The sequence below is a fragment of the Takifugu flavidus genome, chromosome 5 (assembly GCF_003711565.1).
Source record: "Takifugu flavidus isolate HTHZ2018 chromosome 5, ASM371156v2, whole genome shotgun sequence".
NCBI classification, from domain to species: Eukaryota; Metazoa; Chordata; class Actinopteri; order Tetraodontiformes; family Tetraodontidae; genus Takifugu; species Takifugu flavidus.
Genome location: NC_079524.1, coordinates 11,096,193 through 11,644,117, shown reverse-complemented (window position 1 = coordinate 11,644,117; position 547,925 = coordinate 11,096,193). Strand labels below are relative to the sequence as shown.

The 547,925-nt window shown below is 46.3% G+C and overlaps 14 protein-coding genes, 3 long non-coding RNA genes and 2 other non-coding genes across 46 annotated transcripts in view; 10 read left to right on the top strand and 9 right to left on the bottom strand.

The window, feature by feature from the left end:
* Positions 1 to 69,095: 69,095 nt before the first annotated feature.
* Positions 69,096 to 274,161, top strand: fbrsl1 (fibrosin-like 1). Its single transcript, XM_057034300.1, is given in 23 exon segments — positions 69,096 to 70,489; positions 116,777 to 117,001; positions 145,758 to 145,859; positions 149,949 to 149,984; positions 188,197 to 188,226; positions 199,548 to 199,577; positions 244,101 to 244,149; positions 259,378 to 259,434; positions 259,437 to 259,534; positions 259,537 to 259,618; positions 259,621 to 259,795; positions 260,594 to 260,856; positions 262,665 to 262,915; positions 265,613 to 265,663; positions 265,834 to 265,929; positions 266,861 to 266,932; positions 267,045 to 267,074; positions 267,345 to 267,416; positions 267,929 to 268,061; positions 269,220 to 269,303; positions 270,377 to 270,460; positions 271,236 to 271,500; positions 271,648 to 274,161. Coding segments are annotated over 23 exon segments (3,885 nt in total). The 5' UTR covers positions 69,096 to 70,186; the 3' UTR covers positions 272,945 to 274,161.
* Positions 81,734 to 81,805, bottom strand: trnae-cuc (transfer RNA glutamic acid (anticodon CUC)). Its single transcript has one exon. It is a non-coding gene; the product is annotated as a tRNA-Glu (tRNA).
* LOC130526543 (uncharacterized) lies at positions 148,282 to 162,047 on the bottom strand. Of its 2 annotated transcripts, XR_008950785.1 has the most exons (4): positions 161,905 to 162,047; positions 152,341 to 152,450; positions 152,119 to 152,223; positions 148,282 to 148,546 (listed from the first exon to the last, which is right to left on the bottom strand). It is a non-coding gene; the product is annotated as an uncharacterized LOC130526543 (long non-coding RNA). The 2 variants fall into 2 exon arrangements; XR_008950786.1 differs by lacking the exon at positions 152,119 to 152,223.
* Positions 274,162 to 282,792: 8,631 nt separating the features above from the next.
* On the top strand, positions 282,793 to 291,093 carry chfr (checkpoint with forkhead and ring finger domains, E3 ubiquitin protein ligase). Of its 2 annotated transcripts, none has more exons than XM_057032831.1 (18): positions 282,793 to 282,926; positions 283,669 to 283,777; positions 284,334 to 284,433; positions 284,635 to 284,744; positions 284,829 to 284,888; positions 284,964 to 285,143; positions 285,319 to 285,396; positions 285,870 to 286,023; positions 286,109 to 286,263; positions 286,363 to 286,525; positions 286,610 to 286,806; positions 286,904 to 287,017; positions 287,233 to 287,316; positions 287,576 to 287,646; positions 287,741 to 287,825; positions 287,930 to 288,037; positions 288,178 to 288,250; positions 288,415 to 291,093. In XM_057032831.1, exons 2-18 carry the CDS (start codon positions 283,672 to 283,674, stop codon positions 288,455 to 288,457), a joined length of 1,881 nt encoding a protein of 626 aa, XP_056888811.1. In that variant the 5' UTR covers positions 282,793 to 282,926; positions 283,669 to 283,671; the 3' UTR covers positions 288,458 to 291,093. The 2 variants fall into 2 exon arrangements, with proteins under 2 accessions (XP_056888811.1, XP_056888810.1); XM_057032830.1 differs by having other exon boundaries at positions 284,961 to 285,143.
* On the bottom strand, positions 291,082 to 304,058 carry si:dkey-112e17.1 (uncharacterized). Its single transcript, XM_057032829.1, has 7 exons — positions 303,768 to 304,058; positions 298,401 to 299,371; positions 296,576 to 296,627; positions 296,117 to 296,234; positions 295,115 to 295,251; positions 292,478 to 292,714; positions 291,082 to 292,369 (listed from the first exon to the last, which is right to left on the bottom strand). The coding sequence occupies exons 1-7, from the start codon at positions 303,846 to 303,848 to the stop codon at positions 291,686 to 291,688; spliced, it is 2,280 nt and encodes a 759-aa protein (XP_056888809.1). The 5' UTR covers positions 303,849 to 304,058; the 3' UTR covers positions 291,082 to 291,685.
* On the top strand, positions 292,602 to 294,997 carry LOC130525739 (uncharacterized). The gene is made up of 2 exons (XR_008950564.1): positions 292,602 to 292,740; positions 294,890 to 294,997. It is a non-coding gene; the product is annotated as an uncharacterized LOC130525739 (long non-coding RNA).
* A 1,388-nt stretch (positions 304,059 to 305,446) lies between the features above and the next one.
* On the top strand, positions 305,447 to 316,419 carry golga3 (golgin A3). Of its 4 annotated transcripts, none has more exons than XM_057033677.1 (24): positions 305,447 to 305,582; positions 306,432 to 306,705; positions 307,289 to 307,432; positions 308,051 to 308,163; positions 308,281 to 308,987; positions 309,077 to 309,185; positions 309,587 to 309,893; positions 309,980 to 310,182; positions 310,288 to 310,425; positions 310,552 to 310,713; positions 310,813 to 311,181; positions 311,293 to 311,370; positions 311,639 to 311,902; positions 312,019 to 312,113; positions 312,280 to 312,496; positions 312,740 to 312,883; positions 312,959 to 313,156; positions 313,265 to 313,381; positions 313,513 to 313,652; positions 313,746 to 313,878; positions 314,048 to 314,170; positions 314,270 to 314,434; positions 314,522 to 314,688; positions 314,767 to 316,419. In XM_057033677.1, the coding sequence occupies exons 2-24, from the start codon at positions 306,549 to 306,551 to the stop codon at positions 314,957 to 314,959; spliced, it is 4,443 nt and encodes a 1,480-aa protein (XP_056889657.1). In that variant the 5' UTR covers positions 305,447 to 305,582; positions 306,432 to 306,548; the 3' UTR covers positions 314,960 to 316,419. The 4 variants fall into 4 exon arrangements, with proteins under 4 accessions (XP_056889657.1, XP_056889655.1, XP_056889659.1 ...); XM_057033675.1 differs by having other exon boundaries at positions 307,289 to 307,558; XM_057033678.1 differs by lacking the exon at positions 305,447 to 305,582 and adding an exon at positions 306,923 to 306,952 and having other exon boundaries at positions 306,565 to 306,705; positions 307,289 to 307,558.
* Positions 316,420 to 316,524: 105 nt separating this feature from the next.
* ankle2 (ankyrin repeat and LEM domain containing 2) lies at positions 316,525 to 324,569 on the top strand. Of its 2 annotated transcripts, none has more exons than XM_057033682.1 (13): positions 316,525 to 316,600; positions 318,146 to 318,640; positions 318,988 to 319,182; positions 319,292 to 319,473; positions 319,588 to 319,776; positions 319,871 to 319,993; positions 320,556 to 320,619; positions 320,723 to 320,898; positions 320,978 to 321,084; positions 321,232 to 321,422; positions 321,502 to 322,336; positions 322,570 to 322,701; positions 322,951 to 324,569. In XM_057033682.1, the coding sequence occupies exons 2-13, from the start codon at positions 318,157 to 318,159 to the stop codon at positions 323,153 to 323,155; spliced, it is 2,883 nt and encodes a 960-aa protein (XP_056889662.1). In that variant the 5' UTR covers positions 316,525 to 316,600; positions 318,146 to 318,156; the 3' UTR covers positions 323,156 to 324,569. The 2 variants fall into 2 exon arrangements, with proteins under 2 accessions (XP_056889662.1, XP_056889660.1); XM_057033680.1 differs by lacking the exon at positions 316,525 to 316,600 and adding an exon at positions 317,319 to 317,477.
* Positions 324,560 to 326,907, bottom strand: pgam5 (PGAM family member 5, serine/threonine protein phosphatase, mitochondrial). Of its 2 annotated transcripts, none has more exons than XM_057033687.1 (6): positions 326,424 to 326,907; positions 326,035 to 326,207; positions 325,800 to 325,925; positions 325,589 to 325,677; positions 325,176 to 325,309; positions 324,560 to 325,036 (listed from the first exon to the last, which is right to left on the bottom strand). In XM_057033687.1, the coding sequence occupies exons 1-6, from the start codon at positions 326,636 to 326,638 to the stop codon at positions 324,886 to 324,888; spliced, it is 888 nt and encodes a 295-aa protein (XP_056889667.1). In that variant the 5' UTR covers positions 326,639 to 326,907; the 3' UTR covers positions 324,560 to 324,885. The 2 variants fall into 2 exon arrangements, with proteins under 2 accessions (XP_056889667.1, XP_056889668.1); XM_057033688.1 differs by having other exon boundaries at positions 325,176 to 325,306.
* Positions 326,908 to 327,420: 513 nt separating this feature from the next.
* On the top strand, positions 327,421 to 358,800 carry zdhhc8b (zinc finger DHHC-type palmitoyltransferase 8b). The gene is made up of 11 exons (XM_057033684.1): positions 327,421 to 327,856; positions 350,819 to 350,940; positions 352,532 to 352,689; positions 352,764 to 352,936; positions 353,067 to 353,169; positions 353,470 to 353,561; positions 353,896 to 354,028; positions 354,162 to 354,279; positions 354,883 to 354,989; positions 355,062 to 356,107; positions 356,736 to 358,800. Exons 1-11 carry the CDS (start codon positions 327,753 to 327,755, stop codon positions 356,866 to 356,868), a joined length of 2,289 nt encoding a protein of 762 aa, XP_056889664.1. The 5' UTR covers positions 327,421 to 327,752; the 3' UTR covers positions 356,869 to 358,800.
* On the bottom strand, positions 328,960 to 330,133 carry LOC130526221 (uncharacterized). The gene is made up of 2 exons (XR_008950684.1): positions 329,543 to 330,133; positions 328,960 to 329,348 (listed from the first exon to the last, which is right to left on the bottom strand). It is a non-coding gene; the product is annotated as an uncharacterized LOC130526221 (long non-coding RNA).
* A 49-nt stretch (positions 358,801 to 358,849) lies between the features above and the next one.
* On the bottom strand, positions 358,850 to 362,917 carry ranbp1 (RAN binding protein 1). Its single transcript, XM_057033693.1, has 6 exons — positions 362,750 to 362,917; positions 361,234 to 361,364; positions 360,998 to 361,155; positions 360,577 to 360,705; positions 360,398 to 360,466; positions 358,850 to 359,861 (listed from the first exon to the last, which is right to left on the bottom strand). Exons 1-6 carry the CDS (start codon positions 362,762 to 362,764, stop codon positions 359,713 to 359,715), a joined length of 651 nt encoding a protein of 216 aa, XP_056889673.1. The 5' UTR covers positions 362,765 to 362,917; the 3' UTR covers positions 358,850 to 359,712.
* Positions 360,167 to 360,298, bottom strand: LOC130526614 (small nucleolar RNA SNORA77). The gene has a single exon (XR_008950821.1). It is a non-coding gene; the product is annotated as a small nucleolar RNA SNORA77 (small nucleolar RNA).
* Positions 362,918 to 363,160: 243 nt separating the features above from the next.
* On the top strand, positions 363,161 to 366,611 carry trmt2a (tRNA methyltransferase 2 homolog A). Of its 2 annotated transcripts, none has more exons than XM_057033685.1 (12): positions 363,161 to 363,353; positions 363,614 to 364,241; positions 364,341 to 364,449; positions 364,565 to 364,746; positions 364,924 to 365,038; positions 365,115 to 365,230; positions 365,305 to 365,416; positions 365,502 to 365,624; positions 365,716 to 365,791; positions 365,864 to 365,980; positions 366,045 to 366,141; positions 366,216 to 366,611. In XM_057033685.1, the coding sequence occupies exons 2-12, from the start codon at positions 363,628 to 363,630 to the stop codon at positions 366,406 to 366,408; spliced, it is 1,854 nt and encodes a 617-aa protein (XP_056889665.1). In that variant the 5' UTR covers positions 363,161 to 363,353; positions 363,614 to 363,627; the 3' UTR covers positions 366,409 to 366,611. The 2 variants fall into 2 exon arrangements, with proteins under 2 accessions (XP_056889665.1, XP_056889666.1); XM_057033686.1 differs by having other exon boundaries at positions 363,162 to 363,353; positions 363,619 to 364,241.
* Positions 366,612 to 366,662: 51 nt separating this feature from the next.
* Positions 366,663 to 372,974, bottom strand: dgcr8 (DGCR8 microprocessor complex subunit). The gene is made up of 14 exons (XM_057033683.1): positions 372,802 to 372,974; positions 371,519 to 372,481; positions 370,934 to 371,096; positions 370,684 to 370,826; positions 370,206 to 370,539; positions 369,932 to 370,129; positions 369,704 to 369,805; positions 369,508 to 369,606; positions 369,334 to 369,416; positions 369,034 to 369,134; positions 368,824 to 368,930; positions 368,624 to 368,751; positions 368,353 to 368,466; positions 366,663 to 368,263 (listed from the first exon to the last, which is right to left on the bottom strand). Exons 2-14 carry the CDS (start codon positions 372,200 to 372,202, stop codon positions 368,180 to 368,182), a joined length of 2,340 nt encoding a protein of 779 aa, XP_056889663.1. The 5' UTR covers positions 372,203 to 372,481; positions 372,802 to 372,974; the 3' UTR covers positions 366,663 to 368,179.
* A 650-nt stretch (positions 372,975 to 373,624) lies between these two features.
* tango2 (transport and golgi organization 2 homolog (Drosophila)) lies at positions 373,625 to 386,027 on the bottom strand. 3 transcript variants are annotated; one of them, XM_057033689.1, is made up of 10 exons: positions 385,838 to 386,027; positions 385,151 to 385,218; positions 384,953 to 385,055; positions 381,284 to 381,372; positions 380,280 to 380,399; positions 380,033 to 380,150; positions 375,367 to 375,434; positions 375,021 to 375,174; positions 374,571 to 374,675; positions 373,625 to 374,245 (listed from the first exon to the last, which is right to left on the bottom strand). In XM_057033689.1, exons 3-10 carry the CDS (start codon positions 385,006 to 385,008, stop codon positions 374,125 to 374,127), a joined length of 831 nt encoding a protein of 276 aa, XP_056889669.1. In that variant the 5' UTR covers positions 385,009 to 385,055; positions 385,151 to 385,218; positions 385,838 to 386,027; the 3' UTR covers positions 373,625 to 374,124. The 3 variants fall into 3 exon arrangements, with proteins under 3 accessions (XP_056889669.1, XP_056889672.1, XP_056889671.1); XM_057033692.1 differs by having other exon boundaries at positions 375,021 to 375,171; positions 385,838 to 386,026; XM_057033691.1 differs by having other exon boundaries at positions 385,151 to 385,214; positions 385,838 to 386,005.
* A 719-nt stretch (positions 386,028 to 386,746) lies between these two features.
* arvcfb (ARVCF delta catenin family member b) lies at positions 386,747 to 519,409 on the top strand. 13 transcript variants are annotated; one of them, XR_008950468.1, is made up of 22 exons: positions 386,747 to 387,071; positions 412,487 to 412,551; positions 433,407 to 433,492; positions 437,631 to 437,718; positions 438,564 to 438,783; positions 468,587 to 468,745; positions 470,706 to 470,837; positions 472,855 to 473,495; positions 478,860 to 479,365; positions 487,160 to 487,343; positions 491,366 to 491,483; positions 491,624 to 491,795; positions 492,999 to 493,016; positions 496,190 to 496,261; positions 510,927 to 511,054; positions 511,874 to 512,024; positions 512,166 to 512,358; positions 513,076 to 513,187; positions 513,282 to 513,379; positions 514,123 to 514,214; positions 515,479 to 515,591; positions 516,908 to 519,409. XR_008950468.1 is itself a non-coding variant. In XM_057032070.1 (22 exons), the coding sequence occupies exons 5-21, from the start codon at positions 438,592 to 438,594 to the stop codon at positions 515,578 to 515,580; spliced, it is 3,060 nt and encodes a 1,019-aa protein (XP_056888050.1). In that variant the 5' UTR covers positions 386,748 to 387,071; positions 412,487 to 412,551; positions 433,407 to 433,492; positions 437,631 to 437,718; positions 438,564 to 438,591; the 3' UTR covers positions 515,581 to 515,591; positions 516,908 to 519,409. The 13 variants fall into 13 exon arrangements, 12 of the variants coding, with proteins under 12 accessions (XP_056888056.1, XP_056888050.1, XP_056888051.1 ...); XM_057032070.1 differs by having other exon boundaries at positions 386,748 to 387,071; positions 513,282 to 513,369; XM_057032076.1 differs by lacking the exon at positions 515,479 to 515,591.
* Positions 519,410 to 519,865: 456 nt separating this feature from the next.
* txnrd2.2 (thioredoxin reductase 2, tandem duplicate 2) lies at positions 519,866 to 534,337 on the top strand. Its single transcript, XM_057032083.1, has 17 exons — positions 519,866 to 520,012; positions 520,390 to 520,455; positions 520,565 to 520,621; positions 520,704 to 520,848; positions 521,188 to 521,262; positions 522,004 to 522,082; positions 522,373 to 522,435; positions 522,517 to 522,587; positions 525,503 to 525,522; positions 525,919 to 526,010; positions 526,084 to 526,258; positions 529,261 to 529,397; positions 530,570 to 530,665; positions 530,949 to 531,041; positions 531,869 to 531,940; positions 532,079 to 532,176; positions 532,364 to 534,337. The coding sequence occupies exons 1-17, from the start codon at positions 519,937 to 519,939 to the stop codon at positions 532,485 to 532,487; spliced, it is 1,539 nt and encodes a 512-aa protein (XP_056888063.1). The 5' UTR covers positions 519,866 to 519,936; the 3' UTR covers positions 532,488 to 534,337.
* A 5,501-nt stretch (positions 534,338 to 539,838) lies between these two features.
* The window catches only part of gnb1l (guanine nucleotide binding protein (G protein), beta polypeptide 1-like), a 17,183-nt gene continuing 9,096 nt past the window's right edge, over positions 539,839 to 547,925 (top strand). Inside the window, exons 1-9 of one of the 6 annotated variants that reach the window (XM_057033018.1) lie at positions 539,874 to 539,966; positions 540,718 to 541,047; positions 541,126 to 541,268; positions 542,068 to 542,129; positions 543,979 to 544,048; positions 544,377 to 544,525; positions 544,665 to 544,790; positions 544,940 to 545,102; positions 546,820 to 546,912. In XM_057033018.1, the coding sequence (XP_056888998.1) occupies positions 544,416 to 544,525; positions 544,665 to 544,790; positions 544,940 to 545,102; positions 546,820 to 546,912 (492 nt within the window). In that variant the 5' untranslated portion in view covers positions 539,874 to 539,966; positions 540,718 to 541,047; positions 541,126 to 541,268; ... (1 more) ...; positions 543,979 to 544,048; positions 544,377 to 544,415. Of the gene's footprint in view, positions 539,967 to 540,717; positions 541,048 to 541,125; positions 541,269 to 542,067; positions 542,130 to 543,978; positions 544,049 to 544,376; positions 544,526 to 544,664; positions 544,791 to 544,939; positions 545,103 to 546,819; positions 546,913 to 547,925 lie in introns of all 6 variants that reach the window. The other 5 variants (XM_057033019.1, XM_057033021.1, XM_057033017.1 and 2 more) reach the window with 5 other exon arrangements.

The following is a 547,925-nucleotide window of genomic DNA, read 5'->3' as shown; positions in this document are numbered from 1 at the left end:
TGGGCTGTCCATGTCTTTGATGAGGGGGGGGGGGAGGGACACCCACCTGCATATCTCAGGCCTCTTTAAAGGCCTGATGCTGCCTAAGCTTTTATCTTTATCTCACATGTAGAAAAAACAGCCTGATCGTCTACAATGCTGTTCCATCTGAATACGGAGTGACCTTTAGATGCAGCTTTATTGAGACGTTGAGTTTGGGGTCTGCAGAAACAGGCAGCCTGCGAAGCGCTCCGTTGTGATGAGACCTCAGCGCGCTTGTTCACGCAGCAGCTCTGAAGGCCCGGCAACCTGTACGCGGACACGTGGGGGTGCACAGAGGAGCTCCAATCACATTAACCTGCCTCAACCCCTCTTATTCCACTCAGCTTCTCAGCGTCAGCTGCTTGGATCAGTCGGGGGGTGCAGGAAGGAGGGTGCTGCAGAACCACTGGGAGCATCTGGGTCAGTCAACCATATCGACACACAATGAGCTGCCAGTTTGTGCTGATTCCTTTAAAGCTGCTGTAAAAGTAAAACTTCTGCAGATTAAAGCGTTCCGATGGTGAAAGAACCCAAAATGTGTGTGGTTCTCTGTCTCCTCACAGCAACAAGGTCCCGGTTCGAGTCTTTCCCACCTTGTGTTCAGTGAATGTGGTGTGTACCCCGCACTTTCTCCACATTAACACGTGCAGAACACGTGTTTATTACCAATCTTGGCCTCTTTCTCGAGAGTCTAATATGGGACTCTTACCTCTGGAACAGTTTCCTCTTCTCTCGCCCTCGAGGTGATGTCCTCAAAAGTCGGGCCGTTGCAGTCTGACTTCTATTTTCCACAGCCATTTTCAGCGGGTTGAATTGTGTGCCTCATTCCTTCTATGACTGTTAAAAAAGATGCTAAATTGGATCCAAGTAACTGCACTCATGTCATTCTCTGTGGGTTTATGGTCAGAAACTGACGCGCTTCACATTCCCCAGTTAATTCATTACTACTATAGAATATTGACTTGCAGCTTTAAAAGATTAATATTGGGAAACATCAACTAGTAAATATAAGCGTGACTCAAAGGTCATGTCCGAAGAGAATATTACCTGCTGCGAGAGTGGAGGCTCTAAAGGCTCCCCTGGGTGACCATTTAGTTGAAAATCTTTCACACTGTCCGGTTCTGGAGTGTCATGGTCGACATGGTCGAGACAGGATGCTTTCAAACAAGGACAGCCAGAAGTCACCAGATTATAGACAAACAAACTGAGCTGCTCCTCTAATTTTAACACCAGAGTGAGAGGTCGTCATAATATCACATCCCACGTTTTTGTCTTTGGTCTCTTTAATTTAATATTCAGTGTATCCTGAACGTCCTTGCTTTGGAATGAAAACTGCGCCTTTGGACATGTGCTGATTGAAAAAAGACCTTGGCGTCTCATTAAGAGCTGTCAGTATTCAGCGAGAAGATGCTCAGCAAAAACAGCACCGAAAAATTGGAATATCTACCTGGTAAATTATTGCAGTCTTTGCTACTCTTGGAAGGAGTAATTTTCATTAAGATTTTCCAAGGTTGTTTCTTCCTGGGAGGAACTAAACGTGTCCTCCATTCGTTCAGGCGCTGCTGAACCTGCATAGCATCAACGTAAACACGGATGATCTAAATCACCAGCTGCTCCACCAAGGTTACTGTGACATTTGGGGGAGAAAAAAAGGATAAATCTGACGCAGCAGAACAGTGTAATTGATGTAAATGGACAAAGAAAAGAAATAGCATGCGTGTCCCTGATCCGCTGTGCACGGACTGGCTGTGTCATTTCAAGAACGGCGTACACACTCGCCATACTCATCCGCCACCGCTAATGTGGTGCTGTCTATTTCGCTAGCAGAACTAAGTTCATACATTACCTCTTTTGACCTGCAGGCTAACAGCTAAGCCCCAGTTCTGTCTGCCTTAACTTAGCTAATTCACATTCTACCTCCAGCCACTTCCCGGCACTCTGCCGCTGCCGGTGCTGCTGCTGGAGCTGTTGATTTGCCTGATGCCTTAACTACATTAGAATAATAACCCTGTGGATTAGAATGTGCTGTTCCGCTCCAGGCAAATGCTGACATGTCTCTGGTTTCCAGATCCAACATAGACGGCATGGAGGAGAGGGGGCTCAGCAGTCTGATGGCGGCGGAGACTCATTAATGTCAGGACTAACAAAATCCACTAGGACATCACTGAATGGAAAATAGCCTTAAAAAATGTGTTCAAATTTTAAAAAATGCGAAATATAACACCTTCATGTAAGCCTGCACAAGGAGGCACGAGTTGGCCAGGCTGCTCGGTTGTAGAAGGTGTGGAAAGAAACGAGGGCACGGAGAGGTTTTATAGGTGAGTTGAAAGATTTCCTAAGTGGTCCTGAACTTGTCTGGAAGCCAGTGAAGATGGATGAGGGTTGGGAGGATGGGCTACCAGGGCTTCGAGCATGTGAGGACTGCAGAGGTCTGGACTCGCTGGAACCTGTCCAAGACTCTGTGGCAGGAGTCCTAACAGGATGATATGAAGTTGTGGATGTGGGATTGGACCACAAGATCGGCCGTGGGTGAACCGAATCTAGAGAAGTTTGAGGTGAAAGAAGGCAGATATCATGACCTCAGTTTGAACTGAGGATGACATTAAGATTGTGGATTTTTGGGGAAGGGTTGGAAGCTTTCAAAGTAGCATCTTAGCACCACAATCATGGGCGTTGTTGCCATTTAGTTTCAGATTGTTGACACAAAGGTTTTGATATCATGCAGAGAGGTGAACAGGGACTTGCAAATCTATAGCTGAATGAAGCTGAGGCCATTTTTACAACTTTAGCAAAGGAGGGCTATAATCACACTTGGGAACAATCTGGGGAAAATTCTGTTGATTTTTATGCTGATTAAAGCTAAAATTGGCATGCAGATTCCAAAATTGCAGTCACTTTTTTTCCCCTAGCACTTCACATCTTTTTCCTCCTCAGCTTATCCTCCAGATAAGCAACCTCCCACTGATTAGCTCTAGTAAGACTTGCCAGCTGATTACGACTGCACTCATCTACAGCTACATGAAAACTTGTTTGTGCAGTCACAATGGAGCCAGTGTGGTGAGAGATGTGTGCAGCTTCTACTAGGTCACTACTATCAATATCCGATAGGGGATGCTTTGAACTATAGCATATCCTATAGTTCAAAAACTTGTCAGACCTAACAACAAAAATTGTGTACCCCCGTGTGATTGAAGAGTAAATTGTCTGAGAACAGAGCCTTGAGGTGCTCCACAGTTCACTAAAGCTTGGTGAGATTGTAGGTGATGACAAAATGTTGTAAGTGGAAATGATTTAATATGCTTTTGAAGAATATGGTTAGCACCAGCTGCTAAATGCACCATTCAGCACTGGAAACGTTTAAACTACAGCTACATCTTCCTGTTACTGAGGTCGAGGTAGGAATTTGCTAACATGTACAGGTTTCTGCATGACCACGTCAACTGAATGATTGAATATAGCGGGAGCAGCATGAGACGGGCTTGTCAAGGTCTGGAAAAACAGCCACAGAAGAAGCTCTGCAGACCCCCACCCCTACAGGTTTTTGTGATTTATGGCAGAAGCCATTACACCTTGCCACCGTACGGGTGTCAGCTATGGCAATTAGAAAAGAATAATGGAACATGGAGCAAAAGGAATGAATCCCTGCATCAAGAGAAAGAAAAAAAACTAATCAAAGACAAATGGACTTTCCATAATACCTCTTCATTATGCTGGAGAGGAAATTGTTTTGAATGTGTGTGTGCACCTCAACTACAGGCTCTTTCTCAAACAAAAGCCATTACTCTGCTGACACCTCCGAGTTGTTTGTAGGCTGATTGATATTCAGCGCGGCCTGTAGCCTCAGACAGAAAGCGAGGGTGCACCCGGTGGAGAAAAACAGCCATTGTTACAACAAAAGAAAAAAAATGTTTTTAAAATGCACCTGAAGAATTCAGCTGAGCCCAGCACTTCCAGAGAAGCAAAATAAATAAATAAAAATACACTGCACAAAACTCCATTTATGAAACTATGAGGATTTCTATACTGTGTGCAAGCTGTAGTCATACCCTGAGGTATTCCCATAGCAGATACTGTAGCTATGCCAACTGTAAAAATGTCAATTACAAATAGTTTCTTCACATTCAGCTAAATGTGACCGTCAAGTCAAGTCTAAAGCTAAATGTGAAATGTAAATCTAAATATGTATAAATGTTAATATCTCTAAATGTGAATGTTGCATTTAAATCTAGATATCATATATAAATATTAATGTCAAATGTAAATGTTAATTGTAAATGTTAATTTTTTTGCCAAGTGAAACGTATCATCTGCTACCTATGAAAGGTGCTACGCTGTAGTTCACTTTCACATAGATTTCTGCATTTAATTGTGAACGCTGTGTCATTGCGAGTGTATGCTTACCCTAAAATATTGATTAAAACAGAGGAATACTGTTGAAGAATCATTTTTCTAGGGTAACCTTAGGATGACTAGATGTAGATACAACTAAGGGAAAAGCAGTGGTAGCAAAATCCAGCAAGGCAGCAGAGTTTGGTCTATTTCGCTTCCCTCCAGCATTGTTCTCCCATCCAGAATCAGGTGTGGGAGGGGGGGCTGTGTGCTGTTTGGGGTGGAACTTGAGTTTTACAACCAGAGAGACATTTAACATTTGCATTTCAAGTGTGTATTTATATAGACTAGTCATATTTACATTCTGCATTTACTTTTAGACATTGTCACATTTAACTAAATGGGAGAAAACAAGTTGGGACATTTTTACATTGCCCCCTCCCCCACAGAAACCAGCCCCTGCCTGCAGAACACGAAGTCAAAGTCTATGTCAGTGTGCGATGAATATGCTAAACGTTTGTAGCATTTTGCATGAATGCACAGTGAGAGTAATCTTTGATTTAGGGCAGCTTAGCTTTCATTTGGAAACACTGTCTCCATCAATCTTCAAAAAGCCATCCCCCCCCCCTTCAATCCAATTTTGTGCACTGTTCCTTTTTTAAATTAGGACGCTCTGTAAATACACATGCTAATCCACGCAGCGTTGCCGTTTGCTCCGCAACGGAACAAAATCACATATTTGGCAGTGAACAGATGGCCAGATGGGAATCTCGATCAACATGCTGCCGATTGCTAAGGTAACACCACATAGAGACCAGTTCTGGAACCAATCAAGCAGTATTTTTAATGAAAGAGAGAAGATGGTGTGTGTTCCAAAATATGACGCAAAGCTATCTGCTATTTTTTAAGCGAAAGAGGGAAAAAAAACTGAAGGCAGCAAGAGACATCAAAGCAAAGCAGCTGGGCCTCCCTGTTCCAGCCTGCTTCGCTCTCTTGTAATTAAAAATAGAGTCATAAGTAAGCACAGGGGTCTGCAAAAAATAATTATGTGTCTCTGGCAGGGAGGAGGTCACATGTGTGGGAGGGAGGGAAGGTGAATAAATGTAAAGCCGTGTAGCGGCTGAGGTGTGTGTAGGAAGAGGGGGGGGGGCCCTGGGGGCCTGAGGAGGGTTGAGGTTGACGCGGGTGCAGATGACTGCAGGTCATCCCGCCTCTTACGAACTCCCCGATGGCGGAATAAAGGGCAGGAAGAAGAAAATGACGAAAATAAAGAAGACTTGCAGGTTGCATGTGGAGAGGGGGAATCTAAGAAAAAAAAAATCAGGTCAGTTGGAGCGCAGCACGTGTTGCAGCAGCGCCAAATATGGACCAACGTGACACAGGCGTGTTCAGCGTCATTGACATAACAAGTGGCTGGTGACCCATCACGACCAGCCCAATGGTGAAGCAGCATGGAGATCCATCCAGAAGACTGCATCTGGCCCTCATCAGCGCATGCGAGAGCTGGCACCGTTGGCGGCGCCGCCTGGAAAACCCTTGAAATCAAACGGAGACGACGCAAGAGCCGAGGACGAGTTGACTCGTAGGGTTTCCAAACTGGAACGTTGCCCGGTCTGCAAAGCTCTTGTTTTGACCGTGACAAACTCCGTTTTAATAGAAAGGAAGTACCAAATGAGTTTCTATAGATTTTCTGCAGCTATAAAGCACAAATCATTTCCCAGGTCTTGACTCATTTAATGCACTGTTTAATCTATGAAAAGCCCTCCTGGTTTGGAAGGGATCTCAGATTGATCGTTTTAACCAAAATGATCATCAAACTCCCTCCGCTTGTTACTTTTCCTCAGCTGCAGCATCTATTTTATCCAAACAGGCAAGAAAGTCAATTGAAAGTTAATTTCAATATAGGTGATTAATGGTTGCTGGAGGATGCTCTCTAAACTGAGCACTATTCCACCATTCCAACCACACGCAGGTAATTACAAATGCTTCCGTGCACCTCCCCCTCCTCACACACCACCTGTCTCGTTTCCAGGCATGTAGCAAAGAATGGTGGGTAGAATCCAATAAATCACATCGCCGTGGCTCCGTTTAAGAGAAGCTCCACGTCTTTAACTGTACAAAAACACAAAAATCGCCCGTCGATGAGAGCAGACTTGCGACATTGCAGACACGGTGGAGCGAAACTGCCTGAATAAACTTTAAAAAATTAGAAATCTCCACAATTGAAGCTACCAGAACTGGCCTCAACGACTCTCCCGTTTGATCTGCAGACACGAACCTTCCAAGATGGAGTTCAGCTCAGTTCCCGTCCTCAAGGGCGCCGCGGCTCAGCCCTCCAGCGGAGCTGCGCCTTTTTTGGCGCGTTGCTAATCCCGCCTCTGCCGTGCTGGATGATCCTGCTGCTGAACTGAGCTGTGGTGTTGGCATTAATTGGCTTTTGTCCTGTCTTTTCACCTCGTACGTTAATGCTAACACTGATAACCTCCGTGGCTTGTTTCTTCAAGCTACAATAACATACTATAATACTATATGTCAAGTTATATTTCAGCACCTGCCCAACCTGAAATGGCCTGGTTCCATAAACCCCCAAAGGACACTAGATCAGCTCTTCCGTTTCACCTCAATCTTTATTTTATTTTCAAGATTGTTTGGCTTGCATTGGCATTAGTATCAGGATTAGGATTAGGTTGAAAACCTTCAACACAAAAAGAAACAATTTAGCAAACAATGGAGGAACCCTGTGTTGAACTTGTCTTCTCTGTCAGTGTTTCTTTCCTCAGGACAGAGTGAGACCCTTTTAAGTGCTGCCTCCAGTGCAGGAACACCTTCCAGGTGTCCCCACTTCGTGATTAGCAGCCTGCTCTGCTCAATAATGCATTCTGGGATTTGTAGTTGGGATGTGAAGAACACCAAGATAAATGTCTGAGATTTATCTCAACACTGATTTAATGCATCCTTTACATGAGAACACCATAAATCCACGCATTGCATGCATAACTCGTTTCACTTAGCTGGATATTTAACAGTCCTGTCCGTTTTAGATGCACACTCTCTTTTGTGTTTCATTACACTGGGTATGAGCTGGAAAACAAAACCTGCAACGACCTCCCAGGATAAAGGATGGATCAGCAACACGGCGCTGCCGCGGTTGTCTGTGTGCTGGTGGAAGTGGAGGGTATTTAGAGGGTAATTGTTTGGCTGCTACACTGTGAGCAAACAGAACTTTAAAAGCAGAGCAGTAAATAATGCACGGCTTTCACACCAAACAGCCAAGCGCCTCGAACTGCGGCGCTTGTCTCTCTTTGTCTCAGCACGCCTGACTCCGATTGTTAAAATTAGATCACCTTGAAACGTTTCTTTAGAATTACAAGTCCATTATGTCGTGCCGTTTCGGGCGTCCTGCGGAGATAAGCGCCTGTTGGAAAATAATCAGATCGACTATCAAAATGATTTCTGGCACGAAAAAGGACGGAGTACGAGGAGCGGAGGCCCGGCCAGCCGCGGGACACGAAGCGACTGCCAATGAGGCTGTCTGTCTGGGAATGTAAGGGAGAGGGGCTGAGGGGGGGCTCTTGACATTGCTGTGGCCAGGAGCTTGTTGTGCTCTTATCTGCCAGTGTGGGCTATTTACAGTTAGAAATACAGGCGAATCATTGATAACCAGCCATGTATTACAGACAAAAGTTTAAACCGAAGGATTCTAGTTTTACTTGCCATCATTCCTACATTTGACACACGCTTCCCAGATATTGAGCTCAGCTCGGCTTAATGCCGGAGCGGCAGTGGGAATTGTGGAGACCCTGAAATGATTTCATGCACCTTCTGCTCCCCGTCCAGACCAGGTCAAAGCTATTTCAATTTTCTAGCCTCCGAAAGCATTCGGCCCGAATGGAAAACCCCCGGCTGGAGTCTAAATGTGGCCGTCGAAGGCATGCATTAAAGGGGATTGTCTGGAAGTCAGTGGGAGGTCCCTTCGTGGCAGGACTGTGATCTGCACACAGTTGCCTCAGCGTCTCCTATCAACAATCCTTTTCCGTCTTTGCACGCTGGATCTTTGTCCGTAAAACGCGGTCAGCGAACGTATCATCTCCCTGAAACACTGTCTCTGTCTTCCTCTTCATAATGATGCAGCTTTGACACAGCGCTCCAATGACAGAGCCGTTCTGGATATGGAAGATGTCAGAATATGCTGATGCACGGGTTTGTGCACAGCATCCTGCACCCCGCACGTTGGCCTGAGCAACAGTGCTAATTGCTGCTTCTGTGTATCCAGGACTGTTAATGAGCTCTTTCCTTTGTGCCTACATTACTTCTACAGTTCCAGGACAGCCCAGAGTGTAATCCTAATGTTTACAATGTGTCTTTTCATGGATGTCTTTAGCGCTGCAAACTGCAGCAGCACGCTTGGGACAAATGCAGCAGCCAGCGTGGAACTAAAATGAATTAGCCCGAAGCTCGACTGTGTGGCGAAATCAGCGTTTCTGAACAGGCTACCGCTGAAGCAGCCGCATCAACACGCAGGTTTTTCTTAATTTACCGTCCACACAGCTTTATAAAGTCATTCCAAAGGCATTTTTGGACAAATGTCACTTGTGTTCCTACTGCTGCAGTAGCCCAGAATGGACTAACTTGCCAATAATTCTAGGTATAATTAGGGTTTTAGTAGTTTTCTGCCTAATTAGTCAGCTGCAAAAGATTCCCCACATGCAGAAATATGACTAGTGTTGTTTGGAGGCCCAAAGGATATTTGGTGGATGTAAAACATCCGGGAGCTAGCGCTGCTGAGCACCAGGAGCTGTTTCCTGTGGAGAAATCATTTAGTGCGCTGTGTCAGACCACAGCTGGACAACAGCGCTCTGATTCTCTGGAACAGCCTGTCCCAGATAGACCTCCCAAATTCACCAAGGCAGCAACTGAGGCAGCAGTTGGACGCCCTCTCGAGCTGATTGAGTAAAGCTCATTATCTTCTGTCATCATATTGAATCCATTTCATCAGGGCGGCGGCCCCCCCATATCAGCCGTCACAACTCATCTCGTCCAATTGAGTTTCACCCTCTTTATGGCTGACAACCTTGATGTCACCTCAGTCTCTTTTAAGCAGATTATCTTAACGTCCTCCCTGCTGTGGCCAGTGTTGATTACCTGATTGAACAGGGTAAATAACAGCTATCTCAGGAACTCGACCTCTGATGGGACAATTTATAATGTTTACAGCACAAGCAAAGTCACAGCGCTCAATAGTCTCACATGTATATGAGAGCCATTCATATTTAAAAGCAATGTCAGCTATTAAAGTCACTATTAGCTGTTAATCATAATTAGTTTGACGAAATTCTCAACTTTTCAAAAGAATCTAAGCACTTAAGATCACAAGACGTTCAGCGATATCTGCCCTAACTGCACATTCGCACACGCATTAGCGGTAGCATCGGCGCTGGCCTGCAAAATACTCAGCTGAGGTTTTGAATTCCTCTTTAATATCATTTCACTCCTGCATATTAATAAAGTTCACTTTGATTTCAAAATAACTGCAAAATCTAAAAGAAAATCTGACTCATGGCTCCACTTACCTCTGCAGAATACAGCTGAGTTTTCTAGGAGGTGAAGTGTTTCTACCAGCAGCACGTTTATTTAACAGTTTATTCACCGGCAAAAGAAAGTGAGCAACATATCAAATCACACCTACTGGAAATGAAGACTTGAGCTGCAGAGATAGAGGATATTTCCATTAATATATCATCATAAATCTCAGCTAAGGAGCTACAGACCTCTGATTGCAGGAGACGTTCGTGTTTGTGTCATTGGATTTCTATTAGTGAACATCACCATTTAAACTGATGACTGTTGTCCTTGGAACCAGCGTACAGGAACCTTTGGGTTGTGCTGCTCCTTTCATCGCATCATAAACAGATAAAGATTGATCCAAAGACAACCGTGCCTCCAAATCCAAATATAGGCCGTGTTGCCCTTCATCGATCGGCCGAGCATCACAGAGGTGCTCGTCTCTGACTCCCACTCTGCAGTTTTTCTTCCTGGCGTCGTCCTTGAAGGAAATATGTGAAACGTGTGAAAACAGCTGTCAACCTGAGAGCCGGCGGTTTGAATCCATCCGTCTTCATCTCCAGCATCAACGCCCGCTGAGGTTGTGGACGTTTAAGAAAGTTTGGACGCGATAAAAGTCTCGATGGTTGTGGACAAGTGCTCTTGCTGGGCTTAATAGTGAGTTTACCCAGAGTGCTCAGCCATTTTCTTCCTCATCCACATGCTAATTACATGCAAATGTGCGTTCATCCCATTGTGGAAGCGCTCCACATGTTAGCCCGAACTTCTTTCGTCACACAGAAACAGCTGGAACATATTTAGTGTCTGTCGGGTTTAAATAGTCGGGTTTTAATAGCGCCTCATTAGTTCTGGGGAGATGGTGAGAAAAGCTGCTTATTAGCTTTTCTACAACCCGACTGGCACCAAGTATAAACCTGAAAGCGTGGAATGGCACATGCTAGCAGACGTCAGCAGACCTCTGTCCCCTAAATGACCGTTCCAGCCTTGTCCAACTGACTGAAAGACAGAATTCCAAACAAACTGGCCAGATCTGCAGGTCCAGTGATCATGGGACAAATACCAGTTAATTCATACCGCTGTAAGTTAAAAGCTGCTCCATTCAAATCAAATCAATGGTTTTCTATTTCCTTATACAAGTGATGATGATTTTATCTGCCTGCGAGCCTCTGGGCAACGGAAAGGCCTCGACTCTGGAGCGCCAGATCGATATCCCGGAAAGCCGGCGGATTTCTGTGAGCCTGAGTATTGTACTGGCTTCTGATTGGTTTGCTTTATGGGTTTAGCTGGATGAGGGTGTGTAAACCAGAAGCCCCGGGCAGTTAGATTTCACCAGGCAAAGGGGGAGATAAAGCCCCAAAGCTCCCGAGTGCAGAATCAGCTGTGGATGGCAGGAGTCCACTCAGCACTCAGGAAGGGGGGGAAGTTCACTGTGCCACAGCCATACAGAAGAAACAGGCGGCATCAGCAGCAAACCAGAGGAAACCTTCTCCATGGAAACCTGGCTGATGGAGTGGAACCAGGAAATAGCTGATATTTATTATTTATTCTTACACAGGATCTGGTTTCACCTCACTTGTCAACCTGGAAGAACCTGGATGGACGAGAGGGACTCGGATTTGTCCTCTTTTGTACTGTCATCAGCCTTTGAAAATTTGGTGTTGAATATGGGTTAAATGAAGAGCGACTCAGTGATTAATGAGACCCGAGATGCCGCTAGGTGTGTGTGTGTGGGCGGGGGGGGGGGATGTGGTCCCGTTCAAACGGCCCCGCGCGTGGTTACGGGCGATAATAACCTGCAGCCTGGGAGGCCTCTGCATTCCATATTTCCACTAAAAGCATAATTACACTCATGTCAGGTGCAGTCAGCCATTAAAAATAGGCATTAAAATGATAAATTTATACATTAGCATCTGTCAGAAATGACAGGAAACTAATCCTGTAATCCCAGAATATTAACAAGTGATAAATAAATAGCTTATGTTGTTGTTTACCACGCTGATAGCAGGCACAGATAAGTGTCAGACTGATTGAGTATTGATTACTGAATACGGTAACGGTGTATTTACTCATTATTTAGGCACATGAACCAGTTCCTGGCCTCCTTTTTTGCACTGTGGCCTCACCTTCTTCCCGTTTTCTCCAGGAAGGAGCAGCAGGAGGATGGAAAACACCATTCTGTCCTTATATGAGTTAGCTCAATTATTCATCAGGGGGGATGTGAGCGCCGACGACCAAAATGTGCACCGTCAGCCTGTCACATTCTTGATCTTACCTTCACCTTTCTGCATGGTGAGTGTTTCTCTGCCCCCCTCCCAGTTTTCCCATCACTCATTTCGGCTAAAATAATCCAGCATTATGGGACACTTTCAAATTAAAGTGATGTAACTGTGCAAACCACCACAATCCTGGTAGCTGAAATTGAATAATTAGGATTCTGACCATGTGCCTCTTTGGCTGCAGACACCAGCCATACAGGAGGATCACCGGAAGCTCCGCCCACCTGCGTGGTTCACCTGTCAGCCTCTGACTTTAGATGGATCTTAAATGTTTCTATTTGCTGCTTGGGTCGAGCTTCCGGCGTTGCCTCGCAGGTACGATGGTGCCTTCTTTAAATGCAAATGAAATAAAACTGGAATGAAATGTGCTGCTGCCAGAGGTTAGCAAGAACAACACTCTGCTGTGCATTTTTAACATCTTTCAGAGCTTTCCCCACTGATTTAAAGTGCTCGGTTCAATCACGCACATGCTGTGTTTCATCTTTGGCTCATAACATTTATTTCTCTGAGAACATTATTGACATTAAATTGGGCTCCTAGTGTGCATTTAGTATTGGTTTAGGGAGCAGTGTTCTCGAAGAAAATGAGAATAACCCATTTTCTTTGTCCTTTTTATGATATTCATAAAGTTATATGATGCTTCTAAATGGAGCCTACTTAATTCCCTTGATGGTATTATGATGTAAATTGATCTGAACCTGGGTAGTTGTACAATGCAGGAATCTAAAGGCCCATAAAAGCTGCAAAAAAGGGCAAAAACCTTCTTCAGAGAGACCCAATTGTTTCCATTTATGGACTTGTTAGTAGATTGACATGAATTCACAGAAACCCCCCGACTAGAGTGCTGAGATCCAGGTGGAGCAGTGAGAGTCACTAAAGCTGACTCTGACCTGAATGGGACAGTAACACACACGTAGAGCTTCAGAAATCAGGCCAACATGACTGCTGGGAAAGCTTTGTTAATGCCTCATTTTTATTTAAAACTGGAATCCAGCCTCAGATGGGTTTTCGTCCCCAAAGCTGAATATTAAACTGCACTTTTCTCATCTTTCATATCCTAGTTCTGCAGCCAAACTGTGGTTTAAATACAGGCCGGGGTCAAAGGTGGGTAAATAAGAAGGCGGTGAGACCTGCTGTCCTCTTTCTCTTTTTTGTATTCATACAAAAAAGTGAAAAATCGAAGGAATCCTATTTCCCATAAAACACAAACTGAGACCTCGGCGCTGATGTTTCCCTGAGTGGGCCGGTGGCCGCTAAGTTTCTCACGACTCAGAACTTTTCTGAAGTGGGTGAGCTTCACGTGTGGGCTCCGGAACGGGAACAGTCAGACGAGGCAGCAGGACGTTCCGTCTGAAAATGGAACCTGACCGGATGGTTGTGGAGGACGGGAACGTCTGCTAATGTCCAAAATGTTCCACCAGCAGTTCCACGTGATTCCTTGGCCTCCACACTGAAATTCTTGCTCGCCGTCATTGCTGAGTCATGACACTGCGGTGTTGGGTCCTGTTCTTGAGAAAACTTGGAGGTCGGCACCAGCAAACGGTTCATTCAAACGGACCTTTGCTGGACCTGAGATCAGAATTCTGTCTTCTGACGGGTTGTTTAGGTCGGAAGTCCAAAAAAATGCAGTTATAGCTTTGAGCGTGCCCGATGATGTCACCAAGTTATTGATTTTCGAACCCTTTTCAACGTGCACTTATTGGATTTGGTTGATTTGCTGGAAGTGCCAGTACTGGGTCTGGGTCTGGGTCCGCCTGGGCCCAGCCAGTTCCGCCAACTTCAACACAAACTGCCAAAATCGCAGTGGCTTTTGAAGATCTTTGGCTTTTTATCTGCTTGGCAGCCCCCCGTCTCGGCGTCCCAGCGCGCCTTTTCAGGCCTTTCTGTGGATGAAAGAGCCGGGGCGGCCAGCCGAGCCGGGCCGCTCCGCACCGACCACCGTGCTGCTGAATAAAGCCCGGCTTACTGTTGTGGCGGGGGAATGGTGTGTTTTCCAGGCCTTTTGTGAAGCCTCCGCTGGCTCAGAGAAGAGGCGTACGAGTGGAAAACGGAATCTGATTTCCTGCTGAGTTTACTGCTAATAAGACCGCGTCCATCCGACGGCTGAATGTCGCCGCAGAGTCTTTCTTGAGAGGGAAATGAGGTTCTCTCATCATTCGCCAAGGTCGCCTCAGATCTGTGAGGGTTTGTTTCAACTCTGATAATTGATGCAATGTTTCTTCTATGGGGAACAAAAGGGAGAGAACGAGGTCAGCGGTGATGGAAGCTGCGGTTTGATCAGCGTTCTCTCCCGCTCGGAGGGCTGCAGACGGCTGAAGGAGGACGCTCTGAAAACGCCGCAGCGTGACGAAGGTGCCCACCTCCTCGATCGATAGCAGCGCGTATCTTAATGCCATTAGGGGTTCCTCCAAAGACGCCCTCAGTCAGGGGGGGCTCTGAAGTGAGAAGGGAATTGTGTTAATGTCACCGGTTTTGATGGCAAATGTCAGAATGCCCCTGTGTGTTGGGTGGGGGCGGGGGCGGGGGCTGACCTGGGGCAGAGGGGAAGGCTCAGGGTCACTGGACTCAGGGTCACTGGACTCAGGGTCACTGGGCTCCTGGAGGAATTCTGTTACACCTGACTGCTTCCCTTCCCATTCATGTGCCCTTCATGGCCTTAACGCACGGCTGAGCAGTACCTGTGAGGGGGCCGGGACCCCCGGGGCAGGTGGGGGCCGGGACGTGCTGATTTCTGAGGATGGAAATCAACTCTGCTTCTGGTGTTGGAAATAAAAACCTGACCTTTAGAAAAGCATATACATTTATATATATATATATAGACATTAAACTACACACCAAAGGGAGTTATCATAAAGTTTATGACAACTCCAATAAAGTGTCTCTTTATGCCATAAAGTGAAATAAGAGCATATAAGGACAGAAAAGATCTATATATGAGCAGGTTTTATGTTTGTGTAAAAATTTCTATGTCTCAAATCTGATCAAAACTCCGACAAAGCTTCAATTTAGATTTGAATTTGTCACTTTCAGGAAAATCAAGAATATGTTTATCTGCTTAAATATGCTAATATCTCTGATCTCATCGGTTGAAAGTCCCATTAGCATCATTAGCACCCAGCATCAGGACGGGCCCTGAGGTCAGAGGTCATGACTGAGTCATGACTGCTGATGCCGCTTCCCTCTCGCGTATCACAACACGTTGTGGACGCGTGCCTGCGATCGTTACGGGCGGTTACCTTATATTCCCACTGTTGTCGAGTCACTTAAGAGCGAAGCGGCAGATCGGCGACGAGCCGAGTTCGGTTCAGCTTCAGACGCATCTTCGGAGGAGTGTCGCTGCGTTGCATCACGCGTCTTTGTGGTTGGGTCGCGTCGTCGAGAGGATGAGGGCTGTGATCCAGACTCAGGATGATAAGAGTTGCTTTACTGGAGTGTTGCAACAAGACACAGGCGCAGACGGCTACCGTTTATTTGAGCCAACCCAGAGTAAATAAAGTAAACGAGCATGCTAAATACTAAACTGACCTCTCCTGTAATGTGACCATGGCTTGCAAAAGCTGCTGATGGATGTGGAGTTTTGCTCCGTCCTGCGGGCGTCCGGTGGAAGGGAGAAGGTGAGGTTATTTTGGTCTCGGAGCTCTTCGTGTTTGTCCTTGCTGGAGCGGCGTTGCAGCACCAGCCAGCGAGCCCAACGTCCATATTCATCAAAGCCGCAGCAACGAACGAACACACAGCAATTAGCATCTAGGGCTGTTGTTTCCACTCAGGAAATGCTTGTCATCACCTGTAGGTCCTACACAAAATCCCTTTAACATGTTCTTTATGGCCCAATTAGCGGTAGATTTTTTTTTTGATGGATATCTTAACCGACTCTAGGACAGCTGATAAACTGCAGCAGCTGCATCAGGGAGTAACCAAGCAAACACACATTCTGCACCCCCCCATCTCCCCAAAGCCACCAGCTCAGTGTAAGCCTTTTTATTTTCCAGCACCGAGCTAAAGAGTTCGGCAATGCCAAGCTGAGCCCCTTAATAACCCCACAGCTCTGCCTCGCCTCCCTGTGCCAACCCTGCTGTGAACGACAACAAATACAGTGGCGACCCCCCCCACCCCGTGACGTGTTCACTTCCTCCATTAGAGAGGCGAAGCCGCTCGGATCGATATTCCCGCCTGTGGTGATGAAAGTCAGGAGAACTGTGGAGTCTCTCTGAGCTACTTTATTTCGCAGCCCGACAGAATCAGAATGAGACGCAGATGAAGCCATCAAAGAGCACAAAGATCAGGACTTTAGTCAGATTTCAGCGGCTGCCTGAAGGTCTCAGCAGGACTTTTCCCTCCTCCAGAGGTCACATTTATACACCAGCATAAGTAGATCTGCAGCTTCGTGCATGTTGGCTGCTGCAAGATTTATTTTAAGGTTTCCCTTCAACTTGATTAAAATGTGATTTGGATTTACAGGCTTCCGTCTTTTGCTGCTGCTCCCACCAACACTTTACTTCATCTGACGTGAGACGTTCAAGTCCGCCAAGTTTGGGTGATCGTAAATCTAACGCAATGATGCTGCCACGGCCGCGAGCAGCCGTGCACGACTATCAGAAAGTTCATGCGTGTTTTGATCTACAGGGTGGATGAATACTGCCCCCTGGCGGTCATGCTGTTTTTAACTGAACGGCTTGATGCCGATGCTTGAATTGGGATGAACCAGTGCAGATGTTGAATGACCTCAATATTATGTAATATTGGGAAGATGTGATTTCAATCACTTGTCCTGATGCATTTCACATCATGTTTTATCTCATTCAGTCATCGCCATCATTTAATAATTTTGTGCACCTTTTTTTAGTTTTGCATTTATACACGAGCATTTCCAAAACAGTAAATGCTGCATGCATGTCTGTCATGTATTAATTGCGTTTTTATATTTATTAGTCACGTTAGGTTGCTGTATAAACTAAACCGCTAGATGTCGCTGTTTGCACAGAAACCTCTATTCCTTCAGTGGCGATTTAACTAAAGCATGCCTGAGTTAATGGATTTCTTTATTTTTTTTATATTGTGGATTTTAATATACCCGACGTATTGGAGTTATAAATTGCTTGATCCATTCAAAATTATCCTTATCCTGCTTTGGCTGGGTTGGTTTGTTAAGGTTCAGAGATAAGTTGCGTCATAGTTTGATGTATCTGTGAATAGTAACTGAGTCCAGGCAGTTGGTGTGCTTACACAGAACAGACACAGAAGAGACAAAATACAGATGTGATGGAGTAACAATGACAGAATAGGGGTTAAAATAGGAACAGAAGCCCCCAAAGAGATTAAAAGGTCAAATTTGTCATTGATAAGATATATATACTGTGGCTTGATGGCAAATTTTGCAATATGTGTACACATGGTTATGAAGAAATGAATGAAATGTGTGGTCGACTGCAGGGGTGGAGGACAGAAGGGCATCCGAGTCATTGTTAGACTGCTAATTATTTCTGCAGCGTCACATGGTCTCATGAAACATTAACATAATCTACTTTAGCTACTTTGTTTCCATGTTTTTTTTTAAAAAAGACTCCCTTTTACTCTCAATTTGTTCTCTACACAGACATAAAAATGTCCGAGGGGAAGAGATTTAGATGACCTTTGTGTGACATTTAGTCAGCACATTAAATTGCATTTTAATATCAGAGTGCTGTAATATCGCCGTGCAGAGACACTCAAATGTCATCTGTCTTTAAATCAAACACCCATCCGGCGTGAATGTATTATCTTCGCTTTCTTCTTTTGTCTTTATTTAATCCTCACGGAAAAACACACAGAGGAACATCTAAATGACAAAGCTGTCTGTGTTCCTTGCTCTAACCCTCAGTTTAACTGGCTGATTGCTGTGTTCTCCTGCGCTGATCTCTGGGCCAGTCGGGTGTGATGATGATTCCTTCTGCGCCATCAGCGCTCTGACTGGACCTGGATCCATGTGAATATTCAGGCCTTAGTTGTGTTGTGCATGTGTCCCCGTACGCCTGGATGCACATTTAGCTGTGTGGAAATTCCCTCCGGTCTGGCAACAGAGACGGGTCAGAAGTTTCCACTTGCACAGAATTAAATCAGAGTCTAAAACCAGCGAGACGGTCCAACAAAAGAACCATCTGCTGTGGACAGCCTGTCCCTTGATATCTGAAACGACTGCGGAGAGGTTCACATGCGTCGTGCGCTCCTGTGGCGTCAGACGGCGGCGTTTCCTCCGCTTTGCGCTTCACGTTTGCCACGCGAACGTGCGGAGACGTGCGGCGTTGGCAACCGCAGACGCTCCACGAGGGCCATCGGATGTTTTCCCCTCCCTGCCGCTGATGATTTCCAAGCCTTAGCAGCCATGCAGCACACGTGCATCGTAGCAGAACAGCAGAGAGGGCTCAACCTGCTCTTCCCTCTCTGCTTTTGCCACGGATGAAATGCAATCACAACCATGCAGACGTGGCAGGAAAACACGCAGCAGAGGGCCGCTGATGACTTTCTGCACCGCAGAGCCGCGTCCCTGCGCGCCAGCGCGCATGTTTAGATTGAGTTTATAATTTGATAGCCTGGAAGAAGCCGAGCATGAACCCAGAGGCCGTGCTTAAGTCTGCACATACAGAAAAGAGAGGCCATTTCACATCAGCCAATATAACGTTACAACCAAACGTGGCGTGTCATTGATATCACCACAGTTTCAGTCTGACTGTGTAGCATTTCCCAGCATCCTCCTTTGTTCACAGGAAGTGGGCCAGACATACAGTAGAGTCCATACCTGACTACAACCTTTACTGCTCTGTATTTCTTCATTTACATCTCAGCTCATGTCAATTCTCCATTGCTTTGCTTTCATTTAATATTGTTTCTCCAAATTGAACATTTGTAACTGCGCGATTTCGCCTCCTCGTCTCGCGTCTTTGAGCTAAGAGAAGTGAACAGAAGCAATTTAGGTTTAAACGGGCCACAGCCGAGCGTCGTCGCAAGCCCGACGGATCTCTGCGCTCCAGGACGGCGCCGTCCTCGGAGACCGCCGCGGCGTGATGCGCGGCCTCGCGCAATCCACTACAGCTCCATTACTTAGCCAAGAAATTGCCGGGACACGGCGTCGCCACAGAGCATGGAGACACTCTCATTCCAACCTTATAAACTCTGGGAGAGGAGTCATCAGCGCGGAGAGATTTACAGCGGCGCTGCCCCGGGCCCCAGACGGTTATAGATCCCTTTACCTTTCAAGAGCAATTTCACTCCAAATGGGATTAAAACTAATGGCATTTGACACCGCCATGTCAAGCGCATTGAATTCATCGGGTTTTATCGCGCCGACATTTGAAAAGGTTGAGGAGGGTGAAGGGGAGGACCCTGGGGTCTCCCAGGTGGCTTTTAGCACCACCACCGCACCTGTGGCCACCACCTAGAGCCATTAACAACGAGCCTACAGCTCGTCTCGCCCCGGTGAGCCCAGCCCGGAAGTTTGGAGATGCTGGTGCGTGTTTGTGGAGAGAATCGGACCCTTTGGTGTGACCGTGCTGCGAATATGAAAGCAGCGACCCTCATTATTCTCCTGGAAGTGCTGCTCCTCCTTCTTCATGATGGAAAATCAAACAGGGGGGGGATAATACGTTTCCTCATTTCAATATGTATAAACAACGCTCTTCAAGGTCTGCCGATGAGCGTGTTTGCCGCGTTGGCAATGCCAGCAGAGTTTGTTGCCTTCGGGGATCCTGCGTTTTCTAAACACATTCATTCAGGAGCTGAGTCCACTTCTTGACCTGAATAACAATTTTAGCTGCTGCCACGTCTGACTGTACCCCGCTGAACGCCTCTTTGTTTCTCCGCCGCGCTGCTGCTTGCATCAGCATTTCAAAGCTGCTGTTTTGTAATGATTGTAGTCTTCAGAATCACCGTCTGTTGACAGTGTTGATCTTTTAAAATGAATAATTTTGCAGAAAACAACCCTCACATCTGGAGGCATAAATTGGAACTAGGAGAAAATGTGTAACAAACTCCGGCGTGCAGCTAACTTACCAAACGTGTCTCGATTTCGCGGTGCTGTTTGACACCACCGGTCCGTCAGTTGTACAAGGACGAGCATGTTTAATTGAATCCGCCGCTAAAAGGTTTCCCTCATTTTGCTCTGCTGTCAGTGTGTACAAACACACTTCTCAACGCTTGTATTTGGGTGCACTGAACGTTTTCCACTTGAGAAGAAAGTGAGTCTCAACTGTGCACCAGACTGAACTCTTATGTGAAATTTGTTGGCACCTTTATAAATTCAATCTTAAACCTAAAAATGGGGTTTGCATCATCTTCAGTTCTTCCCCAGTCGGATGCTTTCCGCCCATCCATAGTGAATTGATGATGTCATTCCTCCACTAAGTTCTCTCCCTGGGATGTGACTATGCTGAGTCGCCACAGGAGCTAAATGATCAGAAGGTAAATGTGCGGCTGCCTCACACAGACTCGCTAAGCTAACGCTCCAGACTTTTAAGCCATTTTTTGCTATTAGCTCGCACAACGTGAGTGCCATTAGGAGGCTCTTCTGAGATTTGCTCCCAAATTGGCTGCGAATAAACAGACGTGCTCCTGTCTCAGCGGCACACAGGGCTGGATGGTTCCCTGGTGGCTGACAGAGAAGCCCAGCACAGTCTAATGGCATCATGGCAGTGGCAGCATCCATTCATAGTCGGGCGGTACAGATGCACACGCCTCGGTCTGGTACAGACAGGATGGATGTCGCTCCTCCCCTCAGCTTTACACGCCTTCCTGCCTGATCCGGCACAGACGCGCCGCTGTAATTCATGCAGCCCGTCTGGGAGAACAAATGTTCTCCTCCAGCAACATCCACTGAGGGGGGAGCTGTGCGTCAGCGTCGGAGGGGTGTGCAGTCAGCAAAGCCGACACCAGGTGGCGCCCCAAGTCTTTTCTCATCAGCGCCCCCGCTTGCGTCCCAAACGATGACGTAATCCCTTTCAGACCATCCTATCACATGGTACAAACAGGCCGTGTGCTGCTCTCCACGAGGAAACACTTTGATTCCCACTTTGATACCATTGTTGCCGTTATCTCCGTCTCCTACACGCTTATCTGGGATCCAGGAGAAGCTTCGGTGTCTCTTTAATGGAACCAGTCTGATTCTGCAGACACCAGCCTCTCCCATCTGGCCACGCACCCACTGACGTCGCTGACTTGTGGGCTTTTGAAGAGGGCTGTGACCTTAGCCGTAATAAAAAGTGATTCTCGCCGCACTAATCCGCTCCTCTGGTCACACAAGCTCTTAACCTTTGCTGCCTCCGAATAAGTGAACGAAACCGTGAATATGCAAGACCCCCCCCCCCCCCTTCACACACCATTCGGGGCTTAATAATATTGCCTTAGCAGGCAGATTACGGCAGAGGGAGAGCATCTGCTGGAGGGAGAAACAATATGACAGCTTCCTCCCGGGGGAGCGGTGGCTGGAAAAGACAATCAGAAAGAGACAGGAGGGGCGGGAACAAGCAGGCGCTCTTGAAGGAACATGCAAGCATCATAACCACCAGTCCCGGGGGAGCCTGGGGAGGACCGGGAGGGATATTGGTATGTTTGTTAACACGTTCCGCTCATCTCAGAAAACCAGAGAAACCTGGTTTCAGATCTGGGCCCAGAGGTTCAACCTTTCTGCCGGTGGGGGAAATGACATTTTGGAGAAACGCTGTGAAAAATGAACTCTAGTCACGTTGAGCTGCTTCCTGAATGGTCCTGACGTCAGGAAAGAGGCCTTCTGATGTGGCCGCCGTGGTAGGCGGACACGACGAGGCTCTAAAACGGTCCGGAACGCCAACTGGTAACGGAGAGAATGATGTCAGAGCAGCAGCTAATGCCTGTGTCGGGCTTCCACTGTGATTATGAAAGCTGTCTGTTTTCATTCAGAGCAACAGAACAGGATAAATAACCAGGATGCTTCTGAACCGAAAAGCCCAAATTGAGCATTGAACCGCCAACCCTGCCCACGTCCCTTTATCTGTCAGTAATGACACATTATTGGAATCCTGAGGTTTATTCTGCCAGCGGTAGGGTGGTGTTTGACCACTACACCATCCATTTGTCCAGTGCACCGCTCCCCTGTCCCATTAATGGCTCCATTGACCTCTGCGGCAGAAGTCGGCGACCTCGGGCATGCCGTGGTCACACATGTAATGAGCACTCCACTATTGGCTGTCCGTCTCGATGACTTTGAAGCCGCTTCTGTGTCCGGACTAATGTGCAAACACACGTGCACGTCAAGCACGGGCTGCTCTCCTCTGGTGTCCCAGAAACAAGAAATTTCAAAAGTGCGTTCCCCATGTGTCCGCAGAACGCTGCCCAGCCAGGAGACATGGCCCCGCCCCTGCAGGCCTGCCAGGCTACCAAGTCTGGTCTAATTCTCTCATCATTTAGCACCTGTTAGCGAGCCGCCTGGCGAGTGTTTGTTCATTTCTTGACTTGAATTAATGAAGAAATGATGGCAAACGTGTTGTTTTATGCAGACTTCGCTGTCAGCTCGCTGTATTGACAACTGAGATGATGTAATTGGCCGCGACTGGAGGAAGATAAAATCAGAATCTGAAATGTGTCGACCACAAGTATTCAAGCTGCTAGTTATGGAATGTTGAAAGGTGTGGATGCTTGAAACCTCGCTCTTCACTGTATGTGTGTCTGTGTATCGGTGGCTTTTCCTCTCAGTGGGACTCGCCACCCACAAAGGTTAATGAGCTTAAACACAGCTCAGAGTGAGCTCATTAAAGAGACCACAGAGGCTGGATGGAGCACAGGGAGGACGGCGAAGCAAGAAAATGGAATTTGAATTGGGCTAAAAGCCACCACAGAATAACTGTCACTGGGGTAAATGATGATTTCTCTTTTTAGAAAATGCTTTGGATGTTTATGATGCTTTCAAACTTTCACATGTTGGCAGATCAGACATTGCAAAATGATTCAGATGAGCTGAATGTTCCTCCTGGGGCGCCGTGGGATGAAGGCTGAAGAGCACAAAGATTTCAATTAATTTACTGGATATTCATAATGCAGCATATATAACTGTGTCTGTGTCAGACTTAATCAATCTTAATCAAAATATCATCTTTACGGCTACAAAATAACCAACGGCCTCCAAGCGCCGACCTCAGCACATCCTTTAAAAACATCACCATCATGGATTAATCCTCAAAGAACTTGATTCCCTGATTCTGCCTAACCTGAATCATAAATTATGGAGGCACTATTTTCGCTTTCCCTCTGATGTCGTCCAGCTGCTCCGCCTGAACTCTGTGATTTGCAGTTTATTGATGAACAGATGGTTTTAATTTGTCCTGCAGTAACCTCTTTCCTGGCCATAGCCAGCACAGCCTCACACACACACACACACACACACGCTTGGTGCAGCTTGATGATGTTTCTACAGCTAACTCAGGCTACCGTTTGATGCTATTTACCACTGGCTCAGTTGGCCAGCTGACATGTGTGATCGTCTTCCTGGGCTGAAGATCTTCCATTTTGACTCTTTCCTCTGGAGAAGCTTCAGAAACGTCACTTAATAAACTGAAGTGAAGCTGTTCAGATTTGTATTTACTGAGTCTTTGGCCATTTCTGAGGATTTATTACAGCAATGCAAGAAGTGCAGATTCCAAAAGAATAACATCTTATTTTCCTGAGGTTTTTACTCAGCTAAGGAGTGTATTTACGGAAGCTGTGACCTGTCAAAGTAAAGGATTAACTTAAAATAGAGCTCAAACCTGCAATTAGCCAAAAGGCACTTGGCCTACTTGCCCCGAGGGGCTCTAATGAAGAATCCTCCCCTATTAGTGCCCCGAATGTGCAGCAGATGTGATCCCTCATGTCGAGTAAGTGCAGAGATGAATAAATATCTATATAGAAACAAATTTGCTGCATCATTAAACAGATGGCAAACAGGGCTCGTCTGTTAGGAAGGTATGTTCCTTTTGAAGATCCTGTTTAACCGAAGAGGAGTTTCACTCAGCAGGATTATTGCTCTAATCTGTGTTCATTCATTGGGGTTCTAATGTTTTCCAGCCGGTGACAGCGACAGAACAAAGCAGGTGAGACCGGCAGTTGTCACATCTTCACACGCAGACACCTTCTGAGTTGTTCAAGCGGCAGAGCAGCAGGTGAAGGATGTCGCGCTTCTGTACTGCCGGTACACAAAAACGCGGTGGTTCCGAGTCGAGCAGAGAAGCTGCCTTGAGACGAACGCTGTGCTGACAGACGGGGAGGAAACAATAATGGCATGTGTGAAGCGTTTTCTGCCTGTTGGAGGGTTAGTGAAGGGCAGTGAAGGCCCCCCTGCTTCACGTTAGCTTTGCTAAAACGAAATCGTCTAAATTCTAATGCAGCATCTTGTTGCCTCATAAATTGGTGTCAGAGGGATTAATTACATTTAATTGTTGCATCTGCTCTTGGTTCTTGCGTCCAGATTCACTGGAAGGTGAAAATGTGGGAGGTAAATACACACATTCTAAGAACGTCCCTGCAGAATGGAAGCAAAGCATGAAAGCTTTGAGGAATTAGACGCTTGATGGTGGTGGGTTCAAACAAAAAGAATCCAACGGCTCCTGTTAACCCATTGCTGCCCCATGTTTATCGGCACCAGCAGGAAAAACATCAAAAAGGGGGCCAAGATGGTGGGTGAAGAGGTCAGGCAGCAAAGCTTTTAGCTGCTGTGGAAGAAGGAAAATGAAGCCATACATGTGCATTAGTTATCATTCCAGCATGAGCAGAGTTTTTCATGACTTCATATTTCAGGCATGCTCAAGTGGGTGGAAACCAAGGAGGAATCCAACCAGAGTGCAATCAATACCAAGACTCTCCAAACTTGCTGTGCGTTTATTTTTTTTTGAAGTGCAGTAATCTGCCCAAGGGCTCATCAGCTGTTGCTGCAAAATCCAGTTCTCCCTTTGTCCTGGTGTCCACGTGGAGGGACAAAAAGACAAAAGGGCACTAATAAAGTAGAGAAAGAAGGATGACAGGGAGCTGCAGCACACCCCAGTTATGACCCCATCAGCACTGAGTTGTTGTTCAGCTCCGAGGTGGTCCTCAGGGCACCGTATTTCAAGTCTCCTCCGACAGACTTACGACGTCGCCGGCCGAGCTATTTCACTCACAGGCTGAAGCAAGATGTTGACTTTTCAATAGAGGGAGCCATTAACAACCATCGACGCGAGCGCCTCAGAATCGAGCAATCGCTCCCTGGAAAGCTGCACTTAGCTCCACTCGCCCGTTTTTCAAGAGCAAATTTTGTCATCTGTAAATGAAAGCATGCTTTTAACACACAGGATAATGTATTCATAGGTCTTTTACCCGTATGCACAATCTAGGCCCTCAGGGCTTTAATTAATGAAGCCGTGCTGAACACACACTTACGCCGATGTGTTAGCATGTGCGGTAAACTGCCGGCGGAGCTCCACCGTTACGGCTGCTCTAAAGAAAGTGTTTGTTTTGTTGGCGCCGGCGCGGCTAGATGAAGTTCAATGTTTTCTTGGCCTCTGTGGGGATGAGAAGGGCTCCCATTAAAGCGCAATGAGAATCTGATTCATAATGAATGCAGGCAGGAGGTTACATCTGCGAGCACATCTCCAGCAAATTGCAGCCTTGGCCTTGGCCTTGCGCTGTCATTACGTCTGACTGTGACTGTCGGGCCCTTGGCTGGGTTGTGCAACTTTCCAGGTTGGATTTAAGCTGAAACTGCTCAATGTCAATGCTAACAACCTGTATGTTGTCATCTCATAACATTCATTTTAAAGGGGAACCGTATCGCGAAGAAGAAATGCGCTCAGTAAAATGGCAGAAATGTTCGGCCCTAATTGGGACTTGATGGAAAATCGCTCCGCTGATGAGGAGTCAGTTTTTCCAGGATGCACCGATCCGCTAATCAGCCTGTTCTCATCAAGTGATTCAGCTGTTCCCTTCATTTCCTTTTGTCCTTCCAGTTTGTGCTGAAGTGCAGCCTGATGAGGTTTATCTGGATGGAACATTCTGCTCCTCTGATTTTACTTTGGTGTCCCAGCAGGGCCCTGATACCGGGCTCTCCGCGAGCCGCACCGGTCCACAGCTGGGACTTGTCTGTCGGCGCCATACGTGCGCACGTTCAGGCTTTCCCCCCCACTGTCATCTGGTTCTTTGTTTCAGGCTTCCCGGCTGTTTCTCTGGACGTGTAAACGTCTTGGATTTTTCATGGCCGTGCGCGTCGGCTGCGTGTTTTCAGACCCAGATGGCGGCTGTGTGTTGGCCGCCGGGATCTGAGGAGCCAGTTTAACACCGGCCTGCTGTGGCACAACGAGGCAGCACACGCTCGCAACGTTCTAAATCATAATTTCAGGACAAAAAAAACACACATTCGCAAACGGTCATCTAAATCAAACACAACAGAGGTGACTTATGATTTATGAATTCACCGTCATCTAGGTCAGGCTTCTCTCTGTAAACGTCTCCAGCACCACAATCAGCTTTGCTGACTATCATAGATGTGACAAGGTGGAGTTTGACATTTTTGTTCGGTTCTGACCAACCACCTCCCGCTCTGACTGAAACTGAGGGGCTGCCGCCCCATGAGCAATGTTTATTTGAACCAAGTCCACCTTGGCTCGCTTGTGTCTTGGCTCAATCATCATTGAAATCATTTTGGAACATGAAATGGAAGTGTAATATATATTTAAACAGATTGTTCGACGGCGGCTCTTGATTTAATAAGCTCAACTGGACGTATGTGGAGCCGCCGCATCATATTCCGACAACCACAGATTAAAATTAGCTTTCTCTGACAAATCTCCGCTGAATTTGGACTAAATATGCCCTCACCTGGTGATCCGGGTGCAACTCAAATGTCTAATTTCAGACAGCCCTCTTTGACTGGTAATACATTTGTTTTCATTGTGGCATCTTATCCCGTCAGAAATCAACATTGAATAACCTGAGATGGACACGCTGTCAGCGCTGGCGTTCGCCGTCTCCAGCGCGCCAACATAAAATTCCTCATGACTTATTCATGACTTGCGTCACGTAGAGGCGGAGAGCAGACGGTATTTTGACAAAATCAAGTGTAAACTGAACGAACCGAGACAACCGTGGCGAGAAAAATAAATGTTGGCGTGTCAGGACGCGTAACGATCTGCGGTAATTTGCAGTCGGTCTGCGACAGCCAAGAGCAGCGAAGTGAGAGGCATGAGTGATTTGTTCACAATCCACAGATGGGAATTCAAAGCTGTAAAGGCTTGCTAGGACGGGATTTAGAACTTTGCTTTTGTTTGTTTATCGCTAAATATCATTATGCTCTGTGTTAGCACCTGACAAACATCAGCACGCTGTCGGTGCCTCTGCTGCAGAACGCCATTCTGCAGGCAGCCGCTAAACTCCTGTCATGTAGTTTAAAAGTTGGCCTCATTTATTAAAGATGTGGAGGGAGTGCCTACAGGCGGGTTTCCACGGTGACTGCCTGGTTGCTGATGCTGCTGATGTGGGCGCCGTTGGCTGATAAAGGGCCCGTGGCTTCGTGCGGCTGTCAGCCTGGCAGACAGACAGCTCTTTGCTCTGGTCACCGCTGCCTCGTGCCATCTGGGTCCCTCTGAAGGGGGAGGACGGAGACATGCCAAAGGAGGCGCGGATAAGGTCACGCGTTCGCTGGCCTACTGACTGATTCACTGTTTGACTGACTGCTTTGGTTTTCTACAGAGATTTAAAAAAAACAAAGCAAAACTTGACATTCGATGCATCTCTGAATGTAGAATCGGATGAATAAGAGCTCGTCTCACTGAGAATACGTTCTGTCTTTGCTCAAAGTTCCTTCTGTCAACACCACTTTGGTTCTGCTGCACCTCGTGCACATCCAGATACGGCACAAGAGGATGAAGATCGTCAAGATTGAGAAAATTCATGAACGCTACATGAACCTATTCGATGCTAAACCAACCTGCTGAACAGACTGAAGCTAAGAAGCTGATGCTACCTAACTCCTATAATTTATGTGTTGTGTGGTTTATGCAATCAAAAGTAAATCAAACCTGAAGAACATCATTAGCATTAAAACTCCCAACCCAACGCGTAGAAAACGGCACAGTTTAATAAGGCTCTGAATTACTCCGTCGGTGATAAGCTGCTAACTTTACGCTAATGCAAACCGCAGAGAGCAGTAAATATGATTCTGATTCTGCTGACGGGACACACAAACACACACACACCCACGCACACAAGCATGCCCACTGAGAGCTGCACGCCAACATGGATCATTATGCAGCTGCTCAGGTAAACAGGTTCTTTCATGCAGGAGTACTGCACAAGCTGAGGCGCGCTGACCTCAGAACCGCCGTTATTGGGGGCTCTCCCACCTCTGCTTAATTATGCATGTGGACTAAGTAATCAGCCTCCCTGTTCGGTGCCGCTCGCTCCACCGTACCGCTTCCTTGAGCTCGCGAGCTGATTATGGAGCTTTGGCAGTCCAAGCACTTTGAATTATTTAAATCTGTGTTAAGCCAGCTGTACGTACGTATATCAGCGGCAGAAATGGATTAGGGGCCGACATGTTTTTCCTTTGGCTCTGCCAGACAAATACTCACGAGTCATCATCCCTTTCAGAGAAATGCCACTTTCCCCACGTCGCCATTGAGCCGCGGATGTCGCGTTTGGAACTATTGGAGTTAAGAGTACCCCGCTTTTCCTGCACAGTTGAGTCTATAAAAAGGTCCGGTAAGAGCCTGAGAGGAGAGCAGATCTTGTTGTGGGTGGGCTGTGAAGGTTCCACTGCACACAATCAGAATCCTGCTGTCTGCCTCTATTGCCAATAAAAGAACAAGGCGATGATCATAAAAAAAGGGGGGGGTGGTGCTGTACAATGTCGGGGGAGGGGCTGCCTGCAGAGCCCAGCAGATACTGCATTTAGAAAGATCTCAGCAGGATACTTGCTGCAAATTTATGTCTGTGGCAAACGGATCTGTTCAGAGCCGAAAACAATGATTGTTTATTTCTGTTAAGTGCACGCTGCCGCGGATTTGGATAAATCTTTCAATTACACCTTGTAAAAATCAATGCGGTAGACGTTTCCTCGCCGTTTCCCCCCTCTGTGCCTCTGACAGCTGCAGCTTAGGTGTCAAGATGGGGTGTTAAATTTGTAAATAGGTCCTTTTCCCCTGTCAACTGATATGAAATTAATGCTGCGGGTAACAGAAGAGAGGAGATGTCTGACAGGTGGGGGAGGGTGGGGGAGGATGGGAGGCCAGGGGAGAGCGGCGTGCCCATCAGGGTCGCGGAGTGACAGGAGATGAGAGAAGCTCTTCAGTTCTCTGAGTCTGCCACAGAAATGAATTCACATCACCTCGATTGCACTATTACCGGGGGGAGGGGGAGGCACGGGGAGGGGAGGGAAGGAGAGGGGGGGAGAACAGAAGGCTTTCCGGGCTTTATACACAGTCAAGAATCCTGGAAGTGGAACTCACTCCGTTTAATCCTTAAGTGCTTCATAATGGTGATGATGGGCTTCCATTCAAGGCAGTTGTTGTAATCGCATAAGTGAGGGATCCCCTGTGGTAGATAGAATGTCAAACACTGAGAAACTGCTTGATGCACAGATACCAGTTCTTCACTGGGCCAGTGAAGAACTGGGAGAAGATGGGAGATACTGGGGGCTGTTTGATGAGCACTTGGAGACCCGGATCCTCTGCTGGAAGAGGGTGGATTGCTCACTTTGCTCACAGAAGAGCAGTTGCACCAAAATGAGGATTTGAAGTATCTGAGCATCTCGTTGAGGTGGATCATCACGACGTCTGCGGCGGGTTGTTGTTGCAAAAGGGTCTGGTGGACCCACCCGCCTGAGAGGCCGAGCTCAGACCAGGACACAGTGGAAGGATCCCACCTGGCTCAGGAACACCTCGGTGGTCTGTCGGAGGCAACAAATCAAGACAAAAAAGCGCTAAAGTCGTCTGGTTTATGGAGCCTTAATTATGAGCCTCGGTGTCAGGATTTGACACGGAGGTATTCCTCTCCTGCGGCTGGCAGCTTCCCCAATGCCGCTGACATTTTCCTGTCCTTTTGTGCCGCCGAGTCGTGACAAGTGACAGGTGATCTATAGCCACTCAAAGACCGGCATCTAAATCTGAAACGAGCTTAGTCGCAGCTCGGAAAATGAGAATTGATAATCGAATGATGCTGAATGAGGGGGCCTGTCAGTGCGTTGTAAGGGAGCTGACGGATTTAGTTAAGGGAGAGGGAAAGCATGGCGGATGGATTCTGGCAGGATAAAGAATCGCTCGGCTCAGGGAGGGAAGCCGTTCCTCCACGCTATTTCTATTTGCTTCCAGTCTTTGGATGCCGGTAGCGTTCCAGAAGGATAACTAGCGGTTCCTCAGCAGCCACTCAGCACACCCCTGTAGATTATCTGAAATGTAGTCGTTCATGTCGTTCAACATTAGGGTCATTTTATCGCGTCGCGCTTCGCTTCGTTGACACACCCGCAACTGGCTCGCTTCGCATTACGACACGTAAAAGTCACGCGTGTCTCGTGACAGACGGATGTCTCTGCCGCCATGGAGACGTGATACGACAGCTCTTCACGCCAGAGATGTTTTCGCTTTTCTTCGACGACATGTCACAGCGCCGCTAAGTGTCACATCCCAGAGATTTGCAGTGGCCTCTGTTGGAAGCTATCGGCACATATTTGTCAAATCACACACGAGCCCTGAAAAAGCGCTCCAGCAGAGGATGGAAAGATTCTGCAGAGAAATTGTTCATGATGGTTGTGGGAGATTTCCCTCCCAAGGCTGTCAGAGTTATGACCCCTCAATATGAGTTTATTGGTTTCCCAAACTTTTTTTTTCTTCTTCTTCTTCTTCTCTGGCTGGGAACTTCTCACTGAGGTCAGCGAATTCCTCATGAAGACTGTTTATACTCACTTTTAAAGTTAACGGCGGTTTATGGGACTATAAAGCAGCAGTCTCAGAGGAGCAACAGTCACGGTCCTGCCTTTAGCTGGGCTAAAGAATCGCCTTGTGCAAGCACGCGGCGAGCTCTCGATCCCCGCGAGGTTCAGGTATGAACCTCGTCTTTGTGTAGATAAACTGATTTAAGTATCTGTCTCTGTGATTTTAAAACCATCCACAGTGCACACGGATACATCTGAGGCTGTGTAAACACAGAGGTGAACATGCATTGATAGTGGAATGTTTGGTGTGTAAAGCAAGAAGCGTGACATCAGCAGCGTGTGGCAGGGTAAAGACGGACGGAGGGAACACAGATACCGTTCCACCTTCATGACACCCCCATGAGAGGATATGAAAAGCTGACATATGTTTGGGCTATTTTGATACTTGGGAGAATGGAAACATGGATGAATACACAGCCAACTGGGGGGGGGGGGGGGGGGGGGGTGGAATTAAAGCTCCATTATAATATATGAGATGTTGTAAAGGTCACTGGTCCGTCGGTGCTCCTCTCCGTTGCACAATTTCATTCCTAAGTATGTGGTGGTCAGCAAAGTGCAATAATCCTTCTAAATTTAAACTGATGAAAATTCAGCTCCGTCGCTGCAGTTTCCAAAGAGAAACAAAATGCAGTCGCACTGTTTACAGATCGCACTCAGAAAGATCTCCAGGGCCAAACTTAAGTGCTTGTTTTATTTCTGTTGTTATGAGTCTGCTGTGTCCATTCCAAGCATTACGCACATTACAGCTATTTGAATTGTAACAACTGCAAAGCTCCCAGGTGACGCTAGCGATTCAAAGTGGTGATTTAAAAGAAACGGCAATTTATGCCAAGTTTTTTTCCCCGTACAGTTAAAAGTAGAGAGACAAGCCAACTCTTGTAAAATGAGGCCGTAGCTTCTTATTACAGATATAATATTCATATAAAGCATTGCCTGAGATACTGCTAATGTTCACCACAGCAAAGCTGGGTGTACTCCGGAGCCATTATCCTCTCCCATCATTCCCCGCTGCTCAAGCACCTGCCCTTATCACGCGGCTGGACGCCGTCCTGTCCTCCTCTGCGGTGTCGTTAACATCACCCCCGTGAACTCCCGATCAATCCGGCCTCGCTGGGAGGCCATCCCTGCTAATGGCTAATGAAAGGTGTAATTACAGCAGGTCAGCGGAGGCATGCAGACTCAGAGGAGAGAGACGATGACAAGTTCATTTAGATCATTAGAGCCAAAAAAGTACTGCCTCGTTAGATGGCAAGTCAGGCGCATTATCCTCACCGTATTCGTCCAGGTCTGCCGGGATCAGTGGGTTGCATTTAATCGTGCCATAGTTAGTAAAATTATGAGTGGATAACAATATGTTATTGAATTCAACGCAGAAAGAACAGGACTATACGTGGTGACTAAGGCATCGTGTTTCCATCGCTAACCTTTTGTTTTACCTCCTCTACAACATTTTTACCTCGCAGTGGTTGCTTGTGTTTGTCTCTTTCAACTTTGCTGCTAAAAGCGGCGCCACCTTACCTCCGAGGGCCCCTGGAAATAGACCTGCAGCTGTATTTTTAGATGGCTATTAATAGCCGACGCTAATTCGTTTCAGCTCTCCAGGCGCCCAGCATGGTCTTTCAATTATGGATGAGGGGAAAGTCATTGGATTCTCCGTGCTGAGCGGAAGCCGATTGGGGGGGGAGGGCGGAGGACGCCCTGTGCAACCGTATGACAAACAGCCAGACAACTGAAGGACGTGCGCGAGGAAAGAGTGCAGCGCTGCATCTGCGAGTCCTGATTTTTATTGGGGATTCATCGTTCGGTGAATGAAAATAAGAGTGGCCCTTCAGACAGAATCGGGCCGCTTTTATTCTCGTGGATAGACATTGAGAGTGACAATGTGGGTAAAACAGCACTCTGCGCTGGCCTGTGCGCAACTCTGCCACTTCAGAATTACTATGACAACTGCTAAAGCTTAAAGGTTTTAGGGCCGTCTGCGTGGAGCCGCTGCGTTTTTTTGTGTGCTCTTGTGTTTGTTTCTTTTCCAAACACCAACAGAACCATCTGGGTTTGATTTCTGTCAGCTTTTACAGGCACGCGCTTTAAACCGGAGTAGAGCAAAGTAGAGCAGTGCTCTAAATACAGCAGATTTCTCCGAACCGTTCATTCAGAGCCACACTGGGCCGTACCCTGAGCCCTGGGATTGCCCCGCTGCCGGATTATTGTGCTCGTGGTTTGAGCGTGTGTAGCTCCTGGATGCAAAAACGCTCACTTTGACCACCATCTCATTTCCTTCGCCGTGTCAAGTATCACTTGATGCGTTCAAGGGCTGTCTAATCAGGAGCCTGTCCAGATTACAAACGGCTAAAATAGCGAGCCAGATTATGAGCTGTCAGGATAGATATCAATCAAACTTTAACACTGATGTCACGGCTGATGAATTCCAAACCAATGGTTAAGCATTCCTATTCCAGCCATCTGCTCATGTGATATCCTACAACAGAGAAGGCCTTTTCATGAGGATTTAAATCTCCACGTATCAGAGGTTTCTGGAACTTCACACCAAATCAGGCGCAGGTTATATTTGCTTCGCTTTCATCTCCTCTGCTTCACAAGGAACACAGAGAGAGCAGACTGAGGCAGGCTAACCACAGAATAACACTGCCTCAACCCCCCCGGGAGAGAATTGGCCAGAGATGAACCACGTTCCATTTTTCACAAAGACTAAATCCCTCTGAACAGTTTCTCAGTCAGGCTCCTCCTGGTTCTCCCCAACATATTCATTACTCTTGTGAGCGACAAGGAGAGCATGTGGGTAAATTGGGTTTAGCTGCTGACCTTTGGTGTTTGATTAATGGGGCCTCTGTTCTGCGGCGCTGCGGCAGCGGTCCGGAGAGCTGCCGGCTGTTGAAGTGGTGAAGTGACAAGCAAAGAAACTGAGCAGAAGCCAATACGTCCTCCATCCAGTTATTCATCTCTAACCGAAAAGGCCGAGCCCAGTCAAGGACCAGCGACCTGATCTGAAGGATCGCCTCCGCGCTTCGAATTCATCAAACGAGGCGACCAGACACGCCGGAGATTTTTCTATATCACAGGCGGAATGAGCGGGGACGCTTTTTGGAGAGGATTATTTTGGGACGGGGTCCAATGATCGTGTGGGTGAGGATGCACTCGAGACGACATTTGCAGGCTTGTAATCATGCGCGGGGAGGTGGGGGGGGGGTCTTTGACTGGTGCATGAAATGTGATCAGTCATCCTGCAGTTTTTAGAATTCACCTGACAGACAGAAACACAAGCAGGCAGCAGAGCTCCCTGAAGCGCCGCCTGGCTGCAGATCACATCTGCCACACACGAGGAATCGCAGAACAAGAGCCAGATAATCACGTTTCCTCTGCCCTCCCATTATGACAAATTAAAGAGGTCTGGGAGGCACATTTTTTTCTGAGCGGCAGCTTCTTAGCTTGTCATTAGCTAACAGACTGACAAATTGATTAGTATTGATCGCAGCCCAAGCCCCGCAGCGTCTCGACCCCCCTCTGCAAGAACCTGCAGGAAAAGTCATAACATACTCAGAATTAAAGGATTTCATGTGGCTTAGGGGACACGGAGGAGGATATATGAGCCATCAGCTGGAGCTGTAAACGAGAAAAGAGGCAATTTAAGTGCGACAAATGTGTTCAATTTACAATTGACTCACTCATTCGTCAGCTTATTGTGTGTATACGTACGGCATGGATTGAATATTGATTTTGTGCTTTAGACTGCGTTGGTCGCTTTTGCCTTGAAACGGTTGATCAATTTCAGCTCCAGTATGAACACTTCCACTTTCAGAGGGAACCCATCCTCATCCTTTCTTTTGAAATCAGTGTCGGAATCAAAGCATCAATAGGACAGTAGGCTGATAACTTCAGGGCCGCCACTTTTGTTCCACTTAAAACACCTCCAGGGAGGCAGAATGGGTGCTCAGTGTTTATCAAGGGAGTGAAATGTTGCTCCGGGTGTTGTTGCGTCTAAAACGCCTTCAGATGGAACCGTTACCAAGCTGTTAGTTTACAGCTACTCCCAGACAGATTCATGTGGAACCGATCCTCGCTGTCCTTTGGCTGACTCGCCGTCAGGTTGCATTCAGGAGACGCGTTCTTCAGGAAATGGTAAAGAGTGCCACACTGGGGCCCACGGGTGGGGGGCTTTCAGCAGCCTGCTGAGGAGATGATCTCTGTAAAAAAACAAACAAACAAAAAGAACAAGGCTATTATTTAAGTCCCTGTTAGATTTATGGGTTTTGGTGGTTGTCATGGTAACAGTCATGGTAGCATAGAGCCATTTTAGGACATGACCAGAAAAGCATCTTTAGGGGCTGGTGTAATGCAGGAGCCCTCTGAGGTAATACCAGGACACAAACACACGGGAGGAGGCTGGAGAGCAAAAAGAGGCTAAAATACACAGTTGGGGCTGTTATCGTTTATGGCGCACGCTGTCTGGTTTATGAGGAGGTAATTAAAGTCTGCTGCATGAGGACAGTCAGCAAGAGGGAGGCAGTCAAGGAAATAATATCCAGAAAACTCAATTCACTTATTAAATTCAAATTGTTGTGACTGCCGCATAAGAACTGGAATCCCTGAGAAGCTTTTCTACCAAATCTTTCCCCACATACTTGTCTACTCCCGATCTTAACAATTAATCACTTATTCAATTTTGCTGTAATTTAGAAATGATAAAATGATGGTTTGTTAAAATGCCCGTAAAACGAGATTAATGAAGAGCCTGAAAGAGGCTTTCTTGGAGTTTTGAACATCTTTTCATGCCTTCGTCTGGAGTCTTTTCTTTGGTTTAAAAGGGCAAATACTGTATAAAGACAGTGTTTGTGTATGTTTATTTACACCGTATGTGGATCAGTTGTGTATTAGCATCCAGCTTAGCTCTCAGGTAAACTCCAGATAATGTGGTCAGTCTGTTGTGCACGCGCTGAGAGGTGCACTTTGACCTTCGGAGCCTTTATCTCCTCCTCGCACCGAGTGTTGTTGCACAAACACTGTGGACGTCCTTCCGATGCCGTCGGCACCATCCCGCTCCTTCTGTTCTGGGAAAACAGTTTGCTGAGCCAGCGAGGAATGTTGCCACAGGCTCCTAAACTCTGTAACTGCAAAACACAGATGGCCATTATTGTAATCAGCATTGTCCGGGTTTTGGAATTCTCCGACTGTAGCAGCTGGAGGAAGAGGACCGTGTTCTCCACGCAGACTTTAAATATTTCATACGTTTCCATTTTTCTGCCATATCACTCCAAGGACTGATGAGTAATGCATCAAGGAAAGACTCTGGATTACATACATTGTTTTAACTTGGTAAAGAACCGAAGGAAGTCCCGCAAATCTGAGAGAATGTTGTAGAGGGTGTTACAGTTTCCTTGTGGTGTTTAAAAGATGAGCCCGCAGAAGACAATAACTCTCCAACAGAAGAAACAGTCCAGAGGAAAAGAGGATCTTTCGCAATCCAAACTGTAGAGCATCAGGTTTGCAAAGAAAACGTTGTCTCATCGTGCACTTTTGGCAGAGAACTCAAAACTTGACAAGCGTTTCCTGCTGCTATTCATCTGCAACCTCAATATTTCAGTCCATGGAACATTTACTCTAAATTGTGTTAGGAAAGATGAGAAACGTTCCACTTCCGTTCTTCACAGCTACTGCCGGTTTGGAAACGGGCTAAAGTCTAACGAAGCGTATCTTTAACCTGCGAGTCACCTGAAAATGTGATTATTTGGTCTCCTCGCTCCATGAGGTCAGGAAGAGCTGGTGGATGCCCCACCGACAGGAGCCCGTCTGATTTGAAGCTCGGGGCGGCACAGAAAGGGCAGACCGAGCCCGCAGGAAGTTAGCGGACGCTCTGCCTGCTGCATTCTTTATGGGTTTCTGCTGAAGAAACAGCCAGGATGTTGCTGCGTGCAGCTCCGGGATGTAGCGGTTATTATCCATCACTCTCGCTGACAGCTGTAAGTCAACCAGTGTCATACCTGCTTCAACAGCCTGTAACTCCGGCCCACGCTAGAACTACGCTGTAAACAAAGCCGTACGACCTCTTTAAATGGAGAGAGGATTTAATAGGCCAGGGTTTTGGCCAGACTTCCCACAGCAATGGATTCCCTCTTCTCTCTGCTTCTCTCTAAATTACCCCAAATCACACCATTACACACAGTTTGCTCTGGCTGTGTTTCTGTGCACCACTGATAATAGCAGTAAAGAACACTTTATGACCACCAGGAAAGAGCAACTCTGCTCCTACTCTGGGCTTTTCTGGTAAATGTGCCTCAGAAATCAATAGTGAGCTTCATAAAAGGCGGCCATTGCTGATCACATGAGTCACCTGTCATCTCATTCCTCCAATAATCTTTATTTCACCGGGTTACAGGCGAATAGTGGTAGCCTACAAATGGCTGCGGAACTCTTAATGGAGATTATCCTTGTAAATCTGTCACTCATAATTCCTCAGTGTTCTCGGCTTGTTCTCAAACCGCATCGCATTCGCAAACACGAGTAATCCTAAAATTGAGGAAGAAAGGAGACTGTTAATCCTCGACATCACTATTTACTCAGGAATAACGGCGTGCCAAAAGAAAACGGAGTGCATTAGCCCGCCATGTTGAAATGACTCCGTCAAAAAAAGCTAATGAATATCTCATAGTTCTTGCAGTATTTAGTGAATAGATTTTAATAACCAGGCTTGGGAGGTTTAAACCACACTGTTAGACAGCAGTACCGTGCACGATATCGACACGGGTGTGACGTGCACTGATGCCAAACACGGACGCCAACAGCCTCGGTGAGCACCGGCGTCCACGGTGGTCTTCAGTCGAGCCATTCAGTTGCATTTGTGGCTCTCTGAAGAGCCTCTCAGCTTCCAGATGTCTGTCCCACACAACAAACACCACAATCTGGCATCGCTGCTTCTGTGGGATCTTCATGGGTGTTGCCATGGAACTGCGGTGGGAAGGAGGCTTCAGCACCGGGATACCTTTAACCTTCCGAGGTTAGCGCCATCCCTCCAGGACCCCGAGCAGACACACTATCGTGTGTAACCTGATTTTGACAGATTAACAGAGACAATTGTACACAGAGGAGCAGCTTCTGTGGATGACATGATGTCTGCAAAGACCTTCCAGGGTCACAGATGGAACTCTCACTCTAAACCGAGTCCCGCTGCTGCTGCTCGATCGTTTTTGGCCCAAACATTGCTGACAAAACTGGCTGTGTGTTCTCGTGTGCGTGTGCGCGCGCGTGCGCGTGGCTGCTATATCCTCTGCTAAATTAACTGAATCTCCAGCCTCGTTTTCCAGACTCATGGCCTCCCATCTTGCAGGACGCTCTGGTCAGCAGTTATTATCTCAGTGGCTTCTGTCCACACTGGAACCGCGCAGCAACAACGGACCTGTTTACGCACCATGAATTACACTTGCACAGCATTGGGCCAGTGTCTACAGCTGCTCTGTTTAACGATGGATCTCCTGACTAATAATGAGGCTAATTTGAATATTTGTGGGTTTGTTTTGTTGCCCATCCATAGGTGGATCCCACGTGCTTGATATTTGCTTGCAGAGTGGTAATTACCCATCGTGGTATTGGATTAGGATTCCAAATTGGCTGATACTGGAAGAATTGGGATTAAAAAAAGATCGTGTTAAACCTGCCTAATTTCCTTGTTGGTGATTAAAACAATGACACTAATCTAATGAGGATGAATCAGCTTTGATTAAGGAATCACTGGTGTGTTTAGTTGCTCTTCTAAACTACACTTTTCCCCCCATCACAGAGCCACATTCTGATTCCAGCACCTATGAAGAAAAGATTAAACAAACACGACATCATTTTGTCTCAGTTAACCTTTATTGTTCAGTCAAATTAGCCTCGCAGGATTTGTTCCATATTTATCCCTTATTTGCATACAGGCCAGAAGCTCATCTCACACCACACAAATGCTCACTCACACACATACACACACACACACCCACACACACGCACACTTGTAGGAGGAATGTATCAAGGAGAGAAGTCGCAGCCTCTGGCAATTAGCAAGGACCCTTCTGCCGCGCTGGATGGGATCGTTATGACGGCATTTGATGAGACATCGCCACCAACACTCAGCTATAATTCACCGGTGTGACACGTCCCTGTGGGAATGTACCCAACCAAGACAATCAACTGAGGACTAATTCTCCTTATTTATCATCAGCGTGATGCTGCGGCTGAGAAGATGCCATCTTCCTCTGGGGCTTTGCGGTTTCCTATGAAGTCGTACAAAGGCTTCAGCATCAATTAGCTGAGCCGTCCTCTCCGGTCTGCAGCACTGAAACGGAGCAAGTTATGTTTATCTGTGTGTGAGCGTCCACCTGCTCCGTGACGAGGCCCTCTCTCTCGGCAAGGACATAATAGGGGACTGACAAACACACGCGCCGCGTCCGGTTTAATCCAGAACGCCACATCGACCCAAATGGCCGCGCTTTTGTCTCCCCGCGGCACTATTTGATGTTAATGTCCCCGTGAATTATTTATCCGTGTGTTCTCTTTGCCTTCTCCTCCTGCTCTCCAAAGGAATAAATCAAAAGAGCGGGGGCACACGCAGAGCAGACAGGAGGATTTATCACGGGCAGTATTGTTTACCGCGCCGACCTCCGGGCCCTGCCGTATGCACATATCTGTAGTTTGCAATCAAACAACTGTCTCTGCTCAAGGGGCCAAAGCAGCTGCTGCTGGGCTGCTTAGTCATTCCTGCCCCCCCCCCCCAAAAAAAACCAGAAGTACATGATGCATCTATTGTGTAATTAGGGACAGTGTTGCAGTCTGTTAAACATTCAGTGTAGCGCAACTTTATTACAGCAATCCAGAGCCCCCCCCAACTACCAAAAGGTAAACAAATGTTTTCAGAAAATGTCTGAGTATTTCAAAGCACAAATAACGGTAAATAAAGTATAGAATAAGGGGGGGGGGGGGGGGGGGCATCCATCTGCTTCTGCTCATGCAAGTATAAACCATATCTTCACACCTGCTGCCTTTTTTCCCCCGTCTCCACGGTAACAGATTATTTATAAATGACTGGCCTTGCAGTGCGCCGACGTGCACCCCATCAATCACCGATCAGCAACGGTGATGGAGTCAGAGTAACAGTGCGCTTTTCTTTCCCCCCAACAGTTTTATTCCATTCAAACATTAAACACATCTTGTCGGAGCAACAAACGAGTTTGCTTTGGATATTTGAACATAAATCAGAGCTGACAGGCTGACAGGTTGGTATTTCTCCTTACGTTGGCAGTGATCGCTGCAAACAGCCTGCTGGTGTCAGCCAAGTCTCCCCAACACGTTTGAGAAGTCGTCATTTCAGCCGCCGGCGCTGCGTTTGTACCGAGACACTAATGTATATGTAAGCATTTAAGAGGATGACGTTGCGTCACAGCGATTTATGTGCAGATTATTGAAAACCGCCGCTGTCGTTTCTTATTAATAACGTTGATCTGAGTAAATTCCGAGTTAATCAATGAGACAAGCCGGCATCAGTGAAGCACAAACACCACCATGGCAACTCCAGTGGAAAAACAGTGATTTCCTCTTTTTCCTCGGATGAGAAATCATGCAAATCATGTTTGGGGTGAACTTGATTACCCGTGATTGAAGCCACTTTCGACTGACTGAAATATAAACCGCATGAAACAGAAAAACAATTGTTGCAAATCGGTGAAGATGAAACGTCTCTTGAACTCGCGCCGTGACGCGTCGTTCCTGAACAGTCTTGAAAGAGCTGTAATGATTGATGCGGTGTATTCCAGGAGATTGAGATAAGCTTGTTTTCTTTAGTTTAGTGGCAAATAAATGGGAACATGAAGGTAAATGAACCAAAGTCTTCACTCGCTTCTCCCCGTTTCCAGAATGGACTCCTGATCGTTCTCCATTAGCTGCTGTGATAAACAAAGACAGAAACAGCCGTCACCGTGCTGGAGGGGCTCTCCAAGGCTCAGCCCACGGTTAACTGACGTATCTGGAGCAACGCTCGCCGCGGTGGGGAAACTTCCAGGTTCTGATGTTACAGATGTGCTGGGTGGGCTTTGCTAGCTGAGTGGAGGGAAATAGCCGCTCATCATCTGAAGCCCTGGCCTCCTTTCGACAGCTTGAGCCAATCCCCGCAGTCCTGTTGTCCTACTTTAACACTTACCTTGCTGCTGGAACATGGGGTTCCTCCATCAACCTCAGCTTAAGCTTAAAATAATGACAAATCGGGTGAAATTTAGCTTTGCTGGAGCATGAGCTGGTAGCGCCTAAACACCGCGAGGCAGATTCTGGAGATATGCCCCATGAAACATGACTCTCACAACTGCCTTCATGACTCTTTAATCAGCTTTACAGTATCTGGTGTGGCCAACTACAAGGAGAGACAGTTGGACGTGAATTTATGTCTGTTCGAATATATTAAGACAGAAAACCTGTCGGGTTTGTGCCCCGATATCCTCGTCCCAACAGAAAGGCGCACTGTTGGGTCAAAGAGCAGGCCTGGTGCCTCGGGCCAAATTGAATTACTATGATTGCCTTGTCTTTTGTAATTAATTTGCAAAATGCCTTGGGGCCTTAATAGCTAAGAAGAGCACAGGCCTGAAGGACAAACACTAATTAAAAGTTGCCAAGGATCGGGGAGAGTGTGCCGTGGTGCAGGACGACTTTTCTGTTAAAAAGAGCTGATTAAAATTCTGCGCCGGGCCTCCACTGAGGCTGCTATCAGGAGACTTCTGTCTTCCCCCGACCAAAAGCGGGACACGATTATGAGTCAGGCATTAGAGAAATGGTACAGGAAACGAGGTCGCGTGGGCCAGGTTGTGGTGCAGGTCAACCTACGTCCCACAGTTCTGCTTGCGTCGGGAGCTGAATCTTCTTTGCGTGCCTTTCTTCCCTCGTCCAGATGCATCTGAAGAGGAAGCGTTTTAATGTGCAAGAACAAGCTTCTCTTACTTTACTCTGGCAAATTACCAGGATTCGTTCCGTGTGGTAATTATCAGCATGTGTTTCCTCGCTGACCTCAGTCTCTGCAAAATTCATCATAACTGTGGAAACAAGACAAGGGCACTTGTGTACTTGCGTTCTCGCGTACTTGTGAGCATCAACAGTCCCCGTTCCAATTCTGTGTACGCGGCCTACCAAGGATGCATCCTTGCTCCGCCCAGGTCCGCTTCAGACGTGACTTGTGTGGATATCCCAACATGCATTTCTCCTCCTCCTCCTCTCCTTGTGTACATACAGTAGTTCAGATGTTCTCTCAATACTAAGTACTTGCACACTTGTTGATGTTGAGAATGAGCACATATGGTGGGTCACAGCACTAAAACTCAGCATTCGTGAATTGGAATGTACAGATTTAGCGACTAGTAAAAGGCCGTATAGACAGATGGCAGATCCCCGTTGCCGTGGTGTTCTTGATTTAATAAGATGTTCCTCTATCAGTTCTTTGTGTTTCTGAGTCTGAAAGCACCGTGTTATAAAATACAAATTAATTTACATCATCACTGCAGGAACAGCTTGCCAAGCTAATGGGGGAAAAAAAACCTCCCACAGCAGTTTAGATTAACTTCATCCAGGTTTTTTATTTTTTTTGTAGAAGTCAAGTCCTCAATTGCTTTTCTGCCGCTGGCGCTCCATCTCCATCTTTGCTCGCTGCCTCTGTTTCCTCCTGTCTTATTTCCCTGCTTTCACCTGTGGAGAGCAGCGGCTGCCGTCTCTGAGGGGGAAAAGCTTATTGAGTCAATCGAAGCAAAGAGGAAATTAACAACTACTGGCTGGCTGGTTTTATTGTTTTGTTTGGAGACGGATGCGGCTATATCCTCGCCAGAGAAGCCAGAGAATGCTTCCCTTGGGCTCTTTCGCAATTGTTTTTTTTGTTTTGTTTTTATGTATATGCTCCCCACTTCTATGGTTCAGCGTTTTGCTGAAGTTGCAGGCATTAGGTCTATTTTCTTCCATTTAAAATTCATTTGATTCTTTTTGACTTTACCGGGAGTTTGAATCCAATTTGAGGCTGAAGTGGAGACGGGACGAGAGGCCTCGCGTCCACTTGCCCTGCGATAATTGACTCTTGCTTCTATTGTTTTCATGCATCAATTATGCTTTTTTTTTGGTCTTTGTGCTCCAACAATGGGAGCTGGAGCCTCTGTGAATCATCCAGTTGGTAATGGAAAACAGTCAGTGCACCGTGTGAGCAGCAGCGTGAGTGGTTTTGTAACACATTCGCAGAATAATCTCCACAGCCTGTTTCCTAATGCGCATTTACAAGTGTTTTTTTGGGTTTTTTTCGTCGGAGCGACGTGTCCGCCCGCTGGGCCCTGTCAAATCAACATGAGTTACAAGTGAATTTTAAACCCCTAATCAAAACCCAGCTGTCTCTCCTGCACCAATCTGACACCTTCGCCGTGTTCTCCTCATGTTCTCCTGCCACTGGACCAGAAAACAACCTCTAATTGTATCCACATTGTAACAACAGAGTGTGTTTCTGTTGGCCCCTGTGGGAAGCACGTCTGATTAGCTCTCAGAATTCAGATTTGGAGGATATTAGTAAAGTACTGAATGTTTATTTGACATTTCTGGCAACTGAGCTCAAGCAAATTTAAGCCCATTATTCGACATTATGTATATTGGGTGAGACATTTTATTGGAAGATATATCAGATTTTAGTTTTTATAGCATTGACAGGTGGGGTGGTACTAGCAAAGTGCTGCCACATTATGGTCTATTACTCATTCATCAGCATGTTCAGCTTAGCTGTTAAGACATTTCAGCGCCGATCTCAACACCAAGTTAATGGACATTGTACTGAAGATGCAAACAACTTAACCATTAAGAGTATTTTGATGGATATACATGATGTTTAACAGTATTGAACATTAAACACAGTGCTTCTTGAATGTCAGTTTAAACCACTAAACTGGTGCTTGTGTTAAGTGTACAACGCTGAGATGATCAGACGTTTCACACCAAACACGCTGTGACATTTATCTTCTGACAGCCTGCTGTTGCACCGCCATCATCAACATACATTTTCAATAATTCCCCTCCCTCGCCGGCCTCCGTTAGCGCTGTCATCTTAACAACAGGAGAATTATTTGCAGCCTAATTGACTGAAGCCAGTTGAGCTCATTTGATGCTAACCGCACATTCTCACAATGAGCTTTTGATGAGCTTAAATCAATGACGGGCAGGGGGAGAGTGTTACATGCAGTGCTCATTAATTCCATTGTCATCCATCCCAAGATGCTTGAATGAGAATGCGCGGAGCAGAAACGCCATTGATTTTTCTGACTTCCAAACAACAAAAAAACAAGCCCGTGTTACAAAAACATCTTGCAACTTGATAGCGGAATGAAGCAGAAATTCAGCTTCGCGCCTCCAGTGATTTGACATAACTCATGGGGGAAATGTGATTTTGTTCCAATAAGGGTGAGACTTTGGGTGAAAACACCAGAGGTCTTGTTGCTCCTCCCTGAATAGTTTGCAGGTGACTCTGTAAATATGTGTCTTTGTTTTTGCAGTCGGTGGGACTCAATGGGGAAAGTATGAACTCGGCGCTGGGAAAATTATGACTTGAGATTCATTTTGTTTACAGGCTTTCACTTTCTTAAGGTATCAGCGCTTAATAAACGCCTCTCTCTCTCTCTCGTTCTCCTGCAGCAATCAGGCTCCTGCACAACTGCACCAGGCGATGCCAGAGAGAGGAACTGTTTAATTTACCAAGGGCTTTAAGATAATATTTACATAAGCAGTGTTAAAAAGAAACCTTGCAAGCCCCCGGGTTATTAATGGTAATTATGCTTCATAAACCCGTGCCCTTCCTTTGCCAAACACACTTGCAGGCCCCGCGGCTCTCATTTGAAGTTTGCAAGCTTGATGGCAGAGAGGGAAACACGTAGATATACAGATTAAGAGTCGGCAGCATCCACCCACTTAGCAGCTTAGAAGCAGACGGAGTGAAGCGTCTGCTCAGGCACATCAAACCCTGTTTGTGCTGTGAATGGAGTGATCCATTGTCTGGGCGATGGGATGTGACAGCGCAGATACAGGCCGTCGCTGACATGTCTTCTATCCTGGATTAGCAGTGAGTCAGCCTGCCCGCAGTGTGTTTCTACACTGCGCCTCTGGAAGCCAGCCAAGCTAAAATAGCACCGCCTAACACACTCCCACCCTGACAACATATTTCACTGCGGCTGCTCTGCCTGTTGAGTTCAGGTTATTGGACAATTTTTTTGGAAACAGAAAGCGAGAGTCTTACAGAGCCGGTTAGTGACCCGTTGGGCCGAAAACATGCTTCACACGACTTCAGCGAAGGCTGCAGCTTTACCAAGATAGGTTGGGCCAAAGCCCTGCACGCTGAAAAGGCATTTGCACACGCCAACATGCAGCCATTTTTTTTCTTGAAATCTTGTCGTCAACAGGTTCTGGACTATTAAAAACAAGCGGGTGAAAAAATTCATTCTGATTGCATGATTGTGATTTTTCCTTCTCTCTATGATGCTGCTGTTGCACTCTAAAGTCAGTCTTTTTACTCTTTAGTAAGTTCATTAAAAACGCTAATATGCACGATTGGTTAAAAGTAAATGTTTTCTTCTTAGACGCTGTTGTAAACCAGTTTCACTTTGCTAGCAGGTATAGCATATTAGCACTTGTGAGGATAAATGGGATTTGACAGATTGTTGCCTATAATTCTCTATCCTTGTCCGTGACAAGAGGAGTGCCGCAGTTCAACATTGGCTGTTTTTAGATTGAGTTGTTGTTTCCCTCAAGAGCGGCGAGTTGATCCAACGAGGCAGCTAAAATGAGACAAAACTGCTTTTCTCGCAGGAGAATTCTTATTGGGTGAGGAGATTGCGCTGATATTTCTGCCCTGTGAGTCACTGCCGCTGCTTCTGTCGGCCTTTCTGTGCTGAGAGTGTAAAGCCTGGAATTGAGAGCTGATGAATAGGCAGGAAGGCTCTTATCACGGGCGGCTGTGAGAGTCATTTATCAGCTGAGAATAATGGAAGCCACGGAGATGAGTGGAGCGGTTGGCCTGTTGCTCCGCAGGATAATAGGGCAACGTATTTGCAGTGTCCCAGAGAAAGACAATGTAACTATGCTGATGGTACAGAAGTCACACTTCTGCAGGATTAGAATCCCATTTTTGTTACGTAAGACTCTTGCTCACCGCACGCTGTTCTACAGAAACACAAGAATATGGATCAGATGGATGCGTGTGCAGTCAGTTGATGTTCTAGCGGTTCCGGCTTGTGTGTCTATTTGCTCCTGTAGGTTCGTCCGGATGAGCACCACCATTACTTGAGCCTAATAAATGAACAAAGCTAGTTCGAGCGTTTTAACTTGGACTGAACAGAATTTAATGTAGTGAGTTATGAGGTTTGATAAGAAAATTATCGTGACTTCTGGAATGTTCTGAGTTTGACCGCTGGCTATAAATTATTACAGCTGAACTCAACAATGGACATTGTTGAGATGACAGCTCATGAGGTATGACTTCAATCGCTCGCTCGCTCTCTCTCCCTCGCTCTCTCTTTCTGGTTAGAATTAGGTTTACGTGTGTGTGTGTGTGTAAAAATGGCAAAAGCAATGTTTAATATTCCAAAAATGACTTCAGACTTAAGTCATGATCAGTTTAGCTTTAAAACATTTTGAGAACAGACACTGTTCAACTTCAATTCTTGGCGTGTATTCAATGAAAACACTGTTTGTGCATCGCTAGCGTCCTAAGATCACACGCGTGTGTATCCTAAACGAGGATCGCATGTGGGAATCCATTTCCTTCCCAGCTCTCAGTGAAGCCGCTGAGGGGTAATGGCTGCCGCCTGCTGCTGCACTGCAAAAATGCTGCGTCTAACCGAGTCTTCCAATCTTGTATCTAGCCAAAAGATCTTGTTTTGAGAGCCAGCAAAGAATGTGTAAGAATTTTTACTTGTTTTGAGATAATATGCCTTTGAGTTCTCAGTTAGTCAGTAGATAAAAGTATATATTTTTCACAGAAAGTTAGCCGAATGATGTCAGACACTCTTTCATGACCTCTTCTTAGCACAGAAAACTTGTTTTGAGACCTCCCAGTAAGCAAAGTGGCCGTGCGCGGCCTCTGCAGCTAACGTGCGCGGGTCCCCCAGAGGAGCAGCTGAACCAGGAGAGCTGGGAGGCTCCTTCCAACGGGAGCACGTCTTCGGGTTCAGAAGTGACTCATTTGCCCTCAGCGCTTTGTTTTTAGATGGGTCGGATGAGGACGCCGGAACAGTTCTGCTGTTCTGTCTGTTTACCTGATATCACACCCCTGCCGAGTCCAGGAAATTCTTCCAAAACCAGTGCAGTCATAGGTAAACCTTAGAGAGTTAATGGTTAAAAATCATCAAAATGGGCTCATTTATCTAACAGGTAATCACTACTGAGAGCTTCAAATGACCCAAAATAAGCCCTGAAAGAACATTCAAATATGTGTTTAAAAGCTAAGAGAGCTGTGCAGAGACATCTGTTAGGGAGGCCTGCAGCACCGCGCTCTTCCTCTTCTTCTCTTTCTTCCTCTTCTGTCTGACATGAGTGTTATGTGTTTACTACTTCCTGTTGCTCTGCTCCATCTGCATATATCTATCTGAAACAATGTTCTCACAACCACACACACACACACACACACACCACACACACACACACAGGTACTTGGACGTTTTAGGCAGGAGATGTTTGGTAGCGTGGGTGTCTGGATTAAGGGCAGCAGCAGCATCTGCATCCTAATTTCAGCTTTCCCAGTTTGTTTAACTACATTTATCAAATAAGAACCACTGACCCTCTGATCAGGAAAAGATTTGGTTGTGTCTTCCTTTGCAGCGATCGCTCAGGCTTTAAACCGAAGCGTTAGAACCCGCACCCCCCCCTCTTCCCCCTAGGCCCGGCTCGTCGTGATGATACAACAAGACAAACGTGGATTTGCATTCGCTTCCAACACGGCTCAATAAACGCTTCCACTGGCTGAACATCGGTTCAGATGGTTCAAGCTCGTGTAGAACACCAGAATGAATATTTAGTCCACTCATCTTATTCAGAGTTGTGGAATGGCGCTCGGCGTTCATGGGTGGAAGAGTGGCCAGACCCTCCGAGGGGGGATCAGAGACTCGGTGGGTGTGTTTGGAATGTTTGTATGGGAGGAAGCAGAAGCTCCGACCACTTTCACCAGGAGAAGACGTGAACTCCACACAGAACATGAATATGAGGCAGTATCAGTGTCAATACTCACGCTAAATGCTAACGTTAACTAAATGCAAACAACGAACCCCTGCTCTTTCCAACAGGGCACTCACACACACACACACACACACACACGAGGAGCCAGCCTTGATTTGGCTCGTCTGGAAGATAATGGGGCGTTATTTATAGATGTTTATGCTGTAATGCTCCCTGCAGCACTGCTGTTTGCGTGGTTGTCATTGTTTCCCTGCTTTATAGCTAAACCTTCTGCTCTCCTGCACATTATTGATTGCAAATTAATTACACAGATGGGACTCAGCTCATAATTTAGTCTGTTGTTCGGTGTTGCTGATACGCGCATTATGATGCTCCCGGTGAACTGGTTGCTATGGTGAAAAAAAGAACCGGTCTCTGTGGTGTTGTGTGGTGTTAAAAGAACGGCTGTCATTTGGGAATTAGAAATTCAAGAGTTCTGGTAAAGATGAGCAGACGTGACCTCGGCTTGACGGAGCGGATGCAGAGACCAGCTGACTGTCAGGAATAATAGACGCGTTAACCTCCTCGCCGTAGCTTCTGCTCGGGATTCATCAAGTCAGACATCATTACGCCCATCATCCGCGCTCCGAAGCGACGCCTCGCTCATCATTTCCAGCCTCACAGTCAGGGCTGCAGAACAAAGCTGCCCGCTTGATTGTCCCATCTTTCCCCCGCCGTGTGTCCCGTGGTGCTGGTGGTCGCTGCTCAGCTGAGCGAGAGGCTGCGGCCTAAAGGTTGGCCTCATTAGAAGCTTCAAATCTCCCCGTGAATGAAGACCAATTTTTGAGGAAATGATGAAATCCGGGCTCAAAGTAGGGAGAGATATTAACGACAGCTTAGAACCCCAAACATTCCTTTTTTTCTCATGGAGCAGCAGACTTGCTGCTGTATAATGGGGCGTTCAGTGTTCTATCAAACAGGGAGGGACAGAAGTTGTGTGAAGGCTCCTTAAAGGCGTCATAAAAGGTGCAGTTATGGTCATAATGGCCCTGAATCAATAAAGGAGGGAGCCAGTGTAGAGCGCTGCAGTGGGGAACATCTCCATCGGCCTCCTCACTTTCTTCTCTCCGTCTCAGGAGTGTTGTTCCACAGTCGCCTGGTCCTCCTCCAAGGACGAGTGCAGGGGCTGCAGATAAGGTAGAAAACTGCGGCCCGCTCTGACTCCGTCTTTCCGCCGTTAAAATGCTCCACTCGCTCTGGGGCTAATATTTTTGTGACACTTCATAAAGTTGCAGTCTGGAATGAGCGACTGGATATTGTCTATAAAACTTAATGCAGTATTCAAGCGCGGGTTCCATATCACAGCTGAAAGTGAATCGTTTTATCTGCCGCCTCCCCAGAGAGGCTGTGTCACACTCCTGCCATGGGTTTGTGGCGCATCAAAGGAGAGGATAAGTGGGAAAAAAAGACAGTCGTGTGTGTTTATCAGTGTAAATAACCCAGATCCATGTTCAGAGAAACATTATGTCAGTAAATAATGAGGTGCAGGAACCTCTAAATGAAGCAAAGGGGAGATAATTACAGCACTTTTGCACAAATACACAAATACTCCAGTGAAGTCATGCAAATTTTACAGTCTGGGAATGAGCTGTTGAACATCTCACAGATAGTCTGGACCCCCCCTTCCCTGTTTATGCTCGACGCTCGCCAGGCATCCATGATGAAGTGTGGGGGCTACCTGCTTTAACTGTAAATTCTAAGAGGCGCACAGGGCTGCAGTTTAAAGCATGGTGTGTTTTTCCTGGATTCTGAAATTCCGGCCAACCTTCAGGGATGCAAATAGATCTTGAGCTGGTGTTTTATGCGGCGCTTACAGCAGTCCAGCACAGCTCAAATACGCCCACGGTGTGCTGTTTCTCTTTTAAAGCTCTCTGCACTTCGGCCCGCTGCGTTTTTACGTGATTAAAATCTGGGTGTAGAACATCTGCCCTCCCATTAGGGCTTAAATCCCACGCCAGGTTGTTTCTAATCTGACTGTCCTGCCGCTGTCCGAGCAGCCTCCCGATGTTTCAAGTCAACGTGCTGGGAAAAATGGGGAGTTTTGCGACAATGATGTTTCAGTCTGTCTTTCTAGCTTTGGCCACGATATCCAAACGCACTTTTTATCCGCCGAACTGCCATGAAATTTATGTTAGCCTCCGAGGATATAAAGTTTCCAGACTTTATGATTCCTTCTCACTTCATGAACTCCACGTTTCACGAAGCGTTTTAATGCATTGCAGTAACACTTGAACGTTCGTGCAGAGCAAATGAATTCTGCCTTTAAGCTAGTAGCCAACATATGGGGTTCAGGACGCTAAATTGCTGTTTAGCTTTAGCCAAAGATGTATTGCTCTGAAATGTGGTAGGGACTTGGCCAAAGTATTTTGAAACATACACCAAAAGCGAACCTTGGCCGTACTCCTTGTTTAGTTCTGACGAGCACACTTCTAACTACTTCCTCCTGCCTGGTCGGTGTAAGCGAATAAGCACATGGGCAAATTGAAAACACACCACCCGAATGCTCTTCCAAGGTCTGCTCCTGTTTTAGGCCATTGTTGCTGTTGTGGTTGTTGTTGTTGTGTCCGGGTATGTTCCGTCGTTCGTTTTGCAGCTCAGTTTAGTCACAACAGGGCGCGATGCCATGACTGATGCTTGACTTCCTGTTGGCGATGATACGCTCTCTGGCTGCAGATGGCTCCACTGCTGGAAGGTTGTCACATCGCGGCAATTTTTGTCCTCATTTCAGTTCGAGACGCTGAAGAGACCATGGCCTCTCTTTATCTGATGTCAGTGCCTGGTTCCAGTCCACCCTTTTGCATTATTAACTCCACTTCAGAGGCAGAGTCGAATAAAACTGCAGTTATGGTGACAACTGCTTGAATTTGTCCTGCCACTAAACACAAATATCCACATTGTAAACACATCCTGGGGCGGTGATAAATCAGGGCCGCAGCTGCAGCCGCTGCTCAGACCGTTGGAAGCTGGATTTGATGCTTTTGCAGAATCAGTCTAAAAACTCTTGTTTGAGATGCTGCTTTGTTATCGGGTTGATTCTGAAACCCTTTATGAGCTGCAGCGATGCGTTCAGCTTCGACTGATCGTATCATTTGGCTGCACATTATTAGGGAGGATAAAGGGAGCAGAACTCACTTGACATTACCTCACTCCTCTGCTTCGCTTTCCATTCTTCATACGTTCTAATCGTTTTCGTTGAACCACATCTGATCCCGCCAATCCGCCCACCAGAGTATTAATGGGTCTGGACAGCAGGCGGGTCGAACCGTGCCCTGAAAAGGCCTCGTGGACTCACGCTGGTGTCTGGCACCGACGACCATGGAAACCGCTGCCAACAGCTCTGCATTGTAAATATTAAGAGTTGATTTCCTCGCTTAAAAGGCAGCTGTAAACCATCTGCACAGCTTGATCGCGCAGAAATGGCCTCGCCAGTGACCGCCTCGCCAGGACTGCGGCATAAAAATGCGAAATGTTGAAGCATCTGCACAGGCCGGTTCAGGTGGACCCCTCGTCTTCGGCGGGAGACAGTTTTCTGTTTCAATTTACAAATGCAAGCGGGTGCACGGCGCAAATCCAGCGTCAGGAGTGAAACGGGATTAAATTAGCTGGCTAAAAGCTAATGTGACACACAGGGTTGCACAGAAAGAGAGAGAGAGTTGAGAAAGAAGAGGAGGATGGGGTGGAAGTTTATTGTGTCAGCATTTTATCACAGCTGAGTAGCAGCAGGAGCAAAGGTCAAGCCCATTGTGCTTTCAGCCACAGTCACCTTGCAGCACTGACAGAGCTATCAAGAGCAACATTGACTGAATCAGCCAACACTGCAGAGCCTGTTAATGGCTAATGAAGCTGCCAGACCGACAAAACAGCCAGGCCAATAGAGTTAGACACACAGATGGCTGCCGTTCAGACTGCATTTGCATTTGTTCGATTGCTGTTGTTCCAGTCGTCTCAAACCTCACGTCCAGTTCAGGGGTTAGAAATACCGCCGGAGCTGTTCCAGCACTGTTTTTGCTTTCATCCACGCCAGTTTCCCCATCAGATTCCCTGCAACATGTCTGTTTGTTTGTGTTTCCAGCAAATCCATATCTCTGCACCTTGTCTTCTTTTCCTTCTCACAGAGGGCGCCATGATGATGCTCCATGATGATGGGCTCTTCCTGGGATTGTTTTTATGGCGCTGTCAGTAGTTTTAAACATTTCCAGGAGAGCTGGACCGGTGCCGCTGCACACACATGGAATCTGAGACGGTGTGAGCTTCCGGATGTGTCACTGCTGGGAATAATCACCAAACCGAGAGAGATTAGCTTCAAATACCCACTGGAGTGGTTGTATTTCATCTGATATAGTCTCTGATTGAAACTAACATCTAAAACCATTTTTTTAGAGCTTTTCTACTGTTACCAGCCGCCAGATCGTAAAAATCGTAACGCGGGAGTACGAACCTTCCGCTCTTGTCGTAAAGCTATATCTGCACACGGCACATTCCATCATACAAGAAACAAAAGAAAGAAACATGTCCACACGTGTGGCTGATGTGCCCGTGCTGCCTTCTCAGGTGCAGGATTACAGGATGTTCTGCGTGATCTCCCTCTGCTCCCGATGCAGAAGTTGTCATGGCAGCTGAAGAGAGGCAGGAAGGCGCATTAGCATGCTAGACTGACACGCGTGGACAGAGAGGGGAGGTAAAATCACATGGTTTAGCGGCTACAAGAGCTGGTTCAAGTGTTGAGACCACGCTGAGGGTTAAATTCAGCCCTTTAGTTGGATGACAAACGTGGGGAGAAATGCGGTGCATAAGAGACACTACGAGTAATGGTGAGCGTTGCTAATTTAGCTCAACATCTGGGATAATAATACCGCTACATGTGATCCGATATTGCTCTGGCAGCGCAGGTTCTGTTTAAGCAGGCAGCAGTCGGTGCATCCTAAAATAGAATTTAAATGAAATGGACTGAACTGGGGTGTTGAAGGGAGGGGGCTGGAGCCATGTCTCAGCACACTGGGACGAGCGCTCTGCAGAGGAGGGACGGAGCTGCAAACGTGCTGGAATGACAGGCAGGGATTAGAGGGGAGGTGGTGCCATCGAGAAACGGGCCGATCCGGGGGAGCTGAGCTGACATTTGAACACAGCCAGCTGGGCAAGACAGGCCAGCAGGACCAGCTGCAGCCTCCCCCCCTCCCTGGGGACCAGTGCTGTTGGCACTGGCTCATTAATTAACAGTGTGGAGAAAAATGATGCAGTGAAACCGAACGAACAGCCACTGTCAAACGTATAAGTCAAAGGCTATAATTCAGTAAGCAGTAATATTAAGAGATCAATAGTGGGAGATGTTTAATAATTAACTCGTGGAATAAACGTTTGAAGAAGCAGCCAATTGGAATTTGAAGACATTTGAACACATTGAAATCCTCGAGGAAATGCAGTTAGTTACTTTCTTTGATGCTTTCTGGATCCTCTTGACCTTAAACGTGTTTTCAAACGCCACCAGGGCGCAGATAGAGGAAACGGCGCTTCTGTGCCTGACAAAACACGCAAGGTGGCATCTTTATGTGGTTAAAGTGTTTCCTGCTCAGGCCGGCGCGCTGCTTTATTTATACGTTGGGGCTTTTGTCTGTGGGAACCACCCAAAGGAAAACTCCACAATCTGATCATTTATCATCAGTGTTCACTGATGCTCTGCAGCCAACAGGATGGCTGCACCAACGGCTGGGCGGCTGCTTTATTTCCCCTCCACTTTTCAATTATGGCAGCAAAAGGAAACAATCGCCGCCGTGATAACGATGTTATTAAGTGAGTAAATACATGATGACTTTTGTTTCCTGCTTTTTCCCTTGTTCCGACCCAAAGGGACCCTTTTCTGAGTGTGCGAGGATAACAAATGGAAAGTTCACCTCATGCTAATTAGCTTCTGTTTATTCTGAGCTCTTTGAACAGACGCTTTAATAAATTGAGGCAACTGTTTCATAAATGCCAACATCTTCTTGTCCCGATCAGTGGGGGACATATCTGGGCGCGTCTGCTCGTTGTTGTTTTTTTGATGGGTATCCTCCATCCTGTTGTCCAGAGGGGACCGGTTGGTGGTGGTGCGCTCTGCAATGGCGAATAAACAAAGCTGTTTCACATCTACGAGGTGTGGAGCCAGCTGTGCTGCTGCCTGTCAGACTCAAAGGCAAAACAGCTGGACGAGGCGTCAATCTCCCCGTTACATCGGGGACCTGGACTCGTGATGTCGGCGGTGTATTAATCAGACGAGCAGCCTATAGACGCCTCGCCGCCGTTATCTGGGAGTCCCTTTGATGAATAATCCTGACAAGTCGGCCCATTATTATCAATTAATTCAGCACAAGTGCGGGTGTCACCTTATCTGCAGGAGCACAGACGACCTGAGACGAGGCTTGAAGCTTCCTGTGCAGGAGGCTGATTAGGAACCACCTCCCAGCTCCCGCTGCGCCGCGCACGCGTTGACATTTTGATCAAAGAGCTTAAAGCCTGATTATATACACCAAGTAAGTATAAACCAGCCCGTTTCCAGCCTGTTGTCGACAACAGCTTCGTCCCTCGTCATGTGACAGCTGGCTCGGGGTTAAAGTTCATCGTCAGATCTATTTGCCGTGTAATTGTTATCAAGTCTGCGTTTGCACACTCATTATTTTTCATTATTGCTAATGAAAGAATTCATTCTCTCCTATTTGCTGCTAACGGGCTGCTTCTCACACTTGTCTGCTGGCTTTGCTACTGTCCAACTGGGCCACAACCTCCAGCATAAATGAAATATTCTTTCTTATTCATTTCTGAACGTAAGGAAGCAACAGCTTCTCTTAAAATACAAACATTTTCACTGTAATAACACCAATGCTGTAACGTATTGAAAGTAATTATGAAACGTCCCTGATACATTAAGGAATCCTGTTCATTTCAAATATTTATATCACCGACCGCAGTAACCAGAATATTCTCCTTTCAGTGTCAGCCCAGAAGTGATGCTGTTTACATTTCCTGTTTTGGTCTGTAGCTCCGCCCTCAGCTGGTGGTGTTGTGGGCATCCGGGTGCCAAGTACCACTGAGCATCAGCTAAAAAGGTTTTGAATCACAAATGTCTGACGTTACTAAACTTAAAAGGCCTTGTTACGGTTCCCAGCAAGCATCAGAAACAAAGCAAAGATCAGCATCAGAGATGCCTTGATGGAGATGGCTGAAAGTGGGGAAGAATTTGAAGACCAACGCTGATTTTCTCCTGGACGGATAAGATTCTGCTAACTTTGGCTAACTGAACTCTAATTAATGTAGGCAGGGACGTTTCAAATCTTCTCTACAGTCAAATGACGTGACGCGTGTTCATTCACAGTACGCAAACGCGTGCCTAGCCGAGCCATCGAACAGACTGAGCAATAAATGATTTGAGAAATTAAAACGGCGACTTGTCATTGCTAACATTAGCAACCAGAGCCGGTATCTTTGGCATAATGCTGTGGAGAAAGTTCCACCGTGAATGAAGCCCAATTGAGAGCGTACATGAGCCAAATGTAGGTGTTCTTGCTGGATCCAGCAGCCTAACTGGCAACAGCTATTCTGGGGGGGCAGGTGGAGGGATATTCTGATTACAGCTGCAGTACCAGGTTTGGCCACAAACTTACATACTGCTCCACCCCCCAATCAAACTGACCCCTGAGACCTCTCTCATCCCGTCACCATGTCAGATCAGTTTAGTAGTCTCACATAAACACATATAGCATCTGTCCACATAAAGAAACAACGTCTGCAGCTACGATGCACAACACACTCCAGCTATTTCCCAAGCCTTAACTCAGGGAGGTATATCTCTAGCATCCAGCCTTTGTTTTTAAACCTTAATACTTCCAGCTCCTTTCGCCGTTTTGTGTTCTCTCTCTCTTTATCATCTAGATCACGTCCTTTCTTTTCCTTGCGATCTCATTTGCAGTGCTGAATCGTCACAAATGGCTTTAATGTGCGAGACTTTGGTTGCTAATCGCAGTTAATTCAAATCCTCCTCAGCAGGTGGCGGCTCAGCATACGAGATGCAAATCATCCCAATGGGAAGAGCAGCTAAAGGCTGCATACATAAGCGTGTGTAAACACACCCACGCTGCACAATACTGACCGCTGTACATAACATAAAGCAAGTGCAGCCCACAGTAAGAAACAAGCGCCTCCAATGATCCATCAATTCCCATCGGTTTGGTGAGAGGGGGGTATTTATTGACTAGCAGAGTAAATTCTAGGCTTACTCACTGTCAACACAACCCGAGAGGCAGTCTACTGGAAAATCTAGTGCTGCGGTGCCAGGCCGCTCTCCATAATTCCCCTGCAGGGCTGCTGCCTGTGATGAGCCGTGCTCAGTGCGGTTGTGCGGCTGCTGAGAGGCCCGTCATTACAGCTGCCCCCTGTGGCAACGCAGGCAGATGCTGCCCCAATAAGACCCGAGCCGGACTCAAACCTGTTTATCGGCACCGGGAATAATCCATAAGCGCGCGTTGAGTCGTTAGTCGGCTAATAGCGCCGTTTAAATCGAGCTTTTATTAGACGAGAGCAGCGCTATTCACATAATAATCTGGATTTTGATGTTATATTGCCAAAAACACAGTTTTGCATATTTTGTGGTCTCACAGCTCACTTCATCCCCTGTTGCTGCTTCTCTCTTCAAATCTGGATCTATTCGCTTCGTGTTTTTACTGCATAGCATCACTCCTGGAGAGGGAATTGGGCTAGAAAATGGATCAAAAATATACAATCTGCTGTATATATCTGTGGAGTAAAACTGTTTATTCTATCTCTTGAGGGGCTTGAGACAGTTTTTCTCTATTGTTTCGCTCTCTTTCTCTTTGAAATCAATTACAGATGGCCCTTCCACCCCTGACTGATAGATCTATTATTAATGAGGCCCCTCAGCACTAAACTAAATTTAGTGCATAAACTCCACTTGGTGAGCTGGAGCAGATCGATAGGCTGGCAGGGGCCACAGCAAGATTCCCATCAGCTCTGTTGCAATGCAGGCCGCACGAGAGGGCGACCAGTATGAAGACAGACCAAAACAAGGAGAATTCATGCAACTCCGGTCGTTAGCTCATCGCTAATCTACATGTGATGGGGGGAATCGGTGCTGGAGCAACATTCGGGGTAATTAGCGTTACACAAGCTCATTTGTCCGGCACAAATCAGATCTGATTTGTGAGCGTCGTGACATTGAAACCACTTCCTCTGATTACTGTTTTTCAATTAAAGCACACTGTCTAATATTTAATCATAGAGCTTTTATTTACACAATCAATTACCAACAGTTAATTTCTTCACATGGCACTACAGTCACTGTGCAGTATTGGGTTTGGTCTTTGACACTGTAAATCTGAATTTATGAGATTTCTACAAGACTTCTTATATCTATAATAGACAGAGTGTTAAATAATATCATTTAAGCTGTCTTGTGTGCACTAGGTGGCTGCTAATAAAAACCAAACTGAAGGAAAGCAAAAGCTAACTGTAAAATAAGCTAACAGGCGCGTGTCCAGCCTCATGACCACCATTTTGGTTCTGTCACTGGGAACGACTGACCCTTCATGTGTAACTGGTGGAACTCTGCGTTGTTTAATGAGACTCTCGTGTCCAGGATTCTCTTTATTCTGGCAGCAACAAATAATAACATCGACAGTTAGCAGCCCGCTCGAGTTCCTGAAGACAGACAAGGCGGGAAGACGAACATTAGCAAGGCCTCGTCATAGCGGGTAAGCTAGCGGTCAACACTGTCTAAACATCATGTTTAAGTGCTGGTATGTTTCTATTGTATTTCTAACATGAATAAACAAACATATTAAACAATCAATTAGAATGCATAAATGGATGAACACAGAACCAAACGTAACTAATCGGAACTGACGTGATGAGACACCCACCCCTCCCATGAGAGTAATGTGCAAAAAGGGGGGAGGCAGAGGGATCGCCATCACTTTTATAGGGGCACCACAGAAGAAGAAATGCAGGACGGAGTTCCCAAACCCATTACTAAACACTGGAAATTCTGTATTTCTGACAGCTGAGCATGCAACAGACCATATTGTGTGTAATTAAATGCTTTATAACGCATTATAACACAAAGGCCCTGTTACACATGTTCGCTACACTCAGGCTGAAATGCTCTCAGATGTGAGGAACGTGCACAACGTGCACAAAGGGAAATAACCGGGCATGTTCGGTGGCTCCTAAATGCCCCCAGATGGCCCGAGTGTGTAGAATAAGAGCTTTATCAAGATTTGTCGTAGGCTAAAATGAAACCAAAACAGGCTTTTTCAAAGATTAAGTGAGGAAGAATAATGTGGTTCCAGATCAGGGCTCTTTTATGGAGGATGTCAGGAGGAAAAATGGGTTTTGACCTTGAACACAGAGTGGGTCTTAAGAAGAAGGCTGTTGGAAGGGGACAGCAGAAGTCACAACTTCATTGCTGGCAACTGTGGCTGGAATTTTCTCTTTTTTGCCCAAGAGGTGAGTGGCTGAACCCAAGTGGACCGGACGCACCAGCGTTCATGCATGACTGCAGCCACACACTGTAGTTCTGGTCAAAAAGCCTCGAAATCACCTGCAAAACTCTGACACGGGTTCGATTTTAGAGGAATCACGATCGAACGGTTCGGTCTCGGGTCGTTTTGCCTCCTACCCGATGATGAAGAAGCGCCACAGACGCCGACGCTCACGTCTGCCCCAGGAGGCTGTCCACGGTGGAAGGGACGGCTTTATGGGCGCCTCGGCGTCTCCTGCTGACGGGCAGCTCGAGACGAGATCCCAAAAAGAGCAAACGGAAAGATTCATTTATTCCTCAGCACATATGGCAGCGATAGTGAGTGAAGTATCAAAGTGGATGGTGCCGGGGAGGCTGGGAAGTGGCTGTTTCATCCATCACACAGCTGCTTGTCTTTTACTTATTTATTTATTTGTTTTACTAAAAGCTTTAGAGAAGCCTGCGGGTGCTCAGGAGAGCTGTAACAAGGTGGAGAATACATGCAATATCTCGGAGTCTGTCAGTTCTGCCCCTCCTTGGTTCTCTCCCCTGCTCTCATCTTTACAAACTGGAGGAACTCTTGCTGGCGCAGCAGGATGAGAAAAGGCTGCGTCGCTGCGACAGGCTGCACATCACCGCGGCGATCTTCTGTTTCCTCTGACATGAAAGGTGGCTTCCTCTCCTCTCCTCTCCTCTCCTCTCCTCTCCCCTCCTCTCCTCTCCTCTCCTCTCCTCTCCTCTCCTCTCCTCTCCTCTCCCCTCCTCTCCTCTCCTCTCCTCTCCCCTCCTCTCCTCTCCTCTCCCCTCCTCTCCTCTCCTCTCCTCTCCTCTCCTCTCCTCTCCTCTCCTCTCCTCTCCTCCCTCTCCTCCCTCTCCTCCCCTCTCCTCCCCTCTCACACCAAGGCCACCAAACAGAGGCATCGCCACAAGCAGAGCCATGTCCTCAGTGTCCTCAGTGTCCTCAGCCGCTCTGCTCGTTCACTTTATGTTGCCTTTTCATTGTCGGATGGATTCCCGTCCTCTTTTCTGTTTTCCTCTTAAAAGGATGAATCTCTTCACAGAACAAGCTTGAGTGCAGCAGCTCCAACCTTGAGCAGAGGCTCTTCACATATTTTCCACCTGTTTAACTGAAAAAAAGGTTCTATTTCGTGAAAACAATCCCTACGCGGCTCGGAGACATCCTGGATCAAATCCCTTGTTGGTGCCTCATTGGCAGCTGGATCTTAGCTTCTGTGTCAGGATCTGACTTTAATTTAATTTCACTTCTTCTTCTGCTGAGTGATTCAGCCAAACATTCTGGAGGAAAAAGAGTTTCTGATGCTTCAACTTGAAGGCAAAAGCCTTGAAGGGTAAGATCAATAAACTTGGGATGGATTCATTCCTTGTTTTTAATAACAATGAGAAAATCTTTCGATGTATAAAATCCTAAATTGGCAAGCTAACAAGGCCAAATGTGTGCTATTATTGTGACGAGCTGTCAGAGATGTGAGAATGGATTTTACCGGTAGTTCCTCTGGAAAAGAGCCCAGGCATGGAAACATTAAATCAGGAACCAGGGAGTCTATCGGGTTTTTGGACATGGAGGGGTGGGGTGGGGGGGGCACAGCTTAGGGAGGCTCATCGGACCTCAGCAGACAGAATCTCTGATTTCTCTTCCTCCTTTTATCATTTCTTTCTGCGGATCAGGGGAGAGATAAGGCTGCAGGAGAGATGGAGTCTGGATGGACACGAGCTGTATGGAATGCAGGAAGGAGCTTGGAAAGCACACAAATGTCACAGCAGCAGATATTTTAGGAAACCAACATCCTGTTTCTGCAAATATCCTGATGATATAACTGATTGGGCCCATGTGACCAATAATCCCACGGATCCCTATGTGCTGTGTAAAATATCCTAAAGATCCAATGATCCAGACTATTGTAGCTGAGAGAGCCAGCACGGGTCCCATAATTCATCAGGTTTCCAAATAACGAGTCAAGGAAAGATCCGGGAATTGTGCTGATTGTCCAGCCAGGACTGATACTTGAGGAGGTTGTTTTTGTTTTTATAAATCCACATGTTTCTGTCTTTGTGGGGACGTTCATTAACATTGTGATTTCCCAGCTGCTCCCTGACCCCTGACCTGACCTTAAAACCAAGTCGTAACCCACAACCGCACCTCTGAAGATGTAAGCTCCAGCCCAAATGTCTTCACTTTGCTATTGAGCTGTACCTGTTCTGGCCCTCACGATGTGGGACAGAGGTTAGATTAGTGGCTCGGATTTCCTCTTTATTAAGGGAAGTCTGGACGCTTTGAACTGCGAGCACACCGAGAGAAAAACCCTTTTAATAAAAGGATTGTCACCATTTTCCTCTCAGCTGTTCCTTTCACAACCCGTATTTTAAGCTCATTTCCCTCCATCCTGGAAGAAACTGCGATCACTTCCAGTCTGCCAGCGTCACATCGCTGCGAAGGCTAATCCAGAGGTGTGTGAGGACGCATCAGACCACCCTGATGGATCCGTCGCTGCCTGTTTAACGGGCTCTTTCCGTGGATCCTGAGCTGAGGCCCCCACATGGGCGCAGGAAATGGGTTTGGAGAGGTGTGTGGCTAAAGTGAGGCCAGAGCTGAGGGAAGCTCTGGAGCACATCCCAGCTCACACGTATGTGGCTCCACCGCAGACCAACGCCACTGCACATTCCAAGCTGAGATCCGGTCCAGGAAAACGACGTTTCCTCCACAAACAGACTAGAACAAAATCAGCTTATCTGCTGCATTTTGAGGGGATTAAACGATGACCTTAGAGTAATGATTTTTAATGGATGCTTGCATATTGCAGAAGAAAATCCTTCAGCATTATAAAATCAAGCAAGCGGATAAACACGTCCCCCCCCCCCTACACACACACACACACACACACACACACACATTTGCTCAAATGCATATCAATTTACAAAAGAAAGCTGCTTATCTCCAACCCTCCCTCCATCTGTGACGCTGGAAATCTGCTGTCACACATGATCAGAGATATTACATTTCAAGGCACCGTAATTAATCAGCAAGTCGCGGAATAACTTATGATCTCGCTCATAAATTATATTTAACCAAGTCATTACTCAGGCTGGGCTCAATACTCGATACCTCCCATTAAGGGAATGGCTGAGTTGCATCAGCACAACTTCTAAAGCCTCCATTATCCGCAGAGCATCTCCGTTTTAATCATCTCTCCTGTTTTATTACACACATCTTGTCTTAGCAAAGCCGTAAAGCCTGCAGAGAGGTGTGTATTAGCAGCTTTCCCTGTGATTGCAAATCCGGATAGTGTGATTACTTTAATTTGCAGGCTTAGAAAAGCACTTGGGTTTGTAAAATATTGACTTAAATTGCTATTTCTGTTCATAAAATAATAAGTCCGCACTCTCTTTAGAGTGTGAACTAAATGCGCACCATTAAAAACTCAACACAGCAGACTCGCAGATTCAATTATGAATGAAATTTAGCGGAGTATTATTTGGAATACCGAACAAATAAACACCGCTGGACGTCAACAGCTCACTAAATTGTTTCGGCTTCCTTTCCCGCTGCCGTTGCAACAGCTGGCAGAAGTCTACAGGCCCCAGCAGCTGATGTTGCTCCGCTCTTCTCTTCTCCTTCCAGATGTTATTCAATGGAAAGCTTCTAATTCAACCTCTCCTTAAATACTTCAGGGGAAAGAACCTCTTCCATCCATCCCAACAGTCTCACTCACATGAATTTGAGCTGTTTCATATGGTGACATGAAAACTTGTGTCCTGCAAAGCTACTCGAATCTGACACGAGATTCAAGCAGCAACACGTTTCATTTCATTCTGGTTCTGTTAAACACTCAAGTCTCTCAACGTTGAAGTGAAACGTGGACTCTTAAAAGGAAATTGTCTTCTACTCTTCTTCACGTGTCATTTACGGCATTTTCACCCATTTTCATGGTGGAACTGCTCACCTGTGGAAGAACTAGCATCTGAAGCGTCTCGGCTCTCATCTGAAGCATGCCAGAGATGTTCCCACTCTCTTTACATGCAAATCCAGCGGCTGCCTTTGAGTGTGTTTTTATCTCTGCTGCCGCTGTTTGCTAATCAAGAGGCTTGTGAAAGTCAGGGGAGCGTTATAAGACGCTGAATATTACACACTTGCTCGCAGCCCTCTCGCTTTATGTGAACACATGCTCATTTTACAGCCTTTTAACTTTCAATCTGCCCGTCGTTCAGTTTTATTCGTTCTGCTCGTTTGTTATTCAGCAGGACCCTCCGTTGCTCTTTGAACGTACAGATTGTATTAACACCGGAGGTAACCTGGGCCACCAAAGCACGCGCTGGCTTCCCTTTGTTTTACATTCAATACGCATGTACAGTGCCAGGAGTAATGATGTTATAAGTACCGCATTTAAAAGTGAAACCACTCAGCTCAACAAACACTGCTGATGTTTGCGATGTTGATATTATAATTGGGATTATTTTATCTGTGTTTATCAAAATTCTGGATTATTCTTCCCTTCACTCCTCAAAGGAACATGAGTCTATTTACCAAGGCCAGCCTTGGTTATTTAGCTATAGGTTATTGAGCTATAGCATTGGTTAATTAGCAATAGCATTAGTTAATTAGCCATTGCATTGGTTAATTAGTCATATGTTGTTATTTAGCTGCAGGGATAGTTATTTAGCCATAGCATTGGTTATTTAGCAAGAGCATTGGTTATTTAGCAAGAGCATTGGTTATTTATCTGTAGAGTTGGTTATTTAGCTGTAGAGTTGGTTATTTAGCTGTAGAGTTGGTCATCAACGCAGGTTTGATGTGGTCATTGGCATGAGGTCACAGATACTATTGCTATTAGAAATGCCGCTTAATGGTGAAACAAACATGCGGGGGAGCTTTGATGGTCAGCGATGGCCCTTAAAACTCCCCATGAGTGGTGTCATGAAACCCTTTTGAAGCAGTTCTCTCTCCGCATAGATTCTGCACAGTCAACCAGACGTGTGCACTTAGACTCCGTCCTCGCTGCCGCCTGCTGTCAGCCTGTTTATTCTGCCTGCTGTGTTTACCCTTTCTGTTAACATTGTGCTCATTATTCTGTGGGCGATCAGGAGAGCAAGAAGCTCCTTTCTTTCTCTCTCTCTTTCTCTTCCTTTGCTTTGGTGGCCCTAGCTCCCTTATTCTTAATGAACCAGGTCGCGGGTGGTGGTGGGGAGGGGGCTCCGCTGTGTAAGTCTTGTCATATTATGTCGGCCTCAGTCGAGGGGCAATGAGAAAGCACGCCCTCTGCTAACGCAGCCATTGAGGTGTGCACGTAGGCCCGATGGCAGCAGCTCGGATGGCTTCAGGGGCAGCGCGACCAGCCAGGAAGACATTCAGATCCTGTTCAAATCTGATTTCCTGTGCGATGTCAATGGCAGCGATGGTCTATTCCGGACCCCCTCTTACTGCTACCAAAGCAATCTCTCAGGAATTAAACCATTTGCTTCCCACCCGGGTCTAATCACGCAGCAATGTCAAGTAGATCATGCTAAATGTATTACAAAGTACTTTGAAAATGAATAATTTACATAATCCGCTCCGTTTTCCTCGAAGGCAGGCAGTGACCTTTGAGCAAATAGGCTTTTAATTAACCAAAGTGTTGATGAAACGACCTTTACGTTCCAATCAGGGCGAAGCGTGTTGGATTCGCAGATTTCGTAATAAACGTCTAAATCTTTTCTTTTCGATGGGGCAACGACTAAAGACGCAACGTCGTGGCGGTCCGAGACCCCGAGGACGGCCGTCGCCGGCTGCTGGGAGCTGGAGCACAGTTGTTGAGGAATATCGACTGCCTTTGTCTCCTGAACAGCTCTGCTGTCACAACATTTGCAGATGCTGTTTGAAGGAGCAGAAGTCATTGTGGCGCGGGGCGGGGGGGCGCGGGGGCGCTGGGCATCGAGGATCAATAAAAAACATTATGACGTTTCTCTCAAAATGTTGAGAGGTGCCTGCAACCAAACAAGGAAAGTGGGAATTCTTCAGCGAGGGATCTTCCGAGGGGGGTAAGCACCCCCCCCCCCCCCGCCCTCCATCCCCGCCACGGACACACCCGCAGTAACTCGGAGAACCACGGCTTTTTATGATGACATTTAACGTGGCATTTATCCACACATCAATCTCTCGGTTCCATTTATTCCTCTAAAATAGCAGGTCAGGTAGCTAATTTGGCCCTGAATGATGCCTGTAATAAAATCTACAGCCTTTTTTCGAGGGCTGCCAACAGATTCAGCTCTCACCCACACAGCTCAGAGGCTAGTCTCTCTGTTTGATTAAACTTTGCTCCCCAGAGGTAGCAAATATCCAAAGGCACTTAGATTTACAGCCTACTCTGTTAAATTATTGACACCTCACCGCGCTCGCTATCGGATCCCTCGCGAATCTCGTTGTTGCCTCCCGTGTTCCAATCTGCGACTTCTATCCCACTTTCGGCCAAGGAAGGATTCATTATGTGTTTACATTACAAGTGCAATATCTGCTCATTCCAGGACGCTCCGACTATAAATACTCGTCTGTGCACAACATGAAACCAGCAGCTGTTGTCTTTGAAGAAGAGCCACTCAGCACTTTCCCCTCTGACGGGTCCAAACAACACACGCTGTGCAGATAACATGCTCGCCAGATAAAGAGAGGAAGTTGGGACAAAAGGCTGAAAAGACAGAATAAGGAGGCAGGAGATGAAGGGAGCGTGTGAGGAGGCGCTGGGGCAGGGAGGACATGTAAACCGTGTCTGCGGAGTGTGCGGGTTAATTTTTTATGCCTTGCTTTGCAGGCTCTGGCTTAAGATTCGGCCAGCCAACCACAGTTGCCTGAGAGGGGGAGCTCTTTGCCCCAGGCCTCCTGTGGAGTCTGCCTGTAAATCGCCGCCAAACGAGTGAATTATTCTATGATTTGTCACAGAGGCATCTGATAGCCCTACAGGCCTACAGCTACAGACTTCTGTTTCCCCTCATAGTGATCCCTCAGCAACAGCTAAGACGGCAAAGCAACATGTCTCAATTAGGATCCGGCAACACCGGAGTCAGAGCAGCAGGCCGCCGGTGCCGCCTGGCTCCGCCATATCAGGCATTGTTTAATTGGGAGAAAATTAGCCAATGAACGAATCTCATGATTAAATCTGCACTATTTTCTTGCAGCTTGTGTCAGCACAGGTAGGGGGCGCTGCAGGGAAGCAGGGCTGGTAGCCGTAGTTGCTAACGCAGCGCTAATATCGTGGAGAGGTCGTTGGGTGATGGATTGGCGACCCCCACCAGGACACTAACGTGACCTCGTTAAAGGAGAAGCAGTTGAAGATGATGTTGGTGTTCAGATGGTTGTAAAAGCTCCGTCCTCCACAAACAATGCTTCCTTTGTCTCCAGACTGATAAGCAAGCTAGCTGCTGCACCCAGGAAACATTCCTTCCAGTGTCACCACCTCACCCTCTCACATTTGTGGCAACATTTGTGGTTTCAACACCCTGTTGAGCATTAACTGCTGACAGCCAATAAGATCCCCTCTTCGCCGGTTACCGCCAGGTGCGATCTCAGCCTCCCCGACGAGTTTTCGCTCTTTTCCGATCAGTTTGACAAATTACGCTTGCACATGTGACACCGCTCACACACGCGGGATTAATGCTGTTCAGAGGCTTGTGAAGACGAGAATGATCCGCGCTTTCCCTCCCGTGTCTGGGTTAAATCCTCCGCTGTTGTCTGGCGCGACATCTTTAGCGTTGGGAACGCGGATGTGAGAGCGCAGCGACGGCTCCTTCATTTGCACATCTAATGACGTCTGTGTCTGATGGATGACTGAGCGTTTCTCTGGGCGCAGAGTTAATGGAGAGTACAACAGTTAACGACAGTCCATTTTTTAAGATCAAGTCAAATCGGTTCAGACCCTCGTGCGCGTCAAAGAAAATGAAATAGGCCCTCCAGACAGCGGTGAGCGTTTAATAATGCCTGGGGCAATTTGAGAGAGGAGCAACGGAGGACGGGCCACCGTTATTGCCCCGCGGTCCCCGCGTCTCTACCTGAGGAGAATCGGGGCCTTTAAATGCTGCGTTCGCTGTCTGCCAGCTCATGGAAGCCATCTGAGGCCTGGCTTGCACCTTGATATTTGCATCACTGATGAGTGGGGTGCGTTCAAGAATCTCCTCCAGCGCCTTCTCATCTCGTCTGATGTCGTTAAACTGCGTCCATTAAACCGCCAGAACCCCAGAAAACAGCAGCGGGGTGGCTTGTGCATCGACCCCGCGTACCTCTAATCTACTGACTGTGCACAAATTGTGTTGTAACGGCAGCTGAATTTATTTTCCTTGCAGCGGGGGCAGGATTCTGTGTCTTACAGCTGTCTAATGTTCCAGTGTGAAATCTGGGCTCATTGATTTTTGCGGAGATCTATTCTTCACAAAGGATCGGGTGTGCGCCGGAGGAGAGGCTCCTCTTCTGCGGCCTGCTTCAGATGCCTTATCTCCCGGTCCCACGTATGAGTTATCTCAGTGTGGGAAAAAAAACAACCCACTTTAACCAGGTGGCATCAAATGGATGTTTATCACGGCGGCTTAGAAACAATTCCACCGTTTAAACTCGAGTAAAACGCTTCTTGTTGGGCTTCCAGGACAGCCGGGGCCGAACATTTCAAAGAGACGAGCGTCTGAATGACGTCGGCGCGGGGGCTCAGAGTCTGGAGCCGTGGATTAAGCTCACAGCGAATAGCAGCGTGGAAGAAACAGAGGTAATCTCTTCCCTCTCCTCCGCGGCCCTCTCCCCATACCTGTCCCCCCATTTTTAATCTCCTTACTGAATTAGCTCCTGCAAAGCTGCTCAAACAGAGAGGGTATTTTCATAAGTTACAAAGGTTAAAGCAACCTGGAGATGATAGTGTCTCCGGCTCCCACAGGGTCCATTTGTTCAAAGACCGATGTGCTGCTCGGGCGGTTATTGTCCTCCAAAGCAACATACCGGCGGCGTGGAAGAACACGCCCGCCGTTCTTTAGATTTGCTGCTCGGAGAGCACGCGAGGGCACTTGTAGTTACAAGCCGCCAGTTCCCACAAGCAGCATTTTTTTTGATATCTCTGTGTGGATTCCACAGAGCGAGTTTAATGGGAGCGATCTTCACTCGGACTCCTCTTTAATCACCTGCTGGACTCTGGATGATTTCCCCGGCAAGCGCGCCTCATTTCCATAAATATGGCTCTGCATTTTCAGGCTTTGCATGATTGTTTCCACTTGAGAAGAAAGTTCCCACACTGGGCCGTGGCGTTCCCTCCCAACCTAAACATTTGCCCGCAACCCGCTCATGCAGATTTAATGTCGGATCCACAAATGAGCCGTGGTGTGAGGATCTAATATCACACCGTGGCGCCGTGTTTCTCCGGTGTGAACATGTGATGTAATCGCCAGCAAGCCTTTGGTAATTAATTCTTTATTGCTGGATTATCAACATTGATCTTTTCCCCATCCGAGCTGCAAACAGTCAATAATTTCGTGGACGTGCACGACCGCGGCAGCCGTGTTTCCTGCCGCTTTAATGGCGCTTTTGAATCATGCGTTCCCCCGGAATGCATCGGCGGTGACCCCGAGGTCCTGCCATGCATCCATATTCACAGAACAGCTCATTAGTCCGCTCCCTTACGTCATGTGAGCGCGCTGGATGGACGTGCACTCATAATAGAGCTGGAGTGCGACAGATGTTGCTGTTGCGTTTCCATTTTTGTCACAGTAGATTTTCTGTATTGTGGAGATGGAACAGGACGTGTTTTTCCACAACACAATATCAGCAAAAACAGGCGAATCGCAGCGTATTAGATGTTTTGTTGTGCTGTTTGTTGATGGAAACCAGACGCAGCAGAGGCGCGGCGTGGCCTTCGGAGGATTCCACGGTGGGGCACTGGGAGGGTCGGCCTCGCGGATTCGGGATCAACCCCGCAGCCGCCGCAGGGAGGGTTTGAACGCGCGTGGAGCCACCAATTTCACAAAGGTTCTGCACAGCGAGGGTGTGAAATGTGAGTTCCCCCTTCGCGTTTGAGCAAGTGAACTCACGTGACCGGGGAAGAGATGACCACACAATGGAGAAGTTGTCAAATCCCAGCGGCGGGCGTGCGCGCACGGGCGCGCGCGCCTGACAAAAATGCCAGTAGTGTGCATGATGTCACAGCAGACTAAAACAGCGTGTGACAAAGTGTGTCAAACAGCGAGGAGCGAGTCCTCGCCACCCCCAGCCTGCCTGGCGCACAGTGAACCAGAGGTGGCGGAAATACGTCAGTGATGTGGGCTCTGTGGAGCTCGGCTGTGTCTTAATTTCGGATGAAGGGGAATTAGAGGGAGGGAGAGGAGATTTTAATCACTCCTGTCGCTTTAAGGACACTTATCAAAGCCTTCTTATGCGAACAGAAAATAGCACGAAGCGCGGATCAGGCGAGGGACGCTGCTGGAGTGGATTTATGGGCAAACTCAACATGATCTAAACTGGAATAGACCGCTTCGCTTCGCCGCCTCATGGAGTTTGGTTCCGCACTGGATGCTTGTCCTGTTCGGCTGGTTCGGATCCTTTAGGGAAATATTGCGCACAAGTAGACTTCCCTGACCCCTGAAGCGCACGGCTCTGGAATTATGGCTTAAAACTCGGACGGGATTACACACTCCTCTGACCGCCGCAGTCGACACTTTATCGCCAGGCGCCGCGTCTTTTCGGACGGATAGTTCCCCCGATTCTCCGGTTTGACACCCTCGGATCATGGATCGGGCTGGTGGAAAACAACAACGGGCAGCGACATGATTGCTCTGCGCCGGCTGCGGTGAGCTGCGGGCTCCGGCTGCGACGCTGCGTGTTATTATTCCGATGCAACAAAAGTTGCGAAGCGGCTGGAATGCGTTTTTCTGCAACTATTTGGCCGTTTTGCACCTGCTTTAACGGGAACCGCGTCGACGCGGCGCGGATTCGTGACCGATCCCAGCGTGCGGATCCGCTCCCCGCCGCCTGAGTGGGATACTTGAACATTTGCTTATCGCGGTGGAGATTGGAGAGGTTTGTACTCAAGGTCATTGAGTGTTTTAAGGCTGTAATAGCGGTGGTATTTACGCGCACGCAGTGCTATCGCGTTATAGCGCAGCCTGTAATTCTCCTCAGTCCACCAGTGTGTGTGCGTGTGCGTGCGTGCGTGCGTGTGTGTTATTACGCGGTGCAGCGAGCGTCCATCAGAGCGCCCACCGTGTGGAGTTATTTATTTATTTATTTATTTTTCTATCTATTTTTCTTCTTTTTTTTTTTTTTTTTTTTTGGTGCCAATCTGAATTTTGACACTGCAAGCTTCCTCTGACATCATGGATGGGAAACTGAAGCAGGGTCGGAGATGCCGGACCAAGCGGGAGCGGGTGCGCAGGTTGCGTGAGGCAGGAAGCAGAGACGTCCGCAGCCCCGACCCCAACTCCTCCTGCTCGGACAGGGAGGGACACAGTCCAGGGAGGGACGCCGCCTCCCTGGCCGGTAAGAAGGCGCCGCACCCCGCCGCCGCCGCCAGAGCGCCGCGTCCCCCCCGACGGAAGAGACGGGAGTCCAGCTCGCAGGAGGAGGACATCATTGATGGATTTGCTATTGCCAGTTTCATCAGCCTGGACCGCCTGGAGGTGAGGAGGAGCTGCTTCTTTACCTCTTCATAGAGCTAATGTACTGTATATCCGCGTGTGCTGCGTTCAAGTGCTGCTCAAAGTCCTCCTACATTCACTGAGGTTCTGGTGCAAGTGTCTGATCAGAGGCACCCAGGCTCAAGGTGTCCATGATCAAACCTGTGATGTGGTTCTGCATGTTGACAGCTTCCTGTTCCTGGTTCCTGGAGTGTGTGTGTGTGCGTGTGTGGAGTCCTTGATGTGAGGGCGTCTGGAGATCCGCCGCAGCACTCGGCTGTGTTTGCGGAGTGTATTACAAGTGCGAGGCTGTGCCGCTGAGATCTTGCAGGAATTACTGGCGGCGTTTGGCGCGTCGAGGAAAAACAGACAGGTGCTGCCGTGTCACCGGCGCGGCGTTGACATTCCGCTCTTTGATAAGCTGCCGTTTGCCCCGTTCGTCTGTCAGAGGTTGATAGAACATGTGCTGATCCCTCTGCTTCTGCGGCAGGCCCGATGTCAGCGGCGTGATCCCAGGAAAGGCGTCCTCCTGCCACGGCCTCTTATCTCCTTCATTTCATTACCCTCTAAATGACAAACAAAACATTGTTCTTCTGGGACTTCCTGTTTTTATAGCTGAGGTCTTCCTGCCTTTAAACGCTCTCATAAACACGGCCATGCGCCCGCCGACGTCGGTGTTGTTTGGGGGTGACGACCTCGTGGATGGATCATTACCCGGGACGACTCATTCCAGCGGCAGCCTCCCGTGCAGGCTCAGCGGCGGCGTTAATCAGTCGTGATTGACTCTCGCCTCCTACGCTGTAACGGCTGAAAGCGGGCTTCGCCGCAAAACAGCCTGCGAAAACCAGTCGGGCAATCCCGTAGACAGCCGGGAGGTCAGTCTGTCATCTGTTAACAGCTCTTACCTGCCCGGGTCGCCGCGACATAATGCTATTCCACTTAGCCGAGCCCTCCGTGGCGCTCACGGAGGATTTGGAAGCGCGGGAAAGGGCGTCACGGTGAAGCGTGCAGGAAGGCCGACCGTGTAAACTGCTGCGGTGTTGTGAGGAGCGTGACAGGTCGCACTTCTGGGGATGGGGGGGGTCATTATGTACCTGCGGTGGAGGAACAGTGGAAATCTGATGTGCAATTTCAAGGATAGCTGGAATAACCGTCGCACCTGATCACATCTGGATGGGATCTGGTGGCGTTCGGTCCCCCTGGTCTCCGTGGATGCTTCACGTGACCTCACGGCTCCCAGGTGGCAGCGCCCCCCCCCCCGCTCTGCCCTCCCGACTTGCAGGAACGACGCCGCCATCCTGTAAATTTGCCGCCGCTGCCAGGCCGAAAAAAAACGTTAGCGAAACGCCACCTTTTTACGTGAGGGACGACCGTTTAGACAATTACCCAGTTTGTGTTTCAGAGGGGGAGGAGGAGGAATGGTTCTGTTCTGAGGCGGGGGGAGATGTGGTCCACACAGCAGCTTCTGTTTGAATGCAGTGCAAATGAGGCATGATCCGGCTCCGTGTGCGCGGGCGCTCACGTGCAGGATACGGGCTGGTAATTGGTGTGATTTGCATGCAAATGGTCTGCACTTATTAAATGAATGTTGGAGGATCTGGTACAAATAGACGAGGGGGCGGGCACACGTGTCTTTTCTTTTCCCTCCTGTGCTTTGTCTTGTGATTTACCGGCTGCGTGCACGTTTCATTTCCTCAGTCGCTCCGTGTGTTTTCCACAGTGTATGTGTAAAAGGTGTGCCTTCAGGAAACTCCGGTCCCTACTCGCCCTTTCGTCTATTTACAGTATGCTCGAGTCATTGTGTGCCTGCGCTAATTGCTCATCAATTATGAGGAGGAGACGGCGGCGTGGGCCAGGAAGAGGCCCTGACCTATTGCATCATGCTCTGGACGGCCTCGCTCGAGCCCGATTCAAGCTAGGGAGCACGGTGGCGTGCAAACAGGCAAACGTCTTATTAGCGTTCCGCCAGTGTTGGCGTCCCATCCTCCAGCCCACATGGCTAACACGCTAATGTTTACTCGAACTTGTGCCTTTTAATCTGCAGCTAATCCCTTTCAGGCACTTCATGATGAACAAGTTTTCTAAAATCCCCGTCACCTTCCGGGTGGCTGCCGCTGCGCTGCCGCTCAGAGGTGATCCCTCAACATCATTTTCTGACTCTCATCACAAGTTGGTGCCGTTGATATTCCAGCTCCACGCTGCTGGGATCAGGAAGCTTAAGCTGCACGGCGGTCCCAGTTGATCCCGTAACCTCGCCCACTATGGCAAAAGCAATTTGTAGCCACGGCTTGTCTTTATTTTCTTTTGAACCCCCCCATTGCTCATTTGCCCAAAGCTACTGTCCGAACACATCTGCGCAGATGTTGGAGGGCGATTGTCGGCACCCCTGGAAATGTCTCTTCTCTTCGCTTCCAGATTTTCACCTGACAAACGTTCTGGAAAAACAATTACCTCCAGCGGCCTAATCCCACCCAACCGGTGCGCATGTGGTAAAACGACACAATTATCCGTCTGTCGCAGCATTAATAAGACGTTTGATTCGCTCCATTTGCTGTGTGAGTAATGCCGGAGTGGCAAATCCCCCCTTTATTAATCCACAATCCCTCTGTTCATCTGCTCTAATGTGAATTTCCACATTTGTTTGGCTTTTTCATTCCACACGTGAGTTTGAACATTCCCTCACATGGAGATTTCCAGCATGTCCGGTTGATTCGGTGATGCTACAACAGTAAAGGTCAGCCAGAAACGGGCGTCGCGTGTCCAGAAGCCCCCGGCTGAGCTCTGGACTTGGAATCCAGTAGAAATTTCCAAATCCGATGCTCTGTAAATGCAGCCTGCGACCCGGGCGGAGGGAGGTGGCAGCCAGCGAAGCTACGAGTCGCTTCTCCACTTTCCCCGCTCATATTTTCCCAGCTGCAGCATGGAGGGACGCCAACCACATTCCCGGCAGAAGTATGTGTTTTTGTTTTTCATGGAGGCTGTAAAGCCGAGCGTCGCGTTCCCCGCCTAAAATAACCGCGGCCGCCTCTCTGCAGCGCCACTCGCTCCTCTTTGGCGCTCCTTTGTGCAGGTGACTCTGTCGAGTGATGGCGTTGTAATCGGAACGTTGCGCCTCTTTGCATTTTCCTGTCAGATATAGCTTATAATGAACAGAGCGGGACCGAGGGAGAGCTGACGCGGCTAATGTTGGCTTTGATGTCTTTCAAGCGTGCAGATGTGCTCCATTTGAACTGGACGGAACCGTAATCCTCCCTAATTTCTCGTAAAAACGGCGAGGAAATGCTAAACGTCTGCGCCATCCGTTGTGCAAGGCGGTGTGCAAATGCAAAATTCCCCCGTTCCAGAAGTTCAGTGCGGCAAGCTTAGACGCTACGAGATAAAGCGGTTTTTTCACGTGATCGGCGGTTTTTCAAGCGCAGACACGACCAGCAAGTCCGAACTGGAAGAAGAGATGGTGTTTGTCACGGGGAGGCAGCGGAAGTGTCTGCCTTGTTCCCCATCCCGACGCCGATAGCGTCCGTGTGCTGCCCCGCTGTGATTAACCAGGCTGCCCCTCGAGGTCCTGCTGCTGTTCTGAGTCGTGGTCGCGTTCTCCAGCCAACGACCACTGATATGGAGGTTCTAGCTGAGGTTCTTGTAGCTAAGAAGTAGCGTTGCTTCAAACCCGATTACCAACCAGTATAAGAGTCTGATCTTAAGAGTTTACTAAATTCCTGCTAACAGTATGGCTGCTAACGCTAACACGCTAACAGAGCTCCGACTTTTGTTGTGGTGTTTCAGAACGCGCGCGGCACGTATATCTGTTTCCTGTCGTGCCGTCTCCCATCCTCCTGTTTCGTTGTTTTCGTTGCTCTGAATGACAGGATGTAATTACGCCGTGATTAAGATGCCGACTCCGCGGCAGATTAGGAGCGGCGCTGCTCGCCGCTTCTCTGCGGTAATCACGCCACCGCTGACTCGTCTGCGCCTCTTCACACTCTGGATTACAGAAGTGTGCTGTTGAACACATTTAACAAAGGATCTTTCCTCTAAGCAGTTTGAGCAAAAGATAATCTTTGGATTCAGCGTTCTAGTCATCATCTTTGTCGCTTCCCAGCTCTGTGATTCTGGTGGATAAATAACGGCGCACTTGGCCGCAGACAAGGCCTGTGGAGGATTTACAATAAAAATAGGGAAACCTAAATAGAGAGGGCACCCTTTAAGTGGCTCATTAAGTAATGGCTGTTTTCCTTTTCAGCTGCGTCCTTCACTGACGGCGAGCTCTGAATGCCTGGCTTCCTTCAACCGTCACATCACTCCAAACGCTTTTCAGGCTTTTGATGAAGTAGAGCGTAGGTCATTTTTTCCAGCCTTGCAAGACTCATTTAATGTAAAGGTCCGCCGACTAAAGGTCTGTCGACTTATTGAGTCGTGTACACGACGGGGAAAGTAATAACTCTGCTTTTAACAATCCTCCACTCAAACCAAAGTGAAAACTTCACAATAAACGGCTCCGCTTCGCGTGATGTTTAAAAAGCTGCGTTCGCTTTGCCAAATGATTTTCCCAGCCAGGAAAGGCTCCAACCAGGCAGCAGTTGTGCGGAATACTCTGCCTCTTCCCATTTAGTTTTATTAGCCTTTCCAAATTAGGCTGCCTCAAAGTTAGAAAAAATGGTGTTTAATTATGGAAATGACACTAATTTTGCAAGTGCCACGTGTGTTTCGCTTCTGTCTGACCGACACACTTAGCAAACGGAAAGATATTCAACTTTTTAATGAACTCGGCGGAACTAATATTTGCTAGCATAACGGTGGCGCAGCGGCTAACAGAGACAGAACGGGATTTTTAGATGGGACGGTTCGTTACAACTTTGACACTGTGATGCAATGATTGGGATAATATGAACTCAGATTCTCCGTTATTACAATAATTATCAGGACATCAAACAGCTGCAGTGAATTCTTTAACTTTATCAAGATAATTATAAAATGGGAAGGGAAGAATAACAACAGTATTCGGCGCACAAAAATCTATTTGAATTTGTAAATACTAAGCGGTGAAATACACAGTCTGAATTGTTCAAATGCCATTTTTGTCACAGAGTGCACAGAATTGTTTATTCATGCTCGGATGAAGCGGCGTCCCCACAGAGTTCCGCTAATTGGACCATTTGCTGCCTTTGCAGTGATCATCGCATGTTGTTTTACAAAGTCGGTCACTTGAATTCAACACCAAAGGACATCTGAGACGCTCCAGGATGCAGCATTTAACTCTTTTCCAGACTTCAGTTAATGTAATGTTAAATCTGTGAGGGCCAAGGGGCTAATTTAGCATGATAGCTTTGCCCAGATTAGCGTTGGGCAAACATGGGCAGGAATTTCCGGCTGCATTTTAAAGGCAGGAGTCATGCAGCCCTGACAGCACAGTCCTGCTGCATGTTTTCTTAATAGATAGCTCTTAGTGTGAAAGCAATTAGCGCTAACAGTTGTTGACACGGCCTTCTGTTAGCGACACTCGCTACCAACACCAGCTCTGAGGGGAATAGTCTTTACAGGCCAAGCAATAATTGCTCAGCACTCAGCTCCCAGGCTGGAGATCCGGTGATGTTTTAGCTCACTTTATTACAGCTTCATTGTTTGTCACTGCCTTAATTGTTTTTGCGGCATTTAGCCTCTTCCTCGGGTTTTATGTGGCGGGTGAAGGCAAAGCCAAATAAGGGCTGAGTTTTTTTTTTAATGTGATGGCTTTGGCAACAGTAGAGCTGACTGAGGCCAAGATAATGGAGCTTAGATAAGAGAACGCTTATGCAACCTGGAATTTCTCTCACTCCCGCTCGCTGCCACGGCTGCTCCTTTTATTTGCTGGGTGACATCTGCCAGACAACTGCAGCACACTCGGCGCGGTTTAAGGTCGGAACGGAGCAACTCACACACCTTCTGTGTTTGTTTTGCAGCACTGAACCGTGATAATAACCGTATCATTCCACAACTTAGCTCCTAATATCCTTTAGAACTTGACCTTTAGAGGAATCCGTGATATTAAAGCACTTTAGTTTGTAAGGCGAGAGTCCCTTAATGCTTTTAATGCTCTGCAAAATTGCATTTAACTGTATTTAAGCACTATAAATCTAGAGGAGACAGCTGATGGAGGTAATCACTCAGTTTTCCTGAACTCAATCACTCCAGAAAAGATATTTCCCCTTCATTCATTTCTGTGATTGGCTCATTAATTTGCAGAGTCGTCACATTGTACTAAATACAGCAAATGTAACGACTCGTTAGTGTTCTTAGCTGATGGATCATGTTTGGAGATTCAGTGGAGCGAAAAATACGAACCACGACCTGATCTCCTGATCACTCGGTGTTTGGAGTCGCTGTTGCAGATCCGAGCTCCGCTGATGATGCGTTCGAAATCCGACGGGATCCATCCGAAGTGCTGCGGCGTTCCAATCCGAACGCCGTCGTCCTGGCGAGACGAGGCTGACGCAAGTGGCGAAGCCGGCTCCCATCACACGCTGTCTCCTCCGGGCTCCGGCGCCATCAATCCCAGCCGTCCCGTCCGCCGCTGACGTCTCCGTGGATCTCTCTGCAGCTTGTTTACGAGCGGGTCAAATGGAATCCGCTCGGTTTTACGGCTCGTCTACGAGGCCGGGGCAGGCACCTTTGAGCCAGGCAGACTTTACCCAGGGCCCGGAGCCCGCTCGTTACAGCCGTTGTGATGATGAGGATGGCCTTGTTTTAGCCTCACACAAGCAGGCAGGCAGGCCGCCCGCCTGTGCTGCCTGTTCATATAAGCAGGCGGTAAATGCTTTTAATAGCTGCTGTAGCGCGGCGCTACGAATACCCAACGCCCTTTGAAGCAGAAAACGGCTCAAGCGAGTTATCAGCTTCTAATTAAAAAAAGTTCTTTTTAATGAGGTCGTAATTTTAAGAGAATCTTACAGCTGTTCCTTTGTGGCAGGCTGTTCCATAACTGACCGCCTGGGTAGTTGTGATCCAAGGACAGGAGAACCTATCGTCAGTGTAACTCAAAGGACTCGTTCTTTACAATTAAATCCAATAATTCGGGAACCACATTAAAGCACGACTGTCTGGATTTACTGCCTGCAAAGATAAGAAAACAGTCAGTCAGAGTCAACTCGGGTGGCCGGACCGTACACACTTGTTGTTGTCACACACTTTATGGGGATAAATACCTTCCCTGTCTTAAATTCGGCCTTCCCCAAGGCTAGCTATCAATTCCCTACATGAAGCACTGGCATGAAGCCTGTGTGTGTGTGTGTGTGTGTGTGTGTGTGGTGTGTGTGTGTGGGGGGGGGGTGGGGGGGGGGGGGTAGTTTTGCAGCTTCCTGCTTAATTGCTTCCTGGCAGCAGAAGTAAGCTTGTTCTCAGTACATAAATCCTCCTATTTTCATTTATCTGCTCCAGGTGTTGATGAAACAATTCCCCCACTGGATAATCATATTTCCCCTTCCTGCTTGCCAAGATGGGGGGGCAATACCCTCCCCATCCTTTCCCCCTCCCCACTATATTCCCCCCCGTGCACGCCTCTCGGTGTGCGTGTGAATCGCTCTCCTTGGCATTTCAATTTGCACAATAATGCCAGAGGTATGACACGGTTACAGGCTGGAGTGGGCTACACCGGGGAGGAAGGGGTGGTGTGTGGAGGGGGGGGGGGGACATGTGACCATGAGTTAATTCAACCAGAAGTGCCTTTAATTAGTATTAAGTGGGTCAATCAATAAACTAGCAAATGCACTTAAACCCAGAGCGTTCAGCTGTTCTCTGTTGTCAGAAATGGAGAAGCGCTCCAAAACAGGGCCTTAACTTCACCATCTTCTCCCCCTGCTGGCTGATAAAGCCCTGGTTTATGACAGGACGGACAAGCTTGCGTTTCTAGTAGCTGCCAGTCATTTTTTAGTAGCCGGTGGCACTCTCCTTATCAGCTGTGAAGCTGATAAATGGAACTGAGGGTCACATACCTCCGGAGGCCTCTTGCAGCCTCTGGAGCTGCAGGCAGGAATGTTAAAACCAAGGCCAGACGCTGTTTCGTCTTTATCATCAAAGCTTCAGCGCGGATCCAGGCGCAGGTGGAGCGTGCTTCCCCGCGGCGCCGCTATTCCTGATATTCAGGGTCCGGGAGTGTTGCTTTGCAACATGTTTGTTGGCAGCAGGGATGGATTCATCCGACCTGTTCCGGACCTTCAGGTTCCCTCCACGAGGGCGCTCCAGCAGCCGGATGCACGACCAGAATCTGGCGGCAGGAGGGAGCGAATGTGTGTTTTTGGAGGCTGGAGTAGCTGCAGGAGGTTGTTCGTGGTCAGAGGCGCGCTCGTGTTATTTGTCAGGTAGCAGCAGGTCCAGGCGCTCGGCCTCCTTCGTCATTCTTACTGTCAACATTTTCCTACTCGAGTCGTCTCAGGAAACGTAACATTTTGTCGCCAAAGTGGCCGAGATGGGTGGACTCGCGTTGACCTCCCATTAATTGTGTCTGGATTCAGCAGCTGGCTGCGGGAAACCTTTAATCTAATTGGATCCTCGTGTGGCACTTGACTGGATTCCACAGAGTTTAGCTCGCTTTTGTTGCATTTATAGGTTCATTTTTGGATTATCTGACATCAGCGCACGGTTGGGGCAGGACAGAGGGAGGCCCTGGATGAGTCGGGTATGAAGACGTCGTCGGGGTGAAGCGTAACCGCGGTAACGGCTGGTGACGCGTTGCTGCGATGGGCTCCAGTGTTTCGTGCCGCAGCCTTGAGTCGCTTCCCAAACGTTGCTGCGACCTCTTGTTGGAAACTTTGATGAAATGCCCGTTGGAGCAGGTCCGAAAAAGGCCAACATGCAGCCTCAGCGGGAGGTTCAAACGGGGTTCCTGCTCTTTCCGAGACAGCGTATGGAAGCGTTTGCAGGGGAAAACCGCTGGCTGTGTGCTGAGCCTTCCGTAAAACCCCGGCGCTCTTTCACAGCTCTTTAATGAGTTCACTCTCCCTGACATCAGATAATTAGACACATGCAGAAACAAGCCGGGTAAATGTTACCGAGCGCCGTCAATCCTTTAAAAGTAAACACTGCACGCCATTCTTATTGAAGCAGATAATTCTTTATGCGTTATGCATGAAACGTTCCTCTCCGCAGACTCATATCTCTTTGTAATAAAACCCCAGAGAGGCCGAGGCCGAGGCACATGAAATGATTGCTGGATTTATCAGTTCTGTCCAGCTGTAAACAAGGAAAACTCTCACCGCAGTTCGGAATTGCAAACGGTTTATTGATTCATCAGGCGGCGCGTTAGCTTGCCGTCAAATGAGTTGTTCTATTAAACCGAAGATGGAAGCAGCTGGGCGAGTGATTCAGAGACGGTGCGGATGCGAAACGAGATGTGGCCTCTGCTGTGGTGGAAGCTGCTTTCTTTACTCCCCCGTGTTCGGGGTGGGTCCGAGAGGCAGCCTGTCAGAGTTAATCAGCCGACATGGGCTGGCTAAAAGCAGACATCCTGACTGTAGCACGGCTCTCTCACATGCACACACGCAGCCTCAGCTCCGTGCTGATGCCCATGCTAAAGGGATGGGGGAGAGCTTGGAACGGATTTCTCTTCCACGGTGGAGCCATTAATGGAGTCTTTGTTAATGGTGATTCTGAGTGAATCTGAATAGAAAGCAATCCTGTGCTGAGAGCGTGAGCTCGGCTTCAATAGAGACGGGCGCCTGAAGACATTTATTCAGACATGTTGAACTGTTGGTTCGTTCTCGCTGTGTCGGGGTGTTGCTAGTAGAGAAAAGGGAATTGCCTATCCTTTCTCATTTGGCCCTGTAGCCGCAGCACTCATCGGGGTGTAGCGCCGTTATCTGACTCCATCGCAAACTACGGCGAAGCTTTCTGGTAAGTCTAGAAGGTGAAATGAGAGACGCCGATGGATAAATCGTTGCTAACAAGTTTATCTTCCCCGGCAAAGTCGAGACTTGTGGGAAAGGCGGTCTGTTACCGACAATACTTGTGGCATTGACTATGGATATTGTTGCGCCACTAAACAAGCGACCTCATCCGGTGATGCCGATGTGCTGAGGACGCCTTTGTTCCATCTTGAAATTACTCACCGAACTGGAAAAACTGGAGAAAACGGATCTTAATGAGATGCTGGCGCTCCAGGATTTAAGAGCTAATGAGGTAATGCAGGCGGCTCAAAACCATCATTTATCACACGCTGGAGCTTCAAACTTCAGAGGTTGAAATGAGTTGTGTCCTCGACGCCGCTGCTACATAATGGTCCCCGTCAGACGCTGAGTCCCCAGACAAACAAACATCCTGGGCTGTACCTGCTCGCGCCGCTGCTAATCAGACTTTAATTTGCATGCAGGCCGTGCAGGGACAATACTGGCACTATCCAGCCCGTGCTCGTAGAGCCATAACACGGAATCGCCCCCATGCAGGAACATCAGCAGAGAAAACACGTGTGAGCCAGTGGAAAATGCTGGAACAGTGACGGTAATAATAAAAACAATGAGAAGCATCATAATAAAGGCTAGGAGTCACTCTGAGGACAATCAAGCCTCCGCCAGTGCTTTATAATTATGTGTTTATTGTTTATTGCTGAAATAATTTTGGACAAAGGGTAGTTAGGAGGAAATTACACCGAGCTGGGATGTTGTGGATGGTGCGCGGAGTGACACACACCCTGTGCTGTTGTTACTGCTCCAAATAATTAGAATTTACTGGTGTGTTGTGCAGACAGAAGGCCCTCATGCACGAGACGATGTTGGTGTGTTTGCACTACAGAAACGAATGTGATTTTAGCCGTGACGACGCCATTTTAGGGAGTGTTTGAGCTACTAATGTAGCGTAAGGTTTAACCCACATCACTGGGTATATGAGGGTTAGCCTCAGCCAGCAGAGAGATGCGATTATATATTTGAACGTCACCTCAGAAGGTTGTGCGCAGCGCCAAGATGGTGTGTGGAAAGGTGTGTATGCTCTGCAGCTATAGAGGTCAAACTGGTTTAGCCTAAAGCTGCCTCCCAGTTGTAATTTGGCATCCAGGTTAATTTAACTGATCTGCAAAGACTTGCTTCCTGTTTATCTAGAAGGTGACAAGCCAAAATTAGCAGATCGCCTTGTTGAGACTTTAGAGTCCTGGTGTAAATGTACAGGGACGAAGCAGCGCTTTCAGTGAGTCCGGGGATCACTTAAATGTGGAGAAGGCAAAATGAGCTCTTATTATTACCACTGTCCCTCTGCTCATTAGTTAGGAATAATTTCTAAGAGGAGAAGTTGTTCCCTGGCCGGGAATCGAACGCGGGCCGCAGCGGTGAGAGCACCGAATCCTGACCACTAGACCACCAGGGAGACTTCCGGAGAGGTCACAGTTGTTTTGATGCATCTCAAGCCGTTGAGCGTTGGGTTCTGGGTAATTGAAGGCTTCGCTTGTGGCCGTGGCCCTCTCTCACAACTGAGATATCTTTATCACAATCATGTCATTATCGCACCTCTTCCATCACCGCGACGCCTTGAACGTTGCCGTTCCTGCCGGCGTTGCTTTTGTCTCCGACAGTCTGGAGCCCTGTCAGAACTCGTTTAGCATGGGAACGGTTTGCACAAGCATGCTGGTAATGTGGGCTTGTGGTTTTAGCGGTTGAGCTTGTGACAAGCTCGTGTCTGATTGACTGATAATCCTCACTTAGAGAGGAGCCGGGTCATTGAATACCTACTACAAACCTATGTTGTTGTTTTTTTGCTCCAGGCTTTGTTGCTTTGAAAGAAGTGTTTATGGATCATTTTGGTGATTTACCATAAACACACATCCAGCCGGGGTCCTGTAATATGACTGCACATTTGAGAGTCCTCTCAGTGTTGCTTTACAGTCTGGATGTAGTAAATACAACATATTTCTAGCAAATAAAACCGAGCTTTTGGCTTTGCTTCCCAGGATCTGAAACACTTATGTCATCAGTATTGATCAATCTCAGGAAAAGTCTGCGCTTGAAACGCACTAATGGTTCGCTGGCTCGGTGGATCTGAAACTATAATTAAAAGCATAAACATGAACGGTTGTGTTGACGTGACACATTTTGCGCGGCGGCCTGATAGATTTTTCCGTGCAGTTGATAAGTAGCAGACGATGACCTAATCAATCACCGCTGGCTAGGTTTGATTTTTCATTTTCCTTTTCCAGTTGTGCTCTCGCGTCACGCTTTGCAGGTTGTGCACCGAGATTACGGCTTTGATCGCGGATTGGGAAACGGGTTTTCGGGCAGCGTTCGACACTGGAGCTTTACGAGTCAAAGATGTCGTAATGCGGGGAAATTGCGTTATAAAACCAATGCGGCCCTTGTTTTTTACACGCGCAGCAATATTTTCTCTCATTAAAGTGCTGCTGGTACTTGACAGCAGTAAGTTTGCTTTGCTAATTGATGGTTGTTGGTCGGTTGCCATGGAGACAGCGCTCCCTTTTCCCCCTGCCGGGGCTCGTAACTCGCTGGGCCTAAATGACGAAACGTGTTCTTGTTTTGAGGTGCTGGTGGGAGATGGTTTGTGAAGGTTTGTGCTCTCATAAGTGTCACTTGTTTAGGAAAGAAAGCTGCTTAACGCATCTTTTTACACGGGCAAAGTCCTTGGACGGCTTCTTTTGCAGCGTGAACAAAGCGATACTGACTCAATGCCGACTAAATGCCTTTGAATTATGATACTCTTGTGAGTTAAGCTGGTGAAAACTGCAGAGACATCCAAACATTAAAGCTAATTTAGCCTGAATAAAGTGGATTTGAGGAGGATTTTTAGGCCTTTTTGCTTCAGCGATGTCATTGACGAGTTCGCATCAAGGGCCGCTCCGTTTCCATTTTCATGCTGCTGGAACCCCACAGGCCCCCCTCTTCACGTTCTCCCTGTCCTCTCTCGCTCTCCCATCTTGCATTCCTCCCTCGAGCGTCCTTGTCACAGTCAGCTGATGCTACGGAGAAAAGAGCCGAGGTCAATAGTTTGTCTCCTTGCTTTATAAATAATGCGAGTCAGAGGCTGACAGAACCAGTTTGGATGGCGGGCGGGATAAAAGGACCAGAGCCTTTTCTTTACGACGGCTGTACCTTTGCTCGCCGGCGTGATTTGTTTAATCTAGGTGACAAATTGTTGTTTGACCTTGTCGCTGTGTTTATCCATTTGCTGATGTGTAGGAGAGTTTTTTCTCTCTCTCAGTGTTTCGCCATCTCTCTGTTGCTGTTTTAGCTGAGCTAGGACGTGTTTTCTTGTCAGAGAACCATGTAATCGTATTACCCTCCACATGTGTTTTGGTTTGGAAAATCAAAGTGTGTGCATGTGTGCGTGCTCGTGTGCGTGTGTGAGTGCTGCCGAAATTCCAGTGCGGCAGGATTACACAACCGATAGCATTAAAGTACGCTCGCCTATGCTAACGTTTACTCTTTCCCTCATTCGTGCGCTGACACGTCTGCAGGTGTTGTTGATGCAAGCTGGGGGGTGTTGGTGGAGGGGGTGGAGGTGTCTGTGAAGGATTTTGGATGTCACAGTCGCACGTTGCTGCAGACACGGCCCAGGACAGTCGTGCTGTGCTGCAACAGCTCAGGGGAGGGGGAGTGCAGGAGGGAGTGTGTGTGTGTGTGGGGGGGGAGGAGATTTCCTGTGCTGCCCACACCGCTCGGGGTGAACGCCAGTGTCAAGCGTTGGGTTACAGCCCAGCACATTCAGCAGCAGCAGCACTGATTCCCGCTTTTGCTTTGTCTCCCGAACGTGAAGCCGTACCTTTACACTCATGCACACGTGAGACATCACAACAGCTTTGATGAGTCATTGATAATGCTGCTCTAAAGGAAAACTGTGTGCGTAGTTGGTCAATTTCCTGAGAAATACACCTGACCTAATGGTTCTTTAAAACTGGAAACTTGATACTAGAGAAGAAGACAGATTTTATTCTCATCAAAGAACAAGCAGCTGCTTCCCTGATGTTCCTCAGCTCAGCCAGTGGGACTGAAACATCTGCATCTGCACCAAAAGTGCCGTCTGCTGCAGTGCTGGTGTACCAGAGCCAGTCTCGGATGCTGTAAACGCGCCACCGCGGACCTGCAGTGTTGCACTCAACCTGCAGATCCATTTCGCGTGTCCACTTAGTTTAGGTATTTTCCCTTTCCCACTTTGGCTCCGCCCATTTTGCAACTGTGTTTGCTGGAATCTCACCTTCTAAATGTGGAAGTGTTGTTTTCTCTAAATGCACTCGATGTGTTCCAAATTTAGAAAGTGACAACTCATCAGCAAAAACCGCTGTGTATGTGTGTGTGTGTGGGGAGGAGATTTCCTGTACTGCCCACACCGCTCGGGGTGAACGCCAGTGTCAAGCGTTGGGTTACAGCCCAGCACATTCAGCAGCAGCAGCACTGATTCCCGCTTTTGCTTTGTCTCCCGAACGTGAAGCCGTACCTTTACACTCATGCACACGTGAGACATCACAACAGCTTTGATGAGTCATTGATAATGCTGCTCTAAAGGAAAACTGTGTGCGTAGTTGGTCAATTTCCTGAGAAATACACCTGACCTAATGGTTCTTTAAAACTGGAAACTTGATACTAGAGAAGAAGACAGATTTTATTCTCATCAAAGAACAAGCAGCTGCTTCCCTGATGTTCCTCAGCTCAGCCAGTGGGACTGAAACATCTGCAGCTGCACCAAAAGTGCCGTCTGCTGCAGTGCTGGTGTACCAGAGCCAGTCTCGGATGCTGTAAACGCGCCACCGCGGGCCTGCAGTGTTGCACTCAACCCGCAGATCCATTTCGCGTGTCCACTTAGTTTAGGTATTTTCCCTTTCCCACTTTGGCTCCGCCCATTTTGCAACTGTGTTTGCTGGAATCTCACCTTCTAAATGTGGAAGTGTTGTTTTCTCTAAATGCACTCGATGTGTTCCAAATTTAGAAAGTGACAACTCATCAGCAAAAACCGCTGTGTATGTGTGTGTGTGTGTGTCTGTGTCTGTGTGAAATACACATTGCATTAAAGACAGCACTGGATTCAAAGCCTATTTAACATTAAGCACACGTGGTGTGTCTCCATATTCATAGACGTTTGAATGCATAGGCACACAAATCCTTTCCTTCACATGAGTGAATAAAGTGTGCAAATGCAGCCTCACATCCACACATTATTCAAATTCAATCACTGTGAACAATCTGATAAAGGTGCCAGTGGCGGTCTCATTCAACAACCGTTCAGAGAGGCATATCATCATTTTCAGCCTCTGAACACCATCTTAGAGAAAGCCGCTTCGCTTCTCCCAGGGAAGAGCTCCCAGTGCCGAGTTTGGCGTCTGATTGAACATTTTTTCCCCCCTTCCCTCTCTCTAACATTTTAGCAGCGGGGTTTTGAAATGCCACTCCAGCTTCAAATTGACTCTTCAGGATTCCTCCGCTTTTACTATCTGTCATTCAGCATTAAGCCGAGGGGGGAGAGAGCCAGATGGAGCCGCGCTTGTCGCCTGGATGGAAATAGAAATCGCATTTAGTGGAGGAAATTGCAGTATGTGCCTCATTTTCACCTGTTCACACAATGATCAAAGGGGAGCTGTATTTTCAGGTACCATGGGTAAGAAATTAGGCTGCAGTGTTTTGCTTCCTGCTCATCCTGCCTGTTGAGCTCATGAGACCAATAGTAGATAATTGCAATCGTTCCTGATATATGGATTCTCATTACGGTCAGGACAATGGATTTTCTGCTGGAACTTCGGGCTCCTGCTCTGGCTGCACAGTGTGTGTCACATATTTAAATAAAGGCATTGGGAAAAGAAGGACTCAGGAGACCCCAAAGGTCCAGGACATGGAGGGAGATAAACAGTTATACAAGCTTTACCTCATTTGAAGTTGCCCTCCACATTCCTGGTTGTTCATTTTCTCCTTTAATGACAGTCTTTTAACGGCATTGACTTATAATTTATTCCTATACACTCACGTTTCCGGGTCATTTGGAAGTATTGATAAGGGCATTACAGTGAGACACCCCCATATTGTGATTATGTCACCCGTATAAACAACAGATTTGAGGAGAACAGAAGACCATCATCTGCAAACAGGTTTACCCGAGGATGCAGACCGACCTGGTGTGTGTGTGTGTGTGTGTGTGTGTGTGGTGTGTGTGTGTGTGTGTGTGTGTGTGCAGGGAGTGTCGCCTCATGCTGAGTCAGGAATCTTTTCATGACTGATCCATAAAAGATCAAATCCACCAGCGTGTCAGCAGAGATGACAACTTTCAACAATTCTGCAATGAAAACTTGGCTCTGCTGTTTCATTCAGTCAAAAGCAAGAATGATGTATCCCCCCACACACCTACCCACCCCTAGCACCCCACCCCCCCCCCCAGGACAGAGAGAGAGTTACAGGCATATGTGCTTGTGTGCTAAGCTCAGTGACTCAGTGACGATGTTGTGTGTGAGGGTGTGTTTATCCAGCTATAGATGAATGCTCCAGCAGCCAGGCTGTGTGTGTGTGTGTGTGTGTGTGTGTTGTCAACGAGCGTCCCGGGGGGAGTGTTAGTAATAGTCTGATTTACCTACAGACTGCTGCTTAACTTCCCTGCTGTTCCAGGAAGCTGCTGCCGACTGACCGGCTGATTCTTCAGCCACACGTGCACCGACGTGCGCGCGTGCCTAAAGACAGTGAGGCTTCTCCAAGGCCCGGAAACAGTAAGGAAGCATTTGGCGGATTCAAAGCAAGTACAGGCGTCAGACGGTGCTGAAACTGCGCATTATTTCACTCCTTTGTGTTCCAGCGTCGAGCGTCTTTGCTCCGCCTTTGATATTTCTTCTTCTCTTCCTGATCCCTGCAGCATCTGATGTTCGTGCACTCGGGGTGATGTTTGCTCGCAGATTAATCTAAGCCCGGTGGCTTTTGAGACGCCGCCGGATCGTTAGCAGTGACTGTGTCATGTGTTCCGAGCAGGGTGGATGAAACACGTGTCTCAATTTGTCATCGGGAGCCTGCAGCGGCTCGCTGAAAGCAGCCTTTCAGAGTCTCTGAATCAATCAGCTTTTCTTATCTGATAACCCTTCACTCACAAAGTCAGGCTGATTTTAAAGCCCGATTAAATTGACTTGTCATGACTGAAACCTTTAACCGTCGCACTTGTTGCGTGTGCCAAACCCATCTTCTCTTTTCTCTTTGAAAAGTAGCGGCAGGTGGACGTTCAACCCACATTCTGCTTCATTCTTAGTATAATTAGAACAGCACAGAAACGAGGCAATTAGGGGCCTTTAGCCATTTGTGCGCTCCATTTCTGGGTCCTTTTATTGGTGCCCTCGAATAATTATCTGTGTAATATTAAAGGAATTGGCTCATTCCAAAGGCTGGGAGGTAAAAGAAGAAAAAAGAGGGCACATTATTTTCAATTTTACAACATGATGACAAAATATTTAGCTGTTTTGGAGATGGAAAGTTAAATGAATATGAGTACAGCAACATGTCTGCCTTTTATTCTTCCCAAGTCTCATTTGAAATGGATGAATTTATGGCTATTATTAATTAAATGTTGCACCAGCCTGGGATTAGAAATTGAAAAAAGTGTTGTTCATCAGGCTTTAGAATGATGTTGGACACGCTGTTCATGACACGTGGGGAAACCAGCTCGATCTCGTTGAGTCAAACCTGCCCAGTGGAAACGGGTTAACCGTCACCGAGCGGCGCGGCGGGCGCAGCTTAAAATGTTTCTTCAAGGCTTAACTTCTGCGTGACAAATTCTTTACCTGTGAACCTCCGAGCTGGCAGCATTTCAGCTGTGTGGAGACGGATGGGTTTTTTATCCTTCCTCCAGATGAAAAGGTCCTTTATTTAGTAAACCACCAGCCGAGCAGGCAGGACGGACAGGCAGCCCCAGAACGAGGGCTGGACGGCTGATTTGTGCTTGTTCAACAGCAGCATCTGATGCACCTGAGCTGCGAAGGCTTGAAGGCTTGACCCCCCCCGGAGAGGGATGGGGGGTCATGCCAATCGATGTGTCATTTGCTTCAGCTTGGCAGGAAATAAAAGTCAGTTTTCAGAAAAAGCTCAGAGCTTTCTAGAACGGATTATCTCTATACGTGTTTGCCTTGAGACCCGATTAGCTCCGTTAGCGCACAGCTAGCACGCCGTCCCCGCGCCTGGATGCATTTCCTCCCGGTGCTCTGTTCTGCTCCCCCACTCAAAATGGCGCAATAGCTTCGTTTCCAGTCTTCTCCTCCGTGCCCTTGACTGCCCGGATGAAGATGTTGATCTGGTCCCCGGGAGCGGCGCGTTGGCTGCCGCCCGCTCCGGCGGGAAGGTTGAACGTGGAGGTCAGCTTTGGCGTCCTCCCTGTGCTGTATGTGTCATAAACAAAGTTGTAAACACCGCTGAGGCAAGCGTGCACGGACGATCTCGTTTCAGCTATCATGGCGCTATTTTAGGTAATTAACACGTGTAGCCCGGCCCGCCAGCCTTTACAGAACCCGGCCAAGCAGGTGTTGATGATTTCGCTGTAATTAAATTAGATTTCATTTAGACATTAAAATAATGCTTCCGCTCCCGGAGCAATAACAGCCTGGAAGACACCCAGTGGAGCGTGTGGATAAGTCTGAGCCATAAAACATCTTTATCTCCAGATATTGAATGCCTTCCTGCAGAAGTTGCACATATTTATGAATGTGTTTACCCCACCAGCATTAAGATTCATTAGCACTCGCCGCTTTGGCAGACGCCATTTATCTTTGCCGCAAACACGGCGAATTGTAAAACTGGAATGCCGCTGAATAAAGCAGGAAAACTGAACCCATCTGATCAGGAAGGCGGCTTTAATCCCGCAGGCTAGTTAGCATGTCTGCTTAACCCCGCATTTAAGAGGAATAAGTCTCGAGCGTCGGCCCGTTCGTCTCCATTTGTGTCGAATTCATCACCAGCTGATTCTTAAAAGATGAAAACGAATTCAGTATTGATGTGGCAGCGGTGTCGCCCGTCTGTCGCTGCCCAAATACTCAACTGCTGATTCCTAATATGGAGTAAAGCTGGATGCTAGTGGGGGGGGTTGACTGTTAAGGCGCCCCTGCTGCTCCGCTGCCCTACAGCCCAACATCTGCTGTGTGCAGGAAGCATTTGAAGGATAATTAAAAGGACTCGCTTCCAACTCATTTCCCGCCTCCCGCGGCTCGGCAGCAGCCAAACGTCATTATTGAGACGGCAGGAAGGGGCGAAGGGTCGTAGATATCGGATCTGTGCAACAGGCGGACGCTTTTGTCATTGCAGAGATTTGATCGATTCTCTCGCCTATAGGGGGTCAGGGTGCAGCCGTTGTTGTGTTTTTAGGACGGCGGGAAACGCCGACGCTTTGTCTGAGTGCCTGTAAACACGCGGTTGACTCGGCTCCGGTCTGAAAGGAGGCGCGGCGGCCTGCGAGCCCGGCGATGGCGGTGAAAGGCAGCAAAGACGTGCATTCTCTATCCCTCAATAGGTCTTTTCAAGGCGATACTCAATAAAAGCTCTCCGAGGGCTGTTAGCTCGCTCTGAGGAGCGGCTGAGAGAAACGCCACGTCACCTGGAACGACCGTGCCGTTGCTCGGATAACAATAATGAGCGGCTGTTTAAAGTGAAACCTTCATAAATCCTGCTCCGCCGGAGGCTCAGGGACACATTTCTGTCTCCTAAGCAAAGAACAAACCTGGGTTCCTTCTCAGAGGGCGTCGACGAAGGTGGACCCGTCTCCCGTCCCCTGGAAGTCGATCCATTCATCAGGCGCCGTCTGCACTCGTCTCTTTACGGACATTTACAGGCCTTATCGGAGCGGAGAGACACTTGCTGTTGTTTTTTTCCACCCGGTTGGGCTATACAGTAATCCGGAGTCCAGCTCAGCCTGGTGGGACGGCGGCGGCTCGGAATGGAGAGCCAGCTGCCTTTTTCCTGCCAAGTCATGTGCAAGTCACAGCGCGGCGTGCATGTTGAAAGAGGAAGCAATAATCAATTTTGCAGAGTTGGTGTCTGAAAGACTTGTTTTGTTCTCGGGGGCCTGGCGGTTTGGGCCCCCGGAGGGCAGCGCTGGCCGTTGTCTTTCCGAGGAAAACACTGTATTCCTTTGTCCGGAACCCCGCGCCGCCCGGCATCAGAGTCCGTTTCTGTCGTTCTGTAAAATCGACCTTAAAAATGTGACGGGGAAGCACAGAGAGTTGCCTGTTCAGGTGTGATGCCTTTTCTTTAAGCGCCTGTTGGCGTCACGGCCGGCAAACACGGCGCGAGGGGGGGCGGGATTTAGGGGCGACCATCAGCTGATACAGTAGGACGACCTTTGTCCCAAACAAACCAGCAGCATTTGCCTTCCTGCCCCCCCGGTCGGGGAAGAGAAGCCCCGCCCTTCTTGCCTACAAACGGAAAAAAAAAACACCCCACATTTTCTGTCAGTTTCCAGCGACTGATTCAAACAAGGATTAACACCAAAGGGATTTACAGCCTCTGTGAGGACTCACCTTTATTTATCGCAGGGCTCGAAAGTTTAACGAACAACTCGTGATGCGTTCAATGACCCGCGACCCATCGCGTCCGTTTAATTACTGGGATCTCGCACGCTGGTTGTCTTTGGCGTGATGACCCGGCGTTCCCCAGGGAGCCGGACTGGGCCAGTGTTGCAGTGAAGGTCATTTCCCCGCTCTTCTCCAGACATAAGCCCCGCCCCCAAGGCCTCTTGAACACGCACACACCCCCAAACGCCTCCGCACAAACACCTTCCCTTAATGCCGCGTCCTCGCTCTCTTTGCTTTTGCTAACACTTGCGGCTTCAATTAGCACGCCGCTCGACCTCCTCACCCCGCCGGCGTCCCCCGGGAGACTGCTGGGATGGAGCTCAGCCCGCTAAGATTTCCTTTGACTGGGATGGAATGAGAATCCTCTCCACATCCCACAATGGCTCCCTTCCAGGATGTGCCATGCACAATGAAGCGGGGGCCGTGCTCGGCTCGGGATGACGGGCTCTGAGGAAGCCGCTCCGGAATGCTGTAATGGAGAGTGGGAGCGTAGTGGAAAATGTTGGGATTTGCCGAGTGTTTTTTTTTTTACCGTGGTGAAAAATGGATCTGCTGGCAAAGAACAAACGTTGCCCCGCTGACCTGAGCTTGTTTTCCAGGAGGCGTTTCTAAAGGCTCTTTAATGCAATCTCCTGACTTTACCCCCCCCCCCCCCACACTTCCTCTTTGCCGTCTGCAGCCGCGGTTCCATTCAGCCGGCTGGAGAATAGCCGCGTCTCGTTTGACATGAAGGCGGACGTGTTTCCATTGAATCACACAGTGCAGTTCACTCCACTTGGTTTTTATTCCCCCTTTATGTATTTAGTCGTGCACACCGGGGGGTGAACCACAGCGCCCCCCGCAGGCCACTGGAAGCAAATCAAGTGCCTTTTTTCCGTCGGAGCGCGCCGCTTTACGTGATGGGTGATCCGTCCCACAACGGTCTCCGGGGCTCCGGTGATTCTGCTGAGTTGACCTTTTCACACCCCAAAGGCAGCTTGACTCTGCCTGCGTCTCAATAATACCCCCCCCCACCCTTCCCTCCCTTCTTTTCCCCTCCATAAACTCCCGATAAGCGCCACGTTTTTTTTGTCCATATCTGGAGCCATATTTGGAGCTTTTGCCCCGGTGCAGCAGTCTCCGCTCTCTTAAAGGGGCATTTGCCGAAGCTGCCCCATGGTTGCTATATTTGGTGTAAAGCAGGTGGCGGAATGTTATTACGGCGGTAATCTCGGAGCGGAGCGCTCCCCAACCACAACAGCAGCAGGGGGCAGACGGAACATCCCAAAGCTGCGCAGTTTAATCCGATCCGGCCGCTGCGGAACACAAAGGATTCTGGGATGGATTTTTGAGCAGATGCTGTACGACAACCTGTGGTTTTAAAAATAAGCACCGCCGGGTCAGCAGAGCGTGCTGTTGTTGCAGGGCAACGTTGGAATAACCCCCCCCACTGCTGGGCCGCGTGTCCCTGCCTCTCCGGGACGCGCGTGCTAATGTTCTCCCAGCGGGTTCCGTGGACCATTAGCCCCGAACGGACCCGCCAGTGGGGGCGGGCTGCCGAAACGGCGTCCGCACCCCTCAGGTTTGAGGTTCTGCACTCTTCTTTGCTCTGTTTGATCGATTTGATCCGTAATTAACCGCGACCCCGTCTTCCAGTTTTGGAATTTCCCACGCAACAAACGGGCCGTTAACGCACCAACCGGCGCCATACCTGGGCTGCAGGGAAATGACGGCGCCGCCGCTGCCGGTGAGGGATTGTGGGTCGGCGATGGGCGGCAGTCGACGGCGCCGCCCGTCTCAGGAGATGCAGCTTCAGGTCGCTCGGGACCGTTTCCACCTTCCCCCGAAACCGCTCACAGAACTCAAACATGGGCCGCTATTACAGCTGTGGTATCACTTCCTGTTTTCGGGTCCCCAGTGAACGTGCCAGCGAAACGTTGAAAATGGCGGCGGCCTCCTCGTGGCTTCTTGCATTTAAGGCTTGAATTAAGGTTAAAGGTCAAAAAGGGATTAAAAAAACCCCAAGGAAGTGGGATGGACGACGAGAGAATTTGTTCTGCAGAACAGAAACTTCTTTTTGTGCTGAGTCAGCGTGTGTGTAGGTGTGATGGGGTGTAACTTCTGAGTCATTCCGTTTGGCATGGAAGCACGTGGCAGGAAAAGGAGAGCATGGAAAGAGTGCCGGGGAACTCTGCGGAGGCCCGGCACTTCTCTTCAGCGGCGCGCTCACACGGGCAAAACGGCGCTCCAAAACTAGCCGCGCCGCATCGGGACGGCGTTTAGGTTGCGTAACACCTCCTGTAGGTTGGGCGGGCGGTGGGAACTGCTGTTGGGAACAGCTTAAAGTCAGAGGACGGGAAAAGCAGCATTCCAGGAGCCGCGCAGGAATCTGCAAAAGTGTCGCTCACCCCCGACATCTCCGATAAATCCAATAAATCAAGAAGAGGCGAGCTGTTGGCTGGAAAGGAGCGAGCTTTTGTTTCCAGGCTTGGCTCCCAAGGACGGGCGGGGGGGTCGGAGAGGGGGGTTAAGGGGTCGTCCCCAGGGACCCCTCCTGTGGAGCCACTCAGAACAAGCTGTGTTGAGATAATAAACCGGGGGAGTCACGGCGGGCTCTGGCTAATACCTGGCTCGGCTCTGCACGGGAAGAACCGGGTTTGCGGGCCGAGCTTGACGTGGCCGGATTCCTGGCAGATCTGGCAACCCACAATCAAAGCAGGAAAAGTCCGGGTGGTGCCGCTGCGTGACCGCCGCACGCGGTTAATGCAAATAGTGCCGTTTCGATCAGCTGACCCCGACTCAGCGTTAGCGCAGCAGCTTTGACAGGGAGGGTAATGAGCGCCGCTCTTCCCCTCTGGCACGTTGCCGTGAGAAACACGTGTACGACGTATCGTGATAAGATCTTATCAGCTGGCTTCTTAATCTAATTCCTGCTGATAAGCATCACATCTGCCCGGGCTTTCGCTCCCACGGCAGTAATAAAAGAGACTTTTGATGTTTTGGCGAGGAAAAGGGGATTTAGCGGGAGGTTTAGGTCAACCGGGATTCTCGTTAGACAGCACAACGGCGGGTTTCTGACTCGGGCTGCCGGAACCAGCCTTTCCATGTGGCGTCAGAGGGGACGTTTCAGAGCAAATGGTCGCGGCGAAGGTCTTGTCAGTCGGTTTCCTCCCCATGCTCTATTTAGCTTTTAGCTTTTCATTTAGCATTTTTGAAAAAGCAGCCTCCATTGCTCGCACCCGTCTCCCTGAACAAGGAGGCTTGTCTCTTCCTGTGACTAAGAGATGATATGTGTTGAAAGAGACGTGGGCAATGGTGGAATCGTGTAGTTTTTAATTCACTAAAAGGCAGGAGAACGCCTCCAGCGATGGGCCGATGGGCTCCTAGCTTGAGTGCGTCATCTCCTCTCGGCTCCATTTCAAAGCTTCGTTTCTTCCTCATTTCACTCGGTAACCAAAGCAGAGGACCTTCGCAGCTTGATTTTCCCTGCAGGGAGCGTTCACCTTGGCTGGATGCGCTCATTTGTAAGTCCGCGGATGCGCTGCAGCGGCACCGGAATGATCGCGACGCTAACTGCGACGCGCTCACACAGACGCTGCAGTGGTTGCTCTTCCCCTTGGTTCCTTCCTCTGACACCCGAAACACCTTCATTCTGGATTACACCGCCATCACGCCACAGCTGTCGTCCTCCATCCCGCCAGCCAGTAACCCGCCAGACTTAAAGCGGGAAAAAAGGCTACTTTTCTGTTGTTTTATCCAAACGCATGGAGCGCAGCCTTCCATACGCTAATTGCCTGGTGCTGACGGGTGTTTTTCTGCAACCGGTTGTCTGTGTGTTTCTCCCAGCGACTCACAGGAAGCTGCCATCAGCCTCCCCGGGAGCAGCGTAAAGGTTGCAGGAAGTGGCCATCAATCCTTCCTCGTTTCCTCCACTCTGATCCCGAGCCGACAGGTTTTTGGAGCTTTCGGACTATAAATATATGCTAACGGTCTGAATTAGCAACAAACAGACATCACGTGAGACAACCAGACGTTTTCCCCATTGTTCAACGCAACACGGCGGGTCAGGAGAGCCCGCGTGTGTCGGGATAAGACCGAGTTAACCGTGGCTGGAAAAGTAAGAGGGAAGCCCTCGGTGGTTTGTGCGTACATGTGGTACGATTTAGAGACTTGGATGTCAGGAAATGGAACCGAGCTTCCAGTGGGTTGAAAAGCCCCGACTGATCCCCGCATTTTTCCATGATCACCTCTTTGTCCTGTCTGGAACAAAGGCAGGAAATATCCGAAGATGTCTGCCGTTTTAGAGCGACGCAGAGAAGCCTGCAACCCAAACTTTTATCACGAAGCACAAACACGGAGCTAGCAAACACGTTTATGAAGTTTCCTGAGCTATAGAATTCAAAATGTGTCGAAATTTCCCGTAAAAAGAAAAAAACTTCACATTCATGATGAGGAATCCCTGCATTTCCTTGGCTTTTTTAATCTTTATTTGGTCTCCAGACCAGCTCTCAGCGCTAGAAGGTGTTAGCGTGCTGGGGAAAACCAGGAGAATCTAATGCTGGTTCTTGTAAATCTATTTCTACACATTTCTACACGGATCATGTGGGTGGCTGTCAGCGCCGAAGCTTCGCAGGAAATCGGCCTCCTTCTTACACAGTTTATGTTCTCCTGCGCCTGTATGCATTTTTCATAGGTGCGCTAAAAAAACAGGAATGCTAATTTGATTTGCACTCGGTGCCCTTGGCTGCCGTGCCGCTCCTCCGGGATCCGTCAACCACCTGATTTCACCGCAAAGCCGGACACGCGACGGCCGTGCTGCGGCTTTAAAGGCGCAAACATTGACTCGACTTGGGTGCTTTTGGTATTCTAGGAATGAAAGCTGGTTGGAATGTCCAGATAAGATAACTGAGAGTTGTAATTACAAGTCTGGCAGCAGAAATGAAGAGAGACGATCCATTTTTCAGTGTAGAAACCATAAACATGTTGATATTTAGCGTGATATTTACGCTATTTAACTTATGTCCTTCTCTCCCCGGGGGATTTATGTCAGCCGCCAGTCAGACATGTTGACCTCCATGCTAACCCTGTAGCCGCAGAGGACGTTGTAGCCTCAGGCGAAAGACAACTGAGAACAAACTTTTTTTATAGTTTGCTGTGGAATATTGGTTCTCCTCGCTCGCGCCGCGTCGCCGTGGCGACTACCTCTCCCCCTTGTGATAAATACTGCAGCCTTTCGCCATCTGAGGCCAGACGTTGTCAGGATATTGCTTTTAGCACCAGGAGGACGTCCGTTTCCCGGCCCTTTGAACCAGCTCGTTCATAGACGAGAGCGTAACCGCAGGGGCGGGAATGTAGCTTAATAGCGGCCTCTTTCATGGCGGGGGAAGTGGTGATGACTTTTAGCTCCCATTGTCTCCGCCCCGTTAAAGCCTCTCTGAGAGCGCGAGGAAGAGCTGAAAACACCTCGAGCCGCCTTTGCGCATTCTTTCCTGATTAAAATCCTATTTCGGCGCTAATCGCAGGACGCCGCCGCGCCCGTCGAGCCGCGCAAACGCTACAGAGAGTTTCCATCTCCGCTCTTCAAAGGTGACGCAGCCTAATTTGCCGGCGCTTCCCCTCACGCGAGAGGCATCCTGTCAGTTCTGAGCGCTGCAGAAGCCTCATAAAAGCCCCGTGACCCACATCAAAGAGCCAGAGGATGTGTAGGTTGCTCTAGAACCTTGCTAGTTGCAGCATGAATGGGCAGATTCCATTGTTCTGGGAATCACACCTACATGTATTATGTAAAGCTCTCAGGCCTGCAGAGAGGTGGTTTCCTCATGGGAGCAGGTGATGCATGACAGGTCCGTGCGCCACGCAGGTCTGGGTAATAACTGGCGTCCTGCTGACGTGCGTCCTTCGGGGAAAATCAGGGGTTTTTTCCCCCTCTTGTGCAGGAAACCCCCCCGTAGCAACAGAGAATGCGATTCCTGTGACGTGTGAGATGATTGATCAGCGATTCTCTCTCTGCCTGTTTCACGTCAGCGCCGATCATTCGAGAAAAGACATCAAATGCTCAAACGAGGCCCGTCTTTCCCCCGTTAGCCCGTCTTCCCCCGTTAGCCCGTCTTGCGTGACTCATTAGGCTACGAACACACAGGCAGCTTAACGCGAATCAACAGCACTTCATGTGAACAGGCTTTTTTCTTTTTCTCTTTTTTTTTTTTTGGTCACGCCACACGTGAACGGGCAGAGCCGCTCCATTGAGGCGGCGGGCCTTTCAGGCCCGACAATCCCGCTGATGAATGTGGCCGACGAGAGAATGGAGCTCAAAAAGGAGGATCAATCTGGCTCTGACTTTTTTTTTTTTTTTAAAGTGTGTGGGAAGAGAGGAAGAGGAATGTATAAACCCAACAACTACCTCTGGCCCGCTACGGCCTTTCATTATCCCGCTCGCCCAGGGAAAGGAGAATTGAAAGGTCTGTTCAGGAACCTCAGCCGACAGAAGGCAGGCTACATATCAAGTGAGCCGCAGCTGCTGCTCTGTTCTTTACGACCTCTTGAATCACTCTGCTTCCCAGCTGTGATTTCAGCCGGCTGTATTTGGATTGTATTAAAAACTGTATAAAAGGCTGTTGAAAGGCAGGAGCGTGCACGCGGGCGCTGGGATTTATCTGCATCCAACAAGATATTCCAACAACATTAATATCTGCTCTCAAAAGCACCAGATTAGCATCAAGATAGCTCTTTTTTGGAGAGGGAGTAGATGCTCATGTCTCTTTTTCATGCTAGCTCACCTTGATGGCTTCATTTTATCAACTTTGCAAGCCAAATTGGAACTGTTTTTGAATTTCTTTTATTTATTTTGTGTGGATTTTGCCACTAATTACCATTCATTAAGCCCCTTTTCCCGTGTTTCAGTATAACCTCTGTTTTTTACAACATTAAAATGACACCATTGCAGCTCAGGCGGGCCTGGAAATGAGCATAGCACAATGCTAACAGCGGTAATAAATCTGTTTGCACCGTTGCTGTGAATGCAAAGACATTTCCGGATGATGCGTCACTATAAGAAGCATCTGTCATCTTCATATTTTTCTCAAAGTTGATTTATCAGAGCTTATTTACAACCACGCGAGAGACCTTTCAAGTTAGCAGACTAACAGAGAGTGGTATGTCAAGCGCGCTAAAGCAAATTGCATCAGTCGTGTGTAACGGATTAATTCGGTCCCCGACGGCATCTCTGAAGCCGAGCACTCAAGTAAGGGAGCCGTCTGAGAGATGCTCCTCGGCCCCGTCCTCGCGCTCACCGCTCGCCGACAGCTCCGCTGTACAAAAAGCAGCGATTAATCATGCTAAGCTAACATCTGTTTTGCGCCAAGTTAGGGAGCAGTTATGTCAACTCCGCCGGCGATGCTGCGATTAAATTACGCGAAAGCCAAAAAAAAAACCCTCTTTTTAAGTTGCGTCAAATAAATCTCAATGTTCTGTGTGATCCAAACAATTCCAGTGATTAGAGAGCGCTCATAAAAGGAGGAGCGCTTTCCTTTTGTTGTCATTAAATAAGCTGCAGGAAGATTTTCATTCCTCCTCTTTCATGGACTGAAATGCCTGTGGCCTATTTTCAGCTAATGTTCTCCAGGGTACTGGAGGGCCTTTGTGTCTCCAGTAGACAATCTTTTTAGCTACACAGCCTTTTGCTCCGATTATAGCGCTTCCATTCTGTCCGTATGATCTGCTGTCATGGCAATCCACCCTGCTTGGTATCAACACAAAGGAAAGACCCACAATGCACCTCAACCTGGGTTGAGAGAACTCTTAAGGCCTTTCGCAACACGCCAACGTCTGGAGCCGGGGGCTAACACGCTAGCTCCATTTCTTCTCCACTTCCACCGAGGCTGGCCAATCAGGGAGGGGGTGGTGGTGGTGGGGGGGGGGGGGGGGGGGGGGGGGGGGGGGGGGTTGGTGCGTTCTGAAGCTGCTGCATCGGGAGCATGAACAACGCTGTGATTTTCTCTCCTTCGGTGATGAAACTGCGTGTAAACTGCCGCCGAGAGCGATGATGTCAGGGTTTCTGGGCTCGATTCAGTTTGCCTTTATTTGTACGGCAAACTGTTGCGAGGCACTTTACAGAAACCCAGGGCCCGACCCCCCCACAGGCCGCAGTGAGCGGGCTAAGATGTGGTGGATCTGTGTCCACTTGGGAGCGTTTAGCCTCAGATGAAGGCTGAGATCTGGTTTGATAGATGTTTCTATTTAAGATGATGTCTATTGATCTGCAGGTGGAAATCTGATCATGTGATCAATATTAGCTACAGATGTGTCCTAATGGGCTTGGTGAATATGGTCCATTTGTCTTCACTGAGTTTACTGAGCACTGATCTGCAGCCTGGAGCTGACCCGACCCCCCCGCCAAACCCAAAAGTTGCCTTATTTCACATTTGGCCCACCGTTGCTGCCTGAATATAAACGCTTTCCAATTCTAAAGGAAGAAAAATCCCCTGAATCTCTCAGTTGCGCCACCTTGTGGCAGAAGACTCTGAGTGTTTTGACCAATTGCTGTTGCCATAGCTACTCGGCATCAGCACAACACTGCTTAACAGCAGCTGCATTGTTAGGTCCATTAGCATGGAGACAGAGGTCCCTTTTATGTTAGCATGGCGCTAGCAAGTTTAGCCCTGCGCACTGTCCTCCTCCGTGGTGAAAACCTGTTCGGGGGGGAATTCAGACGCTGTCAGGTGATTTCAGCCGTAACACGAGGGACCACATTCAGCGGCTCTTTGACCAGAGCCAGATGTCACCCCCCCCCCCCGCAGGAAACAACAATCACACAGCCGCAACTGTTAACGCGCATTCGGCCTTCGGGGGGGCAAAAAGATTCACGTCACGCTGAGGGAGCCAGAGGAAAACACTCACGAGCTGGTCGAATCACGCCGCACAGCTCAGGCGGCGTACGGCGTCGACCCCCAGGAGAGAGCCACGGTTATTCAGGAGTCCAGCCGTCATGCCGCCGCACCGCTCCACGGGCCTGAGTAACCGTGACGACGGAGGCAGCGTCACACCACTGAGGGCGTCTGGCGGGATAAACGTACAGCCGTTTTAGCGGCGACAGGCAAAATGCTCATCAGTGTTTGGACTTTAAAACGGCGTAAAAGTGGCTGTAATAACGGGAGGGTCCTGATAACGTGGCACGGACATTAACGTGAATGTTAACGTGAATATTAACGATGACGGGAATACGTGAATGAATCCAGGTCGTGGCGTGTGAAACATCCCACTTGGACTTGTGAACTTCTAGAGTCCGTACTTGAAAGCCTGTAGTTTGTACTTTCTGCCATTACGGTGAAATGCATTGTGGGATACCTAGCTGCCAGTCCACACATGTCACGTCCGATGTATGCTTGCCAAAATGGTGGTGGTGGGGGGGGTGCAGTTGCCAGTAATAGGTAGCAGGAGAATGTATGGATGGAATGTTTCATTACTCGTGTAAAGACACCAGAGCAAATGTCGTTTCGGCTCCGGCAGGCGGGAGCGTTTTCTCCTCGGACGCGTCTCGCTGCCAGAAACGTAGCGCACAACTGGGTCTGCTAATGGACTCCTGAACCGGCGGTGAACCCACGTGCCGTTTGAAATAAATCACCGCGCCGCCTGCTAGCCGAGCGCCTCCGTTTCCAGCGCGTTGCTGATCGTTAGCCTTGGTAAACGTTGACGTCGTTTACGGCGCGGGTGTTTTTGGTCCGAACCTAGCCGCGGCGAAGCTCGCCGCTCCTGCTGGTGTTCGTGAGGTTCTGCAAGGTCACGGAAGAGATAAGCGCTACTTAGCATATTCAGGGGGGTTTGAACGAGGTAATTCTATTCAGCCGGAGACGCTTCCTCTCGCTCTCTCCCCCACGTTTCATCCCTCGCCGTTTCTTCACGACTAGCTTAAACACCAACGTTGAGCTCTAACAAGGCTGCGTCTGCTCCAGATAAAGCTTCTCATCAGCACCAGAGGGCATCTTATCCGTGCGCCGGCGACCACAAACACCCACCCGTCAAGATGGGCTTCTCGGTGCTCCCAGCGGGGGGCCCTTCAGCCGGGAACGCCGGCTTCTTTCCTTCGGCAAACACTTCCGACTGTCAGTTTGGCAGCGAGACAAACGGAAAAATAAGGAGCGCGAGCTATTGACAGACAGACGCCTGCACCCACGCGGAGGAGCGGCGGCCTCCTTTTGCGCCCTGACTGACAGATCGGCAGGCGAGACGGGGACGGAGGCAGGCGGAATGCTGACATATGCATTTAACGCACAAAGATACGTCCGTGGCGACGCCGCGCTCCCACGCGCTGCATTCCTCGCACATTCCAATCCACGTCAGTCCTCCGGCTTCCTTCGCCTCTTCATCCTCCCCGAACAGCTTTGTACCCCCCCCTTGGGTGTTGAGGCCCCCGTGGAAGCGGCGCCGTGACGTATGGACGCCGAGTGTTTCACGGAGGAAGCTGTCGGCGTTCCTGTTCATCCAAAGGGCCCCACGCGGCGCCCGCCGGCCCTCTGTGGTTGTTTCCGCTAATAGAGACACGGCCGTCTCTTTCATTTGGAAGTAAAATAACACGTAGCCGTCGTGCGACGACGCCCGCGTGATGAATGCGCACCATTCCGGGGCTTCGGGGGGACAGATGGGCTGTTATTACGCTGTCGATGGTTTTGGCAGAATAGACGAGTCATTTGTTTCTGTTTCGTAATGAGCCAGTGTTTGGAAACGGTAATTACCTTTCCTGAGGAACAAATCAGAACAAGACCGGCAGCACACACACACACACACGCACACACACTTGTCAGCTGTATTACGTTGTTGGTGATGAAGCCGCCGTCAGGTTGACCTTTACACCCAGCTGCCGCGGCGCCATTGATCGTGTTTGGAGTAGAGAGCCAAAGTTCGTCCGCCCGAAATGAAGACGCGGCGTCAGTATTTTTTACATTTGACCGCAGGACACACACACACACATAGACACACACACTATTTGCTCACACACCAGAGAAGTTTACACCGTGAGTCGCCTCAACCGGGAGCGGTGAAGGAAAATAGATGACCTGGAAGAGAAACGGGTTTGGAAACCACAACCTTCTGTTGCTGCAGCAGGACAAGTGGATACGCATCCACCAGTGCAGGAGCAGAGGGCAAGAAACCAGTCTGACCAGTCTGACCAGTCTGACCAGTCTGAGGCTGGAGTTTTACAGGGAGGTTTTTTTGGATCCGTAAAAATGCTCTTTTATTGGGGCTTTTGTAGTGTTTAATATTATGGATTTATATATTTATAAATCCGAGGCCGGAGTGGTGGTGCGGGGTAGGGAGGTGAGCAGGGAGGAAGAGGAGGAGGAGGAGGAGGAAGGGCTGTCAGACATGTTTTGACTCGTGGTAAATATCACAATAACATCAGGGAGGAAGATTAACGTGTTGTTCTGTGGCGGCCGGACGGCAGAGGAGGAACACCGTCGTACAGTCAGCAGCATCGATTGTGTTATAACTGCTGTTATACAGTCAACAGCACCGATTGTGTTATAACTGCTCTCATACAGTCAACAGCATCGATTGTGTTATAACTGCTGTTATACAGTCAACAGCATCGATTGTGTTGTAACTGCTCTCATACAGTCAACAGCATCGATTGTGTTATAACTGCTGTTATACAGTCAACAGCATTGATTGTGTTATAACTGCTTATAACACAGTCTTAAGAGTCTCTGCTTCAGCAGATGTATCCGAGCCTCCAGAATGATGATACCTGCTGAACGCCACGCTGGAAGGATGGAAGCGCCACTTCCTGGCGTCTAATCGGGATGAAACGAGGATTGAAACCGTGTTTTGATCAGTGGTTTGAATCTTCAGTCACCAGACTCGAGGGAGGTGGAGCTGATGATGTCGTTTACCGGGTCGTGGGGGGCTTATAGAGACTGAACGGACGAGGGTTTGAGCAGCTCCCCGGAGGGTCGGCGGAGATTTGTGTCCCCTCACCTGATGCTGTTTTACCAAAGGTCTCTGTGTGTGTGTGTTTGTGTGTGTGTGTGTGTGTGAATTTGAAAGGGAAAGAAAAACAGTTGTATTGCGTTATTCACAGACACCAAATCCAGGTCAGCTGGGGTCTGGGTTTGTACTGGCAGGCCCGGCCGGGCGGCAGCTGCCAACTTTCCCAGCGCGAATGTAAACAGTCGGTCGGAGCGGCTGCTCCGCTGCTCCCTGCAACCTGGCACAACAAGTCAGTTGTGGGCTCAGGAGCCATTTTCCTCTATAAAAAATCATTTGGGCGTTTTCTGGGCCGTCCTGGCAGCTCCCGTTGGTGGGGGGATGTTCGGAGGATGCGAGACCAGGGGGGCGGGACATAAGAGCGGGGGTTTGGTTGAATCAGGTGTGCTTGTTGCCCCACAGTGGGAACACTATTAGCTGTGTCCGTAAGGAAGCGGCACGAAAACCATGATGGTGTCCAGAGGACATTGTCCACCTCAGCTGTCCCCGTTTGTCCAAATTCATTTCAGTTAACGGACTCGCAGAGACTCGTCTCCCTCGGAGTTGCGAGGCCGAGTCAGCTGTCAGTTCCAGATTACAGTGTGCCGTTGTTGGTGCGAGCAGCCCATTGTGTTTATCTGCAGCGACAGCTGGCTGGAGGCGGCGGCGGGGGGGATCCGTCACTGGGCCGAGGTTGTGGGTGGTTTGGCATTCACCCAGACCCCCCACCTCTGGCTGCCGTGGATCTCTGTGCTGCCTCCGTCCGTCACAGCCGTAAATGTCTGTCCTGAGGACAACAGCCGCGGGGACGTCCACGTCCTGATTGACAACCAGGCAGCGTGTTTCTCTGTGACCCGGGTTGTACGGCAAGAGGGCCCCGTTCCTGCCAATTACGGCGCTTTGCCTTCGGCTCGCCCCCCCCCCCGACGCCACGCTGTGCAGCACAGCCCGTTAGCGGCGATGGTTCCATCATGCTAGGAGCCTGGCTGCAGTAGGAGGAAGGACAGTTCGCCCCGCGCTCTGATTCCTCTCTTAATTCTGGCAGCAGGGGCGCCCAGTAATGAATACCTGCCCCTCCAACAGGCCCACTCCTCACTCATGCGCGGCTCCGTGCGCGCTGCCCGGGCCAGCAGCTGTATCATTTCCAGTCTTCGAGGAACTTCCTCATTTTACAGCGCCACGGGGCAGGAAAACTGGATCCTCCTCCGAGGATGAACAAGGGTCAGCACAGAGGAAATTCCTTTATTTGTATTCTCAACAGCGTGTTTGTTTTTAGCCGCTCGGCTAAGAGCTAGCCATCTGTTCGCACCCTCGCCGCAGCCTTTGAAGCGCGTCTCTTAGCTACTTGCGCAGCGTCGTGTTGACATTTGACCAGAGTGCTTCTGTAATCTGTTTTTCCTGCTCGCGCTGCCTGGGAGCCGGAGCTGTATAAACACGTCCTTCCTCCGCAGGAGGTGAACGGATCACTCCTCATTACAGGAGAGCCAGAGTGATGGGAGCCGTGCAGGCTGCGGGAGAACCTGACACGGGCACCGGTTTATTCAGGTTTACTGACAAACTGGCGTGTGACAGCGGACCTGCAGGTGGGCCCGCACATGAACCAGGGCGGATAACAACCGAGTCCCCGGGAAACAACCTTGAGCTGTTAGATTTTATTCCCATGAACAGCTGTCGGCTGCTCATAAGTGCCAGCTCTGTTTGTCTTCTCACCTCGGATCAATCCCACGCTTCTCTTTGTGCTGCGATTGTGTATTGATGAAGACGTTTGACCCGTCTCGGTCTCGTCTCGCCACACCTGAGAGCGCGGTCGTGCCTGAGCGGGCGCCGGGGCATCGCGCCGGCTCCGCTTCGCACCGCTGCTCTGGCTATTGTAGCTTATGAGACATCAGACCCTGTGGGGCACCGAGACCGGGTCACCAATGATGCACGTTTACACGCCCCGCTGGGAGACCGGCGGGCTGATTCAGAGAGGGAGGCGGTCTGTGAATCTCGTTCGAGGGTCCTGCCAACCGCGGCGCTTTAATCGATGCTTCTCATTAATTCAGGACTCTGATTACTGGTCGCCGCCGTCTGTTCAAGCATCGCTTCCGCTCACCATACAGCCAAGATGCTAGTTTGTTTTTGATTCACAGTGTTAGCTTAATGCTAAAGTTGGCTCAGGACAAGGGAGGTAAAGCCCCAGTTTTTAGTTACAGCAGCAGAAGAGAATAGAACCAAGAGGGGCAGAATTATGTGATGTAAAAAAGCATCAAAAGTAATCTTGAAGAAGGAAAACATGTATTTACTGTAAGTGGATTTACTGCCCATATTGCTTTTGCATATTAACCAGGAACAAAACAGCCTCTTGATGCAAATATTTAGGGGCCAGCCTGAGGAGTGATGGGTGTTACGCTACTAAACAGGACACAGAGAACATGGAAACAGAGAATTGATCGAGACACCTGTGCAATTCCTGATTAGTCGTACTTGTTCTCCGCTGCATCGTCATCATCACCTTATAATAATCATAATTCCATAATCAGCGTGACCAAACAGCAGGGAGCAGGTCGCCTGGAAGCCTGGAATCCTTTAAAACACATGTTAGCATTGCACATGTGTGTCTGCTCTGTTTCTCTGTAGTTGGGACTTTATTCCAAGTTCTGGTTTTAAACACCACCATTCACTTTCTGCCTTATGGTTGCTGTAATACTCAGTAATTTAGGATGAATTTTTAACGATCCTTATTGGGAAAAGGGTCACAGGAGATGGTGAATCAGTGAAATGACTCAAAAAGCATAGTCCAAAAAATATGTGTCTATAATTTAAAAGAAACCCAAGTGCTAAATGACATTAGCAGCAAAAACCTTGAGTTGTATGAATACATTTAAAGGCTCAGCAGACACACTTCCAGTTCAGAGAATTTATGGAGCTTGTTGCCGTCAAGGAACACGGCGTGTTGTTTACTCCACCTCTATTTGTTGACAGTATTTACGTGCCGGCAGTCATTCTTTTCAAGCCTACGTTAGCCTTCGATAGCCTCGTGTGCTAGGATCTTTATTTACCAGAATGCCTGCATCTGGATTCATGTATGTTCGGACTGGGAGTCGAACGTAAACACTGTTAGAGATGCATTCTAGAATGGAAACAGATACGGCGAGGTGGCCAGATGCCCCCCCCTCCCCCAGCTGCTCTCTACCTGTTAAACACAGGATTTAAAGTGCACTCGGCAGGGTGCAATTATGCAGTCGGCGCTGTTCTGCCAGAGTTAAACGCAGCCTCTCTCCCCGCGCTCACTTGTCCGCTGCAGCCTGGAGGTAATTGTATCGCTGTCAGCCCTTTGTTGATGAGCTGCCGGCGTAATTGCTTTACGGTTTGACCTCTGGTTTTACTAACAGGCCGCCCGGTCAAGGGGCTGCGGCGGACCGGCGAGAGACGAAGCGCGCGGGCTTTTCTGCGGACGTGCTAGCGGTTTAGGGCGGCCGGTTGGATCCGTTTCAGTCCGGTGATGCCGGCTGTGTGTCTGGCCTCCTTCGCTCTGGATGAGGAGGGCACGTCGCTGAAGCAGCCGAGTCAATTGGATTGTATATTAATGTAGAGGGACTTGTCTTTGGCGCAGAGCGACGGTGACGGCGGCCTGGCGTGGGCCCATGCGGGCCGGTCAAGGACAGCGAGGACATGCCCGACAGGATGGAGCGCACGCTGCGTTTCACCCCGACACGCGTGACCCTCTCATTCCTCCTCCTGCGGTAGCTCAGACACACAATAATTCCGAACGATCCGCTCGTCCTGCTGCTGTAATGAATCCGTAACCTCGCCCACATTAACACAGTTCACATGTTGCTGGAGGAGACTTCCGAGTGTGTTAAACTCATTTTCAGTTGTGTTCACATTCATCCAAAGACGACGTGTGGATGAACCCGGCGGAGCGGCGCATCTTTGCAGGATTGTAGCTCCTTTGTGATGCGATTGTAAATTACCAACAGCTGCTGGATAATGAGCTCATCTTCAAAGCTAATGAAAGCTAACACGAGCCAGTTCACATCTCAGTGCCGGTATTCACCCGTTTTTGTACATCTGAGCAAGAAGAGGCGATCTGGAAGCGTTTTGCCACTTTAAAATGATATTTCTCAACAATGTGGCCACTGGTGGTTTATTTTGAGAATATTTCAACTCTTTGACTGTGTAAAAGGGACTCCGAGGACACATCAAGGCAATAATTGAAGAGCTGTTGATTCTAGGGAAAGACGTGGAAGAAAAGGTTCTGGAGGGTGTGACGTGGACACCTTTGTGTGTGTGTGACATGGAAGAACCCCAGGACTTGACCCTCCCCCCCAACAAGCAACAGGAAGGCTTCTGCAGAGGCTGGGGGGGCAGAGGAAGAGGAGAAGGGGAGGACAGAAAAGACATAAATCAGGCTGTTTGTGTAGTATATGTATATTAGGACTTTATTGAGCCTTATATATTATATATTCATTATGTCGTATATAGAATGTGTTTTATATGAAGTCGTTGGAGGGGTCGGGCTAATGTATTATGAAAGTCCTCGCAAAGATAGAAGAACAAGGATGTGTGTGGTTTTTCCCATATTGTGTGTTAGGCCACAAATGCACGTCGTGAGTGTGGGCTTTGAGGAGGGCGTGAAAATAAAAGTCAGCTTTCTGCCGAGCAGAACTGACTTTAAAAGCGGCGAACCAACTGCAGAGAGCAGTAAAGTTCACGTGTCGAAAGTGTGAAATGTGTCGTTAACGACGGCCGCTCACGCTGGACGGAGTGGAAGCGTCGCACACGTGTGTGATGGTGTGGTGCATCGCTTCCAGACTCGTGACCCCGGAGCCCTCTGAGCTTTTAGCACCAGGAACGCTTGAATCTGTTGCATTGGCGAGATTCCCTCTGCGGCGTCTGGATTCTCCTGTGCTAACCGCTAACATCTAAAGGTTACACGCCGGCGGGATGAGCCTCGGTTACTCCGCCGCAGCATTTCGAGGGGCCGTAATAAAAGCTTTTATCAAACCGTCTGATCCTGACCATGAATTTATGACTGCTGCCGAGTGTGGAAACACATTCCCGTTGTTGGAGCTGAACGGTGTGTGTGTGTGTGTGTGTGTCTGTGCTGCAGCAGTGCAGCAAATCGAAGTCTGTCACCACGACAGGCGCTAGTTCAGCGTAACGGACTTCATCGGCGACAATAAAGCGCCCGCTGGGATGAAGTGGCGCACCTGCGGCCTGAACATTCCTCTGTGTTGTGGTCAGAAAGTTGCCGCTCCAAAACAACGAGCATGTTTTGTTAAGCGGTGTTGGAGCTTCTGTCCCCGGTTGTTCTGTGTTCCAGGAGGGCGGACGTGGCTCCAGCTCTAGGTTAGCCAAGAAAACCCTCAACCAAGCATCAGCGGCTACAGGCCTCCCCCCTGCAGCGTATCCGTGGTTACAGCCAATAAGAGGCTATTACCACTCTTATAGAGCGCAGTGATACAGGCTGGCGGCATGTGTGAGGTTTCCCGCCCTCCCCTGTCAGTCAGCCGTCTGAGTGGGCTTTCTCAGGCCCAGAACCCCCCCTTCCCCCCGCAGCGTCGGCAAAATCGACTCCTCTCTCTGGTTCAGCTCGCAGCAGGACGCACTCACAAATTCGCCTGATGTGAAAAGACTTCTGAAGTCCCGCGAGTTAGTGACGAGGCGGAAACTCAGCGACGTAACCAGAGCCTTGAATTGGTTCTGAAAGGGGGGGAAAAAAACGCCCGTCATCCGCTCTGTATTGTAGAAATGGGCGACGCTTTCCGCGGACGCCCCCGTTGTGTCATTAGCGCGAGTTTATTTCTTCTTCTGCTCCTGCGATGGGAAAAAGCCGCAGGATTCTGCAGGAGGACGCCCGCTCATAGCATGTGGGCATCGTAGCAGAACGCGGGGAGCTTCCTGTGACAACACAGGGGAGGTTCCAAAGGAGATTTCTTCCATGTAAAAGCTACTTCCTGCTATGTAGCGGAGAGAAGAGTCGTGGGAGGTAAACATGTAGCATTTCAGCAGCCACTCATTTCAACATCAGCAGTCCACCATCTTCAGGCAGTGGCAATAAATGGTTGCCCCCCACCCTTTAGCTGCTTTCGACCGCTCAGAAAACAGAGGAACACGAGCTCGTCGACAGACGCCCTCTGGTGGCCGACTGCAGTAGGGTCTTGGGCCAAGGCAGTTTCTCCAGATGCCACAGATTTGAGCTTTTTTTTTTTCATACAGTGGGAGTGAGTGGCTATATCCTCCAGGTTCTACCACTACACCGTTTAGATGACTGTGTAGATTAGATTTAAGCCTATAGAACCCAGCTGCACAGAGCTGTGAAGGAACAGATTCCATGCGTGCGTGCTGGGATGGCGGCGGGAGCAGCAGCTGCAGTAAAGCGATACAGTCGGTGATGTAGCGAGAGAGCGAGTTTGACAGGCACAATAAACTGCTCAATCGGTGGCAGCCGAGCGAGCCGACGCATCAGCAGATCACACAGCAGAACAGCAGTCGAGCCGCCTGGCGTAGCGGTACCGCCATCAGAGGGGCTCCCTGAATTCCATTTCCTCTGGCATGAAGGCCCTTAAGGAACGGCTCCCAACTCGGGCGCTCAGCCCGGAAACACACAAGATTACGTCAAACCCAAGCGACCCGTTTGTAAGATACAGGTTGGGCGAGTTCAATAAAGTCCAATGAGTCCGCTCGCTGATGCGCTGCACCTCTAAACGCCAACAACGGCCGTGTGCTACCACGGTCTGGGATGTTGAGAGGAAATGAATCCCAGCGAATATTTAAATGTTTAATCGCTCCTTGAAATCGACTGATTAATAAATCAGATCCCCTCTAATAGAGGATCTTGGGTGTTTTGGATTCTGTTGAAGGAGCAGCAGGCAAATGGAATTCAAAAGGTCCTGCAATGGTTTAGAGAATAAGCTAATATTTGGAATCCCTCCTCGCCGCCGGCGTTTCAGGTTTGGCCAGATGTTGAAGAGAAAATACAGAAATGTAAATAAACGCTGGTTGTGGGAAACATTTAATAAAGTCGACGTCTTTGTCTTCCCTGCAGTTTGAAATGTTTGTGGGGGCTGTTAAACAGATGTTAAGCTGGTGTTTATTGTTTTGCCGCCCCCCCCCCCCCCTCCTCCCAGTTATCGCTGCAGCCCCCCCGTTTCTCCCCACTCAGCACTCACGGGCCAGATGGCGTCACTCCAGGAGCCAATTGAAGCCCCGCACATGTGCACAAGATGGAACAATTACACAAACGCTCACGGCGGCGTCCCGCACATTAGCTGCGTCGCGACTCTGCCGTCGTTTACCGTACGTGAAATGCGCACGTGGACGCACATTTACACAAACGTTTGCGTACCACCTGTGCAACCACGGGAATTCTAGACTGTTTGTTGAGTCACTAATGCTCACAGCGAGTAAAGGCTTTCAGCGCACGTTCACATGTACGCAAAAATAAGTTCCATGTCGGGCGACGGGCTAGCGCCGAAACCGTAGAGCCGAATGACGTCAGAGCAGGATGAGGAACCACTGGAAGTGAGCCGGGTACCCAAAAGGCAGGTTGAGGAGGCATTTTGGTTCCAGTTTACCCAGGAAAATCTGAATTTGATATCAAACCAAGTTAGTTTTTAAAGATTCTGTAAAAAAAAAAAAAAAAGGGTCATGATCAGAGTCACCACCATCACTGATGACATTCCCATCATTCAAACTGAGAGAGAGAGATAGAGAGACAGAGAGAGAGAGAATATTGTCAATGAACACAGATGTTGTCACACGTAACACGCCGCACACAGGTGGCGTTGACCGCTCCGGTGGGATGGATGGACCCTGTAACCATCGAGTCACCTGAAGGGGAAAATCCTCCACGTTGCTCAACAAAAGTTGGAAAGGATGCACTCGGTTTAATCCTCACGCCAGCGAATTACCCAACAGTGATCAGCGTAAAAATGTGTTTGCTGCTGTTCACACGCTGATAAGCTTGTTGGCACGCAGGGCGACCGACCGTCTGGTTATACGCCTGGAGTGAGTCACAGGCCGGGTAAATAAACATATGTCGCTAGTTAATCAAAAGTGAGTTTGATGCTGCTCAAAGTTTGGGCATCAGAGGAAGCGCGCTCGCCCGGCGTCTCTGTGGAGTTTCGCACGAGCACGAGCGTAAGAGCTAGCGAGCACCACGCTGATTAAATCAATCCAGCCTAAATCATGACAAGGCAGAGTGATTTATCCCACATGCCAGCAGCCAGAGGCCAAGCGGCGATAAATCTGCTCAGGCACAGCTTTGGAAGCACAAAACGCTGTTTGAAGTAGTGCAACAAATGCCGCTGCTGCGCTTTACATAAAAGAACCAAAGAAAACCTTTAATCACAGCGAGGACGATTCCAGTCGGATCGTATTCTCGACTCGAGGGGACACGAATTCAGGGACGAGAAATGTTTCCAGTAAAAGAAGTCAAACAGGTTAAACTCAGGATGCTAGTGCTACAGATGCTACTTGATACGTGCTACAGACAGGAAGTCACAGTGGCATTGAGCGAGCGAGCGAGCAGGACACATCAACCTGCGGGTGACCTTTTGAGCCTTCACCCGTTATAAAAGAGTGAAGCACAAAAGCCACTTTACCCTCCGGATGATTTTACGCAGCTGAGCTGTTGGTTGTGAAGCACTTTTACAGCGAAATCCAGTCGATTTCTTACCCGGTGAAGTGGATTCAGAGAATATTTGCTCATAATTCATCTGCCCCCGTCTCCCCAGGCTGCGTCTCCAAGACTCTTTGCCTCCTGGTTTATGCGAGCAGCTTCAGGGCTGCCGACGTCCCCGAGAGCCCAACGCATAAAGCTTCTTCTGGGAGCCGAGCGTGCTTTCATGGTGGTCCGCTTTACAGTGGAAACCCTGCACGCTAGCGTCGGCTGTAAGGAAACCTGTGTTACGCACGCGCAACCTCCCCCCCCCCCCCCCCCCTCCCATGCTGCGTGGAACGGCAACAGAGCTCTCCCGTACTGTTGCCAGGGTAACATGGTCAAGTCATACCAGTCTCACAGACTCTTGTTTGAGGCTAAACCCCAAATCTCCGCTCATTTTGACAATCCTCCGGTCCCAGAAAATCGACAGATTGTTTAATCCGTAGTCTTGTTTCTCCCTGTTTGACACGGAAATTTCAAATATTTGACAATCAAATTATAGATGGAGGCTCGTTCCGGTGACCCCCCCCTAAAAATCACTCGTTAGCTCATCTAAAACACTCAATCAGTTCATCATGGAACCCTGAACAAGTGGGAAGTGGAGGCTCTGGCACAGTTCTGGAGTGGAGGTGAGAACATCCCGGTGGTGTCGCCACCAGAAGACTCAACCCTCTCACATCAGAGAAGCATTTCCTTTGTACGCCGTTAATACAGCTCTGTGATAAGGCTGCTCCATTATGGGATGAAATCATTTAGCGATCCTTTCATACAGAGCGTGGACGCTTCAGGCAGTTGGCATATGGAAGTGATGTCACACACAAGCTGCTGCTGGCAGACGCGGCGCCGGATTAGCCTTTTCCTCCCGATTATAGATACAGAGAGAGTGGAAAGTCAGCGAGAGGACGCTGGACAGTGGAAACAAGGTCAGTCGGTGGTTGGAGACGACCGTGGCCTTGTGACACCTCGGAGACATTGACTTGATTTTCCGTGTCCTATGATGATTTTAAATTTGACCTTGTTTTTAAACCGGTTTCGATGCTCATGCGGATTTTTTCATCCCTAGTGTTTGTTTCCACTGTCAAATTAAATCAAATCAAATCAATCTTTATTTATATAGCGTCTTTTACAATCAAAATTGTTTCAAGGTGCTTTCCAGAATCCCAGGGCCTGACCCCAGACAAGCAACAGTGGCAAGGAAAAACTCCCCTTTAACAGGAAGAAACCTTGAGCAGGACCAGGCTCATGTAGGGGGACCCACCTACTGATGGGGGGCTGGGTAGAGAGAGAGGAGAGGAGAGGAGAGGAGAGGAGAGGAGAGGAGAGGAGAGGAGAGGAGAGGAGAGGCACAGAAAAACACACAAAAATACACTATTTATACAGCAGGTCAGCGGGGTCGGAGGTCATCGTGCAGCTCCGAGGGTGGCGTGCTTGTGCTTGTTTTCAATGAGCTTTATAAATAAAGTTAGATCGGAGAACAAATGAAGGTGGAAATATCCAGTGTCAATATAAGAGTAGCTTGACCCCCAACAGCGACCTTTTGTCCCGTTTATCGCCTCACAAACGTGTTGTTTTTCGCGAAGGCGGTCCTGAGATGAGGGAAACTGCGTGCGTGTGTCGCTGTGTGAGCAGCTATGGAGGACACAGCCAGTCGCGGCAGCTGCAGGATTTGGGTGGTTTGATGGCAGCAGCGCCACAGATCCGTCAGTTTACATGAGTCACGAGCGGATGATCTCTGCACGTCCCTCCAGGATGCTGTTTTTGTGACACAAATAACTGCTGAGCTTTATTTAACCGTTTAAAATATGGCAGAACGGGTCAGGGAGGAGCAGAGACGGCAGAGACCTGAGCAAAGGTCAGATCTGGGAAATGACGGATGCTAATCTCTTATTGGACTCGGTCCGAGTAAAGAGGATGCTGCTTGTTTTGCTACATAGATTTAAAAGCCACGCGTTGCCATGGTTTCAACCCTGGCTAAATGAACCAGACATCAATCACGTCCCCTCCCCACAGGCCAGCATAACTGCACATTTGTGTGTTAATAATTGATTAAACCACTCAACAGCAGCAGCAAACTAAAGCAGAAATTTCGTCCTCTGGTTGTTTTTATGTTATTATTGATGGTTATTGGCTGAATGTCCTTTTAACACCTCTTTGAGTCTCTGCAGGTGATGAATTACCTGACAAGTGTGTGCTAATAGACTCACGAGGCCTTTGCTCGCAGCTTTGTGAACTGATGTGTTATTCTTTGAGCTGATGTGATGACATTCAATCTCTTGTGCGCAGAGTGTCCTTGAGAATATAAGAGAAGGTGTTTGGATTCCCTTTTGATGCCGGAATCCCATTGAAGCACAGGATCCTTGCACTTGTTAATGCGCCACTCAGTATTGTAGAGTTTAAACGCAGACCTTCGCCAGGATATCTGCCTTTTAAACCGCACAAACGCACGTTTTGTCTCCAGGTTGCTGTTACAGCAGGTACAGCACAGGTATGCTAACGGCTAGCCGGTCTGGGTTTATTCCAAGAACAGAGATTAACCTTTTATGTGATATTCTAGTCATTTAGTTGCTAAAAAGAACACCTCTGGCAGGTCTTTTCCTCCATGTGTGCTCCAGTAAAAGGCTTCCCCAAAGAATTAGACACCTTTTCATAGTTCCAGTGTCTGGTGATCTGGTCTTGTAATGTAGTTATAATATATATTATATTATTATTTAGGTGTGTAGCCATATCCAGCTGCTAGTTTGAATGACTCTCTTAACCGGAGTCTGATGTGGTACATAAACTCTGTTTTTGGGAATTATTTCAGCCCCCAATTCGTCTTAAATTTGCTGAAGTTGCCTCAGAAACCTCCGTTTATGGGGCATAATCAAAGTAGAAAAAGACACCGAGAGGCACCTGGAACAAAGTTAAAGTTCGGCCATTTTAAGCTGTGAGCTTCGAAGGCAAAAGATAAAAACAATGTCCGCATCTCACCTCCCCGTGGGGTGGAAGCAGCTTTAGAAGACACAGAGCGTGGCGTTGTTCAGTGGCGGAGCTGGTTTTTTCCCTCTGCAGTTCAGACGGAGCATGTGTTCCGGCAGGGTTGGGAATTGCAGCAACATTTTTGCTCCGGTGCTCAATGTAGCATAAAATAATTTATGAGGCAGCTCCTGGAACATTTGTGTTTTCAGGATCTGTGACCTCTCTGGTTAATTCCAAGAGCATCCCAGGCTGCGTCCACCTCTTATTTTCCTTCCTGGTTCATGCGAGGCCTTCTGTCAGGTATGATGTCATTCATTAGCCGTTGCGGGGTGTGTTAGCCATCTGCTAACCTCCCACCCTCGGAGCCAATAATTTGATTGTTCATTTGCAGCGCTGAGCTGCCTGCAGTTTCCCCCGGCTGTGAACAGATGTTGCGACGTGAACCAGCGGCCCTCGGCCTTGAACCCCACGCTGCTTGGATCAGCGGTGTGCTGTCCTGCGTCATTCTGATGTACTGTAACGGCCACCGAGTGTCGCCAGCGCCGTTCGGGCCCGAAGAGATGTGAAGGCAACAGACGCCCAGACGGCCGACACAGCGCGGCACAAAGAGGCAGCCTGGCAGCCATTTCTCCACAGATGTGGGTCTGCATGAGGGTTTTGTGCTCCACCACATTGTCTCCTGTCTTCCCCTTAGCCTCAGAGCTCAGTTGGACCTCGGCGCCGTCATCTTACAGTGTCACATTGTGATTTTTAAGCCTTCTCGTCTGTGGGAACGTTGGCGGTTGTGGATTCTGCGCTGTTGAAATGTCTGAAACGTTCAGCTGCAAAGAGCTTAACAGACCTCTTTATGAATGAGCTCTAATACCTTCATTTAAACCTCGTTTGTTTCATTTCCTTCAGGGAGAACGTGTCAGCGTCGGCTGCTTATTTGCACTTCCAGACGCAGTATTTAATAGGATGTGTTGAAGACTTCAAGATATCTGGAAAATATAATTAAAAACCTCCTGCTACTTTCAAAGCCACATTGGATTCAACTGATTTTATTCAGCAGTTGCAAATCTTTGCCTTTCTTTCATCAGCAAGTAGCATTTGGCCTCTTTCAGTGCCCTGAAAAGCAGATTTTTGGAGTGCAATGTTGCCACCCAAAATGGAGAACTATCGCTCGTTCTGTGGATGCTGTTTACGGTATTCACGAGGTCAGCTGAGGGGAAAAGAAATCAAAAGAAAAGCAAAAACCAGTGAATGAGACCCTCAAGTGTCCCAGTAAACAAACGGATCTTCGCAGGCAGCAGCCGGAGCGTTCAGAGGAATGATGTATTAGAGAGGAAGTCGCTCTGTGTAAACGTTGAGCAACAGTTTTCCTCCAATGTCTATTAAAGCAGCACTTCATATCGTAAGCTCATTATATCTGAGCCATAAAGTGATTATGGGCTTCAGGAAGGCATTGTTCTGCTGGTGACAGGATTAAAGATGACTTTAGAGGGAGAAAGGGAAGAGCGGCGTTTGCTTGTTTTGTACGAGCCGGCAGCGATTCGGGGCTGCGTGCTTGACTCTCCGCCAGCTGCGGCGCCCCCTCCCTCCATTCTTTTACACATTACACTCTGTCTATCCAGCTCCTTATCTGTCAGCTTTGTTTGTGTTCAGAAGCCGCTCGACGTGTCCTTCATCTCAGGCTTGTCATCACCTGGTATACAATTGTTTCAAAGGTTTGAAGCGAGTCCTTGAGACGCCGACGGCAGTAAATCTCACTTGGCAGCCCGGCAGTGTGTCGAGCCTCTTTCTCTCTGTATTACCCGTATTTGTCTTCTGAAAAATGTCTGTGACGGCTGCGCGGAACCGTTTAGGCGCCATCATTCACAGCTCGGTGAATCTGCATCAGTTTGTTTCTCACGGCGACGTTTTGAATCATCGTTTGTGTCCTCCATGAGCGCTCCTCTGCACATGCTATGATGCTCGCAGGGGAAGGGGCTGTTTTGGGTTTTAGGTCGTTTCTTGCGCGCCGATTTCATTTCGTTCTATGAGCCGAACACGATGGATGAGACGACAGAAATCCCAGCAGATTCCAGAGATCTTGAGCAAATTGTGGTCTGTGGCGCTCCGCCGTTCGAAGCGAGTCCGTGCTCCACACCGGGGAGCTGCCTCACGGTCCCACAGTCATCAGACAAACGACCGTGACGTCTGTGTTGGTCATGTCTGCATCTCCACAGCCCGGAGACGGCAGTAATTTTATTACCGTCTGCTTTTCTAATGCGCTCTGTTCTCATCCCCGCAGAAGAAGAGCGGAGTCGTGAAGGCGCAGGAGAAGAAGGAGAGGTGGAAGGAGAAGAAGGTGGCCAAGCGGCAGAAGACGGAGGCCCAGGAGGAGGAGGAGGAAGAGGAGAACGTCCAGCCTGTGGTGGACCCCCTGGAGAATGGCTTCCTTCACCACGCCGAGCGCGAGCAGGAGCGGATGAACGAGAGGCTGCTGAAGAAGACCTACTCCAAGAAGAACAAAATGGTCAGTGCGTGTCCGTTGTGTTGAATCATTCGTCTCCGTAAAAAAATGGGAAAAAAAACAGCCGAAAAGACACTTTTTGGTGGCGTGTGACAGCTGAGGCCCAGTCGTTTTAAAGCAGAGGAGCGTTCTGAACGTCTCCTTGCGTCCGTGTCAGACGTGACTTATTCTTGCAGCGGCGGGGGGCTCTGCGCCGCTGCGCTTCTCATCGCTTCAGCCCTCTTTGTCAGGGCTGCATTGAATCAAATCGCACCGTTCCGTAGCGGATAAAAACCATTTAGTTGGAATACCGGCACTCGCCCTGGAGAGCTGTCACAGGGATATTTTAGATCAGCCTTAATCTGACTTTTTATTGCTCCAGCCAGCTTAAAGTGATGTTTTCTGTAATAAAGTTCGCTACCAGACTTTAAGAAGGTGTGCAACGGGAGCCGGAAGTGTTTATTCCGCGCTAAGAAGCCGTTGCTATATGCTGTCTTTTGGTTAGTTTTATCCCTCTGCTCTATTTTTGTTTTCCTTCCTGACTGCAAAAGTGGATTTCTGTTTGTTTATGCAGATTGAGGAGTGTCAATATCCCATTCAAGCACAGCGCTGAGTCCACAGACTGCAAGTCTGTCCCAGTGAGATAACCCATCTATGTGTTAACAGTTTGTTTAAATGGGCGGATGTTTTTACACTCCTGTCCGAGGCCAAGATCCACCAAAGAGCTGTTGAGGATAAGAGGGGAAATGTAGTCAGGAAGCCAAACTAAATAATGAGGCGACGCAGCCAGGAGGCCTCCTCCACTGACAAAAATATCGGTCCAAGATAAGATTTCCTGAGGAAGTTAACATGGCTGAAAATGAGTTTGGCTTTGATGTTTGGTTTAAGATGGAGCCTGAGCTGGTGCTTGTTGCCCGCCCGTCACTGCCGTGTGACACAATTATGGCTGAACAGCTTTCCGCTTCTAATGCGACTTCCTGTCGTGTAGAAACCGGGATCCATAAAGTCATCAGAAGATTTACAACTCGGGTTTACAGGATTTAACAAACCTCCGAATGATATAACTCGGATATCTTCATTTTACACCTGTTTTAATCTGTGTCTCTCTGACGTAAACACCTTATTGTCTTTTTCAATGGGAACGCGCGACTGAAATGTCTGTGGGAAGGTGGAACGTCCTCCGTGTGCTCACAATTCAACTGCAAATCCCAATTCCCAAAGACGTTTGTATTGTTTTGACAAGGAACAGCGATGGTGTGTTCACAGGCTGTGGGGAAACTCAGCGCAGATAAATCCAATGACACAAACATGTTCCCTCACTGGTGAATTATAGATAACACAATGAAAAATGAAAATAAATAAACACTGAGACGGCTGAATGGATCCCCGCAGAATGAATTAAGGCCACACAAGAACTCGGTGTGGATATTTGCCGGTTTATTGCGGATCTTAGCGGGTAGCTGCCAACGCAAACAACTTTGTTTTCCATTTACTTTGCTGACAAATGCAGGCACATGTTCCCTGATTATTGTCTTATGTAACTTGCTTTAGTCCAGTCCTCCCTTTGTGGGTTCTGGTGGCACTCGCTCAGCCCGTCCTGTCCATTCTGGAGCCGCCTTCCCGACAGCTAAAGCAAATAATGGACAATATTTAGAAGATGTTCAGATTGTTTCTTCAGTTCAATGACGCGGCCATAAAATCCAAGTGTCGCCCATCCCCGCGTACCGAAAATGCTCGTTTCCAGATGGATGGCGCTTTGATCATGGGCTCTGTGCGTGTATGTGTGTAAGAGTGTGTGTGTTGGCCACAGAGCACCTTGGCAACAGTGCCCTCAGCCTCTCCGGCTTCCTGTTGTCTGCCGTCCTTCTCTTTGCCGGTAAGTCAGCACGCTGATGAAGATGTGCACGTTTGCTCCCGCACCTTTAGCCCCACAAACGTGAAGCAGACGGACACACATGCGCACAAAAAAACAAACGAAGCAAACGAGGCCGCCGTCTGGACGGTAAAGTCGGGGGGTTTTTAGAGGTGTTTCTCTTTTCACACACTGACTTTGCAGATCTAAAACCGGACAGAAGCGTGTTTTACACCTATATTTCTGTCAGAGGAGCCTCCCTGCTCTGGCGGGGTAAACCGTCAGTCCCCCCCCCCCCCCCCCGGTTGCCCGGAGACAGGAGCTGCTGTGTCTGAACAGTTTGTCACACTCTTGATCTAATTATGGGACTCGACAGTACTTCAGGAGCGGTCCAGCTAAATATGTGTTGGTGTGACGCATCCCTCCGAGTCACGCTTGTTCAGAAATGTCACACACACACACACACGTATCAAAGGTAAAGCCCTCTCCTCTGTACAGCAGAAACATCCAGCATCTTTGCTGCAGCTCCAAGGCTCCATCCGGATTATTCCCTCTTCCCAGTATCCGGGTGTGTGGAGGCGGCAGATCTGCTGCAGCGTGAGGAGACGGTGACCACGAGCTCGGAGGCGTACACAGACGGGCCGATGCGCCCGTGCCCATCAGTGGCAGCGCTCTTGGGAGGATGATGAGGATGATGGTGGGTTAGTTGTTATCAGTGATGCCACGAAGGTGCCTGAGCAGAAAGCTTCCGGGTCCTGATATCCCCCAGAATCCTCTTCTCCGACCTCAGCTGGGAAAGGCTCCGGGCTGCAGTTGAGTGCAGTTGACTGGTTCTAATCCTTTTTAGTTTGAGCAGAGAGTTTTCATTTGAATGCGGCTTTGGTTTAGACCATTTATTTTGTTATCGACTATTGTTTAAGGGGCTCCCTGAAATTTGGACCATTTAAGCCGCAGACTGAGAAGCTTGTAGGTGGTAATGTGATAGCACAAGGTCTTTAGCCCTCAGGTTAAGGCTGCACTCTAACAAAGAGTATTATTAGACAAATAGATGATTAGTTACACGGCAGAGGTGTCATGCCTGTGTGTGCGAGTGTGTGTGTGTGTGTGCACTGAGGACAAAGACAGATGAGTGACTCCTTAATCAAGCTTGTCAGATCAATTAGCTGCATGTAATATGAACATGTACCTCCGATCATGTGGCAGATAATTGTCCTTACACATCAGACACGTTAGCCGATAAATGACTTTATTCATAACCCCCCTCTGCCCACACACACACACACACACACAGTTAGTTCCTGGCCTTTTCAGTCTAATCTCCTCCATTAAAGGTTTGGAAGGTTGAGCTGCAGATGGTTTTCTGGATCTGCCAGGTGTCTTTTTTCTCTGATACTAGAACTACAATCACGCATAAAAGGAGGAGTATGGCTTACATCACCAGTCTGCCCTGCAGCTGCGCCACTGGTTTTAACCAGTAACCTTATACACACACACACACACACACACACATGCTGTGTGGTTAATGTGGTGCAATCCTGGACGGGAGTGAAAGGTCTTTTCTAAATAAAAGATGCCTTTTCCCTTGAGTCTGTAGCAACAAACAATAGAGATATGAAATGCAAAAGATTAAATGTGTGTATTTTGGGATTTCTCAGCTTCAATTGCAGCTGCAGTTTAACATATAGTTTAGTTTCACTGGAGCAGAGTAAAGCTGGCTAATTAGCTCTGATCAGACAGCGGATGTCTGAAAATCTCATAAATGTTGCAGTTAAACACTTCATAAATACTTAGATTAAAAACATGCCCGGACATGAGATGTGTTTTAATCACCGCACACAGCTCAAATTAGCACGCAAATCATTTTTTGTCATATAATTGAGAAGGAGGAGGATTTATTCCTGATAAGAAGAGCAAATGACAGCCAGGATGGGGCCAATATTGAAAAAGGGACACACTTATTCCGAAGTTTGTGGAGGCGCGCAGACGTCTTCACTCACGCCGTGCTTGAGCGTGTGTGTGTGTGTTTTAAGTTTCCTACATGCCGTCTATTTTTGCTCAGCAGACAGTCTGACCACAGTGAGTTTATTGTAAGGAGCCAGAGCTGGTCCCCCTGGAGTTCCACTGGAGCTGGTGCTGTTGACATTGCCCAACAAGTTAAAGGAAGGCTGGGAAAGGACGAGGACACAGTCTCACCAGTGTCGGGGCGGGGGGGTCTCCTTGGACATTTTGGAAATGAGTCCAAATGCTGTCATTGACCCAGTAAACTCAGACTGGGGGGAAGCATCACTGCTGTCATAAACGGTGTTCCTGGGGGTGGATCAAAGACCCGGCGGTGACAGATGTGACCCGCGGGAGCGATTCCGACACGCCGGATTTCAGTGGGAAAACCTGCGGTAAAATTACCTCCAAGTATATTTAGCCCTCGCAGGATTGGCTCCCCAGCATCCATCACCCGTCCGCCTCCCCCTGCCTCCCGACCACTTAGGCGAGCAGAGAGAGCCCAAAATAGAAGCTGAAAGAGAGGGAAGAGACTCGCCCGAGCCGGACAGCCCCTGCCCCCGCTGTGCCTACCCAGGTGAATATTGCACGGGACAGTGCACAGTGATTAATGTCTGACCATGTACGGTGCTTGGCTGGGGCACACACACACACACACACACACACACACACACACACACACACACACAGACTCTCATTTTTAACAAGCCCGGGTCATTGAGATACAGCAGGGTTGGTGCAGAGGAGCCACTCTGGGGACAGTTAGCTCTGGGAACATTAAATGATCAGGCATCTGAAGGGGCTCCCACCCTGGGACTGCACTGGGGCCATCGCCACATCACTGCACCTTTGTGAGGACTTTTTCGTTTTGCAGCTGCGCGTTGCCGCAGCCCCGGTGTACCGGACGCCACGGCGACGGCGAAGTCATCATCAGTTTATTAGAGCATCATTTCTCTCTCTGCCGGCTTTCTGGGTGGTTTTTGATTAGTTTCTTTCTTTATGTGATTTATTAAAGTGGGACCTCCCAGGCTGCACCGTATTCCAGTTTTGCATCTACTTGAGGATCTGTAGCTATAGCAACAGATGAATTTGCCCCTAGTAGATGTTTAACAAGAGCAGACAGCAGGCAGAGACACTTTATTACAACTGGTGCTTTATGATTTACAGCCTTGTTGTGGTTTATATTGCTGCGAAGGTTCAGAAATGCGTGTGTGTCGTGTGACATCACGTGTGCTTCAAAGCACCATAGCAAAGATCACTTTAACAGGCATCAGAAATGAGGTTGTCAGAGTGATTCTGGCTTTTCTAAAGAACTGGGCCAATATCTTTATTTAACTCGTTGATCCAGCCATGAAAGCGTATCAGCTATGATCAACCTGTTTGTAGATGAAAAGGTGGCCAGGGTTATGTAACCATGACCTCCACAGCTACTCTCTATGAAGGCTAAAGCTCATAAAAGGTTGTGAATATATCTTTTTATATGGGACCCTGTTTTCAATTGGACTTGGATTCTATAACAAATCCTATAAAACTGCGACACTTAACACTTCAGACTTTAGAGGCTTCAGCATTTATGCTAAGCTAATTAGCTAATTATCTTCCCCTTTCTCTCAGTAGAGAATCAAAATATTGACAGTAATGAATGGCGACGTTTCCTTTAAACAAGTGGAGTCATAGTTTAAGTGAATACATAACTGAGACTGTACTTTCCTGTTGGCCTCTAGCTCTGATGGAGGTTGGATCATTACTCTCCAGCAGATTTCACCATTTAGCTTGATGCTCAACACATCTACCAACACTTTGGTGACATTTACTGTGCCTCGTAGCTCTATGCTCCGACTCTTCTTCAATTTGTAAAGGGAGAACCATTATCATCCCGTTGGGGAGAGCTGAGGATGGAATCGGTGAAGTGCAGTTGATTTAACAGGTGCTGGCAGATTTTACGGCGTATTGGAACTCCCCATCAGACGTCTGCATCTGTGGTTCTGATAGTTCTATAAGATGAATATCTTTACGAGCAGTACTACTCCTACCAAAATAACAATTAAAATGCTGTTTTGAGAGTTTCATGACTCGATGTTTAGTGGGCTTGAGATTGTTAACACAGCTTGTGTGTGTGTGTGTCAGAGTGTGTGTGATTCACACAAACGCTAAAACCCTGTAACTCAGAACTGTCAGGTATCGGGTTTCCTGGCTCGCACCACATCCGGAGTCTGACTGGTGCAGGGTGCTGCGTTACACATGTGGCACTGAGATCGACAGGATCTGGTGTTTGTGCCGTTGTGAGTGGGTGGGCGGTGGCTGGGTGGTGGTCCCGAGGCCCAGCTGAAAGGAGAAGTGTCTTGTAGTCGCTCGAGGTCTTTTGTTCCCAGGCCTGTGTGTTTTGACAGATGAGAAAAGACGCTAAGGAGGACGGGCTCTTACGAAGCCTTCGTGTTGTTCTCTGCGCCCATTTTCCCCTCATCATATTGGAATCAATTTGTTTAGACTAATTATTGTCTCAGTCAGCAGCTTGATTCCATTTGTGTGCGCTGCTTCCTCTCACAGAACACGCTCGCCACATGTTGCTTTGCAGGGTTCATGTGTGTGTGAGAGGGAATGTGTTGACGTAGCATGCCTCTGATGCTTTGCGTCATTGTCACCGTTTGTATTTTTAAGTGCCCCACAGTTGTTTCCCCGCCGCTTTATCCTATTTGGGTCACCCCGTTAATGGGATCAGCTCCGACCCTTGCCCCTGTTTTTGTGGCCTCGTATGTAGGTGAGGGTGGTGGGTTAAGGGGGTTAGTGAGCAGTAAAGCTGGACATTAACTCAAATGGATTAAATGGGCTTAGTGGCGACACTGAGACAGATGTGATCGCTCTTCGACCAACTGCGCCCAGATTTGTAACGGTGCAGCACTGCCCCCTGGTGCATTTAAGGGGCACTGCAGTCGCGTAAGCCTGAAAGCAGTGGGCGATGCTGTGGTTGGGCTTTGCTGATACATCACATTGTCCATTGGGGGTCACTGTTCCCATTTGAAAATAGTGGAAAAAGGCTTCCTCTCTCCTGCTCTGCCATTTTGTGTGCCTAATGTAAAGGCCGCCTGGGCTTGCAATGTAGAACCCAGTAAGACGACCTTATGTAGGTTTCATCAACCTGCTCCCTGCAGCATTCTCTAATGGACGCTTAATGTGCCTTCAAAATATTGCCATGACGGCAACAACAACAACGCCAGAGTTGATGAAATGCCGCTGGAGCACAGAGATGCATTTGGGCTGCGTGTGCCAGATCTGTTGCTCATATCTCCTCATTATGATGGCAAATGCTACCATGCTAGGTCAAATGTACCCACATCAGTCAGAGATCTGTTTGATTTCAGCCCATCCTCCTTGTATAATTGGTATACAGAGTTATTTAAACAGTGTGTATTTCCCCCTCTCTGACTTGATGGTGGTATTTAAGGAATGCCGTTGATGCTTGTGTGCCTTTGAATTCACGTCATGTGTTCAGTTCTCGTTTGTCCTCCCTTAAAGGCCATTCACACAGTAGCAATTGAACCAAGGGCTATAATTGTGTTTTCATGTACTATAGATCCTGTCATTATGCCCCTGGGTCTGCAGGCAGTTATTTGATGACAGCTGACAAGGAGGTGCGGCTCCTTTGAGGTGGGGGGCAGCACTTGCACAAAAGCCACAATTACTTCCTGGACGTTCCCCAGAGCTCAGTGGTTGGAGTGTGCATGTAAAATGATGTGGGAGCAGCCATTTGCAAAACAAAGGCGGCGGGGGGGGTGGGGTGGGGGGGGCAGTGTGTGTGAGTGCGTGTGTTTGGAGGTGATGCGAATGATTGCTTCTCCACAATAAAGCATGTTCACCCTGAGGGAGTGTATGTGGCAGACAGCGTTTGACACGCCCGCTAGTCGTCCCCCAGGAGTTGGATCCAGAAGGCAGCATGGTTCTTGTCGAAAGACGAGGGTCAGGGTTCATCCTCAGACTCTGAGGGGAGGAGATGGCCCAAGGGGTGGAACTCCCAGTCCTGTGGGTGTGAAGTGCCCCGTACGCTCAGCCTCAAGTCGTGGTTTCAGTTCCCAGAGGAAACCAGTTATCATCTACTTGTTATTATGGTTTAAACTCGACGCAAATTTGGCCTCGTCTTTCCAAAGGTGCGCTCTCGTGATGCGCCACCTTTCCGGGTCTAGTCCACGAAAGGGACTCTACAGATGGAGGAAAACATCTGAGGTCAATTGGAAGATGGAAGATGTGATTGAGCTCACAGGCGGGCATTGACCTATGGCACTGAGCCGTAGACCTCAGTATCAACAATTAGAGGAGCATCATTGCTGATGCGAGCTGGGAGAGCGTTCTGGAAGGTCACGGGGCTGAATTAGCCCGGTCTCTCTCCGTTTAATTAATAGGCCGGTAATGGAAGTATAATTGCTCTTCAAAGCGGAGTCCCCTTTGACGCTAATATAGACCAGCGTTGTACTCCTGGGCCGCTCTGAATGTCCACACAGGCTAACATAGGCTTGTCCTTGCGACAAAGTGAGGACCAGCAGCCACTGACACTGCCGTAGCCACGGAGACGCACGGCGGAACGGTACTGGAGCGCATGAAATATTCAGCAGCAATTTCCCCATCGTTTAAAATAATGCCCTGAAATGTTAATGCACTCCAGCTGCTTGTTTTAAGTGCAAGGCATCCCAAGGTGCCTGTGTTTTGACTGCATGGTGTTGCTGTGTGTGTGTGTGTGTGTGTGTGTGTGTGTGTGTGTGTGTGTGTGTGTGTGTGTGTGTGTGTGTGCGTGTGTGTGGGGGGGTGCTTAAGCTGATGTTGGTGTGAAAGTAATGCGCTAAAGTGGTGAATTACCACAGCCAGGGACCTGGGCTAAGACAGACACCTGAAGCATAGGTCTAAAGCCAGTGCACACACACACACACACACACACACACACACACACACACACACACAAAGCTGACATTGATTTTCATTAGATACACAATAGCTGACATGTTGACAGGTTCACCAGTCCTCTGAGTTCTAAATGTGTCTATTACCGGAGGATTACGCAGGCCCAGGGTTTCTACGGTGACAGGCCATGATCTGATATCCTCTGCCAATAACCCAGCCTCACCCTGTAGGTGCCACTTCAACCTTATCCTGCAGGAGACACCGCGATGTTATCGCGCCCGCTGATGCTTCCCTCACCTGATACACTCTGCGGATTAGAGAGGAACTTGCCCCCGGCAACGAAAATAAATAAAGAAATAAATCAAACATGTCTGCATCTGCGGACACGGTTCAGTGAAACTATTAATGCCGCGAGCGCGAGGGAGGCTCAGGTTTGCTTATTCATTTTGTCGTCGGGGAGAAACACGCAGTTTCTTCGGAATTCTGCTCATCCGGCGGTCGCGCTGCCGTGCAGAGGAACGCACACTTGGTTGCACACGTGCTCAATGTGACGGTGCCCTTCAGACCTGACAGCAAGGCATCCCATATCTGCGGTATTTTACATGGGCTTTGCAACAGCTATTCCAGTCGGCGGTCCGGAGCTTTTCCCGGTGCTTGTGCCCACGGTGTGGCTTTGGTCGACGGTACCGGGGGGGAAAAACGAGCTATCTGGCGGGAGGTGGCGCTGCCTGCTAGCCGGGGCAGCAAAGCTGCGCGCGGATTTGATGTGGAAACATCAGGAACGCCGTGGACTTGGGACACGCAGGCACCAACGCCGCCTTTAATCTGGCCTTCGGTGGCCGCCAGAAACGGGGGAGCGAGGGGGCGCCGGGGGCTGGGCCAGTTGGGGCATTCGTTAACTATTCAGCAAGGGCCTCTTGCTTGTCGTGCGTGACGATACGTCTAGCCTTTGGTGGCGCAGAGGGCTTTGTCACAGCAAATGACAGTGACCTCCCCTGTGCCCCGCTCCCCCACAAGCTTCTAGCGGAATTGATTAGGCATAATTAGAGGGAGTCAGAAGCGAAGGCAAGTGGTGCTAAATAAATTTGGGTAGTGTTAATTGCAGATTCCACTGTGTCTGTGTGTGGCACTGTGAAGGGTAGAGAAACACTTAGCCACCGGCTGACAATGGAAGATTAATTGGACTCCTCCAATGAACATAATTAGACTGATTGTTGAGAGAGATAAAGCAATGGTTTTATGAGTGCAGCAGCACTGACAGAGCTAAGAATATCATCCCTCTGCCTCCTCCGTCTTGCCAATTCCCGTCTGTGGCAGAGTCCCTCGCACAAAGTTAATACTTCTTATTCCTCTTTCAGCTGTGAGGGAGTTGAAATCCCCCCTCGCAGGTTCAGTTAATGGTTACCGAGCCTTTCAGTCCATTTCTTTCCCAGAGATCTCATATCCGCGGTCTTTGATTACATCCGTTACTGAGCCTTTATTGGTCGTAAATACACGGCTCAAAGAGTCTTCAGCCTGATGGGGGAGCTACCTTACATCTAGATGATGTGGGGGATTCCTGTCAGACTTCCAGACCATATGGATCCAATTGTACCAGAGTTTGATTCCTGTGGAATTAACTTCAAGTGGAAATGATTTGGGAGCCCCAGCGCATGACTCAGACTTGGCCGGGGCCGTCGGCACCAACACGCCCATCCCCTCCCCCCCCCCGTCTCGCCGGGTTGGAGACGGGCTGCCCAGATCTCCAGGCTGACACCTGGGACGGTGCTCAGGCGAGGGGAAGCTGCCAAAGTTTGCTTTAAAGGGCAGGGGGTCGGTGTGGGGGTGGGGGCAATTGGCTCGACAAGATTCATGATCGGAGGTTAACCACAAACATCTGCACGCTAGCTGCTGCTATAAATACGACACGAGAAGATAGGATGAAAAACAGCAAATAAAAGAATCAAAGAAGATGTCAGAGGCGTTCGGAGCGAGTTTATGCCTCACACTCTGTGGAATTACAGCCCGGCAAGGCCGGAGCTGCTTTCCCGGAAAAATAATCAGTGATAAAAACAAGGTCTTAAAGCTGAAAGATGGTTTGAAACCACTGTTAGCGTTTGATTAATTGGCCTGGGTACAAAAGTACTAAACGCGTTCCTGTAGTTTGAAGCGCCCAAAGTGTTGTGTGTTTATCACGTTTGTCAGTGGATCGATGCTGCCCGAACATTTTTCACTCTGAACCGCACTTGAGTCACTAAAACACTGCTGATTAATCTCATCTGGTGTTAATAAGCTCTGTCCCACGCAGATAAAGTATTAAAAACGCTCATTACACTTCTAATATTGTGTAACGCTAATCACTTGTCTTAAATCATGGCAGCCTGCTGAAAACTGATCTGAGTTGTTTCTCAAAAATAAAAAAAACTGCTCAAAAATCTTCAAAAACTGGAAACATCTGCGCAAAAGTTGTTTCCATGGACACCTGTCATGCTTTGGCTCAGCTCTGAGCGGGGAAACGTTGTTGGATGTCTGACCTGGACCAAAGACTAAAAAAGTCAGCAAGCTTGCCTGATTGACAAGCGAGTAGCCCGGGGGTCTCGCGGCGCTGAGCTGGCCTGCTGAGGGCGGCTGAGGGAAGACCTTGACTCCTGCGCTTGTGTTGCGATGGAGAGTCTCGGCCTTCCAGCAAGAAAAGAGTTGGAGGCCTCCGCTCAAAGACGGCGTACCTCAGGGAGACGTTCTAATGCATGATGGGCGGAATAAAACAAAATGGGATCAACCGTGGCAGCGGCCGTTATTGGTGAAGGGGAGGTGGTTGCAGTAGCCCTCTGGCAATGCTCAACCTAAAGCTAGCTCTGCTTTCTATCATCTGTGTTTTACTATATAGAACTCCCACTGGTGCCCTGAGAGGAAACGGCCTGTTTTAAGATGTTCTGAAGAAATACTAGCTCACCGACGTGTCCGTTTTAACTCAGCTGGGCATAAAATTGGGAAGTGGCTCCCCTTTGCAGAGAACTCGCTGACCTTGGCAGGAAGTCTGAAAGAATAGTCGGATTCTTGACTTTACTGGTTCCCTTGTGTGGCTTCTTTCTTTTTTTTTAAGTCTGTTTTTATTTGTTTCTTTTTCAAATACGAGCTTTTACCCAGTTTGCTGTAACTGAATGCTTAAAGTCTTTGAGAAGCAAAGCCAGTTGACCCAACCGCTTCAGCCATTAAAATAGCCACATAAGCTGCTGAGTCTCGGTTTATTGAGAATTTAATGAATTCTGACTTACCTGATCATGTCAAAACCCTAAAAGGCCAGCACATAGCTGGAAAATGAAACTGGATAGTCCATTATTGCAAACATGACTGCTTCTTAAGCCCGGTCCAGCTTCGCCGAGTGAGCCGTGTCTTTAAAATGCCCCGAAATGTTAACTGTTTTATTCATTCGTTCTGCTCTTGGGAAGGCTGTACAGTATAAACTCTAGTCTTTGTAACGAATGACCCTCTGAGTTCACAGTGACAGACTGTTACTTGATAGGTACTCGATAAACTGGCTGGCCAATAGAGAGAAGCGGAGTCATGCATCAGTACAATCTGGGCCTCGTACCGCATATGATAGATGCGTCCTTCCGTGCGGAGAGATACGGGCAAAAAGGAAGGAAGGGAGAGGCAGTGACCGTCTCATCCTTCCATTTCAGTCGTTCTACCTTGGCCGCCGGGTGCCTCTCACCTGAGCCCCAGTTGGGTTTTGGCTGCCGAGGGTTGGCCAAGAAGTCACGGCCACAGATTAACTCTGCTATTTACGGCCCGAGCCTGTCTAACTGCAGCCCCAGAGATGGGAAATATTGCTCACTTAGCAAGATTACTGGGTGCTGTAATGCCCCAAAGGCCTGTTTTATGGCAGCCCATAAATGTTCCCAGGGAGAAGCAGCGAGAGTCGGATTGATTAGTGCTCCGCAGGAAAGTCAATCCGTTACCCGTGTCCCACCGGGGAACGCTGTGATGGATGCGAAAGCGGCACAGAGAGGGAGAGGTGGGCACTTTGCTTTGCATCATGCCAGTCCTGCATATCCCCATGGTGACACAAGATGAAGGGCCCCCATTGCTGGCAGGACCACAGGAGGTTGGGAGGCCGTCACACAGCTATAGCTCCGCTCCACATCAGACCTTTGCCATCCCACTGACAGACAAATGGATTGGCGACCTTGCCACATGCTGCCATTTACCACGGTCCCTCTGGACACCTTGTAACCCTGAAGGGGCTGAGATAGAAATGATAGAGTCACACTCTCCCCCCACTCACAGTCGAGGGCAGCCTTTAGCCACCATCTGATGCTATGAGCCACAGTCGGCCCCCTTTTTACGTTGAATGTGTAGGAATATTCTGTTTTTAACAATCTTCCCATCTCACTGTGGAGTTAGCACAAAGGTAGGCAGTAACAGCGTGAGCGCTCGCCGGTAGGACACAGTTGTCTCTCTGCAGGTAGCCCAGATTCCCCTCAACATGGCACCGGGATCGTTACAACTCTCGCCTCCTTCTCCCGCTCCTGGCTTCCTGCTGCTCTCCGTTCTCCCCCAACATGCCTTCGCGGTTGGTGCGGCGCTCCATCGCATGTCCCGTGTGCTGCCTTAGATCTCTTCCAGATGTGGGAGTCGGGATCGATTTCGCACGCGCGTTCCTTTGATGTCTCTGACTTGAAAGAGGTGCTTTGTGTACATTGCGTGAACCGGGCGAAATATGCATATGTATAAGCAAACCCTCGTCCAATTCTGCCCGAGTGCACCTGGGCCATTCCTCGTTTTATTGAGTGGTGATGCATGGCATTACGGGAGGGTAATGAAAGCGACCTGACTGCTGATGGAGCCGTGCCCTCGGGATTTATGTATGACCTTACCTTCTGGTTCCACTAAAACCGAAATGTGTTATGTGTATTTAGGAATTTAGCAGCCTTAAAAGGAGCTGAGGAGCTTGGCCCTTCTTCTAATACAAAGACCCAATGACTAATATCCTCCACTGAGTCACCACCAGAACCACTTCAGCAGGTGTTTAAGATGCGCTTTAAGTGCTGCCTAAATGATGGATTTTGTTCGCGCAACATAATCGTGTAAAAACGCTTTGCATAAAAGTTAAATTGCAAATCAATTGCAGTGTATTTAATTTAAAAATGTAGGCTCTCTGGATCTGACAGTTCCAGCATGCGGTGGGTAGGAGCTGTTTTTCCAGTGTAACAAGTCAAATCATACAAGAAGGTGGGGGAAAAAAAGGCTGTCGCACAGATTTAGGTGATTACAATGCGTATCGGATGCGTGCAGATAATTATTGTCGTAATACAAATGGAGCAGCAGTCAAGATAACGCAAAGCCTGCGCTTCATCAAAAAGCTTAGCAGGTGATAAAGAGATCATGTTTGTCACATCAAATACGTAGGAACTGTTTTTGGTAAAAACAAAGCGGGCATGTCAGGAATGTTCAGCCTGTGCTACATACCAGAAATAGCCAGTCAGCGAAGACAAAACTCCCCAGAGAGTCTGCTGCCATATCTAAAAGATCTGGACTATTTGTAGTGTCGTAGCCAGCTTCTTCTTCTTCTTTTTTTACCTTTCTACTGCACAGCTGTGTAGTTAATTGTGTGTTGTGAGGGGTTCAGTCTTGTATCTTTCAGCTAGCTGTTGACTTATCAGTGTTTGTACGAGAAAAGAAAGCTCTTGGCCGGCTGCTGTAAGCCTCCAGAAGCCTCTGAAAGCCTGGAAAAACCTCCTTCTCCTGAGCCGCCTCCTTCCTCTCGCTCTCAGCCTTTGTTGTTGTTGAGATTATTTCATGGCGTTCATGTTGGCTAATGTCAAAAGGCAACTCAGGCCAGATGAGAATGACCTATCGAAGGCGTCGTGAATTGACAGGAGACAAAAGATTGATATAAAAAGGCAGCCAGTTACAGGTTTCTAATGACAAACAGGCTTCATAAACGCTGCGCCTGTCATATAGCATCTATAGCACTACCTTGTAATCCAAACTGAGAGTCCACGCAGGACATCGACTCGGCCCAGCGTGAGGTTGCATGTTAGATTCCAGTGTGAAGGCTTCTAAGCCGGCCTCAACGTAGCATCGATCTGACCCAGACGACCGAGCGTTCACATCTCAATAAAAACACACTTGGGATAAAGGAGTAGAGCGATACACCATGTCGTGTTTGCTTTGTTAGCTCCCTATGGCCCGGCCTCCCAGCTCCATTTATCAGGAGTGTTTGCACAAGAGGGTCATTTGTAATATTCTTCAGGACTTTGCAGATACAGCAGTAGGACAAAGGGTAGGAAGAAGACCTGCAGCTTGCTTTCTTTTATCTAAACTGGAGCCCTCGCAAAGGGTTATTTCACAGCATCATTCCATTTGATCTTGTGATAACCATTAAAAACTAAAAGTGTATAGTAAGATACTGTTGTGTCGATTGCATAGCTGTGCCGGGTCTGAAGAAACTGGCCCAAACTGGGCTCCACGTAGGTCTTTACAATGAGGCAGCAGAATCCTTTTGTCCTTGAAAAGACTTTCGACCTGCTGCAGTGCTGGAAAACAAACATGGTTATTTCATGATAATAATGGGATTCTTTGGTCCTGCAGCTTTACAGCGCGACCATGTTCGATAAGACGTATCACCTGTTCACCACTTCTAAACTGCATTGGTCCTACCAGACTGATTCAGACAAATAATCAATATCAACAGGATGTTGTGCGGAGCAGTGCGGTTGGATACGATTGGCTCCGACGGTGAATAGAAGCTGTGCAGCCAGTCAGGTTTTCCACCATAATTATCGACTTTCATAGAAAAGTGTAGTGCTGTTAATAAACAGCACTACACCTTCACTTGTAACAGTTAGCTCCTTGCTGATTTATTTATTAGAAAAAAGGCTTTGAGTTGGCTCCTCAGGTCCAGATGTATACATCTGGCATTTATTACTGGAGCTTTGATGCTCAGTTCAAGCGTTCTGTTTTCTTTTAAGGTTAAACAGTTTATGTCCCACAGTATTTATTTCCACTGGGTCAGACAGGGTGATATTGGCTGTGTACTCAAATATCTGTTCTCTCTTTTTTTTTTTAACTACGACAATAACATCTCATCAGCTTTAAATAAAGTTCTGCTTTGAAAGGCTTTAAACATGCTATTCCAATACCTCAGATGAAATATGATTGCAGTAATCAGACGCATCCACACTCCGGCGCTTAGCTCTGGCTTGTTCCTCAACACCAAATCGTAAAATAAGAAACCCAGAAACAGCAGTTTTTGTAGTCCTTGTGATGGTCTGGTTAAGAGTTTTCATTGCTCGGTTTCTTCAGAAGAGAAGGGGGAATGAACGGCAGACTCTTCCCCGGCCTTGTTCTGCCTTAATGTAAAAGAAAGGAAGGATAAAAAGCAAGTTGGAAACAGAAAGCTTTTTCATCACCGCAAGGTCAAGTAGCCAGACAATTTGCCTTTAACTGTCTGTCACCACGCTTCTCGTAGGAGTGGGTTCACCTGTGTGACAGGAATCCTAAAGGTAATAATGGAGGTGTAATGAGGAGTGAGGTCTTCCTGACACCATTTGATTTTTATTTATTTATTCTAGCCAGTGTTGGGGGAGATCTGCCTTGGGTTTGTGTGGTTGTTGACGGAGCAGAGCTGAGGTAAATGTCAATCAGATTCAGGCTCCCTGCCTCGCTCCGTCCATTTCTTTCATCGCTACTTTGGTATTGATTTAAGGTCAAACGTGGTCTCTGTTGATGGTGGTTCGACTGGCTGGAAAGTGAGGTTGGTTGTGATTTGAATAACAGATAATCCTAGCTCGGCCGCACCAGACAAGCCCTGGGCATGTTATTTAAACCAGTGCTGAACGTCTCATCCACCGGGAGGGAAACCAGGTGGTGGGACTAAATACAATACACAGTCTTTAATAAGCAGCTGGTATGTGATGAAGATCCTTCTTTAGAATTCCAAAATATAGTAGTGTGTCATCGGCGTAGAGGGAAGAAGTCTGATTGGTGGTTTTTGTTGCATCCTAGCATTTAAAAAAAACAAAACTTATTCCTTAAGTTGTCCTTGACAAACTACAGCTACTGGAACGTAGTTTGTATATTTTTTACTGCATTGAAGCCCATCGTTCTTGTTTTTTTTCTCTTCCCACTTCACTTTTGTAGTTTAGAATTTTGGAGTTTTATTGACAGTGGTGGAGTGAAAGGATCAAGACCTTTCTGACCCCCCTCAGGTCTTTGGTCATCATAGCTGTTTGGGTTGTTGTTCCACCGTGCGGTGGTCAGATCGTCCTTCACCATCCTCTGGGCGTCTCTCCAGCCTTCCGGGTCACGCAGAGACTTTGAAGGCTAGCTGTTGAGATTCAGCAGACAGACGCCTACTCTGGGGAGCTGACATCATTAGAGCCAAGAGCAGATTCCAGCACCTCCCGCGCCCCAGTCAGGGAAACAGGAGCTAAAGAAAGAGCCAAGGATGGATGGAGAAAGAGTGGAAGCAGGTTTAAGCAATGCAAGGTCAAGATCATGGCACAATTACCCTGGCAACGCTGTGCCCTGGGAGGCCGAAACCCCTGACTTCTCACCCCGTCAAGGTCGCCCCGGGCTCCATCTCAGGACAATTATCCTCCAAAATTCCTGTCATTTCAGCATTCCCTGCTCATCGCCCTCCCCCGCACCACTTCCTGCATTGTCAGGTGGTTCATTTGCTGTTTTTCTGTTCGTGGAGTCCCAGTCTTTTATGTAACTGCAACTCCACCTGTGAAGAGTAGGAATCAGATGTTACAGTATGTTACTGCCATCAAGTGGCGCTGAGACTCGTGTGCACGCAATTAGACCAACACCCGTGCACACGCGCAAACCCCCAACAATGCAATGTGCTGATGAGGGGGAGGGCAGGCACATCCCGGAACATAGATGCTGATTACAGCAAACACCAGCGACAGATTCCAAACACAAATCTTCGTGACCAAATTGCCACGTTTCGACGACAATAAATAGTCATGTGTTGTTGGTGCGACGGATGAATGCCGGTTCAACAGGATTACGGGCGAAAGTGCGCGCATCCGCTGTAACAAAAGCCTTCCAGCAGCCACGTTGCCCAGATCCTCCTCCATCCAAAGAATAAACCCCTAAAATGTCGGTTGTTCCTTAAAACCATGTAACATTACGTATCGTGATTCCATTATTACAGTGATATCAGCTGGCTCAGTTTGACTGGTTCACATTTGCTGTCAGGGTTGGTTTCAGGGGGGCGGCAGTGACACGTCAGGGGCCCAGCCAATTAGAATGCAGAGTGAATCTGCCTGTAAGCCTATTAAATCACTATTATCCCTATTAACACAATGGACATGATCCTCTTCTACCAACAGCATCCACGATCCATGTAGTGCACATCGTGACAAGCATCGCCTGTCAGATCGTCTTATGTGGGCTATGTGTGCACGCACGCACACACGCACGTACGGCAGGAAAGAGAGAGAGGCTCAAATGCCAGCATATGACAACGTTTTGAGGGATCATATAGATGCAAATGAAGCAAATGTGCGCCGTGTAATTGCACGAGCAGAGGATCTTCGCTCTCCGGGCCGGTTGCTGTCACGTCAGTGGCTGATTCCATCTGCTTCTCATCGTTTCCCTTTTTTTCCTCCCCGAGACCTGATTTCCATACCTACCCAAAGCTTTAGAATCCTCTCATCTTTCCTTCCCCATCTCCCCCTCCTCCTCTTCCTCCTCTGCCAACCTATCTCTTCCGGCTCAAGCGGGAATGATGCAAATTACAGAAAAGAGGCAGATGTCACAGCCAAACACCCTGTGATGGGGAGGAATCCTCTTGTGCCGTCTCTCCTCTTCTCTTCCTGTCTCTCTCCCGCAGATTCCAGCCATTCCGGACTCATTTCTTACATATCTGACACCCTCAAAGCCTCCGCTTTTGCTATTCTCCTCTTTTTTTTTGTCCGACTGCGTTCCTGCTTCTCCGGACCTCCCATTATTTTCAGAAGATCACACATTTTGGACTGTCAGATGTGTGAGCTGCCTGTTTTCTGCATCTGCTCTTGGGAATTTAAAACATTCTTCATGCGGGCCTGCATATGGAGATAGATAAAAGCCTGTGTAATGGCACTGTGATGCGCTACCAATCTACCAATTTGCTGCAAGTCATAAGCGCAGTAATCCTCCTCTTTGGGGGGAAAAGGGCCATGATGGAAGGGATTGTGTAGAGGGGAACTGTACTCTGTTCATCAGTATTGTTGAAATGCTATTTAACGGAGCTGCAGCTTGCAAACCGTTTCATTTTCCCTGTTCAGGAGTCTCAACCAATATTCTGTTTTAGTTCAAAACTGAATTCATTTGCATATTTACAGCAGGACGCAGAAATATGCTGTCTGTTTACTGTATTTTTTTTAAAGCTGCAGATAATATATTTTGGTATTGACAGGTTGAACCGAGAAAAAAAAAAAACACCAGCCATGAAACGCTGTGATCCATATGTCAGGGAGCTTTAACACACGTGATCAACTCAGCACCAGGCTGCCATCAAGGGCAAAACTCCCCTTTTTTGTAGTTTTAGCATGAAAACTACAAAACTACGCCTGTAATTTGGGGACAGTTATTCCCGATGACCTCATCCTCTTGTTCTTTTTCCTCCCTGTGGGAAGATCCGGTCCGACCGGAGTGGCACACACACACACACACGGCGCTCTATAAGGTGTGACACAAAAGTGGAGTGTGTGTCTAAGAAGGTCTGTCATCACAGCTTATGCTCTTTGCAGGGGAGGCTGAGCTGAGAGATGATTGGATTTTCAAATGTTGTGGAATTTCAAATGAATTTCAGCCAGATTATGCAAAATGCAGATTTAACAGACTAGTCGGAGCTAGCGGTGCAACATTCAGGTGCACGCTCACGTGAGATTTAAATCATCTGTATGGAGGCCGGCAGAGATCTGAAACATGGGATTGAGCTGTTTACAGAGAATCTTAGACTAGACAACAAATCCCATTTCAATAGAGGCTTCGGCATTTGGATTTGTTTGGAACGGCAACATGAATGATCTGCACTATTGAGTGTCCCACGGAGCCTTTTAAGTTTCCATGCACATTACGCAGACCCAGCAAATGCAAACACATTCAATTCAGTATGTTTGTCTTCATTGGATATCTGCTGTGCATATTTAGCTTAAGAGCTAAAGATATTCTGGAGGGTATAATTCCAGTAGAGGATGCTAATTCAAACAGAATGGGCCTTTTAATCTCATACGATAAATGTAAGCGACAAACTGTTGCTGATGAGCATTTTTGCCTTCAATAAAAATAGCTGCTAAAATAGCTTGAAAGAGTTTACAGACTTTACTTACTTAGAAGTTCCGATTATAGAGAAGCAGATGAAAAAAGTGCAGCTTCCAAAAGTTACAGGTAGCTTGTGATTAACATGTATGAGCCTCCAGCTATTTGAGTCCAATAAACTATTGCTTTTAGAATATGATAATTAGTGTTTATTTATTATCTAGTTGCAGTTTTGAACGCAGCATCACTGGCTAACCCTAATCCATACAATTATATGTAGATACTTGAACATAGAGTAAAAATTAATAAGTTTTACCCAAAGCAAATGGATGACTGAAATACTAATGAATAAATGAGTGCATATACTTGGGCTTGCACCGCTCTAACCCTCTCTCGCTCCTTCATTCAATGCATGACTCTTCCTCTGAATATTCCCTGGCAATGTGTACGGTGCAGACGTGAGATAACGTCCCAGAAGCTTTTTCAAGGGCAGGATGGGTTCTCAGACATCAGAGGGAAGCCGCATCGAGCCGGAGCTGATTCATTACATGTGTTGCATCTGCCTCCTATTAAAAAGCCCTGAGCGCTCCGGCTGTCTCGTATACTTTCGCTCTCTGACTGCAAACTACCTCCAGACTCCTCACCTCCAAGAAACTGCCACTTTCTCGACACTCTGTTCGAGTCTTACCTGATTAAAGTTGCTTCTAAATTCGCCTGCTCCGACTGTCGTAAACGGTATGTAGACCTGGGAAAAATACACCAAAATGAGCCATATAATCGCGGCTCAATCTTTTTCTTGCTTGCACTGAAGCGTGCACAATTAGCTGCAGAAATATTTTGATTTTAAGCTGCCCTTGTGTGCAACAAGTTGCTTTCTCATGCTGATTGCATAGCTACAATAATTGGCTCTTTCTCCACTTGGCTGACTGGAATCTAATGATAAAATATATCTGGCTCTGGATATACAGTATATATAATTATTTTGTTCCACTGTTGTTTATTCCAGAACTCTATCATTTTCCACCCAAGCATTGCACCAGTACATTATTATTCAACACCAACAAGAGAAACCAAATCCTCTTCATTGATCAGGAGTTGTCGGCCGTTATTCTCAGCCTATTTTCTTCTCATGTTCCAGTTGTTGTCACCTTTGCACATTCATCCGCTCTAAAGCGTCGTGATTAGGAAACACAGCACGATTTTGTTGGAGTTTCAATTAAAGAGCAATTTACCTGATGAAGAACACACTCTGAAGTTAACTGCCTGGAACTTCCAGACTCTTCCCCAACTAGCGCTTTTTTTTTTTAATCACTTGCTCATTTCCTCTGCTCCACAATCTCATCTTCAGTGTTTTAATTATGTCCTGGTGACTGATAGCTGGTTTGAAGGTGCGAGCGCGTGTTTGGTGGACTTGTTAAAAGGGGCCTTTTTTGCGGCGCGTACATCAGCCTCAGCTGATAATTATTCCAGATTATATTAGAGGAAATTAAACATTTCTTTAGGTACGTGCGATGGTGACAAAGTTATGAAGTGCGTTCGCAGGAGGGAGTGTGAATCTTGCACATTGGGGGAAAAAAATGCAATTTTTAAAACTGCTAATAAGATCATTTTCAAGTGTTAGAAAAGTGGTGGTGTTAGAGCGGCATGACTGGGGCTTTATTCCACCGATCCCACACGGATCCTACACGCGATATTAGAAGGACATTTGGATTTCTATGGAAGTTTGTTGCAAATTTTGGATCATTATCATGTTATAACATGGTAAGTATATCATACGAATGTGCTGATATTGTACAAACATGATGATTTTATTGTACATTGTTTCACCTAGATGGTGGCTTTAGAAGGCTTTAAGCCTGTATTGACAACTAGACTAACAAGAGTAACAAGTTGGTCTTCCCATGGGACGTCTCACTGTCTGAATCACAACTATAGACTGTATATAAAAGTTGGACGTCTGGTCTCAAAAGTGAATCCAATGCAGAAGTGGATGATGTGCAATACCTCTGGGATCCACTAGGGTTTGCCTCCATTAATCCCTGGCTCCAATTTACTCTCAGGCATGAAATCATCCTTCAAAAAAGAAATTTACAACTCATAACAATGTCAACAGCTAGAACTCACCATCCTAAACCTGATCTGATCCTTAAAAACTCAGGGCGTGTCTATTTGATTGATCTGTCTGCTGACGGTGACTGACAGATGAGCCTGACAGCAGCTAGCGAGCGAGTCAGACAAGCACTCATAGGTGATTTCAGGCGAGATTTATTTCTAACTCGGGTGAGACCACGACTTGTTTTATCAGTGGTCGTTCTTTCAATCTCAAAGTCAAAATGTTATGAGAATTTAGTCATATTTAACTTGTTTGTAGTACTGGTACTCTGGTAGCACAATTGTCTGCTATCTTATTCTCAGAAAAGTACAGTAGCCTACAGGAATTTGTTGGTAGCTTTTTTTTATGCAGTCTAGTGTTGGTACTGGTGAGGTTAGATCGTTATTTTGAGGTGGAAAAGCCACAACTGCTGTTCACATAAATGTATAAATAGATAACAACTCTAAAGCAATAAATCCTGAGATTTTCCTTCTATTTTATTTTATTTGCAGTTCATATTCACATCAGATATGGCCTGGACTGGCTTTGTCCCAGTCTGTGGGTGGGCTGCATGGACTGAGGTCAAAAGATACACCCGCCCCTTACCCCTCCTCCAGCCCCGCCCTCTTATCCAAATAGGGTTACTTCTGGCTCAAAAATCTCAGGATGGCGACGCCCAGGAAGCCAAACTCCTCGATTCACAAACAGCTCTTCATAAACAAATGGGTGACATCATGCAGGGTCACCATTTGCTCACAACATATCCAGCACGAGCACATTTACAGTGGCCAACCTTATATCCATGAAGCCTCCCATATTTCTTTTTGACCTTTCTCAGCGTGCGCATACTAACCATGATGTCATTAGTCATTGTCCTCCATTCACATGGCTAGGTTAACGGTCCTGCTATTGAATTATCACGTTTGTCCAATATTTTTATGTTGTAAAGCGATGGTGATCCAAAGTAGATCCTGGTTGTACTTCAACTCTTGTACTTATCAACTCTCATCAGTCGATAATCACGTTGACATCAATCGTAACCCTCAAGGCGTTTGAGGGTTACGGAGTTGACGGTCAAAAGCAGTTGACCTCCGTTATCTTGCCAACAGGGTGTGTTCGGCAGCACGTGCACGGGGTAGGATGAGCACGCGGGAACGTGCAAGGTGACGAGCAAGGTGAAAGGAGATGCACAATCCCATCATTACTAACACTTTCAAACTGTCAATGCTCCAATCCAACAACTGGACATTTACAAAGCTGAAACTGACAGCGAACGCTGGGAAGTGATGGAAGTCTCTTTTCCCAGCTTTGCCGACCACAAATGCGGCGTTTCCAGTGGGATGTCCCACAACCTGAAGTTTTACTGCTACTTTGAATGTGGCTTGTGCTTTGAAAGCCAAACTGAACTTTGACTTGCAAATGGTCGTGCAAAAAACAGAAAGTACATCCTCTAGAGTGAACGGCAATTTGAATTTTTCTTGTTAGCATATATAAATACATGTTTCTCAGAGATACGCTCGGTTTGGGAGTTGGCAAGCAGGGGGATGGTGTTTGTGCTTTAAGGCCTTTTGCTTATCAGCAGGGCACAGATACTGTTCCGGTCATGCTTGACAGGTGAGGGTGTGTGTGTGTGTGAGAGTTTGTCTGCGTGTATGGGTGTGGGTGTATGTGTGTAAGTGTGTGTGTGAACCCCCAGGACAGGTGCGTTACTTCAGGGAGCAGGTGCACCCTCACTCGTCCCCCTTTCTCTCCTTTTGCCTTGTTCCCCCTCTCTCCCGGGAGGCATGTGGGGAGAGTGATTGGAGAGAGCCAGGGCCCCGTGGGGAATGCTCTTTTTCCCAGTTCATCTGTTCCAGACAGGCCCCTGCGGGACATTCCAGCTCTCCCGAGGTTCCTGATTGCTAGGAATCAGGCCGAGTGAGCAATCGTTCTCAGGTTGACGGCTTTGTTGCTCATTGGGCAGTTACAATGACCCCCCCCCTCCTTTACACAGCAGGAAATTATACGGATTTGTTCACATGCCCAAAAACTAATGGGTCACACCCATCAATCCGTCCTGATATTTAAGATGGTTCCTTGACAGTGAACGCAACATCAACCTATAGCAGAAGTAGGCACGTATTGTATTGCTAATAACTAAGACATTTTCCAACATTCACAAAAGGTGCACAAACCCCAGAGGAACTTTTATCCACCATCTCCTGACATGACTTGATAATATTGCTGACAAGAGATATGTTTTCTTGCTGGGATCTCACAGGTTTATACGAACCAGCTTATCAACTAGATGCAGTTGGAGTGCATTAGCAGAGAGAATTATGGGGGTATTTTAGGCCATCTATAATGCGTGTACCTCTTTTATGTGGTCATTTATTATAAGGCAAGCTCTATGAATAATGTATGATTAAAAGGCGTAATGGATACACTGGGACTCGTCAAAATAAAAGCAAAAATCCATTTGCTCTCCCAGTAGTAAATCTACCAGCTTGTCCTTGGGCTAATTTCCAACTTGGGACTTAGTGTTGTAGTGAGTGCACGTCTTAATAACACTTTGTGTGTGGTTGTGCTGTAAAAAGTGTGTGTGTGTGTGTGTGAGAGAGAGAGAGAGAGAAGAAAGAACAGTGAAATGAGACATGTAAGGAGAACAAAGCCGGTAGCATCTTTTTCTCCATTCCTCCTTCCTTCCTTCACCTCCCCATCTCACTCCCTCCCTTGCTCCTGTCTGCCTCTCTCGCCATATCAAACCTCCTTGCCCCTGCCTCCGAGCAGCTGCCACTTCTGAGCCCGAAGAAAATGAAGGCAGATGAATCAATTTGGCCTGTGGCCCTAAAGTGCACTTGTCTGCACCCCAGCCTGGGTGGGGGGGATAATGAGCCGATAGATTGAGATGGGGCTGTAGCCCGGTACTGTGCATCAAGATGCCTTTGCCTGCCACACCACCAGGGCCCCCTTACGCACACGCATACACACACGCACGCCGCTGATGTCTCGGTGAGCTGTGGTAGCAGCCTGTCGCTGGGTTAATGGGGGTGAGAGTCCTTTGCGCAGGACACTTTTCAGAGCAAATTAGAGGAAGAATCTGTATCCGTCCCTTTCAGGCTGTCTTTCACTGTATTGCCCCACATCTCCTCCGCGCCCTGTGCACAGGAAGCCCCAGAGCAAATTTGAGTGTGGTAGTGCAGAGCTGCACCAAGGCAGCGAGAGAGGAGGGGAAAGGGGGGGGGCAAGGTCCAGGGTAATGAGGATTGACATCGAGACAAGGCTGAGGCACAGCCTCCCAGAGCACTGTTGACAGGTGACGGCAGACAAGAGAGAGGCGAGCCAGAGTGAGAGGAGAGGGAGAGCGAGGTCAAGACTAACAGCTTCTCATATTAAAGGAGGGAAAAGGTGGAAGACGGCACAGCCGCGCACCCCTCCCCCCCCTTCCCCCAGAAACCCCGTGCGATGTAAGGGATGGAGGATCAAAGGAGCAGGACAACAAAGCATCCCCTGCCAGCCTCCAGCCAGTTTCCCGCTGACAGCCTGCAGATTGATTGACACTGCGAGGAGAGCAAGGAACAGCCAAAGGAAATGGAAAAGTGAGCCACAGCCCACCTGAACTGGTGTGAACCGCTGCTTTTCTGTCCAATGCCCCACTTAAACTGGGCTCTGTGACTTCACCCAGGTTTAGAGGAGTATAAATGAGCAGAGCCAAGTCGGCACTACTCAACTTGGGGGGGGTGGGAATTAAGATGCTGGAGGGCCCTTTGAAGATAATTAAAGAGCACAGAGCGGCAGCCTCCAGAGAGGGACTGCAGACATGTTCAATACCGAGACTAATGGAGCTAATTTCCAGTACATTATTCATGTAAAACACAGGCCCTTTCGAGCCATGTTTTTTTCCCTTGCATATCTGTTAGCTATCATCTATAAATCGAACCGACTCTCACCCACAAACTGATTTACCGCATTTACTTACTGAGATAACTCGATTAACCTTATCCCACGGCCGCATCGCCCCAATGTTTAGCGCAAACAAACCTAATTTATGCAAGGAAATCTTTGAAAAGAGCTATATCTCCTTTAAACATCGGCGTGGCCCAGAGCTGCTGCTTCGATCGCATGACGAATGACCTCAGTCACGTTATAAAGGCATTGTGACCTTGAACCAGGTCCACCTCATGGTCACATCTCAGAGGAGACCATCTACTCCCCCAAAGCTCTCTAACTTGTCCTTTTACATTAATGAGTACACAGTAAAATAGAAAAACACATGAAAGCTGTGCAGTTGGGAGCTTAGGGCCAATTAAACACCTCCCCAGACGAGGAATTAGTCCCTTCTTTAATCACAGGCACTCAGGGTTGCCAATCTTTTGTTAGAATCGAGGAATTTCTGCCGAGATCAATCGCCGTCCCGTCCTATTGAACAGCACAGCAGTCCTTGTAGGCTACATCATTAACCTGGGTGGTATTAGACGCTGTGTTCTGATCAATAGCCAAGTTGATTGCTGACTGGGTAATGTAGTCCCAGAGGAGACGGAAATGCTTTGCTTGCCTTTAGGAATCTGTCAGCGGCACTAATGCTCGGTAAACAAAGTCATCAGCGACTGTACCTGACTGTGGCGTGATGTGGACCGTACCGTGACGCTCCGCCGCTGCCTCGCCGTCTCTCTTCCAGGGAGGACTGCTCTCTTTGTGCTTTCCTTTAGAGGGAAATCAGAAAAGGCCAGCGTCTATTTTCAGATTCGAGGAGTGATTAGGCTGACAGCTCGTCGAGAGAGGAGCGAGGCGGTTGGAGGTGGAAGTCAAACCTGATTAGGCCCTCCTGCAGGTTTCTCTTCCTTCCATCTCTTCACCCTGATTGCTTTTGCTTGGCGTCTTCCCCCCGCCCTCCCATGTCCACCATACTTACCCCTACACTCCCCCATCTTGTCACTGTTGACCTCAGCACACTGCTAATGCCCCTTGGACAATCAGCATGCTTGCCCTGGTGGCAGAAGGGTAATTAAAAGGGAACTGTGTCCACTTGGCATCTGAGCTGGTGGGCACGAGGGCAGACAAACAGTCTCCACCACCTTGTCCCTCCCTCGCTCCCAGCCAGGTGGCAGCGTACAGAACCTGTCAGATTAGCTGATGACCCTTTTAATTCTAACCCAGCCAGGGGCCATAATTGATATTTACCGGGAAAGGTTAATTGTAGCAGTGATCTGCTTAAATTACAGTGGAGCTCGGGAGACGGGGGACAGCCAGCTCATGTGCTACCAGGGGAGCCGCTACAGAAAGCCTGCTAGCATCCTGCAGCCATCGCCACTGTACTCTAATGTGGGCAACCAGCACAGGACAATATGATTGGCTGTCGCTCCACTGGCACAGAGTCCTCATCGCTGAGTGGGCCAACCTCCCATCTGGCTGGGAGTTTGGTCGCATGCCAGCTGCAGGTCTCAGTGGCCTGCCATAAAACAAACCATCCGTGTTTGCATTGGGGTTACCCTGATATGTGGTTTGGGTGGCTGGGTGGAGATAAATGCATTTTTAACAGTTTTATGATGTATTTGAGGAGGTTTGTTTAACTCCCATCTAGTTTCTAGTTTAAAACTCTGTTAACAGTGTTTCCCCATAGTTGTTTTTCATGCACTGTTTAGAAATGTCAGCATTTACAGTTCTGCTGGATGGTCCGTAGAGTTTTGTATGAATGCAGAATTGGGAATGGGGTTTGGGGTTGGAGGTGTTTTTACTAAACCCAGTTCTCATTTGCATTTAGCCAAAGTGTAAACTGACGGAGCTGCCAGACACCGTACAGATTTTTTTGGTCACTCAAGTCAGTGGTTAAAGTACTAGTGCCCTGTCTAAATCTGCTGTATTATTATGCAAACGTGTTTGTTTTGCCTACGGGAAAATCTACGGGAATTGTTTTTCAAATGCTGCCATTAGGACCCCCGGTTTATGCAATCAGATGTGAGACATGAAACTTCCAGACCATAATGCTATCTGTGGAGGTCTGTATCCTATTTGTTGTCTAATGTCAAATGAGCGACTCAAAAACAACAATGCTCACAACCTCAAGGTCACCAAATCCTTCTGCTGAAGTAGCTGGAACATCATAAAACCAGAAAATATGTGTGTTCTTTTTTGGTTTAGGCTAAAATATCTTTTTAACATACAATGTCAATTGGAAATGGTTGTCGGAGCTGTGCAGACATGCAGCAACACTCGGCGTGGTTTGGTTCAAACCTCAGACATTTTCCCCTGGACTTTTAGATTATTAACACCTTTTTTTGGGCAAAATGATTTCTTTAAATTTCCTTTATCACCTCCAACTTCAACATAATTTATGTAGTGCAACCCTCCTTTGAGACGTTGTGTTAAATGGATGTGATAAGAGATTCTTTCAATGTTTTACTTCTCCCGATCCAGACATCTTAAATCAGACCCCAATAGCAGCAATAATTACAAATCATAAGATGAAGAAAGAAAATAAGACAGCCAAGAGGCACTGACAAGGTTTTCAAATCTAAACCATTGTTAAGCTTCCTCCTTCCCATTTGCTGAAATCGACAGGCCACTTAGCTGATTAATAGTTACAAGAGAAGAGCTTTTAGGATTGTATTTTATGCCTCTCATGCCTGAACGTAACCACAAAATCACTCCCTCCTAGGGTGCAGCACTGATTTGTGGTTGAGGGTTAAAAGGTCCGAACGCGACTTGACGAGCTCTCCTTGTTTCCTCTGCAGATTAAGCCTCTGTCGATCCGTCCGGTGAAAGTCAGCGAGGGCGAGACGTTGCAGGAGCTGAGCCGACCACACAGGAGCAACTCAAAGGAGCAACTGAGTGAGGTGAGCTCTTTGGCCGAGACCTTTCACCTTTTCATTGACCCCCTGCAGAGTCAGGTTATCTGGTTTCACAGACAAAGCAGGGGGACCCCCTGAGGTGGGATAGAGAGAACAGTCGGACGACAACTGCGTGGAGGATGAGATCAGAGGGCAGGTGGTGCAGCAGCTCCTGCTGCTTTCAGCAATCGCCCCATAAATCCTCTGTGCATTGGGGAGAAATAATGGCTGGCAGCACATAGACAGGAAATGATTAAGCTGCTAACACAACATCACCTGCTTTAAATAATACCTATTTGGCCCGACATTATTTAAAGCACAGCGTGGTTAAATGTAGATGTGACCTTACACAGTTCAGCCAGGTGCTCGCTGACCCTGCCAACCTCAGAACAGAAGGAGTTAAAGGAGCCGGTCTAATTATCGCTGCGCCAACGTCCATATGCCAGCCAGTTTAAAGGCTGAGTAGGTGGCAAAATGGAAATGGAGGCAATGGTTCAGCAAAATGGACCAAAATAATGCAATTTAGTAACAGGCGAAGTGATGAGAATTTATGCAAAATCCCAAGTGGCTCATTTTAAATGAATGTAGAAATATGCTTCCTAAGTAATGGCTGTCAAGCGGGCCTTCCAAACCATCCTAAATTCAATCAGGCTGCTCATTTAGCTGACGAAGGCAGAAGATAGAGGACTGGAAGTATACAGCCTCCTTTAAATGGTGGTGGGGAAAGTCATTGTAATTAACTTATTAAAAAGATTGTTTAGAGGGGACCATATAATTAAAAATCCAGCGTGATTAAGAAACAATGCCTTGTACATCCTCATTTTCATCTTTTTTGAGCCTCACTGCTCTGTGTCTTTCTCTTCCGTGCACAATGTTTCATGGATTTGTGTAAAAGGCTTGTCTTTTAATGAAAAAGTCAGGAGAAGAGGCGGGCCTGTCACATAAAAGACTAGAGCCGGTTGACGGCTCTGACAGGGATATATGGCTCTGTGTGTGTGTGTGTGTGTGTGTGTGGGTGTGGGTGTGTGAGAGGTGGGGGGGGGTGGTAGTGGGAGAGTGACTGTGGTGGAAATGTTGGAAATTGCTGTAATCAGAGACGTGCTCTACCTTGCGTTCCTTAATCTACGGCCCAATAATTGGCACAAAGATGCTAATCGTTGTTGCTATGGCGTCCATATGTACTCGTGTGTCTCTGAACTAGAGCCGTCTGTCAGTAAATCTGTCCCTCTGTCCTCTGGCTCCGGGAACACCAGTCCATAGATTTCCCATTTATTACCGCTCCATGAATTCTCCATCACCTCTCTGAGAACGCTGCTAATTTTGGCGAATCGCACGCCCCGACATCAAAGAGGGAGCCGAGGTTTAGGAGCGCTTAACTAATGATGCCACGTCTGCGTTTGAGTGAAATGGATTTCTCTTGTCTTACCGCCACAGGAAATGGAGACAAATGCGACATGTGGATGCGTCTGCCTGTAAAAACAGTCATGCATCAATTTAGGAGCAGGGGGTAAAAACATTACAGGGATGCTGTTTGTTCATTGCCATGGTTGGGTCTTTATCTGTTTACTTTGACTAGGTAATTGTGCCTGCAGTGCAGCGCGGCCTCGGCGCTAAGCCACACAGGGATTAGGGAAATCGGAGGCGGCGGTGGCAGGGGGGAGTGGTTTCCACTACATCTGTGTCCTGCAGAGAAGAGGCTCGCAGATTTGGTTCTGTCAGTGTCTGACACCCTCTGATATCCCCCCCGGTCCGACCCCGGAGCGCGCGTCTGATCTCCGAGGGCATGTCCCTTCGCTGGCGATGGTCGGACCCGCCCCTCTGCCTCCCTGCAACTACAAAAACGAGGGGGGGGGGGAAACCAATCCCGTCTGGGAGAAAGACTGGACCCCCTCCTCACTCGTCACCATTTTTTTGTAAGGGGTGTGGGGGAGGGGGCAATGGAACTGGGGAGAGGATTAGGGGGCGGATTTAGCAACATTTCTCTTCTCTGAGGCTGTTTAGTTAACCCTTAAACGCCGCCAGCACCCGCTCCGCTCCCTTTGCCACCAACCACCACACATGCATGCACACACACTCATCCTGCCCCATCCCCCTCACTCCTCTCTGGGGCGGGTTCTTAAATCCTTTTGAAGTCCTAAGCGCTGCAGAAATCCATTGAGAGCCATGTATAATGGCTTTTAAGAGAGAGTGTTTAGCTGGATGCCGACCCTATGGCTTATGAACCGCTGGCGTTTTAATGGATCCCCCATTCCCTCCCCTCCTCTCCTTCCTTCACCGGCACTAAATCCAATGGATTGTCCCTCATTATCATTTAAATAAGCCTCTCTTTCTGCTCAGAATGCTCCAAGTTGAATGAACTCTACATAGTAAAGCTAATTCCAAATGGCCTTGCCCTCCCCTGTCAAAAGAAAAAACAAAAACGCAGATATGCATTTATGCACACATGCATGAGAATATATATTTTAACGCAGTCACGACGCGTACACGCAGAGACAACAGGCCAAAAAATTCATTCAGACACGGTTCGCTTTGTGTGCTCCTGCGTCCTCTCGTCACTCCAGTCCTCCTCTCCGGTGGTGGTAATGAAGAGAGCAGGGAGGTTGAGGAGAGTGAGAATAGCCTTTTGATTCCTGCAGAGCTGGCTTTCCGGTTCGCGGCAGGACTCCACCCTAATCGCCACCGCAGGAGCTGTCCTGCGAATCAGAGAGACCCACAGGCATTGGTGAGGGCCCAGGCCCGGACCAGGTGTGGGAGGATACATGAGAGGGACGGGGAGGGTGTGAAACAAGAGAGCCACTAGTGGTGGAGGCATGGGGGAGGTCGTTTGGATTGAAGGTGGACCTCTGGATGAAATTGGTCTAGCGGAAAAGTCCCCTCCAGAGACCAGGGAAGGGGGGGGGGTGCCAATCTAGACAGGGGAATAAAAGAAGTGAAAATTGGAATTGGTGGGAGGGATTTGGGGATTGGTATTCGTGCCGGGTGCTGATAGAGAGAGCCAGAGAACGGAACAAAACCCAGCCTTTTCTGTTTCCATCCTGCACTTGTAAAGCATTTAGAGCATCGCATTTGAAAACACAGGAGGAGTTTAATGGACAAAAACACTTATTTATCCTCAACACAAAAGGGCCTGATGGAACGTAATGAAGAACTTTTAGCTTGCTTCCAAAATCCATCCGTCATTTCCCTTCTGTTAATTGGTGCTTAGTCTTGATTAGGGCTGCAGGGGGTGCTGGAGTCTATCTCTGGAGACAGTTTTTTAATTTAATAAATGAATAATGAATGCATCAACTCTGCAACTGCAGAAAAGAGAAATTTGATGAAATAGTCTCACGTCTCAAGAATGCTCTGGCCAATCAGCAGCAGCAGACTCGCTGATGACATACTCCAACACCTGCAGAAGCTAGCGCTAACATAAACATTATCGGAGTTAGCACAACCATAAAGCCATGTTGTTATTGCAGAGAGACTCACTACCAACAAATAAGAACAATGTCGCGCACCGATGGGGCTCCGGCACTTATGACTGTGTTTATGTTAATGTCGCTGCTCTGAAAACCACCAATAATGTTTCGCAGGACCTCTTTGTCACAGCTCCTCGTGCCTTTCGAGTGCAAAGTAAATATTTGTACGGTTACAAGACGGAAATTAAAAGACTTTTCCCGTTGGCCGGCAGACTACAGAGGCGGTCCAGACGCGTGTAGCGATGTCAGATGCAACTTCATACAGCACAAAATAGGGATTCCTCCACCGAACCATGTCATATTTCCAATTGTCTGAAATGCATCATACAAAGATGTTGTTTACAATTTTGTCATTTTGTCCTTTTTCCTAAAGACGTCCTGTTTTTCACTCGCCAGACAACTATTAAGTCTCCGGGCTGATTGTGATTGATCGTTTTTAGAGTATTTGGCTCACCTGCTCCCATGTCAAAGGCCGGAATGTACGGAAGTTATAAAGGCGGGCGCGGGCACGTGGCAGAGTGGGTAAAAGGTTAACGTGAATATTGATATTAAAGCGGCGCTGCTTCATCATGTCTGTGTCAGCGAGTGAAACGCTTCTTAAAGGTCATCCCTGTTCTCCTGTCTCTCCCTACAGAGTTCCACTCACTCGCTGTCAGGCCGCGGCTACTCGGTAAGTGGCATTTTCATGCTTCATCGCTTTACGACAGAATTACAATCTCCAACGACCCACTTTATGGCCCCGGCGCTCGACATTTTAATTATGTTAAACAGAGTAATGGAGAAATCATGATATTAAGAACATTAATTCTGGCTGACTGACTGATTAAATTGCGGGAAGGTGTCCTACGCTACCTTGGCAAAAAGAACCGGGGTTTTATTTGCATCGATCAGCACCGCCGCTGCAAATTGGCTGTCAGTGTTTTATGTCTTCTTCTTCCGGCAACTGTCGATGCCGGATCCTCTCTCTCACATATATTAGGGTGTGTGCCTAAAAGCTGTTTAAAGGCCCGCTTTGTCGTTGAAAACAAACACATTTCACTGCTGCGGATATTCATGTTCACTGAAAATACGTGTTGTTTTCTTTCAGGAGAAGTTGAACTATTTATGTCTTGGAGCATGTAGACTGTTGTTGGAAGGAAACATGTCAGGGAGGAATACATAACAATGCCTTGGAAAGCACCGAAATGATCTTTTCTAACACACAACGGCTTCTAAATCATCATAGAAAAGCTATTTTTACCCCCTGAAAACATCTGTTGCCTTGCCCCAGTGCATTTTCCAACCATAAATTTCTCCCATCATCGTTCCGATGCGTCTCCTCTCTGGGTAATAGAGACGGCACTCGTCCTCTGTGTCCTTTGCTTAAAGGGAAACTCGTAAATGAACGTTCCTTAAAGAGCGATACCTCCAGCAGATGAGTGGCATATGGCAGCTCTCATTGCAGTTTGGAAGTGATCATCCTGACAAACAAAACAACTATAAATGGTTTGTCATCGTTAATCTGCCTCAAAGGACTGGAGTTAAAGCGCCGAACAAAGCGTGACTTCAAAAGACTCCGAGCTCTCCGCGATCTTTCTTTATTTTTATTTTTTTAGTTTTGTTTTAATAGAACATGTCACATTCCTATTCCCCGGTGCCACGTTCTCACAGATGGTTGAAAACAAGCGAGACCTTCCAAAAAAGCTCGTGGAGCCCTTTGGCTCGAGCTGTCAGTTTGAGTCGGAGGGAACGAGGCCGTCTTTTTTATCCGAGAGGAAAAGCATTCAGAGAGAGGGCAGAAATGCAGGGCTGGGGGGGGGAGGGCTTTTGTGGTGGTAGTGCGGAGGCGGGGGCATTATTCAAGAAAAGGAAAGTCCAGTAACGAGGGCAGGAAGTCTTATGTTCCGACTCCCCTCTCTGGCTCTGCAGTGGTGCTATCTGCAGCTCCTGCAGCCGCCGGGCACCTCATGGGTGCTGAGCTCTGACTCTCAATCTGCTCTGCTGCAGGGCCTGCTTGATTTCTCGGGTCTCCTTATCTGGGAGCGCTTCAGGCTTTACAGTGTGATGGTTTCAAAGGGGTGGGGGCACGAGGTGCGGGGGTCGGGGTGGGCCCCAGGGAACAGCCGGGCGCAGGCTGATTGGGTATGAGAGGAGGAGTATCTAGAGGAGAAGGCCAAGGGCTGGGTAAAGCATTATGGCTGCAGGGTGAGGAAGAGAGAGAGAGGCTACGCGTGTGGGTGGAGGACGTTTTTTGAGGTTGAAGGGGGGGTCAATGAGGCAAAAACACAAGCGTAGGCAAGCGCCAGTGGCCACCTATAGCCTGCCAGGGATATCTACTGATTGGCCCCAGGCAGTGATCAAAATCTACCGCTTTGCTTCTGCATTCAAAGAGTCAGGCAGGCGTTTGGTGGCTGGTTATCTGTCATCATCTCTCCCCACGGTTTGTTTTGTACATCTGTGGAGACTCACGCCTTCGCTTTCCTTCTCTGTCCAGATGCCTCTGTTCCTGCATTGGCTGCCAGGTGTAAAAATGCCTTCATTTGAGCAGTGTTGGAACGTAAAGGAGGTTTTTAGGCTCCGCTGCCAGAATCTGAAGCCACCAGAGCATTCTGACGGTTTGTTAAACCCGTGAGCCCTCCAGATATACAGATTTATGCAGGGGGAAATTGCTCTAATGTAAATAGCAATAGAGGTGGTGGAATCCAGTTTCAGTTATCACAGATTGGATTGGTCAACAAACCTTCACCCTTTCAGATTAACCGCTTGAGTGCGATTCCATATGATGACATGGCCACCCCCCATCCTGCTACCTGTCCCCCACCTACCCTTCATTCCCCATTCAGAGGAGATGGCTTATCTCTGAACCGCTGAGTCCAGCAGCGATATACAGCAGCAGGACGGCGACTCGCTATCTCGCTCTCTGTGGAAGACTGGAAATGGAATTGTTTATCAGGCAGAGTCTAGCCCTGTCTGCTTTGTGCAGGCTTCATTATAGCCTCTGCTATGTTTGGGAGACAATATCTGTCTCTTGTTTCCTGCGCTGCTACCTGCTTGTTGTTCCGCTGGAGATGGGCCTGGGCTCTGGCGATTTATCATCCTCTCAGAGGGGCTCCTTGATAAAGAACCCAACATCCCCCTCTGTGCCTCGGAGATATGGCTGCAAGAGATGAGGAAAATGTCAGAGGATCTCACCGCAACGATCTGCCCCGTCCCGTCGCCACCCCCGGGCTCGAAATACTGTATAGAGGAGGAGACGTTTTAGCTAAGCCACAAAGACACACCTCCGTTTCTTTTCAGATGAGGTGATTGAGCTTCAGTCGCCCCCCCCCACCACCCATCCCACCCATCCTTTTCTAACCACCTCAAGGCCGAGCTACCACTCATGTTTTCAGAGACGATAAAAGCACAGCTTTGTCTGTGGCAGCATAATCTGACTAGTCTGTTTTAGGAGGTATTATCTGTGAAATGTCAGGGTGAAACACTGCTTGGCCCGTGTGTTTGGGTTGAGCAGGAACGCTCCGAGCTTCCAGACACACCCGTTCTTCATTTGCCTGCCCGGGTTGTCATAATCATATTTAACGCTAAATGAGTCGACAGTCTCAGAGTCATTTGTGCGTTCTTAAACAGCCCTGTTTTAATTGATTTGGCATTCACAACCCCCCTGTTGTGGCGAACACACTCCCATTTAAGTGACAAGGCTTTTTACGAGATCTTTATCGAATACAAGGATTATGCCACCTAATTATAATAGAAGCCATTAAAAGCTTCCCGCTTTATTACACGAGACGAAACAGATCCGCTGGATTAAACATTATACGCGGGAAGGAAATGGGGGGAAATTCTATTTTTTCATTTGCAGGATATTTTTCATGGAGGTTTCGGAAATACAGAGCTTGCATTTGCAGCCGAGGCTTCTTCCCGGCTCCCTCCTCTCTTGTTTGCTGTTTAGATTTCAGCAGGGGTGTGCAGATGTCTCCATACCACTGACTGGGGTAAATTAGTGAAGCAAACCCGGGGCTCAGCAGGAGTGGGCTGGGGCCCTGACATTGTCCTGGCCTTGGGGTGGGGCACCGCCTCGCAGGGGCCTCTCTGTGAGAGCTGTTCGCCTTGAAAAACCTATTTGTTTATCCCCATGTGCGGTCCAGCTTCAGTTCCCGGCCCTGCTGTTCTCCACGCACCAGGGACTGAGCTGTTGCCGCTGGCAACTGATAAAAATTGCTGTTAACCACAGCAGAGCCCACAACACATCAATCAAGAGTCCTGCAGATAAAGGCTACAGGCTTCTACGGCCCCCGACTGAATGGCACGGCTGAAAATCCTTTTCCAGTGGCTGAGCACACAAAGCTCTGATGGCTGAGGTCTGCAATCATTCAGAGTCGAGGAGGGGAAACTTCATTTTGGGTGTCGCTTCAGGTTTAGCTGGAGCCGAGGTGCATTAGATCGCAGAGGGGGCTCCAGGAGAGGTCATTTGAATGAAGAGGCGACGCCGCCAACTGGTGTCGAGCAGGCCTTCTGAAGCAGCAATCCCAGCACAGCTAACTCGCTCTAAATGAACTCCTAATTGTTTTCGCCTCTTGGCTTCATCCTTTGGAGTTGTTAAGAGCTGGGATGCACGGCTTCACAGGCGCCATTTGTTGGGACTGAATGGGGGTCGGGAACGGCTTGAATGATCATAATAACGCGAAGAAAGAAAAAGAGGTATTACTACGAACGGTTTCACTCTCACCTTCCTCAGTTTAGCTCCCTGATGCTAATGTAATGTGGCAACTTTGATACGTGCTAATGGGAAAGAACAATACTGATCTTTCCTATATTAAATCCTGTTAATGTATTCCCATATGAAGCTCTACGTGGGGGTGAGTCCAAATGAAGCGCCGTATCTCCTGGGTGAAAGCATTAGTTTTATCCCCTAAGCCCGGCCTTGATAATCATCGCTCTTACTTTGTCCTGGATGCACTGTCCCTTAACTCGCATTTGCCCCACTTTAAACAAATAGGCCTATAATGTAACAATAAAAAAAAAATATGCTCTGAGGATTTGTTTACTGCAGCCTTTTCCCATTAAGTTTCACGGACACTGTAGACAAATAAAGTGGTAATTCCACTTTATCATATGTTACATACACCACAATCAAGCGGCAATTACATGCTCCTTCCACTTTGTAAGAGCTCCCAGTGCCGACACGGATGTTTTAATGAGGGCTGTAATGAACGCTCAGGGTGTTTGGCAAGTCTCTGCGATGTTGCTTGGTCTTTTATGGCTTCCCATTATAACGTACAATTTGCATCAGCAAATTACAATGCTCCATATCATTATCCTGCGCCGAGGCCCGATCATAAATTAGACCTCCAATTACAAACATCTATCTGGGAACGGGGGTGAATATGATTCCAGCCCACCCGAAGCAGACAGCTGGGAGACGCAGCCTCCCAGAGCTTACGGGTTGTTTCTCCCAGCATTTTCCATACTGGTGCCATTTTCTATGGCGGGGACAAATGTCTGCCGGTCCTCTGTCAGCACCTCCGAATGGGAGGGAAAGGGGGGGAGGGGGCTGCATAGTGAACTTAAATCAGTCTCCTCCTGCTAAACGCAGCCCGCAATGATTTGGGTGACTGACTGTTTCGCCTCTCTTCCAACACTCATGCAGGCTGCTGCCTCGTCTATTGTGTCTGAGCTCAGCCGCAGCTCTAGAACGTCTCTGTTTCCCTCATTCCGCCTCTCTCGCTCGCTCCCGCTCAACTTGATTATACACTAGAGGGAACATAATAAATCACAGAGATTGATCACGCTGCAGCTTATTAATTCAGTGCCACAAGTGTAATATTAGTCTGTGTCATTTAAGAAACAGGCATTACAGCACTTCCAGTGTCCCCCAAGGATTTGAGAGGAGGCCATTTATGTTTGAGTGGAACGGAAGGGGGGAATCGGGATGTTTTCAAAGCATCTACGGTTGTTCTTCACGCTTTCAGAGCAGACATTAAAGTCCCCGCCTCCGTCTTCGCCGCTAATGGCCGTCGCAGCCGAAACCGGCAGCGGCGTCCCCGTGACGGCTGTCAGACGCGACCTGCGACCAAATCTTTGCGCGGAAAGGTAGAACAAAAGGCCCGCCGACGGATCGCTTCAGGCGAAGAGCAAAAAACCACTTCCACTGATGACACAAAGAGCCTGCGGGTCTGCTGCAAACCTGTAAGAGCTCCCCACTGCCGCACAAACAAAGCCTGAAATTAAGAGGAGCCAGAGGCAGGCCCGGTTCTGCGGCAAAGCCGGCGTGTTTTTCACGGCCTCTGTGGATTTCCACTATAGGATCGTAATAGGGCAGAGAAATGAAACGGCAGTTTGCCATTTTCGGTGACAGATTTTGAGTTCCTATTCTGCCCTCTCTCTCTCTCTCTGTCTCTCTCTCTCTATTCACACCTCCCACCACACTCTGTGCTAATTTTAAAAAAAAAAGGTACTAAAACCGCCTCGTCTAGCCTTCAGAGGCTTTCAGATCATGTTTAATTCATATTTTATTTTGCATTTTAACCTCGCATATCTGTAGGATCAAGCACATCAATCCGAGCTTTTTTTGGCTGCACAGCCGGAACCTACAGGACGACTCCAAGACCTCGAGTTTGAGAGGTCACGAAATGAGGAGACTTCCTTCCATGTTCTTAAACACCCCCCCCGGCCATTATTCCACTTATCTTTAAAGCGTTATTTATTTATTTATGAATCTATTACAGCTAAATCCCCCCCACCCACCTCCCCGACGTGCCTGAGTACCTTTCCCAACACCTGTACTAAAAAGTTCTCCTAAGTAGGTCATGTTCTGCGACTTGTCTTCTAATCACTCAATGAAAAGAACACGACTCGCCTCCATAGGAGTCCTGGAGCCGCGCTCCTGGGATTTCAACGGCAACATGCACTCATTTGATTTCCTGGCATGTTTTTTCTCTCCCTCCTTTCTGGCGCACAGCTTTTTATTTCCTTACCTGCCTGCTGACAGCACGAACGCAACACCTACCCTGTCTTCAACTTCAGTGCACACATATGCACCCCCCCCCCCTTTTTTTGTCTGACTGTCTCAGTGGAGAAGGTGTCTGACAGTAACAGCAGGTAAGGTATAAGATTACAGGAGAAGCAGGGGCAATTATACCTCCAGCTGATGCTGGCGCGTTTATGAGGAGAGTAACTGTTAATGACAGCGTTGCGGTTTCTCCAGAGGCCAAAACACAGCTCAGGGAAACCGGCTGTTTTTGTCAGCCTGCCTTCCTGCCATGTTGGCGGTCCTACTTTGTTATTTTCTCCCGTGCCTCATCAGCATCGAGGGCCTTTTGATTGACTTTTGGGAGAACGGCACCACAAGCGGGTCCATGTCTTCACAATTAGCGACATTAGCATCAGTTGCTCCATATTCAACCAAATTTGGACGGGAATAAACTATATTTCTTGCAGTTTTTAGTGCTCGCTCCTGAAATTCATTGTTGTTATGCGACAAAATGCAAAAAGCCAATAAGGCAAACGCGTGTGAGGTCTTTGAGATGCCGCAGAATCCTAGAGGGATTGTTAATGTGATATTTACTTTGTCGTTGTTTGGAAAACACACGCACACGCTTTCATATCTCCAACTCTTTGGACGCGGTTGTGCGGCCTCTTCCCCCCTACGTGCCTCCATACACGCTGTGCAGATTGCAGTGATTGGAGATGTGTTTGTGTTTAGATTAAGGAGCTGAATCATAATTGCACAGGCTTTTCCTTGCGGTGGCCTTTTCCCATAGCAGATCCCAGTTCACAGCGTGCAACATTACAGCAAAAAAAACCAACAAACCCATTACAACAATACTCTTCCACCATAAACTCTCACACACACTCAAATGCTTTGCATCTATGTCGAGCGTGTGCAGCCTCTGCTCGCAGTTGTTTGCCATTTTTGACCATATGTAAATCTGAATGCACTTCTGTTTGTGCCAGATGGTGCGAAGACACTGTTTGTCTTCTGTCTCCCCCGAGGACGCACCTGTTGGGGTTGAATCTAGCTCTTTCACTTTCTAAATGCTCTGACATATGGCTGCTGACGCAGGACCTGTGTTCACTTCCTGAAGCTATAATTTCCGCTCTTATCGTTAATAATGACGCAAACGCTAACAGTGAGGATCCTGCTTGAATTGAGACGCGCGGTTTGTGCATCCGTTGAGCTCTGACCCTCACGCCGGGTGCTCAAAGTATCAGGCGAGCCATCCGTTGCATTCTGCGAATGCTATTTTGGAGCGAAGAGCGCGCTATCTTCTGAGAAATGTGAATGTAAATGAAGGCCAGATTCACCCACCAGACGATCCACACTTCAGACTCCATCCACCACGCCCTCGACGTGGGGTTGGCCTTGGCCCCGATCGCGCCGGGGCACATGGGAGATTAACTGGGCTGGCTTACTCGCTCAGCAGGTTTCCCGACTCTCTTCCACTCATCCCGGCCCAATCTGCCAGCTAGCCTCCTGCTCCACCGAGCCATGGCAGCAGGGCACCGCCAGCCCAGCCCGCCTTCATTACGCCTGCCAGATGGGCTGAGAATTAGATTCGAACTCCCACCATGGAGGTGGCAGGGGAAGTGAGGAGAGGGAGGGAGGGATGGAAGAGGAGGAGAGGGGATGAGGAAGGAAATGTGTAAGAGGAAGAAAGTAATGGTTTTTGTTTTCATTTATGTTGCAAGTTATTACATTTTAATGTAACACCCCTGGGACGCCGCCGCATTAAATGCCTGTTCTTGAATAATCGACGCTAACTGCGAGCAAATGCTAGGGAGAAATGAAATTAGCGAGCGCAGCAATTTGGCACAGTGATTATCGGCTCCTCGGAGGCACTTCCTGATGATTTAAGAATGCTAACATTTAAGCAAGTCAGATCTCATTACTCTTCAAGGTTAAATCGAGCCGTGTCTGAGGGGAGGCAGATGCTTGATTGGAAACTGCGCTTCCTTGTCTTTTTGTGTCGCTCTCCATTTTGCGCCGTCTAGAGCGCCATTTCCCGCATGCATGCCCGCTCCGGAGACTCGCGGCCCGGTGTCAAATCCCTGTGACACGTTTGGCTAATTGCTAATTAGATACCGCGCATAGCTTTGTGCTATGGCTTCACTGGATCAGTTTAAATCCTTGCCAGCCAGACCAAAAAGGAGCGTTGATTGCTTTTCCAACTCACTGTTTCTTTACCTGCGCTGAATTTTTCCCTCTTTCTTTGTTGTCCCATGAAAGAAAAGAATGATTTTCAAAGCAATTTTGGCCCTGGCATCTCCTGGCTCGCTGTTTACCTCCGCCAGCCATACACATCTGCTCCGCACACCAACTTGATCCAATTAGGTGACACCAGACAATGTCTTCCTCCTCCACAAGCCCGGCTCGGTGCCAGGGGTCCTGCACAATAAAGAACTCTTTTCCATTCCTTCCATTTCGCAGCGTCGGTGCGTTTTAACAGTGTTTACCCTCCGTCCACGTGTCAGCCCGCTTTCAAAAGGGGGCTCAGCTGGAGAAGCGTCGGCCGCGGCGGATAATGATGCGAGCGGGAGCGGCGTCCTGGATGCACGCGCGCTTTCCTGTAAATCCCCCCGTCCACTGCGACGCGCCCCGCAAAGTTGAGGGACAGGCGGGTTCGGACTTTTATCTCCACTTTGGAAACGTGGCAGAAAGCAAAATGTTTCTCGCCGCACTGACGAGATCCGTTTAAAGCGAGGCAGGAGCCGCAGCGCCGCTTTGGGGAATCCGTCTATTAGTTTTTCCAAGCTGTTGTTTTCTCATGCGGGGGGGGGAAATCATTGCAAGTCAAATGTAATCATCCCGCCGTAGGGTTCGCTCTGTCTCGAATAATAATAATAATATTAGGTTGGGTCGATGGCATTGCCAACATCAAGCTTGTAATTTAAATTTCTGAGACACGAGTACGGAGGCTGACGTTAATCACAACCAATCACGGATGTTATCCTTGTTGTTTTTTTTCCCCCCTTGTTTATAACAGCTTTATCTTTTGGCGCATCTTGAAATTTGGCAGCCTGAATTCATTATCCGCAGCGTTTCATGTTAGACAACAAACATGCTGCCTGTAATGTGGGATCCGGCCCCTCCCACCAACGCGCTCCGTCCTATCCGACGTCCTCGGCATCGCGTTCCATCTTTGATGTGGCCAAAAGGGATTTCTGGATGGGAACAGGTTTACCTCGGGAAGGAGGAAGAAGTCTATAATTGTAACCAGACGTTTCCACATGAAACATTCATGCTTAAGTGATTAGCAAAGATTAAGGTGGGTTTGTTTTGCCTCTTAGGAGGCCCCCGTGACAATTTGGAAATGGATTGAGAGCAGCTTTGGGGAGCGCGGCCTCCCTAATCCAACGCCACTGGTTTTCACCCACCTTTGCTGAATTATACATCACATTAAAGTTCTCACATCAGCTCCGCAGCCAAAGGGCCTAAAGGTGTTAAACTACCTAAACCTTAAATCCTTTGAAGCATTCCCGAGTATTTCCAGGATTTTAAGTGAAACAGGCTCGGCGAGGCGGCCGGTTTGTCAGAACCGCTTCCATTGTGTCAGCATTAGCGGCGGGGGGGGGGGGATCCTGCTGCGATGAATTCCGACTGACGGCGCCCGTTGTAATCAGAGTCGTAACGTGTGCGTTTGCCATTCCCGAGACGACGGAGTGGATGTGCGGCGGTTCGGCCAGTCATGTGAATCCATCTCCCTCTCCGAGGCGCGCTATCATGTAACCTATTTCAATATCGTCTTGCTATCGCGTGGATGAGGCGGCGCCCCCCCTCATGCGCCGGTTGATGTGATCCCCAGATATATTCATTCACAGCTAATGATAAAAGATGGCTTTGGACGGGTCTACTTATTTGACAATCATTGGAGTGCCGCGGTGATGGATGGCGTGAAGGACCTCCAGTCCTGTCTCCTCCCACCGCATAACCACGGCTGCCTCTCTTGGCCCCGCCCCCCTCGCCACCGGCCCCGGGTTCATTTCCCCGGCCCAGCTCAAGGTCTCCCCGCGCTTTAAAAGAGAAATATCAAATTGAATTAAAATTGCTCGTTCACCCAAAACACAGTCCCGCGCGCCTTTAAAATCACACAGCTGTTCCCACAATTCATTGCTGCAAAGTCAATTCCTGTCTCTCACTTTCTGTGTCTCTCCGGGCGCGTGGTAATGTGAATTATTCATGCCAGCGGGGCCTCGGCGTGCTTCATCATGTTAAAGTGCCCATGACATTACTGATGGAGCCACTAACGCCCCCACACTGCTAGCTATGCTAATGCGTGGGGAAGGAGGAACGAGGAGAGCTGCCACCACCTCCAGGGATCAGGAGGACAAGTGCAGATCATCTATTAGAAATTAACACTTGGAAATTAGATATGACCTCTTGCTTTAAATCACCGCCGTGAGAAAACACAAAACACACTTGATGTTGCCCGATTTTTGAGTTTGTTCTCGAACCCCTCGACTGTTTTACTGGCAAAATATTTACAAGAGCGGTAGGGGCGTCATTAATAAATGATGATGAAAAAAAGGTTGGTTTTTTTTTCATGATTTAGCCTGTAGCTTCTCCTTCTGCTAAATGCTAACAGGCTCAGTATGGATCCTCAGTGGGGGGGGGGCATTTTGTTCTTTTTCCGCCAAAAAAAACTTTTTCCAGCTCCAAATGTGTCACGCCGAGCAGCGAAGTTGGACTGAGGCATAGATCGGGCGGGTCACGCGGGCGCGCATCGGCCCAATATCGGCGCGGCGTCGCGATGGCGTGCAGCTCGACGCAGCTCGACGCACGCCTGCCACATTTCCCACAATTTGCTTTTCTCCATCGGCGGTGATGTGTTGAATGGTCTCGCTCTCAGCTGTAACGCGGACGGTTATGTCGCTGATCGTCGGTGATTAGTGCCCCTTTAGATCCGGAGCTTCTTCGCCTGCGTGAGTGATTGAATACGAAAACTGGTGCTGGACCATAATGTGACAATAAAGCAACATTTCAAATAACTTCTTCCAAAGCTGCTCTTCTCACTCGACTTGAGAGGAGCCTCAGTGCCGTTCTGCTCAGTGGAAGCGATCGGCTCAGGGGACCCGGGGGGATTACTCGGTGCTGGTGCGAATCCCTGCTGGGAGCTCATGTTGTATTTATTGTGAATGCTGAAACCCGATAGGCCGGCTCCCTTTTAAGTGAACAGAATGAGCTTTGATGATGATGATGATGATGATGGTGAAGCCAGAGCATCACCTGCTGCTTGGGGGGGGGGCAAGATTTATTTGGTGGTGCATCGATTCCTGGCTATGAAGCGTCTGATCAGTCAGAATTTTAAACTGTTGAATCGGTTTGTTTTTGCTTTGCCCCGCCCCCCGCCGCCACTCCGACAGTGGGCTCACGTACAGAAAACAGGAAGAGCGAAGAAAAGCAGCGGCTGAACATGAAATAGTCGCTTTGTGTGAAAGCGGCCTCTGATATGCTCTTTGTGAAGCTTTTCACACCTTTTCAGAAACCCGCTCGCATGTCTGTAAAAGCGCTGGGCGAGACGAGCGCAACCGATACCGCGGTTCCCACACGCTCTGCCTTCTGAAATTTCACAACCGATAGCAGTTACTGAGAGTTGGCCTCGATTAGATCTCACCTGGTTAGAAGATGACTGGAAGGGAGGCGGGGGGAAACTGTTGAGCAAAAACAAGAGCAGATAGCGGGCCCGGTCGCATCTCTGAGGTTGCGCCGAGGTTTCGCTCGGCACGTCGCCGGCCTTCCCCAGGTGCACCGCGTCCTCCACAGATGAGTGGGCGGACTCGGAAACGACGCCCTGCTCACCGCACCCACGCTGTTCTAGCTTCCGTTTCCAAGTTTCAGACAGAGATTCTTCAAGTTTGATTAAGACTCTTTCCCCTGTTGACGGCAAACCAGGTCAACGCACGCGACTCCGGGCTTTATGTATGTCAAATCTCAGCCACGTGAGGGTGGGGGAAGGGTGGGGGGGGGGGGATGAGCCTCGCCCCACGTAGGCAGGAGATCTGGCTCCTGACTAGCAAAGTTGCGTGGCTCCGGGGAGCTGAGCGATGTTATCACAATCAACAAACCATTCATGGTGCAGAGATGAGGAAGAAGGAAGGAAGGTGTTTGTTTTTTTTCCCTGGGCCGCCTCTGATTATTTTCTTTATCTCTGACATGCTCTGATTTAACGTGCCCCGTGTCACAGCCGTCACTCACGCTAAGTCGCTACCGCGCGACGGATGCTATCAGCCGGCAAAGGTAGCGCGTGGAAATCTCTGACAGCTCAGAGGCTTTGCTGGGTTCAGGCCCATCAAAACGGGTCCATCCCTCAGAGATGCTAGCAGAGGGGTTAGCATTAGCGCTCAACCCCAATCTATTAGCCTGACTGGGAGCCTGCTCATCTCCTGCTGGAGACAAATATTGGTTTTGTTGATCGTTTCAGGAAAAAAAAAAACACCTCATTAAATAAACTTGTCAGCAGAATGTGACTTTCCCATGGGAGAGTAATCTCAAGGATATAGAAATAGTTGCAGCATCACCCCACAGGGGTTCCGCCACCTCCCCCTCACAATCCCCCCCCCCCGCATCCCTCATGCCTGGGAGCCACCGAGACTCTGGTGTAGCTGGAGTAAGACGGCAAAGTTTTCATTTACTATTTATGCAGCTTACTCTGTGAGAGCAGGCCTTCGGGGTAATGTTGGGTCTTTTCATAAGTTACAAAGATGTAATTAGACAAATTAACTCGGCAGACACTCGAGGTTGTGTTTTAATGCCGTGTGTGTTGCTTAGGTTGCTAATTAGCAGGCAGCCGCTGCTCCAGAATCGCACATCGCTCCCGAGGCCTTGCATCCATAACCTGACAAGCAGCAGCAGAGCGGTAATGAAGGCTTATGTATCCCACAGGCTCGGTTTGTCTCACTTCCCAGCCCGGTTTGATGCTGGAATTCACGCCGAGCCACTGTGCTGATCTCTCTTTCACGCCCGCGTATCATTTCCTTCCAGGTTGGGCACGCCGGCCTGAAAAGGACGGCGATGTATTCAAATCAAACCGATGTGTTTTTGCCTCAGAGGCGCAGACTTTCATTTGAGCCAATCACCTTTATGGCTCAATTCATCATGGTCTGGGTCGACGTGTCCAGGTCTCTTGTTGTGAGGAGCACCCGGGGAGCCGATGAGCCATTTCCGCTCACCCGGCTCCTCTCCCACTTTTAATGACTTGCCGATGGTGATTTTCAGCCGAGCGTCTGTTTTTTATTGGCTCGGAATAAATTTCCCTTCCCTCTGACACCAGACATTCTCTTTAAATTGGATCGAGAGGGCTGAATGCCAAATCGGAAATGACCTAGCAACATGCAGATTAACTTATGAGAGAATTTATTTGTCCATTTACTGTATGTGGCCGCATTAAATTTGTGACAGTGTTTATCACCAATATGAGCCGCCTCCGAGCTTTTCATTGCTGTTGCCGTGGTAATGCCTTTATATACGGCGCGGGGATTTTTCTTCCCCCTCTCTCTGTTTATTTAAATCTCTCCACTTTTGCACGGCGACTCGCGAAATGCGCGATTATCTGAAAGGATTTCGCCGAAACCTGGACGTCGACTGCGTCGTTATCCGTGATCCAGTCGTCTTTAACGTCGACGCTAGATCCGCTGGGATCTACTGAAGATAAAGAGAGCGGCGCTAGTCTTACGGTCCTAAACCGGGTTCAAGACTGCCCAATATTCACCTCCACACATCCGTGGAGCATCGTGGTGCTGGTAGATAAGGCCAGATCCCGCAGCACGGGGGGGGGGGGGGGGGGGGCGGCAAGACTGGGGGACAGACTGCCGCCTTAAGGCCAAATATGCTGTCAGAGTGATGAAGGCTAGCTCTCTGCTACAGGACTGCATGATGAGCCGCCTCTGTCTGTCTGCCTGCCTGCCTGTCTGTCTGTCTGCCTGTCTGTCTGCAGCTGATGTGGACAGTGAAGAAAAAAGGTGCAGTGGGGAAGAAGATTCAGCAACATTTCACCACAAAGACTTAAACACCGTTAAGAGCTTCTCTGAGACGTGCTGGATCATTTGATTCCACCCCAGAGCCAGAGAGAAACGAGCCACGGGATGGTGTCCCTCCCGCCGCCTGTCGGAATTAAAGCCTCGGAACGCAGCACGCGCCGGGCGACTCTGAGACCGGGAACTTCTCATTAACCCGCAGACGCAGGCTGCCATTTTAATCAACTAACCCGCGTTAAAGCGCTCGGCTTCCCGGGGCTCTTCTCGGTGGTTTGGTGTTAATCAGCAGGTGATGAATGGCTGAGATGTTGTTGCAGGTATTTGCAAACAACATAACACGTTCTCAGGTACCGACGCACGCACGCACGCAGGCAATCGTGTTTACAAGCTAACTGCACACCGTCCACACCCACCCACGCACACACACGTACGGCACATTGTATGGTTCATCTGATTTCTTCACACATGCACACAGGCACCTATATATTCGAAAAAAAACACTTCCTTGCTTACATGTGCTGCATTGCATTCTGATTAGGCACGGAAAGGAAGTGGTAATGAACTGTGAACACGCTGTTTCTTTCCATTTGTGGACCCCACATCGGCTCGCTCCCCCGCCCCTCCACACACAGCCTGCATTATTCTGTCCGTACGTGTTGCTCCCAATTAACTCTTATCCCCTTTACTGTGATATTCAATGTTAAAATCCCCTTTTGACCCACTTGTATGCTACTACATACATGAGCCCTGATGTTATGACAACCGCTGCTTTTTCCCCCTCTAAGCTCTTTGCTGCTGGTGGCGTTAGCGTAACACCTCTTGCCGAGCATTAATCCTCAACAATTTGCGGCGCTGCGGCTGCATAAACTTACCCAGATTTATGAATGAAATCTGTGCAACTTTTGGAGCCGTTCTCACTCCCAGTGTGTCAATCTTAACAAGACCTGATGCTTCAGATGGCGGTGTGCACCTGTAGCATCAAGCGTTTCTTAGCAACCCTGGCGAAATCTATAGAAAAATAGCATTTTGGCGTTTGTACACCGTGCCCGGGGTCATTTTAGCATTTCTGATACGAACTTTATCAGATGGAGTTTGAAGCTTTTTAGGGGAAGATGCATTCGATGGACGTGATCCGAATTGAACTGATTTGTTTTTGCCTCATTTATTTTTCCTCTCCTAAATACGGCAGTAATTATTTTTCACTTTCACGGCTGCGTTTGCACCCAGACGTCTCATCGTTTCCCAACTTTCTTTTCATTTGTTTTTACAACAACAACTCTGCAAAACAAAAAGTGTGAAATCACATTTCCCTTCTATCTCGCCTGCACAATCTGCAATAACAGCCCCGCCCTCGCCTGCCTCGTGGATGTGAGTGTGTGTGTGTGCGTGCGTGCGTATGTGTGTATCAATCTTTTGTCATTTTTTTAATACTGCAAGCTTATCGGAGAAATGACAAGCTCAAATGAGCTGGCATGGCAATTACTGTAGTTTGAATAAATGCGGGTCTGTGCTTGCTTGTTTGCCTGTACGTGTGTGTGTGTGTGTGTGGGGGGGGGGGGGGGGGTGGATGTGGTGTTGCTGGTGGTGGGGTTGGTAAGAACATTTACAGTTCGCTGATGAGCAACCCTGCTGTTCTCTTCTCCACTGCTGCATCCTAGTCCATTAAAACACACATTCACACACACACACACACACACACACACACACACACACACACACACACACACACACACACACACACCTCAGGAAACCTGTAATTAGCCAGTTAAGTGTCCCACAACCATCACAAAAGATCCTGCAGATATTCCTTGCAGTTCAGGAACAAACTTTCTCATCATATCGACCATATTTGGATCACCGCCTCTCACCCAATAATCACTTTGTTAGCTGGTGTAACACCAGGAAGCGTCTCCACACACACGCTGTGACGAGGCTCTGTCCTCTAAACCAAACGCAGGGGAGCGAGAAGAGCCTGCAGAGACGAAGAGGTGTCAAACATGGAAATGTCAAACAGTTACAGTTCGTCGCCGCAAAGATTTCCACACCGTCGGTGTATATCTGCAAGTGTGTGTGTGTGTGTCTGTCTGTCTGTCTGTCTGCCTGTCTGCTGTAGGCAGCTGTCACCTCTAAACAGCAGCATTCCTAAGTGGCGGGGGCCAGGCGTTGACAGCTCTGCTACTGCCACCGGGCAGGTTAGAGGGGCCTCTCTCCATCGAACAACCCCATCACCTCCACCACCACCACCACCACCACCTCCCCTCCTCCTCCTCCTCCTCCTCTCCTCCTCCTCCTCCTCCTCCTCCTCTTCCTCTGTTCATCACTCTCTCCCTCTCTCCTTTTGCTCAAGCGTGTTTTAAGTGTATTTGACACATGTGTTACTACTGTGTCACTAGAAAAAGATCAAGATGGATGGATGGAAAGATGGAGGATGGATGGATGGAAAGATGGAGGATGGATGGATGGTGGATGGATGGATGGATGGGTGGGAGGATGGATGGGTGGATGGATGGATGGATGGAGGATGGGTGAATGGATGGATGATGGATGGATGGATGGATGGATGGATGGATGATGATGGATGGATGATGGATGGATGGACGGATGGATGGATGGAAGATGGAGGATGGATGGGTGGATGGATGGATGGATGGATGGATGGATGGATGGATGGATGGATGGATGGATGATGGAAAGATGGAGGATGGATGGGTGGGTGAATGGACGGACGGACGGATGGATGGATGGAGGATGGGTCGATGGTGGGATGGATGATGGATGGATGATGGATAGATGGATGCATGGGTGGGTGGATGGATGGATGGTGGATGGATGGATGGATGATGGGTGGATGGAGGATGGATGATGGATGGATGGATGGGTGAATGGATGGTTGGATGGATGGTTGGATAGATGGATGATGGACGGACAGATGATGGATGGATGGATGGATGATGGATGGATGGATAGATGGATGGATGATGTTGATGGATGGATGATGATGGATGGATGGTTGGATAGATGGATGATGGACGGACAGATGATGGATGGATGATGGATGGATGATGGACGGATGATGGATGGATGATGATGGATGGGTGAATGGATGGATGGATGGATGGACGGACGGATGGACAGACCCGTGTGCATCTCCAGGCCAAACACAGCCATGGACACGTGAACCCTCTCCAGCCCATCCCTCCTCCCCCGTTGCTCCAGCAGCGTGTGGAGAACCTGGAGCTGTTGCCCACTGACCTGTTGAGGCAGCTCAGCTGAGCTATGTGTCAGGGCTGCAGCAGCCATCCCTCACCCCTGGATGGGACCAATTTACCGGCCTGTAGCGGCTCATGGAGCCTTTGTCGAAGCGCTCAGAGGGATGAAGCGGCGGCGGCAGCCTATAGGAGCCTCTCCAGCTTCTATCTTTCTAAACATACCTCACACAGGAAGAGATGAAGAGGGATTTTTGCTGCAGCTCTCTCAGGAAATGGCGCTGCATTGTGTTCAGACGCCAGCGCCGAGCGAATTTCAGTGTTACCGCTGACCTTAAGGTAATCTGCACAGAGATGGCGTGTATTGGAAAACTAATGGACGCGGCGTGGAGTGGTAAATCAAGGTCACGTAATTGAATCCGCCTAACGACCTTTGTCACGTGTCACTGCCTCTCCTGTGGTTATTTTTCTCCCATGTCAGTCTAATAAAGCAGAAACGCGCTAGGAGCTTGCCTGTTTATGGCTTTTTAGCCTTGCGTGCATGGATGGCTGGATGCGCTCTGCTCGCTGACACATTAATCTATCCAGCAATCACAAGCACTTTAACGCACACGACAACCACAAGCTATAGCGTGCACTTATTAATGAATGAACAGCCATTTTACCGTAACCTTCGACCTTCCTGCCCAAACATAATATGGTAAATATCTTTTGTTGGGCGTCGTGGTTGAGTTGATTCCGCTCACCCTTGTGGGAGGGATGGGGTTAATTGATAAAACCATAGCTTACGGTCCATTATTGATGGCAGCAGTAACCCAAACCAGTCGCTTTAGAGGCAATCTAAATGCATTGAGTCTTCACTCGGCAGTGGGACAATGAGAGAAACTGTGTGTGTAATTTATCTGGCTTAAGTGTCTGTCGGGGAAACGGATCCGGGATCGGCCTTTATGACAGGCGTATATCAGATCCTGTGTCGGGAGCCCTCACCCGTGGCCCAGGTCAAATAAATCATCTTTTTAATTAAAAGTCAAACCGGTTAAAGCGCAGTTGACGCACTGCAGCCACAATGAAGTCGCCTCCTAAGTTCCTGGTTAAAAGAAAGCTGTGTCATATCCTGTCTGCGTCGGACCGGTTCAGAGTTACTGGCGCTACTGGCCTCCCTCTGACTCCCATCAGAGTGGTCACGCAGCGCCAGGCCCCCGCTGCACAAAGCCAGACCCCGGTTCACAGCGCCCCGACACATGGAAACTATTATTTGATTCTTAACTGGAGAGGAAATCATTTCATATCACAAAAAGCAAATTACCAGCCGTCCAAATATTTAGAGAATGAGATGAATTCAGACCTCCTCCTCTACCTTGGCTTCCTGCACGGAAACTCTAATTCAGGATTTAAACAAAGTTGGGAAAGGAAAATAAACGAACGGGGGGGTGGGGGGGAGGGGCTGACCTCAGCGGCACCACAGATGAGACGGCAGTGGCGGTTGTGAAAGTGGGTTCTTTGAATCCAGAGTGAAAGTTTGCTCTGTGCAGAGGATGCTGCGTGTCAAGCAAATGAAGTGTGTGTGTGTGTGTGTGTGTGTGTGTGCATGCTCGAGGAGGAAGTGTCTCCTTTATGCAAGTATCTCCGTTTGCAGAGTAACTGCCAGCGCAGAGCTCCCCACGTGGCCTTTAGAGCACGAGGAAGCCGTCTGACCTTCACATTTATGTTCTACAGCGACAACGTCCACTTCAAATAGCCTCATCTCCTTAATTTTCATAAAATATTAACAGTAATTTATTCTAGAGGAAACATGAAGCGCTGATGGGAGAGCGAGGGTGGTGGTCTCACCCCTCACTCCCCCTCCTTCCCTCTAATTCTCCCCCTCATCTCTCACCTCTTGACCTAACCCATTTTTGATCATCTCTGAGAAAAATGGGGTCCGACTGTAGGGACCACGGGAACAGAAAATGTCCTTGAGCTATTTGTCTCGTCCCTTTCGACTCTCAGCGAGCACTGCCAGCCGACGCGTTCCTTCCACGCCTCCCTCCCTCCCTCCCTCCTCTCTCCTCCCACTGCAGTGCTTCGAGACAGCTGCGTGTCTGTTTGTGCTTCATTCATAATTGTGCCAAGATAATTAAGAGCTTTCTGTAAAATGATAGCTTTGTCAGGCTTCTCAGATGTTACCTAACAAGGCAGCCTACAAAGGTGTTGGTGTCGCGCATTCATCATTGTCATCTGGGGCTAATTACCGGCCTATAAATCACTAGTCTGACCTGAATGATCCGCAGCCTGGAGGAAGTGCCTGCGCTCTGTTAAGGTGGAGCAGAAAAACCTCGTCTTGTGTTTGCCGCCGCCACTGGCGTTGGGAAAGATCGTCGTTTTAATCAACGGTGGGGTTTCGTTGAATGATTAGCAATGTGCTCACAGCCCAATATAGTTTATGCATTACTGTCCTTACTCCTGTTTTACCAGAAGATGAAGTCATTGGAGTCATAGAGAAGCTAAGTGAGATAACATTGTGTGAAGCAAGCAGGCTTTAAAGTGTCCTAGCCCTGACTTTTACAGCGATAGGAAGGTTAAGTTCACACCGTGTTAGATTTATGCTGCCTTTCAAGCATCCTTCATTCCCACTTACTTACCAGATCAAGCAATCCCTGGCCAGTCTATAAAATCCCACAGCTTACTTTTCTTTAATTAAATGCCACTCGTAATGCTCCCGGAGCACACCGTATATCTGCGGCCGTAGCTTATGCTTTAAAAAGCGCCACCTTTAATGTGGCGCGGTGTCTGCAGCTCGGCTGCACCGAGGGGACCGAGGAACAAGGCATCCATCTTAACAAGGTCACACCATTTGATTTTTAATATAACGGTCATCGCTCGGGCCCCGTGTCCTCCGTTGAAATATTAGCGCCCATTAATGATGCGGAAGCCTCGCCAGCCCACCCCTCCCCACGGGAACACCACCGTCAGTGGTTCGGTACATGAGGGTGTGCGGATTTGGAGCTCAGGCCTTCTCCCACTGGCTGCCGGGGGCTGGCCCACAGCCTGCTTTACAGGCCAGCTTTATGGCTTTTATTATGCACATTTAACAGCGTCTGTAATTCTCTCCGATGGCTCGGCGAAGCGAAACGATGAGCTGCTGGGACATAACGTGGGTTGGATGAGGCTCTGACCTTTTTGTTTTGGACATGAAAGATGAAGCTCCTCACTCAGAGATGTTCTCTCCGCGAGCTGGCCGGGTCACCGCGCTGCTCCCCTTCGTTTCGGCACGTCCGCGTCGTAGCGGAGCTCCTCTTCGGGACGATCACGGCGCACTCAACGTGTACTCCCTCCCAACACCGACTAGTCTCATAAATGTGCCAGAATTAAAAGAGATTTTCAGGCTTCTCCACGGACAAAAATAGTTGACTAAAAGCTGCTTTCACTTCTGATTGATGTTTCTCGGCTACGTGCAAATTAGAGGCACAATTGCGCGGAGGGGCGAACAATAATGCGCGTCAGACATTTGCTGTCAGCGTTAATTCCGAGTTTCAAATCGGGAGCAGCGCTGAATCGCGATCATCGGCGCTAATCGGCCCGCTGGATGGCGTGTTTATCTAACTCCATCTCTGTGGGTTTTACTGCTCGGCTTATTCTTCCATGTAAAGCGCGGCTCGTGCGAGAGGTGCTCTCATAACAAATTACCGCAGCACCTCCTCTCAACATGGCAATCGAGCTGCGCGACGGTCCTCAAGTTGGCGTGTTTACACAACCCGTGATGCTTCCCGCCGCCTCCTTGACTCAGAAAGATTTCCAGGTCAATCCAACTAAACCGCACAGATGTATCTATCTGAGCCCAGCTGTCGGGAGAAATAACCATCACAGCAAATTTAGGCTGTAGATCTGTGGACAGTGACCTCAGAGCCAGTGTGTGACCTCTACGATGAGCCAAAGAGGAATCGGAACGCTGCCTGTTGGTCTAACTGCTTAAAGTGAATATTGAAATGTACCCAAAAACTGATATCACAACCAGACTAACTAAATTCCTTCATGAAAGAAGTGGGTAAAGGTAAGAATCTGGTTTTTCATATTTTTAAAGCACACGATTCAAAAGCATTGGGTTGCTTTTTTTTTTTTCCCTCAGCGATTTCAGGCAAATCAAAGAAATGCTGAAAGTTTTCTTCTCTTTGTGACGGAGGGAGGTCATGCTTGATAAAGGCTGGACCAAGGATGGCCCGGCGGCTCCTTTTAAGAGCCCCACTTAAGGTCTGTTTTTGTGCGTCCAGATGTTTTGTGTCTTTAGTTTGTGAACAGTCCAACAAAAAGCAGCAGGCATAATGATGGAGAGGCCGAACGGCAGGGCCTCACAAAAGCTAGCGGTGTGCTTAATGTGATTTAGCACTGAGGCTGCAGCGAAGGACTTTATCTCCTTTGAGGAAGAGGTTACCAAATTGAAATGCAAATCTTAACATTTTGGAATTCATTAGGGCTGACACAGCCCTCTGGAACAACAAGAAAATAAATGTGCGGCCCTGAAAAGGGGGTTGGGGGAGGTCTCCTTTCAAATTCCTCCTGTGAAAGCGAATGAAAAGGAATGAGTCCAACCTTCTGACTCTGTTATTTTATTTCACTGTCATCCTCATCTGTTCCAAAAGCTGACATGAAGCTAGCGGTTTTTCCAACAGCCTCGCGGTTGTAAAGATCCCATATGGAGCAGGTGTGGCGTCCCTCGATAAACTCCTGCAGCTGCTCCTGCTAAGCAGCTAACTAACGCGCCGACTAAGCCCCTCCAGGTACGAGGAAAACACACCGCAATCATGACAGAATAATCTGCCGTAATAATATAACATAAACGTTGTTGTCCTCGCTGTTTTTGCCTGAAAGCTAAGCAAAGTTCCTTTATTACATTACAGAGGAATGTAGCGCGAAGGTAATTTAAGAGTTGAGATGCTTTCAAGGCAGATTTTGATGTTGAAAAAGAAATCTTTTCACGCTCTCTCGCTCTGTGACAGTTCCGATCCCTCAGTTATTCTGACACAAACACACCAGCACGCGGCGTGCGCGCGTGCGTGCCCGCGCCTCCATTCCCCGCTGATGGATGGCAAGTTGTGATCTATATCTCGTGCACACTCTCCCCCCAGAGGATTGATTATAATCAGAGAGACAGGCCTTGTACACAGCTGCTTTTGTCTGAACAAACAAAGGCTGCCGGTAATTGGATTCACATTGAGAGGCAGATATTTAAAACAGTCTTCTAAGTAAGACAAGCTGCTCGTGTTTGAGGAGCACTTTGTGACCCAGTCAGCTCCACCGTTCCGGTCCTGTTCCAGGAGCGCCTGGTCATGACGGGCGACTCCGTTTCAACCTCGGGGGACGTTATTACGAGGAACCTGTCAGTCACAGCGGGTTCAAAGGTCACCCACCTCCCTTTTCTCTGCGGGCTCCTCCTTGTGGGGCACTTAAGCAGTCCATTAACTCCCACGATTTGACTGCTACAGCGAGCGACTTTTGTTAAAGGTTTACTTCCCACGTCAGATTATTGGCTAAATGCAAAGATTTGAGAAAAATGCCTTCGCGTGAGGAGGACGTGATGTATGGAGTCTAATCCAAGCGGGTCAAATACCGCCAGTTACAGATAATTAAACCAGTGAAGGGCTGATTAGAGGCAGCAAGACAAGAAATCAATAAAACATGGCCAGACAAAGTGTGTTTGATTATTTACATACTTGGGACTGGGAGTCGGGGAGAGGGAGAGATGACTGCCATTTTATGTCTGGGTTTGAGGGAAACAAGATAGAGATCAGCCTCAAATGGCTGCAGTCAGAGGTCTCAGGGCTCAGGGGACGTCAGCGCCTCGCCATCCATCCTTCACCCAGATGTAGACACTCCATTATTCAGGCTCTGTGAGCCTGGATTAAATGCCATCCCACCCCTGATTGTCTTTCCACCTCCACTCTGTCCTGTTGACATTGGCCTCCGCGGCCTAAGAGGCGGCTCCAGTCGATCAGTCATGTTGAGTCACAGTCCAGCCTTAGCAGATCCTGGAGGATTAACTGGCCTGAGCTAAAAGTGAGCTACAGGATAGATGGGTGTTCAGGACCCTGAGAGATGTCCAGCTCCTCTAAGTGTATTTGCACAGTTGCCCTGGCTTAATGGCCAAAGTTGAGCAATGTTTTCCTTATTTAAGACTCAGATCTGGGTTTGGATACACGTTATACCTTCGCACATTTGCCTTTTGATACTGGACTCTGTGGTCTAGCCTCAAGTGTTAGCGCTCTAAGGGCAAAGTGAGTTTCCCTGTTCCATTTCAGGTCATTGACAGAAGATCAGATGTCATAGGAACCATACCCAGAGGAAACCTTAGATGAAGTGATGCAAAAGGTCATTTAAGGTCATGGACAGAACCAAAGATGGAGGAGAGGAAGAGCATTTTGCCGGTGCGGCCACTGTTTCTGCGGCGTTCGTCCTCCTGCGCTCCGATTGGCTGAGAGCTCAGCGGCAGCAATATGCCATTACGTCTTTGTACCCATGCGGCTCGTTGTGGTTTTTCTTATCAAGCTGTGAAATTTGTTGGCTAGAGCAGAATCGCTTTGGAATTGTTCGAGTGTGAAACCAGCAGAAATGACTGTTGATTAGAGCGACGCAGCTTCATTTCCTGTCACGACTGCACAGAATAAACTGGTTTTAGATGGCAGTACCCAGATCCTGTAGGAAATTGTTTGGTTATTGCACAATGGGGGGAAGCGGTGACGCGTCGTCCATCTTTAACTGGGGTCAGTTGTTGCCATGTTGTTATGTTGGCCGCCGCTAATTTCTTTTTCCTTTTTAGAGAAAAATATGGTGGATTGAAATGGGGTTTAAATCACCCAATTAACTGGATGACTTTGGCCTATAACAAAACGATCTCCTCCAATTAAAGCGATGGGTTTTATTGATAATGAACAATCCGTAGTCACCATGTAGTCGACAGGAACACGTGATTAATATTTATACTTCTAATTATTCTATGTGCATTTTTAATTGCATCTAAATATCCCTCCAAGAGGGTCTCATTAGGGTAGAAAATTATTCCAAGCAAACACGGCTGCTAGTTGAAAAGCATTTTTAAACATCATCATTTTCTGCCTCGTTTTGCTGAAGTTCATAAACTGTGAATGTATTCATTAGAATGAGTATTTCCTCAAACTGAGTTGACTTGAGAAATTGTGAGTGATTAAATATTAGTTTGAATACAATTAGCATTGATTAGCAAGCTCTGCTATGGCAGATAATGAAAATCATAATGAAGCTTCGTGGAATTTTCCCTTTTAATTTTGGTCTTCCACAACCTCAAATGCACGCCATTCATTCATATTTATTTTATTCTTATTTATTTAGTTGCTGTTACGCTTCCTCATTGAGATGCTGCTAGCGTGTGCTAACAACAGTCTGCAGTGGATGTAATGGTTCTTCTTAGGCTGCCAGAGCCATTACTAAATCCTGCACAGACCATTAGACCGCATGAGCTTAATTGTGCATTAATTGGATAATTATCCCTGCACTTTGTTTTTCACTCGTTTTGTCAAATCTTCTCCCCGGCTTTGGCAAACCGTCGGTCATTTGTGAGAGCTCCCTTCCGTCATTAGGTTTGTCAGCGGAGCGAGGAGACGCAGAAGGTGGAGTCGTCGTCCTGTGGCGGGAGATTTGCCAGTGGGAGGTGTCGCTCCACGTGGGTGGGAAGTCTGATTGATGGGGGACTGGTTTGTCCTCCTCTGTGCTTCCATGTTGACCCACAATGCACGCTGCATTTGTGTCGGAGCCGGCAGGGAAACCAGGAGCAGGCATGCATTGTTAAAAAGGCAACAGCTCTCCAGTGTGCCAGGTGAATTATTTATGAACTTTTTAAAGAGATTTTATTCATCCCATCCTCTTGTTTCCCCCTGCCATTATTGTCTGGGCTTTAAGCGCGTGCCGCAGCACTCTCAGATTGCTGCCATTAAGCCCGGGGAGCCATCTGATGGAGTTATCAAAGCAAATGTTTGGCACATTTGATAGCGTTTGAAATGTCCTCCTGTAATAAACTCTCTGGGGAGGAAGTGGGGCCGGCTTTCCAGGCAAATAGCTGTTTTTCCGATATCACAGGGTGTCAGAATACCCACGTATTCTGCGGCTGTCAACAAACACAAAGCACCTACTGGTTGGTGCTTGAAGTGTTCACCAAAGGTCACTGGACCAAGTAATTATCAATGGAAACTTCATTGATAATTACAACAGTTCTGCTGCTGCAGTTACGGCTCCTTCGTCGGCTTTATTCCCTATTTAAAGGCAACATCAGCTTCCAATTTAACTCAGAACGAGACAGATGTTGATGGTACATGAACCAATTTGCAGCTCTGCAGAAAAGACTCTGGAAACCCTGATGTTTTTATTGTGCCAGTCGAACCTTTATTCACAGATTGGGTTCTTTTCTGGTGTATTTGTCAGAAGGCCTGAATGGGAGGGGGGAGGGCCCAACTAAATCAGGAGTGTAAAGGTCAGAGGTCAGACTACACTGTGCATTTTTGTTTGCATTGAGCCGGAGCCGCCGATGCAGAGGCACATTTGTGCCACCTGCTCTGCCTTAATGAGCACGACTCCGCCGTCGTCTGCCAGAGCGCTGGCACGTCTCCCGCTGATTAGACAAGTTAAAGCTAAGTCCTGTATCATTCCCTGGAGGAGCCTCACGAGCTTTGTCTCGACTAATAATAGCCATAAATACAATCACTCCAGAGTGTTAAAATGCTCCTCATAAACATCATCCTGTTTTCATTTTGTTTATTATTCATCTTGTCCAATTACCATTCTAAAGGCGGAGTTTTTCTTGCCAGGCGCTGAGGGAAAAGGAGATTAAAAGGCAATGAGGAAACATCTGTGTCTCTGCTTTGCCACAAATCTGCATCTCATTCTTACCGCTGGCATCCAAAAAGACAGCAGCCGCAATGCGAGGGGGGGGAAAAAAAAGTGAAATACCACAAGACAGGGCTGGTGAATACAGGGAAGGGTTACCATAGAAACACCTGACATGGGTTTATGGGCTGCATCGCATCATATGCTATCAATTACCATAAATCTTCTGTCGGCGAGGGCGGTCGTTAAGGTGTGCCTCGGCAGTGAATGGCGATGTGTTGATCTCCACATATCTAAAGAGCTGCATCGGCGCTCTTTAAATCAAGAGGAAAATGGCTGCAAATTTAGCCGCTGACAATAGAAAGATGAAGAGCGCCTCTAATGCGTCTCCTTCCACCAGCCGCTATGCAAATCAGCAGGAAAAAACGCCGGCACATTTTTTGCACGACATTGTCGACGTGAATGATTGCCAAATCAAAACATAGTGGAAGCCATAATGTGCTGCGGCGGCGTGCGTTTAGGCCTGATCATCTCTGACTGGGCGTCTTCGCTTTCATCCCTCTCGGTTGTCACGCAGCTGTCTGCGCATTAGCAGCCGGCAGCGGGAACCGCGTCGGAAAAATCGCTCCTCCTGAGCTTCTGTCCTGTCGACCTCCGCCGCCGAGCGACGGCAGCGGAGGGCAGGCTCAGACGTGTCTCAGCAGCTCCCGTCAGCGCGACCCCCCCCCCCATACTGGGCGGTGCGAAAAATCGAGTGACCTTTTCGCCACGGCTCCCTGATATTAACGCCATCTCTCCACTTTATTACCATGGGAACGTTACGCACAGCATTAGACCTAATAAATGACGTTTTCCTCGGCTTCCGTCTCTCGTCGCTCTTCGCCGTCTCCGCCCCCCCCCCGGCCCCTCGCGGCCTGCGCTCCTCGTCTTTCCCTGCTCCTGAGCCGATAACCCGGCGTCCCCGGGGGGGCCAGCCTCCATAACTGCGTCAGTTCACAGCCCTCTTATTCCAGCAGAATTGCTTAATTGGTATGTGTTCTACATAACTGTTGGAGTATTAGACTCACAAATGAAGGTTAGAACCTCGGTGCTTGTAATCGACTGAAAGAAATTGATTTGTGCTCAGCTGCCCTTCTGGGACGAGACTTTATGGTTCTCTGAAGAAATGAGGCTTTTATAATTGTGCCCCCCACCACCGCTGCTGCTCCTCTCTCCTCTCCTGTCCTCTTTCTCTCTCTTTCTCATTTCCTGCTTGCTAACTGCTTTGTTGACATTCATGGAAAGGCGAGACACTGGCAATTTATCGCCGATGTGCCTCGTCCTCCATGTTTCACTACATTCGGCACACGCTATGTAAATTCGCTGCCGCCACGGCGGCCATACCGTCTTGCGCTGAATATATAAGCGTCTCTTCCTGCGGCAGGGCAAATCTAATCATCTTAGGTATTCTGTCAGTGAAAATCAGATTCCATTATGTGAGATCATGTCGGAGCCGTGAAGCAGGTACGTATTAACCAAACTAGGCCAACCAGGAGAAATTGTCTTTTGATTGATCGTCTCGGATTCCGTCGGTGCTTTAAGGCTCCGCGTCAATATCTAAATGTGCGTGATTAACGAGGGCCTCGGCGCAGCTTTGCGGCGGCGCCTCTAAAGTGGTCATCCGCGGGAAATTCCACGATCAAACCGGGGCGTTTTCTTTCGTGGGTTCTGGGTCCCCATTTTCAATTTAATACAATTATTTAATGCCTCCGCCAGACTAACGGTTTGTTTTGATGCATGAGAGGAGCTCAGAACGGGGAGAAAATAGAGCTAAGAGAATGAAATTTGACATCAGACAGAATGAGATCAACCAGACTTAACGCGGTTCATCCCGCGGTGCGTCGCGCCTTCGTGCTGTCTGGCTCGTGTCCTGTGTGACATAACCTGCCACTGTGGCGAGGGTAGATTATTCTTGCCCACTTTGTGTGTGTGGGGGGGGTGTTACAGGAAGGAAATTATATTTCACGCTGGTGCGAGTGTCACCTATCAGGTTAAAGAGGAGCGAGATGTCGTTGATGCTGTTAAAGGAGGACGTCACCTGCAAATGCAAACCGCCCTGACCTCAGATGCCGGCCCGGCTGATTGGTTGCATAAACAGCTGAGCGCCACATGGCATCAACATGCAGACAGCAGCTTGATTTTATTTGCACAGAAAGCCTGTGTAGCTAAAAATTCTATTTGCGGTGCACTCTCTTATCGTCGTCTGGATGCTTCTGATTAATAACAGCTGCTGAATTTCAGCGGAATGGAGCTAATTCAACCCACCTGTGGCATCAGACGCAAACGCTGACGGGAAAGTCCGACGCGCGCAGCGTCGATCTGAAGAAGAGCCGGTTCAAACGGGCGGTTCCTTAGCAACGCATTTACAGATCTGCTAAAATTGGCTTTTGAATTAGCCTAAATCATGTTCTATATTAGCTAAATCAAGCTTCCGAGTCCTGACTTGAATCTGTAGTCTTGAGTCCGTCCCAGGAAGCTAACAACTTTAGCAGAAATATGTTGATTCAGTTAAAAGCATCCTGTGAAGAATTATGGAAGTATCTCTTTATTTAGCCAGAAGCTCATGAGCAGGCACCAATATTACTGCTGGGATGGGGGGGTTCTAACAGTTCCTTGTTTTGTTTTGTTTTTGTTTTTGGTGCATGTACAGCCCAGGTAGTGGGCATAAAACCTCATTTTAATTTATGGTCTGTGTAATGACTCCTGCTTCATGTTTGTCAGGTTTTTATTGATTGATATTTATTATTTTATGTTGACTTCTGCTGCCAAAGACATTGTGATTGTTTCAGAGTCGCTCAGCCTGATTCTGAAAAGCAAAACTTGGATCTCAGCTGTGTTCAATACCTGTAATCCAGCCTTCTTCTAATGCAAATCTCCTGTACAAGAATATTCATTTATGTTAGCTTTACAAGCCTCGTCTGCCTACTCGATGCTGTCAAACTGGCGCGGAACCAGTACGTCACGAATGTGCCCACGTCAATTTACCAAACAGCAGATAATAAGGGGAATTTTGACTTTCTGTGCAAACTCTTTCAGCAGTTTGACAAATTATGCCAATTTAAAATACATTTTGCTGCTTTTCTCAAGAACAAAAATGGATGTTTTGATTGTCATTTCTTATTTTTTTTGTTGGAAGCTACGTGTGAAAAGGAGAGCTGGCCGTCTGGAATCCAACACCCACAACAGCTCTCCTGATCAATCCAGCGGCCTGAGAGATTAATATTCCAGAGGCAGGACGCAGGCCGGGATTATCCAGCTCAACATCTTAGCTGAGCTGGTTAACACCTGTTTTTCCTGACATCTGAAAACCATCTGAGGCGCCTCGTCTTTGGAGGTATTAAAAGATCTGGTTTGACCATCTCCAGCGGCCTAATCACTCTTCCTCATCTGCGGCCCACACGGATGCTTCTTTCCCACAATGCTGCGGGTCAGCAGCTTCGCAATATCGCGAACTGGAGGGGAATTTGCATTTTCATAAAGATTTTTAACGCAGCCTTATTTGTCGACGCAGATATAAATCGCCGGCTTAGAGCGAGGCCAAGTGAACCCAGAGTAATACAATCTTACTTTTTCTTTTATGCCAGATACATGCTGGATAAGAGCAGCAATATTAAAAAGCACATTTTGCTGGTATTCCTGTGTGTTTTAATGAGTTATGAGATTATGCTATCAAAGAATCCACAGATCTAACACAATATACTAAACGAATTCCCCAGCAGCCTTCTGAATGCCCACCCCCCCCCCCCCCTCTTGATGCTCCAAAAATATCCCCTGGACTCCAATTTAAAGATGTCACCTTTCTGACTTTTCCATTTTACACATTTAATGGCCTGGTTCAGACGCCTGGAATGAATTTTTAATAATCGGCGAATGACTAAATCCCTCCCCCTGCTGCTGATTGGATGGCTGACAGAGCCCCCGCCTTAAGGAAGCAGGCGCTAATGAAATGCCGGTATGTATTTTGAACAAGACCGGCGTTATATTTGATAAAAAGGACCAGATTTCTGACCGTGGGCAGTCAGCAGTGTTTGTTTTACAAAGTCGTGCCGGGGTTAGAGGGGGGGGGGCTTTAAAGACGGCCCCAGGATTTGTCTAAAGATAAAGTATTAGAGCTGAGCTCCATCAATGATTCCATTAACCTAAATTCCAAACCAGTCGTGACCACGGTAACCCCCCTGGGATTTCACCCGGCTCTTGATCCTACGCGCTTAGATATTCCAGAATTCCAGCTCGCTCTGGCTACCTGCTATGTTTCCCTCTAACGTGACCCCGTGTTTATCTCTGACCTTTTCGCGTCCACGTGTTTCCTCTTATCGTGCCTGAGTGGCGTTGGTTTTTCAGGTGGTTTGCGCCCATATATAAATATATACGTCTGTGAGCACATTATCTGAAGAATTTGCAAACATTCACCTGGACTCGGGGGGTGACTGATTAGATTTGGCTGGTCAAAGGTTAAGGTTATTTTGACCTCATATCAGCCCCGTGATAGCCAACACAATATCTCAGGAAGGCTTTAAACGAGCGCTCGCAGGGCAAAGTCACAGTGCCGACGGGGACAAATGGGCAGATTAGATTGCTTACACTCACTTGGTTAAAGAGGTGTGTATATGTGTGTGTGGTGTTGTGTTTTTGAGTGTTTTCCTTGTAACAGACCCGTTGAAGCGTCGTGTTCCAACTTAACTCATCAATACTGCTGATTGAACCTCGGCTGACCTGCATATCTGTCAAATTCTGTCATCGTAGGCACGGACATGGCGGGGATTACAGCTTGATTGTGTGCGTGGTGGTATACAAACATAAGGTGATACTAGTCTTTCTGCTCCCCAGCTGTCGTGGAAGCGAATCAGGCAATAACAGACGCCCAGAATGCCAATGTTCCGATTTTCAACTTTCGCCGATGAAACGATAATCATTCCGAGCTAATGGCTAAATGAGCAAAGAAGTGAGAGAAACGAGTGTCTGCCTTCATTAGGACAAAGGGGGGCTGAGCAGGAGAGCATCTGACAAGCCAATAACGCCTCATTGTCCCTGATCTCAAGTTTCATAAATTTCCACGGCTCTCGTTAAAGGACGTGTCGCCGCTGTCACTAGGCGCTAACTCGTTATCTCCTCAACACCGTAAAATGCTGTAATTAACATTCAACAACTGTAACCGATCCGGCGTTTTTGCTCCAGAGCTGCTAATTGCCACGCGGTTGTGGGCCTTTTGTGTGCACGTTTACGGGCGCGCGGATCTGTGGCAAACAGCAAACGTGTTTCTGAGGTTAGCGGCTCGTTTTTTTCCCGCCTGATCCACGCGGGCAAATATTTCCGCATGCGGATGCAGCCGAAGCTCCGTCGAGTGTCACTTTACGACAAGTAGATTCCTCAAATTGGGTATCGCAATTGTCACAATCACAACTTCTGCAATTGGGATCTTCAAGGGAATCCTTTGTGTGGCAGGGAGGGGGGGGGGGGGGGGGGGGGGGTGTACAAAAGACGTTCTCTTCTGTCAAGCCCGTCCACGAATCATACCCTTCGTTGCGTGATGTAAGCAACACCTGGGAAATGTGTTGTTGATGTGTTGCTACCCACTTTCTGTGGCACAGAGAGCGCTAACCCCATAGAAGTGATCTCTCTCTCTCTCTCTCTCTCTCTCTCTCTCTCTCTCTCTCTCTCTCTGTGTCTCTCACTCTCTCTCTCACTCTCTCTCGCTCTCTCTCTCTGTCTCGCTCTCTCTCTCTCTCTCTCTCTCTCTCTCCCTCTCTCCCTCTCTCTCACGCTTGCAGCCAGAGATTTTCTTTCATGGTTTCCTGTCGACCCAACAGTGTCAACTCTGCTTTAGTGGGAGCCGTTTTTATTTTGCCCGTAGCCGCTCTGGCCTGACCTTACCGGAAAGGCAACCATCACAACAAGGCCTTATGAATAATTAGGTTGGGTCACCTGATACTCTCTGGCTCCAAACCGCTGTCGTCCCCTCTGCTCGCGCGCGCCAAAAGCCAACGAACTGTGCGCGATTCTGCTAAATTGAATCGGTTAGCGTTGATGCAGATCTTGTTATTCGAAGGTAAGCGGCCCGGCGTAAGCTGATCCAGGCGCTGCACCAGAGGCCAAGTGCAAGACAGGAGAAGGGCAGTCAAATTAGCGGCGTCACTGGAGACGTCTGCGGTGGTCTGTTACAGATCACCTGCTGCTTTATCTGCACGCTTCTGCCGTTTCATTCCGCAGGGATTAGAGCGAACGCCAGGCTAGGATGTCGGAGAGCCAAGATGGCCTCCGGGACGTCGTGTTTCTCCTCCTGGTTTCAGGTTCGGGTCGGCAGGGTAGCGCTGCAGGGTTTGAGATTCAGGTGTGGGCCTACGAAACAGGAAAGGAGGCTGAAGTTTATGCTCGTTTGTATTGTTTGTCGGAGAGCTGACAGGAATGATATTTATGGGTCATTGAAACAGGATATACTGGACATGAGAATAAAGTTCTGCCCGCGACTGGAGGAGGAATATTGCGTTTATAGAAAGTAAAAAAAAGCTGAATTTATGTGCAGCTGTTTAACGACACTGTGGTTCCTATTGTTCACTGACTTTATCTGCGTTGGAGACATTTCGCCACGCTACGTGTTTGTTTTTCAGGATGAAGCTTCAGTTTGTGTTGGTGTGTCGCAGAACCCAAATATAGATAACCTGCACTTGTAGCGTGTCACACACACACACACACACACACTCTCTCTCTGTGGTTTCCAGCGTTTGCACAATAGGCACGTACGTAGCTCGTGGTTTTCACAACGGCTCACCGCCAACGAAACTGCTGTAGCTGCAGTCTGAATTCTGGCTACTTCTGCTCCTTCCTCTTCCTGTTCTGTGGAAACCAGCGTCGTCTTGAGAAATATCAATAATTCCTCACGTGTCTCGTCGACACTGTTCTGGAAGACTTTTTAAACCGATAAAGATTTCCTCCACCATCTCTCAATCGATGCATTCTTCAAGAATGGTGGAAATAATGTTTTTTTTATTGGCGTAATATGCTACGCTAATATCACTGTCGGCTGCTGCGCGGTCGAGAGGCAGAACTCTGCCTTCAGCTGAAGAACCGGGCTGTGCTTCCACGAGCGGCATCCATACTTTTTGACCGGTGACCTCGGAGCAAGTAAGGAAAGTGGCGGCAACGTTAAAAGAAAGCAGCGACGGAGCTGGACTCATCGCACACAGAAGGGAAAGTGTCATCATATGCCTTTTATAATAAGATCATTAAACGTAGATCTAATTTTAATTTGGGCTAATGCGAGGAACACTAACGGCCATTGAAAAGGGTGTCTCATGACTGACTTGACGCATCTTCTCCCAACAGTCTTGTGCTTTTACTCTGCAGTTTCCGCACAGAGTGCACAAATAGGCCAGCCCCCCCCCCCCTTTTTTTAACTGCATTCTCTGTTTAGTTCATGAGCTGTTTACTTCCCTTCATGTCCTCGAAGAACAGCTAGACTTGTATCTCCAGGAGGACGTCTGCAGATTCTGTTTACAAGTTCTTCAATCACTTTAAGTACCGGTGGCGTGCGGACTGATTTTCCTGGAGGTAAATTTACCACCATGCTCCCTCGCCGCTAACAGGTAGTATTTATCATATAAAGTTTGTGACTCTCCAGCTCGCCAGTTAAACTGGCCCTGCCTGGAGCTGGGACCAGTAAAACTGTGGAAAATATGGGCCACTGTCGAAACTGCAGATAAAAGAAGAAAAAACCGTGAGATTTATGCTCTGCAGTGGAGAAGTGGTTCTTTTTATGGTACCTTTGAACCAAAGGTGATGTGTCATGGTTTAAAAGTAGCCTCGCAGTGAAAATAAGTTAATTCCGCCTGTTGTGCAGATGACATGCAATTGCAACCAGCCGAAATGAAGTTCCGCGTTGGGGATGTTGCGGTAGCACGTGTGGCTTATCAGCAGCCCCTGCTAACAGCTAAGTCGAGGCTCGCCACCCTCTCTATGCACCCAACACACATGCACAGCAGCCTTGTATTTTATAGACCACAGGTTGGGTTGCTGTTTTAAACTTCTCAACCCGCCCCCCCTTTTTTTGTCTTCCTCATTACACACAAATTAATTGAGTTCTCTTTTTTTGGCGTGAGAAAGCTCACATGAGGCCTGTGTGAGGGGAGACAAGAGGGTGTCGGTGAGAAGACGAGAGACGGCGAGAGGGTCTATGGCGCTCCCACTGGCGTGCGCTCACCAGTTTCTTTTGGGACAATGAAGCCCTTCTGCTGCGGCTCACATCTTTATCCTCTTAACAGTCACCCTTCAAGACTTCAGGGAAGGCCCGTCGGCTGGTCAGGGTCAGATGGGAGCCCGAGGGAGACCGCCGCCTAATTTTATCTGTAGAACTTGTGAGTGGAAATACGGAGGTTTTATGACATGCTGACTCGAATAGCTACACTAGCTAACAACTAACCATGTCTCATTGACACTGAGGGCAACTGCTGATATAATTGGACTAGTGTCGGTCATAATGAAGAAGCGACCGCCGCCCTCTTTGGACACCGCGATCTAGTTTTACGTACGTGGACGTGAGACCAACGGCGACAGATATTCATATAAAACATGCACTCTGAGGTTACAGTAGCTAGCTCTTAAAACCATTCCCATTTAGGTGAGCTTTAATGAGTCTCAGAGGACAAAAACACATAAACACATACCTGAAGCAGCTAAATAAAAGTCTAGATTACAAGTCCTTCAATAAGACCTGTTTCTGTCGGGGCAGTTTTTCCTCTGAGGGTCTTAGCTGGTGTTTTTATGAGCAAATTCCTATCAAACTCATATTAGATGACAGATTGGATGTGGACTAGATGCACAAGCAGAGATGAGTGACACGATCAAGATTTGGACCGGACAGACGCGGTGCACCCCTGCGGACTCTGCCTTGGCCTGAACCCTTTCAATTATGAACCATTACAACTTCTCCCCTTGCAATATTCATGCACAGGCAGCTCATTCCTTCAGAAGTCTTAGGTTGCCGTAAGTTGAGATAAACACTTGCTGAGTTGTAACAGCCAATCACCTGCCTCTATCGCTCAATGTCACTGCCTTAGCGCTCAATAATTCAAAGCTCGGCGGTAATGAGCTCCCCGTAGGCCCGTGTCCCCATGGAGCCTACCCACTGTGCCTCCACTGTAATGTAGTTATATCTCATGTCAGCTTTCAAATCAATTACATTTATATCTGATGGCTATGTAATTGTGCCTGATTGAGTTTTTGGCAGACCAGCCAACGCGTAGTTCTCAAACTCAAGCCAGTCAAAACAGGAAGTTTCATCAAACGGGGCCATATTTCATGTTGATTGAGGCTGCAATTATGGTAATAGTAACAATGGCAATCTGTGTTTTCTCAGCTTTGTTGCGGCTGTTTTTCCCCCCATTCTCCAGGAAAGATTTCACCCCGAGGATTACCAACGCCATTTGCTTCACGCCAGACGCAAAGCTGATTTGATTGTTTGCGTAATTTAGTGGATTAAACGCAAACTCCGACATGTTATTCCGAACGTTAATGTCTGGGGCCGCGATGTTGACGCGATGTGTTGAGATTTACTCGGATGGTAAACATTTTTGCGACATACGGTTTAACGCCCAGCTCAGTATAGCAGTAAACACTGTCTACAATTATTAACACCAGCAAATTAGTACTTATTATTAAATATATCTTGGAAATACTATACCTTTTGGTCACATCATCGTTGGTAATTCAGCATCGTGTTGCCAGTTTGGGACTAATTACTGATCAAAGCCATGTGCAGTAACCCCCAGAACAAGTGGATTTCCACATTAGCATCCTGTTTGCACCGGTGGTGTCGAGTAGCAGCGAATGGCTGGATGAAAGCAAGTAGACGGACCAGTAGATGTGCATGTACACATGGATGTCCGGGTGGAGGGATGAAATCACAGGAAGAAGAATGCGTGCATGGACGGAGGGATGCAAGGAAATACAGATGGATGGAGGGATCAACAGAAGGCACGCCTGGATGGACAGGAGGAATCCTCTAATGGAGTGGTATTTAGATAGATGAGGGGGAGGATGCTGTGGTTAGGTGCATCAGCAGCTGAATAGAGATGAATTGTGGCCGCTGTCAGCGGCACTAAGTATAACAGACATAGTAAAGGAGCCTGGCTCATCCATAATCAGCCGACATAGATTGTCCTCGTGCCAGAAAAGAACTCTGAAAATAAAGCACCGAGAGCATCTACCAATCTGTCCCGCTATCCTCGCTTCAACATCCCTTTTCTTTATATATCCCCTCACCGGCGGTGTTCTTGCCCTTTAAATCTCTTCTCTCCCCTCATTTCTTTTCTTAAGGCCTGTCTGTCTGTCCTCCGTCTGCCCGTCTTTCCCTCTCTTTGACACAGTCTTTTGTGTTAACGGCTTTTCTTTTTCTTTTTTTTTTTCTTTTTCGCAGTTTTAAAGCCACTGGGTGCACATCTACAATCTTGCCTTTCATTTCATGGCTTCTGGAAATGGATGTTTTACTGCCTTCATTAAGGCATGCAGCAGTCAGCACCGTGTTTTCCCTCTGAAGTTTAGCTCCATGAACCTCGCCATTAGAGGACATTATGGCCCCAGAATTCAGAGCACAGTGGAACACTGCATAATTTGATTAGTGTTATTAATCAAGTGGAATATCGCTCCTTTCGCCCTGTTTTCCTCCCTTCCTCCTCCTTCTCGCCATTTTCCTACAGCTTTGACTCCTTCAGACGTGCCCCCTCCCACCGCCTCCTCCGCTCACACGTGTATTTCTCCATTGCTCGCGCATGCAGCCGTAGTGACATAAGACCTTACTTCTTTTTTAAAAACAGTGATTTACCACTTGTTTTCTGCCCCGCTCTCCATGAGACCCCCCCCCCCCCCTCACCCCTCTTAGCTCGGGACATAAATCAATTGAGATGAAAGTTCCATAATTGTGCTTGCTGGGAGGGATTTGAGCAAAATTGCACTATGAATTTTTTAAAGGGAATTTTTACTGGCTGTACAGCGACACTTGGGAGGCGAAGGAAGGTGAGCGCGTGAGGATTTATGGGCCAGGATTCTTCATTACTGAAGTAATTTTCCTGCAAATGATAGTGCAGCACCCTGAAGGGGGGAGCGCTGCCCGCCTGGGAGAGTACAAACCTGCTTAATCTCTCGTGGAGGGAGAAAGCGGCTCAGAGCGCTAATATCATCTTTAAGGGACTCAGGCTTCATTTGTTCACATCTAAACTGCAGTTAGTGTGTTTGTGATTCATGGTAATAGATTGCTTAGATTTGTTTTACAAGTTGATTTCATTACGAAGGACACATGATCTGCCAGGAAACAGACGCGGGGGTCATTTAGGAGAGTTTTTCAAGTTGAGAAAAACGCCTCAATGAAATATTTGTTAGCAGTGGGAAGCTAACAGCTTAACTGTTTTTATTCGATTAAAGGTCCCAAAAATACCCAATTTCGCTGCAGCTGTTTCCAAATGAGAACTAGTGTATAGTTAATATCCTTTGTGGTTTTGTTTTTCATGAAAAAAAATACCACTGGAGCCCACCCAATTCTAATGTGATGCCTTATGTGTGTTATGTTGCATGTGATCATGTGATAGCAGTAATGCATGGAGCCCTTTTAGCTCTTCCTTTGCCTTTGTTGACAACCTGCTCCAAAGGACATTTACACAAGCCAAATGTTTTAAAATCTAGTTCTTATTATTTTAATCTCAGCACATGTATAATGTGTCTTTGTTGTTCATGATTTGCATTTGTACTGAGCAGATTTCTGATTGTTCCTTAGCCATGTTGTTGTTCAGCAGTGGGTTTCTACCTTTGGTCTTCTTCCCTGCTCTTTTTAACCTTCCCCGGTCCAACATGGCTGACGCTCTGTCTCCGTCTCTTTAGGTGCAGCCAGCAGCAGTGGCCCTCCTCAAGGTTAGTGCGTTCATGATGCCAGGTTTCATTCTTTATCCTGCCTGCCGTCCGCTCAATTTTACAGCTCAGTAGCTTGAGAAGCAGAGAGGGTAAATCTGGCACAGGAGGGGGAAAGCGAGGGAGCAAGTGGAGGAGGAAGTAAAGGAGAAGGCAAATTATCACGCAGCCCGTCACCAGTTGAAGTGGATCTCATTCTGGGCTAACAAGTCAAGACAATTAGTCACTTCTCGCCAGGCCGGACCTCCGCGTCTCCAAGTAATGCAGTAAGAAACAAACAGAGAGAGAAAAATAACCCAACATTTGCTTTATCTTTTGGATTTGAAATTACATTACAACTTAAAATACAGTAAATCCAATTAAATAAAGTAAAAAGATGAAAAGGCGCAACTTAAACAGCCTAAAACAAGCGAAGGATTCGACCTGCTGGGGTAGGAAAAGCGCTTTTTGACCCGATTTCCTGACCACCGTGTCGTTTTGTGGCGCTGTTTATGAATCGAGATAAAGCCGGTGATGTCACCGGGCTTCAACATTCCGCCCGTGGGGTGGTCTGACGCTGCCTGCAGCCAGAGATGAGCCCCGAAGCTTCAGCCGCCATGTTTCAGAACAAAAGTGAAGCATGACTGAGGTGGGTGGTGCATGAAGATCAGAGAGTGAAAAGAGAGAAAAGTTTGTTCTGGGCCCTCTGCAGGGACGCAGTGTGACCAATTGAGGTGAAGGGGATGAATGGGGCCATTCACTGGGTCTAATGAAAGAGTTCCTGCTGAGCACTGAATGAGGGTGGGCCCATCTGCACCTCATAGGCGGGCACAAACCAGTGACCTCGAAAATTGCCCAGGAAGCACTATGGGACAGTCGCCCCAGCAACAAGCTGGGGTGCCCACGGTTACCAGGCGCTTCAATCGGCGCCTGACAGCTTCTTCAACGGAGTGTTTCTGAACTCGCTTTCTTTTTATGGCGCCGTTCTCAGCTCTGGGACGCTGCTCGTCACAATAAAAAGGAGCTGTTTTTTTTCCCGATGCGTGGTTTATTTGACACGTGTTCGTGGTGTCAGTGGCGAATGGGCGTCGTCTGATTCCACGCGACATCTATTCTCTGCTGATGAGAGATGAGTGGTACCCGGACACGTAGTCAAATCCTCGTCAGACGCTCCCATCCCAGATTCCTTCTCCGGTCGCATGTCAGAGGGGCAACGTCTGTACAGACACTGCAGAGGTGCCTTCAGCTGGCTGTTGTTTTTTTTTAAGGACTCAGATTCATTTGCTGCAGGGATCTATCCTGCATTATCCAATTTGGCTTCAAAACAGATCCAACAACGGGGAATGGAAGTGCAAGGGTCTTTAAAACACCTCCGGGGACTGGACATTAGGTTCACAAGTGCCTTCAAGGATCTGCTTCATTGGATTTTATGTGTGTGATTTGGTTTAATATATTCAGTTTTGATGAGCCAGAGGCATGCAGGTCATTAAAGTTCCATTCCTGTCTCCGTTTCCCTCACGGAACTTTTGACAGCATGAAATGACAATCCACCCCTGCACGCATCTCCCACGTCAAAAAGTAATGAGATTATGCTTCTGGAAATATCACTACAAAGCATCAGGCCTGCACTCGGGTCTGACTGCACCTTCAAACAGCGCTGCCTGCCAGCTTGCCTGCCTGCTGGAAAAGAAACGAACAAAAACAATCAGAATCAGAGACGGAGAAACGGCATGGGAAGCTCCCCACGCTGAGACAAACGAACACGCCAGAGCCTTTCATCCTGAGAGTGATTAGCCATCCGAAACGTTTTAAAACTCCGCTTTGAGTGTGTTCCTCAAATGAAAGACTTCCACTCAGGAGTGTTGGTGAGATGTTTCTCACTAGGAAGCGCCAGTGATCTAGTCTCTAATTGTGGTGTAGCTGACAAGGCTGGCATGGCTGGGAGCTTTTTAAGTAGGGCTTTTTGCTACGCTCTCATTCCCTTCCTGTCAGATCCCCCACCAAAGGCACCACGGAACAAAAAGGCCCATCAGATTCTGTTTTTACATCCATCTGCCTATGGCTTTGTGCATAAATGCGGGCTTCATTTACCACCCTAATGGGTCCTGATTCTAGCCAAATGTGACCAAAACTACAATATGTGTTGTAAATGCTGTGTTTGGTTGCACGAATGTGATGTTTTCTTCTGTGGGTTTCAGATTCTGTAATTGCTGTCTTCCTCCGCTCTAATGTTTCTTTCGCTTTTCAAGTCTCTGAGCTTTCATGCGGCAGCATTACCGTTGGCATGGAGCAGGAACAAAGTTGCGTTCGAGGACTTTGAGCAGCGCTCGGTGGAGCTGGTGGGAGCTGACAAAATGCGGCGTAGAAAACTTTCTGCATTCTTCTCGGTTGGCGGATCGGCGTATCGGACGCTTCCGCGACGATTTAAAGGCACAACGCGCTCACGGCAGCGAGGGAAAGAAACGGAGAAGAAGGGTGATAATGTAAAAAAATATAACGACATTAATTGATGCTGCTGAGTGCCATATGCGCTGCCATATGGAGCCGCTGCCCCAGAGGCCTGCTATAATAGACAGCCTGCAGCCGTGCTCGCTACTTGGCACATTTACAAACAAGGGACATCCCATTAATATCAGCCATGCGGACCAAGGAGGAAAGTGGGAGTTAGTGGGAGTTGGAGCGACAGATGAGGTGAGAAATTAAGGACAGGGATCTTACTTAGCTTCTGCTTTGTTTATATTAGCATTATCTTTTAAATGATTAGCCACATGAGCGCGCCTGAATATTCCACCAAACTGTTTTGGGTTTTTTTGGTGATGTCCTGCATGGTTTTGATTGGCTGCTACCAGGATTTTTTTTTTTAATTACAGTGAGAAATGGCCCCTCCCTCCCGGACTGATCAGACCAGCATAAAAGCTTATTTTTTTCACGTATCGTAACACAATGTGAGGGATGATTGCATTAACTGGCAAGAACCTGCAGCTTATATTTAACATTTGATCATTTCTTCATCGTTGTTTCCCCTTGAAGATACGGTCTTTTGGCAGCCAGGACTGGAGATCCAGCCAACCATCATGGTTTTATTTAACCCAGTTCTAATCAGGTTAGCACCAGCGAGAACAACGATGTGTGTCAAAAGAGAGTTGGCTATGAGCCAGCAAAAAACATGCTCAAAGAATACAAAAGACATAAACACTAAGACAGAATTACTAAAGGGGCCTGACAAGTGCAAGGTTGGCCGTTCACTTCTGTATTCTTCCAACTTTAAAGGGACTTCCTGAACTCTGCAGAGACCAAATCCAACCGTTTCCATCAAGGTTATGGAGGGAAGAGTTATGAGCATTTTCTTTCACCGTTTTGTCCATGTGCTCGGCATAAAAATCTTAAAAAAACTCAATCGACAGGCCTTCAAATCCTCAAGCACGGTCACCCAGGACCATTCTGGCGCAACGATGAATGCACATTCTTGTTCCAGGGTTCAGTAAAGTGCAGAGAGAAAGAGGTCTTCATTCAGAGACAAATATCAAGCTGTAAATAGCTGAAAATGCTATGCTAATGCAATGCTCCATCGTCCCTTTGTCCTTTGACTTGATGGAACCGTTGCGGGTGTGTTCTCCACCTGCAACCAGGAGGAAGACGCAGGACCCGGCCCACTCCGGTGCCGCCCGGAGCCGGAGGCAGAGGGAGGTTTCCTGGAACGCAGTTGTCAGACATTCTGTTGTTTCGTAGAACGTGAGGTGGAGCAAGAACACCACACAGCTGTTTCCTCCCAGACGCAGGGGGAGGCAGATGAGGAGCAAAGAGAGAGGAGTGAAGGGGGGGGGGGGGGGGGGGGCAGGGTGAGCGGGAGCGCTCTCCGCTCTGTGATATGCACTGATGTAGCTGCAGCTCTAGGTCAAACGCTGCCAGTGTTTTGTGTTCATCTTAGTCTCGTCTCCCCAGTGCTCCTCTAAATTATTCACCGCCTGAAGACGTGCAATGTGGCTGCTCCCCCCTCCTCCTCCTCCTCCCCCTCTCCATCTCTCTGTTTCCAATCTCTTCCTTTTTCTCATGTGACGGCTTGTTTCAGAGGCAACGAACAGAGGTTTCTACCTACGAGCTGGTAAATCCCCCCCCCGCCTCATCCCACAGCCGTTCATCCAGCATCAAACCCCCACCCCTCTCTGCCGACTGTCTTTTCGCTCCTTCTTTCATCGCAGCTTGTCCCTCAATTGTCTCTCCTGGCTGTGAGACTAGACCCAGCAGCTTGCTTCTGTAAAGGAGGAGGCTACCTGCTGCTAGCATCAGTTCCTTCTCTGCACCTCCCGAAATTTGAGGAATTCACATCATAGAAATGAGGCTTTTTATTTTTTCGTATTCGGTGATTTTCACAGATTTTCTGCCCACTTGAGCGCAAAATCCCACATGTGACCTCTATTAAAGACAAAGATTTGAGATTAACTTTCTGGATGGTATCCTTTCATACATTTGTTGCTCACTGCGCCCAGCCCCCCCCTCCGCACAATTTATGATGGTCGCGTTAACTGGCGAGATGTGAGGATTACATCCGGCTTGGACAGGCAAGACTAGGGGATGAGGTGAGCCCCCCCCCCCCTCCCCACGGCCACCTGACGCGCCAGCAGCATCTGAATCCAGCTCCAGCTGTTCTCACAGGACATTCATTTGTAATTCAGCCCCCAGCCTGCAATAATGTTTGATCATTGCAGAAGGGGACAGGAGGGAGCGACGTGGGGGAGGGAGCCGCAGCCGCCTTCTTCTGTCCTCGCTTCCCCCTCCCCAGTCCCCCCCCTACTTGCCCTCTCGCAATTGCTGTCACCCAGTATGAATGCCCCCTCTGGCCCGATGACAAGTCGAGCGTGAAACGCTTGGCTGCCCCCTGAAATTAGCAGTAGAGCCCCCCGGCGGCACATGCTTCTCATGACCAGCACACAGTGGGCCGCCGCCAGATTCTTTTCATTATGGCTCGGGCCTGCCAGCCCCCTTACTCTACCTCCTTCTGCCTCTTCTTCCATCCCTCCCTCCCCTCCCTCGCTCGCTCTGTGTGTTGGCTGTGACTCAGTAAACAGCATCTGTAGTGTTCATCACGCCGTCTATAGGGAAAAGAAGGACGCCCAGCTCTCTGTGGGTGTTGCTGTATATATAAATGTCTTTGTGCTTGCGTACGGAATTCGGTGCGGGTTTTTGCGTGCGTGCGCGCGGCCCGTATATTCTGTAGACTTTTCTGTGTGCTGGCTTGACAGGATTAGTGAAGGGAGAGATAGTAGTAGCGGGAGAGAGAGCGAAAAAACAGTGAGAGAAGAGGGGAGTAGCAGTACAGAGCGATGCCTGGAGGCTCAATCTGTTCCTCACTGAGCAACATCAGTGTTAGAGACGGCGGCGCGGGCCGCGGGGAAGCCTCCACTCGCTCCATCAAACTGTCAGGCAGCCAGCAGAGCTGTACGGGGAGACTCTCTGCTGCCCCCAGGGCCAGTTCAAGTCAACATCCCATTTCCTTGCCTCCTCGCCTAATTTCTCCTACGCCCTGACTTAAATTTCCAGTCGCCCAAAGTCTGCTGCTGCTCAGCGGTGTCGGGCCCGGGGCCATGTCAAAACACTGGGAGGTGGCGAAGGTTGTGTTTGTGTGGCGCTGAAGGCAGCGTGGCGAGCTAGGTACGGTCACGCGGTCAGCAGAGAGAGGACAAAGCCAAAGGGAGCGCTGCGACAGGCGGCGCGTGAAGGAAAAAAACCCCAAAAAACTCGTAAATCACTTGTTTTTTTTCTCCTACCTCCGTCCCCATCTTTCTCCCACGTCTATATTCATGAGATAGTTGTGCATTCCTCCTCCCTTCGGGTTTCTGGCAGTTTTCTTCTTTCTCTCTGAGCTGAATAAATGCTCCCTGTTCCCTCGTACATCTGCCATTACTGTCTGTTTTTCCCTGTGCCAAACCACTCCGAGGATCACACTAGCCGCACAGCCGGCTCTGTCACTCCCCCGCTGCCCCAGAGTGCTGAAAGCAAAGGCTGGAGGATTTCTCACTGGAAGAGACAAGGCGGCCCTTTAATTTAGTGAAGAAGGGGGACAGATTTTCAAGTTTACCCCCACTGCTATCACCATCAATCTGTCCATACCGGCCTCCCTCCTCTTCCTCCCGCTCACCACATACTTTGCATGGAAGCGAAACAGAGCGCTGCCAGGTCCCAGCGCTGTTTACATGGAGTCTGGGTAATGTTAATGTCTGCTTATTTTGGACTCGTGTCAGGATTATATCTTTCCTCACCCTGACTTGATTTACATGGCCCCCACTGACTCGTCCCTTAAGTGTGTCAGCTCAGAACCAGAGGCCTGCGTGTCGGGCTAATGCAAAGAACATGTCTCCGAGCTTGTCGTTTCCAATCGTCCTCCACTATTATTCACTCGGCGCTCTCTCGACGGGGCCGTGAAAGGAGGTTTTGCCGAAGCCGCCTGTCTGTTTACGCAGCCAACGCCGAGGTCTCGGGCCGAAATCTTATGTTATGTGGGGATGGTTCTCAGCCTCCTGCTGGTCAATTTCATTTCTGCCTCAGCAGAGTATTTTTTTTCTTCCTCAACCTCATTACAGCTGGATCCCTCATCTTCGCAGAGATCGATAGCTTCCTAATCTAGAGCGCCTAGGTTGACTCAGGGTAATCGGCTCACTTCCTGTAATGCCTACAGAGGGGGTCAAAGGTCAAGTGGCTGTATAGATTTCGTCCTGTGATCAAATCAGTTTGCTAGCTGGTGTTTTTGTATACAGTTGGGGGGTCCAGAGTAATTACTTGATTCTTTTCTCTCTTTTTCTGACTCCCCCACTTCAGGAGAGGGAGTCCAATCTTAAAAGTCAACTTATAGTCAACTTTTGAAGAAGATACCCAAATAAGCCAAATGACCAATTTTACTATCATCAATATGAAAAAGTCGCATCCTCGAGAGGTCTTGAGGCCATTTTGTTCCTAGGTTCCCACAGCTCACACCATTTACAGGTCTACCTTAGATTTTTATAGAAAATAATCAAAGAACATAAATTAAAGATGAAACAGCAAGAATTAGCTCTTTATGCATAAAAAACAAGGTCAAAAGGTGTGGTTACCCAGCAGAAACCAAAGGAAAGTGGGTTAAAGCTCCAGATGCAGACATGCAACATTTTCACACATGGTTACAAGCCTGTAAGAACACACACACTCAGCATTTTCACAACACCACAGTTCGTTTCAGAGAAGCTAAGAATGCACAGCATAAACCAAAACTTCTGAAAGTGGAATTTTTACATCCTTTTTAAGGGTCTGGGGTCCAGAGTTCATCAGATATTTCCCTGATGTTCCAGCAGCAGCAGGAGGCCTAGCACATTGCACAGAGACTCCATGCGGCATCAGAATGGTCACAATGATACAGCGCATTCCCGCACCTCATCCCAGCAACGGCAGGAGGGAAATTGCTGGGGTAAATTGGTGTTCCACCAGTGTCCAGCACTGCTTTGGTCTTAGATGGTATCTAAACGGACCATTAGCTCCTCTGTGGCTTCTCACTCTGGGGGATCCGGGTTTGTCAGAACTCTCTTCCAGGCTGAGATATTTCAGTTGATGTCCCTAAAGAGGTTCTGTTTAACTTTGCCTTTTGCCTTCTTGGCGCCATTTTACTCAGGAGGTAGAGAGCCCTGGTGGAACAGAGATGCCCCTTTTTTACATACAAAACACTTTTCTCAAACCTTTTTGTTGGGAATATAGAAAAATGAATGAAATGAGGCTAAAGCACCTCAGGCAAAGGTAATTTTGCTCTACAATATTTGCTCGTCGCTTCTCTCAGGTTAGATGGTTCTTAATGACGTCGCTCTCCTATTAATGTCGTTGCGTTTAAGATCAGTGCTTTCTTTGCAGAATGAGCAAGGACATAAAATCAGCGTTGCGTGGGCTTGAAACGCCATTTTTAAGGCGACAAACAAAAGATTTCATTAACAACTCTAAAGGCAAGAGCAAACACCTTCATATGTAATCTTTCTTTTGTAAACTAACTGTGAACGACACTCGGATGCCAGCAGCTCGGTGAACTCTTTTTTTTTTGGCTGTTTTTTCCATTTTCCTTGCAGCAAATACAGGGTTGCAATCAGCATTCAGGCAGACAATCGTTGACACTGTGCCAGAATTTTGCATAGCCAGGCAAGTTGCTTGTCTACTCCTTTCTCTGAGGCGGAATTCATGGCAGACTGTCCTCCGAGTGTGACAAGTGGAACTGTGTGATTAATTTGGCCGGTCGTTTTAATGTGCTCCGGGATGCGCACCGCTTATTGTCTTCCCCTAGCACGTCAGTTGGAATCTGCCAGAGAAAAAGTCGGTGAGAATCGAGTCATCCCTCCCTTATCTCCTCCTCCTCCCCCTCTCTCCCTTTCCCCCTCTGCTGCTCTGCAGCCCTGCCTCATTTCAGGGCTGAGCTACAGGGTCGTCATGGGGGCTAGTTCAGGTCGAGACTTGGCTCCAGTCGCGGCCGCTGGCAGAATAAATCTCCCGTCTCTGAAGTGTTGAAAGCTGTGTAAATGTCAAACGCATCTGCCTGATGTGCAGGCTGGGGAGGGGGTGGGAGGTTGGGGTGTTAGTAGGGAGGCTTATGGATGAGCCATCGCTGGATCTGGTCCCCTGCTGGCTTCCGTAGTTGCGTATGCCAGGTGCGGGTGTTGTTGTACGCTCTCCGAAGACCCTGACTGGTGTTTTTTTTCGACGTCAGGCGGCTGAGAATGATCAACAATATATTGATAAATATGTTCGCTAAGTGGTTGAAATGCATCCAGCTCGGGCTTGCAACCAGCAACCATTCCCACTGCTGCTTAATCTGAATGATTTTCTTGAATAATCAGTTCATTAATCCTGGTACAACTGTGCCAGCTTCAAATATAGAAGCACACCAGCTTTTCCATCATTTTCCATAATTATCTTGATTAAAAAAAAAAAGATTTGGTTGGAATACTTTCTGTTTGGAGTTTCAGGGGGTACAAATTTATATATTGTTGTATTGATTCATCCACCCATTCCATCATCATAAGATATACCCCCCTGCCATCGTGCGCACCCTCTGTCTTGTCCCTTTCCCCACCTGCTCCCCCCCCTCCCGCTGGGCTGCATCTCTGCCCGTCTGGGCCGCAGCTACTGTTCCTGTTTACACTCGGCTGCAGAGCGTGCTCCTTACACAAGGATGAGCCCCCCCGCCGCGCTCTTGTGATATTATTTTTCCTCCTCGCCAGCTCCAGCCTCAGGAGGCCTCATCTCTGGTGACACGGCTACTGCTGCAACAACAAGGCCAAACATGCACCCGGGGAATAGAGCGAGCCAGTTGTTCAGTTCCGTCACACGGGATTTAAACTCATCTCCAGTAATCGGGAGAAGCCCGCGACCACTGCGAGATTGCAGTTGTCCAAGAATACAATTACACCCATTTCCTTGGGGTGGGGGGGTGGGCACTGCTGGATAGAATGCCAGAGCGGTGAGGAAAACAAATGGAGGATGATTACAGGTTGTGATGTGTTCCGAGAAAAAATAAAAAAACGGCGGACAATTAATTTGTCTGAATGTGGAGTTGATTGACAAGGAGCCTAAGCCTCTTTTCTTCCCTCATAGCCGTAGACTCTGTAATGGAAGTCTTTTGACAAGCACAAGCCGAGAAATTAGGGTTTGCAAACACCAGAACGGAGGAAGCGGCGCCTAGAAATGTGGAATATTTCCCAGGTATGTGGCGTCCTTGCACGCTGCTGGTGGACTTATTTTTTGATTAATGCTGATTTTTAGGTACAGCAACACAAGGTCGGGCATCATTAAAAACAAAGTTTTCACCCAAGCAAACGTGTTTATTTACCCCTCTGCCTCGGAGTTGATGTTCGGCAAGACTCGAGCGCCTCCTTTTCCTGTATTTTCCCTCCACTTTTTTCCATTTTTTCTCCGGCCTTGCTTAAGAACCCGTCAGGCTGAACGGGAGACGTTGGCATTTCTTTGAGCTCAGCTCAACAATGCACCCTCTTTGGTCTCCAGCAACAATGGCTTTCTCTGGGAGCTTCTCCCAGCGAGGACTCCTGCTGTATCTTTTGTCATACAGGCGAATCACAGGATGCAGAAACCCCCCCAGAGTCCCTTCCCCTGGGAGACCGTGGCCACTGAGCCCTTGCGCTGATTACTCTCGTTACTTAATTAAACATTTGGACCCACCACGCTCGCCGCAAAGGGCCACTGTGCCTCCATTGACCCATTTCCCTCCTTATTGTGTCAAACTCTGAAAGGGAGTCAAACAAAATAAAGAGGGTCCACTTAAAGATGTTGCCACAGGAACTTAATTGACTGATTGATGGCGTTTTTTGTCACCGGGGGCCCCCCTCCATGTGGCTCTGCTTCAGTGGCTCAGCCTCTGGTGGATCCTGCTGTGATGGTCCTGTGGGACTGCAGCTCAGACACTCCAGTTTCTCCAACTTTTCACAGCCCCTCCCAAAGAAATAATTAGCCACCAGAAGCAGAAGGCAGACTATTCCATGTTAGAGAATACGGCTGTGCTGGCCGGGAGCAGAAATCAGTCTTAAAATGAATAAATAGAATCCAAATAATTCAACTATCCTGTGGAAGTCAAGGTCACTGACCTAATTTTAACGACATACATTCCTTTAGCCCAAAGATGAACAAAAGCTGATGCATGTTTGAATTATGCTTTTATGGTTTGCTAAAAAAGTGTTTTTTTGACCATGAATAAGTGAGGAATGAAAGATCGAGGCCCATTTTCTTACAAGGTCTGCCCGTTTTGTTGAGGCTGTGCTTATTCTCAAGATTTTCACACTGTAACAGCAACATGACTTCACTCCTTTTCAAAGGATAAAAGTTTTAAAAAAGAAAAAGAAAAAACTGACTAACTGAACAGATGGTGTTTTGGCCTTTGGTTGTACTCGACCTGGCCAGTTTTCGAGAATTAAACCTCTCCTATTTCCTTTATTTCTGGAGACGTCTGACACACAGATGGGTTCGTCACAAGGTGGATTTTAAATACCGCACTTAATAGGAGCTGCGTTTAAGCATTCAGCAAGCCAAGCTTCCCTCCGTCCTTGAGATCTTAGCGTTCAAATTTAAAGCACTCTTGAAAGGTAGAAGGAAAATCATTGAACAGGTTTGTTATAATAAAAGCTAACATCCAGTATTTTTCATCCAAAGCCGCAGCAGAACTAGCAGAACGAGGAACAGCTATCGCGGGTCGCTACTCTCTGCTTCTCCTCATCTAATGCAATGAAAGCTGTCATTGAAAGACGCAAAAATAACATCTGATTATGGGCTGTGGGGGGGAGGGCAAATGAATAACCCACATATTTCATGTGCCTGTCGTCTTTCTGTTACAGTGTGACAGCGAGAGTGACATTGACGACAAGGTAAGACTGCCTTTCCTGTGTTTATTCACCCGCCACTTGAAGCGTTTGAGAGTCGTATGAATAACAAGTGAGATCACGACGGAGGAAGGAGGAGTCAGGCAAGAAAGATGGCGAGATTAAAGAAAAATGGAGAGTTGGAGGAGCCGTTTGTCTTTTTTCTTTCAAAAGAGCAAAGAATTCTCAGGAAGCGGCAACAAAAAAGTAGGAAAGGAGGATTCTGTCGTAAAAACGGCCTTCGTGAGAAGATCTATAACTCTGAAACAGTCCTAAATGTCACTTCTAATCTTCGTGAATGCGCACTTCATACCGCGCTCTTCCACTGACACCGGCAGTGAACGCCGCCATTCGTGCCTCTAATTTGATCGGAACACTTTTCAGTGGCGTTCGTGTTCCAGCGACAAACATTAATTTTCGCTCGCAAAGAAACGAATGTGGAACAAAGCTGTTCCACAAGATCTGCCTCTTTTCATCCTCCAGCAGACCACGAAGTGTCAGCCGTGGTTTGCACTTGTGTCAGGCAGCTGTGTGTGAAACAGTCGTTCCGTGGAAAAAGCTGTAAATCAGGGAGTTTCAGACACGTCCAAGTCAAACACAGAACCTTTAGCTGCTCCTGGCTGTAATTTGTAGTCCGAAAGGCCAGAGATGAGCAGGGCTGCATGGACGCTGTCGTCACGCTCGGGTGACCTTGAGGCTCCATCGCCAGGATAGAACTGTTCGACAGCTGACGTATAGAATCTTGGTTATCACGTCTTCTCACTGGTTTGTTCCACACCCGGGAGATGGTCGCCTCCTGGTTACAAGATGAACCGCCTTTGGGGAACCTCGCGCTCAGTAATTCCTCCACAGTTTAGCAATTACGCCCTGGTAAATGAAGGAGATAGGGCGCCTAATCTCCTGTAAGCTCAGCTCCCCGTTCTGTGGAAACGTCTGCAGCTCTCCCTATAAATAATACATCGATAGCAGCCCCAATTTGCATTAGCTGTAGCCTGGCAAGTCAATGGGCTTTTATCTCTTTATTGAAGCGAGACGGAAACGAGGGCGGTAGCTAGTTGACATGGCGGCGAGACGTAGTAGGACTGTCACTCTCCATACGGCTCCCTGGCATCACCGAGGGGGGTCGGGATGCGAGCGATTTTTTTTGTTTTGTTTTGTTCTCCTTCCTGCCCCGGTTGCTTCCTATTTATTTGGAACCAGTTCTACTGTCAGAAATGTTGACATTTACTACAATTTAGGTCAATAATAGAATAAATAAATGAATAAAATGACATTTTTGAAGAAACTCTACAGGTAGTACATTAGACGTTAGATGTCATTACTCGGTTTCTCAATACTGACCCTTATTTGATGTTCCAACTGTTATTCTTACTTATGTCTGCAGATATTGTTTACGTATTAGGCTACTGAACAGCTCTGTTTCACCTCGTTGCATTTAAGGGTAAACGGGATTTACAGCCGCATTACTGAATCATGAAATTATTAAGTGCGGCCCGTCAGAACGACTGAATCATTAATGACTCGAGACGAAATGAAATACGGTTTAGCATAAATGTTTTAACCCGCTTATCTTGGTTTCTTTCGAGATGTGATGCTTTGAACTATTTTTCTCTTCTCCAAGCCTCATTTTACAGTTCATTGTTTTTGTGTCGCAAGTTGTTTTTTGGAAGACACGCGACTCGAAGGTCTCATCCGCCCTCTGCTGCCCGGCTGCAGTAAATCCCTTTATAGGTGTCAGGGGTTGGTTTTTACACCATGGCTGAACTCGCGCCAGGGCTCACTACTTCATGGTTACAATTATGGACATCCTGCGTCCCCATGAGCCTAAAATTGACATATTTATATAGCGGATTAGACTGTTTATGTGTGGGTACAATAACATTGTTTAGTCTTTGCTAGTTAGCATGGTTACCATGGTTCCACTGCATTAAAAAAGAAGGTTAGAAAACACTCAATTACTGCAGATACCTCGAGGTTCTGGCTGGAGGTTAAAGCTGAGCTGACCTTTTCCTCAGAAAGACGCATAATTAAGCCGATGAGAGTTGCAAATCATCCGCAGCAAATTACTGACGAAGGAAGACAGAAATGCTTTGACAGGCCGTCGACGTGCGGGGGAATTAAAAGAACGATGGCGTAAAATTTGGCTTTCATGAGGGGAAAGACAAACACTGTCATTTGTAATTGCCCGCACTCGAGATAATTCGACAGCGATAATTTTCTGCAACGTTTTGCTGAAACAGGTGCCAGCTTTTCCCGTATCTACCCAGCGAAAACAAAGACTCCTTTCACATCAGATTATCAGCCACCTGAACACCCACATTGTCGGGATTTTACAGATTAACTTAATTAGAATATTGCTTCCAGGTGTGCCCCCGGGTTGCAGTCGCTTACATTGTGTTTGAATGAAGCTGATGAGCCGCTGCCACAGCGGCGTCACTTCAGATCGCTCAGCTTCTCGGGAAGACGGCGCCCGCGAGGTGTCAAAATGGAATCCCCGGGTCGCCTCCGGTTTCAGCACGAGGATGCTGCCAGGCAGCTCTTTCGTGCTGATGGGCTTAGCCTCGACGAAGCGGCCGGTCACACCCTGACTAGCCGGCTCTCGTGGCTGGCGTATCTCATCGGGAGCGCTGTCATCTGACGTTCACGACTGCGCCGTGTTTCACAATGTCACCCTTTCAGCGTTAAAATAACAGGGCTCACCTTGTCTCGCTTGTGTCTACACCCCAGAGGGAAACATGGGGAAGAACGAAGGATTCTTTGTGGAGGACGATGTTTACCAGTCGGCGTGTTTGCGCGTAGCCGTACGAAATCAGAGGAACGGGCCTCACGTTGGGGAAACCGCTCGATGATAGAGGAAGTGTTTGTTTTCAAATCAGAGGCCACGCAATGGGACTGTGAACGTCATTCATCCCTTATCCTCGCGATGAATACTGTGAGCCAAACAAAGTCTCTGTGTGACTGTCAGTTCTTTATAATCCCCCAAACACGTGCCAGCGGAACAGCGCTCCGCAAAAAAACTGCGCGGGATGAATAGTGCTTCTGTAATTGTGCTATCTATGATGAAGAGGTGTCACGAGGACCACGTTAGATGGGACCGTGTGGGAGATATGCAGTATATAGCCTTTGTCGGCTCTGGGGACTTTACCCTAGCAGGTTTTTGTGGCGCCACGTTTGGTCGCGTTGAGTCAGACTGTCCCTAAATATCCCATTCATGCACAAGTGCCGCTCAGATTCTACTTTCAGTCGTAATAAACATTGCAAGATTGTTCCGTCTGCCCAGCTCCCACCTGAAATTCAGCCTGCCAATTCTGTCAGTCAGACGCAGGGCCGAGATACTCAGAAGTCAAGATGGTCATTTTCTGTCATTTGAGAGGCAGAGAAAGAAATAGAGTGCGATTTATCCCTTCTCGGTTTGTTCGTGCACTCTCCTGAAGTGTCATCTTATCTCTGCTCGGCCCCACTTTGCCGTCCTCTCCGGCTCCTCCAATTTCCTTTTGTGTTCTTTCTCCTCTGCAAATAACACAGTGGCTTTCTGTCTGTGAAATATTAGCATCAGACACTTACTTTGGCTCCAGCCCTTAACATGGTGGCCTTATGTCAGGTGTGTCACCGTTGCATTACGGCAGCCTCGGTGGAGGACACCCGGGTCGGCTAATTCTATTTGGTCCTATTTGCCGAGCAGTCACTCAGCAGAAAGTGTATCTGTCTCCGGGGGAGTCTCCAAGGACCATTACCACATCCTGTCTATGAGCTCTTTTATGGCTCCGGTGTAGTCATCTGCCAGCGCAGAGCATAGGTTCTGATTGACACATTAATTCCTCCTCTACTCCCTTATCTCCCCGCTGCGTTCAGAATGAATGCCATATCATTGCGTCGGAGCGCCTTATCTGTAATGGCTCGTCAGCTAATGGCATCCCTCCCAGCAGATATATTGGGGGTTATGCCCTCCGAAGCTGGTAGCGAAGCAACAAAAATCACGTGCGCTGTCGTTACGTCCCAGCAATCTTCCCCAGGTTTTTTTTCCCCCTTAAGTCTTACCTTCAAATGAAGAATGTCTTCTTCGTGACTGCCTCCCATACATCATTTCCAGTGATTTTCCTCCAGCCGCCATCTTGGTAAAAGCCAGAGGACAAGAGTAATATATATATATATATATATATATATATATATATATATATATCTTCATGTAGGGAGGCTCTCCCTGTGTGCATATTCCTCCTCAGACCCTGCTGCTGTTTCTACTTCCAGGTTGGTCTCCAAGAGCGATCATATTCAATAACAAGCGGCGGCCACCCACGAGGCCGCTGACAATCTCAATGCTTTTTTATGGACAGGGGAAAATGGACCGGCCTAATGTTTCTGCACAAGTGATCATCCGTCCTCATCTCTTTAATGAAATTAGATTAAGTGCACCTGGGAAAGAGCTGAGGAAGCAGAATGCCTTGCCACCTCCTTTAATCTAAAACCAATTTTCCAGTAATATTCACCCCCCACACACACACACACATACACACACACACCCTCCCCCCAAAAGCTTGGGATTCGCCAGCCCTGATTCAAAATGGAGGAGGAACGAGATGAGACCGGAGCTGACTGGTTGCATTCAGCTCCCCACAGGCACTGTGAAATTAGACCTGACACTGGCAACACAGGCCTTAATATGGAGATGTCATTTTTCTTCTCTCTTTTGTCTTCCTCCCTCACTCCCTCCCTTCTTCCTTTCTTATTCGGTTCATCCTTCCATTTACTCCAGTTTTAGCTCTCTAGGTAGGAGAATCAGAGTTTGATAGATTAACCATGACTGTTCTATTCAACTTCAATCATGTCCTGCCAGAAAGCCAACATTTAAAGTAATTAATACAATCAGTGTTTCGAAGAAAATAACGACTTTTGGCCAGACATGAACCTCTCATGACGGCCCTCACTTGCAGTTTTAAATCTGCAAACATTTATGCCCGTAGCTTTTTGCAAGATGCGCTTTAATTCCATTCCAAATCCCACGTGTTTTTCCCTGTTTGTTTTGTTGTTCTAAATTTTGCGGTCGTCAAGCGCTACATCTGTTGTGCGTTAGCGCCCCAGAACGCGGCCATCGTTGTCTGCTTCGCCTCCGAAGCGAAGGCGGACACCCTCGGTCTCGCGTGGTTCGCGTTCAAGCTCGATCGGGGCGCAGGAGTAAGGGCACGCGCGGCGGTGAAACCCAGCCCCAGTGCATGTTGGGTAGAGGCTGACGATGACAGGGTAGAAGTTGACGCTTCCGCGGGGCCCGCCGACGGACACGGCCGGCTGACATCAGCAAAGACAACTTGTCACTAGCAATGCACGTCAAGCCGTAACGCAGGGGAAGTCAGCGCGGCGGCGGCGTCATTGATGTGGCACCCAATAGCCTGGTCCACATTCCTCCTTAAAGGTTAGCGCCGATGTTGGCAGCGGGGATGGAAATAGAAAGGCCAGGGCAAGCGAAGCCACGCCAGCCACTCAGAACGGAGGTGTGAAAACACAACATGGCATCGAGACTGTAATCTTCTTTCACTCGCCGACTCCTCGCGGCAAAGCTGTTTGTGCTGGCGGCGTCTTAATCGAAGAGATAGCCGTCCCTTTGTACGCCTCAAATCGGGACGCACGCCCCGCGCCCCCTTTTCCAATGTTCTGCTCCGCGTCTGAGAAAATCCTGTCACCTCTCAGCCACGCTCACCAGCTCGCAATCATCCTTATTGAAGGAGTTGCTGCTGCCTGGATGAACAGCGGGTTTTTTTGCTGGGTGGTTTTTACCTTGACCCGATCCATTTCACAGGTGGTTTTCCCTCAAACATCGTCCCACCCCCCCCCCCCATACGAGTGCTCCTTTTCTATAATAGGAGAGTTTTCAGCGTCGGGCAGGTGAAACGCTCGATCGCACAATTTTCTGCTCGAACTTGTCAGTTCAATGATACAGTGATAGAGAAAGCGTGGCGCGCCTTATCACAACCAGACAATTGTGGTATTACGCCACCCGCGGCGCCACATCCAAGTTGTGTTGAGTGAATCTGTGGCACACTGGGAAAAAATAACATGTTTACTGAAGGATGATGGGTCATGTTTGGATGAGTAAATGAATAACTAAAGCGGACACGTTTGAAAAGGCTTCAAATTCAAATTTGGTAGCGAATTTGCTACCAGAGGCCATTTAATTCACCGTGTTCGGTTCTTTTGGTGGCGTGACTTCATCTTATTTTCTGGCTAAGTAGAAATCGTAAAATCTGCCTGTGGAAGCGTGTTTGCTTCATGTGTCACGTCTGCGTGCAGCAGCGCAGCAGGTAACGGCAAGTGATGCGAAACATATGCAGCAAAATTAACACAGTCACAAAAGCCGGTCCAACTCGCGGAAATCGTCTTTAGCGTGTCCACGGGACTCGGCGCGGCATCACACAGCATTCGTTGTTTTTCAAGTGGCCTGTGTTTGAATAACAATCCCAGCCCGATACACATTTTTCCACATGAGTAATAAAAGTAAAATTGAGTCCATATTCAAGACAGATGTCCTGCAGATGCAGAAAAAAAAGACACAACTGTGTCTGTGTACGTGGATGTAAGATTTGGATGTTTCTGCTTGTGCATAAACATAATGTCTAAGTGGGTTTTTATTCAATAAACATAGTTTGGACTGTAATTACTTACACATTTCTCCTGGCTGGAAATCCAAGACTGACTTTGTGTGCATTTCGAGTTGGCGCAGCAAGACTCATGTCTGTCCAAGCTTTGGCTTGTCAACACAAGACCTCCTAATGCAAGAGGACTTGCTTTTCCTCCACAACAAACGGCATATGCAATCAAGGATAAATATAGAATTCCCCGTTGCCGTTAGGATCCAGCGCCATCAAGTATAGTGTTTCACTAAAGGAGCTTTGCTTCCTCCCAGTCCAGGAACACATAAGTCCGCTGTGGCCGCGAAAAGAACGCCGGGGGAGCGTCAATTCCCTTCTCAGTCGACCGGGCTAGACAGCAACCCATAATAGTTGAAGAAATCAACACATATTAAATCTGAAGTCAGAGGCCGTTTGTTACTGTTCCGTCTCTGTTCAACAATTGTTTCTCGCTTCAGCCAGCTTGGATGACCTTCCTCTCACGCCACTCACGGCGGCGATGATGGACAGTAGAAAGTCTAATCGTCTCTCCGGCCCAGCGGTAGAAACAAGTTTCGGGTTTCTCCCGCGAGCCACTTGAACATCTTTAAGTTAATCTAAACACGCTGATGCTTGTGGATGTTCTGGAGACTGCCAGACCTCAAGCCCCCCCCGGGCCCTCGGGCCGCTCAGAAAGGAACGTTCTGTGGGCGAGTGTGTATGTGATGTGGAAAGTCAAGTTTAGGCCCAAAACACACACACACACACACACACACACACACACACAGAGTCCAGATGCCTTCAATTAGGCCCCAGCCAGTGCAGTCCCTCAAGTAAAAGACGGCCCGCTTTGATGTGCAGCAGCCAACGGAAAAGGTACACGGCCTGCAAGATTAGAGGAAAAAATAATTATCCTATCAAAGGTTGCTCCATAAAACTTAACAGCGTTTTTTTTTTTTTTTTGCTCTTTTTTAGCTGTGGAGGAAAGGGGAAGCAGGTATTAACGACGGCTGTCATTCATGTTTATTTGTCAGTTATTTTCCCTTTGCCTTAATTAGCAGCCACACCTGGTCCAGACGCGCAGCGCGCCGCGTCGCTTCGGTTTTTATGGACACTTGAAATCAGTTCATCATGCGGGGCTAACTGGAACAGCCCGGGCTCATACGCTCTCTGCAGCGGCTCGTTGAGGTTTAGGACCACAGACAGAGACCGGCATTAAAGTTGTCCCCCGCCAGGCACCACAGACGCAGGCGGCATGAACATCCATTAAATTAATTTGACTTCATTAGCGCAGACCTGCTAGGCCTGGGGGGTGCCCGTAGAGATGCCAGGAGGGTGGGAGTCGAGAGGGATGGCGGTTGAGTGGCACCAGCCGCTGTGCTTTGAGAAGAGCGAACACATGGCAGTGACAGGCGTAATATGGCCCCAGTTCTTACACCGGGACAGCTGCCAAACAAAGGCAACATGCGTCACCGGCTTGAGGGGAGCTCAATCAACACCCGGTTGGAGCCTTAACACCATGTGTGCCACGCCGCATCAGTTTGGGGGCCGCGGGTCATTGGGCAGCCTGTGTGTGCACACCGCAAATATGGCAGGATAAAATGATATAAAGAGCGTGCCAGCAGGTTGACCTCCCGCCATCAAGTTCTGTATCCGCCGCCAGAAACGCTCATGTTATGAGTTTACAGAGCTCCCGTCATCTGTTGTTAGTTAACCATAGCGAGCACAATCCTGTTTCAGGTGAATGCGCCTTTGTTGTCAGTCCACCTGTGTGAGTCCACACCCGTGCGCCGCTGCTGCGTCAGGATTTGGGGTTAAAATCAGCTGGAGCTCATCCAAACCGTGCACCTGAAATACAGGACCAAAAGAAGCCCCGTGTCCATATAGGAGCGCGAGGTAGCCCCAAGTCGGTGCGTGTTATGTCTGACAGCAGCGAGCGCTTTGATCAGAGGACCCCATCTGAAGCGCGCTTCCACATCTGCACATGGGGAACGAGCTGTAAACTGCCAAGAAGCATTTTAATGACACTTGGATTATAAAATGAAAGGGGGCTCCAGATGGCAGGCAGCGCAGCGGCTGCAGTTCACAGGGGAGGCTGTTTAAACTGCTTTTTTATTGATAAAATATGGGGTGAAAAATTGCGCGGGGCTTATTAGGCGTCCCACTGTGATGGTGCTCAGCTGCCCAAGCTGTTCACCGTGGCCCCAGTCCAAACATGCCTCCATAAATTTTTAGCAGTACCTTTAAATCTGTAAGATCCCTGCTTGTTAAGTTCATCCGAGCTCGCCAATACATTATTTATTCTCTGAGAGAATAAATACTGTATTCTGGTGTAGCTCATGGAGGAGCTACCGAGGTAGCGCGTTCATTATCGTTGAGCAAGAATTAGAGTTTAATCTTTGACCAGGGCAATTGCTGCCTTACTTCATTGGCTCTTCTTTTAGCACTAAAATGAAGTCGGCGTTGAGAATTCCGGACGCCGCAGTTGTGCTGAAATGGCCGTGTGGGCTTTGACATTTAGCAACTGGCCGCTCTGGTGGCCCAAAGCGAGGAACAGATGGATATAGTGTGAATGGACTGCTAAGTTAGAACCTAAATATCATGAATAGAAATCTACTGCCATGAAAGTACGAGAGGCGACCCTGAAGAGAGTGCAGAGTCGAAACCGACGCTTTGATAATGGATTTGCTTTTAGCGATGCCATCTCGATAAATGCATACGTAAAGGTCACGATAATTCATCCACGACGCATCTTCCCCTCCCTCTTACCTTTAGGCATAATAATTAGGTTTTAGGAGATTTACATTGATGCAATTGAAATCAAAGTGTCACCTTTTGATTTTGTGTCTCCCCCTAATGTGACTTTACAGTAAACTGTTCTCATGCGCTTCTCGATCTGGGCTTTAAATTGAATTTGCCTCAGATGTGAACGGGCCTGATTGAAATGCTGGTTGAAAATCACGGCCTCAATAAAAGCCATCGCTGAAAGCAATCTCCACTCCATCAAAACCCATAGATGTCACACGCGGAGCTCTTCTCTCCGCAGATTGGGCCCCTCGCTGTTGAGCTATGTTGTTAGCCATGCTCTCACTGCTAATTTAAAACCCTTTTAAGCTGTTATGGCTAAAAAGCTGCCATAATGGCCCTGCAAAAAAGGGAAGCTGGCGTTTTATTATCGTGCCTTACGGAAAACAGCCGTCCCCGGCTTATATTCCATAACAACCACAAATGCCAACTGACTTTGCCCCCAGTTCAGCGCTCACAAATGTTGTTTAATCGTATTATGTGACTTAAAAACGGGGAGTTTTCCTGCAAAGACTTGTGGGTTTTCGCACTCCTGCACACAGACACACACACCCGCAGAGAGAAGGGTAGCAGACAGTCTAATAGACTCATTTGTAATTGCCACGGAGAATGAAAAAAGTTGTCATTCTTGTTCCGTGCTGACGTAGGGTGCCATTTCTGCGCCAGACTGCCATGTTCCTTCCCTCCTTCCTTCTCTCCTACAGTCGCTCTTTTTTCCCCCCCGTCCTCCTCGGAGAATAGTTGGAAAAGGAGGTGATGGCAGAGACGCTTTTGGCACATTCTGCAGCTCAAAGCTCCTGGCTGTGTCTATTCTTTTACTTTAGCCGGACCCCCATGGCGTCCCCACCTCCCCTGCTTCTTTACCTTCACAGGGATCCCATAGGATGGAAGAGTGAAAGTATCTCTGATGCGTTTGAAGTGCAGGACAGATGGGGGGCTCCAGGGACCGTAAAAAATGAATCGAGGCTAGTAATAGGAGAGATGTTTGAATCCTCTCCCCTATAAGTTATTTATCAGGGGCCCTTAGTGGTGGAGGAAGACTTGAGAGTGCTCCCTTAATGTAGCATCTGATGAGTGCTGGAGGGGGTTCTGTTCCAGGAAACACTGCTGTAAAACAGGAGGGGAACATTAGCAGGGAAGTCTCCGAGGGCCCAGGCAAAGAAAAGGAACATAGCAAATGGCGGCTCTTTCCCAGCATGCAACACAGGACAAAGATGAGAGGTGTACAAGATGATGTCCCAGCGCACCCCCCCTCCTCCCCACCAGAAATATTACACAAGGTGCAGATTGGGGTGTTCTCTACCACAATTCCTGTCAGGTTAGAGATGATATGTGTTATATTTATACGTGTCATTTCACCCAGAATGTTGGTATTAATAACCCATCAGATTGTTTACATCAACATAAGAGTCACAAACAGGTTAAACCAGGAAGTGAGTGATCACCAGAGACCAGTGGCCTCTGAACCAATCACTGGAGCTAATAAAGACTAGCTAATGACACAGTTGCTTTGTTTGTGCTAATTGCTCTCTCTGGACCTCGCTGTCACTGCTGTCTGTCACCAAGTGTGCACAGTTCAAACTGCGGCCCCGGCATCTGAGCCAGGGGCGCCACCGGAGACCGCCGTCCTCTGGGTGTGCCTGTGCTGTAGAGACGGGATGAAAACATTGCCAGATTTGTGTTTTGTTCTGGCAGACTTACACCACCTATCTATTCTCAACACCGAGGTCAAATTAATCTCCGGAGATCATAAATATAGCATAGTGCTCCACTCTATTTATGTAACGTCGACAACGTGTGAGTGATGCTGTTTGCGCACAGTTACCGACGCATCCATGATCGGTGTTTTGTAACCTCAGCAGCGCCATCAGCAAAAATGTAATGCCTGTTTTTAATGGGGGAAGCATTTTCTGAACGCATTGCACATTTTATAGATTTTTAAAATGTTAGCATTGAGCACACTTAAAAACACTGACGGACCTAATATCTACATTAAGCCACCAATATCAGCCTCCAAAAACACAAAACAAAACGTGCATGACATGCAGATGCAGCGGTGGCCATTTTGAAGCAGTAACGCATGGCACCGCATTACAATGGGCTGCGATTTGCATATCATTTCATGTTTGGGATATTAGATTAATGGCTTTTGACTGCTGTGATGAATACTAATTTAGCCTTAAATCATGTCACTGTTCAGACATCATCAGCCTGCCCAAAAGGCAGCCGAGCAGCTAAGCAGCTAAGCAGCCAGACATTTTATAAGGTCAGCTAACTTCCCCAGTCAAGCATTTCCTGTTGCCCGTGCATTGGATAAAGGATATAGGGGACCACCGTGAGGGTCAGTGTGGTCTCCATTTACCTGAGCAGACAATAAAATCGGGGCCAGAAACAACTGGGGAAAATTCTTCATGTTGTGGTGGCCCCGGCCCCTCCCCCCGTGCCCCCAGTTTGACTCCCAGCGTGTTTGTCTCTGGCACAGGCAGCTTCTGGCTCGCCGACTGAAGTGACGTTAACGTTGTGTGAAAAGGCTACAGAGACGGGCAGGAAAGCAGAGCATCACGCAGCGGTTTCATGTCGTGACAGACTGTTTTGATTCACTGCGACATGCTGCACTGTTAAACCACTGTTCTCAAAGGGTGTGAACTGGGAGTAATGGGAATATGTAAAACACAGCTGCTCATTGGCGGGTTTCTTTAGCAACAACTGTTTATTTTGAGACTGGAAAGGGAAAATATGACCGTAGCTTTACTTTTTGAATTGATATAAGATTACTTGGAATGAATTCTATAAAAAGGCAGACAAATACACTACACAGATACTCTGAATGGTAATAAACGGAAAAAAAAATCAAACCATTTGTGACCTAACCGAGCTAAATGCTAGGCAACAGACGCCGCCGCAGTGTACCAGTGGCGCCTCATTAAGAATTATCCAAGTGCACTTGAATAATTGCCAGAAAGGAGTTGAAATCAAGCCTTAATTTCTCATTTATCTCTGATGAACACTTAACATTGAATATTGTAATTAATTTACCAGTTAAAATACAATTATATGCCATTGTCGGATGCAGCTGGAACTGTATCAGACTCCTTGTTTATGGTGGCATAAAGCTAAACTCTTATCTGAGATTCATATTAAATAATTCCATAACTTTATGGATATCCATGGTCTCCATTTGGCTTGTTTTTTTGGCTGAAGCGCTTATTTCTCATATTTCCTCACAGCGTCTGTATATGTCTATTGGTGTGTGTCGCTTCATGTGTTCTCCTGAGAGGAGACAGCTAGCCAGCAGTATGGAGGCAGGAGACAGGTGGGGGGTGTCCAGAGGGAGCTGTTTGATTGATGTGTTTTGGGGGTAGAGCAAAGTGGGAGGGGGGGGGGGCTTTTGAGGATGATGAGGGGATGGAAGCTTGATGGGACTCCACTGTGGGAGGGAGGCAGGGCTCTTAAGTGGGGGAGGAGGGGATGGGGGCCTTTAACAAGCAGTAGATTGTTAGTGACAGGCAGATACTTCAACACTTAAAGTAGAAGGTTTGATTTAATCACAGAGCTGTCATTTGTTATTTGTCTGGCTTGCTCCACCGAGGCTACGGCTGATCAACTGCCTCGTCCCAAGAGAGCCCCTTTTCCCCCTGTAATGTCTAAATCCCCAGCACAAATTACAGGCCTGCACCACCTCCCATCCCCACCCCTCTACTCTTCTAGCTGATTCCATCCTGCCATGTTACAAGACGAATGCTGGAGTCGGGGCTTCGAAGAGACAAGGAGGTGGCTTGGCAGGATATGAACTGAAGAAGAAACCACAGAAGAAGGGGGGATGTAATGGCCTGAGGGCCACTAAAGATCATTAATAGGACTGTCAGTGAGGTTGCCAGTTGGTTAGTGTTTCATAAATTAGAAATGAGTCCCTCCCTCCTTGCAATTCTAGTTCATTAATAATGCCTGCTGTGGCTATTTTGTTGCAATGCACTTTTAAAGGAGAGGCAGACAGGTGGGGGGGGGGGGGGCTGACTTCTCTGTTTCCTTTGCTAATTCTGCAAGACAGCATTCCAAATCAACAATGACCGTCCAGCATCACGAACAGTGAGGCAGTCGACCCCACCACCAATCAGAACCTTTGGAAAGACGGCTGAGGAGAGGCTTTAATGCACTCGAACGCCCCACCATGTCCGCCTCCCTATTATTACTGAACATTTGCTGCAGAAAAGAATCTGGCTTCGTTCCACTCTTCTTTTGTGATCAGAGAAATCACAGGACTGACAAATTCAGAGGGTCAGTTGTTAAACCAAGACAGACAGAAAAGAGGTTCTTTGGGGATGGGGGATGGGGGGGTTACCCTGCAGGTAGAAGCATTGCCTTTTAATTAGGGTGAAAGGATATAATTCTTTAATAAAGGCCAGGGGCTTGGCCACTGCTGCGGCTGATAGCAGTCAATGCTGCTCATTACCCTTCCCTCCTGCTCTCCTCTCTCAATGTGACTCCGCTCTGTGAGGGCAGAGATAAAAGGCTCAGCCAGGTCACAAAGTGGAGGAGGGTTTCTCATCCACCTACCTACCAGAACCCATTTTTCTTTCTCCACTTTCACCCCTCTCTCGCCCGATTGTTCCTTTAATTTTTGTTCTGCAGACCTCTTTCCTGACCTTGTCCCATTAGTCAACTGTTACCTGGTTCCGATTCTACCCAGATTAAAGAGGTTGGATATTTAACTAATATATTTAAATGTCAGAAATGCAACAGGAATACAAATTCAACCGTTATTGTGATTAGGGTCAGTTGTCTGGTTAATTTTTTGCTCAAATGTTGGTTTTAAAACTCCGATTTAAAAGAAATTGCACATTTGAGTAATCCTGAACTGTCCCCTGGCGCTCCCAAACACTGCGATAGGTCAAACCAACGTGACATATTTGTTACTGATTGCTCTTGAACGTATCTGCAGATTGCAGTACAAAATGTTCTGCTGAGGGGAGTTCTGGTTCTTCTTAGACATCAAACACGGTCGTGAGAGTGACAAGGAACGGAGAGAGAAAGTATGACAGAGAGAATAGCAGGAGGCCAGCAGCCCAAGAGCCTTGATGTATGATTTTATTCATCCGTCCTTCCTGTTCCTGATTAGGAGCCTTTATACTGTGATCGATTGGCTAGCAGACCAGGCTCAAATCAAAGGCAGACACTGTATGTGCTGAGTGAGAGGGAAACACACGGAGGCATTAGAGTCCTGTGGCTCAGAGGTGCACAGCAAGAGGTTGATTCATTTTGTGCCGGCCAGCTAGGGAATGCAGCATCAGGGGATTGTGGGATGATGAAAGGCAATAGCAGACACTTACTTGCTGATGGGTAGAAATGCACATGTGTACTTCCTGTCAGTACATATGGAACTATAGATCCAGATAACCCTGACTTTGAGCAGCTCCTGTTTCAACGTTGTCGTCCCTCCGCTCAAACAACAAGGCCATTCTGTCCAATCACCAAACAGACATGCCTGATCTCCCGAGCCTTCGGTTCCCCACATTTTCCTACACCTCATCCAGCCTTTCTACATCTGTGCCAACAACTTACAGCTTCCATTCACTTGGGACGAGCCCCAGTCTTTAAGGGATGAACCCACTACAAACAATTTATGATGGCGTACTAAGGAAGTCAGATCTTTTCTCCGTACCTAGGGGACCTTTTTTCTCCCCCACTCATTTGCAGAGCTGCCAAAAGAACATTCTGATTTGTAATCTCTGGCTGGGGGAACGGTAGACAGACAGACACATGTGCACAGTGCACATTTGTTTTCCTGCTCTTGACCTAAGATCGACTGCAGAGATGTGGAAAGAGAGCAAGAGAAAGGCAGTCTCACAACAGATGGTTCTCCTTAAGGAGCTGAGATGAAACTCTTTGTGTTACAAGTGCTCTCTGGTCCTTTTTTTAAGACTCCAATCGGTTCGGGCTCCCCTGCTGGGCTTGATTCCAATGTGTTAAAGCCAAATTAGTGCACAGACACACACACACACACTTGGCGATCTGATGAATGGTCTCACCTGTCTTCTTCCTTGGAGTTATTGAACAAAGTCTGAATCAGGGCTAATAAACTGTCCATGGATTTGTTCTGCAATCAAGCTGGAATTATGGTTCCCGTCATTTGACACTTTATGGGCTGCACTGGGACTATGCTTATTTTTGTTTCAGACAAAGGGATACAAATCACTGTAATGGAACATTCTCGTTTCAACTGTGTGTAATGCCATTATGTGCATCCAATCAAAATGTAATGTGAGCTGATATATTTAAAGATATTGGCTACTGGTAATTCATTGGCTTTAATAAATGATCAATGCGCACGTCCCTCCCAGCTGCTTGTTAAAACTGATACCCGGAGCCTCAAACAGATTGACGTGAAATGTGACTCGGAAATGGAGTGTATCTCGCAGGAGGGGCCTGTCTCTGGGGGGGTTGGGGAGACTGCATCCACGGCAGAGTGATGGCATCACTTCTAAAAGCGCGCACACTCGTGACAAGTAAACTGAAATCATCATTGATGTTATTTATTTTCAAATGTTCCCTGCTTGACAGGCGACATCTTGTTTGGCACTCATCCCGAGGGAGGCCGTGGTGCTCCGCGCTCCACGGCTCCATCACACGCAGACAGCCGTTCTGTGCTGACACCAAAGGAGCGGGACTCACCAGAGACTCGCTCTGGAATTTGTCACAATCCGGCACCACAATGAAGAAAACACAATTGCGCTCGGCTCCTTGTTTACACACATCCAGATCTGTCGCGATGCTTCCTTCCCACCTTAGCATCTGCCATCATGCAAGATTGTTTGCCCCTCCTCCTCCTCCAGAAAATGAAAGTCCATTAAAGATCTTTTTCCCTGAGATAAATGTCAACACGTTTAATGTGTGGAAAGTGTGTCTGTTGTCGCAAATGCTAAAGCACCAATTTTATGTCCCTGATTTAGATGACGGGAAATTGTGGCGTAAAGAATGTACATTTCCGAGCAAAATCTTTTAATCATCGGATCACATGATCCGACAGCGTTTGTATCGCAATGTTTTTTTGTTTTTTTTTAATCAAACCATTTCCAGTTATGGCATCACAGTCCACCAAATATAATCCGACTCGCAGTCCTTTGGATATCTCTCCACGGTAAGCTGTATTCTTTCTTTTTCTTGGTCTGGCTCATCTTCTCATTTGTACATGGTCTCATTATCAGTCAGTAGCTGTCTGGCTTTAGGGGGGGCCATACAGATGAAAAAGTGAGCATGGTGCTGGGCAGGTAAACCAGCCATTAGCCAGGACCAGGACCCAAATCCATCTGTCAAACGTGCCTCCACCGAGGGCTGTCAGGGAGCATATTACCAAACTGGAGCCCCTGCAGAGATCGGTCCTCTGACTCCACATCACACTCACCAGGCTGGCCGCCCAAGGTGCTTCCGACAGTCGTCAACAAAAAGCCCCCAGCTTGCACTCGTTCGATTGGCTCATTAATAAAACAGCCTCCCCCGGGAGCAGGGTGCATGCTCCAATGCTCTGGACATAGCTCTCTCCACCTAATGGGCCAGCCGGGAGAGGCCTTTGTCTACCCACGACTCCCTCACATCCTTCAACATGTCAGACAAGACAATACAAGGAAGGATGGAGGGCTTTGATTCTGTAAAGCCCAGATCATGTTGTATGTGAGCCCAGGCTGGGGCCCAGTATTTACCATGGGCCTCAATGTGTCTTCAGGCAGGCAACTGCTTAAGTTCCATCAATACCACTTATCCTCCCTTGGCTGAACCAACTCAGTTGTGTCTCCACTCAAACTGATCCTGGGCCAGCTGGCATGTGTCACCGCAGTAAAACTAGGCGCAAGTTTTGCGGTTCTTCCCAACATATCCAGCTACTTTTGTTCATCCTTCCTCCATGTTTACTCCAGTCTTTCTGGTTTTGATTTCTTTCCTTTTTTACCCCCTTCCTGCTTGAATGATCAGCCTTTCTGTTTTACTCTTTTGCTGATAGGAATGAAGGGTTGGTGCATTTTGGTTGGTGCAGGACATACTATAAATCCTACAAGAGGGGTCCCCCACAGGTCTCATCCAAGCCAACAGAAAAGTACATAAGCAAATGTAAACCATTTGCATAAAGGAACATTTGTTCTCCTTATGGATAGTATCAAATTTATAGTACTGGTTTCAGAAAATCCCTTGTGGATTCCTGCTTCAGCATATAATCTCAAAAAATACAATAGAAGCCCCGAGGAAAGTCAAAGACCTAAAACGTTATTGTGATGTAAGTTGGAGCCTTGGAGGGTGAGCTTTAGTGTATTTTCAGTCCCACCTCTCCTAACTTCTGCAGGAGGTGGTGCTCTCCATTTTTGGAAGGCAGTGGCTTGTTTTTCTGCACACAGCTCCAAAATGAAATCTCCAGGGAATCCAGAGCTGCTTTGACAGCAGTTTGGTTACCGCCATTACCATAGATATCTACTTCCTGTGTAATGGAAAGAGAACACCCCTAGAAAGTGCAAAATTGCCACCGTAATAACACCAGAAACAACTCAGGGAATCATTGTCTCCCCTCAGTTATTAGCTTGAGGAAACCGGGTAGAGATTTATAACATCCCCTGATGACTTGGAACAGTTTTAGTCACTTCCATATGTGACCCCTAAGGTGGGTGCTTGACAAGGTCCTTCCAGGCCGATTAGACTTCCAGCCTCTAGCTGAGAGGCCTGTCTTGTTGGCAGCTTGGGGCCAGCCGTAGCTTAGCCTCTTGAGCTCAATTGGTAAAGATCACACATGTAGAGGCCCAGTGAGGGCAGTCAGTGACTGGGAAGCTGCCGTCGGTGAGGCCCTCCTCCCTGACACTGGGTTTACTGTTACTCTCAGTGCCTTGAAGAGGAAATAACAGAGGCGCCAATTAAAGCTTTAAGACATTAAATAAAAACCCTCTGTTGTTGCCTTTAAAACAGCCCAGTTAATGCTTGTTTGTCTTTACGACGGAATCCCAGTCGGTTGCCATACCTCTGCTTTCTATTAAAGAGCGATGGAGTGGTTTCGTCTCAAGTTTTTCCCGTCTCCTCACACAGTCTTCCCTCTGCTTTCCAGCTTGAGGTTGATTGCTGTATAAACAGCCGTTTTTATTGCTGAAATACATACTGTTAGAAGGGAGGAAGTCCAGGTTTTATGGCTTTTTGAGGCAATAAACAACTTATCTCTGTGAATATTCACATGCTATAACGCGTATAACTGATGGTATGCCGGTTGGGTTTAAGTAATTTTGTCATTCTCGATATAGGTACGTGCCACACAAGAGGCCTTCCGGTCTCACCATTAGCCATGAGACATCGTGGTGTATGTGACTTCCCCGTAGCTTTATCGTTCCATAAATGTCAGACATTCACATTTTTCTATTCACTTAAGTGGGGTTCTTTTATTGAACCTTGATCATTTTCATGACTGCACAGTTCCATGTAATTTTTTTGTTGTATTTCTACTTTTTTAAAGTATGTCACTCCACTCTAATGCAGCACAGCAAGCACACACCTAGCTTGGGGATTTCTGAGTTATTGAATTCCGATAACCTGTTAAGTCTCTCTGAAAGGAGACACATATGGTTTGTGTGGCATTGATATCATTTAAAAAAATAAATCAAATTCAATCACTTCATTTTCCATACACTGAATAAAGCTGAGGCATGAAGTTATGACACCCCTGCAGCATGTCCACGAAGGCTCTGCCCAACAAAGGAACAAAAGACCTGTATTAAACTGATGTCAGAGGCCCCCAGCGCCTGTCTCTGGAGCTGTATTGGTGTAATTAGCCGGGAAAGCCCTTCCACCCGTTTTCTATCGACCCTCTCCTTCACCCCTTCTGGCCACGGGGAGGGCCAGAGTAGCTCACTTGGGGGCCCAGAGAGGTTGGCCATTCAGGGTACGTCCCCAGGGAAGACAGGGTTAGAAGTCACGGCGGGCCTGTGGCCAGATGAAGGAGGGAGCTGCGATGCAAAGAGGCTTTCCTGGCATCATGGCTGAGCTCCCTGAGCTAAAGTGCCTTATCCATATTACATGCACCAAGGCCTCGCAGATTAGCAGCCGTCTTCATCAAGATGAGTTAAAACCTATCAATTTGAGGTGGCGTATGAATCCTGAAGGAAAATTGCCTTTTACCAAGAACTGCTGAGAAGACGTTTAGTTCTAAGGTTCTTTCTAGGTTAAGATATTCAGGTTGAGAACCTTAACCTCTGATGTGGAAGCCATTAGTTTAGAGGGCAAGGGTCTTCTGGCTAAGGATAGGGGATTTAGGCAACTAACATCTGCAATCAGGTACTAAAATAGAAACCATTTGACTGGTTTTAATGTCTTAACTCATTTGTGGTGACTCTTCTAACCTGGCTGAGGTCTGCTAACTATGCTGGAGTGGTAAAATGTGTCGCTTCGTGCAGCTTCACAGACTTTTTGAGATCCTGAAACAATGTGGCCTTAAGTCATGATTTCAGTGGAACTGCTTTTCATAAAAATGAGCTGCTGTTCAGTAAAGACAAGTCACCACCGATGTGCTATAAATGGTTGAAATCTAATTTCAGCAATTTTCTTAGTCTGTTTATCAATTTGTCATTAGCTCGGAAGATATTCCACATGAGTTCAGTACAAAGGCAGCATTCTCCAGCAAAATCCAAAACAAGAATATTACAAGGGGTGTGTGTGTCTGTGTGTGTGTGGTGTCAGACACTAATTTCTTGAAACAGTTATGGCATTCCTGCATAACCGCTTTAAAGTTTTACTTTGTGTAGTGATCATTGTTTGGTTGGTTTTATGGTCACATCATTCTTCCAGATTTGAAATGTTCCTTTTTTATATAGTGTGTATGAAGAATATGCCGGACGGAGTGGCTGTCACCAGTTTTTAGTTACAACGGTGTCTTTTTTTAAGTGCTCGACCATGCGCTGTTCTACAAAATCATCTGTGTAACAAACAAATCTGCTACATTAAGTTTCCTCTCGTGTGTGTGTGTGTGTGTGTGTGTCCTAACAACTCCTGGGAGATCTCCCACAACTAGATTTGGTCATGGTTTTGGCAGTGTTGGGAGCCACATTTCACCTGACAGCAATTAGATGACGTGTGGTATGTTTACCGAGGTTTTCCAAGTAGACTGGAGTTTTAGCAAATATGACGCGAGCCACAACTGAAGAGATTACAGTAAACAGCTGACGTCTTAGTCTGTAATCTAATTTTCTGTCTGCTGTTCGAAATTTTTCATTTTGATGGTAATTTGATATTGCTAACTTGATTTAAATCATTTACTTACAGTTAATTTATATTTTGCAAACTGGACTTTTTTTAAAACATCCTTCTTATTGTTTCCTGCCCTGGCTTGATGTGTTATTAGATTATTGAGCCGCTTATGGTCTCGTCTATACCAAGAAGCAGACGGCTTGATGGATTCTATCATGAGATAATCATTGAAAAAGCATTAGCGGGCGAACTGGAAAGACTTTCAAGATCAGCCAAGAACGCAGCTATGTAGAAAACTCTTTTTATTTTAACTGCAGGAAGAACTAGGCCGTGCACATGAAAGGTAGTACACAGTGTTCTGGCACTGCATCCCTGATGAGACAAAACTGTGAATCAATAAAAGTGCACTGGGCATAGTTAAACCACCCACCATCTTGGTCTTTTTTTGAACGTGAGGGAATCCGGCAGCCATTTTGTCTTCCTGTTTCCCGAATGGCTCCAGTGCAAAAGCAGCCGCCTGTGCATGGAGTTAATTAAGCCATAGTTTTAGAAACATAACTGATTAAATCATAGAGTCAAAATAGAAATTGCGTCGCCCCAGCAGCTGTGTCTTACTGAATTAAAACAAGTGGCATCCTCTGCTGCTGAAAGGATATGTTAATAAGGCCTTGAATGCAATCAGATTTTGTTGTTTTTGTCCTTTTTTTAAGACCGTGTGCTTCTTTCCCCCCTGTACTCTTTTCCTCAAGGGGTCTTATTATACACTTCTCTAACACCAGAGAGTTTGTGTGCGACGCAGTGGGAAGTCAAAAGACCCTCCCCCCAGCTCCCTTAAATCTGTCAAAGCATCTGCCTCATCCACCCTGGAAAATCCTTTGACGTGTGGGGCTAAAGAGCAGAGCCTTGTGTATCATTCATGAATGTTGGTGGATTTCCATATCTGACACTACACTGAATGGCTGCTGGGAGCACTTGTGCCCACATTCGGTCCTCCGTGGAGAAATGTGGCAGCATATGGTGACCGTAGAGACGCTGCATGTGCACAACTGTGCTCCGGCATGAAATCAGACGATCTCACCAACACTGAGGACGTTCACAGTCGTGTATCTACAGTACAATACCACTCAAGCATGTCCATGTGCAGCCCGCACGCAGGAATGTAGTCTAAAAGTGCCCTCTGTGTTTACCGTCCTCACTCCGTCTTCCTCCCACTCTTGCTGCTCTTTTCCCTCGCTGACCCCATCTCTGCGGCACCACCATACGGCGAGGTAATGATGAGAAATGGAGTTATAATGCCAGTTGTTAAACCTCGGGCCACACAACAAATGTGCTTCAGAGACCCCTGCATTTGTCTCTGAATGGATTAGGTCTTTGCTCTGGTAACCCTATATTTAATCTCAGTCTGGTCTCTGCCACCAACTCCGCGTTTCTCATCGTAACACATTTTCTGTCATTTTCTCCCCTTTCAGCGTTGGTGTACCTGAGTGACTGCGCGTTCTCTCTTGTCTGTTAGTAGTTTGCTAATACAAAAGGACCGCGGAGAAGAAGCGGTTATCTGTGCGCCCTGAACAAAAATGTCCATTAAACTCAATCAACGGCAACGAACCGCCACCCTTCCCCCCAAAAAAACATTTGTAATTCTTCTGCTGCGCCTCATTTCGCACAGAGAGATCTACTGTAGCATTTCCTGTGTCTCTGGAGCTTTACCCTCTTTATCAGGGTCCAACTCCAGCTGCTCTACCACAGAGCAGCAGGTTCTTACTGGTTCCAAATGTACTGTATTTGAAGCAGACGTGCCAGAAGGAGGAAGGAATCCACACCTGTGATGACTGCGTATTTTCATTTATGATGTGCGTCCCTCTTATTGATCACCGTCTTTTATTTGACAACAATGACCTTTGACCTCCGTCAGGTGGTTGAGCCGGCTGCCTGCGCGGTACCACACGTTACATAGTTATTATTCTCAGAGAGCCAGAGAAGTCATCGAATGTTAATAAGTTGCTGCCAGCCTGTATTAAATTATCAATGTGCATGAAAAATTAATTTCCAAACCTCTTTCATACTTTCTGAGTTGGAAAACAATTTATTTTTATCCTGTTAAAGGAGTGGAAATTTTATGACGGGAGAAAATATTACCACTTGTTTTCCATTTTCCATTTCACGTCCCATGCAGGGATTTAGATGTGTGATAGCTCTGATTATTGCAGACACTTTGGGTGTTCGTGCATAATTTGATTCAGTGTTGGTCGCTCTGTAGTAACTGTGTAACTTTGGAGCAAGTGGCACGGCTGTCCTGTCAGAAAGCAACTTTGCAGCGAGGCACATCACAGGCTGTTATTGTAGACACCCTGCTAAGTGCCCATAAATTACTCGCTAATCTCACTTCTCCAATTTCCATCTTTTTTTTTTCCTGGTGTAAATTATACCCTGGTGGAGACAAATCAGCAACAAGACCACACAAGGCTGCGCCTTCTGTTTTCAGATTTCCAAGACAAGAGCACCAAATGTGTAGTTGCTGCTACTGTCAATCTTCCAAACGGCTCAGGAGGATGGAAAATGAAAGCTGCAGGCCCATAAACAATCACATATCAAATGTAAGATCTACTTTGCACATTTTCTCCTGCGGGCGCTGCGGAGAAGATAAAGAATGTCAAGGTGACATGTGCGTGCTTTTGGAGGGAGAATAAAGACGGCAATGTCCTTGCTGATTCTATCAGTGCGAGCCATTCTTTACCTTCCTCATTGAAAGAGGAGGGAGTGTGGGTGGAAGGCCATGAGAGCGTGGGGGTGTAGGAGAATGAAAGCCGTAGAGAGCATTCCATCCCTCCTAGAAATGCTGGTTTAACACGGCGCTGTTATCAGCTCCCAACTGCCTTTCCTTCCAGATCGATCTGTGGTGTTGGGCAATGCAAATGGCTGCAGCTAGCCCTGGGTATTCTACCATCAATGGAGAGTAATTATCTTTGGCAACAACCAATATTGGATTGTTAAGCCTCAGGATAAGGTAGCCGGCAGAGCCTTCAAACAGTCACTCACCTCTGTGGGCTTGAAGGCTGATGGATGGATCAGCTGGGACTCGCTGCTAGAAGGGCTCCCGAGGCAAACTAGCAGAGTTACCAGCTCTCATCTCTCTCTGCCCTTGCAGCACAGCCCTTTGAATCCCGGAGAAAATTCATTTTTAATGTGCCTGGTGGAGGGCGCTTTTTGTTCTACATCGCCTCGATCAATCAGGACGACTTTTCATGTCGAACAGGAACCTCCAGAAACATTTGCCACAAGGCCTTGATGAGCACAACTTTCAAGACGGTTGGAAAGTCGGAACCCGTTTGCACGCAGTGGAGCTGGGAACCTGATTTCGAAGCCTTGCGGAAATAGAAATCTATACTGGTATCCATTTCTGCATGTCATCCTGTAAGTTATGTTATTTTTGTGTCTTATTCCGTCGGGCATCTCTGGAGTCCCTCAATTACTCTGCAGTCCTCTATTTTTACTTGAGAGGGAGAGTTTCAAAAGGTCAACATAGCAATCTGTGGCCTCTGTTCTCGCTAGAACCTTTTGGATTTTGGAGTACGCCGACGCTTCAAATGAATGACCTAGAAATTCCGTCTTCGTTGAAGAGTCGCTACGAAGCTCATTCCCACCTCGCCGGTCTGTGCTACTGGAGCCCCCTTAATGAATAAATCATGGATTCTGCACGCCGCTCTCCAGAAAGAAATCACAATGTACAGCCTCTGAAATAAAATGGAATAAAACATGACTGGCTTCCGTTTTAGCAGCGACAGCTAGTGTTGTGCTACTTCATCCTCCATCATTACTCCTAATGGTGACGACTCCGAGTCGACATAAGTGTGATTAAAAGTTGCAGGTTAGCTTTCAAACTCTGGTTATAATCTAACGGCACGATAAAACCAGCTATTCTACTTTATGACCCCGCATGTCCGACCCTGTCAATATTTAGAAAATGTCCTTAATGATCCCTCCTTTATTACTTACTGAATATAAATTATTAATGATTTCAGTGAAACACCCAAAAATTCCTTATTTACTCTCAGAAATAACACGCAGCAAATCCTTGAGATACTATTTATATTTTTTATATTCCGATTCCTGTCAGATCTTTATTGATGTTCTGTACTCCTCTCTCTCTCCTAATTTTCGGCACACACGACTGTTTTTAGAAGCTGTAGAGGACAATGTATTGTTTGCCAGATTTCCTCCAGCCAGACATTTGGACCTCGCCTCTAGATCCACTCAGTCAGCGGGGGCTTACCTGAGATTAGCTGTTCTCTGGGCCAAGGCTGGCAGCATTAGTGGCCGGCTGCTGGATGGATGAGAAGCTGAAAAGCGGGCTGTTGAGGCGCTGAAAGACGGGGAAAATTCCCCAACCTTTCTCCCCGAGGTGATGTAGTAGTTAGCACCCCACCGCGGAAGCTGCATGTGGCCTGGCTGGTTTAAAACTCTGACTGGGGCATCTGTCCAGTATTTATCTCCACCGTTCCAAAGGACTGTAAAGAATACAGCAAGCTAACTATGCATGGTGTGATACCTGGAGGAGAAATAAAAACGGAGTGCTATCCATTCCCATCATAAAGGCTACTTTCTCCAAACGTCGGCTGGTCCCAGATCAGCCGTGCTGCTAGACACTGTGCTGTTTACCTCATTTTTCAATTCTTTTCACAGGCTGTACTTTTATAGATGCAATCACAGATATTTATTGAACTCATTTCAGTTTAGCATTATGGAAAAACTTGGACATCTCAGCTGAACCCTTTGCCTCTGGCTCTGATGTGTCTGGTCTGCGCTGGTGGGTGTAGGTGTGAATCTGTTTCTAAGAGACGTCTGAAGGCCCTGGGATGACCCTTAATGACAGTCAGCTGGGAAATAATTACAAGTCTCGCATTCCTGCCACAAGCGCGCAGAGCAGGCCGCAACCCTTATTGTGGATGCATTCAAGACGGCGTTTGACCTGCAGGCAAACTGTGTCGATGCCTAGTTTGGTTTGCGCATCACAGTGCGTTATTTATCCCTCCACAATGCCATATTCTTTGTGTAAAAAAAAGGATTCGTTTCACATAACAGAGCTGCCATTCTCTCAGGGGTATCTTTGGAATAAAACACAGCATGGCAGAAAGTAAACAGCAATCTTCCTATTGTTTCCAGAAAAGTCTGCACGGAGGAGGGGTTGTGAAGGAGCCCCTTCCACTGCCTCTGCCTTCTGCTAGCAGCCTCTTTCAACTCGACTTCAATCACGGCTAAGTTAAGCAGGTCACGAGTGAACACGATAACCACAGGGCTAACTTTGTAGCAGACGTCAAAGCTCGTCTCCTCCTCCTCTTTAGCCTCCGAGAGTTCTCCTCTAAAGTACATTTTAAGAATAACGTCTTCACTTTGCAAAGGGAGCAGATGGGTCACTGTTTTCAGCCAAAACTCATATCAGACCCAACTCTCCAGGCTACTGGGAGTGTTGGGGAATCCTTTCAGAAGAGTCAGTAGGTTGGAATTGATAGGTTGAAGATGCCCCACCACCACCACCCTGAATCTCATCGTGGAAAATATGCTTCATTTTTCTCGTTCTATTGTTTTTTTTCCACAAAGAGTCTCTTCTAATGCAGTGTGGGGGGGCTGAAGAAACGTGTTGTTGAATGAGGCTCACACAGGTCAAGAGGTTTAATGAAACTACTGCATAGAAAACTATAGAATAGCTTATGCAAGAAGCTACACTGCTGTTATCCTGCACGAAAGAGGCCGTAAAATGTGTTTTTACATCCGTGAGTTCACTCCTTCAGCATAAGGAGAGGTTGTTCTAGCAACTGTCTTACTGAGCAAACAGAATTAAAAAAAAAAAAAGTAGAGTGATGGATGAAAAAGTCTGTCCGTTTCGCTGTTAACAAATCAGATCAAGTCCTCGTACATTGATTGCTCTGGTCTCGTTCTGTCCTCGTTTTCAACAGCTTCTGACACACACACACACACACACACACACGCACCGTCTTTGCACTCTCTCTCTCTCTCTCTCCTCTCTCTCTCTCTCTCTCTCTCTCTCTCTCTCTCTCTCTCTCGCACACACGCACGCACGCACGCAGTCTGGCTGACGCACAGCGCAGCCCAGTGTGTCTGTCGGTTGCGCACGGAGAGCAGGTCGAAGAGGAGCGAAGCGCGGTGCGTTTTTCCGGGACTTTCACATGAATCGGGATTTTGTGGATAATCAACAAATGATATGTGAGCCGCGCTCACGCACCCGCGCGCCTTTTGGATATGTATTTCCTCGCATTTTCGGCTTGAGGTCGAGAGATACTTTGGGGAATCTATTGTGAACGATCTGTCATCGGCGCTTTCGCCGTCCGACTTGGAATCCTACGAGCGGCGCTTTGGCTCGACAAAGATCCAGTGTGCGCTCTCCAAGAGCAGCAGTAATTGTCCACAATACTTTGGTGAAGAAAAGAAACTGAATTTTCAGTCTTTCCTTAATGTCTCGCCGGTTCTTTCATTGAGAGACCGAAGAAAATCGACCCTGTAAAGATTTATTGTCCCCGCTGGTTCTTAAGTTGAAAACGTCCAACCTTTGAACACTCTTTGTCATTTGGTTCTTCATTCCGTTGTGTTGGATTTAATTGTCCTCATGAATACGCGTTCCAGTCTGGTTCTTTTGGATACCGTCGGCGAGCGATCCCAGCGCATGAGGACTCGGTAAGGCTTCTCCAAATCCCGCCGATGCTTTGTTGATTTCATGGCTTTTTCCCCCCTGATGAAATAAGAGCAGACGGTATCTACAAAAATGCTTTCTCTAAAATAAGGATTTTAATATTTAAATAAGGCGTTCTTTGTCCGGAATTGCTTCAGTTTTTTCTCACTTCGCCGCCGGTGGCATTTTTCTGTTTGAGGCGCACGGCACGCAATGCAGGCAAAAAGGAGCAGCCGCGGCTCGAATGCCACCCAGACTCGTCGGATTATTATTATCTTAAATTCAAATTTGGTTTTGTGTTGCATTTATGGGGGGCTTAAATTATCCTACACCGAAACAAAACGCGCAGATTAGTGTTTAATGTGGAAGTTACGTAAAGACCGACGGCTCGAAAAATGTCTATTTTTTTATATTCCTTTTGTGAAGACATTGGCTCGGAGGCACGCCTTATTTTACTTTTCCTTTTATTTCTTTTGCAGCCCATCAGGGGTCGGCTCCCGTGCGCTCCTTTTGGGTCGGAGCGTGTTTCAGGTCGGCGCCTTGTTATTTCAGTGCGCTCTGCGCTGTTATCACGCACTTCTAAATCCACAGCGCAAGACACGAACACAGTGCGAGTCTGTCCTGTCTGTGTCTGCCTTACACAACCGCGGGAGGAGCTGTTTAATTAGGTTTTCTTCCCCCCCATCGCGCCCGAGAATCTCAGCCATCAAGGTCGGGCCGGATCACATGTCGCCCGTTAATATCAGTTCAACACATCGGCCTCTCATGACATCAGCCTGACACTTTGTCGTTGGTCTCACGGAGATTAAACTATCCTATTCATGATTATGAGCCAATGTCTTTAAAAAGAATGCGCTATAATAATCCCGTAATAATCCTATAGGGGCAGCGCGTCCCGAATGTGCGCTAATCGCGATTTGCCCTACTTTGTGCTCTCCTGGGGTATTTCTGTTTTATTTCCATAGGAAGCTACAAATGTTTCTGAAGGTTGGATTCTCCCGCTTCAGTTCCCTGTATTTTTTTTAACGCGTTTCTGCTCTTTTTGACTTCAAGCTATTTAGATTTTAAAGGACAATTTGCAGTCGTATGTTGTGTTTGGGACTAAAGAGGGGAAAATGGAGTCTTTTTTTATATTCTTAACAGATGGTAAAATATTGTTTATTGTGGCCATCTAAATTAAAATGACTAGTTATTTATGGTAATTAACTGTTTGGAATATTTAATTTAATATTCAAAGTAATCACACCAACAAGACATCAGTGTCTTCATTAAAAGAAATTTGTGTGGAAAATGTGACGCAGTGAATTTCAAATACTTTCCACGTCTTGGTGCTCAACGCCATATACCTATTTCCCTGCCGAGACACACAGAAAAGCGTATCTTTGCGCTCATTGTCATGCTTGCCAGTCACCGGTCTCCTTACCCTGCTGCAGCTCCAGATAGGCAGCATTGGAAATGCCATTTTGCTCCCATCAGGGCTGGTGTCAAACCAGCAGTGCAGCTGATGCAGTCAGCGATTAAGTGTCAATAAAATATTCTCAGTCCATTATCTCTCCTTATTGCCTGTTAGTTCTGCATGTCTCCGGATCGCAGCGTGCGTGACATCGTAACACCAATCAGTCTTCGACCTGATCCATCCGCCACCTACGTATTAAAATATGTATCTCGCTCTCCGCTTCCCCAGCACCTATCTGTAATCTACTGCAGAGGGGTCTCTGGAATTAGCTTGCAAAAACCTCTCTTATTCCTATCTTCAAAAGCCCATTTATCTCTAGCGGAAAGCTGATAAGAGACAGGCCTGCTTGGCAAATGTGATAAGAGGGTGAAAAATCCTCCAGCTATTTGTAATGTAAGAGTTCAGGCAGATCACAGCTTGGGAAGACATGACAAACCCAGCATCATGAGACTAATGCCTTGTGCCCCCTGAAGCCTGGGTATGAGATAGAAGAAGAAACGGATATTTATTCAGGATCTGGGGAAAAAAAAGAGGCATTCGGGAAAATAGCCAAGCATTTGGATGCAACACCATGATCTCGGTAGCGTCTACAGTGCCGGAAACCTATGCATATTATCAGGCAGTATTTAAAAGTAATGCTCCGGGCTGCTAAGTTGAAGCGTTGTCTGGCTTTGAATACAAAACAACCGGTAAGCTGTCTGAAAAAACGTTGCAAAAGTGTCCAGGGTTAAAGTTTTGGGAGGAAAATATTTTAAAAAATCCCAACCGGAATGTCTAAAATGTGGAGTAGTCGAGCTAATCCAAATTGGCTTTAGGTCTGAGAGGCTGGCTGCCCTCTGCAAGAAATATGGAAGCGAGTTGTGTTACAGAACTGAAAAACAATGTCGGGCCGATTGTGGCGAGCGGTTAAGGTTGGCAGCGCTGAGCTGCACTTTCGCTGGGTCCCAATTTCTCTGTCTCTTCAGTTCCTCTCCGATATGCCGGCCAGAGAGCAGACCCAGCCCCGGTGTTCAGATGTGCTGTTTATGCTTATAAAATGACGCGCAGTATTGATCGTACGTCTCTAAATTTGATCTAGCTTCCTGCGTGGCTCTGACACATCATTTTCACTTGGCTGCAGTAAACGCAGCGATCATTGCAAACATGAATTCCAGCTGCCTTAAAAGAAATTAAAGTGCAGCCGTGGATGCATGTATTCCTGTCACGGACAGACTTATGGGTCACAGGAGAGGTGGATCTTCCGAGGACATGTCATTAATGTATAACAGATGGGATGTAGCATGTGATATTATTCATACTTCAAGGACATTCCCCGATCTTCACCACTCGGAGTTCCAGAGAGGAGATGGAGAATTTACGTTGTGCCTGTGGCACTTGGAGCTATATCATAATCCCGTCCAGAGAGTCGCCATAAAACACTGTTTCCACACCAAAGAAGAGCTCGACTGAACGTGAGCATAAAGCTGCTGAGGGGTGAGACGATTGGCAGACTTCTGCTAATGCATACCGCAGAGACATGCCTGTTTTTAACATTAGAGTTATAAATAACCCAAAACGCTGCACTCGGCCAGTGGCTGTAAAGAGACGTTGAGGTTTTGTCCAAACAGAATGCAATTTTTCTCTCCTTTTATTGCATGGGAGAGCTGGCTGTGTTATTAACTGCAGCAGACAGAGGGGGATTTATGAGCAGGTCCAAATGGAAGTGACCAGTGACCTTTCCCGTGGTGTTAGACGAGCTCTCAAACCGCAAGACTGTGGAGCGTTCCGACAGTCAACCTCTTTGTTTCTTATCTCTTCCAACCGGATTTTATTTCCTAAATGTGGAATTAATCACGCCACATCAGGGAAATGTGTGGGGGGTGTACCTGAAATTGTGATGTTTCTTCCTTTTCCTTCTTTTTCTCTCGCTCTCGACTCAAAATGTCAGCCGGGTGCCGTTCAAACCAGCCATCCGGCATCTCCTGAACGCCTGCAGGTGCTGCTGAAGTCATATGTCAGGCAGTCAGTGGGTAGTGTGTGACGGGCTCATGGTTTTATGTGAGGAGCCCTCAGAGGCCTCGGCGCGGCATAAAGCCACTTTGACAAGAAAGTCCACCTTCAAACAGCCGCTAAATCCCTGCACATTTAGAAAGAGCTCCGCATTTAATATCACCCAGTTCTGCAATTAGCGACTGACAGCACTGTGTGGGGCAATTCATGATCTATTAGAAGACGGGGAGACAAACCAGGGATCCTTTGATTCTCCGTGGCTGAATGTCTCCTTCTCTCAGCAAGCTCATTGGTCTCCATCTCAAGGAGACACTTGAGCGAATTTCCTTCTCTTTTTGAAGCTGCCGACCTCAGTCAACCTGTAGTTCTGGCAGCTGTCCAGCGCCTTCCCCTAATCTCCCTCTATCTCCCTTTATGATATCCAAACAGCGCTTCCCCAAGTGCGAGCCGTGTCTTTTGTTACCTTTATGAGGCATAATTAAATGTGTACGGCATGCACAGTGTTTGAGCAGGAACCCCAGGCGTGCCATTAGCCAGATGTGGCTGCTCAGTCCTTAATGATAGAGGAACAGAGGCGGAGGAGACAAGCCCAGGAGTCCTTCATCACGCCATCCTGAGGCGTCGTGTGGGCCTAATTGCCCCATCGTTTTGTGCACAATACGAGCACCCCTGACACCGAGCTTGGTGCATTCATTATGTAGTCTCACAGTGCTACTTCAAGCTGCGGTGTTCACGTCTAACCGGTGGTGGGTGTTGGTTAGGCTTTTAGCCAGTAAATATGATTCACGAGGGGAGTTCTTAACACCTTTATTTTGAACATGGTATGCAAGGAGTGGGGTGAGGTATTTTCACATGCACTCCATTAAGAGACTGGAGAGCCTTTCGTTGTTCGCTGTTAGAATGCGTGAGTGGTAAAACACCAGCAGGACTGCTCGGCAGCGTTTGGATCCAGCCTCCACCGCACCATTAAGGGGAGAGGTGTAGATCTCTGACAGGCGACGTGCTCATTGCATCGAGGTGATTTCTCAAAAGAGGGGCCGGGCAGAAAAGGAAGGAATCCGCTTTTCTAGAAAACAACCTGCTTGTCTGTCTCTGCCTGGGGGCTTTGAGAGGGCTTAGGGATCAAACTGACAAACGCTGACTGATCGGCTCACATCCGCACAGCGTTTCCTTCCAGCCTTGCCTGGGATCTTAGTATTGAAAGTTCTCATATTTCCCCCTGAGCCCGTTCACTCGCAGTATATCAACCCCCCACCACCACCACCTCGCCGCGATTGCCGTACATTTTAATCCAGCCGTCGTGTTTTTCTCCCGTAGTAAGCAGATTTCAGGCAGGAGATTTAATTAGATGCATCTTCTCTGGGATGCGGATGTTTCGGGTGGCCCGTGCGCAGCCCGGGAGCTCTGGGTGGAAATGGGACTACATGCCAAACATACGGCACCCTCACTGGAAAGCAGGCCCCTTCGTTAGCGAGGAACTGACGAGCTGCCGCTCACATTTGGGTAATTAACACCACCACAGATTGTGGAACAGCTGTGCAATTTAGCACTGTGGCAACACCAGCAAGTCAAGAGAGACTCTGCAAACAGAGGACGGCGGCGGTGAAGTAGATCCACGGAGCACCTCGCTCAGGCCTTATCCAAATTCTCTCTAGTGGCCAAACAAAACGTCCTCAGCTGCCTGGCAGCGTGGCAGGATGAACTATTAAAGCCATATTATTCCGAGGAATTTCTATTTCTGTCTTGTCGGTATGTTCTTGGTTTGTCACAAGGCTTTATTTTCAGTCGCAACCATGTGGAATAACTTTTTGTCAAGGTTTTGGGGCAAGTGATCAGCCATGTCTTTGGTTCCCCAGAATATATGGACCATACGCTTTCTCCCTGTGTAATTTGACTGGCTTTTTATCTTTCTTTTCTTGGCCGGGATTGTCCCTGCAAAACCAAATTATATGTGAGAAGTAATTAAAGCACGATGGTCTCCTTTTTGTTCCTTTTGATTATAGTTAATGTGTTCCATTCCGTCCTCCATTTTTATTCGCCTTGTTTTTTATCCCCGCTGATCCGCAACATCTGGTTTTGGGTTTAACCGTCAGGGGAGTGGTGAGATTGTGGGGGGAAAAATGCTGGTATGCATATAGTTTAAGCTCAGCGTTGGCTTCCACCTGATTATTACTGTAAAAAACACACACACACACACACACACACACACAGGCTTCCTGGGATGTTTGGCTCCCAATCAAGATGAGAGCATTTTACAGTGACAGTCTGATGTTTTTGAAGAGTAATGGAGGCAGCCGTTCACTCTGACTGAATCTATTTAATTTTTCCATTATATGAGGGAAAGCCTACTTTTCCAGTTGTATATTTTTACAGCCAGACCAATGTGGCGTTTTGTGTTTAAGTGTGTGTCTCGCAGGGGTGAGCCTCGCTGCCTCCCCGCTCTCCAGTCTATCAAGTGTCAGTGACAGTGACATGCCCGGGGCTGTCAGCAGGCCATGTCCTGGCTCCTTGCTCCGTCAGACACTGAATGCAGGGAGCCCAGGGAACTTGTTAAATTTCTGCTAAGCTAGGCTGAGCCAAATTTGACAAGAGACATTTCCCTCCAATCTCCTCAGGTCCTCTGCCGCCATCATCAACCACAACTGGGTGAGTGAACAGGGCAGCGGAGACAATGCAGCGATAATAATGTGAAAAATGCCTATCTGCAGTCACGCCAGGTGAAAGAAAGGGACAGGCTGCCTATCCGAGGCGTTCTGGGAGCCTGGGCCAAGCCCCCCACAGAGCTGTCAGTTATTTATTCATCTGCAGTGTCTTGAGAGGTGAAGAAAGAGCCTTTGCTCTACCAGAGGGGGCTGACCCCCTCTTGGGGGATGGGAATCATAATTGGGCTGCTCCTACCCTTGGCTATGGAACCAATCAGATAGTTTTCCTTCCCTGACCCAGCCGCCCTTGTTGCTTCCAGCTGAGAAAATGAAGGAAAGATGGACTTTTTAGGCTCTAAGCGGGAGCAACCACAAGCAGGACGTGCCGCGTACGTGGAACTGGACCAGATCACTACCCTCTTGATGGCTCTATAAAGTAATTATGATAAAGTCTGAATAATATGGAAGGCAGCGGATCCCCACTCTTCTGTATGCACGTGTTTATGTTTCTGTAACGGGAAGCACGGGTGGCGTGGCGGTCGATAGCTGAGGAAGAGTGCTGAGGCCCATGAGTCCATCTGTTCCAGCTACTCTAATTGCATACCGAAGTATTGATCTGTCGTAGGTGCAAGGGCACTGTACGAGAAGTTCTCGCCTCCCCTTGCTGGAATCCCGCCAGGGTCCTGACAGTCCTGGATGTGGGTGCGCCCGGGCGGCTGTGAGAACATTCAAAGAGGCATTACAGGGTTGCACCCACGCTGGCTGGTAGGGTGCCACGTAGGGTCACGAGGCCAGCCCTCGATTCTTCAGTGCTTTAGCCAGCGTGTTAAGCCTAACAAGAAAACATGAATAAAGCATAACTTTAGCAAACAGACCGCACGCTTCATCATCCTACGACCTCAGCTTTTATCACCCAATTACAGGTACTTCCTAACTGAATTCTAAATAGTCCTACCAGAAAGAAATGTAAAGCAAAAAGATTCGTTCCTGGACCTCTCATTAGCAATAATCGGGCTTCCACTGGCGATAATGTTCACTATTTTCATTTACATTGGCCAGTGCCGCAAACCCGCAGACGCTTTAACCACTGACAGACGTGAAACGCTCACAACCCCATTTCTTCATAAATGTCTTCTGCATGAATAGCTCGCAGTATAAAGGCCCTGGAGGATTCTTTCAGATTTGAGAGTAGGCTGCCTAAGCATACACTGTAGCCTTGACTTCATTTGTTTGCGGAGCTCTTATTCAAATACGGGCAGAAGCCAGCTGAGCCAGGGTGAGCGATTCATGATGTGCGCACTTTAAAAGGCGGCCCGAGGAAAATATAGGCTGCCATAACCTTGTGAAAACACGCATGAGATTTTATCAGTGAGGTTTGTTAGTCATTACCGAAAATGCATATAAATGAACATTCCGTGTAATTAACCTCCGTAATTTCCATGTTATACTGGCAGGTTCGTGTTGTATCCAGTGGTCCTGCACTGATCATAACATGTTTAACCTTACTAAACCCGCTACATTGTGTACACACCATAGCATCAGTGGAGCCGACTTGACCTTTTTCCACTCACCAAGTTTCACAAAATCAAAAGCTTTTAGTATGCACTAAGATATTCATTGTAACATCCTGTACTAGCCCAGAAAAGAGTATCGGTGCTCCTGGGAACATTTCTTTTGCCCGTTGTTTTTTTTCCTCCCCGTGAATAATTTAAGGAGCTGCATGTAAAACAAAGTCACATTCACTCGCTCATTATATTTTAATCCAGAGCAAACTGATGCTGTGCATACACTTGGCATGGCCAGCAAACTTTAAGCCATCCGCTCTGGCATTGCAAATAAATGCTCTTAAAACGCGAACGCATCAGAAATACCCACCTCTGCCTGCCCTCGTGTCCAGGGATTTGTGTTCTGATGGGTGCCAGATGAAATACCTTCACAGGTGTTTTTCTGTTATCAGAGATAACAACCAACGGGTTTACACAAAGTTCACGTGGGATTGGGGGGGAAAAATCAAATCTTTCAGAATCGACAATTACACCAGACCAGGCTAAAGCTTTAGCAAAATTACCACACATATTCACAGATTCTCTCTGAAAAAAAAGAAAACCCCTCCATTTTGATACGCCTGCATCGGTCTTCATGTGACATGGTCATCTTCTGCTACGCCAATGTAAAATTCTCCTTGTGTTCCAGATATTTGCCCTCGGGACTGATTGTTGTAACTCTAAACCTCTAATAACATTGCCGTTTTCAAGGTCAGGTCACACTGGGGTGTCCTAGAATAAAGTAACACAGTGAGTGTGAAGCCACAGTCTTCTTCAAATGGTCTCTGCAGTTGTCACGTCGGTATTAACCTAGTTTGTGGTGCAATCCCCAGAGATACACAGTTCGCTCTGTACACCCCCCCCCCCCCCCCCCGCACATCCACCCCACCCTTCCAGGACAAACCTCCTGCCGTGTGCTGCTATGTCAGCAAGATTCATTGATACGATCCTAATGTTAACAGGTCAAGGTAACCCCAAAATCAGGCCGGTATCCACCGGTAGCATGTGCAAACTTCCCTAAATTAGATTCCACACAGAGCAGATCTTGGTAGAAAAGCTCAGATCCAACGAATTTTTTAAATTTTTCTTTTTCCCAGTAGGCCTGACCTTTGTAAAGAACTTCTGATATCAGAAGAAGGCAACAGCAACAAAGCAGAGTTCTTGTTTCATAGGGCAGTTGAGCACTAAAGGTATTTCTAAAGGTGACTTCCTGGATGTTTCCTCCATCCAACCCTGCAGTGGGGCCTCAGCCAGAAGCTTCGGTTACAGCTGCCAGAAACTTGAGGCCTGATGTCTGCATCAAAAGTAAATTCCACTTAACATGCCACATCCCTTTCCAAATTGACCCGGGGGCTTTGGAGAGCCGAGACTACTTTATATAGAGCGTGTCGTGTTTGTTTGCGCTAACGGCATGGATCGGGTGCCTTAAATTGGCAAGGGGACCCTGGTGTTAGATCATTGGACCATGGAAATATTTGCTAGTCTATCTGCTGCTGCTCCAGTTCCAGTTTCCACTCCCGACTTAGCACCTTCTGTCTTACCCAACAACCCATTAATTCCAGCGCAGAGAAAGTTGTCCTTTTGTGCCCCGTCCATCATGGGCGCAGAACTCGCGTGCAAGTTCACGAAATAATCCAAATAAACTGTCATAATTCAGCTGGAACTTTATTTTTCGTGGAGATGCTTTTAGTAAACTAGCGCCAACAACTTCACGTCCCCCTTAGCGCTGATAAAAGACTGACTTCAGCAAAGAGCCAAACTGAAAGGTCAGGGATCAGGCGTTTATGTGCGGTGTGGGGCTGAGCCAGTATGGGGTGGAGTGGGGGGAGGGTAAACCCTATAGATTTCCAAAGCCAGACTCAGCATTTAACTGCCTCTAATATTAGGTTTGTATTTTTGTCAGAGGAGGTGATTTGTTACTTTGAAACCGTGGAGATCTGCCTCGTGCTGCACATTCTCTTGTCTCTCATTAAAGATGTCCATTTCCAAAGGGAACCCTCCCCCAACGCCATGGAGCTCTGCCTTTTTTTCCTCTTTCTGAGCGGTTTTTCGTTGAAGGAGAAATGCTCTCTGTGTGGGTTTAGGCAAAGGAAATGGCCACAGCATCTCCATCCCTTTATTATTGAAGCTCCTGTCAAGTTAGTGTTTGTTCTTTCCCCGTCAAATCCAACCAAGTCAAAAGCGTAGCACAGCCTTCAGACAGAGGAAGACGGGGGGATGTATCTGAAGCTGGGGGTAGGCTGTGATTCACCTCAGATGCTGCTCAGATGGAGTGAAAAGAAAACTAGTTCAATAGGAATGTCTATTGAGCTCTGCTTAGAGCCACTTTCCTCTTAACAAGCTGCAGAGAGAGGTGGTTTGCCTACCAAGCTTGCCTGCAGCTCTCCGCAGGGCGATTATGTCATGGCGGGCCAGTCAGAATGATGCGTATCTCTCTTGTAGAAGGCAGCTCTGCTGCAGCAAATGCTCCGACTAGGAATATTATTATTATCTCTTCCAGGATCCTCTCCACAGCAACAAAGGAGTCGCATTGTTAGGGGCCTGGAAAAAGCTGTTTTTGAAATAATCCGCCTGTCTGTTATCCTGTCTCTCAGACAATAACATCCAGAAAGGCTTTTTTAGCTTCCGCCACCCGCACTGACAATAGGGTAAAGGCTTTACAACAAAAGGATGATGTGGATACGGAGACGGCGAGTTCCCGTCCCCTGTCCTCTCATACCTCCTCACGAAGGCCCCGAGGGAGCTGGGATTTGGTCGAGGCTGTTGACCAGCCAATCGGGGAGCAGTGAGCCGTGTCTTAAAGGGCTATCTGGCATCTCAGCTGCCGCGAAGCCCGGAGAGCCGGGAGAAGCCGCCGGTGCTCTGATCTTTATCGGAGTAGAGAGTAATGAGGAACAGCCCGTTGATTCCTCTGAGAGATTACCGCCACTTCTTATCAGTGCCAACGCACATTTTGACATTAAAAAGGAAAGGAGGCCGCACCTTCTCCATCATCAGCGACGGCGATCTCCCTGTTTTGTTTTTCTGTCTCCTGTTGCCATTATCCCCTCACTTTATCCCCGTTTCCGTGTGCCCAGGCAGGACTTAATCAAAGCCCAGCAGTTGCGCCACACTGACCCTTATCTCACCTTAAATAAAATACAGCTCCCTTGCTCCCCTGCTGCCCCATTCCACTAAAACAGGAAAACGAAGCACGCTTTTAAAGAACTTTCTTTGGATCTACCGTGGCATTAATTGAGTTAAATGGATTGTGATGGTCTAGATGATTTGTCTGTTGCCTTTTATTGCCGCAATTTAGATTGCGCCCCATTGCATTATGGCCCTTAAGGAGAGTCCTCCGTTGCCATTTTGTCTCTGCTGGCATTAATATGCGCAGGTTTGCCTACGAATAAAATGGAAATGTGCTAATTTCCTGACAAATTTCAGCGCATAATCAACCGAGAGCACTTGTTCCCATTCCTCTATTGGAGATTTTACAAATGGGACCTCTTTGTGTGTTTATTCCGTACCCATTTGTCATTTTTAAAATGGTGATTTGTGACACCCTCCACTGATATCCCCCCCCCACTCCTGTCAGCCTGCCGGCCACATGCAGGGTACATCGGCGGGTCTGCAGCCTCCCTGGTGAAATATGCCTCGTCCTTTTTTTCTTCATTTTTCCTTATCTGCTTAGTGCTGGCTGTGGGCCTGCTGAGGCGTTGATTTGTGACCCTCACTGTCTGCTGCAGCGAGAGACTTTAATGTAGTGCGTGCCTCTGCCCTTCTCCCGACTGATGAAACAGGCTCCTGCATTCCCCTGATAGACCACTAATTTGTATACTAAACTGACAGGCAGCCGTGATAAGGGCCAGCAACTGCTGCACAGCCAGGGGAGGGAGGAGCGGCGGGGTGGTAAATGAGACGAAGGGTAATATTTTACACAAAGCTCAAGCCCACCTCCCCCCCCACGCCCCACCCCCCTCCTCTCTCGACATTCATTTCCCTGTGTCTGTTGCTATGAGGAGGCAGAACCGGAGTTGTCAGCCACGGCCCTGTGTTATACACACATACACGCAGGCGTTATATGTGGTGTTGAAAATGGCACTCTGGGCGAAGGATGAAGAGGTGTGTGCGCGCGCGTGTGTGTGTGTGTGCGTGTGCGCAAAAGAGACCACTCCATTCTCCGCAGTCACTATGGAATTCATTATCATCTTAATGATGCCTGCGCTGAGGCGAGTATCTGTTGGTTGACAGTTGCGTGGGAGGTTTCTTCTCTATGCTGTTCATGTATCCCATCATGCTCGCTGGGGGTTTGCAGTCTTGCTGGCCCACACCTGTTTTGACAAGCAGGCGGAGACGGCAACGGTGGTGGGTGGGAATTGGAGGTAGACGGTGCCTCTTCGACACTTTGGGAATGTGGAGAACCGCTGCGGCTTATAATAAACGACCGCTCGGGAGGTCATTAAGTTTCTGGAACAGTGTGAGGACAAATGTGCGGGAGATAATTAATTTGGTGTGTCTCCCGTTGCAGCCTGGGAGCTGTTGGCCCACTGCGCGCCGCTAATGCTGCATCTATTCTTAAAGTAGACTGGCGGACGTGTGGGTTGAATGGGTCGCAGTGATTGTGATGGCTCTGAGTGGGTACTGAAAGAAGTGTTTATCGAAGCACGGAGCACCTCCCACATGGACATGGGAGTTTTTGCTTCTGCTCGAGCTTGACTGATATTACTCACATGTCAGTAGTGATAACCTTTTGCGTGTCACGATCACTTCAACGCCTCAAAACTAAACACAGATACAGTATCTGTGAAGCCTCAGCTCTGGTGATAAATAATTGCCTCCACACATATAGATATCTCTAAAAAAGCTGTTTGCATAATCTAACCTCACATATGTTAAAGAGAAGTGGCATTAGCCTGGAAGCTAATGCTAGCATCTAGCAAGTGAGACGTCATAAACCTATATGCACCTGTTTCATGATAGTCGTGAGAAGGAGATTCCCAACCTTGTGTGGGACATGAAGGAATGTAGGTGCAATGAGAGGTAACAGAGAACTTTAGGTGGCATTAAATGCAAATTGGAAGAGAGGGCAGTGAAGGTGGAAACTGACAGTGATGAAACACCAGGCAGAGGAGCAAATTTGCACAGAGAGAGAGGGAGAGAGAAGTGGGTGTGGACACATGGTTGCATGGGTTCAGGTTCTCCAGAGAGAGCTCCGCGATAACTCTGTTAGTACCATGTGGCACATTTAACACTGTCATTTATTATGCACAACTCAGCGCTCCATTGTTGCCTCTATTACAACGAGGCTTCAGTTGCAAGTCCGGGGTTGTTTTTCTTATCTCTTCTTTGATGCTCTTGTGTGATTTTAATAATAAACTGTCATTTATTAGCTTCCTCTTTCAGTTCGCGAAACATGGCAGCATGTTTCCTCGTGTTTGCTTTTCAGTATCTAAGAGTAAAGATTATCTGCCCCACCACTTGTCCTACAGCAATCTGTCAAGAGCATAGCATGTGCCAAATGACTCGCGACTAAATTGTAATTATAGATTTTGCAGGCGTGAGTCCACAACAAAGCCCTCTGACAGGTTTCTTTGTTTTTACACTCCAGCTGTTGTCATAGTCTTGTCAGCACATGTAAAAATGTCCGTCTCCAAAGAGCGGTCGGAGGGTGTTACCTGCTTTGCACTGCGCTAGGAGTGCCTTTGTATTTAGTCTGCATGGAGCTAACCTCTGGCTCTAAGATTGCTTCCTGTTTAGAGTTCATTTCCTCATCTTCAAGGAATGGCCAGCATATCCAGGAGGGGCTCTCAAATCAAGGGTAGATGGACGGCCTGGGGATCATTGCATACAAAGCCGGGGGGGGGGGGGGGGGGGAGGGTGATGGTTGTGGTGGGGAGAAACTGGTCTCTCAGCAGTCTTTACTAAATGAGGTTAATTGAATCTGGGTAATTGCTGACCTTCCTGTCTCGGTGAAATCACAGCCTTAACTGATCAATGCATTTCATAAATTCATGGCTGAAGGTCATTCGGTTGATTATCCCGCCCTCCCTCACCGCCTGCCTCGCCTCTCTCCGTCGGCCCATTGTGCTTAAATTAATCAGGGAAGCGTTTCTAGCACTTTAAAAAGTGCAATTAAGCTTGTCTCGGATTTAAAAAATTAATTATCTTACTGCGTTATTAAGTAAAAGCTATGTGGACACGGAAAATTTGCATTTTTTCCCCCCCGTGCTTCTTTTCTTTGACAGCAAATGCAATTTGGTCGCGCAGTAAATGTCTCACTTATTACAAACAAGGCTGTTTGCCTTTTTGCACTCCCTGCGCAGCTCTGCTATTATCTGGAGATTTATGCAGCCAATAAGTCACTGGTGTTCAGGGAAGTCGGGGACTTTTTAAAACAAACAGCAGTGTAATTTGTAATTTGGCATTCCCTAAATCTGAGAATTACGGCTCTGTATGCGGCTCTTCAGGGAGTTAGCAGTGCGACGGTAGGTTTGCTGGCCCAGCTTCCCCCTTGGCCTCACTCTTTTTCTTTCTCCCCTTCATTCCTTTTACGCCTGCCGAGGAAACGGAAGGATTTCACAGCTGCTGGGAGCTGGGCCCCGGCTGGGCCCTATGACCTCCCTTTTGGTTCCCCCCTCCCTTAGTCCCACTCCCTTTTTCTCCTTCTCTCCAGCAGTCTGTTTCCTCAGGGAGCTCTTGTGTGGCTCGAAGGAAGCTGAATCATAAAGCATGGCTAATGAATAGAATAGGGAAGGAAAGCTGAGGCTTGCTGACGGCCCTCCAGAGAGGAGGCCGGGCCCCGCAAGCCCCAGGCTCAGATAGCAGACGGCCCCCTCAAAGGTCAGGCTTCCTGCGGCCTGCTCCAAGGGCTTTTGGCTTCCAGGCAGTGTGGCTTAAATCCCCCCTCCTCCCCAGTTTTTAATGGTTAAATTTCCCTATTTCCCTTAGAAAACCTGGCCTTTGCTCTTCTTTTTTTCAGTCTGTGTATTTTCCCTCTGTCTCGTCTTTCCCTGTCTGTATTTAATTGCAACCAGGGTTGCCTCAACAAAGAGAGTGTGAAGAATTTGTTATACATGACCTCTGCGCACCACAACCACAGGCAGCTCAGACTGCTGGATGCAAAACCAAGAGAGAGAGGGGGGGGGGGAAATCCACTCCGCCAGCAAAACCCCAAAAGTTCTGCAAAAACAACAGCTAGCCAAATCAGGCCTCTGCTTTGACATGCCTTTTTAAGAACTGCTTTTGTAAGCTGGCCTTGTAATTGTGGATTATACAACCGACTCAGGGGGACTTGGCAGGTGCAAAACACGGCATTAAAACCTAAATATTGGTTGTTGATGTTACAGGTTTGGAATATAAACCAGACCCACTGCATGCAGAGCATAGCCAGGATAGCAATAAGCAGAAGTACGCGGGGTTGCCCTGGCACACTGTAAACACAGCATTTTCTGTTCCCGTTCTCAGGAACATCATGTCTGCTCTCTAGACCTGAGAGTTGCTGTAACCATCCTAGAGTTATGACACGACCCACCCTGTCTTCCTGTGCTTGTGTGACCCCATGCCACACTAAGCGAGTCCCTGAGCCAGCTCCCGTGTCCATTTGACAAGCTTCATTTCATTCTGAGCCCATATTTTTCTTGCAGGGCCTCCGGGGCCATGACTCAAAGCTGAGGTTGTGCTGCTGCCGCGCTGAGGGTTGGTACTGGAGCGTTTAATGTCATCCAAAGCTAACAAAGAGCCTGTGTTGGAGCCTGGCGCCCTGGTTCTGGGAGACTGAAAGAGGGCAATGCACAACATTCTGTCTTTCCTCTGTAGAGTGCTGTAGGAGGAAACAGGAAACATCTTTATAAATGTTGCAATCGGAGCTAAAGGTCTCACTATCAAATTATCTGATGAGATTAGATATTGGTAAAAGGTTAGTAAAACCTATAAAGACTCCACTCTCCATTTGAGATCACTTCACATAGGAACTGGGTTGATGGGAACGTTCCAGAGTGTTAATAAGAGGAACTTAGTAGCCTAGCTTAGGAACCTGGGGCCAAAACCGACAGGATGTGCTGGTGTTACCAATTCAGATGCTATGTACTTAGCTGTAATTCAGAGGAAACCAGCCTCCAATGCAAACAACAAGGACTGTGTGAAGATTTCTGTGTGTTGCGTTAGCCAAAGCAAACACACTTATGTCAAGCCAGTAGCCTTTGACTTAACGGAACTTAACACGCTGCTGCGCAAAGCTAAAGCAAACATTAAAATGACATGCATATTTTTCCAACTGATAATGTGCAGCCTTATGGCTGACATGTTAAACCGAGTAAAACTGTAGATCGCACCTTGATTTAGCCAATATCTTTCTGTAAATACCTAAATAGATACCACTGTGGATTTCAGCTGTGTGGATAAAGGCTTCAGAGTTGTGGTTAGCAGCGAGACGAGACATCCGCGCAGTCACGCAGACAGTTAACAGTGACAGAGTGGCAACAAAAGAGAAATTGGGATGTCTTGGAAAGAAGACGGCGTCCTCAAAACACGCGACGGACGAACGCCGATGCCAAGGACGGCCATCTGTGTTTTTGCAATCATTTGCTTTCTCTTTTTGTCTGTCTCTTGCTCTCAGATTCAGTCTTCAGTCTTTACATATGCTCCCTTTGTGCCGCATTAAATACAGCCGTGGCAGTTAAGGACACGCAGGCCCTTTTGTTGAGAACATATGTTCGTCTTGGTGCGCGGAGCCCTGATGGGAAGATCTAACGCAACGGGAATGCGCGGCTTCAAACAGAACACTTATATGGTCTGATATTGCGGCCTGGGGAAGGTTTTCGCCGTTAATATTACGGTTCAAGCTCGCGGCTGTTTCGCTACGCTATTTTGCACAAGTCAGTTTGATTTAGGAGGTGCCTTCCAGAATCTACATATCCATTCAGAGCAGAGCAAAATGCAGGCATCCACACGAGGCTCCTCTTCTCAGGCTGCGTCCGCGGCCTCTTGCTGTCAGTCACGTCAGTAACAACTGTTTCTGACCCAATAAATGCTCATACTGTTGACGGATCATCTGTTTACTTCCACTATGGGCAGATATTGTCTTAGATATTGAATTTGCGAAATAAGGATATTGCTTTTAGAGTGGAACCACATTTTATTCATGAGGTATGTTATTTGATTTAAAGTATTGCGGAACAAAATGTGATTTGTGAGCGGCAGCAGGTACAGTATACAGGAGCCTTTGTGTTCTGCTGCTGCACCACCGCCGCACTGACTGCCTCCTTCTGTGGGCTGGGTTTTTCGCCGCTTCTTTTGAGATTTTCAGGTGGCACAACAGTGCCCCCTAATGTTTCCTCGACGGGAGAAAGACAGACCCGGGGACCATCAGGTGCAGAGGGAGGGCTTGCTGCTTGATTGGAGGACTTTGACTGACTGTCTGACGCTGTTTATGGCAGCTCCGAGTTTTCTTCCAAGCCACTTTCATGGCTGAATAAGCTTCGTACTTGGCAGACGCGTGCATCAGCTGTTATGCTCAACGTGCTGCAGGACACAGATTATTTTATTTTTTTTGAAGACATATATTTGCACAGGTTTGCCCCTGATTGCAGTCCTCAGTAAAATCCACTGACAATCCGCCGTCTTGTTTTTGCAGGTGTCTGATGTAGGATCAGAGAAGCTCTTTTCGCCCACCACACCCAAAGGTAAGAGCCCACTCAGCTTACTTTCTGTCTCATTCATACCCTTCAAAACAACTGGGCTTTGAGTCCAAATCTCCTCGGCTTTAATCCCACAGCCCTTATTCAGATTTAAATGTCAGCAGACATTAACAAGGTCTGGTGACTACATATGCATACATTTTTGCTTGTTTGCCGAATCACGGTTTTTGGATGACCCCACCAAAGGCTTAGCCCTCCTACATATTGGTTCATTAGAGGGGATTTAGAGCCTCGCTGCCACATGCTCCCACAAATGGGAACTTCCCTCAGGCTATACAAGCTCCCTGACAGCAGGCCTGGACCATAATGGATGCCAAAGGAAAGGGAGAGAAAGAGCTTTGTCAGCCCCCAGGACAACACAGGCTGCGTGTACGTTCACATATGTGGATTATAGATCCTTTGCTTTGTATGCCCATGCGTGATTTTGCATGATGTGCGCTTTTGTATGTCCGATCCCACATGCGTTAGTGTGCACCATGTGGGCCCGGAACACCAGCTGCACCTGCGTATTCTCCGCGTGCATTAGCACGCTCAGGTCAGAGCAGGGAGACGAGTCGTGGGGGAGGGAGGGTGATGCGCAATCAGCCCTCCGGTGACAGATAGCGGGCTGAGACACCCCGTCCCCCCCGAGGGCAAGACCCTAGAAAAGGGGCCATTAAGAAGAGCTGAGGGGAAACAGAGGTGGAAGCACACAGGAGGGCAAACTACGGATGAGCGTGTCAAACATGTCACCGCCACTTTGCCTCACTTTTATATCTGGTTGACCTTTCTTGAGTGTTTTATTAAAATTTATATGAATACATGGCTTTGCTGCAATCTATCAACCTTTATGGTTTAACACAGTAGCTGTGATTACTCCTGTCTGACATGGAGGAGAGAAACCAGGCCTGCTGTGTGTGGTGGGGATGGCCTGTGACCAGCATCTGCACAGTCAAGTCTTTGTTGACAATTATTTCCAGATTTGTACGGTCTGCAGAAAGGCTGGACCGAGTCTGATCCATTCCCCACCAGAAGGTCACAGTGCATGTTCATCTGCATACAAACGTGGCTGCATGTGAACATTCTCTCCTCTGGACTGGTAGGACACGCATCCCTGCCCTCAAATGTGTCTTCGATGTCAGATGGTGGGCGACGGCCTCCCCGGATCACACTAATGTGCACTCGGGGTTGAGGATTAAGACCATGGAATTACACAATCCAGATAATCCAATCAGCCTCTCTCTCGATTGTCGCCCAGATCAAGCAGATCTCGTTTGGTGGAAACAATAATGAAGTGGTGCTGCAGATTAGAATTATAGGTTAGAGGGGGGGGGGGTGATCAAGCAAATCAGCGGGGTGATGAAGTGATGAAAACATGATCAGATCTGCTACCAGTCCCTCGCTGTGCTCCAGTGTTGATGTTTGGAGCTGTAATGGATTCATCAGTGGTGTTTGGTTTGGGCCGAGGCAGGTTTTTCTGTGTGTAATGTCTGCATGTATAATACCGAGCAGCCCACAGGCTGTTCTCCGTTGGCTCAGAATGCAGCATGTCCCATTACTGGGCTCAGTTATGGTCCTGTGGGAACAATGAAAAGTCCGCTCTGCTCCGATCGGCAGGCCTGTGGAGTTGCTGGCTCAGACTCACGCCCATACATGCTCAAGACACGCATAAATGCATAACGCAGCAATGGCGTTTGGCTCCTACAGCTCTCTGGGTAATGGCCGGTGTGCTTTTTTAACCCTTTCTAGCTTTTCGTCACGGCGTCCCCATCTGAACTTAATTTCGTTGAGCTGTTATGGGCACAAACACTTGAGGTTAAAACCAAATTGCACACTTGCCGGCAGTCTGTCGTGTTAATGAAACGCTTCAGGATTAATAGAATAGACAAAAAACCAACATGGTAATCAGCTAAAGAAGTGCACTGTAATTACACAAGTTGAACATGGTTTCAGGCAAAACCCTAACATCCTTTCCTTCTCCCTCTCATATTTACTTTTCATCATCTCAGTCTATTGACAACCTATTATAGATGCAAGCTAGTGGCATAACGTTAGCTGAAGCTTTAATATTTTGCAGTTTCTCACTAGTTGTTGTTACCCTAGAGCGGCACAAGCCATGGTGAATGTCTGTCTGTGTTGGTGGTGATGAGGTAGGAAGGTACAGCAAAGAGCAGGCATTATCTAACAGTTATTTTGTTTATTTCCTCTTTTAAACCTCCCGCAAATTATCGATTTACTGGAGGATGGCATGTTTAAGTGAAAGTGCTGGGAAAACCTGTGTTCCACTTAGAGCTTGTCTTATTGAATCACAGGTCAGAGTTTACTGTTGCCACTTGCTTGAAGGCGAACATGAAGCTAAATGTAGCCATATGGGCTTGCAGGGGCACCTCCACAGAGCAGATAAACACTTCACTGTCAGGCTTTTCTTCCTGCTCTATGGAAGTAGATAAAAGTTATAACCCAGCCGTCACCAGCTCGAAATATCTGAAAATAACTGACTGGAATCTGAAGTGACTATGTAGAATGTTGTGGGGTTTTAGAGCTGGAGGTATAATCATGCGCCTCCTTGTGCTCAGCGGGGCCTTGTTGTCCTAGCTCGGTGCTGCCGATAAACCTGCGGGGCGTGCAGAGGCGCAAACCTGGGGCATCTTGGGATAGCGGTAGAAAGATTGGTAGAAAACCCATTTCTGAAGTGGATTTGTGCCCTTGTAATCCTGATTAATTTTGACCCGTTGTGCTCATTTTAAACAGAGCATTACAGTAAGCGTGAACACAGCAAGCTCCGGGGCGAAACCAGGAGCTTAGCGGCTTTGGGAGGCTTAGCTGCAGATGGCATTTTAAGCCGGACTTAATAAATTGTTTCCATTAAACTTACCGGCCCACACATACTGGATTAGACCAGTGGAACAAAAGAAAGAGGCAGCGTGCAGACGAAGATGAGAGGAAAAAAAGCGCACACACAAACTCTCATCGTGCACATCTCACTCTGTTAGCGTCGCTCTGAGGCCAAATGGAAGGTGAACACGAGGTTACTGTGGTGCTCAGGGAGATGGGGGCTTTTGGAGGTGAATGCAAAATCCGCTCACTTTAGTTCTATTGCTCGTCAGGGATGTTGGACCAATTTACTTAATTGAGGCAGAAGTAAACAAACAAAAAAAGATGCATAAACCATTTAGCTCTGCAGTGGATTTAGAGCTTATCCTTTAACTATTTATATATAAACACATCACCAATGTTTTCGCTTAAGTATTTAGGATCTGCAGACCCCTATTTTTTTTGTTTTTTTTTCCTATGGAAGCCTTTTTCTCATGAAATCTGGTACTGTGGAGAATCAATTCCTTATGGTAGGATCCGCCTCTCTCCCGTCCTTGCTACATCAGCTCATGGCTCGCTCCCTAAGCTCTCATTATGTGCTACACAGTCCAGGGTCCCCATGTCGAATCACTAATCAACCACCCTGTCTGCAGGCCCGCTCTCTCAATAGGTGCTGAGTGCCCTTTGTTCCACCACTGCTGTTTGTTGCATATCAATACAAGTGTTGTATGCTCCTCCTCGTCCTCCTCCTTTTCTTGCATTACCTGTGCCAGCCAAAGATACAGTCCTGCTCCTGCAGCAGCAGCCTCGGGGCGATGAATGTTTCTTTCACCTGCTGCATTCAGAATGCCAGGGAAGGGAGGAAGGCTGGTGATTGGAGGGGGAGCAGCAAGGTCAGCACAGGGAGGGGGGGGGGGGGGGTTGTTGGCAGCTCAGATACAGTGAAGTAGATGTGAGAGCCTATTTGTATTCAGCCAGGCAGCTCGACTCTGGCCAGGTCGGTGTAATGTATCACTAACCCCAGTGGCCGGCATGAGTGTTTGCAGCCTCTCAGCCATTAAATAATGAATGGGGGCTGACCCTCTGACCAACAAATCAGCTTTTCGCCATTGTTGAATCAGGATGGAGTCAAGGTAGCTGGCTGGCTGGATGACTGGAGGGCAGACATGTTAGGGGGGGGGAAACATGAAGGCTGCAAAAAACCTCACGCAGATTATCCAGAACTGGAACTGAAAGCAGCCAAAACCACTGTGCACTGTTAAAGCTCACCTCCGCTGCCGTCTCTGATTTGTCAGACAAGGTCCAGGCGGCTTGCAGGACACGCTTCCTTTGTCGAGAAGGCCCCTGTTCCTGTAGACGGTCAAGCTCTGCTGTTGCGGGATTTAGGGGATTATATTTCCAACTATGTGCACGGCGGCGCTCCGGGGTTGCAGTTCCAGGTGCATGAGCACAGTATCATGGATCTTTTTTTTTCTTCTCCCCAACTTAAAATCAGATACACATGCGCAGATAAATGAAGTCCAAAGTTCTTTCAGACCACAGAAAGGAGAAGAACAGTCGCCCGGCCTTGCTTCAGCCAAACAAGGCTCTCGGGAGTAACAGGAGAAACCTGAACAATACAGTTCTTTATGCCTTTATTAATCTTTGTGTTATTAGTGTTCCAGACATAGGACATTTTGTGAGCTTGGTGATTTGTTTTTCCAGAAATGGCTGATATTAATGCTCCCTTTATTGATGGTGCTAATGGTGTTTGTGCAGCCATCCCTGTCTGAGAGATGAAAATAAATAGGGGGAGCTCAGCAGAGATAAGACACGTGTTTAATTATTAATTGAGCCATTACTGACAGAGATTGTCTTTTTTGATTTAAAGCAGGAAGTCCTGCTTTAGGGACAAAAAAAGCAATTACAGAATTCCCAGCCTGCAACGCTGCCGCTGCCCATCGTTTCACCATTCACTGCAGAGAGAGAGAGAGAAGACAAAACACTCACACACTCGCTGTTAGACTGTAGTGTTCCATAAATTATTTTAATTCTCCTTCAATATTCATGCTGTTTTAAATTACGATTACACCCTCATGTCTTATTTATGTAGAGTGACAGGCAGGCATAGTGAGTCAGCCACATTACCCACAATCCCCCCCATGCACCTTGAAAGAATGGCTGAAGGGATTCATTTGGCTCCGTATGATGCAGGAAGTGATGTCAAACTGCAGCAGCTCTTACCTCTACCTGTTTTCAATGACACACAGCAATTAGCCAGGTTGTAATGTCAATGCTAATATGTCATGCTCTTCCCACGTGCTCCTCTCGGTGGCCCCTTTGCAGCAACATTGTATCCATTAGAAAAGTGTCTGCACTTTAAAAAGTGCCTAGTGTGCATGAAATATTAACCTCGCTCCCACCGAGGGTACGAAACGGGAGCAGTGTGAGCGGGTTGATGTGTTTTTGCCTTCTGTGTGTGTTAGCCGTTACATGTCAGGATGCTCGGCACCCGTCACTCGGCCCTGTCAGGCCCTGTCGTCTGTGTCAGCTGGGGGCAATCGGCTGTTTTGACAGAAAATGGGAGTCGCAATGAAGGCTGTGCGATTAGGCTCCATTGTGCATCTCTGGTTATATTGATTGAATATGGATCCAGCTTTAGCTGTGTAGAGGGTGCAATTACAAAATCACTGCAAGCCATGAGGGAAGTTTAGCATAAGATGTCACGGATATGAGCAGAATTTATATATTCCCTATAATGTAGATAATTCTTGAATGTGAGATCAGTACTAATATATCAGTTAAATTTGGCAAAGACTTTTCACTGGTTTCTCTTTTGATTGCGTTGCACTAATCCAGGATTCCCATTATTAGACCATCAGCCAACACTCTGACCCGAGGGGACACCTGGGAAAGGTTTTCTAACTGCTGAAACTGGGAATGCTAATGTCATGAAAGAAGTTGCTTCTGGAGGCACCTAAGCTGTCAAGATGATTTCTTTAACTTCTCCATTAACAGATTTTAGCCTCAATGTTTCTCCACCAACTCTGCTACTCGTGTGCTGGGAGCTAATTCAGCAGCAGTGAATTAGAAATCTGAAGCTCCCCGATGAGAAAAAAGCTTTTTAACAGATAAGCTGCAGCCCCTGCAGTTTTCTGTGAAGCACAGGTCGACTCCTATTTCAACAAGAAACCACCGCTGGTTAAAGAACTGTGCTGGCTCCTTGTTTTGTTCTTGTTCCTCTTGTTTTAGAGGGGAAAGAAGGGGGAAAGAATTTCGATCGGATAGCTCTAGAGAGCAGTCGCTCTCATCTCATCTTCTGTCTAATCTTAATCCTCCTCCCGCCGCCTTGCTGCCGGCTGCCTCATGGAAGGCACTTCCATGCTAGAGTACGTGACCAGTGCTTTATCGCTGCTGTCAGGCCTGAAATGTAAAGCATGTCGTCTGTGATCTCTTGCTGATATCCTTGTTTTGTAAATCCTTGATTCCAAGCTCCAGTCCCTCTGCCAACACGAGTGTGTTCCCCTCTGCATGTGTTTGAAGATGCCGGCTTCTTCTCCACCAAGGGTGTTTTAAGCTCATCTGTGTTGAGCAGTTCAGAGCCAATGTTGTTTGCAGATGAGGCTGTCATGCTCGTTGACAAAGCCAGATGGTAGGTGATTGTGGCCAAACACGCCACTTGGATAACGCACAATCCCTGGCAAGGAGGCAGCCGTCAGCCAAGATGCACATTACAAAGATGCTTGTAATGGGTTGGACATTTTGGGAATCTGTTCACAGAGGCTTACAAAGATGGAAGAACCATCACCAGAAGCCGGACACACATAAAAAGGCTTCAGATTCCTTGAGATTCAAGCATACCCATGCCTCAGAAGAACTTGGCAGTGTGTGTTCTGGGGGGGAAAGAAATGAACCCGAGGAGACCAAATCACAACCAACAACAGCAGCCAGCCATGGAGAAAGTTTTCCAAACCCTCTGCAGATGGGTGGTCCTCCTCTACTGTTTGTTCAGGATTCCTGAACGCCATACCTTTCCAGCTGTAGCATATTAGCATCCGTGTTTCTGTCAAAGGCTCATCACAGCTACTCTGTCCTGAAGCAATACCGCAGGTTTGGACTAGCACAGTGTATCTGACAGCTGGCTGAATGTGGAACGGTTTTGTGATTCTAGTCTTGATATCAGCCCTGAACCCACTACCTGGTGAAAGCAGTGACCTTACGCACACATTCAACAAAGGCCTTGTGTCGTCTTGTGTTTCACCGGCCTCGAGTGCCATCCGTTATCCAAGTCTTTGACATGCAGGCGGTAATTTGCTGATACGTTAGGGTTTATATTTTGTTATTCCAAGGAAAGTTTTCGGAATAAAAGAACATGCACAGTGTGGTCTCCTGCAATCCTGAAGCAGTCATCAGTTTGGCTGTTGTTTTTGGCTACTGGTGAATTCCCTGCTCTGGGCTCTGGTAGTGAGGCCCCTCATGGCCTCTGACTTACTGTAAAACCCCATTCAGCAGAGCATGCACCCCAGCCTCCCTGGGTGTTTGGGTTAGTGTTGCTGTGTTGAAGGAACTGGTATTTCACAAATGTTTGCTTTGGGATGTTGCTCCATGTGGCCACAGGGATGTGTGTTCAGAGCCCTCTCAACACCGTGGGCAACAGCAACTCGGCTATATGATCTAGCTGATGTTAGCATCATGGGAATTGTTACAAAAAAACTCCTTTTAATTGTAATTTTGCCATATGATAAATCTTGGGGTTTTTCCATGGTGTAGCTTATAACCAAAAATGTTCAACCTCAGAATCAGAACTCTTGGTGCCTACATTCAAAAGACCACATCTGTCAAAGCCTTACAGCGACAAATGACTCCCTGTGTTTTTGGAAAAGATCAATAAAGAGCCATCACTATCAGGAATGATACAGATATTGACTTATCAGCTGTTAAGTGTGGGGCAAGTGCTGAAGTGCCCTGGGCTCCATATCAGCTGCTGTACCCGGTATTAGTGTGCAGGCTTGGAGGAGCACCGACCTAATCCTGGTAGCAGGTGCTGCTGGAGCCCAGCGAGAGTGGATGTGTTTTTCAGGGAGGATGAGCCATCTGGGTCTTGATACTTTATGGTGCTTAAAACACATTCTCAAGTGTGACACTCCCAGCACTTACCTTTTAGCTGTACACAATAATCCAGGCGCAGGCTGCTGAAGCGAGAGGGTGCCTTTCAGGAGAATTTACAGGGTTTGATATGGCGTGGAGGCTCCGCGATGACACGGATTCGCGAAACAGTCAGACACAGTCTGCCGCTTGAGTTTGATTCCTCTAACTCTGCCGCTGTTGTTTTGTCATCTGCTGTCTGAAAAATGGGGAGCTGATAGAAACGGTGTTTGTTTGCTTTTGTTTCATTTCTGGCTCGGGTTTTCAGTCCTTATTGCCTGTCACTTTCCTGGGGCTTTGTGTTGTTGCTTTTTTTGTTGTTGTTTTCATCTCACAAGTGATTCAGCTCATTTTGGAGCCCAGTTATACTCCACTATCACTGTGCATTCACCCCAAACAGACAGACGCCCATTCAGACTACCTTCACAAACTAGCCTGCAAATCAGCAGCTTATTTTTGTGTGTAGGTGTGTGTCTGCGTGTGTGTGTGTGTGTGTGTGTGTGTGTGTGTGTGTGTGTGTGTGTGTTACCCAGGGACAATGAGGAAAGATGTGAGGAAAGATTAGCTGCAGTCCGTCCACTTGTACCCAGGTACTGGTTAACATAATGTCCTGCCCTTTGTTCCTACTTCCTTTTTAACTCGGGGTCACTTTATCCCTCTTTTCCAGTCATGTTTTCTCTGTCTAATGAAGACTGATGAATGGTGTGCAAGAAAGGACAGGCAAATATTTGCAAACCTGATACGCCTGCCTATTGTCCCTCTTCCTGTAGTGGCAGACACATTGCTAAAGAATAAATAAATAAACTAATTCATTAACAAAATAAGTGCTGTCCAAAAGAAATCTATTTACTTTGTTTAGCATTGGCTTACTTCCTTATTCACCTTAGTATTTGTGGTGCAGTTTGCTTGATGTTGAAAGTTGCAGGATATTTTCTGATCCAAAAATTGCCAAAATAGACACATGTCGAGCAGATTTTGTACTTATAATGACAACAATACAACTGAACTGTTTTTTAATCACAAATAATAAAATAAGGCTTCTTCACAAGAACTGGGGTTTTTTACCTTCTGTTGTAGTGATTGGAAAAAAGTTTGGTAGAAGGATTTTTTTGTGTTTATCTATCTGAGCACTGCATGAAAGCTATTTTAAATGTCTCTACCTTGACCCACTTTGTGTTATCTTCCTTGTCATGTAATTCATCGCCTACCTACAGAAGATTTTGAGCACTGGAGGAGTTTTTTTAACATCTGCAGTACTTGAAGACATGTCAAGTTCTGACTGCTGCAGGGAAAAGGCCTGAACAGTAGCTCAAAAGAACATGGCTCTTTAGTAGGTAGCCATTAGCAGGGGAAAATGGCAGCTCCAGCCTGGTCTCCAGCAGCTGCCCGGTCTCCATCTGTAAGCGTAATTACCCAGCAGTACCCCAACAAGAACCCAGAAGCAGGGTCCTCTTATAGAATGGGCATTGATTACATCACTGTGTCTATAGAGCACAGACCCTTGGGGCACTTGCAGATATGTGAAACTTAAGTACAAGCACTTTATCTGATAGCTTGCTATCTTTAGATATAGTCTGTAACATCTTATCCTGTCCCAGCCACCATTTCTGTGTAGCGGCAAAATTCTCACACACTCTCTTACAAAAAAGTGAAAATCAAAGGTGCTACACATGCTGGTTAATTATAAGAATGAGTGAAAAAGAAATAATAATACGATCATTCAAAGTGCTAGCGTGAATAATAAGAAATGCATCGATTCATTGATCAATCAATCAATCAATCAATCAATCAATCTTTATTTATATAGCGTCTTTTACAATCAGAATTGTTTCAAGGCGCTTTCCAGAATCCCAGGGCCTGACCCCAGACAAGTAACAGGGACAAGGAAAAACTCCCCTTTAACAGGAAGAACCCTTGAGCAGGACCAGGCATGATGGAGTTAGTGTCTCCCTTTGTTGACCAGGATAGATCTTCCCTCCTAGAGGAAACCACCACTCCGCCTCGGTGGTCCGTCTGTTTCAGGGCATAAGTTGATATTATGAGAATGGTGTGTCTGCATGAAGCAGGTGGGCAGCTCATGAAAACCTCTAGCCTAAGCTGCTGATCGCTATACGCAATCATTTGCATCTGCAAAAAGGAAATATGATATGTCCACTAAGATGTTTGCCCTGCCCCCTTTCATTGCGCCTAAGTAACAATGGCTGCATGTGTCAAAACAGTGAAAGAGGTACGGCGAATGGGCTGGAACTGTCAGCTTCCAATTGTTTTCCTGGTGAGGGGGAGTGAAAATAGAGATGGAGGGGGAGGAAAAGAAAAACATGCAGGCTCTTTCAGCCCACTATCATGGCACTTGGGATTTGTTGAAGGATTTTCACCCAGCCATTTCCCCTCCATTGAGAAGTAATCAGTACGGCTCTGAAAGATAATATTATATCCACTTAGAGGCATGTGGGCTTCATGCATGTTCATACATGAAATGAGGTTGAAAAGCAGCACCTCTGTTTACGTTGTTGAACACTGGCTCGCTCCATCTCTACTCAGACTTTAAGCTTCCTGGCGAGCCTTTGTTACCAACTCATTCTTTCTCTTTCTTATTCTCTGCCATTCTGCCTCTTTTTGTTCTCCGCAGATTGTAAGCCAGTTGGTGGGCTAATAGAGGATGCTTTCCTGTGGGGCACCAAAGTGATACTGTTCAGGCATTATGTGAGCTTAAGTAAAGCTGACATGCTGTTGAAGAAATACAGCCCACACTGAGTTCCACGGCTGCCCACGGAGAGGCTCTGAAAAGGTCTTAAAGGTATTGGAGACACAGGGAGGCTGCCACTGTCCTCCCACCACTGTACCACGTTGTGGGAAGCGGGAGTTAAGTCCTTTATTAGAAGTGGCAGGCGTTGTCTCCAGTCACCTCGATAATTGCAGCACCACGTCCACCGCTGTAATCAATTGAGACAGCTGCTGCTGCGGCGTTCAAGTCCATCAGGCAGGCGTGTCCTGCTAATTAATGAAATGATAAGCTTCGTGCTCACAGCATCGCACAAATAACTCCCGAAGGATGCCCCTTCTTGAAGTTCAGATCACCGACCTCCCCCTCCTGCCTGCTGGCTGTCTGTCCGGAGCAGCCTCCGGGTAAGAATGGTCACCAGGGTCAGTGATGGGTCAGTGACAGCGAAAGGGGTCAAATTCCATGCTGGCAGGGTGGGCCATGTCAGAGGAGCCATTAGACTTCAGCTTTTCAGCTGAGGGTTCCAAAATGTCCAGCTTTTTATTTCAGAGGGCCCCGTGGCACTGACCTTCAGTGACCAAGCCGAGGTCATAAGAAGCTGAGACTGATGGTCCCAAAACCCATCAAATCTGCAGGAAACAGCTCCACAGAGGGGTGTGCCCTCATGGAGAGTCAGGGATGAGCAAGTGCGCATTATGCCTAGAGGTTAATTGAAGTTTAATGGGTCTTTGTCTTAATTTCCTACTGAACTGAACCTACATCAATGAAAGATTTCTGGTGACATAGCGGGTGTTTATAGGTGCATTCCACTAATAAGTGCAGTTTTGATCATATCACGGAATATTGGATAATACCAGTAGGTTTACGGCGGTTTGAGCATTGTGGTGCAGCAGAATTGTCATATTAATATTTTGGTCGGTTACATTTGTCTGTTTTTCCTCTCTGATTTGAAGACACACTTCACATCTCATCTATTACATTGGCATATGTGCTGTGAGAGGTGAATGGCATATGTGTCCTGCACCATATGGCTGGTATTGGGATTGGGATCTGAAATGCGTAGGAAAAACTGATTCATCTTGCAGCTTGAGTTGCCAGCTCCCTGAAATGAACATTAGGTTCCCAATTTATGCCTGGGCTTTGACTGTAAATGTACTAGCTTAACACCCATTCCCATTCTGCTGCTATCCACTCCTTTTGTCAGCTGCAGTGAAGACAGACACACACATACACACACAAAATTAACTATGCCAGCTGTCCTCAGTCTTTGGATAACTTGGCCAGCTTCCCCTTGTCCAGTCCCCCATTAACATCTCTGAGTGATTTGCAAGAAACGTTGCCTTGGCTGTCCTTGTTACCAGTGTGAAGATGCTTCAGGCAGCTTAAATAGTGCGAGGGAAGGCACACCATGTGTCCCAACCACACAAAATACATTCGTGGAACCAAAAAGACCCCTCCCTCGCATCTTTTTTAATGATTGAATACCTCACAGTACCTCACAATGGAGCATAGAGCCAGTATCTGTTCCAGCCGTCATTCACACCACTAAACCTTGGTTTCCTTCACGTCGCTTCTCTAAAAAAGTCCAAAAATCAAATACTGGTAAGCTCATCCCTGATGACCCGCAGAATAATAAGCCAACAGGAGGCAAATAGATGCACCGTGTGTGCGCCCTAGCAGCGTTCAGCATATCCCAATACATTTACATATCTGTCTCCACATGTCCACATTTGATCTGTTCTATGCCTGTTTTCACATTGGCATAACCATGGAAGGACTGAACCTCAGCGTTTGGCTGGTAAATGAGGACTGCGCTCCTCTTGGCCCAAGCCCTTCTCTGTCACATGGACAATTTGCATACGCTCAAATCTAATTTGAAGGCTTTTTGCATACAGGTTCTCGTTCCCCAGCTATTGGTCATACTGTCATTGTGCCATCTGAAAGCAGGTATGCCATAAAACTTGCTTATTTGCATTCAGTTTTTTGCAGAGAGTTGTAGCTGAGGCAGAAATATACAGACCTTGCTTTGGTCTCGGAGCGCCCTTCCCCGGTCTAGTCCTGTCCTTATACTCAAATGTTTGGATGGACAAAGCTTCTAAGTGAACTTTTATATATTTGACGTAGTCAACAGATATCTCTATAGATATATGTACACAGGATATCTTAGTCACAACAAATATTCTTCTTTTGTCTTGTGCTAATGTTTCTAAGATAATGACAACCCAACTAAGGCCAACCTTGGGTCGAGTCGCTCCATGTTTGTCTAAGCCGTATCAAACCGAGCCATCTGGCCAATTTGGAACACACCAGTGCCAGCTCTCCAGATGTTCTACAGGGCCAAGCAGGGTCAGCAAGGAAAAAGTCTAGGCAGGAAGAGTTCAAAACTCTGCCTTCGCTGTCCCCACAGAATACATCAGTTATGCCCAGCAGATGACCTGTGGTCACTGGGGTATCTTTATCTCTGTTGGGGTTCTTCCCCGGAGCCTCCCACCATCCAGCCTGTGCGCTGCAAATGCAGGCACGTGTGCGCTGGCCATGCTCCAATTCCCCTGAGTAAGCAAGTCCAAAGAATCAACTATAAAAAAAAAATCAATACTGGGATAAGATGTCATCTGGTGAGCAGACCTGCCAACACCCCCAAGGGATGGTCCCTGTCCCCCCAGTGCACTAACCCCACAAACCATCTGCTCAGGTTTGCAGGGATAGGGCGTCAGGACACCGCTTTTTTGTACAGACCCTGTGTGCGGCATTTGTTTCACATGACTGCCTGTCGCTCGCAGACTGCCTCCCCCCATATGTGATTGCAGGGAAATTGCTTTTTACTTCTGGGGGAGAGAAACACAAACAACAATGCAAAATTTGACAGTTTTCTGAAATGCTTGACAATCAGGGATTGCTCTGACGCAAGGCGTTCGTATTAAAACCCTGCAGTAGATTAACACATGGCCACTGCCTGAATGTCAAATGCAAATTTCAAGAGTATTATCAGAGTTATACACCCTTTTTCTTCTGCTGCACATTTCATGTTTCTGTTTTCCAGGCTTTTCTTAAATGAAGATATTAGGGTTACAAAGTGTGTGGCGCTAACAGTGGATGTTTTACTCCATCTTCTGTTGTGCATATTTGTGTGCATGCTCGTATTGTTAAGTGTCCTGGCTTCTAGTGATTTTAATGAGGTATGGGCTTGGCCTGAGCCTCCATTAGAGCCCATTAGAATCATCATTAAAATAACCCAGGCACTGAATGTGGTCCTGGCTTCACAGCATTAGTATGAGAGACCCCTCTGTCTTCTCCCGCTCATAGTGAGACTTTATTCTGTATCATTTGCCTTGCATTGTGTCTGGAAGTCCGTGTTGCCACGGCAACATCACCCAGCGGCGACATTTTGGCTATGGATATCTGCTTTTTCGCCCATTTGTCTGCCTGAGAACACCAACGGTTTAATCTAAAAGCCAGACCCTCATAAAATCAGGAAGTCTATATGTGCCTGTAGCCCAGAATTCATTAGAAAATCATGACACCTTAGCATGTCTCAGTTCTTCCATAAAATGCAAAGGAGTAAGGGAAGGGCATCTCGACAAGCGAAAAAAATAAATCAATAAAAAGCTCTACCGTGGCTTTTTATTGGGCTTTTATGGGTGTTATGATCCTTGAAAGATTAAGCAGGCTGTTAATGTGGACTGGATATTCCATTAGTGGGCGGCATGTCGAGTTTCACTGCCTTGACAGCCGTTCTTGGCTATTCTCAAACCAGAATTATTTTCAAAGTAAGGAATTACTGAGTTCTAGGTCCCTGTGCAAAGATTGTCTTAAACTCCGTACATGTGATATTTCTGTACCTATCCAAATGTCCTTAATAGGTTTTTGTAACTCATTTGTTTTCTTTTTTACTCTAAGACAAAGTAAGGCTGCTAGCAGTTAGCACACTGAGGTATATTTATATAAAAGTTGTGAAAACTTGCTTTTTCTCCTATTTTTTACCGCCGCAATAACATATAATTACAGCTGCTGCCTCGGTATGAAAAGTCATTCAACATTTGAAAAACCTTAAGAGTTCCTATGAATGGCAAAGACAAAGTGGTCAAGTTCAGACTGCTTTACTGTGATTTCCCAAATCCCTTGAAAGATGACGATGAGGGGAAAAGAAAGTAGATGTGGCAGAGAGGCCAAGATAAGGGGCCACGATCTCCCTTCACAGAACAATTGAAACATAATTATTTCATGCCAGATTGTGTGCTCAGCAAAGCCCTGAATAGGGGCAGACATTTAACTTTAATTAGCTGTGATTTATTCACACTGACTGGATTGCAGAAAGAAATTGGATCATCTGATTATAGTCGAGCATGAAAACGACCTGATTAAACACTTAATGGAACCTAGGGAGAGGCGAAACAAGGAACCTTGGGCACGGGATTTTGGAACAACCTTTTGCAGGAGGAAATTGGATGATGTTTAATTCATTAATGACCCCCGTGTATTTGTCGGAAAAATGCTGTCTTCTGATTTAAAAACCACAGTCTGACAACGCACTAAATATCAAAATCTTTCTCATATTTTCTACCCCTTTTTTTTAGGTGTGCCAACGAATGAGAGTCCGGAGTCTAAGACTTGTAGTTCTGCTAAAGTCTCAGGCCTCAGCGCAGCCAGGAGCAGAGCAACAGCGAGGTGCCTTTCACACCTCCAGTGCCCAGCCCCACCCCTGCTTCGGCGCCTACGGGCTCCCCCGCCCCCGCGCTGCAGCGGCGGCGCCCCTCGAGCCCCCGAGTTCACGTGTCCCTACACCGCCTCCCGTCAGCGTCAAGAGGGAGCAGCATCCGCCCCCCCTGTCCCTACCCCTCCCCTGCTGAGGGCGCCACCTCACCCCCAGCCCCACCCTTCTCATCCACACTCACACCAGGAGTCTCGCACTCTTCCACCGCCGCAGCACCACGCGAGGCCGATAATCAGCCACCAGGTGCACCACCCGCTGTACAGCAGCCTCCACGACATCAGGTTGGTGTTACCTCAGCGCCTCAGCGGTTGGGGGTGCAGGAGTCACAAACCGGATTTTCGAACATAATGACAAAATCATGCCCAAAAGCTGTGTTTTAGAAAAGATCTCAACATCAAATGTCAACATAAAGAGTCACGTCGACGTGTTTATAGCACATTTATGCACCATGTATACAAATGTGCTACTTTGTTTTTGTTGCCACGTGTAATTTGTAAAATAGTTTAGTGGAGTGGGAGTACATTTTTTCCACTCGCATTGTAAGTGCGAGCACTTCTAAGATGCTTTTTCCATGCTTGAATGGCACAATGATGTTTTCCAGTGTAGCAGCAGCCAGAGAACCTTTTGTTCCTTCCTGCAGACATTGTCCTTTAATATGTTATGTATTACCAGGCCAGCAATGACAGGAATAAAATCAACTGCAGCAATTCCAAAATTGATATAATGCAGTCCAGTACAAAAAGAAAAAGGACAATGCTTAATTCAACACTACATTGAGCCTTATGCGGATATTGATTTCCCGACAAACCAGCTCGCAATATCCAGCCCTCAGATTTACTGTTTTTCATCGAACATTTTGCTAAATTCAACCATTCCTCATACTAGGTCATCTTTGCAACCCTGTAGATATGTATTTATAGGTAATAGATGCTGTAAGTGAAGTTCTTATTGTTCAGGTACAGCATGAGGAACACTGAACTCTTTAGAATTGATTAAACTATCGAATGAGCTCATTTTCAGAACTTATTTCTCCTCCCTCTGATGCACAATACTCTGTTGTCTCGTTGAATCAGCCACAGCCACAGCCGCAGCAGTCCGGTGGCTCTTCCCAAACAGCACCTGCCCCCCTCCCCCCACCACCACCTCAGCGGGCTCCCGTCCTCGGCCACAGCCTTGCCTCTGTCCATCGCCAATCTCTCTACCTCGCACTATTCATCCCTACGGAGCCCGGCGCATCGCTATCCGGCCATGTTCGCAACCCCAGCCACATTGCCACCACCACCGACCTTACCAACCAACAGTTTAGTGGTGCCTGGGCACCCTGCCGGGACCCCCTACCCAGGTAGATTGCTCTCAACTGCTGCTAATTGTTCACCAATGAGTGTTGTTAGCATTAGTTACCCATGTTTTATTGATCCATGAGAATTCCTAAAGATGATCACAATTTCTATCATAATGCATTATGTGCTTAGTCTGAAAGCAGCTTTGCACCATTTTTTATCGTTCTGTAATCATTTTTTTTAAGCCTAGTCTTTATTTTTGTCCTGCTGTATAAACAGGATATTTTAGACACAAATATATTTGAGGCTTGAGACAGCGTTCAAATCTTATAGCCTGCTGACTGCCTGGGGCTGCACAATTAACCTTAAAGTAGTCCAAACTGTCCTGCCTAAGCCTGATGTTACATGATCAAGTATAATATCGTCGGGGAGGGGACAGTGCCATAAGTGCGCCTGACAGTGAAAAAGAGGAAACCTTCTTTAAAGGTGCCAGAGTTGTATTTGTACAAACTCCACGAAATATAATGCCAGCATTTCAAATTTTAGTCAAGAAAAAATTGAAATTTATGGCAAAAAACTTCTAAATACCAATTAGATTTGACTGGCAGGATCACGGTCTGCTTTATTGTGCAGCCCTCATCTGTATTGTGATGCTTCTTAAGTGTTGTTTTTCTAACAGTTTTTGTTCATACTCAATAGCCGCTGTGGTAAGTGCTCATCTATTACTGTTATCTTTTTCTTGTTTTGATGGAACACAGTACATACCCACGTTTGTGTTTAAATTCATTAGTTTTTATAGCTAAATGTAGGTTTCAATGTAGGTGTATTGCTTCCTATAGATTTAGGACTGTAAATTTCTGTTTTTTCTAAAGTTTCCCTGCAGGCTGAGTCGAGATAAATTTGCAATAATGTAGATTTGGTTGTTGTAGCGTCTTATTAGTTGTGAAGCAGCTTGAGATTCTGGCACGGCATCAATAATTTAAAATGATACCAAATCACCCTGGTGCAACAGAGTGTAGGTAAATGTGGTTTTCTGTTTAAAAGCAGCGCTGTAATGCATCTCCCACAAGTCACTTACTTTATTGTTTGGTGGTATTCTCAATTGCGGTGGAGAACATCATGCATTCATTTCAAAGATGGACTGGTTTGGAGCTTAGATTTCAAAAAATGACACGGCTGAGGTCACCATTCAAAGGCTTGGATGCGTCGCCGGAAAATGTCAGCTTACAACTGGGCGGCCATCACAGCTGGAGACATCTTCAGCGTGCTGAGAGCAGCGAGTCGACAGGCACATTTTGAAAAACGGTGCAATCTGATGCGACCTCAACAACCAGAATTATGTTTTCTCCTGCCAGCAACACATGATTTGTAACGATTTGATAATTGGTTTCAACAGTTTAATGAAAGCAGGCAATTTCACGCTGCAACTGACGGATAGAATTGTCTCCAGCATTGATGTCTTTAAAAATATGTAATAAATATGCCGCTTGTGCGCTGACATTCTAGTAGAGGGCAAGAGTAAGAGTGTGTGTGTTTTCTGCTGGGATGACTCTTGGTTCTCTCTTGTCTTTAGATACCAGCCTGTTGATATCATTCAACCAACCAATCATGTATTGCCAGCCTCATTCGGGGATTCTGATTGGCACATTGTCACAGGCAACTCTGTTACCACCACCAATGAGTCCCCACGTAGAAAACCCTCACAGCATGAGCTGGAGAAACAGAGAATGCCAGGTGACTATTTTCTTCTCTTTATCCCTGTTGTGAAGACTGACTGGGCGCTTGTGCCTTTTTTTTTTCTTGTGTCCCTTCCCTCTCCCCGTCCCCTTGTTTCCTTTCTTCGCTTCCCCCCCGCTCTCCTTTCTTGCAGAGCATGACCTCCTGAGGCAGGAGTTGAACAACCGCTTCCTGGTTCAGAGTTCAGAGCGGGGCCGGGGGCCGCCCGCTTCGCCGCTAGCCCCCGTTTCGCTCCTGAGGGCTGAGTTTCACCAACACCAGCACATGCACCAGCACCAACACACCCACCAGCACACCTTTACGCCCTTCCCTGCCAGTCTGCCCCCGGCTGCCATCCTCACCCCGCCCACCGCACCCCCCATGGTGCGTACCCAAGCCAGAAATGTGAGGATAAGTAACAAAAAAGCTCCCCTAATTTCCTACCCACCCACCTGTCACCCTCCCGGTCTCCTCTTTAATCAATTTCTCCCCTTTTTATTTAACTCCCCAAAATTACTCGATATCCCCCCGTAGATGTAGAACCCCCCCCCTTTCCCTGGTTTGGATCTTTGGTTTCCTCATACTGTCCATCCGCTGGAGTCTGAGACCTGAGGACAAGCCAGAAATATCTCATCTGTCCCAGTCATGCTGGCAAACTAATGCTGAGCCGCCACTTCCTACACACGCCCCAGCATCCAACACTAACAGCAATAAACAGTATATCAAACACTGTTGTGCAGGCTAGAATTACCCAGTCTTATCAGACTGCTTCAGCACCAAATGTGGTAACACTCTTATAAAAGAGACAAAAACCAACCAGGGATATCATTTAGGGTTTATAGGTAAGAAAGCATCCAAGCTTCTGAAGCTCAGATTCAGTAAATCTAAAGTTTAAGAAAAGATATTTGTATCCCTTCCATGTAGCCATTGTGCCAGCTGATTGAGAGCCTTTGCTTCCATTAAGCCCTATCTCAAGATTATCTCCCTCCCGTCCATAAGAAATCAAAGCTCTAGTATTTATTGCACAGAGGCTGAGAGCGGGGACTGTGCCATTACAGGCTCTGTTGTTCATTACCTGACATGGAAGGAATTATATCCTGCGCAAATCCCCGTCTTTGAAGATGAAAGAGGCGATTTTCCTCATCTCCCTAATGCTGGCATTATGGAGCCGTGATGTACTGGCCCCCTCACCGCTGGGTTTGTTGCGGTGGGGTCAGAGACCGCCCTTAATGTCCTGTGTTGTTTGTTTGTTGTTTTTTTTCCTTTATTGAAGCTGTGTTGTTATTTAACTTATGCCTCTTCCCCTCCCCACCTCCCCCAGTAACAATGCTGTTTTCCTTCTCTGCCATCCTTGCTCAGAGAGGCTGGAGTGATGATGATGATGATGTTGATGATGATGATGATGATGATGATGATGATGATGATGATGATGATGTGGTTGTTTTTGCTGTAATGTCACGAGAAGCTAAACCAAATATGGCCCAGTTGTGCAATTTCTGTTTGTCTCTGCCTCTAAGATCTCTCGCTCTCCAGACGTGTTCCAGATCTCTACCAGTTAACGACTGTGATGAATGAAATTATGAAGCTTTTATCTTTGTTTATTGTTCAGTCCTTACAAGCAGCTGGCTTGCAAATGGCAGCACCGGGTTCCTTATTCACCCCTTCCCGTCATGTCTTTAGTTAAGGAGTATCTTAAATTGTCATAAGATGAAATATAAAGCTTTAATTGGCCAAAGCTGTTTGCTATAAAAGTGTGCTAAGCTCCATAAATTAGGAGTGCAGGAGTTTTTGTTTTCTCTTATTTTTCATTTCTGTTCTTTTACAAGGCTGTAAAGGCGCCAAATGCCCTCTACGGGCGTCAGACATTAAATAGGCCGCACCTTCAGAAATTCAGAGGAGCGGTTTAATGAGCTCGGAAGCTGGCTCCGTGTTTCCTCTCAGTAGGCTATCTGTCTTTGATTTCAGCCCATTATCGCCCACAAACAAGGCCGCCAACACCACGGCTGCCGACACAGCCTTTTTTTTATCCGCGCAGATGTGAATGGCCCCGCTTCACCAGAGGGCCCCTGATCCAAACCCTGCGTCTCCATTGGCGGCTTTTGCCAAGCCCCACACCCACTCCCCCCTCAACCACCCATGTTACCGCGCACAGAAACATTGATTCATACCCGCTCATTCTCCTGCTTTACGTAAACCCCAAACGTCTGCGCCTGCCTGGAGCACTTTGCGAAAACACTCATGAAAAGTACCTGCAAATGGTTTGTGTATTTGCGAAACGGGAATAAGTTCCTGTCACTTGTAATTAGCCTGCTTCTAAATAGAGAGCCAGTATTGGCTTGGGAACAGACACAAAGTTGCTATTCATGCATGGGCAGCGTTCCCCGTGTTCTCTCCCCCTCTGGTCCTCCTCAGTTTTCCGACTACCCTCCCACGTGCACGGGACATGATCAGAAACCGTTTCTTCAAATTAAGATTGTCCTGCTACGCTTGCGGTTGACCACAGCAAATGTTTATTTAGTTCAGATCATATTTTCCCGCTCAGATGCTCCTAACCACTCCAAACATTATTTGAACGATTCATTTTTAATCAAATAGAAGCAGGATAATATAAATATCGGGTCTGAAATCAGATAAGCTTCACGGACGGTTCCCTCCTGCCTTTCCCGACAGCACGGAGACGAAAACCTTGCAGTCAAAAGCAATTAGATTTACATTTCTCCTCTTTTTCTTTTTTTTTTTTACCGTGAACAGAAACCCCAAAAAGGGGGCGTCTACACCAAATGTCTGTATGCTCAATTGGAAAATGATGCAGGCTGTCTTCGTCCTGGCAGCCTGTTAAAGCAGCCGTATTGTTAGTAATTTGACTGCCTATCTGACCGTGCAGTTGAAGTAAACCCATGACTGGTGCAAGCCAGCTGCTTTACTGGGATTTATTATGCTGGATCAAAGCCCTGCCTCATACCAGTTACAGATGTTAATATGTTGATCATGTGTTTTTGTTTTGTGTGAGAGAGAGGGTGAAATAATGGAATGTTATATTGAGGAATTGATCATTCTGTGGGGTTTTCTTCACTAATTATTTCCTTTTCTAATGTTTTCCAGTTCGACAAATACACCCCCAAACTGGACAATCCATTCATCAGGCACTCAAATGTGAGTTTCCTTGTCGTCTTTTGAGTTTCTGTTTGCTAACTGCATTTGGCAAATCAAATATTTGACATATTTGGGTGTTGCCGTTAGTGCCGATGTAGTGTTGTGATCTGTGTGTGCATATGCTTGAGTCCTGTTTGTATCGCTGTTTGATTTTATTTTGTGTCTCCCAGTTTTTCCCCTCCTACCCCCCCACCATGCCAGGCATGCCCCCGCTGCTCCCACACTCTGGACCCTTCAGCTCGCTGCAAGGAGCCTTCCAGCCCAAGGTCAGCCCCATTTCCCTCCCCTCGACCCAGATCGATAAGAATACCTCACCTCAAGGCAGATTTTTTGGTTTTGCTCTTCATAAGCACTGAAGCCGAAGTTTCCCTTCGTCAGTGTTCAACATTTAAACAGTCATACTCTAAATATTGTACCCTTAGCGCAGGGCAGGAACGTTTGGAAGAACATCTTATTCATTTGATGAATTTTAAAACAGAACCACTTAAAGCTAAAAAGGCACAAAAGAATTCATTATTTTGTCCACGTTTGCTAACGTTCCCCAACACAAACCGTCCCACACCAGACCTATTCCATTTCTACCCGTAAATCTCTCTATGGGACTGTTTCCTGGGTCTAAACTAGAGTGGCACGCTGTCATACTGCACCAAATAAAAGTAAAGAGCAGTGTCTGTGAAGTGGGGACCTGAGGGACAGAAAGGGGGTGAGGACATGAGTCTGTCTGGCAGATGCCCAGCGGCTGTGACCCGGTATAAGCCACCAATCAAAGCTGGCCTAAATCCGCTGGCCCTATTCCCGGGAGGCTCTGCCACGGAGGGCCGCTTTTGTAAAATGCCCCTCCAGATGGTTCAAGGAACTGTCTTGTGTGTCCAAAGCCCCCGTTAATTCTTGGAGTGTAAGTCACGGGGGGGAGGGGTGGCTTGTGTGTTTGTGGAGCTGGTGACCTGGGTCATACTGTAACATCTTTTTGTCCCTGGTGTACAGTAGGGCTGGATTAATAAGGCTAAAAGAGCCACTTGTCCTTTAAAGGGGGAGCTCACACACTACGGTGTGTTCTTCTGGCATCATTTTGAGCATGTGGCGTCCTTGCACTGAAGACCGCCATATCAAATGCAGAGAGGATGTTTTCCTTGTTTTAACATAATAATGTTAATGTGTTTTAATCCGCATGTATCTCTTTCTGTTTGTGTCCGTCAGCCATCCAATCCTATCGATGTGGCGGCGCGTCCCGGGGCCGTACCTCACACACTCCTGCAGAAGGATCCACGGGTAAGCGTTGCATTCATGGACATTTTTTGATAGTTGTCTCCTCATGGCACTCCAGACTTCCCCAGCAATGCCGAAGTTGGTATTGCTGATCACTGTGTGTTTCTCCGTACAGATAACGGATCCATTCCGGACATCTGTACGAGTAAGTGCTCGCCTTGTCCAATGTTTGTTGATGTTTCATCTCTCTGGCCAGGCGACAAAGTCTCAACCTGTAAAAATTTCAGCTGTCCCTGATCGATGAGGTGTAGAAATTGGGTTGCATTTAATGTCTCGTTTGGGCAGGAGTCAGGGTTAGATTTTTCTAACACGATCCCACTTTGTAGTTTGGCCAGAAAATCTGAATGCCAGAGTCCATTTAAGGTCCTTATATTGAGGCCAACAGGCTAATCACTGTTTCTCTCTAAATTTTTAGAAACCTGGCAAGTGGTGCGCAGTGCATGTCCAGATCGCATGGCAGATTTACCACCACCAGCAGAAAATGAAGGTGCGTGAGATGCCTATTGATATCTTGCTGTAATCCAGCTCTCATGTCAAAGTAGATGCAGAGTAATTTTGACAGTCTCAGACAATGTAATGGGGAGACATTTACCTGTGAAGTCCTGTATAGTCATGCAAATATGTGGGTGGGAAAAGGCAAAATACAAACCAGAAGGAGCTTAAATGTTAATGGTTCTTCCCACAAATGATACTGGCAGGATGGCCTTGCCATGGAGGCTAATGCTAATGCCAGTGGCCCACTGGTGTCAGTTCCTCTTGGGCCCCAGACCCTGTTACTAAGGATTTAGTGTCCCTAATCAGCTTACATATATTTGTTGTAACACAGTTGGCCAGAAAGGAGCTTTTGTTGACATATCTGTCTCCCACTGATCTTTCACCCAGTGTAGCTGAGGATAAGCCCTTCTCAGTCTGCTGTTGTCAATGTTTGGTTTTGTTGTCCACCGACCTAATTTTCTTTGTTTGTGTCCCGATCCCATTCTCCGCCTCTCGCGGGTTCAGCAAATGCAGCTGGATCCTCACAAGTTGGACATGAATGGGAAGCTGGACCTCTTCAGTCGACCCCCAGCTCCCGGGGTCTTCCCAGGGTTTCCCTACCCTCACGACCTGGCAAGACCCCTCTTCTCCTCCACAGGTCAGTGGGATCTCCCGGCAGCCAGATTCTCACAATGAGCCGCATCTCCTAAAACAAAACACTTCAAACAAATCCTATTTTCCGAGATTCCCAGCCAGCTTTGTCTTTATGCAGATGAGCATTTATGGCCTCCTCTCAAAATTGTTCATCTGCCACTTATAGAAAATCAGATTTTTTTCTCTCTCCTTTCATGTCATGTTCACTTAATTGTAGTGTTTTTGCAACAAATCCTTTGCCAGTAAAATGAGTCAGATACGTATATGAATATGGATGATGCTGACATGGGTAATTGACTGATTTGTCTTGCGTCGGAGGGCAACAGAGAGGCGAGAGGCCTTTAACTGCTAATTATGCAGCGGTGGGTCAAAGACGCTCCTCTAATTGGTTCTTTCATTAACAATTCATTGCTGGCGCTTGTGCTGTTTAGTGAAAGAATATAGATTGTCAAGCAAGTATGCAAAATCTGAATGAAAGAAAAAAGTAACACTAAAAATAAAAATCTTACATGTGAACGGTGTAATTTAAGTGTTTTTATACACTTAAAGCTTCCTTATCACATTGTTCGTATGCACTCTACACAGATTTTATTTTTTCGGCTTGTTGATAATTAATAATGGCCTAATATGATCATTTAGTTGTAAATTGTGTTTACTATGACTGAGTAGTGCAAGTGCTACTCATAAACACATGAGCAATCATCTCCCACTTCTGTCCAGTCTTGGACCAGAGACTAAAATCAATTTCTTTCCCTTCAGTACCTGTGACAAACCGAGTCCAGTTAAAAGGCATTATTGCGCTGTTCCTGTCTAAACAGCACCTGACTAATGTACTGACTGAAAAAATATGTTGATCAAGGTGATTATCCTCACAGCTAAATAAGGAGATTATATCACTAAGCGCTAATACTGGAAGCGCAGAGTGCAGAAACAGCTGCTGCAATCCAATCCCAAAGCTAAACATGGACAGTTAACATGGACGTTGTCCAATTGTGTATTTCATCGTAAAAAACAATGGTAATGTAGGATGCACAAAATTACCTCTGAATTGTCATCACGATCTGCCCTATGGGCCCAAACACAGACCTTTGAGGAATTCCACATTAAAGAAATAATGATAATGTAGACAGGTGTAATAAGGACATACTCTGCTGTTGTGTAGGCTCTGGCCACCCTGCTCCGTCCCCATATGGCCCTGCCCCTCACCCAAGTGGTTTCCTGCCCCCGAGCCATTTGGCAGGTAAGTGTAAGTAAACCGCGTTATTTTATTTTTTTAGAAAATAATCCATATACCTTTAACTCATCCTCTTGATCTCAGTCTCATTCTACAACACTCTCTGTCTCTGTTCCACCCATGTTTTAAACCCATTACAACTCACCAGGGTGTAATACAGCGTCTGGTTATTTCTGGTTTTCATCTTAGGTTCATGTTAAGGTTAATATGGAGACCAGCTGGCCACTGCAGACGTTCTGCGCACTTCGTGACTCAACTAAGTGTTCACAGTAATGGAAAATGTAGCGTTCATATAATTACAGTATGAGTCATAACGCAATCTGCAATAATTCTGAGGTTATTAAAAACATAGCTTGCCTGGGAATAATGGATGCTAGTTTGTGTTGGATTAGTTTGTGCATTTTATATTTACTTTCATGCATTCATTTACTGTCCACCAGGCTAACTCTAATGGCATTCGGGTTTGAAGTGACTTGGTTGATTTCATATAATATGCCGCCAAAATCATTAAAACTATCGAGGGTGAAGTTTTGTGGTCTTCCTATCCCAGGAATTCACGTGCGAGGCAAGAGAGGTTACGCCATTGTTGTATTTTCTGATATATTCTGTATTAAGCAACAGAGCTGAAAAATCCTCAAACAGCAAGCTGTTAATAATTCTGCATTTCCTCACGGATAATTGCTGAAGTGAACCGGAGCTGCAAATAAACGATTGAACGGTTGTTTACCGGTAAATATAAACTATCTTCTGGTCAATTTAGAGGCTGTTGTGTGCCACGCAGATTGTGCTCTGTCTTCACTAACGTCCTGTAGTCACCCTACCTTACTGCGGTCTGTGGTCATCCTAGATCTAGTTACCCAAAACTGTTGCCCATCAAGTTGTGTTGTTTGTGCAGTCCTAGTGGGGTTCAGGGACCATAAGGTTACGGTTGATGAATCCAGCATCCGAGTGACCTGGCTACTGTAGGGTGGCAGCGCTAAAACAAACCCAGCTCGCTTGTAAGAGAAAAGCGGAGTAGAATGGGTCGGTGTTGGGGTGAGCACCCCCTCCCTTTTATTTGCTAATCCCTGTTTGGCATTTTACAGATCCTTTCAGTCGCTCCAGTTCCTTTGGCGGCCTCGGCAACCTTTCAAGCAGTGCCTTCGGAGGATTAGGCAACCCCTCGCTTGGTAAGCGCTGGCCCCCCTCGCCTCCTCACTTCAGTCTGGACCCTCTGGCCAGTGACAGAACAGGAGGGCAGTCAGACCACAGGGAGGGTTAGAAGAAAAAATATCAGGACACTTCAGCCGTAGTTTCTGTGTCTTAGCAGCGCTGGAATAGCCCAACTAGGCACTGAAACACATCGCTGCAAACCCACTGTAGAGACAGCTGTGTCCACGCCAGGCTGGTTTAACACTCAGGTCTGCCGGTTGGTGAAGACACATCAATTAATTATTTGACAAGGCCCTACTTCATCACTATGGAGGGCTTTCTCCTCCCCCATACATCCTTCTCTTTCCGTCTGTCTTTCTGTCTGGCTGTCTTTCTTCCTTTCTCTGTGTCCTTTCTCTTTTTTGTATTCCAAAATCAGTTGCTCTGTTGTGAAAATGGATGTGATTGAAATTGATGTGCTGTGGAATGCTAAGGTCTCCCTTGGCTTTTCACAGCCCTAAACTCCAGAGGGCAAATGAGTCTCCCCTGTTCCCCCACTTCAACAAAGCGAGAGTGGAATCTTTTGTCCAAAAATAAAAGGGTAGAGTTTTCTTTCTCTCTGGTGGGGGGAGCCATTAACCTCAAACTCTTTTAAGCAGCTTCAGGGAGAGAACCTCCAGAGACAAAGACAAAGACAGCTTTTGTTGTTGAGTCTTTTTCATTGCATGTGTCCTCAAGAAGGTTTTGTGCCCAATTAACTTACAGTGGATCCCATGGTTGTCTCACCCCCACACTCCCTTTTCTTCCTTCCAGGGTCCAATAATATGTTTGGCACCAAGGAGGGGCCAGGAGGACTGCCCACATTTGGCAGCCCTCACCACGACACCTGGAACAGACTTCGACGCACGCCACCATCTTTCCCAACACCGCCCCAGTGGCCCAAAACCGCTGACACCGAGAGGAGCAGCTCAGCAAACAGCCACGAGAGGGAGAGGGAGAGAGAGAGGGAGCGAGAACGGGAAAGAGAAAGAGAGAAGAGAGATTCATCCATTGGTAAAGAAGAGAAAGATAAAGAGAGGTGAGAGGCAAATTAACTCATGTTTAATTTTTATCATCTGGAAAGCCCTTTTCAGGAGGAAAAAGGAAAAACCTGAAATCCACATTTCGCTGTTATTATTCATATTTGACCAATGTGAATTTTAAAAAGTCTATTTTGTTTTTACAGGGATTCTGTGGATCGCAACCGCCACTCCAACCGTTCATCCCCGGCCTCTGCACCGGTCAGCTACCAGATCAGCAGCCTGATTCGCTCAAACAGCCAGAACTCAAGCGACTCAGGTCGACACCACAGTGGCAGTGTGGACCGGGTCCGCGAGGCTGAGAAGGAGCTGCTAGAGCGCCACAGAGAGTCCTCGTTGGCTGATGTGAAAGTAAAAGAGAGCCGCTCGCCTGGCAAGGAAATGCTGGAGAGGAGATCCTCTGAAGACTCCATGAAACCTGCTCAGCGATCTCCTTCTCCATACTCTAAGGCCGTTATAAATGAGCAGGGCTTGAAGATGGCAGGCGGGCCCCCTCCTACGCTCAAAGACAGCGAGAGAAAAGAGCCCCCACCTCCTGAGCTTCTCCACAAAGTAAAAAATGACATGAAAATCAAAGAGGAGAGGAAGGAGGAGCAGGAGGTCATGGTGGTAAGCTCTGAGCCTACTCCGCAGCCACCCACACAAGCACTTCCTCCTCATATCACCCAACCTGTCAATCCACACCACAATCATCCACCACTATCCCAACAGCCTCCTCTTCCCTCACCACGCAGCGACATCCCAGCCCCTGGCTTACACGGCGTTCCCATGGCACACTCTCTTCCTCTCTCCATGAGTGCCATGCCCCAGATGGGCAGTCTCAGTGCACTTGACCGGGCACGCATGGCTCCTTTCATGGGGGTGAGCCCTCTTGCTGGAAGGGAACGCTTGCCCCACCCCGCCTTTCCCTGGGACCCTTTGAGAGAGGCCTATCGCAGCCTTGACCTGCAGCGGCGCATGGACTTCCAGCTCAGGACTGAGCAAGGGCACCGCTTCCCAAGTGTGTATGATCAGGAACGTGCTTACCGTGAGAGGGAAGCGCACGATTATTCGCACCAGGAGCACTTGTTAGAGGTGCGCAGGGAACACGAGAGGATGCGGCAGCAGGCGGAAGAGCGAGAGCGCCTCCATTTGAGGGAGGAGCTGGACAGAGCGCGCCTCCACCAACTACACCAGTCTCCCATGGAGGGCCATCTCCCCCACATGCCACCCTTTATGCCGCACTTAGGCGGCATGCCTTACCCAAGACTCAGCCCCTCCACAGGACACAACGGCCACCTGAACAGAACACCCCCTACTGCTGCACTCAGTGCACCCCCACCCCTTGTGCCTGCCGGCAGTGCCAGACCAGTCTCACCCAGGAGGACTACTCCTATCACCACCACCCAGGACCCAAGGGACTACTCCCCTTCTCGAAATCCCAAAGAGGTGGAGGCTCGATAGCTCAATGGTGTATAAAATCTTTAAGATGCACTCACAAATCTGAACTCTTTCTCTGAACAAAATGCACTGCTCTCAACCAGAGAGGAGCCCCCCCCCCCCCCCCCCCCCCCCCAAAAGGAAAGGGTATGATTGTACAAAGTAAAGGTATGTAATGCTGATTAAGCACATGCCAAGACTATTTTTTAGCGGACTGGAGGTTCAGCAAAGTCGGTTAAGATAAAACATATATGTGTATGTTTATTTCCGACTTAAATATTTGATAATAATTAATATATTAATCCAATACCTTTTTTTCAGCTTTGTGCAGAAAGAGGGAATCTGAAATGAGTTTGTACATTTCCTATCCTTGTTCCATGTATAGATATTATTTCGATGACTTTTATGTATTTTGTGCATTAGTCACGCCTTTTACAATATTTATCCCAGTTGATTGTGATACATATCCATGATTATGATTATGTAAGGACTGGATTTTTGGTTTCAACTTCAGAAATTTAACCTCATGGTACCAGGATATCCTCAATGATGACAATGTACTATGTTACATTACATGTTTTGTTCTTTTGATTTGCCTTTGAGATATGCAGATAAATATATATTATGAGGTCTTTGTTCAGTCTCTGTAAAGAAAACCTGATGTACATAACTTGTTAATAGTCCCTCGCTGCAAAGTGTGTACATTTATTAGCCTTTTTAACCATTTCTATGAAAAACAAAATGAAATGAAACACTGCGGAATCACTTCCCCGTTATAAATATCATGGAAACAGACATGCCTGGAGAGCCGACGGGAATTATGACCAGTGGGTGTTGTACGGAGACCTGGACAAATCATCTGCAATCTATGCAAAGCAGCGCACAATACCCCGAAGACGTGGTCAGACAGTGGGAGCACAGGTTGAATTGTTGAGATGGAGAGGAACTTGGATTATCACGTGTTTATACTGTATTATCAATGAACTAATGATGGAATTATTGAGACTTCCAAGTCACAAACTGGACCAGCCCCGGGCAGGAATGGAGGACATGGCGGGCGGCTAAAGGACTTTCTCTGTCAACCTTGTGGTGTTGTGCAGTTGTTTTTCTTAGACTCTTGTATACAAAACAAGTAGAGTTTTAGGCGTGCTAAATAAAAAAAATAAAAAAATACAAAAAAAATAAACTGAACATTCATGGTTTAAAATGTACGGAATAAAGTTTGGACCTAATGTCACACATTCAGTGCTCGTGTTTTATCCTCTGCTGCTCCAAAATGTGTTGGTTTTTTGACACAGGATAAGCGCAATCTTAGATGATACTCCAGTTATTCAGCATTTCGAGTGTTTGCTCGACAGATATCGCGCTATTGCTTCAAAATAACAAAGCCTGCACACTTGGTAGGTAGAGAAGGCTAAGCTATCAGATCATTTGGCCATAATCTGTCATACAGGGGCTGTTGAGCTCTTCAGAGCAGATCAATAAGATTGGGCCAAAGCAATACAGGGAAGGACTAATAGGACATTGATTTTGTATGAAAGCGGGTTTTGAGTGTTTGTGTTGCAGGTAACCAGTATTGACTGGCAGCCCAGTGGCATATTGACCCGTGGTCTGGGCTCATTAAGAGGAGCAATGCTGGAGAGGTGGCCTGTCGGGTAGTGGAGAAGAGGCTTCGCTTTCTTTTTATATGCTTCCTCTCCCCAAGTGCGCCACTCATTTGCTTTTGTAATGAGCCTGGAATGCACTCAGGAGTGAGTCGTGGAGGGAGCCCTGAGGCGCCTCATCCTGTTATTGACAAAATCGCGACTGCGCTTGCTGCCTGCCCAGCGATGGCCAATTCATCCTGATAATGCCCCAGCTACTCATCTCGCCAGCGTTAGCCGTGAGAGCCGCCAATCTCGTCCCATGGTATCAGGCCATGCTGACAGCGTGGATCAAACCGTGGCCAGGTCATTAAGGGTGTTAATGAAAATCAATGACGCTCCCTGTCTCACACACACCAGCAGGATGTTTAAATGGACTCCTTGAAAAGACTGTTTTTCAGAACGGGCCCGACAAATCGGGAAGATTTAAATCACTATTGCTGCCGACTTAAAAACCTGGCAATTGAGCTACATGTTCGAGAAAATGTGGAACATATCAGTAGTCCGTAGCTTCAATTTGTGCCTCCAAGTGTCAAGTGAAAAGAAGGTTCTTAAAACCCGTGCTACGTGGTGAATTGCTCCTGTACACACTGTCTACTGAGTGGGCTTTGGCAGAAGAAAAACAGACACCTTACATTGCCCATGACTCCATCACTCTGTCCTCTGCTCTATCCATTTTACAGCTGAGCGTGGAACGGCCCTCCGGAGATGAAAAGCTCCATCAATTTCACTCATCGTCTGGCAAGGTCAATTTATTTCAGCGCGCAGTCCATCATCAGATAGGAATCAATTGACACATTGCCTAGCATATCCAACCCAAGGTGGGTCATTACAGCTTCTGCAATTGTCAGCTTTTTTTCCAGAGCCATACTTCTTTTTTTTTTTCTGGAATTATGATTTTTTTTTTCATTTCACGTTTGATGAAACAATGTCACTCTAAGAGGGCTTTCTATTATAGCTTGTCACAAAAAGCAGCTGTTACATGGTTTTTCCTCCCCATTTTCCCATTTCTGCACGCTAATCCCAATTAATAGGATATGGTGGTATCTGAGGTAAGACATTGTTTTATTGTTCTACTAATCCTCAATGCCGAGGGTTTGGGATTGAATTTTCATGCTCTCAGATACCTCCAAAAACTACTTGGCACAAAGCTCAGCCCAGATCCACCAAACAGTAGGACAGGCCTTGAAGGGCTTTTATAGAGCACAATGGCAGCTAATAACACAGTGCCAAGCTAATAAGATGGGCAACAAATGAATGGTTTAGTCCAAGCTCCTTTTCTCTCTTGCTCACTCTCCCCCCGCTGATAAAACATGTATGAAAGCATTTTTGAGCCGCTATGTAGCGGCTCCCTAGACTTTTCCCCCCAGCGAGAGCTAATGCATTAGTTCCCATTTGAAGGCTGTTTTGAAATGGAGATTGGTAATGAGACGAGAGGCCCCACCATGATCACATTTGGATTGCTGGGGCCTCAGCTGTGTCTGGTGATTTGGAAGACCGTGGCTATGCTCGGAGTTCAAGCTCATCACTCCGCGGGGGGTTTTGCCAGCCTTGATGAGAGCCATTCCAAACCACTAAACTATATCTGAACTGTGAACTCAGCGAGAGAGCACCGAGTCAAAGAGCTTTGGCCGTGGATCATTGTCACAGCGGTCTCTTTGTAGCGCCTGTGTGTTGTTTCAACCGCCTAAAAAGGCTAGCAGCAAACATCCTTCCATGCTACCATCTTTTTATAGCCCCCTCCGTCAACAGCGCGGTAGCTGACACAAACCAGGCCGGCCGGCAGTGAAGGAGCTGACTTGGAAACGGTCGAATGGTGTGAATTCCAGACCCCGGTGACAAAGTGCTGTCTAATGTCTTCACACCTCTGGACCTGTGACAACAAATATTCCTTCTATATCGTTCGGCCACAGCCATGGCTGGAGAAGGAGACGGGCCAAAACAGCCTTGTGAATGAGGGAAGCATCAATATAACCTTTTTATGTCTGGCAAAAGTTCAAATAAACAAGCTTAGCTGATACTCAGCACCTCTTATGAACTAATATTTAGTCACTACATATAGTGTATTCTTCCCATTTCCACTGAAAAAATAAATCTATTAATGTGTTCCATAATACTGTTGTTTATTAATAATTGTGCAAAAGTGACTTTAATGCTTTCAAGACTGGGGAGGATTGAAAAGATGGTTATAGGTTTTGGTTCTGTTGTCGCTGAGTGCAGCTTTATATTGAGATCAGCTCAATGCCCTGTCAGTGCTCATCGGTTACAGAAGAGCCTCTGACAGTCTGATGCAGGAGTAGAGAAGAGGCCTATGGAGATGGAAAAGGACGCTCAGAAGAGCCAAAACAATTTTTTCCACTTTGACTCAGTTTTGAGGATTTTTCCAGGCGTGCGTGGAACCTTGAAATCTCCCACACTGGCCATATTGTGTATACAAGCCATAAAAGTGAACAACATTTTTGCAGCTGGGTGCAAGTGGCAGAGATCGTCCTTTCATCGAGGGGTCGACAGACTGGCACCGTGCCGTCACTCATCTCCTCCGGGTTCTGCACTTCAGCACTAGACAAGAGAAGACTTTGGAGAAGGGTAGGTGGTCTAAAGGGAATGCTTCGAATGGGTTTTGAAAACTAAGAGATTTCAAGGCAAATGGAGGCCATACGTGGCCCGTCCAACTTGGCACAGCCAGCGCACATGATTAGCCATAGAGACGTTAATCAAAAGTGGCTCAGTATTTGAAGGGGCGGCGAGAGGCACTGCCAGCTGGTGACAACATGGCTTGTGTGCACGGGCCAAGAGTGAAGTTTATTTGAATATGGATCTTGCCGTGACCGTATTTCTCCAGAGCTCAGTTACCAGAGCGTTCCTTGGCTCATCACTGGGATCGCCTCAGAGCTGCTTGGCATACGGGAAGGCGGAAGTTTTTCCAAGCCGCAGAATGAGAATTACGATTTAGTCCATCCCCTCTGGTGGTGTGGGTATATTCATAAGCATTTATTCAGCTTGACGCTGGCAGGAACGCAACATCTACTTCTTGGCGGCTGTGTGTGTGTGAGAATTTCCTTTCCAACATGAAATTAGGAAATTGACAAAAAGGAGAGGTTGTTTATACAGCCTATGAATTAATAACACATTTAAAAATAAAACATCCTATCTTTCCACATTAAACCAGGCTGGCCCTCTATGACAAACCCTGGGCCTGGGTATGAAGGTGTAAATTGAGAAAGAGCTTAAGCTGGAATACAACCACAGGCACTGGAAACCAACAACAGTGAAGCGACTGTTTTTAGCTTAGATGAGGAATAAAGTGTTTTTTTGTGTGATTTAGTAACAGGGACTGAAGTGTTTTCAATATCAGATACCTTCCTTGTCACAGGTCATGTGTCAGCGCTAACTGATGAGCATAAGTAAAACTTGTTCTCACTCCTCTTTTGTAATTTTGAGTAACATTGTAAATGTACAAATCCAACAGATAGCTAGCATTCTGAATCCACTGAGAGATTTGGAGGTTTTATATTTGTCCATGTATTTAAATTAATTAATCCATACAGGTTGTGGCTGCTGCATTATTGCTATAATGTGAGCTAAGATTAAAGCATTTCTGATTTATGGAGAGTCTCTATGGTGTTAGCTAAACTTGTGTAACGAAAGCGAAAGATTTCAATGGCTTTTTTTTCAACACTGGAAGGTGGCTGATGTAGTTCAGTGTGTTTTATGTCATCACCAAGTCAAAGCCCGACACACAAAGACCCCTACTCATGACATGAGGTGCGAAAGGGCCAGCAGCCAAAGGGCATTGCGATTATATTCCTCATGAGAGCGGCTTCTGCGGGGCTCCTCAGCATTCCAGGCCTGGCGTTGCTTGCCTCTCAAGCTTCTTTGGAAATTTGTCTGGCAGCAAACATGCTTTGAAAGGCTTTTATCTCCTATCTGAGCAGGAGTTCCATGCACCCAGATAACAAACTCTATCTTATCTGGCCGTGTTCATTAATGTCACAGCTTAAGGGGCTTGTTCTCCCCCTTTCAATGAGGCCTGCAGAGAGGATTTTTTTGCAGCTTAGTCAACGCAGGCCTCTGGAGGCTTTGGAGCATGTTCAAAATGCGTGGTTTGAGCCTCTGACGCTCTCATCGTCGTGCACATTTTTGTCAGTAACACACTGTGTTTGGTAGACATCATTACAAACAGTGGGATATGTAGTTAGACTTATCACATTAGACAAGCCAGTTGTGCAAGCCAAATCCAAAATGAGCACGATAGCCACCCATGGCCAACAATGTTATTATTCTGCTGCTGCTCAGCACCGAGCCTTAATCGGTATCACATTTTTGAAACGTCTATTTGAGTTTATTATCGTGGGCAACGCTCTTGCGGTGCGATATTTCAGGTTTTTTATTTTTTTTCTTCTCTCTTTTTTTCCAGCATGTGCAGCCAGATTCATGATCATCCCTTTGTGACACAGGGGGCCAGGCACAGCTCCATTGACTCCAGCCATCTGGCTATCTCACACAACCCTTGGCTACACAGTGGCTCACTCAGCGATTGATTGGGGTGATGAAGGCCAGCTATTTAACACATCAGAACAACAAGTACTGCTATCAAGCTGGCTCTTCTCATACCTCATTTCTGTGCCGCCCAAGAAGGTCTCTTGTCTCGTCGCTCCCGCTCGTCGGTTCAAGCCAGAAGCCATATGCCGGCATTCGCCGCGCACGCCTTTAACCCAGCCGTGACAGACAGGCGAGGTTGCCACGCGGGTTAGATGGGCGATGTTACATTGTGTTAAATGATAAGAAAACGAGTCTCCTCCTTCTTCACAACCCTTTATGCACACGGAAGGAGCCTCTAGGAGGACTATAATACAAAAGGACATTTTGTCCGCCACCAGGCTTTGCTGTTTTTGTACCAAAAGGCCCGACGATGAAAAGAAATCCCCATGTTTCATATCATTAAATCCCACTCTCTCACCTGATTACGTTCTATTAGTGCCTCTATTCTTCTCCCATTGTTGGTACTTCTGGTGAAACAGGCCTGATAATGTGCACTCACTCGCTTGATGCACAACCTGCACATTCCCATCTCTGACTCTTTGTTGCTGCCGAATGGTTTTTAAATGAATCGCGTGTGAGTGTAATTATAATTCCGGGGGTATTATGAAATCAAATATCGTAATGAATGTAATTTTATTTGCTTGTAATCTCGCTCACCCAGGCTAATAGGCGTCTTCAAAGGGCGTGCTCGGGGGGTTTAAACGGCGGACCATCTCTAAATAGAACGGCTGCTCCGCTCTCCGGCTCTGCTCTTTTGTCTTTGATACGCAGGCGAAAAGCTCGACGGTCTGGGAGACATGGGAGATTTGTCGGCCTGTGATCTCCATGCCTCTCTGACAAATGAGCGCCTTTGGCAGGTCTGCTGGAGGTACGGCTCCTCCGCTCTGCTGGAATCCCGATGAGACTCCGCTGAAGCTGCTGGTAATGAAGTCAGGGCACAGGACCAAACCGCTGCCAGGAATGACCTTTAATCTGCACACATGCAGGTCTTTTGGCATGAGATGAGTCCAGAATAGCACGCACCTTTCGTCTGTTCGATGCAGCACACTTTTCATTCTATATTGGGTTATTGTTTGTTTTGGGGGGGAGCATAATAATACATTTTTTAAAAAGGTGAATAAAATCACTTGTGCTGCTTGTTCTGGCTGCAGCAAACTGGGCTTCTCATTTTAGTTAACAAGAATCAGCGCCGGTTTGTGTTTTGTCTATGTTCATATTTGACGAGTGAGGTAATTTAAGATGTAATCACTATCCAGTCAATTTTCATTACCCTGGACTCAACCGCGCCGGTGAGCACACAGTTGCTCCACATTGATTTTGCACTTTCTGTCAGTCGGCATATTTCCTCGTGTGAGATAGAACCTTCTCCCATTGTGTCCGTGCAAACAAAGATGTTAACAATCATGACCTCAAAATCTGAATTTCCTGCCAGTAAATGTTCTAATTCCTGCCCCACGCTGAGCAGGAAATAGCTGTTATTGATTCTGGATGTTCTGGTTCCACACCAAGGCCTCTGAAAACCTCAGCAGCAGCATGGAGAGCGATCCAACATGGTGGCCTTCTCCTTTCTGCTCCCTTTCAAGGGGGTGCCGGGGAGCATTTCATAGGAAGAGCAAGCACTACCCCTTGTGGCCTCGCTGGCCCAGTGCATGGTGGGTAGATGGCACCTCCAGCTGCTTCTGGGCCCCTCCTGATAAGTTAACCTTGTGATAACATGCTAATGCCTGATTAATGTTGCTGTAATTAGACACAGCTTTTCACACTCAGTTAAGAGGACATCCTCCAGCAATTAGCCCGAGCCGGAGAGCGCTAATTTCAGAGAGCACAGCAGAATCACGTTCCACACTTCGCCTCATTCCCTCCTGGCAACATTAAGGCTTATTTTCTCATTATTTCATTTAATTACTCGTTTGATGTTTTATACAGCTGCCACAAGTAATCTTTGATCCAATTAGGGAACCGCTGATTGACAGCATGGGTGTCGGGCTGAATGAGACACATTCAATTTGCTGCTGTGACCTTACCCGGGGATCTGCAGAGGATCCGGCGCTCGGCACCGAAGCTTTAGCAAAACGTTGAGCAATTTCTCTGCTAACTTTGTTTGTGCACGCTCGTAGGTGTGAGTCTTAAAGAAGGGACCTCGTGTTTGTGTGTTCTTTCCTTGCCAGACATCTAACAATGAGGGATGAAGGCATTAGTAAGGAGAGGCCCCTGTATTCACCCGCCTCCACGCTGCCCATTAATAATCCACTGCCGGGGAATTGATGGGGGTTTTGTGGAGATTAGTCCTGCATTAAGGACTTGCTTGCAATTTCCATTAGAGAGACATGTTGGCCTTTCTTAAACAAGAAAGATCAGCCCACGTATAATTGGACGATAAAATCCTATATTAAAATTGTCAGCGGTCCCACAAAACCAGCCGCATGTGTAATTCATTTTCAGCATGAGCCATTACTGAAAACCTGGGGGACTGACTGTACATGTGGGCGCAGTGAATGCAGCTAATATGAAACAGAACAAGGTTTATATTTTTTACTGTGGCTCCAATCACCTCCTGACAGCCGTTTAAAGCTGCAGTAATTGACTTTTTCAGCCGTTTTGACTCCAGACAGAAAAGTCATCATTTTTTGATGAATACTTGCTTTTTAACACACCCAGCAGTCATTAGCAGTCATTTAATAACATCCACGCGTGCCCGATTCCTACATATATTCACTCTGACTCTTTAGCGCAGCCCCAGCTATTTGCTGACTGCCTGTTATTTATTGCTGAGCAGATAATCTATGCACAGTTGCACGGTTTAACAGCTTTTTTTTTTTTTTTTTTAAATGAAACTGGCTGCAGAAGGCATTAATTCATTGTCTCAACAGCAACAAAGACATCCAGAGTATGGTGCTAATGAATCCTAATACTTGCCAGATAACTAAACAAGGGACTTCAGCCATCTGCAAAGATAAACTGGAGGAGCGGGAGAAATATTTGTTTTTAATTATATCACTGTAAATAATGAGTTCTGTTCTTTGCATATTTTCACTTAATGTGGTGCCGCCCAACCTCTCACATGTTCAAAAATAAAACAAACTGACTAAAAGGCTTAGTTAAAATATTGCTTAAAGGATAAAAAAAATATTAAAACAAAGGACGGTAAACAGAACTCCTGTTACCCTGTTCTACCTTCCTCTAGGAAAATATTCCTATGCTGTACATCTAAATATGGGCTGATAAAAATACTTTATTTAAACAAGTATGGTGGGGTCCAAAGTATAGTAAAAGGAGGGCAGAGCTGTCTGTCTGGATGGATATTCTGTATCATTGTAACATCTGGACTCATGAACATATAATGAAAAGCATGATTCAGTTTGTTGTGTTTGACTGGTTAGATTTCTGAAAAAATTAATACCAAACCACATTGTGCACTTGTGCCACTGATCGCACCCGTTTAAAGCTTAAGATGCAATGTTTCATTATTAATTTGAAGCCAGCCGGCGTTCCTGCAATCATTGTTTTAGATATTAAAAGGAAATAAAATCACCCAAATTCCCACGTTCAGTTATCCAGATCGGGAAACGGTGTGTGAAGTTCTTTCTAATCTTTCTTGACGGCTCCATGAAGCACCTTAACCAGCCATCTTTAGGAGGAATATGCCATCGGGCCCATTTTCTGCGGAACAGCGCCCCCTGTGGGACAAGCCCCCTCCTCCATCAGCTGATGACGGTAAACTAATGTCAGCCGACAGGGCAGGAAGTGCAGCTTAGCTCAAACATGAGGACAAGAAGTTCCCTCACAGCCAGCTTCTGGGACGACAAACCGAGCCTTTGAGGGTAAAATCAACTTTTCTCCTTCCTGACAGATGTGAGGCCGCGGCTGATTGTCGCTGTTGTTGCGCGCTGAGGAGTGAAAATACACGTTGTGTTTGGCTACTAGCGTTAGCTTCTCTGTTAGCGTGTCTTATTATGAAGCTAAGTTAAGCGTCTGTGACTCAAAGCTGAGGAACCCAGACAGAAACCCCGCTATCAAGTGGATTGCATTTAAATAACATAAATTTCCAATTTAGTTGACATGAGGTTTACGTGAGTTTGAAAAAGCCTACCTTTTTCTTTTTTTAATAAAGCCCCAAGATCGGTATGCTCAGAAAAGCTAAGTTTTGTTAGCCGCTTTCCATCGTCTGGTTGTTCAGTAAACATGATTAATTGTGTTAACTTTAATGACATTGTCTTCATCATCTTTTTCTAAAAGTGATTCGCTTTTTCAGTGGTTGTCGGGGGCACATTTTACTTTCAAAAACACTCCTGATCATAGAAACGATAAAATGGACCAGCAATTAATTTAAAAAAAAAATCATGTTCGTGGGTTTTTTAATGATGATTAATGTTACCCAACGATAAAAAGTTCCAGTTACTCATTTTAACTTGTCATTTCACTCTTTTGCTTTTAGTTTTCCCACTCAAAATGAATTAAACTTTTCCTTTCGGTTCGAAAGTAATTTTCTTTCAGAAACCCCCGTCACGTCAAAGCAGCTTTCACTTTGTAAATGTCCATTCCTCTTTCTCCCTTTTAAAACAGGAGATGGAGGGTTTTAGAAAAGAGCGGCCATGGGGGAAGCTTGTGAAAGTGGATTCCAGTGAAACGATCCTGCTTTTCAACAGAGAATGTACAGTTGGCAGAAAACTAGGTGAGTTTACGCTCCTACGTGAGGCACCAAGGATGAGATTTAATTAGATTTAACTCATTTTTGTTTCATGAAGAACACTTCATCCGGCCTCCAGCATCAACCACCTCGTCGTCAGTGTTTGGTGCTTTTAAAAAACCTCCCCCTTGAAAAGACAAAGGCTTCTTTGGTGCGCCAAACTTAGACAGCCTCTTGTGACGATAACAAAAGCCCTCCATTGAGAATGTGTGTGCAGAATATTAAGTAGATTTTTTTCTGTATGGCTTTTTGCTTAAGAAAAGGCTCAGCTTATATTTCCCTGCTGTGGCGACTTTGTTGGGGAGACCATTTGGGGTCTTCGTTTTGAAAGGAGACTCTTGTTTTTAATTGGTAATGCTCTGTCTGGACAGGGTTTAGTCAGACATACAGAGGTGACAGTTGTGTTTTCAGGGGCTCTACAGAGCTAAGAAGAGATATTACCATAAATGCATACGTTGACACAGTTATCCAGTGAGATAGGTCTCTTTCAAGATGAGTGTTCATGTGTTTTCATGGTGGTGTTTTATCATTCTTCTTGCAGGATGTTATTTGTCTTTTCCAGCCAACAAACTGGTGTCAGGAGAACACTGCAAGATTGTGCAGGATGCAAGTTCAGGCCTGGTGTGGCTTGAAGACATGAGGTACCTCATCATTAATGGATTTATTATAGATTATTTATTGTATCTCTTCTATTTTGCTTTTGCGATCAACGTCAAAGATATTCCCCGAGCTGTTCCTAAATCGATTGTGTCGAACAAACACAGGCGGCGTGCATTTGAACTGAGCGTTGGCGTTCTGTATGTTGAATCACATGGAATATCTTTAATATTTCTTTGTTTCAGCACTAATGGCACAGTGATCAACATGTCCAAACTGGTGAAGAAGCAAACACACATGTTGCAGAACGGTGATGTCATCTATTTTGTATACAGGAAAAGTGAGCCAGAACAAAGTGAGTTGCTAATAAACTGAAACTGAATTTATATATATATATTAAAAAAAAAAAAAAAAAGATGACAGTGTTATCTCCCCCCAGACATCGCCTATGTATACCATTCGATCAGAACGGAGCAGCCTCTGTCCCAGGACAGTTATGGTGAGCAGGCAGTTGATCCTCTCTGTCGCTGCTTTCATGCCTCCTCGCTCATGTTGTGGCCTCTCTGAACAGAAGACACGCAGAGGTCAGACTGCTGCCTGGCTTCTGTCTCGCCATCAGAGATGCTTCTCTCTGTGGAGCCCGTGATGCTAACAAAGGCGCCGTCTGATCTCAGCCAGGACGACCCTCAGCCCTCCACCTCAAGTTCCTGCTTTTGCATCGGGATCCAGACTGTCCACGACCCCGGCGCTCCCGGTAGCTTTTGTTTCTCTCTTGGGAAATAGTTTGACAGCATTATGAAGGTTAACTAGATCCAAGCAGACCGTTGAATGATTAAATCGGTCCTCGCTCCACCTAACTAGACCCAAAAGGGTATATTGAATTTATTATTTAAAGTGTTCCATGACGTGTTTGTTTTCACTCTGTTCAGGTCCAGTTAGTGATGCTGCACCGGTGCAGGAAAAAGATGACATGGAGCCGGAAAACAAGAGGAGAAAAACTGATGGTGGTGAGAAATCGTGAGAAATAATCCAAAGCGTGTACTCCCTGTTACACTCATGGCATTTACGTGCACAGTTTGCTTTTAGCTAGGCTCCAAATCTGAATTTGGGCCTTTTGGTTTGGTCCCAGTTTACATGCAAAGGAGGAAATTGAGCAGCCTCCCTCCTCAACACTAGGTGGCGACATCAGTCTTTTCAGCAGATTTATACGACCTCTACTTCTATGTGGCAGACCGGGAATTTTGAGCAACAATGTACGCGTTACATATTGTACAGATAAAATGCGCGGTGGCTGTCTCTGAGATTCTGAGATGCTCCGAGGTCGTACGCCAGTCCAAGGTTATGGAGCATGTGCACGCGTGTTCTTCAGTTTAACTCCAATTGAAGCATATACATGCTAGAGACACAGAGAGCTCCAATATTAATGAGACCAACACGTTTACATGCACTTGACGTTTAATGATATATGATTATTGTCCAGACTTGCCACACATGTCCACTACAGAAGAAGTCGGTCCAGTTAAGACCGGTGTGAATAATGTGACTAAAGCACCGGTGGATAGACCAAAGACGGACAAGATGGAGGAGAGCTTGACCTGTGTGATTTGTCAGGACCTCCTGTACGACTGCGTCAGGTTTGGCACCTTTATGTTGTTGTCTTAAGCGGTTTTTAGAGACGTTGCTGCCCTGAGAGCTCAAATGAAAGTGGTTCTGCTTCAGCTTGCAGCCTTGCATGCACGTCTTCTGCGCCGCCTGCTACTCGGGCTGGATGGAGCGTTCTCCTCTCTGCCCCACCTGCCGCTGCCCTGTGGAGAGGATTCGGAAGAACCACATCCTGAACAACCTGGTGGAGGCCTACCTCATTCAGCACCCAGGTCGGCTCACTCATTCAGCGTTCTGACCTTTAAACTCACAAGAAGAAAGACCTTTCTGCAGCAAAAACAATCGGATCCTCTGGTTTTTGTGTGTCGCAGAGAAGTGTCGCAGCGAGGAGGACCTGAAGAGCATGGACGGCCGCAACAAGATTACTCAGGACATGTTGCAGCCGAAAGTGGAGCGCTCCTTCTCTGATGAGGAGGGCAGCTCAGATTACCTGCTTGAATTCTCAGACAACGACAGCGACTCCTCAGACATGAGGTACAGCCTCCGTTTTGGGGCGTTCACTACATGTTCACGACACGTTTCCCGAAACGTTCTTTCGTTTCTCCTTTTTGTCCGCAGTCAGCCAATTATGTGCAGACAGTGTCCTGGCTACAAGGCAGATGTCAGCCAGCTGCTCTTTGCTACGGGATCCAACTACTGGTTTCCTGGTCTGCCAGCTCCAGCTCCTGTGCCTCCTCCCCCCAAACCAGCAGCGACAGAGGGGTGTGCTAAAGCCGCAGGGGAGCAGCCCTCAACCTCCTCTGACGGGCCCTCAGGTGATGGCGAATATCTGCACCTAAAGTCGCACCGTCATCAAATCTCTCTCCATATTAACTCTTCAAATATGCCTTTTTGCTCCATCCCTGGGCGCAGCTCCCCAAGAGTATCGCTGCCCCCCTCGGGGCATCCACCTCATCTGCACCTGCTGCCTCCAGCCGATGCCAGACAGACGGGCCGAGCCCGGCAGCCAGCAGGTCGCCCAGCAATGTGAGTGGTTCCCGAAGCCGTTAACAGCGCAAATAGTTCTGCTGGAATTCAGGTTTTTTTGTTATTTGGTTTTTAATTTAAGCCATTTGTTTGGGCTCCGCGCCGTTCCAAATTCAGCGGCGCCTGCGAGTGCAGTTTTATTATTCATGTGCGGAGAGATTATTGTGTAAACACCATTACACACCTGAGGTGCAGGATGTGCTGTGTTCTGGCAGGTGTGCTGTGCCAGCGATCCTTCTGTCATATGTACTGGGGTTGCCAGAGGATTGGCTGTCAAGGCTGCCTGGCTCCATTCAGTGGTAAGTGTCTGTTTCAGCAAAACCGCCTCGGGGGGGGGGGGGGCTGCTCCTTCCTGGGGAGTGGACTGTCTTCCAACACAAGTGCAGTTTGGTTGCACTTGCTCACGTTAACATTCTGGGTTATTTGTGTTTGTTTACTGTGTCCAGGCTTTTGAAAATCCTCTGACACATGGTGTTCAATGTGTGTCAAGTTTTAGGGCTTTACTTTGAGTAACGGTGATGTTGACGTTTGTTGTGGCCCTTTTTTGCCTCGTTTTAGAGCTCAATTTGACAGACAAGTGCCTGGACGGTGCGCTAAACAGCAACGCCTACGAGTCAGACGTGCTTCAGGTAAAAGTGACTCTCTGGACACCAAGCAGCTGTTGCCGTTCATGATGCAAAATGGCGGCGTCATATATTTTGTATGTTTTTGTTCTTCCGCCAGAACTATCTGTCCTCCAGAGGGAAGTCATGGAAAGATCTACGCCAAGAAGCTTTGCAGAACGTCGAGCAGGGAAAATATCCTGCAGGTAAACCTGCTCGTCATCTGGATGATCCACATGCAGCACAAGTGGAAGAACTGTGTCTCTGCTGTTCTACCTTTAAATAAATCTAATAAATCTGTCTCTGTCAGACTGTCGCATCTCTGGAAGTACCATCATGTGCTCAGACTGCGGCCTGCGAGCTTTGAGGGACCTTGCTTACAAATACAGACAGGACATCCCTTCATCCGAACTGCCAGGTCAAACAGAATAGATGTGTTTTCCTACAGCTACTCAAGCCCAGACCTTAATGGGGCTGTTTGTTCTTTTTTCTTTCACTTGCGCAGTGTTAAATGTGGACTTGTGTAATAACTGAGGTTGTTGTTGTTTCTTTCTAAAGCTGCCGTAACGGCTCGTCCCGACTGTTACTGGGGCCGCAACTGTCGCACACAAGTGAAGGCACATCACGCCATGTAAGTTCCATCTGTGTTTATCAGCCAGTTCTTATTTTGGGTGGTGTTGTGCACCCTGGTCACCACTAGGCGGAGCTCTTGCACTGACTGCTGCGTCGAGGGGACGAGAGATGCTTCGCCTCGGCGCTTGCATTAGCTTAATATTTCTTTCTTTTTCCTTTCAGGAAGTTCAACCACATCTGTGAGCAGACACGTTTCAAGAGCTGAAGGAGCGCAGTGGTTTGTTTGTTTTTTGCCAACGTGTCACATGTCGACGACTGAGGGTTCAGCGAGTTCAGTCTAGTTCAACTTTGATCCGTCGTTGCTAAATATGTTCTTTTTATGCAATACTTTAATGCAGACATTACAATCACTGTTCATTTATAATGATGATCGTGGTCTTCAAAGACAACATTACTATGCACAAAAATCCCATATTAAAGTGTAAAGCTGCGTTCTAAAGACCTGTGATAGCACTAACCAACCACTCTGGTCAATGGCATGTGCTTCTGTCAGCAGGTCTACCAGGTTAACAACCTTCAACTTTTAAAATAAGTTATTTGTTGTTTAAAAATGCTCGTTGACTTGTCATCCAGCCTGTTTCCTCAGAATAATAGCAAAAGGGGCAATGACACTAAGAGAGCATATTGCAGTTCATGTCTGTCAAGTTCAGCCTTCTTATGTGCATCTTAAAAACATCTGATGTTTATTTACTTCTCTTTGATTCCTTATTTTTCTATTGTGTGCAAAGATAGAATTCAGGGCTTCCTACAAAATAATGAAAGTGGTTGCAGTACTGTCAAGCTTCCAAGTATATTGTAAAGGCAGAAAACTCTGGTGTGTTTTTTTTTCAAGGTTTTACTATATTCCCAGTCAAGGGTAAAAAAGTCATGTCAAAGCCCCTCATGTTTACTGGAGTAGATTTATAATCCCATGTGATGTGTGGATAGGATTGGGAGGCAGATCAATGTGGAGTAATGCTGTCAGAGGGCACAGGGGCCTCTGTTGTGTGCTTTGCTCTGGATAATCATCTCCAAGGTGATTAAAGTGGTGTAGAAGGGACATTTTCTCAGAGCCGTAGAGTAAGGGCTACAAGGTGAGAAAGCGCACGTTTGCTGCATAGATTTAGAAGCTAGACTACAGCCTGTGTCAGCTACAACGCTGCAGTAGATCAGAGAACTGGTTTTTTGGACAGAAGTCACCTTTCTTAAGTTTCAGATATTTTTAAATCTCAGTTGGATTCTGTAGTTTTCCTCAGGTACACAAAGCTGCTGTTTTCCTTTTATTGACATTTGCTTAATGGTGCAGTTTGTCACATATGGCCATAATTTAAAGGAACTAACATAAAACGTAGGAATCAGAATAGCATTCTCCTATAGATGAAGCACCAGTAAGAGAGCTAGCTGTAGCTCCATGGCTAATTGAGTTAACGTTTGTTTATTACTCCAACCAAAGGTAAACACATGACACAGCAGCGTGATTATTTAGCGCTAACATGCGTTTTTGCTTCAAATTTTGGCTATTGTTTTCAAATTCCACCTTTTATAACACTGTTTGTTGTTGGAAAAGCTCTTTGTCTCCATTTTAAAGCTGCCGCTTAGCAGTCACCTTGAGTCTGACCTCTTGTTTATGACTATCATCACCCAAGTGACAGTAAATCCTTTATGCAAACATGCACGCTCAGTATTGATGTCTGTTAAAACAATCAGCATCTTTTGTGGATACAGCCTGCAAACAGACAGCCTTCAAATATGAAGTTTGAACTACTTTGGTAGGATCACCTTTATGAGAGTAATAAAAATGAAGATTGAGGGATCAACTGGTATTTGTTTTGCCCTATAATCTGATGCAGAACGACCTCCTCAGTTGTTTTGTTCCTTCACTTAAATGTAGAAGTTTGCGTAGTAGAAATGTTTGCTAGATGTGTTTGACTATATGGAAATTTGCACTTAATTTGTCCTCTAAAAGTGTAACAGATTTCTTCAAGATATAAAATTAGACCTTAAAGAGCGGCTACTGTAGTGGCTAATTCCAGAGTTAGATGTGTATACTCACATTAGGGTTGTAGTAGAAGAAAAATTAAGTAAAAATGCCTCTTTTAAAGTATATTCTTGATACTTGGCATGTTAAACGAGACCCATTAGAGCCGCGGTGGAACTGGAAATGCAACATTTTGATATTGGCATTGTTTTTGTAACTCCATGTTAATGAGTTTATGTAGCTGTGTTTGTTGCTTTGTTAGATTTTTAATTATAAAGCACACCTACAGTCACGGTGGGTCCACACTGGCATTCCACAGCGGCTCAGTTCCTCCCCACACGCCCACACAGAGTGGCTGAAATTTAATTATTCCCTACCGGAGATCTCAGCACTCTAAGCCAACAACAGTCTCGAGCCGCTCCAATCAGGAATTGGTATTAAAGGGGCTTTGGAATGGTGCTTTGCATTCTCCCCGGGGTGAGGTATGTTGTATACGAAGGCAAATATTTACTCGCCGAGCAAAAGTCTGGGCCGGGCTGCTCAGCAGTATCAGAGGCAGGTTTCGCTCTACCTCATCACAGCTCCCAGCGATACGGGAGGCATCACTCACATTTTTATTAGTTTAAAGCTGGGAGAGCAGCGCTCTGAGGAGGAATGGAATATATCACTGATGCACTATTTGAACAAATTAGATAGAGGACGGGCTAGAAATGATGGAGTAGCGCGTAGGCACATAACTGTTAAAGACTGGAGTGTTGCTGTTCAACCCTGGCTTCATCTTTAACTGTGTTCAGTTTTTAGTAGTTGTTTTTTTTCTTAATGCATTTTGAACTGCCATGCTTGTTTCATCCTAAATTAAAAGCCTTAATAAGTCATCTGCACAATTTGTTTTTATTATTGAATGTCGCCATCACATCAAGGAGACGAACGTGAACAAGTCTTTATTTAAAACTATACATGAATTAACTCGTACAGCCGTGGTCACTCGATCTCTTCTCGTACATATGTGTATATTAGTATTCTACGTGCTTTTACTTGATTGTTTTCCCTTTTATAATCCAGCATGTGCGCTCTGCTGGAGGTTAATACGCAACTGTCGGCGCTGACATACGTGTTCCGAAGTAACCGCAGGAGGAATCAGAACTGGAAAGCAAAAAATCCAAAGTCGGCTATAGAAATCAGACAGTGAATCATCAGATTAGCGGGGATTATGGAGTCGTGGCAGAGAAGTGAGTCCCCCCTTCTTTTTTTTTTTTTTAGCGTGGAAGCAGCCAGTGCCCGGGCGGAGGAGGCAGCAGGAATCCTGTCGTCGTCCGCGTACAATTTTATAAAAAATAGAAAAAGACTGAGCACAAACAGTTGCCAGCAGGAGGCTGCAGGATATGTAGGAATCACTGATTTTACAAATACATATTTCACAGAGCGTCTCCCCCCCTTCCCAAGAGTCTCTGCTCCTTTCACCTGTGTCATCACCGGCTACATCCGATTGGTCACACTGCACAGCACTGTGGCCCGTCTGAGGGACGGCTCGCCATCGCCCGCCACGATGGACTCGGTCGGGGAGAGCAGAACGACGCCCCCCGACGCCTGGCTCCCCCACGGTCTCCACTCGGGCCGAGCCCTCTGGTTGGAGGGGTGGAGGCTGTTGTTTCCGGCGGCGGGCTTCTTCCCCTCGTACGCGCCCCTGACCGATCCGTTCAGCACGGCCGAGGCCGCGATCCGACCCAAGTGCTCGGAGGGGACCAGGGGCTGCCGGTCCTCCTCCTCGGAGATGGCGAACACCGGGACGCTGACGTGGTCGCCCTCGCCCGGAAACTCGCGCCTCTTTCCGGCTTGGCCGCTCTCCGCCTGACACTGGGCGGAGGGAGGGGAGGCGGGCCCGGGCTCCGGCGAGGAGCTCTCGGCGTGAGTCACGCCGGGGGTCTTCACCGGGTCTGCTGCCCCAGAGAGCAGGCCAAAGCACGGCCCGGTGAAGCGGGAGCGCCGCAGGTTGCTGATGGAGTTGAGGCGCCGCTGCCTCTGTGCCGACTGCGTCAGGGGGTAAGAAGCGTTGCTGATGGAGGAGTCGGAGATGGTGCTGCGGTCGGCGTTGGCCTCCAGGTGGGCGTCGGAGAAGATCTTCCTGCCCTCTCTGCCCTCGCCAACCAGACTGGACGGAGCCTGAAACCGTGGACACGGACTTCAACGACAGATTCAACCAAACGGGTCTGACTTCATGCGGAATTCTGATGTTTCGTCTCTAGGCAAACACCGAACGCGAGTACTGACGCTGTCCACCAGCTTGGTGAAAGGACTGGTGGAGTTCCAGCTGCACCACTTCTTATGCAGCTGCGGCAGAGGAGGGAGGAAGTCCTGGAAGGTGCGCACGCTCCACGCCCTCGGCCTGGCGCAGGCGCCGTCCTTGCCCGTCCTGGAGCCACTGGGCGAGGTGGAGGGGTCGGGCGATGGCCAATCGCCCGCCGGGCTGGGCCCGGTGTCGCTGTGCCGCAGAAACCTGTCTCGCTGCTGAGAGACGTATAAAGAACTAAAAGGTAACGCCGTGCTATAACTTTTAGGGAGTGTGATTGGTCGGATCGCATAAACAACAACTTTCTTCACCGTTTAAATACAAATGTCAAACTTTCCCCAGACGTGCAGAGGTTAAAGGTCAAGGGTGGCCCTGAACTAATCCAGCAGGAAGATGGCCACGACATAAATAGCTCACGTATCAAAGGAGGCTTTATGCTCAAGCACTCGACTGCAGCTCCAATGGTCACTGACCTGCACTGGGCAGCCAGCGTGCAGCCGCATCACGTACGCGTCTTTGCTAGCGAGCAATAGCAGCACACGCGTGACCTCAGCGCTGTCGTCAAAGTCAAAGGAAACAGATTAACTCTGGCGGGATGTGCACGCCCGCCAAGACACCCAAGTTCCGACACCTGCGCAACAATACAATCAGCGCCGCTGGTGCGAAAATATCCGAAAACAGCAGCTGCTCCCGTTTCTTCGTGCAAACTGTTGTGCACGACTGGATTACCCAGAAGGAACTGTGCTGATTAGCCTGGCCCGCTCAGTCACACAGGCAGCCAGCTAAGCGCGTGTGGTTCACATACCAATCTGAATCATTATTTATTAAGAATATTAAAGCTGTCAAAGGACCAGCGTGGGCATTTGGAAGGATTTTACTTTAATTATGATGTCTGGACCTCATGCTTGGAGTGCGGAGAGACTGCAGTAGAGGAACTCTTAACGATGCCGAAACGTCTCGCAGGTCATTTTCGCTTGCGTAACCAGATGAGGCTAATTGTGATTTACAGGTTAGATGTGCAAAGGCCACATTATCCTTCCTGATCGGTCAGCTGCCGTTGATCATGGGAGGGGGAGGTTTTAGGGGTTGCCTAAACAGACAGAACGAGTCCAGATAATCCTTTACAGAGTCACTTGCAGCTAGATTTGTCTAGACAAGAATTAGCCGGGGAGGGGGGGGGGTTTATCAAATGTGGCTTAGGTCACTAAGGCCCCCTGAAAACACAATGGCAACTTTAAGATTTGAAACGCGCCACGGAAAATAAACCTACCCAACGCGGCGTGAACCCAAAAGTAGGGTTGAACCCTAACGGGGTACTGGAAAAAAGATTTGCTCGGAATTATAACATAATAACAATCGCCTTCAAAGATTATTATTGTCTTTCTGAATTGCTACTTTTAACGGCCGCGGCATTTATGGTAACTTATTTACACGGATCTCTGCATTGAGGACACACACAGGCAGACCACACACTGTGCGCCAAGGCTTGCATCTCACACACACAAACACACACACACACACACACACACACGATTGGATCTGGGAATCTGGCTCCGTAGATAATACTCCATTAGCCCGGGCTGCAGAAAAGCTTGCCAGTCCTTCAAAAAGCTGCCAGGGCTGTTTAATGCCAACTTTTATACAAAAAGAGAGCAAAATGCCTGGTCAAACTGTGCCACAGCCTCAACGCTCCTCCCACCTTTTTTAATTATCCTCACCTCACATTTATGTCCCGAGAGTTTGCATAATTTTAGATTGTACACCAATAATGGTGTTATTGGAAACTCTGGCTCTGTGCACAGCGCTGAATGCCCCGTCACCTCTAATGTTCACTGGTTCAGAGATAATTTCCCCAAAACGAGATCACCCACCGAGAGACTCCCCTGGCATTAAACAGACAGTTGCGTTTTACACTGTAATGTCACTTTCAGGAACACAAAGTTGTTGGTGATAACATTTCTTTGCTGTTAATTCTTTGCCGATGAAGGCATTGTTGGTGGGTCCCTTGTGTTGCGTCAGTGATGAGCCTTCTCTGATGTGTTTATGCTCAACGTGGTGGGAACATGTACATAAATGCATGGATAAATAAACACAGAGGTCATTTAAAATGGGATCTGATTGCCCTGCAGTGCTTGTGTACCTCTTTTTTGCTTCAATCCTAGTCATGGGTGTCAGGCATTAATCTGGGATGTGAATGATTCTTTACTCATTCATCATTTTTAAAGTTTTTAGGAGTGTTTAGCATTTCCTTTGTCTGGGTCTGGTGTGTCAGGCAAAGATGCTCATTTGCAGACAGATGCCACACTACAGGCTATGATCTTGCACGCGATTTGTTTTAATGCCAACATCTGCCATTTATTTCACCATTGATGTGCATGTTGCTTCCTTTTCAGTTTATCATATCAGCAACTGGAAGAGACTCATCACGACACCATTTCAGAAGTCTGGCGATCAGCGCAGCTGTGGTGCTTCCTCTCTGAATAAAGAATTCCCGCATTAAATTTGATGTAGAATCCTATTTTGCAGTGAATGGGCTTCTAGCTTGTTTGAATATTTTGCTTTAAAAGAAAATGTGAACATGACAAAATGGAGGTGAAAGGACAGAAACTGGGCCTTACTGTATGAGGAGAGACGGGCAGTCTGCTTGAGCAAGGAGCTGACGATACAATGAAGACCTCATCTGCACCGAGGTCGAGTTCGGTCAGCCCGCTGCAGGAAAGGTCTACCTCTGCATTCTCGGAATTGTCAGCGGTTACTATGGAAACAGAAAAACAAACCAAAAATCAAACAATATCGGCACAATTTATTGAGAACAGCGATGCCGAGCAGTTGAGCCAGAGTTCAGCTTTTACACGAATCGGTTACGCAGCATTTTCAGCCTCAGACAACAGGAATCATGTGCAAATTCAAATAAAAAAGTTTAAAACAAAATTCCAGTTTGATTTAATGTTGGCTTGTAGGAATGTAAGCAGTCAAAGGCATGCTTTTCATTTAAAACGGTTAAATTAGGCAGAGTGCAGAGCAGGCTAGTCTAAACTCCTGTTCCTGAGCTGTGGTTCGGTATAAAGGTCTTACACCATGAAAGGAGCTCATGCAGAGGTGGACCGTACCACCGTGTCCTTCAAACTACCTCCAGACTCCTTTGTGGGTTAAATGCCACAACCCAGAAATCTCTGAGCCTGGGTTTAGACCCACTGAGAGAAGAGCCTTCGGACTGTTGCGGGATCAAGCCGGAGCAGCTCCAGAACGAATGCTTTTTTTGAAATTCTTCATTGTAAAGGTCTGCAGACGCACCCAGAGGGTTCCACGCGCGGTTTGTAACACAATACCCCATCTTTGTAACACAATAGCGATTCAACCTACTACCAGTTTCTGAAGGAACAAAAAATTTGTCTTTCCAGGTAGCTGCACTAGAGACACAGCGTGGGAACTATCAGCACACAGTGGAACGGTTAATCAGATCGTGGCCAAAAAACAATTAACATGCGGCATAAACATAAATAAAAGTTAAGAATGTGGGTTATTTATCCAGCTGCGGCACTGAAAATTAGACACCAAGATGAGTAAAGTTTGCATGACTGCTGAAGTGCAGGTTTCTCTGGCTGCGGCTCCGGTACAACCTGTCTGCGGCGGGCTGTCTCCGGCCGCTTCTGTGGTCGCCTCCATGTTTGTCTGGTTCTCAGCCATCAGCTGCAGCTCGCTGACCTCCGCCCCGGTGTTCTGAACCCCCTCTGGAACCTACAGGAGATGGAAAACAGTAATCGGGACTTCATCGAGGTCCAAGCAGTGCAAACAAGTTCTCCACAGGTGGTCCTCTGCAGGTAAAGCCGAGCACAGCCGTAGCAAAGTGGAGCAAAACTAGTGATCAGGTTAGAGATTGAATGTGATCCAAAGCCTCCAACAGGCAGCAGTGATCAGCAGGGATGCGGTAGAGATATTTTAATAGAGCCAACACTCAAATCTGAGGACAGCATCGCAGAAATGGACGTGATCGAGCCACATATTTGATTGAAATGAATCTCTTTACAATGCTAACGTGTGGGGAGGAGAAGAAACGAAGAGCCGGGTCATGGCCGTACCTCGGAGTTGCTGGAAGAACAGGAGCTCGCTCTTTTGGGGCACAGTTTGGGTCTGGGAAAAAATGCAGATTAAACACAGATTAAACCCTCTGGTGTTTACTTCATAACTCACAAGTGTCAGTGTTTTTCATAGCAACCAGCTAACTCGATTTCTAATTGCTCCAATTTACCCACAGCTACTCTCCCACCCCGCTCCAGTAGCTCCTCCATTGTGGTGATGGATGATGGCGTGAGATGCGCCACCATCTGGCATTCACACATTCCAGGGCTCTAAAGGTTCAAATAGTTGCACCTCGTTCACATTTTCACTGCCGTCTCTCTCCGCAGACACGCCGCTGGTTAGGAAATATTAGTTTCCTTTAACAACACGGTGAAACAGTGAATTAAAGTCACGTCTGTCCCGTTCCTCAGCACACATGAGCCAGTGAAGCATGCAGGAATACTGGAGCCAGGAGCCTCTTATTAAAAATTACTCTCACAGTTGAATGAGTTCATTACCCGCCAGTGGTCAAGCAAGGGCACCCCCTGCTGTGACTCATCAACCTTTGGCTGCTTCCCGATGAAGGGAAACCTCAGGAGTTAATCTGACTGCTACTATAAGTGAGCGTGGCCTTGCTTAGCTGGCCAGTCTTGTTATTTACATCGATTTCTGTGAAGCCGTTTAAAATAATAGGGAACAGCTACTGAAGCCGCTCCTGCCGCTTGACATTTCAGGGCAGCGCATTTCCTGGCTACCGAATGACTCGTGTTGTTCTTGCTAATTACGCCTCCATTTTACTCAACACGTGTTTCCGATTTCCCCGTCATTAATGGCGAGGACCTGCGGAGTTATTGCGGAGACGCTGAGCTGCATCTGAAATGAACACAAATCGCATTAAACTGAGGGGGTTTTTTGTCTCACAGCAAGTTAAATACCAAGGCCGGCACCACACTGACCGCTCTCTAAAACAGTCAGACCGCCAGCACAGACAGTATTACAAATCTACAAATGCAACGGTCTAGCCTGTGCTTGTCCCCTGGCACGGCGATGAAACGCCTTGGCCTTTTGATTAACTGACAATGCCATCAGAACCAAATTGGTATAGGGTTTTAGCTCTATTGTGCCCTGTGGCCCTTCCCTTCCCTCCACCCATTCACTTTCAACCAGCCTCCGGGGTTTTTGCCGGCTGGAATCGATGCCAGGTGCTGCACCTTGAATGAGCTGCTATCGCCGGTAAGAATGCTCCACATCAAGGAGGCCGCGCAGCTGCAGCCAAACCAGACTAATCTTCCAAGGTCACCACATCAGGGGCCGGGTTTCCAGGTTGAGTCAACATAACACGGTTGTGAGTGAGTATGCGCAAGCAGGCACTTATTTACAGTCAGATCGGCCCGTTTTCACGCATGAGAGGACTCAAAGACTTGTGAATTTTCTCAGGAGGTTCGTCGAGGAGTTCTGTCCAGACCTGAAAATCCGAGGTTCCCCTAAAACTTTAGGCAACGAAGTGAAACGCAGCTGAAGGGATTGTTTTTGGTTTTGCCTGTATTCTCCATCGATAATGACAGGCTTCTGTCGATGAGCCATCCCATCCTGCTTGTGGGACACGTCTGAACATGAATGTCGAATGGGAATATTCAACTTCCTGCTGAACACATAAAGGATTAGGGTATAATTCAGATTTAGATGTAGATTTGATTTAAGAGTGAGTTGGTTAGCTTTGGTTGATTTGACAACTGATTTGTTTTCTGTGAAGGCTCCTCTCTGTTAACTCTCTGTGAAAGGAAGTTAAAAAAGTTGGGATTTTATTTTGGTAGATTTATACACGCTCTTATTTACACCTGTTACCTGAAAATGATGCAGAGGGCGCTCGTGAGCACCATGGCGAAGAAGGCGGCTCCGCTCACAGCAGCCAGTAAAGAGTCTACTTTGCCGGCTGTTGGAGCGGAAACATGGCGGCTCCCCCCCGGTTCTGTCAAGTTGTGGTAGTGGAAGAGAAGAGCAAAGCCACGGCCCCAGTGGGTGGTGGTGATCAGCTCCATGATGACCTCCACCATCTCCTGGCTGGAGCCGAAAACCAGCTGGCTGCTTGGAGGCCGGTTGGAGCCGCAGAACCTGGAGGAGAAGGTGATGAGGTCTGAGATGTAGAGGACATCATGGGGGCAGGCATCAAGCACTGGGTGCTGGGTTTCGGGGCTCGCAGCTGGAGTATCGGTGGGCTCTGGCGAGGCAATGGTGGTCTCCTCAAGAAGAGTCGGGTACGAACTGGGGCTCAGTTCTCGGAGGTGAAAGGAGGAAGCGGAGTTGAGGGCTTTGTCTTCTGGTGCTGCCGCTCCAGGCAGGACGAGAAGCGAGGAAGGAGGTGGGGAATCCAGGCCGGAGGAGGCGTCTGCGGACCTCTTGGCAGAATTTGAGACTTTGGCTACCTCCATCTTCGAGGACTCTTCCTGCACCACAATTTGCTTGTCTTCACCACGCTGGGAGGACTGCCGAGTCTTTGCAGCATCGCCTCCGTTAAGACGCAACAGGTTACCACCTACTAAAGTTTTATCCGTCAGGAAGCTTCCAGGAGGGAAAGTCACCTCTTCATCCAACTCCTCCTCCTCCTCCGAGTTGAAGGTAGAAGCGTACTGCGCGGCGGCGTTGTGGCTTTCAAACACGTCAAAGTCAAACATTTCCAAAATGAGCTGGTAGTCAACAGGAACGAAGAACTGCCAAACACAGTGCGTCCCTGAGGAGTAGTTGTAGGGGAAGCCAGGTGACAGAATCAGGCCTTGCACGTCCACCACGTCTACCTTCGCGCCGCAGTCAAAGTAAACCTGTGAAAACACGTGACGTTAGTCATGTTTAAAACGACCCCGGTGGACCAGCACCCTCCTCCAAGTGGCTATTAACACGAATTACCGCAGACTAAAATTTGAGGCTTTTTAATTCCAATTTAAGCATTATATGGAAAAGTGTTGAGTAGCTATAATGTTCCCTTCTGAAACGACCCCCGTGTTTAGCTAATGGCCACTTACCATCCAAGGCACCAATAATCATGGGATCTATCAGCAAATAAAACACTTGACTGGTCCGATTACTCACAGACATAAACCAGTTTGAACCTGAACTATTCAACCCTGCTGTTCTGCCTGTTTATCAAAGCCGGCCTGGGTACCCCTCGGGATGGTATTTCTTGAATCACGCTGCTCGTAATTCTTGCCAGGTGTGTGGGGATGTAAGGTGGACCTGGGAACATAAGCAGAGGCAGATGTGTGGCTGGCCACGGAGCTGAGGACCAGACCTTTGTAGGGGGGCTCTCATTTATGAGCTTTTTATTTGGCTTCACTCTGGACTGTGGGAATGACCCAGACTGGCGGACCCCCATGCTGAATGGGTAACAAACCAACACCCACAGGTGAAAGCAGGGATCGTTTTTTTTTAAGCATTCAAGAAGGAAAGCTAAACTATGGTGCCTTCACGAATCATAACTTTCAATCACGACTAAGAAAGCACCAATCACTCAGCCCTGGGGCCACCGGATTCAAACCGAAGCTCCTTGCCACGGCTGATAAAGTCGACAGGCCCCATAGCCGGGTCACAGCAGATTAGCGACACATGAAAGGTCATGGAGGGCAAGCATGGCGGCGTGGGCTCCATAACGGAACCGTGAGAGAAGGGAATGACCCTTTCTGTGATGCAGTGAGGGCATCATTTTTCTTATTTTGGCTGACATTTGCATTACAGCTTGACACACTGCTACTTGCTGTCTGCAGGAAATTAATGGGGCTACGGCAAAGACTTACATAGATGACATTTGAATGAGCCAAACACCTTTCCCTGCTGGGGTTCGGGGGGCAAAGCCAATTTAGGGTTCACGGCGTCTGCAGGGAGGTTGCGCAATGAGGGGCAACCAGGGACTGGTCCCTTTTCTTCTTGTGGCATTTAACTGCCCTTTTTAAGACACATTTCATTAGAAATATGCAACCCTGCATTTGATCACAAAAACTGTGTCACGGATGTCATCTCTCCCACCAGGACGGGGCGGCCAGGAGGTCCCCAGCAGGGAGGGATGTGCATGCTAGACTACACATGAAAGGGCCCCAAAGTGCCACAGTGTCGAATGGAAATGGGACATTCTTATAATGCCAAACATCTCAGTTCTGTTACATCACAGGCCGCTCCGCTGGCAGGCCGCTAATTATTCAAGGATGGCTTTTCTCATGCCAGAACAATGGGCCGAGCTGCCATTCCGGCGGGCGACTCCACAAACAGGGTGGGCAGATAATATTTTAATGAAGTGATGACAATAAGTACAAGGCAGGCTGAACGTTTACATAAGAGCAGACTGGTCATCGCGCCCCAGTTGTGCCAGGGACGGGGCTTCCTGGACACCAGATCTACATTCATTCTATGCTTCATTTGCACTTCGTTATGTATTTTAGATTTTCTATACCTTATCGCCATATTGCAAAAAGTACCATCAATATTGTAACTTTTAGTTTTGTTTGGGATTGGTTTGTTTCCACCTCTGTGAGAACTCTGCAACATGAGCTGGCTTCTGCTAACACGCTCGTACCCATACTCACACCCTGCCTCTCGTGCAAAAACAGCCCTGGACCTGGCTCATAAACAAGCAGGCGGGCCCCTCAAAAGGGGGCAGGAATCTTCACCGGGCCTGTTTAGTGGAGGAGAAAAGTGACACTGCTTCACAGGCTAGCGCTTTAGCAGCCGCAGCGCGCCCGAGATGTGCTGTGCTGAAGATGCCGAATTAAGAATGGGATGGAACTTGTAATCAGTCTGGAAATGTATCTTTAACACGCATTAGTTTGGCTGTTTCAGGATTTGGTCAGTAGCTTCTTTCAGGTTTGAGCAACACGCCAGTTCCCTGTATTTTTCCAGCTCCCTCCACTAAACACAGATGGGAGAGAAGCCGCTTGAGGTCATCCTGAGCAGCTGTGAAAAAGCGCTGATACTTGAGCCGAGGATTTATCACATATCTGCCCCGTGATGTCAGTGGCTCTCCTGGTGGGCTCGTGTCAGTGGCTCCGGTTCAGGCCGGGGTGAGTTTACAAACAACCGGTGTGGCAGCCTGATTAAGCTCAGGCAGTTCTCGGGTCGCCAGTGGAGCTGCCTCAGCACATTTCCACCACCCTGTGCATCATGAATGAATTATGAAAGGCCTCTTTCTCTTCCTGGTTGCACGTTTAATCAACATTAATTTTCAGAGCCACCACAGGACGCTCCCTGTAGAACGGGATGCTTGGCATGATGAGGGCGGTCATCTTGTACTTATTCCTTTTTGTTTCATGCTTCTTTCTTTTTTTTAAGAGAAGCTGCTGCGACTGAATTGTGGAGCCCTGTACTGGCGGGAGTTTACTGAGACCTCACCTGCAGCCAGTCACATGTCCCACTCCCACACACCAACATCTCTACAGGTGAGAACACACTGGATTGTTTAATCAACTAGCTACTTCTTTATGTTTGGACCTCCTACAGTTAGAAAACATCAATCCTCCTCCCCATTGGAGCAACGCCTTTGAATATGTTGCTTGTTGTCCAGTGGAGTCCAGCCCACAGCCATGCATCTGCAACAGGATAGCTCACACTCTCTCTCCCCCCATTCAACCCTCTGCTGATTAATCTAGCTTGGCTCCTGGACTATTTATGCCAACCTTCCTGAAAGTCCCACGGCAGCACTGTTTATGTTGACAGACGGCGTGTATCCGATGTCGCATAATTCACCAGGGGAATAAGTGAATCCCAGTTTGCTGCTACATTACAACTCAACGCAATTACAGATGACCGCCTCCTCCTTTGCTGCCATTGCTGCATATAAAACCCTCAGGAAAATGAAGAGCAGCTGCAAAAACCAGACAAAAACTCTCTCCGCTCTTGTGCACGAAGCTCAGCTGTAGACTGACAGATTTGGATGTCATCCCATGCAGGCCTGTTTATGCTGTTCTAAAAATCGACTTAATACAAAAGCAGCACAGAGCACAAAGACGTCATTTACTATGCTTCCTCAGGCAGATAATCACAAACATAGTGAGCACTATGCACGCAGCAAGGAAAGCTGAGGAATCCGACAATTCGATATAGTACGGGACTCTTTTTGTCCAGTTCAAAAGACTGAACTCCTGAGCTGCTATTGTTGATCAGGGGACCTCAACAAGTGGAAACTCGATGCGTCGGGGACAAACTGTCCATGTTCAGGCACCAGCCGCTACTTATTTATCAGGCCAGGGTCTGAAAGCACAATCGATCAGAGACAGGTGCTGTGATCATTGGCTCAGAGATCCACACGCGAAAGGTCCAACCTCGAATGAGTGGCCCTGTCTTATAAGGGAGACTAAGTTTTACGCTCCCAATCCTCCGTCAGAGCTCGGGGCTTGGGAGTTCAGTGATTATGAAAAGTGCTGGTCATGGCATGAGGTTTACATGCACTCAATGTGGTTCTCATTTCAGACGTTTGGATTGTGCGTGCCATTCTCCCCAACTTTGTGAAATACAATTACATTTCTTTCTTTTTTTTTTAAAGTCCCTTTGAAAAATACCAGTTATGATGCGGTAGAACGTTTTGATTAGTTTAGTTCTGAGGAGTCTGGGAGGAGCTGAAAAGGTGGATGGAAACTCACTTCAGAGTCTTTCCAGTAGTTCACCCTTTTTGTGTAAATATTTGAAACAACTTAAAAAAAAGATTACGAATTGCAATTTCAATTTGAAATAATAGGATGACTGACTCATAAGTTTGTGCAAAGCTGGGCGAGGCGCTTGGATTAATTATACTGTTCAACGCTGAAGAATCCACTGTTTTAAACAGCTCTTTATGCACTGCAAAGACGTTCCTGCTGAACTTTAACAAGCAGCGCAAGGTATTCAAATTGTTTATTATCAAACACAACGTGCACAAAGTTTGGAAAGAGCGCTTCCGGCTAACTGGATTTTGCTGGACCTCAACTGTTCACAGCAGAAACAAACCACAAATTAAGTTAATATAAAAGCCGATGGTGCTTCTAATGAACGCCGAAGGCTCCACCTGTGCGTAAACTATCTGAATATAACTTCCATCGAGGGTGAAAGGGTCGGAAGATTTGTAGAGACGCAAACAAACGTTAAATTGGAGGTTTTCCTAACGGAGTCCGGGTCCCATTTCTCTCCGGGCAAGTGAGCGTGTCCCTGCGCGGCGCCGAGGTCAAAGCCTGGGAACACAACTGATAATTGTCAACTTACTTTCTGTGCAACGCATCCCATCACGAAGAGCAGATATGTTGTCACAAAAACGGGCGCCCCAAGCGACGTAGCGCAGCTCATTTTCTTCTAATTGTTCCTGGTTGAGTGCGACGCACAGCGAAGCGTGTCCCGCTCCTCCGCTTCTCATTCACCTGAGGATCGGGAGCGCGCATCCATCGTTCATGGAAGTACTGGGAACTCTGGGACCACACTTGTGCAGAGATTCGCTCCCGTCTGTGTGGAGCCGCGTTGTTAAGTGTCATTAAAAAGGAGAGAGAGATTACAGACGCACGTTTCTGGGCTGCCTCAAACTGGAATCAGAACTTAAATACGGATCTGTCGTTATTAATTTTAATAATCCTCCTGTTGGTGGCCCGGAGCATATTTGTAAGTTTTTAAATTCTAAAGAATGAAAACAGAATTTTTCATTAAAGTATGTTTTAAAACTTTAAACGCTCATAACTTTGGATCCAATTATTATCGCACTACTTAAAAAATGCAGGGAAGGAAGTGGGAGACTTAATGTCCTGCAAAGGCTGATTGCACAAGTAGATCACAGATAGTGTAATTCTGAGGAAGTTTCAACACACATAGCTATTCAATGGATAAAATCTATTTTTCATGGTCCTTCAGTCACTTTTCCTGACGGGTCGGTCAGAACCTATCAGTCATGAAAGAGACTCATTCTTTTCCACTAAAATTCCATCAAACCCTCAAAAAACAATCCCGTGAGAATAAAAGCAAAACCATCTCAATTAAATCCCGTTTTCAACACTTTTCAATATTATGTTACAAATTAGTGAACCAAATGTTGAAATAAATACATTTAAGTTGGAAAACGTGATTTGATCAACATATAATTATTGACAGTGCTTTCTGATTACAATCTCATGGTCTTGACAAAATATTTGAATATAGAAATTAAACTTTTCCTGAACTATTCTGATTTACTTTGGTAAAAAATAAAAATCTCTAACATCATGTTGTTCTTAATATTACCACTAGATGGAAGTAAATATAACCCTGTTTTGCCAGATGGGTTTCAGTCAACAATAATCACTCCTTTTAAAATAATATTTTATACTTCGTGATCTAACAGGTTGTCTCACCAGTCTGACTTGACAAAAACATTTTCAAAAAGTGGCAATTTGTAAAACACTTACAATATCAATATTTTGGTCCCACTGTAGGGTTTAGTTTTTATTTATGACACATAAGGCAGATATGCCTCCTTCACAATGTCAGATTTTTTAAAAACCTTTTCAAAGGTGCAAGAAGGAAACATTTTATTATCTACAAATATAAGACTAAACCTTTGGAACGTTTGGGTTTGTAGGTTCTTCACTAATAATTGAATTCTGCAATTATTTTACAATAAGCAGCAGGTTTCATTGTGTAGTCATGTGTGCAATGAGCTATGAGGCATGAGAAATAGCATTTTAAAAGAAAAACTAAATTCGCTGTTGGATGCCAAAGCACAGAGGGGCCCTGCTCTTTTGTAACCAGAATCAAAATATGCTTCTCCCTCACAACCTAACGCTACAAAATACTGTCCGTCCCTTTTTATGGTCCGTGCTACAAACACAAACACGCCATTCTAATATAATATTTTTAGAACTATGTCGGGCATTTGATATGATTAATTATTTCAGATTAATAATCTAAATATTATCAACGCATAGTGGTGAAAGGGCGTTGTTTGACAGGCTTTACGAGTTCTTCCAGCTGTTCGTGGATCGTGTGTGTTTCTAGCCGGAGAGGACCGGGGACGGAAACCAAACAGCCACGTAGTAAAAAGGCGAAGCTCCCCAAGAGGTGAGCATTTCTGCCATTTGACACAGTTACTGAGCTTGTCATGTTCGTTTTCAAACACCAAAGTTGTAGCATAACTACAAGACTGACGATTGTCCTTTCATTGGTTTCAAATAATTGAGAATTTGGCTTTTTCTCGCTAACCAGTTAGCATATCTAGCCTGAGATCTACTGCCGTAAATACCAGGCTAGCTAGCTTTTTCCGCTAGCATTGTGCTAATTTTATCCGCCTACATTTATCCTGTCATAAGCTCGTTGAGATTTGCTAAAACCCATTTAGTTCTCTCTGGCAGCACAGCACCATTACAATTAGTTTATCAGTGCCTAGTCCATGTCTATATTCTGTACGTATAGCTCCAGCTAACATAGCAAAACAGTCGTAGTGTCAAAAGGTGTTCAAGAGCTAAAGTGACACATGGTATTAGATAAATATGCATATTTAATAAAGAACCAACATCGCCGATGTACTGGAATGTAATTGCTAGAGAGTCTGCCATTATTGAAGTTATAAATAATGTCTGGCACAATCCTAAACATAAACAAGGCTTTGCATACAACCGAGACATGCCAATGTTGTGTCCTTTTTTTTCTATTTTTTTTCTTTCTTTTTTTAAAAAGCAACTGCTTTCATGATAAATCCCGTTTTAGCTACATGTATGACAATCAAAAGCCAGGATTTTCTGTATGGTCCACATACATATGGAATTTTGTTATCATTGTTGTCATGAACTGAATACCCCTAATTACATATTTAATTAATTCAGTCATTTTTTTAAAAATTTATCCTAGTTTATGGATGGAATTTCTGTAAAACTGTATAATGCATGAACCCAGTATCTTCCACGTTTTCAGGTGTGTTAATGGAGACTGGCCCACTCCCAGTTGGACGTTTCCCCACGAACATGAATTTGTGAAGAGAAACTCCTTTTCCCTCTTGCACGAGCAGTATTGTCAATCTTCCTCACAGAAATGGATGCTGGTGATTCACAGGCTGCCCAAATGGCGAATAAAGCTCATCAGGAAGCCCATGTTACAAAATCCAAAGAAGGCCATTCTCTGGAAAGTGTAAAATACAATAAAGAACAGGAGCTGGAGTGCCCCTCCAACACTGGGAATATCCAAAACGGTATGTTTCTTTGACCTTTCAGTACAGATCACTAAACCCCAATGACTGGTTAGCATTTTTAACAGTCTTTCAAGCCTTTAATCGCAGAGTCTTGATTAAATATGGAAACACTATACCAGATTGTCAAGGCTGTTTTTTGTGAGGTCTTTGGAAAGACAGTGCTGCACAGCTCATTCTAAATGTTGCTGTGATTTACTGGATTTATATGTTCTCCTAGAGTGACTGCCCTGTGTTCATGATCAGCCTGGTAATATTTCTACTCTACAAAGTTGTGTTGCACTCTGAATATCACTGGTGTCTCACTTGTGTGCTGCCATGCATGGCCTGTTCAGTGACTGCTACTGGCACCATGTGATGCAGCTCTCTGGACAAACGTGTTAAATAGCTAAACAGAGTTGTAATTGGTGGTTGTCGTGTCGACACTGCTTGTAGTTGGGCTTCTAGAAAAAAATGAAGTTGGATAGTGTGAAAAATATGCTACTTTGCATGGCTTATTTCCTTCAACGTGAACAAGCACCCCTGTTGTGCAAAAGTGTTGAAACTAATTGTCTCTCTTGGGGCTCCTCTTCCCTTTTTTGCTCAGGTCCTGTGAGTTCAGAGGCAATGCCAAATGCAAACGGACTGGTTGGTGGCTTTGAGGCCCAATTAAATGGGTCTGTGTCTCCTTCAGCCCTTCCTCAGAGCACCAGTTCCCCTGTCAACTCCCAGAACCAACAGTCCTCTCCAGGTGTGGCATCTTATCCCCCCATGCTGCTAGAGAAGTCTGAGGGGGCTAGTGCTGAGGTCACGGTTCATACGGGTGATTCATTGCAGTCACTCAGACTAAGTATACCTATGCAGGAGACTGAATTGTGTAAGCATAAACTTATATGGAGTGAACCCCTCCCCCTATAAATTACCTCTCTACATTTTAACATTATTTTCCTGTGGGTTGTTCTGCTTGTTTTAGCTCCCTGCTTGTAACTCCTCTGTTTGTGTGATCTTTGTTTTATGTCTAAAGAAAAGGGTTTTGGGGTGTTGAATCTGATGTTTGAATCCAGCAACTTAATCTAACTCATTGGTGTATGAATTTTTTGTGGCATGATTTGGTGTCGGTACTTTAAATGCTGTTTGGACTAATGGTTTGCCAACTAATCTGTATCTAATCTGTTTATTGTGTGAGTTTTAACTCAGACGGAACATTGAAATCGGATATCTCACGATATTACGTGTGCAAATGTCAACACTACCGATTTGCTACTTTCAGAAAAATCTTGCAATTTTTGACTAATATTGGGAATAATTATTTCTGAGCTGTTGTCAGGACTGATAACTTTGATTATAGGTGTGAACTAATATGTTTTAGCAAATTCAAAGCCATCGCTTGAAATGGAGAATGAGGAGAAGATCCGCCTAGAAGCTCGCCGACGTCTGGAAGAACAACTTAAACAATATAGGGTGCAGAGACATAAGGAGAGGGTGAGCCAGTTACATTTGAACACCTTAAATTTGCTTTAAGATCCTTTAAAAAAAATCCTTCTTGTTGTGACAAATATTTATTTACCTTGCTTAATTTGTTAATTTCTCTGTTTCCAGTCTCACCGTTCGACCCCCAAGAACAGGCCTTTCAGCACCCTGGACCCAGAGCTCATGATGCATCCCGAGGCTTTGCCGAGGGCGAACACTGTTGCCATGACCAAGGAGTATTCCTTTTTGAGGACCAGTGTGCCGCGTGGTCCCAAATTGGGTAGTCTGGGAATCCCTGCTACCAAGGAGAAAAAGTCCAGGTCGTCCCGCTCGAACAAGATTCACTCCTTGGCTGATTACAAGTCTCCAGAGGAGGATGGCGGCGTTGGAGGAGGGGGAGGAGGGACCCCTGATAACACAGTGAGCTCCCTCCAAACCTCCATCAGCTCAGTGTCCACTGAAGTCAGTGTGGTGTCAGAGAGCAGCACATGTGAGACGGGACAGCCAGGCATTTCGCTCCAGGGTGGAGACAATGTCTCAGAGCCGGATGGCAGTGAATCAGGAATGAGGGTCGGAAACGACGGCAATGACAGCGACAGCTCGTCCTACAGCAGTGTGTCGACGAGGGGGACTTATGGCAGGCTTGCAGCCGCTGTGGAGAGACAGCAGGGGCCCTACACAGTGGAGGGCAGGGAGATTGCCCCAGAGGCAATGGGCCATTTCCCATCTCTGCAGGAGGTGCTGCAAGCAGCGAGGGAAGAGCAGCACCTGCACCTGGAGCAGGAGCAAGAAGGGACCGCGGAGCCTCGGAGCCGAAGGGACAGTTTCTCCAGCAGGTACAATATGAGGGAAAAAACCAATCGGTTCTTTTGAGACTGCTGAGATGTTTTACTCTTTTGCAAATAATGTGTGTTTCTGTTTGCAGCGTTTCCTTGGAAAGTTCAGTGATGGGCCACGATGAAATGCTGCAGGTGCTGAAGGAGAAAATGAGGCTGGAGGGTCAACTCGAATCTCTGTCGTCTGAAGCCACTCAGGTAAAAATGGTGCCAGGTGTTTCCTCACACACTGGTCACACACTTTATGGGATTCAGACTCGCGTTTCATAACTGATTTATCGTCATTGACAGCCCCCAAATATGAGTCACAAAGCGTTCTCATGTCCAAAAGAGTCTGTCATGACTAATCTTACTATTATGTAATAACAGCATAAATGTGCGATTGTTTAATATTGTAAATATTCTGATCGTTTTTGGTTCTTTAACAGATTTGATGTCTGTATTTTGTGGTTTGTCCTATTCATATATACATACAGTATATTCAGATATACATAATGGGTTAGTTTTTCTAAACTATTAATTCTTCTAAAGTTAAGAGTTACATATACATCAAAATATACAGAAAAAAAAAGTGCTGACCCTGCTGTCATGTCCTCCAGGCTCTCAAGGAGAAGACGGAGCTCCAGGCCCAGCTAGCTGCCGTGAACGCTCAACTGCAGGCCAAGACTGAGGAGGCTCAGTTTAACCAGCAGAAGCAGAGCACTCTCAATGTGGAGGTTGGCACGCTGCGGCAGAACTGCAGCCAGCTGGAGAAGGCCATGATGGAACTTCAGGGGAATCTAGAGAGCAAGAATGCCAGTCTCGTTTCTCTGGGTAATGACTTGAAAGTGGCAGAAGACCAGTACAGCAGGCTGATGGTCAAGGTGGAGGAGATGCAAAACACTGTGGCCTCAAGAGACAGCACAGGTGAGAAAGCATCTACCTGCTGTGTAGCATAATCAGAGTGTGTTGAACCACATCATGACAACAGGTCTGCTCATCTGCTTTTACAGTCCAAGATTTACGTCAACAGATGGGCGGTCTTCAAAGCCAGCTTCAGCAGGTCCAGCTGGAGCGCAGCACCCTGCAGAGCCGACTGAAGACGTCCCAGGCTGAAATCGACTCCCTTCAGCAGCTCAGACAGTGGTATCAGCAGCAGCTAGCTCTGGCTCAGGAAGCAAGAGTCCGACTACAAAGTGAAATGGCTAGCATGCAGGTCTGGCTCACGGATTTTTCTTTTTTTCTTTTTAATCAAAGTCTGTTTTTTTTTGTTTTTTTTTCCACAAAATGAATTGACTTGATTATTTTTTCCCCCTCTCAGGCTGGACAGATGACTCAGATTGGTGTTGTGGAGCATCTGAAGCTGGAAAATGTGACTCTGTCACATCAACTTACTGAGACTCAGCACCGTTCCATCAAAGACAAAGAGCGCATTGCCGTTCAGCTGCAGAGCATTGAGGTACACACAAACTACCTTGTGTGTTAATTTAATCATCTAGTTTGTAAGGTTTATATTATGTACCTGCTTACAAAACACCCAATATTAGTTGTTTTACTGTGGAATTACATGTTTTCTGTTTTGCAGGCTGACATGCTAACTCAGGAAGCTAACTACAAGCAGATTCATGATGCAAAAACCATGGTGGAAGATGATCTGCAGCACAAACTGGAGGAGTTTGAGGAAGAAAGGGAACGACTGCTGAAATTGGCCAACACAGCCAGCACTCTTGAAAGGGAACTAGAGCAGGTAGCCACACTAAACTGAAATCATTTTCATTTTTAATATTTTTTAATTTTTAATATTATTGTGACTATATTTTCCCCTAAAAACTGTCTCACTTTTTAGGTGAACTTAGTCCTTTCCCAGAAGGATGGACAGCTACAACTGCTCCAGAAAGAACACCTGGAATTAATGCGCCAGCTGACCACAACTCAGGAGAACCTGCACACCAAGGAGCAGGCCATCAACCAGCTGGAGGCCCGTTACCTGGAGCTGGAGGCTCAGCTGTCTGAGCTGCAGACGGAGAACAATGCCAAGGATGACAACATCCAGTATCTCCAAAACGAGAAGATTGTCCTGGAGGTGGCGCTACAGGCTGCTCGGGTCGACAAGAGCCAGCTTGATGAAAACGCTGAGCGTCTCGGAGAAGATGTGTTGGTGGCATCAGATGTGTTGGATCAACTTAGACAGGAAGTCCATGTCAAAGCCAACCAGGTACGCAACAGGTTGGAATACAGAAAATACCAATGTTCCAGGGTTTCAGCATTATTTTCATACATTTGACCTCGTTCACCTAAAATGGCCTTTGATTTTTTGAAATTCCAGATCAAAACTCTCCAACAAGAAAATAGTTCTCTGAAGAAACAGTGTCAAAAGGTGAAGGAGCAGTTCCAGCAGCAGAAGGTAAGCCATCTTTTCTCCTTCTGCATATATCAGCCCTTCGACAAATACATTTGAACTTTAATTACTACCATCACTAGGTCTGTCGTTGTCTAACGCTTTGTTTCAAGGTGATTTAAAGACATCAGTCAGTGAAATGATAAGTAGACATAACACTGACAGGGTGTCATAAAGAGGTTTTTGCTACATTATCAGTATTTTCGACTTTTACCTTTTTTTCTTTCAACTCCCAGGAAAGATGTAACTTCACACCCCTTTATCGTCTTTCCAGATAATGGTGGAAGCGTACCGTCGAGACGCCAGCTCCAAAGACCAGTTGATCAGTGAGCTCAAGTCCACCAAAAAGCGTCTCCTGTCGGAGGTCAAGGACCTGAAGCAAGAACTTCTGGGGGTTCAGGAGGAGAAACAGAAGGTGGAGCTGGAGCAGACGCGGCTACAAAAGGAGGTGTTAAGAGTTCAAGAACAGATGAGCAGCATGGAGGCTCATCTGCAGGCCATTCAGACAGAGAGGGATCAACTAGAAACTCAAATTCAGGTTGATAGACATTAACATTTGATCTGTGTTTCTTGGAAATAACTAGAGTTTTCATTTCAGTAAAATCTGAACATCTTGCTGTATATGAACATTTGGTTTTCTCTCTGCCTCATTAGTCCCTGCAGTTTGATCAGAATCAGCTAACGGCAGTGACTGAAGAGAATGAAAATTTGAGGAAACAGGTTGAGCAAATGGAGGGAGAAACCAAAAAGTGAGCCCTGTTGTGTTTACCGACATGCTTTTACCATTTTTCGCATCCACATAAGTCATTGCTGTGGTTAAAATGATAAAATCCTGTCACACACGCTATTTACGGTATCTTAAAATGAAATGGGATTGGTGGCTCCCTTATTTTCATGAATTTTGTTATTGAATAGGGCCATCTCCGAGCAGAAGGTACGCATGAAGAGACTGGGGACTGATTTGACCAGCGCTCAGAAGGACATGAAGGCCAAGCACAAGGCCTACGAGAACGCTGTGAGCATCCTCAGCAGGAGACTCCAAGAGGCTCTGACTGACAAAGAGGCAGCTGAGGCAGAGCTGGCCAAACTCAAGGCCCAGGTGTTGGATGGTGGAAACTCTCAAGCCCTACAGGTATCATTAGTGTCGTCGTGTTTGCCATAGTCCAGTCTGGGTGACATAGCGAGAATGATAAATGAATGCCCTTGTTGGTTAACTGCTTTTCTTCACAAAAACAGATAGGCACCTAAAAAGTACTTTGCGAAAGCTAGCCTTGAGCCTAAACTTGTCCTGAAGATACTTATCAGTTATTTTAAAGTTGGAACTGGATAGCTCCATTTGTCTTTGTCTAAATATGGCGTGTGCTTTGTTGACCAGGAGAAGATAACAGCTCTGCAGGCTGAGCTGCAGGTTGTGACCAATAGCAAAGCAATGCTCGAGAAGGAGCTGCAGGAAATAATTACACTGACATCAACAGAGCTTGAAGAATACCAGGAGAAGGTGTTGGAGCTTGAGGATGAGGTGGGCAGTCTTGTGCTTTATGTCTGTGATACTGTTGACACTTCTGTAATTACCGATACCTTGATTTTTCCGCAGCTTCAAGAGTCCAGATGTTTCAAGAAGCGAATCCGAAAGTTAGAAGATGCTAACAAAAAGTTAGCCCTTGAGCTGGAACATGAAAAAGGGAAGCTAGCTGGGCTCACTCAGTCCCACAATGCTCTTCGGGACCATTCCAATATTTTGGAGTCTGCCTTAGCAAAGAGAGAGGCAGATCTTGTCCAGCTCAATTTACAGGTGAAAAGCTTTTTTTCGTGTGCATGAATTGTCTCGCATTTAAAGTACCGTTGAAAAAATCTTGAGACAACAGATTTAATCTTTGTATTGAACCTCATCTGTGTTCAGGTTCAAGCTGTACTCAAGCGTAAAGAGGAGGAGGACCAACAAATGAAGCAGGTGGTGCAAACTCTACAGCTTGCTTTAGAGAAAGAGAAGACCAAAGTCAAGGATCTGAAAGAACAGGTACGCGGCAGAGTCTGTTTCCCTTCATTTGAATTTAAGGTTGAAATTCAAATTGCACAATTTCCATTTGATGCTTTCCAAATGATCCCAGAGCATTCTGATTGGTTGTGTTACTGTGTTGTGTACTTTAGTTGGCTGCAGCGAAGGCTGAGGCAGCGCACAATAGACGGCACTACAGGGCAGCCATGCTGGAGCTGTCGGAGGTTAAAAAGGACCTGCAGGCCAAAGAAGACCTGATCAACGTGCTGCAGAGTGAATCTCAGAAACTACAGTATGTGCATTTACCCGGTGACAGAATGCTGCACAACCTGCTGTGCATACGAATCTAGACACTTAGACAGTATCACCGGATCTTTCACTGCAGGTCTCAAGGTGAGCAGCATTCTCATGAGGTCTCCAGGTTCCAAGAAGAGCTTGCTGAGGCCCATTCACAGCTCCACATTCTCCAGAAACAGCTGGATGAGGAAATTGCCAAGCGGCCTCTGACAAACCAAGAGGTCAGCATTGTTGTGGTTGTCCTGGTTTGTCTATCTGATGATCATCTTCATTAAAATCCTGAATTAATAGAAGAGAACACAGACATGACAGTGGAGTCTTCATTATGGCTTTGACTCTGAAGCAGTTCTCTATTGATGAATGTGATGGGAAATTGTGATCTTTATTCAGATTGAGGACCTGAAGTGGGAGCTGGAGCAGAGGCAAAGGGAAATTGATGCTCAGAAGCAGCAACAGGAGATGGTGGAACAGTGTCATCTCAAGGAGCTGGACAACCTGCAGAGAGCCCTTCAGGTTAGTGTTTAACAGCGGCTCTATAAAGAAAAACTTTAAAATCCATCCGCCTTTCCTCGTTTCCATACATAACTGGCGTCATGCTGCTCTCTGTCTCAGAACATTAAAGTGGAGCTGGAGTCAGTGCAGGAAGAGCTAACCAACACTAGGAAGGACAAGTTCATGTTACAGGTCAAAATGAGCGAGCTGAGGAACAGCATGAAGACAGTCCTGCTGCAGAACCAGCAGCTCAAACTGGACCTCAAACAGAACCGCCTAAGGAAGGTAAGACACTTTATGATTTATTTTTCCAAAAAATCCAATAATTGATGTAGTTTATAGATGTTGATGACCAATTCCTTTTTTGAGCAGCAGCGTATGGAGCTGAAGGGTGAGGGGAACCCTTCCAACCCAGTCACACCAGTTAAGATCCCAGACTGCCCAGTACCAGCCTCCCTGTTAGATGAGTTGCTAAAACCATCAACTTCTGTGAACAAGGAGCCCCTCAACAACCTTCACAACTGTCTACGTCAGCTTAAGTAAGCCCTTCGGTCTACACCATGAGTTTAGAGCACGTATTTAACGACTGTTGTATCTGATGTTGTCTTCTCTCTCAGGGAGGAGATGGACAGCCTCCAGAGGCAGATGGAAGAACACACAGTAACAGTCCATGAGTCAATGAGCTCATGGCAAAACACAGAAGAGGATCCGGCTCCACACGGGCTTCCAGACAACACCTCCACTTCATCAGCGCCACTCAATAACAGGGTTCTGGAAAATAACAATGAAGCAGAACAGCAGCAATTATAACTGAACTTTCTCAGGCTGATGGAGAGAGAGTGGAGTTCTATCCGCAAAGGCACTTTTAGACCCCTAATTACTTTCACTTGACAATTGCTGCCAATATTTGGCATTCAACCATCGGCACAGATGTGCTTTCACAGAGTAATACTTTGTATACACCATAGCTTTATTTACTCTTTATTTGACGGTTGTTTCTATTTGTGCTGCATAATTTTGCCATTATTTATTTAGAGTTTAGAAATTAGAAATTTGTCATACAGCCACTCCAAGAAGATCAAGCATTTTCATTTTACCGATATCAAATTTGATCTGTAGGTTGCGCATTTTAACATTAGTCAGCTGTTTTACCCTCATTAAAGGTGTTGAGTCACCATCTTCCACATAACTGAAATCAGCAGCTTTATTGCTGCCTCGTGATGGCTGACATTTCCCAAAGTTAAAATGTTTTTGACGACAAACAAAAAATCAACTGTGCACGTACGACACCAAACTGTTCTTTTATTTCCTTGTGCCTGTGTATGAGTGAAGCTGTTCATCTCTCATCTAACTAACAGGTTTAGTTCACGTCTGTAAGGTTCTCATGCAGCGCTTGATGAAACACGACTCCCCGACATGAAGTTAAGTCATGCACAATTGCGGTCAGTTTTTTTTGCACCACCTCGTGTTATTATACAGTGTTCTTTAACATTTGTTGTGACCATATCAGCCAGGGTTGTTAACTCTAAGAAGAAAAAAAAATCTCAGTTATGTGTTGTCTAGCATGGACTGCAGTAAATTGTATGCAAAAAGCCTTAAGCGACTTTTAATATGCTCTATAGGACTAATTTTGTTGGAATGAGCGTGTTTCTGCTTAGGGTGTGTGCAAGATGTAAGTTGTTATATTGTATATGTGTGGTTTATTGTGATATAAGTGGGTCAGATCATCTGAGATTGTAAACTAGGTAATCAAACATTACTGAGAGTACGATTAAGCAAAAAATGTTCTAACAGCAAGTGCAATGGGTAATCATTTTGTTACATGTGTTACATGCTGTACTGACAAGAAAAGACTCACCATGATGGAGAAATTATTCTTGTTTTATTGTCACATGGGTGAGGACATAAGTTAATTGTTCCCAGAAGATAATATATGAAAATGTTCTTTTTGTATGATTAATACCTTATCACCAAACATGATCTATAATTTCTACACTTCTTTTTAACATCACTGTTGTGGATTTCCAAAGGGATTATTTGAGGGGGCATGATTATTACGGTTGCATTTTTCTGGTAAAGAATTTGATTTTGAAGTGAATTTGGCTACAACATAAGATATATCCACTGAGGGATCTAAGCTAAATATATAACCCCTGCTCTGTCCATTTTATTCTTCTGATGAGATGGTAATTGGTTCATTTTTTTGTTGAAACATTTGTGTTGGGAGATGTGATTGTATTTATCATAAAATTGCACTATTGACATGGTAACGGAGTTTGTACTTTTTTTTGGACCACAGCAAACATCTTTGAGCCATGTCTATATTTATTTGAGCCAATTCAAATCATTTTTGTTCAGGCACTCTGTCGGACGAAATCGGGTCCTTGCTCTCTACGTTTTAAAACCATCGCGGTGGGAAGACAACTAGCAACAACCGGGACGGAGGAGGAGGTGGGCAAGGATTTATTAAAATTCCAACTTGTCTTACATTGCGAGTTTCGGCTTACATAATTGTTTTTGTTACGCGTCCCTAATGGATGAAAACAGCCAATCGCTTTACATATATAACGGAAGCTACTATACTGACCAGTGGCATGAGTGGTTAGCTTTCCCCCATGCTAAGGATTAGCATGTTTGTTAAAGATAGATTCCAAGAGGTGTTGTCACTTGCAGCGGACTGAAATTCTAGTTCTACACCTTAAACAAATAGTTGTTTGTGTCTGTAAGTTAACTGTTATCTTTATTGTCATGCGAATCTTTGTTTTTGTCAGTATTAATGCATGAAGTATATGGCCTAACTCAATTTGGCCTGCACACAATATACATGGATTTGAGAATGAAAAAGGTTGTTTGAACCAGCGTTTACAATTCACCGTTTTTAAAAGTATGGTAGTGTGTTGTTAAGTGGGTAAAACTGACTAAGATGTCTCAGGCTGTCGTCCTATTAGACTGGTCTTGTTTGCTAATTCTGTGTGTAATTTTTTCAAGAGTCATGATGACAAACGATGAGCCGCGTTTCTGTAAATAATAAACATTGTTTAAAATGTGTAAAATCTCTAGTTTTATTTGTCATTTACTGCGGGTTTTTTTTTTTACCATTCCTTTGAACTCAGCCGGTTGACACCTTCAAGTGGTTTGAATTTAAGTTTTCCCACTCTCGTGAATGCAGCTTGCACCCTCCCATTAAACCGAGCATGCGCAAAACGGGTTGTAAACAATGAGACCCTTCCAGACCGTGTCCAGCTTTGTCTTTTTTTAACACTTTATCTGTTCAAAACTACCTACGATTTCACATAGGTCTGCGTATGTTACGTAAAAATGTCCTTAGGTAAGTATAGGTACACGTTAATTCGTAGATGTCATCACGTACACTTTGGTTTTTATCGGCATCAACATCACGAACGCGTATCACATTTGTTGTAGCTCGAAAAACAACCACGAATGACATACTTGGGCGTGACAACATGTCAATGAATCGACGAGTGTGGCCATAATTTATCCAGGTTTTCATCCATTTGTAGTTGCTAACATTATAGCGTAGATTGCGTGCCTTGGTCCATGACTTATATTTCCCCTTTTAAAACGATTTCCCGTCACGCTAGCTTTGTCATACTGCTGACTTCGTTAGTTAGCTAGCTAGCAAATGCTAGTCCCAAATAAGCATACTTGCATCGGGCACGTTTTGCACTCGTACATCACCCACGCTGCAGCTACTGCACGTAAGGAATGTGTACAATGTACATGAAAGTAAATAAAATCATACTAATAAAGGGCCTTTTGATCATGTACCCTATTTGCAACGAAAGCAGCTAGATAGTGTTTGATCTCTAACCTAACTGCACCCTAGATAATACTATAGTTGTGTTATCTATTATTGTGTGCATGAAGAAGAGATATAATATTATATGCCTCATTAAGACAGTTTTGAGTGCCGGTTCAATGACTTTTCTGTATGGTCTGATGCTTCCCTGCATGTCTGACTTGTGTATATCATAGGGAGCTGAAGCATGGAGGCGGTTCTTACCAGGCTGAGAAGCTTGACTGATGATGAACTGCGGGAGGAATTTGCCCGAGCAGATGTCAAGTGTGGCCCGATCACACCTACCACCCGAGCTACCTTTGAGAGGAAGTTGGCACGAGCTTTGGCGGGGACAGCGAACACTTCTGCTGAACCTGACAGCAGTGCTTCTGTGGGCATCTCAGACAGTGAAAACTCTACCGCTGATCACGCTGCATCCGTGGCTGCTGTCGCTCCCACTTTAGCAGCGGCAAGCAGAAAATTGACAGAGAGCAGTTGTGAAGAGTTGGACTTTGGCTACGGTGTTGGTCTCAACCCTCCAGATGAAGAAGAGGTTTTGGCAAAGAGTTCCAAGAGCTCTGCCGAAGTCAATAACTCTCAGAACAGAACAGAAACCCCTTCAAAGCAGACACAAGTATCTCCAACCTTTTTTGGTGTGTGTCCACCATGGGACGATGTTTTGGCAAGATCTGGTACGTTTCATATGTTAATTGTTTCTCAGTTCCGAAAGTTGATATTCGGTAAATTTATTTTTTACGGTACAACCAGAATTTCTGTAAGTTATGGTCCAGTGCACCAAATGCTAGAGGGGGTGGAAACAAAGCAGTGAAACCCTCTTTAGAAAATGTGACCTACCCGTAATGTTGCAACATAAATACTCTAAATAAATACCTTCCCCAATCAAAGGACTTTTATCGCAGTTTGAGGCAGAAATTTTCATTGTTGAGTAGCAAACTACTGTTTACAGCTGTGTCGCTACAGTGGAGTTTGTTGTCACTGTAAAGTTGACTTACAGAACAATGTTGTGTTTTGCCTGTAGAGCGAGCGCATGTATTCACAGATAGGAAAGATGCCCTCCAGGCTGTGAAGACGATGAAGGGAGCCCGCTTCAAAGCTTTCCCCAATCGTGAGGATGCTGAAAAGTTTGCCAAGGGGATTTGTGACTATTTTCCATCTCCGAGCAAAACTATACCCTGCACCTCTCCAGCCAGAGCAGGCCCACTTGTCAGCAAAGGTGCGCACATATCCCGTCTGAGCCTTCGTAGTTTTGTTTTCCTTTAATCCCAAATGGTCAGTGTTTCTTTGAGTAACGCTTCAGTCTTTTACTCTGCTCTCCTCAACAGAGAACATGGAGGTTGATACCAACCAGGAGCGGGCAAACTGTTTCAAGAGCCCTCGCACCCAGGACCTGACTGCTAAACTGCGGAAGGCTGTGGAGAAGGGTGACAAGGAGGCCTTCAGCGAGCTGGTCTGGATCAATCCACGTTATCTCATTGGCTCAGGCGATAATCCCACTATAGTGCAGGTAAAAACAATTTAAGATGAATCGGACTGTGTTAGCTTAGCTTGCATGATTATTTAACAAAATAAATCCACCCTTTAGATTGTCTCCTGATCAGTATTGTTTACGTCTATTAAGGAGGGATGTCGGTATAATGTTATGCACGTGGCGGCCAAAGAGAACCAGGCAGGCATCGCCCAGCTGCTGCTGGACACTTTGGAAAACCCCGATTTTATGCACCTCATGTACCCGGATGACCAGGAAGACATGCTGCAGAAACGTATTCGCTACATTGTAGATCTTTACCTCAACACCCCAGATAAGGCTGTAAATGTTCTTCTTTTTCTTCCTTCTTTAACAGCCAATACAGATTCCATGTGATCACTTTTAACGCGAGTTGATGAGCTGTTTGTGTTTTCAGGGATTTGAAACACCGCTTCACTTTGCCTGTAAGTTTGGATGCCCCGAGGTTGTCAACGTCCTGTGCTCACATCCCGATATTGACAAGAATCGTAAGAACAAGGAGGGCCAGAGACCTTGTGATGTAAGGATGCGTACTTTAGCCTTCATTTTGTTTGTCCTTTGTCCTTGTTGCGTTTGTGCTGCTTATGGTCAGATGTCCTCTCATCTGTCCATCTCTGGACACCTAAAACATGACATGGACTAAAAGGACAATTTGTCTCCGACCGATATTCAGTATTCAAAACGGAGGGGGTATTAGCATATTTCTCATGTACAGAACTTGATTTGTGGACTAAGATTTGCCTGACTGCTCCAAAATTTTCCCACATTTGAAAGAACTGGTCTCTAATATTAATCTAAACAGACACGACTTAGACAGGAAGTAGGGATGAACATACGCGTGCATGTATGTAGGAAGGGTTGTTGCAGGGAGTTACAGCCAGGCCTGCTCAGGTTGTGAGTCTGTGACCTTTGGCCTAGTTTATGACTCAATAATTTGCCAGCATTCAGGCATTGCAAATAAAGGTCTAAACATAGACTGGAGCAGATTCTTCCCCCTCTTAGTCCTGTAACAGATGTATGCTGTCAGCTGTGCCTTTACTCTGTCATGTCAGGTGTTTATTTTGTGCGTTTCCTATTTGCAGGTTATTTGTAACAGAAGAAATAAAACGGAAGAAGTGAAGCAGAAGATAATTGATTATTTGGAAGGTAAGCATTTGCATTTTGTTGCGGTTTCTGCTCCTTTTTCTTCCTCTTTGGCGTTAATTTGACCAAGGCGGTCGTCAAACCATCTTGAAAAATGATCTTTCAGACCGCTGCTACATCCCTTTGCTGCGAGCGACTGATAACTCCTCCCAGCCTGTCATCGGTGCTCTGTGGTCACCTGAGTCGTTGGAAAGTCTTTCGATGATCCACCGGCACGGTAGGAGCCCCATCGATCCGGTCATGGCCATCTCGGCGTTTGCCGGCCCGCTGAGCCCCTCAAAAGTAGGTTCTGTTCACGATCACCTCCCTCTTTGATGTTAATCACCACGTTTCACTGGAAAAACAACCCTCTTCATCTCAGGCGGAGGATTTTCGGCGTTCCTGGAAAACGCCGCCGAGAGAACAGGCACAGCATTTTCACAACATCCTCAAGTCAGATCCGGACCGTGGGGCAGAAAGAGTGGGCAGGTACACCCAAAATATCCTGGTTCATATGGGACGGCTGCATATCTCTCTGCTGGCTCTCTTAGATCTTGTCTGTATGATGAAGGAACGCCAGAATTCAAACCTCAATATTTGAAAATACACAACATGTGATGTAAACGATGTCCGCAGAGACCTGGCTCGTGGGATGGGCGCGCCGTGGGCGGAGTACTGGGACTTTCTGGAATGTTTTGTGGATTTGTCCTCTACCGAGGGCCTACGCAAGTTGGAGGAGTACCTCAGCAAGAGGGATTTCAGCCCCCAGTCTCATGAGGAGACTGGGGAGAATGAGACCAGCAACAGGTTCAGGACCCCGTCTCCAGGTACCCTCACTTAAATCCTTATTGTCGTCAATATAATATCATCGTGTCCTGTTGCGTTGATGATCCTTCTGGGTTGCAGGGAAGCATAAAAAGTTCTGCAACTCCATTTCCGTGGGGGCCTTCCTGGACGAGGGGGACGACATCAGCCTCGAGGAGATGAAGAACCGTCAGAATGCGGCGCTCACCAGCATCACTTCTTCTCCGGCGTGCAAGGACAGTCTGAAGGGTGCCGTGGGGGGCCGTGAGTTCCACATCCTGCCCATCGAACTGCACCACCGGGGGGCCGACCTGATCGAGACGGCCGCCGAGCGGGACCTCTTGTGCTGCTGCAGCAACAGCCACTTGTCACCGGGCATGGCCTGCAAAATCTGCACCTCCCCCAGAGACAGGACTCATAATGGAGAGAAGATGGGGCCTCGCAGCCCCGCCTCCTCCACTATGCTGTCGCCAGTCTCCAACCTCTTGGTGAAATTTGAACGCATGTCACTGGAAGAGAGTCTGGACAGCCCCAACAGCTGCGGGGAAAGAAGGAGCAGCAGTGGGAGCCGACACAGGGAATCCTGGGACTCCTACAGCCCCCCCCCCTCGGCCACAGATCTCAGTCCTGGGCTCAAACGCTTGTCTCTGGGCCAAAGTCCTCCAGAGGGCAGAGCAGCAGATGGGATGAAGGAGCGGAGCAGCAGCGACAGCTCGGAGTACCAAGAAGCAGAGGAGAACCTAGAGGGGCTGGGCAGGACTAGGGGGGCGGTGTCAACCGTGCGCAGCGTCTGTGCGAGGTCAAAGTCATGGGACCACGGGGGAAGAGACCTTAGCAGCTCAGGGTCATCAGGGAGCTCCTATAAATCTTTAGATCATTCTAATGAGTTATTTTCCAGGACACCGCCACAAAATAGAAGAGGACTCTTCATTCTGGGGTAAGTCGCATTGATTTTCATTAATATCCGCGACGTTTCACACGACGCACAACTATAAGTTGGATTCTGGAGGATATGAACATCACTGAAACCTAAATGTTTGTGTAATCATTTGCATTAAAGAGAGGTAATCGCAGACTAACTGGATTACAGGCTAATACTGCACCTCCTCGAGCAGTAAAATAGTTCAGCGATTCCAAATGAAAGCATAAATGAAACGTCTTTAACTGCAGGAATTCACCAACCAAGCTGGACAGGGAGGTCTTGTTGGCCATTGAGGCTTCGGACGTTGACCCCCAGATGTATCCCAGCATTGAGAAGTGGAAGAGCACAATGAAGACTTACTCTTCATCGGACATGCAGAGGTGAGTCGGCTCTTGCTTCATCCAAACATTGTTAGCTCTCTGCTTCTTCCTGAAACTGCTGCTTTGTCTCATGCTTAGATGCTAGATATGCACATACCTGTTTGCTGGTTGACTAATGATGCTATTTGAGAGAGAAATGATGATTTAGGACTCTAATTAGACACTAAGGTACCCAAATATGACAACAATTTCAGCAGAATGGCAGTTTTATTCCAGACATAATCACTCTTGTCCATGTGCGTTCCCCAGCTGGCCGAGCCCCGCGGTGGTAAAAACCCGACTCAGGATGCAGGCGCCTGGCTCCCCTGCCAGCAGCCTGATGTCCCCCACCAGTCGCTTCAGTCCCGCCCGGCAGGCTCCCTCGCCAGACTTCAGCCCCAGCCGCTACAGCCCTGCCAGTGCTAGCTACATTCAGCGCATCCGCCTCAAGCACTTGAATGATCCACTCATCTGAGTGGCACCCCCCCCCCCCTCCCCGCCCCCACGTACGGCCATGACCTGATCCCACCCTTCCCACTACAAACTCAGAAACCACACACCTACCAGAAATATGCACAACCATCTGGAAGATTTGTATTAATTATGTAAGGTACTTCTCTTGACTCCCATTATGTTGGTTTGTGAAGTCCACGCGAGGAATTAAAAAAAAACAAAAAACAAGAAGAAACTGTGGTATCGTGTGTAGTGTACGGGTGTGGATCATGTTGTGTTATTTATAACAAGTGTGAAGCACCTGCTCATCTTTTTTTAATATTGTGGATCCCCAAAGTTAACCCATCGGTAAGTGTGGAACGAAATCCTCGGCTGGATTCTGTCACTCAAGACGTTCTTGTATAAAAAAAGGAAAAACAAAAAATTCAAATATGGATATTTTAAAAGTTATTTTTTTGTATGTTGGTCAGTAGCACAAGATTTCAATGTTTTTATTAATGGTGTTAAGACTCGACTGCCATTTTCCTGTTTTCCTCAGTTCAGGAATTGCCTTAATTTTCTGAAGTGACAGTCCAGTTCTTTTCTCTAGCTCACGACATCACGCTGTCCGCAAACGGCGCCCTCACAGGCCGCGTCGGTCACGGATCATTACGGCAAACGTGGAAAAAACTGATGAGACTGGGGTCGTCCTTGTTTTTGTTCAATAAATGCATTTCTCGTCTTCTCTCAGTGGTTCCTGGACATCTTCACGCTATTCCTTCCTGCCAGTACTGGCGGCCTTAGCCCACGAAAGCACCCCCCCCCCCCAGCAGTGACTTCACATGTACCATAAATGAGGAAGAACACCAGTTTTAAGAGTTATTTCAGAATTTCCCCACTCTGACCACTGTTTAAACAGCTGCACTAAACAAGTTCACCACTAGAGGCAGAAAAAGCTCGATAACTAACTAAAATTAACCACCTAAATTGTCTCCTTTAACTAAAGCCTGTTTATGTGCCGAGGCTGTGCTCAGCACCAGTTTTTCTTCTGATTCAGTGTTAAATTTAGCAGTTAGCTGATTCAGATTGCCTTCCAGAAATCTCACAGGTTCTTGCACTTTTCCAAAAACCACAACTTTAGGTTCATCTTGGCAGCAAACCTCAGTTATTTTCCACTTACCACTTAGTTTACGAATGTATTTGTTTTTAGCGAAACCTTTATCCGAGAGCACAATCTGCTTCAGAGACGATTGTACACGTCACCCCGGTGCTCTCAGGTGACAACAGATCTGATTCTGAATGTTTATGAATGTGGAACTTTGCAAAAATGCTTCTTGTGCTTTCAGCATTCTGTGCTTTATTAAGGAAAAAACCCAACTTTTACAGTGGATTCTCTTTCTGTACGTTGAGACCTGATTTCAACTAATAAATAAGACGTGACACCCACTGTACTGCCAGTGCTTTGACATTTATTTGAAGAAAATGCAACAAACTACGACAGTAACGTCCAAGCCAGTATTTCTCACAAGAGTGATCAAATGTAAAGCTTAAAGAAAACAAAAAAATCTTTTTTCTTTTTTTTACAAAGTAATTTGTGTAAAAAATCGTGTTACATTCAGGGGTCCGTGTGCATTTCTGAAATCCTGATGGCACAAAAGTAATAAAAACCAGACCGTTGTTAAATGGCAGCGCTTCACTGATGAAATAACAAATTTAAAGACACTTGAGGAGAAAAAACCAGAGTGTCAGCCTGTGACCGTCTGCGCTGGGCCGTCAGGTCCGCGTCAGCTTTTCCGGGGGCATAAATCCTGCGTCTCCCAGGGCCCTGAGGGCCACCCTGCCGCTGGGCCGGATGGTGAGCCACGTGATGCTGCCGTTGTTCAGGCCCATACGCAGCCATCCCTCAGGAGGAAACTGCAGAGCCCTGCCAGAAGATCAAACAGCGTCTTTACACGGATTCCGTTCAGGTCAAAGTGGCCCAAATGAAACGCGGATTGTGGCGGTAACATTGTGATGAGCCAAGCGAGAAGCCGTGGACTCGAGCCCCCCCCCGCAACACAAACCTGCAGACAAAATAGCGGATGACATTGGCATGACACACGATGATCTCGTAGCTGTCCTCCTTCTGCTTGGGGTCGGCCCGGTGGATGTAGTGGCGGAAGGCAGCCTCAATGCGAGCCCCGTCCTCGTGATACTGCTGGAGTACGGCACAGAGGTTGAAACCCGCCCTGACCCGTGTGATCGGGTCAATACAGAGCAAACGCGTGGTGCGAGGAACGAGGGACGAGGGAGGGGTTTTCCTTCCCAAATGAGTTCCCACCGAGTTGGGCTCACTTTGGAAATGCTTCCCAAGTCATCCCTGTGGCAGCGCAATGATGCATTGGCTCGTCATAGCTGCTAGAAGCATCGACATGCACTCGGAACATCTGGACGCGAGCGGCGGACAGCGACATGTGACAGCAGAGGTTTCTCTCACCACAGCGTCGGGCTTCCAGTGAGTGACAGCTGGAACCGGCTCAATGGGCGCACCTTCTCTCAGTAGATCGCAACTCGAAAGCTCCACTCCTGTTCACACCAGACAAAAAAAGGGATTATTTTCCCCTCCACTGTTGGATTGACTAGTTTGAAGTGTGTATCCAACATTGTGTGTGGCATGCTGTTGTCATGGCGTAATTAGGATCCATCACCTGGAAGGTATTTGCTGATGATCTGCGCCGTCTCTGTAGCCCTGGTCATGCTGGAGTGGATCAGAACATCATACTTCAGTCCCAGCGATGCCAGCCGGTGACCCGTCAACTCGGCCTGCTCACGACCTGAAAGTGGAGACAGAGGTCATCCTAACCCGGCGGGAACGGCGCACTCAGATCCCAGTGGGGCACACTGGATCAGTGTTCTGCAGACTGATAGAGAGGGAGAAGGAACCTAATGGAGTGAGGATGCGCTCCTTATCGTTGTTCCCGCTCAGGTTGTACTGGGAGTGCCTGATGAGGAGAATGTTGCGTGTAGCTTTGGGTTTGCAGCCGTCCTGCTCGGAGCTCGGGTCTTCAGTCACGGAGTCCTTCTTCTTTCCATTGATCAGTGCTGACGGGTCTCTCCTGGACACAATTACAGGTGATGTCAAGGATGAGGTGAGGTCTGTCTCTACTGTTAAGTGGAGGGCGGGGGTTTAAATAAACGTCCTTAGAATCAGTACAGTTATACCGGATAGTCAGACAACCTCCCCTAAAACAGTACTTTTAATTGATTCATTGGTTGCATTACAAGGAAGCGAATACAACACTGATCCCGTCGTGTAAAAATAAAAGACGCACTTGTCCCAGTTGAAGTCCCAGGAGTGTCCTGAAGGCGCTGGTGTGTGGTGAGCCGGCTGGGCAGCCTGGACGGTGAATCTCGACCGCCGACAGGCCGCCAACCCGCGCTGCTCGCCGAAGTAACCCCGGGAGTCGGCGGCGGTAGCTGCTAACACAAGGGCGACGGACCCCCCGGCGACCCCGCAAATAAGTTTAAAAGATTTCCTGTAGGACATTTTCCTGTGCGGCCGCCAAGGGAGGAAGCGAGCGGTCCCGCTAGCTAATTAGCCGAGCTTCACTCGATCGATTGCGCACCGTTTTCTGTGGCCACAGCGGTGTTTGATTATGCCAAACACCGTTGGTCTGTTGATTCCAACTTCACCACATTCAACACGTAACCTTTGAAATGAGATAAATATCTACCGGGCAATGATGTGCGTCTTTGCAGGACACTAAATATAGAGCCTAGTGTGGCTAATCCAGTATGACAATTACGGTGGCCCGTGGGGGACGAAAAGGTTGGCCATAAAAATAATTCACGCACGTTCCAAAAGAGACCGCTGGGGGGCGCTCGACACAAACGAATCTGCAGAACTCCAGCGGATGAAAATGTCTCCAATCATCAGTTCAGCGCAGACATTTATACTCGTCGACCACGCTGAAGGAATAAACAGTTAATTCCGCTTATTATTTCAGTTTATTTAGTTTAATAATGCCTTCCCATGGTCTCTAGTTTCCCCTTTCTGTGTGTGAGGGCGACAATAATGATTGTATACTATATTAACACGTTCGTGTCGGTGGGAAAACAGTATAACTGAACCACAATGCCAAAATTCTAACTAACTGGAAAAAAAGCTATTTGTTGCCTGATCAAAGCCACATATACTATTTTAAAGGAAGTTTTTGGTGCTGCAGTAGCTCCCAATAACGACTATTTGTGCGTTTAAACGTCAGAGAGGCTTTTATGTCAGTGTTTTATAGATGCATTTGGCGATGTTGGGCGGAGATTTGCGAGATTCTTCTTCCAATACGTTTGCGCAGCGTGACTAACAGGTTTACGGGAGAACCAGAGCAGCTTTTCTGGCGAACACACTTGCGCGGTTTGTTCCGAAGCTCCACCTTTTCAAGCGGTTCAGTGACCTCACAGTGGGCTGGATTGGAAGGGTGGGATTTCCAGGCTCTCTCCGCGTATTCCTGCTGCTTCTACCCGTGGACCTATGCGCCTCAATCGACAGCCGAAGGCGGACCGGTTGCACCTTTTGGTTGCCGACAGAAGGGCGCACGCTGGATGTCCATTTTTACGCGCGACTCCAATCGGAATAAATAATTGAGGAATGTGGAAATTACAGAATGCCCAACAGCGCTGGAAAGAGATTTAAACCCACCAAATACATCCCGGTGTCCACTGCAGCCACACTCCTGGTGGGATCGACCACTTTATTTTTCGTTTTCACGTAAGTGTGCGTTTTTTCTTTCACCCCCTCTCCGATTCTCTGCACGTCTTCGCCTCTGTGGATCACACAGGCTGCACCGGCAGGAGCAACTTTGAGCCGGTGGATTCAGCCACTGAGGTGTGATTGGTGCTGCGGGAAGGAATTAGCTTCGAAGGGGAATTTAGCCAGAAATCCTGCTGCTCGGATAGTAGGTGAACAGAGAGAAAACTTCCACGGTGACACGCGAGAGTTCAGAGAGGCGATCATTCTGCGGGAGACCGCATCTCAGGCCGCAGATACTCACTTTTCATTGAAAAGAAATGCCGCAGGCTCTGGTGGTTCCAGTTAAAATGGTTGCGTTGCCTCTGCAAACACTCCAGGCAACACGTCCTGCAGCCATCCGGGTTCCATCAAAGACGATCCAGGTTCTTCCACTGGGGCCAAACTGGACAACAGGTCGCCACACTGGGAAGCTGAGATTAGAATTTAGCTGAAGTGGTGGAGGATGAAACATGCTGTCAGGCAGCATCATCACGGAGGAGCAGTTTAGGTCCCAGATGGCTTCATCAGAGGGGTTGATGGTTGTGGATCATGAGGTATCGCAGACATCAATTAGCTGCTTTTTCCTGCTATAGTTTGCTTGTTTGGAGGCTCGGTATCCCACGCAAACCCAGAAGGATCCGTGATGCTTCAGCATGTGTTGGTTTGCCCTTGTGTGGCGGATAAATGGCGGAAACATATGCTGCTTGTTTGTTTGTTGTGTCTCTGAGTTGCAGTGTGTGAAACCCCCCCATTTGCCTGCCGCCGCTTCAAAAACAAAAGTCAAGATTTGAAGTCAATGCCTGAATTCTAAGCAGAAACAGCGCAGGAGTGTCAGTGATTAATCAGACAAATTACAACAGGGGTGAAGAAGCTTCCAGGTTTGATTTCACAATAGAAAGAAAAATCCAGTTTCTATTCCAGGAATTTTGGTTTTGTTGTGTGTTCAAAGCAGGGGTCCGAGCATAGAACCTTGTGAGACTCCATGACTAATGTCAGCACACGGGGATCATTATTTACTCCTAAAAAACACAAGATCCTTCTGATTAAAAGGGGTCATAATCAGCACCAAGCACTCTCCTCCATGTATTTTATTTTATTTTATTTAGATAGCATTTCACTTCATCGGGTTCCTGCCCTTCGGAGATGGTTCCTGGGTGAGGGATTAAGACTTCACTCCGTTGCTTCTTCCTCTTCCCAGTAAAAGGTCCTGAGGATTGCGTCGGGCATAATGGAACCCCTCCGGGAGGAGCGCCGATCTAGGTCATTCTTCTCCTTTTTGAGCAAATCACGTGCTCCGCTATGCTGAACGCCGCCGAGCCCTCGTCTGGTGCGGAGCGGCACGGATTGACACGAGGCCGCACTAAACTTCTACGCTGCTGTTGAAGGTGCGATGGCCTCAGGCAATCCAGGCATGCAGATCTGCTCCAGCACGGACCGTTGGCCCACTGGTGTTTGAGGATGAAGCCAGTATCTTCCTCACACACACACACACACACACATGCAGGAGCTTTACTGATGCCCGACACTTTGCGATTCCCACAAAGATTGAATTAGAGCACATTAGCAGATCATTATTTATATCTCAACACCAGCAACTGCAAAAAAACCCACGCGCATCAGCCGCGGCGGCTACATTCGTCTCAGTTTACGCTAAGATTTTCTCACCCCGGTCCTGCGTGGCTCCGCTGAGCAAAAACCGCCAACTGGGTGAGGAGCTTGTGTAGGAACCAGCCCTCATTGGTGCGCGCACAAAGGCCTTCATAGATGTTTTGGACAGAACCAGTTTTCAGAGAGGTGAATTAGCAGGGAGGTGGTTTGGAAACTGGAATATCGCTGCTGCAGAGGAGAACGAGTGTGACGGGAATCTAATCTTCAGCTCCCACATCTGTTTCCTCCCTTTCGGCGTGCATCCATTGACTCGCGCTTCATTCACACCTTAGCATATAGATTTGTTTTGCTTTTGGTTCTATGCTTGGAGGGTGTTGTCCAAATGCTTTTAATGGTGTTTCCGACGGTGGCTGAGATTCCCGAACAGTGAAAATACAGAGTGAGTTTGGACTGGCAGCGGGTCACGGTGCATCGGGGACCAACACTAACACTAAGCCTGCCCAACACCCTCTGAAAAAGCTAAATCTTGCTAACACTTATATTGGCTGCTGACAAGTACATTTGGATTTAAGCCAAACTTGTCCCGGCATCTTTCGCCGACCCTCCAGATGTGTCGCATCATTCGCAGCATTTCTCCATTCAGACTTCTGCTCCTGAACCAAAGCAAAAGTAAATGTTGCTTCTGATCCCGAACAGAAATATGAGTTCATAGAAGTTCTGAGGGAACCAGAACTGGGTCTGTTTGCTCGGCTATTTATGATTGAATGTTTGCTGATGGACTCTAATCTGTGTCTGCTGTGATTATTGATGCTGATCCGCGGTTGTCTTTTTGTCAAGGGGTTTGGTAAATAAGCTCGGAGCCATTAATGCTTCGCCGCTTGGCATTAGCATCCATTAGTGCCGGTGCACCTTCCTCCTCCGGAGTGGCATCGGTGGCTTTGTGGTGCCCCGCATTTGCCTGTAGTTAAATGAGTTGTTGGTTTTAGTCGGCTCATCTTGGCAGCCTGTTTTAAATATGGCTCCTGTGACCTGAAGATTTGCTTTTAGTTTGTTTATGGAAATGTGTGACTGATGATTCTGGGGAGAGATGTTGCAAGGTCAGCTAATTTCTCCAGAGAAAAGCATTTCATTTGCTTCAGCAGCCAACTTTTCCACCCTAACCTCCTAATATCCTCACGCACTTCATCAAAATATTGCCTGATAAAGTTAAGCTCTTAAGTCCTGGTGCACATGTTCTCGCCGTTGCTGAACTGAGCAGCAGAGAAACGAACACATCACCAGAATGGCGGCAAACCCAGAAAAACGCGCTGCTCTTTCCTTTTGTTTCAACCGTCGGCCGTGAGCGATCTGTCGGGTTAGAGAACCATGTCATTTCCTCTGTGGGTCCTTGTCCTTTAGCAGATGGAGGACCTGCTGATTGACGACTGCGGCGCTGCTGTGGTGGAAGATGAGAGGGAGTAATGAGCGAAATGATTGTATTTTCCGTCCAATCCGCCGTTTCCACAGCTTCATGGCGTTCGCGGATGAATCCAGGTGTGTCCACCTGCCGTGTGTCCTTGTGGGTCTTACAGATAGATTTCCCTGTTTTCCCTGTCAGCCTAGAAGTTAAACTGCAATGTGATTTGCTAAACATAGACGAGCCGCTCGCAGCCACCATTAGCCAACTGCGAGGGGAGCAATTAAAAAAAGATCCAGGTTCCATTTTTCTAGGACATCGCAGCTAAGCCGGACTGATTGATGCAGCGTGTATTTAGTCCCAAATAGCACCTCTGTTGTGTCCCGTCTCACTTCCTGATGAAATCAACACAAAAGTCTGTTTGACGTGCTGCTCGTCTGATGCCAGCAGAGGTACTTTCTATTTATACCCATCAGAGTCGTGATTCTCTAGAAGAACATTAGTTTTTTTATGCTAATGCAGCAGTAAAGGCACCTTCAGCATGAAAGGTGTTGAGATTGGCGTCAAATGCAGATGAATGAGGGTTTGGAAAATCAGCCTGTGGCGACTCCACGCGAAGTTCCGCAGCGCCATGAGGTTAACCGGGTCGTGGTTGATCTAAATAAACATCCAACAGCATGTTGGTCTTTAGGAATCTGTGTCAGACCCTCCTTTTTTGCTTGTACCGAACCAGTTGCCAAACACAAGCTGGTTGTCTCCAGCTTGGATCCAGTCTGTCCAGACTCATCCTGAGCAAAGATCTCCTGAAAGACTCTACGGTCTACTCTGGATAACGGGAGAGGACCAGAGAAGGAAAAGATCAGGTCTTCTAATCCCATTCCACCCACAGCTGTCGTTCCCCCTGCTTCACCAGGAGGTTCAGATAATGCGGACAGATCCTCTTCCCTGGCTCTCATTTCAGACCAACTGCTAACTGAGAAAGAACCTTTTTCCACGTTATGCCCCACATGCTCCATCACCCTGGTGGCAGTGGATGCGTCCGCTCACTGTCAAGCTTTGATAAATACAAATAATTCAGTTAGGCTGATATTTACTCCACAGATTAAACTCTTCCATGCTGGTATTTACTCAGGTAGAGCTTATCGGTGCTTTGACTTTGTGCGTGCGAGGAAAAAGCTGTGATTATTCTTTTTTTTCTCCAACTCTGATGGAGTTAATTTAGTCTCCAGCTGCTGCTCACAATTCTGCTCCTTTTGTGTCTATTTTAAGTCATTTTGTTTTGTGCGAGTCCACGGCGCTCTCACGCTCAGCCGCAAAAGTAAACTGGGCCTCGTGACGCCATGGTGGAGCTAAATGGAACCGTGTGGACGGTGCACAGCCGTGTGTGGGCGAGGAGTGGTGGAGAGCGGCGCGAGGTGCTCCAGCCTGGAGAGCCTCCATTTTGGGGAACATGTGGGACTAATTTAGAGCTCCAGTCTCTCCCTCCAAGGGCGCCTCCACCCAGTTTCCTCTTATGTTGCTTTGCCAGAGAGAAGACGTGACTGGTAATAAGCAGCTCCGGGTCTTTGCGCCCTCGGCCGGGGCGGATTTCTGGGCGTTCTGTCTGTCTGCGTGTAGCTGAGGACGGCAGTGTTTACAGGAGCATGGCGGCGTCCCTCTCTGGGACCCAGAGGAAGATGGACAGATAGGTGGTGCAATTAGAGGGGTCTTCTGCATGTTTTCCACTTTTGATTCGGTACTTAGAGGTTTCAGAAGAGAAAGAACCGGTCCAGGTCCAGTCAGAGTAAAATGCTACAAATCAGGACGTCTAAAAATACAGATTCTCGTCTCTGCAGCCATGAATCCGGGGGGCCCAGCTGGAAGCCCCCGACCTTCTGCTGACACGTCTGTCACAGGCTATTATTTCACACCTCTCAGGAACATTTATGAATAGACGCCACATTGGTATTATTAGTTATTGGAACCTGACCTGCCTCGTGGCCTAGTTTGTTCCTAAACCTCTTAAACTGTGACTGGTTCTGAGTTTTGCCCATCAGGTCCCGGCTTTTTTCGAGCTTTCACATTGTCGAACGGCTCGCCTATGAAAACACACCAATTTCTTGTTCCGCACGTACAAAGATTCACCACTGCCTGTTGAAAACGACATTATTGTGGAAGAAAGAATAAACTCCTGGATATTTTTCTGAGTGGAAATGGTCACTTGGGAGGCAGATCTGGGCTGGTGGTGCAGACAAATGTGGAATGTTTGAATTTTATCAATGTAAAACTGATGAAGACGCGTTCTGGTGTCTTTATCTCTGGAAAAACAAGGACAGGAAGTTTGGCTTTGCTCAGTCAGAGGAGAGTTTTCCACAGAATTCACATAGAAATGGTGTTAACGCCTACATTTCCAACATTTAAGGTGACCTGGGTCATTCAGGGACCTTAATTCAGTGATGTTATTTGCCGTGTGCAGTGGAATTGAGCAGCTCTCCTCTCTGGCGCCATCCTGCCTTATCTCTGCCAGCGTGAGGATGTTTTCTGTTTGTTTCGTTCCTTGTCTGGGGGGAATTTATTGGAGGCTGACTGGAACTTAGAGGTTGACCGTTGGGTGAAAACAAAGATTAATGCGGCGTCGGACATGACGCAGGGCCTCTGAGAACACAAGTGCAGGATGAGAGATGAGCCAAGACCTCCTTAAATGTACCGCGGCGGTGCCGCCGCTCCACGGTGCCGCTCCGCACCAAATTAGGAGTCTTAATCCACCTGGCACGTGGCTGCATTGTAAGCCAGCGGCTTGGCTACGCTCATTTAGCTTAGAGGCCTAAAGTCTTTTGATCGGATCCAATGTGAACTGCACAGTTCCTGTCCAGTGCTCAGCACCCCACCAGTACCAGTCTGCCCCCCCCCGGCGTTGGCAGCAGTGTGAATAATTGCTAACGTCTTGTGTAAAGTAGAGAGGGGTCGATAGCCAGCCGCCTGAATCCAGCTGATTCCTCAAATTGTTTGAAATGTTGTTGCCTGTGGACATCAGTTTCAGGCCGTTTCTGTCACACGCGGACGCACGATCGGATCGCCGCTCTCCTCTTTGCATCGTCCTCCTCCACGCAGCGGCCCCGAGCACCAGGCTCTGAATATCAATGGGCTTGTTCTGGTGATTGATCAGACGGGACCAGACCTGGGGACTCCCCGCTGTCCTCGCTTCTGTTCTGATTGGGCAGAATGAGGACTGCAGACGCCTGCAGATCCACTCTGACGTCAGCGAGGGCGGTTCGGCTCCGTTGGCGTGCACCTGGGTGGGTCTGGCCAAATAGACCTTTAGCGTATGCTGATGAAATCAGAGGTCATCTGCGTCCACTTCTGCACCTGGACACACTCTTCTGAACAGAAGATACAGTTCTAGACACAATTGATCGTCACAAAGTTCCATTTCTACACATTTTAAACTAAAATTCACTGTTTTTCCCCCCCTCTTTAATCCTGAGTAATAAACGGGATTGCATCAGTAATGGTGGAGGCCCGAACCAGTCCGTGATGTTTGCACTGTTAGTTTAGGAATGAGTCCAGAAACTGGACAGATGAGCTGCCCAGGATCCATGACTCTTCTCATCGAAATTCCCTCACTGGATAATCTCCAGAAAGATAGTGGAGGTGGAACAGGGGTTCTGGGGGAAACTGCTGAGCCGTCATAAACTCCACCTGGTTCTGAAACCGCAGGCAGTGTAAACAATGGGCGGGTGGAGTGCGATTGTAGTAACGGTACAGCTGTCACAACCTCTGAGCTAAGTAAAGACTGGGGAGTCTGCAGGCGGCGCAGCTCAAATGTCAGGTTTGGGCCCGAACCTGGGAAAGTTGTCGGCTCAGCTCGGAGGAGATGGCGGTGTTGTGTCTGGAGCGGACGACAACAGGGTCTCCGTCCCGGGGAGGCGGGCGAGGGGCGAAGGTGACAACAGCTGCCCGAAGGGCCTGCTTTTATGTCGCGGGGAATTGCTGGTGGCAGCTGGAACGGGAGGGCGAGCAAAAAAAAGGAACCTAAGGAAAACATGCCTCCCTGCACCAGTGTCCTGCTGCAACTGGACATTCCCACAAACTAGTATTTTTAGACCATTGCTAATGCACGTTCAGAAGCCCGTTGCTGTGCTAATGCGTCTGACACGGGTGTCTCCGCTCTGTGAGATCTCAGTAACGCCTCAATTGTCACGGTACCAAGCAGAAGGAGCCTTTTTTGCAAGATGGAAAATTGTTTTTTTTTTTAAAACTAATGTCCTTTTATAAATCTGTCCAACTTAAACAAACTCCTTTATTGCGATGTGTGATATTATGGTAGTAATTTGGATTTAGCTTAACCGTGACAATGTCTCTTGCCAGGAAATTTCAAGCATTCAGCTTGCTCACACAATTAGCTCCTTGGCAGGCTGGAAAAGCTCCTGAAACATATGTGTGACGCTGCGTTTGAGGACAGAAATAGCATCATCTACTCATATTTGCACCAGTCCTTGGCAAAACCTCTCCATTGGAGCAAATTCAGCTGGACGACCTCCCAGACACTGTTAGCGTAGCATTAAAAAGCTAATCTAAGCTCAGATAAACAGTACACCAGTAGCACGAAGAGAGCTATCAGTTTTTTAAACCAGATATTATGTCATGTCAAGTGTGAAGTTATGTGATATATAACAGTTTTAAAAAAAGATGATTACGAGCAAGTGCTGATGGCCATAATTAGCCTGGTATAGTTTGTATATTGTCAGCCATTACAAACTTGTGTGTGTTTTAGTCGCGTAATTGCTTCTTCCTGCCTCACGGTATCAATCTCCAGTGTGACTTCTCCTGCAGATGAGCATTCTGACTGTGACAGACATGCGATGCCATGATTTCAGAGCTGTGCACAGTTCAACACACCAAAAAGAAATAATGAGAGTCCTGGAACTAATGTTCAGCTAATGTGCTAGCACTAAATAGCTGAGTCACTTAGCAGACAGTGCAGATTCCTGAAATGTTCCTGAGACCCGGAGGAAGCGCTTCACCCATGTGTGACGGGCACCAATGAGGCTCCTGCCGCAGCCTCGTCACTGAGCTGAACTTTCCACTCGTGTTTGGGTGCTCATCATCTGTCACACGCCGCCGAAGAGGGCGATGCGTTCCCAGCTGCTTTGCCTCCGAAGCACGAGTCTCTCTCCGAGTATATTCTCTCGGCTCCTCTTTAAAAAGCAGGAGCGGTGCAGTTGTCCTTATCTGCACCGCCTGGAAACTTTCTGTGCATGATAAGTGCCGCTCAGTCGTTAGCGGTGTGCGTTGCTGCTTTACATTCAGCGTGCGTGTCGGAGCACAGGCGGCCAGCGACAAGGACTGCCATTCAGGCACTTCACTGGGCTCATTTAGGATCTGCTCTCCACGTTGCCGGGCTAAGTGGTGACTTAGCGAGGCCTATATTTATCCCACCCCCACCCCCTCCGAATTTGGACCACAGGGCTCTCATTGACATGGACAACAGGGTTAAAAGGCAGTTTTCAGTCAGCCGCTGCAGGTCATAGTGATTAGCTGTTTCTCCCCTCCCCCCCTTTTCCCAGCACGGATAACTTGTTTTTTTAATTTTTGAAATTACAGCCTGGCAGTTCTGTGATGTGGGCTTCATAGCAACTGTTGCTACAGGGAGGGTTCTGCAGTGGCGTCGAGGGATCACCCAGCACTTATCTTTACATGGTGTCCAATTTTATCACCTCTCCACGTGTACAAACACAAGTGCCCGACACGACCAGGAAGGGCTTTAATCAGCCAAGTCCGACACCTCCGGAACACTTCAGATGCAGCGACGTGCACGGGTCTGTGCATGAGTCTGTGCATGAGTCCGTGCACCGGCTGATCCTCAGATGGTTTAATGTTCTGTCTCTAAATGGAATGAATGGAACAGATGGAGTTGGGATTTAAGGGGGGAAGTGAGTCTGCTGATCCCACCTGTGCTCCTGGTGCTCCTTGTGCTCCTCATGCTCCTCTGCTGAATGATATTGAATATTGAGAATATTGGCATAAATATATTTTTAGATTTTAGCTGCACCGACATAGTTTTAGTATACTGGTGGCTTCTTAAAATCTATTTAATCTCAGCTCTGGCTTCAACTGTGCTGAGTCCTGTCGGACTCCCAGGAGGTTCTGGATGCTGAAGTAATCCACCTGATTAATGCTGATGTCTCCATGAGCCTGAGACAGAACTCAGTCCTCTGTCTTTTGCTGGGCTCGGCTGTGTTTCAGAGGAAACCAGGAGCTCCTGGATGCCGGGGGCCCGGTCGCTGCCAGGGTTTAATGAAGCCCGCATTATGCCACAGCTGGCAGAGGCCTGCGTCCAGCACCGGTTCCTGGCTCAGGAAGGGCCCCAGACTCTGCTGGAGGCCAGTCCTCGTCTGCAGACCGGGGCATATATTCACCGTTAGCCTTTTGCTCCTGTAGCTGCATGATTTTTGAATTTGAATATCTCTTTGGAAGCTTGCTCAGAGCTCATGTCTTAGTTTGCTTAAACATTAAATTATATACGATATTATATCTTTCCATTCGCACTCCTCTGTTGACCCCAGGAGGGGGGAGTTTGAGGTAACACGTGTGGAGAGTCAGCATCAAGATGTGCAGCGTGCTGTTCATTTCGTGTTCGACTCCAAAAACAGGCGTCCAAGCAGAAAAGTGGACAGAAGAAAAAAAAATAGAAAATACAGGCGTTTGCAGAACAGGCTGCAGGCACAATGCGGGACACGCTGAGGGCAAGGTGCTTTTAGTCCGGCTGCTTATTTCCTGGCTGTGCGTATTTAGACGGTGACCTGTTGCAGCTATGTAAAGGTGTGATGTCGCTCTTGCTGGATGTATCCCTGCAGGATGGGAGGCAATCACCACGCAGTGATTCTGCTCCCATTACTGGCTGCTGTATCAGCATGTTCTGCTGCTTATGTTCTGCTGTTTATCTAATATCTGCTGGTTAATGGACAATTTTATGTGCTGATCATTTCTGGGGCCGCTCAAACACGTAGGCGCGGCGGCGCTGTAACGTAGCAGCTTTATCTGCAGCGCCGGGATTGGGGGCGTGCATGCATATTTAGAGAGGCCGACTTCAGGAATAATGGAAGGACTATCTTTGGCGGCATGTAAGATAAACCCGCCTAAAGTTAGCGTAGGGCGCCTCAACTGGAGTGACTCCAGTCCAGTTTTGCCTTGTTGCTGTGCAGTCAGGTTGTTTCAGGAAGGTGCAGCTCACCAGCCTGCGAAGGTGAAGCAGGTGAAAGGTCAACCTAAAGCGTGTTTGTCGTCACCCACATGGCTGGCGGTGGCGTTGTTACGTTACATCATTGTATCATACAGTTTCCCTGCCGAAGTTTTCCACTGGTGGCCCTGGTGACCCTGGCGACCCTGGTGGCCCTGGTTGCCCTGGAGGCCCACAAGCAGAAGCTGTGCCTCAAAAGAACAACATGTTCCACCACAGGTATTATGGTGCCTGTGTCCAATGTTGTGGTAACATCAGGAGGGAGCCCAACTGATCGCCATGACAACCGACCATGCCACAGTTGTTACCTGCAGGTGAAACACTTGAATTATGGGAAATGTGTATCTGAATGCAGAACTTCTCCAGAGCGCCATCTGAATGTTCTCTCACCTCCCAGCATGGACGGTTTAGTGTAGGTAGCAAAAAAAGGGAAGATGACAAAAAGATCTTTGTTCCTTCCTCAAATCTGCCAGCAATCACTGCAGGACACAATCTGCTGCCATGACAACTAGTTCAACTAATATAGACTGCTTTTGGTTGTAATAGTCTTGACGCTGTCTGTTTTAGGCAATAAAATGATGATGAAGATGCGAAGGATAGAAGCGATATAAAATGAGTTTTCCCTTTTATTTGGATGAAAAGTTTTGCTCAATTTACGTCACTATAAATGAGACAAAGTTCCAAGCATGCATTATGAAATAATTCCACATATTTTCCACATATAACTTCAGAATGCTACCCAAAAGAGAGACGTATTTATTCATTACACTCCACAGAAGTGACGTTAGATTTATCTGGAAGCAGGTTATTTATTGGACAGTGTCGGTAGTTTTATGGCGCTGTCTGGTTTTGCTATCAAACCTCTGCTGATAACTCATGGTTCCCGCAGGACCGGTCCACTAAGAGGGGCTGTTGTGATTTAAGTGTTGGTCTGAGGTCGACTCCAGTGCTCGGCGGGGGAGGGTGCCTTTAAACTGAGCCTTGTCTGCTCGGTACCTCCAAACCGCTGCGTGTGAAGCAGCACAGTGTTAGATGTGGGACCTCCCACCCTCCCTCTCCTCCCCCCACCTACCTTTCCTCGGCCCATCATATTTTCCGCTGTGGGTCGACGCGGCGGATCATCCGGGCTCAATAGAGCCTCCATTCATTCGCCGACCTGCGTGAGGGAGGCGGAGGCTGCGTAGAGTAACGGCCGCTGCGCCTGTAAAAAGGCTCCTCGTGGTCACGGCTCAGGAGGCACTGCTTATAATCCTCACCCGGGGGAGGATGTGTGGATTGAAACAGAAAGGTGGCATTGTTGCATGGAAGGATAGAGACCGGTCATTTTTAATGAGCTCCTTTGTTCACACACATGTGTTTACTGTAGATTCCGCCTGGAATGCTCTGATGCGCACGGTGGAAAGGGGAAAAAAAGGCAATTGTGGTTAAAAATATCATTTTTCTGGAGTCACAAATTGCCTCGCACCCTCAGCTCGCCTCTCACTGCATGATTAATGTTTCAGGGAAGTGATGAATGCCTGCGTCCGACAGGGGAACAATTAATACCCCGCTCTGCCGCTTCTCTCTGCAGACGGAAGGAGACCGAGCCCCCACCGGAGCGCTCCCTGGCTGACAGAAAACCGCTGATACGGAGCCAGAAAACAAGAGAAATAATCCTATAATTAAATCTTTCTTTTTTGGGCTCCTTAAAATAAAAGTTAGATCAATGGTGCTTATTTAAGGCTGTGGACAGGTGGCAGACGCTGATCAAGGAAAAAACTGGGCTTCAGAGATCCGATTGTGAACCAGCCCCGAGAGGCTCGGGATCGTCTCTGCTCCATTTGGGTTTCTGCCACGGCCACCAAATGAACCATGAACTAAGTGTCCGTAGGATTTTCATGCGCTTGGAAACGCTGCACGCCTGCAGAAGATGCCTTTTTCTCCCGTTGTGAAGTCGGGCATTCTGCCTCCCTTCTACTCCTGCTATCCACATCTGATACTCAGCCAAAGGCTTCCAGGGGGAAGCAATATTTTACTTAAACAAATCCCTGCGCTGATTCAATCTCCTTAAATCTGATGGGAAATGAATTGGATTGCTGTGCGTGTTGCCAGAAAAGAGGCGGTCGGGGTGAGACGAACTGGCTGCTTGACTGCAGATTTTATGAAATCGAGCCGGTCTGGGAGTCTGTGCAGGAGGGAAAGCTCACCATGCTCCGCGCCCTGGTATCAGGGAGGCCACAAGGTTCTTATCACAGCAAAGATAGAGAAGGTTCAAGATCAGGAATTTGAACATATGCTTTCCTTTCTTGAACAGGGAAACAACGTTTGAACCCTTTGATCCTCTTTCATTGACCAAGACAGAACCAAGTTGAACAAGTGGTAGGTTTGGCCTTGAGTGCTGATTTTGAAAGCTGATTCAGAGAACTACATGGCCGCTGGGGAATGATTCATGGTTTCATCTACAGGAGAACCTGCTTTCTGTAGGTGTGCTTCAAAAACTTGTTAACAGAGGTTGAAACACTCTCCGCGCCTCTGACTTCAGTGTCTCTCATGTCTCCTGTTGGCTGCTCTTCAGCTCCTTTACATCAGAGATGGAGCCCGCTTTGGCCTCAGGCTGCAGCTTGTGTGTGGAACGTGTGAAACTCCGCCCACTGTGATGAAAGTCGTGGCAGTCCAGCCGTCTTTTGAACGCTGTGATGTGAAGACGTATGTTAGCACGTCTGCTAGCTGCCACGTACGTTCTGTGCGGTTCACGCGGTCGACACACAGGAATAAATGTTTCCAGAGAGATTCCAGTCTTTGTGATGCTTTAATGATGAGCAGCACGGGTGCTCCTCTTGTTGAACTTGCTCGATCAATCTCTGCTTGAGCTGGTCTACTTAAGCAGCAGAACGCGTGCTGCACTTTAAACGAGCAGGAAGGTTTAATCGGAGCGCTCTGCAGTTCAGACCGCTATCATCCTCGATCTGGGTTCTTCTGTGCAGCTCAGATGATGCTAGTTGCTACATAATTTGTGACACAGCCTATATCTTATCTCTAATCTCACTAAGGTGCCACGTGGGCTTAATAATGAACACAAAATGCCAAGTGTTTCATCTCCCAGTCGCGATGGGTGCAGCATCGTAATCTTTTCACTGATGAGAACCGAAGAAAGCTCTGAAGTGATTTTCTCGCCTAGGGGATGCACATTTGGGATTGGTTTAGCTTTAATAGCTCCCAAATTTCCTGTCTGAGCGGGTTCTCTGAAGTGTTAAACACACGGTCTGAAGCTGAACCCGGAGTGCAAGTGGCCATCGGTATCATCACGGTGAGTCTGCCTTTTAGGCGGTACGCCGAGCTGTTTTGGCATCGGATGAAGTATTTAGATGAGTAAAACACTCGTCATCCCTCAACAGGGTATGTCCTTTAACCTCGGCTTTGTCAGTTATTTACAAATGCTAGCACACTAAAAAGCTAATCTTGGTTGGAGTGACGATTGTGAGGCCAACATTGAACTTTGTCAATAAAGGAGGTGGGACATTTAATAATATAAGCTGTAAAATCCTCATAGCTCATTCAAATGAAGGATCGTTACTGCATTTTTATGGTGAGCTTATTGGTCCGAACGGCTTTTTAGAAAGCCAGGAACACTGTAGTCCCAGTCGGACCTACCCCCTGGCCTTTTCCTTCTTTTTGTGTTCCTCTGAGCTCGCGGCCTGAGCACGTCACATTGTTTCCAGAACAAAAGCCAAGACTGTCCAGGCTGAATGAAGTTCATATTTAAAAAGGTCGCTATTGTGCTCGTGTGAATAGCTGGCTCTCCCAGACTAGCTCAGGGGCCAGTCAGCCTCGTTCCCACTCTAGCATCATCACTCATTTGGGCTGCTGCAACACAATTTCTGTCTGTTCGCGTTCCAGCTCCTCAACCCACTTCCAGCGATGGGAGAGGAGGGATTACCCTTTACTCTGTAAAGTTTTAAGGTGCCCGGGTTCTAAGAAGCAGCTGACTTTATTGCAAACTGAGACAGCGGAGACAAAGTGCTTCCTGGCCCAAGTGCCAAAATCACAATCGGTAGAACCCAGTCTGGCCGACTGTCCCGCTCCAACTGGTCTCTGGAACGTTGAGCCACTACTCATCCAGGTCAACAGGAGCTGGTTGAAGAGGTGCAGGCATCCAGTCGGAATGCCGGAGGGCCGTCTCCCTGGGGAGGTGTTAGCCAGGAGGAGACCCAGGATGTGCTGCAGGGATTCCATCTTCCATCCAGCATGGAATACCCTGTTATTCCCAGAGCAGCTGGGGAGGTATCTGGGGAGAGGAACTGTCTCGGACTCCCCACAGAGAAATTAATTGAAATGGTGGTTGAAAGAATTAATCAATCAGTGGTTACTGTGGCTACTGCAAGTCCATTTTCATTTCGGAGCTCCCTTCTCTGCTTTCATGTATCCCTGGAAAAGTGGTAAAAAAGTTCACTCACCCTGAACTTTTCTGACTTTTCCGTCTCATGTATTCACGCCTCGGGCTTACTTTCAGTTGGAATCATACTTAGATGAAATGTTTAGCCGTTGACGACATAAGAGTTTTATTAGTTTAAGTTAAAAAAAAAAAAGGCCACGTGTCCCGGGAAACAGAAGGATACAGGCATTTACGGATGTGCCTCGGAATATTAAATATAAATCATCTCCAGCTGTTCCTGGAGTGGCGCGCAGCAGAGTGTTCCAGTGAACCGGGCGAGGTTTACCACGCGGTAAATAACACCAACACCAGAGGAAGCCCGATGAAAGCTTTGCTTCCTTAAGTGGTTTTCCTCATGCAGATTTCCACAGCTCATGAGAAACTCTTTTGTTTCCTTTGTTAATCCAGGAAAAGCAGAAAGGAAGGAGGGAAATGTATGGGGATAACATCCAGTGGAGAGGAGAAGGGACTGGGATTCCATTGGGTGGATTGGAGAGGATTTGGTCCTTTAAATAGAAGCACCTGTTCATCTAGGATTAGTAGAAGGCAGAGCTCTATTTTAGTTGAGTGGGGATGTTTCCCATCATGCCCTGGGTCGAGTGGATGCCGAGTGTGAGATGGACATCGCATGGCATGGATTCTTGTACCAACTGATTAAAGTTCTTTCCTCCCTCAGTAGATGCCATCCAGACCATTGACTAAAACACTTGATCACTTGATATTAGAGCTGCTGCTGCTCAGATCTGAATCTTTTAATCATGCAAAATGGAAACAAATGCAGGTAAATTCAGGGTTAATGGTTGTAAGCCTCAAGAAAGGCCAGGTGGAGGAAAGCAAAGGTTCTAGTTTATAGGAATCAGAGGTGGTGTTCATGCTAACAGATTATCTGGGTTGTGCTAAAGTGATCTCCCAGCTTCCAGACGTCGCATGTTTCCTTACCTTATCTCACCAGTGGACCCTCCCCTCTCCAAAGGAAGGTTGTCTGGTTTCACTGTTGTTTGGAAAAGCTGAGTGGAAACTCAGAGTCCTGATAAAGGATCTGAAATGGAAACCTGGGCTGGCAGAGGGGGCGAGCTGTGTTTAAAGGTCCGACTGACTGATTAAACCGCAGCAGCGCCCGACACGGAATCATCCATAGAGCAACATGATAAAAGGGTTGTCATCTCCACGCCCCCCCCCTCTTCTCCAGTGTCTCAAATCTAAATTCTGCAGGTCCTTAAATATCCTTCTGGATGGTCCCACCCAACCTACTCAAGCTTTTTTCTTCTGGGCTTCAAACTCACACACGACTCCTTTCCACCTATAATTGGATCAGCCTGTGTATTTATAGACAGATTCTGGCTTTTCAGATATATGAAGCACAAAGAAGGGTTCGTTGTACCAAAACAGATTGACGTGCACTTTAAGTAAACTCACAATTTTATCATTTCTGAGTCTGAAGTTGGTGAATAGGAGTAAACCTTTCATCTTTGTTTGCCTTTCTCCATTTCTCCAGGACGTTGTTCTTCTTGTAGTAACATTTATGGACTAAAATCTCTATTGTAGCACATCTCCAACCTTCTGCTTTAAGCCTTTTAGCAAAACAAACGCCTCCTGAATCAGGTAATGGGCCCATAATCAGACCTTAATGTGAACATGTTGGTGCACAAGACTCAGCAGCCAATTGACATAAGCATTTGTCCCTGCACAGGCTTCCAACGGGGCGCTCAGCAGCCTCCCGTAAGCGGATCAGGACGTACATACTGTATTGCTCCACAATTTCATTAAGGGTCACAATTTGCAGGGATGTCGGCGCCGTAATAAACTCCCAGTGTGCAGGCGCAGCAGATGGCATGACCGGAGCGCCGGGGGAGAAGGGTCCAGCGGAATCCCTTTAATGGGGGAAGTGGTCTGGCAGCAGGTGCTTTAAAAGATAATTCCAGGCACAACTCTGTGACATATGCCAAAAAAATAAGTTCTAGTTTGGGTTTTTCACAGGATGAGAAAGCCAATTTTAAAAAGTGTTTTTTCTTTAGATATTATTTATTTATTTATTTTTTTAAAAATTCATGGAACATGATGGATTATGAAATTTTGTCTTTAAATGCACTTTGGCTTCCACTTTGGGGTTCAAAGGACCACGTTGAAGCTCCTGGTTAAAAACCAGCGTTGCCTTTATCATTAGCTTTGAATCTGCCCAGTCATGATTGCGCCATTGTGGCCGCCTGTGCGGTTAGCCGCTGTAGGCTAAAGCCACAGAACGTGCACTGAGAGGTCAACCCAATTTATAGACCTCCTGTCTGTTCCTCTCTTTGTCCTCAGGTTCCCAGAGAACACTGCTGGGATTCTGCCCAGTGCTACCAGCTTCTCTTGACAAAAAGGAATCATTGTCTTGTTTGGCTGAGGCTCTGAAAATCAATGGGACACTTTGTTTGCTTGGCGGCATGTAGGACACGGAGCTGACGTGTCAGGAGGATCGTGGCCTCCTGAGCTGAGAATCAGAACACATTTGGCTGAAATGTTGCTAAAGGAGCAGTTTACTGTGTTAAAAGTGGGGGCTACATGCTACGAGCTAAATAACAGGGGTGTCGCAAGCAAACACTGTGATTGAGGGGAAAAAAGTGTGTGTGTGTGTGTGTGGTGTGTGTGTGTGTGTGTGTGTGTGTGTGTGTGTGTGTGTGTGTGTGTGTGTGTGTGTGTGTGTGTGTGTGTGTGAGGCTTCCTCCTGCAATCCAGCTGATCTAAATCACTTCCTTTGATTCATCAAAAAAACCTCTGACAATATCCAATTAAAATTCTTGCGGAGGTAAAAGCTCTTCTGATGAGTTCCTTCAGCTGCTACAGGATGAGAGGGGAGGAAGAATAGAAGCGATAGCGCCTGCGTCAGCACCGGGGCTCTGACGGGCGGAGAGAAAGGACCGAGAAATGATGACCAAGGAGGCGGTTCATTTAGGCTTCATCCATCCAATTCAAGGAAAATTGTTTTATTCTTGCCATTTGCTGTTGCACATCAACAGAATATAGCCTGAGGATGGATTTTGATGCCACGTGTGCTGCATTTTCGACATGTTGGGAAAAGTTTTAAAATTATTTGAAGGACCACTTTGTCGAATCAGCTATTGACATTATTAGTCATTGATGTAGTTTATTAGTCATTTCTGTCAAAAGTGGGGTCGTTTATTTAAAATAGAGGCTTCAGACGCAGGTATTTTCAGTTTTCAATGAAGAGCTGGAGGAAATGTGTTTACAGCGCCATCTATCTGGTCCAGCCTTTAACCAGCCTCTGTCTGTGTGTGTGTGTGTTTGTACCTTTAAGTGAATGATGAATGCTTCGTTAAGCTGATGGGCTCTGCCAGGCGTTCACAAACACAAGTGGATTTAACACACACCCCAGGATTTGCTCTCGCCTGATTGCGGCTGTATCAGCCGTTTCGAGCCGCCCCGATGCGCAAACACGCCGCAGGTTTGTTTGCGTTGCAGCGGCCGTTGTTGAGAGGTTTCCTGGGTTACCTGCGTGGTTATGTGGATCAGCAGGAGGGAAGTGCAGCGAGAAGGATGCTGTTTCCACGTGTAATTTCACCTTTTTGAGGGAAAGTTGTAGTGTTGTAATGGCTGTAGTGGGAATACTGCACAAGAGGTCTGTCTTCATCTACAGGTATCGCCGCCTTCATAGTTGTATGGTGACCTACTGACCTCCGACCCCGCTGACCCACTCAACTCTAATGGCAGTTTTTTATAATTAATATAATTAATGTATTTCTATGTTCTACCTATTCTATCCTCTACCTGTCCCCCCCTCTCCTCTCTCTCTACCCAGCCCCCCATCAGCAGGAGGGTCCCCCTACATGAGCCTGGTCCTGCTCAAGGTTTCTTCCTGTTAAAGGGGAGTTTTTCCTTGCCACTGTTGCTTGTCTGGGGGTCAGGCCCTGGGATTCTGGAAAGCACCTAGAACAATCTTGATTGTAACAGACGCGATATAAATAAAGATTGATTGATTGAGGCCTTTTCTGGTTCTCCATTAAAACAGTGTGTTCAGATTTAATGGCTACTCTGTCAGAAATTAAATCCCAAATCTTCTCCTGCGGTCTGTTGTTGTGTTTTCTCTGTGTGTGTGTGTTAGTGTGTCTGCAGCCTGGACTTCCTGCAGGAAGTGAGCAGAGAATTGGACTGGCCTCACTGGTGCGGACGGAGTTGGATTGTTTTAAAAAAGAGTTTGTGTCGGGGGGAAAGGGTAGAAGGTCTGTGTGCCGTGAGAGCGTGCACGTTAGGGTCGACTCCTAGTCTCGTTTCATAAATCTCAGTGGAGGTTGTGTCTCTTTAATGTCGGGCCTTCGTCTCTGCCATCTGCTGCTTTTCTGAGGAGCCGCTCAGGTTTCACCTTCGTTCCTGCCTCTTGTCAGAGCTGCAGGCTCTGGAGCTGCTGACTGGATTTCACAGGTTTTATCTCTGGATTCAGCACCAGCAAATGTTGGAAAACTACAGATAAATCAAACGTTTAGCCGCCAGAATCCTGACGGTCTCAAATTAGGATTAGAATCCATCATCGTATGTTCCTGGCCCAGTTCCTGAACGCTGCCTCGGCCTAACCATACACTCAGGCTGCCGTGTTCAGGGATTTGGCCCCAAGTGTCCAAGAATGTGGCACAAGACGGGTCAGCTAATGCAGACATTGAAGTCCCTTCTGCACATTTGGCCCCGGCAACCAAGCAAGCGGAACAAAGCTCGGCTGAGCTCGCTCTCCTCATGGGCCAAGTGTTCAGATTGGGTTTCAGCGGTTTGCCCTGACAGACAGGCTGTTCGGGCTGCTGCGGTCTGAATACCCGCAGATATTTATTGCACTTGTCTCGTTAAGCCTCTGTGTTTTGGGCCCAATCTGCCCCATTTGCTCCGTTGCACCGTGGCGAATTCAGCTTTCCCACCGGGAGCCTGAGCGAGGGCCAGCACATGTGCCGTCGCCTCTCCGGGGAGATTACGTCGCTCGGCAACATGTTTGCGCCTGATGTACCACTTTATGGACGCAGGTCAGAGCAAAGTGGTGATGAGGAGATGACTTCCTGCCGTGTGCGTGCATGCGTGCGTGCGTGCGTGCGTGCGTGCGTGCGTGCATGCGTGGCCTTTTATAGATCCCTCACAGGCTAAACAGATGGATAGAATTTTTTTTCCACGCTGGACAGAAAGTGTGTAGGAGGATGAAGAGAAGATCTGCAACACTTTGCTTCGCCCGCTCACAAATGCCTGGTCCGGTCCGAACCCGTGTGGGCATTTTATCATCAGAACCACTGTTGGGACATCAGACACCTTCATGGGCAGAAAAATGGGACCGGTTCCTGTGTTTTGGTGTGAAAGAGGTCAGATCGGGCCACCTTTCTTCTAACTGCATGTCTGTTATTGTGCCAATTTGGCTCTAGAGGTGTTGTAGAAGAGTTTCCTTCTCTCCCTTGATAACACCTTATGAATATGTAGATCAAAGGGCAGCGTTTCAGGAGCAAAGATGTTTCTTGCTACTCAAACGGACCCCTCGTTCAGTCGCAGCGACGCAAATGCGTCTGAGCTTCGGGCCGAAAAGGCAGATGAAAATTCATGCTTCCCCGAGGCCGCCGCTGTGATATCCGATATCTGTGTTTAAACATTTCCGAATCTCAGACGGTTCCCCGACAGCACGACCTCTGCGCTGACCCGCTGCTCTTCACGCTCCCAGCAAACATCGCGGCCGTCGGCACCCACGGCAGACCCACTGTTCGCCTGTCTGTTTGTGTATCGGTGGGTGTGCGGAATATTAAATGTTGCCTGTGTGACTCTGGTTCCCCCGGGGATGCATTTGCATCAGATTGGCGGGACACACACACACACACACACACACATCCATGGGGAGTAAATCGTGCTGCTGCTTACAGATTCTGTGAACGATGGAGGGGAGTGGAAAACTGAAACATATCAAGTGGAGCATGTTTGGAGAAGGATAAAAGGTTAGACATGAAATCAGACGACTGTCATAGAAGTCCAGAGACAGACTATCAAATGTTAACGTGGTTTATGCTAATAAACACGCGTTTTGATGTTTTTAATTGTGGAATGAGGGTTAAATTGGCCATTATTTCAGACACAGGGGATTTTTACCACAGCTAATAACCCTCTTCCACTGGATGGTTCCAGAATAGCTCATGATGGTTTTTCTTTTTGTCCTCATTATTTTTCAGAGAGGCTCATTAAAAATTGACTTGCTGGAAGCCGAAATCACTTTCGCTGTCCAGATTCTGGATTGCTGAGTCTCAGCAGAGCAGATATGATCCTAAATGGCAACTGGCTTCACCTTTTAATGAACTGATCTGTTTGTTTTGGCTTAAAAATGAGAGCGTTCCTTTATGACCAATGTGAGGGTGATTATTGATGATACTGTCAGACTGTTACAAGCTGATTTACTTCACACATGTGAGGAGGTGCCCCTTTTGCCCCGCGTACCTCTATAGCCAAACACTGGATGTGTCTTCAGGGTTTGTTTTATTCTAAAGATGACGTCTCATCACGTCAGCTTTGGGAACTCTAATCTTAAGCCTGATCAAACCGCTTGGTTTCAGGTACCTGGATGTAATGTTAGTTATGGGATCCTTTGTTTATATACTGAAACATAACAGATTACCGCATCAGGTCGCGTCCGCTTCGGCGGCAGCCTGACCTGTGTGATCGAACAGTTTGAGGAAGTCGCAGCTATTATTTGAAATGTGGTTTTTCCCTCCCGTCCTCTTTCCCTTCCATTCCTCAGGGTGGATTCAGTCCAGCGTGCCAAAGCTGCATGGCTGTCGGACGCCCTCTTCATCACCCCTCCAGTTTGGTTTGCAGGCATTTTAATTACCTCAGAGTCCAGTCTTTTATTTATCTATTTATTTATTAGCTTGGCCAGCCTCCAGATTTTAGGAGGACCCAACCGGACTCATTTCATTAGTGTACTTCAGGCAGCAAAAATCTCCATTTGTCTTTGTGAACTCAGTCCAAACTTTCCAATAAGCCCTTTCTGCCCCCGCTGCAGTGCAGGGGTGGGTGGTGTAAACAGGGTCAATAAGGGCTTTGGGGTGATTTGTTACTCCTACGCAATTAGCCAATGTCTGTGGCCTTAATCAGCCTTTTTCTCAGTCCCATTTCCCTCCCACACAGTCTGCTCCCAGCCTCCTCTCCACTTATTTCCTACTCTTTTCTCACCAACCTGTTGACAAGCGAGTAAATTGGGATGTTGTAGGACGCTGGGTACCTTGCTCTGATCAATAATTAAGCAGTTGTACCCTGTCAACGACGCAGCGTGCGGCTGCTCGCCAGACGCGTACAAATTTAACTGAAAGCTACTTTTGGTTTGTGCACCAGAATCAGGCTCTGCGGCTAAAAGGACAGAGCCAGGAGATTTGCAAAGTGTTCTTCAGACTCCGAGGCTGTTTCTTTTCTCTATCGTCATGACTGAAACCTTTCAGAGCGTCCTCCCAGAGACCTTTGATGCTTTTGTGTTTTCATTGACTCACTGATGTAACCATGGGCTACATTTAAAGCCTCTGGCTGCAGGTTTCTGATTATTCTGTCTTCCACCCTGAACAAAAGGCTGGTGTCATAACGGGGTGTTGAGGAGATATAATCTGTTAGATGAAACTCTGGGTTTATCTCCTCTCAGTGAGCTCCACCCACTATAATAAATCACCAAGATAGTGATCAAATGTGCTGTTCTTATCATTCAAGTAGGCCTCTAATGTGCAGATAACTGTGGTGCCCTCATCCCAATAGAAGTCCACTTAGGCCTCCTTTACGTTTAAAGTGGAGCGGAGTGGACCGGTTGAGCTAGACTGCCTCTTCCCTGTCTCACTGGTCACTCGGCGTCTGAATAATTCAACAAACCGAAAGAGCGGCTGCGAGGAGGAGTGGATTAAGTCTGATCACTGGACACCGTTTCCAGGAACTGGGCTGTTTTTTTTTGCCATCAGAATAAGCCGCCTGGTTATTCAGTGTTCAGGTAAATCTGCTGCGATGCCTCCATATGCTGGTTGTGTCTTTATCACCAGCATCATCAAATGAATTTAGCCATTCCATCTGTTCGTACGTACGATGGAACGCCAGGAAATGGAATAAAGCACCCGTGGGGTCAGCGGTCCTTTTCTCAAAAGGATTTATCAGTTGAACTCATTGTAACAGATGATTGTGAAGCAACTCACAGCTGCCATGTTGGCTCGAGCTCTACCGTCCATCATTCAGCCTGTTGATGTCTCTGCAAACCTGATTCAGCTGCGTGTGCAGTTTTGAAGATGTGAGATGAGATGGTGGTTTAATCCTAATCCCAGTGTTGTGTGTCTGCAGGTGCCCCTGGTTATCAAAGGTCATCTCCCCCGCCGTGCCGCTCTACAATGGCCTGGTCTTCCTCTTCGTCTTGGCCAACTTCAGCATGGCCACCTTCATGGACCCTGGCGTTTACCCCAGAGGTGTGTGTGCATGTCATCACTACGCGTTCCTCCTGATGTTAGATACACTCTGTTGAGCCTCAGCGCGCTCCTCCTGGACGAGGACGTTCTGCAGCTTCGCTCCGCATCTCTAAGCTGGGACGTACTGCGCAGACTTCTGCCGCAGGCTTCTTGTTCTTGCCTCTATCTGGGTTTGGTAATGATTCAGTCATGCTGATTGAACTCATCCCCGGGGATGTTTGTAATGCACTCGGAAACGATAAGCCCCCGTCTGCAGGGAGGGCTTCCATTGCCAGGTTAGCTCGTCCCCCCGAGGTGATAAAGGTTCACTGCTGGGTTGTATAGACAAACTGGAGGCTAGGTATTTGCTGTTTGGCTCATGGGCAGCAGATTCATGGGTAAGGTTTGGATTTAAGTGAATTAAAACTCTGTCGCGGCCACGGTAACATCTGCTCTGAAAATCAGGCTGCAAAAATGAGAATGAAAGAAATTTTCCATTCATGTCACTGATGTAACTCAAGGCCATTTATCATTTCCTGCTTTGGAGAGGCTGCTGAATGTGTGTTGGAGGGGTGTGATTGAGCTTTAAATGTTCAATTTTCTCCGATCAGACTTCTCTGTGTTCAGCAGTTTTGTGTTTTCCTGGCTGTTGGAGTGTAAATGACCACTTTTGACCACTTCTCTCTAAAGACGCGCTGGTAAACGCCGCACTTCCTGTGCAGGGTTGATTACAGACTCAGTTAGCGGCCAGGCAGAGGCAACAAAACAGTAAAAGTACATGTTGTTTTTTAGCTCTATCCAGTTTATTTTTGAAGAGACTGGCTGATATCAGACCGGCAAAATGTCCTCCACAATAGTTTCTGAAAACGGGGTCGATAAAGATAACGCTGCACCTCTGCAGCATCTGTTCCATCATCGACCGCCACAATCTCGGCAATTAAGGTTTCAGCCCCCAAGTGGCTGCATGATCATCCACTTTTGATCCACAGTCACAGGATTTAATCGAGGACACTGAGTAGGATGATGAGTAGATGGTTTAAAATGGATCGTTTCTTTGACAACAACAGCCAAATGAATCAAGCCTTTCTAATCTGAAGTTGACTGCTGATGGGGAGGGTTTCTTGCACCTGTTTTTGATTATTATTGCATTTTAGTTCCTCGGCACCATCGATCAAATATCGCTGAAGGTTTTCTCGTTAAAACCCCCGAGTTTGAGTGATGGATGACAGTCGTCGCGCTGCTGTTCCTGCAGTAATGTGTTTATCTCAAAGCTGTGTTTAGACTGTGTGAATGGACCAGTTCAGCAGCTGTGCCGCTCCGAAGCGAAAAGAAAGCGGCTCTCGGGATGCCTCATAAACACCCTGACACAGTGCAGAGTCACACTGAGAGCAATGAAAGCGTCAGCGGTGCTGTCGGGCTGTAGTTTACAGTGGCGGAGCACCACCTCTGCCAGGGTGTGGGCGTCAACGCTCCTTTTAACACGTTAATATCGACACATTAAAGCGCCGCCCTCACGTGATTCACAGCAGCGTCACTTCAGACCCATCACGGCTCCAAAGATGTTCATTCCTCTCTGGTTTGCTTTTAAGTGTCTGTTTTTTCCCCCCGTTAGCGGATGAGGACGAGGACAAGGACGATGATTTCCGAGCGCCGCTCTACAAGAATGTGGAGGTCAAGGGCATTCAGGTCCGGATGAAGTGGTGCGCCACCTGTCACTTCTACAGGCCGCCGCGCTGCTCCCACTGCAGTGTCTGTGACAACTGCGTGGAGGTGTGTGTTGACACCGAACGGAGACGCCACAAAACTGAAACGGCCGCTTTAATAGTTGCGTTCTCCACCTTCAGGACTTTGACCACCACTGCCCCTGGGTCAACAACTGCATCGGCCGGAGGAACTACCGCTACTTCTTCCTCTTCCTGCTGTCCCTCACCATCCACATGATGGGAGTTTTCTCCTTCGGCCTCATCTTCGTCCTCCACCACCGAGAGAGACTGGGGGCGTTGCACACCACCGTCACGTATCATTTTATTGCCACAAAATGCGCTGAAATGTCTCTTCTGACATTTCAAAAGAATCAGTGGAACCTAAGTAAACCCGCACGTGTCCTTCACCATGTGTTGTTGTCAGCCTTGACCTTTTGTGTCCAGTCTGGTGGTGATGTGTATAGCAGGGTTGTTCTTCATTCCAGTCATGGGGCTAACTGGTTTCCACATGGTGCTGGTGGCGCGAGGTCGGACGACCAATGAACAGGTGAGGCTGCAGCAGGGCTGGAAATGGAAATGTACACGTACAGGAAACCGTTATTCCATCTTTTCCAAGCGCACACACACGCGAACACACACACACGAACACACAAACACACACAGATTGATTTTCTTTTGAGGCACAAACTAGTTTTAGAATGCAGTCAAGTGATTCATGCACAGAAATACATCAGCAGCGACAACTGAAGCAGCACAAAGACGTCATGAATGAATCCGCTGTATGAATGTACACGTGTCCACTTCGGCCTTGTGCTGCCCGCTCTGAAGATGACCTTGTGTTTCTCAGGTGACGGGCAAGTTTCGTGGAGGAGTAAATCCCTTCACGAAGGGTTGCTGTGGTAACGTGGAGTATGTCTTATGTAGCCCCCTGGCACCGCGGTAAGCTGGCTTGTGAATCTGTTCAGTGTTGTGTTGACTCGCATGTAATTGCATCTAAATAACTTTCCCCGGGGTACCGAATATGTCATTTATTTTACAACTCCGTCGCTACTGTACTGCATCACTCCCTGACAGGTTTTAGTAAAACAAAGCATCGCTAGCAGTTAGCAGTCATATGATAAATCACTGCTGCTGGATGGCCTCTTTAACTGAATGGGTCTGGCATGAACTGTTTCCCACACTGGTCTTTTGAACCATTTAAATAAAAACCAAGAATCATGTGCAGCATGCGATTAAATGGGTAGGTTCATCCTCGCGTCCTCTTTTCCTTCAGGTACATACTGGACCCCAAGAAAAAGCCCCGTGTTAAAATCCAACCCCCCTTTATCAGGCCTGACCTGTCGGACAGACAGATCACCATCAAAATCAGCGACAACGGCATCCACAGCACCATTATCAGGTCCAAGGTGAGCCGTGCAGTGTTACTGTGGTTCTGCTTCTATCTGCACATTTTTACTCCAAGCTGACACTAAAAGCACCAACAGTAATGCACCTACATGGTACCATGAACTCATCTGCTGTTTCCACCCGTCCTGGTAGTCTAAATGCAGCGTGGACGGCCTGGATGAGAAAGAAAGCCAGCCGCCGCTGCCGCCCAAAGCGGATCGTTACAACCAGCTGAAAAACCAGCTGGCAAACCAGCTGACTTCCAGTGAAGGTAAGAATCAAATTTCCCCTAAACCTACACACTCCACATGGCAGTGTAGGATTTGGTTTAGTGTGTCAAGTGGTCTCAGGTCAGTGTTTCACATTGGGCCGAAAAAACGGGCGTGTCCCGTTTGGTGAATCAGCTGCAGACTGGACGTAACTGGAGGAATTTCAGACCGAATCGGTGCCGCATGAGTCACCACCCTATTGGTGTTGTGTAGCAACAAACCTCAGAAGCTGAACAATAGTGATGAGTCGGAGATTGGTCTCGAATCAGCGCCGGGAAAGTGACGTTTTCCGGGTTTGAGGCAGATTCCGTGCTGGTTGTGGGTTTCCAGCCTGCAGTTGTGAGCCAAGGAAAACTGGGTTCATTATACTGTTGCTGTTGAACCTCCAGTGCAGGTTCTCCCCTGAGGATCTCCAGTGTCATGGTGCATTATGTCAGGGAGTAAACCTGCTCTCCACTTCTGTAGAGCACTATCGCCCCCTGGTGGGAAAGACTCTGTACCGCAGCGTAGTTTGTCCTGGAGGATTAGGTGACCAGTAACGTTCAAATAAACCCTGTTACAGCTGCATAAACACCTTTTTTCCTTGATCTTTCTCTGTATCACAGAAAACTCTATCTCCCGTAAGACCCACCCTTCGACACCGGCCATGTACAAATTCAGGCCGTCTTTTGGGACCATGCCCAAAGTCCACTACCACACTGCTGAAGACAAGGTGAGACAAGGTTTTCATTCAAGCACATTTTTCATGCCAATTTCATGCTTTAATTTGCGCTTTACTTTTCAGATCATCATGCAAGATGAACAGAAGACCTCGGCCATCGTGGAAGAGGGTGTCCGTGGCCACGACTACAGATCTGAACCGAACCTCGACTTGCCGGAGTACACCAACGCTCCCCTCCACCGGACTTTCCAGTCTTCGCCGCTCCAGCTGGATTCAGACCCTGGAGGCTCGCGCTCTCTCAGCCTGAAGCAGGGCCACCGCAGGCCGGAGAAGGGCCACCTGCCGGCCCTGCAGCCACCGACGGTGACCTCCACCCCGTACAAGAGTGTCTTCTCCCCCAACACGCTCTCCAATCGGAACGGCAGTCTGTCTTATGACAGCCTGCTCCACCCCAGCATTTCCTCTGCCACTGCCAGTGAGTGCATGACCCACCGGGGAATGCCCTCCACGGGCTTCCACTCGCCCTACCTGCCCACCAAAATGTGCCACATCCGGGAACCTGACATCCAGCGGCATCAGGTCGCCCCCACCTACAGCCCAGTGATGCCAGCCAGGGGAATAGGAAGGCAGTCCCCTCACCTGAGGGAGAGGGACCCATCCCCCGTGCGCTACGATAACCTGTCCCAGACCATCATGGCATCTATTCAGGAGCGGAAGGAGATGGAGGAGAGGGAGAAGCGCCACGTTCTGCACGGGCGCTCCCAGACCCATATCTATGCCCAGGACTCAGGCATGTTTGATGGGGGCTATGGGCCACCCGCCAGTGCCTGTTACCCAGATGGGTATTGTGCGCCCGGCTCTAGAGGCCCCACACCCCCAACCTGTGGCGGTTCCAGGGACAACCTGATGGGGGTCGGGCTGGTCAGCTACGGGCAGCGAACCCCTGTGTTGCGCCACGCCGGCTCCACGTTGGGCCGTGCCCCCAGGACTTCATCCACGTCCCTGCACACAGACCACAGTAGCTCCAACAGTAGCCACAGTCGGGTCGCCACCTCCGATGGGCCTTACCGCTCCCCAACGCACCAGCCACGCTCCCCTGCTTTACCCCGATCCCCCTCTTATTCCCACCAGAAACTTTCTTACATCAGTGCCCATGAGAGGACAGACAGGTATGAACCCTAACGTTGTTTCCGTGGGACTGCATGCTTCCCGACATTCCGTTCAGGACTACTGGGCTACTTGGCCTTGGCATTGACATGAATAAAGATGGGCAACATGTGACCTCATTTCCAGTAAGGATTGGGGGGAAGGGGGGTTAGCACTAGCATTAAACTGCTACCGACTTTGAAAGGCAAGGAGCATTAGTGTCTGATTCTGTTTGACTCTGTTCTTTTTTAAATACCGGTTTGCTTTATGCAGTTTGTACAATTTACCACCAGGGGGCTCCCATGATGTCCGTCTTCATTTAGTCTTTGGTTCTAACAGAGGCAAAATTAAATATTGGTGTAAAGTTTGTGCTTGTTGTATGATGTCTAACCTGAACTTCACCAATTCACTCTGTATATGTCCTTGTCTGGTAAAATAGCCATTCTAAAAAACTTCCTCAAACATGAGCTGAACAAACTTGCACGACTCTATTTCTTTCTTTTGTTTCTGCATGCTTTTTCCACATCACCTAACGTCTTCCTTTTTCCTTCCCTGCACTCACAACTGCATGAACCCGTGTCCGACCTGTACTTCTCATTGGTTTTGTTGTCTGTGTTGAGATGTTTTCTCTGTCCTCCTCTTCCCTCACAGAGAAGCCGTGAAGGTTAACGGGCAGATGGACTGCCACCCCAGCTCCCACGGTGGCAGCCTCAGTCCGAGTCGCCACGGTAACGTCAAAAAGGTGACGGGCGTAGGAGGCACCACGTACGAGATATCCGTGTGAGCAGGGACTGCTGCGTTTTACGGCATCGGCCAGGATGCTGCAGAGAGATTCGCTTCTGGCTGTTGCCTAGGATACAGCCGGTCAGAAGCGCTTCCTGTTTTGGAGTCAGAGGATGCGTCTGCTCTCATGTGGGTCCAGCTGCCCGTGTGCATCCTTTCCGGAAGCTTCGATTGATACCGTGACAGACTTTTGTGTTTGAGGAGTGTCTTGTCTTTAACGTTTTGTGATGTCAGCCGCCATCGGGTCCTCGCCGTGATTCGACGTGCGCGTTGTTCCGGTCGGCACAGGAGGAGGCGCTCAAACCCCAAAAGCTGAAGGTGACCGCTGTGAGAAAACATCCTCTCCCAGTCAGAGTTCCACATTCGTGTCCTCTCCAGGATATTTAAGGAGGTTTTGGAAAGCGATGGCGGACGGTTCTGGTAGATTAGTGCCGGATGCGTCCGCGCGTAATAGTTAAAACCATGTTTGGCGGTTGCTTTCAGAAATTCCTCCAATAAAATCCTCCCAAAATTTTCCATTTCGCTCCACAAACCTTCTCAGGAACGAACCTGATCCGCACAGACGCCAGTCCGAATACGCGTGTTCCCGCTAATGTGGCTCATCCGGGCGCCGACTGCAGGTTCGGATCACATGACACCATGAGCATCTCAGCATTTCAGTGACATCAGACGTAGGCGAACATTCTAAAAGGTCATCAGACGACTTCCAAAAGTCCAGTCGTCCACGCCCATAACTACTATAACCATAATAACCTGAACTGCTTAGTGTGTGAGCTGAATGAAAGAAGCCATTGTTTTGTCTTTACATTGTCAAAAAGTGGGTGATAACATTTTTATACAGACCGGTAAGTTTTGTTTAAGGATTAAGAATGTGATCGGGTTAAATCGGTGAGGGGACAGCGGTCACAGCTTTATAGTGCTAAAATTGGGCCCTATTCTTTCAAAATAAGAGCTCGGCAGCTGTCTGGTACAGCTTCAGTATTACGTGTTTCCCTTGTTACGTTTCTTAGTTGATATATTTTTTTGTATGCTCTAGTTTACGTGTCAGGAATGTGATTCAAATACACGAAACCATCGTTGCCTTGAGAGGAAGAGCTCAGTGAAGGGATGAAAGCTTTAGGGGGACCGTTGTGTATTAAAGTCGTGGAAGGGGCAAATAGCGAAGGTCGTGTTTTTCCTCCTAAATTCCGAAGCATCGGTGCAAAGGCCGGCGCGGCAGCCGTCTCCTTCAACGCCTGCTGCTTGTGCGGCCTCTCACCCGGCTGCCTTAACAGCTGAACAACAGGGCTGCAACACTGGATTTTCACAAACCAACGCCGAGACGGTTTAAGTTTGGGGATTTGAATCTGCCCCTTTGGGCAGCGGGAGTGACTGGGAATCAGTCTCAGCTGCTGCGGCTCCTAAACGGGCAGACGTTCCCGGGATGAACGGGCTTGTCTTCGGTCAAGGGTATTTTATAGATGTTCATTCTATTTTAAAGCACGTTAGTTTCATTACTTTCAAGCGTCTTTCCCGTCACAACTACCCACAGTGACCATCCCAAAGTCATTTTCGTAAATAGAGTTGAGGTGCGAGTCGAGTCCAGACCTTTGAAACCTGATGGGCGTCAGTGCAAGAGCCAACTGGAGCATTTTGTGAGCTCGTTAGCTTCAAGCTGCCTGAAAATACCCCAGCTAATCACAGACTTCCAGACCACGATCGATGTCATTCCTCCTAATGACTGCCATAAATCCAGCGCTCTCTCCTGGGATGGGCATGGCTGCGGGTCAGGGAACGCTCCTGACGCTCAGCCATGAGTGTGTCCCATCAGCCCAGAGCTGAGCCCAGTCTTGAAATATAGAATATTCTATAAATGTACATGAGTTACTATTTTTGTGAAGAGGAAATATTTCCCAAATGACCTGAACGTAGAGAATAAAAGTTTCCAACGCTGCGTGAGACTGTTCATTTTTCCCGGAACTCCGAGGAACCAAACTGCGACGTCGTCTTTGACAGCTTTTATTGGAAGGTGGAGGAAACATTTCGAATCTGAGTGCAAATGAAAAGCAACATTTCATCCATACATGTATTTACAGATGCACTGATGCTTCAATGCGCCCCCTGGAGGTTAAGAACTGTTAGTGGAGGAGAGGGGTGAGCACAACGTTTCTTACTATCTGGGAATGTTACAATTAAAATAGACAAATGTGTGAGGGGCTCGAGTGAAAGCAGCGCTGAACTCTGAAAAGCTGAAAATGCTCCATGCTAAGTGCACCTAATCATTGATCCCTGGCCTATCGATGGACCATCAGTATAGTATCCTAGTGCCCCTACAGTGGCTTGTCCAGCAGGACTTGTAACACGGATCAAAAGGAAAACTCAAAGGGATTCAACAGGGAGGATTTGACTTTACTTGTCATTATAACTGTGGCAACAGGTACAGTGTCCGAGGAGGCGCGTCGCGGGATTTCAGGGTTATCAAATATGCCTGGGCTGTGCTAACAAGCAGGCTGGGTTATTTTCTTCCTACAACCAAAATTTACTCAAGAATAACAAAAGAAAAAGCCCAATGTGGGAATTATCACTACCACAAGCCTCTTTTCACAGTTTGTACCGTTGACCTGCAGATGAAGGGTTTTAGAGCGTGGCGTTCCATGGCACGGGCGGGGGGAGGGCTTCTTTTTCTCATTTATCTATGTTATCGTTTTTCCCACTGTGGCGTCAAGGACTTGTGATCTTGAGGCAAAACAGATTAAAAAAAAAAAAAACTACTAATATGCAAGTGTTTAAGTTCAGTTCATTTACAGTCTATTGTAGAAAAAGAGGAAATTTTCATAAGCTGAGGATCAGCAAAGCAAGATGGTTCTCAATTCTTCTCCTCTGCCTTCACCTCCTCCTTGTTCTCATCTTTTTTTTGCTCAGTCTCCTTTTTATCCCCCTTTTCTTCTGACGCTTTGTCTTTTACCGTCAGCTCCTCCAGCTTCTCTGCGACTGTGTCCGCACTCTTGGTGTCATCTGTAGTCAAAGACAGAACGGTTCCCATTTTAAACGGCACCCTGAACTCTGAAACGGACCATTTGTTAAATCTTCGCTATTAATCTCGTCGTCAACAAGAGGAGGAGATTCCTTTAAGTTTTAAGGTGGTGTCCTTTCAATTATCACCCCCATACTGCCACCTACAGGCACGGAGTGTTAACAGAATAAATGCAGTCATCAAAAAGATGTAGAAATTAAACTGTTTCCTACAAAACTCAACACAAATCTTTTATCATTTAGGTTTTTAACACAACCACTATTATATCTAGCACTTACAATCCCTCAGAAATGTGGCAGAACATAATAATACCAGCTTATTTGCAAAGCCAGTGAGAAAAGTTACATTCTGCGTGTTCATATAGCAGGCGAAAAAAGTTCCAGGCTGGAGTGAGCAGCAAGGAACAGAGTGGGCCCGCACCAGTAAAGGCTGTGGATTGCCATTAAAGATTAGTGTAGCGATTCAGGATTTAGACAAGAACCCAGCGAGAGGTACTCTCGCGTCTAAGCTCACCCACCTTTTTTCTCTTGGATATTTTTGACTTCCTCTTTGCACTCCTCAAACTTTGCCTTAAACTTCTGAGCATCTGCAAAGACAAGAAAGGAAATCAACACCATCGAACCACTCAAGGTTTATTATTCTTGCTGCATGCTTCCTTAAATAACGGGGCGATGGGGGTGATGCACAAATACTTACTTTCTGCATTTAAAAAGCGTATTGCGAGGAATTCAGCCTTGGGGCACTCATCAGCGTAATCTGCTAGTGTGTTCCACACCCAGGCTCTGTCACTGCCAGCATTGGGTTTCAGCTCCATTGCAGGTGTAACTGAAGGTCACAAGACAGGCACCAACATTAACATATGTTCCCTTTACCCTGATGCAAGCGCCACATCTCTACATCTATCCGACAATAACTCGATCCTGGCTATTATCTAGAACACAGTCACTGTCAGGACTTTTGGGTGACAGGCAGAGGGAACAAAGATGCGGATTAACTCTTTTCCACCTCACAGCATCCATCACCTGACACTGTTTTCTCAGCCCCCACCAGTCTCTAACCTAATGGTTGATGGATATCAATTTTTAACTGTAGTAATTGAAAGACACTGGTTACTCACTGTGATGATTGGCACAGATCTTCAGGGTTTTGTCTCTCCTCATCAGGACTCGGATCGTTCCCTTCTCTTTGTGTTTTAACAACTTCACGTCCCCGGTGCCTCGCTCCTTCCACTCCGGGGGGTCGTTCTCAGACGCAAAACGATATAGCTTCGCTCGCCTGCATGTCAGGGACAGAGGAGACGGTGACGAGGTGAGCAAACAGCCCCGAGCCTGGCAGCGAATTCAAGCAACTTACATTTTAAAAAGTTCCTCCTCATCCTCTTCTAATGTTTTAACGTCCTGCTCGGGCAGAGACACGATGGGTTCGTAGTGGGGATCATGATTAGCATCCTCAGCAGTGGAGTCGTGGTCGTCCTGTTCCTGCTCCTGCGTGCATGCAAACACACCCGAAGAAAGGCCGACTATTTTAGAGAATCAGACTCAGATATGCACAATCTTTCAGAATGACTCACTGGAACACATTCATTTTACAGCCAAAGAGCAGGTCAGAGGAGCATCAATGGGGGGGGATTTAGAGGGTCATTGGTCAAGTTTGGCTTTTGTTGGGAAAACTGGGAAGGCTTTATGTAAAGTTCAGCTGCTGAGCAAAGCATCTTTAATGCCATTTTAGGCTGCATTCTCTCCGGTAGACTTTTTAAACCAAGCACACAATAGCGAGGACAAAAAAAACACAGAAATGTGGCTCAAATCAACACTACAATTTAAGGTGAGCTGCAGTTTATTGTCATCGTCTAACAAGTGCATAATTTATTGGATGTAAATCGGAGCTGTGACCAATCTTCCGTGTACATGGTGCTAACCACGGAATAAACAATTACTTTATTGGTTAGCAAACCTGGCTGTATCACAAGGCAAACATTTGCGCCAGATTTGAAAGCAAGTCATACGAGCGATGCTTGTATTCATCATTTATCAACAGTCCAGTAAATTTAATGTGAAATAAAACGACTGGAAGGGTATGACACGCACCGTTTCATTTTCTTTTCAGTTAATATTTACCTCTTCCACTTTGTTAGTAAATCGACAACTTAGGAAAATGCTCCTATATCGGGGCCCGTTAGCAGCAGGCTAGCGGAGAGATCCCTTGTTTGGTTTGAGCATCACGACGGGTCACAAATAAACAGTTGCTACTTGGGGAAGCCGGTAATCTATAGAAATGTTGAAACCAATTTGATGACTGTTTAAACTAAGAATTTAGACCCAGAGCCGAGCAGCTCAAGCTAATATTAGCAGTTAGCAAATGTAACCACCATTAGAAAAGAAAATAAAAAAATATATATATATACTTAAACTACAATTAACCAATTCATACAATCCGGTTTGCAGGTATGTCAACCTAACTGTCGGCATCACTTTTCCCTCCCTGTTGCTTTATTAGTTATTTATGTCTTGGTTTCCTTTGCCAAGCAGCTAACGGTTGACGTAAAGGGCTACTGCTAACATGCTGACTTGCTTCACACTGGAATCTCGTTGACTTGGTTAACGGTTACAAAGAATATTTAAACTGATTGAAGCTTTTGTTTCTACACAAAATGCTCGTCTCCCATGAGAATGCCCTAAACGTGCGACTGCAGCAAATAGCATTAAAAACACACATTCGCATCGCAAAGGACTTCATTGTCGGCATTTGTAGTTCGCAGTTCCATTTTCAAACTTTGAGTAATTGTGACGCATAAAATAAAATATCCGGCATACTAAATCTGATGTCGGGTGGGAAAATGCACTAGATTATCAAAAATGTATCATCTCACCTTCGGGTCTGCCATACTAAAGTAGATGCTTGTAGATTGTAGGAATAGTTTGAGAGAATCAGATCATACACCAGGGCGCCGTTACCCTCCACTTCCTGCTACAGCTTTCGCGCGCCGAATTTCCTACGTGCGCTCGCGCGACAGAAGGCTCGCTCGAGATAAGGCCGGGCCTGCGCATACAGATAGCGCACGCGCAAACTGTGCCCCCAATGCATGCCGGATACATTTTCATTTTATATGAAATGAGCTACATCTAATATTTGTATATATTTTATATCGTGCTGCAATGGCCTAACTATTAACGATTTTTTTTACACTTAAAAAGACATTTTCATTGATTTTAAGATGAAATTCTTGTTTATTCGGCATGACGTCCTACATTGTTATATCGGAAAATGATTTTTTTTTTATTTTTTTTTTTAGTTCCCCCCGATAATTCGCGATAAAATAAAGCACCTTTATGGTACTAGCACGGATCTCCATTCTCTGGACGTTCCTTAGATAGAAGACTGCCGCTTTAAGGGAAGCTCGTGGCTCCACGTGGTAAGAAACAATATGGCGGCGCCCTGCGCGCAGTAATAAGGAGTGGGATCGAAAGTAAACGGTGAGAAACAAACATTTCGTTTCATGGGAGCTTTTTGGAGCTTTTTAGACCGAATGAAGCAACAATATGACTGTTGTACTATAACATTGACGGGAAACGACCAAAATAAATCTGCTAGTCTCGTTTAAAAGCGCCCTCTCTCCATCAAATGTGGTCGTTAAACACATTTCTTTTTTTCAATCCAATCATCTAATATTTAAACAAATTCTGCTAAATCATTAATGCAGATAATCAAGCGAATGTCTTTCTACATTTGTCAGGGCAGGCAGAGCAGATGGCAGATGCAAGTGACATCCTAATGGAGGATTCAGCAGCCTCAAAGGAGGAGAAGCAGGATGACCTCCCCCAGGACTCCATCAGTGAAGACCCAAAATCCAAACCAGAAGGGCAGAGCGAGGTCACCGAGTCCAACGTGTACCGCTACATCAAAGAGGACCTCTTCACTTCAGAGATCTACAAAGTTGAAATCAGAAATCTGCCCAAGTTTGTTGGCTTTAATGATTTGAAGAAGTTCTTGGCTAAGCATGGCCTCAACCCACACAAAATCAAGCTGTTTGGCAAGCAGACCTTCGCCTTTGTCACTTTTAAGAACGAGGATGAACGCGACAAGGCTATGAAGATGGTCCATGGTATGCAATGGAAGGGTCAGGTGCTTGCCGTCAGGCTGGCCAAACCTAAAGCAGACCCCATCCTGAGGAAGAGGAAGCAGCAGGGTGAGGGCGAAGGGGCAGGACAGCCCTCAGCCAAGCGTCCAGAGGCTGGTGATAAAGAGGAGCCGCTCAGTGTCCAGATAGCCAACGTGGTGACCCCACTGTGGAACGTGCCCTACGAGGAGCAGCTGAAACGGAAGGAGGAGGAGGTGGTGGCCGTTTTGCAGAGGCTGGCCAAGTGAGTTTCATCACACGTTTACAGGTTCTACAAAACAACTCTGCTGAAAATATTGTTTATAGTGTCCAGTTATTTGACTGAATATTCTACTTTTATCAGAGAAATTGGCAACACCAACAAAGCCATGTTGCCATGGCTATTTGCGCAGAAAGGGAAATACAACAAAATGTGTTGTCCTCTAGAACCCATTCAACCATCTCCGGCACAGGTATATTTACATAAAAACACTCTTATTTCAGACACTTTTCTTCCTAAAAGTCACTGCTGTTTATGCACTCTGTATTGACCAATAATGGAAATTCTCTCTGCTTGTTTCATGACAGACAGCATACAGGAACAAGTGTGAATTTCTCATCTCCATGGGTGCAAATGGTGAAGATAAGACCATCGGCTTCCGCCTGGGAAAATACAAAGGTGGATCCTGCGCTGTTGTCGGGCCCGATGACACGTGCCACGTCTCACTGGAGGCCAAAAGGGTGGTGTGCGAGTTTCAGAAGTTCATCAGGTATTATATGACTGTCCAAAAACAGAACTACTGTCAATAGTTGGGTAACTTTTAAGCTGATGACTACTGATGTGAAAATGGCACTGGTAAATCAAAGCCTCTCCTTCACCCACACAACTAAAACAGGGTTTTTGACTATTTTATGACTGATTTACCGCTTCATTGTTCCCCTTGCAGAACAACACCCTACTCTGTGTACAGTCCTGAAACTTATGAAGGACACTGGAAGCAGCTGACTGTGCGAACAACAAGGACTAAAGAAGCCATGGCTATAGTGTTCTTCCACCCACAGGTGAGGGAAGGTTTGAAATGACTCTGTGGTCATCAAGTCATGTATTCTCTGAATTTGTCTTTTTATTCTGTCTTAGAAACTTGATGAAGAGGAAGTGAAGGCATTGAAGGACTCCACAAGGAAGCACTTTACAGAAGGAGAAGGGAGAGACAGTGGAGTGACGTCGCTGTACTTTGTCAGAGAGGGTCAACGGTAAGAACAGATGACCAGAGCGGTCATTACAAAAATATAAATGCAGCACTGATTGGGTGTTTCTGACCCTCTAGGACGTCTCCTAACATCGAGGACCTGCCCTGCGAGCTGGTGGCCGGAGAAGGCTGCATTCACGAAGAGCTCCTGGGCCTCAAGTTCAGAATATCCCCTCATTCTTTCTTCCAGGTACCACAAAGCACCAGTCACTTTGGTCTCAGTAATTTCACCCAGTCTCCCAGCTACTTGGCCTTGACACAAACTGTGAAAACAGGTGAACACAGGAGCTGCTGAGGTGCTGTACTCTGCTGTGGGGGAGTGGGCTCAGCTGGACCAGGACAGCACCGTCCTGGATGTGTGCTGTGGCACAGGCACCATCGGGATATCTCTGGCAAAGGTGACGGGACTTCTCTGGATCATCATTTTGTACTGCTCTTATTGGCCATTTTTACTGAGAAACTTTTATTGATTACTTTTTGTCTTTTTAGAGAGTGAAGAGGGTGATTGGAATCGAGCTGTGCCAGGAGGCAGTGGAGGACGCCAAAGTCAACGCAAAACTTAACGGTAAGTGGGTAGAAAATATGAAAATGCTACGTTCTTATAAAGATGATAATTCAGCATGTGTTGGTGTTGAAGGCCTGACCAATGTTGAGTTTCACTGTGGAAAAGCCGAAGACATATTCCCAAACATCCTCAGTTCCATTGTGTCGTCTAACGTCACCGCCATCGTGGATCCGCCGAGAGCAGGCTTACGTGAGTGAAACACCGCCAAAACGGAGACTTGTTTCGCTCTGAAATGACATTAAGTTAATTGCAGATTCCAAGGTCATCCTTGCAATCAGGAGGGCTGAGCATCTGAAGAGACTGGTGTATGTGGCCTGCAACGCCAAGGCAGCCATGAACAACTTTATCGAGTGAGTCCCAAACAGCTTGTTATAGATGCTGTTTAAGAGATTAGGTCTCCTAAAGTGTATACATTCATCTCCAGTCTATGCAGAGCACCATCCAACAGAGTCCGCGGCACTCCTTTCCGTCCGGTGCGAGCCATGGCCGTGGATCTGTTTCCTCAGACCATGCACATGGAGATGCTGCTCCTCCTGGAGAGAGTGGACTACAACTCCCAGGAGCAGCAGCCCAGCAGCACTCATGAAGAGATCTTGGCAACACAGCCTGCACAGTAATGGGTAGCAATATTCCTCCGCACCAGACGTGCACGTGTGTGTCTCATCTACCCGTTCAATCCCACAGGGTCTTTTGTTTCAGTTTGTTTCATTTTAAAATATTCACAAGGATGTGACTTAATACAAAGTCACCAAGAACTGATTTTCCTGAAATGTCGTCATGCGCAGCGTTGCTCCGTAGAATAAATCATCTGTCATTTCAATGTGTTTGTTGCTATTTCATCATCCCACGCCCGAAAGAAGGCCATGCCAGAGTCAGTCAACATTTTATTTTGCATAACAAATATTGAAGATGTGGAGTTCAGCTTGCAAATACACTTTCTAAGCAGCAATGTCAAACAACCCATAAGTACATTTCATTAACACAAAAGCATTTGTTTTTCCATCTTAAACATGTGGCAAAGGTGACAAACGCACATAATTAAAAGCACATTCTTTCAAGCAATTTACAGAGTCTGTGACACATCCTTGACGGACCCAATATTTCACAAAGCTCAGCAGTTTTTGTTTTTTTTTTTTAAATTCCAGCACAAAGTGAGTCCATGTTTAAATGACACATCTGCAGCAACATTATTCTAGAAAATGCATAAGGTTGTATCTAAGCTTTGGTATACGGAGCCGTCAACTTGTGGACTAAATGACTGGGTCATACTTTGCATGTCAGTGTAGCAACTACAATTTGGATGGCTGCCTTTAGAAATATTCTACTTTATGGCAAACAAACACACACAAAAAGCACAATCTGTTAAGACGAGGCTTAAATCTGCACATGCTGTGTTTTCTTCGTATCTCGTACTCCGTTTAAAATACTGACTAAATGCTTTATCAAGTAAAGAAAAGTTGGTCTTTCTGCCTCTGCTCAAAGGGCATCTTTAGGTCCAATGTATGTACTCTGAGCCCTTGGTCTTTTTTTGTAACTAAGGCAACATGTAGCCAACAAGATCTGTTAAGGGCACCAAAATTGAGAAGCTACTTGAATGTACCAGTAGTTGTGTCGTGTGCATGGTGTTAGTACTTCAATAAAACAGCCGCAACCATCTAAGAGCATAAAGAAACAATCATTTACCTTTGAAACATACAATAGTGCTCTGTGCTCAGGTTTACTGCAGGCCATCAGTGTCTTGAATTCCCAAAGCAAACAACATAAAGGCAAAGAGTCCCTCCAAACAATCCTAAAGTGTGCTCCTGAACCCAGATGAGCAGTCAACAGGACACAGGTGCATAACGATAGGTACGATAGTGATCACTTCACAACGCCTGTTTTCATCATGCAAAGACCAGGACAGCTGCTCTGCTCCAAGCAAATTAACATTCATCACCCGAAAAATAACAGGAACCAATAAACAAGTAACTGGCTGCCAATTAAATACACCAACACTAGCAGTCCCTTTCAAATACTGAAAAGCACAAAACCAAACCAATAGATGCTGAAAAATGACACTTCAAAACAAAACAAAGGTTGTGCAGTGTTTTTCTTGTGGCTAAAGAAGCATGCATTGTGTTGACGTGGTTCAACTCATGAAATCGGGCCGACTCGTCTGCCTGCAGCCTCCAGGGGTTGCCATAGTGAGGATGTATCTGGGGAGGTAGATGGCATTTGCTCTACTGCCCGTTAGTGTGGTTATGGTCTGCTCTGACATCTACCACGGAAGCGGAACTGGTCTGCCTGCCTGGTTCAGGTCGATATCATATTGCCGTTAGATGTAGTAAGTTTGGGACGTCCCGACAGTGACTGGGCTTCAGTGCTGTGGCGCTTCAGTGATTCAGACACTTAAACATCGACCGTGCACAGTGGTTCACTTCCTGGCTGGGCCGACTCCATTATGGTCATCTTGGGTTTCTTCCTCGTTTCCTCCTGGTTTCAAATAAAAAGAATGCAAAAATAAATATAAATATATATAAATTGTCTCTTTGTCTAAAGCATTTTGTGGGTACAACGCTCACCCTCTGGCTTGCTAATTTCTTCATTTCTTCTTGCAGTTTGTTCAAGATATGAAGGTTTGGCTTGTTCTTTTTGGCATACTGCTGGAGCTCGATCACACTCTTGTCAGAGTTCTCCTGCAAAAGATGGACAGCAACTCAATATTTAAATGTTTTGTTTGTTTGTTTTTAATTTAGGGAAAAACAAATAAAAATCAAAACCAGTCCAGTAAGTCTACTGTCAAGGTTACAGTGAACAGACAATGGTGGAAATTGAGCATTTGAAGCTTCTCACCTTCTTGACCATTTTGTTGTTCTCTCTTCCATACATACGGAGCAGAGAGCCCCAGTTCTTGACGTGAGGATGAAGCATCTGCAGTATCTTCTGAGATGCGAGTTGCTTGCCAACCCTCTTGTTCTTGCCTAGCGTCAGACAAACAACCCGTCAGGCCCAGCAACAGCCTCAGTACCTGCAGACGGTCACGGTCTACTTACACCAACCGCGTACAGTGTGCTTCCCACATGTCATCACGTACTCGCTCTTCTGATTTTTGCCGGGGATCACCTCAAATTTAATGCTGGTGTCTCCCATTCCGTGGTTTCTAGAAGAGATATCAAATGAGCATAAACACATGGACCACAGATCAACACAGATGAGAAAAATAACACGCCAGATGATACATGACAATGCTGAGAACCTCCTACCTTTTAAGGCACTCATGAAGAATCTGATATGGCGAAAGTAGTCCTGCTTTGTTGGTCAGCTCATACACTCTTGAGTCTTCTATACTGATATGATTAAAATACTGAAAAGGAGGATATGTGATATGGATTTTTGTGTTCTTCTAAATTGCATAGACAATATTTACATTTTTAAGTAGAAAGATGTGGTTGTTGTGGCCAATGATACTAATGTGTTTATTTCTAATAGAAGCCATCGACCCTGTCTGAACAAAAAGACACGAAACAAAAAGAGCTGCACGTCACACCAATCAAAAGGTGTACCTCCAGTTCATCACCCTCGACAGGCTTCTCCTCCGCTGTCTGCTTCACAAAGTCAGGGATGAGGATTTCCAGTGTGGCTCGAGCTGAATTTTAAGTGGAAAAATTACAACTGAGGGTGTGACCACAGATGATGGACAGCCATAAACAAACTCAACCGGGAGTGAAAAACTTTACCAGCTTTATTCTTGGCAAGTTTTTTACTGCTTGCAGTTCCTGTGCCATAAGTAACTCCATCAATAATGACTGATGCTCCAAAGGGTTCACTTGGGTTCTCTGGACACAGATGATACAGGATTTATTATCTTATTTTAAAAAACAATGACAGTATTCATTAATAGCAAAACAGAATCCAAGTCCATTAAAAACTTACCACATTCAAAAAAGTTGTAAACAGGTCGGACCTTCAGGACACGCTGCATGTATTCATGCAAAATACAAACTTCAGACTTTCCATTAGGGTTGATGACAAATTCTGTTAAAAAGAAACATCGAAATCTTCAGCAAATGGCCTCGCTTATCGTGGTGGAGCTACATCACTGTGTCACTGTTGCTACGGTGACCTTGTTAACCTTAATCCAGAGACCTGCTCAGTTCTTACCTTTCTTGGTGGGAGCATCTTGGACCGACAGTGTAATAAGTTTCTGGTTGGCGGGCAGGATCGGTCTTTCCGATTCTGCCTGCTTCCTCTTCATGTCCCTGTTGAACTGCCTCCTCTCGGCCCACGTGCGAAACTTCTTCACAGTGACTTGTTCAAAGTCGAAGCATTTTTCGAGGTATGAGCGAAAGTCTTCAAGCTCTGTGAGAAGCATTTATTAGGTTAGTTTAGGAACGCAGCAGCTCCTCAATGATGAGCCCTCGCTCACAGTCTTTACCTATGGACTCATCCTTGCACACCTCCACCTTGGCCTTGACCTGCCCCAAGGCTCCCTGGGCGGTATCGCAAGGCTGGGACCCTTTACCCTGCAGGCTGTTATTAGCGGCGCTCTCTCCATTGGGACCATCATCAGTCGGGCCAGAGGGCGAGACCCCTTCCCCAGTGGTAGCACCTAACCTGCTTGCTTCCATATCGCCATTGGTCTGCTCATCAGACTTGTCCTGAACCTCCTCTGTATTAAGTGCCACCTCCCCATTCAGTTCCCTTTCCTCGTGATCCTTCATTTTCTTGTAGTGCAGGCAAGGGATGCTGCTGGTGGGGGGGTCGTGTTTCTGCAGCAAAGACAAAGGACCAGCACTTAAACAGGATTTTTGTCTTACATTCAACAAACAGTTATTTATATTTAAAAGCACAACCTCTTTAAACTCAAACCTGGTAACAAGAGCAAAAAAAGCTGCAGTAGATATTTGCATTACCCTAATACTGCCGGTCCCAAGGAAGTAGGGCCGTGACCACGTAACCACCCTGGTCTCTCTGTGCAGGTAAACTGGAATGCCGGAATTATGGAATGTCATGATCCAACCATCAGGTAGAGGCTCAGTGGGAGGACGTCCCCGACCTAGCACCACGGAAGATTTATAAGTCTAAAACTACTCACTTCAAACATGCACACGTTTTAATTTGAGGCATATGCACCCCACACTGAACAAACGCTCCGTCACTCACTCTTGAGGACAGTCTTGATTTTGGTCATCATAGGCTGAATGCCTTCTTCACCGTCCGACTGGTGGTCACTTTCCCCGCCTGATTTGTCCTCTGTGGTGCGCATCTTTTTGGGTACCGGCATGCCTTCTTCAAGCAGAGCATCAACATCATTGTCAAACTCCTCCTGGAAGAGTCAACGGCCAGGAGAGGAAGTTGGGTCAACGGTCAAATGAAGACCCTTCGTTTTTTTAGAAATGTATGAATTGCACAAGATCTTATGATATGGGGTGGAAAAAAGTAACAGATTCAAAAAAATAAATCGTAACAAAGATAAAGTCAATCAATAAACTGTTACTCGTTATTTTCCTGAAAGTCCATGACCATTTTTATCAACACAAAAATATATTAATGTCAAGATTAGAATTGTTTTTTAATTATCAGGTAATGTAAGACCAAATGGACTTTTTAATGAACAAACAGGTTTTATATTTGCCACTCGCTGAATCGCTACAGTAGCTTTAATGAAATCCTGAGGGGATGGGTTTAATGAACTGCCAATAAAAGGAGAACTTCCATTCATTAAAGTAGCACCAATAATAGACGTACCTCGTAGGAGTAAACCACAGCTTCATCATCTGGATGCTCCTGCTGCACTATGCTCTCAGATTTAAAACCACCGTGTTCCCCATCTTCGTGATCCAGGAAGTCACAGAAGTCCTCCAACTCATCCAAGACAGCAAATTCTACCTTGTTTTCTTGGTCACCTTCAGCCTCCTCTGACGATCTGGTTGCTATGTTTCCCTCTCCGGAGCTACCCTCAGCTAATTCCTGCTCAGTCCAGGCATGCAACCCACCATTCAGGCTGTCTAAAGTGTCTTCCCTTCCTCCCTGCTGCCCTTCACCTGTGTACAAAACCTTCCTGTCTTTGCTACTGGTGTTGCTTTCAGTGAAGCTCACACGGATTTTGACATCTCTTAGCAGCTTGAGATCTGGCAAGAACTTTGTTACCGGGGGAGCATGGCGGGCCGTTCTGGGGCACGATGGATTTGGACTGGCCTCGTTTGAGAGGTCGCTACAAAAAGTTAGTGAGCCCAGGCTGAGTGGGTGCTGTGGAGGGGGTTCCCCGTCCCCTGGGGTGTATGTGTATCCATCACCACCAGAGCTAACGTCCATTACCTCTGCGTCACTGGACGTTTGCAGGGGAGGTGGTGGAGGTGCTCTGTCATCACTGGGATCAAAATTATTAGGAGGCTCCAAAGGGAGAGGGGGTAGGACGTCATCTATCTCCATATTAACTAATTGTAAACCAATTCTACAGACTTATATAACTTATTGATGATTAAAAACTGTCCTATGTAGACGCTATCTTTGCTCTAAACCCAGAATGCATGCAGAAGCACATCCCTGTTTAGACCACGTACCAGAGGCGAAAACGCTAAGCTGACTACATTGTTCTTTTCATTAATGTAGACAGCTTTTAGAATCACTGTCTCAATTATTGGAAATCACAATGCATTCAGCTACATACGGGACAGGCGCTGATCATCTTCCTTTCATATCTTTTGGAAGCTAGGAAAAAGGCAGCAGCGAGAAAAGACATTAGGCAGTGCAACACCATGACACATCTATATAGATCTATTCAGGAAGAAGCCGCGAAATGTAACGGCTTCCCCATTGCTACCACATTAAAAGCAGTTAGAATTAAAACTTAAAAGCTCTATGCATCTCATCGAAAGAGAAAATTGAGGGGGAAAAGAACTCTGGCACATCTGTTCGGCTACATAGCAGGCCCTGGCACATAAATGCTAACTTGCTAGCACTAACATCCGTTTGCATAGCCTCGTCTTCCCAAATAAGCCTGAAAATGTTTTTGCTATTTAAATACTCACAGAGATATATTACACAGTAGCCTCGTTGTGGCACCAAACGGCGAAATCTAAATTACTTTAATACTGGACATGCCACCGTACGGGCTGAACTGTCTCCGCCATCTTGAGGAAAACCACAGCGGGAAGAAAAGCGAACTCCCGCCTCCGAGTACCGGCTTCAGATGACTGACAGCTCACTGGGCCAATCACGTACTTGGACTTTTAACCCATTAACTTGAACGTCGGAACACCTGCAGAATGAGCTGGCGTGCACATATTAAATTGTGGACGTGACAGTATCAGAAATATTACGTGTTTGACTACTACAAATCGCAGCGTTTTCGGTTTTCCCTTGTCAAAGCACTGGCATCTCTGCCACAATAAATGGGTTACATCACTGAAAATTATCAATATGCTACGAATAACACTTGATGCATCAACCCCCGCTTCTATTTCTGGGATTGTTAATTTGTCTAGACGTCACCAAGCTTTTCAGATAAATTGATTTATACTTGGTACCGTACCTTTACGATATCTTATTACGCCACTTGGGGTCGCTGTTACTCAAGAGCTGCTGCTCAGTGGCAAAAGTACAACTGAGAACATTACCGTCAGGTTCAAAAGATTACAGTGTGTTGTTTTTGTAAAGTGCACTCTGCAAATGTTAGACGAATTTGTGATTCATTTGTGGTGTAATGACAGTTCTCGAATGAAAAGCTGTAAAAGATATTCAACCATAAAATAAGATCTGAAATTTCTGTTTTGAAAAAATATATATTGATGATTTGCACCAAGTACAGGTCATCAGCTCATACCAACCCAGATAAGATATTGTATACAAAAATGAAGCATTCTGTTACATTTTATTGTGGATGAAAATTCAGCATTTCACATTAAATTGTGTGATCGTGTGATGTAACTAAATGCAATTCATAAATGTATATGAGGATGCCAATTCATACTGAGGTGTAGAAAGTGTGTAGAATACATTCTTTTTGTATGAATGTAAAGGTAAAATGTGACAACATAAAGCATTAATTAGATTGTTTTAAAAAAACAAACTGCATTGCTGTATAAACCCGAATGTCAAAAGTAACCGAATACTGTTATTTTATGATATACAGTCAAAATACTTTAATATTTCATTTACCGGTATATCATTTCAAAATAGCATTTTCATTCAAATCAAGAAAAGTTATACATATTAACTGTAAGTTATGAGGAAGCTAGTACTAACTAGCTTATAAAATTGATGAGTCCTCAGGTTCACAGAGCTTATGTGCAGCTGGCGGTGAAGATGGAGTTGATGAAGAAAGGCACAGAGTTGGTGTCACCGTCACTTTCTCACGCATCCAGTTTAAAATTGAATGAACTGGTGCGCCAATTGCTTGTGTCACGGTCGCGCATGGTACGCTCTGTGAAGGTCACGTTGCCTTCTGCATCTATGAGGATAACTGTATTGGTCCTAAAATGAGAGAAAATGTATCATTACGCATTAAAACAATTTAGAACATAGACTGAGAGACGGGACTTAAGCAGAGGACAACCTGTATGAAGAATGAACAGACAGTATCAAAAGACTTTGACCTTTCGGTTAAAAGGGACTCTCTGTATCTGCAAATCCACCATGCAGATTATTCCCTTTCATTTCCTCTGTGTGAGGGATTGATTCCACCGGGGAGTTCTGTGTACCATCAGTTCTGTCTATGATCACACACCAACTAGTCACCTCAGGCTGAAAATAGCAGTGGGGGGAACCAGGCATTCGGGGTGGAAGAAGAGATACTGACCTTGTGCCATAATCAGGGGAGCGGACACACACTGCTGACAGAGCCTGGAGCATGGGCTTGGAGCAACCATCACCTTGGCTCTCCTGAGCCGGATCAGGACTGTTCCTGTTAAACCAAGCCATGACAGAAACTGTCAACATCTTTTCATATTTGCCTTTGCAACTGCTGCAGATAATAGCTCCATCGTGTCAAACAAGGGACCAGATCCATGACGTTTACTGGGAGTGTGCTGGCGCTAATTTGATTAAAGCTAAAGCCGCACTTAGAACCTGAAGCTGAAAGTCTGACATAGTAACCACAGAATTTCTGAGAACATTCATAGAAAAGGGGAGTGTGGAACCAAAATCATGAGACCAGCAAGGGCTGTTGCTCATGAAGATTTTAGAGATACAGAATTAGTTTTAGGGGCCTCGGAGACTAAAGTGTGCTTTCAACGTCACGTGAACTCACAGTTCTTCGTTGTTCAGCACACCCAGCAGCTCCTGCACCAGTCCATCGCAGGACAAGGTCTGGTCATCCACGACGCTGCTGAAGTGCCGCTTGCCTCGCAACAGCTTCTTCCATGGAGTATCCAGCAATGAATTACTCAACCCATAGATTCCTGCTAGCCAGAATTGAAAAAAAGAGACTAGTAAGCTGGGTTTGTGACCTTCTAGTTCAATGCTCCAATAAACAGACAATCAGTGAGCACATCAAAACAGAAATGTCAGGCTAACGTGGAGGGCCAAAGGCTGCGAAGAGAGGAAAATGCGAACTGAAAGGTTTCTACAGCAACCGTAACAAAAAAAACACAGACCTGCTTTTAGATGGATAGGTTCGGGGCTGCCTCTGTTTCCATAGTAACACACCACATCTTGTTTGGCTCTGCATGGGACACACAGTGATTGGAAATTAGACAATTTGGTGACCATCAAACCGCAAACGTTTGTTTTAGGGAGCCGTAATGTTGCGATATTCCCAAAATGAATCTGAATAAAGTCAGCTTCACAGAATCACCGCGGGGGGGGGAATAAGTGCAGAGGGCATAAGAGAATATCAACAGAGCTATATAATGAGTGATTTTTATTGCAGCCCTGCAAAATTGGAATTAAGACTCTTGTTTTGTTTTTTTTGTAGAGGGAATTAAAACAAGAAAAGCACTCAATACCTTAGTTAATTGAAGCATTTAAAGCAACCCTAAAGGAACAACTGAGTGAAATTAAAAACCAAATTAGAGCTAACAAAACCTCTGACAACCACCAAAGGCCTCAGCAACAATGTTAGATCTCTTTGCAGAATCCTCAGTTTGATGGAATTTATTCAGCTTGAAAACTCTGACACCAAGGGCATTTGTGACAGCTTTGGAACAGGACAGCGAATAATAAATTACCAGAAAATCCTTTGAACCGGCAGGGGAATGACTTTTTTCATGTCAGTTTTATGACAGCCATCAGTGGCATCAATCAATCAGGAAGGTGGTGCAATGCTGCTTCGCTTGGAGAGTTTGCCAGTGGGGACTTGTTGAGGAGGGAACTGAACGTGCTGCCGGGCCTGCAGCTCTGACACACTTTATTGGATTGTTCTTAAGAGCAGCAACACAAGTCAACCTTTAGGTCTGTGGTATAAATCAACATAAGCTAATAGAGAGCTAAACATTGTGGCCGTCCACTCTATAGACAGAGGAGCTTTATCATCGATCTGATATCAGCTCTCATTGATAAAGCGTTTTGGCTCATGAAGACAAATCAAGATCGATATATTTAAAAATGTCCATATCAACACAATTAATTATCGTCGCCTTTTGAACTGGATTCATTTAGCTTCCAGAATTCTGTTTATACTCCTCTTAAATGGGCCCACTCATTCTTCACTCCCTGCTGAAGGACTTTCTGGAGCAGAAAATCCAAAATGTGCATCCAGGCAGCTGTGAGGGAATCCTCACGGCCACTGACACTATAGGCCGACTCTATAGACACTTGTGTGTCCCTGACAACACATACGGTGTCCAGGCTGCCTCTAGACCCAGATGAATGGGCCGAACAAAAAGGCTTTTGGTTCCATTTCTATGGATACTACAAGCAGAGCGGTGTCAGACGATATTGACCCGGGTGCCAGTGCTCGCGCCGCGTAAATGTGTGCAGCGGCAACCCAGAAGCCCCCTAACCCGACAAGAACTGGAGGAATCTGATGAGCTTTGATGAGAAGGGATGATGAAGCTCATCTGATGAGCCAAAAATTAACAATCTGACATAGTGTCTACTAACAAGCACTCTTTAGTCTTCTTCGTGTGCCATGTGATGACCTCGCCACAACTCTGGTGCCTCTTCTGACCATATTTCTTAAAAAAAAAAACAACAATGCGTGACAACCACATTAGAGGATAAAAACACGGGACTCCACTCTGACGAAGGTTGGAACGCTCATCTTCGGCAACTAATTGAAACAGCCTTCAAATCAAGCCCCAAATGAAAACAAGAGCTAACTGCTCAGATGCTTGATGTAGAAGAACTTTTTGATAAACTAACTGTGCACCAGATATATTCAGTGAACACAACACATGAAGGCACTGGCGTATCTCTGCACCCTCTGCATGCCTCTAATTAAAAGCAGTGGCGGCGGCAGGTGGAAGATTCGCAGAGATACAGCTCTATTTCTGCTGTTTGCCAATCCCATCAGGTGTGCAGTGGGCTGATGCGGCCTGAGATGAGGAGCAGCGGGAGGCGAAGGCCAGTTGGGCAGAGAGAGAACAAGAAGGGAAGTGTCAAAAACAGGCTTTTTCTGATCTCAGTCAGAGGAGTAATCAGTATGCTGGTTGGGAGATGATCTACTGAACAGTCCTCTGTACTGAGGCAGCAGAGCAGGTTCCTCATCACCAGCTGTGCTGGAGTTACCCTGGAGATAGTTGGCTGCGCTTTTAACATTGCCAGTTCAGATATGAGATGGGAAGCTATTGGGGAGTGGGGCGAAAAAAAGTATACATGTATGTATATGTGTGTGTGTGCATGTCCACGTGCATATGTAGACATTATGGGTGTGTGGGGGTTGGGGGAGAAACACATGAGGATCTTCTGCTCTGTTATCACACACAGCACAGCACATGGGCTGCCCTTAAAGCTGCCCATGCAAATGTAAGTGAAATATTTAACGTGTCAACATCTTAGTATAAGATGTTAATTAGCACGTGGGTGTTTTGATCTTCTGCTAACAGACGACCCATGGTTAAGTGCTCATTAGCAAAGCCAACTTCTTACAATCCCAAACATTATATCTCCTTAACATATTGACATTGATTGTGATGTTGTTAGCATGCTTAACTGCAGAGTAATAGAGCTGCTAGCACGGCTGTGAGACATTAGTTAGAGAAAAACTGTTTTTTAAAAAAGAACCGGACCACAGCTGACTGGGTAAATGATGACCACCGATTCAAAAACATTACGCTAAAGAAAAAAAATCAATGCTGCTTAGAGTCTGTTGGTATTGAAGAAAATTCAACTTCAAACTGAATTATTATTATATATTATTATATCTATTTAAAAACTCTGTTTTTATATCTCTGCATAGGAGAGCATCCACACACTTGTACCTCTTTATTCACAGTTCTTCCCCCTGATACTCTGTCTCCAGAATGTACATCTGCTGCACCATTGTTTTTACTTTTGAGCTCAAACAAGAGTCTGCCAAGAATTACAGCACATGGTTGGAGGCTATAAGAGTGAACCACTTTCTGACATTGTTTTCATAAAACCGTCGCTGCTCGCCTGAAAAGCATCAAGTCAAGCAGGCGAAGATCAGACAAGATGTTCATTAAAACAGATCATCTCTGGGCCGGGCATAAAGTGGGATCAAACAGCTATAGAGTAAGTCAGATGAAAAGTTCTGAAGCCTTGAACGCATCAAACAGACACTCAGATCAAAATTTAAATATATATGATGGCAAATCCACCAAGGGACGGCTCAGTGTGATGTTCTGGGAAAATTCACTGACCAAAATCACTCATGGGCAGATGATTACTCCAGGCAATATTATCTTAACATGCACCAATATTTGAGAAGAAGTGCTTGATAAAAATGATGCCCCACTGGGGTTTACGTCATTTCATCACATCATCAAACACATTGTCAAGCTCGACAAAGACAAAAAACTCTTAAAATGTTAGCGCCCCCCCCCCCACCGTTGCCATTATGTTAACAGCTATTCGGTAGCTAGAGATGATTGAAAAACCCTCAAATTGTGGCAAAATTCCAACCTTGAAAGTGGGCTGCTGCATGGACACACACGCTGTTAGCAAACAAATACGGCAGCTGACGTCCCGTCTCTGGAGGTAACGTTAAACCGGTAAGATTGGGCGAATAAAAAGGGCACATTGTGCACATTCACAGAGCGTGAACGCTCAGCAGAGGACAGCAGGTTATTAACAGAGCAAAATGAAAAATTCCTCTGCTGCGCTCTCACGTGGAATGTGATGAACAGGTTTTCATGAAGCCGTCCTGTGAACGTGGGGTTGCACCCTAATCTCTGGGTGCACAGGAACGCCAGTGGGGCAGCACAAATGCAACTGCAGGCTGCAGCTTTTAACGAGAATATTTGCATATCTTCACGGCTTGCACCTGTCGCAGAAACAACAGTCGAGCTCTCTGGTCGCAGTTTATTCTGATTCCGACATTGAGAAAAGGATTCAGAGTCTGAATACTAATATTCCTGATCTGAGGCTGCAAATCCATTACATTATGCGCTGATGATAATCTATGTAGGCCATTATCTTTTTTTTGTAATTGGAAAGTTGCTTCTTAATTGAATTTTAGCTAGAGCCCTATCTCCTGACAGTGGTAGTCCAAGACCAGCTGAGTAACCCCGCAGGTCTGTAAAGCTTCGGATTTTTCCACATGAATATATGTATGACCTAAGGTGTTACTTGTATGGAGCGTGCTGTTAAAAACAGGAAGATTGGTTAACTGTGCAGGGCAGAGTAATGTGGTCAGACTAATGTAGCCAGCAACATGTTTCTCTTCCTGCCAGAAAAGACGTTTAGCGTATACAAATGAGAACCCGGCAGCAAACAAATTTAGCCTGTTAGCAATGCTGATGAGGAGGCCAAAAGGTTCTACAGACATGAGAAAAGAGAGCAGATCTTCCTACAGGCGATGTTTCTAGCATACAGGGATCATGACGTCGAAGTCCACTCTGCTTTTTTTTTTTGCACCCCAGGAGGGATTCAGTCTGGCAGCAAAGCACATGTGAGCTGAACCTGCAACTTCTGGCTAGCAGAAATAGAGCCTCATTTCCATGCCAGTTGTGCAAAGTTCGGACAGAAACATCTATATTAATGCGCACAGATTCCACTTTAATTTTCCTCCTTCAACTGATAAATTCAAAATCAAAAACACTATCATAAGTGCAGTATTCAGTTTCTCAAACCCTTGAAAGCAACTGAAAGAGAAGCGGGGATTTTCCCAGTGGAATGTCTCTCCCCAGATTGCCTCACCTGAACTCGGCTGTGATGAGATTGAAGCCATTGTACAGATGGCCTTCTAAAGATACCTTCTTCAGGTAAGAGTAGCTGTCCTGATCTTTGTCTGTAAGGTAGTTCGACACCAGAAATCCTAAAGATGCGTGAAAACAATAAGAAAGTAATCTTAGATAATCCTGGATGACAGTTAAATAGAAAAGGAATGAACTGAACCAATATTTCTAACATGGATGTCGCCACAAAAGGACGGTGATTTGCTCACCTCTCCCCTGAGCGTCGGGGTTGGAATGGCTTTCCAGGTAGTTGGTGATTCCAGCCAGTTTTCCCCTCTTGTTGATCCCCAGCCAGGATCCTCCTTCCTTCCCATATTCCAGGTCCAGTCCTGCTCAACAAGGACCATTGGAGCAAAAGCTTTGGCTAAATTATGACAAGAGGATTTCCAGCTCCAATCTAAAGAGTGCTTTTATCGATAACGCAGGTGCTCCAAACGAGCGGTGATCAATACTGACGCGTCAGCTTTCACTGAGTGACTGAGAGAGCAGAATGGACGCACTCCTTGGGGAGGCTGGATGGAAAGGTAGCCCGAGCCCACTGGGATGTATAGCTCACTACCCCCCTCATTACGCCTCGTCTCCTTCAGGGCCCTGCCTTCACCCCCCCCCACCCACCCCGAGCCCTGCAGATAAGGCACAGCCATTTATTTCTGTCACATCACATAAAAGCAACCATCAATTAAGGCCCCACCGCTGGAGTCCTGACCCCTCTATTACAGGGGGATGCAGGAGACAGAGGAACAACAGGGCTATCGCCGGGATTCCTCATTCAGCAGGGGGAAAGAACCCATGATGGATTTTCCTCGACTCCAGCCTAATGTTTGTGAGACATCAGTCAATTAAATCTAGTTCACCGGAGGGGTGGGGCGGTGGGGGGGGCTTTTGACTGGCAGAGAAAACGTTTTTTATCTGTAAAAGTGAAAACAGTTTAGCTTTGGGTCAGGTTTATTTCATTAACTTGGGTTTCTTATGTCTATATAAAGAGCAACAAGCCTGGTGTTTTTTTGTGTTTTTGCTGGACATTTAAAACAAGTTAACAACTGACTGAGACAAAATAGGAAGTAAAACGACCAACAGTGCAAATTTAGAAAAGCTGTCACTATGACTTAAATTTAAAAAAGGGCATTCTGACCGTAATTACTGAACGTTTTCAAGGACCTCTTTTAAGCTCCTTGTCTTTTTAACTTGCAGCTGTGATTTAAAAGGCGCTCACCGCTGAGAATCTCATTGTTGGTCCCCCAGAAATCTGCAGCTTTGGACGGCCGGTTGTAGAACTCATCTCTGTTTGCTGCCAAAATCAGCCTGTAAACACGAAGGAAGAGAAATACAGTAACTTGATGTCCTTTAAAACATAACCATCAACGGCAGTACTTTCTATTCAAAGGATACATAAAGCAACAATAAAACACCACCAAGGAGTTTAATTAGCTCCAAGTTGTGGAGCGACTGTTGGCAGAAACCATCACTGATCTTACACACAGAGCCCTCATTCATCATCGTGACGGAGCAGCTCAGAGGTTAATGAGCTGTCAGGCTCTCTGTTGGCTACAACCTCTGGATAACAGCTGCCACCATTTGTCACTGAAGTGACTAGACAATCAAGATTGAAGAGAAAAAACTTACCCAAACTTATTTTCACGCATTTTATTTAAACTTGTGCTTCAAACGGACACCGTTTACTTTTCACCTACATAGTTTTGACATTACTATGCAAGAGTTGCTGCAGCATAAAGCCCGTCATGTCCTGAGAGTGAACGAGCAAAGAAGCATCAGCAAACTCTGAAGGTGACCTTCAGAGAGGCTCAGGGCTGATCTACACACTCAGGTTTAAGGACAAGAGTGTGCAGCTGGGTGCAGCAACAGTGATGGACTCAATACAAAAGGTAAAAAGAAAGCAGCTCGTATTTAATAATGAAGGAGGTGTCCAAGGACTTAAGAGGATCTTCTTTGCTACATTTTATTTCTCATTCATCGACTTTAACTGTCCGGGAAGAGGAATCTACTGAAGTGAAAAAAGCAATTCTTTTTCACTGACGTTTCCAGCAATGTGACTAAGCTGTCCTGCAACCCGACTTTACCTCCTCCAACAACTCAACTTGTTCTCCATGACTTTATAAAGGTCTCGGATGCAGTCTGGAATACAGGGGCAGCGCTAAATACAAACAAATGGAGCTAGCTGTAGAAGAAAAAGTCTCTGGAAAAGGCCACAGAAATGCCGATCAATAGGAAATGTGACATGAGCTCAGGTCACGAGCTCAGTGTTGGAGTTACATAAAAATCCCACTCAGTGCAGAATAAAAGAAAAGGAACATGAGGTAAAATTCAAGATGGTTTGGAACAGAAAAGAAAGAAAAACAAAGACAGACTGAAAAATAGTTTGTTTTTTGTGAAAAATCAGTCTGTCTAAAATCTCTCTGAAATATCTGATAATAATGATATCTAATCTAACCCCGTGCCACTCTCTGCTCATGTATCAGTAACCTTTGCAAATATTAATCTCTTTATACTGCCAAAGCACAGCTAAGAGGGAACGGCCTTGGTGACCCAATTTAAACCATAATCACACTCCATGAGTCTGTGGCGCAGCCTGGCTGTCAGTTAAACAGCCTCCTCTGATCGGCATTTATATTCAGGCAGTCAGCGACAGCCCATTAACAGCCAGAAACTCCACTCTCACCTGTCTCCAGCAACAAGAGCCATTAGCTCCAGAACAGCTACCATCAGTGGTTAAAACGCAGGCGGTACCATTCAGCTATTACAAAATAATTATGCTGCTCAGAGTTCTCACCCTTTCATATTTCCATAAACCAGGAACTGACATATGGCATGTGTGTGTGTGAGTGTATGTGTTACCATGTAGCATGAATTTAAACACTGCAGAGACAAACTCATTCATATAATTAAAGTCATAAAAGCTCAAAAAAAAAGGCCAGTGAGATTTATTGCCCTCCATAATTCCTGCTGAGGTGTACCCTGCTAATCTTTAAGGATTAGATTTTGGACCTTGTTAAGAGCAAAAATATAAACTAAACTGCCACAAAAGGGGTCAAACTGTGGTTCAAGGGCCAAAGATAGCGTGTTCCTATGACAGGCCACACGCTGTGGCGGCTAAAGCAGAAACTTGTGATGCTTAATATACCGCTAGCCACAAATATTACAGCTCTTCATGAATAATGAATGACTGAAGTCAATGCACACATGACTTCATGGACATGACTGGAGCTGTGGAACTGTACGTGATGGAAATTGCATCTGTTCCGCTCTTAAATAACTGACAGCCGTGGTCACGTTGTTTCGAAGCAGGTGAAGAATTGATTATATGTGAATATCAGACAACTGGGTAAAGACAAGAAACACGGAAACCTTATCACTTAACTTCTGACGTGAAATCTGTATTTTCTGCTCCGCGTGATCATTTCTAACGGACAAGTAAATAGCTTTCGGCAGTCGGTCAAATGCAACAATCAAAGAGCAACACGGCAAATAGCAGAATTTGATTGGATTTTTGATTCCTTCGGTGAAATCTTGCTCCATCTAGAATGAAACGCTACCGACATACTCCTATTACAAAGGTGAAATTCAATAAATAATGTTTGTTGCTAGGTTGTTGGATGAATCCAATAAGAGGATACATTTAAAAATAGGAAATAAAAAAGCTGAAATTACAAAACTAAATTGCACAATACACACATCAGCATTTGTGTAATTGCTGAGTCACTTGTGCTCAACAGGAAAACTCAGCGGATATGTTCTTGTCATCTTTTGCTATCGAAGCGCAATATTTTTCCCAGTGTATCAATGTCGCAGCGCACCAATGTTGTTTAGAGCAAAGTAAACCATGTGCAGCTGCTGGAGTATATACTGATGTAACAACGTTAGGGCACAGAAGGTTTCACCTTTCCCCAGGTTCTGCTCCGAATCAGGACTGGTGCTGCACCTCTGCTCCGATATCCTTCAGCAGGGTCAGGCTCCTGCAGGGAAGGACAACGGTGGACTGTGGCCAGCAGCAGCTCACTCTCGAGCTCAGGAGAATCACAACGTGCTGGATTCAAATACCACCCCGCTACTCACACTGCACCGGCCTGTTCTGACCACTGAAAAAGCTCGAGTGTACTGCTGACTGGGTCAAAACCACATCCTTTATTTTAAAATGTTTCATATAACAAAGGCTGTATGAGCAGAACTCTACTTCCATTTTTGCCTTGGTTACTAAGCTGCCGTTAATGTACTAAGAAAAAATAACCTTGGAGAAAAATGAATCAGCAGAGATTTATTAATTGAAAGTGTTCCCAGAATTAAAAAAAAAAATCTTTATAATGTTGCTGGAGGCTTAAAACATATGACTCAAACAGACACAAATATTTAATCCGAGCAATGGAGGAGGGTCTTTTTTTTTAAAAGACCTTCTTCAAAAAATATCAGGAATAATTTGGAAACCACCACATAAATGTATGTCCAGCCTGACATAATGAGGATCTTTAAAAACAGGGAAAAAAACTGTCAGTTTAAAACATACAGTGAGGAAGTTTGGGATTTAGGAGACTCATTATTTGATTTCAGTTAGTGCTGTAGAGGTGAAAGTGCTGTAGATTAGAAGTATAGAAGCCCGGTTGAACGGAATTTTGCCATCGAACTGTGGAGAATCGGATCTGGGGATCAGTGAGTCGTTGCACATGTTGCGGATATGGTAACTATGGTGATTAGAGTTAAATTCAACTTCTGTTTGGGAACATTTTATGTATTTAGTATTTTCTAAATTTTTGGAGGCATGTTGCATTTCATAATTTTGACATTTGTGTGGAAGTTTGGCCCTTTGAGCTAGGCCAAACTAGCTGTAATGGTTTCTTCAGTGGGGTATCAAATGGAGTAATCAAGCGCTTACCTGTAGGCATTTTTGGAAGCAGGTCGAGGGTCAAACTTGAAGAAAATTATACACATGGATGTTCTCAATGGATTGGACTCAAAGTTCCTTTAGATCTTGGTCACTTATGAGATGAGAAGAAGAGAAAATGAAATGTCATAAGCTTCAATTTAAGTTGGACTGGGTGGAGAGATAATTGTGTCGTGTGGTAACACTTACATTGTGTGTTTAGTTGAAAGGCAATCAGGCGTACAATCCAAAATTCATTCTTTTTCTGAGGAACCTGTCTAGCATGAGCAAATTATAAAGATAGTTAGAAGAACACAACATAAGAAATATAATATATGTAACTATAAGCATAAAATGGGCTGAAGCCTTAGTTTATTTTGCCTATCCTTCTTACAATAATAAGGTTTTGTCAGCTACATTTCAGAAAGAACACAAATGATGGAAACAACAAAAACCTGTGCAAACAAAAGGGTGACGAGGTAGTTTATGAACAGCCCTGTCCTAATTATACGGTTTTATATTCACCAATATAAATAGAAACCATTTCTAAACTATTCCTTAAATGTACACCTTGTACTGTTATACATACAGTCGTTGTTTTGTATTGTCTCTTGCCACAAACTACAGCACTTATCATGGTGACATTCGACAAAGGATGCAATCATTACAATGAGATATGTTAGATCACTTTGAGCTAAACAATCAGCAACGTTAAACCACTGTTAATTCCACATCTGGGTGGAAATAAGAATACATATAGTTTAAACTGTCGTTAAGGAAGACTACTGATAACAGAAAACAAGATTCTGGATATATTTACACAACTTGACTCTAAACTAAAGATCGCCAGCATCGTTACAGTTAAAGAAGCAAACTCAGAGGAACTCCCAACATTACCTGTGACATAGACACTCTTCAATAATCTCGTGTTGACTGTTTGTATGGCTATTAGCAACTAACAGGAAGCGTTCGTGTTGAATGACATCGATTTGTGGATGTCGTCGTCCCATAAGTCTCCAGAGCGGGTGGGAAGTTACTGTGTGCGGGGTTTTTCCGCCTCCCGCCCATGTCGCCATTGCGATTACTTAAACAAGTGCACCCATATCAAGTCTCCAAATTGCGCTTCCGGAAGAGTATCTTCAAAATAAAAGAATATGTAATAGCTATAACGATTTGAAATTTACCTTTCTGGATCGCAGATAAATATTGTTTTTGTCATTTGTAAAAATAGAAAAAGAAATTTAATACATACATACTTAATCAAAATATTGTTAGACAATTTAACCATGGGAATTTGATTAATCCAAAAACGGATTAAAGTGTACCAGTCACATGATAAACCTTTGCTCTAGTTTAAAAGAGCAAAGCAACATTCCAAAGCCTAGAACCAACAATTGAATGAAAACTGCATGGACCTAAAAATCACGAGCAGTTTCATTTCATTGGAAACCTTTATTGTGAAAACATGTTTTACAGTCGGTGATGAGAATTTTATTGACTGGACGCAGCAAAAATAATTTACAATATTAAAAAAACAACCCAAACGCATTCCAGTCACATTTAATTTCAAATTGATGAATAATAAACTGTGGTGCATAAAGAACTACCTGTTTCTTTACGTAGATGGCGTAACTAGTTTGCTTATATATTTTTTTCCACAGTAAATTGCTACTCAAAATGATCAAATGTAAAAATAAATAAATGCATTTCATCAATTGAACTACAACAATAGTAATGTTCACACACATTGTTCCTCCGATACTACGGTGAGCAGTGATGGGGCGGAGACAAACGGTGCTGGATGCACCGTTTGGGGACGGGAGGGATAACGGTCCACTCTGCTTTCTGTATCACAGCTCCGCGCTTGGCCTGATAATTGGTAACAATTTTCCCCGCAATGAGTGAAAACTTTGAAATCATTCACGATACTTTCATTCTGTGACCAAGAAGGAGAGACTCTCGCGTGCATCAGCTGGACAATTTCATTTGAGATCTGCAAGGTTGTCACATGCTCCAGCAGCAGCCAAGTTTTATTCAGAATATTGTCATTCAGCCAAAGCTCGGACTACTCTGCATCTCACTGGAGAGTCTCGTTGGCTTCTACGAGAAGGAGAAACAGAAGGAAAGCGAGGTAATTCCACCGCGGCTCTTTGCTTTTCTCTCGCAAATCCATGTGGTGATTATCCTCCAACACCAAGTTTTAGCCTGTGCCATTACAACTCAGTGGGAGGAGGGTGTGACAATAATGCAATGATGACAAATACGCGCGTGAACGTAAATCACCTGGGATGTTTTACACGGTTTATTTACGACGCTTTTGTTAAACAGGCGGTGAGTGAGACGACAATGGACCAGCCGTGTTGCAAATATCTGCATAAATGTGTGTTTGAATGTTGTAATCTCATCCAGAGGATGCGGGTTTAACGAGCCGCATCGAGCTGTCAATCATCTCATTGCATTGTGCCCCCCGCATCGAGAGTGAGTTACCCGGGGGGTGTCTTCCGGTTTTCCACCTGTAATAGCCTTATTTGGGAGCGAGGGGGGCGTGTCCGGCGGTGTTGTTGGGTAAATAGTGATGCGTTCAGGTCCCACCATGTGAGCCCCGGCCAGTGTGGCCGGGCTGCTTCATAACAACGAGCAGGACTCGAAGTCTGTCAGTTAGGTTTGTTACAGCCCGCTGATTTTAATGGCCTCAGGCTGCAGTAAGATGCAATTATAGTTATTTACGGTGAGAATGTTCAATTGCCTTTTTTTATTTTACTGATGGTTGAATGCACCCACACTTGAGAGAATAATTGGATTTTAAAGCTTTCTGAGTAACTTTGCATCACAAAAATCACTCTTTTTTGTGCTATATTGACACATATAGTGGTTTATTTTTTACTAAATTACTGCAGTTTCTTGTGATTCGTGGGATATTTTAAAAAAAAAATGTTGTAATGTATGGCCCTCATATACATGCTATATTTGCTCATTGGCACAGTAATAAATTGTGTGTGTTTGTGCAGATGATGTCACGGGTGAATTAAAAGCTAAGCAGAAGGAAATGGGATGCAGGTGCAGGACAGCAGACAATGATAATGAGGCTTTGTGCTTCAGCCACTCACACCTCGACCCTCACACACACCCTATAGACATGATCTAATGCGCTACCTTGTTTGGTTTTGACCTTCATGGTGTACTAATGCCAATCATATTTGTAAAGGTGCGAGTTCTCACCCCACCGAAGAGGTTTTGGGGCTCATTGAGAATCAGGACAGAGCTGATTTAGAGCTCCAAGAAATATTTGCAACTCAAACACATAGCAGTCTCTGGGCAGAATCGGGCATTTCACAGCAGCACCGGCTGTATGAAACCCCTTATGAAAAACCTCCATAAACAAAGATTTTTTTCTGAAAGCTAATGCTATAAAACCCCATTATCACAGTCTGTCCTTCACACTGACCTAATATAGTTGCTCATCTCTCTTAGATTATACATTGCGTTTTTCCTGAGGCAAAAACAACAGTTGTCAATAACAGTAAATCACAAGCCAACAAGCTAGTTATCGAAAACAAAACTGTTATATATCTTACTTTTAAACCCAGCTGACACAAGTTGGGGTAAATGCCTCTTTTAATGAGAACCCATCCATCCATTCTTTATTCTTAAAGGTTAAGATCTAATGTTTGTAATGGCCTTGACAACAGCTAAGGTCAGCTTTTAACTCACGAGATGTTCAAGCTGGAAGGCGCTAATTTATGAGGACGCGTGGTGCCAGAAGAAGGCGTCGTGCTCCAGTCTGTTGCTGCTGCAGCACAGTGGCAGTTTGGGTACAAAAGTAAAAGCTGGTTGCTGTCAGAACGTGTTTTATTCATAATTACTCTGAATGGGCTAATATGCGACATAATGGGCTAATGCTCCTTTTACATCATCTATCTGTTTTAATTGCCCATCTCTCCAATTTAACCCCAAATCACATTATATGTGTTTTTGCCATTATTACAGAACTACAGAGGAGAAAATGTCTTATTTCATTGTTCTAAGAAGTTTACTATCCCTACAAAATGTCACAACACTTCCTAGAATCTCGAAAAAATGTGAATTTTCATGTTTGTTATGGGTTGTTGTTTTTTAAAACAAAATACAGTATTGCTAATTAAATGTGGATGTACTTAAGGGGTGGTAAACAGAGGAATACTAAGCCTCCATGCATTAATTGGCTTTGCAACATACAGCAACTACAGTTGCAATACAATTGCGTTAGACCACCACTATTTTTAAACAAAGACATCCACTGAGATTTTGTGCATGCAGACAGCGAACATTATCTACAGGCATCAATAAATACACATCAGATACACATTATACACTAAATATTGAAGTAATTTATACAATATTGTTTAAAGAACTTATATTGGACATGTTGCTGTTATTTTAAAAAAGATTCTTTCTGTTTAATTACAGAATACAACAGCAAACCATGCTGCTATCTGACACTGCTTGTGTATAAGAAACTTGCAGTGTTTGTGAAACCATGACGGTTTGAAGTAGTCAGCTGTTATGTCTGTAAAATCTGGCCAGCAGAGGTCCAGTGTTATGTTAATTATATTAGCCAAGCCCATTATCGTTTCACAGTCAGTGTAGCATTTCATTTGTGCCCGTATGTAAAATTATAGAGCCGTGATATTATGACACGAAAACAGCATTATGCATTCCCCAGTTACAGGGACATGCATATCTTTAATAATTCCTACACGTGTGCGGTATTTTGGACCCGAGTTACACAGAAGGCATGTTATAATTATAATAAAGGCCATTACAGAGACTATTAATTATTTAATTTGAATATCACGTTTGTATTCATGTTGAGATGACTGAAATTATTGGAATTCCATTCCTCTGCTGTGTTAGAGCAGCCGCTTTCCCCTGCAGACTGAAGCGTTTTGTGATGGCCGGCGGTCTCAGGAAAGCTCGCCCAGAGCCAAACTCAATGGTCCTTTGTCGGACAGACACCTGCAGAGCCAGGCCTCCTGCTCCTGAAGTGATTAACATGCACCTCCAACCTCCCCGGCCTTCACACTGCCCGCTCCCTCGTCCACGCGTCCTGGCACCGCTCTCTCCTCTTGGCACCTGTTATTCATCAACCGTCCTGCGAGGGCTCTAACTCCTGGCTTTGTTTCTGCTGGGGAGGCACAGCCAGACTGTAGCAGAAGGGTAGCAGATTTTGAGATCTGTTTAATAAAGATCTTATAGACCTGCTTTCATTTATTCATCTCCCCCATGAATCAGTTCTGCGTTTATGTTTAGTATATTTTCTAGTAATGACACAGGCTCAACTCTACAACCTCCATTATCGATTACAGAGCTGACATTTATATTTAAGGTGCCGGAATTGATGCTAAAGGCTAACGCAAACCAGCTACATATCATCTGAGAGTCCTGTTCTAAACTTACTTCAAAGCCGGCACTCTGGGATATTGTGTGACTTCTTATCATCTTTATTCTGTAACTTTTTAATTATTCAACATGAAACCTCAAATATTAATTTTCTTACTTCACAACTTTGGGCTCATCTGGGAGATTCATCGTAATAATATTGATGTTAGAGTTCATTTGAGTCCTACATTCACCTTAATTGTCGAAGAATGTTGCTCTTAATCTTATTTTAATAATTGATTGTAAGCATAATTTTTACTAAAGCATAAATAATTTCTAAAAAAAACCCTGCCATATAGTCTTCATTCTTTACTTAAAGGCAACAAACGTAAAGATCATCTGTTCTGGAGCATATAAACAATTGTTCCTATCACAAATTTATTTATAACATGACCCTTTTTACGGTCAAATTTCCTGTTCTCTCATGCTTTTGTGTTTTCCGGCTGCAGCCTTAAATGCTGCAGTGTCACTCGTGTCAAAATTGGTTTTAAATGAGAGTTTCCTGCTCTCATCCCTTCCAGACCTCAGGTGTCCTTGTTATTGGAGCACCAGTTGGCCTGTGCTGTGAAACACGCTGACTCATGGATAATCCTCCACCTCATTATGCCCCCCTTTGTGTATCATGACTGTGTATTAACATAGAAAGCTGATTTGAATTTCTTTCCCGAATGTTCCTGGACTCCACACCCCTCCCCCTCTCTTGTTAGGTTACTATGTGCTGAATATAGCATGTAAAGTATATGATAATCTATTCAGTCTGACGGCCTCCACGTGACCAGCTCACCCAGCTCCTCCTTTCATTGTTAGGATTAGCCCCGCCCACCAAGTGCTGGCTTGTTTTGATTATGGATAATGGCAGTTTTAATGGATGGGACATAACGTGTATGTTAGATTGTCACGTAGAAACATGGAAACTGTGGAACTACCTATATGGCCATTGCGCCTATTCATTTTCTTGCAGCTGTTGTCACCATAAACTCATAACTTTGTTCCTTTTTTATGTTTAAAAGTCTGAAATGAACTTGACCACATTTTGTCCTTTTTTCTAAGTAATTGCCTCACAGGTAAAGGCTGGGTGACCCCATTGAGAGCCTTGTTAAGTGCAATATTCTATGGAGTTTGAGGTCTTCGCTTCCTCGCATCAGTTGGCAAATTGTGCCTTAAATCCCTGTACTTCATGTGAAACACGACTGGGGTTCCACACTGTGGCCCCTCTTCCCTTTTTCTATGCAAAATGATCCGTTAGGTTACAAATTTGCTTTTCTGCTTCCTGGTGTCTCTCTTCAAGCCCGATAAGTGGCAGAGGTGAGTCATGTTTAGATGCGGAGTGGGAAAACTGTGTCCTCCTGAACTGCTGACTTGATGGGAACTCTTAAGGAAAACTGTCATGATAAAGACAACTAAGGTCGCCCCTCCGTCATTTACATCCATCCAACCTGGGGTCTAATCTCAGGTGACCCGTCCCTGGGGTACTATAACATCAGAGCCTGCCCCTTTAATTAGCTTTACAGTCTGAATCATCAATAAAATGTTGCCACTTGCAAAAGCACATCCTAGCATAAAGAAATAAAATGTTGGACACTTCAAAAGAACCTATAGTCATTACTGTGTGCGTCTGCTGATGTGTGTGAACCTCATTAGAGTCCAAAAAGTCGTTGTTTCTTCTGAATGCGCTAATGTTTGATCTCACGTTGTGCCGAGCAAAACTGGGTTTTCCTGAGATTTGAAAGGAGGCAAAGCTGATGTTTGAAAGGTAACATCAATGGACGTGTGGCATTTAAGTATGTGGAAAGTAATATAGCACTCAGCAAGACGGAGCAATTACAGTCTGTATGATGGAAATTCTAGCGAATGATGTAATGAGAGCAATGCCTCATTTGGATTATTTTTAAGCTTCAAAAGCAGCAATAAATAAAGAATCTCCGCTATCACAACCCCAACACCAGTTCCCTAAGACAGAAATTCTTCTTTATGACAGTCATTTACAACAATCATTTTAAAGAATTTGAATTTATATTCCATCCATCCATCCATCCATCCATCCATCCATCCATCCATCCATCCTCTACCGCTTATCCGGGGTCGGGTCGCGGGGGCAGCAGCCTAAGAAGAGAAGCCCAGACTTCCCTCTCCCCAGCTACTTCTTCCAGCTCATCCGGAGGGATCCCCAGGCGTTCCCAGGCCAGTCGAGAGACATAGTCTCTCCAACGTGTCCTGGGTCTTCCCGGGGGTCTCCTACCGGAGGGACATTCCCTGAACACCTCACCAGGGAGGCGTCAAGGGGGCATTCTAACTAGATGGCCAAGCCACCTCATCTGGCTCCTCTCAACACAGAGGAGCAGCTCCGAGTTCCTCCCGGATGGCAGAGCTTCTCACCCTATGTCTAAGGGAGAACCCTACGGAGGAGGCTCATTTCGGCTGCTTGTACCCGTGATCTTGTTCTTTCGGTCATTACCCAAAGCTCATGACCATAGGCGAGGGTAGGAAGGAAGATTGACCGGTAAATTGAGAGCTTTGCCTTTCCGCTCAGCTGTCACTTCACCACTACGGACCGGTGAAGACTCCGCATTATATTCCGAATTTATAGAGTCCGAATTTATATTCCTCTCACTCAATCATATTGTTCTCAACTAAAGAGACTGATTTGAGCGTATGGCAGGGAGAGACGTGTTCTGGCAGAAGAACGAAGAGAGTCTTCAGGTGAGGTCACATCCACGGTGACGGAGAAGCAACACTGAAGCACAGGAGGACGTCATTACAGGAACGGGAAGGCACATCATCGCAGAGGAGCTGCGGAGGGATCAGGGTTTTATGGCTGCAGCATGCAGAGATTGCTAAGCGATCATGCTCATCACATTCATGCCAGATCAGGACGGGTTTATGAAGTTCAGCCACAGAGCACCTAATATTTGCATTTGTGTTGTTTGTGTTTGCCCCCCCCCCTTTTCCCCATCTCCCCTTCTCCTCTTCCTTCACTCAGCCCACCATCAGCGAGAGACATCTTTTTGATTGCATTAATGCTGTTTTAATGCACACACTACACATTTGCATCCATTTCCTATTTGTCTCTCTGGCCGAGCAGTGTGAGCTAATTAAGTAGCGGTCATGTGTGCTGGCCCCACGCAGAGGCTGTCAAATAAAGACAGGAAAATGTTTCTCTCCCCTATTGAGGATCTGGCAGCAGATATAAAGAGACACTGTGGAAAACATGAATGCGGCTGAGGAGATGCCAGCGTGCTCATCAATGCTGGGCTTTATGTGTAGGAAGGTTTTTGATGTGCAGGGTTTGTGCTGTGCTCGTTTTCTGTGGAGGTGAGAAGCCAGGAGCTCTGCCCAGCTGGGACTGAACCGCCATGGATCCAAACTGCTTTTCCTGCCTCCTACAGAGTAAAGATAGTAAGAGAGGAATGAAGTTATAGTGCGGAAAGTATCAGTATCTCCCCGACGATACCGCACTTATTTACTTTGTCTGGAAATGCTGACAAAGGGACCTGCACGAGTGCTCTTCCATATGTTGGCCAATTACTAAATCCTGCTTGTGCTATTGTTGTTGCCATGGTTTCCTCACTAATTTTTTTGTTATTGGAGTGAAATACTTTAATCCATTTATTCCATGGCCATGGGCCTCCCAGTGTTTCCATTATCAGTATTACTCCCCACCAGGTTCACAGAGGGCTTCCTGCAGCAGCAACACCAAGGTGCATCATGGGACGCTCCCCCCACATGGCATTAAATGACGTGGCTCCATCTGTGCAAGTCAAAAGTGCAGCTCCATCTTTGAACCGCTCCCACAGGCGGCTTCTCCTTCTATTCCAGCAAAGCCTTTTGAACGTTCTGCCAACCCGCAGGAGGATGGGTGACGACTCCACAACTTCGAGTCAGCGGCACAGTCTCAACGGATTGCCTCAAAGGTTCATGTTGAAGCAAGTTGTGAGGGGAGAAGAAACTAGGGAGTAATGAAGCAGAAGTGGAGGAAAAAGGAGAGCACTCTGCGGCGCTGGAGCTTGAATTGATTGAATCATTCAGATTATTCCTTCTCATTGTTCGGCATGTGTAAATGTGGAGGTGTTGGCTCTGGAGAAAACCAAGTCCGCCGATGACAAGACGGCAGATGCTGCCTCCATGGAAATGGAAGTCATACATCCACGGGTGCGACCTGTGCGCTCTGTGCTTAACAGAACAGCAACAGTAGGAGCTAAATCTACGCCCGCTCCGAGAGAACACCACAGCGTCACCATTACCGTTGCTTCTTGCCTCCTTCATCACTGAATCACGTCAAATAGATGCTGGCACTGTGAATGACAGTGCACGGAGAAAGAGGTGGAGGCACAAGGGCTGGGAATGAGAGTGTGGGGGGGTGTACTCAGAAGCTGATGAGATTAAATGGTAACTGATCCCTTGGTGTTGCTGGTGTGGCATTGCAAAGGACGAAGCCACTTACCCCCTCCCGAGCCAGCTAGCTCACAACATTTGTCATGGTGAATGATGTAATGAGCTTTGTTAGAGAATTGTTTGTGTGTGTTGATGTATTTGTGTGTGTGAGCTTGGCCGTAGCAAATCTCATCACTGTGTGCTGGTTCTGCCTGAATTCAATTCAATTTCAGTATTTTTACCGTCCCCTCGGCTTCATATTGCTTATCGCATCAACTGCAAGTCAGATTTACTATTGTCATATATGTGCTTTGAACAATCTGTGTGAGGGCGAAACGTGTTCACAGTGACAGTGAATTATCCATCACCGTGACTGACTGTGCTGCGTGTAAAGATTAAATGTCACTGTGTGGAAATTTTCCTCCTCCTATTCGAGCCATTGTCTGGTTTGAGGGCTGCGTTTGAAGCAGGCAGATGTTTGTGATGCATCATCACAACGTCGAAGTTACGCTTCACTGTTGTTTTCACCTCACATTAATCAAACCTTGAGGGGATGCGGACATATTTAACAATGCCAGCGTACTGCTGGGAAGAGATGTCAGAGATGACACTTTTACAAGCTGTAATGCTAATGTTTAGCTAAACAGCAGATGCTAAGTAAGACGCTACTGTGTTTTACACTCGTTCATTGTCTGAAGTAATGGAGGTGTTTGCCTCTATGTCGTAGCATCAAGCATCTCATTAGTTTCTCTGTCACGTTATTGAGTTTTACTTCACTTATCTTGGCGCTATAAGAACATAATTATTGCTGTTTTTGCTTGTTTTAACAAAAGATCTTATAATCAGTTTAACTTTTTAGCAATGCGGAGCCATGAACCTACTCAAGGTTCACAATTATGGTGTTTATCTAATCAACCAGTCGGATGATGTATCGTTTCAGTATCTCATTGCTTTTTAACCCATCCTGACTGCTCAGAAGTTGTTTTTTCCTCACATAAATCCTGACATGAATGGCGTAGATGGGCTTGCACAGCGGGTGATTATTGTGAACACCATTATCATGAACAAAAATAACATCTTTAGTCAATAAAAACCCTTCAACACTTCCGCACTTAACTGTTGATGTTGGAGGTTCTGTTAGTAATAACACTGAGGCATTGTGTTTGTTGGATGTGTAATGAATGATTCACAAACCTGATCTGCTCATTCGACAAGCACCAGCATTCTAATTCTGGCACCCGATGTCTGCTGTCGCTGCCGTGATTTAAAGCTATAATAAGGTCCCACTTTTTCCTTTTTAATAACTGCTTAAGGAGCGTTTCCTGAAATCAAGTTGTCTTCTTTCCCCTCTGTAGTGATTTTAAAACCCCTACCTGTCAGAATGAGGCAACATTCTTGCGATCTCACACACGTGCACTTTCACACAAGCTGTCAAAAGTTATCGCTCGCAAAGTTCTTCAGAAATGTTGTTGATTTGAAAAGACAAGTAAACTCGAGTTTTCCCCCTTCAGAGTGAGCAAAAATACCTGCAGAGCCTATCAATGAAGTACAAGTGTTGTTTTCTTCTGAAGTGGAACTCATTATTTCCATTATGCCTTGGATTTGCTTGGCAGCCTCAAGTGAAACGTTACAAAAAAAAAAAAACGCTCACATTTGCGAGATCTTTTTAGTCCCGTTGAAGAGCTTTTAAAAACTTTTCAAACAGCAGTTGAGATTTTTATAAAACTTTTACAAATGTGCGACCGGCTTTGTCTCAAACCAAACACCTCCTCGGCCCTGTTCTACCCCCCAAGATGTTCTCCTTGATGGCACAGTTTAATATGCAGAAAGGATCTGAAAAATAATTGTGTTCTACATCAAGCAATATAACCCCAATTACCTCCTGTGGTAAGTGTAGCAGCCGGGTGGACAGGAGGATTTTGGCACGGCAAATATCTGACCTTTATGAAAATAAAGCCATGACTCCCCCATCAGGATTACGCAGTCAGGCGCACAGATCATAACAGAAATAATGCAATTCTGCTCTGAAGTGCTGCTGTGCGGTTTGCTATTCTTTACTACCCCCGAGACATTTTTACAATCATACAGAAGGTGTAGCTTGAGCTAATTCTTAGAAATTTCCAGTTTCCAGCTGCAGAGTAATCCTTTCGACCATGTTGATGTAAAATGCTTCAGGCCAGAATAGTTAGCTTGAAATGATGCAATGTCTCATTATAATGTTGCTCCCCCATCCTTATTTACTGCATCAGCAAATAAGTTCCAGCGGTTCCTCCCTGGGGATTTCCAACGTGTGTATTCCAACCCAGCGAATCAATTGGCTGACTGGGGGCAACAGAGATATCTGAGTGCAGTTTGACACCAATTCTAAATGCCATGCCACCCTCTTGTGTCTCTCTCCCCTTTTTTTTGAAAGCCCTCCCCCCGGCTTTGCAATTTGCATTCAGCTGTTCGCGACAGGGTATGAATATTCCGAGCCCTTCTTCTGGGCGCAGAGTAAAGCAAATCTAATCAAGGCGTCGGGGAGAAGAGGCAGGCGGACCAGCAGTTGTCGCAGAGCTCGCTGCCTCACACACATGTTCCACCCAGGGATGAATGACTGACAAGTATTAGCGCTGTGACATGCAGGCCTTTTCCGTGTTCCATATTTGTGATGGAAAAATAGTCCCCGTTGTCCTCCTCCACCTCCCCCACCCCATTTCATCCTCCGTCTTCTTCCAACCTAATCTGCTCTTATGGGTCTCAGCCCATGGCATCTTAAGCCCCCTCCGTCTCCAACAGCTGCTGAGGACAGTGAGGTATAGAGAGATTAAATGAGTCTCTGCAGCACCCTGAAGGAATCCCACATGCCTCTCTGCCTCCAGTTCCTGCTGCGGTCTTTGATCCACTTTGTTTTGCTACCCAGCTGAGTCCCACCGGGTACAACCGGGTTCCTGCACATGCCAACCGATATACGGAGTGTTTCAAACTTCATGACTGCTGAGCTCATTAATGTAGAAAGTGTCATGCTTCCAAATGGCTGGTGCTGGAACAACCCAGTGGCTTATGCATGTAGAGTAGTCATTCTCTTCAGTGTTATTTGTGTCACCTCGAGTTATGGTTGTTTTTATAGGAAGCAAAAGTGTTACTGCTAACATGATGTGTTACAGTGCTACTGGAAATTGAAAATCTTGGGCATGTATGCATGTAGATATAAGCGTACTGAATCTTTCAGCATCCACTTCTGCATAAATTCATCCGCATAGACCTTATTTCATATCAGCAGGAAGACCCAGTAGGTGTAAAAAATGCCGCCACGCTATTGCACCAGTCAACAATTGTATCGCCGTGAGCGCGCGGTGTGGCTGCCCGGGTAGCTGAGGTCCGTGTGTGAGCAGAGCTGACGTTTAAGTCGAAGCTTCGGACAAATTCCTCCTGCAAAAATCCGAGCAAAGCCTCGCTGGCTGGCACATGCAGGAAATTGAAGTAGTGCATGTGAAATCTCCAGGCTGCTGTAACCCTGGTAACATTCAGAGAGAATTTGGAGGATGGGTGGGTGATTATTCTCAGCGAGCACCCACTAAGCTAATGCAGTCTGCCCCTCAATGTGTGTAATTTTCATTTCACTTTCCATTGTACCTGTGCAAAGCTCCTTTTAATATGGCTTCTATCTATCTATCTATCTATCTATCTATCTATCTATCTATCTATCTATCTATCTATCTATCTATCTATCTATCTATCTATCTATCTATCTACCTGTCCGTCCGTCCGTCCGTCCGTCCGTCCGTCCGTCCGTCCGTCCGTCCGTCCGTCCGTCCATCTATTTGCTTTTTATTAAAAAGCCAAGCATTAATAGTTGGGGAGGATGAAACACAACCTCCACCAATGCAAGAATTATGTCATACTTATCTGTTTATCTGATTTCCCTGTGAACTACAAATACCATGCAGGCATGTTCTGCACAGAGGCATTCTGTTGGGCCTCTGCTGTTCTGAGGATTTCCTGCATGTGTAGAAGGTTTCATAGAGGTAGATGTGCTCAGAAGGCAGAAAGACCCGGGAACCTCTGACCTTAGGGTGCTTTCCATTTTATACATAGTCTTCTATCTCCAGAGCCCCATTCGCCTGCACCATCATGACCATCATTACTCTGAGTGCAAAATACATCTGCTGTTACTGGGAGCCACTAAGCTCCTGCCCATCTGCTGCTGGCAAGGGATTAATTAAACGATTCTGCCTGGCTTATTACCTTGTTATACCTTTTGTCGTGAGGTTTGCAAGCATGCTGGTGTTTTACCACGCTATAGACTATGTTCAGGATATTTTTGTCACTATACGTGGTGTGTGTGTATCTGGGAGGATTAGCTTTATGGCCTTTTTTATGTGCTCTGTATTAGGCAAATAGAGCCACATCAGGGGAACCCATTGCTGTAAAGTAATGAGTCTGATTCATAAGGTGTAGGCATTTATCAGAGTTTGCTGTTATAGAGGAGACTTTATGAAAGTCAGTGACAATCAGGTATTTTTATGTGGATACACGGCAGCCTCCCCTGTTTGGTCTTTGAGGAATATAATCAGTCAACATTATGTGCACCGGCACCGTTCCGCCGAGACCCAGTGTAAGATGGCGAAGCCCCATGACACTTTTAAAGAGGTAGCAGTCATGCAAGGGTGGAAGCGTTTGCTTAATGTAAATTATTGTTAGAGTTGTTTTTTTTTAATCTATTTTCTTTATTTCAAGGCAGCATCAGTGTACCAACACGGACATCTTCTGGTTCTTTTCATTTCAAACGAGAGCGGCCACGTGATGCTGCTGATGCTACTTACAGTCTAGATGCTTCCATGCACTCACACCTTCATCACAACCCTATAATAACACCTCAAGTATCTAAAAGAGACCAACAATTCTATAACATTTCCTCCTAAAGCACCTCACAGGCTCATGCTGTGTCATTGCAGGTCTGGTGTGTTGTGGTACTGAAGCCTCATATTATCAGGAGTTTTCAAAAAGAAGCTCTTGAATGCTGATTTATTTGATGGATCCGTCAATGGACTGTTTCCCACCTGGAAAATGAGACTTTGCTCTTGCCTTATTTAGTTGGACATTATAAGGCAACAGGATGAAGGAAAAAGTCCGGGAGCGAAACACACAGAAGAGGAGATTTGGGCAGATTTGATCTCAAAAGCACCAGAAGGTTCACATTGCTTGATTCTTTTTTTATTCCTAGAGATAAAAGAACTTGAAAACTGTCCAGTTACTATCTTCCCAGCCTTCCTGAAACCACTGGATTAGATAACACCGCCGTTTGCCTTTGCTCCTACAGTCCCAGCTGATATCCTGGGAAGTCCCAGCCTTTCCACATGCCTTCATCAAAAGGCTAAAGACAGCAAAGTCCTCTAACGGCTACAGACCAGAGCATGCATCAATAGCTTCCGCGGTGACTTTGATTAAGTCAGACACGGCAGGCAAAGAGTGAGCTGAGGAGGAAGGAATGGTTGACAGGTGAGAGCAGCTTAAGCAGGTCTGTGTTTGTAAAAGGAAACAGCTGAACCATCAGGTCAGCGTTCAGATCCACTTGGCTTTATTTTGTCGGCACGCATTGATACTCAAATGATCGATTTATGTTCTACTTCCGAGTGTTTATTGTGAAGCCCCTTTGCTGCAGAGATGAGGAATGTTGCAAAAAGCTGCCAATACGCGCCGAAGAAAGTTCTCATTTTGCTGTAATCATGTTTCTTTTTAATGCTTGAAGAATTACAATTTTTCTTGTCAGTAAATCTGGAAAGACAGACAGCAATTAGCATTGATCTTCTGAAAATGTCAGAAGTCAGACATGATCGGAATTTAATCAGTTTGAAAACTTTGGAGTGTAAAAAGATTTCAGCGCAGTCTCTCGTCATAGATACAAATTACAGCTTCATGAAATTTCATCTCAGACATTTTCAGATAAAATGTGCATTAGCTGGTAATAAATACAGTAGTTTTAGTTGTTGAGAGATGTGCTGCCCTGCTTTTAATTAGAATTATCTCTCACCCCATTAATCTTCAATACAATTTTTGATATTCTTCTTTTCTGTAATAAACAGGATGAGATATCCCCTGAGGCTGAGAATTCAACACAGTCACTGCCTGGATGTGGGCAGAATCATGAACACAAGCCCAATACCTCAGAGAGCGCTTGTTCACATTTGGAGTAAACACCTACTGGCGTCAGTGTTAATGCAACATCCGAATGACATCTACATGGGTCGAGGTGTGGAGAAAGTATTGGCAAAGCAGCTGAATAACTAAGAAACCTGCAGCGTCAAACTGTATTATTGAAGTGCATGGTTCAGTTTAGTTGAGTGCAGATACAAGGCATCTAATTAAAGCAGAAGGAAAATGAAAGCGGAGTTCCTGATGGCTCCACCACTGATCCCAATGCTGTATTTAAAACAGCGCCTTCCCCCCGGACTGCCCTGGTTGTTAGTTACTCCACTTTAACATTGTTTGCTCCTTGCTGTTTAGTCTGCTTCGACTGGCCTTTATCACTAGTCCCCGGAGGGACCGTCACCCTTTGTAGCCTTCGCACTGGGACTGCTGGCTGACAGTGAGTCAGCGAATATACAGCATGGTTCTGGACAGATCCCTGGATCTGGGTTCAGTGTCTGCAAATGCTTCATTTTTTCCCTTCTTGGACCTGATGTCTGTGTGGCCTGTGTAATCCTAAAGCTCTTACCCAATCCCCGGCGTGGACGGCAGCCCATTCCTTCACCCTGGTGACAAATCATTTAACAGCGTTGACTCCAGCTGCTCCAGCCACTGTTTGTCCAACAGCCATCGATGTGGCCTGCCTGGGAAATATCGAGGTCAGGCTAAGCCACGCCGCGGCGGTTTCTAGGGCATCACACTTATCAGAATCACCGTCCAGCTGAAATGTAGTCCAAATGGCATCTGGGGGAGGGAGGGTGGAGACGTGTGTAATGTCAGTGATGATACGTCCTGCACCTACGTGCGCCTCGTAAGGAGCAAACAACAAAATGGTTCACTCTGGTGGGGTATGCAGAGGAACACGGTTTCTCCTATTGCTACGCTATCTACAGACTGCTGTAATCAGTCTGCTGCTGGGGCCATGCTGGGCCCCTGTCAAAAACACACGGCCAACTCACATTTACAGTCTTCATATGGAACAAAGCATCTAAATGTCCCTTCCAGGAGGAAAGCGTGATGTAATATGCAGTCGCTGTTCTTCTACTTAGAATAAATAATCTGCAGTTTACAGGTTAATTGAAGAGTTAATTTCCTTACTGTGAATGTTTGGAAATCCGCACATCTCAAAAGAGCTAATTGTTTCATGTGCATATGCACTCTCGTTCACTTTCCTTCTGGAGTAGAATATGTGATTCCTTCTTTAAATTATGTGGAAAGTTAGATTTTTGATATATCTGCACTCTGGATGCACCATAACTGGGACACCGATTGAGCAGATCTGCAGAGGTATCTGGAATAACCCTATTATATTAAGGACCCGCATGCTAATATTATATATTTCCTGAACAGGTCCAACAAAAATCTATCTGCACACACATATGCCTCTATGCACCTATGACTGTCTTTGTTATATTTATTTGTATTTTGTCACTATATTTTCTTCATAATGATGTTTCAGACGTTGGTTTGAACTGAAGTGACAGGCGTGGGAGCGTTAGGAGAGCCTCAGTGGTGTTAATTTGGATTATCTGTCTGGTGCAACGCAGGAGGTTTTTCCGCGGTGCAGTTTTCCCAGGATTCATCCACGTTTGTGCACCACGGCAACTGCCTGCGCTGATGGTCGGGGGTCTGATGAGTACGTCCTGCGTTACTGCTCTGAGATGTGGAAAAGCTTTCATGATGCGCTGCTGTGACAGTAACCCAAAGCCACATGCTCTGTGGCTGACACCAGAACTGACACCATCAGACTCCATTTTAAAAATATAGATTCTGCATGTTCTGATATTTGAATGTGTTGTTGAGAGCCTCGCCTCTCCTACACCACTGGCGCACACTTCAAGGTCTTTATTCTGCGCCCTTTGTTTGCATGCAAATGGTTCTGGAAGGTTCTTGACCCTGAAAGCCCATTGATCCATTTGAAATGGGACAGAGAGGGCGAAGCTCATGGCGGTTGTTGATTCACCTTCTGTCAGAGGCCCGCAGTAACTCTCACCTGCATGTCTGTTGACTGTGCGCCCGTTTCTATTTGCGTTATGGGCCGCTATTTTAGGAGTTGCCTGGCTGAATTTTTCACGACTCGGGTTTCTACTGGTGCTGAAACATACAACGGTGCCAAAAGGTCTAACTTACCAACCGGAAGACTTTTCGTTGAATTGCATAACACTGACTGTCTTAAATTAACTTATTTTGTCTGTCACGTCCCCCAAAAATTGTCCACCCCACCACACCCAGTTAACCTAATGCCATTCATCTGTGCCTCGCGCTCTCCTCCCTTTCCTGGTCTATTGAGACCCACATTCTCCTTACTCTCCAGAGCCTACACAGGCCACCTCCCTCCCTCTGTTAGAACCCCAAGGTTCTCCAGGGCCTGGCGTGATTGGAACAATTACTGAACCGTGCTGAAATTGCTCAAAAGAACCAGATTCCCTCAGATAACAAGCAAGCTTTGATTCAAACCTCCATTTCCATTTTGATGCAACATCTGTGATAAAGGTGCGTATCCCTTTAACTGCTAAAATCCTAATCCTCTTGTGGTATGTGAGCAATTATGCGAGGAAACCATGTTTATCTTAAACGCAACGTCGCTGAATTTGAATGAGTTCTCCCCACCTGTTCTTGTGTACACAGACAGCGGGATCCTGTCATCCTACTGAACACACTCATTTGTTTAACATGTGGCACATCAACAGGTTCAAACGTACAGAATCCAGTACGCCTGATGTAAAAACCACTTGTAAATCGTCTTTTCAGCTGGGATTGTGTCTTGTACTGGCACTTGTCAGGTGGAAGGTCTCATCCGCAGACGAATTGAGTTGTAATTGTCTAAACCAGGTCTGTAACATAATTGGATAAACATAAGCTCCTGGAACACAGGCTTCCAAAGATGGCCGCCGTCCTGAGCGAACAACTCGGAGAAGAATCGCAGGGATTCACTGTTTTTCTGATGGCACTTTAGAATAATCATCCGTCCATTTTAATAGGAAAACTGACAAGATCTACAACCTGGAGATTTAAAATCTGATAACAGCCATCAGCTGTGCAGGGAATGAAGTGTTAAAAGATATTGCTATTTTATAATTTTGTAATACGTCATGGAATATCATCTGGCCAAACTATGACCAAATCTATAATATTTTTGTTACTCTCTCTGGTGTAGTCTTATGATAAAGGCACTCACTCACTCACTTTCTACCGCTTGTTCCTTCACTGAGGGTCGTGGGGGGACTGGAGCCCATCCCAGCTCAATGGGCGGAGGCAGGGTACACCCTGGACTGGACGCCAGTCAATCGCAGGGCTAACACATATAGACAAACAACCATTCTCTCTCACACTCACACCTATGGGCAATTTAGAGTTTCCAATTAGCCTAATCCCCTGTTGAAAAAATTAGGATTCCATAGTTATTTCTTTCCACGTGTGTCTACCTGCCTTTAAATGTGTTTTAGTGTCACTAAGCAACTGTAAGAGGGACTGAACAATTGAGCAAATGAGACAGCAAGGAAGTGGATTAGCCGAGCGGCCGATTACACAGGTGTCTGACTTGGTGATTCATCATTATCGATGCTTTGTGTTTTCTCTCACTGCGTAAGGTTGACTGGCAGCCTCGGGTCCAGTGAAATACAAAGTGATGCGGTAATTGGAGTAACAGTCTGCGCACAGTTCTTAACCTTACTGCACACTTCAGTGATCTCTCTACACGACCCTCTCCTCTACTCGCTACATCCCAGAGATGTGATCGCTTTTTCTCTGGCCCGGCACTGGATCGAGCCGTGGCTGAGAGGGCAGGAAGAGGGGAGCTGGGGGCATGCCCTTGTTCCATTACCTGACTCCTGCCACTGTAAGAATGAGTGTACTCCGCTTCCCTGACACTGGCGCGGGGAGCTTTGCTCCATGTCTGCTCTCCCCGATATGCAAAGCGGTCTGGTCTTGTGCCAAAGTGCCACTGTCGTGTCTGGTGAGTGTGGCAAAACTTCCGACTTGGAAGTTTCTTCTCTCTCATATCTCTTCTACCAGGTTGGAAATTAAATTTTCCTCCCACTGTGATGGATGGATTCTGAAATCCCCCAGTCACTCAACTTTTATACCAGCCATTGTTCCACCCAGCAGTGTATAATATTGGAGTGGTAATAATTTTAGCATCAGTCAGTAGGGAGTATTTAAATGTTTACTTCCAGGCAGAAAGCTAACTTGAGAAAATCCCTGCAACATTTAACTCTCTATATGGAGGATCCAACATTTATGCAAATTTGTGGATTTTATAATTCCATTTGAACCATTTGTCTCATGTGTTTCATAATTTACTAAAGACAGGAGACACCACTCTGAGAACATGGTGAAGAATATTTCAGTGCTGCAGGTCCTGTCAGAAGGCTCCTGGCTCACTGTGCATGATTGAGGAAGACTTCTCAGTGACTCGTCAGCAGGAGTGTACACTGTCTCCCTGCTGAGCTGCATCCGGACTGGAGCTCCGCTGTCTCTCTGGTGCAGCAGAGGAGCCCTGAGGGCCGGAAATGTGGGCTGCATCCTTCTGCTCCTTAAAGTTGAGTGTGAATGCACACCTGTTTCTTTTGGCTCATCCCGTCTGTGACCAGTTCTGCATCAAATCTTCCTTTTTATTCCAATCTGCCCGAGTTAAGCTTGATGCTACTGCTCTGTTGACAAGACACTTCCGACATATTAACGTTAAATATACCATAACAAACCATAGCAGTTCTGCTTCGGCCAGCAATAATGCAGAGGTAAGAGATGTGACAGCTGCCTTCCCACCAGCATGTCAGGACAGCTTCACACCCATAGAGGGCAGCTGTGTTCTCTGCAACTGCCGCAAAATGCAGCGATAAATCAGAAGAGTTGGTTTGTTTTTCAGTGTGAGTGGACTGGCTTGTTCGTGGGGCTCCTAAAAATTCTTTCTTCTGCGTTTTTAATGGTTTCAGACTCTATCGATGTGGGTACAAAGCAGCACACGGGTCCTTAATGAAGCCAGGCGTCTGCCAGAGACAAGAGTTTCTTATTTTGATGCTGATCTTACTTTAAAAAAAAAAAAAAGATATCCCTCTGTCTGGCTTCTCTTAAGATCTTTTTAAAAGCTCTCAAAATGGCACAGTTCACCACACAGGAGAGTTGCTACAGAATACCGACTTTAAATGGCTTTAGCTAATGATACAGAACATTTAATGGTCATTTTCTCACAATGAGGCATTGTTGTTGTAGTTCCTTGCGCAGCATGGCGACGGCAGAGTTGTTGTTGGCAGTGAAGACGGTTTTGGGGAAAAGACCCCTGTGGTCACAAGGTTTTTCCTTTTCCAAGCGAGCCGGGTGAGAGTGAGACCTGGCTTTGAGTCAAGTGCGCGTTGCCAGGATCCTTGCAGGCTGGGGGCTATAACAAACCAAACAATATCACATTAACACTAAAGGTCTGTTGATAATAGGCCCAGCAGACACTTCAGAACATACACACACTGTAAACGCCCTCTCTCCGTTGACTACTTAGCTTCACTCTTAACTGATAATTATAAGTGTTATCTGTTGCCTCCTATAAATTACTGAGCTTGTCAACCCCTATTAATTTACCCTGTATCATAAATTAGGAGGTGTGTGCTGCCTTTAGGACCCTCCCTGGCGTAAATGGAGGCATTTTTTCCAGCGGCTAAGTCTGCTTTACTGCAGCAACACACGTGAAAGACGTCTGTTCTGCCTCCCTGTTGTTTAAAAGGCTGGAGAGAACGAGCCGGAGATAAATTGGCCACAGCTGAATACGCGCAGCTCTAAAGCTGGAACGAGGATCTGTCATCCGAGCCGAGCGCCGTGCATAAAAGAAGAAACGATTGGCTTCTTAATTAAACACACGCCGCAACTCTGGAGAACCTGCAACCGTTTTAAGATCTACTGTGCGTCAGCAGGAGCGCGATCCAGGTCCTGGCAATGAGAGCCAGATTACTGCATATCCATCAATGCTGTGTCACTTTTGGCAGCAGCAGGATTAGAAGGGTTGTTCTGAATGAGCTGGATGGTTTACCTGCCCAAAATCCAGCTTTAACTAAAAATCCAGGCCTGTCAACCATTCTGTCACCTCTTATTGCGCCATAAGATGATCCAACATTTTTTAATACCCGCTCTTTCTCTGGCTTGTTGTCTTACCACTTTTCTTTATAATCCAAAAGGCAGCACCATGTTGTGGTTTTGCTCTTAATTAGCTGACGAAAAACTTGTAAACTAGCTTCCAAGGAAACCAGGGAAACCAAAAAAACTGAAGGATGACAGTGAAATAGGAGTTACACCACCAATATTTAATTTGAACTAAGGATCCTTTATAATTTCTACCCACCTCCACCACAGAGATAAACCGTCCCAGTACGATGTCCATTGGGCCACAGCAGAGCCGACCAACTGCTAACATCCTGACAAAGTCCAGGATTCAGAGACACGGCTTGTGTTTAGCATAAATGCTGATTATTTTGACTGGGAACCACAGGATATGCGCTCAGGTCACAGTCAAAACTTGTTATGTCGCCCCTGCGTGGTCACACCTGCCGCGGGAAGGTCAAACATCCCGACTGTGCAGATGTGTGAGGTGGTGTCCACAAATGAAGCCTTTACCATCAGAGCTGCTGCCCTGGCTATTTGGTTGCTCTGTATTACTCTGCTGCCCTGTGATGCTCTGCTGCTCCACGCTGCCATTCGGAGCTCCTGGGGCCGGTGGGAAGGGGGGGCATCAAGAAATGAAGACATTGAGATAAAATTGATGAGATGAACTGATCTTATATTTGCATCAAGTTTGATCCACATTGGAAAAGAGAGGACGAAGATTAGCCCTGATGTAAAAGGGACATTTGCAGCGTTCAGCATAATTCTAGATTTATTCAGAAAGTTCTGACTTTGCTGTTCGTGCTGATGTCGTAGCATCGAATGTCATTCATTTCCAGGAGGGAGGATTGACAGCGGCGCAGCATTCAGGACACTTATCTCATTCCTGAAGATTCTAGGTTTAATGTTTCAGGCTGAGTTACATTTTTGACAGTTATCCGATCATGTCCTGGACAAGGGTCAGGATATCCACCTCCCCCGCTCCTTTTCTGTCAGTGATTAATTTTCAGCTTCCTCCACATTTATTTCTTTCAACCTTTTTCCCATCAGGATTTAGAAGCAGTTTAAATCGTGCCGCTGATGCACCACCAACAAAAAGTCTCGTTATTTCTTTGACATTTTCTGCAAGACATCATCCAGCACAAAGTACTGTATTGTTTTTCTTTTACATTTTGCACAAATAAACTCATCTTGGGAAGAAAATACATTCACGGCTTTGAACTTCTGTCACATCTCTGGCTTTTATTGTGCTGTCGCAGCTTTAATTTGGTCCTCCCATCTCAACATACTTTGCTCTGTGTTATTGCGAAAATATCTTTTCATTATCACCTTTTTTTCCAGCGTCTTCAGCTGCTTTCTTGGCACTCACAACAATAGAAATGGTTTCTTTTCTCTTAGGAACAGTTTAAGTTATTTAAAGTAGCTCCAAATTTACAAACCTGTCAATATTGGATCTTTAATGGAAAAAGCCAGGCAGTCTGGGTGTGAAGAAGACTAACAATGTCTTCTGTTTTGGCCACAGAAAGATTCTTCATTTGCATTTTCTGGCGCCGCAGACAGGTGGTGAGGAAAAGCGAATCAATCCGTCGGGTTTCTCACCGCTGTGCCAGTTTGTACAGCAGTGTTTAATCACCGTTTCCATTTCTCTAATTCTTTCCATCTTTTGTTGCAAGGAGCAGACTTGGCAACTATTGTTTGACATATTGCTGGTGCCAAAGTGTGTGTGTGTGTGTGTGTGTGTGTGTGTGTGTGTGTGTGAGAGAGAGAGAGAGAGAGAGAAGTTGTGTTTGGCCAATCCATCAGCTATAATAGAAGGGTGATGCTTTCATGTTGTATCTGGTCTAAATGTTCACGTTTCTCTTTGACTTCATCCATTTTCGGTCCTGTCAGAGGTGAGATTAAAGGTTAAATGGAAAACCCGACAGAACTTTTCATTTAGCTGCCGTCGCATCGATTCTACAATAAACTCGGCACCAAATCATGAATCGGGCACGTGGGTGCGCACGCGACCTCTCTTCCTTTTCCCCTCATTTATACGTGGATTCATGATTTGTGTCTGACAATGAGGAATTCCATGAAATTAAGCTTGGACCTGCTGGGTTTGACTTGTAAAAACTGGATCAGTAGGCAGTGAGGAGTCATTGACACACCTCAAAAAGTCAGAATTTAAGTCACATTCAGAATTTAAGACACTTTTGTGGGTTTCTGGTATGGCATTAAAATTAATAAGCATATCAATCAGCCTGTCATTCCTGCCGGTTTAAAGGATGAACAGATGTTCTGGTGGATTTTTGTCTCCCTGATGGCAGATTTTAGCCTTATTTTCCTTCCTGCTGGAAACCAGTGAGAGCCATCTCCCCTTCACTCCCCCTCAACCTTACTATCCCATGATCCCATTAGCATGTACTCAGGGGACCTCTGATCATCCATGCAAGGTCACCGAGTCACTGACAAAAAGAGGGTGATCAGGTTTCACTTTCCATTATGTGTGGACCCCCGTCACACAAATGAAAGGAGGAGTTCAAATGCTCTTTCATAGCTTTTTACTCCACTGAAGCTATGTGACTAATTACTATGATGATTAATTAATATTATGGCTGATGGTAATGACCTTTAGCTAGATTATACTAGGTAAGACTTTCATTTAAATTGATTATATGTATGATGGACCACAAAAACAAAGCCCTGACAAGTTGAGCTGCCTCCACATTTACCACATGACACCAGGGCTTCATTTTGTTTTATTTAGCTGAAAATATCTTTACATTAAATCCCCCATATACATCAGAAAAATCCATTCATTTTGGTTTTCCTAAAAATTGGACAGTTCATATTTGTGTGCTGCCTGATGTCACTAAACCGGAGTGGAAGAATAATTCTGGAAATCATTTTTGATGTAGTCTGGGGTGTTTACGGTTCCCCACACTCCGTTCTGCTCGGTCCTTCAGTTCCTTTTAACAATGTCATTTTCTAAACGTCAAGCAGCTGCAGATAACTCTCCTCAGGGGTTCTCCTGCCGGCGTGTGACAAGATGTGTTGTTGAAAAGGAAATTATATTAGGTTATCTTTAAATATCAGATGCTTAGTGTGAGACTTAACTCTTGCCATAGACAGTGCAAGTTTGATATTGGACACCTTGAAAAGTCCAATTAATGATGAACATCGGAAGCGGTCGATACAGAAACGCTGGAAATATGATAAATTCATGTAATATTCTTGATTAATTAGAACTCCCAAAGCATGAAGCCACTGGCTGCAGATTAGCTTCATTTACACTATCTGCCAAAATCCTTTTGGCCAAACGGATCCATAAAAAAGTAGAAATATTGCTGTTTATTTTGTTGTGTAAAATTGCTTTTTCTTTTTTTTTGATTGGCAGTGATCAAACACGGACCCAGGATTAGATACTCATTTCTGAGTCTGAGCTGCTATGGGAGATAATTAGATCATTGATATTCTCCAACTTTTTTGCAGTAATTGGAGTTGGATCTCTCCCACTATCAGATTCAAAATTAATTCTGGCTCACAAATTGGCTTGTGTACTGAAAGCCACATTAGAAATCCAGGAGCCCAAGGCTGACACTTTTATGTTTTATGATGGGACTTTCCCCCCTTCCCCCCCGCCAACATCGCTACATCTTAACAGCTGTGCCATTAAGCTGCGTAAACAGTGAGCAGTCCCAGCTGCTCTGGAGTCTAGAACAGTCGTCTCAAATCGATCTTGATTTTTGTATCTACTCCGTGAATGTTGCGCATTTTGCCACAGATCTGCACAACTTTTCTTCTTGTGTTACTTTATGCTGGAGATGAAGGCTTGGTGCCTATCACAGAGCGGTTGGTCAACTCTTCTGACCCGCTCAGAGCTCCATCTGGACAATGTGGGAGGTTTTCATTTAGGAGTGCAGGGCCTGCGCAGGAGGGGCAAATTGCTTTATAATCGATCATATTCCCAGTAAAAGCCGCTCTCAGCAGCCAATTGTCCAATTTCAGGTCTATTTATGGATCCTAGTATAGGAGAGAGTTCAAAGACGGTTAAACTCTAAACATATTTCCTCTGAAGTTTTGCAGTGTGCTGATTAAAACCTGAGTAGATGACCCAGGAGCTCTCCTGTGGTCTGACCCGCTGCTGCTTTGATGAGAATCAGATCTTTTATATCAGGGACAGCCGAGCATCAGGCGCCGCAGCGCTGTCAACAAAAGGACACCTCCGCTGCCGTTAAAGTTCCACAGATGGATTCATGCAGCGTTGAATCTCAAATCAACATGCACTGTTCTGGAGTGTGCACTAGGAAGGAATCAGAGTCGCCCCGATGCTTGCTGGATGGGCTTTCTACAGTTGACTAATCGGCCCCTCGAGGCCCCTACAAACGAAAGTTTACTCGCTCTGCAGATCATTTTCTTTGGTTATTTTCATAAAGTGTCGATTATTCCTCTGTGAAAACACCAAAAAGATATCTGGAGCTGTAATAGTGTCACATGAAAGAGGGAATGAACTGATGGGACTCACCCCTTCACACACTTCCCAGGAATTCTGAATACTGTCAGTTGAGAGAGCCTGGTGCCTGCGTGTACGTGTGTGTGTACGTGTGTGTGTGTGTGTCTGTGTGTGTCTGTGTGTGTGTGTGTGTGTGTGTTTAAATCCATTTAAACCTTTCAAATGTTCCAAATTGAGATGAGATTTATCAAAAGTTAACAGAGAGCTTTTACACTTCCATGAGGTGGTGGGTTTGATTTAGTACATAATAAACATCACCTCTGAAACATTTACCCCTTTAAATCATTTCTGCCATTAAAGTGTCCTCATGCATCACCTTATAGGTTATTAAAATTGAATTTCCAAACATTTACATCAATATAAAGTTGCAATACTTAATACTGTGATGCTGCTCAGTCTGCAGAAGTGATTCCTGTGGCAGAAATCAGCCCAAATCCAGACCACAATATCATTTTTATTGGGAGGAAAAACCCCAAAATGGCACAAATTCAATTCCAAACCGTTGGGTTTAGCTGCAGAAGATTTTTGGCAGCTGATCCAACTCACATGAGAGGCAAATGCAGGAGGCTGTGTGTGATTCTGTATTTGATTCATTTATGTGTGCTTTGGCTGTATTAATGTATGTGATGGTGATCATCTTACCTCAGTTGGTGGAGGGGGAAGTGTTGGACACCTGAGAGTGATCTTAAGAGCTGAGGGTGAGGAGGGTTCCAGTACGTCATCTCCTCTGCTGTGCTTTATGTGTGTACTGTATGTTCTGTACTTTATTGGGCTTTACTCCCACTCTTGTTTGCTTTGTTTTAGCTTATCTTTGTCTTAATGTAGTTATTGATAAAAGAAGCTCAGCCATTTATTTTGTTAACGCAATGAAACCTTCCTCAGTGTTCCCAGAATGGTCCAATTTCATGCATTGTTAAGAGAAGTTTTATTAAACTGAAGTTCCTTTGAAATTTTAATAGCTGTTGAATTGATTTCCCCCCCCCCCCCGTTTGTCTATAACTTTGTTTCAGGTGCAGAATCTCAAATCTTGGTGCAATCAATGAAATTTGCAAGGTCTTATTCTCCTCAGCTAAAGGTGAGTTCCTGCTTCTTTCTCATCTGCTCAGGAGAATAAAAACACATTGATCTGGAATACATTTTGTACTTGTCCTCTCTGAAAACACTGGTGTTCAGACCCGTTGTTGGTTGCCCAGATGCTGAACTCAAGTTGAACCTTGTGCATCTCTGTGTGAGAAAATGCTGCGCTTTCTTTGATCTTTCAACAAGCCTTTTTAGCGGCTGGAGATTAATCAGTGAGATTAAGAAATTCAAATATTTCTTTTATTGCTTAGTTGCAACCTTTTTCTGAGAAAGTTGTGCTTATACAGTAAAACCTAATGAGCACAAGAAGGTTAAATGCACCGAAGTGCAGTTTTCCACACTTTTCACATTAATTTCATCCTTGAATTCGCGGCTCTTTAAAATACCATCAGTTTAGCCGACTCTCTGGAGCATTTTGAAGAATGGTCTTGGTTGCATATTAATCTATCGTTAAGGGACCAATTATGAATCTGCCACTGTACAATTTTGTGCTGTGTGGTCCAGCATGTCCCTGAATACAGGCAAGATATACAATTAAATTAGAAAGGAGTTTAGAAATTGTAGCTACATTTTAATCTAGCCTTTATTTTGAAAATGAACAACGTGAAAATGATTTAGCACCTCCTCAAAATGTCAGCTGCGTATCTGTAAATCGCAGTGCATCATCAATTAGTGGTAGAGAGGGATTAAAGCTGGGCAACATGTTGCATTCAGTAGATGAAAAGGGGGGGGGGGGATTCCAAATATTCTGCATGGGAGGTGCCTTTACAGCTTTGACAGAGGTGAAACACGTAGATGGAGTCGATGAGGAGGAGGCCTCTCAAATCAGCCAAAAATAGCCGATGATAATTTGAGGAACTATAACAGATATCATGAGTCCAGAACCCACAGCTTTTTGACCCAGGTTAACTCACGCATCATCACCTGTGCAACATCAGTGTTTTCTTTTCATTTGGAATAATGGACCTCGAGCTCACAGCCCAGTGAGCTCCAATGGCCTCATTTTCCAACTAATTAAAATAGAGCATGTGAGCTTTGAAGGAAATATAGACACCATGGCATCCCCTCAAATCCCAATTTTTATAAAGGTACACCACAAGGCTGCGTTCTTCCCCCTCTCCTCTTCTCCCTATACACAAACAGCAGTGCCTCCCTTCATCTCGATCATCAGTGTTTGGCTGGCAGACCAGCGAGTAACCATCTCTGTGTTGTTATTTATTAGTCATTTAATTCATTCATAATCTCTGTCGGAGGGAGACTGAGGCCACGGTGGATCATGACTCCACTGGGTATATTAATGGGCCAGGGAAAATGACTGCAACAAGTGAATGAATAAAGCAAGAGGAGCTCTTTCATGACTCCCTCTGGCAGCATGAATTAGTTTAGACAGAGGGTGAAATTGGGTTTCCTCTCGTGCAGCCACCACAGTTGAATTTGCAATCTTTAAAGGAAATTAGCGGTTGTAATGATAAAGCCTTCAAGTTCCCCCTGTCTGCACTTTGTCCGGTAATGAGACTTACTTGTAACATGCAATTTCCAGCGTTTTTGTCTTTGGCGACACGCTCGTGGTGAAAAGGAGCTTCTTAGGAGCGCAGTGAATATTTGACATTTGTAACAAAGGAAGGGTTTGGCTGCTCCGACGCTACAGATATCAGCGCGGCTCCCTTCAGCTGTGACTCTTCTGGTCGAGCCAACGTTCCGGGGCATTTGCTGAGGCGTCAACCTGCCACTGCGAATAAATTCCAGATGGGTGACTGGTACAACAGGAGTAATGATATGAAAATGCTCTGGGACCCACTGTGCCATTTCACTGGAGTTGTTTCTGTAGCACTTAGGCACGTGTTTACATCTGCTATCAGTAATAATCATATCCCCCAGGGCAATTTAGAATGAATGTGCACATACACGGGCCTGAAACTGTTATATAAATGGGAACAAATCACAGCGGCAGCCTCGGCTGTCAGCAGTTTTTGACACTGACACTCTTTATTTCACAGTTTTGCAGTATTGCCCATGAGACTTTTCTCTGCTTGTGGCCTGTACTGCAGGTGGAGGAAGAAAGTGTGTGTTGTTGTTGTTGTTTTTGTTGTAATGACAATGATTTCAGCTGCTGAACAACAATGACAACTGAGCAGGAGCATTACAGCATCCCAGATTATTTACAATACAGGGGCAGGAGATCAGGGTTCTCCCAAGTTCTGGTGTTAATAAATAAATTCAATCCGAAGTTCGGAGCCAGTGTGTTTACTTGGAAATGAATAATTGAGTGACCCGGGCTGCTGTGCGTAACTGATGGCGATGTCACACTTGGTGGCTCTGCACAGCCTGGTAGAGTAACAAAAAGGTCTTTACATTGTGTGGTATAATTAGAACTTGCACAAATTTGTTATTTTGGTTTTTTTTTGTTGTTTCATTGTTGTACACATTTTGTTGAATGCTGTTCTACTCCGACAGACTCTAGATTGCAGATTGATGACACAGATTTTTCTATTCAAGTGTTTTTATATTTTTTGTGCAAACATTAGAAAGAAGGCTTGGTGGTTGCACAATTAATTTCATGCTATATAACAGAGAGAGTCTAGAGAGGACAACATAAAATATTTACCTCTGCCAACTTTGTCTTTATGTTGGTGTTCCCTCCTCTCGTCAGAACTCACTGGGGACCAGTTAGCTCTTTACCCTTGACTCTAGCCTTGCTGGGCTGTTTTGAGACTTGGATTTGGGTGAGTGGTGGCAATGACAGGAACCCGCGACCGTGACTAATCCAGGGATCTCCTGAGCCCAGACGTCTTTCACGCCTACCTGATGGGGCCCTCACACCCAGGGCCTCGCACATCGATGGAGGGAAGATGAGAAGATTGCATAGATATGTGGTGCATTCTGAGTAGATTTAGAGTTTGGTGACACACTTGGTAGTTTGAATGTTGTTTTAGCTATCAGTCACCCTACATTGCCTGTTTTAGATTTTAAGAGCTTTTCAGATATTATATTTGTTATTTTTATTTAAGCTTTGCAGAGGATTATTGTTCTACCTTGAGGATCTCTCCCTTTTCTCCTTCTTCTTCTTACCTCAGTAGCTTTTTTTCACATTCTTTATTAATTCTTAAAAAACTTTGAGTGGCAGTTGCCCTTATGGTTGGGTTAGATCCCATCAGTTGTACCATGTTATACCATGCATGCCCTGGTCTAACTGTCACATATAAAAAAGAGAATTACGTTGTTCAATTTAGGTGTCTGTGAGACACTTTGGAAAATCAGTTCTCTTTTGTGAGAATTGTCTTTTTTTTATATAATCTTCCAAACATTGCTTTCACTTTTTAGAAGAGCCTTGTGTCCTGAGCCACTGGCTGGGATTAAAGAAGACCACCGCAAACATGTGCAAACTGCATATTATGCTCTATTTAGATCATCAGACAAGGAATATCTCCCTCTTTTCTACAAAATATATATACATCTGATTCAAAACAGATTAACTGAAGAAGAAGATACTAACAGTGATAAAGTTGTTTGTGTGGTCGCCCTTGGAGAGGTGAGACAGAGGGATGCTGTTATATCCACAAATACAATTTTCTCAATTATGTTAAATATTCCAGGCTGATACGATGGATACGATGGACTTGGAGATGTTTCATTCCAAGCTCTGTTTTGTGAGGAGTGTTATTGCCTGTGCAGCCTCCGGTTATTATACATTCACTTCACGGCTGTAACTACAGCCCCTCGGAGAGCCAGTAATTCTGTTTTAATGCTGCGCTTCTCATTTTGTCCGCCATTACAAAACTGACTAAAATGGTACACGAGAACGCCTTCTTATGTGCCAAAAGAGAGTAATTGGGACGTAATCTCTGCATTAGTTTGGACTTTTTTTTTGTTCCTTTTAGGCTGAAAAAGGGAAAAATTGAGTCGTCTTCCTGCTGAATTCCACAGAGCTGCTCGCTTTTTGACTCTAATGCATTTACAGGCTGTGCATGTGTGTGTTTGATTTTATTTATCAGGAGCAGGTCTGACAGTAATGGGGTGGTGTTGGTTTTATCTCTGAATAGGTAGAGAGACTTTCATCGTATCCTCGCTCAGATTTTAAAGTAAAACATGATAGCTAACACTGCTCACAACACGAGAGGCTGTGTCATTGACCATGTGCTGCTGTCATCACACGGGGGCTTTATAACGAACCCGTCTTCCTCCTCTACGTCCATACAGACGTCACAGATTCCTCAGCTGTCACCAGCAGCCATCGTCAAAAGTTGTCAAGACTTTATTTGGGCTTCGACTTGATCTGAAAAAAAAACAGTCACAGAAAAACTATCTAACTAACATTTATTTTTAACTGGCCATCTAGTTAGGATGCCCCCTGGACGCCTCCCTGGTGAGGTGTTCAGGGCATGTCCCTCCGGTAGGAGACCCCCGGGAAGACCCAGGACACGTTGGAGAGACTATGTCTCTCGACTGGCCTGGGAACGCCCGGGGATCCCTCTGGATGAGCTGGAAGAAGTAGCTGGGGAGAGGGAAGTCTGGGCTTCTCTTCTTAGGCTGCTGCCCCCGCGACCCGACCCCGGATAAGCGGTAGAGGATGGATGGATGGATGATGGATGGATGGATGGATGGATGGATGGATGGATGGATGGATGGATGGATGGATGGATGGATGGATGGATGGATGGATCGCATCATAATGATGTACCGGTAACTGGCCTTTATTAAGTCCTACATACGTGTCTCATTGGACACATTCAGTCATTATATTTCACTAAATAAGTAAATGAATGATACAAAAAGAAAAATCTAAACAATTCCCACTGAAGTTGTGCAAATTTTGATAGGCAATACATGAAGTCACTGATTGATAACCTTAAAAAATGACTTAAATTCAAGCGGTAGTGAAGTTAGAGGCAATAATGGAGAGAAATGGTAAAGAAAATGGTGTTTGTCCACGCATCACTCTCTATCACAGAAAGGAGTAACGATGTGAGCATTAATATTTTAGACCAGCCCCTTTTGGCAGAGCGAAAATGCACAAGTCTGTCTTCTATTAGAAGTTTCTTCCACTCAGTTCCATATGGTTTCTTTCTTCCTGCAGCTAGAACCAAATCACGGCAGCCCCAGATCCAGCCTGCACATTCCTGTAAACTTTAAACCAGCCTATCACCTATAAATGACAAGAGTGTCTGTGTGTGTATTTGTAGTTAGCAGAGTGAGCTGAGCCACTGATAAAGAGCTCAGTCTTCTGACCTCATGCTGCACCAGCACTGTACTGGAATGTTAATTGGTATGACTGGTCTGGCTCACAGATAACACACAAGGCCACTCGTAACAAAGATCAGGATCTGTCACAGACTCGCCCTGCTGAGCAACGGGAGAGAGAGAAAGGTGTGTGTGTGTGTGTTGGTGTTTGCAGCCTCTTGCTCCCACACATCCCATTGTCTGATAACAAACAGAACCAGAGCGTGAGGCAGTTCATGGGGAAACTCAAAGCACATGTATTATTAAGACTGGATCAGCACAGCCTTTGAAGTTATGCTAATGAGGAAGCCTTTTGGTGCTACAAATCTAGCCATTATTTAAAGCTACGCCCATCTTTCCTTTTCTCCCCATCTTTTTTTTTCTCTTTTCAATATTTTCATAAAGAAGTTCACGCCAGCGTGCAGTGACGCCCTCGCAGTGCTGGGTGCTGATGGGAGATCAGACATGTGACTGCAGACGCCTCTGCCCATGTGCAGCCAATAAAAAAGCTCCACCTCTTCCCATACATACATCTCTGCTTTCCTCATGCAACAAAATTAACACCTCATGTGGCCTTGAAGGCTATTAAAACTTAAGTACAAGCATAATGGAAAAATACTGATCTTCTTGTCAACCTCTAAATAACAAATATGCTTATCTTCTTCCCGTTCGGGCCCTGAGAGCAAACTGTGAAAAAAATTCAACGGAACATGATGCAATCTCCGTTTAAATTTCAATTTGCACGTCTTTATCACATCTTTATGCAACAGTAATTGTGAAGATGAATGCTAAAGTTAACACCTGCATTATCAGTAGAAAGCAGACAATGGGGAGTTTCTATATTAACGTTAGATACAGTGAAGAAGGTGGGATTTTCCCGGTGATGCAAGACTCATCGGGATTGAGGGGAAATGTTCAGATAAAGCTTTGAATGAAAGTGTTCACTGCAGTCTTACACTGTTGGGCATATGTGTGCATTTTTTTTCCCCATTTAACCAGACAGTAAAGATCAAAACATCACACCCCGTCACCTCTGACAGACTTTTAGTTTGATTGCTGAAGGGTGACAATTCCTCCCTTCACTGACTCTCAGTGTGGGGCCCACAGGAAGAGACCTCCGGGCTCAAAGCGACCACACAGGGAGGCTGAAAGAGGGGAGGTGTGGTTTCACTCCCGCAGTCATCGATCTCTGTCATCCTCCAGGTGGAGCGTTGGCTGTCTGGCACCTTCACCCACTGAGCCACAAACCGCCACATTTTTTGTATCAAATTGTGCTCTGATCCCCACTAAAGATGAGAATTTGGACCCAACGCTAGTGGTTTTGGTTGTGAAAGCCAGTTTGAGCAAGCATGGCAGCGTAAATGTCTGTGATGTCATAATGAGACAGAAAAGCTGAAGGCAACAGAAGGATGGCACGATTTGATGCCATTTCTCACGTGCAGTCCGACCATCCTCAAAGGTTTTAATCACGCAGTCAGATGGGCTCAGTTTGCAACCAAGGCTGCATTAACCTAATCTCACACGTTATGAAGTGCAGCGAACTTACAAGATTGCTGTGATCACACTCTGTACAGGAGCGGGGCCAGGCTGTCTGTGTGTTTCCCTTCGGTTTCGCCATAAATGATGAAGGAAGCACATGGTCGGTTCGTCTGGTGACTGAGCAATATGCCGGTTTCCATCCAAAAAGGATTGGAGGTCTGGGCTCCTGGCAACCCCGAAGTCAGTGCACATTTAGAATATCCGTGTAAAAGACCTGTTGAAGAGTATGAGAGGGACATGTGTCTGAAAATAATCCTAATGCTAGAATTAATACATGACTGGGAAGGATTTCCAATATTGTGCGAGCTTGGACTTTATTCCCGCTCCACCTCAAATGGTCTCTGCTCAGGTGGATTTGCTAACCCTCAGACAGATGCTACCTTCATCATCGCTACACCTGCTACCAGCCAGAACCCATATTTACATATTTCAGAGGAGCTCTGTTTACACACCTCAACAGATGCGCTGACCAGGCATTTTATGGCAATAAATCAGGAACGCAGGTGTTTCTCAGGATAATAATGGAGGATTCTCTTACATCAGGTTAAGTAGAGTCAATGAGCTGCTGCTGCATGTTGGCTCACTGGATCTGTGGATTGGAAGCTTAATAGATTTTATTAATTACACTAGCTTTTCCCTCATCCTCATGGTCTCTCTCTATTTCATCATCTCCATGGAAAATGTGCCATTTTATTAGTATTTTTCTGCAGCAGATAACAGACACCAGCATCAGACAAGACCCAAAGAAGCCGATAAATCTAATATATATTTATTTTAAAACGTGGGCACCCTGATATCGATCCTGTTTTGTTTTTAAGTCTTAGGTTTGTGCTCCCTTTGCTATAGAGATTTATGACTTTCATTTAGATGCAAGAATGAATTTTCGGCTTTAATATCCCAAAGTGTGTCCACTGTATTTCAGGAGTTGTGGCTCCTCTGAGGTTCCGAGGCCCCCACAGACCCACCTCTGTCCATGTAAACAGACAGATTAGGGAGGACTTCAGGTGAACCTAATCTTCTTCTGCTGTCCCTCTGTGGAAGGCAACTGGTGTTCACCTGCAGTTTCTGCTAAAGAAACTAAAAAAGTCCATTACCCATCTATTTAAAAAACATGGCCATCCTCTCTGTCAGGCGCTGTTTCTTTGGTTTTCCTCTCCCTAATTAAACCTCTAGTATCTCCCTTCTGATCCCTCTCCTAAAATAACCCAGCCAGTGTTCGGGGCTGACCTCGCTCCCTGTTTTTCTGGCTGTAATTCATGAGCACTGTGCTCACCGGCGTGCCAACACACACCATCCCATGTGTGGCAACATCGCAGTGTTAATGTTTGTTTCATCCAAGGCCCTCTCGCTGATAGCGAGGAAACATCTGTCAGGCCCCGGCGTGAGCGAAAAGCCACGTTTTGTTCATGCACACCTGTTGGGGTGCGGCCGAATGGGCTTCGCGTGTGCGGCCATCGTGGCGATTCAGATTTCACAACAACGGCGCAGACACGGCTGTGACGCAGAGGCTGGAGGATTCCTCCACAGGGAGGCAGTTAAATAATGGGTTCAAATTATCCAAGATGGAGATTGGATTCAGGGGGTAATTATCATAGCCAATGAGGGCTGAAATTGAGCAAATGATTAGGAAAGAATTTATTATTGATGCACGTACAAGTGTGTGCAATGCAAAGAGCTGCTGCTTGTATAAAACATTAGTCTCAGACCAAAATGGGAGCTGACAGAAACACGGGGAACATGCTTTGATACAAGCCCACCATTAAGTCACATTAGGAAGAACACTGCCTCCAAACTTCCAACATTTTCAGGAGATTTGCAAACTAGACAAGAATGTCTGAATGACGCTGGTGACCTGCCAAAGTGGGTGGTAGAGCAGATAGATTACTGACTGGTTCCGACAATTTATCAGCATTTGGCTGGTGCTAATTTTTCGAGCCTGAAGGAGAGATGGCGGTGGGCCGGCTGCCATGGCATCGCCAGGATCCAGATGGCCCGAGACAGAAGGGTGATGGATGCTTGCACTATTTCAGCCACCGTGGACCAACAGCCACTCAAAGGCTGCAGCACAAACACTTCCCGCTTTCTGCAGGTTCGTCAAAATTTCTCCATTAATTTCACACCTAACTCAGCTGCCTAAAGAAAATAATATAGTGCCAGTCTGGGAAAGAAATTAACTTTATCCAGAGGTTCATTGTGGTCTAATTTTAGGGGAGCTGGGGAGGCTTGTGCAGGGGGAAAAAAAAACAAAAAACACTTGCAGAGCACATTAGCTTCAATTTGTTCCAATGATTTGTGCCTTTTGGAAATTCACTCTGTTTGGAATTTACATATTGCAGTACTTTCTTTCAAATTAATCAAATTATAAACTCCATTTTGTAACTTCTGTTCCCAATAAATGAGTGTTGGATTTGTATTTTTCCATTTCTGCACTTGATGATGCAGCGATGCTGCGGCTGGAGTGCATTTTTGATTCAGTCAGTATGTTAAGATACAGATTATTAAATTAGAATTGTGATGTTGATTCAGTCAGAAAACAGAAAGGAAGGAGCGCTGCTCGGATGGAATATTGTGTTGATTTTTTTGGGGATGTCTAGAAAGATTTATCAGGAGAGTTTGTTTACCGTAATGGTTTTTCACCTATGGCTATTGTGTCTCATTGACGGGGTCAGTGCTTCACTGCCATTCTTTACTGGGTTCATCAGCACATTTAACAGCACATCAACGTCTCCTGGTCCCATTAGCTGACAGTAAACACCCACTTTTCCACGGTATTGCCCAAATAACCGGGGTCAGCGCTGTAAACCACGTCCTGAGTGCCAGCTGCTGCTTGTCTCCAAGCAAACAGGCATCACATCCAGGAAAGCGACGGAAAACCACTAAAAAACTAAAAAGATCATTTTCTCTCCCGACTGATTCCTCTAAAAAACTAACATTCTTGTACATTTTGCTTCTTCCGCCAGTGTTCCTATCAAATCTGCAGCTCTCCGCCCCCTTTGTTTCATGCACAGCTCCAGTCTGCCGTCTTATTTTTCAGGTGGAGGCAGTTGTTTGTTGGCGGCTGTGAGCTTCATGGTGCCAAGATTTCCTGTAGCTTCAGGCTGCAATATTGTTGCTCTAACAATATTAACGGTGGAGAAACAATCCATGGTCAGAACAGTTGCGTCAAGTTAAACTTCCTTTTGCGTTCTTGACATTCAAACAGCAAATATGAGAGTGAAAAGCACCGCTCAGCTGCAGCTCATGCCGTTTCATTTCATAAATGGTCAAAGTGAGGTGGGTTTATTCAGCGTTACACTTGAAATGCTATTACCAAAATGTCACACCGACAGGTTCAAAGATTAAAAGGTAAAATAAAGAGAATCTCTGCACACCAAAGTTCAACATGCCACAGAACCTTTTTAGTATAATTAGATATGTGCCGACCCTCAGAAATTTCTTTTCAATTTCTTGAAGCAGAGAAGAAATAAAATAAGTGGCTGTTGAAAGCAAAATTAGTGAAATTATGCTTTATTTAATGAGGGCAATTCAGTGCTCTTGAGAAACCAGGCAGTGACGCAGAGGCAATGTGGAACCCCTTAAAGATTGTCTGTCAGCTAAAGAGCTCTCTTCCAGTTGCTGCACTAAAACCAAGCCAAATTATTGGCTTTACTTGTATTTTTGGAGAGTATGTTGATTCTGACCTCGCTGTTCTCCACAAAAGCAGAAAAAGACAAACTCTGTACATTAAAGACACCAGCAGCTGTTTAAAATCTACATGGTAGCAACAGCTACATCTGTCAGGAAATCACACATCTGCTTCAAAAGATTTGAGAGAGCAAAGTACACCTTGTTTTAGAGCGGTGCTCCGATTTGATTCTGGGGATCTTTGGGGATCCCGTTCATTATGATTCCATCTCGTTCTTGCATCAGAGTGAACCAGAGTGCACATCAGTAATCTGGAGTCATGCACCACTCCGCTCTGATGCCCTCAAATGAGACACTCGACCTTGGACAAAAAACAATCAAGAACTGCAAATGACTGAAGTCAGTCACGCAAAGCTGATCGAGAACTTCATCTCCCCTCACTTTAGCCCTTTAATGCTAATTAGGAAGTTTTTGTTTGCATCGGTTTACATTTGGGATTGACGCAGGCTGTTGCAGATTGGACTGTCAGCACTCTGATCAAAGTGATTAGAATCAGGCCTCCCAGCCTGGGCAAACACTCTCCTGATCCTTCCCAGCTCCAGTATTTGATAGCCTGATTTCTGCTCTCTTCTGGGGAGAACTCAATAAGCAGGAGCCCCTCTGGCTGTGGGGGTTGCATCATTTTGTATCGAGGTAACAGGGCCTTCACTCGATTTCCTCAGATCCAGATTTGTTTCAAATTGCTAAACGTGAAATTCAGTTTGACTCCTGTCAGTTGCTGCTATCGACTCTGTCAGGAGACATTTTGCTCATCTACTCCACGCAGCCACACCGCCGCACACTCTTCCTCCTGCTTTGGAGAGCGTCAAACACTCAATATCATTAAATCTAGCAGCTTGTGATAAGATTGTCCACCTCGCAGCATTGAACTGTGTTATTTCCGTGCCATTAGACGTTTTCTCACCGCCACATTTCCCCTCCACAAACGAAACATCCAGTATTGTGTAGGTTCAAAAGAGGGCAGCACAGATATCTGCCTGAGGCTTTTCTGCTTCAGCATTGATCATCGATCACCGATACAGAGACTACCCTCAGTTGATCAATTACTTGACTTCCACCTCCTCTTCATCTTTCTCACCCTCCTCCTCCTCATGCAGGGTGAGCCAGTGTTTAGTGACACTCTGGAGAACATTTCTGAGTATGTTGTTTTCACAAATCTACCTGGAATATACAAGGAAGCATCTTATCCTCTTAGAGGTGAGATTTCCTGCCTGTTTCTGTAAAATTTTTATGCATTTCAAAATGGCGGAGTCAAAAAGAATACGCGGCCACATACAAAGATGTTGTTTTGGTACCTTTCCAAAGGTCTTTTGAAAACACATTTAGCATCTTTGATGTTGCGTTTATTGTGCTGCTTAAGTGTTGTTTAATCCATAATTAGGACCTGCTTCTGGCTCAACCTTGAATACAAGAAAATGACATCTTTGTTCTGATCGCTACGTCTCCTAGGTTTCCTTTATTTGATCCTTGATTGTTTTGAAGGCGACTCATTTGTCTGACGTCTCAGCTTTGCCAGTTTAGCCAACAGCATCTAGGCCGACTTTCACAACACGGTGGGTTTTCATCAGGCTGTGATGCATTGAGGAGAAAAGCCACATTATCTTTTTCATTACTTTTCATCCCACTTCTGGGGATAGTATCATCCGTACTGATGTTCCGCTGCTGCAGTTTCTTTACTTACAGGTGGTGCTGCTGCTAGCAGAGGAGCAAAACACTGCTGTGGAATACATAGTGATCTACCAATGAGCTGAAGAGTGATTTTTTTTTTTTGGAAGCAATAAAAGCTCCCGGTCGGCAGTGAGCACTCTCAATAAAAGATAATTCTGCAGAAGTTTGTTTTTATCAGATTAAACAGCTGCTTGAGGTGGAGAAAACCTTGACAGCGCTCAATTCATCAGCCTATAAACCAACAGCTCTTGACTACATTTTCATCTTTGCTGTACTTGCTGCTGGTTTCCATCCATTTTCTAAATATCATGCATTTCAATTTGAGTGCGTCGATATAATCCCCATTGATCAGTGTTCCAGTTCCACTTCCGTGAGTCCAGCCATTTTCTCAGGAACAAATATTTGTGACTAGTGAATTAAATATTATGTTCTGTCTGTACAGGTGTGGGTCAGCTTTTATGCACAGGCCAAGCTGTGCATGAAAAGTTTATCTCAAAAGTTTTGCAGGATTATTTAGAATGCAATCGCCATAGCTCCAGTTTCTGCATCTTAATTTGCTCGCCGTGTCATGAAAGTTGCCCTTTTACAGTGTGACTATCACAGCTCACAGTTTAACGTGGTGCGAGCGCGTGAGTTTGCAGCAAAGAGCTGTGCTATTTTATCTTAGCGGGGGCATCGCTCTGACCCACAGGGGGAGGAAAAATGCAGTGGGGTCATTGGAGATGGGGCGCCTCAGCTGCATCATCTGACAGAGCTAATGAAGCTATTTGCTCTGCAGCGTTCGGCTCCAGAAGGGTTATCAGCGGCCAAATAAGCTCAGTGCAGCAGGACTGAGGCCAGCATATCACTGCACCATTCTCTACGTGTCTCATTAGATCAGCTGTGACATTAACACAATTCAACATGCAAAATCAATGCTTGCCGAGGACGCTGCTCTAACGCCGCGCTGCTGTTTACCCTGAATTACTCAGAGTAGGCTTGTTGGAACTTTAAGCTTGAGTTTAGAGAGCCTTGACTGACTTTGACAGTGGAAATTGCGAATACTTCTCCTGGATTCTGCCTCTTTTATTCCAATTTTTTTGTCTTGCTGCTGAGCTCCTATGTGGATTTCTTAACAATCAATCAATCTTTATTTATATAGCGTCTGTTACAATCGGAATTGTTTCTAGGTGCTTTACAGAATTCCAGGGCCTGACCCCCAACAAGCAACAGTGGCAAGGTAAAATTCCTTTTTAACAGGAAAAAACCTTGAGCAGGACCAGGCTCATGGTGGGGGACCATCCTGCTTATGTCTTGTTCCTGTTTGCCTTATTCTTTATGAATGAAAGATCCTGTCCCATGTGTGGCAAATGACAAACATTCAAGTCTTACAATTTGTTTCTCAGAACATTTCTTAGTCTTCAACCATTAGAAATGGCCCAGTGCTTTGACCTTTCAAGAGAATAAAGATTAACTCTCATATTAAAGGGTGAGCTGGTCATTTGTGGCCTTAGAACTACTTTCCCAAATATTTATACTCACTCACTTCAGGATTAATTCATAATGATTATAATTCCACATGGAATAGTTTTAAATTGTGCAAGATATTGTTAAATATTGAATTGACACACCCTCTCTGACCTCTAACGTTCAAGATTAAGAACAGATGAATTCATCCAAGAAATTGCCAGAATTGCTTTGTTCTCTGCTCCACAAGGTTCATAAAACTCTGCTCGTCTCTGAAGCCATATTTTGTCCCTTCTCCAAACGCCCTGGCTGATCTGTTCTCAGAAGGATCTTTACTCATTTGCAGAGGCTTTCTGCAGCTCTGTACATTGTATTTGCTCTGTTTCTCACCTGTGTTCTGCACTGAAGCCGCACTTGAATACCAGGTTTTGGGCCTTGCTGAGAAGTAATGGTGAGTCTGAGGGTGGAAAAGCTCTCTGTGGAGTGAGATGTGCTTGATCTTCCACGCTGGCAAATTGCGGGAAACACATTCTTCGAACTTCTGCTACGTCTGTGTCGACTACTGTTTAATTTGAGGTGAATTGCTGCCCCACACGGCTTCATAGAAAGGTTGCCTCGGGTCTCACACCAGGCTGGAGGATCTTTGTAACACTTTTCAGCTCACTTTTCTGACTGTCGGGTGTTTGTCACGCGACATGTGTGGCACAGCAGCTACCACAAAGGAACCAGAGATCTGTTACAGCAGCACTTTTTGGGAAAATTGCATGATTTTGTTTCTCACTGTGTAATCCCTGACAGAAGGGATGTCAGATAGCAGCTCCAAAAATCTGAGCTGATTCGTAACTCCAGGCTGGGATTGACTGCCTTGAATCTGGACTAAATAGATGCAAGAATGATCTCAGACGGCTCAAAAGAGGACCCCGCGTGACTAATAATTGTCTAGATTTGATTGTCTGAGCTGCAGATTTATGGTTTCATCTCAGAGACACGTGGAACCGGTTTGACAGCAGCGACACTTCAGACGAACCTGCCAACTGCTGACCGGCTGGGATCGATCCGCGGTACGGCTCTCTAGACATGCTCTGAGGGATCAGGTGCAGGTTCGGCCTGAGACTCTCATCAATAGCAGCGGTGCAGAACCGTGCACAGCAGACGGCACTGTGACGGGACCAAAGGCGTGAGCAGGCTGATCACTCAGAGGCAGTCCCAGTGCTTTTCAGAGGCCTTCCTATTTTCTGCAGGAGTCTGGACATTTTCAATTGATGCTAATTGGCCCGTCCTGTATTTTTCTCTTATTTTCTTCACATTTCTTTAATGCGGTGAGCCAGCAGGTTGTTGATGGGCTTGAATCAGTATCAGGCAAATCAAGGCCTACATCACCGATCAGGATCAGGATATATTGTTTAGTGAAGATGGTGTCTGGAGAGGTTTTGTGTCCGAGTTTCAAAGGAAAACAGCAGAATCTTCTGAGTAAAGCAAAGCAATCCGTAACTCAAGGAGTCATCTATCCGACTAACAGATGAGAGCACCTCCTGCAAAACAGCTTTTTGAATTCTTCAACCAGCCAGACCAGAATAAAAAAACAAAATAATCACGGTATCTTAAAGGACACTCGCAATCATCCACTACTTAGAATTGTGTTTGTATTGCAGCAAGGAAAAATGTTATATAATTTGCTTCTATTCATCACGGATTGTATTGAATCAATAAAAATAATTTCTCAGTCATCTGACCATGAAATTTGAAGATTTATAGTTGGTTTAGTTTCATTTAAACCTGATAAAAGTGGCGAAATATGTATGAATGGCTACCATCGCACAATAAAGTTGTTAGGCTGTTGCATCGTGGTTGTCATCTCTGATTAATGTCACCATGTCCGCCATGAAGTTGTCGGAGTTGAGGAACCTTTTCAAAGCCTCCACATACAGAATAACACTCTCACCCTGACCATTCAAGCGAGTGAAAGAAAACTTTTATAATGGCCCCTTTTTATTTGAACTCCTCGGTATTGAAGTGAAAACAGAGTTATGCAGAAGTCAAATAATCTTTCTGAGGTCATGCTTTTGTATGTATGTGGAGGTTTTCTGAGTTTCTTCTGCTCGCACGGGAGGTCTACTGTTGTAATCAAGTGTGATTTAACGAGACAAACCCGCTGTGAGATGTTTAAAGCCCGAGCTCCTTGTCTCCAGCGGCTAGTTCCAGTTGGGGAGCCTTCCCGCGCTCGGTTCAGGAAATTGGGACTTATGCTTGTGCTTCTAAAAATAGCTACTTCATTTCTGCAGAAACATGGCCTCCAGGAAAATTGGAGTCTTTTCCAGGACCAGCTATCATTCAGAGTGAAAGCTTCGGACCGGTTTGTTGCTCTGTTCTCAGTCCAAAGCGTCCTGACGTTCAGCGGAATGTGAAAAGTTGCGTTCCAGAATGGTGCTGCTGTTCTGTAGCCTCGATTTAATTGGCAAGAAATGTGAACTTTGTATCAGCCGCGACCTTCACGCACACACACAACCACGCGCTTGGCGTGAGCGACAGTTTTGTGGTGTTGCACTTTTCAGCAGTTCACCGCAATTAGACGAAGGATTTTGAACAATTAATCAGTCGCTCTCCCCTGGAGTTTTCATACGCTGGCTGTTCCTAACAATATGTCCTTCTTAATTACACAGTAATCAGCATAAACGAAGTGTTAATTTGCTGCATAATGAAGTGCAGCTTGTTAAAAACAACAAACAAGAAAATCACTAAAGTGGAAGAAAGTTGGTGAGCTTTATTTCAGTGATGCCAGCAGGTGTTTAAATACCCAACAGCTCACGCTTGAGCGCCTCCCAACGAGATCAAAATGTTGACACCAGGGTCAGAAACAGAGGACAAAAGGAGAATGCTTTGCTGAGAGTGTGATCCATTTCTGCACGTTTGTCTTCTGAGGTCTCCCGCTCAGATTAAGCGTGTTCTCGCAGATAACACACCAGAACAATGTTTGATCTCCTCACGGCTTCACGCCCTGATCACACACGCCGTCTCCCACACCTGAATGCATCCGCGCCATCCCTCCTCTCTTTCCTAATTATCCGGTACCCCAGATAAAGTCTTCTGCTGACTTTGCAGATAGCATTCCGCCTGACTGCGGCGGTGCACGTTCCGTAATCGGGCACATTTGGGATCGCGGTCGAGTTTGATTTCCGGCACCAATGTTTTATTCAAAGCAGCATTTTATGTGAAGGAGGGGTTGATCCTCAATGTGTGAGACATGATGCTGAGATGAACACACACACACACACACACACACACACACACACACGCACACAGAGTGCCATTGGTACCTTCTTTGATGAATCAGCTTATCTGTTTTATCTCTCAGCTTCATCATTGCTCGTCACAGTTGGGCTGCCTGATTTTGTCTTGATAATCATTATAAAGGAGAACCACCCCCCCCCCCCCCACCAGAACAGACAGACTTTATTATTACACACTCCAGCATGGTGTTACTGGAATGTATTCCGTGTTCTTGACGATGCCATTAGTTTCATACCGGGAGAACATCGGCAGCAACCAGAGTTGTTTCCTATACTAACGGAGCTCTTCCTGTGCCAGACGTCTCTTTAACACTTTGGCTCTGACCGCTGGCCGTGGAATGGGCACCTGTTGAGCTGAGAGGACCTTTGTTCTTCACTTTGTGGGTCCCTGCGCAGATTTAAGATGGACTATTGCCTGATGCTATGAAATGGTGGATTAGACGTGATGGAGAAGCTTGACTCAGAAATGTCCCTGATGTGCTTGTAGCTGCCATCAAAATAGCCCAGATACAGGAAAACCTTTAAAAACCTTAAAGCCTTACTTTCCCATCTTTCCCTACATTTTTATAGTCTTTATTTACATATTGACAGGCTCTCTGTTCTAATTTACATAATGTTTTCATCCTGACTTAAATTGGAGGAGCACTGGTCAAGACCATCTCTCCTGAAAGAGCACAGCAGGAGTTAAAAAACCTCAAATACTTATTGATGGTAAATGGCTGTAATTTTCTTTTGAAGCGCACAATACAATGCCACTTCAAATAACATATTCTGCAAACCCAGCAGGCAGAAACAGTAAGAAATTCTGGGGCACAATGTGTCTCAGGTTTGCAGAGTTAGCTGTAGAATAGACCTGCTTCGCATCTGCTGGACTAATTTAGAGGATTTTGCTGCCTTATAAGAATATATTGGAGAGATGAAATAAGGGAAAGCTGGTGGACCATCCACACCTTCTGACAAGTATTCACATTTCCACATTTGTAGATGTGGGTGAACAGGTTCATGTTCACAGCATTCACGTGGAACCTGCACACACAGAGGCTGCGTAAACTGTCTGCAGGTTGATGCTGCGACTGTACAAACGCGCTGGCAAATATGGGAAGGACCTTTATCAGCGTAGCCGTCCTCAGACAGTTGCTCAGCTCTTGATCCATCTCTCTGCATCCATTATTAATCACAGAATTACACTCTGCAGATGATGCTGGATGACGGGGGACAAGTCACGATAGAATATGTAATCGTCTGCATAATGCAAAGCAGGTTGAGGTATCAGTCACTGATGCGAAGGCACAAATATTGCATGAGGCCTCCGCTGTTCTGACTGTCAGATGATGAAGGCAGCACCGGGGACGCCGCTTGAAGACTGTCAACGTGATCCACAAGAGCAAGAGCAGAGAAAGCGTCTGACTGGAAACTGTGTAAATAAATCAGCTGTGGGTATTTGGGATATCTGTGTGTGGAGCCAAGCCTGGATTTACTCAATAATATGATTTTAAGGTAGTCATTTCTGCACTACTGCTGTGAGTACTGAGTAGTTTTGCATTTCCCCACTTTTCTATATTGTGATTATCATATTTTTCAAAGGCTTGTGAGTCTACAGAACAGTTTGTGCAGAAAGTTCCCGTCTGGTGGGATTTATTCTGTCCCAACAGACCTCAATGCTGGCGGAGGTTGTGGATGAGCTATGGTATAACACATTTATGATGGACGGTCACTATGGTTACCATAATTTTGACATAATGAGGCAATCCATCAATAGGAAAACTCACTTTACACGAGTGTTGCATCAACCAAGTTGACCAAGATGTGCATGAATCAAAGTGTTTCTGCTGTCAGGAGGAACTCCATTGAGGGAGGACGCGGGAGCTCGTCCACGACTGGAAAGCAATATTTTAGCTTCACCTTTGATGTGAGCATCAGAAATGCAAAACGTTCCGAGTTGATCTGACCTCAAAGTGAGCACAACACAGATCCGGGGAGAGGGAGAGAATTCTAATTCAAGCTGCAGCAGAAATCTAGAATTTTTTTTTTTTTTTTCCACTGTGGGTGTCTTCTGATCACGGCTGGAAAAAAAAAAAGCATGTGCATGTACTATCATGTACATCTATTTGGCCTGGGGTCAAGCCTGTATGCGTATGCATTAAAGCCGACATTCATATATTCAGTTTAAAGTCTTGAAACTTGGGGATGAAATTTACCCCCATATGAATTCAGAGGGGCAAAAAAGGAGATACTCTCATTGGTGACACACAGCAGGGGTCTGCAATTAATATTCCAGGAGGTCGGCCGGCTAATATTTCCTCCCAGCACCGGTCCGAATCTGATGCTCTATAAGCCGTCTCCACTTGCCTCCAACTGCGCCTGTCAAATCAAAGCAACGTACACATTTTCTGAACATTTGCTTTAATTATCCCTGACTGCATCGCTGTCAGGGTTTGGTAAATAAATGTGAGTAGTTGGATTCTTGGCTTCTCTTTTTTGCCGTGTTAGTCTCCTGTTGATGCTTAACTTATCTTTTGCTCAACTTTTTCAAATGTTCCAACCACTAAGACATAGAAATATTCTGCTAGCTGAAAAACACATTATTCTTTTTTAAACATCCTGTTTTTATCATCTGCCAAAAAGGAAAAAAAGATACCCCAAAAGATAATCACCAGCACATTGTGTTCTTTCCTGCTGAATAAAGTCCCCTGTGTTTGAAGATGTACCCTCACATTCTGGTGTTATTTTACAAATTGTACTTACTTTCAAGTTGCAGTCCTATTTTTTATTCTATTTTTTTAATCTGGCATGTTTGAGAATCAGCTTAATAAAGCAACTTTTACTCCTCTCAGATTTTCCAAGAACCCGTCTGAATCCAAGCTGAAAGCGCATATGAGAAGTGCTTCTTTCCAAATGAACTGCAGATGAACCTTTTTGGGGAATCTTTGTGTTGCTTTAAGTATGAGGCAATTCTCAGGGATCTGTTACATCCTTAAAGCCGCCGTCTTGGCCCGTGTGGGCAAGGGCGCGCTTGATTTCATCACCTGGCACCACCTTTCATGGATTCAGTGGGTTTTTCTTGGGTTCATATCTAGGATTGAATGTTTCATCCAATAATATGAAGCATCAGATCAAATTTTTGTTAGATGCTGTTTTTTTCTATAGCATAATCCTGTGATGTCTGTATTTCTGCGGTGGTGCAGAGAAGTCAAGATAGGGTTGATGAACTGTTTTATAGAATCAGACCTCCGTCTTCCTCACACATTTAGTTAATTAGCTCAGATATATCAGATATATTTTTTCTATTGCATATAAAATATTTTCATTATTCAAGGCTGAGCAGCACAGAATAGTATCACTCCTGGGATTATCATTGAAGAACGGCCTTGATTGACATTACACATTCAGAAATTTTGGTAAATTTTACCATTGCTGCCTCAGCATGTATTAGACAGAGGGAAAGGTGGCGAGTGAGTCCATATATGAAACACTGAAACCATATTAAAATAAAAGGAGAAGCACATAAATAAGTGTAATCGACAATATGCAAATGCCTCCTTCCATCTTTCTAACAGGAAACAATCCACTCTGAAGGCGTGCTCGTATTTATGATCTCTCCCAGTGCATTATGGGTGTTCTATGCATCCACAAGCAAGGTGAAGACAGCTCCATAGATCATCCCAGCACTGTACATCCTACAGAAAAAGGAGAGCATGATTAATGTTGGAGCTCCAGCGCTGCTCAGCTTGTGAAGGAAGGACAGTCTCTGGAGGGGTTTCCTGGTCAGTGCCGGGGGGGTTATTTGTCCAGAAGATGTCCTTGGTGATGTAGGAGCTGAGGTCGTGCTCATGCTCGTGCTCTCCACGGCTGCCGTTGGCAGGAGGAGGTGCCCTGTGCCCTAAACGACAATGTTCCTCTTTCCTCCATGCAGATCTCCAACATTGAGCGCGTGACCTCGGGTTCTCCATGATGTCTGTGACATTCCTCAATGTAAAGTCTTCTTTTCTTGTCTTTTTTTTATCCTCAGGTCTCCCCAGTGTGGACGGAACAAACTGCGCCTCAGCTTCAATTTTCCTCAGTGTTCTTGCGGTCCAATACTCGCCAACATTGAAGGTACGCCCACCTCTCTCCTCGCCTCCGGACCACTTCAATCACTGTGCTTCGCTTATCGTTTAAGTAATTACAGTTCCTAACATTTTTTTCTTCTCGTTATCTTTCCTCGAGGGGAGTCTCAGTGCCCTCCGCGTTGTCGCTGATGTGCCTCGTGTAATTTTTATTTTAATGCGTTGGGGGGGCTTTTCCTCCAGGAAATTTTAACAATTTCCGCAGCTGAATCAGTTCAGGTGAACACCCACTGAAGGATGGTTCCATTTGTCTTCAGTCAGCCCAAATGTTCCGCTTTCAGACTCTGCTGTGCAATCAAGTGTCCAATCGAACTCCTCTTGTGAGATAAAACCCAGGGAATGTAATTGCAATTTGGTTGATTTTTGGGCTCCAAAAAGGTTACCATAGCAACTTGGGTTTGGATGGTTGTTTCTACTATACAGTCAATTTATTCGATATAAAGTTAAATTTACTGTTAACTTTTAATTGAACGGAAGCTTGTCAAAGGTTCCTTCTGAGGAGACATAATATTTCCTCCCCAGCAGACAGAAGTTATGATGACTCTTATTCACAGTGTGAGCGTTCCGACACACAAGGAGAAAGAAGGCAAAAGCTTTAATGGCTCCGAAATAGGAGTTTAGAGTAGATCCACGTAGTCGAACGTATCAATTTAGCCCTGTAAATATGTAATAATGTTGTTGGCAAAACCACACTTTCCCAACGTTTGCATGCTCAGAATCTGTTCACAGAGGTGGAGCAGGTGTTTTGAAGGCTGCAAATGCTGCCTCGGGGAGCAGCATCCTCGGATGGGCATCAGATGGGCTTAGACAAGGAATTAATTTGAGCTGCAATTACAGCCTCTGGAAAAGAGACACATTGATGAAGAGGCGTGAGGGTCTCACTGCTGCCACACTCGACCCTAATCAGGTCAACCTTTCCAACTCCATATAGTGCACTGATGGTCACACTCAATTATCCTAAACCTCTCTCATCCCTCTAAAAGCCCCCTGCTCAGTCAGGTCACTCCTCCGCTGTCCCTGTCATGCAGGACAACATTAAATTCTGCTTTTTCACAAATATGATAATTTGATTTTTTTTTCGCTCATTTGAAATTGAAGGTAATTACCATCCTCGTGTGTGTCTTTCAAACAGAACGATCCAGTCAGCAACGCATTAGCATATGTTAGCATAAAGATCAGCAACCAGGGAAACATCTTTTCCGTCTCATAACTCACTTTTTTTTAAATTACAATTCAGTTCAGCAAACATAAAGATTCCTCTAGCTCGGACACAGATAGCCAGATCAAACCGTAGCTGCTTATTTCAATATTGAAATTTAGCACTTTAAACACTCGTTACAGAGTGTTGTGATGACAGTGGCTCTTGTTGTTATGAGTTTTGTTCAAGAAAATGACCTGATGATTACGGTGACAAGAATTCATTACTGAGTCCAACAGCAACTCTTTGAAGTGAGAAAATAAGGGCCCTAATCCACAGGGGAGTGTGTGATCTTGTGTGTGTGTGAGAGAGTGTGTTTATTACACTCTATTTTTAAAAGTGAAGGCTTCTGTGCATTTGTATTCAGGAAAAACAGGATGTGAGCTGCTCCATGAAGCCAGGAACACCAGCCTATTCCTTCATTTTCCACGAAGACATTTACATTAAGTGTAGACAAATTGTATTCCCTTTGAAGTAACGGAAACCTTTTCTAATCCCATTCTCAGAATTTCAATGCCCATCGGTGACCCTTTTGCCCTTGGGTTTACATTATTTTCTGCAGCATGAGGTCAGGACTAACTTGAGCATATGTAATTGATTTTGGGGTTAAATGTGCAGACCTCAGCTGTATTTGGATCCCCTCGGACTTAGCAAACATCTACTAAACCAAAGCTTTCCACTAATTTGATGGCACGGGGGAATTCTTTAAATGCCACTCCCTTTGCTATTTTAAGTAGGCCCAGAAGTTAGTGTTTAATGATAAGTGTAGGGCGGCACTTACATGCCTTCCATATCAATCCCTTTATGACCCAGGAAGCGAAGGGAACACGGCCCCTCCATTCCTCAGGGGGCGTGACTCATGTCAGTCATCAAGTGTGTCCACTCAGCGCGGGCCCCGCTGCCGTAAATAGGCAAGGATGCTATTTCTGAAAGCAGGTGTTAGCCAGCACTCTTTGAGCTAATTTAGTCAACGTGCATTTTAGATTATATTTAATTTCACTCTTCTGTTTCTGAAATCTAAAAGTCGACTCTTTCAACGTTCACTCAAACTAATCCAAATCCAGATTGGGGGTTGATTAAAGCCAACACCATTTTTTTCCTTCTTTCATTGAATTTAACAGTGCTGAATTGATTAACAGTGTTTGATATGTTTTACCAAAAGTTTTTCATCTGCAAAATTACCAACTAATGAAAAAATGGCATATTCACTTTATTCATTCCAGATTATAACGTTTTATTTCTACAGCGCTCTGTTGGTTTGAAATTCCTTCTATTAAAAGAATAGACTCTGAATTTAAGATGTGATTGATAGAAAAAGGAAAAAAGTCTTCTTTAATTCATAGACGTGGAGCCCAACTCTGAAAACACAGTCTCAAGGATGTGTTGCTTTGTGAGGAAGACTGGAAGAACAGTGGTGTCAGATGAGGCTCCGCTCCTGATAAATAAATGATCAGTCTGCAACAGACATCAAACAGGGACTGTGTGCCTGTAAAAGAATGAGGTTCCTGCACTTTCGAAGGTCTGCACTGAAGAATTTCTCTTATGAATCCGTCCACATCTTCTTATTCACACATGCAGTTTGCGTTGTCTGACCTGCTGGAGACTCTAATGGCTGATTTTGCATTTAGAACCCCCTGCTGAGCCACATCACTCATCCACAAGCTCAGAGCAAAGCTAAAGTGCTTTGATAAGGCGCCCGTGCGCTGCACAGACTTACGTACGGTGCTGGATTCACTCTCTGTTTGTCAAGAGGCAAAACACAGTTTTGGACTTCTTTTTCTGAACCCTGATTTACAGGAGCATACAGTAACGGTCAATTTTTATATTTGTCGGAACAAGTTGTTAATTTTAAGGCAGAATCCTGAAAAAGTCAAATCCGGCGCCGGCATGTTGCACTCGATTTTTCTCCACCAAATAAAAACTTTTATTTTCAATAAAATGCGACTTCAGTAATGTCACAGATAGCATGGCTGTAGCCTGCAGCAGCAGTTGCCGACGCGTTGACAGACCGATGCACAAAGATGATCAACTGACAGGCTTCAGAGGCTTCTCTGACAGTGTTCAGCAGGTTGGGAATGCTCACTTTCCTCGGTGAAGCTCTTTTACTTATTTTTATTCCGAGTGTCAAAAGAAAGTTTCCTCCGCACAACTTTTGGGTAAATACACTTATGATGTCACATCCATCCTGTTAATTTTGTGGGATGACGATAGAAAGATTTTGTGAATAATTTAAGTAAAATAAAGGGGTTAAATTCAAACAACAGATGTGTATTTTGTGCCGGTGTGCAGATGATAAGCTGCTGATTTTCATGATTGTTTATTTATGGTATTACTATAATCTATTGATAGCATTACTATCTTTTTATGTTTAAATTGTAAATTGTCTTTTGTAAATATTTTCTCTGATGTGACCCAGCTTCCCTCTGCAGAGTCAGAGGCGCTAATGTCCACTTTAAGTCCTTTTACACAGCCTGCAGGCAGACAGATCCTCAAACACATTTCACCAGAACTCACACATAAGAGGTTATTTAGCAGTGTGTGATCGCCTGATCACCATCACCCCAAAATAAGGGGGAAGGCAAAGCAGTTCTTTGGGGACCATGATCTAGCAGGGTCATCTGTCTTCCCAGGTAGAGAACTGCTCTCACCTTGGATCCCAGTCTCTCCCTGGCTGGGAAAAATCCCCTTCTAAGACTTAGTTGCCCACCTCCGCTGCACATTCTACTTTTGTCAATGTGTCATGGTCAATGTGAACACACTCCTTCCTCTTTATATGGCAGTATCTTTCCTGTTTCTCTCACTTTTATTATGCATTTAAAAGCATCGTTGATTTTTCTGTAAATTCTGTACATTCTTTAATTGTAAAATAAATCTAAATCTGTTGTTTCCTCTCTGTTGTTTTTGGTCCTTCTCCCTCCCTCTCCCCCAGCTCTTCATTCCTCTCGCAGTCCCATTCTTCTACTCCTGTGAGAGTGGGGGATGTCTGCTTCCTAACACCTTTCAGCCTGCGTATCTAGGTCTGTATTGCAGTGGGTTTCTGGCTCCATTTGTTATTGTACCATCAACCCACAGATATCGTGTCACCATCAGTATCAAATATCGGCCCACGTGTGGGAGCCATTGGCACTGCGGCTTGAAAATCATGATTGTTTTGATAGACAGTGTATGGGTGTGACTCCAGACCATGCTGTCCATATGTGGGATGTCCGTATGGATGTGGGAAGCTTTGCTCGTGCTGGAATTGTGCCTGCGCCAATGCTTGTGTGTCAGAATGCATTCAGGCCCTGTGCATGATTAGCACATATCCCATGTCAGCACCATTCCTCCATGCTGGCTGTTCATTTAGGGTGGTGACATCCATTCTTCCCACTTGTCCAGAAACAAGAACCTTTGCTTTGTCATTGGCTGATCATGTTTCCATTTTTCCAACAAAGCTTCGAAGCAAAAAAAACCAAAACGAAGGGGCGTCAGAATTAGCACATCGGTGATGTGGCTGGGGTGGCATTTGGCGTATCTGACACTCGTCAGTGTCGCCAGCCATTGTGGAGAAAATGTGAGCTTATCTCTAAGTTATTTTGGGATCTTATTAGCTTTGGCTCCCTTTAAGGCGACCCACGCTCCATATTCATCCTGTGTATTCCACTTGTTGTGTTGCATCTCTGCAGTCTTGATGATGACCGTAACCTCTTGTCCTGTAAAGCAAAATCATCCCCCATTTCCACAAATCCAAACTTGGTCGAGCTCGAGGCATGCATCAGCCTGTTGAGACCCATTCTGCTGGGTCAGGGTGTCTTTATTGACCCAATGCCTCCTCCTCCTCCTCCACTTCCTCTTTCCTCTCCCTCACTTCCCGAATTTAAAGATCCGTATTGCCGCAATCAACCCCGGACATGGAGGACTATGATGTTCGCTCGGCCGCCAGCATCCTGGCCTCGGTGAAAGAACAGGAGGCGCGCTTCGAGCAGCTGACCCGAGCCCTCGAGGAGGAGCGTCGCAACGTCACACTGCAGTTGGAGCGGGCCAACATGCCTCCCAACGCACCTAACAGCCAACCTCTGGCTTGGCAGCAGGTGGTGATGCAGGTAAATCATGTTGGCATGTTTGCGCTGCCCATCTGTCTTTCCAAACTGACATTCTGTTTCCTTCTTCCACCTGAGTGAGCTAATTTCACCGTCTGTGCTCATCCCTTTGTCTTTGATGGGAGTCCTTTCTGTGTCCTCGATGCCATTCTGTCCTATGGTGACTCCAAAGGCGGGTTGATGAGATCAAACCTCCCGTTCTATCACCCTTTGCCTCCACTGCCTCTCATTGACTCTCATCTGCTTTGGCCCACTTGTCTTTGATAGCATCGACGGTTCTGATTGAATGTGACCTTTTGCTCAGCTCTGGTCAGCTATGGGGACGGCTTAAAGTCTTCGCCAATGTGACTTTTGATGCTCATTGACTTTATTGGGTTTTAAAGACACTGATGAAAAGCTTTTACTCTCAGGTACTGTTGAACAGGAACATGTAAGTGTGACTGATAAAGGTTTTTGGATAGGCCTGTGATTTTGAGGGAAGATGGATATGGAGAACATAACTGTCAAATTTAAATTCTGCCTCAGGACTAAACTCTTTCCTGTTAAGTGAGTTGAGCAGTTGTCCTTTAATCATGGACAGCAGCTGACAGTAGTGACAGCGTGTAGGAGACCTGTCTGCTAGGAAAAAGAGTCACTCTCTGTTTTTTAAAATCCATAATTGAACAACCACATGTAGAATCTTGCGGCACTTGTAACCCTGAGATGGATTTCATCACACTGACAGGAGCCATTTCTGTATTCGCCCGCAGCCACATTGCATTTGTGTATGCATGTAGGAAAATGTGTGCTAGCTGCTCTTCTCAATAAACTGCTCCATGTTTGCTAAAGTACTTAACGTGATTAAGCTGCGCTCAGGTACGATTATCCACGCGTCACATGTCCATCGGTCAGGATTCTATTCATGAAAATATGCATCACGCCAATGCTTTCCCATAAACATCCAGATACCAAACCTTGTTGAAGAAATGGACGTGTTTTTGTGTTTGCTCTAGTGGAACCGACACTTCTTCACAATATTAGAAGGTAAGAGTAATGAGTAATGCACTGGTTCTTTACTTTTCTCTCCTCCCCCTGCACAGACACACACACACCGCTGGCTTCATGATGAATTAAACGTCCGCATGGATCACTAACTGAAGGTTCAGATTCTTAACCTCGGGGCCCGACTCAATGAGCCCTGCTTGCTGAACATTTGGGTCTGAAGAATAAAAGTGGATAAAGTCTCATTAATGAAATCAGATGCAAATACATGCTTAATGAGGATGATAAGCCACTGATCTAGCTAACCCTCTGCGACACGCTCCTCACCTTGGAACGATATGCATTTGCACAGCAGCGAACGGCAAACAAATGAATGCTTTTCATCGTTTAGAGCGGCAAAGCCAGCATTTTAACACATGAGCAAGAGGTTCCTCCCAGCAGGAGGCTAACAAGCTCGAGCAAAACCTTTACTTTGCTGCAGATTATTTGATTGACCACCAGAGAACACATTCACATGATCAGTAAAGATTCTCTAACTGGTTTTTCCATAAATCCCACACTATTAGTGTGCTGGGTTTACCACCTCATTGGAATTTTCTGTCCAGGGCGGCCCGCTTGTGGATTAAAGCACATTCCTGCACATCAGCCAAATGACTCAAATAAGTCACACTCTGATGGCTTGACAGTGTTAATGTAAATCTATAAAAGTAATTTCCCCCTCAAAGGTAAAGGTGATTTGTAGCCTCTCAAGGCATTGGACTCCGTGACCACCTTTTTGACTAGCATCCATCTGGAAATAGAGGCGTAGCACCACAGATGGCTGTGGTTGTGGACTTTGGATTTAAGCATTTTGTGTATAACGGGGAACAAACAGCTCCTAATCATGCCGGTTATCCCATGATTCCTGGTAAAGCACCATCAGGAGGCAGCTATCGCATTCATAGACTGACAAATATAGAGTCAAATACCCACCGCTGACTCCAGAACTCGCTCACTATATTCACTGATGCAGCTGCTAGTTTCGCTATTCCACTGCCCCTAAAACACACCCAAACACACACTCCCAAAGGGACAATGTTTGTTTGGTGTCTTGAATACTTGGACGTCTATTACTTGAATGTCTATTTTGAGTTCCCACACCAGAAACCATTTCTGCTTGGTGAAGGCTGACAAATAAATCAGCTGTGCATCAAGAAGGGAGAGGTGGATCAATATGTATCTAAACCAGAGTTTAATGTTTTAGCTGTAGATGACCTTCACAGTGTCATATGCTATAGTCACAAGCATAATGCACGTTTATATCGGAGGAGAGGTTTTTGTAACCAGGGCTGTCCTACTTTTCAAAAGCATCTAATCGAATTTTGGCCCTCATTCACCTCAATGTCACATTTTTTTGAATAGCTGCCAAGGAGGACAATTACCCTGTTTACTATCCTCTTGGAAACATCTCAACAATGCTGTCGGCCACTCCGTTAGCTTCCTTGATGTGATTATCAATAGAGATTCAGTGACACAGATGGAGGCACCTTTGAATCCGCGCCCGTCTCCACATGTGATTGCCACCATACCCTTTCTTCATTTGATATTGTGTTTGCCCGCCGTAATTGATTTTTGCCCAAAGGAACATTATTGCCAAGGCCGTGAAAGGTCAAGTGACGCACGCTGACTCTTCTGTGTGCAAGAAGAAGACAGACAGCACTCAGACACCCTGCTATGTTTGCCATTGAGGGAGAAGGTGACCTTATTTCATACACGCATCCAGAGCATAATGTGTCTAGCTGCATGTGGCTGAGCAAACACAGGACCCTTCCTGCATACAGCCGGTCTACGTCTTCAAAAACAGACGCTGTGGATATCATTTAATATTAGTATTTGGGATTCGGGTACTATATTCAGTCGGTCTGTAGCGTGGCAAAGGCACCTCATCTCCTTGTGCAAATGTTGTGGGAAGTTTTCAAAGGCTTGCGAGCTTTAGAGAAAGGGGAACAGAGCAGCCTTTGATCTGTTCTGCTGTCTGCGGTGAAGACGTACGGGCCCTGCAATGGCACTACACCCAGCACTCCCTCCAGTCACCCTGCACCCACTCTCATCCCCACAACGCTCCCTGTCTAGGAACAATGAACACAAAGGGCTTAGGGTGCTATAGTGACATGAGATCTATCCTTCCACTGGCAGGCCCCCAGAGCCCCCGTTCCCCTGTAAATCACCTGCCTAACAATGAGCCCCAGTTCACTCCCTCCCCTCTTTTATCTCCCCCTGTCTTCCTCCCACACTGCACCATCAGATACCCATAAACACACTAATTACCTTGTTGTGAAAGTGCTTCCTTTGTTTGTTTTTGTGAACCTCATTGGTCCCACACCCTCCCACACCATTTATTCTTACATTGCAGTTTCATAAATAGTCATTTCTACTTCTCAGCATATTTTTGCTTTCACTGCTATATTCGGGCGTGAAAGAGACCGAGAGGTCAGGAGTTCTACTCAGACTGGACTGTCCAATAGTCGGAGGTGATGGTTCAGTTCTGTTCTTTGTGGCGTGTTCAAAGAGCATAAATTAATAATGCAGTTACAATCCCAAGTTGGACATCGTGCCTTCTGTGTTATCTTTTATTAGCCCGCTACAACATTAGGGCTATAGTTGAAGGCGATGGCCCATAAATCACATTGCTAACTGCTCAAAGTGGGTGGGGGGCTCAATGCATAAGTCAAGACAGGGATTTCTACTCAAAGTCAGGCTGTACATATTCTTCTGCTTCAGACCGAAGGATTAAAGGAGGCTTCTGTACTGTAAGCTATTTTTTATCCCTTTGGGGAAACTCAGACCGGAATCCTTCTCATCCCTGATGCTGTTGGACTTAATGCCTGTCCTGTTGCACCTCCCCGACACTTGATCACAGCCCATTAAACCATTATGCTGACTAAAAGCAGTAAGAGGTACATCAGGAAAGTGCTTCCTTTTTCTCAAACAGTTGGGCTACATATCTTTGCCATTGTCTCTAAAGGTTTTGGATGCCTCCTCAGAATATTCCTGTTCTATCTTAGAGAGATTGCTGGGCTTGACCATAGAGTTCAGGGGCTAAATTATGCACCATGTGTTAAAAATAAAGTCCTTCTCCTTCACAAGACCCCGGTGCCACCTGAGGAATTTGACCTCACCATTCCGATTGTCCGGCAGGATAACCAAACAATTGTGACCCCGTTCACCTGAGAAAAGTGATTGAAAACAGTGTTGGAATTTCATGATTAGGCCGATGTGCTGTTCAAAGTCTAGTCTCACGAGTTCAACAAACCGGTGTGACATCTGCACTAGATGAGCTGCAAGTATGTAAACAAGGGTCCAGATAGGCAAGAGAAGGTAAATTTTGGGGCTTTAAAGGACAGTTTTGTTTACGATCTAAGTCGATTTTAAGCTTGTGTTTCACATAGACCACGTCCGTGTTGATTTTGTACATAAAAACATGTCTGTGGCAGGAATAAGCAGAATAAAAATGTATCCTATTGCAAAGCTAATTTCTCTAGAGTAGAACATCTAACGTGCTGATTCATATTTATGTGTTGACAGGGTGAGGAAACCAGTCGACACATTTAGAATTCAAAGCTAACTCTGTTTCCTGAAGTGAGCCTAAAGTCTCAGCCGTCCCGCCAACAGGACTAACTCTTGTTATCTTCAAGCTCCAGTAAATGTTCCCTGTTCCACCTGTGTGCGTCTGAGCTTTATCAGCATGCGAATACTTCAAGTGTGTCTGCAGCAGCCGAGGACCACAGCTGGCGTCGCCCCACCTTCTATCTTTTCCATCAGAAGCCGTGCAGCGTGTGCTGAAGGACTGCGCTACATATATCTGTTCCACACGCTGCACGGATGGCCGGACTACGAACACAAATCACAGAAACTGCACACCTCTGCTGTTTGTTTCACAGAATTACACTGGGAAATCATGTAAATGTCGCGGAGGTTAGGCTGTGGCACCTTTTATTACCACATTTCAGGAGAAAGTGGAGATTGCCGTGGCAGCCGGTTGTACAGCAGCGTGTAAATACAGCAGAGTTTGTGTGTCTTCTCCAAGCCAGCCACTTGGAACCTGAATGCAAAATATTTTTCATTTATATTGAGAATGTTTGAGGTTTAGCGATCTTTAGATTAATTACTATTTCACTGGCCGCTGACGTTGTTTCCAAGCAACATGACAGAAAAGAGATGATCAATGTCAGATGCAAAAGCTAGAAAAGCAGCCAAGGAGATGTGAATCGAGCCAGAATGTAAATATACCCGGAAACCTCTACAGAGACATTACACTTTGCTTTCTAACCCGCCCATCTGTCAAAAATCTAAAGGATAATAAATTAAGAACCACTGAACAGCCGCTCCGTTTTGGATCCGATGGCTACGTTCAGCCGCATTGATCACTGGTTGTGATTCCGTCTTCCAATCACTGACTCAGTCAGGGAAAGTTGGATCATTAGTCTGGAAAAAAGAGAGAAATGCATGCTTTTGATGTGAACTGATGTCATTTAAACAGAGCTTTAGTTCCTTAAATGGAGGAAAAACTGCCTCCTGCGAGACAAAAGCCCCCGATAGATTAGAGCCTAATCTGTGCATCGCTGAGTCGGGTTTATGGAGGACAATTAAACACAACAGTAAAAGTCAAATGAGGTTTGGTTTGCAAACTGTGCCATTGTTCCAATACATTCTGGGCTTAGAATTCTGTTACTATTACCTCACTTTGTCTTGTTTTTCTGTGCAGCTGACAGCCCAGATGCAGATTTTAACACAAGCTGCTTCTTCTGAGGTCGTAGCACACCCTTATGCTGCATATATGATCCATATAGATTCATTTGCCTTTGACATATTATCAGTAAAGAGAATCACCTTTCATGCGAGTGGTCACTCTTTGTGGGCCTTCTAATGGACTTTGGCTGATCCTTTAAACCTGGATACCTAAAATAGACATGGGGAAAACACACATGTGCACATTTAGAAAGAAAATTGAGATTAATATGCTGCTCTTGAACGCTCCAACGAGCTCTTAATGGATTTTTTTTAACAGAGTTATGAGACCCGCTGCACAAATGGCTTAAATGGAATGTGACTGCGCATCACACGAGATAAAGGAACACACCACATTTGAAGTTTGAAGACTTTTTTTTTCTGCTGCCGCCTGGCTGAATTTGTAATGGCATTGTTGAAAGTAAGTAGATGTAAGTGCAGCGGTGCGTGTCAGGCCAGGTCTTTCATTAAGAACAAATGGAGCAGTAACGCTCAGGGAGATGAAATACCAAGCTCGAGGAATGCAAAACCTCCGCCGTTTCCCCTCCGTTTGGGATTTCTCCTTTCTCTGTTTTGCCTTTTTTTATTTGTTCAGACAACTCTCAGAAGTTTCCCTCAGTTAGGCTGCCATCGACATTATTAGATTAACATTCCTTCGCACTGTTGGTCACGGTCATCGATATTTAAATGTGAATTCTCTCACGTTAGTCCCATCCCTCTCTTATATCAAGTTCAGTGGGAGGAATGGAACAAAGAGGTGAAAAGGAGCTCTCTGTGTGTGTGTGTGTGTATGTGTGCGTGTGTGTGTGTGCATTGTGTAAAAATTGTGGAGTATCGGGTGCAAGGGGGCAACTTTTGTTTTCCCGTGCGAGCCCCCCTCCTCACTCTCCTCTTTTTCCTCGTCAGGCTCTGTCTGTGCTAAAAGGGGGAGGGGGCTGATAGCTTGACAGACAGACGCAGCTGGAGTGCATAGTGGGAGCTGGTCCCACCCCAGTAAGATGCCAGACATGGACCCAGTGAGGGGGACAGAAAGGAGGAGAGTGAGACCGAGGACTGCTGCTCCTCCAGCTCCTGCTGCCTGTCGCCTCCTCTCTGTTAACACCTCCTCTTCCCCCCTTTTCTCTCAGACCCCCTGTTTTTTGTTCTCTCTGTTACTTACTTTTTTCCCCCACTGAGTTCAGTTCGGCTCTGTTCCAGGCCCTCCTGTTTGTGTCAGCTCAGACTATGGTGGGGCGGTGGCCCCAGTTGCCCTCCAATTTCCCCCCATTCTCCATATACATCAGCATAGATGCATACAGCATTTCACAGCAAAGCCCAAATCAGACCTTTGTCATTCTTGACTGACACAGCTAAAATTACATGGGATGTAGAGAGCTTTTATTTCCAAAATAAAAGCATTGCAATTCCCGCAATAACCAACATTTTTCTTGTAATGACTTCTGGAATTGAGTATCTGAGCATCATCACTATGTTCAGTTACGCAGCATTTTTCAATAGTTATATTAATTAATGTTTTTAATACAATTTACACAGTGTGACAATATTTTATTTTAAAAATATAGCTTTGGACATAGTTTTTCCAGGAAGGTTCCCTTTCATTCAGGTCATTGGAGACAATTGAAGGTTAAGAAGCCTCTAAGATAAGAGCCAAAACTGTTCCAGTGTCCTTCCACAGTCCTGTTGACTCTCCTCTGGATGAATTATTGCCATGATTGTTGATAATGAATTTTAATCTCTGTGTCTTCGTGTTTCATTAAGCTCATTGACTTTCATTAGATTTGACTTGGCTTCAGTGATTGCTTGACTTGATCCAGATAATTTCTTAAACATGCACGGAACGGACAGTCACAGAGTAGGGGACATGAGTGGATAACATTTTGTGCCACAGTCCTGATCTTGTTCAAAGCATTGACCTTGCCCATGTTTGTTATAACGTTCTAACTTTGGTATATAGCAGTGAAGAAAAGTGACCTGTGCAGGGGTTAAACAGAGGCCTCCAGGCCCTCAACATAGAATTTAGGTAAAAATTCAAAAGCCTACTGTCCATCCATAATCTTGCCCCTTGCCTCTATCTATCAGATGTTCTCCATACTTCTACCCTATACCGCTCCCTCAGATCCTCCACCTCAGTGTGCCGCTTGCCCACCTTCGAACCATCTGGGAGGTGAGCTGTCAGCCGCTTTGATCCCCAACTCTGGAAATCTCCTCCACCAGACATTCGTAACATCGGCTCCTTCCCTCTGTTCACATACCGATCATTGCTTTTAGTAGGAGGCTGTAAAAAGTTACGCGACTCGACGGAAGTGCCGCGCTTTTATTCTGAAAGCAGCTGCTCGGCACTTCCTGCTGTCAGTGGTTAGAGTGTCGGACTTGACGCGGTGAGCAGCGGATGAGTGGCTGCGTCTGCCGCTGCCGCTGCGCTCTGTGGAGAGAAAACTCAGCGTAAATAGACCAGGACGACGTGAGGAGACGCGAGGAGGAGAGGAGGGAAGGGAGAACTTTTCCGAGCGGAGGAAACCGTTGTCAGATATTTCTCCCGGAGATTTTTTGTTTTTTTTAAAGATCTATATTTTGGGGATAAAAGGGGGAAATTTGGAGCATGCCTGCCGAAGTGAAACAGGTCAGTCTGCCGGTCTTTTCTCCCTTCTCACATCTTCATCTCCAGCCCTCTCCACTTTCTGGCCGCCTTTGTTTGAATTTTGTTGAATATCCCTCATTCTAATGCTTGGACAACACTAATACGACGATGCATCGATGCCCTTCAGCAGGATGACGCGCGCGCGCGTGTGTGTACGGAATCTGTGCATATGTGAAATCTCGGTGCACATGTGTATTTTGAACATGCGCGTGTATTTGCTGCATGACTCAAAATACAGGACTGTTCAGCACCACTCAGAACCCGGACACATGTTTAGCGCTGCTCCTGCGTGTGTGCGTGTGCACATGCGTGGGTGTGTGTAAGTGTATGTGTAGGTGTGTTGAGTTGCCATAAAGCAGCTGTGACTTATGAGCTCCCTGACACTTTGATGGGCTCGGACATGTTAGTAGTGCCTATAGGATGACTGCTCTGTGATCATGAGACAAGCAGACAAGTATTGAAAGTTTGTCCCTGATCATCGCCTGGAAGGAGCCCAGGCTGGATTTATAGCCTGTGGATCCTGGTGCCAATTGTGTGTGAGACATGGCATTAAAGCCTTTGTCTCTCACTTGCACAGATACTGCTGGAATGTGCTTTTGTTAACTCTTGGGTCGGTGTGGGTGCCTGCGTACTGGGGCATGATGTGCATACATTATTGGAAGTGTCCACTGTGTTTGAAGTGCATCCATTCACATCCTACACCTTTAAAAAATGACCCCCCCCCCCCCCCCATCCCTGCCAGCAGACGGGAATAAAAGACACCCTAAAAGAAAGTGGTTTGGGCATCTGACTGAATAAGGTCGACTTCTCTTCTGGGCTTGCAGGGGCGGAGTCAACCCCCCCCACACACACACACGGAATCCTGTCAGCCGTCCACCTTGTCGTCCCGTTAACCAAGATTGATATGCGACCATTTAAACAGCTGATGGATCAGAGGCCCGTCTAACGTGGCTTTGGTGGAATTCCTTTCCTGAATGATAGGGATGGGTCCATAACCTGAGAGGTGTCCTCTTCAGATGCATCCCTAAAAGGCTGAGAGAAGTGCGGGATGCCCCCCGGCATCCACGACCCCCCGAGGGGTGGAGATGACCGGCGTTCTTGAGGGCAGGCGGCGTGGTGGCCTGACCTTTTCATCTCAGCTGGACATTCCTCAGCACGGGAGCACCTGCTGGCGCAGAACTGGGAGCGACACATGTGTTGCTGTCACACCTCGGCCCAAAAGGGACCCATTTAGGTGTCCATGTTGGCAGCCGTAGTTTAAGTACACGCTGACAAGAGTTGTACTAAAACAAAAGAAATCATCTTATGGGCAGCGTTGCTCCGCTCATTTCTCCTTTCTTTAAGAAAGTGCTTTTATTGTGAAAATTGGGGAATTCCATATGTCTTTCCGTCAGTGAAACCTAGAAGAACAGATTTGTCTATGGAGAAGAGAAAATGTTATTTATATTATAGCAGGCGTCTCCTCGCTGAGGTCCATCAAAAATAAAACACATCTTTGTAAGTCGGAAGGAGCCATTTGCAGAGTGAGAACGCTTTAACAGCGATTCAGTCAAAAACCCACGGAGAATTCCATCCCAGCGGCTCCGCTTTTCCCCAACGTTGTTTGATTTCTCGTCAAAATCAAGAAATTCTTTTATTTAACGTGTAAAAGTCCTGGACTGACGTCTCCGACGGGCCTCTGTGCCTTCTTTTCCTCCTCTATTGTGACTGCTGGAGATGTTGGGAATCAATAATTGAAGAGCTCGAGGAGGAGCGCCGCTGCCCAGAGAGCCGAGGTCAGGCTGGAATAATACCAGTGACCGGAAACATATGAACGGTCAATAGCTGTGGAGGGTACTGGGAGGGGGGTCGGCGGGGGGAGTCCAGGGCGAGCGGCTCCGATCAGATGGTGCTGACTGGTAATACCAGATGGGCTTCCTGTCAGACAGCCTGGCCATACATACACGCATACGTGCATGTTTCCCATACCTCCCCCCCGGCCCCTCGGGCTGCATGACCAGCGACACTTCGACATGTTGCAGCGCCCACCATCCTGCCGCCATCGATCCCGGAGTCCTCCCGCGTCTGCTCCTGGAGTGGATCAACCCAACCTGAACTTATTCCTAATACTTTTATTGTTTTGAGGGATCAGAAATATTAAAGACTGCCACAAAATTTTAGGAGGATCATGCGCAATCAGCGCCTATTATAAATAGAGCGAGATCAGTCAAAACCAATCCGAGAGTTTGTAACTCTTAAATGTTCCAGGATTTTAAAAATGCTTTGTTAGGTGATTCGTGAAAATTTTACCACAGCTTTCCTTTGATGTCTCGCGGTTCCAATTAATTTAATCAGTTTTATAACTGAGTGATTTGTCACCATTTTAAACCAACCAGTCCCCGCAAATCATCCAGTTTTAATATTAGTAGAATTCATTTTTGTGATCAACGATTTGTAATGAACGCACAGATAAAGGAGTGTGCCAAAAATGACAGTTATCAGTAATCTGGCTAAAAAGAGAGATCAAAAGAGTTTATTTAGTGATAACAGCTTACTTCTACCTGAAAAATAACATGCCTTCATCAAAGAGAATAAAAAAGATTGAAAAATTGATTTCACTCCTTAGATGCTGCTTAGAATTTCTCATGCTAAATTTTGTCATTTTGAAAAAAAATCAAAGCATACTATAGCTTCACTAATTACACACAAGTGCGTGCAAACATTGCACAGTATTATATGAAGTGCATTAGCCTGTATTTTATTGAACACAATGACAGCCGGTGGTGCCAGGTCAGAGGGTCGGACCCTTGGAATCTCAGAACTATTTTGGTTTTGCGCTCTTGAACGTAACTATAGTTGTGCAACATAGACGTCTGATAACTGGTCGCCGCTGCTCCACCCTGACAGCTTGGCCGACGCTTCCATCCACTCGCTCTCCTGCTATCTGGCAGCTGGCGAGGGCCATATTGCCCTCTTATCTGTCATCACGTAGGTGATGGAAATAATGCTCATACAAGGCGAGCGGCTGTAATTTGAAAGGCTGGATGGGGCTGTAAGCAGGAGGGGTGCAAACGGAAACATAATGAGGCGGCGGCTCGTCATCGGGCTGCAGCTCTGTCACAACATACCTGAAGAGGGTCGAGCATCGCTGTGGTCGCAGCAGAGCGCAGGGGGGCCCCCAGTAAAAGTGTGCGTTTGTCTGTTTTGTGCGCATTTATTGAAAAATATGACACTTTTCCCTGGTGTTCATTTTGCTCAGGGAACTTCCAATAAGTTGGTAATGACGACTTGGCCGATTGAGTTTTTACTGTTGCCAAATAAATCTTCCAGAGGGGGAGGGTGTAAACAGTGTTAGTCAGCACAGCCACACACACACACACAGACAACACACTCTGGAGGCTACCGGGGAACATCAATTGGATCCCCAGCTTATTTAGTCAGTGTTTGTCTGTAGGCTACAGACAGTGTAGTCCTGTTTATATGGGAGAGGGCTGCATGGCTTCCCCGACTCTCTCTCCAATAAACACCTTTATATCTGCAGTGCTGGAAGATAGCAACAAGAGCCGTGTTTTCGATGGAGCAGATAAAAAAGCCATCTGCCCCGGAGAAACGAGGGGCGGCTCGATTGCAACGCAGCAGTGACCAGAAAAGGATCGTTCTTTACCCTCTAAATCAAGCTCTCCTCGTGGGCACATGGAGGCTGATTTCATCCCAACGAAAAATATTTATTTATTCATTTCTTGTCCTACTGCTATGGCGCCATTACATAACAGCAACAGTTTTGTCATTACACAACACGATCTAATTTAAAGGATGCTAATGTGTTTTCCTCGGAGGAACCTCTCGTCGGCAGGGATGTGACCACGTCACCTTTGGCTGAAATAAAAGTGGTTTTTGCACATTTCCATCACGCTTGTTGCAGCATATGCAGATTTCCCAGGGCCCGCATTGTGTTAGCATGTGTTAGCATATGTCAACGGCTTTCCCGCAGTGACTGTGGTTAAATTTGGAGATGTGACAGGTCGTTAAGAAGCACTCGGTCAGCTTTAAAGCCGGTGATTGATGATACTTTAGTTAATGGTGCCATGGGCGGCAAATTCTCATTTTCCAGCGTCTACATCATAGGGGAGCGGTTGGCTGGATGAGTGTCTATAACTTCAGCTGTGGGGCTGAATTTGATGCTTATCGGCAAACAGTCTTGAATAAGGAAGGACTTTTAAATACTTTAGATGTGCTTGAGAAGCCGATTTCTACTGAGCACACATACATTGACTTAAAATGTTGGTATCCAGCAGGAATTTCCAGGGTTTTTTTCTCATCAGTGGTCCTGATTCTTGTTACATTCCGTTTCAAATGGTTATGGTGAATTCTCTTTAAGTAAAAGTTGAACTTATGTTGTTAGGACAAACTTCTTCCTCCTTTTCACACTTATCATCCTGAAACATGGAGGTTGCTTCCATGACGCGCGTTTCTCCATGATGTAAACACTTCTGCAGCCCAGACCCTCCGCGGAAGAGGCGTCTGGGCCCTTGTTTAAGGAGCTGGGATTTCTTTAACAGCTACGTATGGTTCATATAGGCTCCTCCCCCTCCGTCCTGCAGCTGGGGACCTCTTAGAGAGGCCCTGAGGGGGAAGGTCAAAGTCCTCATAAAGCTTCCTTCGAGCAGAAACAGGGGAACAAATGCCTCCTCCCTGCTTCTTTATTTCTTTAAAACCATCCACATTGTGCTAGCAGGATATGCAGCACAGCCACTGGAGCTGGGGGAGCGAGAAATGCTGCGTGCTTAGTCTGGAACCTTCTTCGAAAGGGATTAGCCGACTTCCTGCTCCCGAACCAGCCAGTGGAAGTAGTGGGGATGCTGGGAAGAGCGTCGATCCTCCACCATCAGGCCATCTGTCTCCACGCTGCCTTTTAGATTAATGATTACGCCTGATGGCTCTTCAGCAGGGCCCCGACATGTGGCAGCACGAGCAGATCTCCAGATCTCACATGTAAAAACTGCAGCACAAAAAAAATCAATGAAGTGCAGAGCAGCTTTTTGTAACGGAAGCCCCCAGCTTTGGTGCGCAGCAGCATGTTCAAAATGAATCCAGTAAATCCACATGTATAATATACGCATATACACTTACTCTGTCAAATGTTGCCAAATTTTGGGCTGCGAAGTAGAGACTTGCTGTCGGAAGGACACGCCATCTGCTTACTTTAATGCAACACAATAGTTAGCCGAGTTTTCTGTGTGTGATTGTTTGAGCTCTTACTGTCCCCTTCATCCGAGAGAAAACCCCAGTATGTTTCTAACTATAGCAGGTCCATGTTGTGCTCAGTCAGCTCATTCCTGGAGCCTGTGGGGAGTTTGATGGAAAGGGCACCGGTCTGTTGGCGGTTGAAGTGCCCTGATGAGGTCCGGTACTTCATTAGAATTCAGCTCTGTACCCTGCAACATACAATAGTGGCTGTTATTGCTAATGGCTAGGGGCTAGGGAGAAAAATCAAAGATGACTGGGGAGGAAAGAGTGAGAGGGAAAGTCCAAACCACAGTAAGATTGCTGGCCTAGGGGCCACAGTGGCCCCTGCTGCACACAGCCTCAGCCGTAGTGACTCTGGCTCACAACCTTGTGCGCAAACATTATGTTAACCAGCAACAAGAGTTCAGCCAAACCGCCAACCGAACCTTGTAAAATGGGATTGATAAACAGGTTCTTGGCAGTGTCCGAGCTTCTGATTCTCCATGCAGACAGCCATTTGTGTCGTTGAACGCTCTGCACAAGAGGGGCATCCAGACCCTGGGCTGCCTGTCATCTTCATTTACTACATGAGACGGCAAAGCTTTGTCCCGCACATGCTCAGCCTGTTCCCAGAAGAGCCGCTGCTCAACAATGGGGTGATGCGCCTCCTCTCACATTCCACAGGGCTCCATTGAGCCATCTAATGAACCTTTACTGTGCACACTGGCTGCCGGGATGCCACCAAAACGCCCCCCCGTCACAGCTCCACGTATTTAGATTGGAATGTGTCATAGGCTGTGAAGTGGAGCGCGGCGCATGTCCGACCGGTGCCAGCCAGGTCCGAGGATGTGGCGGGACAAGTGCCAACCATACGTGGAAGGTGCTGTACTTAACACCCTGCGATGGGATGGCGAGTCATTCCTTGTTCTTTCCAGCCGCCTCCATCCTGAGACTCCAGAAACCTTCAGTTTGGTTGTAGCAGCTTACGTTTTATCTGATGCCAATCAAAATAAGTCACGTGCACAATCATCTGCTTACCATTTGAGGCACTAAAGGAACGAACCATGGTGGCATTCTCATAAAGATATCCTTTGTGTCTAAAATGAACCGAGTCGTAACTAGTTGCCCTCTACACACCTGTCGGGGGCTGTGGTCGTAGCCATTCTCAGTGCTCCTGAAAACCCAGTGCTGAAGAATCCTTGGATATATTTATTTGACTGGACCTTTGGCTTCATTCACAAAGGTATTCGTTTCACTGCGGCTGCTCTAAACAGTTGCTATTGGTTACCAAGCTGCTTTCTTGGACGATTAGCAGGTCTCAGTTTGATTCCCTCAGTTGGTCAGCAGCTGTGTTGAGGAATGTTATTATTTCTTCTTTAGCGTATTCTCGATGTGCGGAAAAGAGCACGCTAAACCCCGCGACGTCGTCAGTTAAGCAAGTTAAGCAAACACGGGCTGTTGACACAGACCTCCTCCAGTTCCCGAATTCTTTCCATCATATTCTAGTACAGTCAAGAGAGGTTTAATCCAATAAAACCCACTCTCAGCTCTTTTGTGCACTGTCTCTCTTGAATTTGGCTGAGTGGATGTGTGCGGGGCTGGACCGGAGGGGGGTCCTCTGAAGGAGTGGCCAGCTGCAGCCTCTGTTGTTCCGGCCACAGGGGAACGCGAGGACTGTTTTTGGGGGTCACGCAGCAGTTACATTCCAGAATCCAACGCATTCATTCCTTCAGACTACACTCCATTTCCACTGTATTCAATCTGTCAGTCCTTGAAAAACAATGATTTCCCTGGAATTTTTGTGCTAACAGCAGCTGCTGGTGTGAAGAACCAACCGTTAGACTCAACCGATCCCTCCTCAAGTGCCAGTGCAACATACTGAGCAGGTTGTGGCGTTACTTATTATCCTGATATACCCAACAGTTTTGAAGCTGCACAGCAACGGTTGTGGGTCCTGCGTTACTCTAGCGAGGACTTGCAGGACATCCTGTCCTCAGTAGGAGGACACAGAGACCCTAGATATCCGGAGCTGCTGGTGGGTCTCCTCCCCTCCCAGGAAGATATCTTATATGCATGCTCACCTGATGCCTGATGCTAACCCTTCCCCTTCCCCTAACCCTAACCCTCCCCTCGCTGAACTCCTCGTTCCTTCTCTCTGTGGCTAAAAACTCAATTCATTTGATAGGTTTGCTATTGTAAAGCCGTGTTTCAGCTGCGGTTTAATCCTGACATGCTCATTAAAAACATTTCAGCCCTCAGTACTTCATTACTGTTGTATTTTTTCTTTTACAGTTAAACCAATGATGAATATGCAAATATGTTCATGTTCTGCTCTATTAGTTCTGACAAATTGCCTACATTCTCCAAAGTATCCCGAATTATTCCAGCCAGTCACTCTGAAAGGAAGTCACCGCAGCGGGGACGCAGAGTTGGACGCCAGATCTTTGGGACGGCCTTCAAGGCAAAGCGTTTGTGTCCCCTGCCACATAGTGCGGTGGAAATAACGGTGGGCACGTGCACAGAGAGCGAGCTGCAATTACAGGCCTACGTCCACGCTTCGCAATCTGAGGCTCGCAGGCAGCGGGACTGGCACCGTGTCCCCCGCCGTCTGACCCAGCATCCCTGAAGCCACAAGCTGCTGCTGTTGTCTCACAAACCTCCTGTATTCTTTGTCCAACATGCAGCAGCAACATAATTAACATTCCCTTTTAGCAAGGCTCTGTTTCTTCTGCTCTGCCACCGCCCGTCATGGTTTGAATCCCGTTCCTTCTTCAGTGTCCAGATATCCAAACTTTGGCTATTTGTTGCTCTCTGAAGTTTCTTTTGGAGGCAGTCGCATTCTACTTGCCCTCCTTTGTGGTTGGGTGAATGCAGAGGTGCGCCGTGCTGCAGAGAAATGTGGCTTTCTGTCCCTTTACTGTAGACAACCTCTCCAGAGAGCGGCTGAATTGTGCTACCAGTACCACGGTGCGGTTCTGAAGCTCCTGGAGCATTTGAGGGGGGAAAATGAACATCAGGAGACTTCTGTCGTTTCCAGCAATGCACATTTACGTAAAGAGAGGAGCTAAAGCAGTAGAAGATAGCTGGACATGATCAATTATCGGGTTCTCTGCTTTTCATTGGCGTGAGAATGTTCAGGAAAGGTGTGTGTGAGCTTGTTTCATAACCCACAAACACACTCTCAGTCACTCTAAGCTTTTTTTCTTCTTTACTTAGCTGCATCGGTTGTTGCTTCCGTCAGTCTTTTCTGTTTTCTCACTTCTTCTTCACAGCTACAGCGAGCTGGGCGGCTGTAATGGTGCAACCACTTTGGTTCAGTGACAGCCCTCAGCAGGCTGTGACCCGGATAAATGAGATCTCATTCACGTCGCGTTCGGGTCCATTTGATGTAAAACGGCTCCAGCTGAGACGTCTTTCAACATTAATGCTTTTTTCCTCGTTTGTCTCCTGGCTAGTGTTGTGAAGTGTTTGATGGAATCTGACAGCCACGCACTGTTCCACAGGCAACTCTTTCCCATTTAGACAGCATAATTGAAGCTTGGCGTGCAGAGAATCCGTGTTGATATTGCCGCATTCTTAATGGGCAGGAGCTTATTTTATTGATGTCGTTACAATTGCTGCTGCTAAGACAGCGCCGTAAACATTCCATCACACCCGCAGATCCTCGCCGACGCCACTGAGCGCTCACACAGTTAACAGGTTCTCGGCGGATCGGGTCAGGTTTTTTCCCGTGAAACCCGTTGCTCATTCCTCGGATTCACTGAAGACTGACTCATGAATGCTCTAGTCTTTCACAGGCTGACTCACTGTGTGTTGTCCCACAAGAATATAGAGGTGAATCCAGGAATTGGCTCACTGGTGGCTCCCAGTGAGTCATGATCCATGTGGGGGGGCTTTGTTTTCTATTCTTCTTAAACCTGCTTTGCAGTCTTGGACAAGCCGATGAAAAGGAGATTTAAGCATCCATGTCCAAAATGAGAATTATGTCGCGACACGCTGCTGGCCTTCTCGGTGCCCCGCTTTGTTGCTTGTGCTTTATTTTGGCTCCGGAGCTGCTGGCAGGGTTGACGGACCTCTAATAGCGAGAGATACGAGCACCTTGTCACCATATGGAGCCCGGAATTCCATGGAATTGCTTTGTAATCTCTGCAGTATGTTTGGTATTTAACGCTGTTGATTTTCAGGCAAAAATAGCCGTCAGTTCACCTTGTGGCTTCTATTCTGGCACACGGCTCGGAAGTGGCATCGCCCCTGTAGCGTTCTCGTGTTTGGAACACGTACAACAGCACATAGGGAATGCAGCACGCATGTGTTAATGAGAAAGTCCAGTTTGAAAACCCTTTTTATCCAGTGTAATTGTTGCATAGTCGCAACCACCATGGATTCAGGCTCTGGAAAGATTTTTTTGTTAAGCTAGAGCGGAGAATTTTTCTTGTCTGTGACCTTGGTTGATAGCGGTATTCTCAATGCCTGCTATACGCTTTTGTTGACTTCAACGCTGTCTCTTTCTCACGCCACCCAAGGTCTTCATCAGCTTTACTTTGGCTGTTGTCATGGTTCCTGACAGGATTTCAGGTTGAATGATGCAGAATGATGACGCGTTTATGGATTATTGGATTATTGCTGGTTTCAAACAGATGGAATTTTACATTATTTGTAATAAATTTAAGATTATTATTGAGTTTGTTTGAATTAATTCATTATGAAAATTCACTTAATTCTTTCAGTGATAATATCCTTCAGTCTGGCAGAGGTATGCACCAGCCAGGCTGTTCTCTCTCTGATATTTATCGTTTGTCATTGTTATTGTCGTTGGTGCCAGTTGTTCTGTAGATATTGTGGACAAATATGTTTTTGCTTGGTTGGTTCAAAGTCTTTTTAATACCTTCCTTGTAGAATATGTCTAAACTGTTTTAATCATAGCTGATGAATGATGATCATAATTTCTGCATGATGTCTAATTTTTGATGGTTTTGTTTTTTGAGATGCTGCGGTTGCCTCAGGATCTGATAAATTGAGTTCAGCGTGAACACTTTCATTTCTAATGTGACACATTAAATAATTTGAAATTCCTCTTTCCGTCCCCGACTGCTGATCTGGAACGAGTTTTGATACATTCTGCATTTTTGGCCGAGGTCTTCAGACATCATCTTTCTTTGCTATTGCTTTTAGATTTTATCACAGGCCAAAAAAAAAGCTGTTTTGTTTGGTTTACGACATCGCACAGTTGTTTCTTGAGGCTGCTGGATTAATGGGTATTGGTCTTTGGAATCTGTTCCACTGTTTTCTTCCTCATTGGGCCATTTACTGAGGCCACAGTGAGCTAGAAAACTAATATTTCATATGAAATATCGACCATGACTGGGCCATTATAGCCAGGAGTTGATCTACTGAAATATAAGTATAATTTCTGAAGAATATCTTCTGGTTAAAGAAAAAAGTTTGGGTTTTTTATTAGGTCATGTCTTTATGTTGTCTTTAACCACGCTGTTGCACGCAGGGCTCATTGTCCTGTCTTGTCTGTCAGAACTTTAGCCTAATGGAATTAGGGTTACCGCTGCAGTCTGGAAATGAGAAGTAAAACAATTACCGCTTATCTAATTTATTCATTTTAAGAATTGCTGTAGCAGAGGGTCCGTCAGGTCTCAGTGCTCAGTCCGGACCTGAGAAACATTGGCTGTCATGTCACTGTGTTAATTTGCAACGTCAACGTCAAAAGTTTTAAAACAAGAAGACAGGAAGCGAACTTGCACTTGTACTGAGTGGGACTGAAACGAATCAAGCATTATCATTTAAATGTGCGTCAAACAGAAAACCTCCATGTCAGCTCAGCTAAATCAGATATCACGACCCTTTTGCATTTCTGCTCTGGCTTCATAAAATTTGCTGAAATGCTGACGGCATCCTGACCGAATCCATCCAGAAGCAACCGGACATAATGAAAAACTGTGCAGCAACCAGACAGAAGAACCCCCCCTCTCATGTTAACAGTCCTTTTTAATGCTAATGCTTGTTATGTGAGTAGGCTCCAGGCTCCCCCTCTCAGTGGTTTGGGATAACAAGACTTTCAATATTCATAATTTGCAGCTAACTACATCCATGCTATCTGTTTATATCATGATGGAAAACAAAACACACACTTCATACAGGACACGTGCATTTCACTTATGTGTGTTTCAGCTTTGAGCAAATTTGGGGAGTTGGGAAATAAAAAATAAACGGTGGATTGATTGGAGGTCATCTCCCAGCTCCCAACAAACAGGTTCCTCAGGAAGATCTATGGGGATGCAGATTGGCCAGTGACTTGAGTTGTCCCACCTTTTGTTGCAGAAGCCTCTGGTTTCCTCTTCCTCAGCATGTCGGCGGGCAGAGTTACGCCGTTTACAATGTCACAGACTTGGGTTGTGTATGAAGTTAGCATTCTTGCTGAAGCATAAAGGAAGAGGACAATAAGCAGCCCACAATAGCCAGGATGTTACCGTACATTTTAGTGAAAACTGTTGGTGCTGGTCCAGCTCCCCAAGCCCGTTCCCTTCGTGCTGCTTTTGTAACCTCTGCAATCCTTTGTGAAAAGCTGACAAGGACTTTCTGGAAAACTTGCATACGTGCCTTTTTTTCTCAGTGTAGAGCTGACAAAACCCTCTGGTTTTATTGTGTTTCGCAGAGAAAGATTTACTTTCACTCACGTGCACTTTGTTTTCACGTTTTTGCTTTTTTTTTCCACTGCCAAGGACGGCTTCCTGGAGAGCCTGTCACTGTCCAGTACTCTTCAGTTTATAGTCACAGATAAAAGATGTCTGTTGGCTGCTGTTGACAGAAATATCTTTCTAGGCATCTACATATTGAGTAGTGCTTAGGCATCTAGGCACTACTCAATATGTTTTGAACAATTACAGCCTGACAGTCTTGGACATCCTTACATATAAAAGGTAGTTTTCTTATCAACATCGAGTGACCTTTGTGATTAATATCATCATCCCTTAAAAGACTTTCACTATTTCCTGATTTATGATTCATAAGGAAACATATCTGTCCGGTCAGGTTTGTATGTCTGTCTGTTTTGTGTCTGCCGTCCCTGAATCTGGATCCAAATCTGTAGTCGGTTATTTTTGGGCTCCTCTTACATGCCGCAGAACTCTTTGCACAGCTGTAAGAGTTGTTCAGTACTGCAACCCCCACCCTATGTTACCCCCGACAATAGCTCTCCATGCAGTCATCTCACACCCGGCGCTCTATTTTAAGCCTTCAGACGGAGGCCCTCTCCCCCTTCAGTGGACCCCCCGCTCCCTGTGTGGGCCAGAACTCGGGCCTCTGTTCACACACACACAGACATGGAGCAAAGGTAACCCTCTGGATGTGCTGTGGCCTCACTGAAACTCAGCCCTGATTATTTACTGGCCGTCTGGAGGAGGTACTTGTTAAGCTTTCCCTCTTTCGCTGGAAAGCTGACGTGTGTGTTGCAGGTATACCACTTCCAGCTGAGTTGGACTAGATTTCTCGCCGGGCAGCGCGCTAGAACTTGTGCTCCCACTGCACAGTGTAGAAGAGTATTCTCTTAATGACACCACTTTGTGGGTTTAATAAGATAATACTCAGGGTTAATGCCACTCTTGAGAAATTAGAGCCTATTGATTCATTGATAACTGGTTTAAATTGGTGTAGACGATATGATATTCATCCACTCCATTTAGAAGTGTCATCGTGAGGAGGAGGGAGGTCGTCTGAGAAGGTCCTCACAACAGAACTGACAAAAAACATGTATTTATGCACATATACAGCAAAAGAGCTGCAATAAAGTATCAAATTTCCACCCAACCTTTGTGGGGATTGTGAGGGAGATGCGGTCAAATTAATGTGGGGTGGCTGCACTGCATTGGAATTGCAGCCAATTAGGCGGCTGGCACGCATCGGACATCCTCCGTCTGACAGACGAAAACACAAACTTCTCAGTCTTCCTGATAATCACGTCTGCAGACATGGAGGCGCAGAGGTTCCTCAGCTGTTCAGCAGCCACTCCTCCTGGGGTCTCACCAGCTTGAAGCAGCACTCACTGGAGTGCGTGAGGAGGGCTGTTCTCTGAATAATTACATTTAATTTACTGGTGCTCTCCGGGGTTAACGCCGCTTAATACGGATACAGTGCAAAGTCTGGAGATCCCCAAAGCTTCTCCTGGAGCTTCAAGGCAGAATTCTCCCAGTTTTCCACTGTTTTATCACTCCCTTCCATTGCACTCATTGACGCCCTGCTTCATCATTTAATACATTGTTTGTTGTATCTGAACGTCATTTCATGAGAAATGGAATCTTTAATGTTGAGTTTTTGCATCTGAAATGATGGTTTAGTTCCCAGGTTGCGGCCGTTTCTGTTGTCGACAGGTTTCACAGTGAACGTCCGTCAAAGTTCTGTTCGTGCCGGTCTCAGTGTTTGGTGCTGAGAGGAAACGGATGAATACCTATCGGAAGTGTTTGGGAAGTGTTGGGTTTGGGAAGTGGAGCAACTCTGGCTGATGTCGCAGAGGGCTCATCAGGGTTGGGTTGAGATTTCCTTCCTTCAGCTTGGATGATATCTGTCCTGACCCGTGTCTTAATGAGGACAGTTTAGACTCAGAGGGCTTTTATCGCTGATCTTCCAGTTGGCGGCTATTTTCAGTCCTGTTTACCGGATTCCTGAGTTTTCAGAAGGCTGCATTTCCTGTAGAACAGCAGAAGCTCAACAGGAAGGAGGGGTTGTTACATTTTGGGGGGATAGATAAAGACGTTTGTGTGTGAGTGTTTGGTTGATTAAAGGCTGGGCGGAGTGGGTGGGGTGGAGGGGGCTAGCAGCCAGATGCTGGGGCCTGCAGCTGCCTGGCTGTGTGGGAGGGGAGATACACTGGAAATCAGTGGTGCCAGCAAAGTGGGGCTTAGCCAGACACTGAGGGGAGATAATCCATATTTCATCTACATCCTCCTCTCCTTCCCAACCACCTGCAGAGCAACACAACACAGACGCAGAGCATGCATACTGTATGACATAGAAATCAAACCTGCTAATGCACGGCTGAAAGAAAGAAACGTCTCTTCCTATCTCCAACACCTTTGGGAGCTCTTCAGAGCTCAGCAACGACTTCATTCGATGGATAAATCCGAAGTGATCCTGGCCGCTGCAAAAAACCCCAAACCCCTACACACACACCTCCACCGTCCTCTTTTTACATTTACGCTTCTTCCACTTGAATCCAGCCAAAAAGGCATTACTGTGCATTCATAATATATCCACGGAGCCCCCATACCATCACTCAAAATGCATTTCTTTGAATATATTCTTGATTCATCCAGCATCTGTTGGGAATCCCACTTTACAGTGAATGAGAAGCATCTTCAAAGACACTATTTATACTTAAGCTTTGGCTCATGTTCAAAATTTACTGCTCATATTGCATGCAAAAACGGCACCGTACCAGAACTATATTTCTGATGTCTGCCCGCTGTTAAATATTCATTATCTACTTGCAGCTTTGAAAGTAAGCTTGAAGCTTCATTGCTGGCTCAACCTCACACTTGCACTCTCTCTCTCTCTCTCTCTCTCTCTCTCTCTCTCTCTCTCTCTCTCTCTCTCTCTCTCACACACACACCACACACACACACACACACACACACACACACACACACACACATATGCAATCACACATAGAACTGTACTTGTCATTGCCCATGTGTTTTTTCTGAATTTTTCTTTTTTATCCTATGGTGCAGATGACAGATCTTAAGCGCTGCATGGAGGTGATTGGCTCCTTATTTGTGTCCGGTGCTCTTTTCCAGAGGTGGTGCTGTTCTTTACCTGCAAATCTGGTGGCCTGTCGGTGACTCTATCACCACTGTGAACCTCATCATGAAAAATGCTCTTTGTGCAAACGGGTTTTTACACTTCCAACACCAGGAGATGAGAGGAAACTCAGTCTTTGTTTTGCAGAGGTGTGTGTGTACTCTGGATGACCCCTCACATCTGCGTTCCCGCTAAACAGTTGTGGCTCCAAACAGCTCAGAGTCCACTATCCTTATCTAACTTCATAAATAAATCAATAAGTCAAACAGAAACAACATAATTCCATCTCAGAGACATCTGTAATTTAACGTCTGTCCCTCTAATGTAACATGTACGAGAGCGTCAAGAACAAATGAGGACGAGGCTGTCAATAGATGTATGATGTATGTTAGATGTATGTTGTGGAGTTGAACTTGTGCTACAAAAGTGAAGACTATTACAGTCCTTAAAATACAAAGAACTGGATGTCTGGCTGCTCCAAACAGAGCCACAGCACCACGCATGTTAAATATATTTATAAATATATACAATTTTTGATATTTTTTGGCTTTGTGTCATTCTGTTCAATAATGTTGATACTTGCGTCTGCTACCAGTGGCTGCATTTAGCACCAGATTAGCTGTGGTCCTGAAATAGCAAAGATAGTGGAGTTGAACAGTTGCCCTGCAAAAGACAAGTGGCTCCATGCCAGAAACAGGGGTAGTGAAATGGTGTACAGGAGAAAATAGAGACACAGCCTGAGATTTAGTGTTTTGTGGGTACGAGGACAAAATATTTACTGACTCACACACATTCACCACTCCGGGGTTTTTGAGCAGAGCGGTGCTGCAAAGCTGCACAGCACTATCACATTTCTTTTTTTATCTGACAGAGAAAGAATAATATATAAAGTGACCTGGTTATAGCTCAAACCTCCTGATAGATTTATCCGTTTGCACAAGGGCTCTTTTATGCGTCACATATACATCCTGTGTCACCTTATCTCAGGACTCTTCAGGGGTTAGAAGTAAATTGGCGGGATCACATGGTTTGCCCTCCGCCTCTGGCTTTGACACCTCAACATTGCTCACAAAATGAGCCTAATCCTTTACCAGGTGGTTGGCACAAAGCCGTAAAAACATTCCCAGAGGCGGGTTAATCACGTCTGACTGAGTGCATATTTGAAAAGCAGTCAGCAGTTATTGTGATGAACTGCATCAGACTGCTGTGATGCTGTAGAGTGGGTTGTTTTTTTGCTGATGGTCGAGGACTATTAATGTCTCAGGTTATTTTTTTTAAGAAGCTTAGAGTGGTTTTCCTTTAATACATGGGTGGGGTGGTGGGGTGGTGGGGGGGTTGGGTTGGTTAGCACAGGTGCCTCTTAGAAAGACAGCTCTTGCCTCCTTGCAGAGCCCGAATGTTCTCCCTGTTGTTCATGGGTTTTCTTCAGGTATACAGCTCAGAAATATGTATTCCTTCCTTGCCCGGTGAGTTCTGCAAGAGGTTCCAGCTCCCCCCGCCATGACCCTAATTAGACTTAAGTAGAGGTTAACAGAAAATGGATGTGTGGATGGGGGGACATGGCCTCATTTCACCTCCTTTATTGAGCTCCTATGAGCTGAGCCCCTGGCAAAGCCCATCTCACTGCTTCCTCCATACAATGCAGCCCTCCACCCCCAACCTTTACTGGTGCACTGATCATGCTGACAGTGGTCCAGAGGCTGATGGGATGGGCGAGCAGCCTATCCCTCCCAGATCGCAGCTTTAAGCCACCAGAGCAAACCCTCCACCACCCACCAACTGCTGATTCCAACCAGCTCCCATTAATCTGTCTCCGTGCTGCTGAATTCTCTTTTCTTTCTGTTTCCCCCTCATTCCGTCTCTCATGGCTACACCCGCTGTCCAAACAATCAAACCCTGGATATGTAGGCTGACCACTACCCGGAGCTCATTGTTTTACTTTAACTCCACAGGCTCCATGTGGTTTCTCCTCCCTATGTTTTTGTTTTTAGCTACTATTACAACCAGAATTTCTCCCCCGCACTCCATGTTGGGGGCGACTTTTTTGACCCTGGGCCTTTAAATATGAATAAAACATATGGCACTACGTGCATACAAGTTTGGTTCTACGACGTATAATTGGGAGCATCTGTAAGAAATTATCCAAGGTTGTAAACATCTGCCTGCCAATTTGTGAGTGTGTATAATCTTTTTCAGTGATGGAGGTGTTGCTGTGGGTCGAGTTAGGGTTTCCATCTGTCGCCCATTTCACAGTGCTAATGTGTGAGTCCTTTATTTCAGTGTTTTGTCCTATAAGGGTGTCCCCCAGTCTTTAATAGTCCCAGGCTGTGAAGCAGCCTGGCTTCCTCGTGCTCCGTCTGGGCACTGGTGCAAAGAAACAAAGCAGAAATGAGGTGGGCAAAAACTAAAAGGTCTGAAACAAGAGGCCAAGTATAAAAGAGAGGAGGAAGCGAGAGGAGCTGAGATTTGGCTCGGCATCAGTCAGCACAGAGGGAGAGATTAAGGGCCAATCATTCCCAACAGCATCATCAAAGCCTTGGCCCCCCTCCTCCATCATTATTTGTTTAAATTTGTGCTTTACCCCTCAACCGTTGACGGGAAGGATCCTTATTCATCATGGAGATGAATGACAATCAAAGGTCAGCGCCACACATCCGCCATCATATCAGCCGGGTTTCCGATGAGTTGTGAGACTGAACTGAGATGGGGCTATCTCTCTGCCCATTTACCTTTTTTAACCCTGGGAGATCATGCTGCTTTGGGCCCGTGCCACGCATTGTCAGCCACTCCGGTTCCCCTTCCTCTACTCCACTTCCCCTCTGCCTCTGTTTCACCCCATAAACAAGCAGAGACTTGGCTGAATATTGGGATCACATGGCTGGAGTTCACAGCAGGTCACCCTCTTGCACTGTCCTCCCCGTTTCTCTTTCACTTTTGCACATCATGAGAGTCTTTGCCGCGAAAGCTGCTGAGAGGGCAGGTGGTAGAAGCAGGAGGGGCTGATGGGATATTGGAGGAACTGAAGGTTAGCCAGGCGATCTTTGCTGGAGGATTAATTGTGTAAGAGCCATGTAATGATTGCTGGCATGTCTCCTGAGTGAAATCCTGTTAGTCACCGCACAGGGGTCAGACCAAACCAAAGTGTGTGTGAGTGTGTATATATGTGAATGAAGGAAGGTGACTCTGGTCCTGCTGGTACGCGCGAGCAGGTGGCCGTCTGACAAGTTCTGTCGCTTCAACCTGGAGGCTTTTTCCAACTGTGCTGAGATCGACTGTATTTAAGTTCTGCTCTCTGGCAGCTCTGGAGTTTTAAAAAAAAAATCCTGTCGTCTTTTGCTCAAATCAAAGATTTACTGAGTTCCCTGTGGTGATTAGCTACATTATAACTGAGCTAATCAACAGCTGAGTTAAAGCCAGGTCCAGAAATCAGGATGTGATTGAACGGGAGACTTCAGATTTATGAGGTTACGTTAAGAAATTGCAGTTTTTAGTATTTAGCAGTTACCTGCCTGAAAATCAGTTCATAGCTGTCAATCATCATCAGACTTTGCTGATTAAAACGAGGGGGAAACATTAAACTTCACTCCAGAAAGTTCATCAGTGCCTTTACATAAGTTGGACACTTTCTCACTAGTTCTTCATTCTAGCTGAAGTTTTGTTTCATTGTTTCTGCCCCAGTGGAAGTCAAAGAGCCCTATCTGCCTCCACTCTCTCCTTTTCCATCACTTCGGTCTATCTCCTCATCTTCCGACAGCAGCGAGCAGCTTATTGAACACAGATGATGAATGGGTGTGGACTGATGGCAGATAGCAGGACGTTTAATTGACACGGCTGTATCACTCCGTCCCCCATCTCTCCGTTCTCCTCCTGCTTTTCTTGTCACTGCCCAGAAATCCATTAAGGTTGCGATTAGTCTCTCAAGGAGCTGCGGTTGATCATTTAAATTCAAAAATACTTTGCAGGAGATGGCTCACAGCTGTTTACAATCATATTTTGCCCATTTATCTTCTTTAATATGTGTTTTTAAAACACATTTTCCCATAGCTGAAGTGACTGCACGTACTGTTCCGCTACTTTATTCTCCAGCCCGACAAGAACGCTCCATATCTGCTGTCCTTGGTAAAAGTGTGCACTTTCTTGCCTTTCCTTGACTCAGAACAAGCTCCGTTTTCCCTGTGGGACTGGCAGGCAGCCATGCTAACCCCCAGCCAGACAGCTTTTAATCATTTATTTAAAGGTTTTTAACGTTGAGTTCAACACCACTCTGTCCCTGACTGCACAGACACAGAAGAGGTGGAGCGAGGAAAATGGACGCGAAACGCTGCATCGGGGAAGTGGAGGGTTTCCAAGTATACCTGTCTTTCCTGTCCTGCCCGCTCGGGGTCTTAATTCAGTGAAAGGTGATGCGGCTCGGTCTCTTTTTCTGTCCTTCACACTTCGCCCACTGAGCTTCAAAGGAATGAAGCATCATAGCAGTGCTGCTAATTTGTCCCAGTTTTACTCGCACAGGCGCACAGAGGTGGGATATTCACTAGATTCGTGCTGAGCTAGCAATTTATGCACTGTGCTTGCCCAACACTGTTCAAAGGCGGAAAGATAAATCAGTTTGGTGTTACACAAGCACATAAGTACATGAATAAACTGAATCAGCATTCGCTAACATTTGCTGGTAAATAAATATGCAGATGCTTTTCTGTACTGTACCTGCAGCCTGGGTAATTTTTGAATCATCTCTAAAGACCAATCAGAGCCAGATGTTTTCGACCTATATAGACTTTCCTTGTAGTTTTGTTGTTGCAGGATTGTGTGCTTCCATTCTGGATCTCAGATTCAGAGGACTGAGCGTGTTGGGGATAGAGGAAAAGATCCTGAATATAAAACGGGCAAAGTTGTGGCTGCTCTGCGAGAAGAACCACAGATCAATGAGGACTTTGCAGATCTCTGAAGCCTGTGAGATGCTGGCCAATCAATAGAGAGCTATTCACTTGTTAGGGCCTCTCCTGTTGGGGAGGTGCTGAAACGAGCAGCCTGCTTCAGCAGAACAGAACAGTGTGGTTGAACACTGAGTCTTTTCTTCATGCTCATTTCTTCTCCCTTTCTCTTCTTCCATCTTGGCGTAACTGGTCAGACAAAATCAGCCCGCTCGGATTGGTTGTTTTGCCTGCCCGGCTGGAAATTGAGATGGTTTCTGTAATTGGAGGAAAGACTTTGTTGTTTGTCATTGTTGGATTTCGTATGTTGGGATCATGAGTCGATGCCAAATAACATAATACATGTACACTTTTTAGGAATCTTTCCGTGTCTTTAAATCATTTACAGAAGAGAGAAATTAAAAATCAAATCATCAACCAGAATAATCTTGGATTGAGAGATGACGCCACTATAATAATCTTCACGTGTGATACGATATTGATGAAGAATATTTCAATAAAGACTCAAGTTTCGCATACTCCTGTTTAATTAAACTCTTGTTTCCACCATTCCAGTCCGGCTCTCCCTCTCTTCATTACTCTGGCCTCCCTCTCCATCCCACGGCACCGCGCTGTTTTTTGGTTATTGATGATTGCCGCAAGCGCCTTCCTTCCTTTACTCCATCACCAGAGCTGTAATTTTGTCACACTTGTGCACAGCAGCGGGCTAAAGCCGTGCGCTTGCACCTCCTAACACTGACTCCACATCATTATCCATCAGCGGGGTGCGAATGCGTCTCACGCTGGGTCAGGTGCGGTTTGGACTCTGCACTCACTTATTTCTCCCTGAGCTTGTGGTCACGTCCGCCTGGTGTGCACACTCTACCTTTCAGAAGCAGTCTCCAGGGATTGTGCTTCTCTTCAAAGAAGCTTTAATTCAATTTGCAGTAGCTATCCTGTGGAGTGTTTGGACATTATCAGCTTTAATGGGAAGAATGTCACGTGTGTAACCACAGATGTGCCTCTGAGTCCCGATTCTGTGTTAAATTGGAAGATGAAGATGACATAAAGTGAATTTGACAGGATAAACACATGTTGGACAGATTCTACCACCTGGTGCTCAGAGCTGAGGTGGGACTATTGAACTTTTCAAGTGAAATAGTGACTCGCTAGGAAAGCTCAGAGCTCTCATTCTCATTATGTGTATGTGTCCACTAATAGCAGATATTAAAAAAAAGCAATAACATCAAAATGGAGTCTGAGATAAGGAAGTGCATGTAATGGAATGTACAATGGTTTTTACTCTACATGAGTTCTGTGCTTGCACACAGACTGTCATCATGACGATATATCTTATCTTAGCTGCTAACAACTGTTACCTACCTGCATACACAGGTGTTGTAAGAAACATCTTAAATTGGCTTGAATATATTCTTATTCTATGTATTTCCGATGATTTCTCTTATTTTTTTTATGAAAACTTGGTCTTCTGTGTTTTCAGGAGCAGAGCCCCTCTAACGCCACTTCGCTGGCCATGATGCAGGAGCCGCAGGAGGTGCTGGAGGAGACGGTCACCATAGAGGAGGACCCTGGCACCCCCACCTCCCACGTCTCAGTGGTCACCTCAGACGATGGCACTACACGGCGCACAGAAACCAAGGTAAAACGCAACGTTTCCTGCCAAGTTTTAGCATTTACAAGCACCACCTCTTAGCTATAAAAACCATGTTTGATCCATTTCAGTATTTCTTGAAACTGCAATTATGGATTATTCCTTCCCAGCAGCACCACACTCGAGCACCACTCTGTTTTCATGAAGGAATGAAAATCCCATAATCCTACAGCCGAAAGTGGTTTAATCTTCCAGTCTTAGCTTAATTGATGTGATGCGCACAATTTTTTGTTTCTTCAAAGTGCCTTTGTTAGCTGTCCCTTCATTGTGCCGCATCATTGTTCTCTAAGGACGAATCAGCTAACGTGAAGGTGACCGTTACACCACCACGTGTTTTTCTCAACGTGCAACGGAATTAATTTGCTGGAGTTTAGTTTGTCCCACGCCAAATATGCCAGCTTCTTCTTCTTCTCTGTAATTGTCTTCATTTCCAGTCATGCAACATGTTTGTCATAGGACTATGTTGCCTTTATTTGGTTCATATACATTTAGCACATTGGAGTGATCACTCACACTTTGAAGAGTTCAAGTACCTGCAGTCGATCCAATCACAATGGCTCCCTCTTGAAGCTGAATTCATCATTCTGTGCATAGACTGTTCCCAACTGGATTGATGGAAGATTTTTTCAAATGGAAATGTCTCACATCTGAGGAAGCAGTTGGGGGTTGAAAGCTTCTCCTTTTGAGACTCTGCAGCCTTTTGCCTGAGGTTGGGATGGAAAGGACTCCATAGTAAGAGAGTGAGAGTGAAGAGCACTGTATGGAGCTGCTACTCTGGGGACGGTGGAGCCGTAATTAAAAAGCCTGACCTAATCCCTAATCAGGGGGCCTGGCGCCCTACAGCCTGTTTACTGCAGGAGGATTGGCCACACACACCCCTCATTCACACTCACATGATTTTATACACTCGTAAACACACCATCTTAGGGATCACACACTCACGCAGTAAAACACACCAAACAAAGACTGCTGATTAAGAACAGAAGGGACATTCCTGTAAAGCAACTGGGTGTTTGTTCCCAAAAAAGAAGCAAAGAAGATTACTGTTGAGGGTACATGTCTGGAACCAGCATCTCTGAGGACCCGGACCCTTCTGAGAGGTTGCTCAAAGAAAGCCCTCCACGCGTCATTTTCACTTTCCCTTTTAGAACACTTCCATGTGTTGTTTTTATCTTCTGTCCTTTCGTTTTTATTTTCCATTCTCTCACAGTTCCATTTCTGTGACTAACTGTTCTTTTAAACCACTCTCTATGATGCCAAAAGTCCTTTCCTTTGACCCCTTATTCCCAATCAGGCTGCTGGGGGATAAATGCAGAAGGTTCCCTCCGCCTCATGATTCACAGGCAGCACTTTTCCTTGTGGTAAACGTCTGTCCATCTGTTTTACCTGCATCACTCTCGTTAGTCCAAAAAATGGCTTAAAAATGAGATCCTGCCATTTGCGGCAGCTAAAGGATGTGTAATTGGATGTTTGGAAAACACCAAATGATCTTTCAATAGCAGATTATCTGCCTCTATTTCCAATCGATTCAACTTGTGAGTGAATTGGACTCTGAATGTGTTACAAGCCCGAGCAAAGGGAGGGCCTTAATCAGATCCAGGTCCGTCTCGCTGTCCCAGCATGCAGTGCTTTTCCTTGGCCCTCATCCAGTGCCTCTCTCCTCCCGATGGCAGACCAGCTGATCGGAATACCACTTGTATTATATCACATTTCACTCTCAGAGGTGGAGCCGTTTAGCTTTTCTGCCTCATATTTTTATGCACTACTACTTCAGCAGCCCTATTTAAAAATAGCTTGTGCAGCCCACCCTCTAATTGCTGACAGATTCTGCACAAAGCTCAAAACTGAGCCAAGTTGTGTTATTTCCCTCCATTACTGAGCTAAAATAACAGGGTGGAAGTTTTTTTTAGAGCGTAATGAAATCATCTACTCATCCTTTCAACTCCAGGTGACCAAGGTGGTCAAAACCATCACCCGCCACACTTTCCACCCAGTGCTGGTGATTGACAACCTATCAGTGAAGTCCAGACCTGTGACACGGACCCCCACTCCGGTCTCCATCCCGTCTGAGACAGAACCAGTAAAGAACCATCGTGTGTGATGTTTGCCGTGTTCTCCATTGCTGCTGCCTGCCTCTTCTCTTCTCCTCTAACATCAGCTTTTCAACACTGCTGCTTTCAGCTTCTGAGACTTCCTGTCAGAGAGAAACTAACAATTTCTACTTCCATCAACTCCACAGAGAGTTTTTACTGAGTCCTAAAATGAACCCCAGCTTCCGCTCTCATGGCTCTCCCAGACCCACTAACCCCTCAGTCGCCACGTCCATTTGAGTTCTCAATAAAGTGAATGCCACAGAGGTCGTGAAACCACGTACAGAGCCATAAACTGGCCAGTTTGATGCTGCCTGCTGCCTTTCCCTCCATTTTTAACAGATTAACAGGCGCTTCCAAACACCTTCCAATGCAACCGTGACTTTGAAAGCAAACGCTAACGCACAAACAGTCGTGTTGTCCTGTTCATATGCACATTCACACAGCCAATTTATCTTTACTCTTTTCACCCTATTTACCCTCTTCAGCGTATTTCAGATGCCCTTTTGCGGAGCCAGGTCTCTCACATCACTGCTTGCCTTGTGCAACGGTTTCGCGGCTTGTGAACTTGAGAACACATCAAAGGATGTTTGAAAAGTGTGTGATGGCTCCCTTTGCAGCCCTTTGCAAATTGCTTAAAAAGCTGTGTTAGTACAAGGCAGCTGGGTCTGTCTGGGCTGGGGAGCTGTTGCATTCATCATGCTCTCCTCTCAAGCCCTGACAGGCAAAATAGAATAAAATGATTAAATTGCCACATACGGGTAAAAGCAGTCTGGTATTATGCTCCAGCTGGGAGCTTGGAGTTCCTTCCTTTAAAAAGATGTAGTTATTCTCTAAAAGATTTCTAATATTATTATTATAATGCTAATGCAATGAGCTACAAGTTTAGATCTGGTCCTTGTGGTCCTCTTGAGTCCACGAAACAAACATCTGAAGGGCCTAGTTGGGATTCTGTTCCAGTTTACTGCTGTGAATCAGAGGGATATGTGTTAGCGCGCTCTCTCAAGGTCACACTTGAGCTGCGGCGAGTAATACTCAAGAAAATGAGATCTTTATTTTCCCCGGGAAAAGCCAAGGAATATGGGCCCCGGAAACAAATGTAAATTAGTGGGTAATTACTTTGAACATGGAAATGAACCTTGGCATTGTTGTAGTAGGTTCGTTATGTCGCTCACAGTTGGGGTCTAATCAAGAAACAAGGCCAGCAAAGATTGCTGTTGGTTTCAGCCGTGTTAATGAGGATTCTGTGTGGAACAATCAGGTTTCTCTCTGTGATGTTGCACCCTCTCTCTTTGGGTTAATGCTTGAAAATGGTTTATTGACACTGTTGCATGGATCCATTGCATTTGTGATTAAAATCTAAATGGTGATATTGATAGTCAAATAGAGGAGGCCTGTTCAACAGGCTGGTCAGGGGGTAGGGTTGTTTCCAGGGCATCCACACAGATCGTCCGTGTGGACCCTTTCTGTGCCGCGTCAGACCTGTATTCCCGCAGATGAAGAGGATTCATTTTTTTCAAGCTCATTAATTTTGAAGATGAATTTATAGCTGCCGACAAAATAGCCAATTATCAGACACCGGAGGATTCACTGGGCAGCAAATTGGTTTCTGAACGGGTGAGGAGCTCAGAGAGGGTTGGGCTGAGGGGCGGGGAGGGGGGTGCCTGTAATTCTGATGCTGTCAGTGATCCTCGGAGGCAGTCAGAGAAGTGGAGGTATTGAGCTATAGCATGAAGGGAGCTAGAGGGATCATTCTGGTCCAGATCTATGCAGCGTGCTGCTTTGGGAAGCTGAGGTTCACTGGATCTCAGGCTCTTCAACATGGCACTGGTACGGTTGGTGATGACCTTCGGATGTTCTGTGCGGACTCTTGACTCCTTGGTTGGCATGACAACAACTAAACGCCAACAATAAAAATACTCATATATTGTATTAATCTGTTCTAATACAATGTTTGATTTTTTTGACTGATGATGAATGCTACACATGTTCCGCTGTTCTCTGCAGGTCACTAAAACAGTGAAGACAGTGACCACGCGAACGGTCCGTCAGGTCCCTTTGGGTCCCGATGGCCTGCCTTTACCTGAAGGCTCGTCCCCACTGGGCAGCTACACGGACTCCATCGACCGGCGCTACATGAAGAACGGAGGGGATCGTTTCATCACGCCTCAAGCAACCTCCACCCTCACGCGCTCCTACAACAACTCCTACAACGATTCGTACGCAGAGACCCCCGAGAGCCAGTATGTTCGTCACTATGGCCTGCACGATGGCTACGTGGATTTGACGGACAACTACGGCAGCCTGTCACGTGGAGTCAACTTCCGCCCACCGCGATACCCCTACTTGCCCAACGCCTATCGACCAGAGAACAGCTACACGCTGCCCATCCGTAAGGACGACTACGGCCATGTGGCCCAGCCCCAAGTCCCCATGGGTAACAGCGCTGTGGATCTCAACCGCTCTCAGCCCGAGCGCTTCCATCCCGAACCGTACGGCCTGGAGGATGATCGCCGCAGCTTGGGCCCTGAAGAAGAGGAGCCGTACGAGCTGGAGCCAGACTACTCCACTGCCAACCGACGCACCCTGCAGGGCGCCAACCGTGGTCGCACCCACCGGGAGCCCCTTCGTGATGGACCTCGCATCAGGTAGAGAGAGATGCCGGCAGGGAAGCTCCTGCTTGGCATTCGATTATCCACACCCACTTACAGTATGATGCTTTTTGGGGGGTACAGATCTAAAAAGCCTATCAGAGATGATTTGTCTCATCTTTCTCCAGCCCTAAGAGTAGGCAGTAATCGAGTGAATGAAGACATTTACCGTAATTTCCGAGCACACCTGATTATAAGCTGCATAATGTAATTTTAGAAAGAAAATCAATTTTGTACTAATACAAGCCGCACCGGATTTTAAGCCGCAGGTATCCCACGTAGTAATATGAAAAATTAGATCGAAAACATTCAGTACCGGTATATGTTTTTATTACCGTAAGAGACGAGTCACTGACGAGTGACAGACAGACAGGTAAGGAACAACAGCCACTCTTTTCACTTGTATGTTTGTACAGACCTTAAATCCAATTTTTATCACGTCAGGATTTTTTAACTTTTCTTTTAATTTAATCCGCTTAGCAACATAAACAAATATATTGTACCGGCAAATGCTTTGTTTCCTAACGGTGTCTATAATGCGGCTACCTTGAAATATACGTTTGTATCAGCTACAAATAAAATACGTTGTTTTTGCTTTTTTTTACTAAATTAACGAGCTAAAACTCCCCGATGGCCCACCTCTAAAATCTTCTATTTTCATCGCGGTGGCGATTGCTTTTGCCTTCCGTCTGATTTGTACAGCGGAAACCCAGTTGACCCAGTCTTCCAGAAGGTTTTCAAGCTCGGGCCACCTGCGATGTTTACGTCTAAAAGCTTTTGTCATCTTTTTGCTTTGGATCAGTTCTTCAGGCGGGCGTCTCCACCTTCTCGCCATTGATTACCGTAATGCCAAGATTACGCGCGGCAGCTCGATTTCCTTCTTCAACCGCCAGAGTGATCGCTTTTAACTTAAAAGTCGCATCATATGCTTCTCTTCTAGTATTTTCCATGTTGATGAGGGTCAGTAAAAATGACTGATTCAAAAACCATAAATAAGCCGCACCGTAGAATAAGCCACAGTGTTTAAAGTGTAGGAAAAAAGTAGCGGCTTATAGTCCGGGAATTACGGTAGTCTGATCCAGCATTATTGGGCGAGTGTTATTGGCTTATTTCACAAAGTTTGGCAGGTTTACACTGTGCAAGATAGTATGTTTGCTTTCAAGCAGCCTGTAAAGCTTAAAGGAAATAAGGGACAAGAAGGGGAGGGCTTGACCGCATTTATTTCTCATGCGAACGGTGAACAAATGTTTGTGTCAAAGGTGAAGAGACAAGAATGACATGGAGGGGGAGGAAAGGGAGGACAGGGAAAGAGTGGCAGAGGCTAGAAGGCTTTTGCCAGTTATCTCTCAAAGCTCTTTCTCTTTTGTGCAACCTGTATGGAGAGGAGTTTAACCTGCAGCAACCTGACAGACGCCGCCTGTTAGCTTCCATCAGCAAGATCCCAAACTGGATTTTTGCCCCAATAGTTTCTGATCATTTTACAGCTGCACAACCAGGGAGCCTGGAATAAAAGTAAACTAAATACAAGTGAATAAAAATGGTCTGTGAATCAGTGAGCGACTGTTGTTCTGTTTGGACTCCAAGCTACATATGCTGGGTCAGGAGAAGCTCACAATCATCTCCAGGTTTTGCTAGCGAGTCTTTCTGCACCGCGCTTATTTACAGACTCGTGCATGCCGTTGCTCACGATTGGCTGCATTGAAAGATGCTTGCAATGATGTTTATGCAAGCTAGAGCAAAAGCCTCTGGGGCTGTCTGCCTTTACATATTTTTAACTTCTGTCACTTGCGCTCCATCTCGCACATGCCCACACACTTGAAAATCCACATCTTCAGAAAATGACTCACTCCTACATCCGCCTTATAAGAGGCTCTTACTGTGACAAGCAATTTGCAATGTGTCATAACACCGCCCCGAGTGTCACATAACCCCCTCCAGACACCCGTGCTTGCTTACACTGACAGCCAACATGAATGTCCAAACACAAACATGAAGCGTCTCTTGACTCTTTGCTGACCAACTAATTGTGGAACGTTTGTTAGTTATTCTAATGTCCTCCAGCAGATCAGACCTCCCCGCAATGTAAGATTTGTTTTTCAGGAAGGGAAAATGTCAGCCCCTCCACCCCAGATTCCTGAGTGTGCTCCCACTGTAATTGGTGCACCAAACGGGGAGCAGCGACTCCATAGTGCTGCAATGAATCTGAGAATTAGTAGTAGTTTAATTACAGCTTAACACACGCAGTGATACTTGGACAAAAGTGAAGATGTTTGGTGCCAACGCTCATCTCACCACTGCCGTGCCGTGTCAACATTGCACATCTCACTGTATTCGCTATTAGTATTATTATATTATATTAGTATTATTATATATTATATATTATATGTAGTATTATATGTATTAGTTTGTGAGCTCCATCTTCACACATGCCATTATTGCCTTCCATCAGTATGATTATGACATTGACATTGTGTGTGTATGCGTGTGTGTGTGTTTCCATAACTGCATGATTAATGGCTGCTTCTCACATGGCTCACCTCTCCTTGGGTTAGGGTTAGGGTTACCAGTGCAGCATCACCTGCATCATCAGGCCACCTCCTGCATGTGCACAGATTGTTTAGTTGAGAAGGATCATTCCCACTGTTCTTTGTTGATGGAAGTCTTCCTCCTGTTCCCCCTCTTTGATTGAGTATTTCCCATCGTTCAGGCTTCTCAGAAGCATGTTTAAGCAGAAGTCAATGAAATGCCTGGAAACTTGAACATCAGATGCGGAACACAAGACGACAGGGTTTTTGTCTTGTTGTGTTTTCTTCTCTGTCCCAAAAGGACTTCATCATAAAACAGATCATTCAAAAAGAGCCATCTGCTTGGTGGGGATGGTCAGTGAAAAGCTCATAAATGCCGCTGAGACTTTGTGTACATTTGAATTGCAAACATGGTCTGCACTCTCATTCAGCGTCTCCTTTTATAAGCTTGGGTAAAGTAAATAAATAATAGCATCCCTCTATCCAGTTATGTCTTCTATTGTGTGGGTCTGAGTAGAAACATGCTTCCACAGACAAAAAGGCTGGATATTTAGCAATATGATTAGCACGTATATAGAGAGATGTGCTGTAATCAGGCGCCCAGCAATACATCTGATGGTGCAAAAACCTTTTACACCCCGTGAATACACCCCTTCCTGTACTCACAATGGGCACCAATTTAAATGCAAATCCTGACATTCCTGTCACTCAGCCTCACCACGCCTGCTTTTCCAAATGCCCCAACACATCAGCCCAGATCTGAATGAGCTCCTAGCTGCACGACTGTACATCCCAGTTGTGCGTTTGGAATCGTTAATGTGCAAAAGTATGATGTAAGAAATAATAACAGAGAATGAGATGCCGCGCAGTGATGTGTTGTTAGTTTATGCAGGGAAGTTGGTATTTCTTCCTCCTGGTGCATATTTAAAAGCCCACTGCAATCAAAAGTTGAATAACAGCCACAAAGTCTGTGTCTTGATGAAGCCGCAGAGGCCAGAGTGAACATTCAAGGAGTTCCTCTGTTTCCTGGTGCTGATTGACTCATCCTCCCCTGTTGTGGTTAAAACCAAGCATTGTAGGAATCTGGAGCAGTTAGGGAATAAGGAATTGTAATAATGAGTGATAATGCATGCAATTACAAATTTAGGGTAGATTTGAAACCTGTTACATGTTTGCTCACAGTCATTCCTGCAGCATTTTTCTTTCCATTGTAATTCTTTCTGCTGCTTAAATCGCTTGGATTTAGGGCCAAGCTGGGCTGCAGTGGTCCGTCACTATTATTATTCCAAGAATACAAATCAGGGATTTAGTATCTTGTTGCACAGTTAATCTAGTTTTCCTTCAGTTTATCTGTACCAGTTTCCACAGTGGTTAAAAAGAATGCTGTTTTGCTTTAATAAGACAGCCCCCCCATGTATAAACACATAATTAACAGAAAACTCATTAAAACTAGTGCTCAGTATTGAGCTCTCTGCCAACCACAAGTGCTAGTTGCCGTTTTCTTGCACCGCTAACGACCATGCAGGAATTATGGTAAAAGGCAGCAGTTAGATTATGTAACGACGATAAACAAGTCTGAAGATGGGGACAGGCAGCGCGTTGGGCTGACAGCAATGCAGAAGAGTCTAATTAAATTTAAATTTCTGCTCTCACACCAAAACTTTCCTCTCTTAAGTTTTCTAATCCACTTTGTCAAGTTCTTGGAACGGTTTTAAAAAAAACTTCTCACAAAAAGTTTTTAGAAAAAAGAAACATTTTTTTGTGTCCTTGTGACCCAAATGTTGCGTCGACAAGTGGAAACTAATATTTATGAGTTCCAAGCAGCTCCAGCAATAAACAATATGTGATGGGAAAGGTTCCCCTCATGTTCTCAGAAATCTTATGCTGCAGTTGGAGTAAAGATCCTTGAAGAGTGAGCAGACATCACCCACGAGGAGCTTGGGTCATTTTGAGGGCCCCCCCGATCAGAAATGATTAAGAGGAATATCATAGATGTTCCCAGTTCAAACCATGCTGATGCTAATAATGTTAATGCTAGCAGGGAGGTCCGAAAGAGGAGTCATGAAGATCTTTTCAACCCAGTGGGGCTGAGTGGCACTTGTTTCTGTCTTCAGGGGTCTCTCAGTCCCCGCTCTAGGGCAGAACAGTCCCCCCCCTCTGTTCTGAAGGAAAAACACGCCACATCTTTCTCTACTGTATGTGGTGGCTTCATAAGACTTCCTCTCAAAGGCCTTTCTTTGGTGCTTTGTCTCCGTCTCCGTTTCTGTGGGAACCGCCATCTGAGCAGCTCCTGTTTCTCAAACTTTCTCCAGACCCAATGTTCAAATGTGACATGTTTGTTGCTCCCACCTGCCAGGAAAGAATAAATCAGCCCCTTTGGGTTTTTGCAGAGGGGATTATAATTTTTTCTTTTTTTTGCCTTTTTCCTTCTCAGTCATAAAAGCCCACCTTTGCAGCAGACTTTCTTAAGGAAGAGTCGATGTTTTCAGTCTCTTCGTTCTAGTCCCTGTGTGATCCATCACTCTTTTGCATGTGCAGATTGATGGAGGTTTCATAAAATCATAGAGTGACTGAAATGTGAAATGGCCTCTCCTTATGATGCTGCTGCACACATCCCAGCCAACTTCATTCCTTTGATCTACATTTTCCCTCCATCTCTCATTTTTCACCTCTCCCTCTCCACTCCTTCTGCTTTCTCTCATTAGTTACTGGCTCCGGCTCAATCAAAGTATTTCTTCTGGCGCCTTAATTCTTCCGTTCGACAAATTTATCTGAGTTAGCTGCCATTTAGCTCATTTGGCTCGCTCGTCCTCACCGTCCTTACTCTGCCTTTCAGAGGGTACCCAGACGACCCCATCGAGACAGAGCTGATTGATGAGCGCCACCCTTACATCCACGGCATGTATTCGGCCCCGTTGGCCCAGCCAGAGAGGGGGAGCATGGCCAGTCTGGACCGGATGGGTGGCCGGCGCTCGCCATCCATAGACAGCATCCGTAAGGACCCTCGCTGGCGAGATCCTGACCTCCCAGAGGTCATCGCCATGCTGGGGCACCCGATCGACCCGGTCAAATCCAACGCCGCTGCCTACCTGCAGCACCTGTGCTACGAAAACGACAAGATTAAAAAAGATGTGCGCCAGCTGAAGGGGATTCCTGTTCTCGTGGGGCTCCTGGACCACCCCAAATCGGAAGTTCACCGCAAGGCCTGTGGAGCCCTGCGCAACATCTCCTACGGCAAAGACAACGACAACAAGGTCGCCATCAAGAACTGCGACGGCATCCCAGCCCTCGTCCGCCTGCTGAGGAAGACCAACGACATGGAGGTCCGAGAGCTCATCACCGGTGAGAACAAAACTCGGCACTACACACACAGCGCTTGCTTTGAAACTTCCAAGGTTCGGCTTCTTTTGGGCTTTTTGTTCTTTTTTCAGAGCTTAGGTGCAGATTTTTAGTATAAAGCAGCGTGGTTGAGTTCTGTTTTTCAATAGTTTTCTTGTTAAAATGGATTTTATATAACTAAGGTATTGTTATATTGTTCAGGAACAGAACAAAGAGTAAAAGTTTGTTTTTATTTCTGCTGGAATCTGCCAGCAGCTTTTGGGATTTGCTGACTATTTTTTTGTTCCGTTCTTTGTCAGGTTTGTGTCTTTGAGGTGAACCTCGGGTTCTGTTTGCGCTGCGGTTGGTTTGGCTGTTTGCAACATTATGCAGAATATTGTGGGAACAGAACTTGGTGGGAGAATGGGGAACGCGCCAAGTAAAAACCAATTATACGTTGATTTGGATCCAAAAGAAGGGGTGGAACGGGGAATTGAAATTTATGGGGGCTGTTGGCTGTTGGCACGGCACTACGTTATAATGAGTACCAAAAAGAAAAATAGATAAACAGAATAAATAAACACTTATTACACGTGTGAATGAGTTTGTATTGCGGAATGAATGAAGTTTTGCAGCCACACCTTTTTTTTTAACGGAATAAACATTGACTTTTTGGATCAGACCACATTCCAGAATGCCGCAGGTTCAGGAACGTTGTCTTTTAGAGCAAAGAGAAATTTAAACATTATATATGTTAAATGTGTGGCTGCATTCCTCCAGGGAAAGATCATTTAAAACTTCTTTTAAACTCTTATACAGTGTAATAACTGCAGCCGATCTCGCTGTCACAGCCAAAGCCGCTGGCTCCACGCACTGTGGGATTTTTCCCTCCGTCTGCCCAATTAGGCTCAACTCTGTTGCATGTATCAGCGATTGTAAAAACTGCTTCTTTGAAGCCCGTTAAGCCGATATGATAGCACCTTAGAATTCCAGTCCTTTCCATTTCCTTGCTGCGTATATTTCATCACTTACACATTCCGTCCAGGAACATAGCGAGTTGGCTGCATAAGCTGGTCGTCCCTGTAGTGACGCAGGGCTGAGTCACGGTGAATCAAGTGGGGTTTTTTGCTGCTTTATTGCAACTGTGCTATTTCTTCGAGGACTTGCGCTGTTTTAGTTAGTTTGCTCCCCAGAGATTCTAGATACGGCGCTTGCTTCAACTTTGCAGATGTATTTTCTGAAAAAAAAAAGACAGAGGGGTGTGAAATTCCATTTGATGTGCGATTTGTCTTCCTCTAAATCTTTGGGAAGCATCGGGTCACCACATGTAAATATGGCTGTTTGATGAGATCATTTTCCATCATTTGCCTTAAATTGAACCACATGCAGATTGACTGGAAGTGAAAAGAGGACAGTTTACCGCCCAGTTAAGTGCCCATATCTGGCAAAAGAAGATGATAATTAGCTATTTATGGTGCCTAACAGAAGCATCTTCCTAGTGGAAAGTGTACTGACAAATTCTATCTCCCAACTACAGAACATTTATTATCTGAGAATGAGTCAGAACATAAACATTTCATTTGATTGATAGTCAGCACGATGTTTCTTTAACGGGCTGTCCTGTGAGCAGACAGAGACGGATGGTCTGTAAACATTGATTTTAGAAGAAAAATCCATTAGCTGCATTGTGTAATGAAATATGCCGTAAGTCCTTTAAGAGCTGCTATTGATTCAAATGCCATGTTAGGGCTTCTTCTCCTTGACCTGTTAAATGTCACTCAGAACGAAGCATCGCTGTGTGTGCGTGCTTGGCTAAGCCCAACGCGGATGCCTTGACCTGACCCGGTTTGTCTGCTGTGTGCTGAGACGTAGGAAATGAAGCTTTTGTTTTGGGTGCATGTGTGTGAAACACTTAACGCTGCTTTTCTAGTGGAATACGTGACCTTTGCGAAGCAACGCTTGAGCGGTGGAGGGCTCACTTTTAGCCAGTGTTTCAACTCGGAGGTGCAGCCGAACTACTGCGGCTCGTCAGCTGTCGATCAATTCTGCCGCGACAATCCAAAGGGCTTCCATCCGGACTTCAGAAAGCCGTCATTTCTCTGTTGAGCTGAGGACGTCTGGTGTGCTTCTCCTCTGCCGTGCCAGAGATGTTGCGGTGAGGAATGGCGGCGCTGCAGCAGAAGTGATTGCCTCTACAGCAGCGCGTTGCTCCCCGTTGTAGCTAAAAATAACCCTGCACCACAAGACAAGGAGGACAGAATGGGGGGAGGCGTTTTGCCTTTCCCCTCTTCTTTCCCTCCATCACTCATTATCCAGCCTCCCTCACCAAATCTAATTTATTCTCTCCTTCATTCATTATCTACACTCTGACTGGTTTCCCTCCTATCTTCTCTCTGTCCGTCTCCAGCTTGAGGTTTCTACCAGTAAAGCTCTGGCCCCAGTAAAAACACTCCTCACAATACAGGTTTAGCTTACAGCTTCAGCCCATGTGGCCAAAACTGGCTGTGCCTCTCCACAATTAAATACCGGTTCCAAAAGCGGAGCCCTGTTCTTACTGGGTGTTTTAAGAGTTGGTGTTTGGAGTTACCCTCTTAGTAAAACCACTGCAAGGTCTCTTTTATGTACTGGGAAACGGGGAAGGTTTAAGGAGCTGAGTGTTCGTAATCTCCAACATGTTCGTAGTCTCCAGTCTGACAGACTGGACGTTGGTATTATAATGTTCTCTCCCTCCCAGAAGGCTCTGGGCTGTTTATGCCCTTCAGCTACTCCCACCTTGGAAGATTTGATTACCAAGCAGATTGGTTTGTGCAGGAGATGTTTTGTGTGCTGACGGTCAGGCTGTTGTCTGAACATACAGGATTTCTGCACCAACCTGCCAAAAGCTTGCGCATTTCTCTGAGTTGGTGAGAATTTCTGCAACACAATATGATTAATTCTTCTAAGGAGCAAAACTAGCAGTTCGCAGACCGATGACTCAGATGACTCTAACTCAAAGAAAGAGCTCATTTCTAAGTGTTTAATAGTGCGATACTGAAACAATAAATGCCTCACACGTGTGCTCAGACAGTTGCCTGTTAAAGTGACCTTTTGATTGCCTTCAAAGGTCAGATGCTCTGTGCAGCCGAGCGTCATTAGCATTCATTTACAAATATGGAGATTACAAATGGAATATGTTGGTAGTGAGAGGACAGTTTCTGTAATATTGCTCTGTTAGCAATACTCACAAAACAAACAGCAGATAAACATTTGTTGGGGAAGCTAAGCCCTGTGTCGGACGCTGAAGGACACTGAAGGACAACGTGACCGTACTTGAATCTAATCATGACAATCTAATCTGGAGACAACACATCAGATAAAGACTCCGCCTGCAGCTGCCACTAATGGTTAGTTTTGGCTAATTTATCTGCTAATTATTTCCACACTTACATGTCATCTCTGAAAACAAAAAAAATACCTGTAGAGTGGTGGGAAATTTGATATTGCTTGAAAATTTAGGTTGTTCACACTTCAGGACACACTTCAGACCCCCAACCATGATCCAAAAGAACTGGGCTGAGAACACATCTGTGTGTTGTGCATGTATCCTACAGCTTCTTCCTTATCTCATTACCTTTGCTAGGAAATCCATAAATCGGCCATTTTTGATTCTCTCCTGTTGGTCCACGTATGGTGGATTGCTCTTGTCTCTCACGTTTAATCTCACCTTTCTCTAAACGCCGCCTCCTTCCCCTTCCCTACCGAGAGTGTGATGGATGGCATGAGGGACAAGGAGAAGGATAGGATGGAGGAGGAGGAGGAGGAGGAGGAGGAGGAGGAGAATGGTAATGGGCAGAACTAAGTTAATAGCCCAGCTCGAGGAGCAACATGCCTGCCAGTGGAGCCTGGATAAATTGAATTAGCCTCAGTCACATTTCCAGTCCAGGTCCCAGTGCCTCCAGCCCTCACACAGACACACACAGACACACACACACACACACACACACAGAAATGTTTCAGTTCTGTTTTGATCCCAGCATCGTTGGGACACGTCAGACTCTCACAGCAAATTGAAAACTCCAAACTGTCTTTATGTTAAATGATTGAAGAGGAACACAGTCGTGTTTGTGTTCAGGTAGATTCAATTTAGAACAGGAACAAAAAGCAAATCGCGGCGTCACAGGGAAACATACAAGGTCTACAACTGATGTTTTTCATCATCAGACACATTCGGAGGGATGGCAGCGGAGCAGATGATGCCAGATGTGCTCCGAAATGTTTCACTTACTACACACTCTCATTTCGCTGCCCTTTAGTTCTCCTTTAGTGCTGAATTCACCAGGCTGTTTGCACCTCTCAGAGTTTTCCCCAGCAGATAAACAGCATTAATAATCCAGAGAGGAATGAGATAGTTTAGATCTTGAAATCAACACTAGAGGTCAGCCTGAGGTCTCGTCCTGCAGCAAAATCCTCTTATTTTCACAAATAACGTTGCTGATTGTGGAGTAACAGGATAAAATAACTGGAGTAATCATCGATCATTGTAACTCAACAGCGTCCAACCCTTATGATGTGTGGATCTTTGATCACATCTCTAATGTGTATGCAGAAACTTTCAGAATGAAGATTTCATTATTTCTCCTAACGCTGGAAAGTATTAAATTAATGCTGATGAGGTTGATGAGCATGCAGGCTGATTAAGTGGATTGATTAAACCATCTAAAACACATATCACCTCATCACATTTACATATTTATAAGACATTTTCCTTCACTAAAGTCCCTCCTGTCATTGTTTCCCCTCTCACAGTTTCATATTTTAATCATATTCAGTCAAACTTTACTAGAGTTTCTTCTTCGGACAGATTTATACACAATAATACTGGTCAAGAACAGCTTTTTGTTCCCAGCTACGCAGGACTGAATGTTCTCTCCCTTAAATATGAAATATTCTTCTCTAATCCTTTGTTTGTTTCTATAAAATGTTAAACAAGATGCTTATAATTAACTCGAGATGAAAGATCTCTTCATCTTTTAATGCACTTTGAAGCCAACAGCCTACATTTACAATAGTAATTTATTTATCTGTAGCCGCTCTCCATCCTCGTCGGTGCCTGTTATTGATGATGACGGATGATGAGGATCATACGGAGCAACCCAGACACGGCTCAGATAGAAGGAAACGTGCCGGAGATAGTCCAGGTGTAAAACGCTCGTCGTAAATTGCGCGGTATCTGTCGGAGAGCCCGGACGAGACGCATCGACCACGAACCCGCCTTGGACAAGCTGACAGAGGACCTGATATAAAGCCTGTGGGAGGAGCAGCGTCACTCGTCATCTTAAGTAACGTTGTGTTTGTGCGTCTTTCACACCTGACGCAATACTAAAACGCCATGTGGGGGGAGAGGGGGGTGGGGCAGGTGGTTTACAGGACACGTACCTGTTGATGGATTTTTTATGCCTTCATTTGAGAACTTTTAAGCTTTAGGTTAGAGACGAGCCGTCGTAGTCCCGTAGAGTCAGACAGATGATGAATTCCCCAGAGTTCCCCATTGAAGCACTATTAAATAGACTTATTTCAATAGATGGACTTCAATAGAAGTAGCAATGACTTCAGACCCGCATATAAGATTGGAAGACCCCCCCCCATCCCGGTGGATGTGGGCTGCTGAGTCTTTTTTATGGTGATGTGGAAACAATCGCACTCAGTGCACGGTGTAAATTAGAGACTTCACACCCCATTAAACTCGTGGCAGGGAGTGCACAAAAGCCACTTACACCGGGATCTTCAATATTAAACTGGGTATGATACAAAATGGATTTATTCTGTAGATTATTCCTGAGTATTCCTTCGCGTCTGCCTTTTCCCCAGTATTGCATCTCGTGTTTTGAATGTTGATTGTCAAGAGTAAAGCGGATACTGTAATGAGTGAACAGTGGAGATAATTAAGCTGTCGGCTGCTGGAATGATGTTATTAAGGTGTCATCGTGCCCAAAGAGCACATTTGTCATGAATGTAGTTCATGTCTGGATGCTAATACCATCTCTCATTATCTTCCTCTCTGCAACAATACTAGTTTATGAGTCATGAAGTCAAAACATTCTTGATTGCTAGGCTTCAGCAGCCACTGCAGCCTCCGCCTGCATTCGGTGCGCTTGACTGCCTGGATGGGTGGGTTTTATGAGAGTTCCTGTGGAGTTGCGAGTCTCTGATAGGCTCAAATTCAGAGAAACAGACTCATTGTGTGTTTTAGGGGTTTAACACCGATGGCGTTAACCCCTCCTGTTCCCCATGAGAGACGGAGATTTGTGCTGAAAGAAGGCACAAAGTAGCAGTGCACTGCGTCCTTCTCGTCTCATCAGGAAACCTGTCTAGTCCTGACCACGAAGGAGGGTACCCCAGACCGACGGAGGTCATGTGACGTATCTAAATTCAAACACACAGATGGTGCAGACGGGCTGTTCTTTTAGCACAGCCAGAGCAGAACCCCTGTATGCATTTGGTCTGCAGAGGCTTCTGTTTTTTTCTGTACGTGGAGGAAATATTGACCATCTGGAAAATGCAAAGAGGCCACATTTGCCGCAGGAGCTCACGTAATGCAGCTATTTAAAGATTTCGACTAACCTAAACTTTCCCAGAATAAACATCTATAAATTCTGCTCATAACTTCCCAGATACTCTGAGACTCTTTTTAAGTTAGAGCGATGCAGTGATGATTACAGTTGTTATTTAATTAGAATTGATCCGATTTGTATTGTTGCTAAATGCCAGAGCCTAATTATACCCCGAGGACAGCCATTAGAAAATATAAAGCATTCAAAAGCAGAACAGAACTGATTGATTCTTCAGTCATTTGTATTTTTGTGTAGAAGATGACTTTAGTTTGGTTTCCAACATGCACGCCTGTGCATCGTTTTTCCATTTCTTCAGAAAAACAGAAAGAAGGTAAAGAAAAGCGGGTGATAAGGCAGAAAAGCTGAAAGCAGGGCGAGGGCTTAATGAAAGCAGAAACCCATTTCCCGTCTCACATGGACATTTTTCTTCTTCTCTTCACACTCGCTTCTGCCTGCGCTCCATATAGAATCATATCAGAAGCTGATTTCTCCATATTGTATTTATTTTTGTTGGGTTTTCTGCCTGATAACTCTGCCAACAACACCTACCTCTCTACTTTGTCTGCCTCTTCTTGTTGAGCCTCAAGGAACGTGCAAACCCAGCTCAATTTACCTTAGTTCACATCTGAAAAATAATCCTAATAAACCCGTTGTTGTGTTCTGCAGGTTAAAAAAAAAGTCTCTTTCTTCTTCTCTCGGTGGTGGAGCTCTGAGCTCTTTGTTTAAACAGTTTAATATGGCCTGTGTGCAGAATATAGATATCCAGGTACAAACAGTATATTATGCCATTAATAACATTGGACTTGCTGAAATGAAAAAGTATCACAAATTCACTGTAATCTCATTATTCTTATTGCGATATGATGAGATTATTACCTGAATAACAGGGTGATATGTTTTCTTTAATCGATCATCATGCAGTGGCAGCTCGCCAAGCTTTAGAGGGGGAAATAATAAATCTGTATTATTCGTTCATTGCAGTGTGCTCAGTTTGTAGCAGGAGAAGGTACATTTTTAGATTTTTGCTTTGCTTCTCTCATTTCATTTCCTTTATCCTAATCCCTGCAAGGCCACTGTGCTTAGTCCATGACTCTTCTCATTTCCCTCAATCCCATCCACATTTTCTTCACTTTCTCATATCGCCTCCATCATTTCTCCCTTATCTTTCCTCTGCTTCAGCCTTCCTATTTCTATCCATAATCCTCTTTTTCCCCCTACTTTCTTGTAGGAACCTTGTGGAATCTGTCCTCCTATGAACCACTAAAGATGGTGATCATCAACCACGGCTTGCAGACCATGACCAACGAGGTCATCATCCCGCACTCTGGCTGGGAGCACGAGCCGAACGAGGACTCAAAGCCCCGTGATGCCGAATGGACCACCGTCTTCAAGAACACGTCCGGCTGTCTCAGGTCAGTCATCCTTCCGGCACATGTTGCTTCATCCGTCACGGGTTTTATTTTGGGACCAGGTTATAAAAGTCTCACATTACTAAAAGCACCAAATGCTGAAGTTTTGCAGCTAAATCAGGGCAGACAGTTGGCCGACTGATTCGGGTTACAGTCACTTTGGATGACACTTTTACAGAAGTGCTGCAGAACTTCCCTGGAGTCTTTCAGTTTTACTGAGAGGCCACTTGTGTCCAGAGACAGGTGCTGCATTTATGGGACCAAACATCTGCTCCTGTTCAACCAGGAGTGCGTTTAAGTTTTCTGAGTACACAGAGAATTTACGACATGGCAGATGTCATGTGTCTGCACGAGGACCACTTTAGACAGGAAGGAGTCTGTTAATGTCCTCTGGTCTCGGAATCACAGTTGGATAAAGTTAAATGTTTTATTTTATTTTCATTGCAAGAAAGAAAACCTTGGCTTTCATCATTGTTCTTAAAAAATAATCTTCAAATGCCTTTCTCCTGTGAACTCTGAGAAATGCTGTGTCTCTCCTTGTCAATAATTTGAGCCATTGAATTTGCTCCAGACTTCAGGACAGAGGCTCCATTTGCAAGTTCAGCATAAAGATTATTTTGGCCTCGACAATCAACTAATTCACTTCTGTAGGTCGGTGTCTCAGTGTGTCCCTCCGAGGGAGGACATTTAGTCCAAACAAAGACACCCAAGATTGGATTTTATTTGTGAAAGCAGGAGATTCAAAGTTACAGCAGCCTCGCTGTTGCTTTCATGAACACCCTCCTCTAAAAGTATCATTAAAAGCAACTTTGTATCATGACAGATTCATCAGTTTTTCAAATAAGAAAGCATTCCACTAGCTGAAAGGATACACGTACACGCTAACATGACCTTCACCTCGCCAGAAAAATATCAAAGTAAACCACAAAACCTAATGAACATTCTCTGCCTGTTTTTTTTCCCCTCCTGTGTGGAATCTGTCAGCTTGGCTCCGGCTCTGAGTAACAGACTGTGGTGAATCGAGGACAGCCAGTGTGTTTGTGCTGCCTGCCTCTGAACGGGCCAGTTCAGCCTGTCTAGACTGCAGGGCAGAAGGTCTCCTGAAGTAGATGCTGCAGCGGGCTGGTCGACAGCCAGAAAAGTTTAGCATCCCTCTAAGAGGATAGGCCAGAGTTTGAAAAGCACTTTAATGAAGCAACCGGGAATAACTGAAAGCACGGTGATGCAGTTGAAGATACAGAGCCGTCCTGGAAGTGTGGAAGACCTCGGTGAGAACTCTGCTCTCACCTTATCTCGCGTTCTTTTTATCTATCTCATTACGTCTTCACTTTCAAGCCTCTGACTCTCCGTATCTCATAGCTGCATCGCGGTATCACCATTGCTGATGACAGTGCTGATGAGAATAGGTCTCCATGGCAACTGTGGCCAAGCGCACGGATGCCAAGATGTGAGGTTTGCGCGCTGGGGAGAATCGCTGATGTCGGGGGGAATCTGCTTGCTCACGTCAACAAAGATGCAGCTCAGACCTCAATAAAGCCACGCAAGAGTTTATTATAATGGCTTGTCTGTTTATAGGGCCGGCTTATTTACAGTGTTTACACTGGGGAGCACTGCAGTGCAAACTAGGCCTTCATGCTAAAACGGAATATGAGATTTTTAGTATCTCTGTAACATTTGTACGAAGTGAAAAGTGTATTAAAGACACCCTCTTTCCTAACTACTGTGACAGCAGCACACATATCAAGCAATGTCAGATTAATGGGAGCAGAGATGAGCTATCGAGGAAGCTACACAGGCCTACATACTGTAGCTCTGCCACTGTCAGTCACAATTTAATCATCTGGGGGTTTCACTTTCAGCCAAGCACAGCTGAGATCACAAGCAGGTTCAAGTCCAGCTCCTGGACTACGGTGTGTGTGCTGAAAATCTTGCATTGTGAGTCGATATCACGAGCCTTAAGGAGACCCAGAGCTCTAACTGTTCCCTGAACCCTCCTCCCACTGATCCCTCTGCGTCACCACTGACCTTGTCGGGAAGGCCGAGGTCGGGCTCGTATCCCTCCGTCTCCATCCGTCTCCATCAGTCTCGTCCTCGTCCCAGCTGCTCCGTCGTCTGATGGCCTCATGACTCTGCCTGACCTTCACGCCGCCACACTCCAGCTGATAAAGCGCTGACACCAAAGACGCATCAAGATGGCAGTGACAGTCTGCCACTGTCCTCTGAAGGCATGCATATTCTCTTAGCCTCTAATGATGTGACACTCCTCGCTGCTGTCAGCACCTCAGAAATAATGAGACCAGCAAAAGAAAAATGTTCTGACTTTTAAAACAAATGTCGCACACGCGCAGGTTGATAGAGTTGAACCATCCTAATCGTTCTCATGTTTGTGCGTATCAGGGTTGTAAAATGCACCGAGATGTGACATGTGCACGAGACGGAAGCTTTTATTTCCCCTGCTGCATTTAATAGCGACTGCATTTCCTACAAAAGGATTCCAGTATTACCAGTTCACAGTGATTCTTTGAGCCCGTAATGTCACCATGGTCGTAAAAGCAGATGCCAACATTTGTTAAGCAACAGTTTATTCACAACGCAGCTGAGGGGGAAATATTACTTTTCCACTATTTGGCCCCAAAAAAGTGTGGGAGAAATGAAATATCTTGAATTACTGAGACACTCCGATGGTGTCCACAGGTTTTAAACTACAAATGTAAGATTTCAAAGCTGTAATCCATTTTGCCCAAAACCACCAGGAGGTCGTGCTGGCACTCTGTGAACCGAGCTGGGACTCATTATCCATCCAGTCACATTTCCTCTCACTTACATTTAAAAGCAAGGAACACTGCGGCGCTTCATTTCCGAGGCTGACGAAGTGTGATGGGGGGGCTTGGGCGGGGGGGGGCAGCATCCAGAAAGCTTCCGCTGAGACCACCGTTCCCCGAAAGTCTTCTGGAAATGCGATGAATGACAATAAAAGTCTCCCGTCTGTCTGTCCTCAAGCAGACTTCTGTCACATAAATCGGCTGCCGAGGCTCCTCTAGATCCGTTTGGGATGGCAAGGGGGGGGGGGGGGGCACTGTGACTGTCCCCTGACAGCTGAAGATGGATGAGGGTTGGTCCAGATGGCTAGTTCTGTCTGTCTGGACTCAACCGCAAATTGGCCTGAGTAGGCACAAAAATGGGACGCTTCTGTGGGTTTCCCCTTTCACCAACAAATGCCGTCAGCAGGTCCAGGTGTAACGAGGGCGGAGGCTGCATCCATTTGGACTCAAGTGGCTGCAGATGAATCACTTCAATGAGAAACGAAAACGATTGTCTGGATTCAGCGCTGTCGAGTCTGACATAGATTTTAGAGCGTGACACCTCAGCGTTGCCCTCCTCCCGCCACTCTTCACTCGGGACTAACCGGAGGTCGGCTAATGGGATTACGGCGGATGGAAACCCTCATAAATGAAGTCCCTGGTGAGGATTGGGGAGCCCCAGCCATCCTTTAACCCTCTTTAAAGCCTTGCCTTTCACAGTCATTCAGACAGCCGCGCTAAGACCCGTCCCGCTCTGCTGCGGGGGCTCAGGGCTCCAGCTGACGTAACACACATCGTATGTCCTTTTGTAGCAAAAATGAAATTTTTATCCTTCAAATTCTTCAGATTACTCCTCAGACCAGGAGACTTTATTGCACTGTTCAGTCTGGGGCAGATACAGAGGGTAAAAGTCCTGGGCTCATGTTTTGAGCGTCTTATATTATGTTCCCTCTGCTCATCCTGGCTTGTCCAGTAGAGGTTTAATCATACAACTCATGTTTGTTCCAGTGACTATTACTGTTATTTATATAACCTGCAGTCATGCCAGTGTCTTCATATTTGCACTAATAAAATGAGCATTAGGACTTAAAACAAGGGAATAACTGGGTTTATCAGGTCAGTCTCTAACAGCACATTGGCTTCAATATGTATCAAATGCTTACTGACTCTGTGTGTGTGTGCATTTGTGTGTGTGTGTGTGTGTGCGTGCATGTGTGTGTTTAGAAATGTGAGTTCAGATGGGGCAGAGGCTCGGCGCAGACTGAGGGAATGCGAGGGACTGGTGGACGCCCTGCTGCACGCTCTTCAGTCAGCTGTGGGGAAGAAAGACATGGACAACAAGGTCGGACAGTGTTTGACAACCTCTCACCACATAGATTAGTCTGCTTATGCACGCTTGTTTACAAGGTTTTATCCTCCAGTGCTGTGTAAGCAGCGCGCAGATACAATGCAGGCGATAACTTGTGTATCTGTTCTCTGTAGTCTGTGGAGAACTGTGTGTGCATCATGAGGAATCTGTCCTACCACGTCCACAAAGAGGTGCCGGGGGCTGAAAAGTTCCAGGACCCCTCGGCGCTGCAGGCCCCGGGCTCTGCAGGGCCACAGAGGAAGAAAAAGGATGATGCAGGTTGCTTTGGAGGCAAGAAGGCCAAAGGTGAGATACAAAAACACCACTGTACAATAGCATGTTGTGCATAACTTGAAGATGAGTTTTTTTCCCCGCATACCTCATTGCCTCACGAGGGTAACAGTCTGTCACGCCGTTCTGGCTATAGCAGGAGCTTTTTGTTGTTTATTGGCACTCCTGAACAGATGCACCGTGTGAGCACATGTTGTTAGCAACATCTTAATCAGGCCGTTAGCAAAACGAGTGTTATCTCTCCCGACTGTACAATGCTAATGGCCGTCATTAATCAGTCGGCCAATGAGGTGTGACCGGCAGGTGGTGACCCTCAACTCCAGGTCGGGGGTCAGTGCAGCTTGATAACAGATACAGATTTGGTGGCGACACCGGTGAAGCGCGCTCCTACGCACTGTTGCCGTGTGTTTCGCTGCTGCACAGCCTGCAGGCGCGAGGAAACGAGGCTCAGGTAGCAGATGCAGTAAATGCAGCTATAAAACATCATCGAGCCAGGCAGTTAAGCACAAATGTCGGCAATATGGTTGGAAATTTGTAACCTTAAACAGCCCAGGTTTGTCTCTTCAGTTTAATGTTACTTTTACTGGAAAATCCCCTTTTATCAACAACGGCTACTTAGAAAGTCGAGTTTTGTTTGTAGCTAAACAGACTTTTGATTTTGATCTTTACGTTTCTTTTATAGAATATTATGACCCTGAATCTTTTGACCCTGCTGATTTTTCAGCAGTTTGGCTTATTTTATTAAGTCTGCTTAAGTTTGACTGAAAATTTGTGCATAAATTAACTGAAAAACCTGGAAATGAGGCTCGTTTTTCACACTTCTCACTGCTTCTTCTGTTGTTTTGTAGCTGAAAAGTGTTTGATGAGGTTCTGTTTTTATTTCATGTTTCTGTAAACTCTTTTCTCCTCTCTATGACTTAGAAATCTTCATTTCTATTCAACTTTCCTCTTTTTCTTTTTATAATCTTTACCCCTCTGGTGGCAACATTACTGCCCTGCTTATGGCCTCCTGTTGTGCTTGGCTCCTTCTCTTTTTGCCCCTCTCCTCTATTTTAGCCCCCGTTTCAACTTTCAGCCCTGTTCTTTTGTGGAGACTGTTCACAGATATTTCTCAACATACACACCTGCAGGCGCACAAACTTTTTTCACCCTAACTCTTCTCCTTTCTCTCGCTTTGTATTTTTTTGGCATTGCTGCTGCTTCCTTGGCAAACTATAGAGGAATGGTTTAATCAAGGTGAGTGCCCCCCCTTCAACTCTTTTCACCCCAGCTTCATCCTCCCTTCCCTGATTTCTCCTCCTCATCCTCAGAGCTGTAGAGCATAGATAGCGATAGTTTTGGCTCCTCCCCCAGAAACCCCTGAAAGTTTCAAGCTCTTAAAAAAAGTGTGTTTTTTTCACCCATTAAACTTGAATTTGCCCTCCATACCCAATACCTCCATCACACAGTTGGTTAGAGTCAGTTGTCCGTCGATACGTTAGATACAGCAGGTTAGAGGTAGAAGCAACATTTGCTGACGAGGTGAGTCCACAGTATTTCTTGCAGAGCTCGACTCAAATGAATCAACTACAGACACTAATGAGGATTCCTGAGATCAAACGTATCTCCCAAACTGCTGCTGATCTTCTGATGTCAAGCTCTGCTCCAGCCCCTGAAAGTGTCCGTGCTGGTTTGCGAATGAAGTGAAACTGATGTTGTAGCTCAGTTATTTTTTGTTTTGGGACATTTTGGGACATATTTTTAACAGAATTATTCGGCTTTTCTGTCTTTATCTGTGGATTCAAGAGCACAGATGGTGAAGGTGCTATAGATTACCGTCCACCTCTCAAAAAGTCCGCGTGTGTATGTCCCAAAATGCCGTATTGATGTGTTCTCCGTGTTTCCAGACAGCACTGCTGATAATCTGCCGCACACCTAAGGTGTCTGAAATTCATTGCAGTTAGGCTGCAGCTTCATGTCGAGGGAATAAAACCTCATTTTAGCAGCTCTGGCTCAAGCTGTTTATTTAGTCAGACTGGAGAGACTTCATTTAAAATCGATTTGACTGAAGTAACCTTTCAATTTCCTCAAGATGGTGCTGGCCATATTTTTTGTTTTAATTTAAGCGTCATTGCGTAGGTGAGGTCATGCTTAAGCTTTGTTTTTGGCCCAAATTCAACAAGATTTTATAGTCGAGGAGCACAGAATGTCAAAGTGGCAAACTGCTGTTGCTCAGACTGGACAGAATAATTATATCAGGTCATCGGGAGAATCGTTAAAATGTCAGCTGGTTCATGGGAAATAAATCATTTTTGTTCTCTCTGTCATACACATCAAAGCCTCAGGGCTTCACCCAAATTACACATTTTCCTTCCTGAAGAACATGTAAAAAAGTAAATGTTCCACACAACGAGCGTCAGGAGATGTGGGAGCAGTCAGCATTAAGCTTTTAAGCATGAACATATGAAGGTGACCTGATGGGCCACCTCAGACGCCATCACTGCTGCTCTCCATTGTTCCCTCTCCCACCTGGAAAATAAAGACTACAGCATCAGGACGCTGTGATACCACACTGACTGGATGCTTCACTGGTGGTGACACGGCCGGCTACAGGAGGGAATTGGCCTCATCCTCAACACGGGCAAATCCAAGGAGATGATAGTGGACAAAAGAAAGGAGAGGAGACCTCATCGGCTCATCTACAGCTTGAGCTAGGAGTGCACATCAGTGAGGACCTCACTTGGACGGTGAATATCACACAACTGGTCAAGAAGGCCCAACAACAGCGGGACTTATTCAGGAGGCTGAGGGAGGTCGGGATGTCATCAGAGATCCTCGCAGCTATGACAGCTGCATCGTCGAGAGCCCCCTGACCAGCTGTCGCACCGTCTGGTTCGGCAGCACTAAAGCGGTGGAAAGTGGTGAGGAGCGCTGAAAAGATCACCAGGCCGCCACCGCCCTCTCTGCAGAGCATCTACCCACATAGAGTCCACAGGAGAGCTGCCTCCACCCTCAAAGACCCACTCACCCCCAGCACAAGCTGTTCGCTCTTCAACCCTCAGGTTGGGGGCAAAAGTGTGGAAAGCAGAACCTGCAGACTGAAAAGAATCTTTCTTCCTCCACCAGGCTCCTAAATGGCTAAATAGGAGTCCTGAATTAAGAGCATGCAACAGCACGTACACAATTTGCACATTATTATACATATTGCACATATAATAGACCTTCTTATATGGTTAACAACCAGTTCTTAATTGTACTTAATTGCCTCTGTATGTTTTTTATGCTGCCATTTGTGAGGTGGACACAAAATTAAGGAATTCCATGTCAGGGATACTCGTTTCCTACTGTGCAAATGACACAAAACACTTTGAATCATGAGTCTGGAATCGGGGAGAAGAGGGTCGAGCATCTCTGGTCAGCTCTCAGTCCAGGTGTGGGTGTGAAAAACTGCAGCAGAGTCGGCTTCAGCTCTCGTCTCCATGATTGAAACTCTCAGCAGCAGTCAGAGTGCTTAATGATGGACGAATGCAAAGCGTGGGCTCACGTTCTCTTTTACACAGAGAAACCTGGCAAAGGTCAGCGACAACTTGTCACTCATTACACGGGCATTTGTGCGCCATATCTACCTATTTCTGCAGCTCACGTGGCACTTTAAATTTCCGTTCGCAAAGGTCAGGCTCCTCGTTCCATGTTGAGGTGTTTGGTTTGCTGTCTTAAAACAACGTCAGGAATAAAGCTGAAAAAGTTTCACCGTCGCACCTTCAGAAGATCTTCCACAATTATCCTACAAGGGATGGATATCCGGTGCAATCATGCACTGCAGGAGCACGTGCAATCCTTACTTCACATCAGAATCCAATCTCCGCTATGATTAATTCAGAAAGCACGAGCTTGTTTCCTGGCAGGATGATAGTGTCCGGAAATCTCCCTCCATCTCCTTGAGGAATCACTCTTTAGCCTTTCTTCATGCCTGAAATGTCCCCTGGGCACGTGCATGTGCGTCTGAGATAACCATTAACTGCCATCACCCACACACCTACCAGCCTATTTCTCCTCTTTTGCTGCATTATTCAGAGGGTTTGTCCATTTAGGAAGTCATGGTAACAGCGGGAACATTCATATGTATTCACCTGGTGTTTGCTGCAGAAATCGAGCTCTGTGCTGTCTGTGTGTGTGTGTGTGTGTGTGCGTGTGTGTGTTGGCATATATTCAAAAATGTGCTTTTGTGTGTTTGGTTGCAAACCCGGATTAGACCGACAATCCCTCACAATGAAACACCACAAAAAAAAAAAAAAGTTCAATTAAATTCAAAGAGTCAGTCCTGGAGGAATTTGGATTTCTAACACACACATCGGTCTAACCCGGGTGCCTTTTGAATCCTGGTTTGGTTTGACACTGACATTGCCCTCCCTCCTCTCTCCTCTGCTCAGGGAGAAAAAATTGTGACAATGACAAAAGCTACGACACGCTGGATCTGCCCAAGCGCACAGAGCCATCGAAAGGTAGGCCTGGTCCGTCCAGCTTCCGCGGCTAACGCTCTCCAATCAGGGCGCCGCTTCATCTGACTGTCGGGAGGAAGCAGACAGGAAGTGAGTCAGATCTGGAGGAGCCACCCGGATGATGTGTTCGGCCCAGAGGCGAGTCTGGTGGCGTTGGTGGTTTGGCTTCGTTTGGTGTTTTTCCGCCTGGGCTGTGAGTTGATCGTTGGCAGCTTGCGTCAAATCTGCATTTGGACTTTTTGTTCACCGCAGTAAAACGCTCACTCACATCAACAAGGAGCTGCCTCTGGTTGTAGACTGAGCAGTGGTGGCCACTGTTTTGTCTGTTCCATTGTACCGTAACATGGCGTCTTCAGACTCTACAGCAGGAAAGTTAGTTGGAAGTTTCTCCTCTAGTACTGCTTGTGATGTAGTTTATTATTGGCAATGAAATGTTAGTGTTTTGGATGATTTAAGATTTTAAAGATGAGGCTAGGACATTACTATCTTCTTTCATCAGCTTCTTCTCTCATTAACATATCGATGTCTTTAATGTTTGCAGGGGCCTCTCTTGTCTTTTTTTAATCAGTGTTTTTGAAATGGGAAATTTCAAAATGGGAAATTTCAACAAAACTGGATAAAACCAGAAGACAAGCAGCTGATTGGAATATTTAGAATTTTGTGAAATCTCAAACAGGGAAAGACAAAGGACTTGCTGCCTGTTGTCTGCCTGCTGCATCAGGGTTATTGCAGTATCTTCCACCGTGGTCACGGAGCTTCAATTAAAGGTGATAGTTGGTGAATTTTGGCCGCAAATGGATGCAAGTTGAATGTGTGAGTCTGAGAGGAGAAAGGAGATACTTACTGACAGTGTGTGTGTGTATCTGTGTGTGTGCGCGCGTGTGTGTGATCCTCTTATTAGTGTCCATTGAGCCTTCCACAGTGTCAGTCGCAGACACTCACAGTCGATTCCACTTCCTGTTGACAGTTCATTATCTGGCTTTGCTAGTTTGCAATTGCTCGCAACTTTTTTCAAAGGCTGATGATGCTGCCCCTGTTTGAACACTTGCTTTGTAAAGGGAGCGGATGAACACCGCGGATGATGATTAATATTTCTATTCAAAGGCTTTTGCCGGCCGAAAGCCAAGCTGGCACGCTGCAACTTTTGATCTCGTTGTGCTTAGATTACTTTACACAACACGCTAACGGTGCTCTGGAGTTTTGAATCCAAAGACAGCAATAATTGTTACAGGCCCTGATGTCAACACAATTGGAATTCATGTGGTTTCGCCCTGTGAGCAGTGCTTTGGGCCTTTTTGCTTCCAGACTGCAGAGAAATAAACAGGGATCTGAATTTATTTGCTAATAAACAGTAAGGTGCAGTTTTAATCTCGACCAAACCCCCACGGATGGTTAAAGCACATTATTCTCTGTGTTTTTGGGTCCAGGCCCTCCCTCTCCCTCCAGCAGCACCTCCTCATGTGTGGAGACAGAGATAGAGAAGCCAGCTCTCATTCTGGGGCGATGGCTAAGGGAGATACGGAAGATTACATGTGTATCCCCATCCTGATCTGATGGATCAGAGGGAGGTCACCACCGGGACCAGACTGGACCTGGAACTGGCCGATGATTAATGTTGTTTGTGCCGGTGAAGAGGAAGAGGAAGAGCCCCCTCCCCCCTCCATGGAGTACTCTTGACCTCAAAAGTGTGGTTTATTCCATCAGGAGGTGCTTCCACAGTGGATGATGCTGATGTGGTCATGTCCTTGGATGGGTTGTAAACTATCTACTTGGGTGGACTGAGCAATTCTGCTAAACATGGAACAAAGCCATCAAGGCTCTGTCTCAGAACACCTTTAATGACCTTCTCAACCATTAAACCAGCCATTTACTCCATCAGTTGTAATTGTTGTGTGATTTGTCCTCCGAATTGAGTATACGTCCACCCTAATTGTTAAAGTGAATTATGTGGTTGCCCTCGGAAGAGAGGTCCGGCGCTCCCGGTAGTGCATTACTCACCCCGCCGTTCAAAACGGACCCAGAGAGAAAAGTGAGTGTTGCAGGCGTAATCAAGTTGTGTGAAAAGATGCATTTAATTCAAGAACCTGTGAGAAGAGCAAGAAAGGTCTATTATAAAGTAGAGGTCAGATGAGTGAACCTGAGGAAGAAGCAGAAGAAGTTCAGAGCTGCGCCGGTGGATACGGGCTCAGCCGTTAGCACACAGAATCCTCAGACGCCTTGATGACTGACATCAGGATGACAGAACATTCACAGAGGCAGAACAATAATGTCTTTAGTCAAGATTACATCGGTTTGTCATGTCTGGACCACGTTTTTGCTACGACTACATTTCTATCCCACAATACTGTGTCCTGCCCACTTGTGCTTGTTGCTGGGTCAGCACTTTTCAGTTCTTATGCTAAGATAAATGAAAGGTGAACAGGGTCTTCTGGGAGAGCTGGTTCTCAGTGTGAAGGATTTGTCTCTTTGTCAAACTTCTTGTCCTTTGGAGATTGATCACGTGTGAATTAAATGGTGCCAATTCGTCATATCTAACGATGGAAGGACAATATGACCGAGCGGGGCCTTTGAAAAGCTTCAGGGCTTTCCACGAACTTGCCTCCTCGATTTTTCCACTTCACTTACTAATTCTCATTTCTTTTGCTCTCTGCCACTTCAGTGCTCTCTCCATCCCTGCAAGATTTATTGTGCTTCCCTCACCAAACGCGCGCTGAGCAATTGAGAAAATGGCTGTGTTTACCAAGACGACGACTGTCTGTGAGGCCCTGCGCTACTTTGTCTCGCAAGCTGAGCATTTAATTTGCGGAGAGGTCTCGAATAGCCAAACAAGGCTGGTGCGAGTTCTGTGGGCTGTTGTGCTGCATTGTGTAACCCTCTTTGATATGTCCCACTGGAGGCGTTCGTTTGTAGTATAACTAACGCTGACTGCTTCGCTGTCGGACTCGTCTTCGTCTCTTGAAGTCTGAAAAGTCGGGAGCTCGATTGAATTAAGTGAAACTGAACTTGGTTTTCATTGTTTTCGCCTCAGCTGTTGTTGTCGTCACGTATTGAACATTATTTCACTTGCTGGCTCCTGACATGAGTCCTCTAATCCCTCATGTAATATATCTGTGGCTCAGGAAACCAGCCATCTTGCCCAAAGGCAGCGTGAACATCGGTGCGTAAATATGCTGCAGAACTGTTTCGCAAGATAAAGCATGTGTGCAGCGTTGTCTGATTCCTCTGGGTGGAAAAGTTTCTGGCGCGTTCCGTGACCACTTCATACCCCGACTAAATGCTGAATATCATGAATAATTCACCTTTCATAGTTAATTCTGAGCAGCAGTTTTATTTGGGCAGTTCTCCATTTCCCAACCTGTGGAATTTAACACCAGGACAGCGATTCGCGGCTTTGCTGCATTCTTGTTGGCTTACAGCCTGTTTACCGATTCAGACCTCATCCTCATCCCTCTTTCCCATCACTTTTCATAAGGAGGTGAGGATCCATATGAGGAAGGCAACCCTATAGACACCTGGGGCCCAGGGCCACAAGAACAGAGATCATGCTCATGGATATTCCCACATTTTTTTTCCCACCCTCGGCTTCGCTGTCTTGGCACATCGTGTCCAGTCCTCACGGTTGGATCCAGACTGTCTGGCACCTTTTATGACTCCCCTTCTCTCTGTGGCCACGGTCGTCACGTTTCTCTTTTGTTTTGCTGCATCGCCTTAATTTATTTATTTTTATTTCTGTCTGGTAATGGATGCCACCACGTCCAGAGGGACATCGACCCCCCGACTCACAGAAAAAGAAGCTGGGCTGAGAGGGGGCGGCTCTTTGGTTTTATGTTTCAGGTCTTTAAGGGAAGAAGCAAAGGTAAACCCACCACAGATGCAAACAAACAGAAAGCAAACAGAGACCAAGTGTCTCTGTAGACGTTCTCACTAAACACAAGACAAACAAATATAAACAGAAAGAGGGAACAGAAACATAACATAATCACTTTCCTCTAAAATTTCCACCCAAACTGTTTAGAAGTGAGTACAGCTGCCTGCGCAGGAGTCTGCACGCATCGCTAATGCTCCGAATCGCCCCCACGGATGTTGTTTTTAGCACCGTGCATTCGGGGGCAGACGAGGTAGCCAACTAGGTTAGCGACTTGGTAAATTTAACGCGTGGTGACCTGCAGTCCATCAGGCAGACAGGGCTACTTTGTGACTGTAGGGGGGTTGTCTGCAGCCATGTTTAATGTTGATTTTACTCTCTAAACACTTGAATTAGTTTGCTGCAGAGTTGCAGCAAACTTTGGTAAAAGTAAAGGTAAAGGTAAAGTAAAAGTTTGGTCAGTTTGGTCGAGAATCATTTGATCGACTTCTGTTTACTTGAATTGCTCTGTAAGAATCAACTGCACACCAAGCTTCGACGATAATCTGTGAATATGCAGTGGAAATTTCATCTGCCGCAGCCCCCCCTTCGGCACCTCGTGCACCTCCCTGTCCAAAGGTGTCGCTTCACAAAGGCGCTGATGAAAAGAGGTGATAATCAGGCCGAAGAGGAGTAAAGCACAAATGAGCAGAGCGAAGGTTTACTTGAGTGGGACCGCCTTGTGTTTTGTTGGAAACACAAAGAGGCTTGCATAATAATGCTCCTCTTAAGGAGCACACTGGAGAGTGGCTGCTCTGCACGTCATTAGCGGAATAAGGTTCCAGATTATGCTCTGTGTGTTTTCGTGCACTCTGAGGCACCTGTTTCAGGGAAATCGAGGTGGGGCACAACTCATTTCCTGCACTTCCTCTGTAGTGAAGCTTTAAATTAGCAGCACTGGGTTCATCTCACATAGTTCTTAGTTTGTACTGAGCCACCCAAAGCTCATTGTTTTGTCTGCGGTGACCTGGGAAGAGGAGCAGAGTGATAATTAGGAGGCACAGCTAATTCAAAGGACAGAGAAGGCAGGACAGGGAAATCTACCTGCCTACTGGAGCTTTTCTTCAGAGCCTTCTTTTTCTAAGAGAGACACTTGAATCTTATTAAAAGCTGATGGATGGAGGACAGACTAGTATGGATGAAGCAACAACAAGGGCCTGGAATCACGAAAACACGTACGGATGATAGACGGATCGTTTAAAGTCTGGACTTGAAATCAGAGCCTTTTAAAACCGGCCCTAACCAGCTGGAAGAAAGGGCGTGGTGTTTGTAAAATGGGGCTATTGATGGTGTTTTACAAATTTAAAAAGGAAATGTGTGCGAGGCTTGAAGCGACTTCAGAGGAAGAGATGAAGAGCAGAGAGGAGCTCTCAAGTGTCTTTGGTTGTGCAATTTTATCACCCGCAGCCAGCCTGTTTGGGTTTATCGCCACAAGTCTTTGGGATTTAAACTTGTTTGACTTGATGATCGATTAATTTAAGCCATTCATACTTGCACACGGCTATACACACACACACACACACACACACACACAGAAGAAAACACATTTCTTTTTGTGTGATGCTTCTCCCACGTGGGTGATGTTATACATCCGTGTTGACTGAGAAAAATGAACATCACTTGTGTGTATGGGTGACCTGGGGGGAGGGGCTGTTATTGTTATCCTTCAAGGCCAAACATAATCCAGACTATCCATCACTCTCCACCATCCTGCTCCCCCAGCAACACCAGTGGGAGCGTTTAAAAGAGAGATGGGTGCTGACATCAAACTAGACACAGGATATCTCTTCAGCAGCGTACGCCATCGCAGCCATCATCACACATTCCACACGTGGGCTTGAGCCAAGACACACACACAAACACACACCCGCTTCTTTGTCTTTTATTGGTGAGTTTACTCGGATAAAAATCACAGGACTTTTTGAGGCCTTCAAAATGTGCATCTCTCTGTTCATAAGGACACATGACTGACAGCTGATGCCATGCAGCTTATTAGAAAATCTTTCCTTTTTGCGATTTTCACAGTGTTTTGGTAGTGGATATCTGCCTATATTTTAGCATGGCAACACTTTGCGTCTGTGTGGGTCATTAATGTAAATAGGAACGCTTATATTTCCCCAACAATGTTGTAATTACTTGTCAAAGCAGCTGCTGTGTTAATCATGTGCAGAGCCTCACCCCCGTGGTTACTGTTGCAGCATCCATCAAGATTTGTATTATACATGGCACATATTCAGTCACAACAGTGGCTAAGATAATACTCAGCATCACTGCAAGTCGGTTTCCCACTGGGAGGGAAAAAAATGCCTCTTTCTAGCTGGAAAATGTCTTTTTTACAAATGTAAAACCTAACAAACGCTGGTATTAGTGCCGGTTTGTGTGCATGAAACCAGAAATCCCGCGTCAGACATTTGCGTGTCTGTATTTAAGCCTCAGACCTCTGAATGATTTGGACTGCAAGGCCAGACTTCCATCACTCCCCCCGTCACCCCACATCTGTTTCAGCCTAATGCCTCTATCTTCTCTGCCATATCTCTATTAACGCCCCATCTCCCACGCACACACACACACACACACACACACCAGCAGTCCACAGGATTATCTGGGCTTATTCCAAAGGCTGGACATCCAACCTCCAAACCCTCATCACCCGCTGCAGAGTGCATCATTTAGTTTCTGCTGCAGTTTCACTAGTTAGTGTTTTTCTTCTGGACTCTGATATCATCCATGCATCTCTGATGACTCTTTACTGTCCAGTTACCGTACCGTATACATTGCTCTGATGGTCACAGTCTGTTGTTTTCTTCCCTTTTCTGTCTTTCCTATTATTCTCTTCCTCCTCCTCCTCCTCCCACGTTGCACCATTTTCCTGTGAAGTCTCTGTCAGATGTAGCAGGTAACTGTGGCATGTCGGGAGTCGACTCACCATTGGAATTTGAGCAGGAAGCACAACGCCATCCTGACAACTTAAGCTTGTATTTCAGCTTTTGCGGGCTCAGGTGAGCGGCTGAATCTGTCAGACAGGAAAGAGGAAACATGGTCCACCATCCCTTAAGCCTCCTCGCTGTGGTCTGCCTCCATCTCTGTCTCTTTCTTGTTCAGCCCTATTCTACCTCATCTGTATCTCTTCCTCTCCTGCGGCCTCTTGCTGAAGCTTCGGCTGCTGGTTATGTCTGGCTGCGGACGTGACTCCCATAACTAAAGACAACAGGCACTCAAGGTGATGCTGATACATACTCGAATCTCACAAAAAAATCAGTCTGTCATCCATAACGATGTACTCTAAAGCTGATTTACGCTCCCCCTCTTTCAAGCACTCAATTGCTGCTGAGCCCAAACATGCATGAAGTACGGGCTCAGGTGGGTCGCTAACTACAGCCTGAAGGCCAGTGTCTTTGCCCGTTGCTATGAAATTGCAGGTCTGGCTGGTAAGAGTGAGAATGAGTCTATTTTAGCTGCTTGTTGGGATTTCCATCCGCTGTCTTGATCACAAGTAGACGAAGAATAGCACGGAAATAAGAAACATTAAAAGCAGTATGGAGATCTGTCCCTTTTCTGTGCTCTGGTCCTGCTCTCCTGTCTCACAGCAACATCAAATGAGCAGATTTGTTAGGGGAGAGAGAGTAAGGGTTTCCATAGCAACCACTAGTACCTTCACTTTCATCTTTTTAGATTGTCTCCATCAGTAGGTGGAGCAGTTGTGGGTTGTGTGCTGTATTTGTAAGTGATGCAGAGTGTGAGAACAGGAGAGACATATGGGCTGATTAAGTGAAAAGAGAGGAAATAAAAGTTCTCGCCAGAACGGCAGGCTTCCCTGTCTGCTCTCCATCAGCAGTCTGGCATATTTGTTACTCCATTACCGAGTATCCAAGAAATGTGTTAAAGCCCTGACAGCTATACCGCAGGGAAACTATTGTCCTGGGAGGATCACGCTACGGCAAAACACTTTCACCCTTTGCTACAGCTCCTGATGACTAAATACCCATCACTACTACAGCTGTAGCTTTAGAATCTATCTGCCATCTATTCTTCTATCCGTCTATCTGCGCGCTGATAATTTTGACCTCAGCATCATTTGGCATCTGACACCAATCATGTGACAAAAAGCACAAGAAAAAAATCTCCTTTACGTCCTGATGTATTGGCAACATGTCTGCACAGCTAATTGTCAAGGCCCGCTAGTAGTTTTCTCAAGCCGGGTCATGGAGGACATTTCCTCTAGTTTTAGTAGAGTATGAAGTAGCCAAATAACAGGCAACAGAACAGAAATGCAAAGTACCTGAAGTCATTTCTGTCCAGGTCACCCCCAAGTCCTCCTGCCGAGAGGATGATTATAGCATTTACTGCAATCCAACACCAGGAACAGATAACAATGTTTGTCTTCTTGAGAACACTCTGTTGTTACACAAGCTCATGATAGAAGATTTCAGGGCCTGATTGTAGGAAGCAAACAAAAATGGGAGAGGCAGAGAGTCGGCTTATTTTTTTCAGTTTTATATTGTCAACAAAGCAAAAAGGAGCATTAAACACTAACTTAAAAAGTCAATTGGAAGATACAAATAGGGCCTAATTTCCTGCTTAAACTGTGCCAGATAATATAAAGTATTTTCTGATAAATTTCATGGGTATTTTCTCATGAATAAATAATCCATGTTATGTAAACCATTTGTATACTGTATATGATGATGCTGGGGTGCTGTTAACACAAACAGCAGGAGGCTGTAGTAGAAGCCTTGCTGCCTCTTCCCAGCTCTAAAACACTTTAAGTGCAGTTTTCTGTTCTCTCATAAATATTATGACTCATGTCCAAGTCCACTTGGTTGGGCCAGCAAACCATGGAGTATCCTTTTAACTCCTGTCCATTTTGGATTGAAAGCAGCTGCATTTTAAGAGTGTAAAACATAGTAGTGGCACCCTGTCAGAGCACAAACAGAAGCAAAAATCCTTCCCAAGTGTGCACAGACAGCCAGTCCGCTCCGCGTGACACGATGTCTGCTGCGTGTCGAAGCGTCAGCTTGTGTTAACTTTGAAACCCATTTGTCGAGCTACTGCATGGAAGGCTTTGTCATTCTTCATAAAAGTGACATATCATGTCCATTTGTGTTTCTTCCAGAGGGAAATAACATCTCCAGCTGACAAATGTTCTGATATTTAATTGCCTGAGGAGCAGAGAAAACAGTAGTGTTACCACTGAGAGGCTGGAGGTGTTGTGGAAGGGCATTATTGACCAAGAACTAAGACCGGCCAGAGTGGGAGATGGCTTTATGTTCCCGTCCAAAGTTCAGGGGTTATAGACAAATTCTGCTGGACTCGCCAGACAGAGTCACTGGAAATCTGTTTTGGATTTGCTGCTGGATTTGATGTGTCCACTCTATCCGGTCTAAAAGCTCACAGCAGGACGTCCCTGGCCCAGCAGCTCAGAAAAAAGGAAATACCCTCATGTCACGGCTGAAAATACTCCCGTCGTCCTAAATAGAGGGACCACGCATTGAGAGATAGGACACATTCTCTGAGATGTCTCTGCTGGATTCCTGTAGTGAGCGGGCTAAAATCGGAAGCAAATGAGGGACGATGCTGCACATTTTTCAAACGTCTCCAGCAGTCTGACCATGTATGGTGATGCCATGTGTGTTTCCCAGACCACAGCATTAAATTTCCACACGTCACTAAACACATGTGAGAAAATTATCGGCCAGAAAAGAGCAAAAATGAAGCAGGAATAAAGAAAAAAGAGCAACAGAAACGCTGAAACGTTCCACTTTTGTTCATTTTGTATTGTATTGAAGCTGCCGCAGATTTGGGGTTTTTTGGCCACAACAATCATTCAGGAATCCCGTGGGGACTAAATATCTCTGTATCTTTTCACTTTCTTTCTCTCTATGGTCTCCCAAACCACCCCCATAATAACAGGGCATATTTGTGGCCAAAAGCTGATGGGTGGCTGTCCAAGAGATGAGCCAGCCGCCACTGTCTGCTTCTCTTTGTGAGCGTCCAACCCACCGCAGCCAAACCGCAGCGTGGGCATGCAAATATGTGGTGCCCTGGGGATTCCCATAGAGATGCCAATCTGCATCAGGGCCTAATCGGGTAGAGTGGAAAAATGACTCCTGGACCCTGTCAGTCTGAAGGGGTGAACGGGAGGTGAACAGCCTTTTGTATCCTGGCAGCATGCTGTGTTTTGGCTTCACCATCAGAAGAAAGGAAGGGACATGCATTCTCAGTCAAACGCTGTCCCAAAGGCTGAAGACAGCTGCCAGTTTTCAGTCAGATGAACCTGCTTTAAACTGATGTGTCGGAGCGTTTATGTCTGCAGCCCGAGGTACACGGCAGCAGCAAAAATATGGAAAAGAAAAATCAATTTAGCAGAGTGTAGCTCAACTCTGGGCCTGATTACTTTCACATCTGACATTAAAATGCAAATTCATAATGCAAATGGCTTGAAAATGTCTCTTCCCTCTGGCAGGAACCATTCTGTAATAGCTGGTTGTTATACTTACAGTTTAGAATTGACGTTAAAGCTCGTAACGTCTAAATCTACAGGAACGCTGTCGTCTCATGTCAACATGTACGCTTTGAAGATGACGTAAAGCAAAAACGTGCTCTGGTGGCTGGATTCAAGAAAGGATACGAGCACTTCCCGCAATGTTATGAGGACTGTAATGGTAATTTATTGGGATTCCTTTGATAATTTTATGTTTTAATCCTCAAAAATGAGTGCTGGGGGAGGAAGTGGCCATGGTTATTTTGTCTAAGTTGTTCTTCACCCTCTGTGGCCATCAGCGCTCCTGTTTGATGTCCTCCTATACACCATCTAACAAATGACTCCATAAGTGTTCTGGCCGTGCTTAAAGATGGATTTTTATGTGTGTATTATACCCACATGTAAATATCCATCAGACGCTGGAATCCTGGCAGCGCCTGTAAACTCCGTCCATCTGCTGCGTGTTCAAGAAGCTTGAAATAGTCATCATTTGCAGACACTCAAAGCCAACCTGTTGACCTTGACCGATACTCCTGAGAACTCCGTCAATTTCCTTTGTTTGCTTGTCACTGCCACACAGCTAATGGGTTTTAATGAAGTTAAAAGAGTCGCGGCCATTGTTGCCCCGGTGGCGTGCTTACCTTTAATTATGTGGTGTTCAGGCTGTCACCCCTCTGCTGTTTTGCAGGAGTCTTCATTAGCAATGTAGCACTCACTCTTTATTCCAGCATGTACTCAAAAAAAAAGCCGCTGCGGTTAAATATGTATGAGTTGCAGATGTGGAATGAGACTGGAGACTTGATGGCTTGAGGCTTTCCCACTGGAATGGCCTTGGTGTTCCATAGGAATGAAAACTGTGGCCAGAACGGCGAGTATTTTTGTTTTTGGTTTTTTTTTTTATATTGGCCAGTCATCCATGTCCCCCTCTTACCTAATACTGAGAGTTACCTCAGGAAGCTCCCTCCTCTCCCACACCTAACCAGTCTGTCACTGGAACAGAACCCAGTGGACATTGATGACATGAATCCTCAACAATGGGTTTAAAAAATAATGAGTGTTTGTTTAAGTTGTGCTGTCATGCTGTGTGAAAACAGCAGTGAGTTAATGGAGATGGTTCTGAGGAGGACTGAGAAAACCTGTGTGTTACAGCAAGATCGATGTCAGGTAAGTGTGTTTGTCTTTGCAGAGGTCCTGTGTCCGCTTCTCCATGTCCCAGAAGACGGCAGAAGGTATAAATTGAGCCAGAGGTTCTGAGAAGTCTTCATTACACCCACATACATGTTTGACTCCTTAATACTCCGTCCATTGGGTGATCCGTCGTCATTTACCAGCCCGTCACGCCGCCTTGGAGCAGCTTTAATTGCTGCCAATACTGAAGCTGGAGAAAAAGCTCCAGCTCTGTGGTGAACGTCACTCACGCTTATACGCCACCTTTTCTCTAACCCAGTTTTGATGCACTGGAGCGTCACATGGTTACTTGGGTTCACAGGGACTAATTGAGCTTCTCCTTGATTGCAGGAGTTGTCACTGTTGTGTCCTGCTTTGAAAACATAAAACTGCTGCTCCTCCTCTCACCTCATTTAGGGATGAGAGCAGACGAGCTGAGAGCTGCAGACGGTGCCCATTCTTTCTCCCTCCCTTCTCTCAGTGTTGGAGCTAAGAAGCAGAACTGAGCTCAGCAGTAAATTAGTTTGTGATGTTTCTCCCACCAGCACAGGGAACAGAGGAGAAAGTCACACTGGACTCCGCTCAACAAAGCTAGCCACGATCTAATATATTCACTTATACGTTGCCTTTTAACAATATGTTAATAAGCATTGTGTCGTGGGATGTAAGAGGTCATCCTCATTTCTATACATCATGTTTTTTTTAATACCTTTTATGTTGCTTCCATTAAAAGTCTTTACCTGAAGTCCTGAAGAAAGACCTGGATATTTCTGCACAGATGTGAAAACCCATGTGAACCAGCTACCTGCTGCTTTGGTGCCAGGCTGAACATCAATACTATAAACTGCAACAGCTGCAATTTAACTGATATAGAGCGTGAATGGAAACCGCTGAAATGCAAGTAGAAATTGGTTTCAGTCTTCTTCTACTTAGCTGAGAAGTGCTCCGTCCTTTAATTCCAAACCCTTTGCTGCATATACGTGACGCTGCTTACATCCTGGACTGCTGCCCTGCTAACTGAAGAGGAGCTCTTGCATGCAGTCCACACCTCGCATGTGGACACAGACGTATTTACGTAATCCCATCATGTTTGCAGTCCGTCGCAGAGTAGAGGGGGATGCCCCGAGCAAAGCCAAGGTTACCATACGCTGACAGCTCATCTCCCACCCTCAATTGCAATTCTGCCTACCAAACTGACAACTAGCAGGCCACAGGGCGAGCTGGGGATGACTGATGACAACAACAACTGCAGGATTGGGCGGTTGCCAGCCGATCTCCACCTGGCGTGTGCTGTGGGAGGGACCTCAGGCTCCCGGTGACATTACAACCGCTCTAACGGCACCGAGGGAAAGGTCTAGCAGATGTTTTGTTTTGACAGCAGGGAATTCTGCAAAGGATATCAATCATAGCCGCCACGGTGTCAAAAAAGAAAAGTGTAAACCAATGTGGGACGTAAGTTTAATATTATAGTGTAATCGCTGCTTAAAGTTAAATCCAAGTCACTTGTCTGTGGTTACTGGACCCAGTCAAAAGGACGCTCGACAACAACGTGCTAACAGATTTAACCCTGGAGAGAACCTGCCTTGGAGATGAAGGTGTCTGTCCTACATCATGGTCTCTATTTGCTGAGGTTGCACCTAATAGGCTCAGAAGATGCACCTCTCTGCATCAGCCCAGAGAGTCTGTTGATGCGACTCGTGCTTTGACACGTCCTTACAGCCAGGGTCGTGCGCTTCCCAGGCACCGCTTACACGAACATCCCAACCAGACACTCCCTCCCGCGCACATTCTGGAGGTTTGGTGCGAACGCCATAGGGGTCGTGGACCAATGTGTCTTGAATTGTCAATAACCACTTTGTAGCTACATGGGAATCTAGCAATTAGGGAACGCAGCCATGGCTGAGCTCAAATTATGGGTGTGAGAGATGGATTAGGAGGCACATACTGTCTGAGCTTGTTGCTCTCTACTTGTCGTGAATCTGCCACCATTTACTGTTTCCTTATCTACAAATAGTGAGACAAAGATGCCTTCTGAAGTTACTGTTGAATTACAAAAAGCCTTTTTATATGTCGAGAGTCGTGTCATCCCTTGTGCATCAATCAGATCCGGCAAGACTGTATCCCTGCCCACATAATATGAGGGTTTCAAGTCGAACCTTGAAAATACTGGCCTTAGAGAACACGGTTATATGGTTTCTTTCATTTGAGCCAAGATGGATAGAAAGAGCCTGGCTGCTGCTGGCGTCCAGCTGCTCACCAAGTGGTATTTCTCTAGATCTCTGCCAAAGCAGCCGCAGAGTTCTGATTGGGTCTCTTAACATCTCAGTCTTCTCCTGGCTTTGTTTCATAGATCCAAGGTTCCGGAACCTTTTCAGCCCACGTGAACGCTTTCTCCCACCGACTGTAATTACTATTTGCATTAAATCCCTAACAATGCGCACACAGACACGTGCGCATTCATTAGCCAGTCAGCTGTTCCCAGTTTCTCTTTAAGATTCACTCACTCAAGCAAATGTGTGGATGAACAAGTGATTTCAAAACAGCGTCTCTTCAGTAAATGTCATATGAGTGATAACTGTGGAAGAAATGTTTGCTTTGCCATTTTTCATTCCTTGTCTGCACAGATTAGGATGCAGTTCCATTCGATCTCCATCTCTCACTTTGTCTCTGCTCTCTATTACCTGATAATTAAATTAGGTCGGATGTTTTTTGTGTTATGAAGCTGTAAAGATTCGCTGTCGGTGTCGAAATGTGATGTGTAAACGTTCCCCCAGACCTTTTATGATGCTGTTCACAGTACTTTAGACGAGGACAGAGAGCTTGAACACTTTTTGAAAGGTGTTGCATCCTCAGACAGAAGCTAATTTTCTCTCCAATACTGCAAAACAAGCCACTTTCAATTTCTTTGCTTTTGTCAAGGAGCTTTGAGGAGCTATGAGGCATGAGGTTGTTAATCCAAAATTCCTCCCTGTTTCCCTTTGCCAAAGAGCTCTCCCCATGGTCACAGATAAACTTAAGTATTCTGCTGTTTGCTCCAAAGCAGAGCCTAATTGGCTTGTCTGTCTTTTCATTTGAGTCTGACCAGTGTGTGTGTGTCTGTGTCTGTTTCCCTGCAGGATTTGAGCTGTTGTATCAACCGGAAGTAGTGAGGCTCTACCTATCTCTGCTGACGGAGAGCCAGAACTATAACACCCTGGAGGCTGCTGCTGGGGCCTTGCAGAACCTCAGCGCCGGACAGTGGACCGTGAGTTCAGGGCTGTGGGGGGGTCAACACAAAAACACCACGAAGCTCTGTGAATAATCAAGCTGAATTAGATCTGCCAAATAACACAGGAGTCAGTCAATGGGATGAGAAAAGACAGTCATAGCATTTTTATCTCTTATATGTGCTGCAGAAACACCTGAGAAGAGACAGTTGTTCCGACAAGATCCAGTTTTCAGTTTCTTATCAACAGAATTCAGTCATCTAGATTAATTGGATTCTCAGGTGTGACAGACTTTTCTAGTGATTTTCATTTAAGCGGAACATTTCGACAACGAAATCCTTCCTTTGTTGTTTTTTTTTCTCCTTCACAATGTTAAATGCTGGCTGAACAAAGCATCTTCCTGTTTCCTTTTACGACATCCATGCTGCTTTTTTGATTAATCCCCAATCTTATCTGAACTGGCTGCAGGATTGAACCTCGTTTAAGTGGCGCTACTGCCCCCTATCGGCAAAGATGCGCCACTGCATCTCTGAGTAATTGCATCTCCAGGGTACCCGCACTTAGAAGAGAAACTCTTTAATGTCAAACTTAATGTTTCATGCTCCAAAAAATGAGAAGTATAATCTACTGATGTTTAAATTAAGACAATTTATATTGCACATCCACTCAGAGTCCCACTGTGATTTAGTCAAGCTGGATGAGCAGTGCTGAAGTGCCGGTATAGTTTAATGAGGTAATGCGTGTGTGTAACATTTTTATTTTACGCCTCAACTTATGTCATGGAGGCATCCCATCAGTCCAACACCGAGATGTTTTGAGCATCTGCTTCAGAGGTCTCCTTTCTGTGTGCCCTCCAGTGGTCCAACTACATCCGAGCCACCGTGCGTAAGGAGAAGGGTCTTCCCATCCTGGTGGAGCTGCTGCGCTCCGACTCTGACAAGGTGGTCCGAGCTGTGGCCATCGCTCTGCGCAACTTGTCCATTGACCGCAGAAACAAGGACCTGATCGGTACGAGGAACCAGCAGCACAGCACACTGCTGACTTATCCAGACTGGAGAGTTACTGATGCAGATGTCGGAGCGGATGATACCGCCGGTTGTTATTTCAGTTGAAATTAACCACGACGCTGGCTCAAATGTCATCTTACAGGCAGCTACGCCATGCGGGACCTGGTGAGCAATCTGCCCAGTGGTCAGCAGCGGCCAGCCAAAAACCTGGAGGAAGACACTGTGGTCGCCATCCTCAACACCATCCACGAGATCGTCACCGACAGCTCCGAAAATGCCCGCTCGCTCATTCAGGCCCAGGCCATCGAGAAGCTGGTTGCCATTAACCGGACCAGGTGAGGCACGACACCGCTTCCACTCGATAAAGGGAATCTACTTTTTTTACCATTCAAATTAACATGTTGGGAGAGACACACGCCCCCCAGTGGTAGACGGTGGTATAATTCCAATGTCTTTGGATTCACTTATCCACAAGTTAAGTGTTTATCCTCTTTTTCATACTGTAGGTCAGACAGACTTCATATCTTTACATTTATGAAGTGTGTGTATACCCCAGAGAGATAATTAAATAATCACAGCATGACCTTGAATGCATTTCAGACTGTGATCTTTCACATTCGTATTCATGGAGGAGACTGTTCTGAGCCTCTAATGATGCTCGACTGTGCTTTAACAAGTCTGAACTCACGCAGCCTTTAGAGCTCTGGGGGCTTGTTTTTTGGAGGTTAGCTGCTTTTGTGTGAGTAATGAGTGATGATGAAAACAGGCATCAAGCGCTCTAAAGTGGCATCTGTCTGCAGCACGCTTTTATTCCCCACATCAAGATTCGCTTTCCGGTGCCCAACATCAGCTTTGTTTGAAGGGTCCCCCCCCAACTCCACAAGTAATTAATGCTGGTGGCCCTGGAGCAGCTAATGAAAGGAAATGTGCGTTCATCTTACCATGAATTGCAAAGGGGACCCTGGAGCCTCCTGAGGGGCTCTGATATCCACTTCCCAGCAGGTTTTCCGATGTCAATCACACTCAGTGGTTCTTTTCCACCCCCCTCTCAGCCAATCGTCTCGCGAAACAAAGGCGGCGTCACACGTGCTGCAGACGGTTTGGAGTTACAAAGAGCTGAGGAACACTCTGACCAAGGATGGCTGGAACAAGAGCCACTTCCAGGTACGGAATGAAACAGGAATTCAGAACAAAATCCTCTTTTCATCAGCAGTTCAGCTGTTTGCTGTTCCTCTCACCTACTCTGCTCTTCATCCAGCCCACAGTGACAGCGACTCCTAAAACAGCTAAGAACGGCAAGTCCGCCTATGACGACACCACCCTGCCCCTGATGGAGAAGAACCAAGGTCTCTGCTCGTGTGTTTGTATGAATATTCCTGCTCCGATCTCGTTAATGGGCCAAATGGGTTGGATGCGGCGTAGATAATAAAGGGGTTTCCACAAAGCTGTGATTAGATAATCGCCCTGATGGACCATTAGGGTGGAGTGGTGATGACTTTCCAAGTAAGAGGTGGTAAATGCCAGCAACCACGAAACCCCAGATATTCCCCTCAGCCCCCAGCCCTCGGTTTGTTTCTTTCAATATTTTAAAAGAGCAGAGGAACAAAGATAAGGGACATTTAGAGTTGTACAGAGCTGTACAATCTGCTCCTGCATTAGAGAATCTGTGAGGGCGGTTCTCTGCAGGAGTGTGAGGAGCCTGTGGGGCTAAAGAAACATCTGTTCAGAAGAACAGTGAGCAGCAAAGCGTCTGTGCTGTTCTTTGGCTCTCTTTTGCGTCTGTACGGGCACAACTCTCAGCGTAGCAATCAGAATCGTTACTCAGTGCCTGTGTTACTGAGAATAAGAACTCTGGGAATTGGGAGGATGGTGCTATGATGCCTGTGGATGAGCTGAGTTCAGGTAAGAGCCAGACAGCAGCATCACCCCTCCCCAAAAGTCCCTAGTCTACACTCATCGTTTTCTTTTTTTTCTTTATTTACAAATTTCCAAAAATTGTCTGTTTGTTTGGAAATTCAAACCCCCAACTGAAGCAAAACTCCACACAAACGATATTGATGGTGAAATGTAAGACTTGTGCTGTTGTCTTTGCTCGTTAGATGGTTACTCCACCATCGACCAGAGGGAGAAGGACTGCAGATACAAGACGAGTGATGGCTCCGCGGACCTGACAGAGCGGGAGCCATTAAAGGTACAGTTCTCTTAAACCTGAAACCCCGTGGCCTTTCCCTCCCTCCCTCTCTCTCTCTCTCTCTCTCTCTCTCTCTCTCCCTGTCTCTCTTGCTCTTTCTTCTTCTGTGGTCCTTCATAGCAGTGTTTAATCCCATCGATTGGAGCGAGACTAAAGGTTGTCGCTCTCGCTCGGCACCGCGGATGGCCTCAGATCTGCGAAGCCCCAGTTAATTGAGTGTAAGCTTTTTGTGTCTACATAGTAATTAATGTGTGACTGATGAAAAGAGCGTGCCAACAGGCGCTCCTCGTGGACACGACCCTCGCCTTGGCAGCCAACGCTCCGCCGCATTATCAAGCTATCGCCTGCTGATTATACAGCCGTTTCACATGACAGCACAAGTTTGTTTATTGCTTATTAGTGAGTTCAGGTTAAAGCGGAGTCACTCGCTGGAGGATAATGGGGGGTCTGACACGAGTCAGAGGACTCCCGACCGAGTACTCTTTGTAGCGTAGTACTGATCTGCTCTTGTCCCGTGGCCCTTTGAAATTAGTGCAGTCAAGAGTGCATTACAGTCACTCTGGCTGAGTCCTGGAGGGGTTTGCTAATCTCTCTGTCTCTGTCTCTCTCTTTCTGAGGGGGGACTTGAATAATTTACTGATGTTTTTGCACTTCAACCTGGTTTTCTTTGCAAATTAAAAGAAACACTCTCTCCTAAATCCCATTTACACCCAATGCTATCCAGTTATATTTCAAATTTTGGGTCTGAGCTTCAGGAACTTGAAATGTTGTGATACTACTTTGCTGTTTAATTTAACCCCCCCGCCCATCCCAGGTGCTCAGTTTACATGGGTTAGACTGAATCAGTTAATTAACTTGGGGAGTTTCTGGTGCCTAACACAAAATAAACCAATCAATTTGTCATTTGCCCCCTTTAAGAAGCAGGTGCAGAGGGACTGATTGACACCTAATAAGTAGGATCACACTGCTGCCTTTTGAAATGGGGGCTACAACACATTGTTTGTGTTCCGAGCACTCGGGCCTTGCTCCACAGCATCTCCTGCCTCTGCCCTCGGTCCCTCCCAGAGGTGTTCTGTTCACTTGAAACCTTTTCTCCCTCTTTGATTTGCATGGTTTCGGTTTGCTCTTTCGTAATCACTGACTTCTTTCCCGAAGGCAGCAATCTAACAACACTTCTCTGATCTTTGAGTGTATTCGTGAAGTGTATTGACCTCTTTGTTTGTTGTTTTGCTGTTTTTTTTAACCCTTCCTCCTGTGGCCACAGAATGACACAAATAGGAAACACTATATCAGGAGTAACAGGCCTGCGGTCAGTCTGGTGGATGCTTGTGACGTTAAGCCCCAGCCTGTTGACTCCTGGGTCTAAGTGCATGCATGGTAGGTCTGAGGTGAACGCACTGAACAAATTACAATTTCCATTTCTCTTTTCCTTTCCATCCTTTTCCAACCCCGTTTGTTTCCTTCACCCTCACGCTGAGTCACATAGAGCTGCTATCACCCTGCACCCAGACCAGCCCGCTCTGCCTCAAAAACATGTCATATCAAATGCAGTGCTATTTTTACTAAAGCAGGATTTGCATGTTGTACGCTATGAACATGTATTTTTCCAGTGTGGTGAATGCTATGTGTCTTTACCCACTAAACAGCTCTGTTTGGAGCATTCTACTCAAACCAACTTACCTTCGGTATTACCTGAATATCACTTTTATTCTGCAAAACCCTCGTTTTTCCTTTTATTAAAGGGGCTTTATTGAAAGTTTACCTTTGTGGTGACATTAAAGTTCAGCCTGACCCCACTGCTGCACCTGATCCATGGAAATCAGGTTGATTTGCAGGCTTCCTCTAAATTTGCACGTCACCATCTCCTGACGACCTCTCCAGAAATTGCTGGCGTATAATGAATCTTTCCTCTGCTTTTTCCACGGATCCTCCTGGGACTCGTTTTTCCTGCCAGCAGGGTCAAAGGTCTATATAAATAATTCATAAAAGATTAATTGATGATGGATGTAGGATACATAAAATGTCTTCATGTACCAACCGGCTACAGCAGTAAAGTGCAAGTGCTCTATAACTATGTAGTGGCGAGTTATTTGATCCAGACTGTATTGGTCCGAACTAACTCATTTAAAACTGCGAGCTGACCTGGGTGAACCTCATTGTTGTCATATTTCTGTCTGATCCCTCCTCATCCTCACCACCACCGTCTTCTTGTAAGACCTCACCGTTCTCCTCAGCCTCATCTTCCAATCTCAGCCGTCTTTGCCACACTGGCCGTTCATGTAATACTGTCATCTGTCTCCTTCACATGCTGCCTGCATGTGTGGGGGGATTTACTGTATTCATTATATTTGTTAAAATTTAAGTATATATAAATATCACATTAGGATCCAGTAGGTAAGTAGTTTCGTTGGTGTTGCCTAATTTCATCCCACACATTCTGTTGCCGTGTTTGCTGATTCTTGTTTCCATCAGGATAAACATGAAGCACTTTCTGACATAATGGGCTTCATTTTCGAACATTCAAAATGGTCTTGAAAATTGGTCTTTCAGTGGGGGTTTATTCATAATATGTAAAGACATAATTATGAATAAAGCCACCAAACACCACTGTGGTGTTTCACATCTTTTACATGAATTCTGGAGCGCAGCCCCATCCTGGATCTGATCTTTTCCTTTTCTCTGGTTTTCCCCAGGCCTAAAATATCAACGGTGCAACGCCCCAACCAATAAGAGGAACTCATCTCACCACTGCCATTCCCCACCAAGCTCATCGTCAGGGTTGGACTTTGTACAGAAAAGAGGATTTAAAAAAAAAATATTTATCACAACAGCGACTAGGCAGCAGCAGCCAGCATTCTTATCATTTTTCAGAGAAAAAGATTTTAAAAAAAGACCCAGATGACTACTTGTAACATATCCACACTCCCACCGGACATCATGTGAGTTTCACACTGACTCTTGTTGAACAAGAAATTGAAAGAAGGTTTGAAGGTGCGAGAAGAAGGAGCAAAGGACGTGAATGGAAACAGAATGTGAAGTAGAAGGAAAACATCTGGAGAACCGGAGCTGGTGTTTCTACACCTGGAAGAAGCACCGAGAAAGTTCTGCCATCGAGCAGGTTTGAAGGTCAGTGAAGGTTGTTTCAGAGAGGCGGCGCAGGCATGAGAACGGAGGAGAGAAAATGATCCGGAACACAGAAGGGAAACATCAAAGCAGCTCACCCTTAAAGACTTCAAATCCATTTGGTTCACTGTGTTTCCTGTTTTTAAAAAGCGCACTGACATACTTTAAAAGCGGTTAGCTGTTTCTATCCTAGTGAAGTAGTTGTGGTGTAGAGCACGGACGTGAGAGCGTGCACTTCAGAGGTCCACAAACATCGTTGAAATGGAGATGAAACTTTCTGAGCGTCTGGTTGATCCTCAGTGATCCACTTTCTGCTGTCAGTCTGCGGTTCAGTGGCTGGTTGCTTTCTGTCAATGATGTGTATTAAAAGAGGCTATCGTTTATAAAGGATTTGTGTTTTTGAGGGAAAACAGGAGGCTGGAGATGGTTCTCTCGAGATTTTTTTTTAAGTTTTCGCTTGGTTTTATATAAATGTATATTAGGGTCAAGAGGGAAAAAAAACAAAAAACAGAAGAACATTTTAGTTGTATATTAATATCACATTGTTTGGAAGCACATTTCATTTCATAAAGGCTCACCATGTTTGTAAACGTGAAATAACCACGTAACTTAAATGTGTGTCAAATAATGCCCTGTTATATTTGTCAAAGTTGATCTGCAGCATCCTGTCTGAAGGAGAGGGAATGTGCCCTCAGATGGCTTTTTGGCAAAGTCACTCGAGTTCATTTCTCCGGATTTACGGCATCTCTGAACCCTCCTTCACATCCTGAAGTGAAACATTCAGTTCTGAGCATGATGCTGTACAGATGTTTATATTCTATTCTTTCCAAGTGCCAGTTTTTCTGTGGTGTCATTGGGATATTAAGTAATTCATTCACTTGTAGAAATACGGAGACAGATAAGGCAAACTAAAAGAGGAGCATCACACTGTACAAAATGAAACATCGAGTTTGATCTCATGGTATATATTTTTACAGAGTGGCCAGTTGTGATGTAAAATAAGAAAAATTCTATAAAGGCGGAGAGATGCAGGATCACGTTGCCATTATTCTCCAGTGATCCGGCATCTCTGGGACAATGAGAGAATCCAGCCGAGTTGGTGTCAACCATGCGTCATCACGGTGAACGGCATGTGCCTGCATTGAAGTCTAACTTTTCTTTGTATGTGACTTTATAAGCTTGCATATTTTACAGTGTTTACAAAGATGTACGTTGTGGTAAAAATCAATAAACTCCAAAAAGAAAAAAAAATCACACTGTATAAACTTTAATTTCAAAGATTTAAACAAACAAAAAAAAGTTATAATACCCAGCATCCTTTGTGTGTCGTCAGAATTGTGTGCTTTGGTTGGACGATACTGAACCCCTCCAGCGAAGACCCAGCTGATAGTTCCTCCCTGCACGTCGCAGTGCCACAAACAAACGACCTGCAGTTGCAGCTCGTCGAAAAGGAGGGTTTTGGCCTTTGTAGATGTGCACTGAACATTTGCAAAATAAAGAGCCAAATGACTGTGCTGTAAAAAACAAAATAAAATCCACGCAAGGTAGCGGAGAGGTATCGAATCAAATGATCCTACCTGTGTAGATACAAGACTGTCAAAATAAAGTAACTGTAACACTCAGTAGCAGATGTGTTTGTACCTATCATGTGCCTTAACCTTTTCCATGGTAGTTGAAGATAAGTGTGTTTTATATAAATTTATTCCTGCCTCTCAACGCTCCATCCTGTGTCTCCTCCCTCTCCTTCCCCTTTTCACAATCCACTCATTCATCCTGTAGAAACAGCCCAACCCAAGTAGTATTAGACTGTTGGTGGGTTTCCTGCCTTGTATTACGTTGTATTATAAACTTTTGAATCTATAGTCATTCAAAAACATGGTTTTCATTTCCTACAAGAGAAGTAAAGTTATTCATGCTTTGGTAGCGAGCAGCAGATACCACAGTGAGAGAATGTATTATGTTCATTTTACTAATACCCAGAAGCAAATATTAGGCTTGTTAAAATAATTGAAAAATATTGGTTTGTAGAGTATACATTTGGTGTGTTTTCAATAAATCATGCCTGGAAAGAAGGTGATGCTTGGCTTTGTCTCTTATTGTATAGTAACTGTATAGTAATCCATAGGTTTTTAAGTTTATTATCTACACATAAAATACAAGGAAAAGCCTCTGGTGATGTTAAAAATAAAGGCATGCTAAAAAGTTGTGGATTTGAGCATGACCAATAATGTAATTTTACATGAAATAGCTTATTTAGAGAAAAACTGAAGTGAAATTCATTCGAAAGAACTGTGTCCTGAGTTGGCAATAAATTATCACCAGTAGGTGGCAGCAAACACCTAAAGGCTTGTTTGTTATGCCAACATATTTTGAGAAGAATAATATTTAGACATTGATCTACTTCGAATACGATTTTGTTGTAATTTTTTTATCACTGTCATTATCTAGCTCTATTAATATTAGGTTGTTTTTTTGTTGGTTTTTTTTGTAGAAGTTTGTTTTAATACCAAGGAGCTTGTATAATTAGGGAATCATTTTTCTTCAGGGAATACTGTAGCCACCCCAAACTCAACCAGCAGGGTCCTTTTTTGAAAACAACATGGCAGCCTTCTCTAGGGCTAAACACCGGTGGAAAAGGGATAACTTATTTCGTGTTTTGACAAGAAACCTTACAGGTAAAAGCATTTAAAGTGATATTATATATATATGTATATACGGAGGACATAAATAAGACTAATGATGTTATTTTTTTTTACTCGAAAGGAAATATTTGTACAGAACCCACGAGTATCTGTTAATTGAACAATGGAAGCTTTAGTAGTCTTGTGCAATTTGAAACTTGGGGGAAGTTAGTTTTGAAACATCTTTCCCTGCTCATGTATTTCCATGGTCATATTCACATATCAGTCATATCTTTTAACCTTGACAACGTGTGATGTAACAAATGTTCAGAGTTATGATCCAATCTGGTTAGAACAGGCATTCCACTAATTTCTAAATATGTGAATGCCTGTCATTTGTCACTTTTTTTTATTGTAATTTCTTTAAAAAGGGAAATATGACTATGATCTGGTGGTCATTGGTGGTGGTTCGGGAGGACTTGCATGTTCCAAAGAAGGTAAGTTATAAGTTATAAGTTGTGTAAAAACGTGTTTTTTCATGTTTGGTTTTATATAATGTGTGAAACACCTACATCACTATAATCACGCATCCATCTGTTGTTACAGCTGCACTGGTGGGGCAGAAAGTTGCAGTTTTAGATTATGTGGAGCCATCCGTTAAAGGTTAAAAAAAGACTAACCTTGTTTACCTTACAAAATGATGCTGGTTAAGTAAAGTCACTTCTGGAAATGCTTTTCCACGCAGGTACCAAGTGGGGTCTTGGTGGCACCTGTGTTAATGTTGGATGTATTCCTAAAAAGCTTATGCACCAAGCTGCCCTCCTCGGCACTGCAGTCAAAGATGCAAAGAAGTATGGCTGGCAGATTCCAGAACCAATTTTCCATGACTGGTACATCAGTTTTTTTTAATTTGTCCCTCTCCAGAATTCTAGAAAGAGTAGATAGCTGTACTATCTAGCAGGAGCACCACATTACATGAAGAAACATTGATATTGCATTCATTACCTTGCATTTATTACCTTCTAATGAGAGAAAAGAAGAAATGATTGGAAACCTGCACCAAAATCACATTTATTTATGTATTTAGAAGATAAAATGTGATCCTCTCTTGTTAAGGAATCTCCTTTTTAGAAATATTTTCAGAGTATACACAGATTCAAAATGTTCCTTTTCGACCCACTGGATTTGCAGTGTTTATATGTTTCAGTTTGATATTCTGTATGTTCCAGGGCAACTATGGCAGAGGCAGTTCAGAACCACGTCAGGTCTCTGAACTGGGGTCACAGAGTGCAGCTGCAGGACAAGTAAGTGACACCAAATATGAACAGAATATGCATTTTTAGCGTTCTCAGGTAGGTAGGTCTAGTTTTGGTCGTTTAATGTTTTTCCTCCATCGGTTTGTATAAACTGTTAATTTCTTGTAAAGAATAAAATGTAGAAATGTATCTATTTGGGGTTTATCTATGTTTTATATAAAATGTGTGAGCTGTGTGATTGTTATATTATTCAATTTTTACCAGGTTTACTAATATTTCCCATAACTGGTATAATATTCATCAGGTTATATCTCTATTGCTGCTCATTTGTATAAACTCTTGCTGGAGGCTTTATATCCCTGTTTTCACTCAATTGAAGGATTTGGAGAGTTTTTATTTACTGTTTAAAATAACTGTTGGGTCTTTTTTAGAAGTGCTGCAATAAGGGTAATAAAACTTGATTTATTATTCTTAAAGGTAATTGTGCATGGATTTAGTAATCATATATTTGTAAAATTCTCACTGCTTGTGAGAAAGAGGAAAATAATACCTCACAAAATGAATAACAACCGATTCGCAGGTGTGTGTAGAACAGATCAGTCTGTGACTTCAAAAGCTCCAAACTGAACATGATGTCCATTTTCTCATTTTATGGTTGTTATTTGGAGAGTTAAATTAGATTTCAGCAAATAAAAACAATGAAAGAAAAGAGTTTGTATACGCACATTTCTGCAGCAGGTTAAAGCACCACCGAGAGCAAATGGATGTAATTTATCGTATGTCTTGCAGGAAGGTGAAGTATCTGAACATGAGAGGAAGCCTGGTGGATGAACACACAGTTAAAGGAGTAACTAAAGCAGGAAAAGAGGTGTGCTGCCGTCATTCATTAACAGACAATCTGCCACCTTGTAGTCACAGGGTGTCATTTGTTCAAAGCTAAAGATTTATGATTTAGATTTTTTTGGACACATTCTAAAATTTAATCCTGTTAAATGTGGTGTAGTATATAATCTCAATCACATTTAGAGCAGATCACTCGTCTCGTGTATTTTTCATCGCATCAGTGCATAATACTGCAGAGACCACTTGCTTTCATTGGACATTTACTTGTTTTTTATGGGATATGAACAAATGCTATTTCCTTTCCCTCTCAATCAGACAATCCTGACTGCCAAGAACATAGTGATCGCCACAGGTGGGAGGCCCAAGTACCCCACAAACGTGAGTGGCACCGCTCGCATCACCGACGAGAATTTACAAGAATGTAGCTACTTGTGTTCTCACAGTTTTAGTGTCCTGCAGATCCCCGGAGCGATGGAGCACGGCATCACCAGTGATGATATCTTCTGGCTGAGGAAGTCACCGGGGAAAACGTGAGAATGCCTCCTGTGGATTAGGGCTACCTGAAAATGAGTATTCATTTTAAATCTGTAAAATTTGAGGGGTTTTTTTTGTCATGAGTGGCTCAAATTCTCTTTAGTGCTCAAAAGACACACAGACACAGACACACACACACACACACATCAATGCCAGGATAATAACATGCGTTTTGAAATACTTGTAAGATTGGTGGTGCTACAAGGGGCTCGCTACGTGCTCGCTGACATGACTTGTTCCGCTGTCATGAACTGTAATCATTCATCAAGGACGCAACGTTTGTTTTGCTCCCTTCCTGACTGCCTGTCTTCGCCTGGTGATTCAGATCAGCGGCGTGCATCCTGACCTTTGCTGAACAAACCCTTTAATCCAGCCATTTAGCCCCTGTCATCACCTGGTTAATTGGTCTCACCCTCGTGTTTCCTCTTGGCAGAGCGTACAGACGGCGATGGGTGTTTTTGGTGTACCTGTGCTCCGGTTGTGTGTTTCATGGTGACAGATCAGCTAGAATAATGATACAGATATTTAAGCACAAATCTAGACTGTTCACACCTTTTAATCGTTTTGAATAGCTTCTTATTTTTCTGTGTTTGATCTTGTTTATCTTTTTAACTGTTTTATTCCTGTTTTATATTTTATTTATTACAGTGCACACGCATGCATATCACATTTCTTACCACTTGGTGGCAATAGTCATCAGCTACTGCTCACATGAGAGTAATAAAATAAGAAACCTATTGAGGAAAACATATTGATGAAGATGTGTTTACTGAGCAAACCAGTCAAAACACTCTATTAGCAAATGTTGTAATTGTAGCATTTTCTGAAAATAAATATATTTTATAAACACAATTTAAAAAAACAAAAAAAAAAGGTTTCCGTCAATTTAAATGCCAAATGGAATGCACTTTATTATCAAAAGCAGAATTTAATGAAGTTGGAGGCAAACGGAGACCGAAATGTAAATGTTCAAATCCTATCTAAAACTCAAAACTGTACTTAAAATGCTCAAGCATAGGTGAGTTATTTTCATTCCATCTGTGTTGAATGCACATAAATTTACTGTAAACATCTGTAATGAGATACTTGTTTGTATCGATGTAGAATTATCCTCTCAGGCTCAGGAAGTGCTTTGATGTAAGAGCGGTGGAATGCTCTTCCGTGCCGTAGGCTGGAATGGGTTTACACGTGCTATACGTTTCTCTCTAAATGGTTACAAAACCATACGTGCTTGAGTTAGAAATGTTTCTGCAGGTCATCAGCTGTGTGTGTGTGTGGGGAGGGGGGTCTGACCAAGTGACGGGTGTCTAATGGCTCTTGCACCACATACACACCTGATTGACAGACCTGGCCCCAGGGTCTGAAGCCCAGAACTGACTGCCACCTTCATCATTCCATCAGGGGAAAACTGCGCACGTGCCGGCAGGACTGTGATCCTGGTCTATGGATAGGGCAGGACACAAATGAGAGGGGACACTATAAGGGTCTGCTTCATGTTGCCATCTTGTGTTGTGGATGAGGACCACACTTCCTGGATGTGTCTTTCAGCAGTTTAGTTAAAAGCTGAGCAGATGGCCTGAGTTTAACTTCCCGACAGTTGTACGGAAATGAGAGCAATCAGACTTGATTTCAAGGGTTATTTAGACAAGTGAAATGTCAGTTGCCTCTCAGAATTGAATTTTTCTATGCTGTAGATATTTGGACAGTTTATTTGGCTGAGATTTCCTTTGCCCTCTCTTTGTCTGATACACTTTTCAGACTGTGACATGCCGTAAAATGTGTTTGAGCTCTACAGTTGGTGTTTCTTTACAGTTGCTCACAGGAACACCCATCCTGCCTTCATTACCAGTAGATTTTTAAACAAAGTAAAGTAGATTTCCCTCTGAGGCCTTTAGATAGTGTCAGTTTTAATCGCTTCAAGAGAATAATGCCACGGGTACATCCAAAAATAAAATGGAAAATAAATAATAATGAAATAGTTGCTCTGTCATCACCATATTTGAAATTAAATATAGAACTTCAAACCTGACCAGTAATTCATAAATATTTGACTGTCAGTTTCCTACCACAGGATCAGTATAAGAAACTGAGCAATTCATTAAAATATATGAGACTGGACAAAACTGATCCATGACTGAGGGATGAACTTTGAACTTGTGTGTGCTCTTTACAAGCCACGGTTGTTGACGGAGGACAGATGGGCGTGAGTTGTGCCATACCAAAAAATGTAGCAGCTGTACAGACACCACAGCGTTCTGAGAGGGAAAGAAGGCGAAAGCCGGCAGTTTCTTGGTGATGAAAGTGAAGAATCAAGCTAAAGCTCTTTGACTAATCTCCGCTAAGCTGCTCCACAATATGTGCTAAGAGCAGCTGTGCATTACACTGAAGTAGAGGAGATGGGCACTGGGGCTTTGAGAGCTTTTTGTCAGCATGGACAACGGCAGGATGTGCTGCAGACAGCCAGAGCTGTCAGGTGGAGGAGGCCTGAAGCAAAAAGGTCTGGACTCAAGAGGTAAAAACAAGGGAGAGAAGGGCCTCATCCATGCGGTTGACGGGCATCAATCAGCTTCCTGATGTCTGGATTTGAGCCTCGAACATGGCACAACCCATCTGCAGGGATTAGTCTAAATACTGGCAATTAGCTCCCCTCAACGCCACAGATCTCAGAGCTGGGATTACAGACGCTTCACCTAGACCACACACCTTTAAATATTCTCATCTCTGTTTCCCACATGTTCTTCACACCCCTTCACCCCTCTGTTTATGAATTTTTGCAGTTCATCACCTCTCTAATTTGAGGATATAAGCTTAACCTTTTGGACTTGCTTTATTTTCTTTGGCCAAAGTATGCTGCAGTTTCTTAAATTATCATTAGTTTGTCTAACCTTGACTCTTTTTTTGTGTTTCACAGCCTTGTGGTTGGAGCCAGCTGTATCCTTGACCTGCCAGAAAATAAAGAAATAAGTAATTGAAGAGATAGTAACACATGTTACCAGATTCAGAAAGTATTTTCCAGTCAATCCAGCCATATCTGCAAGGATTATTTTGAGATTCTTAGAACCCATTCATGAGATGTGCATATACACATATCTTCTTACTTTAAATTTGGATATCTAGACACCTGAAATATATATTTTTTTAATGTAGCATAAGGTTTTTGTTAAAAATGTAATGTAAAATCTTTGGTTGGTGTTTTCTAGTTATTTGGCTTCAGTACCAAAAGTAAGAAATTTCTGCTGAGCATAGCACTGGCTGCCTCATGCATGAATGGTATTGGTATGTGTTTTGGGTCCTCTCCATGTAGAATTATTGTCCTAAACAGCTCAGATGTGGCTCTGGAATGTGCAGGCTTCCTCACCGGCATTGGCTTAGACACCACCGTGATGGTTCGCAGCATCGCCCTCCGGGGCTTTGATCAGGTACTACTGCTCAACCCTCGGCTAACTTTTGGTCCGGAATCTTTTCCTGAATGCACCCTATTTGTTTTTGAAGCAAATGGCAGTTCTAGTGACAGACTACATGGAGGCATATGGGACCAAGTTTGCATGGAAGTGCATCCCAAAGAAAGTGGAGAAACTGACTTCAGGAGCACTGCAGGTGACCTGGATGGAAATAAACACAAGCAAAGAATACCAGGACACATACGACTGCATTCTGTGGGCAGTGGGTGAGTTGTGACATTCAATTCAATTTAGCTTTTATTCATGATTTAAATGTCCTAAAACAAATTTGGGACTCGAAAATACAGTCAGAAAAATGCAGGATTTAAATTGAGCACTGAAGTTGTAACTGCTTTGTCAATAGAGTGCTGCGTCAGCAGATCAGGGGAATCAGGGCTGAAAACAAAGTAATAAAGTCTGAGTGATGCGACTGGGCAAAGGGAAATGTTAATCACCCCCAGCAGATCCGCTGTGTCTCTGGATGGGGGGGGTAGGGACCGGGACAGGATGCACCCAGTAACAGGGTCGCCTCATTTCTTTTTGTTGTGTCGCACTTTGAGCTTTCCTGCCCCTGCCAGCCACTGTGGAAAGTTACCAGCCATCAGTCACTGCTATCACCCACGGGTACCTCTCATCCCATCTTGTCCATGTTGTGATCTTCGGTGTTTAAGGCTCAATGTAGTTAAACCAACGCTGATGCGGGCCTTGGTGAAGCACCATCCTTTCATTTTCTTGAGAGGTTCCATTGTCAAGGACTGCTTCTAAACATCTGCCAATCAGGCTTCTTCAGCGTCCACGTGCTCGGGTGTAAGGGTCTGTTCTTGCTCCATGCGTGTGACAACGACAAGGATGTGCGTGACCCTGCAGCTGAGATGACGTCCATTCTTTCATCCTGCCATTCAGTTCCCACAGTGTCTGCACGTAAACCTGCCAGTGACATTGACATTTACATTCAGCACGTGTGTCAGTGGGGGTTCAGAGTGAGATGCTGCTTCCTTTATTTAGCAGGAATTCCCACCAAACCCCACTAAAGCTTCTGGCAGCGAACAAGGTTGATTAGAAAATAGCTCAAACTCACACTTGGTTGCTTTAAATCCAAATGTATTTTTTAATTTTTCTTGTAAAAGTACATTTTTATATAAAAGCAGTAAAAGTACATTAGGTTTGTTGAGTTTTTCTGCAACTCTGACCTCATTCAGAAGATCTTTCCGATATCCGGCTTCATTCGCTCCGTCAGGTCCCTCAAAGACGGGATCGACTCCACAATTTGACCCACCTGGCATGAAAAAGGTTTTTTTTTTCTGGAAAGAGAGGATAGGTAGAGCAAAATAGACAAACACAGACATAAATAATACTTACAAGAATAATGATGCTAGTGCAGACAGGAAGTACAGTAAAAAAAAAGAACGTCACTGGACTTTTATTAAAATGGTTTACAGAAATAGTCGTAATACCAGCAGCAAAGGAGCTTTTGTTCACCTCCAGTTTAGTGAGAACCAGTAAAGTACACAGCCTCTACTCTTTGATGATAGCACGCGGGAGTTACGAGTACAAGGCCACTTCCTCTCACTATGACCTTACACCGGGGGGGGGCGGGGGGCAGGCGGGGTTCTGGGTCTCTGTGGAGTTATTAAAGGCCAGAGGACACTTCGGGGAGGGCACCAGTGTCTGCTACATCCTTCTGTACAGCCCTGCATCCCTGCATCCCTCCACCTTTCCACAGCTTCTTCCTGGCCTCACAGCCTCTCTCTTCGCCAGGTGTGCCTGCAGATATGTCAGGAAACAGAACAGTACCACACTTCCTGTCTGCATGAGGACAGGGGGCAGGTTTTTTTTTTCCCCGCTACAGTTTTCATTTCAAAACATTTCCGAATCTTTTTTAAGTCACCGATGACGTCCCTGGTGGGTCTTTGGGTTTGAGCTCCTGCAGCTCCTGAAGCCCAGAAAAAAAGGATTAGTCAGACATTTAACGAAACATTTCTTTGTCAATTTCTATCTTAAAACCAGTTTGTCCATAAAGAGAACATAATCAATGTTTGCTAATGAAAACAGCCCTTTTGTCTTTGTTCATTGGATTGATCAGATAAGTCGGCAGCTCTTTTTTTAACTGGCTAGACTGTTACTGTAGCTAATAAGTCTGGCTGTCCAGAGGCTTCCTCTCAATGTCACACAGGCTTTGTTTGGTCTCGAGTGTGTCCATGTCTTATCAGTCAGCTCGCCGTTGTTGTGTCTTCACCGTACAATGGGGCTTGGCTCACTGCTACGCTGCAGCAGTGCTACCATATAGACTAAAAGGCCAGAGGCCTACAGACATTATCAGATCTTGCTGATATGACTTTGTGGTAAACAATTGTACACACTGCTCTGTAAAATCAGATCTCCTCCCCTATTTTACACTATTATGGAGGAATTACCATAATACTATGTCAATATAAGCAAGTGTAATAACAAATGTATAAAGGTATGTGAAGCTACTTACAAAAAACTTCCAGGGTTCAAGGCAAAATCACATTATTGTATGTTTGTGTTTGAAATAACGTCTTAAGTTTGTGCCCTGAAAAATTATAGAAGGAGGTGCTTAATTATTTTTCTGGAATCAGCCACTAGAGGGCAATCAACATCATTTTTTAGAAACATCCCATTGCCAGAGTTTTGATTTTCCCTTTCATCCTTCACCTTCAGCCACCCATGCTGTAGAGGGTCTGACAGGTCTCTCCACCCCCCAGCTGTTCTTTGGCTCCAGCCAGGGAAAAAAAGTCTCTGGGGTTTGTTATTTTTGCTGTTTGATAGCATCTACATGGGTAGCTCAGGGCTGGGTGTTTATTATGTTACCCTGGCAGGTTGTGAGGAGCAGTGAGGAGGAGGTGTGGGGCAGACTGGTCCACGCACCATCACTATAGAGACTCGGTGTCGACAGCATCATTCAGTTGTCCCCCAGGAAGTGTCAAAAAGGACACCTTGGGAGGTCTAGGGTGCAGAAACTCCAGACTGATACTGATTCTCTGACATATCGGTCCCTCCTCACAGCTCTGTACTGGGAGGTTGGAGCCAAGTGTAGGCCAAATCAAATATTGGTCCAAAAGGTCATAGGTTGCTTGATGTATTCTTCAATGATTCAGGCCAGAATCTCATTCTCTGGGTGGCTTGTAGAGGGGGTCATTCGCCTCATTTCCATTGAGCTGTTTATGCAATATTCATCCCTGTGTTGCCTCCTTTTACTGATTTTTAGGCCGAGCCCCTGAAACCAAACTTCTGGGCCTTGACAAGCTCGGTGTGCAAATCAACAAGGAGACAGGGAAAATCATTGTGCGTCCTGATGAATCCACCTCAGTGCCAAACATTTATGCTTTTGGGGACATCGCTGAGGTAAGTGTCATTAGCAGGACAGAGACTATGGAATTACTTGACTCTTTCTGACTTAAGGTCATGAAATTTGACCTTAAATATTTGTGAATCGTTGATGCTGGCATTGCCTTCTCATCAAAGTGCTTCCAATTTTATCCTCAAATACAACAAAGCACATCAAAAGGTGGCCATGCCCTTTCTATATTTGCTGAAAAGGGTAGAGAATTCTTTTATTTTCCACCAACAACCACATAGCAGCACATAATCATCAGCTTTCTGATTATGTTCAATCCATGTCAATACTAGTTCTACCTGCTGCTGGTAATGTGTTGTTTTTCCACCACACACCAGCTGTGTGTTTCCTTCCTGCCTGCCAGGCCTCATGACACACACTCTCTTTTTGATTGACAGCTCACTTTGATGGTTCATACTTCACCCCCAATCTGTCTGTCAACTTTTCACAGCAGCGAGGAAGCGTTTAGATTCTTTGTTTTCTCTCAGCAGGAAAGGTTGATATCTCAATTTGTCCCGACTTTTTCTTTTTGGCATTCGGAATGTTTTCCAACAAATGCATTTCAATCTCGGTTACTTGGATACCGCACATGCAGTACATGCAGAGCTGCAGTTCAGGACAGCAGGATGTGTGGTGGTAATTTTACAGGTTTTAGTCATGCCTGGAGAATTGCCCTGCAGCCCTTCTGTTTCCTGTGCCGCTCAGTTGTTCATGTGTGTTTGTGCATGTATCCAAGACTGTGTTTGTCTGCTCTGGCACATATCCAAAATGGTAACGGCAAAAACAACCAAATGTCAGATAATATAACTGAAAAAGTAAAACTCCAATTAATTGAGTAAAATTTAACTAATAACTAATTAAGTAACTAATATAACTGTTCTAGTCTGGCCATAAATACATTTTTCAAGTCTAAATTCTGAGATATCATTAATGTTAACAATCTAGAGGGTTTATTCAAAAAAATAGATTCCTTTTATTAGTAAAGGTCCTTAAACTCTCAATAAAATCCAGTAATTAAATGTATTTACAATCCATAGTTTGGTTCATATTGTTTGTTATCAGTTAACATGTGACTAAAGTTGTTACTGCCAGACTGAAGCTTAAAGGGGCAGATCATAAAAACACTTGAACCGATAGCTGATCTAAATTTCACAGAAAGAATCCTTTTCTTTTGTTTCAGGGCCGTCCTGAGTTGACTCCAACAGCCATTAAAGCAGGAAAGCTTCTCGCCCACAGACTGGCTGGTCGAAGCAGCGAGCTCATGAACTACCACAGTGTAAGACGCACGCGCTGAACCTGCTGAACCTTTTTCTAGCTGCAGAACAGCGCCGCATATTAATCTTGTGTGCAACAGGATGGTTTTAACCAGGCTAATATTGGAAGCTAATTTCCTGGTTTGTGGAATGCAAAAACAACCTCTATTAAATCAGATTAATACTGCGTTCCAGTGGGTGAACAGGTTTCTCAGTAACTAACAGCCACAGGAGGCCTTTGTTTTTGTGAGTTGTTTGTAGTCACATTGGTGAAATGTTACTGAAGTTCTTTAACATGTTTTTAAGGTCGCCACCACAGTGTTCACCCCACTGGAGTATGGCTGCGTGGGTTTATCTGAGGAGGAGGCGGAGAAGAGACATGGAAAAGACGGGATAGAGGTAAGAGGCTATTTCGTCCACTGTATGTGTGTTTGTAGAAGTTTGCATTAATGTTTAAATTAATGCCAAAAGATTTTGACTAAAACCTTTTATTTTTCCCTACAAAAAAATCACGTTTCAAATCTAAAATTGATTCTTTTAACGCAGCTGTTATATAATTAGCTTATAACTATTGCAGCTATGTGCTATAATGAAGCTGCTCCATCAGCAAAAAGAAAACACACACTCAAAGTCAGAGCTAATTCCAGCGTTAGCTTTGTGTCGCTGCTATCAGCCCACATAAAAGAAGTGACGTATGCTACCTATAAACAAACACTGACACACCTACACCACAAAACAGATTTTACAGGTCTGTATTTACATGCTTGTGTACTTGAGCGTCGACAACACCTGCGCAAAGCCGCTGATAAACAGTTTAGCCGATCAGGTGAGGTTCTCTCGCCATGACTGACATGCGAGCAGGACGCCTGATTGAGGTGTGTATGGGGTGATGACAAGCGCTCGGAGATCTGAGGGGAGAGCTGGCGCTCCGACCCGGCAGCTGCGCGGCCCTCACAACTTGTGTTGGCACGTTTCTGGATAAAAGCACATTTGTTCTCAATGAGGAGTTTAACATCAATCACTATTCCGAACATACATCAATATTTTTTTTCCAAAGTGCCCATTAGTTAATTTGTAAAACAAATTCTCACATCAGACATGTACGCCGTCTTGCCCCAGTGTTCCTTTGTGTGTCTTTGCCCTTTGATCTGTAGATTTGATGATTGCAAGAATACTTTGTCTTAAAATGAATTGACATGGCCACTTTTGTGTTTATGTCTCTGCAGGTTTATCACGCGTTCTACAAACCTCTGGAATTCACCGTGGCAGAGCGTGATGCTGGCCAGTGTTATTTGAAGGTAGGATCATCCTGCTGCCTGAGAAGAGATCCTTTAAAATATATTAAAAAACCACCCACTCATTTATTTTTGTAGTTTGATTAGACACAAGATTCTTGTAGACGTGCACGGGCATCATTGTTACTACTGCTCCCGCAGGTGGTGTGTGAGCGAGAGGGAGACCAGAAAATTCTGGGTCTGCACTTCACTGGTCCAAATGCTGGTGAAGTAATGCAGGGTTTCGCTTTAAGCTTAAAGTAAGTTTGATCAATTCTAATAATGTAGCTGTTCTGTAAAATTTCATGTTTTTTATGTCCACCTTTACTGGTGTTTTCAGTTGGGGTTTTTTTCTAAATTTTTATCACCTGATATTTTATTAGATAGAATAATTTGGTCACAGACCTCCGACGCTGGCTTGACATCAGCCTCCGTGTGTCTCTGTAGGTGTGGAGCAACATATTCCCACCTGCTGCAGACGGTCGGCATCCACCCGACCTGCGCCGAGGAAGTGATCAAGGTCAACATCACGAAGCGCTCTGGCCTGGATGCCACAGTCACCGGCTGCTGAGGTTAAGCACCTCTGCCTCTGAACATAAGTGAGCACACAGGCGAGAAGTTATCCTCATCTCAATCCTCCACTGTGGCCTCCAGATTTCTATCACTTTTACAAATGTCTCTGCACCTCTTCTGATGGTGTCAGTTGTGCCCTGCAGGCCATGACCGCCTCCTCCCGCACTAGTTATTGTCGACACTTCGTACCGAGTGCACTGTTCAAACAGACTTGCGTGAGCTCCTTTAAAAGAAACACAATCACCAATTAGGAATTAGATCTTTGCTCAAGGATTTGTTGAATCTGAAAAGAGCTCTAACGTTTTTCTGAATATAAATTCTGCAAACATTGTTGTTTCTCCGGCTGTACTTCCTGTCCATTAGTCTTGGAGGTGACACATACCATACACCCCCACAAAACCCTCCCCGTGACACTGATGGATAGCCTCAGGGCCGACGCTGCAGCGACACCGCCCCATTTCCCATGGACGCACACAAACAGTCGGTGAGCAGCCTGTCAGTCAGCCAAACTGAGACCTGGCCAGGGGGCGCCGGATCACTTAAGGCCTAGTAGAACTCCATTTTCATTCAGTGCACAGAGACCAGTGAGGTCCTCCAGATACAACTGACCAGTTTTGAATTTACTACTTAACTTAACCAAAAGGTGGCACTGTTGTCCTCCATTTTTCTGTGAAGAACTGTAAATCAATTGGAAGACAAAATAATGGGGGAAAAATGATCTTAAACCTTTTCAGATTGCACAGTTAACCCTATAAAAGATATGTGCTTTGGAAAGTAGATGGGTTTTAGTGGTGCCAATCTGATAAGGGTTATCTTTTGTATATTTACATGGATGGCAGGTTAGGGCTCAAGAGTCATCACCCGCAAAGATAAGGCTACACGCTTGCATCAATAAAGGCCTTAATAGACCCCCAGCATTCTGTTCCCTGGCTGTAATGGTCTTCTTGTCTTTTTTTAAGTAAAAGTAGAAAGAGGAGGAGGCGAAGGCTGTTGGGCACAGTTTTTAGTGAAATCTGTTTCACTCAGGCTGATTAATGATTGTGATGAGGGTACTGACAGTGTGCCAGGAGATGGAGAAAGAAAAAAAACGGGGTTTATTTGGAGCTGGGCCAGAGTGGAGAGAGCGAGAGAGAGCAGAGTTTCATGTTGAGGAGTGAGGTGGGGTAGGGGGATTCCTGTGTGCTCTGTCTGAGGCCGAGGTGCTGACTGAAGGACCCTGACCTCCGCTCAGCAGGAACAGCTTGACTCTATCACTCAGAGCATGGAGGGCTCACATGCTGCACAGCAGGGGCCGGACAGGAGCACAAGGTGGAGCGGTGCGATGGGGATCGACCGGCTCAGCCGACCAACCATCTAACACAATACTGAGCAGCGGCGGCGTGTTTGCTTGGGGGCGATCTAGTCAATGTCCCTGCGCTTAACGAGTCATTTCAGAGACGTCACTGAGGCTAGTGCTGTTACAGTAATCCATCCACTGCTGCCTGTCTGCTTCAAGTCAGCGGCTTTTTATTGGGCCCTCTGAACGGCATACGCACAAGATCCAAAAGGCCAGTTTTTGATATTTTTATGACCTCTGATGTGGATGGTATTTGTTCATTGTTCTTGACCTTTTAGCCTCAGCTGCGCCCCACCGGGGGTCAGGGTTCACCTTTCAGGTCAGCCAGCTAATGATGGCCTGCACTAAAACCCAATGCTGGGGAGTGCAGGTCTGATGTCGCCTGGCTGGCAATTTTTAGAGCTTGTAAATAGAGAAGTGTAATTTCCCATTAAAGCTTGTTATGCATAATTTATATGTAAAGTAATAACACATTGAAATGCACCATTAAAGTAATGATGGCCAGACATCAACTCACCTGTGCTGCTCATAAATAACGTGCTACATGTGGATTTGTGTGTTTATGTGTATTAATGTGTGCAGGAAAAGCTGGTTTCACTGGGCTTTCATCCATTATGTAAAAAATACTTAGACAATATTATAACTGTCTGTTTGGAGTACAGAAAAATAAATATTAACTATGGAAATAATTTAACAGAAAGTAATTAGAGGACTTTGGTGTCAGCCAAGTTGGCTGCAGTCAAACATAAAATTGTAGCCTGTAGTCAGGAGAGTGGGGGGGGGGGGGGGGGGTAATTTGTTTTAAAGCAGCATTTAGTTTGCACATTTTAAAGGAGCATCAACCATTCCCAGAATATTAACACCAATGGTGACACCCAACAACTGGAGTTAAGGTTGGATTGATTTCTATATTTTGTCAGGAATTGCCCATCACATTTGGGATTCTAACCAGGAAGTTGCTTTCCAGGCTACATTTTGAGGGCTGTCGCTGTTTATTCCAGCTGGACAAAGCGACACCACATTCAGCAAAGGTTACAGCAATGTCGATTCATTATAAGAGTGCACGTTAAAGCCTGGGTGGCTTCCAGCCTAACTGCTTGTATCCCAGAGTGATGGGTAAGAGGTCCACTTTCTTGCTTTTTGACATCCTCAGGAGATGCTCAAGTCTTAATATTGAGTGTGTCAGGAGGGGTGATCCCACTTTGACCCAGAGTCAGTCGGACTGACAGGCAGCTCTACTACGCAACCCTGTCACTCAAACCTCTGCACCAACAATGGCAGAAATTCCACTGTGTTTGTTTGGTTAAGGACAGACTCTCTGAAACCCCCGAACCTTCTCGGGATCAGCAGCCTCCCTCACCTTGAGAATGAAGACAGTCCTGACCCAGACGGCGGGACTAAAGTTCACCCACCGCCTCAGCAGTGAGTCCTATTCAGCAATTGTCTCTTCTGTCCCTCCACAATAGCGCAAACAAGCTAAATCCGCCTTGAAATGCACTTAGTAGTACATGTCAACATGTCAGGGTGCGCTCGGTCCTGCGCTCCATCTTAATCCGGCCCATTGAACGTTGACAGTTGTCTGTGAGTCAGACATTCACGGGGCCTTTGTGGCTTCAGGTCTTGAGCTCCAGCAGCTATGCTGGAGGAGAAGAGCCCTCAGACAAACACTAAAATACACACATGCCACTAAAGGCCCACATCCAGAGCTTTAGGGGAGGAGAGGAGAAACCTGCACATAACCTGTGTAAACATGAGCCAAAAGATGACATTCGTAACAGAAATGCTCAAGCTAGGTGAGGATTATCTTTAGGGATGAGTACTCTGGTGTACTGCCAGTGTCTGGCTCAAGAACTGTCACCCTGAGATTTCTGGAGGGCCTCGACGTGGGAGGGGGTCCTCATAAAGCTTAGCGTTGTAGAGAAAGAGAGAGGGAGAAAGGGTCTTCAGACCTCAAAGACAAGGTGACCCAGTGTGTCATGTCATCTCAACAAGTTCAAGTCAAATGGACGCCGTGCAATCCAGTGGTGACTTTCTCTTCAAGAGGAAGCCGAATTGGTGACCATTAGTAATGTCTGGTATCAAACTGAGGCAAAGCAAAGAGCTGCAGTGTAACTCTGTTTGGAATGTCAAGGTCTAAAAGACCTTTGATATCTCTACAACTGCAGCTTTTACAATTACACCCCAGTCAACTGCCTCCTGTCGCGACTCCTTTTTCAGGAGGCAACAAAGTCCAGAGGTGAGTTCTTGCCCTTGTGGGGTCCTATCAGTAGCTGAGTGGAGGTGAGGGGCTGTGAAATGGGCTTATCTGCTCCTTGATGAGAACAGGATACCCTCTGGAATGGCCTGGATTTAATACACATGGCTGCTGCAGTAGCCTTTATCTGAGGAGGGTTTTAAAGAGGCTGGATGTTGATCCAGCACTCTGGTTAGGGCTCCCTCAACCAGTGTTGCTGAGGAGCATAAATACACTGCTTATACTGGGACAGAGAGGTAAAACTGGTTATACTGGGACAGAGAGGATACATGGATGATGAACTTCTCTAGGATAATTACTCTTCAAAATAACCCAATTCTGTCAGTTTTAGGGCTGTACACCACTAAATTAATCCTCAGTGAACATCAGGCCCTTTCCGATAAATTTAGCTTAAATTAGCTGAAAAATTGTGCTTTTATTTGATCTTAATTTTTACTCTACGTGTATTAAAACTGTAATGTAATCACAAGGCTTCCACTCGTTTGAACCCTGTTGGCTTTTCTTATTTAAAAAATTCTTTTGAAGTCTGGATTGAAACAATGTGGTTCTTAGTTGTTTTTTTTTCATAAGAGCAGAAAGAAAAGTAGCGGTTCTGTGAGCACTGAGTCGACAGTGTCCTTCAGCCAACGTGTCTTCTGGTGCTCTGGTGTTATCAGCTTGAGTCACATCACCATAAATCAAAGAACCTCCAGTTCCTCCGTCTGCAGCAGAATCTGGCTGGAGCATTAAGACACTGCCTGGGCCTGAGCTGAGCATGTAACTGGCAGGGATCGAAGTTCCTGCTGATGTCCACGTCTGCCAGCGCACACACTCACACACGCACAATGAGCTGCAAAGACAGTCCTGTCATGAGTTTCAGCCTACCCGCTGGACTCGCCCTCCAGCTGCTGTCGATGTCTCTCTGATTGATTCTGTCTCTCTTGTTTAGCCAATAAAAAGCTCTGTGTGTCAGGACAAGCAGCCTTTGACTGAGCCTCTCTCCCTCTCTCCCTGTATCTCTCGCTCTTCCTGCAGTGTGTATATGACCGTTTTGCTGCCGAGCTGCACTTATACCTCTGTGTTTATTTGTTGATCAATGACCTGGTGATAGATGGCTTGCATGGCATGTTTTACGGGGGGGGGCAAATGTGAATTTGCGGGGGCAGCGGTCCTGTGAGCTCACATTCAAATGGCCACACGTTCACGCACGAACCGCTGCGATGATGCCGTTATCCCGTTGGCCTAAAAATAAAGCTGTGGAGAGCCCTCCATCTGCTCTGTAGTCTCAAAACAACGTCGACATTTTCAGACGGTCCTATAAGAGGAACGACACTCCAGCAAACTATGTGACACACACACACCATTGTATATACACCCCGCTGGGTAATTAGCTGTCACTCAGTAACCTTCGACCTGAATGTTATCCTCTGTGACAAATGACGCAGCAGGAGCAGCATCGAGAGTGGTCATTAGTGTATGTCCAGGCAGTTTTAGATCGGGTGTCATCTGTCTCTCTGAAAAGAATTTGGTTCTATGTCAACTGGAAACGAGGACGCGCTCATCAAGCAGAAACTTGTGTGCATTCAGTTTCATGATTTTCTACTGGTTGCCTGCCAACACTTTGGTGGCCCTCTTGATAGTTTAGCGTTTTTTTTAGTTTTTTTTTTACATAGGTTGGTCAACCTTATTAATTTCATTATTATTACAAACTACAAAAAAAAAACCCTGAAGAAAATCTTTTTCTCCTGAGCGAAGGGGGTCACGCAGTAGATAATATTTTCCCGTCTGCTGATGCCAGTGATCGTGACCATGAGAAACAGCTTCATCACTGAGGAGTTTCAAACAGAGCTGATAAGAATAATAACTTTTGACGTCGGAATCCTCCTCTTCTTACTGTTCCAGGGAGGATGGCTCTGTGGTGCTGATAGTGCCTCCACACCAGGCTTTCTTCTGTCCTGCTACAAACCACAATTCATTAATTAAAGCTGTATTTTCCTTTTCCCTCAAAATGACATCCAGGCCACTCACTCCTCACCTCCCTGAGTTCTCTCCATTCACACCTGCACTGATGGCCAAGGAAAACACGAGCTATGGAGGCCTCACCGTCATGTTTAATGATACCTGCACAGTCAACACACACTCCCATACACACTATCATCTGCTCTGCTGATAACTTCATGCATCAACTGACACCATAGAAGATCCAGAGAAACAGAGCTGCACAAAATCCTTTCATGTGGCCTTTCTAAACTATGCAGGAGAGGACCTGGAAATGAGGATTAAAACACAGGACATGTCACATTTTTTATTGCTAGAGGGCAATTCTGTCTCATAAAAATTCAAGAGAGCCCATTTGATTTTAACCCGGGTTATATTCTAAATCAGGCACCAGCTGCCTAGCATATCTTAGCATAAAATCTCAACCAAAAATTAAATTGCCACTTAATGATGGTTGACACATCAGTACAACTGATCTTTCTTTCCCTACATATATTCAGGGTACCTTCTCTCTGAAAATGTATCCATTCTTTTATGGTCATTCTCAGGAGTCGCCACATTGATTGTTCCTCGCAGTAGTTTTTGTCTCTGACCACGTACTCTTCGTCCCTTTGCCTCCACATGGTGAGAGGGATGCCTGCAGCACTTCTGTTTATTTTTGCCTCTCTGCATTCTGACTGCTGCTCAGGCTGAACTGCAGCCTTTCTAATCTGTTGATGAGCTGTAAAGCGACCTGCTTGCCCCCACAGCGGGCCAGCTGGGGTGAGAGTGGGATTCCAGGGATTTCCTTACAGGGCACTGTCTCTCGGGTCAGAAGGTTGATACTGTATATAAACCTCAACCTTGTCAGCTACACACCCTTCCTCCTCCTCAAGGTGACCAAGGCTGTAGCTTTCAAACACACCCTGGCATTGTCTGGTACACTCTCTCTACCTCTGAGGAAGCTGAGATGCCAGGAATAATTGATGATGAGGTAGGTCATGTTATCTATCCATGCAAGACAGCACGGACTTTGTCCCACCTCCTGCTGAGGGGTATTGTCCCACCAACTCCATTTAGACTAATTGTCAAAAGCCCACGGCTGATATCTCACAGACCGACGCTTTTTATGTTTCGTTAGCTGCACGTGATTTTTAGAGGTAAAATCTGGGGATATATCGGAAATATTTAATCAAAACAATCTTTTGATGCTACCAAAACTTATTACAATGATTGTTAATCCTTTCTTTATATGATAGTATTTGTGTTGTGCCTGTGCCCCTCCTCTTTCTGAACCAGCTTCTTCGTTATTGTTTCAGAGTGCAGTGGAGGGGTGGACTGAATATAATCCACGGCCACAGAAGAGGTTTAAAACACTCTGGTTTCATATAATCTTCTAGCTCAGGACTAGATGGGCTTTTGGGTCATTTCTCCATGATAGGAATGAACAAATAAAGGTCTATCCCATGAAAGGGGCCTGTGTGCTCAGTGGATTAGAGCCCATGGGTTTTCTCTGTCTCTTTTTCTCCATTAGAATGAAAAGGATGAAGCAAAAATAAAGAGCCTCCTGTTCGTGCAGGCGCCTTTTGTAAGTAAAAGTTTGATGTTTATCATTAATTTTCGTCAGTTCAGCAAATTGAAACATTTTCACATGTATTCACATTCAGACTACATTTGCATTATTTCCAATAATGTAGTCAATTAAACAAGTTATTAAATATGTATCAAAAATGCAGTTTATTGCGCATGAATGCAAAGTACAGAGAGAGAGGCAGGTTGCGCTGCACAATGACGTAACACAGATATTTTTATACAGGCACATTTTTGGACAACCCCCACTCTGTAGTTGTGGGTCCTTTGACTCTCCGGCGCATAGTTTGGATCCTTCTATCAGGAATGGCTCGATTCTTCTGACAAGTGTCTAAACACCGGTATCTATCACAAATATAATTTTCTTTCATTTTTACTAAAGCTCCTTTAAACTGTAGCATATGTCTTTTACTCAATGGTAACGAGTGGCCTTTAATAACGGCATAAAAGTCTGGTATTGTAAGTTGTTCCTAGCAAGCTACATAAACAACAGGCTTGTTTGAGACGCTAAATGACTAAATTAACTCTGTACAACTGAAAGATATGTGTCTACTTGTCCCTTTTCAATAATCTTAATGATGTATCATGCTGGTACCTAAACCAACGTCATCATCATCATTTTTATTTCATCTGCTTTGACTGAAGAGCCTTTTGCGGATGTAAAAAATGTGAAATTTAATATTGATATTTTTAAGGTTTTAACTCCAGTAAGACCATGTATAATTTGCACTATTCTTGATTTTTACCATGCTGCTCTGGAAGCTGTAGAGTTGGACACGTAACTTCCAGGGTGACAAGTCTTTCACCATCCATTACTTGGTCAACAGGAATTTACTCATCACACCCCTGAAGATGACAGACAGTTGTACCACAAAAGGATGTGCTGTTTGACAAAGTGTAACATCTCATTTTGCTGTGACATGGTGTCTTAGTGTGACGATGGCACAATACCTATCATTTTCATCATTTTTGGATTAAGAACCAAAAAATCCCTCCCAATCTGAACGCCATCAGGCCCTTCACCAATGTGGCGATGTATGATGACACTTGAGCTGTCAACTCTCTTGTGTCTCTTTATCCTTTTGTGTTCAGGTAAATGACCTCATGGAGGAAATGGATGATAATACAAACAGATAAGGCTCCTGGTACCTGTTGACCACATTCAGCACCTCCTAAAACAGGACCCTCTGACACAGTGCTCCATCAGTGCCTGCCTGAATGACACCCACAAGGCATTTAGCCCTTATCTGCTATGGCCCCTGCTTAGCATTCACGCTATTCACACGAACAATGCCACCTCTTCCTACTCATTGGATCTGTGACTGACAGTGGGTGTTGGAGCACTTGTGTTGGACTTCAGCCGCTATCTGAAGCCGGACTGTTTATCCAGTCCAGATAACCCCCACCAAGACACAATAAAGGGTGTGTCTCTTCCTCGCCACTTCCCATGTTGTTTGTGTAACTGGACTTTTATAATGGACCCCCGTCTCTATTTGGCAGGTCAGTTTCCTCCTCAGATGTATCCGTATTTGTTGGGGGAAGGGCTGACTAACGATTGGAGAGCCAGGTCGCCCACTGCTAAGGTGGAAGCACCCACTTGGCAAGATGGTGAAAAGCTGGGAAATAGCAGATAAGATTGATAGGTATGCAGAACAACGGAATGGGTAATATCTGGGGCAGGGATGGATCAAGCTTCTGGCCCTCAAAAATGTTGCCCTTTTTTTGCAAGCCAAACATATTTCTGACACAAAACACTTTTTTGTCAAAGCCGCCTTTTGAAGCCCATCATTGAAACTAGAATTTAGCTCTTGATTTATGTGTAATCTACTTTTTCGTTTTCATCACACAGCTCAGATTTCATATTTGACAAGGCAGATATCAGCGAATGATCTCAGGATACCATACCTCCATAATGGCTCCGGTGAAGCTGCAGCTTTATGAAGCTTCTGTAATAAACCCCTGTGATCTGCATATCCCCCACTGCCACCACCGTTCCCGCTCTTATTTATGAATGGCCAAATTTGACACGGGGCAGATCACATGATACTAGTACTAAAAACCCAACAGAGGAATGTGGACAGGATGCCCCCCCCCCTCCAAAAAAAACCCCAACACTTTGATGCCCCATATCATAAGGAATACCCTCTCCGCTCCCGTCATGTGCAGCGATGCTGTGGAGGGCAGCAGTCAAGGTGGTGGTGGTGGGGTGGGCACAGATAGTGGCTACGTTTGATCTGAAGGTCGCCAGCCCCTTGCTGGTGTTGAGAGATGCTTGGCGAAGCGGCCCGGCTCTTATTTAATAACATGAAGGGGAAGCGGACCTTTCTCTCATAATTAGGCCTAATTGCCCAGTAGGTGTGGACAGACGGCCCAAGAAGAGACAAACTGCCTTTATCCACAGACTTAGAGTCAGATTACTCAGAGCTGTCTTATCTGTTACAGGGCCAGCAGTGCCTCAATCTTCTTCTCCTGCCTCTTCTTACCGGCTCTCATGGCCAGCTCAGGTATATTAATCAGTCACTTTGATTTATTATGAACTGTCCACCACACAAGTGTAATTAGTCCTAGCTTGTTATCCAGCTCTCTGATTTCTGAGATGAATCTGGAAAGCAATCATCAACAAAAAAGTTCCCGGTTATATTGGGCCTTTATGAAATGTTCTTATCTTCATAGAAGATTAGAAAATTTCATAAAGCCAGTTTTGTGCAGGGTTATAGCTCCTTCGATAATGGTTGGTAATGATTTTGTCAATGACACTTTTTTGGCTTTTTTGTCTCATACAACTTCAGGACAAAAACATGCAGCTACAAAGTACAGTCATTTTTCCTATCTGCCTGTCTTGAGTCTAGAGAACTGAGACATCTGCCACAAATTCTCTTTTGTGTATGCTTACCAGCCCCCTGCTCCTTATTTATGGTTCTTTCTGCCTTCAGAAAGAAGCTCTGTTGTGGTGGAGATGTTGATTGAGATACTTCGTATTTATTCTTTCAAAACTCCTGTCTTTGACTCGCAACATGTTTTTGTGCCAGTGTCTTTCTGCACTGTCGATAACCATGCTCAGTTTTGCAGGCTGACTCTCTAAAGACATGTATATTGCAATAAGTGTAAAGATATCTCAAGCCCCAACTCAACTTGCTTTGCTGCTTCTCCCTGTGAGCAGAGAACAATTTAAGGTCTGTGCAAATAGATTTGAGTGACATCCTGCCACCGTCTTGTTTGTTTACAGTGTCCTGCTCTCCCTTCCTGGGCAGCCACCATGTTTGCATTTGGGTTTTTGCAGGGACTCAGTTGCAGTCAGCGCAGCAGACCTATTGTTGGGGGGTTTTCAGTGTGCTGACGCCTGTGGAAAGAGGGGGTATAGCCATTATTTTTCAATATCATTACTTTCCCCACTGGCCGACCATGTTTGACAATGATCAGTGATTTCCAGCCCCCTACTTTTGAGCAAATAAAAACAGCCAGTCTCAGACTACTGTTGTTGCTCACAGGACAGTGTCGGTCTTCTTGGAGATGATGATAAGGAATGGGTAATCCACCTGTTATCAGGATGAGTCTCACCTTGTTACATTCTTGCACAAGGACTGTGTTTCAGGAATGTGGCCTTACCCACACATTCTTAGAACAGGCAGCTTAACTTCAAGACCTTCTCAAAACCCACCATTGACATTTTTCACCACTTTCTTCATATTTTCTAGAAGCAAATTTGTCAGTTTAGCTGTCACTGTGAGCTGCCACTGTGCATCCACTGGAATGAAGAATTGTGCATATAATCAGTCAGAGAGTGTTGAGCTCCCTGTCTCTATGCCTCACAGATTTACATGGCCAATTTAACCACTAACCTCCTGAAATGAGTTGCCACTGAATGCTTTGGGGTCCAGTTTCAATGTCTGTTGATTGCAGGGAGCAAGGGTTATGAGAAGTAAAAGTGGAGGAGGGGTTGTTTAGTGTTTTGGGGGCATTTAGAGAGGATTTATTAGTGAGGCTGTCTTCATTAGTTTGGATGACTTATATGAAGGTGAGGAGAGGATACGTAGCATCATCTTAATCACTGACATTTACTTGTTGCTTGTAAAACAGTTTGCCCTGAACTTATTGTTTGATGGAATTCGCTTCATCTGCCTCTCACGACACACAACTTGTTATTTAATTAAAGGAAACGGATTTGCACAGTTATTATCTCTGTGTTGTATTTCACAACACTTAGCAGGTGTCGTATTTATTTGAAATTTGCACAGTGGTGTTGTCAGGTGTTGCATGGAAGGTCTCTGAAGTCATTTACATCCGTATAACTGCTTATATCTTAATGTTGATTTTTTTTTCCCTATCCTTTCTTCTGTTTCCTCCTCTGAGCAGCCTACAACCAGCATAAAAGCCTGATCTGCTCCTTCTGCCTCCGGGACAACGGCTGTTGATTGCAGAACGGGTAAGAAACTCGAATCTCCGTCTGTTTACAGTAATTAAACTGTCGGCGGCTGTGATTTATGATGCATTGAGTAAGAGAGGTGTAGACGAGTTGCAGGAAGACGGAAAGAGACAGAGCCACAGGCTTTGTAGCTACTTTTAACAATAGAGAAAGTACAGACATTAAATTAACGCAGGTGTCTCCTGTGTGGATGGGAATGGCTTCGAGGCAGCGAGGAGCGTCTTGCTGTTGCTGCTCAGTGTTTGCCAGCACAGCCAAGTCAGTAGGAACTCGGATTCCAAATTACTTGTCACTTTTCCAGTTCCACTCTCCATGTCTGTTCCCACAGATGTCATGATTTGTAGGTTCCACTGCTTATGATCTGAGGATGTCTCGTTCGCCACCGTCCCCCGTCTACACCCTGAGGGGGGCTGGAGCGCCCCTTAACACGCTCCACTTTAGCTGCACCGATGTGAACTACCCGCTCCTGTTCTCTGGGTTAGTCATTTATATCAGCATTTCAAAAAGGTTCAAACTTTAACATCCTTAACGACAAGTCGCCAGAGAAATGTTGCACGGCAGAAATTGCATGATTCATAACTTCCAGTCTGTTGAAATCACCCGTTGGGTCTTGTAGCTCAGGGAAAGGTGAGATCCACATGTGGAACCTGAACACCAGGAGAGCTCAGAAGATCCTGGAAGGCCATTCAGGGAATTCTGTCATCTGGGTCAGCACGCTGCAGACAGCCAGTGCACTCATCAGGTGAAAGGCTTTGTCTTAATATCTTGATTCTGTCCGTATTAGTCCTGATAGTTGTTTTACATTTCCACGAGTAATTTTGTGGAAACCAAAAGAAACGGCAGATGTATAGTCATCGGTCTGTGTTTATGCCTCTGCGTTGATGGGAGCAGTCAAGGCCGGGACATGCAGGTGTGCCTGTGGGACCTGACTGAGGGTCGCAGCGACGTGGTGGACTCTGTGTGGACGGGGAGCGTCGGTTTCTGTCAGTGCTGCACACTGGAGATGAACCCTGGAAACTATCTGCTGGCCTTCGCTGGAGAGCAGACAGAGGAGGTGAGAACCTTCATCTGCTCTAGTTCCTACAGCATTAAATAATTGTGTGACAAACAGGCAGATTAAAGGTGCCATTTGCATGTATTTTCTTATCAGTGGTAGGACATTTCCTGATGAAATAAAAATATTTATTTAACAGACGCATTCGTCGCAGCCTGTTTGACGTATATGCCATCAGTGTGAGTCTTAACTGGTTCTTGGCAATTTTCTTGTTTGAAATATTTGTGACTTTTTATCTCTTTTGGATGTTCGATCTGATCAAGAACTGGTTGAACCATTAAAAAGAACAATCTTTCCAGTTTTATCGTGATCGTACAGATGGATGTATTGTGGTACGTCCCATATGTGTATCTCTAATATTAAGTTAGACGTCCTTTTGCTCTAGATATTGGTGATAGATTGGTGACACCTTCCAACACCTTTACCAAGGCAGGTGTGACAGACTCTCATGCACCTCTAAAATCTAATCTTATAGTCAAACATGGATTTCCTAGACTGAGGAATTTGCATGCAACAGGATCACAGAAGATATTACAGCTAAAGCTCAACACCCACAATCCTTTGCTGTTCATTTGGACCAAAGCAGGTTTAGGGAAGAGGACAGCCAGCGATTCAACCCTCTTTTATTGGCTCCAGATTCATGTTACTTGCTCCGTTGTAGAGAAGCCATACTTGAAAGGGTCGGGATGGTCACCTGATCCAGCCAAACGTGCCTTTGCTAACCCCAGTCCTGCAGGCCAGGCATCAGGGCGCCTGTGACTCCAGCACCTCAATAATGCCATTGTCCTAACAGACACAGCCAGACAGAAACACACACACCCATGTGAGGTAGACCAAAACCCACAACAGTTTGATTTTGTCACTCTTCCCACCCTGCTCCACAGACGCAAACAGCAGAGACAACATCTTTCATGTGTCTGCAAATAAACACACAGTGAATTAAACTGTTTTATAAGAAATGTGAGCTGTCTTTCCAGAAATAATGCACAATGGTTTGATTTACTTGCTGTTGGCAATAGCATATTTGCAACCAAGAAAACAAAATACCTTTACTTCCTTCCTGGCTACTTCAGGTGGTTTTACTGTTTACTGCTCACAGTGAGATTCCTGCCAGCAGACGGCTCCTGCAGCACAAACATTAATTAATCCTGTGGGCGTTTTATTTATGGGCAGTGTGATCTCACATACGAAACCACGATCACCTGAGGCACAGAGCAGTCCTTAAAGGCCCTTTGTCAGGCACGCAGAGGTAAACATGCAGGACAGATGTGGCCCCGTGCTAAAATACTGATTGCTCCCTTAAAGGGATGTTTAAGCTGAGGTCTAATGAGGATGAATATGTGGATCATCGAAGAAACAAGCTTTGGTAGTGATCTGGCTACACGCGCTTTATCACTGGCTTCATTAGAGCGTGTGTTTTATCAAAATCAGTGCCAGTGTGTACAGGAAAACACCACTTTAGTCACAGTTTCGGGGTTTAGCCAGATTTATTATAGACAGCATTGTGCTGCATGGGCTGCTGGTCAAGTAGCCTCTGATCTGTGGAGGTCCTGAACTGCTGACAAGTTCAGGTCGTTGCAACACAAGCAAATCCTCATTTGACAGGCAGCTTGTGGATATATGGTTTACTGTAGATTGTGTGTGTGTGCGTGTGATTGATATAAAGGGAGAAATTTGGGATGCATTTACTTTCTTTTTTCCTGATTGTTCAATGCAGATTAAGATTATGGAGCTCCCGAGTAAAACCCTGGTCTGCACCTTGGTACCGGATGCTAAGCTGGGCATGGTCATGTGTATCCAGCTGTTTCAGGTAAGCATCACGCATCCCCCAGATGCTCGCCACGTTTACCTATATTAGCTCATTTCACGTTATTTTCAATCCTTGCTGAGCTGCTTCCTTCTGATTTACTGTGACAACAATAGAAGTAGACAAAAATGAACATTAAAGAGGCAGTATATGATTTACAGCCTTATAACTTGTCCTGAGCCATTTTTCCAAGCATTTCTTTTCAGCTGGCAATGGGCTGCTCTACTGTAATTAGAGCATTTTGGAAGGGCTGGGGGTTCACAGCCATATATCAGCCTGCAGCTGTACATCCAACTCAAGTCAAAAAGCTAGCTTTCTGTTTGGTAAATGCTCCAGGAAAGATTTTATTTTCCAACAAATAAGGAGACCCTGTAATTACTTTAATGGTTAAATATTAACTCTTTGGTTATGGAGAAAGTGCTTCTTTTCTATGTGATGTGCACGCATTCTTGTTTCCTGTAATTCTAATTAGAGCCTGCAATAGTGCAGCTAAAAAGTCACAAAGGTGAAATTATTGCAGACACGTAAACCTTTTCAAACGGCTCAACTACTTCATTCTGTTTGTGTTTCTCTTCTCCGTCTGCCTTTGATTTGACAGTACATCCGCCTTTCATCATCTGAGTTATGAACCCATGCCGGTTCAACGCTGAGTGCCAGGAAACATAATGATCAATTATATTGTTATGAATGAATAAAATATCATCGTAATACCGTGCAGGCAGCTGCCAGACTTCAAAGCAGAAGGGCCTAGGTGATTCTAAATCATTTCAAGCTGATTCCTCACAGGGACGAGACATCTGTTACAGTGAGCGCGTAGCTAGGGACGTCTACGGAGTGGGAAAAGACAGAAAAGGCTGCTCTGTGTGTGTTACCTGTCTTTCACACACGCATTACCCGTGACTCTGTCTGTCAGCCATATGAGAAACTGTTCATGTTGCTGCTCACATCACATGCTTGTACGCTACCCACTGTTTCCTTAACCTCACACAGCAGGAGGCAGCAGCTGCCACCATCAC

Excerpts from the sequence above, each read along its gene's own strand:
- chfr (XM_057032830.1), top strand. The coding sequence starts at position 283,672 with ATGGAGGGTTTTAGAAAAGAGCGGCCATGGGGGAAGCTTGTGAAAGTG. Across the intron at positions 286,024-286,108 it reads CTCCTGTACGACTGCGTCAG|CTTGCAGCCTTGCATGCACG; the intron begins GTTTGGCACCTT and ends GTTCTGCTTCAG. Across the intron at positions 287,826-287,929 it reads GCAGGGAAAATATCCTGCAG|ACTGTCGCATCTCTGGAAGT; the intron begins GTAAACCTGCTC and ends TGTCTCTGTCAG.
- si:dkey-112e17.1 (XM_057032829.1), bottom strand. The coding sequence starts at position 303,848 with ATGAGCTGCGCTACGTCGCTTGGGGCGCCCGTTTTTGTGACAACATAT. Across the intron at positions 296,628-298,400 it reads GCCCTCTGCATCATTTTCAG|ACCCAAACTGTGCCCCAAAA; the intron begins GTAACAGGTGTA and ends ATTTTTTCCCAG. Across the intron at positions 292,715-295,114 it reads TGCCCGTCTCTCCTCATACA|CAGCGAGACAGGTTTCTGCG; the intron begins GTAAGGCCCAGT and ends TACGTCTCTCAG.
- golga3 (XM_057033675.1), top strand. The coding sequence starts at position 306,549 with ATGGATGCTGGTGATTCACAGGCTGCCCAAATGGCGAATAAAGCTCAT. Across the intron at positions 308,164-308,280 it reads TGCAGAGACATAAGGAGAGG|TCTCACCGTTCGACCCCCAA; the intron begins GTGAGCCAGTTA and ends CTCTGTTTCCAG. Across the intron at positions 313,653-313,745 it reads AGTGAATCTCAGAAACTACA|GTCTCAAGGTGAGCAGCATT; the intron begins GTATGTGCATTT and ends CTTTCACTGCAG.
- ankle2 (XM_057033682.1), top strand. The coding sequence starts at position 318,157 with ATGGAGGCGGTTCTTACCAGGCTGAGAAGCTTGACTGATGATGAACTG. Across the intron at positions 318,641-318,987 it reads CGATGTTTTGGCAAGATCTG|AGCGAGCGCATGTATTCACA; the intron begins GTACGTTTCATA and ends TTTTGCCTGTAG. Across the intron at positions 321,085-321,231 it reads GGGGCAGAAAGAGTGGGCAG|AGACCTGGCTCGTGGGATGG; the intron begins GTACACCCAAAA and ends CGATGTCCGCAG.
- pgam5 (XM_057033687.1), bottom strand. The coding sequence starts at position 326,638 with ATGTCCTACAGGAAATCTTTTAAACTTATTTGCGGGGTCGCCGGGGGG. Across the intron at positions 325,926-326,034 it reads GCGCATCCTCACTCCATTAG|GTCGTGAGCAGGCCGAGTTG; the intron begins GTTCCTTCTCCC and ends CTCCACTTTCAG. Across the intron at positions 325,037-325,175 it reads ATCCGCTATTTTGTCTGCAG|GGCTCTGCAGTTTCCTCCTG; the intron begins GTTTGTGTTGCG and ends ATCTTCTGGCAG.
- zdhhc8b (XM_057033684.1), top strand. The coding sequence starts at position 327,753 with ATGCCCAACAGCGCTGGAAAGAGATTTAAACCCACCAAATACATCCCG. Across the intron at positions 353,562-353,895 it reads TGTAGCCCCCTGGCACCGCG|GTACATACTGGACCCCAAGA; the intron begins GTAAGCTGGCTT and ends CTTTTCCTTCAG. Across the intron at positions 356,108-356,735 it reads GCCCATGAGAGGACAGACAG|AGAAGCCGTGAAGGTTAACG; the intron begins GTATGAACCCTA and ends CTTCCCTCACAG.
- ranbp1 (XM_057033693.1), bottom strand. Across the intron at positions 360,467-360,576 it reads ACGCTTTTTAAATGCAGAAA|ATGCTCAGAAGTTTAAGGCA; the intron begins GTAAGTATTTGT and ends TTGTCTTTGCAG. Across the intron at positions 359,862-360,397 it reads AAATATCCAAGAGAAAAAAG|ATGACACCAAGAGTGCGGAC; the intron begins GTGGGTGAGCTT and ends CTTTGACTACAG.
- trmt2a (XM_057033685.1), top strand. The coding sequence starts at position 363,628 with ATGGCAGATGCAAGTGACATCCTAATGGAGGATTCAGCAGCCTCAAAG. Across the intron at positions 365,231-365,304 it reads TTTGTCAGAGAGGGTCAACG|GACGTCTCCTAACATCGAGG; the intron begins GTAAGAACAGAT and ends CTGACCCTCTAG. Across the intron at positions 365,792-365,863 it reads AGTCAACGCAAAACTTAACG|GCCTGACCAATGTTGAGTTT; the intron begins GTAAGTGGGTAG and ends TTGGTGTTGAAG.
- dgcr8 (XM_057033683.1), bottom strand. The coding sequence starts at position 372,202 with ATGGAGATAGATGACGTCCTACCCCCTCTCCCTTTGGAGCCTCCTAAT. Across the intron at positions 370,130-370,205 it reads GTGCAAGGATGAGTCCATAG|AGCTTGAAGACTTTCGCTCA; the intron begins GTAAAGACTGTG and ends TGCTTCTCACAG. Across the intron at positions 369,806-369,931 it reads AGATGCTCCCACCAAGAAAG|AATTTGTCATCAACCCTAAT; the intron begins GTAAGAACTGAG and ends TCTTTTTAACAG.
- tango2 (XM_057033689.1), bottom strand. The coding sequence starts at position 385,008 with ATGTGTATAATTTTCTTCAAGTTTGACCCTCGACCTGCTTCCAAAAAT. Across the intron at positions 380,151-380,279 it reads CCCCGACGCTCAGGGGAGAG|GATTTCTGGTGTCGAACTAC; the intron begins GTGAGCAAATCA and ends ACGCATCTTTAG. Across the intron at positions 374,246-374,570 it reads TCCCCTGATTATGGCACAAG|GACCAATACAGTTATCCTCA; the intron begins GTCAGTATCTCT and ends CTCTCATTTTAG.
- arvcfb (XM_057032071.1), top strand. The coding sequence starts at position 438,592 with ATGGAGGACTATGATGTTCGCTCGGCCGCCAGCATCCTGGCCTCGGTG. Across the intron at positions 487,344-491,365 it reads AACACGTCCGGCTGTCTCAG|AAATGTGAGTTCAGATGGGG; the intron begins GTCAGTCATCCT and ends GTGTGTGTTTAG. Across the intron at positions 514,215-515,478 it reads CAGAGCGGGAGCCATTAAAG|AATGACACAAATAGGAAACA; the intron begins GTACAGTTCTCT and ends CTGTGGCCACAG.
- txnrd2.2 (XM_057032083.1), top strand. The coding sequence starts at position 519,937 with ATGGCAGCCTTCTCTAGGGCTAAACACCGGTGGAAAAGGGATAACTTA. Across the intron at positions 520,622-520,703 it reads TGTGGAGCCATCCGTTAAAG|GTACCAAGTGGGGTCTTGGT; the intron begins GTTAAAAAAAGA and ends TTTTCCACGCAG. Across the intron at positions 530,666-530,948 it reads AGCTCATGAACTACCACAGT|GTCGCCACCACAGTGTTCAC; the intron begins GTAAGACGCACG and ends CATGTTTTTAAG.